General features: G+C 38.2%; 19 protein-coding genes, 3 long non-coding RNA genes, 4 other non-coding genes and 2 pseudogenes across 50 annotated transcripts in view; 17 read left to right on the forward strand and 11 right to left on the reverse strand.

Moving 5' to 3' along the window:
• Nucleotides 1-11,602: 11,602 nt before the first annotated feature.
• LOC145552591 (uncharacterized) lies at nt 11,603-19,399 on the forward strand. Of its 2 annotated transcripts, none has more exons than XR_014088690.1 (6): nt 11,603-12,073; nt 15,102-16,017; nt 16,145-16,258; nt 16,351-16,440; nt 18,100-18,161; nt 18,547-19,399. It is a non-coding gene; the product is annotated as an uncharacterized LOC145552591 (long non-coding RNA). The 2 variants fall into 2 exon arrangements; XR_014088689.1 differs by lacking the exon at nt 11,603-12,073 and adding an exon at nt 12,378-12,723.
• A 707-nt stretch (nt 19,400-20,106) lies between these two features.
• Nucleotides 20,107-30,826, forward strand: LOC103469782 (putative ATP-dependent RNA helicase DDX5). The gene is made up of 13 exons (XM_008417705.3): nt 20,107-20,287; nt 22,495-22,675; nt 22,804-22,900; nt 23,006-23,139; nt 23,651-23,716; nt 24,720-24,861; nt 24,941-25,101; nt 25,228-25,400; nt 26,137-26,247; nt 26,372-26,433; nt 27,076-27,135; nt 28,567-28,788; nt 30,014-30,826. Exons 1-13 carry the CDS (start codon nt 20,247-20,249, stop codon nt 30,472-30,474), a joined length of 1,911 nt encoding a protein of 636 aa, XP_008415927.1. The 5' UTR covers nt 20,107-20,246; the 3' UTR covers nt 30,475-30,826.
• Nucleotides 30,827-31,742: 916 nt separating this feature from the next.
• On the forward strand, nt 31,743-37,671 carry polg2 (polymerase (DNA directed), gamma 2, accessory subunit). Of its 3 annotated transcripts, none has more exons than XM_017309981.2 (8): nt 31,745-32,670; nt 33,519-33,618; nt 34,310-34,415; nt 34,644-34,829; nt 36,074-36,211; nt 36,772-36,848; nt 36,953-37,053; nt 37,157-37,297. In XM_017309981.2, the coding sequence occupies exons 1-7, from the start codon at nt 32,214-32,216 to the stop codon at nt 37,035-37,037; spliced, it is 1,149 nt and encodes a 382-aa protein (XP_017165470.1). In that variant the 5' UTR covers nt 31,745-32,213; the 3' UTR covers nt 37,038-37,053; nt 37,157-37,297. The 3 variants fall into 3 exon arrangements, 2 of the variants coding, with proteins under 2 accessions (XP_017165470.1, XP_008415896.1); XM_008417674.3 differs by having other exon boundaries at nt 31,749-32,670; nt 36,772-36,852; nt 37,157-37,671; XR_014088691.1 differs by lacking the exons at nt 36,953-37,053; nt 37,157-37,297 and adding an exon at nt 36,418-36,693 and having other exon boundaries at nt 31,743-32,670; nt 36,772-36,884.
• Nucleotides 37,672-39,627: 1,956 nt separating this feature from the next.
• srp68 (signal recognition particle 68) lies at nt 39,628-55,107 on the forward strand. Of its 2 annotated transcripts, none has more exons than XM_008417645.3 (16): nt 39,628-39,786; nt 40,244-40,310; nt 41,218-41,331; nt 42,427-42,622; nt 42,846-42,928; nt 43,051-43,160; nt 43,249-43,328; nt 44,097-44,237; nt 48,972-49,070; nt 50,195-50,259; nt 50,529-50,682; nt 50,814-50,908; nt 51,724-51,853; nt 51,933-52,008; nt 52,121-52,182; nt 53,290-55,107. In XM_008417645.3, the coding sequence occupies exons 1-16, from the start codon at nt 39,699-39,701 to the stop codon at nt 53,515-53,517; spliced, it is 1,788 nt and encodes a 595-aa protein (XP_008415867.2). In that variant the 5' UTR covers nt 39,628-39,698; the 3' UTR covers nt 53,518-55,107. The 2 variants fall into 2 exon arrangements, with proteins under 2 accessions (XP_008415867.2, XP_008415873.1); XM_008417651.3 differs by having other exon boundaries at nt 52,121-52,173.
• A 5,261-nt stretch (nt 55,108-60,368) lies between these two features.
• Nucleotides 60,369-81,722, forward strand: evpla (envoplakin a). Of its 2 annotated transcripts, none has more exons than XM_008417662.3 (22): nt 60,369-60,541; nt 66,097-66,196; nt 66,297-66,451; nt 67,010-67,133; nt 67,245-67,376; nt 67,481-67,522; nt 67,996-68,157; nt 69,294-69,401; nt 69,483-69,578; nt 70,427-70,537; nt 72,220-72,366; nt 72,481-72,635; nt 73,288-73,385; nt 73,501-73,673; nt 74,593-74,768; nt 75,728-75,866; nt 75,957-76,150; nt 76,479-76,629; nt 77,382-77,465; nt 77,563-77,670; nt 77,747-77,839; nt 77,957-81,722. In XM_008417662.3, the coding sequence occupies exons 1-22, from the start codon at nt 60,489-60,491 to the stop codon at nt 81,326-81,328; spliced, it is 5,973 nt and encodes a 1,990-aa protein (XP_008415884.3). In that variant the 5' UTR covers nt 60,369-60,488; the 3' UTR covers nt 81,329-81,722. The 2 variants fall into 2 exon arrangements, with proteins under 2 accessions (XP_008415884.3, XP_081466284.1); XM_081610158.1 differs by having other exon boundaries at nt 73,516-73,673.
• A 5,063-nt stretch (nt 81,723-86,785) lies between these two features.
• LOC103469736 (envoplakin-like) lies at nt 86,786-110,503 on the forward strand. The gene is made up of 22 exons (XM_017306595.2): nt 86,786-86,952; nt 92,464-92,563; nt 93,696-93,850; nt 94,024-94,147; nt 94,699-94,830; nt 95,780-95,821; nt 96,357-96,518; nt 96,837-96,944; nt 98,674-98,769; nt 98,894-99,004; nt 99,555-99,701; nt 99,845-99,999; nt 100,089-100,186; nt 100,470-100,642; nt 101,602-101,777; nt 101,894-102,032; nt 103,097-103,290; nt 103,539-103,689; nt 105,006-105,089; nt 105,594-105,701; nt 105,782-105,874; nt 106,017-110,503. The coding sequence occupies exons 1-22, from the start codon at nt 86,894-86,896 to the stop codon at nt 109,377-109,379; spliced, it is 5,970 nt and encodes a 1,989-aa protein (XP_017162084.2). The 5' UTR covers nt 86,786-86,893; the 3' UTR covers nt 109,380-110,503.
• A 391-nt stretch (nt 110,504-110,894) lies between these two features.
• ten1 (TEN1 subunit of CST complex) lies at nt 110,895-113,109 on the reverse strand. The gene is made up of 3 exons (XM_008417595.3): nt 112,953-113,109; nt 112,613-112,770; nt 110,895-111,694 (listed from the first exon to the last, which is right to left on the reverse strand). Exons 1-3 carry the CDS (start codon nt 113,039-113,041, stop codon nt 111,543-111,545), a joined length of 399 nt encoding a protein of 132 aa, XP_008415817.2. The 5' UTR covers nt 113,042-113,109; the 3' UTR covers nt 110,895-111,542.
• A 28-nt stretch (nt 113,110-113,137) lies between these two features.
• On the forward strand, nt 113,138-132,765 carry acox1 (acyl-CoA oxidase 1, palmitoyl). Of its 2 annotated transcripts, none has more exons than XM_008417617.3 (14): nt 113,138-113,374; nt 115,218-115,377; nt 117,055-117,215; nt 120,660-120,767; nt 120,851-120,970; nt 121,059-121,174; nt 122,028-122,197; nt 123,259-123,421; nt 124,085-124,275; nt 126,150-126,329; nt 128,422-128,527; nt 129,432-129,575; nt 130,245-130,451; nt 131,187-132,765. In XM_008417617.3, the coding sequence occupies exons 1-14, from the start codon at nt 113,266-113,268 to the stop codon at nt 131,235-131,237; spliced, it is 1,986 nt and encodes a 661-aa protein (XP_008415839.1). In that variant the 5' UTR covers nt 113,138-113,265; the 3' UTR covers nt 131,238-132,765. The 2 variants fall into 2 exon arrangements, with proteins under 2 accessions (XP_008415839.1, XP_008415829.1); XM_008417607.3 differs by lacking the exon at nt 117,055-117,215 and adding an exon at nt 118,200-118,360.
• Nucleotides 132,766-133,773: 1,008 nt separating this feature from the next.
• LOC103469703 (inactive rhomboid protein 2) lies at nt 133,774-188,254 on the forward strand. 5 transcript variants are annotated; one of them, XR_014088699.1, is made up of 19 exons: nt 133,774-134,145; nt 166,600-166,749; nt 169,286-169,437; nt 170,518-170,701; nt 171,398-171,616; nt 172,633-172,764; nt 172,860-172,960; nt 173,889-174,101; nt 174,874-174,985; nt 175,102-175,176; nt 176,146-176,307; nt 177,161-177,240; nt 177,329-177,392; nt 177,504-177,598; nt 177,997-178,072; nt 178,247-178,347; nt 179,355-179,508; nt 183,933-186,197; nt 186,231-188,254. XR_014088699.1 is itself a non-coding variant. In XM_017304256.2 (18 exons), the coding sequence occupies exons 2-18, from the start codon at nt 166,612-166,614 to the stop codon at nt 184,362-184,364; spliced, it is 2,490 nt and encodes an 829-aa protein (XP_017159745.1). In that variant the 5' UTR covers nt 133,774-134,145; nt 166,600-166,611; the 3' UTR covers nt 184,365-188,254. The 5 variants fall into 5 exon arrangements, 4 of the variants coding, with proteins under 4 accessions (XP_017159745.1, XP_017159786.1, XP_081466329.1 ...); XM_017304256.2 differs by having other exon boundaries at nt 183,933-188,254; XM_017304297.2 differs by having other exon boundaries at nt 172,869-172,960; nt 183,933-188,254.
• Nucleotides 147,928-157,214, reverse strand: LOC145552596 (uncharacterized). The gene is made up of 2 exons (XR_014088695.1): nt 156,390-157,214; nt 147,928-150,106 (listed from the first exon to the last, which is right to left on the reverse strand). It is a non-coding gene; the product is annotated as an uncharacterized LOC145552596 (long non-coding RNA).
• A 544-nt stretch (nt 188,255-188,798) lies between the features above and the next one.
• aanat1 (arylalkylamine N-acetyltransferase 1) lies at nt 188,799-194,897 on the reverse strand. The gene is made up of 4 exons (XM_008417553.3): nt 193,150-194,897; nt 192,091-192,245; nt 189,913-190,872; nt 188,799-189,690 (listed from the first exon to the last, which is right to left on the reverse strand). Exons 1-3 carry the CDS (start codon nt 193,298-193,300, stop codon nt 190,567-190,569), a joined length of 612 nt encoding a protein of 203 aa, XP_008415775.1. The 5' UTR covers nt 193,301-194,897; the 3' UTR covers nt 188,799-189,690; nt 189,913-190,566.
• Nucleotides 194,897-254,956, forward strand: ube2o (ubiquitin-conjugating enzyme E2O). Of its 5 annotated transcripts, XM_081610181.1 has the most exons (24): nt 194,916-195,466; nt 221,061-221,120; nt 221,570-221,680; nt 222,742-222,839; nt 222,981-223,044; nt 223,879-224,022; nt 224,123-224,232; nt 225,178-225,328; nt 226,972-227,029; nt 227,109-227,268; nt 227,991-228,146; nt 229,944-230,098; nt 230,826-230,938; nt 232,229-232,357; nt 233,396-233,485; nt 233,562-233,880; nt 234,451-234,806; nt 234,875-235,055; nt 236,346-236,482; nt 236,910-237,113; nt 237,200-237,257; nt 237,526-238,255; nt 244,709-244,825; nt 254,942-254,956. In XM_081610181.1, the coding sequence occupies exons 1-23, from the start codon at nt 195,023-195,025 to the stop codon at nt 244,821-244,823; spliced, it is 4,143 nt and encodes a 1,380-aa protein (XP_081466307.1). In that variant the 5' UTR covers nt 194,916-195,022; the 3' UTR covers nt 244,824-244,825; nt 254,942-254,956. The 5 variants fall into 5 exon arrangements, with proteins under 5 accessions (XP_081466313.1, XP_081466307.1, XP_081466310.1 ...); XM_081610187.1 differs by lacking the exon at nt 254,942-254,956 and having other exon boundaries at nt 194,897-195,466; nt 244,709-246,729; XM_081610184.1 differs by lacking the exon at nt 254,942-254,956 and having other exon boundaries at nt 244,712-246,729.
• On the reverse strand, nt 244,215-284,265 carry LOC103469685 (sphingosine kinase 1). The gene is made up of 5 exons (XM_008417541.3): nt 283,293-284,265; nt 267,778-267,927; nt 254,970-255,064; nt 253,143-253,258; nt 244,215-248,898 (listed from the first exon to the last, which is right to left on the reverse strand). The coding sequence occupies exons 1-5, from the start codon at nt 283,717-283,719 to the stop codon at nt 248,040-248,042; spliced, it is 1,647 nt and encodes a 548-aa protein (XP_008415763.2). The 5' UTR covers nt 283,720-284,265; the 3' UTR covers nt 244,215-248,039.
• Nucleotides 284,266-306,515: 22,250 nt separating this feature from the next.
• LOC103467542 (histone H2B) lies at nt 306,516-307,188 on the forward strand. Its single transcript, XM_008414019.3, is given in 2 exon segments — nt 306,516-306,537; nt 306,540-307,188. Coding segments are annotated over 2 exon segments (414 nt in total). The 5' UTR covers nt 306,516-306,530; the 3' UTR covers nt 306,947-307,188.
• A 1,865-nt stretch (nt 307,189-309,053) lies between these two features.
• On the forward strand, nt 309,054-310,975 carry LOC145552606 (histone H1-like). The gene has a single exon (XM_081610220.1). It carries the CDS (start codon nt 309,125-309,127, stop codon nt 309,731-309,733), a length of 609 nt encoding a protein of 202 aa, XP_081466346.1. The 5' UTR covers nt 309,054-309,124; the 3' UTR covers nt 309,734-310,975.
• Nucleotides 310,976-312,984: 2,009 nt separating this feature from the next.
• Nucleotides 312,985-316,087, reverse strand: LOC145552607 (uncharacterized). Of its 2 annotated transcripts, none has more exons than XM_081610228.1 (9): nt 315,854-316,087; nt 314,811-315,600; nt 314,697-314,741; nt 314,564-314,625; nt 314,416-314,479; nt 314,156-314,209; nt 313,946-313,972; nt 313,707-313,860; nt 312,985-313,627 (listed from the first exon to the last, which is right to left on the reverse strand). In XM_081610228.1, exons 2-9 carry the CDS (start codon nt 314,880-314,882, stop codon nt 313,434-313,436), a joined length of 672 nt encoding a protein of 223 aa, XP_081466354.1. In that variant the 5' UTR covers nt 314,883-315,600; nt 315,854-316,087; the 3' UTR covers nt 312,985-313,433. The 2 variants fall into 2 exon arrangements, with proteins under 2 accessions (XP_081466354.1, XP_081466358.1); XM_081610232.1 differs by having other exon boundaries at nt 314,811-314,861; nt 315,447-316,086.
• A 6,013-nt stretch (nt 316,088-322,100) lies between these two features.
• On the reverse strand, nt 322,101-339,503 carry pex6 (peroxisomal biogenesis factor 6). The gene is given in 19 exon segments (XM_008417477.2): nt 322,101-322,391; nt 322,624-322,763; nt 323,197-323,274; nt 323,687-323,803; nt 323,893-324,001; nt 325,011-325,072; nt 325,169-325,374; nt 325,899-326,016; nt 326,919-326,995; nt 327,291-327,477; nt 329,547-329,749; nt 330,553-330,658; nt 332,166-332,299; nt 333,228-333,327; nt 335,475-335,558; nt 335,732-335,898; nt 337,196-337,350; nt 337,353-337,815; nt 338,928-339,503. Coding segments are annotated over 19 exon segments (3,171 nt in total). The 5' UTR covers nt 339,456-339,503; the 3' UTR covers nt 322,101-322,254.
• Nucleotides 339,504-340,711: 1,208 nt separating this feature from the next.
• ttbk1a (tau tubulin kinase 1a) lies at nt 340,712-402,300 on the forward strand. 7 transcript variants are annotated; one of them, XM_008417420.3, is made up of 17 exons: nt 346,681-347,268; nt 350,833-350,913; nt 356,528-356,686; nt 358,025-358,172; nt 361,784-361,857; nt 362,164-362,304; nt 364,186-364,290; nt 370,832-370,897; nt 371,834-371,926; nt 372,682-372,807; nt 372,892-373,046; nt 373,832-374,045; nt 375,743-375,915; nt 376,547-376,887; nt 377,720-377,901; nt 398,584-400,040; nt 400,943-402,300. In XM_008417420.3, exons 2-17 carry the CDS (start codon nt 350,911-350,913, stop codon nt 401,343-401,345), a joined length of 3,840 nt encoding a protein of 1,279 aa, XP_008415642.2. In that variant the 5' UTR covers nt 346,681-347,268; nt 350,833-350,910; the 3' UTR covers nt 401,346-402,300. The 7 variants fall into 7 exon arrangements, with proteins under 7 accessions (XP_008415649.2, XP_008415642.2, XP_008415645.2 ...); XM_008417427.3 differs by lacking the exons at nt 346,681-347,268; nt 350,833-350,913 and adding an exon at nt 340,712-340,820; XM_008417423.3 differs by lacking the exon at nt 350,833-350,913 and having other exon boundaries at nt 346,682-347,268.
• Nucleotides 402,301-407,867: 5,567 nt separating this feature from the next.
• Nucleotides 407,868-408,058, forward strand: LOC145553676 (U2 spliceosomal RNA). The gene has a single exon (XR_014089721.1). It is a non-coding gene; the product is annotated as a U2 spliceosomal RNA (small nuclear RNA).
• A 617-nt stretch (nt 408,059-408,675) lies between these two features.
• LOC145553683 (U2 spliceosomal RNA) lies at nt 408,676-408,866 on the forward strand. Its single transcript, XR_014089724.1, has one exon. It is a non-coding gene; the product is annotated as a U2 spliceosomal RNA (small nuclear RNA).
• A 616-nt stretch (nt 408,867-409,482) lies between these two features.
• Nucleotides 409,483-409,673, forward strand: LOC145553678 (U2 spliceosomal RNA). The gene has a single exon (XR_014089722.1). It is a non-coding gene; the product is annotated as a U2 spliceosomal RNA (small nuclear RNA).
• A 617-nt stretch (nt 409,674-410,290) lies between these two features.
• LOC145553680 (U2 spliceosomal RNA) lies at nt 410,291-410,481 on the forward strand. Its single transcript, XR_014089723.1, has one exon. It is a non-coding gene; the product is annotated as a U2 spliceosomal RNA (small nuclear RNA).
• Nucleotides 410,482-410,885: 404 nt separating this feature from the next.
• Nucleotides 410,886-438,441, reverse strand: tpcn3 (two pore segment channel 3). Of its 2 annotated transcripts, XM_081610259.1 has the most exons (19): nt 437,564-438,441; nt 435,177-435,259; nt 434,227-434,341; nt 432,167-432,295; nt 427,226-427,342; nt 426,330-426,448; nt 424,478-424,579; nt 423,333-423,459; nt 421,828-422,035; nt 418,761-418,905; nt 418,493-418,678; nt 416,062-416,126; nt 415,432-415,519; nt 415,013-415,082; nt 413,164-413,380; nt 412,945-413,035; nt 412,173-412,286; nt 411,838-411,953; nt 410,886-411,390 (listed from the first exon to the last, which is right to left on the reverse strand). In XM_081610259.1, exons 1-19 carry the CDS (start codon nt 437,654-437,656, stop codon nt 411,260-411,262), a joined length of 2,316 nt encoding a protein of 771 aa, XP_081466385.1. In that variant the 5' UTR covers nt 437,657-438,441; the 3' UTR covers nt 410,886-411,259. The 2 variants fall into 2 exon arrangements, with proteins under 2 accessions (XP_081466385.1, XP_081466386.1); XM_081610260.1 differs by lacking the exons at nt 432,167-432,295; nt 434,227-434,341; nt 435,177-435,259; nt 437,564-438,441 and adding an exon at nt 430,886-430,969.
• A 1,407-nt stretch (nt 438,442-439,848) lies between these two features.
• Nucleotides 439,849-447,266, reverse strand: LOC145552620 (uncharacterized; annotated as a pseudogene). Its single transcript, XR_014088739.1, has 2 exons — nt 446,332-447,266; nt 439,849-442,274 (listed from the first exon to the last, which is right to left on the reverse strand). The product of XR_014088739.1 is annotated as an uncharacterized LOC145552620 (transcript).
• A 2,219-nt stretch (nt 447,267-449,485) lies between these two features.
• Nucleotides 449,486-459,873, reverse strand: LOC145552615 (uncharacterized). Its single transcript, XM_081610265.1, has 3 exons — nt 459,290-459,873; nt 456,650-456,951; nt 449,486-452,994 (listed from the first exon to the last, which is right to left on the reverse strand). The coding sequence occupies exons 2-3, from the start codon at nt 456,711-456,713 to the stop codon at nt 451,136-451,138; spliced, it is 1,923 nt and encodes a 640-aa protein (XP_081466391.1). The 5' UTR covers nt 456,714-456,951; nt 459,290-459,873; the 3' UTR covers nt 449,486-451,135.
• Nucleotides 459,874-462,421: 2,548 nt separating this feature from the next.
• Nucleotides 462,422-463,265, forward strand: LOC145552636 (uncharacterized). The gene is made up of 3 exons (XR_014088757.1): nt 462,422-462,450; nt 462,571-462,671; nt 462,772-463,265. It is a non-coding gene; the product is annotated as an uncharacterized LOC145552636 (long non-coding RNA).
• A 1,862-nt stretch (nt 463,266-465,127) lies between these two features.
• LOC145552626 (uncharacterized) overlaps nt 465,128-475,829 on the reverse strand; it is a 12,924-nt pseudogene continuing 2,222 nt past the window's right edge. The window contains exon 2 of the transcript XR_014088751.1: nt 465,128-466,509. The product of XR_014088751.1 is annotated as an uncharacterized LOC145552626 (transcript). The remainder of the gene's footprint in view (nt 466,510-475,829) is intronic.
• On the reverse strand, nt 466,625-471,401 carry LOC145552621 (uncharacterized). The gene is made up of 2 exons (XM_081610282.1): nt 471,082-471,401; nt 466,625-468,320 (listed from the first exon to the last, which is right to left on the reverse strand). Exons 1-2 carry the CDS (start codon nt 471,143-471,145, stop codon nt 466,756-466,758), a joined length of 1,629 nt encoding a protein of 542 aa, XP_081466408.1. The 5' UTR covers nt 471,146-471,401; the 3' UTR covers nt 466,625-466,755.

Raw genomic sequence — 475,829 nt, forward strand, 5'->3', positions numbered from 1 at the left:
TTAGCAGAGGCGACATCTTGCAAGGATTCTCAAACCTCAGATTTTTAGCACAGCAAGACATCTTATAAGGATTCTCAAACCTCAGAGTTTTAGCAGAGCAACATCATACAAGGATTTCAAACCTCAGAGTTTTAGCAGAGCGACATCTTAAAGGATTCTCAAACCTCAGAGTTTTAGCAGAGCGACATCTTGCAAGGATTCTCAAACCTCAGAGTTTTAGCAGAGCGACATCTTGCAAGGATTTCAAACCTCAGAGTTTTAGCAGAGCACATCATATAGGATTCTCAAACCTCAGAGTTTTAGCAGAGCGACATCTTGCAAGGATTCTCAAACCTCAGAGTTTTAGCAGAGCAGACATCATACAAGGATTCTCAAACCTCAGAGTTTTTAAGCAATAGCAGACATCATACAAGGATTCTCAAACCTCAGAGTTTTAGCAGAGCAATCATACAAGATTCTAAACCTCATTTAGCAGAGGACATCTTGCAAGGATTCTCAAACCTCAGAGTTTTTGCAGAGCAACATCATACAAGGATTCTCAACCTCAGAGTTTTAGCAGAAGCGACATCATACAAGGATTCTCAAACCTCAGAGTTTTAGCAGAGTGACATCTTGCAAGGATTCTCAAACCTCAGAGTTTTAGAAGAGCAACATCATACAAGGATTCTCAAACCTCAGAGTTTTAGCAGAGCAACATCATACAAGGATTCTCAAACCTCAGAGTTTTAGCAAGAGCGACATCTTGCAAGGATTCTCAAACCTCAGAGTTTTAGCAGAGCAACATCATACAAAGATTCTCAAACCTCAGAGTTTTAGCAGAGCGACATCATACAAGGATTCTCAAACCTCAGAGTTTAAGCAGAGTGACATCTTGCAAGGATTCTCAAACCTCAGAGTTTTAGCAGAGTGACATCTTGCAAGGATTCTAAAACCTCAGAGTTTAAGCAGAGCAACATCATACAAGGATTCTCAAACCTCAGAGTTTTAGCAGAGCGACATCATACAAGGATTCTCAAACCTCAGAGTTTTAGCAGAGTGACATCTTGCAGGATTCTCAAACCTCAGAGTTTTAGAAGAGCAACATCATACAAGGATTCTCAAACCTCAGAGTTTTAGCAGAGCAACATCATACAAGGATTCTCAAACCTCAGAGTTTTAGCAGAGCGACATCTTGCAAGGATTCTCAAACCTCAGAGTTTAAGCAGAGCGACATCTTGCAAGGATTCTCAAACCTCAGAGTTTTAGCAGAGCGACATCTTGCAAGGATTCTCAAACCTCAGAGTTTTAGCAGAGCGACATCTTGCAAGGATTCTCAAACCTCAGAGTTTAAGCAGAGCGACATCTTGCAAGGATTCTCAAACCTCAGAGTTTTAGCAGAGCGACATCTTGCAAGGATTCTCAAACCTCAGAGTTTAAGCAGAGCGACATCATACAAGGTTTCTCAAACCTCAGAGTTTTAGCAGAGCAACATCATACAAGGATTCTCAAACCTCAGAGTTTTAGCAGAACGACATCATACAAGGATTCTCAAACCTCAGAGTTTTAGCAGAGCGACATCATACAAGGATTCTCAAACCTCAGAGTTTAAGCAGAGCAAATCATACAAGGATTCTCAAACCTCAGAGTTTTAGCAGAGCAAAATCATACAAGGATTCTCAAACCTCAGAGTTTTAGCAGAGCGACATCTTGCAAGGATTCTCAAACCTCAGTTTTAGCAGAACGACATCTTGCAAGGATTCTGAAACCTCAGAGTTTTAGCAGAGCAACATCATACAAGGATTCTCAAACCTCAGTTTTAGCAGAGCGACATCTTGCCAGGATTCTCCAACCTCGGAGTTTTAGCAGAGCAACATCATACAAGGATTCTCAAACCTCAGAGTTTTAGCAGAGCGACATCATACAAGGATTCTCAAACCTCAGAGTTTTAGAAGAGCGACATCTTGCCAGGATTCTCCAACCTCGGAGTTTTAGCAGAGCAAAATCATACAAGGATTCTCAAACCTCAGAGTTTTAGCAGAGCAAAATCATACAAGGATTCTCAAACCTCAGAGTTTTAGCAGAGCGACATCTTGCAAGGATTCTCAAACCTCAGTTTTAGCAGAACAACATCTTGCAAGTATTCTCAAACCTCAGTTTTAGCAGAGCAACATCTTGCAAGGATTCTCAAACCTCAGAGTTTAAGCAGAGCAACATCATACAAGGATTCTCAAACCTCAGAGTTTTAGCAGAGCAACATCATACAAAGATTCTCAAACCTCAGAGTTTTAGCAGAGCAACATCATACAAAGTTTCTCAAACCTCAGAGTTTAGCAGAGCGACATCTTACAAGGATTCTGAAACCTCAGAGTTTTAGCAGAGTGACATCTTGCAAGGATTCTGAAACCTCAGAGTTTTAGCAGAGCAACATCATACAAGGATTCTCAAACCTCAGTTTTAGCAGAGCGACATCTTGCCAGGATTCTCCAACCTCGGAGTTTTAGCAGAGCAACATCATACAAGGATTCTCAAACCTCAGAGTTTTAGCAGAGCAACATCATACAAGGATCTCAAACCTCAGAATTTTAGCAAAGCAACATCATACAAGGATTCTCAAACCTCAGAGTTTTAGCAGAGCGACATCTTGCCAGGATTCTCAAACCTCAGTTTTAGCAGAGCAACATCATACAAGGATTCTCAAACCTCAGAGTTTTAGCAGAGCAACATCATACAAGGATTCTAAAACCTCAGAGTTTTAGCAGAGCGACATCATACAAGGATTCTCAAACCTCAGAGTTTAAGCAGAGCAACATCATACAAGGATTCTCAAACCTCAGAGTTTTAGCAGAGCAAAATCATACAAGGATTCTCAAACCTCAGAGTTTTAGCAGAGCAACATCATACAAGGATTCTCAAACCTCAGAGTTTTAGCAGAGCAACATCATACAATGATAGAGATTTTTGGTATTATCATTTTGTTGTTACTTTAGTTCATATTCAGGTTAAAGTGTTCTCTTGTTTAAACTGTATGTGTGAACTGACCTGGAAGTCACAGCTGCCTGTTATCTTCATGTGAAACAGTTTGACCGAGATTTGAACCGGGCTCAGATCAGGGGCCAGATGTTAAATTGTTTACGACCTTTGCTTTGTTTAGGTAAAATGTTTTACGACCTTTGCTGTTTTTCCTCTGCTGTCTATCTTGCCTATCCTCCCTCTTTGAAGTTTGAGAATAAAAGACAAGCTGTATCCAAAGATTGGCAGAACGCTCTGTGAACAGCTCTGAGAAGCAGTTGACAGAGTCTTCTCCTTTTGCTTGCAGAAGTTTAGTCATAAATTCATATACGTTGTCTGTGGTTCTTTTATGTAGGTTCTAGGAAAATACCTATCATACAAGGATTCTCAAACCTCAGAGTTTTAGCAGAGCAACATCATACAAGGATTCTCAAACCTCAGAGTTTTAGCAGAGCAACATCTTGCAAGGATTCTCAAACCTCAGAGTTTTAGCAGAGCAAAATCATACAAGGATTCTCAAACCTCAGAGTTTTAGCAGAGCAACATCTTACAAGGATTCTCAAACCTCAGAGATTTGCAGAGCGACATCATACAAAGATTCTCAAACCTCAGAGTTTTAGCAGAGCGACATCTTGCAAGGATTCTCAAACCTCAGTTTTAGCAGAACGACATCTTGCAAGTATTCTCAAACCTCAGAGTTTTAGCAGAGCAACATCATACAAAGATTCTCAAACCTCAGAGTTTTAGCAGAGCAACATCATACAAAGTTTCTCAAACCTCAGAGTTTTAGCAGAGCGACATCTTACAAGGATTCTGAAACCTCAGAGTTTTAGCAGAGTGACATCTTGCAAGGATTCTGAAACCTCAGAGTTTTAGCAGAGCAACATCATACAAGGATTCTCAAACCTCAGTTTTAGCAGAGCGACATCTTGCCAGGATTCTCCAACCTCGGAGTTTTAGCAGAGCAACATCATACAAGGATTCTCAAACCTCAGAGTTTTAGCAGAGCAACATCATACAAGGATTCTCAAACCTCAGAATTTTAGCAAAGCAACATCATACAAGGATTCTCAAACCTCAGAGTTTTAGCAGAGCGACATCTTGCCAGGATTCTCAAACCTCAGTTTTAGCAGAGCGACATCATACAAGGATTCTCAAACCTCAGAGTTTTAGCAGAGCAACATCATACAAGGATTCTAAAACCTCAGAGTTTTAGCAGAGCGACATCATACAAGGATTCTCAAACCTCAGAGTTTAAGCAGAGCAACATCATACAAGGATTCTCAAACCTCAGAGTTTTAGCAGAGCAAAATCATACAAGGATTCTCAAACCTCAGAGTTTTAGCAGAGCAACATCATACAAGGATTCTCAAACCTCAGAGTTTTCGCAGAGCAACCTTACACAAGGATTCTCAAACCCCAGAGTTTTAGCAGAGCAACATTATACAAGGATTCTCAAACCTCAGAGTTTTAGCAGAGCGACATCTTGCAAGGATTCTCAAACCTCAGAGTTTTAGCAGAGCAAAATCATACAAGGATTCTCAAACCTCAGAGTTTTAGCAGAGCAACATCTTACAAGGATTCTCAAACCTCAGAGATTTTGCAGAGCGACATCATACAAAGATTCTCAAACCTCAGAGTTTTAGCAGAGCGACATCTTGCAAGGATTCTCAAACCTCAGATGTGCAGCAGAGCGACATCTTGCAAGTATTCTCAACCCTCAGCGTTTAAGCAGAGCTACATATTGCAAGGATTCTCAAACCTCAGAGTTTTAGCAGAGCGACATCTTGCAAGGATTCTCAAACCTCAGTTTTAGCAGAACGACATCTTGCAAGTATTCTCAAACCTCAGTTTTAGCAGAGCAACATCTTACAAGGATTCTCAAACCTCAGAGTTTTAGCAGAGCAACATCTTACAAGGATTCTCAAACCTCAGAGATTTTGCAGAGCGACATCATACAAAGATTCTCAAACCTCAGAGTTTAAGCAGAGCGACATCTTGCAAGGATTCTCAAACCTCAGAGTTTAAGCAGAGCGACATCTTGCAAGGATTCTCAAACCTCAGAGTTTTAGCAGAGCGACATCTTGCAAGGATTCTCAAACCTCAGAGTTTTAGCAGAGCAACATCTTGCAAGGATTCTCAAACCTCAGAGTTTAAGCAGAGCGACATCTTGCAAGGATTCTCAAACCTCAGAGTTTTAGCAGAGCGACATCTTGCAAGGATTCTCAAACCTCAGAGTTTTAGCAGAGCAACATCATACAAGGATTCTCAAACCTCAGAGTTTTAGCAGAGCAACATCTTGCAAGGATTCTCAAACCTCAGAGTTTAAGCAGAGCAACATCATACAAGGATTCTCAAACCTCAGAGTTTTAGCAGAGCAACATCATACAAGGTTTCTCAAACCTCAGAGTTTTAGCAGAGCGACATCATACAAGGTTTCTCAAACCTCAGAGTATTAGCAGAGTGACATCTTGCAAGGATTCTCAAACCTCAGAGTTTCAGCAGAGCGACATCTTGCCAGGATTCTCAAACCTCAGAGTTTCAGCAGAGTGACATCTTGCCAGGATTCTCAAACCTCAGTTTTAGCAGAGCGACATCTTGCCAGGATTCTCCAACCTCGGAGTTTTAGCAGAGCGACATCATACAAGGATTCTCAAACCTCAGAGTTTTAGCAGAGCAACATCATACAAGGATTCTCAAACCTCAGAGTTTTAGCAAAGCAACATCATACAAGGATTCTCAAACCTCAGAGTTTTAGCAGAGCAACATCATACAAGGATTCTCAAACCTCAGAGTATTAGCAGAGCGACATCTTGCAAGGATTCTCAAACCTCAGTTTTAGCAGAACGACATCTTGCAAGGATTCTCAAACCTCAGAGTTTAAGCAGAGCAACATCATACAAGGATTCTCAAACCTCAGAGTTTTAGCAGAGCGACATCATACAAGGATTCTCAAACCTCAGAGTTTTAGCAGAGTGACATCTTGCAAGGATTCTCAAACCTCAGAGTTTTAGCAGAGCAACATCTTACAAGGATTCTCAAACCTCAGAGTTTTAGCAGAGCAACATCATACAAGGATTCTCAAACCTCAGAGTTTTAGCAGAGCGACATCTTGCAAGGATTCTCAAACCTCAGAGTTTTAGCAGAGCGACATCTTGCAAGGATTCTCAAACCTCAGAGTTTTAGCAGAGCGACATCTTGCAAGGATTCTCAAACCTCAGAGTTTTAGCAGAGCGACATCTTGCAAGGATTCTCAAACCTCAGAGTTTTAGCAGAGCGACATCTTGCAAGGATTCTCAAACCTCAGAGTTTAAGCAGAGCGACATCTTGCAAGGATTCTCAAACCTCAGAGTTTTAGCAGAGCGACATCTTGCAAGGATTCTCAAACCTCAGAGTTTTAGCAGAGCGACATCTTGCAAGGATTCTCAAACCTCAGAGTTTTAGCAGAGCGACATCATACAAGGATTCTCAAACCTCAGAGTTTTAGCAGAGCGACATCTTGCAAGGATTCTCAAACCTCAGAGTTTAAGCAGAGCGACATCTTGCAAGGATTCTCAAACCTCAGAGTTTTAGCAGAGCGACATCTTGCAAGGATTCTCAAACCTCAGAGTTTTAGCAGAGCAACATCATACAAGGATTCTCAAACCTCAGAGTTTTAGCAGAGCGACATCTTGCAAGGATTCTCAAACCTCAGAGTTTTAGCAGAGCGACATCATACAAGGATTCTCAAACCTCAGAGTTTAAGCAGAGCGACATCTTGCAAGGATTCTCAAACCTCAGAGTTTTAGCAGAGTGACATCTTGCAAGGATTCTCAAACCTCAGAGTTTAAGCAGAGCAACATCATACAAGGATTCTCAAACCTCAGAGTTTTAGCAGAGCGACATCATACAAGGATTCTCAAACCTCAGAGTTTTAGCAGAGCGACATCATACAAGGATTCTCAAACCTCAGAGTTTTAGCAGAGCGACATCTTGCAAGGATTCTCAAACCTCAGAGTTTTAGCAGAGTGACATCATACAAGGATTCTCAAACCTCAGAGTTTTAGCAGAGCGACATCTTACAAGGATTCTCAAACCTCAGAGTTTTAGCAGAGTGACATCTTGCAAGGATTCTCAAACCTCAGAGTTTTAGCAGAGTGACATCATGCAAGGATTCTCAAACCTCAGAGTTTAAGCAGAGTGACATCTTGCAAGGATTCTCAAACCTCAGAGTTTCAGCAGAGTGACATCTTATAAGGATTCTCAAACCTCAGAGTTTTAGCACAGCGACATCTTATAAGGATTCTCAAACCTCAGAGTTTTAGCAGAGCAACATCATACAAAGATTCTCAAACCTCAGAGTTTTAGCAGAGCGACATCTTATAAGGATTCTCAAACCTCAGAGTTTTAGCAGAGCGACATCTTGCAAGGATTCTCAAACCTCAGAGTTTTAGCACAGCGACATCTTGCAAGGATTCTCAAACCTCAGAGTTTTAGCAGAGCAACATCATACAAAGATTCTCAAACCTCAGAGTTTTAGCACAGCGACATCTTGCAAGGATTCTCAAACCTCAGAGTTTTAGCAGAGCAACATCATACAAAGATTCTCAAACCTCAGAGTTTTAGCAGAGTGACATCTTGCAAGGATTCTAAAACCTCAGAGTTTTAGCAGAGCAACATCATACAAGGATTCTCAAACCTCAGAGTTTTAGCAGAGCGACATCTTGCAAGGATTCTCAAACCTCAGAGTTTTAGCAGAGCGACATCTTGCAAGGATTCTCAAACCTCAGAGTTTTAGCAGAGCGACATCTTGCAAGGATTCTCAAACCTCAGAGTTTTAGCAGAGCGACATCTTGCAAGGATTCTCAAACCTCAGAGTTTTAGCAGAGCGACATCTTGCAAGGATTCTCAAACCTCAGAGTTTTAGCAGAGCGACATCTTGCAAGGATTCTCAAACCTCAGAGTTTTAGCAGAGCAACATCATACAAGGATTCTCAAACCTCAGAGTTTTAGCAGAGCGACATCTTGCAAGGATTCTCAAACCTCAGAGTTTTAGCAGAGCGACATCTTGCAAGGATTCTCAAACCTCAGAGTTTTAGCAGAGCGACATCTTGCAAGGATTCTCAAACCTCAGAGTTTTAGCAGAGCGACATCATACAAGGATTCTCAAACCTCAGAGTTTTAGCAGAGCGACATCATACAAGGATTCTCAAACCTCAGAGTTTTAGCAGAGCGACATCTTGCAAGGATTCTCAAACCTCAGAGTTTAAGCAGAGTGACATCTTGCAAGGATTCTCAAACCTCAGAGTTTTAGCAGAGCGACATCTTGCAAGGATTCTCAAACCTCAGAGTTTAAGCAGAGCGACATCTTGCAAGGATTCTCAAACCTCAGAGTTTTAGCAGAGCGACATCTTGCAAGGATTCTCAAACCTCAGAGTTTAAGCAGAGCGACATCTTGCAAGGATTCTCAAACCTCAGAGTTTTAGCAGAGCGACATCTTGCAAGGATTCTCAAACCTCAGAGTTTTAGCAGAGCGACATCTTGCAAGGATTCTCAAACCTCAGAGTTTAAGCAGAGCGACATCTTGCCAGGATTCTCAAACCTCGGAGTTTTAGCAGAGCAACATCATACAAGGATTCTCAATCCTCAGAGTTTTAGCAGAGAGACATCTTGCAAGGATTCTGAAACCTCAGAGTTTTAGCAGAGTGACATCTTGCAAGGATTCTCAAACCTCAGAGTTTTAGCAGAGCAACATCATACAAGGATTCTCAAACCTCAGTTTTAGCAGAGCGACATCTTGCCAGGATTCTCCAGCCTCGGAGTTTTAGCAGAGCAACATCATACAAGGATTCTCAAACCTCAGAGTTTTAGCAGAGTGACATCTTGCAAGGATTCTGAAATCTCAGAGTTTTAGCAGAGCGACATCTTGCAAGGATTCTGAAACCTCAGAGTTTTAGCAGAGTGACATCTTGCAAGGATTCTGAAACCTCAGAGTTTTAGCAGAGCAACATCATACAAGGATTCTCAAACCTCAAGAGTTTTAGCAGAGTGACATCTTGCAAGGATTCTGAAACCTCAGAGTTTTAGCAGAGCAACATCATACAAGGATTCTCAAACCTCAGAGTTTTAGCAGAGTGACATCTTGCAAGGATTCTGAAATCTCAGAGTTTTAGCAGAGCGACATCTTGCAAGGATTCTGAAACCTCAGAGTTTTAGCAGAGCAACATCTTGCAAGGATTCTCAAACCTCAGAGTTTTAGCAGAGCAACATCATACAAGGATTCTCAAACCTCAGAGTTTTAGCAGAGCCTCAGAGTTTCAGCAGAGCGACATCTTGCAAAGATTCTCAAACCTCAGAGTTTTAGCAGAGCAACATCTTGCAAGGATTCTCAAACCTGAGTTTTAGCGGAGCAACATCATACAAAGATTCTCAAACCTGAGTTTTAGCGGAGCAACATCATACAAAGATTCTCAAACCTGAGTTTTAGCGGAGCAACATCTTGCAAGGATTCTCAAACCTCAGAGTTTTAGCAGAGTGACATCTTGCAAGGATTCTCAAACCTCAGAGTTTTAGCAGAGCGACATCTTGCAAGGATTCTCAAACCTCAGAGTTTAAGCAGAGCGACATCTTGCAAGGATTCTCAAACCTCAGAGTTTTAGCAGAGTGACATCTTGCAAGGATTCTCAAACCTCAGAGTTTTAGCAGAGCGACATCTTGCAAGGATTCTCAAACCTCAGAGTTTTAGCAGAGCAACATTATACAAGGATTCTCAAACCTCAGAGTTTTAGCAGAGCGACATCTTGCAAGGATTCTCAAACCTCAGAGTTTTAGCAGAGCGACATCTTGCAAGGATTCTCAAACCTCAGAGTTTTAGCAGAGCGACATCTTGCAAGGATTCTCAAACCTCAGAGTTTTAGCAGAGCGACATCTTGCAAGGATTCTCAAACCTCAGAGTTTTAGCAGAGCGACATCTTGCAAGGATTCTCAAACCTCAGAGTTTTAGCAGAGCGACATCATACAAGGATTCTCAAACCTCAGAGTTTTAGCAGAGCGACATCTTGCAAGGATTCTCAAACCTCAGAGTTTAAGCAGAGTGACATCTTGCAAGGATTCTCAAACCTCAGAGTTTTAGCAGAGCGACATCTTGCAAGGATTCTCAAACCTCAGAGTTTTAGCAGAGTGACATCTTGCAAGGATTCTCAAACCTCAGAGTTTTAGCAGAGCGACATCTTGCAAGGATTCTCAAACCTCAGAGTTTTAGCAGAGCGACATCTTGCAAGGATTCTCAAACCTCAGAGTTTTAGCAGAGCGACATCTTGCATGGATTCTCACACCTCAGAGTTTTAGCAGAACAACATCTTGCAAGGATTCTCACACCTCAGAGTTTTAGCAGAGCAACATCTTGCATTGATTCTCAAACCTCAGAGTATTAGCAGAGAGACATCTTGCAAGGATTCTCAAACCTCAGAGTTTTAGCAGAGCCTCAGAGTTTCAGCAGAGCAGCAGAGTTTTAGCAGAGCGACATCTTGCAAGGATTCTCAAACCTCAGAGTTTTAGCAGAGCGACATCTTGCAAGGATTCTCAAACCTCAGAGTTTTAGCAGAGCGACATCATACAAGGATTCTCAAACCTCAGAGTTTTAGCAGAGCGACATCATACAAGGATTCTCAAACCTCAGAGTTTTAGCAGAGCGACATCTTGCAAGGATTCTCAAACCTCAGAGTTTAAGCAGAGCAACATCATACAAGGATTCTCAAACCTCAGAGTTTTAGCAGAGCGACATCATACAAGGATTCTCAAACCTCAGAGTTTTAGCAGAGCGACATCATACAAGGATTCTCAAACCTCAGAGTTTTAGCAGAGCGACATCTTGCAAGGATTCTCAAACCTCAGAGTTTAAGCAGAGCGACATCTTGCAAGGATTCTCAAACCTCAGAGTTTTAGCAGAGCGACATCTTGCAAGGATTCTCAAACCTTCGTGTTTAAGCAGAGCGACATCTTGCAAGGATTCTCAAACCTCAGAGTTTTAGCAGAGCGACATCTTGCAAAACAAACAAAAAACTTCATTAAAATTGAAATTCTGCTTCTAAATTCTACTTGCTGGAGAACATATTTACTGTTCTCCACTGTTTTGTTCTCTGTTTTCAAGGCTTTCTGTGTTTAGTCCTGTCCCTGTCCTGTCTTCCCCGTTGATTGCTTCCCAGGTGTTTCTCATTCAGGACTTCCAATGGCTGTACTATGGCACTCCAGGACAAAATCTTTTGGTTTTCTCAACCAGGTTGAAGGACCAACGTATTCCTGTTTTTTGTAGCGTCCTGTTGTCCATCAATGTCTGTACCTTAAAGGTTGCTGGTTTGGGTCTGTCAAGGTTGTGGAGCCCCAGTCCGGCTCCAATAAAGTTTGAAAACCTCAGAAAAAAAGTCATTTGTGAAATTTCTTGTTGAACAATTGGTGAAGGAAACAAGCTGGATACAAATAACAGAGTTCTTATATGTATATATATGAATGTGTACAACCTATCTGTGACGTCATAGTACAGTTTTCTTATCTAGCCACGTCACTGCATATGTTACGTAGGTCCAAGACAGCTGACGTCAGCAAGGTGAATCACATGACAGGCTTCAGCCTGTCGAACGTCATGTCACTTGAGTTGGAGCGGATTGAAGATACTAGGAGGCGGAAATGGCCCTCCAACTACAGACGTATTTACGTTTTATTCATGTGTATGCTCCCAACTAACAACATAGACTTGTTTGTGAATAAAAATATAATGCCCCTTTTCCACCGGCTTTACTTCAGCAGCCCGGCTCGGCTCTATTTCGGAGTGACCGCTTTTCCAGACTCGAATCTGTAGCACGGTGCTGCCTCCTGCCGGTGGGGGGTATAGCGCCCCACATTTAGTCGCAATTTGCTGCGCTTCGTTACAATGCGACCTAACTCGAGTTGTTTTTATGATACAAAAGAAGAAGAAGAAGCTTCTTTTGAGCTATTTCTTTTATAGTCTGATTATGATTTTTTTGAGACTTCAAGAAAATGCGCGGTGGGAGGAAAGCTGCGATTGTGTGGAGGAGAAGCTGATCTCCGCCTTGCAGCGGGAGGAAAGCAGGTGGGTCAGACGGTGCACATGAGCCAAAGAGGATTTTTGTATCGAACTACTATAAAACTTGTAATAGTGCCGAATATACTTGCACTAATGTTAGTCAGGGTGTTGCAAATAACCTAAAAGTGTCAGAATTCATTCATAATATAACTCAAAGTGTATTGAGATGTTGATAAACTGCAGTGGTGGGAAGTGTACTTAAGTACATTTTTCGTGTATCTGTACTTTACTTAAGTAGATTTAATAATGGGTACTTTCTACTTTTACTAAACTACATTTTACAGTAAGTATCTGTACTTTCTACTTCACTGCATTTCTACAAAACCGTCGCGTTACTCGTTACATCCAAGTCGCGTTGCGCTTTTTTTCTGTTAAAATGTGAAGTTCAGGGATTTAAGGTGGCGCCGTAAAATCCAAGCAATAACGTGACTTAGTGTCTGTTGTTACCCATCGGCTCCACCTTTACTCGCACGCGGAGCTCCAGACATGCGCAGTGGTTTCCTCTGAGCGGAGGAGATGTCTGTCTAATGTCAGTAAAATAATAGCGCTACATAATTTGATATGGCGACATGTAAAATCAGCAGCGCTTCGCTTTCACAGACGGTGGAACTTCGTCCAACTTTTAGCGTCATTTTAAAAGGAAAGCTTAAAGAAAGGTAAGATCTGTGGACGTGATGCTAGCTAAGCTAGCTGTACAGAGACATGTTGCATCTGTGATGAAAAACAGTTGTCACTCATGCGCTGAATTATTGTGCGGAGGTGTTGACTGAGGTGTCGCATATATGGGACAACGCTGGTACCAAAGTCTGCTGTATAGTGATATAACATTCAAGAAGATCCGATTCTTCTGGACGGATCTTTACTTAGTCCTAAAGTCTGAAGCCTCACTGAGAGCCGTTCTTTGTTCTTGTGATTCTCTGGTATACTGCAGTAGCTAATATTTTATTTAATTAAAAAATATATAGATTTATTTAAATAAAACAACAACGTAAGAACACAGCATGCGCATTGCTCTTTGTTTTCGTCTCCTGTCACGGTGGCAGACGTTGCAGCAGGAGGGAGGATGAGAACAGTCACGGTGCTCCTCCTGCTTGGTTACTTCTTGCTTGTTGCGCCTTGGATAGTGTTCATAGTTGAGCGTTGCTTACTGTTAATTGCTATGTTTAATGGTGCAGACAGTTGTGGTTTCTGACATGGGCAATATGGGCAACTGCCCAGGGTGTTATCTTTTTAGGGATGGCAGGAGACCTCTGCGGATTGTAGCACAGAGATGAGAACAAAGCAGAATGAAGAAGAGTTTGAATTGATACTGGTTAAATTTATTTCAGCTCTAAGTATTTAATATCTCGGTGTTTTATGGGAATGTGGATCTTTAAAATAAATTTGAGAACTAATTTTGATAGGTAAACTTAATTTTATTGTCATGTAGCGCGGGGTCTTGGTCTTGGCTCGGTCTCGGTGGTCGACTACAACTCTGCTATGTGGCTCCTTGGTTGCATGACCTCCCCCACCTTTCTGTTGGATTTCTTTCAAAATAAAAACCACTAGTGGCAAAAAAAGTGAAGTTCATGTTAAGTTAGGACAGAAGAAAGGTGTTTCCATCCCTGAAATTATGATGCATAGAATCACACATCTAAGTCTAAACCAAGTTACAGAGAGTAAACACAATAACAACATGCTTTATCTGTGGCATTGTTCATTAAAATGGCACATTTCTGATGTATTAAAATTAAATACGATTGGTTCACTTAATGACATTGTATTAGCGACTAGGTAATATATTCAGCAAGTACTTTTACTTTTAATACTTAAGTATTTTTAAAAGCCAGTACTTTTTTACTTTTACTTGAGTACATTTTTGTCTGTGTATTTGTACTTTTATTTAAGTACATTTTTTGAGTACTTTTTCCACCACTGGTAAACTGCCACTGCAGACCACCGTGGTTCTCCGTGCTCCTCTGAGTTGTAGTGTCCGTCTTCCTGACTGCTAGTCGGTGTTTACCTCCAGAGACCTCCACCTTTCTGGGATCACATGAGCTCAATATGCTGATGAAACATTTCTAATTTTAAAAAAATGTGGCTGATGTTCTTACAAAGTTGAAGTGCATTAACAATCCGTTGTTTTTAACTTCTCAGTATATTTACGCAGCAAATTCATACCATTGCTAAATTATTTTAAGTAACTCCTCATCCTTCATCCTCTTATCCATTTTTAATTTTTCATTTCCCTTTTCATCTCCATGCCCTCTGCATTTGAAATAGACTTAAAGCTATTTCTAAAGAAGCCTTTTAAAATATAAATTTTAAAATAATTTGTGTGTTTTGGCTGTTAACCTTGAATAAATCAGGAACAGTGATTTGAATCAAGTTTAAATAAAAAACTGCACACGAGTTTTACTTTGTTGGAAAGAAGGAAACATTGTTGTAATAAGGAAAACTCATAAATTGATTGCTAACCACCTGCACAACAGGCAAACTTTACTGGCTCATTGTACATATAGAGAACCACTTTCACAATATTCACCAACAAAGGAAGGTCATTTAGTGAGAACGTTTTTTTGCAGTTCTGCTGCGCTCTACTAGATTTAGAGATGTTGTGTAAATTTTGCTTAAGGGTTGGGCTTAGGAATAGACTGGTAAAGTGTTTCTGTTCAGCATAAATGTAGCTACTAAATGAATGTAAATCCATACAAAGTCCAAATATTGGTAGGAATACAAACCGCTGTGTGTGTGTGTGTGTGTGTGTGTGTGTGTGTGTGTGTGTGTGTGTGTGTGTGTGTGTGTGTGTGTGTGTGTGTGTAGCTTGTATCGCCACCTGCTGTCAGAACTGGGTCAGCTCACCGACACACAGAATGGGACCACCACAAAACTGATTGTTTTTTTATTTCTGCAACATTGGTTGTAGATATTTATGCTTTCAAATTTTAATTTTTACTTATTTTTAGAACATATGCTACACTTGTCTCTGTGTCTGATGCAAATATGAGTAATACCTACAAGGATTTTTTTAATCATATTTTTTTTTTCATTCCAGATTTCCTGCGTTCACTGAGAGCGAACCCTTTATCAACACCTTCATCTCAGGCCTCAAGGAAAAACTGGAACTTCTGTCACACTTACACACTTAACACTGACTGACCATGCTAACTGCAGTTAGCATGGTCAGCATTACAAAAGCAGGAGTCTTCCTGCAACCATTATAATCCAAAGAGCCATTTTTGCTTTCTGTCCAGAAAAATAAACTTGTTTAGAACCAAATGTGACATAATTTAAAAAAGAAAAAAAGGACAAGTTATGGTTTCTGAAGTAGGAAATTGTCATTTTTGAAGAACTAAAATTGGACTTCAATTTTTAAATTTCAAATAGAAAAATTGTATTTAAATAAAAAGCAAATACTTTCTGACCTGATGAAAAGGAAAATAGGCCAAAAATATATTATTGATAATTTGTAATACCATTCTGTTGTGGAAATTCTACAAAATGATTCAATAAAATCAGCTAAAAACTGAATTAATAATTAGATTTAAAATCATTAGTTGGCAAACCCTAGCCTAACCCAATCACAAAATGGAAAATGTGATGCACATGCAGATTTATGAAAAACAAACAAGATACTCAAATCTTAACTTCCTATTTTTAACTCTTCCCCTTTTATATACCAAGTGTTCTGCCTCTTTTGGAAAGCATCCCCATCTGAGATTAGTAAAACAAAAGACTGAAGCCAGAACAGCAGCTTCTAACAGTATATGTTGGGAATATCTATGCAGAAACAATGTCAGGTAGCCTGTCTGTAGAGCCTGGCTGTGTTAAACATGTTCACTTTGAACAGGACAACAGGGAAAGCATGGTAGACATCTACGTGAGTACGGAAAGCCTGCGAGTGTACGACAACCCCTGGGTGGAGGTCACTTTGCCAAACCCTTCAGGACTTTCACAGGCTCAGTCCAAAAGTAAGAGCGCTGCTGATTCTGTGTAGAAGCTGCTGTATTGTAGCAACAAAATATTCCTTGATGGTTTTTGCCCTTGGTAGTTTACTTTAGATACATGTTTTAAGGTATTTATTGCCTGTTTGTTAAGTGTCTTTCGTCAGCGAAACGTCTGTGAAGAGGAGTCCTTTCAAATGGGCCTGTGTTTTTATGGGTGTGGTGTGTTTGCTCCTACTGGCTGGAAACATCTATCTCGCAGTCCAAAGTAATTAGTTTTTTTTAATTAAGTGAAAAATATCCAAATTTGTATATTAACTGTAAGAGTATTTATTTTTATTTTCCTTTGCGTTGCAACAGACCAGGAGCAGCTGGAGAAAAATAGGAACCTGACTATTATTAACAATAAACTCAAGGAAAACATAAACACCTTGTGCAACAAGTTCTGCGGTAAGGATAAAAATCATGACACACACTACAGTGATCACATTATATTTGTTTTTAAGTTCTAGGTAGATGTCTATCACAAACGCGGTAAAAAGAGAGGAAGTAGAACAGTTAGTTATTGTGATCTGTATAACCTCTTTTAAAAGGTTTTAACTTAAATGTGGTTCCTCTTGTTTTACTGTGAATTGCAAACCTTTCTCCTTTCTCATTTTGGATTAAATAATAAAATAACACAGTGATTTTCATCTTGTGCTTTCAAGCGTAAAAAAAACTTCATTTTCATAATATCTGTCAATAGCATCCTCAATTTTGCATCCTTCAACCTGCCTCCATTTTGTACTCATGTACCTGTTTATTGAATATTTCTTTTAATCTCTTAGTTGAGTATTTTCATGAATTATGGAGATAAATAATGACTAAAATGTTGTTTTTGGGCAAGAGCTTTTCTCTAGTAGTCAATGGTTGAGAGATGGGTCAATCCCAGACAAAACAGGACAACCAGGCAGACACGCCAATACATAAAGACAATATAGAACGACTAATTAACCTAACAGTCAGGCTTTGGACAGTTGAAAAATCGTTGGATACCACACCAGCAAAAATGTCTGCTGAGATGATCTGTCAAGAAAAGCTGCGAAAAACCCAAAACTCAGGCAAACAACTAATTTCTTGGCTCTTGAACCTCAATCAACCGATTTATGTCCCCCAGGTTGAAAAACATGATATAACATACAAACAAGCAGGGTATAAAAAGATCAAAGAATGGGGTGGCTGACATTTTAAAAAGCTCTGCTGGTCATTCGCTTTTATACTTTTGCAGTTTCATGGCAGTTCTGGACATGAAATGGTGCCAAACCATACAGAAATTAGAGCATGGATTGGCGAAGGGACAAAATGTACCAAGACCAAATGGGATGGTGGCTATTTCACCTTTACATTTAAAGTTTTGATCATTTCTATCTGACTCTTCCAGGTAGAAAATAGTGCCGTTCACCTTGTGGCATCTCGTACCAAGCAGTTCGAGAACTGAAGGCTTAAAGAAACTTTCTATAATCTACTGTAAGAAAATGTGGTTATCTGACTCCAACAATTTTTTTTTTGGTAATAATAGGTAACATTTCCATGCTGTGATTTAAATACATGTGTAAAAAAAAGGAGCACATGTTTTGCAGTGGTGAAATCAGAGTGAGTGGGTTTCTCCGAAACATTAGACACACACATTAAACCAGCTTCCTTCTTTTGAGGGAAAGTGGAACTAAAGCAGAATGAAAAATCCCCCAGTTCAACAGCACTACTGTGAGGAGAAAACAACAAGTAATCTAACATTTTACTATGTTTCCTGCCAAGAGGAGAAGCCAGATGAGAAAAAAACAAAACTTAGAGAGAAAGAAACTTAAGAAGAGATCAAATGGGTTTTATTCCTCCTTGAAGTGTTTTATTTAACTTTATTAACTGTTGTGATAGGTCACTAATATCCTGATCATGTATTGATTGAGTTTTGCTATTAAATACTTAAATTGTGTTGAAATTCGATCTTTGGTGAGATTTTATTTGATCTTTTTTTTTTTGTGATGATCTAAAGTTGCCGTATCATACAGTTACTCTGAAAGCACCAACCTAAATTTAGTTTCCGATCATGGATGTTTCATCTGCTTCACACAGGACACAGTAAAGACAACTGTCCATAATGACAAACTTAAACCGGCGTCTCATCAACTAGACCAGTACGTATTTAAATTTGAAGCTTTTGTGTCTCAATTCTTGTGTGTTTTGGTTTTTAAGGTGTGATTTCTGTTATGTGTTTTTGATATTTATTCGTTTTTGCAATATTTGTTCTTCTTGGTTGATCAGTTTTCATCATTTATTCTGGTTTCTCTAGTTTATTACTATATTAGATTTCTCCATTTTTGGTTTATTTCAGTTATATAGTTTTGACATTGTTTGTTCCCCCTCATAAAAAAAAGGAAATTACAACCTCCAAAATAAGAGATTTACTGAAACAATAACAGAAATCTACTCTTTTGCATTCGTGTTTAAGAAACTTTGAAAATCTTTCAATTTTCTATTTGTGAAATTTGGGGTTTTCACATGTCTCTTTCTCTGTTTCAGGTGAAAGAACAGGAGATAATTTACATCAACCAAGAAAATGTTTTGGACTGGGACTGAGGCCTGCTGGTGTTGGGACAATTTCCACGTCACTTACTTCCATTTTGTGCCAAAACAAACCACAGCAGAAAGCACAAAGCTCCTCCTCAAACCTGAAGAAGACAGGAAACTGACCAAAAACTGCAAAAGTGAACAAAAGTGAACTGTCTAAAATGACAGCATCCATTTTTGCTGGATATGAGGATTTTCTCTCACTCTTAGCTTCACAAGTAGAAAACAAAATATTACATTAGCATCAATACCTTTCAAATAAATGTTACAGCTACTCTTAAAACCTGGTTTAATGAACATCTGTGCAAAACATTACAGTATAATAAGCTGTGTACGGACTTCATAAAAAGACACAACAGACAGGTAACTGTAACACTCACAGGCCACTTTAAAGGCCAACTGTTCAATTACTTAACGTTAAAACGTGCCTCAGCCAATCAGATGGTTCAACCATTGGGCTCAACCCAAAACATTGAGACATCTAGATGAGGTGAACATGACTTTCTATAGTCATAAACAAGCATCAGATTGGGCAGAAAGGGGAAGTAAGTGAAAAAACCAAAATGGGACAAACTCATCCACAGAGTTGATACCAGCCTGGGGATGTGCCTGGGCTCTGTGGGGACTATTTGATAGGCTCTTCTACTGGTTTGATGCAAAGAGAGAGTCACCTCCACAGGTTCTCAAACTGTTTTAGCAAGAAAGCACCATTAACACACAATCTAAAACTCTGTTACAAACAGAAAAAGCAGTTTGTTGTTTTCATTTTGTTGTGCTGTCATGACAATAAATCGGCCCTGCATGACTGAGTGAAAGGTGTGATTTAATTACATTATCCAGTTTAACTTAGAAGCTGACATTTTCAAGTTTCTAGTTAAATGAAAAGAATAATAAAATTCATAATTCTAAGTAGGAAAGCCATCAACATCGACTACAAAAACTAATGGCTACCTTCATAAACTGATACCTGAAGTAGAAAGACATTGATTCACACATCTAATCATTTGTATCTCAATAAATCAGTCACATTGTGGCTAACCCTCCTTTAGTGAACATGTTGATGCAGTGTTTGAATTGCAAATTACAAAGAAATAGATTATTTGTTTGCTTTGCTGCTAATGGTCACAGTGATCACTGAGCATATTCATTGGGAACTGAACTGGCTATTGAACTTGAAATAGGAACACGACGAAGTTTGTGTTGATTTAATTTATAAATTCAATTTTTGACTTCAGTTATGAAAATACAATAACCTTTGGTGCATTTTCCTGTTTCACTGTTTTCAGCTTCATCAGATTTAAGTTGTTTGTATTAATTTTTGCTAATTACATATATATTCCAAAGGAACTTGAGTATCACAAATTAAGCTTACTGCTAAAATACCATCACCATTCATAAAGCCAAGAGGGGAAATAGTTTATGGTAATTTCAGGCATAAAGTAGGACCACAACGAATGTTTTTTATCGGACGCGGATGGATATGCCTGTTAGTCGCCGCCTCTGAGGTCATTTCCGCCTCGATGCTCTGTGTTTGTGAGCCGGCCGGCATTTTCTTTTCACCCAGTTCTTCTAACACCCTTATCGCTCACCAGACTTATAGACCGACTAATATTTTCGACTTAATTTACCTTTGCGTAGCAATTTTCTAAATAATGCCTGGCTTTTCAGACAGAGACCGGGGCAGAGATAGAGGGTATGTATCAATTTGCCTTCAGTTATTGTTCTTTGTGTTTCGCAGCTCAGTGTTTAGACACTGATGACGTCGGTTTCACGGCTGTGGTTTTTGCACACACACACACACACACACAAAAATTCATGGACGTCTAGAGTAGTTATTAATACTGGATGACTAAGTGAGATTCGTGTGCTAAATTGTGACCGTTGGTTGACGGTTAGCACGCGTGCGGCTCGCGGAGCCTGGAAAATAATTCACCGTTTGGTCATCGGAGCTAAAATGGCAGCAAACGGCGGCCTTGTGTCTGCAGCTGATCGGCAGCCTCCGCTGTTTTCTCTCCGGCCTTGTGACGCAGTCTGCCCTTAGCTTGCGGTTGTGTTTGCAAGGCAAAAATACCTGTCAAATAGGCTCATTTCATACGTAAAGTTCTCAATCTGAATATATTTTACTGGAGGCAAAACGACCCTCCCTTAATTCGCCGTGTTTTTAAGTAGGTCACCATGTTGCATCCCGGTCAGTTTGTTCGGTATATCCAGTAATTACACCAACGCAAGCCCTGAGCTCATTACATTTTCCCCTTCCAACCATTTATATCAAGAAAATGACATTTAAAATTACATATTGGTGTTTTGTTTATCTTGTTATGTAAAAAGAATAGCTTAAAATAGCTACAATCTATTTCCAGACGAAAGGTAATGAAAGCAGGTTGTTTGACAGATCAAAACATTCCAAATTTGGCCTCTTTTCCATTTGTTTGTATTGCTAAAAAAAACTATTGACACGATTATCATAATATGCTCTAAGGTTCGATAGATTTGGTAACATTTGCCTGACAACACATTTAAACAGATGCACCATTTTGGTTAAAATTACTTAAGGAGAAGTGACAGGTGTAACAATGGCTGCACATGCAACCTCCACAATCTACTAAGAGAAGATATAGAGAATGTTGTTGAAAAACTAGAAAGTCTTGTCAATGAACTACTCTCACAACAGACGCAATAAGGAAGTGCTCTGAATATGAGAGCTTTATCACACAACCAGTTTAGAGCTACTTTGGTAAGAATGAGCTTTTAAATCGAAATGTACACCTAGTCTCTGAGCCACCCTGCAGTATGCTTGAATTCAACGTTTCCCCAGCGAGAACATTGTGTGTTGGTCAACAGAAATAAATCCATAATGGCTTTACATCGGTATTTATTAAAAAGTTTGTGTGCTGTAAAGCCAAGGTTCATACAAATCTCATGAGTCTGAACAACAATAAACCAGAATCTTTAAAAACATGAACTGTATCATAGATTGCTTCTGCAGCTGACCTTATCACAGATTACACCAACAACACGGACTGGCTTCTGGGCTTTGTTAAGGTTTATTACTTGGCATGAGAGCTGGATGATTTGTTCGCTCTTAGCAACTGTGGAAGGTCTTTCCCAAATGAGTGCAAAAGGCATCGTTAGTAAAGCTGCACAGTATATGGAGTTGCCATAGCGATGTCGGTGTGTGCACCATCACATTTGCAAAGGACCGCTTGGAAACAATATTTATTCTCATGTATTCAGACTCTTCATACTGATAACATGTTTGGCCAGTTGGATGAACTCCCAAACCGGAAGTGTGTTTTTATACCAACATTTTTAAAATGTAATAATAAAGACAGAAAATTGTTAAGCAGCACTTCATTTGAAGGGGTGTGCATAAGACGGACATGACGGCAGACATGAACATGAAGGAGTCTTCATGAATGTTTGACTGTTGTCATGACGTGTCATTCAGTAAATAACACTTTCAATGCAAAGTTGACACTTTTAATGGACTTTTTATGCAGATTTTAATAGAACTTTCTATTAAAAGGGTCATTATTGACTAAATAATGATACGTTTACACTTTTATTGGACTTTTAATGCAACTTTAAGTGTGACTTTGCATTAAAAGTATCATTATTTACTGAATGACGCTTCATAACATTCATGAAGACTCCTTCATGTTCATGACCGCTGTTATGTCATGTTTATGTCTGTTTCATGTCAGTCTTATACACACCTCTTCAAATAAAATATTACCAAATTTTATTCTTGGCTGATATCGTCGTTGCAATTTTTAGCAACAGATTCACAGTTGAATATATTTTTTCTGCTCCAAATTTAGGTTTTGTTAAAACGGCAGATAAATGTAGATATTTTTTTAGACCTCAACACGAACAGTTAATGATTTGTTTCTTCTTCAGCTATGGTGGCGGCCCTCCTCGTTTCGGTGGCGGTGGAGGAGGCAACAGGGGAGGACCTCCTCCGGGAAAGTTTGGAAACCCCGGAGAACGGCTGAGGAAGAGACACTGGAACCTGGATGAGCTTCCAAAGTTTCAGAAGAACTTCTACCAGGAACACCTGGACGTCACACACAGACCTCTGGTGAGAAAGGGATTCGTTTCAGAGTTTCTCATTTACCTCTGCGATGTGTAAGTCGAAGTGAATTTATTTTGTAGAAGCAGAGTGAGAGACTAATTTCATCTTTCCTGTTTTTTCTTTTCCAATTTCAGCAAGAGGTTGAAGAGTATCGGAGAAGCAAAGAAGTCACAGTGAAAGGCAGAGATTGTCCCAAACCGATCGTTAAATTCCATGAAGCTGCTTTTCCAAGTGAGCCAAAATGATTCAAACCGATTCTGATATTATTTACCCCCGATATATTCAAACGTTCTGCCATACTACCAGCAAGTAAACTTGAATATCCCATTTTCTCAGGCTACGTCATGGATGTTATTGTTAAGCAGAACTTCACTGAACCGACTCCAATCCAGTCCCAGGGCTGGCCAGTCGCTCTGAGCGGCAAAGACATGGTGGGCATCGCTCAAACTGGCTCTGGGAAAACCATTGCTGTAAGTGATCGCTTCTTACTTCCTTCAAGTACTTTTTTTCTTCTCAAGTTTAACCTATTTAACTTAGGAATGAGCAGTATGGACTTAGTCTTATGATATTTTGTGGTACTATTCTAATAAAAATAAAGGTGATGATAAGAACAGTTTACAACTTCTTTTTTTAAGACAACTCTCCCCACAAACACAAACGCTGCTCTTGAAAAAGATGCTCATTTGTAAACCGCTTCTTTAGGACACAAGTCACATAAAGAAGTTTGATTTGTGTCACAAAACTGCATTTAATTTTTTTTTTCTAAATGTATTGACCACTTATTAAGCAAACTAGAGAAAATAGCAAAGCTAACAATATTTGGACAATTCTGCGGAGTTTAAACATTAATTGGATTTTATCATGACAATAATAAATCAAAGTCTTATAATAAGAAATGTATCATGATAAACGATAATGTAAGAAAGTGGGGTCTTATGACATGTGTTGGGTATTAAGCATATTTTTTTATTAATTTTTTAGTATCTTCTGCCGGCGATTGTTCACATCCAACATCAGCCGTTCCTGGAGCACGGAGACGGACCCATTGTAAGTACACCTTGAGCTGTTATTGTCTGTGATGTTTTTTGTTGCTATATAGGAGCAAATAACTTTAAAATTGAATCTAATGCTACATTCACACTGCAGGCTTCAATGCTCAGTTCTGGTTTTTGGTGAAATCTGAATATTTTTGCATGGTTGTTCACATTTCCATATACGGCTCTGGTAAAAAGCCCACTGCACTGAACCCCATTGTAAACCTGATTATTCCACCAAATATTGATTTCTGAACTTATACTGAGTTAAAATATTAGTGTTGTTGTTTCTGAATGAATATGAACTTGTTCTCTTTGCATTATTAGACGTCTGAAAGCACTGCATTGTTTTCATTATTTTGAATGTTTCTCATTTGTGCAAATACTAAATTTCTGCTTGAATTTCAGACATGTTGTCAGTAGTTCATAGAATAAAATAACAATATTAATTTTACTCAAATATACACCTTAAAATTATCACTGATAATTTTAAGTGGTTTGAGTTTTTTCAGAGCTGTTTATGCGACCTGTATGTGATCTCCAGTGTGAACTGGAGATGACCTGAAAGTGTCCCACAGTGGAGGGCGCAATAACGTCACTCATAAAGAGTGTACATCTTACAATTTTAAATTTAAGAACATTAACAACTTAATCCTCATTATCATCAGTCGTGGTTGTTGTTTTTCTTCCCTCTTGCTCGTATAAGGATGCAGAATAGTGACATTTGTCAAGTATCAATGTGATGAATGTGACCTGGCCGTTCAGGCTCAGGTCACCCTTTAAAAGATCAGATGTGTATCTGATTTAGGACCACACATAACCCGGTCGCATTAAAAATCTGATCTGTTCAGACTGTCGTGAAAAGATCAGGGTCGGGTCGCATTAAGTCAAAATCAGATCTGGCTCACTTCAGGCTGCAGTGTGAGTGAAGACTAAATGTAAACCTCGGCTGTGTGTGAGTGAAGTAACTGACCAATAATGTGGTCGATTAGCTGAAGTGATTCTGTTTTCCGTAGTGCTTGGTTCTGGCGCCGACCCGGGAGCTGGCTCAGCAGGTGCAACAAGTGGCTGCTGAATATGGGAGGGCTTCTCGTCTCAAGAGTACCTGCATCTACGGTGGCGCGCCTAAAGGGCCACAGATAAGGGACTTGGAGAGGGGTAGGCCTGCTCTAATGCTGTGATGATGGAAACTCAACTCCTTTGTTTTTATTGATCGCCGTCTTTGTTTTTGTTGAAGGAGTGGAGATTTGCATCGCTACTCCAGGCCGTCTCATCGATTTCCTGGAGTGTGGTAAAACCAATCTGCGTCGTTGCACCTACCTTGTGCTGGATGAAGCCGACCGCATGCTGGACATGGGCTTTGAGCCGCAGATCCGCAAAATAGTGGAACAAATTCGGGTGAGTTTGCCTTTCATAGAGGAGACGGTTAGCTTTAACATGCATCACTGCCACGCAAGAAATAAACAAATAACTTTTTATTTATCTGTAAGTAGAATTGACATTATAATACATTTTTTTCATCAGCCTGATCGCCAGACTCTGATGTGGAGCGCCACCTGGCCCAAAGAGGTTCGTCAGCTGGCTGAGGACTTCCTGAAGGATTACGTCCAGATCAATATTGGTGCATTGCAGCTCAGTGCCAATCATAACATCCTGCAGATAGTTGATGTCTGCAATGACCTGGAGAAGGAGGACAAGTGAGTAGAAAACTGAGCTTTTCCACCAAAGAGGCTGCAGTTCTTAACCTGTGTTCTTAACCTTTTGGGTAAAAGAAGCAGGTTGCTTTTTCTCTCTCTTTTATTTATTTGATCCTCTCTCTGTTTTTTGGGGGGTGGGGAGGTTTGTGAGGGACTCTAGTGCATGAAGACAGTTCAACCACCATAATATGTGGTAATGTGTAATGTCAGAACCTGGTTTTAAACAATTACCTGTGACATGGAGACATTTTTAGAGCAGAATCTAAAAAAACCACCTGGTGATACTAAAAGATAACCAAGACATTCACGTTCTCTAAATAAACAAGAGGAAGGGACAGTTATTCTAACATTATATAATTGTTGTGCTTTGTTTTTGCTGCTTGTTTTTATTAGACAAATCAAAAAAGAAACAAAACTTTGGAGTTTTAAACATGGCATGTTTTAATTGGCTACTATTTCAGTGAACCTGCAGCACAGTGGGCTGGGATGGCTCCAGATTTCTGTGCTATAACCAGGGATTTTGTCTTTGTGGAAATACAAATAACTGCTGCTTAGAAACTGTTATGCACTGAAACCGGTCTAGTGGAAAAGACATTTGATGAGTTAGTATACAAACAAGCAAATAGATCTAAAGAAAACCGGTTAGAGCACCTTCACATCTGCTTCCCATCATATTCCTGCAAAGATTATTACTGTAGATTTGATCAGCTAAAACTTTATTTTCTGCTGTTTTAAGGCTGATCCGTTTGTTGGAGGAGATAATGAGCGAAAAGGAGAACAAGACCATTATCTTTGTGGAGACCAAAAGACGTTGTGATGAACTTACCAGGAGAATGAGAAGAGATGGGTGAGGATAATTTTCAGTTGAATGGTTTATTTTAGGCAAAAATTGCTCATTTTTTTTAGCTTGTGTATTAGAATAACCTTAAACCGCCTGAGTTAAAGGGTCTCTATGTTATCTGTGTCTGTAGGTGGCCAGCAATGGGTATCCATGGAGACAAGAGTCAGCAAGAGAGGGACTGGGTTCTTAATGGTAAGGCTGTATTTTAAAATGTATTTTACATTTCATGTTAAAGCTGGTGTCTGTAACTGTTATAGACAATGTTTTTTACTGTCACCATATCATGACTGTATAATGTGAGACAGATAATCTTTGAAAATATCAAGCTCCTCCAACTCCTCCCTAATCTGATGTTGCCATCTGAAAAGATGCACCACTCCCGGTCAGAAACAACCAGTCAGAGCCAGAAGGAGGGTCTTCGCGCTGTCAATCAAACTCATGTATGCGGTACTCAATGTGCTTATGATGGAGAAACAACTTAATATTGCAGAAAAACTATCAATCTGCTGTCATTGATGGCCATGGTAATTAGCCTTAGCATTCACAGCAGAATCAGTCGTTCATAAAGATGATTGACAGCACTAAGTCCCGCCTCCCTGCTGTGATTGGTCATTTCTGGCTCAGCAGTGTATTTCTGTAGTTGGTGCTGGGAGAAGACAGATAATCACAGATTATCTGTTCCGTACTGTACTGTCAGGACATGGTAACAGTTTTAATAAATATATGGAAAAACATATTTTTAATAAAAGTTACATACTTCAGCTTTAAAGCCATAGAATATAAACTGTGTCCAGATTCATCTGTTGGCTGATTGAAACTGTTGTTTGTCTACAGAGTTCAGATTTGGCAAAGCTCCAATTCTGATTGCTACAGACGTGGCCTCCCGTGGTTTAGGTCAGTATGCCATTGAGTTGCTCCACTTATCAGTGTTTTCCTTATTTTAAAGAAAGTTTTCTGCTTTCTTTAACTTCTCTATGCATTTTCTGAGTTTTTCCTCACCTTAAGGTGCAGTCTTTGTGGCAGGCGCTAGGCATGACAGTCCCAGGCCTCGAGAGGGAGAAGGAGGACATATTGGATTTGCTCCACTGGCTTGCCACCCAGTGGGCCTAGAGAGGTGAAAGCTCTTGTGTGCCAGTGATCCTCAAAAGGCTGCGTGGCTAAGCCTTTGTCTCTGATATGTTGTTGAAATACACACACATCTGTTCTCTGTCCATGGATTTCACCCAACAAGTATCCATCCAGCTGGTTCCAACTCAAACATACGAAAATATACATATATGCTCGATGCTGTGACATTGGCCTTGCATGTTGTGTAAGAGGTTGCAGTTTACGCAAGTCCCTTTGTTTGAGATTTGGAACAAACGTTATCTCTAGGCACTCGTTTCATGTAGCATGGGGGTCAGCTTGTCAAAATTTGGCGGCTGGTTTGTTTCTCGTGCTGGATTTCGTGAAATGGAGAGAGCAGTTTTGAAATTTTTTTTGTCTCTGAAAATTGAGACCTGGCACATGTGTTGAGGGACTAGTGGGAACATCTAAACAGAGGAGAATGAGAAAGCTGAAAACCAAAGTTCCTCCCTCGCCTGCGTTTTATAGTCATGTCGAGACCTGCCAACGAGAGACATTTTCTCAAGTGAACACTGGCTTCTTGGAAGATCTTGCCTCGATGAAACTGATGAAGTGGGGGGAGGGCTTTACTTTACGCTTGCATCGGAGTCCCGCAAGGTTCAATGCTGGGACTCTTTTGTTTGTGGTTTGAAAGGGTCCCGTTTTTTAATTGGTGCATAGTCTAGTTTGTCTTGGCAAGACGTGCAGTGCGGCCTTTAATATCAAGGTTCTTATGAGAGTGTACTGGGGAAAAACCTGAACCTGCAAAAACGTACCACTCAATGGTCCTATATTGGCTCATGAGGAGGTCCCAGTGCATATGGTTGGCCTAACTGCGTAGAAGCTCCTGGATGTCACTTGACAATATGTGGGGGATTTCGCTGCATTGGGAAAGGACTAGTGAATGCATACTCCTTTTATGGTAAGACTTAAATCTATCTTCACTCCCTTTTGTAGTCAAGGGAGACTGTCTTTGACTCTTGATTAGGGTAAGCAATAGGAGTGTGCATCGTTTCTCTCTTCCCACAGTAGTATTCCCATGGAATAGATGTTTACACACTCCTTTGTTGCCTCTAATCTTTTTCCTCCACAGCTAAATAACCACTTTTCTCCCCTCAGCATTGACCAGTTGCTAACTTTTCCCTCTGATCTGGCTGTTGTGGTGTGCAAAATCCTGTGGCCTCCTATGTATTGTTTTGCCACACTGCAACACTTTCACAGATGTGGAGGATGTGAAATTTGTCATCAATTATGACTACCCTAACTCCTCCGAGGACTATATCCACCGCATTGGCCGCACGGCCCGCAGTCAAAAAACGGGCACAGCCTACACCTTCTTCACCCCCAACAACATGAAACAGGCCAGCGACCTGATCTCTGTGCTGCGCGAGGCTAACCAGGCCATCAATCCCAAGCTCATCCAGATGGCAGAGGACAGAGGAGGTAAAACTAAAATTAATTTACCTGCTTCTGGAGGTACTGAGCGTTTTATGGCTTTGTTATTGGGGATGCACAATATATCGGCACTAACGTCAGATACAGCTCTGGAAAAAACTGAGACCACCCATTGTAAACCTCCTGGTTATTCCACCAAATACTGATTTCTGAACTTTTCCTGTGTTTAAACATTATTATTGTTGTTTCTAAATGAATATGAACTTGTTTTCTTTGCATTATTTGAGGTCTGTATCTTTTTTTATTTTGACCATTTCTCATTTTCTGCAAATACTAAATTTTTGCTTGGAATTTCAGAGACATAGAATAAAAGAACAATTTTCATTTTACTCAAACATATGCCTATAAAGAGTAAAATCAGAGAAACTGATCATTTTAAGCGGTCTCTTAATTTTTTTCCAGAGCTGTATTTGCCATTTTTAACATTGGTATTGGTCCAACAAATAAAACTAAACTGATATTAACAGCCATCTTGTTGCCAATTGTGTTTCTGGAGGGGGGAGGGAGTGTTGGTTATTTTTTATTTGTTCAATAATATGATGTATTTCTGGATTGTGGGTTGTTTAACTTTCACATTGTTGAAAAGATAGGGAAGAGTATATCCTGTATGTAAACTTCTGAATTAAAAAAAAAGTCAGTCTCTAAAAAAATATTCTCGCTAAGTTTTCATAATCCTAACCAAATTAAAACAAGAGAAGTTTGGTCTGATTTAACTTCTAACAGTGAGGAAAAAAATGTGTCACTTTATTTGGACAATACACCTGTAAAATGTTTAGTGTTCGTATGAGTTTATTGATAATCATTGATTAGTTATTTTGCATGAAAAATATAGTGACATAACTGCTTCCTGTTTTACCAGTCTAGTACTTTATTTAGGTTTCTGAAGCAGCCTTTGGTTCTGAAATGGCTTAATAGAAGGAAAGCCATAGTTGTAGCCCATATCCTGCAAATACAGGCCTACTTTGAAGTGTAATTTTCCAAGAAACTTTCATCTGGGTTTCCTTTAGTTGTGAACCATATTCATCAAAATGAGTAAACACAGTCTTTCTGTATCACTTTATATAATGTATCTATATGTGGGGTTTCCATTTTGAACTTAAAAAAACTGAACTGTTTGATATTCTAATGTATTGACATATTTCTGTATCTCAGCATTGCATCTTCGGATTTAACGTACCACCACTCTCTCTTGTTTTGTCTTCCACTGATGCAGGTCGCGGACGGGGGGGAAGAGGTGGCTACAGGGATGACCGTCGCGATAGGTATTCAGGCGGCAGAAGTAACTTCGGTGGCGGCGGCGGCTACAGGGACAGGGACGGCGATAGAGGGTTCGGCAATGGGCCAAAAACCGCCTTTGGGGGAAACAAAGCCCAAAACGGTGGGAATTACGGAGGCAACAATAGCAATTCTAGCGGTAACTATGGCAACAGCAATTACAGCAATAGTAACGGACAGGGTAACTTTAGCGCGCCACCAAACCAAGGCGGCGGTGGCGGCTTCGGTAACCAGAACTTCCAAGGCCCCCCTCAGTTTGGCGGCATGCAGAGGCCCGCTCAGAACGGCGTGAACCACCCGCCGTTCCCCTTCAACTCTCAGCCGCCGCCACAGAACCAACAGCCGCCGCCACCGCCACCGATGGTGCCCTACCCGATGCCGCCGCCATTCCCTCAGTAAATATTGTAAATTCACATCATCAGACCCCAACATGAGTCTTGAAATCTTACCGTACAATTCTCATATTATTCTTTGTACTTGTTTAACGTTGTTTTGCTTACAGCATGGTTGGAATTATTCAGTAAACCCAGATGAGTAAATGGGATCATAAGTCTCCCATAGTGTAAACATGATTGCTGCACTTTTCCTGGACTGTATTTTTTATTTTAGTTTTTTTTTTTTTGTTACATTCCTCAGTAATTTATTTTTACTAGGTAATCCTGTGTTTTCACTTTCAGTTTAAAGTGATGTTATGAAAATTGTATCTGAAGGGTGCCCAGGGTACCTTTTCAATAAAAATAAGAAAATCCAATCTTGTCTGACTGGTGTTGAATATTTAAGGGAGTGTGGATTTTTTTTTAGAGGCTTACAACCATTTTGTGCCAGGTGTGTGAAGGACAAGGGAATGAGACATTTATTTGTAACATTGCACATTGAGAGCAGCATCCATTCATAGTACTGTATATAAATATTAAAACTATTCAGGTTGGGTGAAATTCTCACTTGTAATTTTTTCAGTTTTTTTCCCCTCACAGATTTTCACTAACATGTAAACTGTTTCTGACTAAATTGATCTATTTGTATGTAAACGGATCACTTTCAGCAAAAACAATAGTGTAATATTTAGTGTTCTTTTTGTAGAAATGCATCTAGTTTTTCTTACTCGACTTGCCATGAAAAGAGAAATTGATTCAATAGGGATGTAGTAACATCTTCAAAGAATCTTCCTTTGATCACCTTTTTAAGCTCGTGGCTAAAAAAAAAAAAAAAGCATTTTTATGACATAAAAATTCAAATGCATAGAGAAACACAAACGTCCATTTCAGATTACATATTTGACATTTTTAACTGAATAAAGGGGTTTGTAACCTTTACAATTCTAAAAGCTTATGTTCAGTGTTACACTTCTGTATAGTCAAATTTTTCAAGTTACAAAATCCACACAACCATGCAAATAAAGTAACTTAAGCCTATTTCAGAGAACCAGAACATAATGTAGACACACACAAAGTCCAGTTTTTACATGTATTTAATGAAGTATATTTTAATAATTTGCTAATTTTATTTATTAATATACAGTTGTTTTTTTTTACTGTATGCTACTTAGTTGCCATGACTGGCTAATGTGGTATAAAACAAACTAATTCGAGTTTACTGATTATAAAATATCTAATACAATCATTTAAACTACAGACTATGTATTATTGCGGCAGAAATCATAATTTTATTAAAATAAAATTGGTTGTCAACACATTTAGTTGGAGCATTGGAAATGTTACCATTAAACGACTTCTCGTTGCTTAGTAACCAGATTCTCTCACGTCATAACCCGGATGTAAATCATTAAGTTCCGGATCTGGAAAGCATGCTGCATGTGTCTTCATAGATACTTGATCCTGGTGTAATTTATTTTGTATATTACAAACCTTATTCCAGATATTAAAGCTGCATGTGTACCGGGAGAGCAGTGACCCTAAAAACCGTAAATGTTGCGGGTTGTGACGCCGCTCAGCTTAGCTAAATGCGGAGCTTTTTTTTTGTTTTAACATCCGCAAATGTTTCCTTCAGACAGTATTGGAAGTCGGTTACAGCAGGATTTAGGAGTGATTGTGGCCCAGAAGGTGCACATAAATGATTTTATCATAATTTAATCCTGACTTAGCTTGTTATTTGGACCGGGGTTACTCTCCACCTTCAGCATGTTGACTCTGAGCGCCAGACGCTGCATCCTGTCACAGCTTAAACCTCCACTGAAGAGCACCAGAGGACATTGTGACACAGCACCGCCTGATGTTTTGGACCGGGTCCGGACTTTACTGCAGCTCTGTGCGGACAGATACTATATTTCTCCCGGAGAGAGCAACTCGGAGCTGTTCCGGAGAGGCTGGAGCTGCAGCTACGGACCTTTGGGCGTGGAGCTGAAGAGGAACCTGCTGCAGCAGTGGTGGCACTCGGTGACCGGGTCCAGGGCTTGGGTGTTCGGGGTGAATACTGTGAGCAGCAGCCCGGACAGAGCAGCTGGAGGAGCCCGGGTTATTGAATCTGAACGTTTCCAGCAGATACTGGATCAGTCTGAGTTGAGCAGAGAGCAACTGATCCAGAAGCTGAACAGGCTGGTGCTGAGCTCTCCATCTGTGAGGACAAGTTTACTTCAAGGTAGAAACAATGCATCATCATATCATTATCATACGTTTTGGAAATGTGCCCAATGTAGACAAGAAAAAGGAGCAAATTTCCACCAAAAGAACTCAAAGATTTTTAGATTAATCTCAGAAATTGTCTAGAAAAAGTTTAAAATATCTGCTTTTGAAAATTTTTAAATTTTGCTTGAAAAAATTTGAAGTTTATGTGTTTGAAAAACAAAATAAAAAATACTAGAAATTACTGAGAAATTTTTAGATTTACCTCAGAAATACTCTTGAAAAAAATCTGAACATTTCTGAGTTTAAAAAATTTAAAGTTTGCTAGAAAAAACATGCATTTTGAGATTAATCTTAGAAATTTTCTAGGAAAAACTTGGAAACACCTGAGTTAAAAAAGTTAAAGAAATATATTTTATAGAAGAAAATGAAAAATTCTAAGATTGATGTCAGAAATGTTCTAGGTCATTGCTAAGTTTGAATAGTTTAAAATCTGCTAGAATTTTTTTTTAATCTTAATCTCAGAAATTTTCCAGAAAAAACTTTTTTTTTAAAAAAACAACTTAAAAAAACAAGATTTTGAGTTTGCAAAGTTTAAATTTTGCTTGAGAAACTGAGGAATTCTGAGATTTCCAAAAGTCTATTTTTTTTTTTTTTTTTAGTCTTGACACCTTTTTTGGCTTTTCAGAAACAGAAATGTCCAAGTTTCTTTCTTGAAAATTCGTGAGATTAATCTAAAAATTCCAGTTTTTTGGTGAAAATTGAATTTTTTTCTTTTTCATCCATCTACAATGGCCCTAATACACCGTTGTAAATTTGTGCTTCCAGGATTTATTCCGTGTATAACTCACGATGTGTTTCCAGGTGCCTTGGAGCAGTTTGTGCCCTCTCTGGAGATGGTGAACAAAAAGCTTCCCTTTGGCCTGGCTGAGTCCGGTCCGTGTTTCCAGCCTTCAGATGGTTGGTGAGGCTTCAGATACTCCAAATATCTGAAATACTGCAAAACTGATGGTGTAGCCTAAAACAGTTTTATCCACAGTTTTCATCCCGTGCTGTTATCGTTTTATTTTTAAGCAGTTAGGAAGCGTGTAACTGCTGCTGCGGCAGTTAACTGAACAGGTTGTTGCTAGGTAACCAAAGAATGAGTGAGTTGCTAGGTAGCCAAAGAATGAGTGAGTTGCTAGGTAACCAAAGAATGAGTGAGTTAATTGATTCCACCAACTTTGCTTAGCAGTGAGAGGTTGAGCAGCTAAAGTCTTTTCTCTGCCTACATTCCCCAGAATGCTGTGCGGTTCTGGTTCAGAGTTCAGTGGAATTATTGAATATTCTATCAGCTGCCTTATCTATTGATATTGATCATGTGTCTATTACAGAATACATTGATGTTGATTTATTGTCCAGCCCTGTGGTTACTCCCTCAGATTACAAGTTTAACATCCTTAAATTTATTTCACCTGTGGCTGAGACCCTGCAGTATCTGGTGGAATCAACAAGTGATTTTATGACTGCACTTGTTGTGGTTTTAATTAAGTGATTTTGATTTTACAGACACATTTGTAGCTCTAGAATAGGACGGATGGTTTTTCTGGTTGTGGCTTCCACAAGATGTCGACAGTCTGTTTAGATTCACTGACTCGTTTCCTTCTTCCTGCCAGCTCCGCTGAGGTCGCCCAGACGTCCCTGGTTTGGTTTTGTGCTCCTCGCTCCTCGTCCCAGTGGCTGGATCACTGGGCCCGCCACAGGCTGAAGTGGTGGAGGAAGGTGAGTGCTGACAGAAACTCAAATAAAAGACACGGTGGAAAAACGTCCCGCTGAGAAATGAGTTGAAATAATATGAAAACAGAAATATTTAAATTTATAAGAAAACCGGACACTATTGTATGAATTTAGACTTTCCAGAATATGTTGATGATGATGATAAAGTCATTGGTATGACTCTTTGTCATATGTCATCCATTTTGTGTTGTCGTCTCCTTTCATCCCGTCCAGTTCGCCTTGTCTCCCTCCGACTTCAGCAGCGCTGAGGTGCCTGAAAACGAGCTTGAAGAGAAAACGTCTCGTGGGGTGAAGATCTTGTACAAGTTTCCGTGGGGCCTCGAATCGCTGGAGACGCTGTGGTGCCGAGGAGACGCAGAGCTGCTGCAGGCGCATAAGGGCGTCCGCTCCAAACTGCAGGTCAGCCTGAACCTTTTAGGCCCTCTTCCTCCCCAGGTTCTTTCTGCAATGCTGTTTCACTCTTAACTCTGTGATGCAACCCAAATAAAATAAAAACTGAAAGACTTTCTAATCAACATTTTATTAAGAACAGAGCATAATAAATGTTTAAACTGAGAAACTTGACTATTTTATGCCAAAATAAACTCGTGTCAGACGTGAAGCTCTTGCTACAGGTCTGAAAATAGGTGGATCAGAGCCAGTAAGTGGCTAAAAATGCCGAAAAGTGTGAAAGGATTCAGCTGGGGGAACACCTAGCAACTAATTAAATGAAATGATGTCATGTCTTAAACATGGTCAGCTATGAAAGGAATGTCTGGTGACATAATTTTAGGAAAAATCTTAACATTTGTGGAATTCTAAGGTTTTTTTTGTTTGTTTTTTTGTCTTCTTCTTTAGCCACAATTGTTTAGACAATATAAATGTTGTCATTGTTACCATCACAGTATTGGATGGACTATTTGATAGGCTATAATATTCATTTTGTGCTTCTTATCGATTACATATTTGGCCAGATGGATGGACACACCAGATTTAAATCTGAGTGACCTGGATGATAAAAATCAGGAATATTAGTGGAGACATCATCATCATAAATTTATATTTATTGCTTTTGATGTTGTCATTGCAGTATTAATCAGTAGTGAAAACACAAAATTGTGCAGAGTATTTGTTTTTTGTCTAGTTTCTAGTTCAAATATCTAAGTTCACTTGAAATGGGGCTAAACTAAATGACAACTTTTCAGCAAGAATTAGGAGCCGATTTTAAATCAATAACTCATTAACATAGATGAAAAAGCACTAAGTTGTAAGTTAAATAATCTGCCAGTGGAGATTTTAAGTTTTAATATGGGAAAAATATCTTGTTTCACTGGCAGATTATTCCACTTATAGCTGGTACTTTTTCATCAATATTAAAATAATTATCTACTTTAAACAAGCTCATATTTCCTGCTAAAAAGTAAAGAGGTCAGCTTTCTCTCATTTCAAGTGTATTAAGATATTTGCACTAGAAACTAGACTAAATATACTTGGTAAGATTTTCTGTTTTTGCAGCTTTCCACCATTTTCTAAGGTGAAGCTAAAGTTCTTCCAGAAAAAAAGACTGCAGGGAAATATTTTAAGTCCGTCAGGTTAAATAATTATTTTATTCTGCTGTTTCAGATAACATGTAACCAATTTTTGACTCGCTGCTTGCGCTCCAGACTCGAGATGGTCGAAAGTCCATTCCCCACGTTGTGTCTGTGAGCGGCAACATGGACCGCGGCGCGATGGCTTTCCTGTCCAACTCCCTCCAGGAGCTCAGAAGAGAAGACGGCAAAAAGAGGCTGCACCAGAGAAAGGTGAGGCTGAGCTGCAGCAGAGAAAGGTGAGGCTGAGCTGCAGCAGAGAAAGGTGAGGCTGAGCTGCAGCAGAGAAAGGTGAGGCTGAGCTGCAGCAGAGAAAGGTGAGGCTGCTGCAGCAGAGAAAGGTGAGGCTGAGCTGCAGCAGAGAAAGGTGAGGCTGAGCTGCAGCAGAGAAAGGTGAGGCTGAGCTGCAGCAGAGAAAGGTGAGGCTGCTGCTGCAGCAGAGAAAGGTGAGGCTGCTGCTGCAGCAGAGAAAGGTGAGGCTGAGCTGCAGCAGAGAAAGGTGAGGCTGCTGCTGCAGCAGAGAAAGGTGAGGCTGCTGCTGCTGCAGCAGAGAAAGGTGAGGCTGCTGCTGCTGCAGCAGAGAAAGGTGAGGCTGAGCTGCAGCAGAGAAAGGTGAGGCTGCTGCTGCAGCAGAGAAAGGTGAGGCTGCTGCTGCTGCAGCAGAGAAAGGTGAGGCTGAGCTGCAGCAGAGAAAGGTGAGGCTGCGCCGCATCTCACCTGGAATACACACACTTCTCTCTTTAGTGAGCTCCGGTTTTCCGTTTCTGGTTTAGGTTTTAAAGCTGCATCCAGTTTTGGCTCCTGTTAAAGTGGCTTTAGATGTCGGCAAGGGAGCCACTGTGGAAATGAGGCAGGTCAGATCTTTATTCTGCTGACCTTTGATCCCGGAATATGAAATTGTCTAATCAGCATGCATAAAAGGAAGAATGTTAATTGCTTGAACATTTATCGTAGATCTGTGAGGGCCTCTTGCAGGAGTTTCTGGAAGCTAAGATCTCTGCGTGGCCTGGATATCTTGAATCTGTGCCGACATCATTAGAGCTTCTGAATGCCAAGTAAATAAATGCCTCTTACTGATGAAATGTCTTTCTGTTCACTATCAGGAGAAATGCAGAAATTATGGATCATCACTTGTGTTTTTCTGTAAATTGATTCCAGATATGATGAGATGGGCGTTCTCTTCACTGTGGTGATCGGTGAAAAGACTCTGGAGAGTGGCCTACTGCAAGTCCGCAGCAGAGACACCACCATCAGAGAGACCATGCACATTTCAGAAATTAGGAACTTTCTCTCTAAATATGTTTCTGCTGCTGACAAATTCTGAATGTGTGAAAATCATGATGGACTTCCCTCTGAGCGAAGTATCCAGTCCCATAAGTAAACCTGTCGCAACCAAACTGAGAGACTTTTGGGCTTTAACTCCTGGACTCTTCCGAAACGGCTAAAGAGACAGTTTGGAAGTAAAATGTCCTCAGCTTCCAGTCAATGGTTGATTTGTTATCACAAAGAGGATGATCAGTGAACAGATGACCAGTTAAAGTCAGAAAATATGCAAAGTAATTATTTCTCAGGGGAAATTATGAGCATTGTTGCATTACAGAATGGAGTCTGACCTGTTTTTTTGTATTCTCAATAAAAACCTGTTGTTAGAAAAATAAACTACATTATCAGTCTGTTTGCAGTTTTTCTAGAACTTTCAGCCATGATTATTTAATATGTTCATCGTATTGATAGTTTAATCAAAATTAAGTGGAAAATACATCTTCACATCCCATCAGCTCTGCAGTTTCTTCATTTGATGTACATTGCTTGCAAAGTATTCCTGCACTTTTCTCATTTTGTAGCATAACTACAAAACTCAGCATATTTTATTTGGCTTTTATGCAAACTAGGTGCGCAATTGTGGAGTGAAATGAAAATTTTCTTTTTAAAATTTTTTAAAAATCTTAAGAAAAAAAAGTGTTACCAATTTACATCATAAATCACTTAATTAGTAACAATCATCTGCAGTGGTGGAGAAAGTACTCAAAAAATTTACTTAAGTAAAAGTGCAAATACACAGACAAAAATGTACTCAAGTAAAAGTAAAACTACCACATTAGCATTTGTACTTAAGTAAAAGTAAAGTACTGGCTTTTAAAAATACTTAAGTATTAAAAGTAAAAGTACTTGCTGAATGGATTACCTAATCGCTAATATCATTAAGTGTACCGATCGTATTTAATTTTAATACTTTAGAAATGTGCCATTTTAATGAACAATGCCACAGATGAAGCATGTTTTTATTGTTTACTCTCTGTAACATGGTTTAGACTTGGATATGTGATTCTATGCATCATAATTTCAGGGATGGAAACATCTTGTCTCCTGTCCAAACATAAAATGAACTTCACTTTTTTTTTTTGCTACTAGTGACTTTTATTTTTAAAGAAATCCAACAGAAAGTGGATGGAAAGAAGGTGGGTGGGAGAGGACAGGCAACCAATGAGCCAGTAGCAGAGTTGTAGTCAAGACCACCTGCCCAAGACCAACACTCCCCGCTCGTGACACAAAAAAATTAACTTTTACTTATCAAAATTGCTTCTCAAATTGATCTGAAAGATCCACATTCCCATAAAAAACTAGATATTAAATACTTAGAGCTGAAATAAATGTAATCAGTAAAGATCAGTCCACAAGAATCGGATTGTTCCTGAATGTACCAGCGTTGTCCCATATTTGCAACACCTCAGTCAACACCTCCACACAATAATTCAGTGCATGAGTGACAACTTTTTTTCATCACAGATGCAACATGTGTCTCAGTCAGTACAGCTAGCTTTGCTAGCATCACGTCCACGGAGCTTACCTTTCTTTAAGCTTTCCTTCCAAGTGACGCTAAAAGTTAGACGAAGTCCCCACCGTCTGTGAAAGCGAAGTGCTGCTGATTTTACATGTAGCCATATCAATTTATGCAGCGCTATTATATTACTGATTATTAGACTCGCTCAGAGGAAACCACTGCGCATGTCTGGAGCTTCGTGCGAGTAAAGGTGGAGATGGGTAACAACAGACACGTAAGTCACGTTATTGCTCGGATTTTACGGCGCCACCTTAAGTCCCGGAACTTCACATTTTAACGGAAAAAAAGAGCAACGCGACTTGGATGTAACGAGTAACGCGACGGTTTTGTAGAAATGTAGTGAAGTAGAAAGTACAGATACTTACTGTAAAATGTAGTGGAATAAAAGTAGAAAGTATCCATTATTAAATCTACTTAAGTAAAGTACAGATACACGAAAATTGTACTTAAGTACAGTAACAAAGTACTTGTACTTCGTTACTTCCCACCACTGATCATCTGTATCAGGTGTGTTAAAGCAGGGAACTAGGAAGAAACAAGAAACTGTGTTTTATTCAGTTACTCGCAGTTTGTAGAGAATCCAGAAATTTTATTAAGAGTATCAGTATTTCATAATAATAACACTCAAGTAAAAGTAAAAAGCACCGCAAAGGAAAACGAGTATTACTATAAAGTTACTCAAGTAAATGTATCTGAATATGTTGAAGTCGCACTAGTCAGTAAAGTTGTTTAATTTGCTTTTATATCTCTTTAAAGATAGGCCATTCTCCAAATCTCGCGAGATTAACCCATTTCTCATGCCTCTTAGTGGGTCTGCTGTTGGTGTGTGTGATTCAGATTAGCTGTTAGCTTGCAGAGATGACTGCGGACAAGCAGATCGATACTAAACTCCCTCCTACGGAAGAAAATAAAGAGAATGTACGAGAAGGATGGCTGGGTTTGGAAAGTATCCTTCACATTGTGGGGTTTCTCATCGGAGTGGTGATTTTTTAATGAGCGAAGCTGTTTCTAGTTCATCAAAGCTAAGCTAACGTTAGCTGCTTGGTAACGCAATTGAAAGGGTTAGCTTGGTTAGGCTACGTGTCATTTGACTACTATTGGTGGACATGAAAACGTTTTATTTTTGACATCGCAGAACGTTGAATAATTTATTTAATCAGCAGATATTTTGTCTACCTGTAAAACTCAGCTTGTCACAGAAAAGTAACGCTAAAATATTGAAGAAGAAAAAACGTGTACCATCTTTTAAGTTTCATTAGCTCTGCGCTTTCTAGGCTCACTGTTGGTTCATTCATCTGGTGCCAGCGCTGCACACACGTTCAGACTTGATTGTGTCACATTTGTCTATTGATATATATATATATATATATATATAAAGTTTGTCTCTTAACACTGAATCGCAGTTCTTCAAATCATCAAGGAGTCCCAGCAGCAGCATGGCCTCAGGCACGGAGACTACCAAAGATACAGGTGAGTAGCCAGATTACGTCTGGGTACAAACTGGCCTTCAGGGTCATTATGTAGCTCAGTTTCTATTCAAACTGCATTTACAAACTTGGAAAACAAATATTCATACCTCTATTAATATACAGATGTAAAATATTATGGTTCAGTACAGTCAGAGGTGGTAGAGAAGCTAAAAATTGTACTCAGGTAAGAGTATTTGGTTAAAAAAGGCTACGTTGAGTAGTTGTGAACATAACATTTTATTTAAATTTGTAAAAAAAGAAAACTTAACGAGCTCAAAATATAAGGTTATGTGCAAATTCTGATATTTTAAAGAACAGGTACAAGGTAAAGGGCAGAGGTTTAAATTCAGGCAGAGGTTTCTCAGCATGAAGCTGTTAAGCTCAGAACTACAGTAAGGAATATATATATATATATATAAGATTAGAATAGTGTAAAATAGTCCCAGTGACAACATATGCTGCTTACTCTATTCATTTCATTTCCTAAAGGAGCTGCAGATATAAAAACAAATCTAGTGTACAAAGGAGTCCTACTTTAAGTATACAGTCTATTTGGTGCATTTTTAGTTAAAATATGATTAATCCTCATTCAGTGAAGTAACTTAAGTATGCAAAAACGTAACTTAAGTGAGCGTAGCATTACTTTATCTAGTTATTACTGAAATAAAAAGTATTGTGCAGTAAAACTGCTCTTTAAAGTACTTCTAATAGATTACTGTAGTAAATGTTTTGTGCTTTTTGTCATAGAAATCTGTACAATGTAAACAAATGAGCTAACCGAAGAGAATCCCAAAGGTGAAAATAGAATATATCTGCTGTATTGTCTCTAAATGGAGTTGCTTTAAAGTGAATGCACATTTATCTTACTTTATGTCAGTGTAAATACCTTTTTTTTTAATTCTTTGCAGGGGCTACTGCTCTCGTAGGCTGCGCCGCCTCCGAAAGACTCTTGGCTTCAAGATGGGAAACAGACACAAGTTTGTTGGAAAGAAAATCACAGTGGAAATCCTTTCTGACAGCAGGTTGGTGACGGCTGATGTGAACTTGGACCCTGGTGCAACACTAGTTAATCAAGTCGTAGCTTTTGGTCATTAAATATGTCATTTTTTTAAAGAAAAAATAACAATATAATCAGTTCCTAAGGGGGGGTATTTTTGTAAAATTGACTTAATTTTAGCTGTACATCATATCATAATGTTGCCTTGATTCTTTCATGCATGTTTGAGAAATCATTGAATCTCCTGTTGCAACCAGTCAGGTGTGTCTTGACGCTTGGTTTCACAATGCGTCTATTTCCACAAAGCAATTAAAGAGAGAGGCCAGTTACAAAGCAATTTCTTTTAATTTATGTTTGACATATAAACCTGTTTTAGTGACAGTTTCTTAATCATTCCATTTTGTAGCACAATGTGCCTGGAGAATAATGATACCGCCCCTTTAAATTGTTCTACAGGACAACAATGCATTGTGTGTTTTATCAAGTTGTTACAAAATCTAGTAAAAATACATCTTCTTTGGTTAAATAGATACATTAGCAATTTTTACTATGGTTGTAGAAAAAGTTTAAAATTATACAGAATTTATGACCTTCGATTTGCATCAAACCCAATTAAAAAAATTACACTGATAATAAAAATAAAATGGCAATTGGGAAAATTCTGCTATGAAACTAATTATTATTATTTTCAAATAACAGTTTATTTCTGGACTTTAAGTGTGTTTTCATGTGTAATTCTTTTTATTTTCTCACATTTTTTGGGGGAGTACAAGAGTTCTTTAAATAAAAAAAAAGACTGAATGAAAAAAGTAGATATAGAGTATATGTTGGTCAGGTTTCCATTATATTACATACAGCCAATTAACACCATGGACAGGTGAGTTATTCATTATAATTGAGCAAAAATAAATTCCCTGATTAATGTAACCACTGACGACAATTTAAACGTCGCTGTCTTGAATAGAAGTTTTTCCTTATTTTATCCTCGATCGTCTATGGCATCATATTTAAAGGTCCTGGAAGTTGCAACAGTTTAACAAACTACTTTGGCTGTTTTCTTGCAAAGTTCATGTCCGCCGGTAAATGAGTGCATGCGTGAAGCTTCCCTTCGTCCCTGCAGGTACCTGCTGCTCGTCCTGATGGAGGCGGAGCGCGCGTGGAGCTACGCCATGCAGCTGAAGCAGGAGGCCAACACGGAGCCCAGGAAGAAGTTCCACCTGCTCTCTCGTTTACGTAAAGCCGCCAAGCACAGCGAGAAGCTGGAGAAGCTCTGCGAGAGCCCCCGTGTCGACGCCAAGACCAAACTGGAAGCACAGGTTCGCTAAAGACCTGCTAACACTTCACAACACTTTCATGATGAGAGTGTGTGGAATAAATGCTGAAAATAAAGGATTGGAGCTGCCAGATATAAAGTGTCTTGTACTTTTCTCTGAATTAAAAGTTCCCTGTGTTCCACTTAACCTTTCTTTTTTTCTTACTAAACTTGTAAACGGAGAGGAATGAAACTGTTTTCAGTCATTGCTGATCGATTTGTTCCAGGCTTACATGGCGTACCTGACGGGGATGGTTCACTTTGAGCTGCAGGAGTGGAAACTTGCGATGGAGGCCTTCAACAAGTGCAAGTGAGTTTTAATCCAACTTTACTTGCAGTACAGTGTCTGAAAAATGGGCTTCGTGTTGGATTTATGTCAATAAATGTACGAAGAAGAGCAAAAAAAAAGTAATCTCCTCTGCTGTTTGCCAGGACCATTTATGAGAAACTGGCCAGCGCCTTCACCGAGGAGATGGCTGTTCTGTATCGCCAGCGTGTGGATGAGATTTCGCCCAACATCCGCTATTGTGCTTACAACATAGGTGAGTAACTGGCTACCGAGCCTCAGCTTCAGGTTATTCTGAGGTAGGGAGACTTTTCTGACAGCTTTTCACGGTGAACCTCCTCCAGGTGACCAGAATGCCATCAATGACCTGATGCAGATGAGGCTGACCGGCGGAGGAGGCGGCATGATGGCTGAAAAGCTGGAGGTGATGCAGCGCTAAGCTTTTTTTCTTTAAATTCATGACATCAGATGTTTATACTTCTGAAAATGCATCTGACTTGATGGTCGTAATCAAACTCAAGTTTTGTTGTTACTGATGATGTTTTCATTCAGAGCAGCTCGGTCTAATATTTGATGTTATTTTAATTTATATTTCCGTGAAGTTCCAGTTAATCAAAAGACAAATCTTATGAATAAGTTTGTTTGCTTACTTCAGAAACGGGTTTGCTTTGGACATCATAACATTTAATAAGTGTCGTTTCAGCTGCTCTTTGCCTGGCAGCAGCTTTCTGGACACAATCACAATCTCAGACTGGAAGCTGCAGCGTGCAAAATATTGGCTCTTTTCCTACAAAAGCCCTTATAAATGGTGTAGAAAGATTTATGATTTTATTGTGAACGGCCCAGATTAGTTGGATCAAAACAAAACAAGCTGAGATTTAAATGAAAGTTGGAGGTAAGGTATTCCGAAGTCTTGGACGGCCACGGCAAATTTTTAACTATCTCTACTTTTTATTCTTGATCACAACAAAAAGAGAAAATAATAAGGTGTAAAAAAAAAAAGCGGATTTGTAAAGTTGGTTGGTTTTATAAAAAACAAAACGCAGTCCATAAAAAAATAAAAGTTGCCTTGACGACGTCACAGATGATGCTGCAGCTGGACGCTTTGGGAGTTGAGTTCAGTCATTAGACATTTAAAAAGTCCTTTAATCACAGAGGTGGTATTAAATTCAGAGTGTTTTGTTCCCCTCAGGCTCTGATCACTCAAGCCAGAACCAAGCAGGCGGCCATGATGAGCGAGGTGGAGTGGCGAGGCCGGACCGTTCCTGTGAAGATCGACAAGGCTCGGATTTTCCTCCTGGGTCTGGCGGACAACGAGGCCGCCATCGCTCAGGTCAGCCTCTCTCTCTTGAACATGTTTTTAAAAGCGTGATAATCTCAACGCAGACAGCACCCTTTAAAACAAACAGATGTTCTTAAGTTAAATGTCCTTTTTTCAAAGGTGTTAAAACAATAGAGAAGTGCATGTGGTGTCGTTTATCTGCCATAACGGATATCAATATTGGCCCAAACTTTCATATCGGTGCATCACTAATTTGTACTAAAGCTGCTAAAATCTGCAGTTAAATGTAGTTGAAGCAATATGAACGTTCTCTGCTGGTTATTACACAAACTGGCCACCAGGGGGCTCACTTTGAGACGCTTGTCTTTCCTTTGCTTCCTCTCACTTTGTGTAAAATATAAAAATCTTCAAAACGAATTCTGGGAATAGAAAAGACGCATTCACTTAAAGTTTTTTGTATATTTTTTCAAAATTGTTTTTGTAAGTATAACAAAGGAAAGAAGATGTTTGAACCGACGACCTTTAGGTCCAGGCTCATCGTCTGTGCAGAGGGCATGTGAGGTCATCCAGCAGGTGACCAAATGAGTGGCTCATTAATGACAAAGTTTAGTTCGGTCCCTCTGTCATTTGACGTCTCTAAGTTTCTACTCGGGACGCACCGATTCTCTTTTTTAACTTCTGGTACCAACACAGAGGTCTGAGGTTTAGTGAGAGTCAATATGATCAGATACAGAAAAACAGCTGAATTCACTTAAAGTTTTTTTTTTTTACGCAGACATAAATGTACAGAAGTACAAATGTATTTGTCAACTCTGCGCCAGTTCAGCACATTTAAATGCACTAATAGCTTCACCAGCGTGGTCAAACATGTAAAAACAAAACAACTTAAATTTGTTCAGTCAGACCAAATAAACTGAAAATAAAAAAAGAAACTGTTCACCTTTTATTAAGACAAAAAAAGTCCCTTTTTGTTTAATGTGGTATATGGAGCTAAAACAGTCTCATAATTCACAAACGCGTCATGTGCGAATTATGAGACTGTTTTAGCTCCATAATGGTATGATTAATTTAATATTTTGCATATAAAATTAAAAAAAAAACTCAAAATTATTTTTTTAGGGGTGCACCAATTTATCGGCGCCAATTTTGTTAATTTTGGGAGATTGGTGATCATGTGAAGTTTAAAAATCAGCCGCTGTCCTTCCTGTTGGAGAGGTCCGACTGACGGACCGGCCCACCAGGTCATGTCACCCAACTGTTGCCAACTCGGCGACTTTCTTGCTATATTTTAGCAACATTTCATACGGAAACAAAATGGTGTTGTGGCCATTTATGCTGAAATTTTGTAAACAGTCATTTCTATGAGTTTTTTTTTTTTTTTTTTTTTTTGGACAGTTGGAATAAACTGAAGTTGGTTCAAAACCAAAATTGGTAATGAATTTTTATATCTGAAATTGTTTAGATGACTTTGGTAGCTTTTAGACTCTTCCATTAGATAAAGTGATTAAGAACACACCGGGTGTTTGGTGGAGGTTTGGTGAATGTTCGGTGTGATGAGGAGGTTTTTGTAAAATCTTTTTTTTTTTTTTTTTTCACTTTTTGAACTTGAATTGTCAGATTAAGTAAACTTTTGTTTTCAACTAAGTTGTAAGAGATTTTTAGTAATTATTTTGTCTACATTTTTATAAGAAATAAAGCACATATATATATATATATATATATATATATATATATATAAAAAATTCCCTTCTCACCCTCCGCGGGTGGTCTGTTTCATCCTCTGAGCTCGGGTCCTCTACCAGAGGCCTGGGAGCTTGAGGGTTCTGCGCAGTATCTTGGCTGTGCCTAGAACTGCACATTTCTGGACTGAGATGTCTGATGTTGTTCCTGGGATCTGTTTGAGCCACTGCTCCAGTTTGGGGGTGACTGCCCCGATGACCACAGGCACCACTGTGGTCTTCACCTTCCAGGTCTTTTCCAGTTCCTCCCTGAGGCCCTGGTATTTCTCCAATTTCTCATGCTCCTTTTTCCTGATGTTGTAATCACTTGGTATTGCTACATCCACCACAACGGCTTTCCTCTGTTCTTTATCCACCACCACAATGTCCGGTTGGTTCGCCATTACCATCTTGTCTGTCTGGATCTGGAAGTCCCACAGGATCTTAGCTTGGTCATTCTCCACCACTTTTGGGGGTGTTCCCCACTTTGATCTCGGGGCTTCCAGTCCATATTCTGCACAAATGTTCCTGTACACTATGCCCACCACTTGGTTATGTCGTTCCATGTACCCTTTCCCTGCCAGCATCTTGCGCCCTGCTGTTATGTGCTGGACTGTCTCAGGGGCCTCCTTGCACAACCTACACCTTGGGTCTTGTCTGGTGTGGTAGATCTGAGCCTCTATTGCTCTGGTGTTTAGGGCCTGTTCCTGGGCGGCCAGGATGAGAGCCTCTGTGCTGTCCTTGAGTCCAGCTTTCTCCAGCCATTGGTAGGTTTTCCTGACATCAGCCACTTCAGTTATTTGTCGGTGGTACATCCCATGTAGGGGCTTGTCCTCCCATGATGGTACCTCCAGCACCTTGTCTTCTGTTCTCCATTGCCTGAGACATTCGCTGAGTATATATATATATATATTAAAACGATGAAATCAGAAGTACGTCACCACGACCTCCATTGGACATTTTTGGTTCTGGAGCCTAGAAGTCCGCGACAAATGGTATCAACTCAAATCGCAATCGGTAGATCAGCCCTTTTAAAGATCGTCCAGAAAACTGCAATCGGGAAAATTGATCTGAGTATTTCAAACGTTTGGTTTCTGGTCTATGTTGAAAAGTTTGGAGCGCTCCTGGCCTTCCTTTATACGCAGTTCCTGGAGCCACCAGTGCGTGGCGCTGTCCTCTGCTGTGAATCCCCCGCCCGATCAGCCAAACATTCCTGGCTCTCCTCTTTCGGCTCGCCTGTCACGCCCGCCACCACTCAGCTCTCTGGCACGTCGCGTCTCATCGTGCAGCTGCATTCTGTGCATTTCACAAAGCCACACCCAGCAGCAGGTCTCTGGACGGAGATGCAGCAGATTTATTTCCCCAACACATTTCAGTCTTAAAAAGAGTCTTTGGGGGAAAAACCTGCAGCATTAAAGTCTATCATGTTGAGCTCAAAACGTGAGCCGAAGCTGCTTTCTAATCAGCACCGTTCTGCGTTTTTATTTTTTTATTTTATGCATCTAAATTATACTTTATATCACCGTGTTGTATCAGAGGTGTTGCTTCCCAGTAGGAAACGGCTGATAAACTCCCTTTAGGGTCAGAGAACATCAGTCTGAAGTGCAGAGCCTCTCCCATCTCCGATCCGATTGTGTGTCCAGCCCTGACTCTGAACAGGACGTCCAACTGGTTCTGCTGGTCATGCGGGGCTCCGGCTGGGTGTTGGTGAAAGTCTGCAGCTCAAACAAACGTCACAATCCTGGGTGGATGGAAGCAGCTTTTGACTCATCCAGGAATGTTCTGGTGAAATCCTCTAACCTGTTGCTTCCTCTCCATTGTTTGACCTCAGAAACGTGAAAATCAAAATTTTATTTATTTTTTTCTCAACCAAACTCTGAGCTTTCTAAGAGTTTCAATAAATTTTAACCAGGAGCATAAACCTTTTTTTTTATTTAAAAAAATATCTGGTTTTCACCCAGTTCAGAAATTAGACGAATCCAACTTCAGATGAATTTTATTTACCAAAAACAAAACAATTACAGCAACCAGGATGTGAAGTATTGTAATCCTAAAAGCAGTTATAAAGCTACTTTATAAAAATGTATTTATTCTTCCAAGATTGTGGGGGAAATGAAGATCTTTGCTCATTTGTTCAGAGTTGCACTCAGAAACTTCTGCTTCTGTTAAATATTCTTACAGGGGTTATTTAATACCATGGCTTTTAGGCCTGTTGCAATAAATCAATTAATCGCATGATAAATTGAAACAAGCTCAATAATTTACATTTGTTGTTGTTTTTCCTCTTTTTCTACCAAAAACTGGATAAACTTTTCAATCTGCTGCTTTGGTTTCAACAAGCTCATTTTTTTGAAGGCTCATTTTGTTTAGAGACTTTATAATTCATTTTATTTGTTGTTTTTATTTATTTGGGGTATTTAAAACATCTTCCAGTTCCAGTGTTAAATGTTCATTAGAATTTAAAGTTTATTGATATGTGCGAATGTGTTCTTGCATTACCATAACATTACTTGAAAATAGTCTAAAAACAACAATATTATCTTTTATCACAGTAACTTCTGGGCTTCTACTTTAAACTCTTAATTCTAACAAAAACTGTAAATCCAAAATGGCTTCTCGTTTTATAATAACGTCACGAGTAGCTGCAGTAACTGGATTCCAGTAAAACAAATTTGCTCTTGAACATGAAAACAATGCGCCACACGTTTCCTCTCATATCTGAGTGTTTCTGAGATTTTCTGTCGATGGGAAGGAGACCAGTTCTGTCGATCTGAACCCTGAAACTACGCTGCGACGCATGAGTGATGTGCAGGAATGTACGATGAGCCCGCCGGGCCACATACCTGCGTCTCCTGAAGTTTATCACCGTCACATTCCTGCCTTTACTATTGCTTCATTGTTGCAAACTTCACATAGTTACAACTCTACAAACTCCTCGTCCTTTAATATGATTAAATAGAGTTAAAGCAACCCTTCATGTAGATGAACTGGTGTCATTTTGGAGAACGTTGTTCTGTCGTCCTGGAGATGAACTCTGCAGGTCCGGCCTGGTGTTTTTGTTGCGCAGGCCGTCAACGAGGAGACCAAAGAGCATCTGTACGAGACGCTGCTGGCCGAGTGCAGAGACACCATCCAGGCCGTGAGGGAGGAACTGAAGAACGAGGCGGTAAGAGGCGCGCCGAGGTCCTACCAATCTGAAAACTGAGGCCCAGCACACAGGAAGTGGTTTGGATGTTCAAACGTTACTAAAGAATAATTAGGTAGAGTCCCACTTTAGACATAATGTACTGGAAGCGCAGTGGAGCAGGTTTTCCTGTGTTTTTCATCTACATCCAAGTTTGCTGCTACCTTTTCCTTCAAACGTCGATTAAAAATGTTACGGCTACAAATGTGACCCAAATCCTACTTTTATTCTAATTTCTTTATTACCTCAGGGCAAACTGAAACGGCCCAAATCTAAAAACTTTTCACCTTCTAAAAATTCTGACTTCCATATGCAACACTAAATTAAATGTATCCGATCATTTTCAACATCGTTTTATCACAATATTTTGTGGTACTATTCTGATAAAAACTGTTTTTTTCTCATAAAAGTCATAAAAACGTTACCATTTGTAATGTTTCTTTAGGAAACCAGTTAGAGAGAAAAGTGTGATTTTTATCACTAAAATGCACACAGTAACTGCATTTAATCATATTTTCATATTTATTTATACTTTTTACAATAGTAAAACTAACAATCCTGATGATTATGGACAGTTTTGGAGGGTTTAAACGGCTTTAATTGGAATTTATTGTGAAAATGATAAACGATGCGATAAATCCCCACCTCTGGTTTCAGCAGTCATGGCTTCCTTCATCTTATGATGTGACCAAACCTTCAGTTCTTGATGGAAAAACTATTTTAAAATCGATCTATAAACGACGCCGTCCATTATTCAGGAAACGGCACATTTAATTAGTAACATGAACAACCATAATCAAATGAAAATAATCAAATTCAACAAATAATCTGAAGTGAGCATCGAGATGTGCTGTGTGAATGTAATCTAAGATTTAACATGAGACACAGCACGGCTGAAGCAGTGCTAGGCTAGTTATAAGTTTTCATGTTTTGAATTTTATCGCATCCTCCTGGTGCAGCAGAGATGCCAGAGATTTTAATGTTTTATTTTTAGTGAAAACCCAGAGAATCTGCTGTGATGGATTTTGGGCCTGAAGTTGGTTTGAAGTGCGTTGTTTAAAATAAATGCGGACGAAAATCAAAAGCGATACTTCTTCTGATTCCAGAAACAGCGAGAGAGGAGCTCCGATAATGAAAGTGGGAAAGTGTCCAACCTTCAGTTCCTGCACAGGTAAAAATCAAAGGCTTGTGCGTCAGTCAAATCGCTCCACTTCACTTCATTAGTTGGATGTAAATCAACATTCCCACAATCCTCAGATCCCCCCTGTACAGCCGCCGTTTTGCTGGTTGACGTGTTTGTGTCGATGTGTTAAGTGACAAACCCGTCACAATGCGCCGCTGCAGCCTGAGCCCGGCCTGGGAACACTGAGGATTGTGCCGGGTTTTATTTTTTCCTCCTTGTTTTCACCCGATATCCCTGCTGCTGCTCTTCTTCCCCAGTTATCTGACCTACATCAAGCTGTGCACGCTGGTGAAGAGAAACGAGAGCATGGCCCACACTCTGCAGGCGAAACTGAAGGAAACCGGCGCTGACGAGAACAAGAGGGGCCCCCGTCCACAAGACCTCATCCGACTCTACGACATCATCCTGCAGGTCGGCACCGGACCCAGAAACGTTGCATTTCCACCTTAAATGTGACAGACTGTTCACATTGGCTGTTATGTGTCATGATGCGATGGTCGTCCTCGCTCGCCCTCAGTGATATCTGCTCTCTCTCTCTGCAGAGTCTGGCTGAGCTCTCCACCCTGCAGGGTCTGGAGGACGACCACACCTTCCAGAAGGAAGTCTCCCTCAAGACTTTGGTCTACAAGGCCTACAGGTTAGTTTTTACTGTGTTTTTGCTTCAAATTTCTACTAGAAGAATCTCTAAAATTAATCTTCTGCAGGAAAAGCTTTGTAGATTTTTACTTAAATCCTGCAAAGTCTGATTAGTTACAAACGTTTTTAGGTTTTAAAGCATTTACAGCTGACATGATCATTTGTGATGAATCAGTTGTTGAAATGATCAACTAATTTAGTTGATTAATTGGTGACTTGTGTAAGATTCAAAAAGGTCAAATAATAAAAAAAAAAGAGCGACTCACTCAGAGCAGCAATTAAGCTAAAACTTTACAAAAGTTATATACATTAAAGATAAAAAAGAAAACTTTGTAAATAGTGGCAGTTTCGGCTTCATCTGGTTCAAGTGATGCAAAAGATAAACTCTCATTAAGCTCCTTTTTCTATCAGTTTGTTGAAAAATGGTCAACAGATTAATCCCAAACTGCATTGATGCCAAGTTGTGATGTTGGAAGTGTTTTTTTGCTGCAGATGCATCCTTTGCTACAAACAAGCAAATGTTCACTAAAGTAAATATTTATTCAAAAATAAAGGAATTTAATTATTTATTTAAATTTTGATTGCATTTCTAATCTTGACAGGCCAAGATTCAAAATTGAATCTGCACTTTAACTTTAATCTGGTTAAAGTGCAGATTTTTCCAGTTGTTATCCTATTAATAGAATAATTGATAAAATAATTTAGTTGCAGTTTTAATAGTATTGATTGCTTAAAGTCTAATTTAATATAAATGGTCATATTTAATATTAAATGAGCTCCTGTAGTCACAGTGGACTCATGTCTCTCTTTCTTCAGGTGCTTCTTCATCGCTCAGTCTTACGTTCTGGTGAAGAAGTGGAGCGAGGCGCTGGTTCTGTACGAGAGAGTCCTGAAATATGCCAAGGAGGTCCAGTCAAAGTCCAAAAGTCTCAACAACAGCCTCAAGGTTTGTTCATAACCAGCAGCGTTTTCTTTTTCTTTTTCTTTAGAGATCTTTGTAAAACCGTCTTTCCGAACGTTTTCAGGATCTCCCTGACGTCCAGGAGCTCATCGCCGAGGTCAACGCTGAGAAATACTCACTGCAAGCTGCTGCCATTCTGGGTGGGAACAGCTTCCAGAAAACCTCGTTTCTCCAGATGGATTTATGTTGATTGTACAGATTCGTTCCTCTGTTTTTCATGTCAAGTCCTGAGGGAATGTAATTTTGTTTCAGACACTGATGAAGCACCTGAAGTGAGCGCTCAGCAGCAGGTGAAGGATAACACGGTAAGACAGGTTAGATTTTACTGTTCATTTATATAAAAAGTGCTACATTACAGTTTTACAGTGCCTGATGCAGCCAATAATTCATGTCTAATTTTTATCTCTGTACTGGTTTTCCAATAAATTTGGATTGTCAGTAATTAATCTTGTAAAGATTCGGAACTTGGATGTGTTTCCAATAAAACCAACAGCTTTTTGTTACCATGTATTGTTATAGTGAGTATTAAATATGTCAAGTTTATCTGTAAACTCTCAGCAACACGGAGATCCAGAGAAAAAAAACATAACGGTGGCAAAATAGTTGTAATTCACACTGGAATTAATCAATATTTGGGTTATTAATCAAAAGTGCCTCTAACCAGCTGCGTTTCTAGCCTTGATTTAAAGGAACTCTGTGTTTCAGCTGTTTTGCAGTTTTCTGGATTTTTATTTTATTTTTTGAAGATTAGATGAACATAAAGGCTGAATCCTGCAGAGCAGACTAGACCCAGAAGACCTGAGTGGAAGGTTGATCCATTTTAGTACTAAGATATTTATTTATAAACTAAGTTATTTTATTCCCATAGACTCTGTTTGATTGGGGACCAAAATGACATTTATTGCATTTTCACCTGTGGTGGCGCTGCACCAAGAACCACTGAAGGAAACGAGACAAAAACCTCATAAGAAGTCGACTTCCTTCTTCATAATATGTAAACAAACATGGAGTAGCGTCAGATTTTAGCAGTTGTAGGATTTCTATTTTTTTCTTTGGTAAATGAGCCAAAAAATACTCGACAATCGGCTCAGCATGAGTAATTTCTCCCGCTAGAACCCAGACATGCGTTTGTTTTGGTTGTATTTACCCAGAATGCCTTGTGCTGCAGTTCTCTTCCTGCTTTTGGAGCGATCTCCGGACCACGGCTCACACTTTTGATCTGTATCGGTTCCCTAAATGAACCGGACTTTCAAGTCAAACAGACCAAAGTTGGGTTAAAGCAGGTGACGGAAGGCTGAATTTGTAATTGTCTTTATGCGTCTCTGGGGGTTCAGGTCCGAGTCCACTCAAAATCTGTGTGTAGCGATGGATGTCTGCGAGCTTCGTTCTCGTGTGCAGTAATAAATGAATGTTTTCCTCAGCCTCTGTGTGAACACCTGGACAACTTCCACCTGGACAAGACTCTGGTTGGGAAGCATCCCAACCTGGTCCAGTTCCCGCCGGAGTTCCAGCCCATCCCCTGTAAGCCTCTGTTCTTCGACCTCGCCCTCAACCACGTGGCCTTCCCACCGCTGGATGACAAGGTGGAGCAAAAGGGCAAAGGCGGCCTGACCGGCTACATCAAGGGCATATTTGGCTTTGGCAGCTAAGCCGAAGAGCCGAAGGCGACGGGGCTCCAGGTCGATCAAAAAAACGTGCCTATTTTTCCCCAAATTGGTGGAGTCTGCAGAGTGAATCCGACCTTCAAACTGAGATTATAGACGAGCTTCAAGTAGCAATATGACCCCATGTTCAGCTGGATTCTATAAAACCGGATAGTTCCAGACATTAGTGTCTGGATATTCATAAATCCAACAGGTGACTCAGAATGATCTTCGTTTCTATTGTTTCTATAATGGAAGTGCCAGGATGTTCACACCTGAAACTTAGAAAAGAGTTATTTTAATACCTGTTTGATGGATCTGAAACCGGCCAATTAACTCTGATTATCTGTTTGCTCTTGGATAAATTGGACCCATTAGATCAAGAAATATGATTCAGAACCAGTCTGATATCTCCTATAAGCCCTATAGTGGAGATATTTAATGAATATGTTCAGTATTGAATTATTAAATATGAACTGGTGTTTTCAGTTTTTAACTTTCTTCTGATTTCCATACTTCAGTTTGTTCATATTGGTGATATGAGAGCTAATCAATAAAACTAAGAAAAAACTATTTTTACCATCTATTAAAAGGAAAATGTCAGCTTTGCTTTTTGATTTTCTTTGGACATTTTCCCAGATTGTTGTAATTCAAACCTTTCAGGTCCAGTTAGGTTTATGCAGCAGACTCCCAAGTTTTGTTATAAATTTACTTCAGATCAGACTGAATCGCCCTGATCATATTTTCAGCCTCGACGCTCCTGCTGGAGTTTTGTTTCTACCTTCAGCAGACATTAAGCCATCCGGAAGGTTTTAGCAGCCTTTCCATCATCACACCACCACACCTCATAGTATAAATGTTTTTACTACATGAATAGCATGTCTGGAAGTTCAGCATTGTTACAACATCTGTTGCTACCCATTGTTTTTGTAGTAAAGAGCAGTTTGTCCTCTAAACCCAACCAGCTGACTTCCTCTCCTCCTTTCTGGACCTGATTTCCTTGTGATAATCTTAGCAGATGAGGTTTTTTTTTATGACCTTCATGAATCTGTGCTGCTGGTCTTTTTTAATGTTTTTGTTCTTCTCTCATCGTTTGTGTTGAAGTAAGATGGATTCCTCTCCTGCGGCTTCTAACGCTGCAAAAACACTAAATCTTGCCAAGTGTTTTCTGTCTAGTTTCTACTACAAATATCTTGGTACACTTGAAATAAGAAAAACAAACTGACAAGTAAGTTCAGCGAGAAATGGGTGCTTGTTTTAAGTAAATAATTCTTTAATATTAAAGAAAAAGTGCCATTTCCATTGGCAGATAAATTCACTCATGAGCTAAATAATCTAGTATTTTTTCATCAAAATTAATGAGTTATTGATTTAAAACGAGCTCCTATATCTTGCTGAAAAGTTACTTCTAGATTAGTTTTGTTTTATTTGTAGTGTAATAAGATATTTGCAGCAGAAACCGGACCAACACCCCTGGTTGGACTTTGTGGTTTTGCAGTGAAGAGTCTTGAGGATTGTTGGAAACATCTGAAAATAATGATGGGAATGTCTTCATTTTCTCTCCAGGCTCAGAAATAAAATATATCGGCACCAAAATCTGTTTTCTGATTCTTTTTTTATACGTCATTATTACTTGATAAAAGGAGTGTAAAAGGTTTTGCGCACATTTGTTATGGAAACGCAGGTAAAGAGACAAAGCGGTGAATTCAATCTGCCGGGTTTCCCAAGATTAAATCGTTTTAAGCCAATTTAAATAATTACCTGAACTCCATCCAATGTTTAACAACTAGGATCAATTGGATTAAATGTGTGATTGGATTTGTAAAGTTAGATGATGCGTTGTGAATTGCCTGAATTGAACTGACGCAGAAAAGCAGAAAATGTCCAAAACTTTAAGCCTGAGGGAAGTTTGAGAAGACAAAATAAAAGTCTGTCAAATCAAAGCAGCATGTAAAGAATTCAGAAATGACTCAGGACTTTTGCACAGCGCCGTCCATATCTTTGGCATTTAGATGATTTAATTCATTAATAGTCCATTTGTGAAGGAAGGTGTGTCTCAGTATGAACCTCTGTGGGGATGCAGGGAGTGTGAGGACGAGCGGATGCTTGAGCAGGGTGTGTGTGTGTGTGTGTGTGTGTGTGTGTGTGTGTGATGGTTTACATCATTTTACCTGCATTTAAAAAAAAATATTGCTCAACTCTGTTACCTTTAACCTTCTCTCAAAAACAAAACCCAGAATATTTACCCAGCTGCCCTTTCTGCTCTTTAGATCCGCCATATTTGATAACAGAAATGTGTGAAATATCTTTAAGGAGAATATAAATGACACTTTTAATTCACAGTCTTAGTTCCTGTTGCACAATGTTTCTTTTTTGTTTGTTTTATTGAAATCTATCAGATTTGATCTAAACATTTGACACTAGTTGAGCTCTGGGAACCTGCCAGCCATTTTGAAGTGACACACCCTCATTTTTTTATTTATTTTTTTACTCCTTTCTATTCAGGGTTGGCAGTTTTCAGACATGTTGCTTTCTTTACCATCTCTGTGATTTCTGCGCTGATTTTCTTCTGCTCTTTTTAACTCAACAGAGTCAGACTCTTATTATTCTCATGTATATTTTACAACTTTATCAACCACAGTGAGGAATTATTAAAATAAAAAATAAACCTTTATCTGAATGCATTACATGTATAGTGAAGTTAATATTTGCAACCTTAACAAACCAAAGAGACGTTTTTGCCCTCAGTTCAGAATATTACTGAAAAAACTCATTTAGAGACGCAAATGTTACATTATGACCTTTAGTAAAAAGACTCAAACATTTTTTATAAATATCTTCTACAGGAAATGGATGGTATTTTTTAAATAACCACCATTCTTTTTCTGTTTTTGCACTGCAAAAACACAAAATCATACCAAGTATTTTGGTTTAGTTGTTATTGCAAATATCTTAGCACAAAACTAACTTACAAGTAACTTTTCAGCCAGACAGAGGAGCTTTTTAAAGTCAATAATACGTTAATATTGATGAAAAAGTGCAAGTTATAAGTGAAATAATCTGCCAGTGGTACGAGAAATTTGAACTCTTAATGTGGGAGAAATATTTTTTTCATCAACATTAAGGAATTATTGACTTAAAATTGGTTCCTGTTTCTTACTGAAAAGTAAAAGTTTTGTTTTATTTCAAGTGTTTTAAGATATTTGCACTAAAACTAGACCAAAATTAGTGTGGGTTTAAAAAAAAACAAAGCATTTACACAAACATGATTAATACATTTTCTTATGTGTGATGTTGAGGCCATTTTTGTTCGGATTCTTAGTTTTGAATCGTGACCTCTGACCCCAACTGAAGTAGGTCAGGCCTGCATTTCTAGATGTTCGTTTTGATTCTGTTGTTTCCTCCTGGATGAATCATCACTGCGTTTTTGGATCATTTTGCTTGTCCGGCCACGCCTGGGAACGTCCTCCACTGTTTTTAACATTTATAGATGATGACTCACTGCGGCTCGCAGTGCAAAGCAGTAAATCTTAGAGTATATTTGGTCTAGTTTCTAGTCCAAATATTTTATTACATTAGAAAGAAAACCAGTGGCAGACTTTCACAAAGCTAACTTACACGTAACTTTTCAGCAAGTGAATAATTCCTTAAAATTGTTTTTAAAAAGTACTAGATTCACTGGCAGATTATTTCACTCATAACAATACATTTCCCCAAGTTAAAAGTGAAATAATTTGCCAGTGAAACCAGTGCTTTCTCTTCAATGTTAAGGAATCATTGATGAAAAATAAGTTCCTATATTTTGCTGAGAAATTGACTATTGATTGACAAGCTACTAGTGTTAAATAATTAACAAACGGCTGCAGGCAGAAGTTATTTCCTGTGGTGCTCTTTGGTATCATCAGTCTCTGGCTGAAGGCGCTCAGTGCACTAAGGGAAACTAGACAAAAGCTACGCCTTGTTTTTGAAGTGAAAAAACTTCACAGCACATATGTAGGGTAAGAAAATCCCCCCAAAGAACAAATTAAATGATTTGCAAAGGTTTGGTATAAATGAGATGAAACCTGCAGCCTGCAGAGAAACCTTCATAAATCCACATGTGGTTCCGCTGACCACTTCCTCCATTGTGTTTCAGAGTAACCACAGTATAACATGTGGTATCTTAGCAACATTAAAAGTATGTTTTTCCAGACAGGTAAACACACCCAGAGAGCCCGGCTGTGTGGCCGGACCAGTCAGCCGTGTGTGTTTGCTGTGTGTGAAAGCTGCCCGGCTGCATTCCTCTGCTGATGAAGGGCTGCAGAGACGCCCTGGATGCCTGACATGTCTGAGCTGGAGGTGTGAAACGTCGGTCCGCTCCAGGCGACCCGAACCTCCTGATAACGGGATTACGTAACAGCGCTGACCGTCTGTTGACCGTACGCACAGCGTGTCAGCAGAGTCGGAGAGTAACTCGTTACATTTACGCAATTTCTTTCACTAGAGTAACTATTTTTGGAAAAAATTTTGTTTTAGGAGTATTTTTACTATCCATCCATTTCTTTACACCCTTGTCCCTCAGTGGGGTCGGGAGGGTTGCTGGTGCCCATCTGCAGCTAACATTCCGGGCGAGAGGCGGGGTCACCCTGGACAGGTCGCCAGTCTGTCGCAGAGCAACACAGGACAAACAACCATGTACACACTCTCACACCTAGGGGCAATTTAGAGAAGCCAATTAACTTGACAGTCATGTTTTTGGACTGTGGGAGGAAACCGGAGTACCCAGAGAAAACCCATGCATGCACAGGGAGAACATGCAAACTCCATGCAGTAAGACCAGGGCCGGGAATCGAACCCAGAACCTTCTTGCTGCAAGGCAACAGCTCTACCAACTGCGCCACTGTGCAGCCCTCACTGTAATTAATTTAACAAAAGTGTAAAAAGTAGCATGTCATTTTGAAACGGTATAATTTTCAGAATCTTAAAAGTGTGGCATGCATGTTCAGTATTCGGCACGAGGCTCCCCACCCCTGAGACGATATCTCAATGTCTTGGTTACTTTTTGCTTTATCTCAGCTGCAGATCTTTTAGGATTTCTCTCTACCAGATTAGGAAGCAGAGATTTACTCCTCTTATTTTTTCTTTTGCTAAACAACCTCCGTTCTGTCACTTTCAGTGGAGAGAGACCGTAAACAGCAAAGTCATGCCACAGATTTCCAACTGAATAATAGGCTTGGACTTTGACTGGGCCATTCTAACACAGAAATATGTGAATGCTAACGCTGCACATCAACCTGAGCACACATTTCTTATCTGAAAAGAGCAACTTCTTTCAAATTTCTTCTAAATTATTTGTGACAAATGTTCTGTATCAAACCCCAGAGGCCAGAAACAGAACGTCTTCATTTATACAGAGGTTAAATTACACGCAGGTTAAATTTACATCCTGATTCAGGGACTTCTGAAGGCCGGATTTTACTTGGGGTTATCAGATTACAAGCGAATGCCAAAGTTTTTGGATTTTGAAAACAAAGTTTTGTTTCCACTTCACAATTACCAGTAACTTATTTTGGTCGACCACAAAATGGTTGTAAAACGACAAATATTTTTAGAAGGTGTTGTATAAAACCCACACATTATTAATAATTAAAGAGCTGATAAATTAAATAAAAAATCAGCTGATCCATCCATGTGGTTGTTGGGTGAGAAGTGGGATGTTTCAGAGTATTATTTACAGTAAATCTTATTTATATCAAAGGTTCTTATTTATATCAGAGGTTAGCTCAGCATGTTGCCCATTCGTGAGCCTAACTCAGAATTACTCACTCTGACTCTCCTGTTTTTTTGTTCTTGCAAAACAATAGATTTGTTTAACTTATGCAAAATCCAACTTTCCTACATTAAAACCCTTTAATGACAAATGTATCATCTTTGATACAATTATTGACTTGGTAAGGTGTTTTTATCAAAACTACGCTGGATTGAGTAAATATGTTGCATACATATGCAACATATTTACTATATATATATATATATATATATATATATATATATATATATATATATATATATATATATATATATATATTTGCATATGTATGCAACATATTTACTCAATCCAGGGTAACAGGATATATATGTCAGGGCTGCACAGTGGTGCAGTTGGTAGAGCTGTTGCCTTGTAGCAAGAAGGTTCTGGGTTCGATTTCCGGCCCCGGTCTTTCTGCATGGAGTTTGCATGTTCTCCCTGTGCATTCGTGGGTTTTCTCTGGGTACTCCGGTTTCCTCCCACAGTCCAAAAACATTACTGTCAGGCTAATTGGCCTCTCCAAATTGTCCCTAGGTGTGAGTGTGTGTGCATTGTGTATCTCTGTGTTGCTCTGCGACAGACTGGCAACCTGTCCAGGGTGACCCCGCCTCTTGCCCGGAACGTTAGCTGGAGATCGGCACCAGCAACACTCCCAACCCCACTGAGGGACAAAGGTGTAAAGAAAATGGATGGATGTATATGTAAATCCGGATTTACATATATAATAGTTATCACCAAACAGATATCTTTGGTGATGATGATCCAATGAATGTCTGATGTATTAATTATGATACAAACTCATTTAAAAAGCAAGGTGAGTTAATTTAAAAGAAAAATCTGAATTTTCTGATAATAATCTATATTATCAGGCCTTAGAGGATTAATGATCTGTTTTCTATCTAAGATCTGCTGGACTGAAGAACCTCAGAGAAAATGAAACGTGAAGGAGGAGAGTGAAGAACAGGTCGGTCAGGTCCTCCTGCACAGGGCTGATACCTGGGCGGCGGCTCACCTGTTACCCTGCGTGGGAGGAGCCAGCGGCGACGAGCCCCGAATATGGACTGGTGTGTCACACTGCCGCTGTGACTGTTTGAGGAGGACCAGAGGAAGAGGAGAGACGCAGAGTGAGGAAGACAGCAGTGAAGAAGGAGTACGACTGAGAGGGAGACGCTTCCTCTCCACCTCCAAGATGTCCAAGATGTTTAAGTCAAAGGACACGAAGAGCACCAGCAAGATGAACAGGTGAGCTTTTCCTCTGGATAATAACTGATGAACACAGAAATGTGTGTATATTTCATCTTCTGTCCTTATGCAGCTTATTGTGGGATGGGGCTCAGAAAGGCTAAACGAAACAACCGTTTACTTAAAGCTTTCTGTATCTAATCTGACATTTAAATACGTCAGCAGCTGTGATTCAAACACTGAACATATTTATTAGAGAAAGAAAAACTGAGCAGTAAAGTGTAAATGTCCCTGCAGCTTCTGGAGAGTGGCTGGCACTGATTGTCTTTCCGTGTGAACAGTGTGAGGCGTGTTTCCTGATGGAAACAAAATGTTCATATTTTATTATTTTTATTCTGCTTTCCAACCTCACAAAGGTTTCGACCTGCTGTGATGTGAACAGGGCTGGGCTGCTTTCCTTTCTCCTTAGTGGGTGTTGGTTCTCCAGCCGTTGGCTGTGGTTTCTATAGTCACATAATTAATCGCTTCTTTATCATTTTATGATTGTTCTTCAACCACTAAACTTCGATCCTTATCATTAAAATAACATTATCCTTTAATAATACAGTTAATATTTCTGTGCCTGTAAAAGCAGGTAAATCTGTGTATTTCTCACTGATGACGTTTAACCATATATTGGTGTTTTGCATATTCTAGTTCTGTCTGTGTTATTTCAGCAGGATCATAACGTTGGATTAAACTTTAATCAATCAGTAATGATGTTTTCACACAAACTAAAGTAACGATCTCCAAAATCGAAAAGCACAAAATCTTACAGAGTATTTTTGTTTAGTTTGTAATGCAAATATCTTATTAAACTTAAGATAAGACAAAACTAACTTACAGGTAACTTTTCTGCATGATTTAAGAAGCTTGTTTTACGTAAATAATTCCCCAATATTGATGAAAAAGTGCCAGTTCCACTAATTCATGTTACAAGTGAAATAATCAGCTAACTAGTACTAGTACTTTTTCATCATTACTTAATAATTTATGGCTTAGAACAGGCTAGCATGTGTTGTTTAAAAGTTAAAATAACACAAAAATGAAATAAATTTAAGTGCAATTACTTCAAAATAAACAAAAATACTTGGTAAAATTTTGTGTTTTTGCAGTGTAGTGTGTCTCTGGACATCAGCTCTCAGATGTGATGGTAACACACCAGTGTGTGTGTGTGTGTGTGTGTGTGTGTGTGTGTGTGTGTGTGTGTGTGTGTGTGTGTGTGTGTGTGCGTGTGTGTGTGTGTGTGTGTGTGTGTGTGTGTGTGTGTGTGTGTGTGTGTGTGGGTGCGTGCGTGCGCGTGTGTGTGTGTAATACCTTGTGGGGACGATTTTCCTGACACATACTACATTGTGGGGTCCAATTGCTCTTTGTGGGGACCGGAGCCTGGTCCCCACAAGGGGAAACCTTGTTTATGGGTCAGGGGTTAGAGTTAGGGCTATGGTGTGAATTGAGTTTTGGTTAGGGTTAGGTATGTGATGGATAGGGTTAGGAAAAGGGTAAAGGTAAGGTTTAGGCTGTAGAAATGAATGGAAGTCAATGGAAAGTCCCCACAAAGATAGCCACGCAAACGTGTGTGTGTGTGTTTTATCTCTCTGTTGCATCACTGTCCCCACTGACGACATGATTTAGCAAAATCAAATATTCCTACAATCTACAAGCGTCACTTTGACATTAAATAAATTAAAACACCAACTTTTTTGTAGCGATTCATTGAAGGATCTTCCCTTGTGAGTGAGGAGGGGAAAGTGAGCCAAACCCAACCAGGGAGTGTTTGCTCTACCAGATTTTCTGACCTCGCAACTACTACGGCTAAAGAAATGCAGGCCAGCCCTTCTCAGTTATGCAGCTCGTCTTGTTCTCCTACTTTCAGGCACTTTAACTTCCCACCCACATCCATTCATAAATGCTACAACTAAATCTTATGTTTTTTTAAATCATCTTTAATTAATCATGGATTTAAATCAAACAACTGAGAACAGCTTGTCTCCTTACACGGACGTCACCCTGTTGCTTATCTTCCACAAATCTTAACAAGTATTTTTGTCTAGTTTCTAGTGCAAATATCTTAGTAAACTTGAAATAAGACTAAATTAACTTTCTAGTAGCTTGTCTTAAGTACATAATTCCTTTTAAAAAGTACTAGTACCACTGTAGATCATTTACATCTTGTTCAACAACAAGACATTTTCCCCATGCTAAAACTGAATTAATCTTCCAGAGGAAGTAGTACTTTTTCATGAATATTAAGGAACTATATACTTAACAAGCTGGTTTATCTTGCCCTAAAGTTACTTGTACGTTAGTTTTGTCATATTTTATGTGTACTAGGATATTTGTCCTTACAACTAGACCAGAAATACTTGGTAAGATTTTATGTTTTTGCAGTGTGTAGGAAGACATGATGCCATTGGAAAACACAACAACAACCCCATAAAAATATCACTGAATCTTAAGTTACGCTAGCTGGATGCTCACCTCTGCATGCTGGCTGCTTGAAAATAAAAGTAAAATAGATGGCATGGTTTATTTTCTGATTAATTTGTCTAAAAGAAGAAAAGAGAGTATTAAAAAAACCTTCCTAATTACACTCATCTGATCCCCAGTATACACATTCACCAGGTTTGTGCACAAAAACAAGGAATTAGACATTTAAAATATAAATATATATAAAAAACCTGATAGGAAATGAACATTTTTGTTCAAATATGCAGTTTTTTATGAAACAAAGTTGAATTAGTGAACAGCAGAGCAGGAATAGGGGCGTGTCAAAAGGGACACACAATGATAACTTATGCACATGTAAAAACACAAAACACATTTTTCTCTACACTAACAAACATGGCAACATGGAAAATTATGTGTAAGCAGCTTAACAGAGGCCTCACTGTAATCAGTACTGTTTTAAATTTAAACTCTTTGCACTAAAATCATGGGGGATCCTGAAAAAGACAAAATTTTCACCCTTATTTGAGGAAAACACACGCTGTGTGAAAACAGGAAGAACCTTGAGGTGGACTGTGTTTCTGCAGCGATGTCTGAGGGTGTGAACTGTAACTCTGTTCCTCATCCACCATGCAGCCAAACAGCTGCGCCTCCTTAAAGATACACTTTTATAAAATTACACTAAATACTTCTATTTATTTATTTATTTATTTATTGGCTCCATGCATCTAAGTTTTTTTTACTAATTTTATTTTTTTGTTCCACATCATTTATTATACGGACTGTGTCCTTGAACATGAAGCCGCATAGCGAAAAAGAACATTTTTAATAAAACTCAAGCAAAAACACAAAGGAGTGAAAGCATTTCAGTCAAAAGCTAAGATAGAAATGAAAATTTGGTTTACATAATCTGTCAGATGCCTCTCATAAGAACAAGAGTAAGATCTGACTTTTATGCTTTGTCACTGTTTAGAATAAAATATCATATATATTTATGCTTTGTCACTGTTTAGAATAAATTATCATATATATTTATGTTTTGTCACTGTTATTCTGTGTCGTCCCACAATGGGGAAAATTAGGTTGAAGGTAAACAGAAGAATGCAGATTCAAACTAAGGTAAAATTAAGAGCAGATTTGTAACATTTAAAAAAAAACTACATTTCGTTATCTAGCATTTCTTCCAAACTGTGAAAACCACAAACACATTCTTCTTACGTTGTCGTGCTGAAATCATGAGAAAATCGGCTCGGTCCGGGAGAGCACCGACATTGTTCTCATACCGGCTTTTCCTGCTGAGTGAGCGGGACCGGTACCGGCCCGCAGAGGGAGCGGGGACAGAAAGGCAGCAGCTCCTCGCTCCTGAACCGGAAGAAACGGCAGGAATTAACCTCGAAACGGAAGAAACTAGTTTTTCTTCTTTCTGAAACCGGTTGCTGTGGTTTCTGTTGCCGTGGTTACGTTAGGGAGCCGTGTTCCGTTGATATTTTGCAACATTTCATATTAATTTTCAGGTGAATAATTGCCCACTGTTAACCACAGAACTGTGACAAATAAATATTTAAACTCGTCCTTCTTCAAGTTTTATGGAATATTGTAATTTTTCTACTGTTTGAATCTGAATTTTTCACATTTTGAACGTTTTTGAGCTGCGTATGTCCTCCGATAAATCAGAGAAAAGTAACGTTCTTGGAGATTCATCCATTATTTTAAACAAAGTATCCCAGAAGTTGTGAATAATAATAATATTGTTGTTTTAGGGCAAATTTCAGATAATGATCCACGAATATGTTCTCAAAAAATCAATAAGCTTTAAATTCGAATGAACATTTAACACTGCAGACATTTTAAATATACAAAATAAACAATTAAAACAACAAATAAAAGGAGTTATGAAATTCTCTGTAAACAAAAGTGTCCTCAAAAAATAAACTTGAGACTAAAACACCAGACTGAAAACTTTTTACATCCAATTTTTGGTAGAAAGAGAAAAACAATAAATTATACACATGGGAATTATTTAGCTTTTTAAAATTTATTATGCGATTAATTGATTTATTGCGTGTTGCAACAGATTGTTTCAGTGAGTTTGCTGTTAAAAAGGCTAAGTTTTTTACTAAGTTCACAATTTTAATTGTCTTAACTAACATAAATTAGCCATTAGCCTAGTTAGCTTCACTAACAGCAGTTCCTGTAAATTAGACCTTAATTATGAGATTTCCAAAGGGCTGAAAATATTTCCAAATTGAGGATATTCCATAATAGATGTAAGTTAAAAGCGCAAAAGAATCAAACAAGCTGTTCTCTGTTTAGCCTTCCTGTTATCAGTTTAAAATGTTGCTTTCTCCGCCTTAATAAACAGCATACAATCTCATTTTAATGAGTTTTTCACACCTCTGTTCTTTCTCTGACGTCATTAACATTTTTTACTGATATATGATGTAGTCTTCCTCGCTCAGTTATAGCATCTACTCCAAACAGGGCTGTAAAATGACCTGCTAGCATATTTAGCTGGTTAGTACAAATCAAGTTAAAAACCAGCAGATTCTGCTCACCATTTAATTTTCCCTCTGCATTTCTGTAAACATTGTTGAAGTTTTTATGAAATGTACTATCTATTCAGTCAATTTTTAAGAAAGTTGGAATTCAAGTTACTCTTAATGTTAGTTGGTCATTACCAATATGTTTTACAATTTTATCTTTTCATGCACAACACTGATTTGTCTTTTCTTTTTATAAACTAATTTAGTTCAGACTGTAAGTGATCAATTATCCAAAATATTCATAGTCTGAGCAAAAACATTCATGAAACTTTGAAATATTTTCAGTCTGAGTTTGGGTGACTGATCTGAGTAAAGATTTAATTACATGGTCTTGTAGGATGTTTTATGATTTTTTTAAAAAGTTATTTATAACAAATGCTTTCAGACAAAAATCATCCTTAATCATAACAATTCACAATTATTTTCTTTATAAAATGATGCTGTTCATTGAATGTTCTTTATGTTACATTGCAAAGACAGGAACAAACAAGACGAAAATATGTAGCATATTTATAAGATACTGTTTAATCAGTGACTGTTGGTGTATTTTGAGTGTTTGTAGTTTAACTGGACTCTTTTTGTCTGCAGGTCTCAGTCCACCAGTGCAAATTTACTGGTTGGCAAGATGCAGAAGGATTCTGACGAAGTGGTGCAATGCATCCTCAAGGCTGAAAAACTGCTGAAAGTGGTGAGAAGGGAAACCTGCTTCAACATAAAGCTGTGCAAATAGAACTTTTCATCTTTCACAAGCTGTTTCCGATTTTTTTATTATTATTTTTACTCACCAGGATATTGAAAATGACAAGAAAGAGAAAGAATTTGAGCACAAGGCTGAGATCAATCATATATTGGGCATTGCAGAGGGCCTGCTGGAGAAACTCTTCCTGGACATTGGCAGTCTCAGGGAAATCAACTACCCTGCCGTTGCAGATGTTGAGAACGAGTGAGTGCATGAGACAAAAACAAAGAAAATTCAGTTTGATAAGAAGACAGAAATCAGTTTACTGCAAAAATACAAAGTATTACTGGTCTAAGTATTATTGGTCTAATTTCCAGTGCAAATATTTTAGTGCACTTTAAATAAGACAACATGAAACTACAGTAATTTGTCAGCAAGAGATAGCAGCTTGTTTTAAGTATAATTCCTATATTTCTATATAATTCTTAAATATTGATTAAAAGGTGCTAGTTCCACTTAAAATAAAACATTTTCCCTGTTATAAAATAATTTGCAAGTGGAATTATTGTCTTAAAAGAACTTTCTAGTTACTAGAAAATTAAAACCTACTAGTGGTCAGAAGCGAGTTTTGACCACTAGTAAGTTTCTAGTAACTAGTAAGAAATTTTTAAGAACATTTCTTTCTGAAAGTCACTAGTAAGTTGGTTTTATTTTACTAAGATATTTGCTCTTGAAATCAGACCAAAAGTACTAAAGACGTTTTGTTTTTGCAGTCTATTTTGCTTGTTGGTTTGTTTTAACCTTTCTTGTTTTTCCTTCCAGCATTCATGAACTACACAAGCGATGGTCAATAGTCACAGCTGAATATGTAAAGCTCTATGAGCAAATTGAAGACGTGTCTCGGATGACCAGAATTAACTGGGAGCCTGTTTTCGCCCAGAAGGAAGTAAGTTCTGGCCACTTCCTCCAACATCAAATGAAACATCCATTTCTGTTTAATGGTGTTGCTTAAAAGAAGCATTTATTAACTGAGCTCTTGTGCTGCTTATTCTATCAGAGAGCGCTGAGCTCAGAGGAGTACGGCCCAACGCTGGCGGACCTGGAGAAGCAGATCGCTGCTCAGAACATCTTGCATAAAGAGCTGGAGGCTTACAACTCACAGCTCTGCGTCAGCTCTGCCGGCAGCAAGGTGCTCACCAAAACACACTGTCAGGATGCATTTCCGTTTTCCTCCGTCTTGCTGAACCTTTGAGACGGATAGTTTACCCAGCATGTTGCTGCCTTGTCTTTCAGGAGAAACTCACGCCACTGAAAAGGCAATATTACACTATGCTGGTGAGTTGATTGTTTTAAAACCAAACACATTCAGGTTAAAAATGAGATTATAGAAGCTTTCTAATTTTATTTTTATTTATTGATGTTATTTTTATGACTGAATTGGGTTGGATAGTTCTGAAATTAAACGAGCATAACGTTTTGACCTTATTTTTAAAGCTTGTCTTAAAACCCATCTATTTTACTTGGCTTTCAACTCCAGTGGGATCTAGTTTTAAATTGTATGTTTGTTTTTAAACTGCAAGAGTTGTTGTTTTTTTTATTGTTATGTTGTGTTTTAATGTACAGCACTTTGTATCAGCTGTGGTTGTTTTAAAGTGCTTTATAAATAAAGTTGGTATGGTATTTTAGCCATTACATTAAAACTTAGAGCAGTGTATACGGCTTAACAGATTATAGCTGTATTGTTTAGATTAGGATTAATGTTTATTTAAGTCAAAGGAGAGTGTTTAAATGGAGCCGTTTTCCTTCAGGAAAAATCCAAGTTACGCAGCCAGTATCTGAGCAGCCTCTACCAACACATGAGAGACTGCAACAAGGAGATGAGCTTCCTGGGAGAAGAGCAGGAAAAGATCAAGAAGCAGGACTGGAGCGATCAAATGGCGGATCCTACTAGTGTTCGCCTGCAGTATGAGGTCAGGACTGAGTTAAAGGGAACAAAATGGGTTTTTGAATATCTCATGTGTTGACCCTTTGCACGTGACGTCACGCTCTCCAGAACTCCGCCCACGCCGCCATGACGGACGTCAAAACAACCAATACGCTCCTTTAAAGCTAGTCTAAAAACAGACGTCTGTAACTTAATATTGCTTTTATTTAGTTGATTTCAATTTAAAAATGCTCATCATAGGGTGCTACGTGATCGGCTGTACAAACAGAAAAGGATGAAAACCAAACTTGTCATTTTATTTTCTAACTCTTAATGAGGAAAGATACAGCGGCGACGGATAGCAGCCGTTAATCATAACGACTGGCAGGCAGCTGTTACTAATGATGACTGTCAGCCCTCGGTGTAATCACGGATTTGCAGCGAAGACTTTATACAACATAAGAAGATTAATGTTCATATACTTTATAAGTAAAGAAATATATTAAATATCGCATTATGGAGAAGGTGCGCGTCTAACCGTTAGTAACCATGGAAACAGTGCCCCACCGTCATGTAGCCTAGCATTGTACGGAAAAAAAAGGTTAGCATCTTGTCTTTTGTGCATTTTTAATGCTGCTCTTTTGTAAATACCTCCGTCTATGAGCCCCAACCAGGTGTGTTACATTCACAGTCTAATTATCTCGACTCGAACAAGTGGAAGCCATGAATGAACTGGAAAAAAACAACAACTTTGGAAAACAGTTTTAGTCGCTCCCGTCCCTCACTTCCGACGTCCCATGGTGCCTCAAATTATTTAGTGACATAGTTGCAAAGGGTCAATAATCTGTCTGCTGCTGATCTGCACAGAAACTTGTAGAAATGTTAGACTTTTGCTTGTTGTGTAAATTCCTGGCTACGGAAGAGGATTAGGGCCACTGGGGAAAAGAAATTCTGACTTTAACCTCAGAATTCTGAGATTAAAGTCAGAATTATTATTTTTGAGATTAAAGTCAGAATTCTGACTTTTTTTCTCAGAATTCTGAGATTAAAGTCAGAACTGTTTTATTATTTTTCCAGTGCCCCTGTACCTGGCTGCCTAATTTGGTAGCATATAAATCAAACAACCATCCTAATTTCAAGGCATTGCATGTTGAGAACAACTTGTAATATTCTTTCAATCAGAACTTCAAGAACAAAGAGCTTTTGGATCACGAGGGCAAAGTGAACAGACTCGAGGATGAGGGTGAAACGTACATTTCCCTGAAACACCCAGCCAGCCACCTAATAGAGGTACTGAAACCAAAGATTCCATCTAAATTAAACCTTTTAAGTTGACTGAAAATTAAATACAAATACATTCTTTACTTTAAGGTCCAAAGCAGAGCTGTGAAAAACGAGTGGCAGAAGTTCCTGAATCTTTGCATATGTCAAGAAGAACATCTGCAAAATATGCAAAAATTCAATAAGGTAGGTAAAGTTTGTAAAAGCACAATATTGGAGGGCATGCTACACTGTAAAACATTTGAAGTTGGTTTAACTTGAAAATGAAAGCCCACCTGCTGCCTGGAAAATGCAATTTAAGTTGACAAGAAAATTTTATTGGTTTTAACTCAGAAATTAAAGTTCCTGAAGGTGATTTAACAACAAGAGACAAGTTGTCTAAACATTGTTTTTTAACTTCATTAATCTTGAATTGTGAGTTATAACTTAATGCTGCAATTTAAACCAAATAATTATTTCACAATATGCAATAAAAGAAACTGCCCTCACCTAGATAAAGAGCCACATTTCTCTATTATTTTACTCACAATATCAGGTTAAAATATCTACTTATTTTACTTTAGAATAATTTAAATTCATTTCAAATTGCATGAACAAAATTTCTGATCTGATAATGAATTTTATTAAACGTCACAATGAATTCAGCTCAGAAACATTTAGTGTGAACAGGACTTTATCCTCAAGCTTTAAAATAACATTTACAGAAACATGCCGCTAAGCATTCTGGGAAATAGCTCCCACTCCTGTCTTTTTCTTCTTTCAGTTTTTTTAGATGCTTTTGCTAAAAACTCTAGTTTATTCAACTCTTGAAAGTTTGACAAAATTAATAAAAGTTTAACACAATTTACTAAGTTTTCACAAACTCACATTTAGGTCCAAAATCTAAAACTCGGTAATTGATTTGACTTAAAAGAATAGAAGACAATAGACACAACTAAATGTGGCTCAAATGTTTTACAGTGTGTACGTGGACAGATGTTCTAATTGTCCAGCATGTTTTTATAAATGATAACAAGTGAGTGTCCATTTTCCAGTACCAAAATGACACTCAGAAGCTGTCAGAGACGCTGAGTCAACTCAGCAGCACCATGAGTCCAGAGTCTCTAAAGACGAAGAGCAACATCGAGTCGCTGCTGCAGCTTCAGGTGAGACAATGAGAAAAGAAAGAGGTTTGACTGCAGTGGTTTTGGATTTGCTTGTTATACTTTGTCCCGCAAACCTGCCACCAACATTGACGTCAAATATGAAAAGGAATTGTCTTTGTCATTGTGAATTTACTTGTGCGAATACTTTATACTGCTGTGCATTCATTTACTTCCTAACCACTGCAAAAGCACAAAGCCTTACCAACTGTTCTTGTTTGGTTTCTGGTGCAGAAATCTTAAAACGGGACAAAACTAACTCACAAGTAACTTTTCATCCAGATATAGAAGCTTGTTTTAAGTCAACAATTTAATATTGACGGGGAAAAGTACCAGTTCCACTGACAGATTACTTTACTAATATCATGAGAAATATATTTTGTTCTAAGTGAAATAATCGGCCAGTGGAACTCATATTAGTTACATTAGTGTTTGTGGTAATAAAAGGCGTCCAAATAAAAGGCAACTGGACTTCTCTTGTTTTTTGAAGATAAACACATATTACCTAAAATGCATTCATTCATTTATTACCTAAAAAGCAACTTAGCGTTCCTTTAGTGTATGTTTTTTTACATTTCTAGCAAAGGATGCACCTGCAGCTAAAAATTACATCTAACGTCAAAACTTCAGCTTTGACTTAGCATAAATAAAGTGTAAGACTGATCTGTTTGTTTTTTTTAATCAACCAATTAATAACTTGACAGAAAGAAAAGAGATCTTCTTTACAGAATGTGAATTGGATGAAGCTAAAGTTATGCCATTTGAGCAGTTTTGGGTAGAACATATTTACGCACCAAGAAGGGTTTTTTAAATCCATCCATCCATTTTCTTTACACCCTTGTCCCTCAGTGGGGTCGGGAGGGTTGCTGGTGCCCGTCTCCAGCTAACATTCCGGGCGAGAGGTGGGGTCACCCTGGACAGGTCGCCAGTCTGTCGCAGGGCAACACAGAGACACACAACCATGCACACACACACTCACTCCTAGGGACAATTTATACAGACCAATTAACCTGACAGTCATGTTTTTGGACTGTGGGAGGAAACCGGAGTACCCGGAGAAAACCCACCATGCACAGGGAGAACATGCAAACTCCATGCAGAAAGACCAGGGCCAGGAATCGAACCCATAACCTTCTTGCTGCAAGGCAACAGCTCTACCAACTGTGCCACTGTGCAGCCCGGTTTTTTAAATCTTAAATGCAAAATGTATTTATTTTTTCATACAGTTTTGACTTACTTGCTTCTCTGAGTGTGGTGTTCTTCCAGAAATCATCTATTTTCTTAGCTTGTATACTCCAGTTAATGATTAATCAATTACTAAATGAGTTGACAACTATTTTAATAATCGATTCATCCGATTAACCGTTTCAGCCCCATCCTGGAAGCCTGAGAATCCTAAATTATTACACAAACAGGGATGCACATCCTTTGGCTTTTCTATCACCAGTAGAGATGTCTTTATTAGAAATTTGAGCTAAAATGAACAATGCATTTTGTGATGGGAAAGAATGCGAAGGCACTCAAAGAGAAGGCTGGCATTAGGCTTTAAAATGAACACCAATAAATGACGTACATCTGTCTTACAAGCTTGCTGCCATATGGCAGGACCACCTCAGACGTGACAGATTAAGATCGGGTTAGGACATTCTTCCTCTGGATTTTCATGTGGCTTTGTTTTTCTGCAGGTGGAGGAAAATACTGTCCACACCGCGGAGCAGCAGCTGGCCGACCTGAGGCGAAAAAGTACAACTGTTCCTCCTCTGAAGCTGCGCCGCACTCCCACCAACAAACCCATCACAGTGGAGTCCCTGTGCGACTGGGAGACTGACGAGGTGCAGCCCTGACCGCCGTCAAATACCTCAGTAGTTTCTAAACAGTGGATTAGAAACATTTTACAATTCATGAGCTGTGTTTTACAGTGCGTTTCTATTATTATCGCTGTGTAGGGCTCTATTTCAAGACAGGAAAAATTCACCCTGAAATCCTTCTCCGACAACAACAACTGGAAAGTTATTTCTTCTGATGGAGCAACTAAAACCTTCCCTGGAGTTTGCTTCACAATCCCACCTCCCAACCCAGATGCCATTTATACTGTTGACCTGTAAGTAATGGAAAGCTGCGCTGTATTTAAAGGGATCTGCTTGGCAAAATTCACTTTTTGAATGTTTTTATGCTTCCATTTGGGTTTCAACTGCTTGTAAAAACCAACCATCCATTTTGTGGCGATAGGTTGATGGTTCTTGGCGTCTGGAAAACGAGCTGTTTCAAAAACCTTATGAATGTTGAGTCACATTCAATGGGCACTGCACTGTTACCTAGCAACCCAAGCGTAGCTCCAGCAAGTTTGGCCAACTGGTTTTATCGCTGTATGCGCTGTACAATGGCTTCTGGAAAAGAGAAGTGTTTTGTTGTTGACTTGCCATTCAGAAACCACTTGATGCATTCTTGTTGGTTGTGCGGAAGGTTCCACTTCTCCTTTTCAAAGATGCACAGTTGTACATCTATTTGCAGCCATTTTCACATGTAAGAGTTGAATTAGGGATGTGGACAGCAGCAGCTTATTAGGATTTAAAGTGACAGCCAGAACTGAGCAGACTAAAATCTCATCATCCAAGAATGATTGTGTGCAAAAAATTTAATGAGCATGTTTGTGTAGCACATAGATCTATCCTATCTTGTTCAGCAATAAGTCACAAGAGAGTGAAAGGGTAAATATGACACTCATCCTCTCCACTTTGCTCTTGCCTCATCAGTTTGGGCAACGAGCTTGAAGAAACCAAGAGAAGGAGAGCAGCTCTGGCAGCGTCCCTGAAGAATAATAAACCAGAAATCTCTCAGGCTCTACAGTCAGGTGTTTGTCTTTCACTTCTTACCATCATGACTCAGATGTTTAATCTGTGAAAAACGCCTCAGTTTCCAATAAAATCAGATCGATCAGAGGATAATTTTACTGTTTCTTCACTCAGTTCCACTTTCTTCAGCTCCTAAAGACCCCAAACTGGCAGCTGTGGCTCAGCAGCTGAACCAGCTGGACTCCGGCCTGGCCGACACGGAGCAGGGCCTGCTGAGCCGCCTGCGAACCCCGGTGAGCTGCACCGACCCAACCGGAGATCTGGCCAAGAAGCTGAGAGAGCAGGAGGTGAGTCGACACAAACACCAATGGTTTCAGTGGGAATGAAGTCCTGGTCACTGGTTTCAGTAGAGCTTTCACTCAATGGTTTCTCTTTTCATTTTTGGAGGTTTAAAATAAAAGCAAGGAGAAAAAAATCATAATTCACACTATTATAATTGTATGTTTTTATTGATTGTAACACTTAAAATAGAGTCAAATAGAAAATGATATAGATTCATGTAATGTTTAAAGGATTTTGTTAAAGAAATATTGAATGGAGGTATACAATGCATGATAAAAAATAAGATAAGATGTACTTTATTCAACCCAGAATTGGGAAATTATTGGAGTAGAACCACTTGGGAACATGGTGGAGACACCAGGAGAATCCAGCAGTGAGTTAAAAGAAAACGAGAAGAGAGAGGTAGAAGTGACAAATTAATTTAAGTGCATGGCTGCCACTAACTAAACTGGAGAATATGCAAATAAACCTGAAGAGCTAATCAGAGGTGAGTAGTTGCAGCAGGAGGAAGAGGGAAGGCAGATGAAAAGAGGAGATTTAAAACAGCTGCAACGGGAAGCATACTGGCAGACAGATGAAGGGAGAAATAAAAAAAACGGTGAGCGAAAAGGAGAAAACTCTGAAACTAACTTAAAAAGTAAACATTAAGAAACAGGAATTAACTCATATTAATAATCCAAGAAGTAAACACAAAGAGGAATCAACTCAGACCAAATTTTGTAAATATAAAAAAAATTATGAAAACCAAAAACACAGATTAAGCTACAGCTCCAAACACCTGCAGATCATGACGGCGTGCATTTACACCCAATGATCTACATCAGTTTTCTTTGTAAAGTGTTTGTAGAATTTAAATTTTTATAGATGAGATGATCTGATATGTGATATGTCATTAATTTATGTCAAACTAACTGCTCTCTACAGCAAGCTGCCAAGACGCTGAACGCTCTGGAGCAGCAGAAACAGACAGCCCAGGCCAACCTGCAGCCTTTGCTGTCCAAAGATCCCAACGGCACGTCTTCTGGACTCCCGCAGAAACTCAGCGCCGCCAATGACAAGTACGACAAGCTGGCCAGCCTGGCGGATCTCTACAATAAGAAGTAAGTCTTTTATAAAGACAAGGAAACACTCGCACAAAAGGCAAATTCAATAAATCCAATTTAGCTTATTTATGCAGCAGCAATTCAAAAACAAACACCTCATAAGACAAGCAGATGTGATTCATATCCACAGAAATAGAATAAAAAAAGTTAAGAGAAGATCTAAATTGATGGAGGAGATCACACCGCCATGCTGGGTTCAGGTTTCATCCTGTTGCTTAGAGTTTAGAAACTGTCATTTCTGTAATTATTTTCATTAAAACTGTTGGAACAAGAAATTAGATGGTAACATTTTATTTTTCAGTGATTTACACTACTTAAATCTTAGTAACCTAAACCCTTATTAATCCACACACAGATATAAATAACCAATTTGTTTTTAAGCTAATATTAGCTATGATAAGATAGCTATTAGTGAACTTATGACCAATAACGTTACAATTGAGAAATGATATTTGATATAAAGTTCAAAATTATTTGTAAGACAAGCAAGTTGGAATATGTAGAATATGGGAATGATGCCCCACAAGAGGTGAGAGTGGTTGTGATGCTAGCTAACAAAAGCTAACAACATTGAATTTCTCCAAAGTCTCTTATTGTTACCAAAGGAACATGCTGGTTTCACAGAGCTATCTGCTAGTAGTTTGAAGAGACTCAAACTGCTATAAGTGCTAATAAATAGGTTATATCTGCAGCTTTATCGCCATTTATCAGTCATTTTGGATATTGAAGGTATAACTCAGTATTTAAAACTATGATGATCCTTCACAAAAATGTTACTTTATTATAATTGCATTGAAACAATCTTATCTGTGATTATCACATGAACTAAAAAACTTACATTTGTGCTAGGTGGTGCTAAATTTGACAGTTTTTATGTAACAAAATCCATTTGATTCCCACGTTTATGTTCTGATTTGTTGCCTTAGACTTCATCCATCTTTCCTCTATTTTATTAGAGCAAATGCGTCTCTCAACCTGGAGAATCAAATACAGAAGGTCGACGGCCTTGTGTCTGGATTCGAGAGAAACCTGAGTGCAGATGGTCCAATTCCTGACATACCAAATGCAATTCAAGCCCGATCTGATGACATTCAGGTGAGTAAAATCACGCAAACACGAGTTGACAGGCACAAATCCTTATCCTGAGAAATATTTTAACTGGAGTGCCATCTTTGTTGTGCTCAGCGCCAGCGGCGGTCTGTGGCAGCTGCCCAGGATGACATGATAAAGCTGAATCAGGATTTGGAGGCGACTGAGAGGTTGTGCAGCTCCCTGCAGAAAAACCACCAGGAGTACTGCCCTGACATTCTGCGCCAGAGGAACGACGTCAAACAGCTGCAGAGTCGCTACACAAATGTCGCCAACCAGCTGAAGGAAAGGTACGGTAGTTACTTTAACATACTGCTCAAAAAAATAAAGGGAACACTTAAACAACACAATATTACTCCAAGTAAATCAAACTTCTGTGAAATCAAACTGTTCACTTAGGAAGCAACACTAATTGACCCGACGAGGGTCCCCGTTGTCAATCAGTGTTGCTTCCTAAGTGGACAGTTTGATTTCACAGAAGTTTGATTTACTTGGAGTTATATTGTGTTGTTTAAGTGTTCCCTTTATTTTTTTGAGCAGTGTATAAACATACAGCCTGAGATGACAAAAAGACTCTGCACAAGTTAACACAACTTACACTTGTGGGTGTTTTCTTAGGGAAAATGTGCTACAAGAAGCTTCAGCTAAGCACAAGGACTTCCAGAACACATGCCAATCCCTCAACTCCTTCCTGGACAACCTGCCGACAAATCAGACAAACTCCGGCGATGATCTGTCCCAGCTCACTGCCAAGCAGAGCTCCCAAAAGGTGAGGCAAGATGTGAACCATGCAAAAGTAGGGTAGTAATGGTAGCAGGAGCAGAGTGAGCTACCTCGTCACGCTTTCTTTTTGTTTATTTATCTGAAAGTAAATACAACGCTTATTATCTTTCCAAAAATAAATAATAATAAATAAAAAAATCAGTTTCAAGTGATAATTTCATTTGTTAAGGGTAAAACAATGTTCAAAACTATTTCCCCCTAAATCTAACAACAGTCTAATTTTTTCCAACTCTGTGGAGTTGTTTTAATACACACATCAGAGAAATAAGGTGATTAAACATCCGCATCTCCAATCATTCTCCTTTCTCTGAGCCAGAAGAGCTGGATTTGTCTTTAAGGTTTGGATCATTGTTCTCTTCTTCATTGTTGTTCTGACCTCCTGTTTGAGTCACTGACGTATTTTCACAGTAATTCCTGGGAGCGGCCATCTTACCCCTCCCAGAAGTGGTAAGATGGCCGTTCCTGGGAACCTTCACCACTGTCCATGTTTTCTTTGTTGCTAAACAAAGGCTCTGATGGTGATTCACTTTTGTTCCAAATTCCTAGAAATGGCTTTGTAACCCTTTCCAGACTGATCAATGACTCCGTTTTTTTCATTTTGATTGTCTTTAGATTGGGACATGATTGGTTCCTTTCTGAGATCTTTTAGGCAACTTTTCAGACAGGCCAGTAGGACAATGTGATGTGACTTGGTGCTGTATAAATAGAATTTAACTGAATTTGTGATTTATGTTGTAGCGAGTGGTGGATGACCTGAAGCGGAAGGAAGAGGACATGGAAAGAGTGGCTGACCTCTCTCTAGACCTGCAGGCTCTACTCAATGTAAGAACAAAACAGAAAATACAGTGCTTATGTTATTAATAATTTGATATGCCAAGATATTAATAAGTTAAAATGTTAACCTTTTTTGTCTTTGTAGGAATATGAGGCTGATGTTGACAAATACAACGGTACACTTGAACAAGCTGGCGCAACCGTTCCAAAGAAGACCCAAAAGCTCACACTCTGTGACGCTGTCGACAAAGAGGTATGTATGGTTTTACCACAAAGGTTTCTTTTTTTATTAAAAAAAGTTTTTTTATTTAAAAACTTTTTTGTTACAGGAAAGAAATCTGACAAAACGTTATGCCGAAGCAACATCGGAAAACATTCAACGGCAAAAACAGATGAACTTGGCAAAGAATTTAATTTCACAGGTAAGAAAGTCATAAAAATATATTTACGCCCTTGAAACTGTAACTGCTTGTTAAAGCTAAGCTGAAAATAAAATCATAAAGTGTTTAGATATAAAAAAATTGCCTTTTCTATCGCAGAGTGAAGAAAAAGTTCAAATGGTGGCACAGCAACAGGTGCAGCTTGAAAACCAGCAAAAAAATGCCTTTGAATTAGACAGTCTGTTTAAAGAACTAGACGAAGAGAAGGAGAGGACAACCGTTGTTCAGACACAGCTAAAAACCTACAAAACCAGAATGATGTCACTTAAGAGCCGCAGAGGAGTGGAACGTGTTGAGGAGAAAGAAGTACTGCAATACTACCGGGATCCTAAACTGGAAGCTGATCTGGCTGAACTGAGCAATGTTCTCAATCAAGAGGCCCTGAAGCGGACCACCGTCCAGGCAGAGGTTGAGATCTTAAACAAGAAAATCACCGTCCTGGAGGAAACCATTAACAACAAAACCCCTAAACTGCTAACTAGAGAGGTGACTGAGTTTGAAAAAGACCCACAGCTGGATGTAGAGGCTGCAAAGATAAGAGATGAGATGGCAAGGATGAGAGATGAGATCAGAGTAAGAGATGGAGAGCAGATCCAAATGAAGACAGAAGTTTCTATCCTCCAGCAGAAGAGACCAACTATCAAGGAGAGAGTGGTTAAGAAGGAAGTGGTTAAAGTAGAACAAAATCCACAGATGTTGAAAGAATTAAAAATATTTGAGACTGACATTTTTGATGAGAACAACAAGTGCAAGCTCCTCAATGATGAAATCTTCCAAACAAGAAGTCAAATCAATGCGCTGGAAAGAATGATCCCCAACATTCAGCCTAAAGTCATTGTTAAGGAGGTTAAAAAGATTGAGGAAGACCCTGACCTCATTACAGAGTCAGCTAAGCTGCGAACAGTTGTGGAGGAGGAGAGAGTTGGAAATAGCTCTTTGTCCCAAGAGGTGATTGGGCTACACAAGCGTTACAGAGAAGTTCAAGACTGGAAGCCAAGAATTGAGATAAAAGAAATTGTAAATGAGATATACCGGATTGACCCGAATACAGAGGTCGAAATTGTACGCCTCCGCAAAGAAATACAGGATTCGAATAAACAACGTACCGATCTGGAAAAGGAGATCAGGCAGGTCAACACTGATCTGAATGCCCTTCGGTCAGAGAAACCCAAAGTAGAATTCAAAGAGGTTACCCAAGAGGTGGTGAAAGAAGAAAGAAGCCCGGAAAACGAGCGAGAGATCCAGAGGTTAAATGATCAGGTGAACCGATTAGACAGCCAGTGTACTTCTCTTGAAGACCAGGTTAGACAGCTGCGAAAAGAAAGAGATGAATGGAAGGCAGAAAAGTCCAAGATAGAGACCCAACTGGTCAACAGAGAATTAATAAAGTATGAACCTGATCCACTGCTGGAGAAGGAAGCTGAACGCCTGCGAAAAAAAGTGCGGGATGAAGCACAGCTAAGGCGAAGCATTGATGAGATGGTTTTTGACCTTCAAAACAAATTCCTCCTTTTGGAGAGACAGAAACCTGAAGAGAAAGTTGTTGTGCAGGAGGTTGTACGACTTCAAAAGGATCCAAGGCTATCAATGGAGCATGACAGGCTGAGCAGAAACCTGGATGAACAAGTAACAAGACGACGTCAGATAGATCTGGAGTTACAGCAACTAAGAACGAAGTTGGAAGACAAGGAGCGGATCATCAGAGAGAGTGATGAGCACCAAAAAAGGATCCAAGCTGAATCTGAACTTAGAGAGATCCGACTACGCATCACACAACTGGAAAATGCCCCGCCTCCTGTTGAGGAGAGCATAGTAGTAGAGGAAGTGCTGAAGGTTGAAAGAGATCCAAAACTGGAAAGGATGACAAGTGGTTTACGCTCTGACATGGACAAGGAAACCCATGACATCCTACGTATTCAGAGGGACATTCGTAATCTCACTATAAAGCTCGAGATTCTGCAGAAAGAGAAGTCAGGTGAAAAGACGGTGTATAAGGAGGTTGTTCGCGTGGAGAAAGATCAGGCTGTTGAAGCTGAGAGGGATCGTCTGAGGGAGCAGGTGTCTCAGAACAGATTTGCCAGACAAGACTTGGAGGATGAAATCAGGCGTCTCAATGACAAAATCAATTTCTTAATGAGCACCAAATCTAACAATTCAAGAGAAGTGACAAGTTTTAACATGAGCAAAGATGCTCTAGTAAGGGAAAATGACAACCTCACCCGAGAACTCAGAACTCTTGAAGCAAAGAAACACGACACAAGTCTTTCTTTCCAGCAACAGACTCGACTGATGACTGAAAGAACACAGATGAACAGGCAGAAGAGCATTAAGATGGAGTCAGATGTCCAGCGACTGGAAAGGCAGATCTTGGACGAGAAAGATAAGATTCATGAACGAGACAGCACAATTCGTGAGATTCTGATCTACCTGCAGAAAGAGGAACAGGCAGAGACAAGAACCAAAGAAACCAATGTCTCAACCAAAATCACCATTTTGGATCCAGAAACTGGTAAAGACATGTCTCCTTATAATGCTTACCTTGGGGGCCTCATTGATCGCCAGCAGTATGTTCATCTGCAGGAGCTGGAATGTGACTGGGAAGAGGTGACCTCTAAGGGCCCCGATGGAGAAACATCTGTGCTGCTGGATCGCAAGAGTGGGAAGCAGTACTCTATCAAAGATGCTATCAAGGAAGGAAGGCTATCAGAATATGATCTGCAACAATACAAACAAGGCAAACTCCCTATCTCGGAATTTGCCCTCCTTGTTGCAGGTGACAAAAACAACCAACCCAAACTCACCTCAGTCACCCAAACACCAAATTCATCTGCAAAATCTCCTTCGTTAGACCTTACCACTGCTACCGAAACACAGCCAATTGCTGGAATAATGGATACATATACAGGCACCTGCTTTACAATCCGCAATGCCACCTTGCGCACACTGATCGACCCTACCACTGCCCAAAGACTGCTGGAGGCTCAAGCAGCAACAGGTGGCATCACTGACATCAGCAACAAAGAAAGATACAAAGTTAGCAAGGCGGCACAAAGAGGCCTTATCGAGGACAGCCAAGTCCAACGGCTGCTTAATGCAGAGAAAGCTTTCACTGGAGTTGAAGACCCCATGACCAAAGAGCGTTTGTCTGTGGGAGAAGCTGTTCAGAAAGGCTGGATGCCAAAAGATTCAGCTATTCGTCACATGGAGGCACAACACCTGACTGGGGGGCTGGTAGATCCTGCCACTGGTCGTAGAGTCACCCTCATAGATGCCCTTGGATCCAAAATGATTGACAATTCTATTGCAAGGAACATCCAAACCGAGACGGCCTATATCAAAGATATTGTGGACCCTATAACAAATGAGAAGATCAACTACAAACAAGCACTGGATCGTTGTAAGAAAGACCCAGCAACTGGCTTACCTATGCTACTCGCCTCTTCCAACTCTTCAAAATATGCACGTTTCTAGAAATGTTTGAAGTTTTCTGATCTGAAACATATTACAGAAAAATGTTGCTGTCAAATACCAAAAGTGCATGGAGAGTTCATTGTATTTACAAGATATATTTTGAAAGGAAAAACTCCAAGTCTTTTGCCAGAACAAAATAATTGCTGCCGAGTTGCATTTGTTTACTGAAAGGTCTCATGTGGGTGTATTTGTTTATCTTTGTTTCATGTTTATGATTTAACTGAAGAAGAGAAATGTTGTTTTTCTTTGATATTTTATTTGGTTGGGATATTGGGACATGGTGCAATACTATTTGCTAAAATTGAATGAATTTCTTTCACTCGCTGTTAACTTTAAACAAGGTTTGATTGTTTGAAGAATTACATATCAATAAAATTAAGTTATAATGGTTCAAGAGCACCAACTCTTTATTTTGTAAACTTTTTATTTTAACATATTTGAACTCCTTTGTGTAATAAAGTTTTACCTGCGACAGAGGAAAGAAGCACAATGCTGAATTTTGGAAGTACGAGTGGTTCATCATAATGTGAATATGAATGATCAAGCATCCTTCTTGATCATTCTGACAGACCCAAAACCAATATTGTGTGTTATGAATAACTCTTTATTTTAATCCAAATTAACAAATAAGAGGAACCACCTGACAATAAGGAATTTATAGCCAAACACTCTGTCAGTTATTGCTTTATGAATACCTGTCTGGTTGGTGAGGTATTATAGAATAGATGGGAAGATCCACACACATTACCACACACATTCACATAATAAACCACTTCTCTCTAAAACAATGTTTAAACTTAATACTTAAACTTCTAGTTAAAATACTTCAACAAACTGTTCAACTATGCTAGTAATGTTCAGCTAAGCTACAAAGTAAAGAATAGGAAGACAGAATCTAATGTCCAAAGTCCTCCTTATCTCCCCTCTTCAGAATACAGCCAATTGGTGCCAAGGGAAATTAATGGCACTTGCTGATTGGCTGCTTTGCAAATGCTTGCCAATAGCTCATCAAGTAGCATTGAGCCTCAGTATTTCATCTTCCAAAGCTGCATTTTCTCTGGAATAAATAAGGGTATTTTCTGCAAATAATTGAGGTTATGTTCTTCAGAATAAATATGCAAATAAATGAATCTGCAAATAATGAACAACGAATTAGAGAAATTCACTGTCATAAAAGAATACATTAGGGTGATTACCAAATGCTACGTCTTTTCACTCAATCAGTAAATATCTCAAATGTAATAATTTAAATTGAAATATTGAGTTATATCTAATTTCTAACATTTATGAAATGGCTCACTCAAAAAGAGAATTTACCTTTCAGATTGATCTTGATAGATCTGAGACTGAAATAAATAAGATTCGTAAGACTGATTGGATTTTGAATATTATAGGTACATCTTTAATTGTTTAACAGTCAACCCTCTATTAGTCTTTATTGTCTCCTACATTGAGTTTATGCACTATCATCCATACGAATCAAATCCAGTATGTTTCGGTCGTGGAGAGATACAGTGACTGGACTAATGAGGTTATTCAGGTACTTTTGGTTTGTCACACTACCATTCACAAAGGGGAGGGCAGTTTTGTATTGACCATACACACTTGCCCAGTGTGTATAGTCCTTCGAAACATCCTACAGACACAGACCACAGTGTCTGTTGCATGGCACTGTCCTTGATACTACAGCTAGTCTTCACCCATAAATCTGGCTCAGTGTGGAAGAACATTCATCCTAGAACAACACTGAGGCTCATAAGTTCATTGTCAAGTGCAAATGCTTTCCGACTCATGCAAGATGAAAACCTCTGTACCTTTTATCATTGTCAAGCCCTTGATGTCAGTATAGCATAAAAGCAATGCTGATTTCAGTGATTTATGATGGTATAGTGAAGGTTAGGTGACCTTCACTATATTGTTCCACTGGACGTTGTTGTTATGGGATATGGCTAAATGACATTCAAAGCTTGATCGTGAGTCCAAACTATTTGTGTCTTTATAGCAAACTGCTGCTCACACTCTACGTTCATTGGCAATGCTTTCTGAGAACAACCGATTTGAAGGGTCACAATGTCACTGTTGATTGATTGTTAGGGGACTTGCTCTAGATTCTCAGTCCCCCATGACTGTTCTCACACAGACAGAAATGAAAACATTTTGGACAATGAAGAAGAGTGATTTGAGACAGGAGTGAAAGACCAGCTTGGGATTAAGGTCTTGGGATATCTTAGAATAGTCTCACTCATTGGACTTATGTCACCAATCCAACATGTGATTGGTGGAAGAAACTTGATGTATATGGACACTTCCTAAAGAGAACCACTAGTCACTTCCATTGCTTTATTTTATTTATCACAAAATTTCACATCAAAAGCCATTGATCCTGTCATTTGCAATTTTCACTTAATCGTGTAGACTCACAATAAAGCTTGGAATCTGTTCTGAAAGTCATTGTATGAAAGACACTTTCAACTTTCCATCTCAGGGCCAATCAAGAAAAGTATAGTAAATAGAACTATCCACACACTAAGGATGAAGATGTAGTCACAAACATATTGCACTTTTATCTGTGAAAGGTGCTGTATAAATACATACAGCTTACGTAATATAATTACATAATTGTAGGCAGTGAGAAAACCCAGGAAATGACTTTCAAATCAGGCATTAAATCAAACAAGCAAAAAAAAAAAAAAAACATTAAAATGGACAAAATAATTACTGAACAGTACAACAGCTGTAGAGGCTGGACTGCTGTTGCCCTTAGAGCTAAACAACAGCACAGCTAAATTCATAAAGACAATGATCAAGTTACAGAATCATGTTATGTAACTCCAGTTTATATTTCCAGTCCATGAAGAAGCTACTTTGCTCCATGATGGAACTCCGAAGAAGCACAATGTTTGTACCAGCAACACAGTTAAGCATAGGGGCAAATATCACCATACCAGGTTGAAAAGAAAAAACGGATAGGGAGTGGTGGTAGAGGGAAACTTCTGGATGTTTTTTCGTTAAACTACCACTTGTTTTTAGCATTTCCGAGAATCCAGCAGCATCCATGTTGTTAGGAAAAAAATGCAAGCAATGACAGTTGCTTAAACATCCTTCTAAATATAGCCTTCACTGTTTAATTTGAGGAACCAGCAGAGAATAAGGATGAATTACATTTTTGGAGTGCGACATTTCTGACCAGTACTGACAAAATATTTTATAACGAAAAACAGCGCCAGTGACTAAATAGGACAGCAGACTACAAATCTTAGGATAATTTAACAAGGATGAAGATTAATGTTCATACTTTAAGTGTCAGTTGGGTATGTCTTCCAAGGTTTCCCCCAGAGAACTTGCTAAGCCCGGTGGTTGGGTGCTAGGGCAGTCATTCATCCAGCGGCCCGTCGTGTTTTTGTCTTCGTGTTTAAGTCTTTGAATAAATTAACTTGGTGTACCTCCATGGCCTTAAGGGCAGTCCATCATCACCTCTACTTTTGTCCATCAACTGGACAAAAGTTTTGAGAATGACTCAAATGTTAATTTTTACAAAGTGTACTGCTTCAGTTTTTATAATGGCAATTTGCATATACTCCAGAATGTTATAAAGAGTGATCAGCTTAACAGCAATTAATTGCAAAGTCAATATTTACCTAGAAAATGAAGTTTATCCCCCAAAACACATTTCAACTTCATTGCAGCCCTGCCTTAAAAGGACCAGCTAACATCGTTTCAGTGATTGCTCCATTAACACAGGTGTGGGTGTGGATGAGGACAGGGCTGGAAATCAATCTGTCATGATTAAGTAAGAATGACACCACTGGACACTTTAAAAAGAGGCTGGTGCTTGGCATCATTGTTTCTCTTCTGTGAACCATGGTTATCTCTAAAGAAACATGTGCAGTCATCACTGCACTGCACAAAAATGGCCTAACAGGGAAGAGTATCGCAGCTAGAAAGATTTCACCTCAGTCAACAATCTATCGCGTCATCAAGAACTTCAAGGAGAGAGGTTCCATTGTTGCCAAAAAGGCTCCAGGGCGCCCAAGAAAGACCAGCAAGCGCCAGGACCGTCTCTTAAAAGTGTTTCAGCTGCGGGATCGGGCTACCAGCAGTGCAGAGCTTGCTCAGGAATGGCAGCAGACAGGTGTGAGTGCATCTGCACGCAGTGTGAGGCGGAGACTCTTGGAGCAAGGCCTGGTCTCAAGGAGGGCAGCAAAGAAGCCACTTCTCTCCAGGAAAAACATCAGGGACAGACTGATATTCTGCAAAAGGTACAGGGAGTGGACTGCTGAGGACTGAGGTAAAGTCATTTTCTCTGATGAATCCCCTTTCCGATTATTTGGGACATCTGGAAAACAGCTTGTTGGGAGAAGACAAGGTGAGAGCTACCACCAGTCTTGTCTCATGCCAACTGTAAAGCATCCTGAAAGCATTCATATGTGGGGCTGCTTCTCAGCCAAGGGAGTCGGCTGAGAAAAACACAGCCTTCATGGCTGTGTTTTTAGTCTTGCCTAAAAACACAGCCATGAATAAAGAATGGTACCAGAATGTCCTCCGAGAGCAACTTCTCCCAACCGTCCAAGAGCAGTTTGGTGATGAACAATGCCTTTTCCAGCATGATGGATCACCTTGCCATAAAGCAAAGGTGATAACTAACTGGTTCAGGGAACAAAACATAGAGATTTTGGGTCCATGGCCTGGAAACTCCCCAGATCTTAATCCCATTGAAAACTTGTGGTCAATCATCAAGAGGCGGGTGGACAAACAAAAACCTAGGAATTCTGACAAAATGCAAGCATTGATTGTGCAAGAATGGACTGCTATCAGTCAGGATTTGGTCCAGAAGTTGATTGAGAGCATGCCAGGGAGAATTGTAGAGGTCCTGAAGAAGAGGGGTCAACACTGCAAATATTGACTTGCTGCATTAACTCATTCTAACTGTCAATAAAAGCTTTTGTTACACATAATATGATTGCAATTGTATTTCTGTATGTGATGAAAACATCTGACATACACACATGAAAACCAGAGGGCAGCAGATCATGTGAAAATATAATATTTGTGTCATTCTCAAAACTTTTGGCCATTACTGTAGAGCTGCATAGGCATTTACAAAAAAGTTGTAGTTTGCTTTTAAAGATGGTTTCTTTTTTAAAGTAATTTCAGTGAAGGCCAATGATAGGAAATATATCACAAAATAACACTTTATTGCCATAGTTTTTTCCTATAAAGGGAAAGCTTGCCAAGTAGTTTGAGAAGTGCTGGTCCAAGATCAGACAGTCATGGACCCGTATGAAAAGGAAAACAAGGAGGAGGACAAACACAGGGGCAGTGTGAAGAACAGGTCAGTCTAGTCTTCTTCCACAAGGAGGATACCTGGGTGTTAACACACCTGTTACCCTGTCTGGGAGGAGTCAGCAGTGTTTAGAGTTATACTGGCTCATGTGTCAGAGTGTTTGTGTGTTTTTAAGAACAACCAAAGACAGAGAAAGAGAGGGAGACAAGGTGGAAGCTGGAGACAAAGAAGCTGTACGACTGAGAAGGTGAAGCTTTCTTAGGATCTCCACCTCCTCCGCGATGTCAAAGTCGAAGAAAACCAAGGACGGCTCGCTGAAGGGCTCAGGCAGTATCAACAAGTGAGTTTTTCCTCTGGATAATTAATACATGCAGCTCTGTATTAATTATGATATGCATGTATTCCAGTCATGCATCCCCTTCCTGTTGTTTTCCAGAATGGGAGTGTTTCATGTTTCCTGGGAGTTAAGACGGCTTCTATCCGTTTCTCCGATTACTTAAAGCTACTGGCAGAAATGTTAAAGAAAGTCAGTGACTGTGTGAAGTTAGTCTGCAGGCTTGGAGAAAGTCAGAGCCTGACATCATGTGTACCTAAGTTAGAGGATCAAGTGGCACAAATACACAAATACAAGAATATCTTTCAAGATTTATCCATCTTTTGTGGCATTGCAGAACCCCAAAGTGGTTCAAACAAAGCATGTTTTTTCCAAAATAGTTAAGCTCAACTTTACTAACATATTTCATCTGACTGTAATGTTGCCATTTTGGATTGGCTTGGCCAGGAATTAAGTCTGATAGAGAGTCTGTACAGGGACCTACCGGTGAAGGCAGGGAGGCCTTCCAACCTAAAAGATTTAAATCTTAGCCAGGCTTTCCCCCAGAGTATTATTAGCCTGACGGGCCTCCAGGCTTTACTTGTGCCCCCTAAGCATAGTTTACTTATTTTAGGGTGTTTTTTTTTAACAGTTTTCTTTTTTAAAACACTTTATTTTTAGGGTTTGGGTATTAATCTTCCAGTCTTCCAGTAACACATAACACATTTATTAACTCAAAAACAAGGCGAACCGCTGGATGACTGCCCTCAAACCCTGACCACCGAGCACAGCAAGCTTTCTGGGCAAAACCCTGCTTAGCTTAAAGAAATCTGCATCAACAGTACAAGTAGAAATAAAAATTAAAAAGCTGGTCAGCTGTTAAAAGTGATGTTTGATTGAAGTAATGTCACTAAGTTATGTTTCAATAATTATTCAGTATAAATCTTTTTTTGGAGTTGCTTTTGTAAAAATGTAAATAGAAACTAGAATTTATATACTTTTTTGTCTTTTGGGAAATATTTGCGTCATTTCCAATCAGAAACAATTAAATCTAAATCTGTAGGTATGAATAGTTATGGGCTAAGCTGCGTTTGGCATTGAAATAAAAAAGATGTCAGCTGACACACAAACACATAAAACATGTTTACAGTCAACATTGTAAGAGTGAAATCTTGAACTGCCTCAACAGGAAAGATGTAAAGTACATATACCCATGTTACAGAGTGTTTCCAATTAAATTGCCATAAAGTCAGCATCACTGTTGACCAACCACAGTGTGTCGTGTCAACAGAGAAGTCTCATGATAATCAGGACAAATACGTGTTACTGTTTGTTCTCATCTGATTTGAAAAAAAACTGCATGATTTGCTGCTATTTTATAGCTGGCTGATCTGTCACAATCCTTGTTTCCATCATTGTAGTAACTTGATATTTGGATTAATTATCAACATTGTTTTTATTGGTGTGTATCTGTGTATTTTACTACCATCCCTGTTAATATTGCTACCCACACCTTTTGTCACCTTCTCTCTTTTTTAAATGGAAACAAGTGGAGTGCAGATCTGTGTGTTGTGTGTGTGTTGCTGTTATTTGGACATCCTGTGAGTCAGTGCCTTTGCTTTCACACTCAGGAAACTCCCTTCAACATAAGCAGCTGCTCTGGTACAAAGACTTCAGCTAAGATTACTGTAAGGGTAAGCAGGTAGCAGTGAGGTGGAGTTGTTCGTTGGATCATTACCACGACCTGCTCTTATGTTACTCCATGTAGGCGCCAGTTAAGGGGAAAGCTTAAGATTTGGTGCAACTTGGCTAGCAGGCAATGAACCACCAATCAGAATTCATAAGTATTTTAAAATTGTACTGAAATATTTTATTCCCCCCCCCCTCATCCTCATGGTAGGTCAGGATGAAATGGTGGTGGTATCAGCGAACAAACTGGGGCGTCCAGGTGTGTCAATGTTTGTTTCTACTCATACCAGCTTCGCAAAAACAAACCTGAATGTTATAAATGCATTTTCCATAGGCCTCACTAGCATTACCTGTTAAATGATAGCTGGCTGATCTGTCATATGCTTGGTGTGAACGGCGGAGTTTTATCTGTTAGATCCGGTTAGGTAGAAAAGCTCAAAATATACTATTTGTTGCAAGAATCTCATAGTCCTGAGCCAACCGAGCAACAAACAGTTGATTTATACATAGGACTGTCACGATAACACATTTTGCTAGATTATAAATTGTCCTGTAATTTATTGCAATAAACAATAATATTGTTGCTATGACACCATTTTCAATTAATATAAGGGTAATGGTAAAATAATGCAAGAACACATTCTTCAATATCAATAAACTTTACATTCTAATGAACATTTAACACTGGAACTGGAAGACATTTTAAATATCCAAAACAAATAAACAGAAGCAACAAATAAAATCCATCCATCCATTTTCTTGCACCCTTTTTCCCTCAGTGGGGTCGGGAGGGGTGCTGGTGCCCATCTCCAGCTAACGTTTCGGGCGAGAGGCGGGGTACACCCTGGACAGGTCGCCAGTCTGTCGCAGGGCAACACAGAGACACACAGGACACACAACCATGCACACACACACACACTCACACCTAGGGGCAATTTGGAGAGGCCAATTAACCTGACAGTCATGTTTTTGGACTGTGGGAGGAAACCGGAGTACCCGGAGAAAACCCACGCATGCACAGGGAGAACATGCAAACTCCATGCAGAAAGACCCCAGGCCGGGAATCGAACCCAGAACCTTCTTGCTGCAAGGCAACAGCTCTACCAACTGCGCCACTGTGCAGCCTAACAAATAAAATGAATTATGAAGTCTCTGTATACAAAATTGTTCAAATTGACCAAAGCACCAGACTCTTATAATCCAGTTTTTGGTAGAAAGAAAGAGAGAAAATAGAAAGACAATAAATCAAGCAAATAAAAATTATTCAGTTTGTTTTAATTTATCATGTGATTAATTAACAGGCCTATGCATATATAGGACTGGGCTGAACTGGGACTAAAAACTGATCATGGTGGTCCATTTTTTGTGTGATATGCAATGCACATGACACACAGGGTGCATGTGCATCTTGTCTTATTTCAAATATTAAAATAAAGTGCAGAGACCTACAATAAAGAGAGTAACCAGGTAAAAAAAAAAAAAGATGATCCACTCTTTGCCACAATTCACACAACTATATATAAATGTACTCTCTCTTTATCTTCAGTTCCTTCATCATCACAGGTGGCCGTCTTACCTTCACATCTACGTGGCTCACACTTTCCTCTTTACTAATTTCTGTGATTCTAGTATCAATGTAAACTTTTACCGTAGATCTGCTGCTTAATATTTCGGTCAAATTGTGAATTCAACTTTTAAATGTCGCTTTTTTCCCCTTACTGTTACCTTGTCAATTACACCATTTTCTTTGCATTTTCCCGATTTGCCTTCCCCATAAATGTTAATCGTCTTAGCTTATGCTAGCCGCTGTTGCTACATCTTCTTCTTCGGCGGTGGGGTGACATCCAACGTTATCGCCATCTACTTGTGCCGTTATATTTTTCCTAATAAATTCTTATATATTATCCCATTTCCTTTAAAAACAATTGTTTTATTTATTTTGTCATGTTTAACTATTCACTCCACACCATATTTCCCTATTTCTTGATTAAATGTTTCTCTATTCACCTTATATTTCTCACAATAAATTATTACATGCTCTACGTTCTCCATCTCCATAACACTCTTCTTCTTCACGGTTGCGGGCTAGCACCCAACTTAAAGACACATTGTTGCCACCTACTGGACTGGTGTGTGAGGTTGTTGTTACGGCCAGGGGTGAAAATAAGGGGGTACGGCAGGGTACTGCGTACCCCTAAAAGATTTAGCGGGTGTACGCAGCACCTGCAAGAGTTGAGCGGCTGTCTGCTGTAAAAAATCAGTGGGTTCACTGTGCAGCCGTGAGTTCACCAACGAATGAGCCGTGACTGATTAGTTTTTCAAGAACAATCTAAAACAGACTTAATCAGTTAATATATATATATATAATTTTCTTTTTTTTTGTCAGTACCTCCAAGAATTTAAAACTACTTACGGCTTCATTGTCTCACAGGTGACAAGTTGCGCGCATGTCCCAATTTTTAAAAGCAGGACAGACAAACATGCTTCAACTCTTTAAGGGGATCACTGGCTAGCCTTTACAGGGAAGGTGACACCACATTGTTGGAAAGGAAGCTCCAATCAGCGAACTTTGGAAAGGGTGTTTGCTTTCACTTAGAGGATCTATTACGCTCCAAATATTTCCTCTCAGAGTTGTATTTCATGAATTTTGAAGAGCCTAATTTTGTTTATGTAATATTATTTATTGTTTAGCACAGTGTATTGAACAGGCACATGAATACCATAACATGATTTTAATTACAAATGTCTGATAATTGTTGTGTCAGTAAGTAAAACATTTCATTAAACTAAGATTAAATAAGTAGTTAACTTCTTCCTCCTCCTTTTCAAACAGAAAAGAAGTGCTAAGCTAATTATTTTGTTGTTGGTTACATGTTTTCTCTTGTCTTACTGATTACTTGCTTTCTTTTTTTAAAAAAACTATTTTGAAATAGATCAAATCTGGGTCAGATTGAGTAGAGCTGAGAAACGCTTGAAGAGGTTCAGGCTTTGGCTCGAGATGCCATCTAATTGCTCGTCCTTGGAGGTTTAGCAGTGAGACGTCCCAGTGGGGCGACCCAAAACCAGCTGAAGGGATTTTATTTCCTATTTGGGTTGGGACCACCTCTGATTCACTTTGTTTACAGTTGCTTTGGTATAAAGATCAACCAGTGGAAAAGATGATTTATTCAGCTTGCAGAAAACAGTCTTTACATTGTATCCACAAAACAACACATGTCCATTATTTCCCCTTAATTCATTTGACTTAAATATGAATAAAGTCATACATTTAGACAATTTTTCAATGTCTACTTCGGTAGAAGGACATGCAGTAGTGTTATATTTTCATTTTTCTTACACTGGAATCTGAATCATGTTTCTTTTTGATAGTTTTCTTCAAATTCAAAGGTAAAAACACCAAAATATAAATGGAGTAGAAAACCAATTAAATTAGTTTCTATTTTCAATAAAGAGTTTTGAAGTGAGGAATTTGGACAATAATGAGATTTTAAACAGATTTTTTTGGTCTAACTTGCTGACGTTTTACATACTTCTCAATTTCATGTAAATCTAAAATGCTCACACAGTAATGTGAACAAAAATAAAAATGTTTCAAGCTGTTTTGTCATTTATTTAAAAAAAAAAACTGAACGATATTTGTAAGAATAAAAGTTGACATCTTCTAACTTATTCCCAACCAAACCTGCTCTTTGTTTTTTTCCATTTACTGTTTCCTACAGACTAGAAAAGTCACAAAACAGTGTAAAAGTTATTGTTTTAGAAAACCTGGTCACTTAGAAGGATGGTTTTGAAAAGCCTGAACCAAATGTCTCATAGTTTTCATCTGGACTTGTGATTTGCTCCCTGCAGGACCCAGACAAGCAGCCTGGCTCTGCTGATCTCCAAGATGCAATCGGACGCCGACCAGGTGGAGAAAGAAATCCTGAAGTCAGAAGAGATGCTGGCTGTGGTGAGAAAAACCTCCAAATACACAGATTCATTTAGCTGGAACGGTGCTGAAAATGACATTTATCGTCACTAACTGAAACACTTTATGTAGATTAATTACACACAGATTAATGTTTTCTCCTTACAGGTAATGAAAACATAACATTTAACATGAGGATATTACATCAAACCATTCATAAACATTATATTTAAAACAGAAAAGTGGGCTTAATAAAAAATATATTTAAAGGTTTTATTCTCAAATGTACTTTTAATCTGACAAATGGGCCTCGTGGGAACGTAACGAACTTTAACATCAGCATCAGTTATTTAGCTGATTCTCTGACAAAAGGCTTTTATAAGGCATTTATAAATAAAATGTGTTGAGGAACTTTACGTTTTTTAAACGGACTTTTTCTGCTCACTGCAGAGTATTTCACTATAGTTTCTGGTGCAAATATCTAAGTACATTTGAAATAAGACAACAGTAACTATCAAGTAAGTTTTCAGCAAGAAATCTGAGCTTGTTGTAAGTCGATAATTCCTTAATATTGATTAAAATGCTGTAGTTCCACTGGCAGATTATTTCACTAAAAACACGTGAAAATGTCTTTTTATAAGTGAAATAATCTGATTGTGGAACGAGGACATTTTTAAAGGAATACTAAGGAATTATTGACTTAAAGCAAGCTCCTATTCCTTGTTGAAAAGTTACATGTAAGTTAATTTTGTCTTATTTCAAGTATGCAAAGATATTTGTACCAAATTATGTGGTAAGATTTTGTGTTTTTTTTTTTACTGTTTTTATAGTTTTCTCTAAGACTTATTTCTTTATCCCTCAACTGACCTATAAAATTAGTTTTCATTACACAGAAAAGCTTCATGTAAAATCCAAAGCTTGTGAACCATTTGTTCAGTTCATGCCAGCCACATAACTGCCATGAAGTACCGAAAAACATGTTTTAAATCCAACTATACAGCGTACATATCATCAGAGTACATGCATATGGTTTGATCCATGATCAAAACAAAACAAAAAAACATTAGAAAACTTATTTAAGCATGTTTAAAATGTAAATTATTAAGGTGATACCGGCATGAATGAAGAAAATACACATCAAACCATCTGTTTCTCTGTGTTGTGATTTTATCAGGATGCTGAAAATGAGAAGAAAGACCTTCCATTTAAACATCAAACTGAGGTATCGACCAAACTGAGCAAGGCAGAGAACCTGCTGAAGGATCTGTTTCTGGACGTCGATAAAGCCAAGAAGCTCAAACATCCTCAAGCCAAAGAGATTGAAAATGAGTGAGAAAATTGGATGAACATACTGGTGTTTAATGACAAATAACTGATTCATAGACATTTGATTTCCTCCATTTTGGGCCATTATGATCAAACTAAAGCATCCTGTCCAAAACATAAGCTTATGAATGACATAATTTAATAGATATTCTATTGTTCTTTGTGTGAATTTCCAGTATCAGGCACCTTCATGAGCGCTGGCTGAAGGACTGCACCTTCTACAGAGACATCTATGACCAGATTAACGACGTGTCGCTGATGCCCAGAATTAACTGGGGGCCCATTTTGACCCAGAAGCAAGTAAGTGTAGAGAAACATCAGAGCTCTTCACACTGGTGGCGATCTTTGAATTTAAAGCTGCAGTATGTGACTTTTACAAAAATAAGTTTTTTTCCTTTTCATATTTATTAAATCTATCATAGTATTGTGTGAAACAGTTAATCTGTGAAAAGATCGATCTCTTCCACCTCCTCTTCAAGCTGTTATTGCTGTATAGATAAAATCAGTCATTTCATTTTCAAGTTGAACCACCTTCAAGTGTTTTACAGTGTACAGGAGAGTGATTGACAGCGCTAACACCCTCCTCCTGGTTCTGATTGGTTGTTTCTGACTGAGTGACATATTTCTGCAGTTAGCGCTGGGAAAATGCAAAGGAGCTTGATTATTTTTCACAGATTATTTGTTTTATATTGTCACAACATAGAGACCAGATATGTAAAAAACATATTTTTTATTAACGTTACATATTGCAGCTTTAAAGAATCTGCCTCTGAGATACTGTGACCCTGTAGAATGTGACAATGTTTGAGCATTTTCATGAACTGGGCTGTTCTTGTGCTTTTTGCTTTCAGAAGGAGCTGAACAGAGAGGATTACGGCCCCAACATGGCCGACCTGGAGAAGCAGATTGCTGCTCACAGCATCCTGCATAAAGAGATAAAGGCTTACAGCTCCCAGCTTTGTGTCAGCTCTGCAGGCAGCAAGGTCGGCATGATTATTTCAAAACAATAGCACTTATATTGACTGGAAAATATTCAGACATATTGGACCTTTTCACATTATTGGTTCCTTATAGCCACTCATAACAGTGCTTAACTGCAGGGTGACACAAAAAGGATAAAACAATTTTTGTGTTTTTTAACAAACAAAAATCTGAGAAACTGAAGTATCTGACGTTTGATTTTGCAAAATTAAAATTGTATTGAGAATATATGCTAACAAGTCTAGAGATTCAAATGGACTTAGGTCTCTTTAATGCAGGAATATTCACTGCAAAGCTTCTGACAAACTGCAAACTTTTTATGGCTTTCTGTCAACAACAGCTCTGCCATAAAAAAAAAACAAATTTATGGAGCAGATAAATGGATTCTGGACTCTGGATCTTTTCCCTCTCCTTGCCAAGACTGTATTACCTGACCCTAATTTTAAATCTGCCTAAATTGTTTCTCCCTGATTTATGTGCCGTCCTTCACAGAAACTCTGGATTTAGACTGAGATTAAATAATAAACTGGTGGATTTCTCTCACCAAACACCAGCCTTCAAGATACAGAGAAGTTTCTGCAATATGACAAAAATGTGTAAAAGTTAAATAGTAAGAAGACATTTGCTGCGTCCCAGTCGTAGTTGAAAATGGGAAATTCTGACTTTTGAGTTAGAAATATCCAGTAGCAATTTATGAGACAGACGTCACAATTCAATATGGCTTCTCCTCATATCAGAAGTAGTAAGATGTGAAGGAAATGTGTTTATTTTACAACAAATACATCTAAAATCAATGTTTTATGCAGTAGCCGCAACTATAACTGAACAAATTGTAAGTGATCTCAGCTAATAAAAATAAAGCTTTTTCATCTTCTTCATTCACAGTAAAATCTTGGTAGAGACTATTAACGTTATGTGATACTGTCTTTTTTTTTTTTTTTTTTCCTTCAGGAGAAATATGCTGTCTTTAAGAAACAATATAATAACCTGCTGGTAAGTTGCTTTTTTTGTTATTTTAGGTTTAGGGTCAGTCTGCTTTTTAAAAGAATATTAAAAGGAGGAGTAAATTTAGCCAAAAACAAATCTCAGAAAGTTTCTAAAAAAAAAAGTCCAAACTTTGCTAGAAAAAACTCAGTGATTTCAAAAATAATTAAAAAATGTTCTAGAAAAACAGAAATTTTTGAGTTTGAAAACTCCAAAAAGTTCCAAGTTTTTTCTAGAAAATTTCTGAGATTAATGTCAAAGTTTTTTCAAGCAATTCTTTTGGACTTTTCTTGTTTTTTTCTGGAATATTTCATAGATTAATGTCAAAATTCCTGAGTTTTTTTCTACCAATTTTTTTTTGACTCTTTAAACTCAGAAATCTTGTTTGTTCTGAAATATTTCATAGATTAATCTTAAAATCTCAGAGTTTTGTTTTCTTTTTCTAACACTCTTGTCGTTGTTTTTGGAGATATTTCATGAATAAAAATGAAAATACAGCCTAACCTTTGAGATTGAATTTTGTTTTGCTGGTTTTGTCTCTGAGGACGACTCCAAGTGGCGGCGCCACTACCTGAACAGCCTCTACGACTACATGCAGGGCTGCAGCAGGCAGCTGAACTTCCTGGGAGAAGAAAAGGAGAAGATCAAGAAGCAGGACTGGAGCGATCAAATGCTGCATCCTCCTGACGTCCGCAGGCACTATGAGGTCAGAGCAAATCAAGATTTGGTTTTAATCTCTCTTAATTCTGCTGCAAAGCTGTTTTATTAAATTAAAATAATAACTTTTACCCAACTGTAGGGTGTTCATACGTTTCAACTGCAGATTCTTTGTCAAAAACATTATAAAACAGATAAATTAGGACTTCTTAAACAAAATAAAGGAAGTTCAACAGAGGGGTTTAGAGACCTTAAACTTTTAAGACAGAAGTTAGAGAATCTGTTAAGCATTAGTTAAATGAAAAATAGTTAAATTAGCATCTCGCTGTAACAATAGATATAAAATGTTTGACTTATTCCCAATCAGAACTTCAAGAACAACGGTCTTTTGTTCCATGAGAGTGAAGTGAAGAGACTCCAGGAGGAAGGAGGAAGGCTCATTGAACTGAACCATCCAGCCAGTGAAACAATACAGGTACTGAAGTCAGTCTAAGAAGGAGACCTGGCTTATGCTTCCTTGAACAAGTTAGGATATGTATATGTGCCATAAAAAAACATGTTCATTACATTTTTTCGCACAAAATCATTCTCAGATAATAACATCTCAGGCTGCTCCCTTCAGAATGAACTGTTTTAGAGCCTCTTGTCACTTTAAATTCAAATTATTCATTGCTGTCCACGCCCCCCAACTCAACGTTTACACTCATAAAAGCTGAGTTGAGTTGGAGTCATAAGAAAATGGCTGCAAAGAGACGTACAATTGTACAACAGTACATCTTTGAAGAAGAAGAAGAAGAGCCTCCTGCACAACCAACAAAAAATTAGAAGTGCTTCCTAAAAGATAAGTTAACAACAAAACACTTGTCTTTTCTAGCAGCTATTGTACAGCGGTAAAGTTAGCTTACCAAACGTGCCGGAGTTCCGTTTGGGTTGCTAGGTAACTAGGCTGAGCTCGTAACGGTGTTGGCTTTCACGTATTGACCCTTTGCAACTACGTCACTTAATCATCCGAAGCGCCATGATGGACGCCGGAAACAGCCCATACCTCCTCCGTCCTGACATGTTGATGAAGTTACCGACTTTGCCTGAATTCACACCACACCGGAGCAGCATTAAAGATGGAGAGAAGGCCAGGGATTTTTTTGTACATGCTAGGCTACATGATGGCGGGGCATTGTTTCCATGGTTACTGATGGTTAGACTGTACCTTCGCCATAATGCGATGATTGATATCTTACTTACTTATAAACTATATGAACAATAATCCTCTTAGTGTTCGCCGTTACACCGAGGACTGACAGTCATTATGATTAACGGCTGCTATCCATCGCCGCCACATCTTCACTCATTAAAAGTTAATAAAATGACAAGTTTGGTTTTCACCCTTGTCTATTTGTGCAGCCGACCGCGCAGCACCCTTTAACCATTTTTTTTTTTTACTGCGAAATCAACTAAATAAAAGCAATATTAGGCCACCAGAGGTGCATTTCTTGACAGGTTTATAGGAGCGCCATCCATCCATCCATCCATCCATCCATCCATCCATTTTCTTACACCCTTGTCCCTCAGTGGGGTCAGGAGGGTTGCTGGTGCCCATCTCCAGCTAACGTTCCGGGCGAGAGGCGGGGTCACCCTGGACAGGTCGCCAGTCTGTCGCAGGGCAACACAGAGACAAACAACCATGCACACACACCTAGGGGTAATTTAGACAAACCAGTTAACCTGACAGTCATGTTTTTGGACTGTGGGAGGAAACCGGAGTACCCGGAGAAAACCCACCCATGCACAGGGAGAACATGCAAACTCCATGCAGAAAGACCGGGGCCGGGAATCGAACCCAGAACCTTCTTGTTGCAAGGCAACAGCTCTACCAACTGCCACTGTGCAGCCCATATATATATATATAGGAGCGCATTGGTTGTTATTGACATCCATCATGGCGGAGTGAGCGCAGTTTCGAAGAGAGTGATGTCACGTGCAAAGGGTCAATAGGTTAAGGAGCAGCTGGTGACACTTTGACGTTAAAATCGGCTCATTTTCCAGCCACCAAAAAATATTAACTTATTTCCAGATTGACACCCAATTGGATGTGCAGAAATGTGCAAGAAGTAGACTTTGCTTTATATGTCCCCTTTAAAGATTTCACCTGAGTTAAACTTTAAGATTGAATGTTTATTTAATGCAGTCTGATTCTTTACTTTAAGGCCCAAATGGAGATGGTGAGAACCGAATGGCAGAAGTTCCTGAATCTCTGCATTTGTCAGGAAACACATCTGGAAAACGTGGATGAATTCAAAAAGGTACGATGGTAAAAGTATGTAACAGGAGGATATGCTATTGCATGGACAATGTTTTTAGCGGTCCAACGTGTTTTTAGCTTCTCTCAAACCACAACATGAACATGTTTGTACCATTTTTTTCCAGTTTCAAATGGACACTGAGGAGCTGTCAGAGACACTGACTGAACTCAGCACCACTTTGGCCCCAGAGTCTGTCAGTCAGAAGAGCAACTCAAAGACACTCCTGCAGATGCAGGTAAGATGAAAACAAGAAGGCAAAGCGGGAGGAAAAACTGAGAAAAAATCTAGTTTATTCAACTCTTGGAGGTTTGCAAAATTGATAAAAAGTTAACACAACTTACTACTGTAAGTTTATTTTTTACAAACTCACATTTAGGTTCAAAATATAAAACTGGCTACTTTTATTTGACCTAAAGAGTAGAAGATAGTAGACACAACTAAATACGGCTCAAACATTTTACAGTGAAGGAAATACAGAAAACAAGGTGATTGGTCAGATTTGCAGAAAAGTTGTGATCACTGGTGAAAATTGCGAGTCAGTGCAAAATTTGTGAGCAATCAGTGAATCACGACTTTCTGGAGGGACTGGTTTGGTACATTGTTGTAAAAGGCTATGATTTTTGTACGGCTCACTAGGAGGCAATAGGTTGTGGTGAAATTAGGGGGAATCACAGACAAAATAACACAAGTCAAAATGAAAATACAATGAAAAGAAACGTATAAAAGCAAGAAATGGGCGCTCAGCTGACGAAAATCAATAGACAACTGGCTTTACTTCTCTGTAGGGAGAGGAGAAGACGGTGCAGAACTGTGAGCAGCTGCTGACCGACCTGAGGAGACGAAGTTCAACCATCTCCCCTCTGAAGCTGCGTCGCGTTTCCTCCAACACTCCCGTCTCAGTGAAGTCGCTGTGTGACTGGGAGACTGACCAGGTCCAAAATGCATTTTTATTGAATCTTCTTTAAGCAAAACTCACAAGACTGAGTTTTTAGATTCTTTCTGTAATCATTAAGTCTGATTTATTGTTTTCAGATCTCTTTAAAACGATAATTTGACTTCATTTTTCCACCATTAGGCTTCTCTGTCCAGAGGGGAAACGTTCACCCTGAAATCCCTCTCTGACAACGAGAACTGGGACGTAATCTCAGCTGATGGAGAAACCGAAACTTTCCCAGGAGTTTGCTTCCTGATCTCACCTCCTGACCCAGACGCCATTGATAAAGTTGACTCGTAAGTAATGGAAAGCTGCATTGGAAATGGAAAGTATTGCTATTAAAACGTGTATTATACTCATATACTCGTTGTGTTTGTATTTTCAGTTTGGAGAGTGAGCTGGCAGAAATCAAGAAAAAGAGAGCAGCTCTGGCAGCGTCCCTGAAGAACCCCAGATCAGATGTCTGTGACGCTCAGCAGTCAGGTGTTTGTCTTTCACTTCTTTAGCATCATGATGTTTAATCTGTGAGCAGATTAAAACGCCTCAGAGATCAAGAAGAGTTTGTTTGTATGGAACAGTTCAGCAACAAAGTTCTTTACACCATTAAAAACATAATAGTTATGTTAAATGAGAGGAGCCCCAGGATTGAACCTTGAGGAACCTCATATGGGATTTCTACCCATTCTGCTGAGAAACTGACACAAAGACGTCCCTTTATTTTTAGGTCAGATTAATCATAAGATAATTTTACTGTTTCTTCACTCAGTTCCAGTTTCTTCAGCTCCTCCAGACCCCAAACTGGCAGCTGTGGCTCAGCAGCTGGACCAGCTGGACTCCGGCCTGGCCGACACGGAGCAGGGCCTGCTTAGCCGCCTGCGAACCCCGGTGAGCCGCACCGACCCGACCGGAGATCTGGCCAAGAAGCTGAGAGAGCAGGAGGTGAGTCGACACAAACACCGATGGTTTCAGTGAGAAGAAATTCTCAGTAGGGATCTGATTATATTTAAATTTAGTTCCTGGGGAGAAAAAAAATGTAGCTTTATTTTCATAGAGTTCATTTTATTGCATGTTGATACGGATTGTGACACTTCGAGGTATACTAAGTAAATTGAAATATCTTTAAAAGTTCATTGATTTTGAGTAATTAAATTTTTAATATTTAGACTTTAACTATACAGAAGGATGTATTTCATCTGTTTATTTTAAATAGATATTAAACCAATTAAAAAAGAAGACCTTTCTTTATGAAGAAATGTTATATTATTAAATTTAAAGCAGACAGTCACCGACTCACTTCACAAGAAGAAGAAGCCATTAAATTGCATTGCTGCACACTGCAAAATCACAAAATTTTACAAAGCATTTTTGTCTAGTTTTTGGGGAAAATACACTTAAAACACAAAACCGACTTATAGGTAACTTTTCAGCAAGTTATATGAGCTTGTTTTAAGTCAACAATTTATTCATATCGATTTTTAAAAAGTACTACTTCCTTTGTTATTATTTTACACAACATTTTTCCCTTGCCATAATTGCAATAATTTGCCAGTAGAACTAGTACTTTTTAAAATCAGTATGAAAAATTTATTGACAAGCTTGCTGAAAAGATATCGGAGCTTGTTACTTGCTAACTTTGTTAGCCAGTAACTTTGCTACTGGCTAACAAAGTTACTTGTTAGCCAGATTTGTCTTATTTCAATTTTACTAAGGTATTTGCACTAGAAAATAGACAAAATACTTGATATAATTTTGTGTTTTTGAAGTTCAGTGTTGCATTCAAACATGTTCATGGAAAGATGAGTGGAAGGAAAAAGTGCGCACAAGCACCAGGCATAACTTCAGAGGATTGTGAATTGTGAAGATTGTGAAGTCTTCTAAATCATATTTGTTTTATTCAGCGAGCTGCCGAGGCGCTGAAGGCTCTGGAGCAGCAGATTCAGACCACAGAGGCCGACCTGCAGCCTTTCCTCCCTGCTGAGTCCAGCAGCATCATATCTGGTCTGCCGCTCAGACTGAGTGCTGCTAGCAGCAAGCATGATAGCTTAGCCGCTTTGGGGGATCTCTACAGTGAAAAGTAAGTTTGCACTATTATTATTATTATTATTATTATTATTATTATTAGCAGTAGTAGTATTTATAAAATTTAGGCTCTTTAGATCACAGTTTGCTGTTTTTATCCGTTTCTCTCAGAGCGAATGCGTCTCTCAGCCTGGAGAGTCAAATTCAGAAGGTGGACGATCTTGTTTATGGGCTTGAGAGAAACCTCAGTGAAGACGGTCAAATTCCTGACATACCAAATGCAATTCAAACTCACACTGAAGACATTCAGGTGAGGATATCTACAACAGACGGGCACAAACATTCTTCATGACTTACACTATGTTGGATCATTATTAGCTTCTGCACAAACTGTAATGACATCCTGCTTTTAAGACAAAGGCTTTAACGGGGAAACCTTTGCAGTTACAACAGTTTCTTCTAATAAGACTTTCCATCAGTTTTTGGAGTCTTCATGTCTGAGTTGTTGCCGTTTCCTCCTATTTTCACTTTAGATGCCGTTAACAGTTAAATGTGGAATATTTAGGCTGGACTTTTTTGCACAGATGACATCCTCTCAAAGTTCGAGTTCACTTAGCTCCTGAGAGAGATCCATTCTTTTACAAATGTTTGTAGAAGCAGTCTGCATGACTTGACGTTTAAATGGGATGTATTGTGAAAAATATTCATATTTTCATATTTTATTGCACTTTCATTTTGGTCTCAGTTGCTTCTAAAAACAGCCCAAACGCTTAAAAAAAGTGTAGTTTTGGTGCTTTTTATTGCCCAAAAACTGGCTGTTTTTGGGGAATAAGTTAATGAATCATTTCAAAAACCTCCTAATTGTTGAGTCATATGATAATATCCGTTTACCCCAGCCCCAACCCCAGCAGAGTTCCAGCACATTTAGTTCTACCACTATGTGCTGTACAATGGCTGCTGGAAAACACAAGTGTTTTGTTGATGACTTGCCATCCAGAAACCACTTGCCCCATTCTTGTTGGTTGTGCAGGAGGCTCCACTTCTGCTTTTCAAAGATGTACAATTGCATAACTGTGCATCTGTTTGCAGCCATTTTCACGTTTGAGTGTAAACGTTGAATTGGATTTAAAGTGACAAGACGCCCTAAAACACCTCAGAACTGAACAGACTAAAGTCTCACCGTTTAAAAACCATCTTGTGCAAAAAATTAACATATTTCGTCTAGCCCATAGAAACATCCCAACCTGTTAAATAAAGTATGATAGGTCACCTTTAATTACCTACAGCTGTGGCCAGTAGAATAGTTGGGACAACTCAAAACTTTTGGCAGTACAGTGTATATTTTATTTTGGGCATCCCCTTTGTTGTGTTTAGCGCCAGCAGCAATCAGTAGCAGGGATCCAGGATGACATGACGAAACTGAATCAGGATTTGGAGGCGACTGAGAGGTTGTGCAGCTCCCTGCAGAAAGACCACCAGGAGTACTGCCCTGACATTCAGCGCCAGAGCAACAACGTCAAACAGCTGCAGAGTCGCTACACAAATGTCGCCAACCAGCTGAAGGAAAGGTGAGACAAACCAAGGGTTTTCAGTTCAGTTAATTTAGCTGTACTGGGATTTGTTTAACCCCAGTATGGCGTCAAGTTTGATAGTAACGAAAAGTGAAAGAACATTTCATAAATTCTGTGTTTACTTTTAAGTATTGCTAAATGTCTTTTAAGGAAAAGCAAAACTTAATGCTCTTAAGAAGAAATATATTTGATAACAGCAAAGACGTGGAGAAAATAAATTAATTTTTTTTCCTGACATCCTTTAGAGAAAACCTTTTGCAAGAGGCTTTGTCAGCGTACCAGGAGTTCCAGAACCTGTGCAAATATCTCAACTCTTTCTTGGACAGCCTGCCAACTAATCAGATAAATATCAATGATGGGCTGTCGCAGGTGACTGCTAAGCAGATCTCCCAACAGGTATGAAAGTCCTTAGCGCCGTACACATCTGAAAAGCATTCACAGTGCTTCACTTTTTACACCTTACTGCTAATTTAATCTCTTTCCTCAAAATTCTACATGCAAATGCCTCAATGTGGAAAAAATGTTTTTGAGATTTTTCCACATTTATTAAAAGCACAAAACCAAGAAATTACATTTACATAAGTGTTCGCATCCTTGCTTAATACTTTGCTGAGGCACCTTAGGCAGCTTTTACAGCCTCAAATATCTGTATCAGATATCAGAGTTCTAGCATCGACCAACAAAAACAAACATAAATGTACTTAATTACAAATTTATTTGACAACTCTGCACCATTACATCACACTTAAAGCTTCACAAGCTTGGTCAAACATGTAAAAACAACAAAACTTGAATTTGTTCAGCACAGTTAGGGGAATTGCAACATAAATCTGGGACAAACTCCTAGAAAACTGCAAAACAGCTGAAACACTGAGTTCCTTTAAGCCATAACTAAAAACCCAACTGTTGCTTTTGAGCCTTAATAAATTAAACGTTGCATAATTTTGGTGATGGCTCATCATGTTTGTTCACTTGTTCACAGTATGGTGTTTAGTTTTAAACTTTGTAGTTTTGTATTTTTATCATATAAAAGCACCTGGAACCACCAACAGCCAATCTAAAATAAATAAATAAACTGAATCTGACAACAACAAACAATACCTTAGTCAAACATGTAAAAAATAAACTGCAGCAAATCTTTCAAATGGCTCAGAAGGTGAAATTAGAAATCCTAAATATAAAGTAAAATAAATAATAAAGCGTCATGTAGCTCAGAGCACAAAGCATAGAGTTAGACTGAATAGATCTACCCATGTGAATCAATCACATTGTCACCAATACCAGACCTATAATGTTTTTCAACAGTGGGACTGATGCAGACATTAATATTGGATTGGTGCATCTAGTTTCCTCTAAATATGACGCCTTTCATTCACAAAGAGTTCAGTCTCTGTCTCGTCAGACCAGAGTATCTTGTTTCTCCTGGTCTTGAGTTTTGAGCCTCATTGCAAAGTCTGTGAATATTTATTTAAATGTGATTTATAGGCTTTGTATTTTAATAAAGTTGCAAAACACTCAAACTTTCACAATGTCATAATTGGGTATTTGTGTGTAGAATCTTCAGAAAATAAATTAATTTAGTACAATTTGGAAAAAGTGAAGCACTGTGACTACTTTCTGGATGCACTACACATAAAGAAATCATATCTGTGCCTCATTTAATTGAGTTAAATAGTATTTAAAGGATTAATGCAACCTTTCTCAACTCACAGAGAGTGATGAAGGATCTAAAGCAGAAGGAGGACGACATGGACTTAGTGGTTGACCTCTCTCAAGATCTGCAGTGCATACTCAGCGTAAGAACAAAACAGAAGCAGAGCTGCAAACGTTTCACAATTTGCATTTTACAGAGTTGCTCAGACCAGGAACATTTCCCCCTTTGGAGCTGAAGTACTTCACTAATAAGTATAAAGTATAATGTTTACTACAGCAGGTTAATTATCTGAAAACTCAGGTGTTTGTGTCACCTCACCTTGTTTATAAGTGGTTTCCCCCACACTCCATCCCAACTCAGGTACACATTTTAAAAGCATTTTAGTCAAATCCTGCATTGAAAATGAAAGTCATAACCTTTTTTTTTAGCTCTGAAACAATACAAGTCTGAAATAGGAAATACAAGAAAAAAATTTACTTTTTTCAACCCAACTTCTTCTTCTTTTCTGTTTTTTATGCTTGAAACATTTAGCTTCAGTTCAGACTAAAACGATCCATTCCTCGATCGGATGTGCCTTATTAGTTCTTTTTCATCTTTAACGTTTAAATATGAAGGAATAAAATATGTAACATTTTTATGCCTGCAGGATTATGAGACAAATGCTAATAAATACAACGGTACACTTGAAGACGTCGGGATGACTCTTCCAAAGACAACCCAAAGCCTCACATTCAGTGATGCTATTCAGAGAGAGGTAACATTCAGATTACTTTAATGCATATTTATGTTTTTTTTAAAGAGATAAGAATTTGATTACATATCTGTTCATCACAGGAAAAAAAACTGATAAACCGCTACGCAGAAGCAACAGCAGAAAACGCTCAGCGTCAGAAACAGATTGATTTGGCTAGGAATCTCATTTTTCAAGTAAGGCTTACGGTTGAAAATTTGTCAACCTTATCTTTGTTTTGCACTATTTATACTATAACTGATCAAACAAATTAAGCTACACTGCAAATCATCTGAAAAGGTGTATTTAAACCTGCTTACTATGTTTTTACTGCTGCAGAATGAAGAAAAGGTTCAGATGGTGGCACAGCAACAGGCGGAGCTTGAAAACCAGCAGAAGAGTAGCTCTGAGTTAGATGGCTTGCTTGGGGAATTAGTGGACGAGAATGAAGTGACAGCTCAAGCACAGACCAAACTAAAATCCTTCAAAAGCAGAGTTAAGAATCACCGAGGTGTGGAGCATGTGGAGGAGAACGACGCACTGCAAGTAGGTGATCTGTCTGACCTTAGGAGCAAACTGAACCCTGAAGTCCTGAAACGGAGCTCCACCCATTCAGAGTTTGAGACGGTAAACGAGAGAATCGGTGATCTGCAAGACACCACTAAATGCTCATACCCCCGAATGGTGACTAGAGAGGTGGTTGAGTTTAAAAGAGATCCTCAACTGGAAGAAGAGGTTGCCAACATGCGAAATGAGATCGTAAAGACGAGACATGAAATCCGAATGAAAGAACAAGAGCAAGCCCAAATGAAGAAAGAAATAACAAATCTCCAGCATATTAAACCACCCCTGAACGAGAGAGAGGATAAGAAGGAAGCGGGTAAAGCAGAACAAGATCTAGAGATTTTGAAAGCATTTAGAACATTTGAGACTGAAATTTCTGATGAGAAAAACAAATGCAGGATCCTCAATGATGAAATCTTCCAGACAAGAAATCAGATTAACACCCTTGAGAAGCTGATTCCCAACATCCAGTCTAAAGACATCGCTAGAAATGTGAAAAAGATTGAACAAGACCCTGAACTTATCGCAGAATTCAACAAGCTCCAAACGAGCCCGGAGGTAGAGATATCTCAAAACAGCCATTTGTCTCAAGAAGTGATGGAGCTGCAGAAGCGCTACGGAGAAGTTCAAGCCCAGAGACCAAGTTTTGAGGTGAAAGAAGTTGTAAATGAGATATACCTAATAGACCCAAATACAGAGATGGAGATTGAGCGCCTTCGCAAAGAAATACAGGACATAAATATGCAGAATACTGACCTAGAAAAGTTGATTATGCAGGTCATCACTGACATAAATGCCCTTCGTTCAGAGAAACCCAAAGTAGAATTCAAAGAGGTTACCCAAGAGGTGGTGAAAGAAGAAAGAAGCCCTGAAAACGAGCGAGAGATCCAGAGGTTAAATGATCAGGTGAACCATCTGGACAGCCAGTGCACCTCTCTTCAAGACCAGGTTAGACAGCTGCAAAAAGAAAGAGATGAATGGAAGGAAGAAAAGTCCAAGATGGAGACCCAGTTTGTCTCCAGGGACTTCATCAAATATGAGTCTGATCCACTGCTGGAGAAGGAAGCTGATCGTTTGCGCAGGAGTGTGCGGGAAGAAGCACAGCTGAGGCGAAATATTGAGGAGATGGTTTTTGACCTCAAACACAAATACCTTCTTCTGGAAAGACAGAAACCAGAACAGAAACTGATTGTCCAGGAGGTTGTACAGCTTCAGAAGGATCCAAGGCAAACACTGGAACATGACAGACTCAGTAGGAGGCTTGATGAAGCAGTAACGAGTCGCCGTCAGATGGATCTGGAGTTACAGCAACTAAGAATGAAGTTGGAAGACAAAGAGCGCATCATCAGAGAGAGTGATGAACACCAAAAAAGGATCCAAGCTGAATCTGAACTTGGAGAGATCCGACTACGCATCACACAACTACAAAATGCCCCACCTCCTGTTGAGGAGAGCATAGTAGTTGAGGAAGTGGTGAAGGTTGAAAGAGATCCAAAACTGGAAAGGATGACAAGTGGTTTACGCTCTGACATGGGCAAGGAAACCCTTAATATCCTGCGTATCCAGAGGGAAATCCGTAATGTCAAATTAAACCTTGAGATTCTGCAGAAAGAGAAGTCAGGTGAAAAGACGGTGTATAAGGAGGTTGTTCGCGTGGAGAAAGATCAGGCTGTTGAAGCTGAGAGGGATCGTCTGAGGGAGCAGGTGTCTCAGAACAGATTTGCCAGACAAGACTTGGAGGATGAAATCAGGCGTCTCAATGGCATGATTAGCGTTTTGAGGAGCACCAAATCTAACAATTCAAGAGAAGAGACATCTCTTAGTTTCAACAAAGATGCTCTAGTAAGGGAAAATGACAACCTCACCCGAGAACTCAGAACTCTTGAAGCAAAGAAACATGACACAAGTCTTTCTTTCCAGCAACAGACTCGACTGATGACTGAAAGAACACAGATGAACAGGCAGAAGAGCATTAAGATGGAGTCAGATGTCCAGCGACTGGAAAGGCAGATCTTGGACGAGAAAGATAAGATTCATGAACGAGACAGCACAATTCGTGAGATTCTGATCTACCTGCAGAAAGAGGAACAGGCAGAGACAAGAACCAAAGAAACCAATGTCTCAACCAAAATCACCATTTTGGATCCAGAAACTGGTAAAGACATGTCTCCTTATAATGCTTACCTTGGGGGCCTCATTGATCGCCAGCAGTATGTTCATCTGCAGGAGCTGGAATGTGACTGGGAAGAGGTGACCTCTAAGGGCCCCGATGGAGAAATATTTGTGCTGCTGGATCGCAAGAGTGGGAAGCAGTACTCTATCAAAGATGCTATCAAGGAAGGAAGGCTATCAGAATATGATCTGCAACAATACAAACAAGGCAAACTTCCTATCTCAGAATTTGCCCTCCTTGTTGCAGGTGACAAAACCAAGCAACCCAAATTCATGTCAGTCACCCAAACACCAAATTCATCTGTGAAAACTTTGTCCCTAGACTTCAACTTTGCTACTGAAACACAGCCAATTGCTGGAATAATGGATACATATACAGGCACCTGCTTTACAATCCGCAATGCCACCTTGCGCACACTGATCGACCCTACCACTGCCCAAAGACTGCTGGAGGCTCAAGCAGCAACAGGTGGCATCACTGACATCAGCAACAAAGAAAGATACAAAGTTTGCAAGGCGGCACAAAGAGGCCTTATTGAGGACAGCCAAGTCCAACGGCTGCTTAATGCAGAGAAAGCTTTCACTGGAGTTGAAGACCCCATGACCAAAGAGCGTTTGTCTGTGGGAGAAGCTGTTCAGAAAGGCTGGATGCCAAAAGAGTCAGCAATTCGATACATGGAGGCACAACACCTGACTGGGGGGCTGGTAGATCCTGCCACTGGTCGTAGAGTTAGCTTATTGGATGCCATTGAATCTAAAAAGATTGACCGTACAACAAAAATGGATCTACAAACTGGCGAACACTCGGTCAGAGATATCATTGACCCTATCACAAAGGAGAAGATCAACTACAAGCAAGCTCTGTATCGCTGTAGGAAAGACCCAGCATCTGGCTTACCAATGCTACCTGCCTCCTCCAAACCAAGCTATTCTCCAACATACTGCTCAAGATATTTTAATGTCTAGATTGACTTGTAGTTAACACCATAGCTATCTGATATCACTAGGAGAAGAGAGGAAGAGGGGATAGATTAATCCGGAGGTCAGGCTTTAACTGGGAAGTCTCCTGATGTTTGGCTTGTGAGGAGATTCAGTGGCTCTCCTGATTCAGTAGGTGAACAACATTGCTAATTTAGGATCCTAAAAATGTTTCAAATTTAATTTAGAGTTAATAAGTAAACTCATCTGAGGCCATAATGATTGCTGCAGGTCAAGGAATCTGCATTTATTTTGTGTGGACATGCAGTTGCTGTCAGTTTGAAAAATAGCATATTAAAGGTGTACAACTGAAGGATCCATTCCTAAAAAAGAATGAAGATAGTTACTACATAAAATACATGGCAAAATGCATTGTAAAGTTTATGTTTCTGTCAGTTTGCTGGGTGAGTCCATGAAACAAGGCAATGGAAAATGGCTAAGGCAAATGTATTCATTTTTCAAGGGACGGTGTTCATTAATCAACATTATGTAAGTGTGCCGGAGTTGACTAGAGTAAGATAATTCTCACTGATAACAAAAGCTAGTGACACTCATGTTTGTTAGAGATTATTGTCTTACAATGCATCTGCAATGTAATAGTGATGCCCCTTGGCATCTGGATTATTAACCAGTTGAATTATTAACCAGTTCATATGAGCTTGCATATAAACTTCAAGACCTCAGGAAATGGAAGTCCTGAAACTTTTGTTTGTGGATTTATTCCTGTGGTTGTGTTCGAGTGATTGGGTTACTTATAACAGGCTAAGCAGCCATGAGGATGTTGCATGTTGAGAAGCACAGTCAAACCAGAATCCGGACAAACACTGATCATTTCCATGCATAGTGAAAAGCTTAGATAATTTGTGGGAGATAATATACCAAAACATTAAACAATTGAAGGATGCCATAAATGCAGTTTGCACCTTTGCTTGGCAGGTTGGGGGTGTGTGTGTAACTGCTGCTGCTGTTGTTTAGTGCAGTTATTTTAGGTGTTATTTATGCTTCTGCTGTCAAAACCTGGTAGATTGGTTTCGACTGTGGCTTGTGTTGTTTGCTAGTTTATCTGAGCCTGCTGTTTTCTTTGAGGCCTGAAAATTAAATCGTTAACGCCAACAGCTTTGTCTTATTTAGAGGTTGTTTCTTTTTTTAGCTTAGTAATAAAATATATTATGGATCCTGCTGCTTCTACTACATATATATTAACTCAGGAGAAGATGTATATTATAAAACTGTTGGTCAAGTTGCCAAGATGATTGCTGTTGAGTTGCATTTGTTTAACTAAGAGTCATACATAGGAATATTTGTTGTTTCATCCCTTTTGGATCAAAACAAAGTGATCAGTGCTGTATAAATACTGTTTATAGTGAATATTGGTGTGTTATTGGGGAGATCGGGGCATAATATTATAGATTGATTTGACTCTGTGTTAATTCTTCACTTAAAGCTTGAAATTGTTTGATATTTTATAAAGAATCAGATATGATTAAAATTAACTTATGATGGTTAAAAAGCATTTGGCTCTTCACTTTTTATTATGAATGTTCTTCTAAATGCATCCATTCATCCATCTATTGTCAAAACTTGCTTTTCCTTGCAGGTTCACTACTATCATATCTATGCAGATGACATCAAGTTGTACTGTTCCTTTAAGGCCCTGGTTTTCATACAAAAAGGCCACAAATCATAAGAAGCAGCGTTCACCATGCAAGAATAATTTCCTAAACAAGCATATTCCAGAATAAGACATCACCCATTATTATAATGTTTCATTTTGTTTAACCAGGATATTAATTTTATTACAAATATATACAGAAATATACCTGATTTTGACAGTAGAAAATATTCCTAGTTTATTGCCATCCACATAATGGAGGAATGTGAATCTGCTGCTTGTATTTGAGCTTTAGCATAACATTTGTTCATAAGCTGTGAAATGACAACATCAAGCAGAATTAGCACAAAAATCTGCTACAAACAATCATAAAACTCAGAGATTGACAAAAATACAACATATGGACCCAATTTATATATTCTGGGAACCAGACTGATTCTTGGCTTCATTGTGCCAGAGTAAGTGATAAAGATAATATGGGTACAAAAGTCTCTGAACATCGCTGTGGGCCCGCTAACATTACAACATGAAGACCTTTATCAAGTTACATCTTGTGGTTGTGCAACCTCCCCCTGTTTGCTCTCCCTCTCGGCGAAGAAGCTCCTCTGCTCAGCGATGGCCTTCTGCAGAAGTGCAGTGTTTACGCCATCAACGCAATTCAGGACACGGGCGCGAACCATCACACCAACTCCTGCAGACCAACGGATGTGGGTGGGTCAGAGTTTGACACTTATAATTCAAAGAGCCATTTTTCCCTCGGTCTACCTAAATAAAACTTATTTAGATGGTCAGTACTTGATGGTCATGCAATCATTTGAATCAGCTGTTCTGGAATAGAGGCACATCTACAGCATGCAGAGCAGGGTGCCGGTGAGGGCCAGGGTTGAGAAACACTGATCTAACAGATTAAAGTACAGAATGTCTAGACCACTCCAAAACAATCGATTTCCAGTCAAAAGAAAGCTGCTGATATAATAAAAAGATTAAGCATGAATATGCAAATTTTTGGGTTTATCTGTATGAATGTGAGTTCGACTGTGTGATTATGTGGATCTTAGGTAAAGTACTTTGATTGGTCTGTCACAATAACAAATAACGATAATTGTCCCGATAAGTGACAATATTGTTTGAGACTATTTTCAATATATTAAAAATTATATTATTATTGGTCTATGAGAGTTTGCCCAATCAAAGACCAATACACCTTTTGTAAAGGACACAACATTTAAGTGGAAGATATTTTGCATATCTTCCTGTTATAGTATTTGGATATTTAACAACCAAAAACAATAAATAAATACCACTTACAACTTAAATAAAAAAGAATGGATTATCATGTCTGTAAACAAATTTTTTCTTCAAAAATATTAATCACCAGAATGAAAACTATCAAATTTATTTTAATTTATTATGCAGTTAATTGATTACTTTATTATTAGAACAAGTATAACTTTAACAGTGCTAAATTCAGTCCATCATTCCAATGACTAAAATTTTCAGTGTGCCAACAACTTTGTATCTCTCGGTCATAACCTGCTTCTTTAATAAGAACATCAGAGAAGATAAACTAAATAAAAACTCCAAGAGAAATCACAGAGAGGTCTTTTACCTTCATACATTTCCGTCTCACCCAGAACCAGGTACTGGGCTCCAATTATTGGGTTAAATGGTTCAACAAACTGGGTTTGGACGAACACACGGTGTTCAATGGAAGCATGCTGGGCTGTCAGGGTGGCTTTGGATTCATCCGGCTGATAGCAAACAAGTCTGGAAAGGCAACAATTTCAAGTTACAAATAAATAAAAGCAATATATCAAGATATAATGTTGGAAATTTGCCCTGCAGCCAACCCAGGTACACTCTAAGCCAGGACTGATTATCAGTCAACCATCCTGGAGGTCGACATAACTATAAACTTTCTGGGTCAGAACCGATGCCTAAATCCCGACCTGCCAAATGTCCTCACTGATTCTCCTTCTTTGATTGAGTTCACTTCCCAAGGAAGACGAAACACTGCGGTTGGAGGAAGCATCGACATGTTTATTAACTGTAAAGAAGTTAACCTATCACAGAGCTCTCGGGAAAACACTTCCGGGATGTGTGTCACGTCACCATACGTAACCGTTCCCACCTCTCTGCGACTGCGCAGTAGATGCATTTCCCAGGTCCAGCAGGTTACCGGAGTACCTCTACTTATTATTCAACACTTTTTAGCTAATTTTCCGCCCATAAAGACGAGGTTTTCGCTTTATTTATAGAGCCATGAATCCTGATATCACACGAGAACGTCAAAATGCTTCGTTTGACGTCGAAAAACTTACGTACATTTTGGACGGTGGCCCGGAAAAGACCAAAAGAAGACGACAAATTGGTGAGCTTGAAATTAAATTTTTACAGCTGCCGTTGTGTACATTTACCTAATTTGCTGCAATTAGAAGCTGCTACATTAATTTGGACAGCTGTTACTTCAAAGCTTGCAACACATTTTTAAACGCATCCCAAGTTAAGGTTATGAGTCTTTTTAAAGTGTTATTTAGAAAAATTTCTCCAACAGGTCCCATGAAAAGAGATATTTTAAGATTTTTTTTATATTATTTTGAATGAGCAATTTTCACAGCTAAATTCGGTTGTTAGTTTTATCTATCAATTAGCTTTAAAATTTAAGACTGGCTGCACTTAGTAGAAGTAAAAATTATTATTAACAAGGTCAAAAGATCTTTATGACTCAATAATTCAATTGAGTCATGTCAAGTCCATGTTTAAAGTTATATTAAACATGGTGTCGATTCTGTTGTTTGAATCCTGACTGAATAAACCTTGTAAGTTGTTTGCCATCTCAAAGAAACATCAGGCTAAGTAGCATGCATTATCATAGTACAGCAACCTTTACTACCATAAAAACCATTTTACCATCGGTTCAGCAAAATAAATGTGCTTAGAGCCAGAAAAGATCCAAGACTCTGAAGAAAACTAGACATTTGTTTAGATTTTTAACTGGAAGAACAAGTTTTTATGTTTAGTACATTTTCTCAATGTTATGTTTCTTTTCTAAAAAATAACAACAACAAAAAAACAGGAAAATGGCTTAATAAAAAAGTGTGTTCTTTACACTGTCAATGTTAGTCCTTTTGGAAATGTTATGAGTCTTTCTAAAGTATTTAGAAAGACACGAAAATGCCAAGAAAAAACGGCTAAAGCTGACATTTTAAAGAACTGAGCAACATTTCCTTTTAGCATTTTTGGTCTCATGCTATGAAGATATTTTGATTCGTTTTGTATTTATTTTTTTTTTTTACTATTTATGTTGCTGAACATTTTAAACTAACTGGAGATCAACGTAATTAGATTTTCTTTTCCTATGATCAGTGATGAGAAAAATACATTATTCCTCTTCATTAATAAAATCCATCAAAACTCTCAAACTGTTGTTGTATGAAATAAACTCATCAGACAGTGTTATGAGCTTTTCTGTATTTTGTTTTCAGTTTAGTTAAAATCAGACAGAAAAGAAATGCTTTGATTTATATTAAAGGGTAATCTGTCAGACTGTGCAATAGATCATTGTGTAGAATATATGAACTGTTTGAAATGCAGTAAATATTGTGTGGCATATTTTAAGTGTTATGAACATCTACTTTACATATGAATGTTGTATTTTCTGTCTCAGCTGTTCACAATGGACACAGCTTACAATGCCTAAAATTATAAAGATTATAGCTGATAGAAGCACAGATGAAGAGTAAAGAAAGTAGGCATATTGCCATCACAATATTTACCAATTGAAAAAATAAATTTTGATTTATTTTAAAGCATTTGACCTGAATGCCACTGACGAAAGGACGGAAACATTTCTCAGTTCTGTCCTTTATTCATGTGTTTCTGAAAATCGGGCAAACAAAAGTGACAGCAGGGGGAATAATCAGGTAAATAAAATAAAAATAATTGATGAGACAAATCAACTCTTGACTGCTAAGGCTTTTAAATACTGACACCAGCTTTAGAAAATAAAAATAAGTTAACAGTTAGTTAAAATTTAAATTCAAACACTATTGTCTTATTGATATTTCTTTAGTTTTCTGGCATTTACTGTGAAATATTGTACAAAAGTAAAAAGTGATGCATTAGATTTGTATGACCATACTTAAAAAATACTCATAAGTTTCCTTCTCTCAACTGTTGGACATGTAGTTTAACGTTTTGTTTGTCTTCTGTAGAGGCGCTGGTTTTCAGTGACCCAGATTTCAACGAGGACGACCCAAACTTCCTGTCTCGCAGCGAACGCTACGACCAGGCCGTTCGAAAAAGCGCCCAGATGATTCTGAAGCTCCGAGAGTATGGCATCGCCGACCCGGAGGAGATCTATCACTACAAAAGGTACGCAGACGGAGAACGACGCTGGCGAGAAAACGATTCTCTGCCGTCTAATCACTGCGATAAACTGACGCTAAAAAGTTCAACATTAACCAAAAACTGAAGCTCTCAAAAAAGAAACGCTGTTATATATTGATCTATGAGAGGAAATTATTTTCAAATCAAGCAGACTAAACATTTCCCAGACAGGACTGCAGTGAACCTGTATGTCTGTCATGAAAACATATTTTGCTGAACAATAACATTGTTAATGCAATAATCGATAATATTGTTGTTTTGAAACCATTTTTAAGTAATATAAAAGTAATGATGGCATAATAATGCAAGAATACATTCTCAAAGATCAATAAACTTTAGTTTCAAATTAACATTTAACACCGGAGCTGGAAGACATTTTAAATATCCAAAATAAATAAACAAAACAACAGAAACAATCAATAAAATGACTTATTAAGATTCTGTAAACAGAATTGTCCTTAAAAAAAGGTACATTGAGATAAATGCATCAAATTGAAGATCAATATTAGTAGAAAAAAGGGGGAAAAATGTTAATGATGCGAATGGAAATGATTCAGTTTGTTTTAATTTATCATGTGATAAATTGATTTATTGTTTGTTGTGACAGTATGTCATTAACTAACTACAGTGCAGAGCCGTTCTAAAATCACTAAATGAACTTTATGATTACAGTCAAAGTCTCTGCTATCCAAACCCACCCAGCAGTAAATGACGTAGCTGCTAAAATCAGGAATCTAAATGGATTTGTCTTTTCTCCAAATAGGCCCCATTTTTCAGGAAGTTTAATCATCTTAGTCAGAAGGTTAGCTGCAGATTTGCAGTCACCATAACAAAACAATCAGTGGTTGTTTTAATCTGACATTCAGCATAATGGACAGTCTAGAAAAATGTCTGTAGACTCCTCTGTAGGTTTGAAGCAAACAAAAGTCTGAGCAAAGTTCAGAAGAGATTAAAAGTGTGTGAAAGGCTGAGTGGCTGCCAGCTTGTGCCACTTCTACAGTGGAGAGTAGAGAAGTTTAATCAGTGCCTTGCTAAAGGATTCACCTTTTCACATAAGTCACGTTGTAACCAGAAACTTTAATCCATTTTATTGGGATTTTGTGGAACAAATCACTGGTCTGCCATTTTTATCAGCTAAATAAAACTATTTTAGAAATGCAAAAGTTACACAGCCTTGTGGAAAAATAACTTTTTATCAATATCTACAGTAGAAAATTTGTTGTGATTTGTACAGAATAGAGGTGAGCGATATTGATTTAGAATTTTATCACCACTACTGTGATAGTAAAAAAAAAATTCATTAATTCTTTTTTAGGTAACTTTATGCTGCCAATGCATAAACAGGCGGGCCACCAGGCTTTACTTGTGCCCCCACCAGGCTTAGCATTGCTTATTTATTTAAGTTTTTTTTTTTTTTTTTGCATTTTGTTAAGACTTTATAGTTGGTGTTCAGGTATTAATCTTCCAATCTTTTTATAACACACTTATCAAGTGATATTTAAAAAAGTTTAGCTCAATTTATCACTGAGGCGTCTTTTCTACGTCAGGCTGAAATAATGTTTGATAAGTCAGTTTTACCTTCACATATCTTGTTTAATATTAGTAAATGTGTGTGTTGTCTGTTGATTTATTGAACCTGAACTTCAACCCCTCTTCGTCCAGTATGGTTAAGGGGAACCAGCAGGAACCTTTCGGGCTGCACGTTGTCATGTTCATCCCAAGCCTGCGCAGACTCTGCGACCCCCAGCAGGCCAAGAAATGGCTGCCTCTGGCTGACTCCTTCCAGGTTTTGGGCACATATGCCCAAACTGAGATGGGTCACGGTCAGTCCTGGATGTTGAAGCTAAATTATTTACTGAATCGATTCATAAGGCCCTCATTTGATGTTAAAAACAAAAAATTTTTAAATGTAAAATGGTTTGGTAGCAATGGGGAGCGATGGGAAGTTCTTGTGCGTGTTTGACAGATCTGAATCATGTAGTCGAGGACGGCATTTTGTCTGCTAATGAGCGATGATTCTCTAACAAAATACTTTCCTAAATGCTTCTGCACCTGTTGTAGAGTTAACATAATAAACTAATTATCATAACGTAGTGTCGGTTTTCCTCAGAGCCGCTTCAGTCATCAGTTAGCTCAAAAACTTCCTCTTATTTTACTCTCTTTTCTGTATTATAATAACTCACCAATGACGACGCTTTGTGTCTCGTAATTGATTTCCATCTTTTACAAATCATGGAAAAATAGCAAATAATTCACATTAATAACAATCTGAGCCTTCCTAGTCTGCATTTGGATTGGCTGCTGGGATCCATGGCGACCAGAGATTATGGGATGTAGCTAGTGAACAGACAGCATCGTGTGATCGGGGAGGCTAACGAGGCCTCTGAATGTGCAGCGTCTGCCTGCTTTAGGTCTGAATCGAGAGGAGAAGAAACTTCTTCCACGTTTTGGACTGATGCTCTGGTGTTTTGTAAATGTTTTTGCTCTGGTTTAGAACCAAATTCCTGACACTGAAGGGAGATTTAAGTGGAAAATGAAGGAGTGAAGTTTCAATAAATGACAATCATTTGCTTGAATCAACTATTCCAATATGCATGTAATGCTCACAAGCTGTTTTGTCTTCTCTCTTCACTGCTTTCCTCTCTGTCGCCTTGAACCATGCAAATCATTCACATTTCTCCTCTGGGAATAAAACAATGTGATTCTTTTCTCTGATTCATCTATGGGATGCCTTCCATCCCCCACCTTTTCCCACATCCTCCCCTCCTGCTCCTCTGTCCTGTTTGCCCCCCGTCTTGCGCGGCTAGTTGTGTGCACCCCGGCAGGCCATCGCCCTTGGACCTCCATTTGGCGATGTTCCTGCCCACGCTGCTCAACCAGGCCAGCCCGGCTCAAATGGACCGGTTCTTCATGCCCGCCTGGAACCTAGAGATCATCGGCACCTACGCTCAGACCGAGATGGGCCACGGTAAAACGAGAACGGACCCGTCCGAACCGGCTGTGCTTTTGTTAAAGGGACGATTCTCAATCAATTAGTGATTAGTTTTGATAAAATCAGAGTTGATTAAATGTTTCTATCTGATCAGGTTTTTTGGAAAAAAATTAATTTATGGATTTTTAACATTTTATTTTATTTTATTCTTACAGTTTCCCACTCTCAGGATCTTTTCCCATTACAATTAGAGATGCACCAATCCAGTATTAATATCTGTATCGGTTCCAATATTGGAAAAACCCTCCAGATCTGATTTTGGTGACAACGATCAATTCAGGCTCATTCTATGCTACAAAAACACAAAATCATGGATTTACAGTCTAGTTTCTAGTTCAACATATTATTTCAAATAAGATAAAATAAACTTGCAAGTAACTTTTCAGCAAAGATGTAGGAGCTTGTTTTAAGTGAATACATCCTTAATATTTATGAAAAAGTATTAATTACGTTGGCAGATTATTTCACTTATAACACAGAAAAAAATAAAACATTTGAGAGAAGATTTGCTGACAAAAACATTTAGTTTTAGTCAGTATCAGATTCTTTACCATTTATTTTACATTGGCTGTACTGGTGCAGAGTTATAAAATAAATTTACATTTAATAGTACATTTATGTCTGTTTAAAAAAAGAAATGTTTTAACTCAGCGCTGTTTTGTCTGTCGGATCAGTACCGGCCAATGCTAAACCTCAGATATCGGTATCAGAAGTGAAAAAGGGGGTCGGTGCATCTCTAATTGAAATAAATAAAATTATAAATTATTTTAACAATAGTGAGCTTTGCCTTCTCAGGCTGCTGTAGATATAAAACACTTACAAAGCTTTAATGATGATTCAAAGAGACATTTTTTGCTTTCAGTCCAGCTAAATAAAATGTTTTGAACAGCAAATGTTTTATGATAAATATGTACCAGAGAAAATCAGCAGTAATTTCATTTCTAGCTTAAAATTTTCAACCTTTAATAGAAAGTGGATAATTTTTTTTTTTGCATTACATTGTTGACAAAACTTTGTTTAAACAAAGAAACAGCAAATAGTTTCCAACGTTGCATCTAAAGAATACAACAACTTTTTTAATGTTATTCTCTTGCAGAAGGTTTTCTATTTTTTTCCACGAAGAAACTGGAAAAACTACCAGCCCAGGCATTTGTTAATGTTTAAAAATATTATTTAGTCATTTATGATTTTTAGCTACAGCGTTAAAGAGCCATTGTGAAAGGTTCAAACAGGTTGCAGACCCCCTGATCTGTGGTTAATTTTTTCTGGATTATTGTTTGACAATAAAATATTTCAGCTCTGAAACTGATGCTAAAATTAATTTTTAGCTTGTTATAGGATGTGTTTATTGCCTCTAATGAGAAAAATCCTAGTTTGATTTACTTAAGCTGATAATCTTCTGTTTACAGCAACTAAAAACTGAAGCTTAATGTTTGCTTCTTCCCTTAATTTATGCTCTTTTACCTCAAGAATAACAGCTAGAAATTGTTCCGTGTTTCTAATGCGTCATTTAGATTAACCATCTTTCCTGTCCTTCACCTCAAAGTGTCGTTTAAGGGCCTGTGTTTACCTGTGACTGCCGTGTTATGGCATTTAATTACGTTGAGATCTGTCAAACACGACAAGCTGCGTCACTCCTTTGTATTGTACCTAAAAACTGAATTGGCTTTTTGAATGTAAATAAGTTCTGATACATTTTGAGGATAATTTGAGCCCAAGTGGCGTTAGCAGGATGTAGTACTGTCTTAACTGTGAAATGTATTACGTAGGGATGCACGATATTATTGGCATGGTATCGGTATCGGCAAACATCAACTGTAAAACTTTATATCAGACATCGGCCATTCCGTCAAAATAACTCACTGATGTAAAAGTGACTTACTGGTTTGTTTTTATGTGACAAACCAGTGACAAAGTCAAATTTGCTCTGTTTGAGTGTTGTTGTTGTCTTAGAGAGCAAATGTCACAAATTTTACATTAAATATAATGCAAGTTGAAAGTTTTACATTATTTTCAGCCTCCTTTTTAGTATTTGTGTTTTTTTAGCAGGCTAAATTGACAAAGATAATGCAGCAGTCTAATTCCACAGTAGAGAAAGCCATAAAAACTCGATAAATAAATATAGGAAAAAAATATCAGTGTTGGTTATCAGCCAAATGAGCATTAGTATATCGGCATATCGAATATCGACCAAAAATCCAATATCGTGCATCCCTAATGTTCCACTGTTATTTTACCAAAGCTCTGTGGGGATTTAAACGTTTTCTGGATGCAGGCACACACCTCAGAGGCCTGGAGACCACAGCCACGTACGATCCGGCCACCCAGGAGTTTGTGTTGAACAGTCCCACTGTCAGCTCCATTAAATGGTGGCCTGGAGGACGTAAGCGCAATCACAGATACTCCGATGGTCTGGGCTTTCAGGCAGAGCAGAAATCATCCCCCCTCTGTCTCCTCCTGTTCCAGTGGGGAAGACCTCCAACCATGCCATTGTTTTGGCCCAGCTGTACAGTTTGGGAAACTGCCACGGTCTGCATGCGTTCATCGTTCCCATCCGGGACATGACGACTCACCAACCTCTGCCGGGTAAACTCAGTTTGTCTGATCTCTTTGGACGTAGCATTTGCAGAAAATCCATCCGTCTCTCATGATCTTTTCTGCTTTCCTGCTGCAGGAATCGTAGTCGGTGATATTGGCCCCAAGTTTGGCTTTAATGAAGTTGATAACGGATTTCTGAAATTGGAGAACGTGAGGATTCCTCGAGAGAACATGATGATGAAATACTCCAAGGTGATTTGATTATCTTCCTGAAAAGATAATATGTATAGAGATCTTGAAAACATTAAAATGCTGCTCAGTTGAAAACAGGGTTGCCAGATCTGACGGAGATTTTCCAATTCACAACGCTTTTGGTTGTTCTTTACTAACGCTTGGAACACAATGGAAAATAATATCATAAAGGATTTTAAAGTAGGATAGAAATATTCTTTAATGTCCCGAGTTTTGATGTATGAGCAGCAACTTCAAGATGAATGCAAACTGCAAATTCAAACTAGAGTACAAAATATACAACAGAATAAGAGACTGGGCTGCAAGGGGCAAATTTATATCAAAATATTCATATTTAATGAGGGAAATAACATCATCATCTATATTCCAGACACATTAAAGGTTCAGAGTAAAGAAATAAAACAAATTATAAAATAGGATCTAAAAACGCAAAAAGAAAAAACGGCAAATAAGATGTTTGTTGAGTCACAAATAAATTATCTTATAATTTGTGTGTATATTTATATATATTTATATAAAGAGATGTAGAGATTCATAAATCTAGATAAATGAATATAAATACATGTATAGATAGATCTAGATGGATAGATCTCTAGATATTAATGAGGGCTAAATTGATTTTACCATGACGGGTTAAAATATTATAAAATTATAATTAATTATTTGTTTTTGGACAAAATTGTGAAAATGTTATCGAGTATCAAATATTTGTCTTCAGATTGGAACTAAATGTAAAATATTAACGTGATTGCCACCCTGCTGTTTAGGTAAAACCTTAAAATGCTGATTCCAGTAAGTGGCAGTGATCCTGAGGATGGATTAACGTTTAAATTGGGGATTCTTCCTCCACCAGGTGGAGCCGGACGGGACGTACGTGAAGCCGCCCAGTTCCAAGCTGACCTACGGCACCATGGTGTTCGTCCGCTCCATGATTGTAGGCGAGTCGGCTCGCGCCCTGTCCAAGTCCTGCACCATTGCCATCCGCTACAGCGCCGTGCGCCACCAGTCTGAGATCCGGCCGGGGTCAGGAGACGCACACTGCAGCACACACTGCAGCACAACGGTTTCACACAGAAATCACTTTACGTGCATTTAAATTTACACACAACTGTGAATCTGCTTTGATTATTTTCCAATCTTGAAAAACATTAGGGGGAAAAAATAAATCTGAAGATGGAAACATTTTTTGATTTTCCATATTTTTATCTAATCTTTGACTAGTTATACTTATTAAATGCAGTGGTACTTAATTGTATTGTTTGGCTTTTATTTGCCTAATTGAACCTTGTAAACTGTATTATAAATCCATTTTAGCAAGACTTGCAGTGATGTTAAGAAAAGACAGTGAAGTGGCTTAAAGTTCACATCTGAGCAAAACTGGCTCTTCTAAAAAAAAGTTTGGGTTGAGCTTGAAAAGTATTACATAACAAACTTTTTTAGCTTTACATCAGGTTATAATGTCATTTCCTCGTCAAAAACGCACCTGGAGTTGCTTTGATCCCTTCATGCATGTTTGAGGACTCGTTGAATTACTGGCTGAGGATGCCCAAAGGCTTGCTGTCACAAAGCGCCGCTTATTTTCCCAAAACATTTCCTCAGCTCCTTCAGACTAGCCAGCAGCAAGTAGCAAAAGCCTGATGGAACTGTGAACCTGCTAGGCTCATTATAAATGCAACTTCTCAGTCCAAACGGTATAATGGAGGAGCGTTATTGTGATGTCTTAAAGACATAGAGGCCCAATTTCAAGGCGTCAAAATCTTTATAACAATGAAGGTAACAATGAACTTGATCATGCTACAAAATGGGGCTTTGTGCTTGGAAACCACATAACACCACTTCTTTAACAAAATTATTATTTGTTTGGCTTTAAATATGAATTATTTTAAGTTTGTTTGCTGAATCTCCACCTGGAGCACAGTTCTCCAGGTGGAGAACTTTTTTATTTCCCCAAACTGGTTCAGGAATCCTCAGCATGCAGCAGGAAATGGAAATTTGTTCCGTGTATTTGTGTCTCTTTAAACATCTGATTTGTTGCCACGTCCTCCTGCAGAGGACAGTCTAACCTCTGCGTTTACAATCTGCAGAGAGCCAGAGCCTCAGATCCTGGACTACCAGACGCAGCAGTACAAGCTCTTCCCTCTGCTCTCCATGGCTTACGCGTTCACGTTTGTCGGCCAGTACATGACGGAGATATACCACCGGATCTCTGAAGACATCAACCAGGGAGACTTCAACCAGCTGCCCGAGGTACGGACCTGTCGGATCACTGACCTTTAAACTTAAGGCTTGTGTCAAAAGAAATTACTGATCTAAGTTTGGTTGGTGGCAGTTTCAGGTTTCAAAACCAAGCCTCATAACTGCTTAAAAATAAAAAACGATTGCAAAGGAGTGAACAGAGAAAATGGGCAGCTTGAGATGAAACTAAGGATAAAACTGGAACGGTCACGCCATCGGTTTGCCAGTTTTTTTCAGATATTTAAAGCAAATAACGAATAACTAATTATCAATATAGACTAATATGAAATGCTTATGGCTTAAAAACGTGTCATGATATATTGTCCAGTCTTTATTTGTTTCTATGCATGTGAGAATTTTCAAAATGTACAATTTTGTTTTTATTTAAATTTCCCTTGTCGCTGCTTCGTAGAATACTTTTACAATACATAATTAATGACAGTAATCAATTATGTGTAATAGTGAATTAAAACTATCTTCATTAGTTATTTTCTTTTGTTTTTATCTCCAAAGTGTGGAGGTGGAAAAATCTGATAACTTACCTTGAGAATGCTTGAATTTTACTGTGGCAAAAATGTGTGTGGACCGTGAATCACATCACTAATTTATGTGGAAGTATTGAATAATATCCACCCTGAGCTGAGTCTCTGACCTGGTTCTCCCTCTACCCTGCAGCTCCATGCCCTCTCTGCGGGCCTGAAGGCCTTCACCACCTGGGAAACCAACTCCGCTATCGAAGTGTGCCGCATGTCGTGCGGCGGCCACGGTTACTCCCGCAGCAGTGCCTTGCCCGATATTTACGTTGAGTTTACCCCAACCTGCACCTACGAGGGCGAGAACACAGTCATGATGCTGCAGACTGCAAGGTACAGCTCCCAGCCTGCCTGGGTCGAGTTTAACGCAAAAGGAGCTGGACACAGAAACAATCCGACTTTTATCACTGCGGCTGTTTTTTTTTGTAAAGGTCAGCAGATCAGTTTCAGAAACCTGTGAGATGATATTCGGTCTTTGTTTCCCTCTGAGGATCTGCGTCCAGTTCCAGAAATGTTCCCCTCACAGGAAGTTCATACCTGAACGTGGCGTTCACACAGACAGAACAAAGCTGGAGTGAATGGGAGGGACTGACTCGATTTGCAGTGAGCTCTGCAAAGGAACGAATGATTTGGAAATGATGCAGTTGTTTTCATGTAGAGACTTGTGGCTTTCAGCTCTGTTGAGTTTCACCAATTAGCCCTGCTGTTTCAATGTAACTCAACACTCCTTATAATGTAGCCATAAGAACATGAACTGGGTTTGGTGCTGACAATCGGCGTTTGATGTTGCAACACTAAACCATCCCTTTTAACACAGTGTACAGATCCAGACATGCTGCACTGATTAAAACACATGAATGCTTCTTTTATCGTCCAAGTACGGAAAAAGATTAGGGTCACTGTAAAAAATAGTCAGAATTCTGATTATAATCTCAGAATTCTAAGAAAAAGAAAAAAAATATGACTTTTCTTTGTCAAAATTCTCAAAACAGAATTTTTACTTTTTCAGCAAAAAAAGTCAAAATTCTGACTTTTCAGAATTCTGAAAAATTCTGAATTTAAAGTCTCAATTAAATCCAGACTTTCATTTTGAGTTTAGGGACAGAATTTTGACCTTTTCCATAAGTTTAACTTTAAAGAGAATTCATTTTTCATTTTTTTTCCTTGAAATTTTAACTTTAAAATCTGAATTTTTGGGCTGTACATTGGCGCAGTTGGTAGAGCTGTTGCCTTGCAGCAAGAAGGTTCTGGGTTCAATTCCCAGCCCCGGTCTTTCTGCATGGAGTTTGCATGTTCTCCCTGTGCATGCATGGGTTTTCTCCAGGTACTCTGGTTTCCTCCCACAGTCCAAAAACATGACTGTCCGGTTAATTGGTCTCTCCAAATTGCCCCTAGGTGTGAGAGTGTGTGTGTGCATGGTTGTGTGCCTCTGTGTTTCCCTGCGACAGACTGGTGACCTGTTCAGGGTGACCCCGCCTCTCGCCCGGAACGTTAGCTGGAGATGGGCACCAGTACCTCCCGATCCCACTGAGGGACAAGGGCGTTCAGAAAAGGGATGGATCTGAATTTTTTTTAAATCACCTTTCTGAGAATAATTTCATAATTTTGATTTTTTTCAAAATTTTTGACATTAAAGTTAAAATTCAGAAGAAAATTTAATCTTAATTCTGCCTTTTTTTCAGAATTTTGAAATTAAAGTTTAATAAGAATTGTGAAAAAAAAGTAAAATTAAAATTTTTTCTCAAAATTTGAACATTAATCTCTGGAGAAAAAAAACTGCTTCTAAGTTTAATTTCATACTTTTGACTTTTTCAAAAAAAAAATTGACAATCTCAAAATTCGGATCTCTGCTTTTAAAAAAATCTGCGCTCTAAATTTAATATCAGAATCTTAAGATTAAAGTTAAAATTCAGGAAAAATTAATTTTGAGATTAAAGTCAGAATTTGAAAAGTAAAGTTAATTTTCTCAGAATTCTGACTGTAATACTTGAAATTATACTTTATTCTCAGAATTCATGGATTAAATTTAGAATATTTTTTGTTCAGTGGTCATAATACTTTTCCAACCTCATCCAAGCTCCTGTTAACACAATAAATATTTTTCGCCCAAGGCTTTTCTGTTTAGACAATCTCGCTTCAGTAGCTCCTCAATTTAATTTCAAGCTTTAATATTCTTGTGTGAGTATTTGCAATATTTATGGTTGCAGATATCTGGTGAAGAGCTACCGGCAGGCGGAAAAGGGCCAGCAGCTGAGCGGCATCGTGTCATACCTGAACGAGTCCCAGAACCGGAGGGTCCAGCCGCAGGCCGTGGCCTCCAGGCGCCCCCTGGTGGACATCAATGACCTGAGCAGCCTGGTGGAGGTCTACCAGCAGAGAGCCGCCACGTAAGTCACAACCTCCACTGAGCAGAATTACCCTGCAAAGATTCAGAAACATACATTTCCTTTTAATGCTCAACACCAGGGGGCGCCAACTTCCTGTTGACTGAAAAAGTTGAGCAAAAGTAAAGTTTAACCTTTATTATCCTCAAAGAGGAAATGGGAAAACCTACTAGTAAAATCCCGAAAGAATAAATTATTTATCTAATTATTTAATTACTCAAACAAAATAAAAATAACAACATATCCCAAAATAAAGATTAAGTCATTTATTTAATTTTATTTAATTCATTATTCTTTTTTGGCATGTTTTGAGATTAAAGCTGGAAATATATTTTTTTTTCCAAATTCTGACTTACTATCTGAAATCTTACTTTCAGATATTAAAGTCAAATTCAGACTTTCAGACTAATAATTTAATAAATAAATTATTTCTTTATTAACATTTAAATTATTTAAATTATTCATAATTTAGTACATAATTATTGTTAAATAATTTATTTTTTGTTTTGGCATATACTTTTAATTTTTATTTTGTTTGTTTATTTTTTCTTTTCCACTTCTGCTCTACCCTAGATGAATCAAAACGATGAATATAAGAGAAAATGAAAATAATAATGCAAATCAGAAAATAACTGCCAAGGTTAAAAGAAAAATAAATCCTAAGCCACAAATGTTAAACAATTTCACTTTACCTCTTTGTTATGCTCTGTTTCCTCACCCTTTTTAATGTGTACCTCCTTTATTTTGATTTATTTTATTTTTGTTGTTTTTTTCTCGTCTCTAATTAGTTATTATTTTGTAGCTCAATACCTCTGTTTGTTAGGATATAATATTTGTTTTTTAATTGATGAAAAATACTATTTTGTCTGCATGCATCAAAAGGCACATCTGACCTGGATTTCATTATAATGCGTCACTCAATAGATCCTTATTTCCACCCAATGAGTAGCAAGTTGGTCAATTGTAATGGAATAACGTTTTTCCACACGATGGTGTTTAATCCGCTTCAGTCCGTTGCACCCGTAGTTCTGCCTCTATTGTTTTCTCGGAGTAAGATGATATCCGATTACATCACTGCATGCTGCTCACTTTAGTCATGTCTAAATCCATTTGCTGCGAGTATCAGCTGTGCTGAGCACAAAGAGTCTCTGTCAGCCTGTCGGAGGGAGACCAAACCTGGTGCTCCACTCCCAGATATCAGACCAGCAAAACCCAACTAAACACATTCATCCTGCTTATTTCTGTTACGTATTTGTTCACATGCAGACAGACATATCATGACAGCTGTTTTAAACTTTGATTAATGCAATATTTGATGGTGTCGAGGTATTTTTATGGTGCAAAAAAGAATTTATAACTGCTTGAATTTGACCTTTGAAAACATGTCAGAACTCTGCGTGGGCACAAAGGTCAAACTTGGATGCTTCATTTTCTGTTGGGATTTTATTCGACCAACTCAAGTAGTTCTTGGTTATAAAGTGGATAAAAAAAGGATTGGCAATAATAATAATATTCAATCTTATTTGAAGGCGACTTTAAAAGCGCTCGAGGTCAACTGGAAATAAAAACTATAAAGCAATAAAAGGCATATATAAGTACATCAAACACAATTAATTGTAGAAAGAAATTAGATTAAGCTGAATAAGCAAAGTTTTAATAGTTTTCTGTATTTTACATGTCTTGTATTCAGCTTCCTGAGGTAATAACGGTTTGTAAAACCAACTTTTTACTGTAATTGCAGCTTTCCAGGTGTTTCTCTACCATCATTTCGCATTTAGAAACTGAAAGTTTGGTTTGTTCTTCTTTGCGAAGTAGTTCAAGCTCAGACAGATTGGATGGAGAATCAGGTCTGGATCATTTTACACATGAATCCAAACCATTCGGTTCAGGCAGTCATCGTCTTGGAAACCGTCAAAATCCTCCCATACGCTTTCGATTTTAAGCTTGGTCTCCAGTTTACTCTCTGTTTTCGAACAAGCTTCTGAATTGTTCCTAAACACACTGTGATTAAATCATGTTCAGATGGAGCGTATTTAGGAGAAAACTGTATTTCTTTTTGAACGACACATTTACTAATGAAGGTTTGTGTTTGTAGTTTAGTTGAGATGGCGGCGAAAAGCATCCAGCAGGAGCTGCAGCGCAGGAAGTCACAGGAGGACGCCTGGAACAACAGCGCTATCGACCTGGTCAGAGCCTCGGACGTAAGTTCCTGTCTGCCAGTTTGTAGTTTAAAGAAATCTAAAGAATCAATCCTCCAGCTGCAGCTGATCCAGAACGCTGCTGCTGGAGTTCTGACTAAAACCAGGAAGTTGGAGCACATCACCCAGTTCTACAGTCGCTACACTGAGAGAATAGACTTTAAAATCCTGCTGTTAGTTTATGAATCACTGAACGGCTCAGCACCACAACACATTAAAGATCTGCTGTTGTCATAGCAATCTTCCAGACCCCTCTGGTCTTCTGGTTCTGGTTCTGCTCTGGATCCTCAGAACCAGAACCAAACGAGGAGAAGCAGCATTCAGCTTCTATGCACCAAAATCTGGAACAAACTTCCAAAAAACTGAAAAACAGCCGAAACACTGAGCTCCTTTAGGTCCAGATTAAAAGCCAGCTGTTTAGAGTTGCTGTTGAAACATAATCAGTGAAACAAACATTATCCAACATTTTGAAGTGTAATGGTGATTTTTAACGATGGAACTTGACAAACTGTAATGTTTCATATACTGACCATGCTTTATGACTTTGTATTTTTGTGTTTTTATGAAGTAAAGCACTTTGTATTACCTCGTTGCTGAAATCTGTTATACAAATAAACCTGACTGATTAAATTATAGTGAATTAATTTGAAAACGCATCAATGAGATGCTTTTACAAACATAATTTAATATGTAAATAACCTTTTCCATATTCTTCTATTTACATTTTTAACCAGATATTTTGCTATAATTTTTTTTATTTTCTTATTTTTTGGTGGGAGGAGCCTGTATTGACTGATTATAATTCATTTAATTTGCCTTTAGAGTCTGATTTTTCTGTCCTACAGTGTCTACTTCATTTATTGATCCCTGGTATTGATTATTTTTCCCTGATATCGTCTCTCTTTAGGCCCACTGTCACTATGTTGTGGTGAAAGTCTTTAATGACAAGCTAAAAGGCGTTGGGGACACAGCAATACACTCTGTGCTGTCAACGCTGGCTCTGCTCTACGCCATGCATGGAATCACAAAGAACTCTGGAGACTTCCTGCAGGTACGTTCAGGAGCGGCGAACCGATTCCAGTTTTCTGACCGATCACAGATCCTTAAAAAGCCTGACCCTCCAGCTCCGATGTCTGAAAAGTTGCTAATTATTTCCACTTTTGCTAAATTGGCAACAGTTGGTTGACTATAGTTAACCTTTTCTAATATTCCACACTACAAAATAAGTAATAAAAGTGCATTTAATTTGTGCTGATTTCGTATAGCATCGATATTGTTGCTCAACGCTGCCAATATCACTATGGTATTGTAAGTAAAGAGTTGCATCTGGACACTGCTAGTAAAGACTGTAACAAACAATCAGTTCTGTGAGATTTCTACAGACCTAAGGTCAGGAAAGGTGTAGCTAGCATATCTGCAGACCCCACACATCCTGGACACAAAATGTTTAGACATTATTTTGGTTATACGCAGCGCTATTTGCACTAATTTAACTATGTCTTGTCTTGTTAAAACATTCTGTGTATATACATATTTGCAAGAAAAAAAAAACAGAAACGGAAAATATATATATTTTTTAATCTTCCTCCAAATTTTGTATCTTCATATTTGAAAAGTCTGTACATCGAGAGCAAAGTGAAAAGTCAATTTTTTGGTTTTGCGCACAAACCTAGCTAATAAAGCTGATTCTGTTTCTGGTAAACATTCTTCTGTCTTGCAGGCTGGACTGGTGAGCGTGCCCCAGGTTCTGCAGATTTCAGTTCGCATCAAAGAGCTTCTGTCCCAGCTGCGACCCAACGCTGTGGCGCTGGTCGATGCCTTCGATGTCCACGACAAGAAGCTGAATTCGGTTCTGGGGCGGTACGACGGAAACGTCTACGAGAACATGTTCGAGTGGGCTCGCCGCTCACCTCTTAATGCCGCAGAGGTAAAAAAAAAAAAAAAAGAGAAGAGTCATCACACTCTGTAGACTTTAATCTCAGAATTAGGAGATCGGAATTGTTGGGAAAAATATCAAAATTCGGAGTTTTTTTAACAGAATTCTTTGACATTTCTGAGAATTGCCTGAATATTCTCTGAATTCTGAGAAGGGAAAAAGTCAGAATTCTGAGATTAAAGTCAGAATTTGCAGAATTTTCTTTTAATTCTGAGGGGAAAAGAAGTCAGAATTCTGGGTAAAAAAGTCGTAATTCTGCAAATTCTGATTTAATCCCAAAATTCTGACCGATTTTCTCAGAATTCTTAGAAAATTTTGAGAATTACCTGAATATTTTTGGAATTCTGAGGAGAAAAAAAAAGTCCTCAGAATTTGTGGATGTCGAAGGCGTCTGAGATTAAAGTCAGAACTCGTAGAATTTTCCCTGAACCCTGGTGTAAAAAAAGTCGTAATTTTGATTTAATCCCAGAATTCTGATTTTTTTTTTTTCTCAAAATTCTAAGAAAATTTTGAAAATTCTCAGAATTCTGTCTTTTGTTTTACTCAGGATTCTTACTTTTTACAGAATTTTTAGAAAAGAATTCAGACTTGTCAGAATTCAGGGAAAACTCTTAACATTGATCTCATTACTCAGATTGCAGGAAGAATATAGAAATAAAAATGTGTTTGTCTGATTTCGTCCATGTTTGTTTTTGATATTTGTGGATTTTTCTCTCCTTCCTTCAGGTCCATGAATCCTTCCAGAAGTACCTGAAGCCGCTGCGGTCCAAACTGTAGGCTGATGAAACGGACCTCCACCAACAGCTGGGAACCTTTAGCTGCACAAACCTCCTCTGTAGTAACTCGTTAAATCAGGCCTGTGATGGATTTCTCTGCTGGTGTTTACCGCAGTTCTAGCTCTCCATCCATGTCAGTTTAACTCAACAAACGCGACTAAATTCCTGGTAGACGGCAGATAACTGGAGCGTCATGGTGGTGACGGGGAAATAGACCGAAAATGTCTTTCATCATTTTTTAAAACCAACAAAGAAGAAACAACGATTAAGAGTACATGAGTATCAGTCGTATAGTGTTTTTCATTTGAATTCTGCTGATATGATTTTTATAATAGTTCATGAAAGTATTGTGTTTGAGACAGAAAATATGAAAGCTTTTTTTCCATTTAACAGATTTTCATCAGAAATATTGCACACTGCGTATATATAAATACTCCCAAAAATCTAGTGAGTCACAAGCATCGTCAAACCTGACTGAAGGAGTTGATCCAACCTTTCTCCCACTCTGAACTTCTCCTCCTTTCCTCTTTGAACTTTGATCAGCTTGAATTTTTTGGCTTCTCTCCAACATTCCAGTTAATAAAAGTTAAGATTAATGCACAAATAGCAGGTTCACCTGAAGATAACAGGAGAACAGTTTGCTGCTGGGATTAAATTATGCACTTTGGGATTGTGGTTTTAGTTCCCCTTTTTGAATTTTTGTTTAAATTATGAATGATCTTGTGTGTTTGAAAATCACAGTTTTGTTTTGATTGGCAGGTAAAGTATACTGTACAAAAACAATCTTTTAGGAAAACCGTTTTGGACTCCTGGCAACAGCAAAAGGTGACAGAATCCACTTCCTGTGCGCAGCGTGGAGTCTGTGCATTAGTATTATTCCCTCCCTACCATGTGGGGCTGGCGCATTAAAAAGTTGCACATCTGGGTAGCTTCGTTTTTAAAGCTGTTGCTTTTAACAGGACACATTTCAGAACTTTAAAAAATACTTTCACTTTTCTAAGTTTTACTTTACCAATACCAGACTAATTAACTATATTAAAGTAAATCGAATTAAATTAATTGTAATCAGCAGTCAGATTGGCACTGAATGGAAAGTAGCTGTAAGACTTGGGTATTTTTGTACAATTTTAGGATTGTATTGATAACTTGCTCTAAAGCGTCACTGTAACTTTTAAAACTGATTTGTGTATCAATATGTGCCTAATGAAATGTTATTTTCATTATCTAACAGAAGAAGGGTGTTTTTGCACAATAGTTTCTGTATTTTCACAAGTGGTGAAACCTGTGATTTCAACGACGACTATTGTCATGGACTGACTAAACCGTTAATCTCATGGGTTTTTATTTTTGTGAGGATGAAATTAGTTTGTGCTAATCTAAAATGTAGTAATTTTGACAAAGAATGTAATAAAAGAAAGAAACGATTGTATTGTTTTTCCTGACACTGTAGTTTTTTTTTTGGGATGAAGTTTAATTTACACTGATTATAATACTGTTAGAACTGAATCAATAAAAATGGTGTAACAATTTGCATGTTTTAATCTGCAATATTTCTGATTAGAGTCTGATTGCAGTTTTCTGACTAATTGCCACCTTTTAAAGGGGCAGTATTATGTGTCTCCAGTCACATAGTACTATTTTATAGTACAATCTAGTAAATTTGTTCTTGTTTTTTCTAGAAAATGTTTGACGAACCTCTAAATGATTTTGTTCTACTAAATTTAACAAATATTTCCAGTTTTTTTTTCTGAAAATAGCCTAAAATTTCTGATTTTTTTTTTTCTCCAGAAAATGTTCTATTCAAACTCAGAAATTTCCAAGGTTTTCTTTTCTAGAAAAGGAAACTTTTCTAGAAAACTTCTGATACAAATCTCAAAGTTTGATTCCCCCCTTCTCCCACCTGAGCAAATTTTTTCAGCTTAGCAAGTTTAGTTTTTTTTCTCTCTTGAATTAGTCTCAAAATGTGATATTTTTGACTTTTCAAACTCAGAAATTTACAAGATTTTTTTTCTAATACATTTTTGAGATGAACCTCAAAACATTTGATTTTTATTTCTAACAAATATTTTGACTTCAAATTCAGAAATTTCCAAGATTTTTTCATAAGATTTCTGAGGTTAATCTTGAAAAATTATTTTTTTTCCTAGCAAATGTTTGATTTTAAAGAGTCAGAAATTTCCAAGATTTTTTTCTAATACATTTTTTTTAGATGAATCTCAAAACTGATTTTTATTTCTAACAAATTTTTGACTTTTCAAACTGAAATTTCGAAGATATTTTTCTAGAAAATTTCAGATTTTGTTTTCCTCCCCAGAAAATTTTAAACATTTTAAGCTCAGCATGTTTTCTTTAAATTAATGCCAAAACTTATGATTTTTTTTTCCTAATTTTTTTTTTTTACTTTTCGAACTCTGAAATTTCCTAGATATTTTTCTAGAAAATTTCTGAGAATAATCTAAACATTTCTGACTCTTTTGGGGGAAATTTACTCCTTTTTTTCTATATGTAATGACCCCCCAAAAAAAATGGGGTAGCCCCCTGGTAAATTTGGTCTGGAATCGCCTCTGGTGGTCCGTCCCAGCCGAAGGAACTGAACACAGCCTGGCCTGGCAGCAGCTCGGTGCATATTTGTGTAGGAGTAACTGCGGCGGGTAGTTTCCACACGCAGCTCCGGGGTGTTGGAGGTGGTTGGAACGGACCCAGGCAGAGACTCTCCCCCTCTGAAGATAAGACATGGCTCCGCCTCCTCCTCGGAGCTCTCTGCTTTCTGAAGCTGCATTCAAAAAATAAGGATGTCGGAGGAGAGAAAGAGGGAAGTCTGTGACACACCACTTGTCACAATCTAACTGTAGTTTTTCGGACATTTACCACCTGCTCATGAATAAAAAGCCAACTACTTTTGCTTGGAGGTGAGTAAAACATTTAAAGACGTTTGGTGTATTTAGCAACTGACTGGTAACTCGTGGTGTTTTTTAAATGAGAGCGGCTAATGTTGTTTTGGGGTAGACGGTGTTGAGTAACCAGGTTCATTGTGTGCTACCTTTTGTTTTACCTAAAGTAAAAACGAGCTAAAGGTGGTAATGTTCGGTTCTTACTGCCGTTGTTACCCCACCGCTCTGAAACTAGCTGTCGGCATGCCTCGGCAAGCCCTTTGTTGCTCTACCCGCCCGTCCAAACCCAAACAAGTCCAGTTATTCATTTGAGTTTTCCATCTGCTGCCCCATTTAAAGTTACTTCTGGGCGCCATGTCTGTCATATTCCTGCGCTGCCCACCTTACAGTCCTCCATCTGTTCTCAATGGCTGTAGGAGGTTATGTTTACATACACTACAGACACACGACGCTAACTGAAACTGAGACTTTCAGCTGAATGGAGACACAAATTAAAGTTGGACATAAATGTTTTCTTTGACTTAGTAGATCCTGGAATGGTTGTATTTCAGCGTACAAGCTGGTGAGTCGCAACAGAGTAAAAATAGCTGCTGTTGTTTAGTGTAATTCCCCTCAACAGCTCATTACTGTGAAGTCATCTAATTATACAGCAGTTTTGTTGTTTTTTTTAAAGCACCTACTCAGCCTGGTCTTTGTTAATCAGTCAAACTTGACTTAAATGTAGGGTGTCACTTTTACAATGTGATGTAATGGTAAAAACTTCTACTTGTTTTGCTATTTTCTTACAATGTGTTGAATTAAAACAGACTGTGCCTTCCTGAAAACAAGTTGGACACGCCCACTTGTCTGGTGTGGGATGACGTCACAAAAGGGAATTGATGTTTGCAGGACATTTGTTTGTATATATATTTTTTATCTACAGGTCAGTTCAGAAATCCATCTTGTACAAGGTGGAGTCAAAAATTTGTTTAAAAAATTTAATCAGAAGCTTTGAGAATTATCTCAGAAATAAAAACATTTTGGGGGGAAATTTCTGAATTTTTAAAGTCGAACATTTTCTATAAAAAGCTCAGATATTTCAAGATTAATCTCAGAAATCCTCTAGAGAAAATCTTGGAAATTTCTGAGTTCGAAAAGGCTAAAATTTTAGAAGAGAAATCTGAAATTTAATATAAAAAAACAAAACAATAAAACAAACACACCACGCACACATAAAAGGAAATTGCTGAGTTTAAAAGTATAAAACTTGCTGGAGGAAAACATCAGACATTAGAAATTTTTAGATTTGTCTCATAAATATTCTAAAAAAAAGAAAAACTTTGGAAATTTCTGAGTTTGAAGAAAAAATATTTTCTAGATTGTTTTTAAATTTCAGCCCCTCCTGCTTCCATATAAAATCTGTATTATTAAAACAATTTTCATTTATTTCTCTTCCTAGTTAAGTATCTCAATTAATTCTGGAGATAATCATAAATGATGAAGTATCACATAAACTGTTTCTCTGTGATTTTATAAGACATATTAGCATATCTTGAGTCCCTTTTTGGTCTTTTACTTTTGCCTTTTTTTTTTATTTTAATTGAACCAAAATGAGTGAGTGACACATGACTAAATTTTTTTTACAGTGAACTAACATAAAATTCCTTAAAATTATGAGCTGTAAAATGAGGGGATAAAAAGCCCCTAGCTGGTTGAGACATTAATTATTTAATCCTAGAAATGTTTATCAGGTGATAGAAGGCTGACTTTGTAATCGCCTTTATTTGGCCCTGAAGGTTCAGGTCTGAGTCCATCAAGCGTAATCTCTCGTTTTCTGTAATTTGAAACTGACTTTTATTTGTTCAGATCTTTGAAGTAATCTGTCAGAAGTCTTTAGGTGTTTGCTAATGCTAGCTGGATTAATTGTTTATTGAAGTGACTTCAGACTTAGCGCTGGATTTTCAGTTTCACAAAGCCGGTTCACGTCTTATCCAGATCGGCCGCTGCAACTTTTGCTGGAAACCTACTGGGTCCGGAGGTTTCAGGTCTGTAATCGAGGCACTATTTGTGTGATAGAAACACTTTTCCTTGACTTTCTTTTTCTTCTTTTCCTTTATCATAATGCACCCACTAGTCTTTTTAAACATCACAGTCAATAAAAATATACGTAATGTGGCAATCACAGGCAGTGAACTGCCATCCAACAGGTTAGGTATATTACTTAATGGGATGACAGCGCAGGGCATTCTGGGTAAATGCAACCTAAACAAACCTGTGTCTAGCACTAGTGGAAGAAATGACTCATGGTCTTTTGCAAAAGACATGAAATAAATGCTAGAATCACAAAAATTTGACGCCACTCCACATTTTGTGAAGAAGGAAGGTCTTGTTCGGAGGTTTTCGTGTTTCACCAGTTGTTCTCGGTGCAGCGCCACCACAGGCGCGGAGGGAAACAGGTTTTTCAAAGGGTTTGAATTGTTTGACAGTGCAGTGTGAAAGCGAACCACAGCAGCTGAAAATGTAACAAATGTTGCAATTTTGGTTCCCAATTGACCCGAATCTACCGGACTATCAGGTGAGAAAATATTTAAAGCTTTCCGGTAAAAAAACCTCAATTGGTTTGGTTCTTGTGGTCAGAGGTGCAAATCAATACCTCCTTATAGGTTTGTAAAAGGGAATGTCAGATGTTCCTCTTTGTGTTTTAGCAGTACATTTTAAAAGCATTAACTAAATAAACAAAACAATTTCTAGTGAGGTTTAATTTGTGTGCAGTTTTACTTGTTTGCTACGTATAGATATAAGTATAAAAAGATAAAACTCTTATCTCAGTGTTCACAGAGGAAATGTGTACTTTCGTTTTCCTCCCACAGTGGCATCTGTTTGTTTTATTAACATTTGTGGCTGAAAGTGGGTGGTATTGTCAAAACGATGGCTGCTGTTTGTGCTGCGGCATTACTGTGGTAGTTGTGTTGTATGTTAATGTAGTATTTTAAGTAATAACAGCCATAAAAATCGAAACTGCTTCAAAAGATCATAACAATTAAAATATAAATATTAGTGCTGATAAAACGGATGAAAGTGACAGATACTTAGGTAAACGTTGTTTTTCTGAGGTCAGTTTCTTTCTTGCGCATTTGTCCAAAGACACAGAGCAGAAAAAGGTGTTATGGAAACTGCATTGTCAGTATGAAGGTGACAAGTGATGCTGCAGCCTCTCAGATCTTTGCAGATTCATGCATATGTTTTGTAAGAATGCAGCTCAACACCAAGGCAGATGTCAAAAAGAAGAAGAAGAATCAGAACTTGAGCTTCTGGTGTGATAACTGCCATGAATGTTAGAGGAAAACTGCGTTTTTGGTGTGAAGCTGAGGCTCTCTGGTAGTTCAGGGCGTAGTCTTATGGCGATATCAATCAGGAAAGACCTTCCCTTGTGTGCATCTCACCACAACCACTGATGGACTTGTGTGCAGCCATCACAAAAACTAACTATGTGAGATGACTTCCTCTAAGACTAAATGTTGATTAACTAAAAGAAAACCGCTCAGGCTGAGAAAAGCACAATGCAACAGCCTGTTGCAAACCTTGAAATTACTTGGCAAAGACAAACCTTTGGTTTCAGATTATCCGTGATAAGAGCTGCAGTAAACATCTTAAAGTTTTAGCTTTTAGTTTCACTTAACCACAAACAGACCTGTAGCAGTTCGGACCGTGAAAGTTTTTATGAATTAGAGCACGGCTTCACGAAAAACAACTTCTGCATCAGGACTGGATACAAACATGTTGAAACTTTGTACCTTTTGCAACTGAGTTAATTTATTTTGATATTTAGAATAGAATGAAAATAAGTGGGGATTTTTTTATGTTGTCTCATCTCTATTTGTGCAAGTGAATTTATAGCGTACATTTGAAACCTGAAGACATCTTTTCTTCACTGCCTGACTCTTTGAAGCTTTATTTCAGTGCACGCTATCAAAATTATTAGTGTATTTATTAGTTTTCATACCATTTCTTAGTGTTTTAGCCCAGCCTTTGCCATTCTTTGTAATTTCACTCGATTCTCATCTCCCTTCTCCGCTCCGTCTGGGATTCCTCTCATTGACTTGGATTCATTTGATATAATTTCAACCAGGCCAATCAGTGAGCAGAAGAAGTTGTGAACAATAATGTTGATTTTTAGATTTATAGTCTGTAGTTTTAGCGGTGGCAGCGGAGGAAGAAAACAAAGCCGTTCAGTCCAAATATTTAAGATTAAACTCCATCTTTTTCAACTCTTCACTTCTCTCTTCGCAGTGGAGGATGGTTGTTTACAGTGCGGGCAGTTTCCAGGAAGCTTTATAGTGTTATACTATCGCATTATATACGTCACGGACAAACATTGGTGATTTTGTAAAATTAAAAACTTCAAGTAAAAAATAATTTCTCAATGGCAGAGAATACAGAAACTCTATATGAAGCAAAGTATCGAATAAAGGGCTGGTTTTTAACAGTAAAACTGCCTTTTGTATTGATTGACTTGACATAATTCTTCCACAATTTCCTCTCAATAACTTGCAGAAACTTTGGCCCAGTTTCTGTCAAACTAGTGCAGCTGAATGACGTTAGTAGACTAAGTTGATAACTCACGTTCCATCTCTGCTGCTATTTTTTATGGGCTTGAGGTCAAGACTTTGTGGTGGCCTCTTCGATCATACATTTTATGCTAATCTTTTGCTAATTTACAAATAATGTGGTGATATGCTTATTATTAGTGTCCATTAACGCCTAGGCTTTGACCTTCTACCTAACTTTTTGAGATCTTGCTTCAATGTTCCTGCATTATTTTCTTTTTTCATGTTCTATGGTATTTTGTGAATTGCTGCAGCTTTCCACTGCTGTAAAACATGTCATCAGCATGATGCTGCCACCACCGTACTTCACAGTTGGGTTGGTGTTTCTCAGGCTTCGTAGCATGAGAAACACCATGCTTTGGTATTTGTTAAATTCAGTTTAATCAGCTGACATTTGCATTTTCAAACTGTAATTTGAATTTTGCTTGGGAAAATGTGGCTTCTTCCTCATTGAGTGACATTTTAGACATAAAGTTACGGTTTATTGTGTTTAGCGTTTTCAGATCTGTTGAGTTTGACCAACAGATGTCCAAGTTTGGGAACATTAACATCATAATATGTTTGTTTTATTCATAATGAAGTTGTACAACAAGCCAAACATTTTGGCTGGTCTGGTTTAAGTGAAGGACAGAGACTTTATCTTTCTAGTGTTATAATCTTCTGGCAGAGCTGAAAGTTGTCACCTCCTACTGGTGTAGAACAATGCCTTTGCTTTTGTTTGTGCTTTTTAGTTAAAGTAGTACAAACATTCGCTTCAGAGCTGTGAAGAACTGAAGCATTTGTTTTTACTGGAGTTATTTTTTTTTGTCATGTCAGACACAATATACTCTTAAAGCATTTCTGTTTTTATTTTTCTCTGAGAAACTTTAAGTTCACTATTGATTTATGCTTTGCAAAATTACCATAACTGGCTTGTTATTGTTTGCAAATGTTTCTGTAGCCGTTGTTTTGATCAAAGTGTTGATCAGGCTGAATCTTTTAGTTTTAGTAAGCTACTTCTACCTCCACTTTAACATAGAGTACATCTGCTTTACATCCGTGCATCAAGCTGCAACATTTTGCCACATCCACTGATATTCTGCAGGTGTTGGAAGTAGTTATAAAAAATAAAAGTTTCACTGTGTCCACATACAAATTTTGTCTGTTTAACTTTAGTTTACATACTGTGTCCCAGGCCCACACCTGTCACAGTGAACGGGTCTTTTTATTTTCAACAGACAGCATGATGCTTTAAATGGCAGGAAATACACAGTGGTGATCACGCAATATTGCATTTTATACCAGGGTAATTACCAGTCTGTCAACAATCTGGTAATTACCAGAAAATGGAGCAGAAAACTGTGAAATAAGGCAAAATCCTTAAGATTTTTCCACAGTGCAGTCAATTATTTACCCCAGTAATTCAGTTCAGAAGGTAAAACTCAGATTAGCTAAATAAGACTGATGTGATGACTTCAAGTGTTTATTGATTATTTTGATGATCATGCTACACAGCTAGTGGAAATCCAGCTGCTGTGGACAAATGAAAATAAGCATCCAGAAACCTCAGCGTGGTGAACCCACTCTGCTCCTTCAGACTAGCAGCAGCAGCAGTTAAACACCTGGTGGACCTGCACATCTGCTGAGCTCATCACTGGATCTACTTCCCAGTCCAACGTTGTAAACGGCATAATGAGAAGCATTGTTGTGAGTGTTGGAAAGCTTCTTAAAGAGACAGAGACTCAATTTCAAGGTGTCAAAGTGTGAAGTCAGCAGGCCTGTCTTCACAAATAAGTCAGTTAATCACAGAAGAAATTAAACTCAATCATTTCAATTTGCATGATTTATCGTTTCTCACTTTCTACAAAAAATGGATGGCAAAAGTCTTCAATTTGGTGCTTTGGTCTCAACATGCTTTTATTTTGAAGGACAGTTTTGCTTACAGAGACTTAAGTATCCATTTTATTTGTTGTTTCTGCTGTTTTGTTAATTTATTTTGGATATTTAAAATGTCTTCCGGTTCCAATTTAAATGTTCATTAGAATTTTACCAGTGGGACTAGACTAGATTGAAATTAGGCACCTGGCTATAATCTCACATATTTAAATGTAATTGTTCATTATTGCATATTGCCCCATTTAAAAAACAAACTTTAACTTGATTGTGCTGTAAAGTGGCACATTGTGCCTTTAAAACAAATAATATTAACAGTCCTTTAACAGCCTTCAACCTTTTTGTGTTTGGTGTGTCAACTTCCTCTTTTACAACATCTCTATCGGGCTTTGTTTATGCCAATTTCCTGCCAATGTTTCACAGTGATACTAAGGTCATTAAAGTAGATATTAGTACCTTTATCAATACAAGCAGGTGCCAAGTCCTGCCTGGAAAAATAATCAACATCTCCGTAAATCCTGTCAGCACAGGGAAGCGTAAAGAAATTTTATGGTAAACTGTAACAACGGTTCCTTTCCTGAAAAGTCAGAAGTTTACATACGCTCCTGCTTCAACACAACGAACCCTTCGTTTGAGTCAGGCATGTCAAACTGGCAGATTATCTAAAGTCAGGCACGCGTGTCTTTCTGATCACAGATTTACAGTAAACACCGAAGCCACAAATCACCACATCCTTCCACGTGTGGGCTTAAAGTTTTATCACAATATTTTGTGGCACTATTGTGATAAAGATGAAAGTTTATCATGATAAATGATTTATGCCCACTCCTCATTATTCAGGCTGATTTGCTGTAATCTCCAGTGTTCTTCAGCTCACGTCGCTGGGATGGCGGATCCAAAAGGGCGGGGCTTAAACATATATATTGCATACGTGTCTTTTGCATTCCTTGTTCTTGTGCATGATTTTATACTATCATGTTCAAAATAAATAAAACGAGAGGAAGATTTTCCCCTGAGGTTATGCTCCACATGGGGTTAAACTTTATGTTCCGCATGCATGCTGTCCAAATGCATTCAGCGCAGTTTAAAAACAGTCAGTCGTTGTGCAACATCGTCACCCTGCTGTAAGAATCAGATTGTTGAGCAATACGTCGCTCTGATCATGCAGCTGTTTTCCTCTGTGTTGCAGCCGCTGTGTTCGCTTTGCATCAAATTACTACCTCACACTCATTCAGCAATCCAATATTTCCTGTGGCGTTCACAGAGGTCACTGGTTTACCTCCCTCAGGGATCAGAGGGTAACATTGGTGTTCGACCTCAACTTGTCTTCCCACGTTGGGACTTTTACGTTGATCACAACATGTAGAGAACAACATCCATGCCTTGAATTGACTAATTATTGCTCTAAAAGCAATAACTTTGTATCACACTTTATCCTTCCACTTAACTTTCTGCCAATGTGCTGTCACACATCTCTTTATGAACATTTATTTATTTGACCTCATGTAATATTCAGACTTTCTCAGAAACTTTACTAGTGACCTTTTGTGACTCATCCAAATCGCTCTGTGTTTAAAAATAAAAGTTTTCCTTTTGGAATCATATTTCAAAGAAAGTAGTTAACTTTTGTGTGATGTTAGCTGTTCATTGTTCCCAGCAGGGCTTTGGGTTTGGTCAGAAACTGGATGTTTTTTGTGGTTGAACCTGTTTTTACAGAGGTGGTCATGTGGTTGTTGTTTAAAGCCCTGAACCTGTTTTGACCTGAAACATTCTGTCAGAAAAATATCTACAATCTAAAAAGACTTGAAGGGCAACCGCGTTCAGAGAGAAATGGTACACTTATTGTGTCGGTGTCCGTCCTAGAAATAATTTAGATATTTTTATTGGTTGGACCTTTAGGAAAGGAAACATTCATTGTGTATAACACGCGAATGTTTTATTAATTTATCCAAAGTGACTTTGCTATTTAAGTTAATGGATCTGAAATCAGTAGAGCAGCACTCAGCAATCTGCAGCATCATAACACACACTTCATTTTACTAATCGCAAATAAAATGGCAGCTTGCACTTGGTAACTTCACCGTCCGCTTGCATTGTGTTTATTCCAGTCTGTTTCACTTTTACCTCATCTACAGACTACACAGGACATTTATTTTCTATTAAAGGGGTAGTATTATGTACAATCGACTTTTTGAGCTTTCAGAGCAACACTTGGGGTCTTGCTTTGATTCTTTCATGCATGTTTGAAAAAATCCTCTAGTTTCCATGACAACCATCAAGCCGTTCAAAATGCCTGAGTGGACTTGGCTCCGCCTTCAAGGCGCAGCTCCTCCTCGGATCTACAGTTTCCAAACTTCTGAGTTTCCTCACGCAGCAGTGGGAGCTCCTTCAGACTAGCCAGCAGCAATTGGCAAACACCAGGTGGAACTACTCTGCTGCTGAGCTCATTATAGGAGCTACCTCTTGGGGAGACACTGGTGAAAATGTTCTTAAAGGGTTAATAGAGGAGCCATGTTGAGATTACTTCCTGAAGAGAGTTTCAGAAGGAGCAGGTTTTTTTTTTTAAAGAGACAGAGACCCAATTTCAAACTCAAATTTCTTTTAAGTAATATTTGATAGTAAGGGTGCACTGATTCCAGTTTTCTGGCCAATTACTGATTTTTAAAAAGCCTGACCTGCCGATTACAATTTAACCGATTCAATTTGTTTCCTCTAACATGTTGCTGAATATGTGTAGAAAGTTGCTGAGTTGGCAGTAGGGGGGTGGCTGTTGCTAACTGAAACATGCAGACATGACCTGGTGTAAAATTTCTCTCTGCAGAGCAAAAGTGGTTGATTTTTAGACTTTTGCAGAGGTAGATCAGATCAGATCAGATTTACATGTAAGCATCGACCTATCAGAAAGACCAAAGATAAATGAATAGATGAAACTATGGAGCAACAACCTGGCAGTGGAAAAACTGACTTGTATAGCGAAAGGGAAGACTTTAGATATCGGACATGTTCTCAAACACTGTGACATGTAAACATTTTATTTATTTTTTGTGCAGGCAGAATGAAGTTTGGGTTTTTGGGATAGCAAATTATTATTTTCTTGTTGTTTTTTATGTTTTTGTGTAACAGAAAAATTCTAATATAACTATTTTGGGGGAAAAAAGCAAAATATCGGCCGATCACAGATCTCCCAATTTTAAGGAAATTTGGGCAGATTTATCTGAGCAGAACTGACAGTAACACAGTCACTTGATTGTGCTATAAAATGGCACCAAGTGCCTGGAAAACACATAATACTGCACCTTTAATCACACCACATATTATACATCTCTCTGATGGCTTCGAAAGCATTTTTCCACCCCTTGCATGCTGGGAAAATCAGAGAACTGCTTTAGGATCTCGGTGTGTAACTTTTCAGTCCTTCGCTGACCTCTGACATTTGTATAGACCAGAGGTGTCAAACTAAAAAATCTAAGCGTTCTTAAAGGGCCGGTTACGCCAGAATATATTGATAAAACCCATTGTTACGACCAGTCTAGGGGGGCCAGGTCGCAACATGAAGGATCCATCCTCCTCCGATCTCAACATCCGACACACAAAATTGAATAGTTGATAATGATTTATTTTTAAAAAGATATATTTTTTTTGATCAAGATGTTACAAATGGAGTACTTGGCTTCAGAGTGAGCTATCGCCGAAAACAACAAACAAAAAGAACCTATCTAAATAGTAACAGAAGCTTACCTAATCAAAAGTAAATAAACCAAAGTACAAAAAAACTTACCTTCCTAACCTAAGAAAAACATGAGAAAACTAAGGAAACATAAACGGCAACTCACTCTTACACTACAGAACTCTAACACAGATAAACAAAGGAAAAGGGTGTGGCCGGTGGAGATGAGTCGAGGATGGAACACAGGAAGTCCGCGTCAGCATCTTTTATGTCCGTCCCCTCCGAAAAGCAGCCAATGGGACATCTCCGTCGTCTTCTTGGAATCAATCAATCAATCAGGGATGGGCACCTGCCGACTCATCATTTATAATCAACTGTACGCCGTCAGTCGTAACACCATTGAACTGTTAAAATATATTAGAATAGCTTGTTTCTGGATTCAAGAAGTGTTTCGTAAAATTAAATAATATTGAACATCTTTCCACACTGATCAGTCTCTGCAGGATTTCGTGAATGTTTTTTGTAATTTCTGCTTTCAAAGTTACAGATTTTATGGAGCTAATTTAGAAAAGTAAAAAAAAATAATTATGCTACTGTATGATATTAAAAGTGACTTTTTATGACTTGCTGCATCAATCACAGATTATAACTTGGCCACGTTTTACTTGAGGCAGCACTCACTTAAACCCAATGTTTTTGTTTCATTTTGAGAAAAAATTGCAGTAGAATCAGAACAAATATAGATTTTGTGTGAATTTTGCTTATTTGTGAAAAACTGGAGGAACTTTTTCATGTAGTCTAGAGGGCCACATAAGAAGCTACTGCGGGCCAGATTTGGCCCACGGACCTAGAGTTTGACACATGTGGTATAGATGGTTAGAAAAAGTGTTCAGTCAATCACATTTTATTTGTGTAGCACATTTCAGCAATGAGACATTTCAAAGTGCTTTACAGCACAAAAATACAAAATCATTAAATGAAACATTGCATTTTGCTGTTGTTACACATCAGCTTGTTGTTTTAAAGTTTCATTGATTATGTTTCAAAAGCAACTCTGAACAGGTGGGTTTTTAAAGAAGTTTGTTTCTGGAAGCTGAATGCTGCTTCTCCATGTTTGGTTCTGGTTCTGGGGATGCAGAGCAGAACCAGAAGACCTGAGAGGTTCTGGACGGTTGATGCAACAGCAGTAGATCTTTAATGTGTTGTGTTGCAGAGCCGCTCAGTGATTTATAAACTACCAGCAGTATCTTAAAGTCTGGAGGGATCCGGTGCAGAGTTGTTCTTTCCTCGTCAGTTCCTGGAGGACAGAATGTCTTTACTCGAGTTCTGTCTGGCGCTGCTGTCAGTATCTGACTGTGAGTGAGAAACACAATGCAAGCTGGGCTAGCTAACAAGGCTTTCTGCCATGAATGTCTCAGATTAGCAGTTTGGGTGACACATTGCGACATACATGCATGATGTGTGTGTCTGTTGGTGCTGCCTGTACTTATGTAGGTCGGATGTGAAGGACTGAGAGGAGCTCTTGGCTTGGGATCAAGGCCGTTATAGCAGCATGCAGCGACGCATGTTTGGGCACGCAGATTCGTGGAAGAAGGTGCAGCTTCCCTCATTTACTGCATTGTAGGTTTTTTTTGGACCTGAATTCTGACTTTGTGCAACACATGGATCCGTTTTGCTTGAACTGAGATGGTTTTGTATTAAATCTGCAACATTGGTTGTTTAAAGGCATCGCCTAAAAATACTGGAGTGTGAGGAGGCGGTTTCCTCTGCTGCTCCGTCTCCGAGCACACAAACAGGCTGGCACCAAATTCAGTCGGGTCAGCTGAGTCAGAACTTGTTTCTACAACCTGCAATCTTATCTCGGTCATCAAGGGTTTGAATGCTATAGTGTCACAGACTGAAATAAAGAGAAAGATTGAAAATATTCAGTCAATAACTGTGAAAAAAGACGAAGTTGAAGTTTAGTTTCTCTTAAAATAGAAGTTGTTAAACTGTAATGAGTTAAAATACCCAAGAAAAGTTGGTATTATGGATAAATCTGTTGCAATGAATCAATTAATCTCATGATGAGTTAAATTAACTCGATGACTTCCATTCTGGTTATTGATATTTTTTTAGGAGGAATTTGTTTACGGAGACATCATGAACTATTATATTAATAGTTTCAGTTGTGTGTGTGTGTTTTTTTCTGTTATTTTTGGTTATTGCAGTTTTTTTCTGAATATTTAAAATATCTTCTAGTTTCAGTGTTAAATGTTTTCACCAAATTAAAGTTTATTGGTCTATATTGATAGTGAGGCTACTATTAATATATTACTTGAAATTTGTCTTAAAACAGCAATATTATTGTTTACCACAATAATTAAATTCAAATTAAATAAAAAAATACTTAATTGATCCCAAAAGGAAATTAAAAGTTGTAACAAAAGATGGCGATGGCAGTGGGCAGGAAAGGTCTCCTGCAGCAGTCTGTGTTACAACTAACTTGAAGAAGCCTCTGACTAAAACTATTGATTACGGAGACAATTTATCATGATATCCCTAAATAAACATAACAAAATTTCACCCTTGAAACACTGGGAATGTAAGCACAGTTTGAATGAATCTGCACTCCCAGTTTTGTTTGAGTTGAGCTTTACGCAGGAATCGAGTTGCTCTTTGTTAAAACTTGCCGTCAGTCTTTGCTTTGAAGCTTGTTTTCCTTGTGATTCATTCATCAAGCAGTGACTAATGAGTTTCCAGAGGAGTTTTGCAGGTGACAGAACGCTGGAGCGTTTCCTCGACTGTGGGATGTCATAACTTGTCACAGGCTGGTTTAATAACGGAGTTTTAACGGCAAAATGCCACGGCTTCCTTGTGTAAAACTAAAATACGAAACATGGAGATATAAAATAAAAATCTTCTACATTTTACAACTTGCAGCTGCTTATTTGTTGTTATTGTTGTCGTTATTTCACATATTATTCAATGTTGTCATTTTGTCCATAGTAAAGCAGCACTTGTATAATAATAAGGTGATATTTGCTGTTTGGTTGGTTGATCGAACAGCTGATCGGCTCAGGATGAATGCAACAAACATAAATCTCCTAGATTACCATCTTTAAGAGCTTTGCATTAATATGATTGATGGATAATTCTAATTTGGTTTCCACATCTCAACTTTCTTTCAAAATGTTTTTAAAGTTTTTACATCTGTAAAAAAGTAAGTTTACAAATGCTTATTGTGCTTACAAGGTAGTCTGAAATGTTTAGTATAACAGCTCCAGGTAGAATATATTTGCAAGAAACTGGTAGATTTCGTCTCCTTCTCTCACCAAATTAATGCATAATAAACAGTTATTAATGATTTATAAAGTGCTTAGACATAAAAACCATCTATTTATTAGCCATCTATTGGGGGAGTCTTATTGTAAAGTGGTTTCCAATTAAGTAAAACACTTTTAATGATATATTTTTAATAAATGGGGGTTGAATTCTCTTTTACTGTCATGATTGATGAAGGCGGGGAGCCAAAATGCAGATGGCAATGTGGCCTGGTGAAGATTTATTTAAATTTAAACAAGACTGACGTGGGCAAGACTATTCACCGAACTAACAGACGTAAAACACACAACAATCCTGTTGGGGTTTTTTAAAGTTAGTTCAAGACCTGTATAGAACTAGACACAAGACAAATGAGGGTTTTATGACTTCCTTTGCAAAGGGAGAGATCCACAACCTCTAACCCGCTCGGGATCAAAGATTGGTGAGCTCTGCTCAACTCTGCTTGGAAATGGCTTTTATTATGATGACCTTCTTCAGTAGAACAATGCTGAGATAACAGAACAGATGGACCCCTTGAGTAGGAAATTACATTATAGATACAGAAAGAACCTTAAAGCATGACTGGTCAAAGGTAACTGAACACATGTAGATAAAACACTCAAATAAAATGATGAAACAATGATTAGTTAAAATGAGTAATTTTACCCAACATTCCCCCCTGTTCAACATTTTATGTCCTAAATACACAATCCAGTAAATGAAGACCAGAAGAACCCGTAAGGGACAAAACGGAAAACAAAACATAAAACTAAGAAAAACTACAAACAGAACCTGAGGAAACAACAAAACTGCAAATCAAGCATCAGCATCACACTGATTTTGCTGTACAAAACTTTAAGTGAAATGCATCATAAAGAATTACAGCAATGTGTTTTGTTCAAGTTTCTGGACAAGATTCAAATTCACAACATGGGCCTGAAGCAGAAGTCCCACCACAGCCTTGTGGATAAGAGCCTTCGTACATGGCAAAATACAAGTCATAAAAATCAAAAAGAGAACAAAAATTAACAGAAAAGAAGCAAAAATCTTGAGCAACATTTGCCACCACGACCCAGTGGTGAACCAACTCAACCAGGATTGACTATTATCAACTTCATCAGCTTTGACTGCCTGTTGGAAGTTTTTCAAAGACTGTAAGGCTTCATTAATATGCGTATCATTGTCACCAGGTATGTAAATACAACAAGTTTTACCAATTAATGTACAAACTCCACCTTGAGAGGCTGTTAGCATATCTAATACCATTCTGTTTTGCAGTACCATTGTCCTAATGGCTGCCAATTCCTTCTGTTGTCCTTTAACAATGTCCATTGTGATGTTCACAAATGCATGAAATCTGTAAGAGAGCGTTTCCAAACGCAGAATGTTCTTTGCCACACCTATCCACGGAAACAAAGCAAGAGTAACCTTTTGTCCATCAGTCCAGTGTTTGTGTTCTGGAGGAACGTCAGTCCCCCAGACTGAGTCATGAGGCTTAAAGTTCAATACTTCACGTTTCCGTTTACCCGATGATGATGAAGCTGGTCGACGACTGATGATAGTGGTTCCGTCTGACACCCACACAGGTGCACAGCGACCCTGAAATTCTCCTGGTAGAAAGTCATATAGTTTATGACCACAGAGCCACATTGCTCCAGGAGTCGAGAATCGAGGCACGGCGATATTACTCGGACCGATACGTGACATCAGGAAGGTGTTGCTGCAGGAGGAGGTGTTACCGAGTTTTGTACCGCTAACAACCGATCCTTGAGTCCAGCAGCAAGGATGTTTCATATCGGGTCGGCGTTCAGTCCAAAAAGTACGGGGAGCTGTGTTTCCCTCCCACTTCAGGACTGCAGGAAATCTGTCACACTGGGCGGAGTGAACTTCAACAATATCAGAGGGATTAGTAGATGAGTATCTGAGGGCAGTGTTCTTACCCCCTAAAGATCGACTCTGGAAACACTCCGCTTCCTCTGCTGTCATTGGTTCATAGGTCAGAGTAGGCTGGTGTGAGCTAAGTGGAAGTCTGGAACAAACGTAGCACCCTGCCTCTCCGGTGGAATTTTGTGCTAGGTAATGTAGGTAGGCTACCCACAGGTTACCACCGCCATCCTGGTGTTCATCTAGGTTTTGCAACCAAGTAGTGAAGTCATCATGGTGGAGTTGTAGAGTGTAGCACACAGAGACCACAGCACAACAGAGAACCCACCCAATGAAGGCTCCCATTGTTGCTAGGTTACAGGGACACTGGAGGCACCTGTTCTAAGGGGTGAGAGTCCTTTCTTCACTGAAGTTGAGACGAAACACCTCTATACAGTGTAACCCCTTTGTAATCAGACTTTGGACTTTGATCTCACCCTTAAGGCTCCAGCACTCTCTGCAGCTTACAGTGGCTCAGGTGAATCCAGGAAGGTCTTTCTGCGATCTTAACAGCTGTTGGTGTCATCAACAGAACCTGGTAGGGTCCTTCCCATCGAGGACTGGCCCAGTTCTTTCTTTTGATAACCTTTATGTAGACCCAGTCTCCTGGTTTGATTTGTGGATCCTCCTGTGAAGGAAGAGAATCAGACGGCAGTAAATTTGCTTTTAACAGTTCTTTGTCGTTTAACATTTTTATCATGTAATCAGCCAATGTCTGTTCTTCATCAGCTTTGTCCAAATCTTTTCCAAAAAGAGGCAATCTGTAAGATCTGCCATGAATGATTTCAAAAGGTGTTAACCCATCTATGTTGGAAGTTATTCTCATATACAATTTTACTAAATCCAAACATTCAGGCCATGGTCTTCCTGTTTCTTCCATACATTTTCTTAATCTGCTCTTTATAGTTCCATTTGTTCTTTCAACCAAGCCTGCACTTTGGGGGTGATAGGCACAATGGTTCTTCAAAGTTATGCCTAAATGTTGAGCCATCTGACTGATGATTTGGTTCACAAAATGTGGTCCATTGTCACTGTAGATTGTTTCTGGAATGCCATGTTGTGGGATAATAGTTTTGCAAATAGCTTTAGCTACTGTTAGTGCATCATTATGCTTTGATGGAACAATTTCTACCCATTTGGAAAATGCATCAACCATAACCAAGCAATATTTGTATGGTCCACTTTGTGTTAATTCAATAAAATCCATGTGCATTGTTTGAAAAGGGTAGGAGGGTTTAGGGAAAGCTCCTCTTTTGGGACGCACATATCCCTGTGGATTATGTTTTATACAGGTGGGGCATGATTTACAGAAACCCTTTAAGTACTTTTCTAGACCATAAGTTGTAAAATATTTTCGAATTAATGATATCATCCCCCCTGTTGACACATGGCAGGGACCATGGGTCACAACAGCCGCTGCTTTGAAAAGGGACCTGGGCAAAACAGGTTTATTAGCGACATGATAGAGACCATCCAAGTTCAAAGTTGCACCCTTAGTTATCCAGAGTTTTTGCTCTGATACAGGGGCTTGGTGTTGCATGTCAGAGAGAACAACTGAGTCAATTAATGGTTGGGAAGACAGGAAAGAGGTACTATCAAAATGTCCAGCCGCAGCTTGTTTAGCAATGGCGTCAGCAAACCTATTTCCGACCGAAACATCATCAGCACCTTTTGTATGTGCCGGACATTTGCAAATTGCAAGCGACAAAGGAAGCTGCACTGCAGAAAGTAAATCTTTCAACAGGGATGCATGAGTAACAGGTTTTCCAGTAGAGGTAATCATACCTCGTCTTTCCCATTGTTTGGCAAAGAAATGAACTGTTGAAAATGCATACTGACTATCTGTGTGAACGGTAAGGTATTTACCCTCAGCCATAGTGCAAGCTCTAGTCAGGGCAATAAGTTCAGCAGCTTGTGCTGAGTGTGTGCGCGGCAAGCTGGAAGCTTCAATAATGTCATCTGGTAAAGCAACAACTGCATAACCCGTCTGAGATTCACCTTTAGTATTTTTGGAACAAGAACCATCAACAAACCAAGTAAGGCCTGTACCTAATGGAACATCTTTAAGATCAGGACGGGGAAGTTGCAAAGCATCAGTAGTCTCCAAACAGTTATGTGGGGTACCATCCTCAAGAAGTGGTAAAAGGGTGGCAGGGTTTAAAACAGTACATCTTTTGATTTCCAGGTGAGGATGCGAAAGTAAGATAGCTGTATAAGACAGGTGTCTAGCTGGAGACAACAAATTCATTTTGCTTTGCAGGAGAAGAACATCAACTGCATGTGGAACAAGAAGTGTTAAAGGGTGAAAAAGAACAACATCTGCTGACTGTTCCACTGCTATAGCCGCAGCACAAACAGCTTGAACACAGGGAGAAAGTGATTGAGCCACAAAATCAAGGCGTTTAGAATAAAATGCAAGGGGTCTCAATCTTTCCCCGTGTTTCTGCATTAAGACAGATGTCATAAAGCCATTTCTGGAATCTACTGTTTGAACAAAAGGTTTGGAGTAATCTGGTAATACCAGTGTTGTGGTTTGAATGAGGGCAGACTTCAAATTTGTGAAAGCCTGCTCTGCTTCTGGAGTCCATACAATGTTATCAGTCAGGGCTATGGGTATGCCATGGATGGTGTCTAGAAGGGGTTGTGTAAGTTCTGCATACCCTAGAATCCATGATCTGCAGTAATTGCACAAACCCAAAAAACTCATCATTTGCTTTTTGGTAATTGGTTTAGGTGCATTCCTGATCACTTCCTTTCTGCATTCCTGTATCTGTTTACCATCTGGAGAGATGGTATGGCCAAGATAATGAACAGTATTTTTTACCCATTGTACCTTCTCCTTACTGACTTTGTTTCCTGTATTATATAAGTAATGGAGAAGTGCCAAAGAATCTGCTTTACAAAACTGTTCTGACTCAGAAACTACAAGCAAGTCATCCACATATACCAAAAGTTGACTTCCATGTGGAAAAGAGAAATTAGCCAAACAAGAGTTAATGGCTAAAGTGAACAAGGTTGGACTATCAGTATAGCCTTGAGGAAGTCGGGTGTATGTATATTTTCTACCCCTGTAAGTGAACGCAAACCAATACTGTGAGTCAGGATGGATTGGGACAGAAAAGAAAGCATTACTGAGATCAATCACAGTAAAGAACTTAGCTCCTGGGATAATAGAGTTCAGTAAAGTGTGAGGGTCGGGGACATTAGGTGCTAGAGGTTGTATAGAACTGTTAACTGCTCTAAGATCCTGTACCATTCTCCAGTCTTTGCCATTAGCTTTTTGAACTGGAAAAATGGGCGAATTGCACGGTGAGTCATTACAGTATCGGATTATGCCAGTGTTCAAGAGTTTTTCAATAACAGGAGCGATACCCGCTTCTGCTTCAGATTTCAATGGGTATTGCTTAACAATGGGTCTGTAATCTGATTTAGGGATAATTTGAACTGGTGGAATAGAGGTTAATAAACCTACATCAGAAGGTCCTGTTGACCAAAGAGCGGAGGGCAGGACAGAAAGATCACGTTCGTCCTCCTGAGAAAGAAATATTGATCAGGTTTGCAGGGGGAGAACAGAAGCTTTTCCTGTCAAAACGAAGGGACAGGGTGTTCTCCAAAGGTGGCAACTTGGGCTGAACTGCCAACCATCTGGGCTGTCTTGGAAATCCGAACAGAATTTAGCATTTTGTAGCCTAGGGCCTGAGTGTTTCCAGGGATCATTTTCTATTTTACAGACTGAAATATGTGGAATTGGACCTCTGAACATGTCATCAACCTGATGGGGTAGGATTACTGTATATGCTGAAAAGCTTACTTTATCAGTATACAGATAATCTGTTGCAATGTCAACTGTTGAAACCGTTAGAAATTTGTGAATATAATCCTCATCAGGATTGATTGCCATGGTCACATGGAGGTCTTGACTTGGCATCAAAGAATAATCTTTAGTCAGGGGAGCCTGAGCTTCCTGAACTAGGTTTCTAACTGTGTTCCAGTTCCCTTTAGCATTCAGTGTGTAGGCACAGAATAGAATGTCCTTTGAAAATAGCACAGCGTTATTAATTCTGTATGCTTGCATTCCATCAGGAGTTGGGGCTACTCCTATTCCAAGTTTAGTCATCAAGTCTCTGCCCAACAAGTTTATGGGGCACTTAGGAGACAATACAACAGAAGCATGTACTCTGTGACCAGACACTGGATCAGTAAAGGGAAGTGGTTTTGAAATTGATTCTCTATTAACTTGACCATCGGCCGAATGTACCCAAATAGAGTTTCTAGATGGTTGGGCTGCTTTTATTTTGTCTTTGAGCACTGTTTTACAGGCTCCTGTGTCACATAAAAATTCAACATCAGCTCCACCTACATTTAATACAATGTAAGGTTTTTCTTTCAGAGCACTCAAAAAATCCCAAGCTGAGCAAATATCAATTGTCTCAGTAGGGTCTTCAGCGTCATTTTCCTGCTGATCTAGTCATGCAGAAAATGAATCATTTTGTGATTGCTGGAACCGTGGGCGTCCTCTACCACGCCCTCTTCCCCTTCCAATAAGAGGACCTGGATATTGTGGGCATTTTCTACTCCAGTGATCTGACTTTCCACAAATCCAACATGCATCAGGATTGTTTAAGGGTCTGGGTTGGGAAGAAGGATCAAACCTTCCTCTTCCTCGACCTCTTCCTCTGGAGTTTCCTCCTTGGAAAAAGATGTCTGAATCATTAAAATCAGTTTGGAAAAACGTGTCTGACTTTGGCGATTTCTTCTTTACAATTTGTTCAGCATGTCTCGACCACGCCATTATATCTGAGACTGCTTTTGTTTCATAACCCACACAGTGTTTCTTTACCCACTGTGAGAGTTGTGGGAGTATGGCATTCAGAAGTGCAGTTTTCAATTGTTGTTGATAAGCACCTTCTGCGTCTTCATTATAAGGGATGCCACTATGAATTTTGAATTGTTGTTCAAATCTGACTCTAAAATCATCAACTGATTCTTCAGGTTTCTGTTTTACTGCAACCAATTTGTCATAATTTGCTCTTTGTCGGAAAGCAACTCTAAGTCTGTCACACACACCTTTCCATTGTGTAGCCAACCCCCCATTCCCTGTCAAGTCTGCTTCATAATCTAATTTTACACCAGTGCCATCTCTTCCTGTGTATGAACCTCTCACTCTTCCCCAATGTTTTCCCAAAGCACAATGAAGTGCTTCTCCTAGCTCAAGTCCATTTAATCTATAAGAAGAAATCAACCCTTCCATATCTACTATAAAACTATCCACATCCTCTTCTACATTTGTTACACCTGCTACTGCTTGTCTAGCTTCTTCCAATGTCCATGGTCTAAAGACATATACATGTTCTGGAGCACCTTGTACTCCTGCTCTAGGATTTGCAACTTGGACCATTGGACAAGCATTCATTACATCATCAGAATCACTAGGAAGGTCGGGAACTGATTGTTTTTCCTGTTTTAACTTTTTTTCTGTACTGCGAAGGACCATTTTAGTGCTCTTCTGTGGCTTGAACTCTTTCTCCTGTTCAGCCAAGTTGTCTAAAAGGTCCGTTACTTCTGCATAGGGACCAGGTTGAGCTAATGATTCATCTGGCTGCGGGGACGGAGAATGGATTGGAGCTCCTCCCGCAGCACCAAGAGCATTGTCATAAGGGGGAGGGGCACATGGTTGTGTCTCATTATCCTCTGGTCTGACAAAGAGGGATTTTGCCTTTCGATCATTTTTCTGTGCCTTTTGTTCTCTTCTAAATTTTGCTTCTGTCAACCATGTCTCTGCACATTGTTTTTCTTTTTCTAGTTTGATTTTCTTATTTCCTTTGGCATAGGTTATTTTTGTATTTAAAAGACCGACTAATTCTTCCCAAAGGGGAACTTTTAGCTCCATCTTCATTTGATAATTTTTTATCCATTTTTCTCTGAATTCTAAACTATTAGGGTGTTTTAAAACCATGTGTTTTTCATCTCCTTGTGGTTTGTAACCCTTTCCTTGTTTATTTCCCATATTGCTCAAATACTCTGTGTTGATTCTCTCAAAACAACAAAAAAACCAGCAACAGCAAAAATTATGTGTGTGTACTCTCAACAGAGGATTGCTATACTGTGAGCCCCGATTGTCCCCTGAAAGACAGGCTTCTAGGCTGAGACTATTTCTCAGTCCGGTCTTTCACTTAGGCTTCTAATGCCGAGGACAGAACGAGTTTTAAATCCTCAGTTGATTCCACACCATTCATTCACTCATTCATACAAAAACAGAATTTAAGTTGAACACCGTCAACTAGGGACTCTAACCCAGAATTTAAGTTGAACGCCGTCAACTAGGGACTCTAACCCAGAATTTAAGTTGAACGCCGTCAACTAGGGACTCTAACCCAGAATTTAAGTTGAACGCCGTCAACTAGGGACTCTAACCCAGAATTTAAGTTGAACGCCGTCAACTAGGGACTCTAACCCAGAATTTAAGTTGAACGCCGTCAACTAGGGACTCTAACCCAGAATTTAAGTTGAACGCCGTCAACTAGGGACTCTAACCCAGAATTTAAGTTGAACGCCGTCAACTAGGGACTCTAACCCAGAATTTAAGTTGAACGCCGTCAACTAGGGACTCTAACCCAGAATTTAAGTTGAACGCCGTCAACTAGGGACTCTAACCCAGAATTTAAGTTGAACGCCGTCAACTAGGGACTCTAACCCAGAATTTAAGTTGAACGCCGTCAACTAGGGACTCTAACCCAGAATTTAAGTTGAACGCCGTCAACTAGGGACTCTAACCCAGAATTTAAGTTGAACGCCGTCAACTAGGGACTCTAACCCAGAATTTAAGTTGAACTCCGTCAACTAGGGACTCTAACCCAGAATTTAAGTTTCTCTTTAGTATCGGCTGTTTCATGTGAAAAGCTTCTACTCACTCAATTGGTGTGTCGGTTTGGTCAGGTTGGATCCCGTCAATCGGCCGCTGACAGACGAAGGGAGACCTATTTCACCGGCCCAGCGGAGAATTTACTCCCCGGGACTTTGTTCGGGTCTTGTTGACTCCGGCAGTGCACTGGCTTCGGTGTGTCGTCCTCAGTCAGCCAACGGTCGGTATGTTGGGCTCCGGGTCACAGCACCAAGTTGTTGGGGTTTTTTAAAGTTAGTTCAAGACCTGTATAGAACCAGACACAAGACAAATGAGGGTTTTATGACTTCCTTTGCAAAGGGAGAGATCCACAACCTCTAACCCGCTCGGGATCAAAGATTGGTGAGCTCTGCTCAACTCTGCTTGGAAATGGCTTTTATTATGATGACCTTCTTCAGTAGAACAATGCTGAGATAACAGAACAGATGGACCCCTTGAGTAGGAAATTACATTATAGATACAGAAAGAACCTTAAAGCATGACTGGTCAAAGGTAACTGAACACATGTAGATAAAACACTCAAATAAAATGATGAAACAATGATTAGTTAAAATGATTAATTTTACCCAACAAATCCCAAACACTGTCAGGACATCTACTGAGTGTTTTTGTTTATATTTTTCTTCTCTATGTTAGATAGAATTGGTTTTGTTGGTATAAAATTTTAATTTTTAGCATAGCTGTACTCCAGAGTCAACTGCAGAGATAATTAAAAATAAACGTTTTCTTAAAAAATTGCTTTGAATTTGTTGTTGAAATGTGCGTTGCGCCATGATTGATCCTGCAGTTTCAGACTTGATTTGTTTGTGAAGTAGTACTGGCTTGCAGTGCTGCTGTTCTCTGCTGCTCTTCCTCACCGCGCCTTCTGCTCTCTGCTCGCTCTCTCTCAGCTGCTGCTCATCATTTTTTCAGATCTGCTTTCACTTGTTTACATCCAGCTTGCTGTTCAAACCGTCATGTGAAGCTTAATCATAGGAAGTTGCCTGCGTGTTGACGCGGTTGTCCCAGAAAGGTTGGGCGTTTGAGTCAAAAGGTCGTTTTTCTTCTCTGGCTGCCGGCCTGCAGGCCGTCTCTCTTACTCCGTCCCTGCTGGCCGTCTGTTAACAGCTTGGGGTCCCGCTGAAAGCTCCAATTGTTAGACAAGAGGGTTTTTATTGAGATTATTTGAATTTTTGAAGAAAAAAAAGATGAACAAATAGACAAACAAATACTTGTATTCCGTCAGTCATTTTGTGTCAGTGACTGTTGCTGTGGTGGAAAGTAGAAACAGAAAAAGCAACTTGAAACTGACCATTTTCAGTCACATTTACTGTTTTTACTCATGGATACAGTGAAATCTTTCAGCTTATTAGACAGACATACTTGAACAGGCGAAGCACCACTAACACAAATTATAATAATCCATAACTTTTTCTGTAAACTTTGTTTTGCATTAAATTAAATATATATTTATCTATCATAAATCTATCGTATCCAGCTTAATATTTGTGTGGAACAAGTTCTAATTTACAATTATGTGTTTCTAGGCCTGTAATAATAACAAATTTTGCTGGACGATAAATTGTTCCAGAAGATATTACGTTAAACGATAAAGTTGTTTTGAGACGCATTCTCAAAAATCAGTTGGTTTTAAATTCTAATGAACATTTAACACTGGAACTGGAAGGCATTTCAAATATCCAAAATAAATAAACAAAACAGAAACGACAAATAAAATGTCTAATTGAGACCAAAGCACCAAAATGAAAACTTTTGTCACAGTCTTTGGTAGAAAGATAAAAAAAAGAAAATTAATAAAACCATGCAAATGAAAATTATTGCACTTAATGCAATTAATTGATTTATTTTGACAGGCACATGTATGTATTTCGTGATTGATAAATCGTTTATTTACTGTAAGAAGTTAAAAGGATACTTTGGGTTCTTCAAACTAACGTTCTGTAAAGTCATTTTAAATATTTCACTTACATGTAGCAGACAGATGTCATTTGATTCTGCATAAAACTAAAGAAAGTCTCAGGGTGCTGCTAAGGGTTTTTGGATCGATCCCGTTTTATCAAACTGCAAAGGTTAATAAATCTGCACCATGCTTCATTAGTCACATTCATAATTTTCTCTGTCACCAGTTTTCAGTTGATTGCTGTTTTCTGAACTGAAGAGCTGCTCTTTCCTGATTAAACTCTTAGGTTGGGCGACAGGCTGTTATTTCTCCAAATCCATAAAAGTCTCAGTAATGATACATGTTTTCCCACATCAACAACCAAATTTCCAGCCAAGTATTTTTGGCTGAAAAAAGTGACAGAGCTATAAATTAACAGAAATAAAATGACTCAAACTTTGGACTTTATTCTATAAAGGCAAGTAGGTTAAAACATAATTTTTATTTGTATTTTGAGCCACATAATTATAACACTCACCATTACCAAATATTGAAAGTGATTTGCTTGGCTGATGGCTATGTCGGCTTGTAATTTATCCACATCCATTTTCTTTTTTTAACAGTAAAACACAAAAACAATTGTGAAACCTTCTCCTGATACCACTGGACCTGTCATCTGTCTCTTCTTCCCACTATTCTGCCCCCTGAAAATCTGATCCAAGCCTTTAAAAAGCCTTTCTGTGGTGAATTGTCATTAATTATTCATATTATGAGTGCAATCGGTGTTGCTGCATGTATGCATGTGTGTCAGGACAGTTTACAGTAAAATTGGATTTAAAAGTTATTCATATGGCATTGATATTCTTGATGATGTCAAAAGCAAATCTTTCCAAACTTGTGAGGTTGCCTCACACATTCCAGTGCGAGCTTTTTAGCTAAATATTATTGCTAAAACTCGCACAGTCTTACACAGGACTGTATGTTTGTGGAAGGTGATGAGTAACTAAACAGGTATGTGATGGCAGTCGGTATATGAACGCAAACTTGCTAAATAAGTCGAGATGCATTGTTAATATTGATACAGTGCATCAGAAAATCAATATGACAGATTGTGAATGCATCAATCAGCTTGTGGTAAATGTGGCACTTTTTTTTCTTTTTTTTTTTAGACGTTTGAACACTTATGCTTGGTTCCTAAATGATGATGACCGTTGCTGCAAGGTGTGAAAACACTTGACACGCCTCGCCTGAGGGTTGCAGCACATCATACTGTATAGCATCCTCAGTTTCGATTATTTGACGATTAGAGCAGCGTGGAAAGCACTGATGCATTCATCTGATGTATTTGTTTAACATAAAATAATGTCAGACTGAAAACTGCAGCTGGTTTCTTCTGCCTCCATCTGTTGTGAAATCAGGAAGTCAACATGCATGTGTGTTTTGTACTGCACCTTTGGCAGGACATGCCCCATGTCATAATGGGAACCTTTTTTCTGTGCTGACATCAGTATGATGTTGGTGTATTTATAGCAGCCAATCCTATTTTACATTAGCATAACAGGAAATGTCTTCATCTCAACACTGCCAAAGCAAAGTATTGGTAGAGTTCAGAACATGTTTTGTTCCCAGGACAGTTAGGCTTTTTAGTATCGTAGCGTGGTATTTTGTGTTTTTTAGTCTCATTAGTTTTGTTAATACTAATTAACACGTTGCATGTTTGTGGAATCATTTGAGGTTAGTGCCACTGAATATGTGAACTTCGCCTTTTTTACAATCTGTATACCTGTCAAACTATCAGGCTATTCATCTAGCTAAATAGCTATACAGATGGCTAGATGGCTAGCTGTCTGTCCAGCTATCTAGATGGACAGCTAGCCATCTTGCCATCTATCTAGCTATATTGACTATGCTAAGTACCCATCTATCTAGATATCTAGAGGTTGTACACTAGTTTCAGTATCAATGCAGTCAGTGGTGAAGTGGAAAGAACAGATGGGGTCAGAGAAACTTTATTAGATAAAAATGCAAAACTGATTTTATTTATTTATTTATTTTTATTGTTTGTTTTCGCTCTAATGTGCTCAACAGTAAACTCAGAATGCAATATTTTAATGACACAAAAAGGTGAGCTTTTCTTTTTTTCCTGATTTTGTGAGACGGAAAAAAATGTTCATTAGATCCGTAATATAATAAAATGTTCCCAGCATTTAAATATACTGATACATATTTGTAGTAGGGTTAAAAAAAAACCCCAGTAACAATATTTATCACAGTAGGCACGTGATGTACAGAATATTCCTTGAACCATGACCCAGAACTGCACAGAATTCTGGGAGATGTAGGCGGAGGATAGACAGTAGCTGCTCAACTTCTCACATCGAGCTAAGCAGGGTTGGAGGCATCAACTCACTAACTTATTCTTTGGTTACTTAGCAACAACCTGTTGAGTAACTTGTGGTTACCTAGCAACCGCCTTTTGGGTAACCTACGCAGCAGTAGTTTTAAGGTTTCGCCACCATGCCTGGTAAATGCTTAAAAATAATTTTAAAAAGTGGTGTGGTGTGAAAATTGTGAATAAAACTGGAAAGGTCACATCACCAGTTTGGCAATATTTCAGATATTTAAAGCAAAAAATATAAATAAATAAAACTAATCAATCAGCATCGACTGATATTAAGCGCTTATTTTGTGAAATGTTTTTCAGCCAAATCTGACAGTCCTAATGTGTACGTAGCAAAATTGATCATCAAAGCACGGATGTCGCAGGAAGCACAGATTTTTACACATGGATGCTTTCAGATTGAATCTCTATACGAACCTGGTGAAATAGGAGTCAGCTGTAAAGAGAGATGCATGCAGACGTTATCAACAAACGTCTTCCTCTTTGTTGGAAGTACAATATGCTGTGGAACGGATTTAAAGATTTAGTGATAAACTGATCACAAAACTCAGGCTTGAGGAATCAAGGTAAACGGTGAACAAATGAGTCTGACTGTTGATGATGATGAATATTCATAACAGTCTGCCTGCTGATTGTTTAATGCATCATCTTTTGTCCTCAGCGTTTGTTCACAGGAACAGCTATAGCCACTGTAGTAAGCGTACAAATGTCAGTACTGCTTGTTTTCACCTATGTAGTTTGTGAGCTCCGATCGACCACATCTAGTTTCTCTGCCAAGTAAAGGCCTGAAGTGGAAAGGAGGACAAAAGCCTGAACTTGGCAGTCGCAGCGCTGCTCTTCAGAAAGGATTGCTGATTTTCCTCCTTGTAGAAAGCAGCAACAATGTGCTCCTTACCGCTTTGAAGGCGGATAGTGTTCACTCTCATCTATTCCCTTGGTTCAGAGGTGTGAAAAATCCTAAAAATACACAGTGAGTGGAAGAGAGTTGTTGTCTGAACAAAAAGCCCTCGTCAGTATCTCCATTTTTGATTAGTTTTGGTGTCTTTAGTAATGTAGAAACTTGGAGCATGGTTGTGGCTCTAGGTTTTATAGTGCTAATTTAGACTTGCTTACCTCTTGACTGAATCATCACCAGTCCTCCTTTAGGTTTTATAGAGGCTTTTTATACTGGCTTGAGGATGGGAATAAACAGAAACGCAGTGACACATTTCCATGGTCAGGCCCTCCCGTCCCAGCGGGGAGAGACTGAAACCTGGTTTCACGCAGTCATGGGTCTGTGTGACGTCACCGCTAGAGAAGGATGAGTCAGCATCCACCCTTTAAAATTGAAAAACGGATGTGGTCAGAGGAGATATTTTGGTTTTATTTGTTTATCGAATAAAAAAATGCTAAAAGTTTGAATTGTTCAAATGGGTGTTTTTGTTTTAGCGGTGATAGTTTGGTGTAATCAAATCGGCCTCACAAATGCTAAAAAAAAAAATGTATTCATCCTTGAGGATGAATTCTTCATTTTGGAGATTGTTGTTCCATTTTAGGGTTGAACGATATAAGCCGTTCATATGAGTCGTTATCGATAATTGATTTGTTTTTTGTTTTTAAATATTTGAGGTTCTGCCAAACTGGTTGCGTGACCTTTCCTCTCTCATCCAGAGTTTTCATTACGCCGTCGTTTAACTTTAAGCAGTTATGAGGAACGGTGGTGAAACCTGAAACTGCTGCTGTGGCAGTTACTCAACAGTTTGTTGCTAGGTAACCAAAGAATGAGTGGGTTGCTAGGTAACCAAGAGTGAGTGAGTCAGTAGATTCCACCAACTTTTGATCATGTGTCTAGACCCATTTCATCAAACTATATTTAAGAGTGAATAACATTAACAGTTCAAATAAACAGAGTTTGTTTTCATTTCTAATTGAATCAATAATTCACTCTATAATCAGTCCGATCGCTAATGACCGAAAAAAAAACCAAACATCACAACATCAAGATGACACTTGAAAGCCACGAGAAATATTCAGGATTTAAGACAATTGAAGACTACTGACCTCTGGACTTTACAGAAAAGGCTTGTGACCTAATTTTAAATCTGAACAAGTTCCAGGAAATGCAAAGAAAAATGATCAACTGCCTTGACGACATTCTTCTAGGACAGGGGTGGGCAACTCCAGGCCTCGAGGGTCGGTCTCCTGCAACTTTTAGAAGTGTCTCAACTTCAACACATCTGTCTCAAATAATGAGGTCGTTAGCAGGACTCTGGAGAACTTGACTGCCCACCCCTGTTCTAGGAGAATGTCTACTTACCTTCAGGTCTAACGTTATACTGTCTCCAAGTTCAGAACAAGTTGCTACTCTTTAATCACTCTACTATTAGGTTGTTGTGCTTCAAGGTTTTTGTTGTGTGTTTTTGTTCAGCTAAGTCATAATTTTGGTCAGTAGATGTTGGATTGGTAGACTATAGTTACATTTTGCATTATTTAGGTCATGTTTGTAGTTTTTTTTCCATAGTTAGCTAATTTAAGCTAAATGTTAGCAGGTTTTAATGTCACCCTGCAACATTTGAATGTTTACAACTAATGGATTAATATCTCATTGCTTTCATACAAATATCAGAAAACAAGTATGTGGTGATTTTAGGTTTGTTCACTCATGAATTCGTAATTTCAATGGTTTCTACACAGAAACTGAGACCGAGTTCCCGTTTGGGTCTGCCCTTGTAACCTCTTTGGTCTGCCAGTTGCAAAACTCTTCCTGGAAGAGAAACAAAGTCACAGTTCCTGAAACTGGAATGACAGAACTGAAAAATATAGATGTAGAGAATGAATAAACATATAGGAGACTTCACTAAATGGTTGTTAAATATGACCTTATTTATAGTATTTTTCCTATAATTATATTGTTTCTTAAGGGCAAGAGGGAGACGAATTGGAGTGTTTTGGTCTCAGACAAAATGCTCACTGTAAATATTTTAATTGCTTAAAGTTACGAGTTTATCTTAACTAGAGGTCACCAACCTTTTCCATTCAATGAGCCACCTTTGCCCCCTTCTGCTGCAAAATGAAACTTACCTACAGCCACAAAAAAATATACTTTTTTTATTATGAAAGCTAAAAAAAAACACATCAATTTCTATTTTTAGGTTTTAGAACAAAATGAATGCTCTTTTAAAAAAGAGGAAAAAAAAGTTTTGTAGAATAAGGTGATCCTTTTCTGTCAACGTGGAAAATGAAGATGGGAAGCCGAGTTTGATGCTAGTGACTTTTATAAGCCAGGGCAGATATTAGATGCAGACTTTGTAAAAAGAAAAATATGGGAAAAAAACTTCTAAAATAACATATTTTTTCTTGCATGTATAATCAGAAGAGAAGGAGGGGATCGATTAAATATTTTTACATTTAATTGAGCCACATGTGGTTCTGGATAATAAAAGTATCTGGATTGGTTTCACTGGTTAAACTGTACAAATGCACAGTTGTAAAAAAGCAATTTCTGTAAAAATGTTCAAAGATCAATTTTACTTCTATTTTAAAACCCAACATTTTCAGTCAATCAATTTTATTGTATGGATTTCTTGGATAAAGCACCTATGTGTAATGATCCTTTTTACACTCTTAAATATGCAGAAATAATCTTCAGCTTCAGATCTTTGGTTCTTTGTTATTTTTTGCCGTATTGCCCTGGGAGAACACCGTCTGCATTACAGAAGCATAAACTTTCCTCCATGGATGCTACCAGCAGCCTGTCTAGTGTCTGCATTGATAAATTGCGCTCAGCAGCAGCAGCAGTCTCTCTCTGCCACTCGAGCGCTCTGTCCATTAGCCAAATTCCTTCTATTTCATTATCTAAGTGGGCGGGTTGCTGCCTCCCCCCAAACCGCAGGCTGGATTTCCCGTAACCTCCTGTCTGCCTGAAGAGGACTCAATCAGCTCTGCCTAAACCTTAAATTATTTAATGCTGGAAAAAATAAATTAAAAAATGGTTGCAATAATAAAAATGTGCCCGACTGCCCTTGTGTGAACTGTAGTTTTTGAGTCATGGGTCATAGTAAATGTCAGGGCGTGTAGCCATTCCTCCGCTCCGTAATGGCATCCAGGCGATCCGAGCCGGGCTCAGATTTCTGCGCTGCTGTCGTTCCTGTCGCATGCAGGCCTGCAGGCCGGCGCATTGATTTCTGAAACCGCAGCTCTGAAGGCCGTCGACTCGGGACCACAATGGGCTTCTTAGCAAGGCTTGTGATTTGGTGGGTTCACGTTGGCTTTGCTTTCACTTAAAATATTTTATTTGTTACCATGACGATGCAATCTGAGCTGCAGGAATAGACTGGCTGGTGGTTCACGTGCTGGGCGTGCTGAAATATGTAAGTTTGTTTTGATTCTGCTCTTGAGCCGTCGAAGCAATTCCTCTTAAATTGCTTAAGCAGCTGAAGCTGAGTAAGGGATTTTTTTTGGTGTGGTACTTCCTTCAGTAGGATTTTGTTACTCAATTCGGTACATTTGGATATTTCCTGTCAAAACCACTGCTGATTAATCATCAACAGTGGCTTCAACAGGAAATATCCAGCAGGAAACTGGTTATTTAAATAACCAGGAAATATCCACCAGGAAACTGGTTATTTAAATAACCAGGAAATATCCTGCAGGAAACTGGTTATTTAAATCCATTTAATCTACAGTTCACCGATTGACGTTTTCAGGCCGATCGCCGATCTTTAAAAAGCCCGACCTGCCGACTCGGCATTTGTCTCTCACAGCAAAGCAAAAGGGGACAGCAGCTGATTTTTAGACGTTTGCAGATGTAGAGCGCGTCGGTTTTACATGTGTCAACTGATCACCGATCAACCAAAATCTGGATTAAATTCCGATCAATGATGCACCCTAAATTACATTTTTGTCTTCACTTTTATGATACTTTGACTTGTAAAGCTTATTAAATGCATAAAAACTAAAAACTCAATCCACAGAATAGACTCGTATGTGTTTGTTTTTGGTTCAATAAAAGTCTGATAAATATTTAAGGCAAATGCTGTGATGCGTAAGTGGAGCTAATCTTGTATATTCTTCATTTTCTGTTGGATTCTGAACTTGCTTTCAAACAAACTGCACCACTTTCTTCACTTTTATTTTATTGTCCTTGGAAGAAAAAATGAAATAACCTAAGATTAAGATTTGAATTCAGACTCCAGAGAAAACTGGTGGATGGTATCATCCAGGAAAAGCCTGACCGGTTGTTGATCCTGAGGGTCTCTGCTGTGTTATGGATCTGGAAAAATAAACTTTGACTAATGAATAATTATTACAGGCAGTAAATAAGACGACTGCTTGCAGTATAAAAACATTTAATGTAGAAAAATATTAATTTCTGCCATTTGACTTGCACACAGTTTAACACATTTTATTGCTACATAATTCAGTTTAATTTTGAGTTGTACTTCTAAGACCAAATAAAGTCTGCATTCTTTACCATTACATAGTTTATCCTCCATAATATTGCTCTGTTTTTATTTATTTTTTAACATTTTCCATTCTGACTCCTGTGTGAACTCAGTTTGGCTCATTTCTGTTTTTCTGTCTTTATTTTTATATATTTTAAGACCATAACTGGAATTAAAATATTCGTTTCAAGGCTTAAGAGGATGAACCAGAAATGTACCAATTTTTAAATATTGTATTTGTTTTGATTCAGTAGTTTGATATCTTTTTTCCTCATTTTATTGTTTTTACTGTTTCATCTTTGTTTCTTGTTATCAAATACACAATAAAATATACAGTATATAAATAGGTTCTGAATAATCTGAGATATTTACTCGTTTTTTTTGTAACACACATTCACATGGTGCTTCTTTCGTAATTTTGGTTCCTTTTAGCAATATTTTCTATATTGTCCTGACCTTGCTATGTCTTGCAGTAAAAAAAAGTTAACTTTTTTTTTTACCATTTCTCTATTTTCAGCACTTTGACAGCATGGATTCTCAGGTAGGGGGCGAGCCGCCTCCATACGGAGGACAAGGAGACAGTCGTCTGAAGAGCAAGAAGCCTCCCAGCCTTACGATAGCCATTCCTCCGCCCAGCGACACCATGGCCGCTGATTCTGCCAGACAGGTAGGCAGAAGCATTAATTCATCATTACACGCTCTCTCCAGCCTCTAATGTTTAATGTTTGAGACTCACCATATTGAAAACAGAGGAATTTCTGTTGCTTAGTTGGGTTAATCCAGTGGTTCCAGCCTGGAAATCCCACCAGTTTATACAGGACCACAAACTCAACCTGCACCATGTGTTTAAATTATGGAAGAAAGTGAGAACATCAAGATAAACCAATATATGCTGGGTCAAGGTTCTGTAACTTTTTCCATCCAAAAAGTCATATTTTCCCACTGCTCAGCTAAATAAAACTTGTTTAGAGCCACAAGTGTTTCATAACTTAAAAAAATATATATCTACTATAGGAAGTCTGTTTTTAAAGAACCATTTTATTTCGGTTTTAAGTAAGGCTGGACAATATGGCTGAAAAAAAAATTGCAACATAAATGTTTCATATTGGTCGATATTGATAATTATAGATTTATTTTGTTATTTGTTTTAAATATCTGAAATGCTGTAAAACTGGTGGTGTGATATTTCCTCTTTATTCCACAGTTTTCACTCCATGCTGTGGATTTATTTTTCAAGCAGTTATGAGGCACGGTGGAGAAACATTGTTGCTAGGCAACCGGAGAGTGAGTGAGTTGCTAGGTAACCGGAGAGTGAGTGAGTTGCTAGGTAACCGGAGAGTGAGTGAGTTGCTAGGTAACCGAAGAGTGAGTGAGTTAGTTGATTCCACCAACTTTATTTAGCTAGCCTTGAGAGGTTGAGCGGCTAAAGTCTTTCCTCTGCCTACATCCCCCAGAATGCTTTGTGGTTCTGGATCTGAGTATATATTCCATATTGAATATTCTATCAAACATATTTTCTATTGATCACATCTATCACGATAGATATTGTTATTGATTTGTTGTTGAGCCATAAAATAAAGAAAAACATAAAACTCGCAAAAAGAGGACGGATACATTTTCTTCCAAGGGATGTTGATATTTGTGAGGAAATATCCACATTGTTTTCAAAATGAGAAAAAATAAATAAATATTGATACTTTTACTGACATTCTGTTGTGAAATTTTGATAAAAATTATTCAAGGATAAAGCTTGAAAAACTGCCAAGCTGCATTTGTTGTTATATCTAATTTTTAAAGCATTAGTTGGTTGTTTATAATTTTTAGTCAAAAGTCCAAAAAGCCATTTGTGGCTCGGATCTGCTGGATCTACACAGAAAGGCCTTTACAGCAGAACCAAAGACTTGGCTTTTTACAATAAAAAAAGGATAAATAATTAATTTAATTAACAATGAATTAGATAAGTATTAATTCTGAGCAAACCAGAGGCACAAATCTAAGTTTGAGAAATAAAGCTCCTCCTACACTCTGCAGCAGAAACCTTAACCTTTTTATTTTGGTCCAAAATAAAAAAACTTTACAAGTTCAAAATGTTCCCCAGTCGGGTAATCATCCAATCAATCAGTTATCAAACATGAACTGAAGCACGGTTGGTACCAAACGTCCAGTGGCTCCAGGACGAAAGACACAAAATAAAACAATGTCGCTGTTTTTACCTGCACAAAAGTCTCATTGGATGCCAGCTTGGGAGCCTGCTGGTTCAGCAGAACAGAAAGAAGGATTAAAACTTAATCAAGTTACATTTTATGCTTCTCCTACCTTCATTTGTGTTGTGCTCAGCCAAAGGGACATATTTTAAAGCCGTCTGGTGGTTAATGAGCCCAAAACGGCTCATTTTCCCCTCTGGGCTCCACACACACACACAACGAGCAGGCAGTGGATCAGGCTTCAGTCGAGGAAGCTGCAGTTTAACTACTTCCTAAAGTAGAGCAATTAAGATGTAGATGTAGTGTGAACACATGCATGAGCCTCGAACTGTTACACATCCACCCACTCCACCCTCAACTCCCACCAGCTTGTCGATTGCAAACGATTCGCTGCGTTGCATCTATTGTAGTTTGTTTTGAAGAAACTGATTGGACTATAAGCCTCTGTGTGGACAGGAAAATTATTCACAACCCTGAACATCCTCTTCATGACACTGTCTTGGGAAGACGGCGTATCTTCAGTCAGAGGCGTCTTCAGAGTCGCTGTACTGCAGACTGCTACAGGAGATATTTCCTGCCAGCAGCCATCAGCATCTGCAGTAACTCTGAAGAATTAATGAGTTACAATATTTAATTTCTCCTGGGGATTAATAAAGTATTTTATAATTTTTAGAAGATTTAACTTTGCCCTGTTACTGTATGTTAGCTCTTGATTCATGTGTTCATCCTTCTTTGTGTTTCAATATCATAGAAAGGAATGAAGCCCAACGTTTAATTTTTTTACTTGTATATTTTAGCTTAATTTTATTTAATAATGACAAGGTGAAATATATCATCTGCTTTTGTAAAAATGACAATTTTCAATTTGTGCTACGGTCTGATGCATTAAACTTTTGTTAATTTCCCTGGACTCAACTCAGCTTCTTGTGTATTTTTAGGAAGGAAACATTCAACCTGTGATGACCTTTCATTGCCTCATTTCTGCTTTGTTTTGCTCAGCCTCTCAGACCGTCGCTGAAAAAGAGTGTGAGCAACCGGGGTCCTGGTTCGACCTCCGACAGCTTCGCTGGAGGCGACGATGGCGACTTCTCAGCCAGAGACAGAAGGTCGAAGTTTGGAAGACAAACGTCCCTTTCACAAAGCATCCGAAGGTAAGCTGCTGCTGCCGCTGCTGCTGCTGCTGCTGCTGCCGCCGCCGCTGCTGCTCCTGCCGCTGCTGCTGCTGCCGCCGCTGCTGCTGCTGGTAAATGTTTAAAAACCTGGGTGTTGTGTGATGCTTAATGTTTTTACAAATATTGCAGAAACAAAACGCAGCCGTTATTGACCATTTGCAACTATGTCACTAAATCATTTGAGGTGCCATGACGGACGTCGGGAATATTGAACTGAGCAACTGAAAATGTTTTCCCAAGTTGTTTTTGCCAGTTTATTCTTGTTGGAGTCGAACTAATTTGTCCAACACCTGGTTGGGGCTCATAGACGGCGGTGTTTACAAAACGGCTAGCTTAGAAACCGACCCGTACCTCCTCCCTCCTGAAGAGTTGATCAAATTACTGACTTTGCCTGAATTCACACCACATGATTTTTATCACTATGTCATAAACAGCGTCTCCCCTTTACACCGGCGCAGCATTAAAAACGTACAAAAGACGAGATGCTAACCAGTTTTTTTCCATACATGCTAGGCTACAAGACGGTGCGGCACTGTCTCCATGGTTACAATCCTGCACCATACATCAGATGTGTACCTTCTCCATAATGCAATGTTTGATAACGTTCTAATCATGCTTACTTCTAAAGTATATGAAAGTTAATTTTCTTACCTTGTAAAAAGCTTTAACTGCCAGTCGTTATGATTAACAGCTGCTATCCATCGCCGCCTCATCTTTCCTCATTAGATATTATAAAGTAAAATAACAGGTTTGGTTTCTATCCTCTGTACAGCCGACCACGCAGCATCCTGTGACCATTTTTAAAGTGAAATTAACTAAATAAAAGCAATATTAAGTTACAGACGTCTGTTTTCAGACTAGCTTTAAAGGAGTGCATTGGCTGTTTTGGCATCCGTCATGGCGGAGTGGGCGGAGTTCTGGAGAGCGTTACGCAAAGGGTCAATATTTTAAAGATTGCTTAATCCACTGTAATGTCTTGGAATATTATAAGGTTTTATAATCTCAAGCAGGCATACGGCATTATTAAGTGTCTGTATTTATTGCACCTGTGACCTTCAGAAATGCGGCCGAGTGGTTCGGCGTTGGTGAAGACTGTGAGACGAAGCAGCAGCTGTGGCACAGGAAGAGCCTGCGCCACTGCAGCCAGCGCTACGGCAAGCTAAAGGCCCAGTATCGGGAACCAGAGACGGCGTCCACCTTGGACCAGAACCCAGACTCACCAGCCACCAGCAGGCTGCCGAAGGTAGGCTACTGCTGTTGCAGTGTGACTCGACGTAACCTCGATTGGGATGAGAGTTTACACCAAAGGACTCCCTTTTCTATAGGGATGAAACATTTAATCTGATTAATAATAGTGAATCTATTCTTGAAATAACTAACCAATTAATTGCAAAAAAAAATCCTATTTAAGCAGTAATTTTGTGAAAACTGTGAAGAAAAAAAATCACATTTTGCATTTAAAATAAAGGAATAAGCCTTCTTATTCTGCATGTTCTACCCAAAACTCCTCAAACTAAAAAGTCAAATTTAATAAAAAATAATCTCTTATTGAGCACTTTTTGCTGTTCAATAATAGTTTAATAATTCAAAACAATAATCAACAGATTAACCAAACAATGTATTGATGTTAGTCAAACAGAAGTAATTGATTTTAGAGGTATTTGTATTTCTTCACCTACAAACGATCAAATGTTCACTAGAGGAATTCTATTATATAGCATTTTAGCCAATATAATGTTTATTTTCTTATTTAAGAGGAAATGAATAATTGATTTGTACCTTTTGAATGTATTTCTAATATTGTATAAAATTAGTTTAAGTGATTAAATGAAAAATCTGCAGAATGTGCCATTTTTTAAATTTGACTAATCATCAGAATAATTGATGAATAAAACAATCATTAGCTGCAGCCTTACTTCTTCATCTGTGTTTAAATCAGATTGTGGACCCCCTGGCCCGAGGCAGAGCTTTCCGGTACCCAGACGAGATGGACAGTTTACCCAAAACGCCCCACACGGTCCACGGCGGCCCCTTCACGCCGGGGGTCACCTCTCTGAGCTCCTTCACCAGCCAGCGCTCCGGCTACAGCCGCCTGCCCAGGCGCAAGAGGGAGTCCGTCGCCCGCATGAGCATCCGAGCCGCATCCAACCTGCTGAGGGTGAGCCGCACTGCAAAAACACAACATCCTACCAACTGATTCTGGTCTAATTTCTAGTGCAAATAAATTATTACACTTGAAATTAGACAAACTTACTTAAGTGTAATATTTCACAAGATATAGATGCTTGCTTTAAGTAAATAATTCTTTAGTATTGATGAAAAAGTTCTGGTTCTGTTGGCATTTAAATGAACTATTTACATGGAAAAAATGTCTTGTTACAAGTTAAATAATAAATTTTAAAAAACCGTGAACAGTCTTTCATCATTCGTCTTTGTTTTCTTTGTTCTTGCTTGACTTCTAAACTCATTTTTCACATGACTTTACTTTTAAAATTGCATAATAAACAACTGGGAAAAATCAATTAATCATATTTCATTGAGCCAATAAATTTAAAGGAACTTGATCATTTTAATTTGCACACTAAAAAAAGAAAACAGGTGATCCAACTTATATTTTTAAAAAGTACATTTATTGCAAGTAATCAAATTTAGTTTATCCAAGTAAATACACGATTAAATAATAATTTGTTTACATGTAGCAAATTAACACATTTTTTAAAAAGTTGGCTTTTCATTCTCTTTTTTTTCAGTGCATAATTGTTTGTTTTCCTCCTTGCAAGCAGGAGAAACACTAGTTGTAACTTTGTACTTTTTCTTTTGCTTTGCCTTTTTTCTGTCTGAGCCTAATCAATAATATTTTTTAAAAGGTAATTGTGTTTACAGTAACGTCATAATCCTTTTTTTTTTATTATTGTTTCGATTATTTATTTTGGATGTTTTAAAATGTCTCCCAGTTCCAGAGTTAGGTGGTCTTTAGAAACTAAAGTTTGATTTTTTTTTTTCTTCTTTTGTGTGTGTTGTTTTGCCTTTAACATTATTTTACTTGAAAATGGTCTCAAAATGACAATATTATTATTTATCGCATTAATTTCTGGGTCAGTTTATCATCTAGAAAAGTTTGCACCAGCCCGTTGTGCATCATCCGACTCGTTTCGTGGCGTTTTTCCTCTTCAGGGTCGCAGCGGCTTGGCGGATTCGCACGGCACGCGCGGCTTCCCCAGGAGGAGCTTCATCCAGAACAACTGGATGGACGAGGACACTGTGGATTCAGCAGACACCACCTCCGCATCGCTTTTCTTCAGCAAGGTCAGCAGCGGCCGTCCCAAACACTCCGTTTGCCATCAGTTTCTGGAGTCGGCTTTGTAGCTTCTTGTCTGATCTTTTCTCGCCCTGCGGTCCAGGACGTGCAGGTTGATGCTGAGATGTACTCCATGGCGGACGACGTGTTTGAATCACCTCCCATGTCGGCCTCTCCCGCATCCACAAAGAAGTTCCCCAGCCTGTGAGTTAGCAGCCAAATCCAACGAAATCTAAACCAAACCTTCTCAGGCCGAGGACGACTTACCTGAAATTACCCCCGTAAAAACACAGCATCTTAATAGACACAAGCTGAAATTAAAATCTGAGTCTCACAGTCTTTGTTCCTCCTAAGAAGAAGGATGGGGCTGTTTTGTAAATGTGACATGCCTCAATAAAACCAATTTGTTTTGAGTTATTTACAGACTCTGAAAGTTTGGATTCTAAGCCTACAATATATTGCACAGACAACTTGACATGCTTCTTAAAGAAAGGAGGAATAATAATAAGTAAAAAGCATTTTTTTTTCTAAAAGAAATGTATCAAGTTACAAAAGTCACAAAAGTTCACCACAATACATAAAAAAATAAATAAAATTAAGAATCATATGACCAGTTCCTGCATATTTGATTATCTAGGAGCCAATACTTTTAAGGTAGTAGACATTATTAATATTATTTTTTTTTATTATTGTGATATATAACAAATATAGGTGTCAGAAATGGGTGTAAAGGAAAGACAATAACAGAGAGAAAGAAGAGAAATAGGAAAAGGGTCCAGTGTGGTACTTGGATATTTGTAGCGTTGTAGAAAATTATTATTATTTTTAAAGACTTGTACGTTTTTACACTGGCTGGTATTTTATTCCAATTGTGAGAAGCTTTCACTGAAAATGAGTTCTGGCGTCTAAATGCTGACGTAACCTGATTGAAAACAGATCAGAGAGGTGACAACTCAGTCACTTCCTTGAGCTAAAGGTTAGAGAGATGGATACAAATTACAGTACCGGTAATTTTTAAAGGTGGTTGCAGTTTAACGTGCAAAAAACATGCAGTTCCTTTTCGAAATTTTACACAAATAAAAGCCAAGTCCTTCAGTGTTTTAATCTGAGTATTTTCTCTGCCTGTTTGCAGTAAGGACGTCTCTGTGAAGACCCCCATCGCAGCGCCTGAAAAGGGTCTCCCGCCTCGCGGCCGCCGCATCGCTTCCCAGGTGAAGCATTTTGCGTTTGACAAAAAGAAGCGTGACTACGGCATGGGAGTGGTGGGCAAATGGTTGAACCGAAACTACCGACGCAGTCTTAGCAGCAATGTCCAGAAGCAGCTGGAGGATTTCCACAGCCACAGGTCAGAAGACCACGCAGAGTTACTGCAAACCAAATGATTATCTGCACACGAGAATCAGTTTACTGACACAAACTTAGACTGTTTTGTTAGCAATGCTAGTAAAATAAATTAGATTTTACTGCAGCAGCAGAATCTGATACTGGAAGGTAGAAACATTTTAAACAATTTGTTTAAAAAAACAACACAAATAAAGCTAAGGCCTTGGAAAAAGATGGATTTGTCTATTTGGTGCACCGTCTACTTCAGCTTCCTCAACATCTGATTCACTGGAAATGGTTAGAAAATAACCAATTCTTGTGTCACATCATAATTATACCCCAAAGAAACAAATAGTCAACAATTATAAGTTCCTAGAAGTTGTAATGTACTTAAATTAAATAAAATGTGTTTTATTTATTTTAGCTGCCGTAGATGTGCAACTGGTGTTTATTTTAAAACCGTTTTCTAAATCAGGATTTATTGTCTCATCAAACTAAATGTTTGATTTTTCAGTGTGAAATTATGGCACTATAATCATATATCTTTATTTAGGTATTTCTTTTTGCATATCTTCCAACTAATTAATCAACATTTTTAGAGCTTAGAGAGAGAAACCTAACTTGATAAAATCTGAATTTTGCAGAGATTATTAAATAACATTAGTTCTTTGCTGGTTTGTTGTAATTTCCTTCTGTAATGTGACATTTAAAATGACTGAAACTACAATTTTCACCATTTTAATCTCTTTCAGTTGCCTTTAAGTGATTTGAGACTTGCTGTCATGTATTTCCAGGCCCTACTTTACCTACTGGATAACATTTGTCCATGTTATTATCACTCTGCTGGCCTGCTGCACGTATGGTTTTGCCCCTGTGGGGTTTTCACAGCGCTCCAAAACTGAACTAGTGAGTGAATTTTCTTTTTCTCCAAACCACTGGGAGTAAGCTGTGCTTTAAAACGTTATTCAGTGCAATAAAAACCTTTATTCTGGCTAATTGTGGCACTCTGTCGCCCTCTACAGGTGCTGAAGAACAAAGGCATTTATGAAAGCGTGAAGTTTATCCAACAGGAGAACTTCTGGATCGGACCGAGCTCCGTGAGTCCGCTGCTTTACTGTGCATGGTTTTCACTCCACACCCAGGATGCATTTGATCTTTACAGTTATTAAAATACGAGCATCCGCTGCCTGAGATAACTTTCCTGTCCAGTGTGATGTAGTCACTGTTAAATGAGATATTTTTGTTCTAACGCAGGTTTCCACATGATCATTTCTCACCATGTTTTCCCTCAAAGCTGAGAAAACAATGTTAAAATAGTGGTTTGGTTTTGTCTCCTGAGTTCTGCATTTTTCTAATGTTCTGCTAAAAACTAGTGATGTTGCTAAGAATATTTGTTTATTGCTACAGCAGCTGGGGATGTTTTTTATTTTCACACAACTGGCAAATGCTACCCAAATCCTACTTTTCACGACAATCTGAAAGGCATAATTTCCATCTTTTCCTCCATAAAAATAATATCTGTTTGTGTTGCTTATAATGTTAATTAAATTGGATACACATCTGACTTTTTTCAAAGCATCTGCAGTCTGAACTTTTGTCATTGGGGTGAGAAATGCTTCATAAATCATTCTAACTGTAGACGTAAATTATAATTAATCAATTCTTATCAATTCTCCAAGAAAGATCATTGCTGTAGTAGTTGTGCTTTCCTTTTATTAGCTTTCTTTTTGTTATGATCTTGTGACGACACTATCGGCTCCCTCAGCTGAATAAATGTCGATATTGATCCATAATCGGCTTCATCCATTATTACTTTAGTAAACAGTTTGGTTCTGTGTGAAGTTTTTCTCCTGAACGCTTTGGGGATGCAAACCACTCACACAGAAATCTGATTGTGATTGCATTGAATTGAAAGTTATGAACAGCCACGCAAAAAAACAAAAATCTGATTTCAGCCAAACATCTGGATTTACTATGTAGACTCATACATAGTCTATGAGTCTACATAGTAAATCTCTGAGTTTCTTCATTTATTGAACTTTACGATGTTTCGTTTTGTCTTCCAGGACGATCTAATCCACCTGGGGGCAAAGTTCTCGCCCTGCATGCGGCAGGACAAACAGATAGTCCGGATGATCCAGAAAGACAAAGATCTGGAAAGGGAATCTGGATGTTGCATTCAGAATGATAACTCTGGATGCGTGCAGACGCTCAGGGCCGACTGCTCGGTATTTTATTCAACATTTTCCACACAGTTTCTCTGCTGTGATGCTCTGATCTGAAACACTGATTTACCTTCATCAAATTACCACATGTGGTAGATCAGGTGGTGCAACTAGCAGAAATTATTTTATTTCAGTTGGTAAATTACTGGACAGTTATAGTTTTAAGGTATTCTGTGTTACATATACAGATCTGGAAAAAAAATAAGAGACCACTTAGTATGATCAGTTTCTCTGATTTTACTTTTTATAGGTTTATGTTTGAGTAAAATGAACTTTGTTGTTTTTATTCTATGAACTACTGACAACATGTCTCTGAAACTCCGAGCAAAAATGTAGTATTTATTTGCAGAAAATGAGAAATGGTTGAAATAACAAAGAAGATGCAGTGCTTTCAGACCTCGAATAATGCAAAGAAAATAAGTTTATATTCATTTTGAAACAACAAAACTAATGTTTTAACTTAAGAAGAGTTCAGAAATCAGTATTTGGTGAAAAAAACAGGTTTTCAATGTGGTTCAGTTAATTTTTTATTTTTGTAAATTTTTTTTTTTACTCCAATAATAATCGCAAGTTGCAGCCAAATATATTTGAAGGAAATTAATTGCTCTAGATTTTATTTTGGGGTGTCAGAGTTAAAGATTCTAAATCCTAATGCAATATTTTTAGATTTTCTTGTACAAAATCTCAAAAGCAATATGAGCACCACGTTATGTTGCTCCGTCATGCAAGATAAAGCCAACAAATTGCACCAAAGTTGCTGTTTGTCACTTTCCACAGTGTGTAAATTTTTTAGAGTTTTATCCTGTGAAGAGTTGAAAACTCTGTAGTAGTTAAACGTTTGAATCATTTCATGCAGGAGACGCTGGCCACCTTCACGAAGCGGAATAATGGCACTACGGACCGGTCTTCTGGAGCCGTCTGCCATCAGGATCCCAGGTGAGGGCAGAAAATGTTTCCGCTGCGACTGACGTATAAAAACACGAAATGCTGGTTGACTGAAAATCTCATCTGTTGCGTTGATAAGATTGTGCGAGGAGCCGGCCTCGTCTTTTCCTCACGTATGGCCAGAGGACATCACCAGGTGGCCGGTGAGCAAACGCACCGATAGTTATGAAATGGCCTCACCCTGTTTAATTTAAAGTAAAGTTCTTTAAGGGTTTCAGAGGAAATATTAAACGTCTGATAATTTCCTTTGGCAGGTCTGCACCCATCCCAGAAAGTTCAACAGCACAGGCCTCAAACACATGGACTGCACCATTAAAGGTCGACCCTGCTGCATAAGCACTAAGGGCAGGTGGGAATTTTGGCTTGATTTCTGCTCTGACTGTGTTGTTCTTTCAGCAAATGGCCTTTTTTTAGGTCTGTGTGCTCCAGTTAATGACTAATTGATTACTAAGTTAGTTGACGATTATTTGAATAATCAATCAATCATGATTAATCGTTCAAAACTGCTCCAAAGTGATTTAAACCTTGTTTATTCTCAAATATCTGCACAGTCTTATAAAAATAATTAACAGCATTGACTCTTTACAAGTGGTTTCATCCATACATCCATTTATTTCCTTGCTTATCGTTTGTTAATTAAATAAAATCAAAACAGATCTCCAGTCTATGGTGGCCATTTTTAATGTGTGAAAATATACCAAACTGTGTTTTTTGTGCACCTCTACGTTTTGTCCGTCCCTGCTGTAGATGTGAGATCACAACCAGAGAGTACTGCACTTTCATGCATGGTTACTTCCATGAGGAGGCCACGCTCTGCTCACAGGTACTTTGTGTGTGTGTGTGTGTGTGTGTGTGTGTGTGTGTGTGTGTGTGTGTGTGTGTGTGTGTGTGTGTGTGTGTGTGTGTGTGTGTGTGTGTGCGTGTGTGTGTGTGTGTGTGTGTGTGTGGCCTGTTTCTCTGTGTGATAGTTTTGTTTCTGATCACTGCTCTGTCGCAGGTCCACTGTCTGGCTGATGTCTGCGGTTTGCTGCCCTTTCTGAATCCAGACGTTCCCGATCAGTTCTACCGGCTGTGGCTTTCCCTCTTCCTCCATGCTGGGTGCGAATCAAGCAGACCACCGACGACCTCTCGCAAAATAAAACGACTTGTTTGATTTATGGAAGCTAAACCGGGACATACTATGCAAAATTCACATTTTGAATGTCTGTTATACTTCCTTTTGTGAATCTATTGCTTCTAAAAACAACCCAAAAAAAAAAAAAACACCACCACCCATCTGGTTTTTGGCAATAAGTTAACGATTTTTGGTGACTGAAAAATGAGCTCCAGAAAAAACCTCCAGAATGTAAAGTCATAAATCATCAGTGCACTGTTACCTAGCAACCATAACAAATTCCAGCCCGTTACTTAGCAACCAAAGTGGGGCTCCACCATGTTTCTTCAGCTGGTTTTACCGCTGTATGCGCTGTACAATGGCTGTTGTTCACTTTCCATCCAGAAACTACTTGCTGCATTCTTGTTGGTTGTGCAGGAGGCTCCACTTGTGCTTTTCAAAGATGTATAGTTGCATATGTGCGCATTTATTTGCAGCCATTTTCACATGCGAGTGTAAACGTTGAGTTGGAGGCGTGGTCAGCATCAGCTAATTGAATTTAAAGTGACAAGAGGCTCAAAATAGGCAGAACTGATCAGACTAAAATCTCATTAGCTGGAACATGTTTTGTAAAACCCATGAAGTGATCCTAATCTGTTAAAGGAAGCATAATATGTCACCTTTTAAAGAACCTTTTGAATTTAGAATGAATCGTCTCACCTTATCATGTGTTTTACAAACAAGACGAGACTTTTGAGTCATTTCCTACAGATAATCCTTCTACTTAAATATTGAGGATATTTCTGGACTCTGGCCGAATTAAAGAGGTGAGCAGTTCACTCACATGAGCTCCATAATACTCAGAGCACAAGGGAAATCCCTCACGTTCACGTTTACCCATTTTAATTTGAACAAACGGAGCAAAAGAGCTTAGTGATTTGAGTGATTTGAGCAAGCACAGCACACTTTCTTTCTAACAGATTCCTCTGTGTGTGTGTATGTGTGTGTTCAGGCTCTTTCACTGTGTCGTGTCCGTGGTGTTCCAGATGACTGTACTCAGAGACCTGGAGAAGCTGGCAGGTTGGGCCCGCATCTCCATCATCTACATCTTCAGTGGCATCACCGGAAACCTGGCCTCTGCCTTGTTCCTCCCCTACAGAGCCGAGGTGAGCCCTCCGTGTGAATTCATGTGGTCACACAAACCTGACGGTAAAAACGCATCAGCAGCTGCGTTTCCATTACAAACGTGTGCAAAACTTTGTTGATGTTCCACTAATGTTGCATAAACACAATTATTGTGGCGTTTTTAATGAATAAGAAACGCAATTAAAATCAAGTGTGAATAAGTTTGTTCACATGATAATTAGTTAAAAAACATGCAGCGCCATCAGTCTCCCACTACTTCCCGTCAGCTTCTTCTTCATGGCTTGCCGCAGTGGCAGCATTCGGCTGCTGGTCATGTGACTTGTGTGATGCATAAAAAGTGTTTCCTTTGCAAAATAAACCAATTTTGTTGAAACCATCTCATCCTAGCGGCAAAATGTAAAAAAAAGAAAATCCGATCAATTGTAATTGAACTTCCTGTTTCACGATGTCTCTTGAAGAATTCAAATTGAAGAAATTTGACGTTAAACAGTCACATTTGCTCCTTTCCTTATGTTTTTTGCAATATCACTTTGAGATATTCTGAGAGATTTGCTTGTGCTGTTTGGTGTCAAAAGGTTTGTTAGTTACGTCCTGTAATCACTTGGATTAACTCATTACGACGTTCATGATGAAACTACATGAGATTTCCCCTTTCAGAGTGTCTGGTCAGGTGAGCTGAAGGAAAGGAGAAGCCGTTCTGCTGGTTCACAAGATTAAAACGTGAGAGAAAGTGTCACAGACTCAGCCATGGCTACGTCTCTGGATAAGTAGATTTCCTCATTAGTGATACCAGTTATTGTCCCGTAAAAGGGGAAAAACATAAAATATTAATAAAATTGGCATGTAGAGAAATTACGGGGTTTTTACCCACATGTGAGGTTGGAAAGCCCACTTTTCTTATTAAGAGATTAGCCTAATGCCTTTGTGTGAGCTAACAAAGGCCACTGCCTCAGTGCTTGGTGAATGGGATTACTTTTTCAGTTTAAATAAAAACAATTGTAGCAAAGTCCGGCCTTGTCTGGGCTCCATCAGCGCCACACGTGTCGATGAAGAAGAAGTTAATCCTGAGACTTGTTCTCTCTCTGATGCTGTTCAACTTAAACATGGCTTAAATTAAAAACAATAACATGTCATTTTATCGATTCTGTAAGATGGTGCCGTGTGACATTCAGTGACACGAGAGCCGGAAACCTTGGCACCCAACTCTCCTCATCCCTGACCGTCCCGCAGCAGGTCTTTAAATACCAGCAGCGACCCGCGGAAGCACATGCAACACACGACACATGCCGGTCAATCCACTTAAAGAGGCGCTTTAAGTGGATTATACTGTCAGCGTTAAGTCATGGAGCCTTATCGAAAAATAACGCAAACAGCAACACTTAGGTTGGAAGGAGAGAGAGTTTAGATTTGTCAAGGATAGGAACTTGAAATGGATTGTAACATTGCTCCGTTCTTGTTTTAAACTAGAGATAGAGAAGCATCTATGCCAGTTATCTGTGTTTTAATTATTACAGTAAATAATGCTAAACTGAATGCCCTCCGTTACTACTTTGTGACTTTTTCACCCCAAAACTATCAAACTTTTGCCACTTATATATGTGGAGCTAATTCAGACACATATCCGATCGTTTTCGGTGTCAGCAGTCTGAACGGTCATGACACCGACCACTTTTACATCATCGATGTGAGAAATGCGTCACAATTCTGCATCAGCAGAAACCAAATGCGTTAAATCAGAATGTAAATAATGGTGGAAAATTATAATGTTGAAAAATCTAAACGTATAGAGCATCACATCACACTGTAAAACATTTGAGTTGTATTTTGTTGTTTTCCGTCTTCTACTCTTTAAGTCAAATAAATTTAAAGTTTTAGATTTTGAACCTAAATGTGAGTTTGTGAAAGATCTTGAATTAATAAAAATTAACACAACCTACCAGTAAGTTGTTAATTTTTATTAATTACAGCAGTAAGTTATGTTAATTTTTCTTAATTTAATACATTAATAAAAATTAACACAACTTACAGCAGTAAGTTCCTGACAAGCTTTAAGTTCAAAGGTTGAACTCCAGTCTTGATTCTTGAGCATTTTTGACCAGCAAAATACAAGTATTAGCAGTAGCTTTATTATAGTTTTTCATAGTTTATGTATTAAATTATGAGGGTCCCTGTGATTCTGGTGCCTTAATCCCTTAATTTTTTTGGTAATGTAGAATTTTTTAAAATTAAACTACAATAAAAAACGTTAAAGAAATAAGGATGTAGGATTTCCTTTTTTTAAATAATGCAATAATCGAGGTATTTTAGGTGCACAACTCTTTATTGCTGCATAATTCCTTGACTCCTACTGCAGAAAGTCATAAAAGTAGTTTTATTTTTGTGTAAATAACTGATGCTTAAGCTCTTTTAATTCCCAGAGTTTATTAATGACATTTAAAACATGGATGCATGCATTTGGAAAATGGCCAATTTTGCGCCTAATCCTGCTTCTGTTTACCAAAGCGAGTTCTTATTCAGTCAGTGTTCCAGTTTGATGTGTAGTGAAAACACGTTGAGCAACGCTGTGTGGAAACAGTCGCCCGGAAGTGGAGATTATAGTTGTTGTCTCTGGCCAGGAGGAATTAGAAAGAGGACGTTCTGTTCACCTGGTTGGTTAGTTATTCTCTGCAGCGCCTCGACTCGGCTCCAGAAACAGGATTCATCCTCAAAAGTGGCAACAAATGAAAGTCTGGTCAACAATCTGAGCAAATTTTGACTTTTGTTCAAAATTTGGGTTGGGTTGAACTGCATCTTTTACTCCGAAACCTGTTTTTTGGCGTCTGGTAAATGAGCCGCTTCAAAAACCTCCTGATTGTTTAGTCACATTCAACAGGCACTGTTACCTAGCAACCCCAGCGGAACTCTGCCCATTACCTAGCAACCCAGGCTGAGATCCAGCACGTTTGGTCAGCTGGTTTTTACTGCTGTATGCGCTGTACAATGGCTGCTGTAAAAGGACAACTGTTTTGTTGTTGGCTTCCCATCCAGAAACCACTTGCTGCATATTCGTTGGTTGTGCAGGAGGCTCTAGTAATGCTTTTCAAAGATGTACAACAACTTTTTGCAGCCATTTTTATCTGCTAGTGTAAATGCAGAGTTTGGTGGCGTGGCCAGCAGCTGCTTATTTGGATTTAAAGTGGCAGGACGCCCTAAAACAGCTAATAGCTATAACTGACCAGACTAAAATCTCATTATTTAAGAATAATTTTGTGCGGAAAATATGACGAAGATGTTTTGTAAAGCCCATCAATCTATCCTAACCGGTTAAGTCACCTTCAATCATGTAACCTGTGTGAAGATGCACTTCACACCAACTCAGCTTTTTGGATATCTTTGTGGAATAACATTAAAAGGTGAATCAGTTCAACTCAGTTTATTTGCAGAGCGTCAATTCACAGCTAACGTCGTCTTTAAGCACCTAAAAAAAATAAGAATTTCAATTCAATCACACACACATTCCAATTAATTCTAGTTATTAAACAGGTCATTAGTCTCAGCTTATTATCCAGATCGGTTTAAAAAGTTTTTATCCAAGACTTGCAGAAATCTCACATTGACATTAAAGCAAAAAATATATAATTTCCTCCCAAGCATAAAAATATCCTGTGAAGTGATTGTTAGTTTAAGGAAAATTAAGTTTCAGCCTAAACTTAACTCTGAAGCAGTAGCTTAGCTAGCATTTTATCAACAGTGACTCCATTCCGGCCGCTGACTGTGAATGACCTTTGCCCTCTGTGAGTGGATCATGTCTTTCCATGTGTCTGCGACGTGTGGGTGGAGTGCCGCGTCCTTTTTTAGGCTGCTGGTGTTTAATGTGTTCACAGATCACCCGTCTGATTAGCCAGCTGACCAGGCCAAACTGAGCGCTGACGTCACGTTAATCTGCTCACCGTTCCTGCCTGACCCATTCTGCAGCTCCATCCCAGAACTGTATCTATAACTGAGGCACACTCTGCAGTGTTGCAAAGCGAACTACGATCAGTATCATTTTTAAGATGCATTTATTTCATAAGTATGTCGCTTTTCTTGATCAGAAAAGAAAAGAGTCTTTGGAAACAGTTCCTGTTTGACTGCTGCAACTAATTTTCAGGAAAAGAAAAGAATGACGTATTTTTTTTTTATTTTTTTTTACAGATAATACCTGATTCTAGCGACTTTTCTCCAAGTTCAGTTTGCTTAATGAACTTAAGATACTGTCTTAAGAAGTTAAATAAAAAAGTAAGAAGCTCTGATTCAGCTTAACTTGTGGATTATTTCTTTAACTCGGGTCTCACAGCCGTACAGCTGCAGGTGCCACTGATGCTCTGTGTGGTTTTACCCAGAAAAAAAAAAAAAAATTTCCACCAGTTAAAGCATGTTGAGCTAAAACTGGACTGAACTTTTCGTTATTTCTCTCTCCGTACAGGTGGGTCCAGCAGGCTCCCAGTTTGGACTCCTTGCCTGCCTCTTCGTCGAGCTTTTCCAAGGCTGGCAGATGCTGGAAAAGCCGTGGAACGCCTTCCTCAAGCTCCTGGGCGTCGTGCTCTTCCTCTTCCTGTGTGGCCTCCTGCCGTGGATCGACAACATCGCCCACATCTTCGGCTTCATAGGGGGCCTGCTGCTCTCCTTCGCCATCCTGCCCTACGTCACCTTCGGCACCTTCGACAAATACCGCAAGCGGATCCTGATCGTTGTGTCGCTGGTTTTCTACGTCGGGCTCTTCTCCTCCCTCGTGGTTTGGTTTTACGTTTACCCCATCAACCTCCACTGGCTGGAGCATCTCACCTGCCTCCCCTTCACAAGCAAGTTTTGTGAAAAGTATGACATAGACCACAATATCAACGACGTGGAGCACTAATCTTCGGGCCTTCTCTCTGCTTTGAGGTAGTTTGCTTCCAGGTCTTCTGTTTTGTTTTTGTTTTATGACAATCAAAGAGTTTTTATCTGAAAACTGGAAGCTTCCCCTCTCGCCAATCTGCTGACTCTCTTCGAACTCACTCCAGTCCTCAGGCAGGTTTGACATGATCCGATCCGGGTTTTTCATTTGTTCTCAAGCAAATAGCTCATCAGAATCAAGAAAATACAGTTTGATGGAGGTTTGAGCCAACAGAGAAGATGGGAGCGTCTCCAGTCTGCAACTACCGTCCCTTTAAGTCTCCTTAGAGGAATATTAAATTCATCAGGTTTCAACACTACAGAAGCAGTCAGTGGTTCTGCTTTTCCTCTTATAAAGTAAAACAATTTTTTTTAAAGATTTCTTTTTGCTCATTGTATGAATGCAGAATGGAGAATGCTCCGATGGCGTCCAGGGGTAAAGGGCTAGTTCACTTTTTTTTGGGAGGATTTCTGCATTTCTTTTTGAAACTCATTTTAGCTTTAAACCATATGAAGATCAAAGCGTCAGTAGTGTCAGAATGCATTGATAAAACAACCCAACAAACTTAAAATATTAATAAAAATCTGTCTCTGTATTCAATTAGTACTTCTTTGAGTTAAATAACGTTGAACGCCTTTTCACATGCATGTAATTTGATAATATACAGATAAAAACATCTTTGATTTGATTGATGAAGTCGGCCACCGATCATTATCGGCCGACTTCCTTGAAAAAGTGTATGATTGGTGATCGCCGATCACGGTTTCTTGTTGCCGATCACCTGTATCCAGTGGCGCAACTACACATTATTCAGGTGGATGCGAAAACATAAATCGGCGCCCCCACTCCCCCCCCGAGGCGACGATACGTGAAGGGTAAAACTCGCTTCATTTACCTCGTTATGTGTGCGAGGTGAAGGAGCGTAAGGCGCGCTGAAGTGTTTGGGAAAACATCATCGGCGCGCCGCCCCCTCCAGGCGGGGTTTTGGCGCCCCCTCTGGTGTTGCGCCCCTATGCGTTGCATGCACTGCATACCCACTTTTTGTGCCACTGCCTGTATCTCATTCGCAGCCTGAAGCTGTCTCATCTGCCCTTCACACTGCGCAAGCAGTAAATGGACAGATCGATCGATCGATCTCTATCTATCTAACGAAGTGAACCAGCATTAATCAGCTAGCCAATAAGAAACAACCAATCAGAACCAGCATTAATCAGCTAGCCATGCTACCAGGAAGGATTGTTTATTTTGATGCTGCCTGCATTTGACTTTGAGTGAATGTTTCCTTTTTTACTTGACATTATTTGATAAAGGCAGATTTATTTGACTCCTGTATAATTGATGGCACTGAGAGCCTTACTATTAAATATTATTTTACTGATTGCAGGAGTTTCAGTTATCCTTTTGACTGAGCAGCTTCTGTATTGTGCCTGCAAGTATTTTGCATGTTTTATGCCTAAATTAGGTGAATTTATTGCTAGATAATTTTTTTATTTTTGTCAGATCACATAGTGGCATTTATACCTAAAGCAAAAACTAAACAATCAATTCAGGTGATCGGCAAAGATCGGTGATCGGCAGAGATCGGCCTCATTGGTGATCGTTATTGGAATCGGCAGCGGAAAACCTGGTTGGAGCATCCCTAAGTTGTATTTAAGCACACAACTATTGGAGGTTCTTTCTACATGTCTAAAAAATTTATGCTGGGCCAGATTTGGTACATAAATGTATCCATCTTGTTTTTTTTTACATGTATTGGGGGATCCTTGAACCCTTTATTAAATTGCTCTTATTGTTTCAAAAAGGGTAAATTTACAGGTTTTCACCTGTAAATAAGGTGAAAATTTACAGGTTTTCACCTGTAAATTTTTCGTATACCACCTAAAAAGCGGTTCTCTTCTCTGCAAGAGTATTCAAACTCCTCCACCAACAGCCTTTTATTCCACCATCCAACACTACGTAGCATTTAATTCAGAACAAGGGGGAAAATGTGTAGTTTTAATATTGTTTATAAGCATCCAAGAAGCATGTCATGGAGTTGTTTTTAGATCCCTTTATTCTATGCCCACAAATAAAAAGCCATTTTTCTGCAGAGTTCATTTAATTAAAAGGGGAAGTATTCTTTTTTGTTGTTGTTTTTTTTACTTTATATCATGTCATAATGTTACCGACCAGGAGAAAAGTACCTGTAGGGTTTCTTTGATTTGTTTTTTCCTTTAATCTCCTGGCAGCCATTCAGGGGTGATTAAAACTGGAGAAACTCTGAAATAGCCCCTTTCCCACCTGCTGGATCTGAAAAAGCTCACTTATTGAATGCAGACTTCATCATCGTAAACCTTCCTAACGGTATGCTCCATGTATTACTCTAAATATGCAGCTGGAATAGTTGGTCTGAAACCTCTTCCTGCCTTAAACCAACAGAGACGCCTCACTAACCGTGGATTTATTCATCTTAAAGGCAAACTGTGGCTCCCTTACCAAAGTGACTTCACCTGCTGCTTTTTCATGCTGCCACTAACATTTTGGCCCCATAAAATGTCCACAAACGCCTCTGGTTATATTTATTTCAGGATTAAACTCTGCATAGCTTTTCTTTTTTGTCTAATCAAAGTATTTTTTGAGGTAAGATGGTTGGTCTGTTTCGCCTTCTTTACACTCCAAAACACAAAGTTTTACCAAGTAATTTTAGTCTGGTTTATAGTACAAATATTTTAGCACACTTGAAAATACAAAATTAACACCAATATTGTGATATTTTGTGGTAACGCTAAAAATTACTGTTTTTTTTTCTTCTTCAGGTAACTGTACGGCTCTGAGTGCATGGCAAATCATTAATATCACCAATATACTCTTAAAAAATCCTATTTTAAATAGTCTTTAGGACGCCACTTAATGAAGTGTGATTTAAACTGCACATAGTAACTTTTTAAATCATATTTTCAAATTTACTAATATTTATTGGTGCTCTTGTAAAAATTATTTCCAATAAGTGTCAGTTTTGTTTTATTTTTAACATCATTAATTAAAATCAATAGGCAATAAATCAAATTTTCCCTTATAAATTATAAACGATACAGTAAATTCCCAATATGAGTTTTTCGAGTTTTAATGAAAAATTACCTATAAGTGAAGTAATCTGCCACCACAGCTAGATATTTTAACTCATAATATTCCCATATTGTGAGTTTCATCAATATTGAGGAATTATTTCTAACTAAAAAGTTACTTGTAAGTTAGTTCTGTCTCATTTCAAGTGTACTAAGATATTTTCCCTGAAGCTGGACTAAAGATCCTTGGTGGTATTCAGTGTTTTTCCGTCCCAGCTTCTTGCCCTGATCGATCAATGTTGCTGTTTTATCGGCTCCCTGACAATGTGAGCAAGGTCTGGGTAAAAACCCTGACAAGTGAAACATTTCTAACAGCATCTGACTGTATTTTAAGTATTTGGCTAAAAAGTGTCGGCCTGCAGCTGCTTGAAAAGCTGCAGTAATGTTGAGGAGGATTATGTGGGTTTTGTTAATTACAGTAGTCGGTGAGACTGGGTCACTGATCAGCTGGTATTTATGAGAAAACGAGTCATAAACCTGGTTAAATAGAATTTTTTTTGTTGTTTAGGAAGCCTCCTTACTGTGCCTTTGGATATTTGAGCATGTCAACCATGATGAATGCAAGCTGCACTTCCTCTGCTGTTTTATGTCAGGACCAAATCATTTACTGTTTTTTTTTTTCTATTTATTTGAGGGGGAAAAGGGAATGTTTCGATTAAACCTAAGGTGATGGCCTTGACACTGTTCTGTTTTGCTTCACTTTTGATAAATCTGTAAGAAATGTTCATTTTAAAGAAGCCATGTTAAAATAAACAACACTTAGATATACTTGACTCTGTTTTTTTTCTTATAACCTCTTCACTATCTATTATGGCTGAAATAATCCAATTAATCATGATAAACTGATTGAAATAATTGCCAATTTAATCAGTTAACTAAAAAAATATTTTTAAAAATCTGGTACCTTTTGCTATTCAGTTACTTAGTTAATCAAAAAATACAATCAGCCTTACACTGTATAGATAAGTTTTCCAATTTTTGCAGTCAGAATAATCAATAATTACTAAAATAATTTCTCATTTACCATATCAATATAATCCAAACCTTTTACTGAAAATCAGCTTTCGTGGAGATTCAGAACTGCTCAGATCTTACTATTTAAATCCACATTGTTGTGAAAAATATTCCTCTTTTGCAGATGTCTTCTAATTTTGCTACATCTACATGTTTCACAATATCAAACTAATTTTTACCCCTTAAATTTCCTATTTTCACCCGAAACGGCGTGCTAGTGGAAGTTCTGATAAAAACGTTGACAAATTGACATTTTCATATATAAACATTTCCACACAAGAAAACAAATTCAGAAAAGTCAGAAAATAAAGCCTTTATACTTTAAAAATAAAACTGTACAACAAAAACATTCAACCCCTGAGGATTTAGGAGGCAAATTGGGTGACATCTTACAAGGAAAAATACACATTTCTTCCATTTTTGCGGTTCTGTGATTATATAATTCTTGTTTGTAAGAGTTGAGATCTGTTTTTATACACCGTGTTCACAGCTGATGGGCAAACAGATTGTCGGGATGTTTGCGAACAGGAACACCAATGTGTTAAAGAAAAGCAAAACACAATCAGATCCGTAACAACACATTGATAGCTGATTTCACTCATCCATAATTCATCATACATTCATCATACAATTTAACTTCATTACGTTGGCAATGTACTTATGCTGTTACAATACTGACGTTACATTTTACAGCTCACCTGTTACAGATTTGTTGAATGTTTTATCTGAAATGTTACAACTAATACAAAAGATTATGTAATTTAAGAGTCTGACATAACTTTTGAGTTTATTTATTCTGTGGGGAAAAGTAACAATAAAATAGTTTTTAACCAACTCCACATTGGGTGGTTGGTTACAATGAGCGAGGCGTTTACTGTAAGGCTTTTTCCACGTTTTTTTCACAAGTGCCAGCAAATTTGTTCTCATCTATAAAAGTATAAACCTCTTAATGTGGCTTCAAACACCCAGCATCCAGCATTTATGTTTTGGTTTCCAAAGTCTGAACTACAGCTGGGAGATATAGCTGAAAAACATGTAACGGTTTCATATCTTTCTATCAATAATTATTGATTCGTTTTTGTTTTAAATATCTGAAATACTGCCAAACTGATGACGCGACCTTTTCTGTTTTATCCAGTTTTCACTCCACGCCATTTTTTTTAAGCAGTTGTGAGGCACAGTGGAGAAACCTTAAAGCAGGGGTGTCAAACTCCAGTCCTCGAGGGCCGGTGTCCTGCAACTTTTAGAAGTGCCTCTGCTGCACCACACCTGAATAGAATAATTAGGTCATTAGCAAGGCTCTGGAGAACTGAGGAGGTAATTAAGCCATTTGATTCAGGTGTTTTGTACCTGTGGCACATCTAAAAACTGCAGGACAGCGGCCCTTCAGGACTGGAGTTTGACACCCCTGCCTTAAACTGTTGCTGCTTACTCCACAAGTTGTTGCTAGGTAACCAGAGGGAGCTGCTAGGCAACCAAAGAGTGAGCGAGTGAGTTGATTCTACCAACTTTGCTTAGCTAGCTGTTAAGAGGTTGAGTGGCTAAAACCTTTCCTCTGCTTACATCCCCCAGAATGATGTGCAAAAACTCAACTGGATGTAAAATCTATTGATATTGATCACTTGTCTATCATATCTATTTTTATTGTTGTTTTGCCCAGTCGTAGTTTGAACTATAACAAACCATTTAGAACAAGGACTGGATGAAAGAAAAGGCAGCTTGCAGTTCGTTAAGTGTCCGGCATTGTCTTTCAAAACACACAATGTTTCGTTTTTCAAAGTTTCATGAAGTTGCCGCTCGCACTCTTTGCTCCAATGGCAACTTCTCTCTCTTCAGCACAAATTTTGACGGTTTCCAGCCAACAAGAACGTATCCAACAGTTGCTGAAAGCTGGAGGTCAGCTCTTTGTTTACAGCTTCGCGAAGGCTCTCTTCTCACCGGCTGCTGAACATTTTTCACTCAGAGATTAGACAAATCCCTGCTCCACTCACATGCCTCCACTACGCGAGGCTTAAGGAGTGTCAATGCATCCTGTTTTTGGAAACGTTAAACCAAAGTCCCATCCTTCAGCATCCACTGTTGCGCCGCATAAAGGAGTGGCCCCTGACTGGGTAGAACATCTCGATGAAGTTGAGGGGTCCCACGGTGATCTCAGCGGGGCCCAAAGCCTTGAACCCTGACTTCTGGTAGAAGGGAACCAGAAAGTCCTCGCACATCAGGACAGCGCGTCGCACGTAGGGCAGACAGCGGAGGTACTGCAGGTAGCGCCACATCAGAATAGAGCCCTTCCCCTGCTGCCTGAAGGTCCGGTGGACGGCGAGGACGTGGATATGGACCGTGGCTCCATGAGGCTTATGGAGAGTCAAAGCATCCTGGAGAACAGAGAGACAACAGGAGACATGTAGGATTATGTAAGTAAGAGAGAGTCAGCCTCCCACCAAACTCCCAACATGAGTTACCCTTCCACTAATTTTTAACTCTGTCTGCTTTGGTTACTACTGATGAAACTCAAAGCATCTCCTTTTCCTGTCTTTTTATTTGTACTAATCAGGGCAAATATCACTACCAGGACTGGAATGATTGATCAGATTACTGGTGATGAATACATAGTTCCAACAAGTCTGAACCAGAACCGCCATCTTGGTAGGCAAGCTCAAAGCATAGATGGACCATGGCTTCGACACCAACAGAAAGACCATATTGACACTCTTGCCCAATGTGCAGGAGAAAGACATATCAACAAAATCTGTGTTGTCAGAATCAACCCATATGAAACAGATAATGGAAACATGTCAAACGATGTGGACAAGCTACTTCTGATCTACCCTGACATTGTTCATTAGTGAACCCAAAGAGTTTTTACACCATGGAGGAGCTTCACGTCCTGAAGTCCATCGACGCATATAATCAGTGTTTCAACGGTTTTGTAAAGGACGTATGAATTCTTCATGTGAATAACAAGGCTCTAGCGACTGGCAGAGTCAGTACATACAGGCTACATGCCAGTCTTAGCTAGCAGATAAAACCTACATTTGCTGAGCTAATTTTGCTAGTTCAGTAGTAAGTACTACAATAAATACCCCTGATATTTATCATAGTATTACACAGTCTTCAAAAATGTTAATAGTTGTAGTGTAGTTATATTGCAAGTTAGATAGGAATGGGGTGAGAAAAATCAGAAACTCCTACAAAGAAAGAAAAAAAAAAAGTCTAACCCACGTGTTAAATAATTGCATTTTTGTTATGACATCACTTCTGTGATTTGTGTTTGACTTTAATTTATCCAATTTAATTAACGTTTTTTTCTCTCACATTGCTTTGTTCTTTGTTCTCTTTGCTAATTTAATTGGATATTTTGTAGATCAAAACTTCTGTTTGGTAGGAAATAATGGTTGTTTTGTATGAACAAATTGGTGAATATATATATATATATATATATATATATATATATATATACAAATAATTTAAAAAAATCTGTGTCTCCAGAAATATTTCAGTTCACAATCACTATAAACGCCCTCCATAAATAAATCTGTTACTCGTTTTCCCGGTCAGGTAGCCACTCTCGGCGCGCTTATCTCCGGTCTCACCATGGTTAGCCTCTCCTGGTCCCACAGAGAGCCGATGATGAACGCCACCAGCCGTCCCTCCTCGAACCAGCCGAGAGAAAGCTCGGGACACAGCGTGAGGAAGTGACGCACCTCGTCCAGGTGGAGCGGGCATTCTCCGGACACTGAGATGAAGGCTGTTAGGTGAAAAACAATGGAAGAGAATCTTGAGTGAGTTTTTGAACGTTAAATCTATTCCACCTCGAATGCGCCGTTCCTTGGCAACCACTTCCTCACGTGCCGTTCCTTGGCAACCACTCACTTTAGTTTAAGAAGCTTAGCTTGCTAGCAAGCGTGACTCTAGCATTAGCGCTGTGGCTAAACCTGGAGATAAAGTTAAAAAGTCTTGCTCCGACAACTCAAACTTTTTCAACCCCAAATCTTAGAATGTTTCTGAACTTTTACTGAGCTTAGATGTCAGGATTAAGGTCCGAATGTCTGTTTTTTTTTTTAAAAGCTGCAGTATGTAACTTTTATAATATGTCTTGACGGTTTGAGAGAGACATTCTGTGAAAAAGTGCCTTTATCTCCTCCCTGTGGTCCTACCGCCACCTGCTGATTTACACTGCTCAGAAACCAATCAGAGACAGGAAGGGGGTCTTAGAATTGTCAATCATCTTTGTGTATATGCTGCTCACGCCCTTCCCCTTGCTTTCTGTTACATTAAAATTTCTTCCTCATAATGGAGCCTGTCATCAGGTTAGTTAGCAGATAAACTGCGGATAAACAGTTTTTGTGTAACAATTAGCACATTGAGCAGCTTGTGCATGTGCTTTTTTTTTTTGCTGAAATTGAATAATCTTTTTATATCTGCAATATGCCGTTGTACAAATACATTTTGCAAGAGTAAAAGGTGTTACAATCAACCACGGTCCACTCCAAGTTTAAATTACTAACATTTATTACTCCAAGAATGCCTCTTTTTGACTACATGTATGAAAGCATATAGTTGGAGTGTGCAGTAATTGTGATCTACTGGTTGAATTAGATAGCAACGGCAACCTTAGCGCTGAGACTCTCCAAGTCAAAAGCTCGTTTTACCTTCTCTTTCTATCTCGAACACGCTGATCGCGTCCTCCGGACTCAGGGAGCGGAACTCGCTGGCCGGCAGCGTGTGGCGGCGGCCCTGCGGCACCGGGGAGCGCACATGGTGCAGCGGCTTCATGAACGGCAGTGCGCCCAGCACGGACATCCCTCCTGTCCCGTTTGTCTTCAGAAGCAGGCAGGTTAAAGACACTGATAATACCACTTGTAACTGTTTTATTCGCGTCCACTCGTGAACAGCAGCTTCGCAGATAAGTTTCCTCGACGCGCTGCCGGACTCGTGCGTAAAGACTGAGCTGGACGCGACGCGCCGGGAGGATTTATATTGGTGCGCAGGGGCGGCCGCTTCTAATCCCGGGGTGAGCTGGAAGCCCAAAGCCTCCTTTCCTGGCGAGCAGGTTGAACAATAAACATATTTACCCGGGGTAAGCGGGGCCAATCGTGTGTTTATAATGATCCTTATGCGTCAGAGTTAGATTCCTGGATCATGAGTTGCAGTATCTAATTAAGCTTTTTTATCTATTATAGATGTGACCCTGGGTCACAGCAGGACAGCAGATATGTGCATTAATCCTTCAGAGGGATAAACTGTATTTTTCCCCATCAATTTTGTGACACAAAACCCTCCGATTTCATCTCTGCTGGTCTTGCCTAATTGGGCGCTCTGCAGGACTTAATTACATGATCTTATTTTTCTGTAGGAGACTTTCAGTCAGCTGAATGTTGCTCCGTTAAGCTCCGTTTATGTTAAATTCCCTGCTTTATTTTCCAGTTCTGTAAGAGGATTACAGGATGTGTAGGAGTTTGTTTGTCACCTCATCAGCATTAAATGCACTGATCGTTATGGACAAACATTATTTATGTAAGATGTGGCAAATCCCGAACTTTACAGCGGGGGCCCTGATAGGTTCATTCAGAAAACGAGGTCAAAAGAAAAGTGTGTCATTATGCAAGCAAAGATCTAAAATAATAATAATTATGTATATAAAAAAGAATATTTCATCACTGTAGCTGATGCTAATGCTTCACTGTGCTCCTGGAAATTTAATTATATTCTATCAAACACCTATTGTTGCTTCAAACTACGAGACAATTTAGCCCTTTTTTAATAGAGTCCATTTTACGGCTACTTTTTAAATATCTTTTCCTCCAGGGAAATGTCGTCAATTTGAATTGTTTACTGAATAATTTGTGAAATGTCAGTAGTTATTTTTGAATAATTTTAATATTGAATAATTATTATTATTCAAAAATAATTATTCAACATTTTTTGAATAACTGTAATATTATTCAAAAATAAAATAGGTTTCTTAATTGTCTGAGCACATGCATTCTTCTACATATTTTCAAGCACAATAAAATGCGTAAAAATACACAATGCATACTAAGAAATTCAAAGGAGAAAAACGAATAAATGCAAAAAGTATATAAAGGAATAAATACATCAAGTTGGTGCACTTCTTTTATTTCATGTTAAAGAATCTTAAATTATTTGTCAACATTTTGTACACAATATAAGTTTTTGATACATAGAAACAGTTATAGATTGCTTTATATCCATATATATTTAAATATTAAAAATATAATTGACTCCTGTAAATTTATTGGGGAGTGTCTGTTTTGGCGAGCTCTAAATTTCTCCTTAAAATAGCAGCGATGTTGACTTTCAAAATTATTGTCCTCAAATTTGTGTTTAAGGGCGCCTCCTAGTGGTGGCACATGGTACTGCGTGGTGACGCGCCTAACCACTACATACCACGTATCCCCTCCGTCTCTACGTAAACACGTGCACCTCACTGCTTCCAGTTTCAGCCCTTTCACTTCACCGTCATCCTCGCGCTACTTACATCACTCCTTGACAACAGCAGCGATGGCGGAGCCCGTAGCATCGGATGCGGCGACAGCACCAACGGACGAAACGCGCACGGCTGCATCCCCGACACCCGGCCTTTCTCCCGCACCGAGCCCGGGTTCGGAACCTCCATCCATGGCTCTGTCTCCCACGGCAGACGGCTCGCAGCGGCTGCTGTTTTCCCACGACCTGGTCTCCGGACGGTATCGCGGCTCAGTCCGGTACGGCATCGTTCGGATGATTCACGGGGAGGAGGATTTTAACTCAGATTCGGACCTCGACGATGGCGGAGGGAGAGGCGGCGGTGGTGGTGGGGGCGGCGGCGCAGGAGGAGGAGGACGAGTCCCGTGTGGTTCGGATACTGAAAGTGCCGTGGACACCCCGAGTCGGCCTCTCGGAAGGGGGTTTGTCCGCGTGCAGTGGTACCCCGAAGGAGCCAAGCAGGACATCAGAGAGACAAAGGTACCACCGGCTTTTGTTTTAACTGCTTACATTGACAACGGGTGTCTGTTCCAGCCTGACTACGATGCTGCTCAACACTAACGCGTTTGTTTTTGAGTTTTTGCTGGAGATAAATCTGCACAGAAGTCAGTCAGGGATAAGGTTCCCCCCTAATCTGCCTGGAACTACAAACCTAGCTCGCTAATTGGCTAGCATCTAAGCACACAAGCTAGCTAGCAGGCTAGCTGCCTATCTCTCAGCTAAATAGGGCTGTTCTATCTCACAGTTTTCATTTTGCTAAGCTAAATGTATTCAGTCAACAGTCGACTTTGTGCAGGTGTCCATGTTTCAGCAGGTGTCCAGCTTGTAAAATCACACATATTGATTATTTCATCCTGATTCTGGAGTTCCTCAGCTGGGTGTGACCAGGCTATCTAGCAGTTACTAATCAAACGCTAACTTTGGTTGAATGGACTGACAGTCCTGAACCAACACCACACAGAGACAAATTAGTGTTGACATGAAAAAATGCTTGTTAGTGGTGTTCTGTTACGAAATGATTTGGTTGTTTACATATCTGTAGATTCCTTGGTAGCCAAGCATGACTATGGACTCTGGATGAATCTGGAAAATAATGCACCAATCTATTAATCAGTTGATCCATGTCTTGGTTTACTGGTTTATTGTCAAAGATGGATACAAAGTAGACGTAGCAAATTCTGGTATTTTAAAGACTAAAATAAAATCAATAATACAAAATAAATAACATAATTACATAATGCCAAATGAATATTTAAATGTTACAACAGGGTGAAGTACTTCCATTTACAATATATGATGTTTTTTGTATGTTGACCTCCAAATGAATAAGCAGAAGTGAAATAACATAAAAGGTTTTTGTACAAACTGTAAGTATCATTTAGGTTTCTGTCATTTTTAGTAAAAACGTGTTTGTTTCTCATTCTGTGGGTAAAGTATCCAGGAATTTTACTCATGAAAGTGAAGCTTCATAATGATATTACTCAAGTAAAAGTATGGTGTAGTAAAACTATTCCCATTTAAAAGTAAATTTTTTCACTAAAGTTACCCAATTAAATGTAATTATTTACTACTTATTCTAGTTCTGATTGTGTTGCCTGAGCAAATCTGTCGTCCATTATTTGAAAAGTAGTCTCGATTCAATACAAGATCCTTTTAAAACCTCTGCTCAGTTCCTGATTGACATGTTTTAGTTTGTGTTTTCCTTGTTGCTAATTAAGAAATGGGGAAGCGTTTGTTTTAGTTTGTGTACAATAGTTAGGATTTCCCTTCACCAGTAGAAGAGTCAACACAGGTTCAAAGAAAAATGAGTCTGGAAAAGCTGAACAGCCTGATTTCTTTTTCTGGACGGCACCAGAAGAAGCCTGTTGAAACTCTCAGTTCTGTTTTTGCAGTTGTGTGTTTTTTTAATGAATGGGTAAAGTTCTGGTTGGTCATTCAACCTGTCATAACAAAGGTTTACCGGTGTTACTCCAACAATGCCATTTGGACACAGTATGTCCTGCAGAGGTGGCCATCGAAACCTTTACTGTCCATTTGTGAGCATCCAGAACTCACTTTTACTTTTTACACAGCAGCTTCCTGTTTGCTTTGAGCCCAAAATCTCAAAGGTTCACAGAACATTTGTGGCTTTGAACAAGTTTTATTTAGTTGGATTGAAGAGAAAAATGTTTCTTTAATGTAAAGTTTACTGCTCCACTATTTAGGCTGAACTTTAATACCCAGAGTAGGTATAAAGATATTTAAAAAGCCTGTTGCTGTGTATCTCTAATGTGTAATTGCAGTCTAATGGGTTGTCATTGTCAATTTGGTCTTCCATTAATTCACTGGGATTTATAGATGAAGCTAGTATTACAGGAGAGTTCCTCTACGGAGGCATGATTAACTGTGTGGCACGTTTGAGAAAGTTTGTGACATTATTTTGAGCCGTGCAGTTCTGCACAATTTTGCGCTGGACAGTCTGGTTTAACTTGAAGCTCCACAATTTGCTGAGCCAATAAGTGGCATTAAAATAACAAGTTATTGCACAACATTTGCAGCAGTTTAATTATATAAGAAATGCTTCTCAATTTATGCGTTTCAGTTTGTCTCTAGTCTTTTGTTTCGATTCTGTTACTTTAAAACTTGAGATAATTTTTTGCTGCTGTTGCAAATTCTGTGGATGTGGCCACTGAAACTGTTACTAAATGAGGATTGTTTCCTCCTAATAACACCTGACTGCTAGCATGATTTAATTAGCTGGTGTATGGATACCATACAACCAACAACTGACGCTTCAACAGTCAGTTATGTAAGATGAGTTGGTGTGTGTTGGTTAGAAATTAGGACACCTGAAAGGAGCACTAACTTAATAATGTTATGAAAGGATTTGCTGTTATTGTGTTGGATGATCGTTCACATCACCTGGGATTTAAACTGCAGTGGAGGGAAAAGAAAAGCTTTTCACAGAGAAATCTGCTTTGCTCATTTAGATACAGTCATATGAAAAAGTTTGGGCACCCCTATTAATCTTAATTATTTTTATTTCTAAATATTTGGGTGTTTGCAACAGCTACTTCAGTTTGATATATCTAATAACTGATGGACACAGTAATATTTCAGTATTGAAATGAGGTTTATTGGACTAACAGAAAATGTGCATTATACATTAAAACAAAATTTGACAGGTGCAAAAGTCAAATTTTGCACCTGATTGATTTGAATACCCTCAAATCATTTTATTGATTTGAGGGTATTCAAATCATTTTATTGATTTGAATACCCTCAGCTACTTTTCACTGACTTACTAAAACGCAAAATTGGTTTGGTAACCTCAATAAGCTTTGAACTTCATAGCCAGGTGTAGCCAATCATGAGAAAAGGTATTCAAGGTGGCCTATTGCAAGATGTTCTCCTATTTGAATCTCCTCTGAAGAGTGGCATCATGGGCACCTCAAAACAGCTCTCAAATGATCTGAAAACAAAGATTGTTCAACACAGTTGTTTAGGAGAAAGATACAAAAAGTTATCTGAGATTTCAGCTGTCAGTTTCCACAGTGAGGAGCATAGTAAGGAAATGGAAGACCACTGGGACAGTTCTTGTTAAGCCCAGAAGTGGCAGGCCAAGAAAAATATCGGATAGGCAGAGAAGAAGAATGGTGAGAACTGTCGAGGACAACCCACAGACCACCTCCAAAGACCTGCAGCAGCATCTTGCTGCAGATGGTGTCTCTGTGCATCGTTCAACAATTCAGTGCATTTTGCACAAGGAGAAGCTGTATGGGAGAGTGATGTGAAAGAAGCCGTTTCTGCAAGCATGCCACAAACAGAGCTGTTTGAGGTCTGCAAAAGCACATTTGGACGAGCCAGCTTAATTTTGGAATAAGGTCATGTGGACTGATGAAACAAAGATTGAGTTGTTTGGTCATAAAAAAAGCAATTATGCCTGGCAGCAAAAAAACACAGCATTCCAAGAAAAACACTTGCTACCCACTGTAAAATTTGGTGGAGGTTCCATCATGCTTTGGGGCTGTGTGGCCAGTGCCGGCACTGGGAATCTTGTTAGAGTTGAGGGTCGCATGGATTCCACTCAATATCAACAGATTCTTGAGAATAATGTTCAAGAATCTGTTACAAAGTTGAAGTTGCGCCGGGGATGGATATTTCAGCAAGACAATGATCCAAAGCACCGCTCCAAATCTACTCGGGCATTCATGCAGAGGAACAATTACAATGTTCTGGAATGGCCATCCAGTCCCCGGACCTGAATATCATTGAACATCTGTGGGATGATTTGAAGCGGGCTGTCCATGCTCGGCGACCATCAAACTTAACTGAACTGGAATTATTTTGTAAAGAGGAATGGTCAAAAATACCTTCATCCAGGATCCAGGAACTCATTAAAAGCTACAGGAAGCGACTAGAGGCTGTTATTTTTGCAAAAGGAGGATCTACTAAATATTAATGTTCCTTTTCTGTTGAGGTGCCCATATTTTTGCACCTGTCAAACTTTGTGTTAATGCGTACTGCACTTTTTTTTTGTCCAATAAACCTAATTTCAATACTGAAATATTACTGTGTTTATCAGTTATTAGATATATCAAACTGAAATAGCTGTTGCAAACATCCAAATATTTAGAGATAAAAATAATTAAAATTAATAGGGGTGCCCAAACTTTTTCATATGACTGTATCTTAGTGATAACTTTAACAAAGAAATTCTGTTTACCTCAGGTAATAGTGACATTTTATGGTGATATTATAATACGTACTGCGTCTCTGAACTTCTTATATTTTTTTTCAGTAACACGTTAAAATAGGAAATGCCTCCTTTTTATATTGAGACATAACTTGTTATAACATCTATGCCATTGTTGAGGATTTTGCAGCAAGATGGTTGGTGCAGTTTGCTCACATGTCAGTTCACTGAATGCCTGAGTCATATGGATTAAAAATACATTTTATTTCTGATTTTAATAGCTTTTTCGTTTTCTTGAAAAGAAATTGCACATATTTTCAAACACAGGGTTTTGTTTAAAAAATTGTGACTTAACCTGAATTCAAAGTCCAAATAAGTAGCAGCTGTAGAAAATGTTTGTCAAACGAGAAGGCAAGTCTGGCATCACTTTGGTGTCTGAAATATGGAGACCCAAGAAGTGCACTGGTGGAAAAAAATCCAGATTTTCCAAAAATTAAATCTTCAAAAACAGAACATTTGATCAGTCGATCCATTTCCCAGTCCAAAGTTGTTACTTTGCTCTGCTTGTGTAGATGGTTGTGAGTTCAGGTGAGTTGAGACCAAAGCAGAATCTCCTGTGTGGCAGCAGCTTTTCTATGGGTGGAGCAGGTGGAGGAAGGAGGAGGCGAGTGTGGTAATGAAGATAACAGGAAGGTCGCAATGGGTCTGACTGCTGCTGACAGAAATGGGCTGAAAGGGAATGTAATTGTGGTTGAGAAATATGGGTGGAATAAATGGGAGAGGGAACAACTTAGACTTCATTACTGATGGTAGATGCAACCAACGTCTCTAAACTGTCTGGAGAAATGTAATGTAATAGAATAAAAATGAAGAAATCCTGCCTGAATCAGACAGGCTGTGTTTGGTACCAGATGGCTGTTATGGTAATGTGCAGGCTTTTGCTTTTTGAAATGGTATCATCCCACCTTCTGTTCTCTGAATCGTTTAAAATTCTCATCAGTTTGTTGGTTTTAATAAAATTCTGGGCTTACTGCTATTTTATTATATTCTGTTACAACTTTCTTTAAATTGGCAGTAATTATGACAGTGTATTGGGGCCGTTGTAGATAGAAACGGTGTAAATGTCCACCAAAAAACAAAGAAACTTTTAGATTAAGCTCAAATTTTCCAGAGGGAAAAAAGACGAATTTCTGAATTTTCAAAGCCAGAAATTTGCTGGAAAAACTTAGAAAGTTTCTAGAAAAAAACTCGGAAATTTCTGAGTTTAAAAAGTCAAACATTTGCTTGAAAAAAGCAAAGAAATCTGAGACACTGCTACTATATGAAAAATCCGATTTTATTTTGTACGTTTCTGTAATGATAGAGATATTGTTTCAGTAATCTGGAATCTCATTTCTCTCTTGCATCTAGAAATAAAACCACATGAACAAACCTAAGGTCTGACCTTCCTGAAAGTGTCAAACACTGACCAACATCTGTGATCTTGATCACTTTTTGTGGAATTGGAGTACAGGGTTTCCCCTAGTGTGTTATAAGCCTGGCGGACCACCAGACTTCACTTGTGTCACCACCAGGCTAAGCACCTCTTATTTATTTAAGTCTTTTTAAAATCTTTGCATTTTATAAGACTTTATAGTTGGTGCTCAGTCTTTCAATAACACGTAATTATCAAGTGATATTTTCAAATTTCCTGTCAACTTTAAACATTTTTTAACTCAAAAACACGATGGCTCGCTGGATGAAGGACTGCTGTGCCACCCAAGCACCGAGCTTAGCAAGTTTTCTGGGGGAAACCTTGGAGTAGAACAAACTAGTGCAACATGGAGGACAAACAAAAGTCTTCTTTTGACTTTGTTGCACCAGTTTTGTCCTTCTGTTGTCTTGTCCCTCATTACACAGAAGCGCTGCGCCCTCCGTCTGCTGTAGTCTTGTCCTTGTCATCAGACACTGAGTCGGGATGACGAAGGATTGGTTGGAGGTGAGGAAGTTGTTCACAAGGTGAAGAAGTGACCCACATGAGTTGAAAGACGTCTTCTTTGAGACACCGTGTTGTGAATTTAGCACTTTGTGTGGAATACATGTAAACATGTAGGTGTGGATGCCTATAAGAAGGTATGAATACATTTCTGAGCAACAGTTTGAGGCGACAGCACAGTCAACTGTGACCCAGCTTTTTAAAAAATGTAACAAACCTGACTAGAAGAGCTTTCAGCTGATGGGATGCTATGGCTGGATTATCTACACATGTACCAGAGAGAATGAGAAACCTGTTCAGAGCAGCATCCAGACACTCTTAATTAACAGTGCAATGTGTCAATAGGATATCTATTTATTCAGGACAGGAACTAGTTATGTCATCATATGGACTAGCAAACCACTGGGATTTCTGTGACTCATTGTTTTGTTTAAATCTCACTGAGCCTTGAGTGCCTTTTCTCTGCTAACATGTTTGACCAGATCCCATCATTTGGATAAATTACCCAGTAAAGAGTCAGCTCAGACTCATGTTTTCCCTAAATAAACAGAAGTTTTCCATAACTTTTCACCCAGTTTTCATGTAACCTGTACCGTTTTGCCATTTGGACTATTTAACATTTCTTTCTTTCCTTTTTTATAACATTTACTTAAACATGGATATACACTGTTATGAACAGCTGTGAGTAATGTTGACCCCATTCAAAATCAGGATATCCATTTATGTTTAGCGAAAACTAGGATTCAGGATTTTATATGGATGAATGACCTTTTCACTTTGTTCCCTTTTGTTAACATGAACTCTAACTTAATTGCGGCCTGCAGCGCTGTAGCTGTTGATCCTATGATGAGTCGGAGTAATTATGGTAGGCCTGGACTTTCCACAGAAAGTCTGGATTTTTTTTCACCGCTCTTCCATGTTTTCTGTAATTGCGGATAATTTGGTCCTCCACAAATACAGAGTCCTATAGATGGCTTTGTTGTCTTTTCCACACATAAAACTGACTGATTTTGTTTCTCATCTGTTTTTGAAATTCTTTCATTGGGGTATAATGTGATTCTTTGCGACAATTTCAGCCTAGTGCATGTTATCAAACAGCAGAGTTTCCCCCAGTGTATTATAAGCCTGGCGGGCCACCAGGCTTTACTTGTGCCCACACCAGGCTAAGCATTGCTTATTTCTTTAAGTCTTTTTAAAATGTTTGCATTTTTTAAGACTTTAAGTTGGTGTTCAGGTGTTAGTCTTCCAGTCTTTCAATAACACATGATTATCAAGTGATATTTAAAAATTTCTTGTCAACTTTAAACATTTTTTAACCCAAAAACGGGCCGCTGGATGAATGACTGCCCTAGCACCCCAGCCAGCAGGCTGAGCAAGTTTTCTTTGGTAAACCTTGAACAGGTTCTATATAAGTGATTATTCCACAGACCAGGCAGTAAGTATGCATTAGTGGTTTGGATACCTGTCACCAAGATAAATGAAATATTTATTTAAAACTACTCCTTATAGAATTCTGGAAGGGTGAAATATTTATTCACAGAGGTGTTTATTCTCATTTTTGCTGTTACAGAGAATAGTATCATCATCCACTGTAATCACATTACAGATGTAGTCACCCTACACCACTGATGTTTGATCCATCTCCAGCTTTTATTACATCCATTTCCATCAAACAGAGTCACTCTGGCTCATTGTTTGAATAATGTGTGCATTGTTATGAAAAATACAACTGCATGTTTACATTCTGAGAAATGTGTAGATTTATGTCTCTGAATGCTCCGAAGAACGACTTCAGTGTCATAAAACCTTATGTAAAATGACAGAATGAGCAAATTCTCATTTTTAATGAATTTCATCTCTCATAACACTTATTGCGTTTCTTGAGTTGAAGTTTTTGTTTCCCCAGAAAATTAGCTAAATAAAACATAAAACACAGATAGCGGTGCTCTAAATAAAACTGGTATTTCTTTAGGTTTTGTATGTTTTTTTTTTTTAAATAGATAATTTCTGCTAAAGATTGCTGATGTTTTACTATATACAGCTCTGTAAAAACCCATTGAAAACCTCTTGGTTTTTCCACCTAACATTGATTTCTAAACTCATCCTGAGTTGAAACATTAATATTGTTGAGTCTAAATGAATATGAACTTGTTTTCTTTGGATTATTTGATTTCTGAAAGCACTGCATCTTTTTGTTATTTTAACCATTCCTAATTTTCTGCAAATATTAAGTTCAAATCAATTACTCAATTATTTCAGCACCACTTATTATTATTATGATTATTAAGAAATAATCATACAGAAAGGGCTGAGCTTTTCACATTTTGATGTTCAAAGTATTTTTTTAATCTCCAGATGTATCAGCCTACATACACTAAAGGAATGTAATGTTTTTGCATTTTAGGCAAAAATTAAAAAATTAAAAATCTAAATTGAATTGCTTATTTGTATCTTTTAATTCATTTCTCGTATTGGTAGTCAAATGAAAAATGTGCATAATGTGCCAATTTTTTGTCAGAATAATTGATAGATTAATCCGGTTACTAAAATAATCATTAATTGCAGCCCTACATGACGATGAGTTCTCTGGATTCCAGAGCGGCATCAGATTCACATTCACATTGTGATTTGGACCAAAATCTCTCAGGAATGTTTCTGACACATTGTTGAATCAAATACATAGAATTAAAGCAGCTTTGAGGGAACAATGGGTTCCAATCCTAAAGCAGTACAAGGTGTATATTAAAGTGGTTGGTGAGTGGAGCTGCAGCTATAATGACACATTCACCATTGGGTCCAATAATACAGTAACAGCTCATACTTACTTCACCAGACATAATTACATTCTGACCGTAAACGGATAGCGCTTTGGGAAACCAACTTCTCTGCTGTGCTTTGTTATTGTGAGATCCCATATTGTTGTGAGTTCCAGTAAAAATCTGATTTTCTTTAACAGATCATCTTCTTCTGCCGTGTTATGTGGGATAAATCGAAGCCCTCTGGTAAACTCATCCCATTAGAGCCAGGATTTGGCAACTCCTGTTTTCTATAAATCTGAAATGATGTCAAATCTGTCGCAATAAGTAATAAATCAATTAATTCACGATTAATTGATTTAATCATTTCCACTTGCATGATTTACCATTCGTTTTCTCTTTCTACTAAAAACTGGATGATAAAAGTCTTCAGTTTGGTGTTTTGGTCTCAACTAGCCCTTTTTTTTTTGAAGGACAGTTTTGTTTACAAAGTCTAAATAATTAATTTTATTATTTGTTTTGTTTATATATTGTGTGTATTTAAAATGTCTTCCAGCTTCAGTGTTAAATGTTTATTAGAATTTAAAGTTTATTGATCTTTGAGGATATGATTGCATTATTATGCAGTTGCCTTTAGATTACTTGAAAATAGTCTCAAAACAACATTATTGTTTATTGCAATAACGTCAGAACAATTTATCGTCAGGACAAGTAGACCTGTCACAATAAGCAATAAATCAATTAATTGCATGATAAATTAAAATGAGCTCTATTGTTTTTCTCTTTCTACCAAAAACTGGATGATAAAAGTCTTCAGTCTGGTGTTTTGGTCTCAACTAGCTTTTATTTTGAAGGACAATTTTGTTTACAGAGACTTAATAACTTTTTTTTGTTGTTGTTTTGTGAATTTTAGATATTTTAAATGTCTTCCAGTTCCAGTGTAATTAGAATTTAAAGTTTATCTGCCTTTGAGAAGATGTTCATACATTATTATTCCATTACCATTATATTATTTGAAAATTGTCTCAAAACAATAATATTATAGTTTATCGCAATAACCTCAGAGTCAGACTATCGTCCAGTAAAATTTATTGTGACATCACTCCATTACAGTTTCACATTTAAACACTTTTATCCTCCTAGTTCTGCTTTCTTTTGCCCAGAATCTTCCCTCATCTTCCTCCTCTCTCCACGCCTTCTGTTGCGTCTCCATTTTGCCCAGCTTCCTTATTTATCACCTTCCCCACTCGGCCCTTCTCCCTAACCCGTCACCCTCCCTCCCAGCCCATATTCGGCACCTTCCTCACCTCTCAGCGCTCCAGCAGGCCAGCGCTGATGTAATGTGCTGCTGACTGGCCAGTTGTCCAGCTCCTTCGATAATGGATCCTCCTTCCGCTGCTCACACCACACCGGCACACATGCAGGGAAATTATTATAGATTCTGCAATGACTTGCCCTCATTCCTGTTTCTCTCCATCCTCCATCGTCTCATCCTCCCTTTTCTTCCTCTGCAGTATCGGTCCTGCCCATTTGGGAGACGGTGCACTCTCTGACTACCCAGTCGCACCCCTCCCAAACCTTTCTTTCTGTCACTACCATCTACTGCACTCTTGTCTATTTCTGGCTCTTGCTTTTCTTGTTTCTCCGCTCTCCATCTTCCTCCTGGGATCTGTCTTGATCTCCTACTTGTTGGACAGGCAGCTGCCTCTTCTTTACTGTCTTCTGTGCTTTTCTCTGACCCCTCCCTTGCACCATGTCGCCATCTTCTCTTTCTATCTTCATGACTTTTTCTTGGCTTTACCTTTTTGCAAAGCAGAAGATAAAGCCTTCAAGAGTTATTCTGACCATTTGTTGGATTCAGAAAAATCTTCGTTTAAGCCTCTTTTATGCAATATTAGAAATGCGTTTATAAAAAAATGTTTTGTGACAGAGAGTGGGTTTATAATTTAATAGAAGGAAATAATAAAAAAAATGTATTGGAGCAACCAAATGGAGTAATTTTGTTTTTATCAGAATGTGGAGTAGATTGAGTAAAAAGAAAAAGTATAAATATAAACTTGCTTAAAAAACGGTTTAAAGAGGAGCTAGTTGGGAAATATGGGTGCCTCAAAGACCAAAAATGCTACTGATAATAAAAATGTATAAATAATTGTACATTTAAGGATGAGAATGTGAGATTTAAGTGTTATACAATGTGGAAATAATTTAAGTTTATCTGGTATTTGGAGATTTAAATGTTTGTTGGTTGATGAATATTTGCCTGTATGAAATGAATATTAAAAGATGCAAACAAATTAATTTGTTTTTTAAATAAGAAAATAAACAGAAATATAATATTATTCCATTAGCGTACACATGCATGTCACAATAACAATTGTTATTGGTCGATAAATTGTCCCGTAAGTTATTGCAGGGATTTATAATATTGTTGTTTTCGTACTATTTTTAAGTGATAAAATGGTAATTGCATAATAAAGCAAGAACACGTTCTCAAAGATCAATAAACTTTAAATTCTAATTAACATTTAAGACTTGAACAAAAAAAAAACATTGGGAGAAATTATTTGTTTAAGTCTGTAAACAAAATTGTCCTTCAAAATAAGGGCTAGTTGAGACCAAAGCACCAAAATGAAGACTTTTATCATCCAACTCTTGGTAGAAATGGGGGAAAAAGAGAAAAACGCAAAATCATGCAAATAGAAATGATCATTTAATTAATTAAATTAGGACTTGTTGCGACAGGCCTGCATACGGTTGATTCTTTATAGTAAAGGATGCATCTGGAGCCAAAAACATTACTGTTAGCAGCAACATGTGAAAAGCTCAGACCTTTCTGCTTGGCTTGGCATCTATACAGTGTTTGATCTGTTGCTTATTTTTTTAATTAACAGTTTAGTAATTGGACAGAAAAAGGTGCTTAGGAGATTTTGTCTTTACAGAATTTGAACCTAGTGCCACTTGACGAGTTCTTGGCATCTTTACAGATAAAGGTTTCTCATTTTAAATCTGTATATTTTTTGTGTTAATTACACCTCTGAGTGTGTTGTTACTTCAACAAATGGCCTTTTTTTAAAGTCTTTATACTCCAGTTAATATTTAATTGATTACTAAATTAGTTGACAATTATTTCAGTAATTGATTAATCACGATTAAAGAAATTGATCATTAATCCACCTTATTTTTTGTATCATTCTTTTTTCTGCCGCCTATTGTGGTACATTTCTCCTATTTTTGATGTGAGTTTTTCTATTGGTTCATATTACAGAGTCAGGAGATTGCTCAGTAATAGACAGTCTGTGCCATTAGTCCTCTCGTCATTTCCCTTTGGACTTTCTGGATAAAAGGCCTTGTGCTGCTCTCTCTTTAATAGAGCTTTGCATCCTTCCTGTGTGGTCCAATCAATAGGCTTCAGTCAGACTGCAGGAGGCTCAGAGGCATTCCTCTGAGATTTCTGATTCATATTTATGGACACATAAACACAGGCAGAAATAATTTGGCTTTGATTGGAATTGGGTGACAAAGCAGCAGGGGGTATCGCATGAGGTTTGTTCTGTTGTAAAATACCAAAAGCCCTTTTCAGAAAAATGTTCATTCAAGGCTTGAGGTGTAAATGTGTCGGGACCAGAGGAAGACAGAAAGCAGTTTGTGAGTAAATGTGAAATGGGGAGAGCTAAACCTATCGTAATAATGAATAAATCAGTTAATCACATGATAAATTAAAGAGAGCTCAGTTTTTTCCATTTGCATGCTTGTTTTCCTCCCGTTTCAGGGGTGTCCAAACTTTTAGTCACGTGGGCCAGAATCATAAGATCAAAATTAAAGTAGATAAAGTAGCCGGCTTTGTTTATTTCTCTTTGTAGGAAAGGATGTTATTCATCGTAGACCCAGCATTTAACTAGGACGTGGCCATTTTCTATGCTTTAAGAAAATTATCTAGATTTCACATTCTTTTTCAAAGTTATTCTCAATAATAAAAACAAGATCTAGGTCACTTTCTTTGAAAATGCTTGCTATATTTAGCCAAGTTTAATAACTCAACTTAAAAAAGAAAAATCAGTCTACTTCTCAGTAAAATCCAATTATTAATTGGTAAATCCAGAAATTATAATCAAAAGATCACACCAACACTGTATTGATGTTAAGTCGAGCAAAAAGAGTGAAGCTTTTTACGTTAATGTTAGAAGTATTTCCTTTTTTTGCAGACACGTCCTTCGCTACAAATAACCAAACATGCACTCAAGCATGTTACTGCATTATTTGCATCTTTTCATATATTTATAACGTATAAAAAATCTATTTTTTTTATCCAATTAATCATCAGAACAAGTGATAACTAAAATAATCATCAGTTGCAGCCCGGTTATTGTGCCAGATCTATATACACCTAGATTTCAACAGTAAGTCCTGCTCTTATTTTCCTGCTTCACTCTCAGCGGTTTGACTGTAGCAGTGCTTGGTCAGTTGGCCTGTTATTGACTGAAGCTGAAAGAGGAGACTTCTTTTCGGCCTTATTGCATTGTAGGGAATCGTAAAGAAACACAGAGCTGCTCCTGATTCCCGTTTAGTCCATCAGCTCGTCTCTCTCTTGCTGTCGTCTGAGTCAACATTTTCCAGCACACATCATAGTGCAACGAGGGAAAATTAAATTGTCCAAACACATGAATGCTAACACGTTTTAAGCATCTCTGCCGTCCTGCATTAGCTGATGTGCTCCTGGTTTAGCATGGAGCTGAATCAATGGGCTGTTAGGGCTGAGAAACTTGATGCTAGGCATAGTACATCTATAATTAGTGACGATCAACATCTGTTCAGTTTCCTGTTTTGGTCTGATCAAGCCAGCTTTGACTATCCTGAAGTTCAGAGTTATATGAAGAAGTAAAAGTTTAAACCACACAGACAATAAGGGTGCATTCATACCAGCCCTGTTTAGTCTGTTTTAATCAAACTGGTTTGTTTGTCTTGAAGGTCCGGTTTGTTTGGGGAGGTGTGAATGCACAATTGGACTCTGATGCGGACCAAAACAGCAAACTCACGGTTTGGTTAAAGTGAACTCCAGCAAGGTTTGCAACATGTGAATGTAAAGTGGACTGGAGACCGCTCCAAAAACTGGAAATGGTCTATATCGTGGGGCATTCTGGGAAAAAACAAACAAAACAAATGTGTGAGTTCAGCACTAGAGGGAGAAATGCCTCATGGTCATCTGCCAAAGACCAAAGAGAAATCCTACAACCGTTAAAATCTGACACCACTCTTGGATTACATTTAGTGAAAAAGTGTCTTCTTTAGAGGTTTTCATGCTGTTTCCTTGAGTAGTTCCTTGTGTAGCGCCCCCACAGGTGAGGAGGTGAACAGGTTTGGTGAATTTTTGAATATGATAAAGCCCCCAAAAAGCCAATTTATTTGGCAGAAGCATAATAAAAATAAAAAGAAACACTATGATTACAATAGGCCTTCGCAGCACTTTGCTGTTCAGGCCTAGTAAGTTAATACATGAGAATTGATCTTGTCTGTTTTTACATATGTTTAAAGTTTTTTGTATTCTGTTCAGAGTGCAAAAGGATATGCAGCACAGAGCAGACGGGAATGGATGTGAATTTGCACATATTAACTCAGAAGAGGGTGTGTGTGTTTGTGTGCGTGCGTGCGTGCGTGCGTGCGTGTGTGTGTGTGTGTGTTGATGGTTTTCCTAGCCCTGTCTATCCCATGTTGGAGCAGCTTTTTGGTCCTGGACAAACTCTGGTCAGGATGAAATATCTGTTCTGTTCTGGAGGAACAGATGAGAGAGTGCAGTGTCAGACTGGGACTCTCTATCAGCAGATGACTAATCTTAAACGACCTGGATCAGTATCAGGGACAACATATTAAAATATCCTAAGTGGGACATTCCTAGTAGAGAAACACACCGAGGATGTTTAAATGTGTGTGCAGTTCAATGTAGCTTCTTCCCTTTGTAATACTGACTTAGTCTGTGCTGCTTTTTACTTCCATGGTTCGAATTTCTTGATGTTCTGAAGATGAGAGTGAATGACAAGTGAGCCATGAGTGGAAAACCGCCTGAGCCAACAGGCAGGCGTGGCCTCAAGCTGCAGTTTGCTGCAGTCTCTTTCTCCTTCCTCATTGTGCTGCTCCTGAATAACGACTCATGTAAATTAGATTGGGAAGACAAAGACAAATCCTGGTCTCAGTTCTTGTGATCAATCTGGTTCCTTCTACGTTATCAGCTGGGTTGGAAAAGCAGATGTGCAAGTTTTCATCTCAAACCAAATGCCAAACACTCCTGCTTTTACATGTCAGAGGCCACAACATCAAGGCCCGGCTAAAACAGTTGTTTCATTATTACACAGTAATGGGTTCCAGGTGTTAGCTGTCCGGGGTGCTTACTTCATCATCCTCTCCTTGACATGAACAGCCAAACTCTATTTATCCTTCGTTTTGTTTTTTGGGTTTCTCAGTTCAAGTTACTACCCCGGTTACTAAGGAGTTTCATATTGTGTGAGTGCCATCTTTATAAACAAGTATGTGATAGATATTGATGATGAGTTCAACTTTATTTGTAATAAATTTTGTAAGTGTTTTAGAGAAGTAGTAATGTTAAACATGACATTTTGGATTATTAAAGGATATTCCGGCTAAAAGATCAGTTTTTAAATGTAGAAGCCCAGTGTGACATGGCGTTCGTTTTACCCTTAGTTCCCCTCTAATTGGTTGTTCAGTGCCATGTGATGACTCCTCTGCCTGAAGCACATGCTCCTGTGTTGCATGAGTGTAGGAAGTTCCCATAAAATTTATCCTCTGTCTGTCTTTACACATCAGACAAATGCAACCCAAATTCAGTTTTTCTGCATATATTTTGTCCATATTCAACTTTTTCACAGGAGTTGGAACGGCCCAATTCTGATCCATTCACCCGCGTAAATCCAATTTGTGCCACTTAAATATTTGGTTGGACAATATGATTGACAAATGTTTCATATCAATCATTGTAGATAATTATTGGTTTGCTTTTAATATCTGAAATATTCCCAAACTAGTCGTTGAGCTTTGCTGATTTATCCACAGTTTTCCACTCCGCGCTGTTGTTTTTTATATTTAAGTAGTTATGAGGGTTGGTGGTGAAATCTGAAACTGCTGCTTCACAACTTACTCAGCAAGTTGTTGCTAGGTAACCAAAGAATGAATGAGTTGCTAGGTAACCAAAGAGTGAGTGAGTTAGTTTATTCCACCAACCTTCATTAGCTCGCGGTGACAGTTCAGTGAAATTAGTGAATACTCTGTCAGACGTATTATGTATTGATACTGATCAATCTGTCACAAGTTATATTGTTATTGATTTATTATCCAGTCCTGTATGCTGCAAAACCAGTTATGTATCCAATTGTTTTCAAAGTATCTGCAGTCAGAACAGAACCAGGTAACCAGGTCGTGTCACATTTTATCTGATTTTTACATCCTTAACATGAGACATGCATCATAATTCTGCACCAGAAGAAGCCAAACATGGTTAATCTGGACATAAACGATGGCTGAAAACTATCATTTCTCGACAGACGTAGCAGTTAATTCTCCACGAAACGCCATCACTAGTTGTGCTTTCTTTCTTTTTGTCTTATTATGAACTGGTGACAACACTGTCGGCTCCCATTATTTTAAATTCAATCCATAGACGGTGGTGTCCATTACTAAACAGTTTGCTGCTGTTTTCCACTTTTGGTCTGAACCATAGAAGAGGACCAAAGGACCTTCCATGTATGAATACTCACTCATACAGAAACGTAGGAATTTGTAACTGCTGTTTTTAGCCATTTAATGTTGATCCTAAATAAATCTTATTGCTCAGGAAGAACCAGAAATTATATTGGTTTGATTTGTGTGTGATGACTGATTTGTTTATAACCTTGAAACCTTTTGTCATGCTAGTTACATGAGGTGATTCAAGTAAACCAATACAGTTCCTTAATAAAATCTAGTTATAAAGTAATGTGAACAGAGTGAAAGAGTTGGTTATAAACATTAGTTTATCAAAGGCCTAAAGTTACAGTTTCTAAGCTTTGGTTACTTCCAACCCAGGATTTCCCCCAGTGTATCATAAGCCTGGCGGCCCGCCATGCTTTACTAGCCCCGCCGCCAGGCTAAGCGTTGCTTGTTTACGTTTCTAGGGGGGAAAAAAATCGTTTCATTTTTGTTTTTGTTTTTTAAAGCCGGACTACAAGCTTCTCTTTTGCTCTTAGCATTTAACTAGCAGAGCAGATTTATTCCTAAATGATATGTTTATTAATGGGTTTATAGTTTATGCATTTAAAGCCGACAGCGCGCGCACCAATCACACAGCTGGCTCCTCTGCGCTTTGCCTCGCGCTCTGCCGCTGCTTTACCTCAGCGGGATTGCACGCACTTCCTTTCACTCAAACTGGACACAGGCTGACCTGTATGGATGTTTACATAAACCTACTGTGAGGAATTATGATCCTTTGGAGAACTCTAGGTAAGAGTTTAAAACCCGCCGCGTTATCTCTGGTTGCGCAGCTCAATGTGAACCACAGGAATAACTTGTAGCGAATTCAGAGGTCGCGTTGTGGAGCGGTGAGAATGATTTATCTTTGTGAATGAACAATTATATGCGCCGTTTACATCTCAACAGCGTGTGGCTCTGAGTCTGTCTTCCCTGTAAAGTTTATGTCTGTGGCCGGAGAGTTTGTGGATAACGAGCAGCGCTAACCTCATCATGCAGGTTCATCCCAGTGAGGAGCTTTAATGCTCTCCTCAGAGTCACGCATCATGCTGATTTTATATTATTGTATTATTATTTTTAGTATTTTTCCGGTTGCACAATGCATCAAACCATATCAAATGCGTTGTCTACTTGGAGTTAATGTGCGCGGCGCACGGAGATCTGAGAAATTCGTTCCATAAACTCGACCAACCAAAATAGTTTCTGTGACGCTAATTAAAAACTAAACGGACACGAAATGGAAGAGCTACTAAATTCACATTAGTAGCAGTGAATTAAATCTCCCATTTGTTGCGCAACTGCACAGTGCAGCAGATTACAGGGCCGGTCCAAGGCTGCATGAGGCCTGGAGCAGAATTTGATTTACGGGCCCCTTTTGTTGCTAAAATCATCAGCACCTCTAACAGCCTCTGTGTTAGATTTAGTGAAATATGGGAGAAGGGAGTTGGCCAACCTAAAAAGCAATAAATTATAATCGCAGTTTACTAATTTGGATTTGTAAATTCAAAGATTAAACTCACAGCATCAGATTGTTGCTATGGTAACAAAACAAACTATGAATATTGTTCTTTGAAGAACAATATTCTTCCTTAAAATCTTGTATTTAAATGTTAAACAATTTAAAATCATTTAATTTATGTATGCCTAAACAATTTAATAAAATTTAACAGCATTGATAATCTCAATGAACAAGTGTTACATTTATGTACTGTGGTCTGTTTTAAAATATTAGCATTTATGGGGCCCTTGAAGCCCTTGGGGGCCTGATGGAGCCACTGACTTAAATTGGATTAAACAGAAGTGCAAATTTGTTGTTTTTAGACTAGTTGTGGGTTTAAATAGCAGTTCACTGGAGATCATTTCATAATTACACAGTAATACGTTTGCATTTCCTGTCAACTTAACATCTATTGATACAAAAACATGGTGGACCGCCGGTGGACCGCCTCGACGCCCCGACCACCGAGCTTAGCAAGTTTTCTGGGGGAAACCCTGCAACCAGCTCTTTCTCTTTATAGTAGCGGTTTAATAGGACAGTTCTGTTGCTCACGTTGCTCAAAGGCCAAATGTTTGCTCTATCAGACTGTTCTTGACTTTCAGAGAGAGGTTAAATGCAGCCGATTTCAACACTCCCTGTCTGAAGGTGAGGAAATGTGTTACTATAGTAGCGCAATGCAGCATGATGCATTGAAAGAATATTAATGAAGAAGAGCTCCAAGTGTTGGTGCTTCTCTCAGCTAAAAGGTTTAGACAGGCTTGCAGGCAAGTCGGGGTGTGTGTGTGTGTGTGTGTGTGTGTGTGTGTGTGTGTGTGTGTGTGTGTGTGTGTGTGTGTGTGTGTGTGTGTGTGTGTGTGTGTGTGTGTGTGTGTGTGTGTGTGTGTGTGTGTGTGTGTGTGTGTGTGTGTGTGTGCGCGCGCGCGTGTGTGTGTCTGTGTGCGTGTGTGTGCTGAGGCGTCGAGCAGTGGAGACCTGAGAGAAAGGTCGTCTGTTGTTCAACAGATTACAAGAGAACATGGCGACTGATCGATTGGATCCTCTGTCCTTACACACACACACACACACACACACACACACACACACACACACACACACACACACACACACAGTCTTCTGCTCCCAGAAGTCAGTGTTATTGGGTTACAATGACAAATCAGAGTTACTGCCAAGAACTGAGGCATGTTTTTTGTTTGCAGTTCTGTATTTTCACGGCGTAACAGCGGGAGCGTTGCCTTAGCATTTCTAAACACTTTGAAGGTCCGGTCATCCTGACCCAAACACTCCTGGTATCGGCTGCATCGCATCCAACAACAAATGCTATGCCTGAACCAATACATGCAAATTGCATCCAAGTCTTGGCCTGTCACAATAAACAATAAATCAATTAATTGTATTGTAAATTAAAACAGGCTCAATAATTTCCACTTGCATGATTGATCGTTTTTCTCTTCTTTCCTCTTTTTCCTCTCTTTTTTGACCAAAACTGGTCTTCAGTCTGGTGCTTTGGTTTCATCAAGCCCTTTTTTGAAGGACAATATCTTTTTAAAAACTTCATTATTCATTTTATTTGTTGTTTCCATTTTATTTATTTTGGATATTTAAAATGTCTTCCAGATCATTAGAATTTAAAGTTTATCTATCTTTGGAAATATGTTCTTGCATTATTATGCTGTTAATAATGCAAAATGGTCTCAAAACAACAACATTATTGTTTATTGCAATAACTTCTGGGACAATCTATTGTCCAGTAAAATTGATCATCGTGACAGGCCTACTTCTGTTCATTAGAACTAAACATTTAAAATTTTAAAATTTTTCTAAAATTAAAACCCATTTCCTATTTTCAAAGTACCAGCAACGTTCAATAAATTACATTTTGTCCTCCAGTTATTGATTCATCATGTAGTCGTATCTTCTAACAATTACTCGGTAATAACTTCAATTGTAATTGGTTCCTTGATTCCTCATTTTTCATTGTGCTTTGGTTTATTCAGCCGCCTTCCTCTCCGCTCACCCAATATTATGATCCTGTTTCCTCAGTCTGGTGAAATTCATGGAAAACAGCCTCACCCTGCTGTTGAATATTTAACATTCAGCAGCTCCTCTTCATCACAAACTCGTCCTCTGCTTCCTTCTTGTCTGTTTGCTTGTTCATGGAAACAGAGCATCTGGTCCTGAAGCTTCTCTCACAGGTTAGAGAGGAATGTTTAAAGACACATCACCTTTGATTTATTCGTTTATTTTAGATTAACTTTGTTCTGCGTCTGCCGCAGTGCTCCTTAGTGACCCAATTTACTCGAATATTGTTCACGTTGTGCTGTCTGAGGTGATATTTCTCGCTTGTCTCGGTTCACAGAAACTTGCTTTTGGTGTGTGATCTTGCATTCAAATTTGAAAATACTTTATTAAACCCAAAGGGAAATTAAATATTGCTGTAACTCGTTTTAATTGAAATTCTTCAAAGAGTTACTGTAGACAGTGATGGCGGTTGGCAGGAAAGATCTCTTGTAGCTGTCTGTGTTACAACAAATTTGAAGAAGCCTCTGACTGAAGAGAGACTGAGTTTGTCTGTGGTCAGGGTTGTCCATAGTTTTCTTGATTTTATGAAGAATCATTCTTTGCATCGCCATGTTTTCACAGTCGTCCCCAGAACAGAACCAGGCTTCTTTATCAGGTTTTTTTTTCAATTATTTCATTTATAATATGATCATAATGTTGTCTGGGATATTTCTGTTCAAACTTCTGTCTTTAAGAAGGCCAGGTGACTTATTGGGTATTATTTGGGCTGGGAGATAAATTAATTCTATCAATTAGTCAAATTTACTGTTCAAGTACATTTAATTTTTGACATTTTTGTTACTAGAGTTTCAGGAAATCCTTTTTGATGATGGGGGAGAACCTTATCGAAGTGCCTGAATGCATTTTATTTTCTTATAAATGTTCCCACATCAGTGGGAAAAGTCATCTTTGTTCAGTAAAATGATGCTGGTTAATGGTGTAAAAGATTATGTGGGTTAACACACATAATCCCAACATTTTGACTTGCCTATTGGTTTCTGCTGCTTTGAACTTGGACTAAAAACAATTGTTGCAAGAAATAAAAATGGTGGCGCTGCAAAATTGGTTAGCCAGAATTTAATGACCTTTTTTAACAGTTCTGCTGCTAAAAAAGCAAATAGTTTGGTGTTATTATTAAAATAAAATGGATTTGAAATATAGAGAACTAAATATTGAAAAATATGACCCAAACAGAATCTAATTACACCTCAGCAGCACCAGTAAATCTAAATCCAACTTTTCTGCACTCTGACAGACTCAAAGTGCTCAATAAAATGGATTTAAGAGCTAATAAAGTGGATTTTCATGATGTGTCCCATTTAGGAAAATAAAGGAGACATTTTTTAAATACAGAGATCTGATTTGCTGTGTAAAAATCTGAGATTTTATTTTTAAGCCATACTGGCCAGCTCCAGGTATGAAACACTTAGATTTATCTGAGTCAGTTTGAGGTTCACTGATCACCGAGACTTTTTAATCCGTTTTTTAAACTCTGTCCAAAAGGTACGGATTTGATCTGATTCAGGTTTATTATTAAGAACAGTTAACAATCATTTTGTTTGTTTCTATATTCTTGATAAATTAAGAATTGAATTGTCAAGATTAACATGTTTTAAAGTGAAATAAAATAATGTCTTTAAAACAGCTAAGTGTTACAGAGCTCTGTCTTCCCTGCATCAATTAAAATGTACAAATAAAGTGAAATTAACAATTAAGCCAAAAATAATGACATCTCATCAATTCCTTTACAAGATAAATTAATGCTCAATAACTTTTTTTCTCACCTGAAATGTAATCAACATTATATCACAAGATATTTATTGTTTACCAAAATGTGTCAAATTTAATATGTGAAACTGGAAAAAGCTGCTGCTGCTGCTGTTTAGTTTATATAATTTTGCAGGAGCCGTTCTGCCGTGATCAGCCGTATTTGTTTGAAGCGAAGAGGCCGTCACATTGAGCGTCTGAGACCAGCTGGTGCTGCACAGCTGTACGGTTAAACAGGACTTCACTGATGATTCACAACAAAGGCAACATGATTACAGAGCCCACAATTAAAACCATCTGTAGCCTCTTTTATTAGTTAGCAGCTAATATCAGGCATTTCTGTGATTAGTGCGGCTAGTTCCTGTGTTGTGGTAGTCCCTTTCTGTAAGTGGAAGTTCTGCTATAAAACAATAATTTTTTTTTCAGCTCTTCAATGTGAATAATGTCAGGAATCCCCTATTTTTATTTTATTTTATTTTTACTAGATTCAATTTTACTGGCTCAGTTTTGCCCAGGAGGAGATGGAGACGTCACCATCCCCAAAAGAAAAGCAAATTTGTTTATTTAGCCAGCTCAGTTTCTTTAAATAAATAATTAGTTGCTTGATTATTTTACGTTTGGTTTACAAAATCAAACCTACATTAGTTCACTAATGCAAACATTTTACTGACGGGTTGAAAAAAATCCTAAATCTAAACAAGTTAATGTTTTATAATATCATTAGGGCGATATTGACTTAAAGTTTAATGATGATACTTTGCAGTGATATTGTGATAACAAAAAAGTGATCTGATATTAATATTGTTATTTATCAATATTACATATGTTTCGTTACCATTTTGACACCTGTGGGGAACCCCTCCACCAGAAACTGATAAAAATAAATATCAGTTGTTTATATCGGCCCAGTTTTATTTATCGAGCGGACACCGATGTGTTAAAAAATGACTAATATCTGCCGATACCAATGTTGTTGCCGATATATCGTGCATCTCTAATTAGTATTTACAACATCTTTTTTTAGGTAATTATAGCCTCACCAACACAAATGATACTCTTGAAAAACATTTATAATGTGGTTCTTTCTGACACCAGTCGCATAATGAAAAGTTATTGGTGTAATTAAGCTTCACACAGTACCTGCATTTTCAAATTTATTGGTATTTCTTAATGCTTTCAGTGAACAAACAATGGAGAAAAGTAAACATCTCCTGACGATATGGACAGGTTTAGGGGCATTTAAACATCATTAATTATCGTTCTTACCATAAGAAATTTATCACGATAAATGATAAACAATATGATAAATGCCCACACCTTATTTTAGAAACAATCACATTGATCATTAAAGGCTTGTTTTTTGAAAATTTCATAAATATAAGTGAGCTATGAGGCTCAAAATTGAGTTAAGTTAAATCACGTTTCCACTGATCATCCTTCAGATGTTTCTACAGATTCGTTTTCATCAACCTGTGGTGAATTCGGTAGATTGGACAGGATCTGGAAAGGCACACTCCTGTCTAAATAATCTCCCTCAGTGGACGGTGCGTGTCAAAGAGCAAACCAAGCCTGACGTCAAACAGACAGGATTCTCTCAAGACACAAATCTGGGGAAAAGGTGCAAAATGAAAAATGTCTGCAGGCCCTAATGTGGAAAAAGGCCTCCATCCACCGTAAATGGAAGTGGATAGTTGGGAGCTTCTTGTTAAACAAAAGACTATTAAGGAGCAATATAGTTACCGTTTACCGTTTTAGTTTTGCTCTTTTACTTATTTAATTAACAATTTATCGTTGAGATGTGTGAAACCATAAGTGATAAGTTACATTGTCCTGCAGAGACCTAAATGTTATGCAGTATATCAGCTGAACCAAAGCTAAGGGTAAAACTGTAAATATAATATTTAAATACCAACAGGTGCCCCAACTAATGCAGGAAATAACGCCCCCTTCTGTTCTGGAGTGCAACTTCATATATGAGGAAAGTTTGCACAATCTCCCGCTAAGAACCTGGTTGTTATTTCATGTTTAAGTCTTCAAAATGTCTAAAAGTATATTAAAAAACGGTAAGATGCTGGTTGAATAACTGTTAAATGAATACATATGTTTTCTAGAGATGTGCCGATCAGGTTTTTTCCTGCCTACTCCGATTCCGATCAGCCATGAGGGCCGATCACTGATACCGATCGCATAACTTTATTTTTTTTAATCATAATCACTACGGTTACATTATGTGGAAAAAGGAACCATAAATTCACCTTAATTTAGACAAAAACTTGTTTTTGATAACTTTTTCCAAGAAAAAAAACAAAGCATGCATTGTGCAAATTGTACTGCTATTGGTAATACTATCTTTAACAGACTGATAACATATGAAGGCTCTGAAGAGGCTAAATAATGCAAAGAGTTAAAATAAAACTTCTCAACATTGACAAAAAAATGTAAGTATAAAACTTGGCATTCAAAGGCAAATACAGGATCCATTACAATATACAATCCAGAGTTACTGAATGAAAACTTCCTGATAGCATGGCAGCTAGCTGATTACTGCTAGTTCTGAGTGGCTGTTTCTGACTGAGCGGAGTAATTATGCAGAACAGAGGTTGTCTTCCTCCGTCCCTTTTTGTCTCATGTTAGGACATAATCTCTGTCTCATGTCCTAACATGGGTCCTAACATGAGACAGAGATTGTCTGTCTCATGTTAGGACAGCGAAAGTTTTAATATGTATTTTTTAAGTTAGATGCTGCAGCTTTAAACAGAGATTCGGTGTGAGAGTCACTACCAGGTGGAGCAGAAGCGGTGCTCAGTCTGTGAAATATCACTACCTGTAGCGTAGCAGCGGTTCAACAGCGAGAGCAGAACCAGCGTCTTTCATCGCAGCTCGAAGACTTAAATAATTTTGCGGGTTATTTGTTTAGCTTTCTGACCGTCATGCTAATAATCCGGGTGAGTGTTTGTAGCTGTGCGCTGCTTTACCTGCTATCTGATCCTCCATATGTCTTTTTTACTGCAGTGAGCCTCGATGTAGCCAAACTCCGTCAAGTATGGCATTGTTTTTATGTCGTATTAGCTTCGTTGTGTTGATGCATTTTGACCTGCTTCAACCCCGAGGTAACTGTCCACCGCAACACGCAGACTTCCCCAGTCACTCAGTGCGTTATAGTTCCATATCGCTTAGGATTTGTTGCTGCGAGTTTGCGCAGTGTGAAGGAAAGAGGAGACCAGCTGCACAGGCAGGTTGGAAATGAGATGCAGGTGATCGGTTTGTGTGATCGGCAACAAGGGACCGTGATCGGCGATCACCGATCATACACTTTTTCACGGAAATCGGCCGATTATGATCGGTGGCCGATCATCAAAATGATGACCCAACAACCATGATGATGATTCCTGCAGAGAAAATTGTTGAGCTGCTGTCACAGGTCACCAAATGTTGCATATGGATTCTGCTATAAAGGAAATATTTCTGCAGAAACTACAGTGAATTTTTCTCCACTGATAATTTTAGTTCTTTTGTCGTTTCTATGGGACGGTGCTGATCCGGTTTTGCACTGACACTCCGCAGTTTCTTTCTGAAGCTGCTTTGCTAACCATCTTCCGTTTTTCTCTCTTCTCCAGCTGAAACTTGAAGACCGATCTATTGTCATTAGAGACATCGTGCGTAGGAACAATTCTGCTGTAAGTGAAATCCTTTTTTTTTTATTGCATACTTCCTGCAATAAAAAAATGACAGAATTTGTCCTTTCTGTCATTTTAGCGCTTTTTTCCAATTAGCTCCCTCTATTTATGAGTCATGACACAGTTCAGAGCTCCATTTGCTGGACATGACTGGAATATTATTGGGACAAGCTGCTTCCAGGAGAGCAGAGGGTCTTTCTTTGTTTTATTCAACAGCCTGAGCATTAGTGCTGCATTAAGCTGTGAAATGACCTTTTAGTTCAAAAATAGAATCAAATTTTCTGTCCCCCAATTAATGCACTTGATTGTGAGTTTTATTATTCTAATGTGTAGCATTTATGGACTATCTGATATATTTTATCTCCTTTTAGGCACAAAAAAACTCAGTTTGTAGCAGAATTGGGAATCATTTCATACCATCAACATGTTTCTGTTTTGTTTTGTTTCAGGACAACCAGTGTGGTATTGTGACCAACATTGATATTGAGTGTGCTGTGAAGTTTGTGGGGACAAATTGTGTTCTTTACCCAGTAAACAGCAAAGACCTGCAGCACATCTGGGTAAGAGAGTATTAACTTCTCTTTAATACTTAAATCGCATTCATACTTACTTTGTTATTCTAATACTTTTGTTCTTTTTTATTATTGTTCTGGTCAATTTAGACTCATAAAACCAGGTGAAAAAAACAAACAGTAGTTTTTATAGAAAAACCTTGTGGGCATCAAAATATTTTTTTTAAAGTGGATTAAGAAAGATGATTTAGTTTTAGAGTAACAAAAAGTCACATTTACCATCATACATTAGACAGCACATTAGGGCTGTTCCATGGGAAAAAAATTAAGGAGTAAATCTCTGCCAAAGAATCTCAGAAATTTTCTGTAAAAAACAAGAAAAAGTAAAAAAATTTATGGGAAAAAACTCAAGTTTTTAGATAAATCTCAGAAATTTATGGGGAACAAAAGCTAATAATTGTTAAAAAATAAAAATTCTAGAAAAATCAGAATTTTTTTTTTAGTTAATAAAAAAAAATGAGGACAAATATGAGATTCTAAAGTCAAACATTTGTTAGAAAAAAAAGATTCTCAGAAATTTTTGAGAAAAACAAAAACGTCTGAGTTTAAAATATTTTCTAGAAAAAAAACAGAAAATTTTAGATTAATTTAAAAAATGTTTAGGAAAAAAATAGGAAATTTTTGGAAAAAAAAACATTCTAGAGAAAAACTGAAATTTCCAGGTTATTTTTCTAGAACATTTCTGAGGTCAATCTCCAATTTTTTTTGCTTTTCAAGGTCAGAAATCTGAGGTTTCCTGGATTTTTGATGAAAATTTTGGTGTGCAAATATCACAAAATTCCTTGCAAATATTTGTAAATTGGCAACAAAAAATATACAATTTTGATAGGAAGAAAGTCAGTCACCAAAACATTTGCAAAATCCTTCGAGACTCATCAGTGTGAGAAGATGTTTGTTATTTAATTTTCAGAAGTGCTTTATTAATATTTTAACAGTTTAATAGGTTTTATCAATACATTCTGGAACAACCGTCCCTTTGGTCTTGATGTGACCCAGAATGAAAATGAGTTCGACACCTAATGAAAACCGACTGCATTTGTTTCTTTCAGTCTTTTATGTACGGCGACTACATCGCTTATGACTTCTGGCTGGGTAAAGTCTACGACCTGACCAATCACATCATCCTCAAGCTCTCCAATGGAGCCAGGTAGGCTGCCTGCGCCTGCATAAGTTTGTTGGAGCGCAGTGCGACCGCGTGTCTGTCTCTCAGAACGTGCGAGCAAATTAAGTCGGATTCACGAGTGCCACATCAGCTGAGCTTTAGCTCCGTCTGTCTGCTTCCCTGCAGATGCTCCATGAGCGTCGAAGACGGCGCCAAGCTGTACGACGTCTGTCCGCATGTCAGCGACTCGGTATGTAGCCGTGAGCTTTTCTAAACACATGGATTCAGTTTCTCCTGAGCTAAAGACGTTGCTAAAAGGAGCTTTAAATCAGTGCATGTAAGCAGCTCTATTTTTATTAATGTTCCTAAAGTAGAAAATAAGAAGAGTGCTGTTTCTATAGTTGTATTTTCAGAGCAGAATTTTTAACTCTCAATTTATCTGCTTATTTGAAATTATTTGGGTCATCATATGAATAATTAATTTAAAATAAGGGCCGGAAATTTAACCTGTCTGAAACTTCTGATTAAAAATAGCTGCTGACATGCACTGAGATTTACGACTTTTTCTTTTAAGTTCATCTTAGTTTATGTCATTAATGAACAGCTGGAGGCAGACCTTTTATTCTCACTGTCTGACATTAAATCAGACGAAGCTTTATCTGCTTTTGGTCAGTAAGAACTGCAGGAACTGGAATCAGTTTATCAGCATTTTCAGGAAATGTGAAGCAAAAGAAAAAAAACCTAAAAATTCTTTATTTGAAGATGAGGCAAAAAAAAAAAAAAAGCAATTTTGTTTTCCAAAATAAATTTTGCTGGATAATTAATTGTACCAGTAATTAATCCAATGCGCCAAAATGAAATCCACTGGTCTAGGATTTATTTAATGAGTTTGAGAAGAAAAAGACAAACAGCTTTGTTTCCTTGCCTCTTTTGTCTTAAAATTAGGATTTTTTTATTTTTTGTTGTTTCACATTTCCTGAAAATGTTAACAAATTTAAAAATGCTGTTTTGTAAACCCAATAAAATTTACTGTAACATGGTGAATGTTCGACATTTGTTCATGTTATTGCTGTTTCTTCTTCAGGGTTTGTTTTTCGACGAGGCGTACGGTTTCTACCCGGGCCAGGTTCTGATCGGACCCGCTAAGGTCTTCTCTAACGTACAGTGGCTGTCAGGGGTCAAACCTGTCCTAAGCAGGAAGTGCAAGTTCAGAGTGGTGGTAGAAGAGGTGAGAGGGTGACCAGAAATCAGCAGACATCTTAAATGTATCTCCATGTGTTTCTGCACGTTTGGTTGTTTTAAATCTTGGAGTTTTGCGCTTCTGTCAGGTGAAAGTCGTGGAGCTGAAAGTGACGTGGATCACCAAGAGCTACTCTCCGAAAGGCTCTGACAGCGTCTATCCACCTCCCTCCACCATCACACAGGAAAATCTTCACAGGTTAGTCCGTCCGTCCTTCTCTTCACAAAGCGTCTGCGTCCGCCCCCTCGCTCCTTCATGGGACGTCTGGACGGGTTACGCTTCCTGCTGAACTTCCTGTCAGATTTGATCAGCTTTAAGGAGACGTGGGCTTTATGCGTTTGTTTGGATCAACATTCACCATTGGTGTAACAATGGCTGCTCTACCTGGTTCCACATCATAAAAACATTTATTACAAAACCAGTTACACACACTTAATATAATGAGACAGAGCACATTAATTCATAAATGCGTAATTGTCACATTTTATACAACTTTGTACTTTTTCTGTGTTTTTATGATGTAATGCGCTTTGAACTACCTTGTTGCTGAAATGTGCTATGCAAATAAATGTGATTGATTTATATAATAACTTCGCAACAACTTACAGGCAGGAGTGAGAGCGCTGCCCAACACAAATAACGATCCGGCCAGAACGCGGTGCGCTAAATAATAAAACACAATTTTCGAGGCAGATACATTTTCCTCGAGGAATTTTAATAATCGATGTATTCGTATCATTCGAGGAATCGTTACAGCTGTAATTAAATGTTTTTCTGAAGTACTGGACCAAGTGACACAAGACAACAGCGTTAATGATTTGAGGCATGAATTTTTAGTGTATATAAGTCAAGTTTATCTGTATAGCACATTTCAGCAAAAAGGCATTTCAAAGTGCTTTACGTCATAAAAACACAAACATTTAAAGTCATAGAACACAAAGGAAACAACCGAAGCTCTACATTTTGTCAAGTGTAAACATCATTACACATCAGAATGTTGGTTTATGTTTCAAAATCAACTCTAAACGGGTGGTTTTTAGTCTAGACTTAAAAGAACTCGTGTAAACATCGTTTCATTGAACGGCCATTTCTCATGCGTGATTGTGTCGCGTTTGAGCAAAGCCGTCCTGTGATTGGTTGCAGGGTGAGGCGTTTGGGTTACTATGACCACACCCAGAGGGAGCTGGGAGAAAGAGCCCTGTACATCATCCCTGCCAAAGGCAGCGCCACATGCATGACCTGTGACGGACCTGAAGGGGCCCATTTTCTACCAGAGGACCCGATTGCCAGAAAGGTGCAGTTAAGCTTTTTACCTGTGTGTTCAACGGCTGTAAATGTAGTTTAAAAACATCAAATTCTCACTTGCTGTTGATTAAAACACCTAATCAGATTGATCATCTGTGATCAGAGTTGGCTTGTAACCAGTTGCATTTATTCAGTTACATTCACTTAAGTAACTTTTGGAAAGATTTACTTTTAGGAGTATTTTTACTACACTGTACTTTTATTTGATTGAATTTTTATTACAAAGTATTTCTACTCTTACTTTTGTAATACTTCTGGATTTTCTACCCACTGAATTAAGAACAAACATGTTTGAACTAAAAATTATCCAGACCCACCTGTAGTTTTTGTTAGTTTTAGAAGTTTCTTTTATTGAAAGAAACTGATTTGGAAAATTTTCTTTTGCCTGATTTTTTATAATTTTTTATACTTATATGAATTATTGTCATTTTTATCTATAAAATACTATAAAATACTTATGATGTAAATTTTAAATATTAAATGATTGATAATTTGACCAGTTAATCAAATGATCAATTAATACTTTTTTACTCTTACTTTAGTAATTTCTTAGATGGCTACTTTTTACTTTTACTTGAGTAAAAGGTTTAGTTACTCTTCCCACCTCTGGCTTTGATTTATCACAATTAATCTTCTTAATCTTGATCCTCCTCATTAGACGAACTTAATGTCTTCAGTCAGAAGCTTCTTCAAATTTGCTGTATTACAGACTGCTACAGGAGATGTGTCCTGCCAATAGCCATTACTATCTACAATAACTCTCTGAAGAATTTCTTTTGATTTGATTGATTGAACATTTAATTTTCTTCAAGATCAATCAAGTATTTTTTAACTTGAATTAATTACTATGTTCAACTTTGTAAGCTTGAAAAAACATTCTTATAAACATGCAAATTTGCATTTAAAAATGTTTGTTTTACAGGTTTTCATTTTGAGGAAGGTTTTTTAAAAAAAAGTGATTTTGTTTTAAACGTTAATTTAGAAATGTGAACTGTAAACTGACTGCGGAAGGATAATTTATTGTTGCACCATTTACACACTATCTTGGTTTTATCAGGACTTCCATCACTGTGTTTATTTAAAGTGAAATTATTCGGTTATTTTCCTCCATCATCTTTTCTCTCATGTTTGCGACGCTGCATTGTTGACTGCAGCACAAGACCGCGTGTCGCGCTGCTTTGAACCTTCCACTGGAGAAAGGCTTTTAGATCAAAGTAGTGTGATTAATCTGTAATATTAGTGCAGTTAATATTTTAGATTAATCGCTTGCATTAACATTGACAGCCCTAAAAACAAAAAACACCAATTATAATTTGATATTGTTAAATTAGGAAACCAAGACACATCTGACTAAATGAACTTTCACTGCATCATTTAGTCTGGCCCAATTTAACAGATAAACAGGTAAAATAGTTGTTTATTTTAGATTATGTAAAGTCTGTAAATTTATTTCAATATTGTGATTGAAATATAAACACTTAATACTGATGAGATGCAGCATATACCTGTGAATCTTTTTTTTTTTTTTTTTTTTAATAAACCATAAAAAAAATTCTGAATAGTGAATGCCTTTATTGTGAAAATCAAAAGTGGTTTTATAATGCAAACTCTCTGTTTATTTTCCTGCTGCAGCTAAAAAGAGTTTTCAAAAAGGAGTCTGGAAGGAAAACGGAACATGTCGACTTTCAAGGTATAATCGAACGTCCACAGATGAGTCACAAAGAGCGCCGCATTCACTGATTGAATCATTACTCTCTGCTTTCCACCAGGTGACCACAAGTCGGAGCAGACTGACTCGTCCCATCTCAACAACGGCCCGGTGACGCCGGGCCAGAACCCGGCGGATCCAAAGAGCGCCAACGACAACGCAGCTGAACTCGGAGAGCAGGATGCTGATGACGAAGGCGCAGAAGACACTGACGACACCAGGTGTGTTTACCAACATTTGGTGGCTCTGATGGTCATTTTAAGGGCTGAGTTGAATTTATTAACAGGTGAAAGCAGAAACGTTACAGACGTCTTATTCTTGTCTTAAGTCAGTTAAAATCACCAGAAATTATTTCTCTCATTATTGTGGCATTGAGCAGATTTATTTATTTAAAAACATGCGAGTTTTTATTTGATGTACGCAAACTTCACGTTTCTCTGGCTCAGGGAGTTTTTAACCCAAAATATAAGAGTCCAGTAAACAGAATTTTTTATTATGAGCCTAGAAACATTTTTTTTTAAAGCAGCATTGATTCTCATGAGTTGTAAAAAAAAAAACAAATTATTTGACTTTTCATCTAATGTGTCCAAATTGTTAACCAAGATATAACCAAGATAAAATATCAAATTAGAGATAATTTTTTAAAATCTAGATAATTGAATCTGAAGCAAATTGAAAACTTCCGGGCTTGTTTAATCTGTTATTTGTTGCAGATTTTCTATTTGTTTACTGACATTTGAATGATTGCCTCTGAAAGATCTGAGCATAGACGTTAAATTTCTTTACATCCATCCCAATTCATTTCTGTTGTATGAACTTAATCAAGTAATTAAACATTCAGAGAACATTTTTACCTTCCGTTAGTATTTTAACATGTGTTTTTTTTATTTATGAGCTAAAGGTTGCGAGTTAATGAACAAACTACCGCTTCCTGTGTGTGCAGCTCTCTCACATCGTCAGCCAGCTCCACCGCCTCGTCTCAGAGCGGCGGCCTGGGAACCAACCGCAAGAAGAGCATCCCACTCTCCATCCGCAACCTGAAGAGGAAGCACAAAAAGAAGAGGACCAAGTTCTCCCGAGAGTTTAAGCGTGGAGACCGGTGGGTTAGCATGGATCTTTATCCCCTACCTTTGTATCTCCTCATCGATTCTGAAAGTGGACGGTTTTCTGCTTCGTTTTAGAGATCAGGTGTTTTTGGCTGAGCTAAAGAGTCGGGAGTTTTGTTTCTGTTGGGTGGTTCACATTTCATCGCCACATAAACATGAAGGATCAACGTTACAAACCGCAGAAACACAAGGATTTGTTGCATGCTTGTTTGGAAATTAGAGCATTTATGAAGGTAGAAATCTTATTGACTGCAACAGTAGATTTATATCAATGTCCAAACATGCACACCTGCATTTTTATTTTCTAAAAGTATACTGCAGCATATAATCTCAACGTGTAGCTAACCTCTGAAAGCTAAGCCAAGTCCCTGGGGAAATTTGGGAAAAAAATGGCAGCAAAGTGGGCGGAGCCAAGAGACTGCTGAATGTGGGGCTGTGATCAGGATGATAGAAGCACTGATGTCCATTTTGTTGCTATACTTATTGGTTTTTCAGACTCCTCCTGTGACTTAAAAAAAAGTAATAAATCTAGCGACTTATTTTCTGTGTTACTGGGGAGTTTTATGACGACAGTGTCGGGGAAACAGTCTGTCCTGAGCCAGCAGTGAAAGAGGAGCGGCCATTAGCCGCTTAGCTTCTCCTGCTTCCTCAGCACTGCAGTCAGTCTGACAGTCATCCGTTCAACACCAACCTTCACCAATAGAGCAGAGGAGACACATTTCACTCCGTGTCCACATTGCAAATAAATCGCACATTTGCAAAGCCGAGTTGTAACACTATCGATCGTTTCACGCCAGTCGCCAAGGCAACGCTCGCAGCAGCTCCTGACTCTCCACCGGGCAAGAAAGAGGTGAGCCAAATGATGCCGAACTAAAAGAATTGCACAAAATGTCAAAGTTCTCACAGAAACATAAAGATGGAACTCTTAATAGTATATTTACACAGTTTGTCAGCATACAAATGTTGTTCTGGGGATGAGTTTCATGCGTTACGTTAGCATTTGATGCTAACGTGGAACCAATGGAGATGACAGTGCAGCGGTGGAAAGAAAACAACATCATGATTAATTATATGATTGGATGAACGTAAGTCATACCTGCTGAGAGTATTCTTGTTGTTCACGACGGATTTGATTCTTTTGAACAGCTTTAAGCTGTGAACGGTAGGACTCCAGGTATTTTTATTTTATTAAAACCGATTAAATTAATGAAATACTATAAATAAATAGAATTGATGAAGATTGGTGGATATTTTTTTATTTAATGGTGTAGAAGAGGATTTTTTTTTTGGCAAAACAACTCTATTTTTCTTTTATTGTGCTCCTAAATTATAAATATACCTAAAAATAGTATTAATGCACACAACACTTGGTATTAAAGAACAACTTATTTTTTAATTTCCATGATAAAAATTCTCGTGTGCAGAATCTGTAAATAACTGAAAATGCCCTGAGTAGACTTGTTCATGATTTTGTCATAACCAGCTTGGATGAACAAAGAAAACGACAATAAGTGCATTAATAGACTAATATTTTCAATTTGGGGTTGCATATGTGAACATTGTGGGTCATTTTCAAGGTAGGTGGTCCGTGAGTGTTTAATTGGTCCTCAGAAACACTGACTTAAAACAAAGTTTCAATTAAATAAGTTACAACAACAATAAAGTATTTTTGAACATTTTAATTTGAAATTTGAAAATCCTTCGCTGATTCCCAACATGTCAGGGGGATATGAAAATTAAACCATTCTCAACATTTCTAAAGCAAAGTGTTTTCTGTTTTTTGCCGTCAGGGTGGCAGTGGAAGTTGTATCAACGAAGACCACCGCCGACGTGATGTGGAAGGATGGACGGGTGGAGAGGGGCATCAGGTCCAACGACCTCATTCCTATCCAGCACCTGGACAGCCACGAGTTTTGCCCCGGAGATTTTGTGGTTGACAAACGACGTGAGTCGACTTTGTCTGCATCCTCTCGCTCTGAGTACACCTTATTGCTTTTACATCACATTATTTCTTTTTACTTTACAAATGACTGCCCCGAATGTTCTGTAGAAGCTGCTGAAGTACAAGCCGGGATGTCAAACTCATTTTCATTTCTGGCATCACGAATGTCCTAAAGGGCCTTAATGTTAATAAAACTACCCGTTATGAAACTGTTAAAACGTTACAGCTTTCTCTGCGTTCGATGAAAACTAAATACATTTTATTTGCTGTGGATGTTGCACAATAGTTAACATTTCTGTAAATGTGCAAGAATTAGCCAAAAGCAGGACAATTCTCAATTTGTCCTGCTGAAAACAAAGACTATTTAATATTGAAGTAATTTGGCTCAATACAAATAAAACCTGATTTGATTTGACTGATGAAATAATAGTTAATCTGTTGTGTTGAAGCTATATTTCTGAGTATAGTTTGGGTTTAAGTGTAAGTAGTAGGAAATGTTGCTGCTGTGCTTGTGTTTTTTTTTCTCTGGATTTAGTTCTGACTAACAAACCAAGCGACTCATTATTGCTGCCGAATTTCTGAACATTCTGGGTCATTTTATCCACATGATGCCATCATTACAAAAAAGAATGTTTTGTTTGTAACAATACAGTTTAGGAAAGTTTCCCCCTTCCCCTTATATTATTGTTTCTGTGTTTTATTTGAACTGGTTGTGTGTGTGTGTGTTCAGCCCAAGCTCTGCAGGATCCGGGTGTGTACGGCGTGATCCAGTCCGGTGACCATAAAGGCAGAACGTGCGTCGTCAGGTGGATCAAACTGAACTCCACAGGTGACGACGTCGAGGTAAGTCAGAGCTAACGACGCTAGCTGCGTTTCTGTCAACCATAAACTGCACAAAGTGAAAGCACAAAAATAAATGCACTTAACGGAAACACAACAATTTAGAAAAAACCTCAGGTTTTTCAATTAACCCTTTCTTGCATGCAGTGCAGACAACAGCCATCTAAAAGCCATTTTCCTGTGTTCCTGGTGGATCTTTAAGTTATAAAAGCACACAGACCACTGAAGTGGACACTAGTGCATCATACCACACACTGCCCACTACTGGCCATCCACTGCAAGTGCATGTAAAATTTAGTTAAATCCAATATGGCCAACAGATGAAAAAGCAACTTAGGAGTATTCAGTCCCTTCTTCTACTTTAGCGGACTGCAGGCAAAAAAAAATATTGTGACATCAAGTAACCCTAAAGACTAAAACTACTGATGTATTTTCCAAATAACAACTTTGTATTTGGAGAAAATTACAACTCATAAACTAGAAAAAAATAAATTTTTGCTCATTTTTTTCCCATCTTAAGAAAATCAAAAACACTTTGGGGAAAAAAAAAATCCCGACATAAATGATCATAATCGATGCAAAAAAGAGTATATGGTGGTTTTCCAGTCGTATCAAAATAGATGTATTTTACAAAACTGCTATTAAAATGCTTTTATTTTGCATGGCATGAGTCACATGATCAACAGTTGGATGTTAGAAGTGGCAAAAATCACAAAAAAGATGATAATTTAAGTTACTAAGAACAAATTTGTTTTTACAACAACGCCCTGGTGGGCGACTTCCTCCCCCTGGTGCATACAGCTGCACACTGCTTTTTTTGACAGTCTGCAGCTGGCTCCATAAGAGCTCTCAGCTTGCACAGTTCATAAAAAGTTGTTTAATTTGAACGTGTTGAATCCAAAGCTCTTCTGTAAAATCGCTGATATTTTCCCCAAAACGCTGCAGGCGTAGCCGCCTCTGTTAGTGGTTTGTTGCTCGAACGCCTGAATAAAACTCTGACGTTTTCCCTGATGGATGATGAGTTTTAGCACCATGTCAGAAATATGAATATATTTAATGTAGCTGTTTATATTCATTGCTGCTGCAAACTTTAATAACTTATAGCAACAAGCTTATTCACGTGAGACTTTAATTGCGTTTCTGACTTAATGGAAACACCACAATTGAGAAATTGTGTTTTCTCAACTTTGGCATAGATTTCCACACACTTCTAATGGAAACACAGCTGCTGTTGGAGAACATAAAAGAAATCTGCTGGAAACGGAAACAAATAATCTTTTCCTCTTGTTTTAGGTCATTGGTGTGGAGGAGGATGTCAGTGTGTACGACATCGCAGATCATCCAGATTTCCACTTCCGCACGGCGGACATTGTTATCAGGATATGGAATTCTGAGAACGGACAGAACGACTGCGAGAATGAGGTAAAAACGTTTCTACTTGGACTAGACCAATCCATGTCGTATGGAAGTAAAATCATCCAACTGTGTTATTCAGATAGTGAGGCTCATGTCAGTGTTAGCATGCTGCTAACTAGTCTAAAACTGGATCTTACTAATGCAGGTTCTGTTCAGGTGAACCTCAGTAAGTTAGAATATAGTCATAAAGTTCATTTATTTCAGTTTACCGTATTTTCCGCACTATAAGGCGCACCTAAAAACCTTAAATTTCCTCAAAAGCCGACAGTGCACCTTATAATCCGGTGCGCCTTGTATATGGACCAATATTGAACCACAACAGGTCTAGCAACTACGGTAAGCAGCCGCCGACTTCATTTTCCCCCGTAGAAGAAGCGTGTGATGCATGCTGGGATAGTTGTCAAAAAACTGGTTTGTTAATAAAGTTAGACTGACCTATCTACCTACCGACCTGATAATCAGGTTGTCTGCAGGTCATTTAGCACCACGTTCTCCACCAACAGGCTGTGCGCGAACGGAGAAGGGTGACCATTGTCCGGCCACGCCCCGGCCCAGTCGCCGAAGGCTCTCCTCGCCGACCCGAGTCGGAACGTTTTGTTGACATTCTTTATGTCAACAAAGTAGCTTTAGACATTCATCCGGGGTGCTTCGACTAGGGTTACCAAGGGACCAGCCCCTATACATTTAAAGCCTGGGGGGGAAGAGAGACAGAGGCTGCGGCGGCAGCGTGTCGGTTGGTCTGTTACCCAGAAAGCAGTTGGGCACAATATCGCAACACCAACACCGTGAGTGAAACAATGACTGGGGCAGCCTATTATATAAAGTACTCGGGGACCACTTCTTTATTATTACTCATCCACATTTGTAGTGAACGGAACCGTTTCGGTTCAATACCTAACCGATACGTCTATTACATGCGCCTTATAATGCGGTGCACCTTATATATGAAAAAAGTTTTAAAATAGATCATTTGTTGAAGGTGCGCCTTATAGTGCGGAAAATACGGTAATTCAAATCTTTACGCACAAATTGCTCTGTCTGCAGACGTCAGTGGGTCAGGTGTCCCGGGTGGATGTGAGCAGTAAAGTGGAGGTCGTTTGGGCCGACAACTCCAAAACCATCGTCCTGCCACAAGTAAAGATTCACATTTTAAACCTGGATTCATTCAGCAAGCTCTACTTCACTCACAGTCTGACGTTTTCCCTCTCAGCACCTCTACAACGTGGAGTCTGAGATCGAGGAGACGGACTACGACTCTGTGGAGGAGACGAGCAGCGTCCTGTCCACGGAGGAGTGGGAGGACGAGAGCGACAGCTGGGAGACGGACAACGGCGTCACCACTGAGGACGACAGCCACGCCAACAATTCCAACGCCACCTACACGGTGACGCCCACCCCGACGCCAACCGGGTCTGCGCTTTTTATCATCCCACCACAAGAGGGCGGCAAGGCCGAGGTGACGAGTCCCACCAAGGGAGCACCAGGAGAGGAAGGGGAGGCGTCTGTGGGCAGTCCCACATCTGGAGGAGGTGGGGAGCGGCGGCCATGTTTCTGTTTGTGCTATTCTAGTCTGCTGTGACCCAGCAGATTAGGTTAGATTAGGAGATTAGGCCTTTGTTACAACTGTTGATCTGTGGAGAATCTGTTTTTGCCATCACCTCAAAGGCTGAAACAATTCATCAAATTAATCGTCATGAATCGATTATTGAATCGTCAACTGATTTACCACTTGCCGTATTCTTGTTGGTTGTACAGGAGGCTCCCACTTCTGCTTTTCAAAGATGGACAGTTGTACAATTGCACATCTGTGTGCAGCCATTTTCACGTGTGAGTGTAAACGTAGAGTTGGGGGCGTGGCCAGCAGAAGGTTATTGATTTAAATCGATGTGACGCCCTAAAACAGGAAAGAGCTCAAAATCTCTAAGAATGACGCCATGCAAAAAATGAGATGAAAATGTTTTGTTTCAGCCCATTGATCTGTCCTAACCTGTTCCAGGAAGTATAATAAATCCCGTTTAAGAACTGGAACTTCTTTGGTGGCTAGGTCTCTGCTGGTTGTATCATTTTGTCGTTTTTTTTCTGTAACGTTCGTCCTGCAGTAACAACTCCAGGAGGAACTGTAAACGGAGCGGAGAAGCCCAACAAGGACGGCGCCTCCCGAGGCTTTAGAGAGCTCAAGGAAGCGTTGAAGATCCTGGAGAGCCTGAAGAACATGACGGTGGAGCAGCTGTGGACAGGCGGCTCGCCGACCTCCCCGACCTCGGCCGAGCCGGCCTCCGCCGCTAACATGGCGAGCTCTCTGTCGCCGGCAGCGCCTGAGAAACCCACCAAGGAGAAACGCTTCCTGGACGACATCAAGAAGCTCCACGAGAACCTGAGGAAGACGCTGGACAACGTCGCCATCGTGGAGGAGGAGAAGATGGAGGCGGTGGGGAGCGGAGGCGCCGGACCAGAGGTGAGCGTCGCCGTCACTGTGATGTCGCTGGATGTGTGGAGGTGTTTTCAGCTTCTGCTGCTCCTCAGGCCGAGAGGAGCGGAGAAGAAAAGCCGCAGCAGGAGCCGCAGACGCCGGTGGGGGGGCAGGAGTGGCCCAGCGAGCTCCTGAGCGACACTCCGGTCCTGTGCCAGCAGAGCGGAGGGAAGCCCGGCGTGACGTTCACCAGCGCCAAGGGAGAAGTGTTCTCAGTGCTGGAGTGGGCACCAGGTGAGAGATCCACCACCCCGGCAGCAGAGATCCTCCTTTGTTTCCTCTGATAAGGAACCGATTGCAGTTTTCTGGCTCATCACCAATTAACCTTTAACGAAAACTGCAGGTGTGTCTCTGTGTCTGGGGAATTTTTGGATAAAACATGTTTGTTTTTCTTTCAGTGAGTAGAAAATCAAGAAATGTTTACTAAAGAGTAGTGATGCACGTAAAAGTAAAAATTACAGCGTAGTAAAAATACTCCTGAAAGTACTTTTTTTTTAAGTTACTCAAGTAAATGTAACTAGTTACTATCAACTCTGAAGACAAAACTAGTAACTTTTCAGCAATATATAGGAGCTTGTTTTAAATAAATGCTTTTTTCTTTCTTTCTGCCCTTTATTCTTTCTTTCTTTCTTTCTTTTTCTTTCTTTCGTTCTTTCTTTCTTTCTTTCTTTCATTTTTTAAGAAATGGAAAAATATGTTTTCCTTTTTCATTTTGACATAGGTTTGTGGTTCGTTTGTATCCTAAAGACAAACTTGAGAAATCTCACCATATAGAAACGTACACAGACAAACCTTACACCACAGGAGTGAAACTCAAGGCCGGGGGGCCGAATACGGCCCGCCGTAGCTTGTTATGTGGCCCTCTAGACTCCCTCTAGACATCCACAAGTCCCTCCCATTTTTCACAAATCTGCAAAATTCACACAAAATCAACAGATGCCAACATTTTTATCAGATTTTACTGCAAATCTTCTCAAAATTGGTCAAAAACATTGAGTTGAAGTGACTGCTGCCTCAGCCTTACGTGATACAGTGAGTACTAAAAAGTCACATTCAGCATCATAGATTCGCACGAATATTGTAAAAATTTCTTTGAAAAAATTACCAAATTATCACCACAAAATCTGTGATTTTAATTGCAAAAAAATACTAAAACCATCACAAAATCCTGGAGGATCAGCTGTTTAATGACATTTTAACAGTTTCATTGGTTTTGTCAGTATATTCTGGCTCAATCGGCCCTTTAAGAACATTCAGATTTTTGATTTGGCCCAAAATGAAAATGAGTTAGACACTCCTGCCTTACGCAGACTCAGTATTGACCAAGTACATTATTGCAATGTATAAACAACAATATTGTTGTTTTGAGGCCATTTTTAAGTAATAAAAATGAGATGCAAGAACACATGCTCAAAGAAAAACGTTAAACTCTGATGAACACTCTGCTAAATGCATTCAGGATTTTTAGAAGGAACTTCTTGATATCTTGTTCTCTTCTTGATCGATCATCTTTTTCTCTCACAGACACTCATTCGTTTAAGAAGATGGAGTTCCAGCCAGCAGAGGCGAAGAAGTTTTTCAGCACTGTGAGGAAGGAAATGGCTCTGCTGGCCACATCGCTGCCTGATGGGATCATGGTGAAAACATTTGAGGACCGGATGGTGAGTTTTACTTCCACTCATTTGGTCCTTCACTGCAAAAACACTAAATATTACCAAGCAGTTCTGGTCCAATTTCTAATGCAAATATCATGAAATAAAACAAAACTAACGTGAAAGAAATGTTTCTGCAAGATATATGAACTTGTTTTACATCAGTGATTATTTAATATTGATAAAACTAAAAAAAGTACAAGCAGATTATTTCACTTTGGGAAAAAGTCTTCTTAAAAGTGAAATAATCTGCCGGTGGAACTTTTTCATCAGAATAAGTAACTTTTCTACATCTTAAAAAAAGTTGCTCATTAGTTTTGTCTTATTTCAAGTGAACTAAAATATTTGCACTAGAAACTGGACTTGGTAACATTTTGTGATTTTTAAGTGTAAACTTGGCGACGTTTCAAAACGTCTTCCTTCTGCTGTGGCCCAGGATCTGTTTTCGGCGCTGATCAAAGGCCCGACTCGGACCCCCTACGAGGACGGGCTCTTCCTGTTCGACATCCAGCTGCCCAACATCTACCCGGCCGTGCCGCCGCTCTTCCGCTACCTGTCGCAGTGCAGCGGCCGCCTCAACCCCAACCTGTACGACAACGGCAAGGTGTGCGTCAGCCTGCTGGGCACCTGGATCGGCAAGGTGAGCTCCGCTCTGCGACGTTGCCGCGGCGACGGGTCGCAGCCGCTCTCGTTGCCTGACTGTTTCGGTTCTGCTGTGATTCACAGGGAACAGAGAGATGGACCAGCAAGTCGAGTCTGCTGCAGGTTCTCATCTCCATTCAAGGTCAGCTGGAGCGTTTTTCTTTATTTATTTTTACTGTCTGACTTATTTGGTTTGTTTAGAGGCAGTGGGTCCTTCTGGTGAGGAGACTCAATGTTTTCATTTCAGGTTGTTTATATTAAGATGTTATTGTGGCTCAGTTTCAGGTTTGGTGATCGCTGACTGTTTGTTAAATGATCCTCAGCCTGAAAACTTTTGACAATCACTGATCTAAGTGAACTTTAAGCGGATCAGTCAGAGGCGGTGATCGATGCTGATCGTGTGTCTGCAGGTCTGATCCTGGTCAACGAGCCGTACTACAACGAGGCGGGCTTCGACAGCGACCGCGGCCTGCAGGAGGGCTACGAGAACAGCCGCTGCTACAACGAGATGGCGCTGATCAAGATGGTGCAGTCCATGACGCAGCTGCTGCAGAACCCCGTGGACGTCTTCAAGCAGGAGATCCAGGAGCATTTCGCCTGCAGCGGCTGGCGGCTCGTCCACCGCCTGGAGGCTTGGCTGGAGCTGAACGACGCCGCCGAGCGCGGCCACGCGCCGCACCCGGCCACCAGGGGGCTCCACTCCAAGGATGAGGCGCCGGTGGCCCACAGCAGCCCCAGCAAGCCCGGCGAGGACGGCGTCCTGGGCGTCAGCAGCATCCTGGAGGAGGAGCTGGAGGACTCAGGGCTGAGCCCGTCCACCACAGCCGCCGTGCCGCCGCTGGACCTCGGCCTCAACTCAGACTGCGACGGCACTCAGGGCGGCGCCTGCCTGGGTGGGGACAGAGCCAGCTCTGCGGCACGCGGTGCGGCGCCGGAGTCCGGTCCCAGCCAGCCGGTGGTGCGACCAAAGAAGCGGAGGAAGAGCTACCGGAGTTTCCTACCGGAGGGCAGCGGGTACCCGGACATCGGCTTCCCGCTCTTCCCGCTCTCCAAGGGCTTCGTGAAGAGCATCCGTGGCGTGCTGCAGCAGTACCGCGCCGCGCTAGCCGCCGCCGCCGTCCCTGAGCACACAGAGGACAAGTAAGTGCCTCCCCGACTCACACCTGCTCCCCGCTCTCTTCCTCTTTTTCACCTTCCTCAAGTCTCAGAGGAGGATAGTCACTGCCTCGCTCTGTCGGCCTCCTGAGCTGCACCGGGCGCCGCCACCGCCCTCTTCCTGTCACCCTCCACCTCTCTGCTCCTGCTGCCCACACCTCTAAAACGTTTCCTCTCACTGAAAGCCGCCTGGTCTGGACTTACTGTGGGTTTCACTGCAAGAAACAAAATCTTACCAAGTATTTTTGGTCTCGTTTCCAGTGCTTATTGCTTATTCATTTTGTCTTATTGCGTTTAAAATAAGACAAAACTGGTAACTTTTCAGCATTTTTTAGCACAAAATAGTTCTTAGATAATGAGGCTTTAGTTTGCTCAGTCATTTCTAATTTTAGCTCCTTTCAGATTGAGCTGTTTTAGGGCGTCTTGTCACTTTAAATCCTTATAAGCTGACCAAACAGGTTGGAACTCAGTTTAGGTTGCTGGAACTCTTCTGGAGTTGCTAGGCAACAGGCTGGAGCTCTTCTGGGGTTGCTAGGTAACGGGCTGGAGCTCTTCTGGGGTTGCTAGGTAACGGGCTGGAGCTCTTCTGGGGTTGCTAGGTAACGGGCTGTAGCTCTTCTGGGGTTGCTAGGTAACGGGCTGTAGCTCTTCTGGGGTTGCTAGGTAACGGGCTGGAGCTCTTCTGGGGTTGCTAGGTAACGGGCTGGAGCTCTTCTGGGGTTGCTAGGTAACGGGCTGGAGCTCTTCTGGGGTTGCTAGGTAACAGGCATTGCCCATGGAATGTGACTTAATAATCTGAGGTTTTTGAAACGGCTCATTTTCCAAACACCAACAAACTTTAACTTCTGATACCTGTGGAATATACTTGTAGTGGCCGGAAAAAAAGGCAAAAAAAAATGATGGTACAGAAAGAACCTACTGCTAGAGAATGGGCTCAAATAGTGGCAGATATTTACAAAATGGAAAAAATAACCTTCACAGTTATTTTAAAATAGACTTATTTTTTAAAGATTGGAATAAATGGAAAAAATATCTCAAACAATATATGCCAGAAATAATCTAGGATTTTTTTATATATACATTTTTTTTTCTTTTTTGAGAGAAACAAATAATTCAATATGAAAGGATGCCACCGAGTTTAGTTTGCACTTTATAAACAAAACTCATTGATTCAATGTAATGTTTTGTGTCATGTATTGACACCCCTGTCATAGCTACACTCTCTGACCCTGTTAGTTTCTTTTTATTCTCTTCTATATGTACAAACAAAACCTGGACAGACAGAAGGAAATGATCTCGTGTAAAGCCACATACACTTGAAAATGAACCATGCTGACTTGTCAGCTTTGGTTAAGCTATACCAACAAATTTTGTCTGTTATGCTATGCAAAATGTTGATGTCAATATCCGATCATTGAAAAAGAAAACAAAGAAAAAACTTATTGTCAAAAAACGTCATGTTTTTTTTAAAGGGGTTTAGTGCCGTTTTAAAAAGGAGTTGAGACCCAAATGGAAAGATGAAAATGCGCAAAATCAGAATTTTGAATAATATTTCTTTGGTTTTGATGAAAAATTATTAGTTTCACTTATAAGAAGACATCAGTGAAATAATCTGCTAGTGGAACTAACACTTTTTCATCAACATTAAAGGAATAATTTACTTAAAACAGCTCCTAAAAAGTTACTTGTGAGTTAATTTTGTCTTATTTCTTGTGTGATGAGTAGAGGTGTGGCGATCATAATTGGCCGATTTCCGTGAAAAAGTGTATGATCGGTGATCGCCGATCACGGTCCCTTGTTGCCGATCACACAAACCGATCACCTGCATCTCATTTCTCAGCCTGCCTGTGCAGCTGGTCTCCTCTTTCCTTCACACTGCGCAAACGCGCAGCAACAAATCCTAAGCGATGTGGAACTATATCGCACTGAGCGAATGGGGAAGTTTGTGTGTTGCGGCGGAAAATTGAAGCAGGTCAAAATGCATCAACACAACGAAGCTAATACGACAGTTTGGCTACATCGAGGCTCACTGCAGTAAAAAAGACATATGGAGGATCAGATAGCAGCTAAAGCAGCGCACAGCTACAAACACTCACCCGGATTAGCATGACGGTCAAAAAGCTAAACAAATAACCCGCAAAATTATTTAAGTCTTCGAGCTGCGATGTAAGACGCTGGTTCTGCTCTCGCTGTTGAACCGCTGCTAAGCTACAGGTAGTAATATTTCACAGACGGAGCGCCGCTTCTGCTCCACCTGGTAGTGACTCTCACACCGAACCTCTGCTTAAAGCTGCAGCATCTAACCTAAAAAAATACATTTTACTTACGTATTAAAACTTTTGCTGTCCTAACATGAGACAGTTAATCTCTAAAAAATAATCAATCTCTTCTGTTCTGCATAATTACTCCACTCAGTCAGAAACAGCCACTCAGAACTAGCAGTAATCAGCTAGCCGTCATGCTAACAGGAAGTTTTCATTCAGTAACTCTGGATTGTTTATTGTAATGGATCCTGTATTTGTCTTTGAATGTTAAGTTTTATACTTGAATTTCTTTGGTAATGTTGAGAGGTTTTATTTTGGCTCTTTGCATTATTTAGCCTCTTCAGAGCCTTCATATGTTATCAGTCTGTTAAAGATGGTATTATTGATAGCAGTACAATTTGCACAATGCCTGTTTTGTTTTTTTCTTGGAAAAAGTTACTAAAAACAAGTTTTTGTCTAAATTAAGGTGAATTCGTGGTTCCTTTTTCCACATAATGTAACCGTAGTGATTATGATTAAAAAAATAAGTTATGTGATCGGTATCAGTGATCGGCCCTCATGGGTGATCGGTAAAAAACCTGATCGGCACATCTCTAGTGATAAATTATTTTCACGAGAAACGAGATAAAAAATACTTGGTAAGGTTTTGTGTTTTTCCAATATCCCCTGATTTTTTGTGTTTTTCTCTCCTTTAGTTACCCCTCAGATGAGTGTGATGGCTAACACACACACGCACGCACACACACACACACACCCTCCTGTGAGAGCAGGTAGAAACCAGTTCCCCTCTGTCACCTGTCTAACTGGTTCCACTGACTGACTGGGCGGGGCGTCACTGGGTTACCCCTGCAGGCCGCTGGGGGAACTGCAGCTCTCTGTAGCACTCCTGACATCACAGCTGCACCTGATGGCCGCCGCGGTCCGACCCGCTGGGGGAAAACATGGTGAACACAAACTGTGAGCGTTCTCCGGCTGGAAGCTTTCTGCCAAAATCCCCAGAAACTCGCTCCGTCACCGATCCTGCTGGTTTCCACCCGGCCGACCTCTCCGAGGCGGAGCGGCAACGTTTACACGTTTGATGAGCTGCAACTTTGTGCTTTGATTCAGCAGATTATGTTTTTTGTTTTTCCTCATAGTTTTCAGAGTAAAACGTTGCTTCATACGTCAGCAGCACCACTCCATGATGATCCCACGTCAACATGTTGCCTTACTTGAATCTCAGACGTTGATCACTGACTCGCACTAAAACAAAGAAAAAGAAAAAAACACTGAAATGTAAAGTGGTTTCCTGTCGTTCTTCTGGCTGTTTTGCACATGCAGGTGAAACGTCACAACACAAGCGAAGGGGGCGGGGCTTCAGAGGTGATCCAATGTGAACCCATTTTGTCTTTGTTTTCCTTTCATTGCTTTGCTGCAGAATGTGTTGTGAAATGACCTCTGGGTGCTTCCTGGGGGGAATCGGCAGTCTTTGTTTACATCTTTTTAGATTCATCTAACATTTTACACATCATGACTCCCTCCTCCCCGTCGTCTGCGACTCGCTCTGATCCGAGAGCGCCGGTTCTCTCGTGTTGTACTTGAACTTTGATGCTGAGGCGTTTTTGATAAAGAGCACACTGTGCCACTTCGGACCTCGGAGAAGAACTACGAGCCAAGAGCTGCTGCATTTTAAAATGAATAAAAAGATGAATGAGTGCGTGTTTTTTGCGTCGTCTTCCGTGTTTTTCTCCCATCATTCCTCTCTCTCTCTCTCTCTTTCTCTCTGCGTTTAATTTTATTCGCCTTTAACGCCAAGAGGCGACGCCGATCACTTCAAAGAAAAGCTAACACTCTAGATGCACACTTTGAGTTTTTTTTTCCTCCTCATGAACAAACAGAAAATGTGAAGTTAAAGTCCGGCAGGATGTCGAGCCTGTAAAGTTTCCTGTGTGTGTAAATCGTTCCCAATTTAATCCATTCTTCTTATTTTTTACTGCAAGCAGTTTGATTTCCAGCCAAAGCATGTAACTTGTTGCTTTAAGCCTCTTTTGGCTCCACAAAGAACTTGACTGTACGATGTCTGCATTTCCACAGTGGCCTGTTGTTGATATATTTAAAAAAAAAAGAAAAAAAGAGCTAATAAAAGTATAATTTGTAGCCTGATTCTCTGTACAGACATCATGACTCTATTGAAATACATACAGGTACTTACAGTATATATTTAACACAAACTTGGGTTGAATCACCTGGATGCTTGGGGCGTTTATGTACATAATGCTGAGTGTACTGTACTAAACATTTTTTGTTTTTTCTTTTTTTTTAATGGATTAATTTGTTGCTTTAAGACGACTGTATAGTGATGTATTAAACTTTGCAAGCAGTACCATGAAAACGTTTCGGCTTTTCTTCGTTTGCGTCGATGTTTCTCATCCTCACACCGACTTCACGTCGTTTTTGTGTAACATCAATACCGAGTAGGGAAGAGGTGTCCAAAGTGTGGCCCGGGGGCCTTTTGTGGCCCCTGAAATCATTTTCATCGGCCCACCGACTACAAGTCAAGAACGATAAAAATTGGGCCGATTAAACCAGAAATCAACAGTTGCCCCCAAAATGTTCAAATTGATGGTTAAGGATTTATGGATTTCATTAAAATTTAGCTTATCAAGCAGGTGAAGCTTGAAAAATATATCAAAAAACACATTTTTGCATTTTTAATGAATATTATGGCACACAAGTTGTTTAAATTTGGCTGAAGGAATGAAAAGTTTGGACACAACTGGTGACTATTTTATAACTGCTTAGAAAAAAGTGCTGACCAGGAGATTTTTTTTATTTTATTTTTTTTTTCTTTTTACAAAATTTGAGCCAAATTGAGCTAAATCTACGCCACTTGAGTTTCATGTAGAACATATTTACAGTTTTTTAAATCTTAAATATATGTATTCTGTACAGTTTTGGCTTAATTGTTGCTCTGATTGTTTTTTTGTTTTTTTTTTTAAGTCAAAACACTCCAGTTAACGATTGTTTCTGCCCTACAGTTTTGCCACCTTTCTTTTTAAAAGTGACTAATTGTACTTCCTTGGTCTATGGCCTATACAAAACATTTATTACCGTGCATCATTCTCAGATTTTAAGTCTGCTATTGTCTCTTTAAACCCAAATAAGCTGCTACTGGCCACGGCCCCCAACTCAACGTTTATACTCCATGTGAAAATGGCTGCAATTGTACAACCGTACATCTTTGAAAAGCAGAAGTAGAGCCTCCTGCACAACCAATAAGAATGCATTAAGTGGTTTGTGCTTGGTAGGTCAACAACGAAACACTTGTCTTTTCCAGCAGCCATTGTACTGCACATACAGCAGTAAAACCAGCTGACCAAATGTGCTGCTTCTCCTCTTGGGTTGCTAGGTAACGTTACATTCGGAAGGTCTTTGAAATGGCAAATTTTTCAGACAACAAAAAACAAATTTATTGCTGAAAACAGATTTTTTTTTTTTTTTTAGGAGTTTGAGCTGTTTTCAGAAGTAAACCCATATGGAAGTACAAAAACATACACAACATAAATTTTTCATATTAGATCCCCTTTAAATAACATTGCCCATCTCACCTGGATGCAGAAACATGTTGCTGTTTTTGGTGATTTCTGCGTCACCTGTTTCAGTAAAGAGCAAAAACAAACGAGGCGCACCACAGGTTTGTCTTTAAGTCATAATCAAAAACACCCGTGCAGATTCTTTATTCTTTAATTTAATAGAAAACATACAGACATTGGTCTAAAATAAAAAATATATCTCTTTGAATAAAAATATGGATCATTCAGTTGTCAGTGTTGCAGAGAAAGATTCAGCTGCTTTCCCTTCACCGTAAACATCTAAACCGACTCCAGTCCTCGAGGTTCGGCGTCCTGCAGCTTTTAGATCCAACAACCCACATTTTTTGTTTTTTACTCAGACAAATGTATCTAAAAGTCGCAGGACACCAGAGTTGAAGCTCTGTCATCTAAACGCACAATAAAGTAGATAAAGCGGCTCTGACATGAAAACCTTTTCTCAGAGAGCAGCTGGACTCGATGATTTAACAGCCTGTTGAGGTTTCTAAAAACCTCTCTGCAAAAATTTCTTCAAAATAAAATCATGTTTCATTTTTATTCTCTAATCAAAGAAGAAAGAAACTTATTTTTTCTTCTGGATTCAGCAGGCAGCACAAAGAAGATGCAGCAGCGCATTTCAACCACCAGGCGGCAGCAGATTCAAGGCACGTCAAACAAGTTAAAGGACCAGTACAAACAAAGCAAGCCGCAGCTAAATAAAGGTGGGAGCTCTTTCTGAATCATGACGTTTAAACTAAGGTAAGAAACAGATTCTCATTTGAGTCCTTCAGGCGCTGACGTCATTTCCTGATCACCTTTATATCCCACCAAAGATGTCAACAAGCTCTCTACAGATAAAGTTTGTTCTGAAACAGTCAAGCAGTCAGTGGATCTGAATAAACATAAAACATGACAATATATGAGTTTTGTTCTTAGAGGCACCTTAAATTTTTACAAACCAGGAAGTACGAACTTGCAATCGGGGACTGGGCGATAAATCACATTTATCACATTTTTGGTTTTTGATGATTTAATTTTTGGAAAATCAGGATTTTTTTTCCCCCCTCAACAACAAGCTCTTTGGGTTTCCGTATTTCGGAGTGACGTCAGCTTAGCTAGAGCCGCCATCTTGTTTTACAGCTTCTATTTATTTGGACTTTTAAGTTTTTATTTTTCAGTTACGAGAAAAAGTCATAATATTAGGAGAATAAAGTCGTAATTCTTTTAGAACTCCCCTACAAAAAATAAAACAGGAATGCTGTTTATATACTTACAGATGAGGAAGTAGCTACTTCATTTTTTAACACATCAGAATCAAATGATCAGGACTTTGAAAGGATCGTGTAAAGAACTGAGTCTTATTTTGAAGAAAACTGCAGACTGGTCACGTCATATTGAAGTTGTTTCTGGTATTTTCATGTAAAATTAAGGCTTTATTCAGTGAACTGACATTATTCTCGTAATTAAACACATTATCAAAGCCTGGTCCTAATACTCAGTAGTATAAAACAGAGAAGGAATGACTGAAATAAAAGCCACTTTTTTGACTTTTTTTTTTTTTAAGAAAAGAAAACAAGGAAAATGTAATGAAAATCAGATTTAGTTGTAAAAAGAAATCGTCGCCATCTGGCCAACCTGCTACAATCAGTGCCTATTTTAACATCCCCTGTTTAAGGCTCCTCAGTGTTTCCACATGGTTAAAAATAATAATGTTTATGCATCTCTAACTTTCACAGTTTAATGTTAAAGACACGTTGGTAAAGATGGAGAGTGTGTGGCGTCCAGCAGAGACGAACATATTGGTGCTGGAAAGATGGAGGGAGGATGCAGCAGCGCAACGAAACACACTTTAAAAAACAACAACAATCTATCAGGACAGGTGCAGGAGTTTGGTTCAATACTCTGGAGCCGCTGTTTCCTGTCTGCGGAGACTAAACCGCGACCTGGAGCAGCGATTTGCCCGGTTAAAGCAGAATCTTCTGGGTTTGACTGAGTGTTCGAGGCACATTCACACACACGCATCCGGCATTGTCCTACAGAGCACCGATAAACACCAAACTAATCCTCTGCTGTTGCGTAATCTTGAACTGAGCCACCGCAGAGTAGCGGCGCACACGATTCGCCTGCGTCTGTTTGGGTTTTAGCTCCGGTGGCGCCGCCAGACTGAGCGGCCGAGTGTTTAATATTAAATAAATAGACTCATTAATAATTCATAAAGCTTGGCTCAGAACAGTGAGGCAGGATGATGGATGAGTGTAGATTAATGAGGGACTGTTTAGTCCTGCTAACAGTCTGACATTACAGCGGCTTGCCTGGTAAAAAGCATCTTTAGATTTTAAACTTGACCTAATTGCTAACGACTGTAACAAAGCCGCGTTTCTATTAACCATAAAATTGAAATACAAACAAAAATAATCTTAATAGAAACACTCTAATTAAAACACAAATCAAAACAAAAACGCACTTTTTTCGATTCGAAAAAAAGCGTTTCATGCCAGCATCATTTTCTGCCGTATTTTCTAAATATTCACGTCACACGAGTCATGTGATCAACAGCCGGACGTTACTACTGGCGAAAACCACGAAGAAGAAAAGACAGTAAGAAGTAGGAGGATGATGTTTTTTTTTTTAAAATTATTTAGGACAATGCGTAGAGCTTTCTTCATCACGCAGTTCATAAAACGTTGTGTATCATTTAAACATGTTGAATTAATTGCTCTTCTGTAAAATCGTTGACTACAATTAGATTATTTCACTTCAGGAAAAGAAGTCAAATAATCCGCCAGTTGAACAAAATTTAATTTAAATCAATATTAAGGAATTATTCACTTATAACAAGCGCCTAGATCTTGTTGATAATTTACTTGTAAGTTCATTTTGTCTTATTTCAAGCACAGATTCGCTTCTCGGTTAAAGCGAAGCGTATTTGTTTCAATCCAGTCGCGCGTTTATACGACACCAGAAACCAGTGAAATTTCACTTTAACATCCTGCTGAGCCGTGAAGTTTTCTGCAGGTGTATGCGCAGAACACGCAGCTGTAGCGTTTTTCTATGATGGTGTATTGGAGGCATTGTAGGTAGAATAAAGGAATTAAATTTCCACTAAAAAAGATAATTTTTCTAGAAATTATCTAGAAAAAAACGTAGAAATTTTTGTGGATTTGCTACAAAAACTCAGAAATTTTGAGATATATCTCAGAAATTATTTAGAAGAAACATGAACATTTTTGAGTTTGAGAAGTCAATTTTTGACTTTTGAAACTCAGAAATGCCCATGTTTTTTATAGAATATTTCTGAGATATATCACATGATTTCTGACGTTTAAAAGTAAATAAAAATAGCTAGAAAGCATGTAGAAATTTTGAGATCAATCTCAGAAATTTTCTAGAAAGAAACATGGACAAATCTCAGGTTGAAATTAATCACTATTTGAACTTTCTGAGTTCAAATAGTTAAAACATTTCTAGAAAAAACAAAAATTTTAAGATTAATCTCAAAGTTTTGAGAAAGAAAACTTAGAAATTTCAAGTTTGCTAAGTTTTTTCTAGTAAATTTCTGAAATTAGTAGAATGTATGAATTTGTTCGATCTACAATGACCCTGATGTGCCGCTGTATTATTCTGTGCATGCAGATAAAACCCAGAGCAATGGCGGACAGCCTTGTGCTGTTTTTCTACTGAATCTGTTCAACTTAACATAAGTTCTGATAAAGAGGTGGAAGCTAAGCAGCACATGCGCACTGACAACATGCTAACATCACGGCGCCATCTAGTGGCCTGACATGACAACTACAGCTGCTGACTCAAGGCGTTTTGGCGACACAATTAACATCTGAAAATACCGGCAGTTGTCTCTTGTAAACGTAGCCTAAGATATTTGCACTCAAAACTAGATAAAAAAAAACAAACTGGTAAGACTTGGAGTTTTTGTTCCTCTCATCCGCTGATCACCCTCCCCAGGCCTGCGTGCACCTCGACCTGAATCGGACCGTACTCCACCACCTCCCCGTCCACCGTTATGATCCCTTTCCCGGCGCCCGGCTCCAGCCTGAGCGCCCGCACCTTCGCGTGCACCAGATGCTGGCAGTTCGTGTCCAGATGTGCGCCCTTCTCCATGGCCAGAAACAGTCGGAGCAACGCGCTGCGAGAAATCCCCGCCGTGACGTAGAAGAGATGGATGACGCCGTCGGCCAGGCGGGCGTCGGGCGCTGCCAGGAGGTCCTCGGCCAGGTGGGACTGATGCATGGCCAGCATGAGGACAAAGTCTTCCTCCGGCACCAGCACCCAGTCGGACGGCGGCGGCTGATCCAGAGGCGGCAGCAGGGCGTCGGGAGGCCCGGGGAGGGCTTTGGCGGCACTTCTAGGCGATCTGCCCTCTGACCTCCGCAGCTTCAGGGAGTTGTTGGAGTGGCAGGTGTTATTTGGGAAGTCATCTTCCAAAGTTTGAGTCAAACGGGAGGCGGGATTTCTGCAGCATGCCGCCGCTCCGTTCTGCAGACTCTTGTCCGTGTGGCGCCCCCTGCTGGCGGGGAGGTAAGCCAGTTTACCCTTGTAGATGCGGAGAGACGCCAGCCTCACCAGCGTGCCGACGGTGAACCGGGCGGCTCCGGCGTGGCGATACTTCTCGCTCTCCACGTCGACGTCGGCCACAAAGCCCCAGGCCAGGGAGAGGAAGGAGAAGAGGCGCTGGCCGGAGGAAAGGTGGAGGGAGACCAGGTCCATGTGGGACACCAGTCCTCTGCAGAGCAGGAAACCACAGCTGACCAGCAGCTCCTCGCCTCTGACCTGAGAGACGCTGAAGGAGAGAGAGAAAAAAACTCCACTTTATTTGATGATCACTGAATATTCTGTAGTTTTCACTGAAGGCTGGCCAATAATTAATCATTAGCCTGGCCTTTGGCTTCCTGTTCAAATCTCACTCCACACTCAGTTTGAGATTTCTCCCATTCACTTGGATTTCTGCGATAAAATTCCAACGGAGCCAATCAGAGAACAGAAGTTATGAACGATGACGTTGATTTTTTAGGTTTGTAGTCTGCCTGTAGTTTGAGCCGTTGTTTTTCAGAGTGGGGGCCGATTAGCACAGCTGATTTTATTTGATTTTGTAAGTCTGGACAAACTGGTTGACCTTTTATGACCTCAGGAAAAATTAAAAAATCTCTTTAAAAAACATAGGAACAAAATTCTGCACAAATATAAAACACCAAATTCATTTGATTTGAAAAGGGTTAAACTTCCCAGTGGGATTTTAATGGTTTAAACTTCATTTACAAATTCTTTTTAATATTGACTTTTATTCATTTCTAACGGATCTGATGGAAAATAGACATCTGGACACAGTGACTACTAGATTTTGATGTGTGCAAAAATGAAAGTTACTGAAATTAATTTTATTCAAACATCCTATAAACAGTTTTTACCTTTTTAGGAGATTTTTCTGAATACATAAAGAGTAAATTAGGATTTTTTTTAAAGAAAGTATTTACTTTTATCTTACAATAAACTACGTCTGCTAAGATATTAAATTTTTTGTAGAAAACAAGTATTTTCCTGTGGAATCAGGTTAAATTTGGATCAATTAGTAACAAAATTACTTGCTAACATTTCATCACAGCAACGTGAAACATATTAGATCAGTTTTGATTCGACCTGGAATGAGTCAAAATGAACCACGTCTTTTGATAATCTTCTAAATCACACAGGATTAGTGTTTGTGTAATTTTAAAGGTGCAGCATTTGGTCCAGAGGACGGAGGTGATGCAACGCGGTGAAACTCGCCTCTGTCCAGACTTCCTGCTAACAAGCTGCTGCCTGCGCTTCTAACTTAACCTGCAACTAAAACAGAACATATTTCATAGTGAATTTTCAGTGATGCACTCTAATAAAAAAAACCAACACATTTATTTACAGGATTTATCGAGTCCAGACTAAACACTCTAAGCTTGGGGTGTCAAACTCATTTTTGATTTGGGACAAATAAAGATTGTGAATGTTCTTAAAAGGCTGGTTGTGCCTTGAATGTATTGATAAAACCTGATCGCAAACTGTTAAAATATCAATAAATTCTTACAATTAAATCTATTATTGAACATCCTTTCAGTCCCTCCAGGTTTTTATGTTTGTGGTGCTATTTTGGAAATATTTGTGCTTATTTATGACGGTAACTGAGACTTTCTATTGCTGACAGTATAGATCATGGATTATAATCTGGCATCAATTAAAGCTGAAGTGGCTGTTTAGTTCAAGTAAAAATGTTTCTGACAATTTTTGAGAAAAATCTGCTGTAAACTCCCAACTGTAAGAGCAAAAAAGTGCATGGATTTGTTGATTTTTGGCTGGATTTCCAATAATTATCAAGAAAGTGGAAGGACTGATTGATATTATTTGCCAGCAAACAGATAAAAGCTGTATTGATTTGATTGATAACATAATATTTAAGCACATTTAGTGTTTAGTCTAGAACCTGAAGGACCACATTAAAATCTGTGGCGGGCCAGATTTGGCCCGTGGGCCTTGAGTCTGGCACATGCGCTCTAAGCGTCAGCGGACGACTCCACCCGCCCTGCTTGTTCTGTTTGCTCACAGAAACGCATGAAAGGCCGAGAACGGCTCATTGCGTAACAGCAGACAGGTTGTAGCTGTCGCTCAGTTAATTCTCAAAGCCGCAGCATTCAGCGGGGAATAATACCAAATGAAATCTGGCTCAGGCCGCAGCGCACACAGGTTTTCTGGAGAGTCAGAGGAGAGCGAACAATGCCCAGTCTGGACCCTTCGGTTCTGGACAGAGGCGCTTTGTTTGATGAGACGCTGACTGGCACAAACATTCAGGTGATGAATGACCGCGGCAGAAAGAGGAGATTCTGTTTTTACTTATATCTCTGTTTACTGTTGTTAGTTTGTTTCCTGACAGCAGAAACATATCAAACCTTTTCATAGAAGCTGCAGAGAATGAAATAAAGTGCATCTGAGCACCAGATTCTATGAAGGAAATTAAATAAAACTTTCAAACGGGTTGAAAAAAATAACTTGTGTTGCAGTCTGTAACCAAAACTCAGCCCAGAAAGACTCCAGAGGAAGAAGTATTTTACCTCAAAAAGCTGAAATGAGCTTTACATAATCAATCTAATCTACAGTAAAGAAATAAAAGAGAATATAAAATGTATCAAATGGTATCACCTTACTAAAATAATGTAAATTTGCAAATTTTTCCCAAAAGTCAGGTTTTTTTTCCCCAAAATCACCTTGGCAAAAAAGACTTGGGTCATTATTTTAGGAAGGTGAAGACATGTAATATTATTTAAATATTAAATATATGATTACATTAATATTATCTAAATATTAAATACATATCTGCTGCTGTTTCTAAAAACTGTGCAGCAGTTTTATTTTTTATTTGTTTTATTTGTCCTGTTGGAAATGTGCCTGTAGTTCCTGTAGACTCTACATATTTTTTAAACTTAATTTCAATATACATGATTATATTTATCTTTAATTTACCTTTAATTTTCCCACGTTAGGACAATAAAGGACATTTCTATTTTATTCTGTTTGCAAGTTGGACAAATGTAGGATTTGCTATTTACTTGGTGCTACCTGCTGTTAGCATTAGCAGTTAGCATTAGCAATGCTTTATGGACATGAAAACAAAGGATGTTATATCCATAATTTTAATATGTCTTAGTTTTACAAATGCACAATATATCTCCAGTTAGCTAGTCTTTACTATTTAATTACAGTTTTTATTTACTTCATTTGTTTGTTATTTCATTAGTTTTAGCTAATGATAGTAACCATGGAGACAGCACCATGTTAACTAATGCTAAAATCAGCCAATAAACACACTATAATAATTAACCAGCTGTAGCAGTTGCCAGAACTTTATGAGACGTTTACTCTTCTAACTTCCCGTCTTAGCAAACTGTGCTGCGGTGGTACCTGATTGGTAACAACTACCCATTCGGCTAAATCTGTTTTATGATTATTTTCTCTTTTATTATATTGGTGCTACAACTGACAGTATTATAAAAATGCAAAGTTCTTTGCATATTGTGTAAAATTGTTAAAACTGAGTTGCTGTAACCACAAGGTGGAGCAATTCCAGCAGCCTCCACTTCCTGCCCCAAAGATCCTCTGTTTTACAGCTTTTCCTGCAGCTCCTCTCTCATTCTTGGTGCTAAAACAACAACCTGCTGTCGACTGCGCTGCCTCTACAGAGAGAGGGATGCAGAGATTAAATCATATTTTTCATCTTTTTGAAAACTTTGTATTTGTCCTTGAACTTTTCTCTTTGTTCTGGGTGAATAAACTCTGACGGAGGATCAAAGCATTAATAATTAAAAGCCATTAGAGAAAAGTGTTTTAGTTTGACTGAGCGCCAGGAGCCTCAGCTGGTCAAACACACCTCCAACCGCGGCGAAGCAACAAAAGACTGCAGGTGTAGCTGCTTTGACACCACATTAAAAATAACCAAACACCATCTAAAGCAGCTACAAATGAATCATCCTGATGCAGTTTGTGATGATATGTTTAGCTAAATGGTTCTTAATTTACTCAGCACAGAGTGGTTTCAGTCTGCTGTAGTATGCTCTAACTGCATACCGGATAAAAGTGTGTGACCCACGCTGCTATGCTACCTGTCTGGTTTGACTGGTTTCTATTGGACTCTGCAGTGGCGGACTGATCTCAAATGTTTCCAAATAAGGAGTTCTACCTGTGCAAAAAGAACAACTGAACATGCAATCAGTGAAGATGGTGGCGGAAATATACAAAGATTTGATTTTAGATGCAAAAGTGGTGCAGATTGTCATATTATAAAGAGAATGCTGCATGTGCTACTAGCTAATAATAGAAATTATATATATATGTACATATTTTAAATAAGTATGATAAAGTGATACAACAAAACAGTGAAAACATTTAAAAATCAATCATATTAAGGCTCTGAACTGAATAAATAAAGAATGTTTTCAATATATTAGTTCAGATCAAAGTGGAAGATGTGGCTGGAAATGCATCCCAGTCCAGTATTTTTCAGCTCACCCAGAGTAGTAATGCACAGATGCAGCCAAGGCGTTGCCTGAACCTCCAGGAAGGATACCCAGCGGAGTGCGGACGGCCTCCTCCCAGTCTGGCCTTTCCAGCAGACCATTTATCACCTGAATCACGGAAAACGCAGCTTGGATTAGTGGATTGTCTGCAGCACAGACCTCTGTGCTGCTCACAAAAAACTTAATGTTAAAACCATAACAATTTTTATCATAAACTAAGAGGAATGAAAGCAAGTAAACAATATAACATTAGGATTTATGTTTGTCTGCTGGAGTGCAGCTTCAGGTTTATATTCCTGCATATCTGAGATATTTCTCTGCTCAAACACTTGATTCCAGGAAATGAATTACGTCAACATTGCACCATCATGATGTGTGGAAATCTGTCAAGACTTTATCTGAAACTATGTGAGGTGGAGCAGAGAAACATCTAAAGCATGCCTTCTAAGTATTCCTACTTAGAAGGAATAAAATTACACCATTGGATGTAAGTGATGCAAACTTCATGACTTAGCATTTTAAATTGTACTCAAGTTGCAGTAACAATCCTACATAATAATTTTATTTAAATAAAAGTCATGTTGTAGTAAAACTACTCATAAAAGTACCTTTTTCTAAAACCTTTACTCCAGTAAATATAATTTTAAAATCTGTTTTCTGTTACATTTAGATCCCAGTGGTTGCTCAGTTTGTTTAATAACACATGGGGGTCCAAAGTGTGGTCCGAGGGCCATATGTGGCCCCTTCACTGATTTTTTTTTGTGGCCTTCAACACCAATAAAAAAAATGACAGCAGATGGTTGAGGCAGATGGAGAGTTCTCATTTTTAATTAATGCAAAATTATTATAAACAAATTAAAATCTTTTTATATTGGAAAATGCTTGACGAAGCAGAAAGTCGTCATCTGTTAATGACCATTTGACGTCATAGTAAATAGGAAGACATCTGTTTAGCGACTTTTACACAAAAGCAGACTTTAATTAAATTGGTTCAATTTATTAAACGTCACTAAATGCAGCAAATATGATCCAAACAGTGAACCAAATTCTGCTCTTATAGCTGACATTTATTTCTTTCTTTAATTTCCCCCTTAAGAATCCACCATTCTCCATTATGAATAAAAATATTTATATCCTTCTCTATTTTTTTGATCTATGATGTGCCATTGTAGGAAAAAAAAACGAGTAAATTTTGTCCAAAAACCTTCAAAAGTCTCTGTGTTTTCTTTTCTTTCCTCTTTATTTCTCTGTTTTTGTTTTCTGATACATACTGTTGAGTTGGTTTTTGTTGTTTCTTTATTATTTATAATTGTTTACTTTGGGGACCAAGTAGTTTAATGTGAATCTTATGTCAAATGCATTACTGCCACTTGTTTTTATGTTATAAAATATCATGTTTAAAAGAACTTTCAAAAGTCAAAAATTGTTTCCTTTTTTACATTTTCAGAGTATTAAACTCAACAATTTGTTAGAAAAAAAAACACATTTTTAGATTAATCTCAGAAAGTTTCTAAAAATAAAAAAAATTTGACTTTTGGAAATTTTCTGAGATTCCAAGATTTCTAGAAAAAAAAAACTCAAAAGTTTTTTCTTGCAAATTTTTGACTTTTGGAGCTCAGAAATTTTCTTGTTTTTTTACAGAAAATTTCTGAGATAATTCTCAAAATTTCCAAGTTTTTTAGCGGAAGCTTCTTCCTCCTTTTTCTTTTCTATCTACAGTGGCCCTAACATTAACCTTAAGTATTTTTCTGAACTCATTCGTCGCCGGGCTCTTTCTCATTCTCCATCCAGCTGCAGGGATGGATTTGTCTGTCTGTACCTCGTGCAGCAGTCCGTCTCCTGACATGATGACTAAAGCGTCCCACTGTGACAGGTCAACGTCTTTCACCAGCTCCCGGGCGTGATTCTGCCTCTCTGTGAAAAACACGAGCAGAAGAAGAAGAGATGTGATTCAGAGCAGTCGTGTTCTTCCTCTGGCATCGCTGCCCACTCCCAAAACTTCATCACATAACAGGTCAGGGGTCGTTTTCTCACAGGTCAACCTCCTCATGTTTCAGCCACATTAAACCTCCTGTGTGTGCGTGTGTGTGTGTGAGTGTGTGTGTGGTAATGGGTCTATTGCAACGTGAGACACAAAAGGTTTGAGATCCAACGTAAGAGTAGACGCGTGGGGCGCTACACTTTTAATCTCCTCTCCTTTCAGTTCCTAGATTAAGGAACCGCAGAAGGAAGGAAAGTCGATCTGCATCCTTAATGAGACGTCGACCAAAATGCAGATTAAATTTAATCTAACTAACTAACTAGATGCACTTTGTCCCATGGATCTGAGGTTGAATAATTTGAGAGAGAAGAACAGAGGCTGCCTTTAAAATAATAACTTTTTCAGTGATTTTAAGCTCTAAAGAAATTAATATAAAATGAAACCTGATTCCCACTTAGTTCGGAAATGACTGGAATTCCATTAAACATAAATACATTTATATTTAGCAACTCTATGAAGGTATTAGTGCAACAGCTTCAGATCTGTTAAAAAACTGTATTTTTGAAAAGCAAAGCAAGACCACAATGGGTTCATGTAAGAAAAACCTAAAAAAAATAAAAAAAAAGAGGATAAAAAAATAGATTTGTTCAAACTCTAGACCAGCGGGTAAGACTTCAAATTAGTGTCAATCCTTTATCATATCATATTACCTGGTTTAATTAGTCAGGCTATCAGATCAGGTAGCCAGTATGACGTCTGCTGCTTAGCAAGCCTGTTGCTAACAACTCGTTGACTGTAGTTTCAAACCCTAATAGGTGTGAAAGATAATTGTCGGCAAATATTTCCAGACAATTATCTGGAAGAATGATTCCTAAAAATCAGAATGAACACCTAGTACACCTACAAGCAGGATAAAACTTTAATTAGATGGTTTTAAACCACAGGAATGGCATGATAGGAATTTTCTGTGGAACAATAACTTAAAATGATTTTATGACTTGATAAGTAGAAAAAACCTGGGCAGGTAGCAGCTGAAGCAGCAGGAAGTTTCAGTGTAAGAAAACGTCAGGATTTGCATCTCAAAACAAATGCAAAGTCTTGGCAGTTCTCCTCAGCCAACACGAACCAGAGCTGTCATTACCTACGAAGGATTTGTTATTTTCACATGTACACTGCAAAAACAGAAAATCTTACTGTTTTAAGATCTGGCCTATGTCTAGTGCAACTCTCAGGAAGATATAAAAGCTTATTTTAAGTCAATTATTTCTTAATATTAATGACAAAGTGCTAGTTTCACTGGTAGATGATTTTACTTATGACAGGAAAAATAAGTGAAGTCGTCTGCCACTGGAACTAGTACTTTTACTTTTGTCTTGTTTCAAGTGTACTAAGATATTTGCACTAGAAACTAGACTAAAAATACTTCAGATTTTGTGTTTTTGCTGAGTAATCTTTGATCTTCTGCCCTGAATCTCATCCCAGAAGACAGAGAAACAGTTTCCTCCCTTCTCTTATTAACCTTACCTCCCTAAAATCTTCAAAAGAAATGGCATTGATTCTCTGAGGACAAACTGAACTCTGAAAACAGATCAATTAGCAAAAAGCCAGTAGAGCCGATGCAAAGTGCAGCGATGGGATTTTAGAAGCTACACATTGTAACTCTTTATTTCAGTTATCCTTCTCTCTGCATTATTTAAGACTCTCTGCTAACATTAAATAAGACATAAAAGGGTTCTTCCAGTGAATCAGTGAGAAACAATGCAGAGCATGCTGAGCTTCTCCAATGGGTGTTGGAAATTGTCAAAAAAAAATTGACACCAGCAGGTTACACTGTCAGCCACACCCACAGCAAAAAGTTCAGCCCTTTTCTGTATAACTTCCTAAAAATCAATGAGATTTCTTTGCACACAGCTTGTAAAACTTGTATTTTCAGATTCTTTGTATCATGTTACTAAACAAATTTGCTCTTCTCTACAAAGTTGCTGATGATGAAAGAGAGGCTACGTCATCTTCCTGTCTCTCTGCGTCATGTGACCTGCTCTGCACACTGTGCCGGGAAGCCCAAGCATCCTGGAAAATCTGTGCAGAAAGCAGCTAAAACACCAAGTGTTACAATATTTCAAAGAGTAAATGTACATTTAACAAAGAACAACAACCTTTTTTTATCAGTTTTTTGCATGCACAATTACACATATATTTCAGGGAAATATGTTAGATATGTTAAATATGACCTCCAAACCTTTCAGATGGTTTTCAGATTCAAAATTCAAGCTCAGAAATACTTTATGGATCACAAAGGGAAATTAAATGTTGTTGTAACTCATTGTAATTGAAATTATTCAAGTATGTGAAACTGGTGTACTGTATCTTTGACCAGGGTTTCCTGAAACACTTGAAAGATGAATGGGTATAATGGCAACAATCTGATGGTTGAATAACCTAAGTAACAATTTAAAAACAATAAATATCTCTGTAGTTGAGCTCATATGTCTATTTATTCAATAATTAGCAGAAAAGGGATTTTTTTGACTCGAAAATGTTGCTTATTTTGTCAATATAGTTTTAGATTACTATAAAATTGAATTAACTAATAACTGATAAGTCCCACTTCTATTAGACAGACAGATGTATATATAATGTTTTTTCTGTACAGTGAAACCAGCTGAACAAGGCTTACTCAGCTGCAGCCAGAGGGCTGGAAGTGAAGGCAAACATAAATGTGCAACTGTGTACACACAAATAGAGACACTATACCTAACATTGTTGCTTTGCCTGACACTCCAACCCACACAGTCGGGGGATCTTGATGACATCCTGGTTTATTAATATTATGCAGCGTTCTCATGTTTTTCTGATACACAAATCCTTCCTGAAACAGAATGAAACTTCTGACCTGCCTGTTCCACTGGAAGCAGATAATTATCTTAGCAAAGTGGACAAAATAATTGTCCACTATACTATATTTTTAATAGTCATTTGTATATTTATAAACTGCCTGAAATGGCAGGTTTTTCTGCATCTCTGGCTACGTTCACACAGCAGGTCTTGATGTTCAGTTCAGATATTTTGCAGAAATCTGATTTTTTTGTGTGGTCGTTCATACAACTAATTAAATGTGACCACAATCAGGCTGAACGGTTTACGACCTCAAAGCGACTCACGTGCAGAAGAAGACGTCACCCAGCAGCACTGCTTACAGAAGTAATAATGGCCGCCGCCGAATATGGATCGATTTAAAAGACAGTTTTGTCACAAGATCAGAAAAAGACAAAGGCAACTTATAAAAAAGGAAACCCATTGTTTATGTCTGAATTTACCACATCTGGCTTCTTCTAGTGCAGAATTATGACCAATGTCTTATGTTGATGACTTAAAAGTCAGATGAAATGGGACATGACCGTTCTGTCTGACAAATGGATATTTTTGTGGGTGAAAAGATCAGAACCGTTCAGACTGTGGTGAAAAAGTCAGATTTGCATCACATTTTGCCTGCTGGTTGTGTTTCACTCAGAAAATGGGAAGTCTTTACAAAAAGTCTACAACTGAACTTTGTGTCATTCTCCTGAATAAAAAAGTTAATTCAGGACAAACGGTAACAGATGACTCAACATGTTTCTGAAGTCTTAGTGGACGTTTTTCTTATTTTGTCTTTTTTTTTTATCACATCTTTGTTCATTGCTAAAATTAGCAAACAGTTTGCTCTTAATTAGCAATTTTGTAAAATATCTCCTGTAGCTGTCAGACTGGATTGGAAAACTCCAGCTAGTTGTTCATTAACTGTGCATTTTGTGTGAAATTTAAAAAAAACTACAGGTTTCTATACTTTTTGAGAGGTTGTAAGAAAGTCATCTTGTGACTGCAGCAAGCAGCGTTTTTCTGCCGCTGCTCCATAGAGACTAATGTGACTCGCTGGAAATGGGGAGAAACAAAAACCCACAAACACACTCCAGCTCATCTCTGTGTCTGCTGCCCAGAGCCTCTCCCGCCATGCTGCTTAACCGTCGGGTTAAACAACACGGTCCATGAAAGCAAGAACCACGAGTCTGAAACTATTCCTACCCCAAAGCTATTACCACACAGAGGCCTGCCAGTAAATCACACAGAGAGCAAACGTACAGCTATAAACCTCTGCGGTGTGTTATATTTTAATTTTTCTGATCACCTAAAAGCTACTAGCCGGCGCCAGGTCTGGGCAAAATGGATGAAAAGCATATCAAGCACATAACAATAATTATTTATTAGGCTGTTTGTTTGTTTTAAATATTTGAAATACTGCCAAACTTGTGTTATTTTATCCACAGTTTTTCACTCCACGTTGTTGTTTTTTTACTTTTAAGCAGTTATGAGGCACAACTTGAAACTGCTACTGCACCAGTTACTCAACAGCCCGTTGCTAGGTAACCACAGAGTGATTGAGTTGCCAGGCAACCAAGGAGCTAGTGAGTTAGGTGGTGCCACCAATCCTGCTTAGCAGAAAACCTCTCACAGGTTTTCTGTTCAACCTATGAGAGACTGAGCAGGAAAGCAATTTTCTGAAAGAATAACATACTCAAAATAGATATTAAGCCAAAGCTGTACAAAAAAATATATTTAAATTTTGCATTTAAGATTAAAAAAAACCCATCTTTGTAAAATGTTTAACTCAGAACTCCCAAAGTCCCACAGTTTGAGCTTCACATTGTTGAAATTCTGTAAAAAGAAAAAGATCTCCTATCAAGCACCTCTTTCTAGCCAATCATTAAGCGGTTAATCAAAAAATATAAAAGGTTGATGTCACTGTTTTTAGCTGCAGATGCATCTGTTCAAGAAATGATGTTAGACAATAAAATGTTTATTTTCTTATTTCAAAAATTAACTTAATTGTTTGTTCGTTTGCATTTTTAATACATTTCTAATATTTGATAAAAAAGGCTTAAGTGACTAAATGAAAAATCTGCAGAATATTTTAATCCGATTAATTGATTAATCGTCAGAATCATTGATAGATTAATTTATTACTAAAATAATCGTTAGTTGCAGCTCTGTAAATGATCGCTCAAAACACGAAAAACACAATGTTAAATTTAGTTTATAAAGAGAAATTGAATTGAAATCAAGAACAAAAAGTGTTTTGTAACCAACAAAGCAGTTCTGCTTCAACTTCACTGACCCGACTCTTGTGTCTGTGTTGCAGGAACAGACTGACGCCCCGCTGCAGATCCACCGAGACTCCAAAAGGTTGAGCCGAGCGCCGCGCGGAGCTGACAGACACTTCCTGCTCTGATAATAATCCTCAGCCTAAACAAAATCTCCTAACATGACTTTAAACGTGGGCACTCTGTGGTGAGCCACTGGGAAAATCCAAACTGAGGGACATCGAGATATGGCTGAACGCGGAGGTTGTGATTATGACTGTAAGCTGTAATTAGGGCTAAATGACATCCTCCCTCACAAACACTGTTCTCTGCGCAGGCTGCATGGCTTTAAATACATATGTTTAGCTTTTTTACTTAAAGCTGCAGAGGACTTAAAAGTGAAAAGCAACAGTCAGTTGCGATTTTCTCCCAGAGAACAGAGTGGATTTGATATTTGCTAGTAGGTGAAATGCTGCCGCTTTGCATCAAAGTCAGACCTGTTGGTGTTAATGAAGAAAACACCGTGTTGCTGCGGTAAGAGAGGACAGACACAACAATATGGACCTTTAGGGAAATACTTTCACTCCTCAGAGCAGTTTCAACGTCAAACATTCAGGTTGATCTGAAATATCTGAACTGAAGCATAATTACACTCTACTTGAGATATTTTTGGCTTTACTAAAACAACAAGTTGCATCATTAAAACAGCATCAATTAATTTTAGGGAAGAAATTAGCATAACTATTTTCAGTCTACATGTGGCAGAAATATCTTAGAAAGAAAAGGCCTTAAATTAGTAATAAAAACATTAAATGTAAGCAGGAATTTCTTTTATTTTGGGAGTGATTGATGAACTGCTTGCATAGAATGTTTGAATTGTTTCTGCTGGTTAACAATCCTATTAGAGCTGGGTTAAATATGGGTTAAAAACTATCTTTTTCAAACCAGTTTGCTTTCTTCCCTTAGAAAGAAATAACAACTGACAGAAAATATTTTTAAAAACGGGATTTTATTTATTTTTACACTTCTGTTTGGTATTCAGCTGCTCTGAAAAACAGAGAAAAAAGAACGTCAAGCTGTTTTTTTGGCAATAAGTTCATTTTTCTGGTGTTAAGTCACAATCACCAGGGACTGCGCCGTTACCTAGCAATCCCAGCCTGTCACCTACCAACTCAAGCTGAGCTCAAGCTCCTTTGATTAGCTGGTTTTACTGTTGCATTTGTTGTACAATGGCTGCTGGAAAAGAAAAGTGTTTTGTTGTTCACTTTCCACCCAGAAACCACTTGTTGTTGGTTGTGCAGGAGGCTCCACCTCTGCTTTTTCAAAGTTGTACAGTTGTATAATGGCGCATTTGTTTGCAGCCGTTTTCACGTTTGAGTGTAAACTTTGAATTGGGGGCGTGGCCAGCAACAGCTCATTTGGATTTAAAGTGACAGCTCATTCAGAAAGGAGATTAAAATAGACAGAACTGATCAGGCTAAAATCTCATTATTTAAGAATGATTTTTGTGTATTATATAGCCGATAGACCTATCCTAACCTGTTCAAGGAAGCATAATAGGTCACCTTTAATCAATAAAATTGATTTATCTCCAGGCCTAGTTTCCTTCTTCCACATGACTGTTTGCTTTCTGTGCCACTGTAAGTTAAAAAAATCATTTTTCTTGTTTGAAACCTGTCAGTGCTGTTCTTCACGCTGTTTTAATACAACCGACCCGTCCCGCATCACCTCTGGACCTCCTTCACCTGCAGATCTATAGAACAATGATACGGTAGGGTTGATGCTAATATCTACTAAAACATGGTAGAGACTTGATAAAATGTGAAAAGTTTTGGTATGTTAGTGAAATTCTTTTAACGACAGAGCTGAATTTTCTCCGACTTCTCTCTCCTACATGCAGCCGCCTCTCATATGATGTCCTAATTAATTAATAACCGTTCACCACAGAACAGCTCCTTTATAGACACAGCAAATGAATTAATAATTTAACATCCAACAAAGCTTGCGGTAAATCTGAGCTGATGAATATTAAGTAAACCACAGCTGTTATTTATTCTGAAAGGATCTTGATGGAAAAAAAAACAATATATTTCTGTCTCATTAAGGAAATAAGCTTTAATTTCTTATGCAATTGTCTCTGTAGATAGCTCAGCCCTGTAAAGTTTTACTGTTTTAGTTTATTTTCTGTTATGCAGAGAGAGAGAGTCTGCTCTGAAACTTTGAGCTGTTTTTGAGATAAAAATCTGTATTTTGCTATTATTTTATGAACATTTAATATCTTAAATAAAGATGAAGACAAGTGTTTTGGTTAATGGTCAAAAATCAGTATGAAATTAAATTCAATATGTTTAAACAACAAACAAAACTCTGGCCATTGTTGTTTTAATCCCTCTGTTTATGTTGTTAATGTCACTTTAATTATTTTACTTTTATTCCATTTTTTTAAGTATCTTAGATATACTGTCTGTTAAAGCTCATGCTACAAGCACCACAGTACAGGTACAGGACTGCTGTTTTATTCAGTTTTTCTATGTAATTGTGTGTCTATTCCTCTCAAATAAATGTAATAAAATAAATAAATAAAATAATTTGAAGTTGGCCACTAAATCGCCAGTCAGTGAATCTCCAAGTTCTCAGTCATGAAAACTTGCAATAAGGAAATTAATGTTGTGTAAAATTAGCATTAAGCTACTTCAACAACTGCTGAGCCAACATTTTATTTCCTGGACTTTCTTCCAGGTTTTCTAAAGTTCAGATAAAGTTTTTCTCCCATTTTCGGTTGACACCTTTGTTGTAAAGTTGTCTACAAGAGCTGTCAAAGTTTCAGCAACGCTGCTGCTCTGCTCCAGTGAGACTTCAACGCTCTGTTTTAACAGGCAGTTTATACATTTTTTAATGGCTTCCTTGCATAGTTTTGTGATATCTAGGTCATTTCCATGAGCCAAACCCTGTGTGCTTTTTTTATTGCTTATACAATAATTGTTTTAGCAACGCCACATGGGTCGAGGCAGAGACCTCCAACATAGAAGATATGAACCTTAAACAACCAACGATGATTCGTCCTAACAGCCAGTAGATGCTCATAAACAACAGCATTAAAACCACAGCAGCACAACGATGGGGTTTCAGGGCACACGCGTCTCCTCTGATAAATATTTCAAATCCGTATCAAACGCGACTCTGGTCCAGAGAGGACTAGATGCTTTACTTAATTCTGTCCGACAGATGACCTAGGAAGTCTGAGTCGCATCAAGAAATGATCTTTATGCATTCAGATACTCCAATATACACAAATTCAGCAGCACTCTGGGCAGCACCCACAGCTGCCACCGAACCAAGGACCCAATAATGAGCCGATGCTCTTTTGTTATAATCCAAGAGACTCTCAGCCGTGTGCAGAGCCTGTGAAACACATGAACAGCTACAAAAGCTGCAGAACGCAATTATAATGCACATTTTATGGGGAAATGTGTGTTTCAGCTCAGTCAGCCATCCCAGGTCCAGTTCACTAAAAATACTGGGAGAGGCAGGATCACAGCTTCAGTTTGGGTTTAGGCTGGATGGAAAACCAAGAGATGGCTCCACTGCAAAAACACAAAACATTACCAAGTATTTTACTGTAAAACATTTGAGCCGCATTTAGTTGTGTCTACTCAAACATTTAGCCTTAAACAGTTTAGGTTTAGTAACCTAAACAATTCAGTTTAAGCACATTTACTCAAATATTTTCTATTTTAAGTTAACAATAACATTTCATTCAGTAAACTGAACTATAATAAATATCCTACACTCATGTATTCAGTACTTCTAACTTTTTAAAAATGGTTTGATTGTACTTATCTGCACCGAGACAAACATTAGGTGGTAAAATTGACTTAAAGAAGATCCAATTCAGGTTAAGTTTCTCAGTTTTATTACTTCAAATTAAATTATTACATTCTAGTTGTTATTTATCAATTATTTACAATTACTGAAAACGCAGCAAACTTGTGATGCACTTAAAATTTATTTCTGAGTTTAATTAACTGATAGAAATGAGTGATGACAATATTTTTCTAAATTTAAGTCATTTCAACTTATTTCTGCTATTAAGATGTAATGATAGGTTTTATAGTTCAGTATCTTGTGCAAATAACACAAAAGTATATTACAAGTAACTTTTCAGTAAGAAAGAGGAGCTTGCTTTTAGTAAATATTTCCTTAATATTGACAAAAAAGTACTATTCACTTACAATATGGGACAAATATTTTTGTTATATGTTAAATTATCTGTCAGTGGAAGTACTTATTTTTTAAATAAATATTAAATATTTTAAACTTAGTTTTTTTTACACAAGGTTTTAATAAAATCTCACAATACTCTATGTTCAATAAGGGAATAGCATTATTAATTCAAGGAGTGAAACTGGGTTGGGCCTTAAAAATCCTTCTAGTATTAATAGTTCTCAGTTTTGCCTTTTTTTAATCTTTACTAACAGTTTAATCTAAATCCAAATTTGCTCAATTCATCTTCAGATTAGTTGCGTATTAAACATCTGTTCTGCAAATATTGTTTATATCTGAAAAAGTGATGCTGCAGAAATAAATGGACATTTCAAAAATCAAGTGTAAAGGGATTTGTTCGCTGAGAAAGCATTTTCATGTAATTCAGTTGAAGAGAGATTTGTTCTGGTTTTCAGAGAGGAGAGATAATTCTGTTGCAGTGAGCCATTAGTCAGTGTCATTTGGGAGAGATTAAGCAAAAAGGATTTATTTTAGTAGATTGACAATTACTGCAGGATCAAATTGTCCCTACTGCAGGTCATATTGACTCAGATGTTTACTTAAGGAAGCATTTATGCCTTCTTTATGATTAACAGCTCAAAAAGAACTTCAATTATTTTTTTTTTTTCTTCATATAAACTTAAAACTACCTCCAGTGATTCTTTTGAATCCACTGGTCATAATTTTCTCCTCTACTAAAAAACACAGAAACCAGAGGAAAAACAATTACAGCCAACCTGCAGATGAGTTATCAGAGGGGGGATCTTGTCTGAATTTTTAATTTCAGTCACTATGTCATCTTTCATTGTGCTTTGAAAGATCACACAAAAACTACAGCTGGGACTTTAACGAGTTAATTAATTATGTAGATCTTAACGGGTTAAAATTTTTAACGCAGTTAATCTTTTTTTTTTATTTTTAATCCAAAAGTCCCAAGCTGGAACCTTTGTGTTGTGTTTCTGGTACGCCCGTACATCTGGCGCACAAACAACACACAAAGCTGGTTCTCTTGGTCCACTTGGGGTTATTTGTTGCTTCAAAAAAATTATTTGATGGGATGTTGGAAGAGAATTTTGTGCAAAAAGGAGTTAAGTCTACTTGTGAAGCTATTAAACCCTAAAATTAGCATTTCAATGCTAAACATGTTGCAGCAGCACAGACATCCCCAGCGCTCCTGTCAGAATCCACACTCCGTATTTCTAAAGAAATATTTTTTCTAAAAAATTACATAAATGATCAGTGGCTCCTAAAACATTTGAAAGCTGAATTGGTTTAACAGCAATTTGCACCAATCTGATGGTTGAATTACCTAAATAAATTAAAATCAATAAATGTCTTTGTTGTTGAGCTCAAATGTCTATTTATTCAATAAATTAGCAGCAAAAAGGGTTTCTGAATTAACAATGTTGCTTAATTTGCTGATATGCTGTTTCATTTAAAATGCAAATAATTAATTATGGATCCCGCAGTTAACTTGATTAAAAATTTTAATCAAGTGAAACCACTAATAAAAAACATTTTATGTGTAGAAGGGATTCAGTGTTGGTGTCTGTGTGTTTCTGTACACTCAGTGTATCTAACAATGTGTAAACATATTTATTATATAACAGCTCTGCATATGGGTTGGCGGCTGCTGATCAGCATAACGATGGTGAATACATGAAAACAGGAAGAGGATTAAGTCTAGATGAGTGCAACACAGATACAGAGAGACGAACGTTGAAGCATAACTGGAGATTCTCAGTTACTGGTTTTGTATCTTATCATTTGTTTTGTGAAGTTTAGCACTTCTGAAACCTGGACTGATGAAAAATCTCATTTTCTCAAGCTTTGATTCTAATCTGTACAACTGACCTTAACTCCTGAATTGTGTTTTCATTATATTCTGGAAAAATAATGATGAATTGAAGAGATTAACCAGTTGAAGAACTTGATTGGCTGGTTGTGGAAAGTGAGCTGGCAACACATGGGAATGGACAATAGAGCATAAGATTTGTAGGTGCTGTCACAACAAGCTAACAGCTTCTGTTTAGCTCTCTTTTTAACAATTTTTACAGAATTTCATTAACTCTGGTTCAAAACCTAAAACACAGAACATGATCAGACCTGATCTGTATAACTTTACGCTGAACAGAGATTCTTGAATAATTTGAAAAGCCTTTATTTTAAAAGCTTTCTTAATATTTTGTTCAAGTCTTGTCTTGTCCTGTGAATCCAGTATTATGAATCATGTGGTCGTGTAAACTGGGGCTTGAGCGATTAATCGGATTAATGATGATGAAGTGATTATTGAAATGATTGTCAACTGACTTAGTAATTGATTAATTGTTAACTGGAAATCGCAGTTGAGTCAAAATTTTCTAAAAGTAAAACACATTCAGAGCAAAAACATCTTAAAAAAACATCTATATCTGTAAACATATTCTACCTGATGTGGGATAGTTTTGGCTTCACATCATTCAAATTCTGTAAAAACAAGAAAATCTTCTATTGATCGCCTTTTGCTACCCAGTTATTAATCATTAATCAAAAATTAATCAAGAGATCAGCTCAACACTGTATTGTAGATGCAAGTAGTTGCATCCTTTGCTGCAAATGATCAAGCGTTCTGTAACATTTTCTTATTAAACAAAGGAATTAAATTATTTATTTGAATCTTTTAATTATTTCCAATATTGTAGAAAAAAGGCTTAAATGATTAAATTAAAAATCCACAGAATGTGCCAATTTTTTATTATGATGATCAGCCATCAGAATAACCAATAAAATAATTGATTTCTAAAATAATGGTTAGCTGCAGCCCTTCTGCCCTGAGTATTTCTATCATTCAGCACCTCACATATTTATTAGTATGAACTGCGATATAAACATGCTACGGTAAGGAAGCTGCTTCTTAGTATTCCTATGACTGTGAGAGCATTGTGACCTCATTCTGTCACCCCAACCTCCTTTACAGCTGTTGTAAAATAAAAACAGGAAAAATATATATATATAATTTCCCAACAACGAGCCAAAACTCCACTTAGTGTACTGCTGCTTTGTTCTGTTTATCGTTGCATTGGGTTGAAGCAGATCTCTGCTGACAATAACCCCAGGATTCGCAGAGAATCGAGTCTGGCTAAGAAATGTTTTCTCCTGCATTTCACATTCCCTGAAGCTGGGAATGTCTCTGGCTTCTTCAGATGAAAAACCCAAAACAAAACGATAGCATTGGCTGTAGCATAGTGTGAAAGCTGGATTGCGAAACTTGAGCCAGCAACTCGACTCACCAGTGATAATGAGTTTATGTATGACTCCCGCCTCATTGAGCATCCGCTGGATGTGGCTGTTATACAAGGTGAGGGCTTGTCCTTTCCCGCTCTGCGGGTTCACAAACAGCAAGATCCGGCAAGGATGGGGCAACGAGTTCAGCAACACACCTGTATGAGAGAGAGAGAGAGAAAATCTAATAAATCACAGCCAAGGGGTTCTCCTTCAGGTTCAACGTACATAACAGGATCAGCATCACAACCATGACTCAGCAGGTCAGTAGTGCACACTATATACACACACCTCTCATGATAACAAATTTTGCTGGATGATAAATTGTTCCAGAATATTGTTGATTTGAGATCATTTTCAAGTAATATAATGGTAATAATGGCATAATAATGCAGGAACACATTCTCAAATATCAATAAACTATAAATCATAATGAACATTTAACACTGGAGCTGGAAGACATTTTAAATATCCAAAAATAAAGAAAGAAAACAACAAATAAAATTAATTATACAGTCGCTGTAAACAAAATTGTCCTTCAAAAAACAGGCTAGTTGAGACCAAAGCACCAGAATAAAGACTTTAATCATGCAGTTAAATGTTTGTCAACTAATTTAATAACCTTTATATCATGAACTGGAGGAAACAAAAAAAAAAGTCAATTACTGAAATAACAACCCACTCAGAGCAAACTACAGGCCAAACTACAAAAAGTATATATATTTAGCATTTAAGATGAAAAACATATTTTTTCTGTAAATATGTTCAAAACTCCTCGAGTGGTCTATTATTAGCTTCACCTGGTTCAAATTATGTTAAACAAATCTCTCCAAACATGAACTAGAGGAATCCTTTGTCATTGCATTTTAGGCAATAAAGTGTTTATATTTTATTTAAAAAAGGAAGTGAATTGTTGTTTTATTTGCATCTATTAATGTATTTCCTTAAAGTCTGCAGAATGTGCCATTGTTTAACAGATTAATTGCCACAATGATTGACAGAATTATTGATTACACAAATAATCGTTACTTGCAACAATAATACAAATAGATAGATACATATATATGGTCAATCAATCAACTTTACTTGTATAGCACATGTCAGTAATGAAGCAGTTAAAAAAAAACACAAAAAATACAAATTCACAGTCAACTACTGAAACGTTACATTTTGTCAAGTGCCATTGCTACACATAAAAATATTGATTAATCCTTCATTTATTATGGCTCAAAGCAACTCTGAAACTGATATACCTTGAATACCTTTTGTTTTTTGTTATGATAAAAAAAAGTGCGTTTAAATTTTGTATGAGTTAAAATCTAATAAATTAACAGAAATTTAAACATTAAAGTAACCATACATATGCCCGCATTTTATTTGTGCAATTGTTGTAAATTTCTCATATAGTTTTGAAAAATCTGGACCCGTCTTCATGTGAGGTAATACTTCGTGAGACAGGAAAAAACCGTGAGATGTGAGGCAACAATCCATTTAATGTTCCTCCACAGCAAAGAGACACAGCTGGACACCCTGCTGCACTTTATCTGGGCTCTCATCGCAGCTGCTGAAGTTGCTAAAGGACTCATTTAACAAATTTTACACCAAGAACAAATCACTGCAGTACAGCCTGAATGTACTGTCTGCACCCAGAGGAACCAGAAGAAGCAGTAATTGATGTCCTCTGCAACAGAAACACTTATTCTGTGCTGTGGGCTTCACTGAACAGACTGCAGCTCTGACTACTCAGCACTACTCAGCACATCATGGTGATAATAGGAACTGTTGGCTCACTAATAATCTGGTGTTGATGCATTTCCTCTGCAACAGTTGATTACATTATCACTTCATGTTGCAAACAGGTTTTTTATTCTTTTACTGCTGTAACTGAATGTAAAACCAATGATCCGTCCATATACAGCTCTGGAGAAAATGAAGAGAACCTCCTGGTTATTCCACCAAACATGGATTTCTGAACTCTTCCCGAGTTAAAACATTAGTGTTGCTGTTTCTAAATGAATATAAACTAGTTTTCTTTGGATTATTTCAGGTCTGAAAGTCTTGCATCTTTTTTGTTATTTTGACCATTTCTCATTTTCTGCAAATAAATACTAAATTTTTGTTTGGAATTTCAAAGGCATGTTGTCAGTAGATCATAGAAAAAAAGAACAAAGCTCATTTTACTCAAACATAAACCTATAAAGAGACAAATCAGAGAAACTGATCGTTTTAAGTGGTCTCTTAATGTTTTCCAGAGTTATGTGTGCTGCCTGACCAACCTGACGTTCACACAGGATTAATCCGGTTCTTTGAAACAATCCTAAACAGCTTCTAAGGAAGACCAACGGGTTTTAAAATTAATTTTCTACATTACAATCACAGATTTAAATGTGCCAAAATTTGATGTGATTTAATGTGAGAATTGATGTGATTGTAATTCAAATAAATGTGTGATTGAATGGACATTATTTTTATTTATTTTTTTTTGGCAAATGACCTTGAGATGACATTTGCTGTGAATATAAATATGTAATGTAACTGTGATGAATTGAATTGAATGAATAAAATTCAATTCAAAGTTACGAAACATGAAAGCAAATGAAAAATAATGTGATGGTGCAGCGAAGGTTGTTGAAAAGTCCAAGTGAATTCCTGTAAGAATCCAAAAATCAACCTTTTATAAAACTGAGACTCGTCCTTCACTCCCTTAATAACACGTCTTTTCCTGCAATCATTTGAAACTGTCTTGTAGTGCATTCAGAGATAAAAAGAAAAATGTCCACACACACGCACGCACACGCACACACACACGCACACACACACACACACACACACCCGACTCAATCATGCAGTAAGTTTCATGTCAGAGAGAGAAACAAAAACCTGCAGTGGTATTCCTCATGGACAGCGATCTGTCTTTGTTCTGCACTCCACTGAAAAGCCGTCATAAGAAGTCTGACAGCTGATAAATGAGACACAATGGAAGCGCAGCAGCTCCAGTTACAAACCAGTTTCCGTGAATCCACAGTGCTGCAGGTTGCAGCTCAGGAATGCAGAGAAACAGGTGAAAGAAAAATGTGTCCACACTAAGACACAATCATGTCTGCATTTATCTTATAGTGGATAACCAAATGTTCCATCTGCAAACATAGAAAAAGTTTTCATATTTTAAAAAAATGTATTAAAAAAACATACACATCCACAACTGCAGTATGAATCTGAATTTATGTTAACTAGTCAAAAATTTAAAACCATAATTAGGTTAATGAGTCAAACTAAAGACTTTTTTTAATAAGATAAAGGTAATGGTTCTTTTCCATCTTCAAAATATGCCCAATACTCCCTGAGCTTTCTGAACTTCACCAAGATTGGAAATATTGGAAAGTTTCAGTCAAAAATGAGAAAATGAGGCAGGCATCTCTCACACGATAATCCTGTAAAATGAGAAATACACAAATTTGTAAATAAGCCAAATATTAAATAACCCTCAGTAGTCAGTATAAATATTTTTACTGGCATTAGAACAATCAAACCTTTCTCATAACTGCATGTTTCCATTGGTATTCTGATTATTTCAAGGTGTCAAATTGCGAAAATGAATTGTTTTGCAAAAACAAGATTGTTTTTCCGCGTGTTTTGTCTAGTAGTTTGTAGCACAATTATCTTAGTACAATTGAAATAAGTCGAAACTAACCTTCAAGGAGCTTTTCAGAAACATAGAAGAGCTTGTTTTAAGTGAATAATTTCTTAATATTAATAAAGAAATACTAGTCCCACTGACAGATGTTTTCTGTTACAACATGTGAGCAAAAACATGCTGGAGTTCCAACTGTGTTGCTAGGTAATAGGCTGAGCTTCCATGTGGTTGCTAGGTAACAGGCTGAGCTTCCCTGAGGTTGCTAGGTAATGGGCAGTGCCTGCTAATTTGTGACGTTACATTCCGAAGGTTTTTGAAACGGCACATTTTCCTAACATCAAAAAACAATAAGTAATCACTAAAAACCAGCCGGGTGGTTTTATTAAGCGCTTGGTCTGTTTTTAACAGCAGCAGAAACCCAAATGAAAGTACAAAAACGTGCAAAATGTGTATTTTGCATAATACATCCCCTTTAAAAAAAATCCTGACTGGACACCTCTGGGAAACGCACAGAGATGCCCTCGTGAATCAGCTGGCATGGCAGCTGGTGGAGAACGCCCTGACCTTTGTGTGGAGTGGTGTGTGTGTAATCATGTACACAACAGCCCTGTTTGACTAAACTGTCATGTCACTTCCTGTGTGCCAGTCCTTCCCTTCTCAGAACATTCCAGTCAGCTCGTTTCCAAACTCGGGGTTTTCCTCCTTCAACATCTGTGCTGCAGTGGCATCATGGCAGCTGGCCAGGGCAGAACATATATCTAATTAAGGATTGGACCGGAAACTTATTTAAAACCTCTACCCAATACAGCCTTATAAACCAAGTAAAAGTTATATTTTGGTGGGCAGGCTGTCATGACAGCAGATAATGTGTGTGGTGTGTTTTGTTAGGGCTGGGTGTGGACGCTAATGTTAACTGATGTATATCTGTCTGCACACTAATTTTGTGGTTAAAAACTTCAGGAAAAATGCACACAGTTTTTAAAAACGCCTTCAAAATAAAAGTAAAGTCATTGCGTGTCTTGGATGAAGAGGCGAACAGATTCAGAAGAAGTGAATCGCCGTCCTTACAAACTGCAGCAGAGAAACAGAAGATGACAAATAACAGCAGCAAAGCAGCACTCTGCATCTCAACTATGTTTACTTGATCTGTGATTACAGGCGTCTCAATCTGCTCCCTTCCAGGCGACGGCATGGGAACTGTCCCAGATCTTAATGGAAAGTCACCACTGAGGTACTTGCAACAGGAAATAACAGCCTAAATGAAAGGGAACCCCGTACCAGGTTTCTGGGTGCTGAGAATACATGACCTTTTAGGTTTTGTGGGAAAGCGCCGTTCTGTGAGGGGAAAGTCTCTGTTAGGAAATGTCACTTATTCCTCTTCTTTTTTTCTTTGTAATATATCCAACATAAGGGTCCTTTTTTTTTTACGACCGAGTATTAAGAACTAAAAGATTTCTTTGTTTCTATTCTCAGAAGAATATGGTCATAATATAAGCAGAATAGTGTCTAGTGTTACTAGAAGGAAAATGTAGAATTACTAGAGTTATTAAAAGGGACTTATTATGCTAATTTTTTGTACTTCCCTTTGTGTCTCAGTTGCTTCTAAAAACAACCCAAGCACTTAAAAAACCCACCCATCCATTTTTTATCAATAAGTTCATATTTTTTTGGTGTCTGGAAAATGAGCCATTTCAAAAACCTCCTGATCATTGAATCACATTCACATGGGTTACCTAGCAACCCCAGCCAAGCCCAGCCCTGTTACCTAGCAACCCAAGCAGAATTCCCGCAGTTAGTATATCAATATATGCGCTGTACAATAGTTGCTGGAAAAGACAGCAACAGACTGGTTGTGCTTTTCAAAGATACATGGTTGGATATCTTTGAAATGTTTCCTCATACTGATCAAATGTCAACTTTTGAATTTTAAGAAAGTTGCAAAAAGTTCTCTAAAAAATGTTCTCACTAGATTTTCTGGCATGTAAATACAGATCATTTTAGTATTTCTAACTAAACTAGAACAAGAGAAGTTTGGGTTAATTTAAATTCAGACATCGAGAAAAAATAGTGCATCTGTCTTTTCATTCAGTGTATCTAGCTATCTGGTTCCCAGTGACAACATATGATAAACACATCTGTCAGCTCTACTGACGTCTCTATCTTTACCGGCAGTGAGGAAAACTGAAGTATGTGTGTCTGACTATAAAATGATGTTCAAAACCTGATAAAAGCTGTTTTAAAACTTGCCAAGATGTCAACCTGCTGAGCTGAGCTCACCTTGCTCCGATCTTGCCAGAACAATTTTGCAATTTAGATGGAGCTGTCACACTCTGTCGAGGTTTAGCTTCGCAGCAGATGTGAAGAGAGAAAAAAAGGAGCACGGATGCATTTTGCTCCATATGTAGGTGTTTAGGATGATTTGATCGTAACTTCAGGCCTGTCAGAAAGTGAGGATGTAAGGCAGGAGTTTGACAGCTGTGACAGATTCCACCTGATAAATGAGCTGTAGAAGAACCGTAAACCACTGGAGACATGGCATAGATTATCACTGGTAGTCAAATAAGATCCAATAATACCACCAATAAAAACTTTTTATAAGGAGCAACACACTGAAGCTGCTTGTTAAAGACACACAGCGTAACCCATTGGCAAATGGCTGATTTTTAGAAGCAGAAAACACTGAACAAGCCTCAGAAAACTTTCTGCTCTCAATATTGCTAGATTCAAAACCAGCAAGCTAAAGCTGCCAGTTTGTAGCTCAAACTAATACATTAACAGGATGCCTCGTCTTCATTAACGACCAAATGCTGAATCATCAATTCTGCCAAGGAGGCAGGGTGTTAAATAGTCAAACATCGTATATAATGTCGGTGGAGTTTCTGCCCCTAAGCTAAGCTCAGATACACTCCAGATGGGACAGAATCCAGTTTCAGCATTTAAGGGATTAGTGGATTATCATGTATTACCAAACACTCTTACCCTTATCAGGCTTTATACTCGTTTATACCTAAATAATTACCGAAGCAAAACAAAGTCCTTTTGCTAGAAATATACTCAAGCATATAAGGAATCACTGAGAAATGCAAGAAGTCACTGCAAGCATGAATATTTTAATCATTTTACAATATAATAAAACAGAATAAAAAGCCTGTATTGTGTACTTTGTTTACATCAAGAAGGGAAAGCTCCTCAAGCAGATTTTTGCTGAGTTGGAACCACAAAGGGTGTGGAAGGAGGAGTATCCAGTGGTTTGGCGTCTGTAGATCTATATTAAGGAATAAAGAGAACTTACGGGACGTGAGTTTAAAAATGAAACACATTGTGAATGTGGCAGTTGTTTCTGCAAGCGCCAAAGTTTACTTATGAACAAAGATGTGTGCTTTGAGAGACAAAGGAAGGACTGGAAAACAGATTGGACATAAAAGCTGAGTCTGACACGGTGGATTTATGTTCATAGTGTTGCTTTAAGTGTTGAGCAGCAGAAAGATGAGAAACAGAAGACATGAACTTACGAACATGCTAATTTAATATTATCTTGTTATTTTAAATCATGCAAAGAGGTTGTTAAAATGGTAAATTAACATTTTTATTCTTTAGAGCTGTTTAAATAATTTTTTTCACACCTTTTTAGTTTTCTGAGGACATTTTCTGCATTTCTTGTAATTTCCAGAATATCTTCTTGCCGTTTTTCATTTTTTCTGAAGGAAAACATAAATGCTAAAAGGATTCATTTTAATCAAAACATGTTCAAAAAACCTGAATTTTAGTGCTCTATTATCAGAAGAATTTTGTGATCAGATCTATAAATTATCCAAATATAAAAATGTTCCAAACAAACAAATGTTGTTTCTAACCACAACAAACCAACTAAGTGAAAAAAAACACTCGATTAAGGTGCTACTAACATCTAGTTATAAAGAAAAAAACTAAATAAATATTAAATACAAAACATTTTTAAAATAGCAGGAATAAGGTTAGCTAATTTGCTTTCTGTATCAGTTGAACGATGACACATTGTTCAAATCCTGTGTCAGATCTTTAATGGATTTCAAATATTTCCTAAGGCTGTGTTTGTTGTAGACAACTTAAATTTATGTGTCACTTCTGCTTTTGCCTAACCAGGATCTAATTTCCACTTGTTGTACCACACACACTGCTCAACAAGTTTAGACATGACTAGACCGAAAAATATATGAGCTGCTACTGTTCTAAGACAAATCATAACTATCTGAAACCTTTGAGCCAAGTCCTGCATTTTGAAAGACAGTGTCTCCAAACTACTGTTGTACTTAGCAAACAGAAATAATTTTGGTAATTCTAATGGACCTAAAACAAGAGAAGTTTGGTCTAATTTAATTGTAAAAAGTCCTGTGTGTGCTGGTTCCTATACGTTCATTGATGATTCACTTTCACTAGGCAGGAAATATTATGCCAACTAACAGGATGGATGATGAGCACAAAGTTATTCAGAACAAAACTGACATGTCTGCACTTTATTTTGTAACACTGAGTTTCACTTCACTACTAAGCCGTGAATCATCTGAGGTCTACTGTAAACGCCGGTGACCTCTGGCTCATTTGAACTTCCTCACTGTTTTATAATTAGTGATGGGATTTGATTAATTGCTGCATTTGCAAATAATTAACTGCAACTAATGACATTGCAACAGAAAACAATACAATGACAAAATAAGCAACACTTTCAATTCAAAAGGCTTGTCTGCTTCTAAATTATTGAATAAATAGACATATTAGCTCAAATACAAAGGCGTGTATTGTTTTAGTCTGTTTTTAAGGTTATTTATTCATCAGATTAGTGCAAAGTGCTATCATACCCATCCAGCTTTCAAATGTTTCAGGAACTGCTGATAATTCAAGAAAACATCAGCTGCTGTTGGTGCAGCCTGGCTGCACAAACAGATGCTTTTAATACCATATAGAAAACACTGATAGAGCTACTGGAACCAGCTGGTTTTTCCCTTCAATAACACAAACAAACAACCGGGCCTGAACCCAGCAGGACTGAGATGTGCGTTTTTTTCCGAGAATCAGAAAGTGTGATTATTGGTAATTGGACGGTTCTTCAAATGGGTGTGTTTAAAAACATGATGTCAGGATGAGCAATTTATTTTTGGTATGGATAGATAACTCCCACTTATCACCACCAAACACACACACACACAAACACACACCCCCAAAGTTCATGCGCAATCAGCTTAAAAAAACTCAAGAGCTCGCTGCCAGTAATCTGAAGGAAGCATTAACTCTACAAGTTTGACATTTCTCTCCACTTTCTGTCTATCTCTGCCTTTTCTATGGCAAGCTTCACTGCAGTTTTGTTTCTTTTAGATTTTCATAGTGGGCATTTCCACTGTTCAATATGCAGTCTTCAATGATAAATTGCACAAAATAACTAATATGAAGAGTATATTTTTTGGTTTCTTTTTATTGACTTGACAATTGTGTGTGTGTATTTTAATGTAACGCACTTTAAATTGCTTTATTGCTGAAATGTGCTTTTCAAATAAACATGATTGATTGATTTTGTTCCACTTTGTTCATCCAACATACACACCTTCAACAATCACCTGATTTCATATTCCAGCTAATAATCTGGTTTATTTGCATTCTGTGGAGGATATTTTTAGACCAGTCATGTTAGATTACTAGACCTTAAACTTGATGTATTTGAGAAAATTAAAAGTCTAAAAAATGGAAAACATTAAAATCTATAATAAAGCTTTGTTAAATGCAAAACTGTATCACATATGCCTCTGTTTTTTTTTTTCAATGTTTGAAAATTAAACTATGAAGCGAATCAGATTGTAAGTCTTCATATTTCCAGTCTGAAATGAGTAATATATTTTCTAAACGATGTCAAAAAGACGTTATTATAAAACTTCTTCCATATAATTTCCATCTCAGTCAGAGGTAAAGTATTAATAGAGCTGCCTGTCCTCCAGAGGCCTGTGTTTGGCTGGGAAAAGCAGCAACACCAGTCCTCCAGAGGACGTCCTGCACCACTTATCCTGCATAACCTCATAATTGCTAAGTTACCGTGGTTTCCAAACAACCACATTATTTTATAATGTTGTTGTGTTTCAGTTAAAAGAATGCTATCTGTTCATTGAAACAGCGGCAATAGCGACAAGTTTGTTTGTTGGGAATTGTTGGGAGAAATCTGCACATAAAAATAGAAAATTCTATCAAGAAGGATGAAGGAAAAACAAAATATTCAGAGTCCTGATATGGAGCTAAACATTAGGACATTTAGCCAAACAACTTACTTTTATTTTTCAGAACTTCAAGCATCTTAGAATAAGACAAAACAGGAAAAAGTCAAACGTTATACTGAAATATTTTACAGTGATTGCATACTCTTTAAAACACAGTTTGTAATCCATGACGCATTTTTGTGAAAACCAAAATAAGTGGATTCTTAGTTTTCCCTAAAATATTGTTAAAGTCTTATCTTGATTCAGACACATGAACCCCATATTGTATAAACCTGATATTTCAGTATCAAAAAGTGTTATAACCTTTTTTTTCTGTGTAATTATTGGGAATAACCTTGAAATAATTTTATTTTCGCTTAAGTTCAACACTAAAACCATCATTAACATCTGAAGCACGTTTTCTCATTCATGTCTTCTTCTGGGAAAAAAATACAAAAAAGGAAGCCATAAATTGATATCAGCCAAAAAAGATTGGTGCTTCTTTACCTTTAGAGATTCTCCATTAAGCTGCTTTGCGACTGACCAGTCATGACCATTTTAACCTGAAATCAACTGATTCTTACTGCTACACTAAAATACACAGAAGGCAAAAGCCCATATGGGGCTATTTTGATCAATACTTCTCCACGTCTGCTGCTACTCCCTGAGTTATGCTAATGACATCCCAGAGGCATTTCATCTTTTCATGGGCAACCTTCAGATCAATGCTCTTAAAAAAATGCAGCGCAGTTAAGCTTTCGCTCAGAAACAAGAACGCAGGAAAGAAATCAGGTGGAATAAGACATCAGCTTCCTGACACGTAACATGATCTGGTAATGCATGCGTTACATCACGTCTATGGCCGTGTTACTTCTTTAACACAGAGCAGACAAACCACAGACGCAACCACTAGCTACAAATTACATGCTGCACTTTTCTGCACTTCCTCTATGCGAAGGAGGACATCATTCACTGATTAAAGCACGGTCAGACAAAGAGCAATAAACATCATCATCATAACCGTCTATTTTGGATGAAAATTGGAATAAACGTCATTTAATCCTTCTGTAAAGCGCAAAAAGAAGGAAAAAGGGAGAGCAGGTGGCTTTCCGGGTCAGGGCTTTAACATTTGTTTTATGAGGGATCAATATAATGCAAACTACTATTGATACTCAAACCGCTAGATTAGCAACAGTTGACGGAGATCTGCTCGTTGTGAGCATGTGAAACACACCAGATACCTTTCTGTTTTCCTCCTTCATATCCAAGCAGAGCAAACAGCTCAGGAGAGATCAAAAGACACAGTTGGTTAGACGTGGATAACAAGCTTTTGGAAAACAACACGCTTCTCTCTTTCAGGTGGTTTTTAATCTTAGATGTGGGGTTTGAGTTACAGCTCCAGCATGCAGTTACCTGTCTGAGGAAAACAGAGATGCTCTCTGAATAATTCTGGGAGGACGGCAGAAGTCGCTGACAAAAAGGCCAGACCTCATTTAGACTAATGGTTCGTATGCAGACATCCCTAGATTAGCATGATTAACGATGGCTCCCAAGGCCGCTGGTGGAACAACTTGATTGAAAAGGTCCTCTTTCGATTAAAACATTCCTCAGATACCAATGGCTCCTACGGCATGAGTGAGGTTGGATATTAACAACAGCGACCTTGAAAAAGACACTTAACACAATGTCATGTAATCTTGTGGAGAAAAATAGATGTAGTCCATGTTTCTGCTCAGCACTTTTGCTTTTTTTGGGTAGATTTATCCCAACAATCACAACTAAATACCATGAATCGGTGTAAGTGTAAATGAATAACTATGTAAAAACATGTTATTTTATTGTTTACTGAATTATTAGTTCATCCACCAAACCAAAATTTGCTAATGTTACCTCATATTCAACACCACCCAGTTTTTAGACTTGATATACTAAATTTCCTCCACTTTTTAAAATGTGGTCATGTCACTTATGTATGTTTTTTCCTGTTCATTGTGTGTTTTTTTACCGATGTATTAAATGTTAATTCATACTCATTGACATGAATGAACAGTGAAGTTATTTAAAAAATAAGCTGGTAAGTTTTTCTCCTCGTTCTATGCAGTTTTACACTCTGGCATATGGGGTGGGCATTTATCACATTGTTAATCATTTATTGTGATAAATTTTGATTTATTGTAGTCAGTAAATTCTGACTGATGGTGTTTTATTTTTTTTAAGGTTTTGCTGGCTCTAGTGGCCTTTATTTGAAAGTAGTTCAACAGCAAAGAGGGTAATGAGAGAGGGGAAAGACATGTGGCAAATGTCACCAGGCTGGGAATTGAACTTGCGACCACTGCCACGAGGACCAAGGCCTCAATATGTGGGTTGTGCTTTTGCCGCTGTGCCACCACAGCACCCCCAACTGATGGTGTTTTAAAGAAAACAAACTTTTTATATTATTAGTTTTACTATTTTTTTCTAGTTTGTTCAATGAGAGTGTCAATAAATAAAACAAATTTGAAAATATGATTAAATCCAGCTATTGTGTGCAATTCAGTGATACAAATCACACGTCTTCATGTGACTGCTGTTATAAATGAGCATGTTTCTCAAGAGCAGCAGTACATGTGTTTGTGTGGCTATGATGAAGTCACAGGCATACAGTTGTCTAAAAACTAAAGAATAAAAAGTTCTTGTTGTTACAATACTACCACAAAATATTGTGATAAAACTTTTCGTCCATATCGCCCACCCCTAGTTCAATTCACAGATATTGTGCTTCTTTGAAATCACTACAGGTTCAATTTCTGAGCAAAAGCAAACTTCTTTAGGCTTCAACAAAATAAATAATTCAAAAGTAGCAACAATACAAAAAGAACTGCTTCCACTTGAATGAAAGCAGTGACGGGAAAGGCACGCCAGGAGCAGCTAATGGACACATTTATCTTACGTTCTGTGTCCCATGGCGGGTAACTGGTCCAGTCAAATCACAATATGTTTCAAAGTAAACAATGACAGACAGCAAAGAACAGCAGCATGTTTAGTTTAGCTAAAAACGAAAGCCTGCTGATGGGATAAAAGCTAAGTGGGTCAGAGAGTGCTGTCTGTGTGGCGGAGTGGGACAGAGTGGAGGAAACATAATAGGATCACTTTTCTCCAGGAAGTTCTGCCTATAGGGTGCAAACAATAGACCTGTCACACCTGGTTCTGCTACCTGAACATAATACATGTCTCTGAGATGCCTTGAATGATAAACTGCTTTGTATAATGTTGGTTTTGGTTCACTCAATCGAGAAAGTAGAAAGAAAGAAAATGGTAATGATTTATAGTTAAAGGGAAAAAACAAGGGCAATCAATAAACCATTTTCTTTTTCTCGACTCTGATTAAATACTGTTAATACGCCAAAATATTATATATAAACTAAGAAGTGACCTTTTGGTCTAATAATGCAGCATGTACAAGTACATAGATACACTTTTCGGTATTAGGTATAATTAAATGCACTTTTTGGTCAAATGATTTGGTGCATTTTTCCTGTTTTATGTAAGAAAATCTGAATCAATCATTATTGGGTTCAGTTGATCAAACCTCAAGGAAAACCAGAAACTGATAGGGACAGAGAAAAGCTTGATGTGCATCTGTTGAAGGTTTTAGTTTAAAAGTTTGACTCTGCCACAGGCTGTTTCTCTTGTAAATGCATTTAGATAATTGATAGAATCGATCCAAAATATCAATAATGTCAATACCAAGTCGGTGTCTGTATTGCATCAATACTGTGTTAAAATCAATACTTTTAGTTTCCAATTTCCTCTTAAAATTCATTGTATTTTGTATCCCAGTTTCTCAATTCTACCTTAAAAAGATATTTTGTGGGGTGCTGTGGTGGCACAGGGGCAAAGCACAACCCATGCATCAAGGCCCTGCTCCTCATGCTGGTGGCTGCAGGTTCAATTCCCAGCCTGATGACATTTGCCACATGTCTTTCCCCTCTTTCCTGTCAAACTACTTTCAAATAAAGGCCACTAGAGCCAACAAAACCTTTAAAAAAAGATATTTTGTTTTGATTGGCTCTCAAACAATAATTTCTTGCACTCTGCTTATTTAAGATAAATGCACTCAGATCATGTTAATGATTAATGTAAACTTAATACAGTTTTAATTATTTTTGTTCAAATTTAGGACAGAATGTAGACAGGAAAAAAGTCACAAAAATACCTAAATGTCAGAAATTTTAGTCATATATCAAATAAAAAGAATCAATATCTGAAATATGGGCCGGTATTTACTTGGAATTGGATAAATGCCAAAATATCACACACTTCTGGTAATATGTAATAAAACTTGTCAACTCGTTCAACTAGTTAAATGAATAAACTAACTATAGTCAACCAGTGTAAGGTATAAGCAAATCTTAAAATATTCTAAGGCCCCAACAGATATTAACAGAGTGATGATTTGAACCTAATTTTATTATTTCTGCTGCTTGTCTTTGAGCTTGAATCACCCTTTGTTACCTTCTGCCAGGAGATCAACCACTTGTGAAGAAAATATTACACCTGGTCCCGGCTCAGGGACTCACACGACTGAAGTAGGAAAACAATCATGTTTGTCTTTTACAGATAAAGAGGATGAGTACTTCAGTTTATTTATACAGAGTAATGAGATGATGAGGCAAAAAGGTTCACTGAGCACAATTACACTGGTTTTCATGACTTCTCACAGAGCAAACAGTTCATTGCGCAAAGTACTTAACATATAATGAGTTATCTCACTGGAGGTGATTGTTCACTTGTGACTCTCTGTAACTGATTCAGGCAGGGGTGACTCTACAAAGTTTGTGAGATGAGGGCAACTGATAATTTTGAGGGAGCACACCAAAAACCGAAACACAGAAAATCATTTCAGGAGTTTTACTCAGTTGTTACAATTATTTTTCATCTTCAAGAAATCTGTACGTTTACGCTTTCCTTACCTCCAAAATTCTGATGATTTCATTGACTACAACAGTTTTATATTCCCACAAATTCAAAGCCCCAACACTAAGAGCATCATTTGATTTGATTTGATTTGATAATTCATAGTGCATGTTTTGCACATTTTATACAACTCTTCCAAAAAAAAAAGATATTAAACTTTCTAGCTTGTAAAATCAATGTTTGTCTATAGATGGTACTTTCAAATAGTTAAATTAACATGGCACATCTAAATACCACTCTGCATTTCAATATGCAAATTAATTAGAGGATTTTCGCTTATTTGCTACTCCCATGATGTTAAAATCAATAGCCATAATATCACCAAATGACGCTAGTAGTAGTAGTTCAACTCAAATCAAATTCAAATTCAAAAATATTTTATTGATCCCAAAGGGAAATGAAATGTTATCTTACACAAGTAGTGTAGGAATGATAAAGCATCTGGTGGTGACATGTTGGTATGGGGGGGGTCACAAATTAAAATCTGCTTAGGGCCCCAGAAAGGTTTGGGCCGCCCCGATCTTGCATGTTTTGCTTATTATTGGTGTAGATAGAAAAGGGAGAATAAACGAAAATTTTCTTTAAAAAAAAAGAAAGAAAAAAACGAAAAAGAAACATAGCCCTCAAGTGCTATCAATGTGATGATTTTAGTCCTCAAGAAAGTTTAACCTAAAGGCAGCTGTTTTAAGTTCCCGACTCGTCTCTAACGGTTACTCACCGTCCCTAAGGCGCTGTTGCCGGGCAGAGCGTTCTCGAACGGCGCGAGCCCACTTCTCTGCCTCCTCCAGGTTCGCGTGCGGGTCCTGGAGCGCCGCTAGCCGAAAGCACTGCTCCACGCGCTGCCGCGACGGAGCAGAAGTCATCCAGCGGCGCTTCCTCAGTGGGTAAAAGTATGCTGCAAAGTACGCCGACGGGTCCGCCTTGTCATCCTCCCGGTAAGCCCGGCAGCCGACGCAGTCCCTCAGACTCAGCACCACTTTGTTCCGGCCGACAGGTGCCGACGCGAGCCTCTGGACGACGAGGTCCTTCTCGGTCAGGTTTACAGCCCACCTGCCTCTCCGGTTACTGTTTTGGGTAAATTCTCCGTATAACGTGATTGGAGGGGAAGCGGGTGGGAAGTCGGATTCGGCTCTCCTCTGATCCATCCTGAGCGGATGTCAGAGAGTGAGACGCGGACGGGATCCGGACCGGGACACAGCTCCGGCTGCGCTGTCACATTACTGAAAATGATGCGGGCAGAGTGGAGACTGCGACTGACAGCCTCCCACTGCCCGGACCTTTGTCAAGAAACACAGAATAAAACCCTTCAGATCCGGTTAGATTTCAAAATAAGAGCCCCCTTTTAAACGTATCTGCGAGAAACCAGAAATTCAATGTTGATATAAAACATAGTGCCCGAATTGGGTAGTAATGTGTTATAATAACATGAGTAGTTGAGTAGTTTTGAGAAAAGAATGTACTTTAAGGATTTTTTTAACCACACTGTAGTACGCTTTACGTTTACCTGAGTAATTTTATTTTGAAGTATCGCGATTGTGCCCACTGTGAGTTGCTTCACTGACGGAAGAATACGCTTGTTTTCGCAAAGAATTTACCAGACAACACCTGCAGTTGATGTTCAACTTTAAGTTTTATACTGTATGAAATTGATCTGGAAATTTTGTAATTACGTTAATCATATAAATTATTTTCATTCTTGCCTTTAAAATTCCAAATTTGTAATATCCTGTTGATGATACAAAAATAACATATTAAACAACTGATGTTTTCAGCAGTTATTCAGACTTTTTACCAAATACTTTATTACTTTTACTTGAGTACTTTCTTGGATGCTACATTTACACTTACTTCAGTAAAATATGTTGGTATGGTGCTGCTCTTCCTTTCAATTTTTGGTGCCCACCTCTGCAATTGCTGGTTAGTAAAATATATTAAATTACATTTGTTACTACAATGTGTTTTTACTAAATATTTTACACAGTAGCAGCAAAATATATTTTACCCACTCCTATTATTTTAATTGCAGCTCACAATTCTGTTGCAGGTATTTAATTTTGGTTTTTACTTCTTTTCTCTTCATTTATTCTAGGCGTACATAATCAGCTGCTTATGCTTTGGGCCAGCTCTGGATTAACACCCGGATATAAAATGACAATATGAGCTAAGTAGGCTAAAGGTTCCTAAAACTTCTCATCAAGAGAAGTTCAAGACCTGATGAGAAACGAATACATTGTCACTTAATGTTGTCATTTAATTACTAACTAATAATTTGAAATATAAATGTAATTACAAATGCAGGTTTTAGCAGATTTTCAAGAAATTATTTTTATTGAATTTCCACAACAGTATGGTACTAAAATTGCCAGTATAATAATATATATTTTTTTAAATATGTATTTTTTCTTGTAATCAGATTACAAACTCTTTGCTTTGTTAAGCATATTTTTTCACAAAATGTTCCATATAATAAAAAGTAATCATACTACTACTTACATATTTGTCTATTTTTGGATGATATTCTGTAAAGTAAGAATAATATTTCTCTCTCTTTTTTTATCTGTATTGTCATTAGTTTAAAGGTATTTCTTTTTCAGCTGCCATCAGCAGACATTGATTAATTTTTGGATTAAATAATTTATTAGAAATGTAAATATAGGAACCATTCATCTCAGTAGAAAAAAACCTAACATTTTGTTTTATTGAGCTGCAGATTTTCATTGTGGTTTCAGATAAGGAAGAAAAAAGGTGGTGCTTCCCCCTAGTGGCAAGTTTGTAAAAAAAACATAACTGTGGAAAAGAAGAACCAAGATTTCTGCTCCGTTGTAGCATTTTATTTAAGAATAAAAGGCAGTATGTCCCATCCTGCGAAAATTTATAAGGTTTTAAAAAACAGCTTTGTTGTAATCTTGGATGTTGACCTAATCTAGGTCGAGTCCAAACAAGGTGCTTCTATAAAACAGTGATGGCTAATTGTTTTGTGACGAGGGAAACATTTTGATGCAGAAAGCACTCAAAAGCCACATTTTTTAATTTATAAATACAAAGATTTTGCTGTGAATTTTGAACTGAAATTAAATCTTTATTTACAAGTCAAATATTAGATAAAAATTTTAATAAAAAGAGAACAATCTTAATTTTTTTAAGTAAATATCCAGTTCAAAATGGAGGACGAACACAAGACTTATGAAATCCTACCCTCAATTGTCTCATCCATGTCCCACAATTTAAATTTTTACTCATGTCACAAATTTCAACAACAAATTTGTTGTTTGTATTTACGCAACAATCAACTGCACATTCAATATTTCAAATGTTCAGTCTAAATAATTTGAACTGAGTATTCAAATGTTCAGTTAAAAGAGGCAAAAGAACAGCACTAAAACCTTCCTAATGGCTTTGATTGTTTTTGATTGGGAGCAGTGCTTTTATGCAGACCCCAGTAGCAGTATTAGGTGGAAGTCTCAATCTTTTCAAAGATTATCTATCCCATATCCTGTCACAACATCATGCCAGCTTTATAAATCACTGCTGTTTGTTAGCAATAAATTATCATTTCACATGCATGGGAAAGTGCACCATAAATACTACAATGCCAGGATGATGCGTGGAGTGGACCGAGCAAGCCCTTATTCCATCTCCCTGTTTCAAAAATCCGGGAGCAACATTTAATAAAATGATTTAATACTCCCAACAAATCAATTATTGAAACTCAACCAACAGTAGTGTTAGCGGCAAACAAAACCTAAATTTGTTTGCAACTCTTGCTTTTAATGGTTGACGCCAACATGAAAGCTTTTATAGAAAAAAGAAAATGTAACATATTAGATAAACATAAACTCACGACTATGTAACTTTGCCCCTAAGAAGTCCTGTTAGAAACATATGAAGAAACCATGAACTGAGATAATTCTGCAAAGCTAAATGTGAAAGTGTGAAATGTCGTAAAAGTCCTTGGGATCTTTTAATCTGTTTACTTTTTCCTTTTAATATTTTATATGAAAAGCTTTTAGTGATTCTGAAACCCTTCAGCTGTTTTCCAAAAAACCTGTGTTGTGTAACTGCAGAGTTGCAATGATTTTGAGAAGGAATCATCTTCCTGCAGGGCCGTGCAGAGACCACTAAAGGGGCAGGTGCTCAACAACAAAAAAAGGGCACATCTAACCACATTCTAGGACAGAATATTAATAAAGCCACTCAGCTTTCAGGGTTTAATAAACAATAATAAATTACAAAATTGTGAGATATACAATCAAAGCTAAGGAAAATCTCTACACAGAGCATTTATAAAATATTTTATTAGTAATTTCTTTCTGCAGGTCTATTTTGTTATAGAAAAGTATTGCAATATTCAAACCCGCATTTTAGCAAGATTTGTAAACCAGAGCTGGACCACCAGACATATTTTGTCTTTACAGAATTATAGTATAAAAAATATAAACAAGGGCACAATGCAACCTTTTAGTGGACTGTAATCTATAAAACAGAGCTGTCTGTTTGCTACACTTGCAGTGGAGATGAAGATGGTCCATTCAGGGAAGCAGAGCTGCATCAAACTTTAATGTGGAACTGCAGAACAAAGGAAAAAACTTGAATTGTTAATGCATGCCACCATGAGAAAAGCGTACTGAGTTTTGCTTAAAAAAACTTGTTTTAAAATTAAAATCCAACATTTTTCTCATGAAGTGAAAAAACTTTTTGCAAAACAAACTTAGTTGTGCATGTCATAAATCTTTTCTTGCTATTCTAAGTTTTTGTTTGTGACGCAAAGTTTTGCTTGTGATTCTCACATGACGTGAGCAGGGCCTAAAATTACAACAAAATATTTCTGACGTGTGCAAATAAAAATTTATGTTTGGCAAATAACTTTTAAAGTCACGAGACAAAAAATTAGTTAATTTAAAAAAGTTTAAAAAGTTTTGTTTTAAAAAAATAAAAAATAAATCATTACAATTCCAAAAGTTTTTATTACAATTTTATTTTACTTAACTGAGGTTAGTTTTTTTTCATTGAATAATTGGGGGAAAAGTTTACTTAATACTCTGCGAACCAGACCCTAAACTTTCTTAAAGTCTGGATTGAGTTTTTTCCCCTTAATTAGTGACACACTTTTATTACATTAAATCTATCATGGAAGTTCAGGGTGAGTTATTTCTAATTCTAAATGAATATCCTTGTTGGACTTTTATTTAAGTGTTATTTTCCTTCAAGATACATTTACCTAACGCTAGAATAAATGCAATGTACATTATGCAGCAAAGGAAATTAGAAGACATGTATCCATTATGGAGATGATCGGGCGATGTGCCCCTATTGCATAAGCAATACTGAAGAATGACTCATATCATTAAAGATACAGGGAAGAAGCTTTCAGTTATCTAGCTTTGCTAGCAAAGTTGTTAGCTAGCAGCTAGCTATTAGCCGCTCCAAGCCACAGGTGAGCGGCAGCAAAGGAAATGAGCTGGAGAATCTACGAAGTGGACAGCTGTTCCGTAACTTTGCCTGAATTCTGATCAAATCCATTCAAACCCCAACTTAAATAGCTACACAGAACTCCCTCCGTTATTCTCGAGACTCTGTAATGTGCTGACTGGAAGACACCTCAGCTCGTGCGTGTAACTGTGAAGTAAAGTCATACGCTTCTCTGAGAAAGCACTCCATTGTGCAACCCTAGGATGGCTGGCTAAGTGGCCACTTTCTCCCCTCTCACTCGGTCTTTCAGGACTAGCAGCTAGTTTAAAGAGGGTATCATCAGCGTGAAATGCTTTGACCCTTTTCCATCTTTAATCCAGGTACTTGCTCGTCGGCTCTACCGACGAGCAAGAAAATGCTCTTTTAGTCAAGGAGAGCTGGTCCCTGCCTGAGCTAATCTCTGACCCTTCCTCGGCCTCATGGGCGCGCGGCCGCAGAGGGAGGCTCACAGCAACGAACAGGTACGCGCTCATGAACATCAATCTTTATCGTGTTAAAACACGACAAAAGCAAATACTAATGTTTTTTTGTTGTTGTTGTTTTTATACGTTCCAGTCATCACTTACAGAAGAGAAAGTGCAACACAGCTACTTGTGTGACCCAGAGGTTAGCAGACGTCCTGGTCCGGTCCAGTAACACCATCGGAACGGTCTACGTCCCGACAAACGTGGGCTCCAGCACCTACGGCAAGAGGAACCTACATCAGCCTCCCGACTACCTGCCTTTCTAGTACAAAACTGGGAGAATACCCCAGTGAATACCCCAGTGACACATGACATCATGTGTTACAATGAATGTGAGAATGACGACTCCATAAGATGACATTTTTTCTTTAATAATTTGATAAGCATCAAGACTACAGTGCCTTTGATTTAAGCCATCTGAATCCATGTATGTTTTCTTCCAGCTTTGTGAACGTCGTAAATCACAGCACTAATGAAATAGAAAAAAATTTTTAAACAAAAAATAAAATAATTATAAAATATTATGTCAGACAGAAGAAATATATATATATATATATATATATATATATATATATATATATATATATATATATATATATATATATATATATATATATATATATATATATAAAGCCCTTTTGTCTGATTCTTGCAGGACATTTTTGTTTGAGCGCAAGATGCCAACTGAACCAATAAAAGTATTTCTTCCTCAACAGGTTGGGAGGAAAAACATTTTGTGTCCCTTGCTCGTTATTTAAGACTGCTTTTGAATGTGTCTAAGTCACAGGTAATGAATGAGCTATTTAATCATGCTTGTTAAATGCTGCCACAGTTAACCCTAAAGTAATGCTTTGTTTGCTGTGACACCATATTGCTCACCTATGATATGTAAGCATTAAACTTAGCCTGGAAACACACAAGCTTTGAATATTCATAAACCTCCAGGTTTGGTCTATTTTGTCAATTTACACAATAACCATGGGGGTCCAGATCCAGTCCTGGAGAGCCAGAAAATGGCAGAGGATGTCAACAGGACGATTGTTTGGTCGGCACTCAACAAATGTGACCTTTATGGAAGACTGATCTGAAGAAAGTCACTGTAGAAGGAAAACCAGAAGAAACCTTCTCTGCAGTTTCCCATGAGCTATTTTAGATCCCATCCACATGAGGATGTTTTTTTTATTATTTTATAAAATGGGTCGTGGTTTTAAAAATACCCACATGTCCAGTTGAGAACGTTTTTAGAAATGTTTTGAGCCACATGGAAACGTCAAAAACAGGTCAAAACGCTATTTTTACTCACCTGTAGGTGGTGCTAAATGTACATGTGAATATGTAACTTTAAAACGTTCTCTCTTTAACTTGTGTCCTACCGTTTGTGAAGGTAGGACACAAATAGTTAAAAACATTCCAGTGTGAACAACGACAAATATGAAAGAAAGCGCTCTGCTCAGATGAGACCCAAATTGGGACTTTTGTGGAAAACCAACAATGCACATCAAGCGACACCATGATGGTAACACTTTACCTGGTCTTTGCAAACCCATCCACACCTCTTTAACTTTTTCACATATTTTCACTTTACAACATGAACCTCTGTGTATTTTATCTAGATTTTCTGCAATAGACACACAAAGCAGTAACTTTAAAAGAAAGAACTTGATACCTAAGTGTATAAACTGTATTATTTTTGTCTCTTTAACCATAAAATGTAGTTCAAGCTCAGTCTTTTTGCTAGAAGATGCTTTGTGCCTTTGCACTTTTCTGTCTGCTTTATCCTCTTTCTGTTCTGTCTTGAATCACTGTGTGGCAAAACCCTGAAAGATGGAACATGTTGTGACCACAGTAGTGAACTTTATAAGAGCCAAAGGTCTGAATCACCGCCAGTTTAAGTCTTTTCTGGAGGAATGTGGATCGGAACACGCAGACGTGCCGGATCACACCGAGGTGAGATGGTTAAGCCGAGGAAAAGTACTGCACAGGTTTGTCGAGCTGCGGGAGGAAATATGTCAGTTTCTGGAAAGCAAAATGAAAACCACAGCAGAGCTCCGGGAGCAGAAGTTTTTGTGTGAGCTGGTCTTTCTGTGTGACATCTCAGGCCATCTCGACGCGCTGAACCTGCAGCTTCAGGGGCGGAGACGCATCATCACAGAGACACGTACGCTGCAGTGAGAGCTTTTAAAACTAAACTATACCTGTGGGAAAATCAGATGCAACAAGGAAATCTTGGTCATTTTCCCTGCTGCCTGACCATAAAAACGCAGCTCTCTAACGCCGTGTTCCCCTGCACAGTTTGCTGATAAACTCTGCGCTGAGTTTAGCCGGCGATTTGCCGACTTTCATGCCCAGAAGTGTAGATTTGAACTGCTATCCTTCACAGTCGATGTGGAAAACGCACCAACCAGCCTCCAAATGGAGCTGATTGAATTCCAGTGTAATGACACGCTGAAGTCAAAGTATGAAGTTTGGGTGCCGCACAGTTTCCGCAGTTCATCCCTGACACAAAGCCTCAGCTCCACACCCAAGCTGCTCAAAAGCTTTTCATGTTCGGCAGCACTTATCTGTGTGAGCAACTTTTCTCCACGATGACGATGAAACAAAACATCTCACACCGCAGTGAAGTTAGTTTCAAGTTGGATATTCGATATTCGAGCTCCGGGGAGTAGCGGCGTTTAGACGACGGTTGATCCGATTTATGAACGCTAATGTCGGCCGGCGGTTCTCAACAGCTCCCGGTCGCAGCGCCCGAAGGTTCACTTAGGGACTGTCAACAAATTACCGTACCAAACCTTCCTGTCAAAGAAATGTTAATAAATGCCTTGAATTGTAAAGAAAATAACTAATTGTAAGTGCTATTTCATGCTTTTACATGAAACTCAATATCATCTATTAAATTCTAAAGTCATACAATATTTTCAATTATTTTAATATTAAATAATAGAATGTTTTCTTCAATAGCTTCCAGGTCATGTGACCTATTGACTAAAAATCACTTTTAAATAATTATACTAGTCTCTATAGATGAGGCACAAACATTTGTTTTCTGTTTTTAGCCATTTTTCATTTTTTAAGATTATTTTTGGTCAAAATTGAGGGTTTTTCTTCAATAGCTTCCAGGTCATGTGACCTGTTGACTAAAAATCACTTTCAAATAATTATACTAATCTCTATAGATGAGGCACAAACTTTTGTTTTCCATTTTTAGCCATTTTCCATTTTTTAGGAATTTTTTACCTAAAATTGAGGGTTTTTCTTCAATAGCTTCCAGGTCATGTGACCTATCGACTAAAAATCACTTTCAAATAATTATACTAGTCTCTATAGATGAGGCACAAACTTTTGTTTTCCATTTTTAGCTATTTTCCATTTTTTAGGAATTTTTTGGTCAAAATTGAGGGTTTTTCTTCAATAGCTTCCAAGTCATGTGACCTATGGACTCAAAATCACTTTCAAATAATTATACTAGTCTCTATAGATGAGGCACAAACATTTGTTTTCTGTTTTTAGCCATTTTTCATTTTTAAGATTATTTTTGGTCAAAATTGAGGGTTTTTCTTCAATAGCTTCCAGGTCATGTGACCTATGGACTCAAAATCACTTTCAAATAATTATACTAGTCTCTATAGATGAGGCACAAACTTTTGTTTTCCATTTTTAGCTATTTTCCATTTTTTAGGAATTTTTTGGTCAAAATTGAGGGTTTTTCTTCAATAGCTTCCAGGTCATGTGACCTATGGACTCAAAATCACTTTCAAATAATTATACTAGTCTCTATAGATGAGGCACAAACTTTTGTTTTCCATTTTTAGCTATTTTCCATTTTTTAGGAATTTTTTGGTCAAAATTGAGGGTTTTTCTTCAATAGCTTCCAGGTCATGTGACCTATGGACTCAAAATCACTTTCAAATAATTATACTAGTCTCTATAGATGAGGCACAAACTTTTGTTTTCTGTTTTTAGCCATTTTTCATTTTTTAAGATTATTTTTGGTCAAAATTGAGGGTTTTTCTTCAATAGCTTCCAGGTCATGTGACCTGTTGACTAAAAATCACTTTCAAATAATTATACTAATCTCTATAGATGAGGCACAAACTTTTGTTTTCCATTTTTAGCCATTTTCCATTTTTTAGGAATTTTTTACCTAAAATTGAGGGTTTTTCTTCAATAGCTTCCAGGTCATGTGACCTATGGACTCAAAATCACTTTCAAATAATTATACTAGTCTCTATAGATGAGGCACAAACTTTTGTTTTCCATTTTTAGCTATTTTCCATTTTTTAGGAATTTTTTGGTCAAAATTGAGGGTTTTTCTTCAATAGCTTCCAGGTCATGTGACCTGTTGACTAAAAATCACTTTCAAATAATTATACTAATCTCTATAGATGAGGCACAAACTTTTGTTTTCCATTTTTAGCCATTTTCCATTTTTTAGGAATTCATTACCTAAAATTGAGGGTTTTTCTTCAATAGCTTCCAGGTCATGTGACCTATCGACTAAAAATCACTTTCAAATAATTATACTAGTCTCTATAGATGAGGCACAAACTTTTGTTTTCCATTTTTAGCTATTTTCCATTTTTTAGGAATTTTTTGGTCAAAATTGAGGGTTTTTCTTCAATAGCTTCCAGGTCATGTGACCTGTTGACTAAAAATCACTTTCAAATAATTATACTAGTCTCTATAGATGAGGCACAAACTTTTGTTTTCCATTTTTAGCTATTTTCCATTTTTTAGGAATTTTTTACCTAAAATTGAGGGTTTTTCTTCAATAGCTTCCAGGTCATGTGACCTATCGACTAAAAATCACTTTTAAATAATTATACTAGTCTCTATATATGAGGCACAAACTTTTGTTTTCCATTTTTAGCTATTTTCCATTTTTTAGGAATTTTTTGGTCAAAATTGAGGGTTTTTCTTCAATAGCTTCCAGGTCATGTGACCTATGGACTCAAAATCACTTTCAAATAATTATACTAGTCTCTATAGATGAGGCACAAACTTTTGTTTTCCATTTTTAGCCATTTTCCATTATTTAGGAATTTTTTGGTCAAAATTGAGGGTTTTTCTTCAATAGCTTCCAGGTCATGTGACCTATCGACTAAAAATCACTTTTAAATAATTATACTAGTCTCTATAGATGAGGCACAAACTTTTGTTTTCCATTTTTAGCTATTTTCCATTTTTTAGGAATTTTTTGGTCAAAATTGAGGGTTTTTCTTCAATAGCTTCCAGGTCATGTGACCTATCGACTAAAAATCACTTTCAAATAATTATACTAGTCTCTATAGATGAGGCACAAACTTTTGTTTTCCATTTTTAGCCATTTTCCATTTTTTAGGAATTTTTTTGTTCAAAATTGAGGGTTTTTCTTCAATAGCTTCCAGGTCATGTGACCTATCGACTAAAAATCACTTTCAAATAATTATACTAGTCTCTATAGATGAGGCACAAACATTTGTTAACCATTTTTAGCCATTTTTCATTTTTTAAGATTATTTTTGGTCAAAATTGAGTGTTTTTCTTCAATAGCTTCCAGGTCATGTGACCTATGGACTCAAAATCACTTTCAAATAATTATACTAGTCTCTATAGATGAGGCACAAACATTTGTTAACCATTTTTAGCCATTTTTCATTTTTTAAGATTATTTTTGGTCAAAATTGAGGGTTTTTCTTCAATAGCTTCCAGGTCATGTGACCTATGGACTCAAAATCACTTTTAAATAATTATACTAGTCTCTATAGGGTTAGGCAAGCATGTGTTTTGGCAAGCACCTGGTGCTTGCCAAAACACATGGAGTCTGGCCAGCCTCAGCCCAAAGTGGGTTCACCTTCCCATGGGCTCACCACCTGTGGGGTGGGCCAAAAGGGTTGGGTGCAATGTGAGATTTTAGAATGCCGAGGGAGGGGATCTTGGCTTTCTGACCCTGTGTGATGGACGTTTTATCACTGGGCATGGAAAGTCACTTCTCTGGTGGGAGCCTGAGCTGGTGTGTGAGGTTGAGAGGTTCTAACTAGAAATAGTCTCATCTCATCGCATGACTCGAGATGGGAGCCGTGCGTTAATTAATGGAACATTAATTAACAATCTGATATGCAGCGAGAAAATTTAATGTTTCAGTTGTTGGCTGTTTCTATAGCTTTTTATTTTTGTAATTTTATGGTGTAAAGCTCTTTGAAATGCCTTGTTGAAATGTGATATATAAATAAAATTAGATTAGATTTTTTTTATTTGGGGGTTTTCTGTCCGAGGCCACGTTCTGCACAACCAGGGTTTTGAAGGGATCCATTTTGGTGGCCTTGGGATCACGCCTCTGCTTTTGGCAGATGATGTGGCCTTTCTGGCTTCATCATGTCGTGATCTACAGCTTCACTGGAGCAGTAGTAGTAGTAGTAGTAGTAGTAGTAGTAGTAGTAGTAGTAGTAGCCGAGTGTGAAGCGGCCGGGAGGAGGATCAGTACCTCCAGATCCAAAGCCCTGGTCTTGAGCTTGAAAAGTCAGGTAAGATTTTCCTGACCCAAGTGGAGGAGTTTAAGCATCTTAGCATCTTGTTCAATGTTGGAGTTCATTCATTTCTGTCTCTGTTCACCACCCATGTTCATTAACCAGTTTCAGGACCCGACCAGAACCACTCATTGTAAATTGAGAAATAATGAGATTTGGTTATATATAAAAACAAGCTTTAATGCCAAAAGATAATCAAATTTCACAATCCATACATATCATCCAAATGGAACATCATGCTTCTTAGGTTACATTCATCGTCCAGCTCTGGGGCCAAGTGACAAGAAGCCAAGTGAGGCAAAGATTGTAGCAAGTTTAGCTTTTTATTCATCTCTGCAATCTGGACCCTCCATAAACTGTACTCTAATCAGTTTCAGTCGGTTTACATATGACTGCCAGCAGTCACATATAAACATGGTTATGTATGCTTCAGCATGTGAGGCAGATGAAAGAGGCTAAAAGAGATGGAGGAAAATGCAGAATCCATAACATTAAGAATGAGGGAAAAATGGAACAGGAGATCAATAGACGGATTGACGTAGCGTCTGCAGTGAAGTGGGCGCTGGACCAGTCTGTCGTGGTGAAGAGACAGCTGGATCAAAAAGGAAGGTCTCTATTTGCCAGTCGAGCTACGTCCCTACCTTCATCTATGGCATTGGTTTAAGGGTCTTGACTGCAAGAACAAAATTACAAACACAAGCGGCCAAAATAATTTTTTTTCCATACGTTTTCTGGGCTCTCCCTTAGTGATAGGATGAGAAGCTCAGTCATCCAGGAGGGACTCAGAGTAGAGCCGCTGATTTTTCACTTTGAGAGGAGCCAGCTGAGGTGGGTCAGGCATCAGATTAGAATGCCTCCTTGGCGCCTCCCTAGTGAGGTCTTTTGGGCACGTCCTACCAGGAGGAGGCCCACAGGAAGACCCAGGACACGCTGGATGGACTATGTCTCTCAGCTGGCCTGGGAACGCCTTGCGATTCCCCTGGAGGAGCTGGTGGGAGGGAAGTCTGGGCCTCTGCTGACCCCTAAACCCGACTGCAGACAAGGGGAAGATGATTGATTGATTGAATTTTCTTAATAGCTTATGGGTCATGTGATCAATTTACTCAAAATAAATGTAAAATTATTCTACTAGACTAGGTGGTGCACACTCATACCTATTCAATTTAACCCTTTTTGTTCCTTGTCAGTGGGTCACATGAAATGTAAGCTATTAAACACCAATCATATTTTTTAATTTAAATTATGGAAAAAAAATTAAAATATCTAAAATGGGGAAATAAGGAGGGTGCCTCATCTATACAGACTGATAGAACAATTTCACACAGATTTTGAATCAACAGGTCACATGACCTGGAAGCTATTGAAGAAAAACCCTCAATTTTGAGTAAAATAATTCCTAAATAATGAAAAATGGCTAAAAACAGAAAACAAAAGTTTGTGCCTCATCTATAGAGACTAGTATAATTATTTAAAAGTGATTTTTAGTCAATAGGTCACATGACCTGGAAGCTATTGAAGAAAAACCCTCAGTTTTAACCAAATAAATCCTAAAAAAATGGAAAATGGCTAAAAATGGAAAACAAAAGTTTGTGCCTCATCTATAGAGACTAGTATAATTATTTGAAAGTGATTTTAAGTCAATAGGTCACATGACCTGGAAGCTATTGAAGAAAAACCCTCAATTTTGAGTAAAAAAATTCCTAAAAAATGGAAAATGGCTAAAAATGGAAAACAAAAGTTTGTGCCTCATCTATAGAGACTAGTAGAACAATTTCTAAGTGATTTTGAGTCAACAGGTCACATGACCTGGAAGCTATTGAAGAAAAACCCTCAATTTTGACCAAAAAATTCCTAAAAAATGGAAAATGGCCAAAAACGGAAAACAAAAGTTTGTGCCTCATCAATAGAGACTAGTATAATTATTTGAAAGTGATTTTTAGTCGATAGGTCACATGACCTGGAAGCTATTGAAGAAAAACCCTCAATTTTGACCAAAAAATTCCTAAAAAATGGAAAATGGCTAAAAATGGAAAACAAAAGTTTGTGCCTCATCTATAGAGACTAGTATAATTATTTGAAAGTGATTTTTAGTCGATAGGTCACATGACCTGGAAGCTATTGAAGAAAAACCCTCAATTTTGACCAAAAAATTCCTAAATAATGGAAAATGGCTAAAAATGGAAAACAAAAGTTTGTGCCTCATCTATAGAGACTAGTATAATTATTTAAAAGTGATTTTGAGTCCATAGGTCACATGACCTGGAAGCTATTGAAGAAAAACCCTCAATTTTGACCAAAAAATTCCTAAAAAATGGAAAATGGCTAAAAATGGAAAACAAAAGTTTGTGCCTCATCTATAGAGACTAGTATAATTATTTGGAAGTGATTTTGAATCAACAGGTCACATGACCTGGAAGCTATTGAAGAAAAACCCTCAATTTTGAGTTAAAAAAATCCTAAAAAATGGAAAATGGCTAAAAATGGAAAACAAAAGTTTGTGCCTCATCTATAGAGACTAGTATAATTATTTGAAAGTGATTTTAAGTCAATAGGTCACATGACCTGGAAGCTATTGAAGAAAAACCCTCAATTTTGAGTAAAAAAATTCCTAAAAAATGGAAAATGGCTAAAAATGGAAAACAAAAGTTTGTGCCTCATCTATAGAGATTAGTATAATTATTTGGAAGTGATTTTGAATCAACAGGTCACATGACCTGGAAGCTATTGAAGAAAAACCCTCAATTTTGAGTAAAAAAATTCCTAAAAAATGGAAAATGGCTAAAAATGGAAAACAAAAGTTTGTGCCTCATCTATAGAGACTAGTATAATTATTTGAAAGTGATTTTAAGTCAATAGGTCACATGACCTGGAAGCTATTGAAGAAAAACCCTCAATTTTGAGTTAAAAAAATCCTAAAAAATGGAAAATGGCTATAAATGGAAAACAAAAGTTTGTGCCTCATCTATAGAGACTAGTATAATTATTTGAAAGTGATTTTGAGTCAACAGGTCACATGACCTGGAAGCTATTGAAGAAAAACCCTCAATTTTGAGTAAAAAAATTCCTAAAAAAATGGAAAATGGCTAAAAATGGAAAACAAAAGTTTGTGCCTCATCTATAGAGACTAGTATAATTATTTGAAAGTGATTTTGAATCAATAGGTCACATGACCTGGAAGCTATTGAAGAGAACATTCTATTATTTAATATTAAAATAATTGAAATATTGTATGACTTTAAAATTTAATAGATGATATTGAGTCTCATGTAAAAGCATGAAATAGCACTTTCAATTAGTTATTGTGTTACAATTCAAGGCATTTATTAACATTCTTTGACAGGAAGGTTTGGTTCGGTAATTTGTTGACAGTCCCTAAGTGAACCTTCGGGTGCTGCGGCCGGGAGCGGTGGAGAACCGCCGGCCGACATTAGCGTTCATAAATCGGATCAACCTTTAGCTAAACGCCGCTACTCCCCGGAGCTCGAATATCGAATATCCAACTTGAAACTAACTTCACTGCGGTACATCTCACAGGAGTCGTCTGACTGATGAACACCTTTGCTCAATTCTGAGGATTTCCTGAGCTCAGAGCCTGAACCCAGACATCGATGAATTAGCATCCAAGAAGAGATTCCAGGTCTCTGGCTTGAGCACAACAGATTAGATCAGTGTGGCAACCTGAGCGATAATTAATGTTTCCTTTGTGCTCGTTTTCTTGCACAAAGGATCACTGTGTGGCAAATCACTCCAAGGCATGAGACTGAATGGTTGATTTATTATGTTTCTATTATTTTTTTATTTATTAGCCTGTGGAATTATTATTATTATTATTATTATTATTATTATTATATTTAAATCAGAAGACTGCAAATAGAAAAGAAGTATACAATTTTTATTTAAATTTTATTAAATAAATTAATGCCATTTATATATATTTTTATAATAAAAAAAACCTAAGGTGATATGGCGTTCGAGCTTCAGCCTGTCACGTGATATGCTCTGGGATTCACCTTGCTGATGTCACCTGCCTTGGGCCTACGCAACATACACAGTGACGTGGCTAGATAAGTAAACCCTCTTATGACGTCACAGAGGCGGTTATATACAGAAGATCTCTGTTATATGTATTCAACTTCCTTCAGCAAGCGACAGATAACAGATATTTACGGACATCTTTTGAGAATGAGTTTTTTGTCAAATTCGCCAAGCTGGATTGGAGCTGGTTTGGGGCTCCACAAAGATAATCAGCCCGAACTGGATCAGGGCTTTGACTTTGAAAGATTTAGGAGTCACATGGCTCAAGAAAAGACAACATTTCCAACCTCCCGCTCCACAATGGGGCTTGTTGAAAAATCGAAGATATTTTGCACTGGCGTGCCTCTGTCTCGCGTGGACCTTATAAGAGCATTGAATAGACCACGTCAGGTCAAAGAAGCTGCCACCCAGACATGTTACACAGATTTCCAATTTGATGATCAGCAGTTTCTTCCACCACCAAACCAAGAAGAAGAAGAAGAACAACTACCAGCAGAGAATTTTGTTGGCCAGACTCAGCCAAGGAAAAACAATTTTTCAAACATTTTTGACAAGGATCTGATCGGTATTTGTGGGGCAGGTATGATCTGGGGTCTACGCAAAGCCCTCAATGCTACACAAGAACTTTGTACCAATGTAATGGGTTTGTTCTTTGGACAAGACCTCGAGGACGAAGAGGAGGAAAATCCTTACGCAAGAATTGTGTGGCATTGAGACTGGCTGTGTGTGTCGGTAGCACAAGCTGGAGCAGACAGATTATGAGACAGACGCTGGAGCTGACGAAGCAGATTACCCACCCTTCTTGGAGTTCTTAGAGGGGGTACTGGAGAGTGCCCCTCCTGGGGACTCCCTTGTTCCACTGGGGGATGTCAACACTCACGTGGGCAATGACAGTGAGACCTGGAGGGACGTGGTTGGGAGGAATGGTCCCCCAGATCTGAACTCGAGAGGTGTTCTGTTGTTGGACTTCTGTGCTTGTCACGAACTGTCCATAACAAACACCATGTTCAAGCATTAAGGGTGTCCATATGTGCACTTGGCACCAGGACACCCTAGGCCACAGTTCAATGATCGACTTTTCCATCGGATCTGCGGCGGCATGTCTTGGACACTCGGGTGAAGAGAGGTGTGGAGCTGTCTACTGACCACTACCTGGTGGTGAGTTGGCTCCATTGGTGGGGGAGGAAGCCGGTCAGACCTGGCAGGCCCAAACGTGTAGTGAGGGTCTGCTGGGAACGTCTGGCGGAGTCCCCTGTGAGACGGAGCTTTAACTCCCATCACTGGCAGAACTTTGACCACGTTCCGGGGGAGGTGAGGGACATTGAGTCTGAGCGGACCATGTTCTGTGCCTCCATTGTCAAAGCAGCTTATTGGAGCTGCAGCCATAAGGTTGTCAGTGCCTGTCACGGCAGCAACCCTCGAACTCGTTGGTGGACACCTACGTTGAGGGATGCTGTCAGGCTGAAGAAGGAGTCCTATCGGGCCTTTTTGACCTGTGGGACTCCAGAAGCAGCTGATGGGTACCGGCGGGCGAAGTGGCATGCAGCTCGGGTGGTCGCTGAGGCAAAAACTTGAGCGTGGGAGGAGTTGGAGAGGCCATGGAGAAACTTCCGTACTGCTTCGAAGTGATTCTTGTCCACCATCCGGCGTCTCAGGAGGGGGAAGCAGTGCAGCACAAACACTGTTTATAGTGGGGATGGTGTGCTGCTGACCTCAACTCGGGGCTGGTGGGCAGAATACTTTGAAGACCTCCTCAATCCCACCAACATGCCTTCTGTTGAGGAAGCTGAGCCTGGGGACTCTGGGTCGGGCTCTCCAATATCTGGGGACGAGGTCGCTGAGGTGGTTAAAAAGCTCCTTGGTGGCAGGGCCCCGGGGGTGGATGAGATCCGCCCAGAGTTTCTTAAGGCTCTGGGTGCTGTAGGGTTGTGTTGGCTTACACGACTCTGCAATATCGCATGGACTTCAGGGGCAGTTCCTCTGGATTGGCAGACTGGGGTGGTGGTCCCCTTTTTCAAATAGGGGGACCAGAGAGTGTGCTCCAATTACAGGGGGGTCACACTTTTAAGCCTCCCTGGTAAGGTCTATTCAGGGGTCCTGGAGAGGAGATTCTGTCGGATAGTTGAACCTCGGATTCAGGAAGAGCAGTGTGGTTTTTGTCCTGGTCATGGAACACTGGACCAGCTCTACGCCCTCAGCAGGGTCCTGGAGGGTGCATGGGAGTTCGCCCAACCAGTCTACATGTGTTTTGTGGACTTGGAGAAGGCGTTCGACCGTGTCCCTCGGGAGGCCCTGTGGGGGGTTCTCCGGGAGTATGGGGTACCGGGCCCTTTGATACGGGCTGTCAGGTCCCTTTATGACCGGTGTCAGAGTCTGGTCTGCATTGCCGGCAGGAAGTCGGGCTCGTTTCCGGTGAGAGTTGGACTCCGCCAAGGCTGCCCTTTGTCACTGATTCTGTTCATTACTTTCATGGACAGAATTTCTAGGTGCAGCCAAGGTGTTGAGGGGATCGTTTTGGTGGCCTTAGGATCGCATCTCTGCTTTTTGCGGATGATGTGGTCCTATTGGCTTCATCAGGTCGTGATCTGCAGCTCTCGCTGGAGAGGTTCGCAGCCGAGTGTGAAGCGGCCAGGATGAGGATCAGTGCCTCCAAATTCGAGGCCATGGTCTTGAGCCGGAAAAGGGTAGAGTGCCTTCTCCGGGTCAGGGTGGGTGTCCTGCCCCAAGTGGAGGAGTTTAAGTATCTTGGGATCTTGCTCACGAATGAGGGAAGTAGGAAGCGGGAGGTCGACAGGCGGATTGGTGCCTTTGAAACGGGCGCTGTCCCAGTCTGTTGTGATGAAGAGAGTCTGGTGGCAGTGAAGACAGAGCTGAGTCAACAAGCGAAGCTCTCAATTTACCAGTCAAGGGTTTAGAGGGGCTGGCACAGGGCTCGAAAGAGTCACGAGGAGGAGGGGACTCGAGAGGAGCACGCGGAGGCGAGGACTCGGGAGGGGCACGAGGAGGCGAGGACTCGGGAGGAGCACGAGGAGGCGAGGACTCGGGAGGGGCACGAGGAGGCGAGGACTCGGGAGGGGCACGAGGAGGCGAGGACTCGGGAGGAGCGCGAGCAGGCGAGGACTCGGGAGGAACGCGAGGAGGCGAGGACTCGGGAGGAGCGCGAGGAGGCGAGGACTCGGGAGGAGCACGAGGAGGCGAGGACCCGGGAGGAGCACGAGGAGGCGAGGACTCGGAAGGAGCACGAGGCGAGGACCCGGGAGGAGCACGAGGAGGCGAGGACTCGGAAGGAGCACGAGGCGAGGACCCGGGAGGAGCACGAGGAGGCGAGGACTCGGGAGGAGCACGAGTAGGCGAGGACTCGGGAGGGGAACGAGGAGGCGAGGACCTTAATATTTATTTGCATAGAAATAAAAATGAAAAATCTGAGTGAAGCAAATTTTTTCAATTTCTTTTGTGTTACAAACATAATAGCTACAAACTACTTACAGTTAAAGTATTTTTGACTGAAAAAATAGAAAATTTAGCTTGTCATCTTTATAAAGAGACCAAGCTTTTGCATGTACTCCAAAATTAACAGCAGCTTATTTAATCTGGGTATCCCTTTTCAGGTTTTTTTGGTACTGCCACTTAAGGGGTTAAATGATAGTATATTCATGCATTAGTGTGACCTCGTCAAATTTCAACGTTCAGATTTGAAAACTGATGTTCACAGATGGTTTTCATCCAATCTGACTGAGGTTGTTTAACTAAGTTGCTGAGGAAAAATTGAACAGCTGCTTGAAGACAGACTTTTAAACATTTATACGCTATGATACTAGCGTAGCTTTCAATAGGGAAAACCATATTAATTCAGTGGAGATGGGGAAAAAAAACATGTGTAAGGATCTTGTGGAAAAGCTGCAGATTGCAACCAACTTTCTTTAATCTCCAAGTGTTGAACAGGAAAAAACCCCACTAAACTAACTAAACCAAAAATAAAATAGTTTAACTGTTTCCTTTGGTTGTTCCTGGGTGATTCTTCTTTTGCTGCAGCATTCCATATCCCCGTGTTTAGCTAACAATTATTTTTTGAAAAATCTCCCAAATATTTAAATCAAAGTATTTTAATTATACATTTAGATGTTTGCCATTATTCAAATATAAATGAAATGCCTTTTAAATATTATTTTGTTCTTTACACACCTTTTTGTTGACCAACATGCTTAATTTCATTGTGTCCACAGTGCAGAGTAACAGACTTCCTCATGAAGTTTAAACTATAATATATATATATATGTTGCACACTCGAACAAAAGTGGTGTCGAGACATGCAGTGGTTGTAAATTTCCTTTACTTCCTTTTTTCTGAACATACAAAACACGTTCATCGATCCGTGCGTTACACTATAACGGTTACATTCACCATCTTCTCTTCTTCTTTGAACCTTAGGACCCTTCTGACCTGAGGCTGCCCTAAGCGCCTGTTAGAAACTGATCACTGTCTAAACTTGTTTCACTCTCAGTCCGAATAGCTACCAACATACACGTGAATATTCCGCTAAACATGGACAATGAAACAGTTTTTAATAAAACAAAACATTTATAGGAACAGATAATACTCATATTTTAATGGAAGCGGGGGAGGTTCCTTGATCCAAAGTCCTCAGCAACTGATCCCCCCCCCACACACACACATATATATATATATATATATATATATATATATATATATATATATATATATATATATATAATGTTTTTCTTGAATAAGTTGATTAACTGCACTAAACCTTATTTTAATATGCAATTGAATGTGTTGAAACTATTTTTCTTATTTGATATTTTCTTCATATTATGTCCCAGTACTAACTTTCCACCCTGTTAGGATGTTTCCGTTTTGCCTTCAAAAAGTCTAAAATTTCATAAACACCATTTAATGGAAGTGACATCAATTGGTTTTGAAGTAAATTCAACCATGGAAAACAAGGAAAGCTTCAACTGTCACTATCCCCTTACTTTTTAAATATTAAATATATATGCAGGGCCGTGCAGAGACCCCTAAAGGGGCAGGTGCTCAAAAAAACTAAAAAAAGGGCACATCTAACCGCATTCTAGGACAAAATATTAACAAAGCCACCCAGCTTTAAGAGTTTAATAAACAATGATAAATTACAAAATTGCAAAGCTAAGGAAAATCTCTATACGCATATGTAAGATATTTTATTAGTAATTTCTTTCCTCGGGTCTATTTTGTTATAGGAAAGTATTGCAATATTGAAACCCGCAATTTAGCAAGATTTGTAAATCAGAGCTGGACCACCAGACATATTGTGTCTTTACAGAATTATAGTATTAAAAATATAAACAAGGGCACAATGCCACCTTTTAGTGGACTGTAATCTATATAAAAAGAGCTGCCTGTTTGCTGCAGTGGAGATGAAGATGGTCCATTTAGGAAAGCAGAGCTGCATCAAACTTTAATGTGGAACTGCAGAAAAAAAAAAGAAAAAATTGAATTGTTAATGCATGTCACCATGAGAAAAGCCTGCTGAGTTATGTTTAAAAAACTTTTTTAAACATTTAAATCACACATTTGTCTCATAAAGCGAATTTTTTCTTTTTTTTGCAAAACAAACATTTGTGCATGTCAGAATTATTTTCTTGATATTCTAAGTTTTTGTATGACTCAAAGTTTTGCTTGTGATTCTCACATGACATTGTGGGCAGGGCCCAAAATCACAAACGATTTCTGATGTGTGAAAATAAAAGTTTATGTTTGGCAAATAACTTTTTAAGTTCACAAGACAAAAATGTGTTATTTAATTAAAAAAAGTTTTTTAAACAAAATAATTAGTTTTTGTAAAAAAGGAATCATTACATTTACAAAACTTTGGATTACAATTTTATTTTACTTAACTGAGGTCAGTTTTTTTTTCCTCCATTGAATAATTGGGAAAAAATGTAACTTCATACTCTGCAAACCAGACTATAAGCTTAAAGTCTGGATTGAGTTTCTTTCCCTTCATTAATTACACACTTTATCTCCATCATGGTAATTCACGGTGAGTTATTTTTAATTCTAAATGAATATCCCTCTTGGACTTTTATTTAAGTGTTATTTTCCTTCAAGATACATTTACCTAACGCCAGAATAAATCCAATGTACATTATGCAGCAAAGGAAATTATGCAGCAAAGGAAATTAGAAGATCGGACATATATCCGTTATGGAGATGATAAGTTTTGGACGGGCGATGTGCCCTTATTGCATAAGCGATACTGAAGAATGACCCATCATTAACGGTACAGGGAAGAAGCTTTTAGTTGCTTTGCTAGCATAGTCGTTAGCTATCAGCTAGCTAATAGCGCAACAACAGCCTAATGTCTGTATGATAGAAATACTGGATCGATAGATGAGAACAGTTTCTCCTCACCTGGCTGTCTCCTCCCGCTCAGTAGTTCATCAGAGAAAGGCAGACACAGAGGCCTGTCAGTGTCTGTTGTATTTCATTACCTCTCTGCTTAAACCGCGACTCCGAGCTGAAGCAGAAACGATACTTAAGCGTTTTCCTTCATCTGACAAGTAGCAAGTTACTCCACTTTATTCACCAAAAACGTTTTTATTTTTAATTAACCAAAAACTGTTCTGTAATCTGGAACGTTCCCTACGTTGAGCTCCAGTTAGCCGCTTTCGCACTGCGCGAGAGGCAACTGCGTCATGCGTCACGGGCAAAAGGTCAAAGGTAACAAGGTGACCGGAGGGCTTATTATGTTGTCCAAAAATAAATAAATAAATAAAATAAACAAATAATGATTTTAGTACATGTTATATGTCAGAAGAGGGCTTAGAAAATAATAATACAAAAATAAATAAATAAATAAAAAAATAAAAATAGACCAAAAGGGCACTTGGGGGCAAGGAGCAAAAAGGGCAGGTGCTCAAGCACCCCCAGCACCCACCCCCCCCCCCCCCTCTGCATGTGCCTGTCCACCTGTAAATGTTTCAACCAAACAATCTTTTATTTTCTTAAATTTATGATAGTGTTAACTTTTATTGTTTTTAGTGGGAATGTCCTGTTATCTGTGTGCTGCTCTCATGGCTAGGATTTTCTTACTAAAAGATTTTTAAATCTTCTCAGGATTCTCCTTGTGAAATAAAGGTTTAATAAAAGTATAATAAAAGTGGAAAGTCTTCAAAACCCCAGAATATGACTAGAACACAGTAAATCTACTATGTGCCAAGACAGGTAGAATCTCAATCTTAGTTAATTTTTTAAACGATTGTACTATGAAATTCTGTCTTTAGCTTGTCTGAAAGGTAACAGTGTTGTATTGCTTCAGTTTCACCTCCTAATCCGAGTTTTAACATGTTCTGTGAACACTGAATTTGCGCGCGCGGGGATTTTAAAACCACTGATCCTCCGCCTCTCATTGGAAGCCCGCTGAACTGCTCAGCCAATCACAGTGAAGGGACAGTACAGCTGAATTTACATGCACTGTGTATAAGAATGGTCTCCGAACCATAGCGTCAACTTCACTCCGAGAGAAGATGCCTGAACCTGCGAAGTCTGCGCCCAAGAAGGGCTCCAAGAAAGCCGTGACCAAGGCGGCCGGCAAAGGAGGCAAGAAGAAGAGAAGGACCAGGAAGGAGAGCTACGCCATCTACGTGTACAAGGTGCTGAAGCAGGTCCATCCTGACACCGGAATCTCCTCCAAGGCCATGAGCATCATGAACTCGTTCGTCAACGACATCTTCGAGCGCATCGCCTCCGAGTCTTCCCGTCTGGCTCACTACAACAAGCGCTCCACCATCACCTCCAGGGAGATCCAGACCGCCGTGCGGCTCCTGCTGCCCGGCGAACTGGCTAAGCACGCCGTGTCTGAGGGCACCAAGGCGGTCACCAAGTACACAAGCTCTAAGTAAACTGTCCGCTGCGGAAGTTGCTCAACCCGAAGGCTCTTTTAAGGGCTACCCACAATGTCTGAAGAGCGCTGACCCTGACGCTTTAGTCTGCTTTGTTCAGGAAGATTGAGCTATAACACATGACTCTTAGAAAAAGAAAAACACTGGAACTGTTCTTAAGCTGTACTGATGATCTAAAATGGTTCAGTACTTTAAATTCCATGGACTTTAAGTTTAATAAAGTGAAAACAAAAATAAACCATCCTGAAATGTAAAAGTATGGTGTATTGGAGGTTAGAGTAATGAAAGATAAAGTTCTCTAAATTAAAATGCAAATAAGTAATCAGGGCTTGATAAACGTCTGTTTTTCCCTTAAAATAAACGTTTTGAGAACTTCAACTGCAAATGCATTGAAGATCTGTTTAAAACTAAAGTTGGATTCCCATTGATCTAGAAATCTAAATTTTAAACCCTTGATAGTTTTTACCTAATGGTAAACTGATTTTAAAAAATGGGTTTCAAGTAAACAGCTAAAGTGTTTCTAAAAATGTTCAGCCCAAAATGGAATCTACTGACCTACATTTTAATCATTTCAAACTATAAGAAATTGAGAAAAAAACAAACTTCATACAATATTACACCATTTTTTTAAAAGACATTTGTAAAAAGCAAAGTGTTGCTCCCTCTTTTAGCTCAAACTTAAACAGTTTGCCTAGTTTTCTGTCATTCCAAAGTTCTATCTTTTCTGGAATTATTTTTATGTTTAGCAAAGATATATAATTAACAGCTTATCAAGCATTAAAAATTGACGCTTGGTTCTTGTCTGCCTGCTGCAACGCAGGACTTCTGGTCTTTCTGCATTTTTCCCAGTGAGAATGCAGAAAAACTAAAACGCCAGTTTCTGTACTGTGATGAAAACACGTGACCCAGGTCCAGAGGGTGAGGATGACTATAAGAAAACTTTTGGCAACATCTCAGTGGAAATATTTCCCAAAAATTTCAATTAAAATTAACTTTTAAAGATATTTTTTTCTTGTTTGTTATTCAGTATAAGTTTTCTAAGATGTTATGAGAAAAAAAACGTCCTTGTTATTTAAAAAGCAAAGCAGATTCTGGACTTCAAATTCAAAAACACCAATTTACTTTTCAGCAGTGATGTTCCGAAGTTTACACACATTACATGTTAATCAGTCCTTGGGTTATTGAAAGTTTATTGAAATCCTTTTTCTTGGGGCTCTTACAATAAAACATTTTTTAGAATAATGATTTTGATTCCATATTTATAGAGTGAAATGTTTTCACTCTATAAATCGATTTTACTTGGACTGAAGAGCAAAATCTTACATCTAATCTGTTATCATATATACATTAAAGCCCATCGTTTTTCTCTCAGGATGTAATAAAAAATGTGGCAATTTAAAAAGAGATTAAAATAGAGCTAATTAAGAAGCAAAACAATTGAAGGAATGTGTTTAAGTCATTTTATTCAGGCACACAAAGGAAGCCAAAAACACAAATACTCTGTTTCAAACTAACTTTGTAAAACCCAGGGCAGATTGAGAAAGTGTAGAAAATACTTTATTCATTCAGTTCAACTTCTAGTTATAATCTTGAAGTTATTTTTTTATTAATTTCAGGAGCTGACAGCAGAAAATATGACTTTGATTAGCGCTGCTAGGAAGTCTGGCAACATCATGAGACGCCATCATCAATGTGTTTGCTGATGCTACAATATCTTCATTTCAGGAAGAAATGAGACTCCGCGGCTGGTTGTTTTTATTCTCAGTCTTTACACTAACATGTCAAGAAGCGTCCAGACAGTATTTGATAAGGATGATAGGATCTGACGAGGAGAAAGGACGGAAAATACAGCGATTATCAGCATGTTCCGCCGTGAATCGGTGCAGTTTTCAGGCTCCGGTAACAAAGAGCAGAAAGCTTCAGAGATTTCCAGAAGCTGAACACGAAGAGAAACTAGTCCGCTACGGATCCACTACACTGTCGGCCCGCAGCGCTGATCCAACACGGAGATTTCAGCTGTTTTATGCCGCCGAGAAACACAAAGTTTTAAAGTCCATGTTGCTGCGAAGAGCCCCGGACGCGGTTGAGTCTCCACGGTTCTCATGGTGCGTTTAAGTGCCGCGCGCTGCTCCGGGTTTCTCATTTCCACTCTGACTGTTGTTGAATCGCCAGCAGAAGATGGCAGAAGTCGCTCCAGCTCCACCGCCCGTCGCCGCTCCAGCCAAAGCGGCCAAGAAGAAGGCCCCCAAGCCCAAGAAGAGCGGCCCCAGCGTCGGCGAGCTGATCGTGAAAACCGTGGCCGCTTCCAAGGAGCGAGGCGGCGTGTCGGCGGCCGCCCTCAAGAAGGCTCTGGCCGCCGGAGGATACGATGTGGACAAAAACAAAGCCCGAGTCAGGACCGCCATTAAGAGCCTGCTCACCAAGGGAACCCTGGTCCACACCAAGGGAACCGGGGCCTCCGGCTCCTTCAAGATGGGCAGCAAGGCCGAGACCAAGGCGAAGAAGCCCGCGAAGAAACCCGCTGCTAAAGCGAAGAAACCCGCGGCGGCGAAGAAACCCGCAGCAGCGGCGGCCAAGAAGCCCAAGAAAGTAGCAGCCAAGAAGCCTGCTGCTGCCAAGAAGTCTCCTAAGAAGGCTAAGAAACCGGCAGCCATCAAGAAGGCAGCGAAGAGCCCTAAGAAGGCGGTCAAGAAGGCCACTAAGAGCCCTGCGAAGGCAGCAGCCAAGAAAGCTCCAGCGAAGAAGACCGCTAAGCCCAAAGTCAAGAAGGCAGCAGCCAAGAAGTGAACTCCATCCCTCACAGACATCAACTAAACAAAGGCTCTTTTAAGAGCCAACACTGCAACGCTTAAGAGCTCATTCCGTCGCTTGTAACAAACTTTATCAATGAAGAGAAATGCCTCTTTCTGCGATTACGGAGAGTTGGTACGACAGCGTATTTAATTTTTTTTTTTGTTTTCAAAAGTTAGAAATGTTCGATTTTTGCTACTGAGGGACTTTCCAGAAGTCGAAAAATGTTAAAATTCCTGAAATTTTCGAGTTTTTGCACTAGATAGTTTGAGTAATCTCAAAATTAAGGTTTTTTCTAGCAAATTTGAGTTTTCAAACATTTTTAGCAGAAAAGCATTTATTCTCTCTATATTGGTCATAGTACACTGTTGTATCTTTCTGTACATTTTGAATAATTTACGGGTTGTTTACAGATGGGGCTGCACAGTGGCGCAGTTGGTAGAGCTGTTGCCTTGCAGCAAGAAGGTTCTGGGTTCGATTCCCGGCCTGGGGTCTTTCTGCATGGAGTTTGCATGTTCTCCCTGTGCGTGCATGGGTTTTCTCCGGGTACTCCGGTTTCCTCCCACAGTCCAAAAACATGACTGTCAGGTTAATTGGCCTCTCCAAATTGTCCCTAGGTGTGTGTGTGCATGGTTGTGTGTCTCTGTGTTGCCCTGCGACAGACTGGCGACCTGTCCAGGGTGACCCCGCCTCTCGCCCGAAACGTTGGCTGGAGATGGGCACCAGCACCCCTCCCGACCCCACTGAGGGAAAAAGGGTGCAAGAAAATGGATGGATGGATGGATGTTTACAGATGCTCATTGAGATTTTCAATGTGAAAACATTAATTTCATGTTGCTACGATGCATCACTTGATACTGTTGCTGTTTGGTTTTGTATAAAATGTAATTTTTTGTGGTTTTGTTTTAGAAAGTCACCCTTCACAGTTCATTTTACATTTTACTTGAAAATTGGTACAAATCACAAATCCTATAACTGTCTGGGATTTTGGGTCGAAAATTTGCAGCGTCATAATTTTTGCTCCATAGTGACGTTTAAAAGAAAAATGCCATTATTGCTGTTTTTTTTAACAGGGACAATGTTGGGATTGAATATTTTTGTAATAACATTGTAGTTTTCCTCCAGTTAAACTGAATTTCAGTTTTCAGAGTTTCTACATTGTGAAGTCTGGTATTTTCTTAAAAGGTGTTATATAAAATAAAATAAATTTTATATAAAATAAATGTGAATAAAATGTTACATTTGTTGCACTTGATTGATTTCCCCCCCATCGTTTACCTTTGCTGATGCAGTTTTTATACCCTTCTTTCACTATTCAAGTTTAAAGAAAAAAAAAACATACATTTACAATTAGACAAATAAAAACATTTTAATACATAAATGTTGGCTTAATGCAGTGGTTCCCAAACTTTTTCTCCATTGTTTTCTTTTAGTTTTGTTTGATTTACTAATTTCTTTTGCATTGCATGTTTTGCTTTATTTCTGTTGGAATAATTGATCTTGTCTGTCCTTTTTCCTTGGGTGTTCCTTTTGTTTCAGGGACCGAGTAGTAGGCCTGAAGCCTCGTTTTTAAAAAAAAAATTGTTTTAAAGAATTGTTTAATAAAATATTGTGCACTGAAGAAGAAGAAAAATCTGTGCATCTTTTTATTTTTAAAATAGATCACCACCTGCTGGTCACATAATCAACCACCGCTGTGTTCATGAGAGGCTTATTAATGATCGCAAAATAAATATTAAGCCTGAAAACCTAATATCGTAACGGACTGAGTGTTCAATGTTTTTAACGTAATCTCGGGTCGGCTTGTGGAGCGCAGGCGGTTGCCACGGCAACGGGTGTGCTCATGAGCGGGGGGGGGAGGGCGGGACATGTCCCCTCTCCCCCAATATTGGAGAGAGTCATATTCGTCCCCCCCCCCCCAATAATTTCACCTCAGTTGCGAAGAATTTTAAAATCCTCCACTCGCATGCTTTTATTTTGAAGGCGCACACCAGCGCATTCAGCAGAGCGCTTCCTGCCCCTCCCCCCTCTGAACGGCTCAGAGTAAAGGCAGCCAAGTACACCTCGCTGCAGCATGCAGAAAGGGGCGGGGACGGACCACTGTCAGCCTCTTACCTTATATGGAAATGGGACCATTGCAATCCGGAAGTGAAGGGGGCGCTAGTGGCGCTATTTCCTGTACCAGCCGCGTTAATAATAATAATAATAATAATAATAATGTAACGTGGTATGTCCCTTTAAAAAAATAATTAAAACTATTGTTTTTTAATGTTAAAATCACATTAGTAATAAACAACTTAAAACAAGCAACAATAATGAATTATTATGTATATGTATTTATCTATTGTCACCCAATCTAGCTGAAACAAAAGGCTTAAAAAATATTTAGGAACACATTTATCCATCCATTAATTATCATACACGCACGCATGACCCTGGGCAGATCACCAGTCCATCCTAGATTAAGAAAACGGATACCAAATACTTCAAGAACGCTGTAGTTCAATTAATAGATTGTGATGTAGTGAAACGTACTCTTATAATAAATAAATTTAAATCTAAAATATAACTAGTGCCAAAAACTATTATGCTTGGTTGCAGGTGAGCTCAACTATTGTCATTGTTTACCATAAAGTCTCATTGGAAACCTTTCCTGTAAGGACTCCAGCTTAACCAGTAATCTGATAAAAGACACTGGACTGGTGTCCCACTATTCAATTTAGAAATTCTATATCAACTCTACCAGTTGTATTTGATTCACAAACTGCGCTCAAATATTCAATTGTTGCAAAACCCAGAGAGACTTTTGTAAAACTTTAAATGTAGCTTCAAACTGGAAACACTCAGAGAAAGTAGGTTTTAGAAAGTTTATTTGACAAGAGAATGATCCACTGTGGATTAATCATTGTTTCTGTATGAAAAGCTTCTTTGAAGTCACCAGATAAATAAATCAGGCTTATGTGTACATTCTAACGCTCTTCAATTCAGCCAATCAGCTCATCATGCGCCTCCGTCTCAGCCTATCGGCGCCGGTCTCCTCATCTTCTTGAATTACCCTTCATAAAGTCCGGCTTGATGTGAAGAACTGCTCCTCACCCGAGTTTCCATCACCTCCACCCGGTCTCCACCGTCGCTCGGCATACCTTTAATCTTTGTATTATGGTATGATTCTAACTGAACATGTTTCTGTATTTGGTTGCTTTATTTAAATAAAAACTGTTGATTCTGATTGCTAAAACATAAACGACTGAGGTTTGCAAAGACAATTTTTATTTCTTCCAGTCATTGTTAAAGTATATGAAACGTTACACATGAAATACTGAAAGGTATTATCTTTGCTTGTATTTCAAAATTTTAAAACAAGGTTATCCAATTGTTAAACAATGCTGTTACAATATATTTACAACTACTTTATTGGTTCTACTTTCTCTTTAATATATTAGAGCCACAATGTTACTTTTCCTGGAAACAACAGTTCTACCAAAAAACTAAACAATATAAATCAACTGAACTACAACAAAAGGAACACTAAAAAATGTACATAATGTTTAAAGAACACATTGTGAAAAACTAAAGGATGACAGAACAAATCCAAATGTCAGCAGAACAGATTTACAAAGATGTCACCAAAATGAACAATGTGTGACAACTGAAATGTGTGAAAGACTGTGGAAAACAACTATTATTCTCCTTGCATTCAGTACTGACATCCAGGGCAGTGTCCAGGTCTGCCATCACAGTAGTAACGAGGGTAATCTCCTCGTCTTCCATTTCCAGTGAAGCCCACACAGTCTTTATATTGCCGGTTACAGGAAGAACACGTAACAACTGCAAAAGGAATCCGGTTTTCTGCCTTGAATGACTTTGAAAATTTACCCCAGTTGATCTCACCTGTAAATGAATGATAAATTTCATGTAGTTTAAATCTAATTTAACATGTTTTATGTGGAAAAAAGTCAAAGGTTCTTACCATCCAGCCAAGCAAAGTGAGTCCTCTTCCTGAACACTGGGTCAGACACAATGGCTTTAAAGCGCTTGCAGGTTAATGCCAAGGTGAGGTAAGCTGCATCTCCCTGTGCTAGTATCACCTCTTGGAGAACAGCTTCCAGTACATCCAAAGGCATCTGAAAATTACAGAAAAACAGGTGCATTGCAAGACTATCACCAGAATAATGGCTATGACGCATATGATTATGAATGCATCTTTACCTGCAAAATTGGTGGCATCATTTGTACCTGCATGGTGAGAAGCATAAAACAGTAATTAACACTTTGTATCTCTCAGTGTCTTACCCTTTCCATCTCTACTGTCATAAAAAAATGATGTGCAAAAAATATATTTTCCTGTTTAAAAAAAAATCATTTCTGGTTTAAATACAAATCAAAAATAATAGTTATGTGTACATTTTAAAAATTAACCTCAATTTGTGCCTCAGTTGCTTTTGCATAGGTGTGGTCATCAGCACACAGAGTCTGTAAAAAAATATAGATATTTTGAAAGTGAAAGATGAGCCCAAGTCCAAACAACATCAAAACAGTTTCAACCTTTTTAACTGTCCTATCCTGATTTTGTTTCATATTTTAACAATCAAGCATTGCATAAAACTGCATTGTGAACGGACATAATAGAAATTACATGATTCAAAACTACACACTGATGAATTTGAACTAAACCATACCTCATATTTTGCCCCCTCATGAACTTTTTTCCGCTTTCTCTCCTTTTGTAGTTCTTCTTTGGACCTTTTAAAAGGACAAATTGAAGATTTTCTTTAAAAAACTGACTTATGTGTATGATGATGTGGTATATTGCACCATTATTCTTACTTCACAGGGAAGTTTCTCAGGAGAGTGAGAGTCCACCATCTTCGTATTGTCATCATGTCATTCTGTGGACATGACAGGTTCGCATTTAATGACATCTCCAACAGAAAGCATGCAGTCTTATCTGTTTCCTTACCTCCGTGAAATCAAATGGTGCTTCCATCACAAAGTAGAGAGCATACTGTGGAGAAAAATGTGATTATGTCTATACAAACAATACAACAAAATGGTGGGAGGAAGTGGATGTTACCATCACTACAAACATTCCACAGTTGTTGGACAGTCCTTGTTTAGGCAATCCCTGTGGTGTTTGAGAGAACATTCAAGAAAAGAGGGAAAATTTAAATTACTTTAACAATCAAATTAATGTATAAGACAACAGCCTTACCCACACTATTGACTGTAAACATTGAACGGAGGAATGATTGGAAATAAGCAGTCTGGTAGCTCTAAAGAACTATAATTGTCCAACAATAACATCTCACTTATATTAATATTTTTAATTTCCATTTTTAAAATAACTATCAGTGCACATACCTTCATTTTAATTCATGTCTGCAGAAATAAATGGGTAATATTACACTGCACATTATGATCAGTAAAACCGTACTTAATAGTAGATATATCACCTAATACTGTTACTCTTACTAGTGTTTTTTGCAGTTATTTACTACTATAAATATATGAAGTAGAGGGAACTACACCCACCTATGATGGCAGCTTTTAGTTTATAAAAAGTGTTAGACTTTCCAGAAATGTTGGCGTGCAAAAACATATTTCAAAAAGGATTAACCTTTTTCTAGTCTTTTTTATGAAAAAAAAACCAACTACAAAACTGTTAAGAAGGTAAATAAATAAATGATAGTGTAAGTGTAGCTTTACATACCGTTATGTTGAACCGTAGCAGTTCTTGTTATGTGATTCTGTACCTTGAACGACTCATCGGCTTTGTATGAGCAAAGAGGACAGAAATATCCGTCATTCGTGCAATACGGAATAATCTTCTCTCCGTTACGAATGTTACAAATAGAAACGTGGATCTGTTAAATAAAATAAAAAAACAAAGTTTGAGCATAAAATACACTTATCAATTATACATTTTATTTACTTTTCTATTTTTATCTAATGGTGCCCTGCAGGGAAATAATTAGCTATGCTACATGCTAAATTTAACCTTACCTTCTATGAATTACGCATTTCAATAGTCTACAGCTGTTTATTATATGCTCAACGTCATCTAGAAAAGCGTATTGATTTACTATGTGATAAAAATTTTAAAGAAGGTAAAAATACCTTTTGCTGACTTTGCGCCTTTTCCATTTTGGATCGTGTGCCGAACACATGAACCCTCTCAAAATTCTTTCAATCGGCATCTCAAACCCGCTTCTTTAAGGTATTTATACTAGAAATTAGGAAAATAGCGCCCCCTTCACTTCCGGAGTGCAATGGTCCCATTTCCATATAAGGTATGAGGCTGACAGTGGTCCGTCCCCGCCCCTTTCTGCATGCTGCAGCGAGGACCTTCTCAAGGCAGCAGCAGACGGAGTCAGAAAAACTCCCGTTTGAATGAGGTAACCGATCTGTCAGGACGTTTGCCATGAATATCGCTCGTTTATAACATATTGTTGTCAGTTTATTTTCATATATAGAACTAAATTTTTTTGGTTAAGCTGTTTTAATTCTGGAATAGTCACATGTCCAAAATTTAACTGCTAACTTTGTTTAAAAGTTAGCTAGACTAGTCACAATGATTTAGAATGAGACTGAAAAAGCAGCGAAATTAGCCTTTTTATTATTTAAAGTGAGCAACACCTGATCATACTCGACCACTTAACATGTATTTATATATTATATTATATTATTTAGATATTTAGGAGAACAGCAGGGCTAGAATTATGTTGAAGAAAGGTGAAGAAGCTCAGGTGAGGTCTTCATTTAGTTTATTGAAATATGTATGAACTGTTTTTAATTTTTAAATAAGGTAAATTATTTTATTATGAGAGGAGCAGATCAGGCATAGGATCTCCTATGCCTGATCTGCATAGGAGTTTCAGAGGTGGAGTTTCAGAGTGTGAAGATATACAAATTATATTAATTAATTATATAAAAAATTATATTACAGGAGACAATAAGAAAACTGCTCGAGGAGAGGTTTAAAAATAAATTAGTGAAAATTTTTGCTACAAAGTAAATAGAGTTGAGATGTATAATAATGTATACATCTGAAAATGAAGTCGTTTAAATTCTCATTCTGTATGATGAAAACATGCTTTTTATATTTAGTTCACATTCTGATCCTGTAAATTACTGTAGTGTCTGTTGTAAATCCATGAATCCATGCAGGAACACCAGGCAGAGAGTCAGAGGGAGGCAGAGACAGAAACACATATCCGTAGATATTTTAGTTAAATGTTTACGGCTGAAAATGACAGGAGAATAAAAACATTTAGGCTTTTTGCTTCAGTGTTTTTATGGCTCATGTTTGGTAAGTTACTGAATGCAGGGCTGGAAAGTGAGACTGAGTGAGGAGCTAAGGTGTCTGTTAGATGTGAAAAGTATCATTTTTATTTATTTTGTAGATCAAATTGTTGCACTGATGTAGAGAGTTGTTCAAGAAGAACAAAACTTGTTTTTTAGATTTTATTTTTGTTGGTCAAACTGCTGTATTGAGTTTAAAACTGCCGAGTCCTATTTTATTATTTGTTTTTTACTTTGGCTTTAGAAAGAAGTAGAACCAGTTCAACTGCAAGTCAATTTATATCAGTGCATTTTGACCAATAATCAAATGTCTTTTGACCAATAAGATATATCAGAATCTGGCAGCCTGTCTGTGCTACCAGAGTATGTAGCTTGCTAGTTGTGAGGCAAATGCTAAAGTGAGTGTTCATCCTGGAATGACGGTCATTATACTATGCATAACTTTAATCTGTTTATTGGATTGTAAATGGTAACATGTTAGAATACTTGTTACTGAAACAAGGGTCAGATTAGAGTAACGCATTACTGATGTGATGATGGCATAATTGTTTGACATTTCTGCTCAAAATATTTACTGATCTGTCAGGTTTCCGATATGCGTCGCCCCCAATGACAGACTCGTTCCTACGGCCTTGCCTAGAACACTCTAAAAGGCAATACCTATTCCTACTTAAATTAGGTTTGTATGCTTTACTCAAGTCTCACTAAATTGTTTATTCAACTCAAGTAATGTGAGCAATGTACATGTTTGGCCTGAGAAAAGTACAAGACTACATTATTTTGAGTAAACTGGATTTGACTATTTTTGTCACTGGAGTGAATGCTTCAGCTCAGCGGTGCGCAGTAAAGTGCGGGAAGCTTCCATTGGAAGAAACAGAGCTTCTTTAAAGGTGAGTTATTCGTCTTCAGTATATTTTCATGTGCCATGTATGCCTTGACTACTCGCATATATGGTTACAGGTAAATTTTTCTTTGAAAAGATGACGCATAAAAGTCTTTTGCAGGCTAATATGCTAATGTTAGCATGTTGCTCATGGGTCCAACATTAGCTAAAACGCCACGCCTTTTACTTGAGAGCCTTTAATGTTTTTGTCCATTGTTGTGGAAAAAAACTTACCAAGCACTGTTCAGGTAAAATCACTCAATCAGGTTTATTTATGAATTATGCACAATACAGAGAGCTTGTAGGACAATCAATCATGAAGCAATTCTGGATGGAAAGCTCTGCCAGGCAGAGACAACACATGAGTCTTTTACACACATTAAAGTTAATTTTAAATTGACTTCTCTTATGTCTAGAAGAATGAATTTCTAAACTCTTAAACATCCTTAGGAGTCAAACAACTAAGAATGATCATAATTAAGCTACCCAATTTCATGTGTTTTCTAGGAAACCCAACAAAACAAAAAAATTACATTAGTGCAGTGAAGGTATAGATAAGTGTCCGTTCAAAACCCAACAAAGCGCAGATTTTCCATCTGGAAAGTAGGTAAAGCGTAGAAGCAGGAACACTGATCGCCTGTCTGCTCAGGAGGATTTGTTACCTCCTGTCATAAAAGTATAAATCTTGCTTCGGTCACTTGACAGTGGACCAGCAATAGTTCTTTGAGTGGAGAGCCTTTCAGAAACATCCAAACTAGCTGTTGCTCTGGACATTGTCCTCTTTGGTGTCAAAAGTTGAAGTACTTGATACTTGGTAGCGTGAAGTTTTGCTGCTCACTCTGTTGCTCTGTTGTTTCAGATTTAAAGTCGTGATCTAGATGGACATTACAGACAGGTTGTCCTTCACAGTGGTTCATGTGGATTCATGTTGTTCCTTCCTTCCTTCTCGCCCCTCTCCCCCACTCGGTCTCAGCGTTGCTGCAGCCAAATCCTCCCCCGTCTCTCTCCTCTGGCTTCCTGTCAGTCCAACTGGTTCTGGTGTTGGATCTTTGGGTTGTCCAGATCGTCCCTCAGGAAATGTCCATGTTGTCCACAGATGAAACAAGCATCAACAGTTCAGAATCGTCTTCTCTCACAGCTCTGAAGCATGTTTAGCTTTTCTTCCTCTACGTTGATACTGGTCAGCAGACCAGCGGAGGTTGTTAAAGCTCAGTCTCACACAGTTTTCAGTCCAAATGCCCAACAGGAGACTGACAGTTGTCCCCTGGAGGTCTTTTCTGTCTTCTTGATCCTCCAGATCTTCTTGATCATTTTCATCGGCTGGTTTTGTAGGAGGGACATCATCTGGTCCATGGGAGGACAGGTTTGAGGAGTTGAGGTCAGAGGTCAGATGCACCACGCGAGGCTCAGACAGAGGGAAAGAGAAAAAGCAAATAGAAATCAATTAGGGTTTGTTTTGCCATTTTTCTTGTTTTCTATACATATATATTTATGAATCTTATTTAAACTTTTTATGTGATCATATAGTTTTAGTCATTTATTATCCATCCAGTATTATGGCTCCTTTTTGTAGAACAGTTTGTCAGAGAGACCTGAGGGCTAATTGTTCGTACAGCCCTAGTGTGAGGATCTGATTTCCCCTGTGCCGTCTTGATTGTTCCCAGATGTCTAGTCTCCCTAATTACCCTCTGTCTATTTAAGCCCACCTGTTGTCCTGGCTCTGCCTCTTAATCCTCTAAGAGGGGCCTTTATTTCCAAAAAGGTTTGGTTCCCCCAATTTAGAAAATTCAAGGAATCACCTGCCTTATTTACCTTCCCTATGACTCGTGTTTAGTCAGAATGCTGGATTTGGGGTGGAGCCCTCCATGCATGGTCAGTAGTTTCAGAGTGTCTTAACATCGGTGGTCTTCATCTCCTCCTTTGGCCAGCTGATTATTCCTGCAGGGTCTCTGATTACTGGTAACTCATAGCTGTTTATCGCACGTATGTTGTTCTTGCCATTGAGCTGGCTTCTCAGGACTTGCCTTATTCGTTGGAGGTATTATTTGGCTGTGGCTCCTTTCCTTGTGACCTCATCGAGGTTGCCATTTGCTTGTGGTATTCCCAGGTAATTGTAACTGTCCTCAATGTCTGCTGTTGTTCCTTCTGGGAGTGAGACCCCTTCTGTGTGGATGACCTTCCCTCTCTTTGTAATCATCCGCCACACTTCTCTAGTCCGAATGACATCCCAATGTCAGTGCTGCAGATCCTGGTGGTGCGGATCAGTGAGTCGATGTCTCGCTCGCTCTTGGCGTACAGCTTGATGCCATCCATGGAGAGGAGGAGACTTTTGGTGGCTGCATTCTTGAGTCAGTATCCGTGGCCAGTCTGGTTGAAGTTTGGAGCCATCCCGTTCTTCCAAACAGATCACTGTTTGGAAGTGATCTGTTTGGAAGAGGGGTTTTCAGAGGGGTTTTCCTCCCCCATTGCTCCTTCCCACCTGCCTCACCTTTCTGATAACATTTTAAAACTTAGAAATCTGACTTGTTATCAAATTTCTGGGCCTCGTCAGAGAACTTGGGAACAGGAAATTTAACAAGGCAAGTGACATCAGATCTGAACCTGTCCGAATGTCAGATGATACATAGGGTGCTCACAGAGAGGAACATTTGAAGTCTGCTTTTAAAGCGGGTGTTTCTGTTTTTTACTAGAATTCCTTTAACTCAAGAATTAAAACCAGTTCTAGGAGTTTAAGATAAATGGTGTTTTTTTCTCATTTCTGCCTTTGCAATGATTCTGCTTAAACATCTCTTCCTGTAAATACTTCTGTCTTTGTTCTGTAGCCTATACTTGGTTTCACAAAACATTAGGCAATATAAAGATCAAATAATGGTAATATTAGCCTAAATGCAGCCAGTGGCATGTGGGCTATAACTAGCATGTCGTCTTACATTGACTTCCTCCATTCAGTGTGCTAAACAAGACTAAAGACTAAATTAATAAGTAGTTTCTAAAACAAAAGCTCTTTCGAAATAACGCTTATCTGATTAGATACAAGATATTTACCGTTGGCAAATTTCGCAAAAGTACAAATCTGAAGTTCACTTCGTGGCACTTGGTTACCAGTAAACACACTCGTCTCTTAGCAACAGATTAGCAACAAAAATTGTTATTGTTCAAAAAACAGGATTTCTTCTGCTCTCTCAGATGTTTACTTTATGGAACTTTGTGGAACTTGGTTACCAGAAAACGCGATCATCTCTTAGCAACAGATTAACAGCGTAGCAACAAATATATATATATATATAAAAATATATAAATATATATATTGAAATATATATATATATATATATATATATATTTTTTTTTCATAGTACCCCGAAGAATTTAAAATTACTTTCACCCCTGGTTACCACATGTTAACAACAGATTAAACAGTTTTAACTGCTGATAAAAGTGACAGGACACACAGATATGGGAAGTGTGGAAGCTCCTACTGTATCAAATTGACTGAGGAATAACAGAATTAGCCATTCTAAGGTAAAAACCCTGCGCATACAGCGTTCATGCGTTTTTTTCATCAAGATGGCTTCCCACGCCCCCACTGCAATGGCACGGTGCCTCCATTAGGGGGCGCGCCCCACAGTTTGGGAACCTCTGGCTCAATGCAATTGTGGTAATCTGAAAAATTAGCTAATTCGGACTGTATTTAACTCAAAAGAAGCATAGAGAAAACATTTCTGCCATGTGAATCTGTATTAAGAGGGAGGCAACTTTCTAACTATATAATATTTTTACTCTAGTATTTTTTATACTGGATGGAAAATGATATAAGATCAAATCGCTGATGCTTAAATTATTAATTAAAACAACTTTAATTACTGTGACATTTAGGAATTAGGAATAATTTTAGTAATTATAACTGACCTAAAAGTGGAGTTTTGTCTGATTTAACAGCAGACTGAGGAAAAAAGGGTGCATGCGCCTTTTTATTCAGTGTTTTTTCCCTTCCCTTATTTTTCCCCTTACACTTACACGGCGAACCCATCGCTTCAAAAAAAATAAAATGGTCAAATTTTAGTATCAAAAATATTAAGTATTTATTTCTCTGAATTTGAAATTTTAGTGGAAATCTTATTCAATGTAACCATTTCAAAGTCATTTAGAAAATAAAAAGAAAAAAGAGATATCCACAGTAAATAAAGTCTTCACTGATTTATTAGCATGTGCTTCTTTCTTCGTGTCATTTACATGTTAGAAAAATAATGACGGTGAAAAGCGCCAACTCAGAACTCAAACGTCATCTTAATGTTACATTTAGCAGCTAAACCTGATGAAACCTCACAGAGGTTTTCTACTGTCCAGAGAGTTCCTGGTGAATGCTTCGGTACCGCAGCAGCTCCGCTTCGGAAACAGAAGGCCTAAAGTTTTTCAGAGCAGAAGAGAAATCCTCTGCACAGAGGAGGACAGGAGAGTCCTCTGAATCCAGACCTGGAGGACAGAATGGCCAGATTACAGATTATTAGGGATTAACTGCTGATGTTGACCAACAAAAGGCGGGCCGAGGAAAAGAAAATGTGGACATGAGAAAGTAAAGAAACCAATAAAATACATAAATAATTCCATAATAAACCTGGAGTGTTGTTGGTGTACCTCTTAATTGAAAAAAATGCCATGAAAGACTGGATTACAGAACATTTTAAAGCCATTTCTTTGTTCTTACCGTCGTTGATCTGTTGGATTTTTCTCTTGATGGCCGCCGTCATGGCGTCTGAGCACAGAGCGTACAGATCGGCGCCGCTCATGCGAGTCGGGCAGCGATCCACCACATCCTGCAGATTCACGGCCGGATCTAACTGGAACCTAAAAACAGTGAAGACATTTTAACTCAAACTGGGAATCTGTTTTTTTTTTTTTTTTTTTAGCTTAAAGCATCAAAAATAACACCAATACAAAGTTGTGTTGTAGAGAAATTACTGTACAATGATAATAAATCTCATAAAAAATAAAAAGGAGTACATACCCCCCCCCAAAACATATTGAAAGGACATTTCTGAGTTTAAAAAGTTGAAAATTTGATTGAAAAAAAAACTAACATTTTTTGACTGATTTCAGAATCTTTTTAGAAAAAAATGAAAATTTTGGAGTTTCCAGAAACTCAAAATGTTTCAGTGGAAATTTGCTCCTTTTTTTCTTCTTTTTTATCTCCGATGGCCCTAATCATACCGCACAGATAAGTTGATGTTGCGGATAAAGACATTTTATTTTCCTCTTGCCTCCAGAGGACGGTTCTTACTTTCTGAGGATGGCCTGGAGAACCTGCAGCTGGGAGGCCCGGTCCTCATTGATCCCAACATACACCAGCTTATCGAACCTGCAGAGTCCAAGAGAAGCTCATACTTCATCTCTGCTGAAAAAAACTATTCACACCCTTGGATGTTTTGCCCTTTTATTGCTTTGACAAAAAAAACAGTTATGATCAACAAAATGTGGAAGTTTTGATAAAAAAAACAAAAAAATCACCTCAATGTCAGTCAGCTGAATTAGCATTAGCAACATCCACATTTTTACACACAAGTGCTTTTATCTTAAATGCAAACTCAGTTTTAGTTGAATTACTGCTCTGAATATTGTTTTTTTTTTTAAGCAAAATGTCTTTTTTTGAGTGCATATTCCAGTTAGCGACTAATCGATTGCTGAATTAGTTAACGATTGTTTCAATAACTGATTAATCAGTTAATCTCAATATGTTTTGTCATTGTAAACATTATTTGCTTATTTCTAACCTTCCGGGTCTGAGCAGCGACTGGTCCAGCAGATCCGGACGGTTTGTGGCTCCGATCACAAAAACTCCAGCAGACGACTGCAGCGAGTCCAGTTCAGCCAGCAGCTGAGACACAACTCTGACCAGAGGACAGAAGAGCAGATTTATTTACGTCATGAAGCAGAACGCCGGAAAGTTTTCCGACTGAAGTCAAAGGTCAACGCTTACCTGTCCATCACTCCTCCAGAGTCTCCACTGCGCCCCCTGTTGGGCGCCAGAGAGTCCAGCTCGTCAAAGAAGACGACACAGGGAACAGCCGAGCGCGCTTTGTGGAACACTGAACACAAACAAAACATTAAAAACACCAAAGGATGAAAACTCAAGATCACATAAAACAGCAAAAACAGTGACTAAGAGTTAAATATATTTATAATCCAGACAGACAACTTAGAAGTCTTTAAAATGTGAAACGAATAAATGCAAAGCAGATAAATCATTTCAAAACATTTGGATATAAAAATAGTCTTTGGGCCTGACAATGTTTCCTGGATTGTTTCTCTCATTGAGAAAAGATATGCAGCACAACAAAGTGTGCTGTGTATCTTTCTGGACAATCGGCAGTAAGGCAGCCATTTGGTTGTTTTTATTTTATAGGTAAGACACATAAAACAACTGAAATGGAAGATAAGAAAGTATTTCTTCCTTCTAGACAAATAATCCCTTTAACCATCAAGATCTTCCAAGCTAAATGTCTAAATGTAATTTAGTTGGTAAGGACAATGCACACTAATGAACATTTTTGCAAATACAGCAGAGTTACACAAAACTCTGTTGTCGTTCCTGGATAATAAATTATTTGTCTTGAAAAAATAAACAAAGATTAAAATGACAGAACTATACAAATTTCGTCAATAAATACAAAAAATACAGTCATGATTAGATCAAATGATGAGATTAGGTCTGCCATGATGATCCATTTTGCTGGACGATAAATTGTCCCAGAAGTCATTGCAGTGAACAATAATATTGCCGTTTTGAGACAATTTTCAAGTAATATCATGGTAATAATGGCAAAATAATGCAAAAACATTCTAAAAGATCAATTAACTTCAAATCTTAATGAACGTTTAACCTTGGAATTGGATAACATTTTAAATATTCAAAATAAATAAACAATAAAACAAATAAAATGAAATATAAAGTCTCTGTAAACTAAATTGTTCTTTAAAAGACGACTAACTGAGACCAGACCAGTAGAAAGAGAAAAAAGAGAAAAACAAATCAAATCAAATAGAAATTAATTTTAAATAACTGATTTAATCGACAGGAACAGATGAGACACAAACCTTCTCGGATGTTTTCTTCACTCTGACCCACATACATGTTGATGAGCTCTGGACCTTTGACACTGAAACAGAAAAGAACCGCAGCTTTAGGAACAATCAAACAGCATTTAAAGAAATAAAAAGAGGAAGTCCACACCTGGTTCGTGAGGTAAACCCACCTGAGGAAGGTCATGGAGCACTCGGTGGCCACAGCCTTGGCCAGCAGGGTCTTCCCCGTCCCGGGCGGTCCGTACAGCAGGACTCCGGTTCGGTTCAGGCCCAAAGACAGGAGCTCGGGACGCTGCAGAGGAAGCTGCACGGTGTCCAGGATTTCCCTCTTCACATGCTCCAGCCCGCCAACGTCCTCCCAGCACACGTTGGGGATCTGTCCGTTCAGAGTTACAAACAGCCGACATGAATAAAATGATTATACAGTCCGTGTCACATTCAGCTCATTTTGGGCCAAATCAAAAATCTGAACGTTCTTAAAGGGGCGGTTGTGCCAGAATGTATAAAACAATTAAACTGTTGAAATATCAATACATGGCTGTTCCTCCAGGATTTTAGGATTGATTTGTGTTTTTGTAATCAAAATTACAGATTTTGTGGTGCCAACTTCGAAATGTTTAAAAGGAATTTTTACGATATTTGCGCTAATGATTGATGTTAAGTGTGACTTTTTGTTACTCGTCGCATCAGTTACGGATTACAACTTGGCATCAAGTAAGGCTGAGGCTGGAGTCACTTAAAACGCAATATTTTGAGAAAATTTGCAGTAAAGTCAGAAAAGAATGTGGAGATTTGTTGATTTTGTATGAATTTTACAGATTTGTGGAAAAGCTGGAGGGACTTAAAGCTCAGCGGGCTCCAGAATAACGAGGACGGCTCTGCTGGGCCAGACGGCGTCACCTTTGGGGCTCCGATGGCTTTAGACTGGGCGCTTTGCAGCGTCTCCAGGGCGCTGCAGAAGTCCTGGTTCATGATGGTCACTCCGCTGGAGCACAAGTCCTCCTGCAGCTGGCCACCGCTGTGGAAACAACAAACCTTTGAACAGCGTCCAACTAAATCAGATAAAATCTATGATCTTTAATCTGCCAATGAAAATGCATTATTCAGAGGTTTGGACATTTTCTGTTTCTCAGAAACCATCAGTGACTTTATGTCATCAAGACTTGAAAGGCCGTAATTCATTCTATTTGCTCAAATGTTACAAATTCTCCGTACTTTACATCTTTCATCTACATTTCATGAATAATTTTAGGTTTCTGTCACATTTTAAAGGCAATTTTTTCCCCCTACATCCATTCATGTCTAGTCAAATATCTAAACAGAAACTGATGTTAATTTAATCTTTAAAATCACTGAATAAATTTAAATATTTGGTGATTTCAGGGAGTCCTTTTAATTTCATCATTTTATTATAAATCTATTATATGCACCTATGTTTGCACTGTAAACATCAATGTAATTACATTTACTTGATTAAATTTGTTTTATTTTCAATGAATTATTTCCAGTTTTAAAAAATTAATGACAATTATATTAAGTTATTCATTTATTGCAATTAAGGCACTTTTCACCATTTATATGCCTGTGATAATGCTTGGATTTGTCCAAGTTATTTTACATAATTCATTATCATTTACCTTTAACTGTATGCATAATATGAATATTTGAGTTGCACTCTGATCTATTTTTGGTTATTTCCAGTTTAGTCTCATATCTAGCAACCATAAATATGCATTATGTCATTTATTTTTATCTTGAAAGTAGTAATTCATAAAGTTTTATTTAGTACGCTGCAAAAATTCCCTGATAAAATAAATATTAGCGCCAGCTCTGATTGTAAATGTAGAGATGCTTCTCTTCTGTTTCCAGGAAGGCAATTGTTGCAGTCCGAGTGCATTAGACGCATGGCTTCAGTCTCACCAGATGTGGATCAGCCTCCTGCAGGCAGCTCTTCCAGCTTCAGCCAGCAGAGCGCTCAGATCTCCCAGCACAAAACCCTGAAAAGATGAGAAAATCTAGAGTGAAATCCCTCTTTGCGTTTGGAGCAATCTGACCACTGTGGACCCAGAATTATTAGCCATTTGAAAATCTATGTATAGGTTTTCATTTCCCTACAAACTACAGCTCCCAGCAGCCTCTCTCTCTGCCACAGAAAAGACTTCAATTTACAAAAAATAAAATAAATAAATAAAATAAAAAAGCATAAAGAGAGTTATCTCTCCTTAATTTAGAAATCGAATTAAACCCAAATAATTCATAGGCCAGGTTTAAGACGTAAAGATCAATGCTTACTGCGGTTAGCTTGGACAGTCGCTCCAGGTTGGCGTCTCTCCCCAGACTAAGCTCTCGACTCAGACCTACCAACATGGTGAGCCGCTGCTCCTCTGTGGGGCTCTCCATCGCCACCTGGTGGACAAATGCCCCCATGACGCCGGTGGAGAGATCCCGAGCTCTGCAAACCGTGGCCACGACTACCACACTGACACAGAAACACAGAGACAACAACACATTACCTCTGTCCATCCTGAACTCTGGCTGCATCACTGCAAAAGATAATTTGTAGAAAAGGATGCAGCTAAAAAAATTGGAGGTTTATTGCAATCAAAAGTCAATTAGTGTTTATAGTCCACATTGTGCTTATCTATCACATCAAATCACAATAAAACACAATGAAGTCTGTGGTTGTAACAATCAACATTTGTACAGATTCAATGGATATAGTAGGGCTGGACGATATGGATGAAAAATGTATCACGATATAAGTGTCGACATTGATAATTATTGATTAGATTTTTGTTTTAAATATCTTTAATGCTACCTTTTTGGTTTTATCCAGTTTTCAAACTTTGTTGTTATGAGGCACAGAGGTGAAACCTTGAACTGCTGCTGTGCAAGTTGCTCAACAGATTGTTGCTAGGTAACCAAAGAATGACTGAGTTGCTAGGCAACCAAAGAGTGAGTGAGTTATAAGCTGTGTCTGAATTCAGGGTCTGCATCCTTCGAAGGACTGGTCTACGTAGGACGGGTCCTTCGAAAGCCGGGAATAAACTAAGACCGGAAGAAAAATATCTGTGGACTCGGACAGGTCTAGCCTTCACCAACTGTCCCCGCCCCCACCTCAGCGTAACTCATGTTGCCTAGCAACCGTGACAGCATGAAGTAGAGAGCGGAGGGGAAATACAAACAAACAACGAAGCCGAAGTTTGTTTTTCAGTCATGTATTACTGATTTCTATATTATTCTTCACCTTTTATAGTAAAGGATGCTGCATAGTAAAAAGGAAATTTCTTAATTTGATTCTAAAATGTTCAAATGTGTACTGCACTTTTCTACAAGAAATACAAATTATTCACATCGCAGATAGGACATTACGGTTAAATAAACCTATTATGTTTGAAGGCTTAACTTTAATTAATCAATCAAACCGATGTGCTCTGCTTTGAAATGGGCGACGTTATAAACCGAACATTTTTCAACCAGATCTGTCTGATTAATATCGGTGTTTAACTCCCACTCATTGGGGAAACTACTAGGAGTTTTTATAACAATATGCCAGGAGTTAGGCGTTTTATCTCGGTGTACCGAACCCGGAGCGCCCGGCCAGCTGACAGCTGGCGGGGGGGAGCTGGCTGTTAACGCAGCGGTAGCAGACAGGACCGAAAATGTCAGAGCAATATTGCAATTAGGTGATGTTTTGATGAACCGAGCAGATATTTAAGATTTACACACTTACATTCTCACCTAAAAACGTTATACCAAATCACGTTGTGTCATTTAAAGTGTTATGTAGCTAAATAATTTGTCGCTATTCACCGCCATTGACGCTCTGCCTGAACGCCCAGTTGGAACCCGCAATGAATTATGGGATATCGTGGGCCGTGAAGGATACACTGGACCCATCCTTCAAATCTGGGGAAAAGAAGGACGCATTTGAAGGATGCATTTGAAGGAGTCTTTGAATTTGGACATGCCTTGTCGCCACGCTATGACGTAATCGGCCTACAAATCCGTCCTTCGAAGGATACAGACCCTGAATTCGGACACAGCTATAGTTGATGCCATCAAACTTTGCTTAGTGAGTAGCTGGAGCTGTTAAAGCCTTTCTCCTCTGCCTACATTTCCCAGAATGCTGTGGGATTCTGGATCAAAGTTCAGTTAAATTATTGATTATTCTATCAGACATATTACCGATGGATACTGATCATGCACCTTTAGCGATATATATTATTGATTTATTGTCCAGCCATACCTACATTTCATCCACTTAAAATGCTATTAGTCTTCTGTAATTTTTTGAAGCACCATAAAAATTTTAATGATCAGATGTTCATACTTATATTATATAATGCTTATATTAAACATATCAATTTGCACGTAATGTAGCAAAGCAATGGTTTCACTTTCTGAGCAGGTTTAATAAAATAAATAAACTTTCTATTGATATTCCAACTTACTGTCATGCACCTGTAGATGATAGTAGACCTCCTGGATGTATTTTTTTTTGTTTTTTTTCTCTTCCAATTAAATCATCATGTTTAAGCCACTGACCTGGCGGGGGCGCTGCCGAGCAGCTGGCACAGAACCGCCTGGACCCGGCCATCATCTTCAGCAGATCCTGGAGTTTTAAGCAGGAGCTGCAGGTTTCTGAGCAGCAGGACGCACGGCTGGAGCGCGTTGGCTCGCTGGAACACCGACGACAGCTTCACTTCTGCAGCTGCAGGAGTGTCTGCACACACAGTCACACAGTTCACCTACACACACACGCACACACAGACACACACATACACAGCAAATGACTTCTTTAAGCAGCAGAACACACCCACGCTACAATTTAGTTTTGCATAAATTCACACAGAAACAAGATATAATTTGTAAAGAGTAAAAACTGACATCAGTAAAAACTATATTTTTAAAAAATATATTTTTCTGTTGACATTTTACATGTTTTTTTATTTCATTTCATTAGAAATAAACACATTTGTTCTCTTTATGTTTCTAATTGTGAGTATATTGAACATTTTCTGAAGAACTGGACAAAAACGTGCAGAGTTGGGCTTGTTACAAGTTATATTTAAAATTACTTTTGAGTATTTTTATTATGTAGTACTTTTTACTTTTATTTGAATAATTTTTTTTATGAAGTATCTCTGCTATTAATTGAGTAAAATTTCTGGATTTTCTACCCACTGAATGAAAAACAAACATGTTTTAACCAAAAATTCACCAGACACAGACACACCTGCAGTTTTGTTAAATATTGATATGTTTTGAATTAAAAATCAAAATTATTTCTTACTACACTACTTCCTCAGCCTTACTTGATGTCAATTTACAGTCCGACATTAATCTGATCAAGTTATTTAAGTTCCTTAAAGAATAAAAAAATATATGTTTGTGTCGAATCTGCTTGTTGTTCTTTTATTCTCATCTTTTTGCAGATGAGAATAAATCTAGAAATAATCCTTGCAATAATTTCCAAGGTAGCCCAACAAAATCTGTAACTTATTTGTAATTTCTGTAAAAACGAATAATGAAATTAGACATTAAACTGCACCTTCAGCAGGTGGAGGTTGAGTCTGCGACTCGCCGCTCTGACCACAGTTATCTTTCCGCTGCCTGCAGGACCGTGGAGGAGGACGGTGCAAGCAGACAGAGACTCTCTATAACCAAACACAACACTAATTAGACTTAATTCCTCCTAAAGAGCTGACAAATACAAAAGTCTTATTACTTACATAGTTCATACACTATTCCCACATTCAAATTCAAGCACCTTTTAAGCATTTTCAAGGTAAACTTTTCTAGCACCACACCTGCAAACAACACAAATGAACTAAAAAAAAAAGGACAGTTTCATTTCAATAATATATGATATAATTTATTACTGTTAATAATGTGTTGTGATTGGGGTCTTTATTATACAGTAAGGACAAAGAAAACTAAAATCTAACAAAAGTTTATGTTTTCATTCAATTTGGTCTCTTACACACAACCCTATAGACCTAACAGGTTTGAGAAAGTTGCAACAAAACTAAAAAAAAGTTTTCCGACACTCAGCAAATAGAAATTTTAAAGGACATAATTCTAACCGACTAACTTCAAACATTCATATTTTTAAATGTCTCGTTTCAACTGTAAATGTTTTCCAAATGTAGGCTTTTAAACAAATGTTAGATTTCACTTTATTACAAAACTGTGTAGTTTGATCATCAAGCACTTTCAAGGATTTAAACAGAAATCAAGCACTTTCAAGGATTTAAACAGAAATCAAGCACTTTCAAGGATTTAAACAGAAATCAAGCACTTTTGACCCTTTGCAACTACATCACTAAATCATTCCAGGCAGGCGCCATGATGGACGTCGGAAGTGAGAGACCGAACTGAGCGACCGAAATGGTTTTCCAAAGTCGTTTTTACCAGTTTATTCTGGTTTCTTCTTGATCCAGTCAAGCAAATCTGTCTATGAATGTAACACACCTGGTTGGGGCTCATAGACGGCGGTATTTCGAAACAGCTAGCTTAGAAACCGACCCGTACCTCCTCCCTCCTGAAGAGTTGATCAAATTACTGACTTTGCCTGAATTCACACCACATGATTTTTATCACGATGTCATAAACAGCGTCTCCCCTTTACACCGGAGCAGCATTAAAAACGTACTAAAGACCGAGATGCTAACCAGTTTTTTTCCATTCTTGCTAGGCTACATGACGGTGCGGAACCGTTTCCATGGTTACCAACGGTTAGATTCGTACCTTCTCCATAATGCGATATTTGATATCTTTCTACTCATACTTACTTATAAAGTATGCGTTAGTCTTCTTACCTTGTAAAAAATGTTCGCTACAAATCCGCGATCCAAGGGCTGACATTTATTATTAACAGCTGCAAGTCGTTATAATTGACAGCAGCTATCCGTCGCCGCTGCATCTTTCCTCATTAAAAGTTAGAAAATAAAACAAGTTAGATTTTTATCCTTCTCTGTTTGACCGCGCAGCATCCTGTGCCCATTTTTAAAGTGAAATCAACTAAACAGAAGCGATATTGGGTTACAGCAGGAGCGCATTGGTTGTTTTGACAAGGCGGAGTAGGCGGAGTTTTTGAGAGCGTGACGTCACGCGCAAAAGGTCAATAAGAGGCAGTGAGGTTACAGCAGGGAAGTAAGTTACCTGTGCTGCAGGTGAGGCAGGATGAGGTCGCTGAGGAGGTCGACGGTCTTGTTGAGGCCAGAAGGAGTCAGGCTGCTCCACAGAGACTCTTCATCCACACAGCAGCAGGGAACAGGGCTGTTGGTGAACGTTCCCTATTAATGCATTTAAAGCATATTCATTACCACTGACACCAAATGAATGATCATTTTCAAAATACAGTTTCAGACTTTGCTTCAATAGGAGGTATAGATGCCAACTAAATGTTTGCAAGGAAAAACACAAAATCTTACCAAATATATTTGGTCTAGTGCAAGTATCAAAATAAGAGAAAGCTACGTCACAAGTAACTTTTCAGCAAAATATAGCAGCTTGTTTTAAGGCAATAATTCCTTTATGTTGATTAAATAGTACTAGTTTCACTGGCAGATTATTTCACTTATAAAATGATAATCCAATGAAACAAGCACTTTTTCAACATTATGGAATTATTGACATAAAATAAGCTCCTGTCTCTTACTGAAAAGTTACTTGTAATTTAATTAAGATATATGCAACAGAAACTAGACCAAAAATACTTGATAAGATTTTGCAGCGTTAGAGAGGAGCATTTTTTCAAATAAAAACATCTTAATCCTAAATTTTAACGTATTTATTAATCAGTTTTTCAATCATTATTATAAAATACCAGTTAAAATCATTTAAGATGTCATTTCCCATACTCATCTTTCTCATTGGCTTCCAGTCACATTTATCAAGCTACTTTGCTCCTCAAGCTAGCAAAGCAAGCGAGAAATAAAAAGTTTAGAAAAGATCAAAGGAACCGACCAGCATTGTTCTCCACAGTGGAGGACAATATAAGAACTCCTGACCAGCTAACGTTAGAAAGTAAGAGGCAGCATACATGCTAAACAAATGTCAAAAATGATTGAACAGTGAATAAAAGTGAGGAAAAAAACATTCTAACAGTCGATGTTTTTTCAACTATCTTGCAGCATTTTCTGTGGGTTTGCTAATGATGGTCATGGAGCCATGATATGGATCATTTCTGTGTTCAGGCGCTAAACAGAAGCAGATGTTCACCATGTAGAGGGAGGTGTGAGCCTCATCAGCCAGAAGAGCTTCTCCTCCTCCGTTAGCAGATGGAAGAACGTTCTGAACTTTAAAGTACAGAACCGGACACCTGGCAGAGGTCAAAGCACAAAGACGATCAGAAAAAGACTTCACTATAGTGGCTGTGTTTCCATCAACAATTTGACATTTGGAAAATAAATTTGCTTAAAGGAAACAACATTTTTGAAAGAAAACACTTTTTTCTTTTTTTTTTGGCTAAAAAGTTTTGGTGCTAGAATGTTTTGGGGATTTTCTTTTGCTTGCATCAAAATTGGATGTTACCACTGGTGCAAACCGCGAAGACAAAAACAACAGGAAGTGGTTGGCGGACCATGTTGCGGCACGGTATTATTGCATGAACAAGCTCATTCATGTGTGATTTTATTTATGTTTCTTATTTAATGCGAACATGCTGATGGTAAAATTGTGTTTTTTCGACATTAGTGGAAGACAAAGTTTTGTGCACGTTTGCAACGGAAAAACAGCTGGTGATTTGTTTGAAGGTGTAACCCAAGTGAAATGTTGAGTTCCATTTTCTGGTTCGCTACTATTGCCCTCCAAAATCTCGCGATAGTTTGATTATATAACTGCAATTCTCGCGAGATTTACTAAGCAGCCAATCATTGCTGAGCGTCTGAGTCACATGTACCACCGTAGCTAATTTGCTGGGTATATTAGCTGGAGTGAAAAGCATGGAGGATTAGAACGGGTTTGGGAGAGCAAAGCTGCAGGAGTCTCCGGTTGTGAGCTGAGGGATAAGGGAAACAAAACCGATTGTATGCCTTATGAACTGCGGAATTGGCCAGGTTCGATGGCGAGCTGAAGAATCAGGTTCAAGAGCCTAAAAGGATTTCACCTGTGGTGTGTTAAGATTTGGTTTCCCCACCAGGCTGGTGGGAGACTTCCTGCAGCCCATGAACAAAACTGTTCCCACTCTGATCTGACTTTTGTCAGTATATGAACTGCAGCAAGTTCATATACTTGCTGCAGTTCAGCAAGTATATGATCCTGTTGATCAGGTGAGTTGATCAACAGGATCAACTCACCTGATCCTGTTGAACCGCCCCAGTTCAGGGGGGGTGTATGAACTGAATAGTGTGGCTTGTTGCTGGAACTGTGGAGCTGATTTGTTTTCTTTTGATTTAATATTTCATTCTTTGTGTATTTCCTTTTATTTTAATATGGCCATTTGAATGTTTCTGGTTTTTTTCCTTATTGCAATGTAAATAATTAATCACTGTGAATACAAGGCACTCACATCTGCAACTTCTAGTCTGTCTACTCCTTCCTGAGTCGTATCTAGACTTCTGAGAGCTAGTCCATTGACCTTGTTGGTCATGATCCATTTTTTAGTTAGAAATATAGTATACTGTTTGCACAGATGCTACAAAAAGGTTGTAATCTATTTGAAGAGAACATGTCAACACAACTTATTACTGCAAAATTGCATCTGACTGAGCTGAATTTACATTAGCTAATATTTGGAACGGAAACATTTGTTCACAATTCCAGAGGTCAGGCGTTTCCTGTGACTCTTGACCAGGTTACCAAACTCTGCAGCCGTGACTTTGATGCAGATCTGGATTTCCTCCAGATCTTTTAAGTTTCAGAGTTGTTGCTAGGCAACACAGTGTTGAAATGTCATTTCTGTACACGAGTTTTACATCTTGAGCTTCATAATGGCCCACAATTACATTTATTGTATCGTATATTGTGAAAAATTTCTTAAGAATTTTGGTTGTTGTCTCAATAAATGTAAATTAATGGTGCGTTATTATTATTACTGTAAATTTTATTTTTACCATTTTCTCCACTGTTCATCAAAATACACCACTAAATTCAAAAATATGATTAAATGTAGTTACTTTGTGCAGCTTAGTGATATAAATCACATTTCTTTAAGTGAGTTCTTTAACTTTACAAGAACAATATTTGTGTTTGTGGGGCAATGAATGCTTTGAGATGCAATCATAGGCATACAGTTACATAATAATTGTTTTTTTCAGTCATCGTTTTTATTGTTATCATAATAGTACCATAAAATATTGTGATAAAAGTCCAGGTGGAATCTGTTATGTGTGTTTTGTGAACTTGAGGTCAGATTTAACTGAATGAACCTGGTAAAGACCTGATAGCTTTATATTTTTTGTCTGAGTGTGTGTTTTTTTTCCTCTCTTTTTTGCCATAATTGTAAGCATGCAGACCGGTGCGCTGTACCTGCGAATCCCCTCTGCATTGTTTTCCAGCAGGTCTGGATGGTTTCTAGCAGGAACTGTCAGGATGTCTCCCTGTGAAATCACGCTGTGAAACGTCACAACAAACTGTTTAGAGGAAAGAAACAGCGTATGGCAGAGAACTTTCTGCTTCACAGTGAAGTCGTTTCTGTTGAAAATGCCTTCCTGCTTCTTTCCCGTACAGTTAATCAGATTACATTAAGCGGAGGCGTTTGGACTGGCAGACCTGCAGTAACCCACCGTGGAGTGGCGAAATGCTCGGCCAGCAGGTTGTCGGGGAAGCTGAGGTTGCTGTGCTGCGGAGAGCTGACCGGCTGGATGTGAAGCTCGGTGGCAAACGGCAGAGAAGCTGAGCGGCAGTAACTGTCAGAGCGCTGCCGGAGATCTTCAAGAGCCGATTTCCACCTCTGATGCAACAGAGCAAAGAGCAGCTCATCAAACAAAGATCTGAATGAGACACGACTGAATGTTTAGTCAGGGTATCTGCATAATGGCCTTAAGACTTTTTAAAACCGCTATTAATCAAATTTAAGATCTGAATCACGATATAAATATACATGAGAAAATAGCATGTTTTATAGCTTTCAAAGTGTTTTGCCTTTGTATGGATTAGTAACAGAAGTGTGCTAGTGACGAATTTATATTTACTGATGATTGATGCAAAAAAAAGCAAGCTTGCTAGCTAGCGAGTGTTTATTAGCAGCTAGTTAGCGGTAGCCTCACAGAATGTAATAATAATGTATGTGTGTGACTCAAACTTTTGCCTAAGAATGTGCCACGAAAATATAAAATGTACAACAAAATTTAAGAGCTGTGGTTAATGTATTTAAGGCCAGTTTATTCTTTTTTATTAATTTTAGACATTTTAAGGACACACAAACATAATTTTATTTTATTTTTTTCAATCCCTGAATTATTTTTATCTATTCAGTCACAGCTGATGAGGTCCCCAAAGTCTACTGTCCTGTCAACTTTTAGGTCCAACCCACCTGAATTAAATCACTTAATTACCTCCTTAGTAAGCAGTCAAGTTCTCCAGAGTCCTGCTAAGGATTTCAATATTTGGCTCCAGTGTGTTGAAGTTGAGAAACTCCTGGTGTATGATGTTTCTCTTTACCACACTGGGATCTTGTTATTTAAAAGTTCAAATTGGGTCTTTCTGGACATAACAGCAATTTTCTGAAGTTAATATCTTATGGTTTTACTCACAACCACCGCTCCCGTTTCTGCCAGTTATATTTTGTTGTGCTGTTTTTAAGATTTCTGTCTTGACGCAATGATTTTACCTTTTTATTTTAAACACCACAGTTTTTTGTGTCTTTGGATCAAATTTCATACTTGGCTGATTATTTAGCTTGTTGAAGAAGCTCCAGGAACATTTACACTGCTTATGCTGACAACTCTTTGGCTGCTGCAGCTGCAGTTTTTTAATGCTAAAACAAAAGTGGAGCTTTTCTGTCACTGTTAAACATGGCGTCCTTCATCTTCTGTAAACGGTGTGCTGTTATGTGACGTCAACATTATTCTTCTGCGCATTCGGTGCTTTGGGAACGTAAACCGTTCAGGCCGAAGTCTCGTTGTGGTCGGGGTTAATTATTAGCATGAATGACCACATAAGAAACGTTTGCTTTCAGAATTAAGACATGCAGTGTGAACGTATCCTTACTGAGCAGCTTAAAGTGTGTTTTAAATGTACTGCAGCACCTTCATCCTCAGCGTGCAGCTCTTCACGGGAAGCGTTTCTCCTTCAGTCATGTTGAACCACAGAGTCGCTGAGATGAAACCTACATCGTCGTGGATCATCAGTTCTGGACTCAGATCCACCACTACTGCAGAGACCTGGCGCTCTCTGCAGGGGGAGCTCTGACATCGACCTCTTCCCCCGGCCCTCTGCCACCCCCCACAGGCCTGGACAACCTCACCCACTCATGGTTGAACAACCCCAGCCTCCGAAGCAGGTACTTGCTCAGGAACACACAGTTGTCTGTGTCCACAAATGATCCTTGCTGGCCTTTGACCCTGCACCATCGGTGAGTGTCCACCACGCGCACGTCTAACCTGCACTCCAGGGCCTGCAGGACGTCTGGCAGCTCAGAGCCAAGACTACTCCAGCTGTCCAGGAGAGACCGAGACCCGCCAAGGCTGTCAGCGTAATGAGCAAAGTCTGACACGCTCAGTCCGAGAGATCTGCAGGGCAACGACGGGCCTGGAGGGTCTGCGCAGTCCCAGTAGTCGGTCAGGACCAGAGAGGTGTTGGCCGTGATCCTCCCCTGATTCACTGGACTGCATTCCAGCACCAGGAGCTCCAGGAGGCGCTGTTGCACCTTGCAAAACACAGAAAGCAGGAAATACTTCAGATGAGTGAAACACTGCAATATGGTTTACCAATACAATGGCATATTAGGGCAGTTGCAAACATAAAAGGAGTAAATTTCTACCAAAATGTTCCCCAGAAACATTGAGATTAATCTCAGAATTTTCGTTTTCTAGAAAATGTCTGAGATTAATCTCAACATTTCTGGATTTTTAAATTTAGTCCCAGAAACATTCTGTGCTTGTTAAGTCGAACATTTTTGACTTTTGTAAACTTTGAGTTTCAAAAGTCAAAAATCTTACATTTTGGTACTCAGAAAGTTTCATGTTTTTTCTAGAAAATGTCTTAGATTAACCTCAAAATTTCAAGATTTTTTTGTAGCAAATTTTTTGACTTATGGAGTTAAAAAATGTTCACGTTTTTTATAGAAAATTTCTGAGCTTAATCTCAATTTTCACATTTTTTGGCAGAAACGAGAGAATTTTCAGAAATTCCCTAAATTTGTTAGGGCCAATGCATTTATCTGCTGTCGTACATTTCACACAAACACCACATTCTGTCACTTTACAACCAGAAATTGTGTATTTTACTCCAGCTACATGTGTTAGATAAACACTATTGCATAACAGAAGATGATCCTGGAAACAGTGAATACAATGGCGCTTAATGAATAATAAAAAGGATATCATGGAGGAAATAAATTTAACTTTACGAGGATAAATGCTACAGACTAAAGATTGCATGGATGAATAAAGGAGCCTAAATACAAATGTAGGTCACATTTATTAAAGTCTTAAAAATGTAATGTCATTCATTGTTTTTCTTCCACTTCAACATGATGCGGTATTTTGTGTTTGGCCCATCACAGGAGACCCTATAAAACACCGAAGTTTTGCATTTGTAACTTGGGGAATGAATGAAGGTGTGGATGTTTGTGAAAAAGCCCGTAGGTCCAAACAGTTTTCCCCAACTTTTCTGACTTTACATTTAGGTTAAAACCCTCACCAAGAGGAAAAACAAACTTATGTCAGTCGTTATTAGGCCAACAACATGAATATAAATGTGCTAAAGTTGTTTTCTTTTGGGTTATTTAGCTAAGTAATGATCAATTCAGAGTCTCACCTGCCCCTTGTCGTCTCCAAACAGCGGATGATGGGGCAAGAGAAGCGGGTCTCCTTGACGGGCCAGCGGCTCCTGGCCCAAGTGACAGAGCTCCAGCAGGCCACCGGTGAACTGCTCCCCTCCAGCCCAGCGGAGGCTCTGCCTGCTGCGGGCTCCGAGCACCACCCTGTCCAGACTGACCGGCTCCAGAGGCCTGACAGTTCCGGCGCATGAACACCGCTTGATCCGATAGTGGTTTAGGAAATACTGGCTGGCGAAGAAGCGGACACGTAGTCCGGAGTCGCTGTCGGCAGTTAGGCAGCTTCTGCCCCCGGCGCTGCTAATCTCCTCCATGGTGGTCGGGTGAACTTGCAGTAAAATGCCCGTCCTGTCACAGAGCTGAGGCCGGTTCGGGGTGAAGAGGACGATCGGCTGGTTGGTGTCATATTGGAAAACAGATTCCAGGTCAGGTTCCAGGGCCAGAACATCCAGAGGACTAATGTGTTCGGGAAAATTCTCCAAACAACTCAACTGAACCTGCGCCGCCATGTTGGACTTTCCTCACCGCTTAATAGTTGCCTACATGTGTCGGTAGCGCCACCTAGTGGACCGGAAGGGGAACACCACGCGAAAATGTATGCAGGTAGGACCATAGAGTTTGTTGGGGAAAAAATTGAAACGAATAAAAAAAAATTCAAACAAAAAAATAATTTTGAAAAGAGAAAAAAAGATTTCAATAATAAATTTATTGTGCAACCGAAAAATGTTATTTTCATTTATTCTAATCTTCGCTTCTGTTAAGTCAATTCTGAAAATAGGTGAATTTATGTCAAAAGAAATTTGGGTAATAGTCTGTTTAAAAAATAAAAACTTTTGAAGTTTGAAACTGAAAAGTAATTTTGAAACAGAAAAAATAAAATCTGAAAAAAAGTATTTTGAAACTGAAGAAAACATTTTATTTATTTGTGTCAAGTAATTTTTAAAACTTGAATGCATCAGGATTAAACACAAACATTAACAGAATCTCATGAAGATATTTGTGATGTACTTTTTGTGGGACAAGAGTTGTTGGTCCAACTATTGCCACTTCTCATTGCAAAGTCAATTAATATTAAAGATTCATCTAACTCATTATTGTGGTTCACAGTTGAGAATGGACCTGTCAAAACATTTTGCTGGATAATAAATTGTCCCAGAAGTCATTATGATAAATAACATTGTTGTTTTGAGAACATTTTCAAGTAACATAATGATAATAGCATTATAATGTAAGAACACTAAGTTATAATAAACATTTAACAAAGGAAATGTTAAATGTTTATTAAATTCTTCTCATGATGAATTTATCCCAAATTAATAAACACAAGAGAAACAATTACAATTAATTATGAAGTCTCTAAACAAAACTGTCCTTTAGAAAAAGAGCTAGTTGAGACCAAAGCACCAGACTGAAGACTTTTGTCATCCAGTTTTTAGTAGAAATCATGATATATCACGCAAATGGAAATGATCAAGCTTGTTTTAATTTATCATACAATTAATTGATTTATTGCTTATTGTGACAGGCATGTCTTACCCAAAATTCACGTTTGAGTCAATTATCTGGTTGCAATTTTGAAATATTTTAAAAAATATATACAAGATCTACTTTATTTATCCCAGAATTGGGAACGACAATATAGTTAATAACATATAAATTTCAACACAACAACATAAAAGAGCCATCTAAAAATGCACACGTATTTTGTGAAAATTAGTTACAGTGGAAGCAATCTACCAGCAGGGGGCGCGTTAGAGCTACAGCTGAGAACGTAGACACGCCGAGGAAGCGTGCGGTGCTGATGCTGTAGAGATGGAGCGAAGGGAGTGGAAGATGCTCGGTTCTATATCCTCCGGACGGATAGCAACATTCAGGTAAGGCGATAAATCAGCCAAGAGTTGAAAGAAACAGCTAGGTGAACCTAAAATAAGTGAAACCGTGTCGAGGAGAGACAGTCTGTGTGTGCGTGTCTGTCTGTCTCTGTGTGTGTGTGAGGCCACAGGCTGGATGGATGCAGGGGGAAGAGAGCCCCATTTATTCAGCGTTGAGGAGAGACGAATCTATTTTATTAAAATAAAATATGAGCCAGCAGACTAACGATAATAAACCTTGATATAACGGGCCCAAACAAGATGAGGCGTTCAGGAGGTTAAATCAGGGTGGGACTTACAAGACTCTCATGCTTCACCCAGCGGCTGAGAAAAGTCATTGTTGCGTTTAGACTGATTTATGTAATTTGATTTAATGCAGACAAGTGAAATAAATGTGTTAAGTGTATGTTTTCATAAATAGTTACATCCATTCAGACAAATTTACTCGAGTAACTTTTTTAAAAATTTACATTTAGGAGTATTTTTACTATGTTGTACTATTTACTTTTACTTGAGTTATTATGGAATATGGTTACTTTTACTTTGATTAAAATTTCTGTATTTTCTATCCACTGAATGAAAAACAAACATGTTTTAACCAAAATTCACCAGACAGACACACAGCAGTTCGTTAGTTTTATACATTTTTTATTGAAAGCAAACGATTTGGAAAAAAATATTTCTCATTTGATCAGTTAGTCAGTCTTTTGTCTTTTTACAAAATACTTTTTTATTTTTACTTGACAATTTTTTTGGACAGCTACTTTTTACTTTTATTTGAGTAAAAATATGTTGAAGTAGTGCTGCTGTTACTTGAGTACAATTTTTGGATGCTCCTGCTAGTAGGAAATTGCTTCCAGTTTTGCCTAGTAGTTCAACGCTATTCATGCATTTTTTTTTTTACACTCGTGAGGAGTTAGAACTGGATTATGTTTTAAAAACAAAAAAAATTATAAAACTAGTCAAACTAGTGATGATAGCGTTCCAAAATCAATTGTTTACTCATCTTTGTATTAGCGTTTGTGAACATTCAACTCTTTCCTACAGAAAATTTCAATGTATTGCACCTACCCAGAGTATCTTAAAATAAAGTGAAGTACAAGAAACTCAGTGCTATGTAAAATAGTTAAGTTTTTTGCCCTCTTTAAACCACCTCAGCTTCTGCTCAAACTTGAAAAAGCTTGCTTCCCTCAAAGAAACGCAGGAACCACTCAACTCAGCGACATCTTTTATTTATCTTTTGTTTTTGTCTTTAAATTATTTCAATTGACAGTACAAGACCACCAAGACTTCCCATAAGTAGTCAAAGTAGTCACAAAGAAGTCACAGAGCAGGTTGAAAACTTACAAACAAATGAAACAAAATCAATTACAGATCACAATGAACTAATTAACTAGTTTTCCAGGTAATGTTAATCTACTTTTAAGTTAACAGTGAATGAACAAACAAATAAACTACATTCCATGCACACAGGGGCGGATCTAGAAAAATATTTATGGGGTGGCAAGAGGGTGGCAGGGACTTTTTCAGGGGTGGCAGCATATATACATATATATATATATATATATATATATATATATAGTTTAAAAACAATACGAAATATTGTTTTTAACTTGCATTGTTTCAAAATTAGCTTCATATAGCACTGAGGCTTAAATACAATTTCTTAATGTAGAAATTGTATTTTCTACATTAAGATTTTTTTCTTATTTTTCTTAATTTTTCTTAATGTTCTTAATAATTCTTAATTATTTTCACATCTTTCGTACACCTGCTAATTGATATGCATTATTGATACGCATATTAATTGACATGCACTGTGTCCAGAAAACCATTTTTTCCCAATACAGGACAAGGAGAAATCTGTCACAAAAATATTAGTAGCGCCATCATTTGTTATTTGATATATCTATTAAATACGACTTAAAATAAAGATTACAAAACTGATGTTTGATAAATTCTCCATGATATAAATCTATAAACAGTTTAGTTAGGGTTAGTTCTGTCAAGATACAAGAAAGGGCGAATATCTACTTATATTGGTCAATCATTTTATTTTTAATATGCTGTAGGAGCCGTAGTTTGACGACTGTTTTAAATATCACCATGTTTTTAGAACACGGGATTAGCTCAGTTTTTGTCGCTTGTTTTAGGAATTGCAGCGGCTGCAGTGCGTCACAATAAAGGTACAATAAAGCTGATAAACAGGTGAAGAACCAAACAGAACCACTTCTGACTGTTCGCCAAGCCAAACATCCAATAAAAGTTCCACCAAGCCACTACTAAGGCACTGGGGTCATGATTCTGGACACAGGCAAAACAAGGTTCAATGTCTAAACTTATTGATTGTTCTTGGTGATTTATTTTCCTTTTTCACCAAACAATTACAGACATCCAACCTTCATTTGTTCTCATGATACCACTTTTAAAAACCATCGGCCCCAAACCCAAATGCCTGGGGGTCCTTCTCCAGGCCCATGCACTTATAGAAAGTGGACTGACCCACATTACTTCCTGTCTAAATTTAGAAAATAAATAAGAAAATAATAAAACACAAAATAATAAATAAAATCAACAATTATCAACCTACAAATAAACTCTGTAAATAATTTAAAAAAAATAGAAATTTAAGAATAAAGTAACAAAATTCAAATGGATAAAGAAATAAAGAAAAAATAGCTCCAACAACTTTTATTCTGCCTTTTCTCGCTCTGTGTGTCGCTTTACGCGGACCCGTTGCCATGGCGACCAACAGACAACAGCTCAACGAGCACATAGAGCAGAGATTACTGATCAGGGGAATCAACACCAAAAAACAAACATTTCCCACACAAAAAAGTAGCAAAAACACTCAAACAGAACATCCAGTCTGTTACATTATGCTGTCAGGCTTAATGTCTATATTGTGATTATTAATAAGTTTTCGCCTGAGCACAGCGGCGGTTGATTTAAACAGCTGCTCTACTGATGACGTGGTGGGCGGGTTGACCGGTTTTTGTTTTAGTGCTAACGGAACCAAAACACACCGAACTGCGCAGCACATGTTAAGGTTATCAAAGTCAGTAGCAGGCTAACTGTTAGGCTGGTATAACTGACCCAATGCTCACTTGTTCAATGTTTTCTTTAAGTTAAAACTTTTTTCTCACCTGTGAAATCTGAAGCCCATATTACCATTATCTATGGTTGAATTAACTAGTAAACATCGCGTCCGTTCTGATTCTTTGCGTGATTGTAGTAGTTTCCTGACCACCGATATTCCTGACTCAGTGGACAGCAATGGCGCATGTGTGACTTACGATAAATCACATAATGTCCAGTCCAGTAACATATACATCTATTAATGCTGCTGCCTCGCGCTCTGTCCTTCTCTCGCACTTCCCGCTACTTAGCAGTGGGTGTCAGGTTACATTGTGTTGCATTCAATGTTGTCGGGGGAAAAAGAGTTTCATGAGCTTAATGTCCGATTTGCCATAACTATTTATTGAATTCATTGTCGCTAGCTGGGGTGGCAACAGGGGTGGCGAGGCTCTCGTTTGGGGTGGCAACTGCCACCCCTGCCACCCCGCTAGATCCGCCCCTGCATGCACATACAACCCATTTCATCAACAAGGCTAATTTGGTCTTCTGAATGCAGATTAAATGGTATAAACTGTGCATAATGCCCAGTTCCTACCAGTGGTGTCTTTGTGGAAGCTTGAAGCTGAGGCTCTTTGTCTGAAGAGATCATTGTGAGCACAGGTGTGCCAAGTTACCTTATAGACTTCAGATGGGCCTGAGTGGAAGGGATGGGTGCGCTTGATTCTCTGTGATGCATGTGCCAGTTGGGTGGAGATTAACTTGACAGTAGTTAAAATAATAATTCTCTGTTTCCTAATTATTATAAACAAACAAAAAAATAAAAAAGTGAGGAGAGCAAAAAGCTGTGCAACCAACTAACTTCCTTCGCTGCTTTGCATTTTAAATGTTGAATATAATATAAATGTTGAATATATCTTATCTTATCTTATCTTATCTTATCTTATCTTATCTTATCTTATCTTATCTTATCTTATCTTATCTTATCTGCTCACATAATTACAAATTGACTCTGCACCCTGTCGCCCTGACGGTCCTGGGTTTGAATCCTTGGTTCTTTCTGCATGTAGTTTGCATGTGTGTGTTTTCTGGCTTCTTTCCATACATTAATTAGTCTTTCTAAACAGGTGTTAGTGTGCACCTTTACGGAGGAAAACCATTGTTGAAAGGAAGTGAAGTGTATTGAAAGTTTCTTGGTTGTCCATTGATGCTCTTATGCTGTTTTTCAAGAAGAACCAGCCAGATTTGTAGTCTCTATTTAGCTGTTGGAGACACATGCAAGAAGATTTGTAGCTGCAGTTGCAAAGAAAGATGGTTTAACAAAATGTTGAATACTAATACGATATATCTTTACACATATTTATTAATAAAAAAAAATTCATAATTTTCCTCCTGCTCAACAATTAAACCTGTAACATTGGTGGTAACAGCCTAATTTACTTTGAACATTTGTGTGTTTTTTATGAGTGTAGACTGTGTGTTTTTATTGTGAAAGTGCAAACTCTGCATCATTTGAGGCAAAGAAACTGGAGGCTTGCTTGGTATTTGCTAATGTATCATCTGTCCAGTGATTGTTTTGGCAACTCACTTTCAGAACTGGATCTTCACTTGGAAGGAAATTAATATATACAAGAAAGACCACTTTGCCTGAAACGAATGCTGTGCCTTTTTAGTTTAGTATTTGTGAAGTATCTGTCATCTCAGAAGAACAGGAGGAATCCGAGCCATGAAATCCATATCTACTAGCTGCTCTCATTGCTTCCCAGATAATTGTAAGTCAATATTAGGGTGGATCAGATGACAGATCTCTGCTTTTCTGGAAAAATATATGTTTGAAGGAAGATTTAAAACAGCTGAAATTGTGTGGGAAGGATAAAATTTGTTCCAGACTGCTGCTGTATTTTTAACCATCTGCAGGCTTCCTGATCAAAAGATTAATATTAAATATTATACAGGCACATACTGCCATTTTACAGCTTAATTAATGTTTACTTCAGTTGGCTAAAAAAATATGTTAAATACAACTTAAAAGAAATTTTACTTTGATGTTTTAATGAAAAGTAAGCTTAATACTAGCATAGAGGTTATTTTCGAAAGGCTCCTTTTATCTGACAAATGAGTGTTACATCCACCAATCTGTGTTTTTTATATATGTTGATCAAAAAGTTAAACTTTGTTTTCTTTTTTTTTTGACTCAAAACCATATATGATTTTTAAAATTTTTACAATTAGTTGATATATTACATACAATTACAATACAATTAATTAAAGTTTGAGGTTGGACCATTAGATTTAAAAAAAAGTTCACAGGGAATAATTTAGCTTTATTCTGGGCTTGACAGAATGATGTTTATTTATTTTTTTTATCAGTTAAGTCAGGCATGTCCAAAGTGTATTTGTGGCCCTTCAGATGATTTTGATCAGCACCTTACCACAATTCAACAATGTTAGAAATTTGGCCAGCAAAATTGAAAATAATGGATGACAAAAAAACTTTGGAAATTGTCTGTTTTCCTTTTACCAAGGTAATAGTCTGAAGCTCTTTTTATGTTTTAATGTTACTCATGTTTTATTTTTAAAAAATAGCTAATTGAAAAATAAGAATAATTTTTAAAAAATAATCTAGGCATTTTTTTTATTTAACGAAAATTTTGTTTAAGTTTTAGAGCCCAGTGCAAAAACTAAAATGCAGTGTTTTAGTTTTCGATTGAACGACGTCGCTGTGAGCAATCAACTTTTACGTTGTGATGACTGCGTTGATCAGAGGGAGTTTTATTTTGAAAGAGCTCGCCGGATGTTGTGGTTGCTGTGGCTGTTCTGACGCTGCTGGAGGCAGAGCTGCAGTGCGGACAAACAGGCTGGAGCCGGAGATCAGTACAGACACACGCCGCCCCGACAGCCCGCCCGGGTCCGCCTCAGCCAGGGACGCTGGTTCCGGTTCGGCTTTTTTTGTGATTAGCCTTTCGGATCCGGTCCAACAGGAGGAAGGAACCACTTCGCATCATCCTCCGCCCTTTCCCTTCCCCTCCTCCTCTTCTTCCTCCTCAACCTCAGCATCATTTTCAGCTGCAGCAGCATCAGATGAGCCCGGGACGGCTGCGCGGCTCCGAAAGCAGAACCTGCGGTTTGTTTCTAGACTCTGTTGGTTCCGGACTCGTAGCGGGACGTCTGGCTTGTTGGACGGGCCCGGTCCGGGTTGGTAGCCCCCCTGTCTGAGGAGAAATAAATGGTGATTTAGTCTTGTGGGAGTCTGAGGCCCAGACCTCGACCCCTCCTTAGAGGAACGGTGGGTTTTCTGGACCAGAACGTTTTGTGCCGAAGTAAAATCCCAGATGAAGATTCCCAAAAGGCGGAAAAGGAGCGGACGGTGTGCCAGGTAGGCCCGATCCGGACCGGTTTTGGCCCGGACTACCTCTCATAGCGTAGTGGGTGTGTGTGTGGGAAACGTTTCGGGTCAACTGAAGTGAAATTAATAATACGTATCAGCGACTTTAGATCCAAATGAGACCTGCACACCTCCTGGGTGAAAATGATGATGATGCTGCTGTTTGCATTGCTGTAATTCGTAACGTGGTCCAGTGCGGGCCAAATGTATTGATTGGTAAGGTGTAATGGTGCGCATGCGCGCCGAGGACCCATGACTGTGCACTGCAGAGGACAGATTGAATAAAGAGTGATGCAGGGATGCTGCGGTGAGCTGGATCAGAGCGGAAGTGTGCCTCACAAGCTTCTATTTATTCATTCATACCGAATATTTGTTCTTAATTTAAAAAAACAATTCTATAAAAACTGAAAGTAACTGATTTTAATACTAAAGCGGACATCGTTTGTTACCATCCTGAACTCTGAAGACGTAGTAGCCAATTAAAAGATCTCATTCATAAAAAAAACAACAAAAAAACAAACAAAAAGAACCTTATTCTTGTTTGAACAGAGCAGGGATGTTATCTACTATTTTTTGTATGTTTCACGTTTATTATTAGACATGTTAAATATGTAGAAAAATCATTTAAGTTTAGATTATCTTTTACTGCAGCAGCATAATTTCAAACTTCCAACTTTTCACAAATTACCTTCACAATCCAAAGAGTCTGGCTACTTGAAGCTTGTTTAGAGCCACAAATATTAGATGACCCTAAGAAAAAAGCCAAATTATAATTTTTGAGAAATATCTACTGAAGGAATTTTATAAGAACCTGCATTTTACTTCCACTTTGTTTGGTCAAAGAAAAAAACAAAACATTTACAAAAATTGGATGGATGCATTTTCTTAGGGGATGTTGCTATTTTTAATTTTTTTTAATTTTACTGCTGCTGGTAATTTTGGTGTCAATCGTTTCACTATTCCATGGAAAACCCTTGTTATGGTGGATATGTTTAAAAAATTTGTTTTTTCTTTGTCATTTTTCACCAAGACTTCTTCTTGAAGCCCGCAACATCACACATCCTCCACCATGCTTGACTATGGATGTGTGGTACTTTTCCATGTCTTCATCCCTTGCACCACACTAAACCTATATGAACTGTTTCCTTCCCAAAAAACCCCCAACAAAATCTAAGTCTCATCTGTTGAAAACACACATACTTTTAGTTGAAATTTCAACAAAGCTTCTGCTATTTTTATATTAGCTATATCTCTTATTTTACATTTTATTTCCTCACCTATACATGTTCTCAAATTTAACGTTGTATTTTGTACCTGAAAATGTGCTACTGCAGTAAAAGATAATTTTATTCTAAGTATTTCTGTACATTATTACCATTGGACCAGTAAATATGTCTGGCGTTTGTGACATTAATGTTTAAAAACACAAATGTTGGTTAGATAAGAAGGGAAAACAGCCATTTTTTAGCTAACATTTTAATGTAAAAATTGGCAAGCAGGATGTAGTTTTTTGTTTATCTTGCAAACGTTTAATTTAGATGATTTGTTTTATGATTCCCTTTTATTAAAAAAAAACTCAAAAAAGACATGTAGGAATATGGGGATCATTTTTGACAGCAAAAGGTTCAAAATAAAGTTCATAATTACATTGGAAATTATAAAATGCTGCGTTTTAAAAAAAAACTTAGTTTAGCTTCATTTTCTGTAAGATTGCTTTAATTGTTTTTAGAAGCTAAGGCAATATATTGTGTTATATATACATATTTTTTCTTTCTAATATTATCTTGATATGCTGTGGTTTTAAAATGGTGACTGGCTGTTTCTGAATGCTTTCATAAAGGTGTGATTCTCTGCTCTCAGGTAGACCCAGCCGCCTGACTGACGTGTTTTCAGGGACAAATATGAAACTGTTGATGTTCTTCTTCTCCATCTAATGGCAGATTCACCATGAAATTCTGAATTTGGCTCAGAAAACCTTTTGACTGTGCAAATCGTCTTACTGCAATGCAAAAAAAGAAAAAAAAAGTCCATCCCAATTAGTTCAGGATTTAACTGCAGTATTTTGTCACATCGCTTAATATCAGTCGAACTGCTGAGGCAGCAGAAGACAGCAATGTCTCTTTTACATAAATTAATTTTATTTTGCAATTCCAAAACTACTCAGCGACGGTATCCAAAGCATTTTAATGAAATGAAGTGATAAACCATCTTCAAGACGAAACATGAGGTGGATAAACAGCTGAGGAGATGCTTTTGGTGCTTTTATTTTGGAATGGTGCCAGTTGTGCAGTAGCTCAAAATGTCACAAGCCAGCCTTTAAAGTTACTTAATTAGCAAAACACTTTAAATAAATCTATACACTTAAAATGCCTTTAAACTCATCCACAATTTGTCACATTAAAGTAAACTTCAGTTTTATTCATCCGAATTTTATGTTAAATGTGAAGTGGAAATGATCACATCCAATATAAGTGTGCGCAAATGTAATATTGCAAAACACAATATTCATTGCACATTAAATTGCAGGGGTCACTTTAATTATAAATGTAAGTTTTTGGTTGGAGTCTCAGTGCTTTAGCTGGTCAAACCAAAAATATTCATACCTCTCAAAAATCTTTTAATTTGGCCATCATGTTTTGTTATGATGCTAATGGTTTGTAATGGAACTGAATTCAGTTTAGAGTTGATATCCTAGTTCTTTAAATTTTTTGTGAAATTACAAGAATAATGCTCACAAACTGTTATTTAAAGCATTTAAATGCAGAATAATCTACATTAGTCAGTTTTATAGATTTCAGTTTGTCAGGTTGTACAGATGAGAGAAAAAATAATGAAATAGATTTTCACCTCACTGTCAAATGGACGCAAGCTTCAGCATTAAATATAAACTATAGGTGACTGACGTCTTATTGTCATAAAAACAGAAAGGATCATCTACAAAACTGATTCTGGAAAATTATGAAACCAGCAAATGAAAATATCATAGACTCTGAAATATATTTTATCCTTTTGGACCAGCAAAAACTATGGATTTATTCTTTGAAGATGACACTAAAATTAAATGTTTTGGATTTTATATGTAGAAACAAATGTCAATCACCTGCTTTAAATAATTTCATTTAACATCTGAATATTTTAATATATACATCAGGAAATTAATTGACGTTAACAAACATGAAGTTTGCATTTCTTAACTAATTATCTGCATTTAAAAAATAAATCTTGCAGCTGGTTGAATGACAGGAAACAAGAACCAAACAAAAAATCTGAAACAAACTCAAATTCAAACATTTTTACACAATGCTTTAAAATCTTACAGCTTTGGTTTGTGGTGAATCTAGCATTACATGGTAAAACAAAATGAATATCATTTGATTTTATTTAATTTTTACATTTGGTCTCTGAGGATTTAAAGATGTAAACTCTGTTTATGAAGTCCTTCCCCTTCATGTTCTGCCTCATTTTGAAGCGAGGACAGACGGCCGCTGTGGCAGTCGGTGCGTTCGCTCTCCTCATCCTCTGATGGTTAACTGTGCCCTCTGTTTTGGCTTGTAGGCTGACAAAGGAACAGGAAGGGTTTTTTCCCGCTCAGGATTTGTTGTAAACCATCAGGTTTTCCAGGAGCTCAGAACTATGGTGAGCTCTGAGTGACTTTCTCAGATCAAAACTGGAATGATGACAACTCGGCTATTGGCAGAGCATCCCACCCTCTCCTCCACAATGATAAACTGATAGATTTTGTAGATAAAGGACAAGAGAAGAAGATAAGACTGCGGTTTGATTGTAGAGGAGGTGTCTGTCAGGATGATTCACTTTGATTTGCTGCTGAGGTCCCGTTACGACCCGTAGTTTACTGCTGCTGGACCACTAAGCCTCCTCCTCCATTTTACACATCAGTGCTGGATGCTGTTTTATTTGTGCATATAGAAGTGCATTATATACATTTATTAATAGTTAATTTGGATCACACCCATGGAGGATTTTGGTGTTTTAACACCTTGCTTTTCCTCCAGTTTTGCTCAAAAACTGAATCTATGTGCAGTGAGACTGATGTGAGCGCAGATGTCTATGTAAGCAAATAATAATTTGTGGTGGTTGCATTTAAATCTCACAAATGTTCACGTATTGAGGCACAGTCTCAACCCTGATAAATAATAGCTCTGTGTGTACGCTCAACTCTGGCTCTCCTGCTCATGTATGGAAGGCCAGGAGGGCCAAAAACCATGCAACATTTGATATTTTTCATATGCAAAGTATGAGAACAACTGTGTTCTGAACTTAAAGCTAATTACAAATGTTTTTTGTTTAATTTTGAGGATTTGTTGGATAAAAAAGAAGTAATCACAGCCCTCAAATCAAAAAACAAGCTACTGCAGCTAGTCTATTACAAATCTAAGTGTTAAGATTTAAGAAACAACAAAAGCTATTTTTTGCAGACTAAAATAAGAATATGTTCTTAAAGCATACAAATATGTTTATTTTTTTGCATTGCAGGTGGTATTTCAACATTGCTTGAGCATCTATATAATGTGTGAAAGTATTGAATATTCTTATATATTCACAAAAGGTGCAAAAACAGCTAGAAAGTTTATGAAAACATGAATTATTTTTGAACAAAAAACTCACCAATGGCTTTAATGAGTTTGTGTTATTGGTGGCCATGCACCCCTCAAATCAGTTTATGGAATATTTTGTGATATCCACCTATTTTCCATCTATATAACAGGTAAAACAGCAGATTCTGATGTGCTTGCGGTTATGTAAGACTGTTGCTGTGCTTTCGGGGAGACTTAGTGGTCCCTCTCCTCTGCAGTGACTGGAGTCTCAGCAGCGTGTTGAATTCTGCAGCAGGTTTCACTGCATCTCCAGTGTTGCAGCTGCCGGTGGCTGCGTATCTGTTGGCGATATTGGTACTGCTGTTAATGAACTGTATCACTGAAGATACAGAGAAGCCTCCTCTTTCCCTTTGCAGTCTTTCCAGTCCTCTGAGAGGCCTGGTCAGACCGGAAATACAGAGAACCCTCTAATACGATCCCAGTAGCGCGCCTGACAACTCTGCATGCACTGATGACGGCTTGGGCATTGCATGCAGAACAGCATGGTTTGGGGACTGACATGCATCATTTCGAACTTAAGGTTTCCCCCACAAATTCACTGGAAGCTGATAACCATTCATGGCTGATTTGTTGTATCCAAGAGGAGCTAAACGTAGAGTTTAGTTTGGGATAACTGGCTGGAGAACACCAGGGGAAATGGTAGACAACTGCTGTGAGACTAATGCAGCTGATGTTAGTAATCAATAGAGTGGATGAACAGTTTTTATGCTTTTCTAGTTCAGAATAATCACATCCTTTGGGATTAGATCACTTTGCTGCTGTAACATTTAACCCAGTGTCAGAAAACAGCTGCTCTGATGTTTGTGTGGAACAGAAAACTCTTCAAGGTCAAGACAGTTACCTAATCTGGAGTTTCTTTAAACCAAACTATAAAAGATACCATTTGTTTATTTAGAGGGCTGTGAAAAAGTGTTTCCCTGCTCCCAGATTTTTCTGTTTTCGCTTTTTTGTTTTGCTTAAGTGTTTCAGATCATCAAGCAAATATTAGTACTTGATCAGGATAGCCTGAGTAAGTACAAAAGGCAGTTTTCAAAGGATGATTTCATTCATTAAGGGATAAAAGCTATTAAGAACAACCTGACCTTATATTTAAAAAAGTAAAAGTTGCTCCGTAAAGCTAACGATAGGTTGTTTTATCTTAGGTGCAAAAACTAGTATCAATACTGAGGAATTTGAATATTGCAGAAATGTTTTCAAGTATGAACAATTATACAGTATCTGAATTGGATTTAAGTCCAGAACGGGACTTTCTACTGTGTTTTGGTTCTTTAGATTGGCTATATAAACTCTTTCAGACGTATGGTTTCTGATTTTCTACTGTTTTTGTGTTGTATGTCTCGGCCTATCACAATAACAAATGGTGCAGGATAATAAATTGTCCCTGAAGTCATTATGATAATAATATTGTTGTTTTGAAGCCCTTTTCAAGTAATAATAATGCAAGAATATATTTTGAAAGATCAATAAACTTTAAATTTTAATGAACATTTAGCACTGGAACTGGAAGACCACTGGCCCTAAATATATTTACTTATCTAAAAGGGCAGTTCAATATATTTGGGAAATATTGATTTGAATGTGTGCTTGCTTCTAGATTTACTCTACTGTCATGAAGAACCTGGTTAGCCAACATTAGCTGTTACATTTCCCTCTGAATTCAGAGCTTGAAATGGCGACACCAATCTGTTGTAAGCTGGAAAATCAGTGGTATTCGGTTGGTCTCAGTGGCTAACTAGGATTAGCAGCACAAGCTAATAAAAATAAAAAAATTTAAATATCTGTGTGTTTCTAACAAAAGTTATACCAGACTAGTGTCCCGTTTCTACTGAGCAATGCGGTTCGGTGAGGGTCAATACGTTATTTTATGGTGTTAAGGAGGCTTTTTAAACTACTAATTGGACTCTCACTGAGCAGGCGGTGCTATGTCATGCTAGTGTGACCACAAACATGGCGCACTAGTTTGCCTTTACTTGTCGAAAGCAGTGACGTTTTTCTGTCAGTCAATGAACTCTTGTGTGTTGCATGCAGCTCTATTCTAATCACTCAATCAATCACGTTGCTGAAAGGCAGCAACAAGGCAGTTCAAAGGGCTTTACATAATAAAAACACAAAAATACAAAGTTAACAACTGAAGCATTACATTTTGCCAAATTCCATCGTTACACATCAAAAATGTTGGCAGTAGTTCATTTGAAGTACAATGGTAGTTCACCGTATCATTGTACCAACTGAAGGAGACCCAGGAATGGTGCATTATGGGTCGGTTATGTACTGCTTTTACAGTGAAAACAGATAAAATAGCGTGCTGAGCTGCACCAAACAATGTACTGCTCAGAAAAAACTAGGAATTTAGTGAGATAAAATCTGTCCGAAGCATAAATTAACTGCTCATTACTTGAGCCATCGGTGTGTTTGTGTGTGGCAGCCATATTGGATTTTAAAATCGCGGTTGATGAGCATCGTCTGTCATCCCATGAGGCATGAGTTTATATAAGATTCAGTAAAAGCAAAGCACTGTCAGAAATTTAGAATGAAAAATTGAGCTGCTAAAGTAATCCAACATAATGGTTATTAGTGATATTAATTTAATTATAACGTTTATTGATGGATGTTTTGATTTTCTTCTACAGATTTAATCTAAAATATAGAATAAACGTTTACATAAGCAGTAACTTTTAAGTTCTTATATCTATAAATTAACCAAGATATAGGATATTATATGGATTTATTAGTTGGGCTATGTTGGGCTAATCTTAAATGTTATTACCGGAACAAGGGTAACTGGTGCTTCTGATTTTTAAATCAAGCTAACTAGCAATATGCAATATATTTAAAGACAATCAAACTTTCTTGCTACACTTTAACTTACGGCAAAATTTTCTGGCAACCAAAGTTGCCGGGATTTTACCATAAATTAAGAGACATTTACTTATTTCTTTTTTGTTTTACAGTGTACAGAGGATTAAGTGTAAAAGCTTCATTTCAACCAGTTGTTTAGAAGTGTGCTACAATGGGTAGGGGAGGGGTATTTTTTCACTTTTTTAGGCTTCATAAATCTAGAGAAAACTCCTGTAAATTTTTCTGGCATCATGTTAAAAGAACTTTGAACCGTTGGATTAAAACCATGACTTTTTCACGTTTCTTTTTGGAATACCAAATATAAATAAAGATGCAGAGGTCTTCATTTTTTTACTGTATGGTGAAATAATTTCTTTGTGATGGATCCTGATCATTTCCTCACCTTGGTAGTTTTGGCAATGAGCTTAAAATGCCAGATGAAACAATAACCATCAGGAAACTGGAGAGCTTATTCCTTGGACTGTTTAGCTGCAGCTTAAACACGTTTTAACCACCTGTAATGGAGTTTGAATCCCCTCAGAGCCTTTTGGGTTCATGTCCCTGCGCCATGCTTGTGGTGGTTGTTGGTTTGTTCTGGTTTTCGATGTTTCGCTTCAGTTCAAGGCCAAAAGGGTCCAGCTGCTTCCTTTGCAGAAATGATATTTGCTTCAATTACTGCAAATACCATCACACTCCCTCCCTTCACCACAACGCCAACTGCAACCCTCCTACCAGCCTGTAGCCTGAACCAGCTCAAGAATGGCTTCTCATAGCAGTCAGCCATATCTAATGCTTGTTGTTTTACTGGATTGCAATTGGCCCTTTGCACGTGACGTCACGCTCGCCAGAACTCCGCCCACTCCGCCATGACGGACGTCAAAACAGCCAATGCGCTCCTTTAAAGCTAGTCGGAAACAGACATCTGTAATCTAATGTCGATTCTGTTTAGTTGATTTCACCTTTAAAATGGGCGCTGCGTGGTCCGCTCCACAACAGACAAGGATACAAACCAAACTTGTCATTTTACTTTTAATGAGGAAAGATACAGCATGGACGTATAGCGACCATCAATCATAATGACTGCCAGCCCTCGGTGTAATCGCAGATTAGCAGAAAAAACGCCTTATAAGAAGATTAACGTTCATGAACTTTATAAGTAAGTATAATTAGAAACATATTAAATATCACATTATAGATATTTCGACGTCGAACGTACGGTGGGGCATGATGATGCAGCATTGTAACCATGGAGACAGTGTCGCGCCGTCATACAGCCTAGCACGTATGGCTGTAACTGGTTAGCATCTCGTCTTTTGTACGTTTTTAATTTCGCTGCGCTGTAAGGGGAAACGCTGTTTATGACATAGTGATATAAATCATGTAGTGTGGATTCAGGTAAAGTCGGTAATTTGATCAACACGTCAGGGGGGAGGAAGTATGGGTCGGTTTCCAAGCTAGCTATTTCCAACTTTTGTTAAACACCGCCGTCTAAGAGCCCCAACCAGGTGTGTTACATTCACAGACAGATTAGTTCGACTCGAACAAGAAGAAGCCACGAATAAACTGGCAAAAAAAACTTGGGAAAACATTTTCCAGTTGCTCTGTTCAGTACTCCCGTCCCTCACTTCCGACGTCCATCATGGCGCCTCGAATGATTTAGTGACGTAGTTGCAAAGGGTCAATAATTCTCGTAGGAGAAAGCTGCAGGTTAATCTCCTAGTTTAAGGTGGTAAAGTATTCTGTCTTGCATTTCCTGTCCACCCTTCTTTTTTTCACCTCCTGCCCTGTCCTCGCAGATAAATGGCTCTTTTAAGCTTGGAGCTGCTCGAGTTCTGGCTAGCTGGCAGATGCAGTGCCTAGTCCCCGGCCTCCAGGACAACGGCAACATGAACGGGACGTCCGAGCAGGCCGACATCCTGCCGCCAAACTGTATGGTCAAGGACCGATGGAAAGTGGTGAGCAAGAACATCTACCTTCCTCTCTGTTCACTTTAAACAATTCGATTATAAACATATTTGGGTAGTAACTAGTTACATTTACTCAGTTACATCTAGTTGAGTAACTTTTTGGAAAGATTTACTGAGTAGCATACAGTGTAGTATTTTTATTTTTTATTTTTACTTCAGTAATTTTACTCAGTGGCGCAGTTGGTGGAGCTGATGCCTTGCAGCAAGAAGGTTCTGGGTTCGATTCCCGGCCCCGGTCTTTCTGCATGGAGTTTGCATGTTCTCCCTGTGCATGCGTGGGTTTTCTCCGGGTACTCCGGTTTCCTCCCACAGTCCAAAAACATGACTGTCAGGTTAATTGGCCTCTCCAAATTGTCCCTAGGTGTGAGTGTGTGTGTGCATGGTTGTGTGTCTCTGTGTTGCTCTGCGACAGACTGGCGACCTGTCCAGGGTGACCCCGCCTCTCGCCCGGAACGTTAGCTGGAGACGGGCACCAGCAACCCTCCCGACCCCACTGAGGGACAAGGGTGTAAAGAAAATGGATGGATGGATAATTTTACTTAGTTCATTAAAATTTCTGGAACTTAACTGGATGAAGAACAAGCTTATTTTCACCTAAAATTCACCAGACACAGACCTGCAGGTTTTATTAAAGTTTCATAAGTTTTATTTTGAAAGAAACTAATCTGAGAAACAAAATTCCTTTGCCTGATTTTGCTATTTTGTAATTATGTTACTTAAATTAATTATTTTTAATTTGGTACCTTAAATACCAAAATTTCCACATAACTTTATATTTTTGTCCGCCTCATTATGTAATTTTTAAATATTAAATGATTCAGTACTTGAGTAGACTTTCTACCAAATGCTTTTTTACTATTACTTTAATAATTTCTTGGACACCTACTTTTTACTTGATTAAAAATAAGTTAAAGTAGTGCTACTGTTTCTTATGCACAATCTCTAAATAACTTTTTTTTTCACTAATATAACTTTTTTTCTCAGAATTTTACAAAGTTTTCTATTTGAAATAGCATCTTTATTCTGCCAATATTATGACTATATTTTTGTTATTAAACAAAAACTATTATTAATAATCTGTGATTATTTTAATTGTTGCAGAAAGGATGATTAAAATAAAAGACACTTCTTGAAAATATTTTTATTATAAAATTTTTCCCTTAAAAAGAAAACCAAGCAAAAAAAAAAAACAAACAAAAAACTTAAGATTTTATTTTTAATCCATGTCGCCCAGACTTAGTTCTGCCTGATAATATTTGTGTCATGTTTTTGTTATGGTAGAGAATGTGGATCTAATTGTCTCCGTCTTGGGTCACTGTGTGGCAGCTGAAGAAGATTGGCGGGGGCGGGTTTGGGGAGATCTACGAGGCCTTGGACCTGCTGACACGGGAGAATGTGGCGTTAAAGGTGGAGTCGGCCCAGCAGCCCAAACAGGTGCTGAAGATGGAGGTGGCAGTTCTCAAGAAGCTGCAGGGTGAGAGCTGACGCATTTTTAACACATATCATTTGTTTTCCGTCAAATGAAACACCTACTGTAAATACTTGAAGCTAGAGACATTTTTATTTTAAAAATCTATATATATTTTTTTACTTTTACTGGTATTTATGTATGCTTTTTAACACAGAATATTCTCTCTAAATTTCAAAGTAGCAACTTTAATCATGCCAAGGAACAAGAGAAATAACTTGATATATATGATATGATATATCTAGTTACTATGTTTCCATTAGTGGAGCTAATTTTTTACTTATCGCTTTAGCTACCTTTGAAAATGTTTAGCGCCCTTAGCTTTCCATAAATTAATTTTTCAAAATAAATTTTAAAGTGCTAATTTACTTAGCAGTTTTGTAAACTTTCAACTGAGTTGAAGTTTATTTGGTAATTCTAGTCAAATGTTTATGTTTATGCTCTTATTTTGAAGTGCTTGAAGACTGTTTACGTAGCAGTTCCATTTCCCTTTACAGGGAACTTTATTCCCTGTAACTTTATTCTACACTTTATTTAACTTTATCCTACACAAAATTATCTGTTTCCTACTGTACTGTCAGGACATGGTGATAGTTTTAACAAACATGTAAAAAGCATACTTTTATAAAAGATACCTACTGCAGCTTTAAATAGATTTTTTTTATTTGTGTGATATAATATTTGATCTTAAGTGTTGAGTTTCCATCAGCCTTAAGCAGAAAATCATCATAGTAAGCAGAAGTAAGGGCTGTGTGTAATTCATCTATATAGTGTGTTGTTTTCTTTACTATTCAAATTTATTGAACATGACTATACCTTTTTGTATTTAATCCTTGTCTATATAGTAATGGCAACGAACACTGTCAGCAGGTTAAAAAGAACCATGTAAATGGAGAGTAGAAGTGGAACAAGAACTAATCCCTGAGGCACACCTCAACTCATCTGATCTATTTAGGATTTATATGAGTGTGCAAAACAACCTTTGGGTCTAGAAGACGAAAGGTGGCGCAGAAATCTAAAAAAAAAATTCATATTTAGCTCTCAGTTAAAGAATACTTTATGTAATTTGATTTCTGTTCTAACTTACACATATTTTTCTTTTTTAAAAATCTTTTTTGATGTAGCGTGATTTGTAAAACCATGGAAAGCCAAATTATGCAGCTCTTCCACATACTGAATTATAATAGCTGAGAAAACAGTGTTGCGTAACAGTGTTATATCACCTAAGTGTTGATTGTGTCACATGTTAGGGCAATATGTGGTTGGCTGGGTTAGTGATGACTGGAGCAGCCTCCACTTTGTCACAGAGGCACATTAAGCTGCTGGACTGATCGGCTCGTCATGGTCCATCGGTCTCTCTCTCCCTTCGCCATCCCCAGCAGGTCGCAGCGAATATTCTCACTCTCACTTTGTGTGAATTATTTAACATCAAATGAATAAACCACATTTTCTTTTCTCTCTGAAAGTGCATCGTCAATGTTAATGCTGCCTGTAAAGTAATTAGAATTCATTTAGCACATTTTAGTTTTTTGTTTTTTTTTTTGTATCAGGATAAAATCCCATTGAGATAAAATAAAACAACTGTTTTCCAAGGGAATCCTGGCCAAGACGCAGCAACAAAACATACAAAGTAACACAGTTAATATGTGTGAAAACATGACAGAAAACGAACAGAGGATATCTAATTTTATCTAAATTCTTTGATTAGCCAGAATCTATTTTGGTTGTCCTGCATGGAGAGTTTGGTTTATGCAGACAAATTAACTGCAAAATTGGAGCTATATACAACACTCTTGTACTTACCTTAGTTTATTGGAATCTATAAAAGCATCCATAGGCAACCATAATTAAATACATTATGATTAATTTACAAGAAACATGCAGTTGACGTCTTAAAAAAATGTGGAAGACACAACTTGCCACATCTCGACATCTTGATTCGGACTGAGGGAAGCATTAAGCTGTAGTTACAGCAGCTCTCCACCAGTGGGCGTACAGAACTGTGAGCACTCCTGACTCAGCGAGGCAACGGCTGTTCAGCGGCGCTAACGGCTGATCCGCGGAGGCGCTCACTGTCGCTCTTGTCTGTGTTGTTAACAGGTAACTTATATTATCTCAAATGTGTAGGAGATGTGAGCTAACGTGAAAAATAACCTGATATTTGAGGAAAAGTTATGAATGATCTCTTGTTAGAGCCCGATTATATGTATTTACGAAGCTAGCCAACGCGATTCAGCGCAGTAACGGCTGATCAGCAGAGGCGCTCACTGTCGATACTGTTTGTGTTAACATTTGTCAACAACAACAAAAACCCCTGCGAAATCCCACTGATTAATTATTAAGTGTGTAACCGTAGGATGGTAGTTATTTGAAACACTTGCCTTCTAAGAGATCAACAGTTTCACCATCTTTTCTGTTATGATTCAGGTGGGTTTCCTAAGCAGTTTCCTTTCTTCTGAGGGTCACAGGTTGAATGATTAAAAAACCCAAACTGAACCTGAGTGAAAATGTTTGGATTATGATTTTAAAAAAAAAAAGCTCTCACAACCTAAATAAGCTTAATCATTTCTGATTAGAAATCCAGAACTGTTTTGATGGAGTGGCTTTTCTGTAACTTTCTAAGGGACATTTTTCTAAATATTAGTGAGTATACAGAAAGTATTCACATCACTTCACCTTTTCCACATTTTGTTATAATATGTTTTTATCCCAAACTGTATTAAATTAATCCCTTTCTTCTCTACATTCTACACAAAAATACACCATTACAGCAACGTAGTAAAAAGTGTTTTTAGTGTTTTGCTAGACGTTTCCATGGTTTAAATGGAGTCCACTTGTGATAAATTGAGTGTATTGCACTGCAAAACACAAAATCTTAAGGATTTTTGATGACTTTCTAGTGCAAATATCTTAACACACTTGAAATAAGAAAACTAACGTATAAGTAACTTTTCAGCAACATTTGGAAGCTTGTTTTAAGTAAATAATTATTTAATACTGTTGAAAAAGTTCTAATTTCATTGGCTGACTATTTCATTTATATCAAGGGAAAATGTCTTGTTATAAGTGACATGGCCACTAATTCTTCATCAATATTTAAGAATTATTTACTGAAAACAAGGTTCTAAGTCTTGCAGAAAAGCTACTTGGTGAGATTTTGTGTTTTCGCAGTGAATGCAGGTGAAAAAGTAATTATTTAACTGCATGATTAAAAGCTAAAAATTCATGTAGCATTTAAAATCTCAAAGTAAACCAGTATGTTGTCTGTTTTGGCTCTCGTTCCAATCAAACTTGAGGAAAGCCGATGTCTTTCTTGCTGTCTAATGCACGACTACATCCACTAATGATCCTCAGTGAGAGTCTCTGTCTGAGGAGTTAATCGTGCTGCATGCTGGTGACACTGAAATTTTTTTTAGAAGAGTGACTCAGCTCTAATATGCAAATAGAAATTATGAACTCTGCCTCCTTTGCATTTAAGCTTGTGATGAATACAAAGTGTGGAAGTTATTAAATAAAAATACAGAGTGTCTTGGATATTATAATTGTATCTATTTGTTCCTGTTATTGTATGCTAGCAAAGCAAACGTCAAATAATGTTCTCTCTCTCTTTTTTTTAGGTAAAAACCACGTCTGTAAATTTATTGGTTGTGGAAGAAATGACAAGTTTAACTACGTGGTGATGCAGCTTCAGGTGAGTCACAGCGTGGGCGACTTTAACCAGGAGGATGGCAATATCTGTATTATTTCATTTACTGTACTTCTATGTCAAAGAATTAGTAGCAAAATGTATTTATGATTTGATATCTAACAATAAAGCTTAGAATGTCTTCTAGAAATACTTTAAATTTAACCCTATTGTGGATGGATTGTTGTTGTTTTTTAACTAGAGACGCACTGATCATAATTTCCATTCCAATTTCCAATATTTTATAATGACCAGCGCTATGAGTCTCGTGCTGATGAGGAAGTCTGATTTCCTCTTTTTGTGTCGTTCCAGGGCCGTAACCTGGCTGACTTGCGGAGGAGTCAGCCCAGAGGAACCTTCACCATGAGCACCACCCTGCGACTCGGCAAGCAAATCCTGGAGTCCATTGAAGCCATCCACTCAGTGGGATTCCTTCACCGCGACATCAAACCGGTAAGCAGATTTTACAGAGGTGAGATCACCACATCTGACGTGCGGCAAACTGCCTTGGATCTGAGTAATCCGTATAGCTTTCTTATTTTAAAAAGACAGAAACAACAGGCCAGCTGTCGTGGTTTGAAATACAAAATGAGGGAGATGAAGGTCAAGTTTTGTATGTCATGAGGGATGGATCATTAATTATTATCGGTTTAAAGCTACAGCATGTAACTTTTAATAAAAAGGAAGCATTTTCACATGTTTGTAAAACTACAGGTTCACCGATTTATCGGCCAGGCGATTTATCTGTGCCGATTTCCTTATTTTTGGGAGATCAGTTGATGTCACTTACATGTGAAGCCAATCTTATTTAACTCAGCAAAAGTCTAAAAACTAGCCACTGTCCTCTTCTGCTCTGCATCGAGAGGTTTGACTGGCAGACCAGCCCATCAGGTCGTGTCTCTGTGTTTCTTCTGAACAACAGTCGCCCCACTGTTACCAACTCAGCGACTTTCTTGCTATATTTAGCAACATTTCAGACAAACAAATTTGCTATCAACCAAAATCGGAATCAGGTTTTTCAAATGATTGATAATCGGCGATCGGCCAGAAAACTGCATTCAGTGCACCGCAAGTAAAAACTGTCACCATATTGTGACAGTTTGTTATGAAAAAGATTATCTGTGAAAAGATTGATCTCCTTCACTCTAACCCTTTTCCACAGATTTTCACATAGTGATAGTTTCAACAAATATGTAAAAAATATATTTAATAAAAGTTACATAACGCAGCTTTCATGTATGTCTTTCTTTTACACAAAGAAAGACTACACTGCTTTCATTTAAATAAAATAAAGCAGTAATTAGGTATTTGTGTAGCTTTAATAAAACCTTTTTTTGGATAGTTTTGTTTTAAATCTTCAGCACATTTGCCAGTTTCCAAATGAAGTTGAACTCCTCTCAACTTCAAATATCTGCTGCGCTATAAACCACCAAACAAAGGCAGAACAGAGGAAGCAGAGGGGAATTTTTAAGAGGATTTGAGAACCTTTGTGCTGATTCAATTTGCATATTAACAATGAGAGCTGGAGCAAAAGATGGAGGACAGTGCTGATTAGGCTGGTAGGATTAGGAATGCCAGATTAAGGAATGCAGAAAAAAATCCCCGGAGGGGTTTCATCAGACTGCATTCAGTTTGGATCAATCGGTCCTAAACCATTCATTTTTGGGCTGCATTTAGTGGCAGAAAGTTTGGAAATGATAATTTTCAACGTAAAACGGAATAAATCTACTGATTAAATCAAATTATAGTGAAGCAGGAAGGTATTCATTGAGGTGATTCTTGTAAAAACTCTAACGTTTTATTTGGATCAAGTAGGAACAAAAGAGTGGAGATAACCACTGGAGAAATGTATAAAAATACGGCAACACCTTTGTAACAATAATGAACACAGACAAATGAACTGATTATGGCAAGATTTATAGAACATAAATAAACAAGTGCATCAGCAAAACACAAAAAAGCCAAAAACCAACATATCATGAAATAGATCATAAGTCGTGTTTAATGAAATTGAAGATTTAATTGAGTTTTCATATAAAATATTTTCATTACAGAATAAAACATGTTAAGAATTGTCCTAAAGCTGTGAAAGACTACACTGAGAAAAGTAACATTTTATTTTTTTAAGAATCAATGCCAAAAGTCTCTCTAAACTTAAAGAAAAATGTCATGTTTTTAAAAAATATTTCTAGATATAAAAGAGAAACTGAAATTTTGTCAGTGTCATAACAAAATCACAATCTCATTTAAAAGTGACATATTTACCTCTGATTTTGCAGTCATGTTGAGATGTTAAAACTACATGAGATGAATTTGTTCTCTTGTCTTTTCCAGTCAAACTTTGCGATGGGCCGGCTCCCCTCCACTTACAGGAAGTGCTACATGCTGGACTTTGGTCTGGCGCGTCAATACACCAACACCTCTGGAGAAGTTCGACCGGTAAGGAACCGTGATAATCTATCTCTCTCTTTTTCCCTGGATAGCAATAGCTTCATCGGAAGGATCTGGAAGCACTTTTACAGTAACCTCAAGCTCTTTTTCTTGTTTTATTTTCAGAAATTTTAGCAAACAATATAGTTTTTGTTTTATTTTTTATGTTTTTCCTAACGAGGTCGAATTCATTAAATTGTACAATCAAAAATGTGACAGTTTGTTATGAGACAGAGAATCTGTAAAAAATCGAGTTCCTCCACCTTCTCCATGAGCTACTACTGCTGTCTGTCTCCAGCCAGGAGGAGGGTCTTAGTGCTGTCAATCATCCTCATGTACACGCAGCTAAATGCTCTAATGGTGGAAAAACAAAAAAAAACATTATCATTGTGATTGACAGCACTAAGACCCGCCTCCTGGCTCTGATTGGTTGTTCCTAGTTAGCACTGGAAGCACTGGAAGAACGTAGAAGCTTGATTTTTTCCACAGGTTGTCTGTCTCATACCAAACTGTCATGACATATTGGAAATTTCAACAAATATGTAAAAGAAAAACTTATTTTTAAGTTGTATACTGCAGCTTCATGTCTAGTGCTTCACTAAAAGTGTAAAAATATTTTTTCATTGGGTACAAATATACAACTGCAATGAGCTTTATCAACAAGATAAGTGTGCAGATTGTTGAATTTATGATCCAGATGATAATGAATGTCTTTTAATGATAAAGACGGGGTTGTAAACGCACAAAGCAGCAGAATATCTCACCTTTTAGGGTCTGAAATGTATATTTTCCTTTCATACATGCCATTATTTTAGGTGTATTGTGTTTAAGCCTAAATTTCAAAGAAAATGTAGCATTGAAATATCAGTATTTTAAAAGAAAAAATCATGAATTGTAATTAAATGTTAGTTATAGACAATAAATCAAACTGTAAAAAAAAATGCAATAATGCGAGAGTTTCAACAAAAAAGAAAAAAAATCTTTTTAAATCTTTTTAAAGTTGCACACTGCAACTTTAAGAAGTGTACTATAACATGAGGATGTTCATATCAAAATATGTTGTTGGTTTGGAGGAAAAGGACATTACTCCTTCCAGGTCCATGTAGTGATGTAGTGTTAAATTCACCAGAAACACCAGAAGCATTGGCACATCACACCGACTGAATCCCCCATTCATAGAAAACACACCTGACTAAAGCGTCTCTAGTGCTTCACTCTGAGTAAAAGTATTGCAAACCTTTAACCGGCTCATGCATGGAAAGCTCCAGTGCAGCTGACCCACATTGCCTGCTGAACATCAGCAGTCTTGTCTGCAACAAACTGTCTCCTACATTGTAGAATAGCAGCGTTTAGCATTTAATATACTTAATTTGTCATCATGGAAAACATCTGTGAAACCCACACATCGTACAACTTTCAGGTCAGGATGGCGTTTGGGTGAAATAAAACATCAACTATTTTCACAAATAGCACAAAGAACAAGTGAAAAATCAAGTTTTTTTTTAATCCTATGATCAGCGTAGATTAATCTGATCCAAGTTTTGAGAACCATGTTTTTTGATGACTTAGACAAATGGGTTCACATTATTTTAGTTTTATTTCTTATTTAGTGGAAACACTGCATTTGCGAAATTACGCTTTTTTTACATTAGCTGAATATCAGCAAAGTTTTGCGCACATTAGTAATGGCAACACAGCTAATGATTAGGTCCTAATCATGCAGTTAATTTGTTATTTTCTTCATTGTGTATGAATATACAACTGCAATGAGCTTTATAAACGAGAAATGTGTGCAGATTGTTGGATTTATGGCAGATGTACTTCTGATCTAGATGATAATATCTTTTAATGATGAAGACGAGGTTGTATATGCACAAAGCAGCAGAATATTAAAGTTTTAGGGTCTGAAATGTATATTTTTCTTTCATGCATGTTGTTTTAGATTTAATATGTTTGCTAAGACCAAATTTCTAAGAAAATGTAACAGAAACAGAAAGAATCAGAAATTCTAATCTAAATTTTAATTTTAGACAATAAATCACAAATCCACATTACCTTTTAGTTGTCCATTGGCTTTCTAATGCTTTAATGATGAGTTCAATTATTAATCATTTAATGATATTTTAAAGGAACAGTCCCCTTCCCTGTGTGTAAAGTGGGTGTGTTTGCTGCAGTGCAGCATCTCATCACATTACTGTCTCGTCCGTCCTGCCTGACATCCTGTGTGTCAGTGAATCTCTGGGATCAATACCAAGTCTCAGGGATTTTCAGACTGTTTACTGAAAAGAAAAGGGAAAAAAACAAGAAAATGAACTGGATGTTTGAATGTCTAAATGTTTTCACTGGTTTTGAGGAAGAGATGGAGTCAGTAGTTTGTCTCTGATCTGCAGTGAGTCTCTTTCCACTTCACCTCTCGTTTATTTTCTTTCTATCAGACTGAACTGCGAGTTATTTTTAGATCAGTTAGTACGTGAGGTGCATCCATCTACTGTTCCCTCTCCTCTGCTGCTCTCCTCCTCTTTCATTTCATTTTCTCCCATCTTTATCCTCTTTTATTTTTTTTCCTCCAGTCGCCACCCCTCCTTTCCCTCACATCCTTCCCTCGTCGTTTCTTCCCATCGCTCGTCCTGCAGTGTTGTGTTGCGTCTGTTGCAGCAGTGAGATGAATATTTGATGCCTTGGCGTGCGTCACTGGGCGAGACTCTGAATGCTGGTCTCTCCTGCTTCCCTCCCTCCACCCGTCCTGTATTCCCCGGTCATCATCTTCCTACAGCTGAGTCAGTTCTTTCTATCTCTCCTTCTTGTTTCTACCCATCCATCTCTCCTCTTCCTGTTTCTCTCCCATTTTTGTTCTTCTTCCATCCATCAAGCTCGGTCAGAGGCACCTAACTGATGGAAACAGCACTTCCCTCGGCAAAATCTAAAACATCTGCTGACATTTTCTTCTTTACTGAAGGGGCTGAAATGATTAATCAAATTAATCGTAATGGACTAATCGTCAACTAGTTATTGATTAATCGTTAATTGACGTACGCAGACTAAAAAGGGCCGTTTGCTGAAAGAACAGCATATTCAGAGCAAACATTTAGCCAAAACAATATACAGCTCTGTAAAAATCAAGAGAACACTTAAAATGATCAGTTTCTCTGATTTTACTCTTTATAGGTTTATGTTTGAGTAAAATGAACTTTGTTCTTTCATTCAATGAACTACTGACAACATGTGTCTGAAATTCCAAGCAGAAATGTTGTATTTGTTTGCAGAAAATGTGAAATGGTCAAAATAATAAAAAATATTCAGTGCTTTCAGACCTCAAATAATGCAAAGAAAACAAATTTATATTAATTTAGAAACAACAACACTAATGTTTTAACTCAGGAAGAGTTCAGAAACCAGTGTTTGGTGGAATAACCAGGAGATTTTTAACGTGGTTCAGTGCAGAGCTGTATTTACTTTTTGCATTTAACATAAGAAAGAAATTGTCTGTGAATATGTTGAGCCCAAAATGCATCCAGTGGAATAATTTTTGCTTGACCTTGTTCAAATTCTGTAAAGATAATCTTCTTTTAGGCACAATTTTCTATCCAATTATTAGTCAGTTAATCCAAAAATCAATCCACAGATCAGCTCTACATTGTTTTTATGTTAAGTCCAGCAGAAAGAGCTGAACGTCTCACATTATAGAAATTATTTTTTGCTGCAGATGCATCCTTTGCTACAAATGATCAAGTATACGTAAAAAATGCTACTTCATTGCATTTTACGCAAGAACATTTTTATTTCAAAAGGAACTTAATTATCTGTTGCAACTTTTAATGTATTTCTAATGCAGTGTAAGAAAGGCATAAGTGGTTACAATTCTTATCCAAGTAATCATTGGAATAATCTATGGATTACAAAAATAATTGTTAGTTGCAGCCAAACCTTTTTGTAGGAAAACAGCACCATCTAAAGCAGGAACTCTGAAGTCAGTCATTTAAAACACTGTGATCAGGATCCATTATACTTGGAATAATCCATAATCTATGATGAATTTCCAATTTCTAACTTGAGGAATACTGGTTTTCACATGTAAAATGTCAGCATTTTGTATGAATATTCACCACAGTAATGCAGTAAATTGTTGGTTGAGTAATCAGTTTGCATTTGTTCACAGGTTTCCATATAAAGAGTCAATTCAGAAAGTTTCATGTTATGTGAGCGGTCAGATGCTCAGACTTTGTTGATCACCAGTCATCAAGTTTTTGTTTGTTGTATTTTTTTTAAGCTGTTATTTATGTTCTGTGACTTTTCTGTTGCTTTGTACGTGTGGACTGTGTTTCATTTTGGTTATTTTATGTTTCAGCGTTACTTTTGTTTTTCTTACAGTTCCTTTGGACTTATGATTTTGACGTGCATGCCTCCCGTTTCTCCGTCACCTCCATGAATCCCCAGGGATGTGAGTGGTTTCTATAGCTACCGAGGGGTCGCAGCACCATACCAGCAATCCAAGAAATTAAAACTTGAATATGAAAAGAAAAATTATTTTTGCTTTCAATTGTTTAACATAAATTATTTATTCTGGAGGTAAAATCAGTTGTAATCGGTCATAGGTGGCTTTCTTCACACATCTACCACTTGTCCAACCTAAGATATGAGATTACCTTTCAATTAGAGGCTAAACCAAAAAAAATCCACTTTAGTGATATCTGATTATTTTCTTTGATGAGAAAATTTAACAACACAGATGGTTAGAATACACAGCTGTAAAAAGGTGTTTAATTTCTTCAGATTTCTTAGGTTTTCCCTGTGTCGACACACTTAAAAGCTGCAGATCAATAAACTAGCTTTAATATCTAGCACAAAGATTTGTGCTGGTTTGCACTGCAAAAATGTTTGTGCCGTTCTCATTTTAAAGATATTAATAAATGTTTCCAGAGATAATTTATTAGCCTCCCCACCTTCTTCAAATCAGTCAAAATTGGTGCCGATGAACTCTACAACGTCTGTGCAGCAAAAACATTTAGCCACATTCAATGTGACTAAATTAAAAACAATTCCCCAAAGAAAGTGGCCAAGATTTCTAAGCAGCGATGTGAAATCCAGCTGCAGTTTCCAATAAGCTTAGGCAGCAATTATGTTATATTTACTGAGGTTATCTTAGCTAAAATAAAACGTTGAAGCATGATACAAATAAAAAAAATCTGTAGGGGAGCAAGTACTTTTTCTTGACACTGTTTGTTCAAGCATATTTTATTTGGATGGTGAAGAGTTGCTGCAGGAGACGTGCTCTCTCGGAGTCAAATAAAAGGAAAACTGGAGGGGAAGCTATCTGTTACTCCGGCCCATTTAAGCACACACTTAAGCTTTTTGTGCGGCTTTGCATTTGGAAGTGATGCAGACGTAGATCCAGAGCTCGCCTGCAGAGCTTATATGAAAACCTTGTTAGCTTGTGTCCCTTGAGCACTGGAGTATAATTTTCTGCTTATGAATTTAACTTCATGGTCAGTTTCTAAAACTGGAGGTTGTGTAGTTTCAGTTTGACCTTTTAACCTCCTTTTTGTGACATGTTTTTTTGTTTGGTTTGGTTTGAACGTTATCTGTTTGCATCTGGAACATAAATCCGAACCAGGATAGGACACTTTCATTTTATCTCATTATTGTGAGAGATTTTCTACTTTGTATTGAGTGTCTTTAGTGATGCACACTGGGCCTTTTATTTCATCTAAACTCTCTAAAAAATACGGTAACAAAGCAAGTTGATTCCAGTTTGAGCAAATAATTTAAAATCAAAATATAGAGCCTAAAACCACTAGTGACTTTATATTTCACTTCCAAGGATTCCAACTACTTTATAATGTTTTATAAGGTAAAACATTATTAAAAAAAGTGATCTTAAGTCTTTCTTTATGCCTCTCAAAGTGACACTTTGCTTTTTAATCCACTTTCTATCTACTGCTCTGAATTGACGTGTAAATTCCAATTTTAGTCAAGTCAGTCTCTGTAAAGTAAAAACAGCAGGACTTATCAAGGTCTTTTTTACAGCCGTCCTCGTGGTAATTATCATTAATAATTTAACATAATAAACAGTTTCTGAAAAAAGTTTTTTAAAAGGAAGGAATTATTACACAGGACATTTTAAACCATTTTCACCTCATTTAATTAGAGCAGCTAGCATCTCCATGGAGAATTTAAGTCTTTAAGGACTAATTGGCTGAATCTCAAAATAAAATATCCTCAAGCTTGTCAGTCTTCAGTTTTCCTTGCTGATGTTTATTGTAACTCAGTCTTGTCTTCCAGTTTGTCTGAAACCAATAAAACCAGAGTGCCATGCAGTTTGCGTTCACTGTCGATGTTCAGTGCTAAAGTAATAAATCTTTCCATTTCAGTTCAACCACAACAAGCACAGAGTATCTCTGAGGAGGAATAGCATTTATTTTAGATGAGTTTTGTTTTAAACTTCTGTTTGGCGTATGTAGGGGGAAAAAAAGGAAATGATGGGTTGGTGAGTTGTGATGTGAACATTTGCTGATCCTGAATGCTGACTCACTTTGTTTCATTATGTGTTCAGCCGAGGACTGTGGCAGGTTTCAGAGGAACGGTCCGCTATGCCTCAGTAAACGCCCACAAGAACAAGGTCAGTCCTGCGTGCTTCCTCATCCGACTTTGGAGTTTTAGCATTTGAATTAAAGGGGGAATTGTTATGTAAAACCAACTTTTTTTAGAGCTCTACATCATGTTATAATGTTATTCCCTCGTCAAAACCATACCTTAAGTGTTGCTTTGATTCTTTCATGCGCGTTTGAAGAATCCTTTAATCACCATGGCAACCATTCAGCTGTGAAAAACGCCTGGTTGGACCCAGCCCCGCCTTTGAGACGCAGCTCCTCCTCAGAGCGTCCGCCTCACAGAGCAGCCCTTTCCCACTCAGACTCTTCAGACTAGCCAGCAGCAGTCAGCAAACACCTGGTGGAACTGCACCTCTGCTGAGCTCATTTTACAAGTTACACTAGTAAAAATGTTAAGTTAATAGAGGAGCCATGTTGTAAAGAAGTTCTGAAGGCGCAGTTCCAGCAAGCGCAGGAGTTTCAAAAGAGACAGAAGCCCAATTTAAAGGTGTTAAGTTATGAAGTAAAATTTCTTTGAAGTCATATTTCATATATGCAGCATTTTTATAACAGCTGAAAGTAACTGTCCATTTAACCCTCCCACGGTCTTAAGAGATGGTGTCATTTTTACTCTGCGTGCAGTCTGGCAGAGTTGCACTGACCATGTGTGCGCTTGTACAAGTTTGTTTGTTTTTTGGGGTTTTTTTTGAGTGATTTTGGAAACTGATGGTCTGATGGGACAAACCCCTGTCAATCCCCTGCTGTTCGACCATGGCATCATTTGCTGCACTCCTCCTGAGCTGCGCTCCTTACACCACGGGAGGGTTAAATAAATGAATAATCTGCTGAATGAGAACAGCATTTCTTTTGACAATAATCTCAACATGATCTTAAAGTTTTTTTAACTATCCCAACAGGAACACATGCAGTTCTTTTCTGAGTAATGCCTCTTGGTGTCTCTTCAGGAAATGGGTCGCCATGACGACCTGTGGTCCCTGTTTTACATGCTGGTGGAGTTCGCTGTTGGACAGCTGCCGTGGCGGAAAATCAAAGACAAGGTCAGAGGGTTTTTTATGGACAGGATGACAACTTATCCATTCACACAACAACTTTTAGAAGAAATAACAAAAATGAGTAGTTTGATTTAGTAGTCTCTTTTTAGCGTCGTCGTATGGCATCACATTCCTACCAAAAACCTTGAGCAACTTATTAAGTAATCACAACAACAGCGCATTTATTGACTTAATGAGCGCATGTAATCTTTAAATATTAAATGATTGGTGTTTTAATCAGTTACTCAGTACTTGAGTTGACTTTTTACTAAATACTTTCTTACGCTTTCTTGAGTAATTTTTTGTCAGCCACGTTTTACTTGAGTAAAATATTTGGGTGCTTTACCCACCTCTACCTGGTTAAGACAGAAGATCAGTGAGCAATAATAACCAACTACAGAAAATAAAACTTAAAACTTGTTACCACATTCCCAAGAATGATCCTTGCAGAACATTATCCTGCTGTCAAATTGTTAATATAAAACCATCAAATCAGAGAAACATTTGTAATTAACTTTGCCTTTGAACTAATTGATTCAGTTGTGATCTATGAAATTCACCAAAATGTCAAAAATCAGATAAGACACCAGTTTTATTTAAAAAACAACAACCCACAAATTGTTAATTCATAAAGGAGCGAGGAATATTAACAAAACAGCTAATTTGGATGTCCATCATGCAGTTTTATCATGGAATTAAACAACACAGAGATAATCTACATTGTAATTAAGATTGAGGCTGATGTTTTATTTTCTGTTCAGGAACAAGTCGGTCAGATTAAAGAGCGTTACGACCACCGGATGCTGCTCAAACACATGCCTTCAGAATTCAATATCTTCCTGGATCATGTCCAGGCCTTGGACTACTACACCAAACCAGACTACCAGGTACTGCAGAAGCAGCCATGACTGCACTTTTGGGAGCACAACCAGCACTGGAACACAGCTTCATGTTTATTTATTATCTTCTAGCTGTTGATGTCAGTGTTTGAGAACAGCATGAAGGAGCGAATCATAACCGAGAACGAACCGTTCGACTGGGAAAAGGGAGGAAGTGATGCAACGCTGTCAACCAGTGCCTCCACTCAGCCACAGCACAATACCCGACCCACTGCAGCCATAGTGGGGTAAGAAAGATCTGTCTGTCTTTCTTTCAGGCTACCTAGCTAGCTGGTTAGCTAACTTTCCAAAATTACTTTTAATAACACAAATTAAGTCCAGTATATTCCTGCTTATAATTTTTGAATGTGAATCAAATCTTCAAAAACGTAAATCCTTGGATGATTCTGCATCAGATAAATTATCCATCCTCCTAACATTTTAGTTTACTTGCAAAAACATTTTAAAACATGAAATATCTTCTTAAGAAAGCAATTGAGGTTTTCAAAACAGCTCATTTTCCAGACACCACAAAATATTAACTTATAACCAAGAAACGTATGGATTTTCTTTTGGGCTGTTTTTGGAAGCAGTAGAAACCCAAACAGAAAGCATAAAAACAAGCAAAATGGGAATTTTGCACTTTAATTCAAAGGCTGCGTAGATCAGTGCAGAATGAACACTAGAGGGCGCTGTCCAGAGCAATGCAAAAATAATGTCAGGAAATAAGAAACATCTGAACCCATAACAACTTTTCTTGTGAGTAATTTCTTGTATTTATGTTCATCACCGTTAAATCTTTCTTCATATTCTGGTTTTATTGAATATCAAAACTTTACTGGAAATCACACCAACCTATATGCAGCCTTTGCTAGGAAGTTACTAAGAAATGTTTGGGATCCTTTATAAAACTGTTGGAAGTTTCAGTTTAACCTGAATATTTTGCAGAATGCATTTTCTTTGTAAAAGAAGCATTTCTTTTAGTTTCTTAGATATTTTTTGTGATGTAGCCTGGGTCTGTTTCTTGCTCCAGAGCCATTGTGACGCCGGTTCCTGGAGATCCGCAGAGAGAAAACACAGAGGACGGTCTGCGGGATGAACATTTCAGCGATCAGGAGAACGCGCCTCCTCCGCCGCCGAGCCGGCCTCCGGCAGAGACGGCCACGCAGCAGAACGTTGGGGAGCCGGGAGAGGCCTGGGAGGACACAGACTTCAACCGCAACAGACTCAGGATCAGCCTTAACAAGGTCTGAATCTACAGCCTGGTTTTTGTTCAACACTTTTTATTAAAAAAAAACAAAAAACTATCACAAAACAGAGCCAGTGTAGTTGTAGAAGCTGAAGTGTGAAGCGCTTATAGACAGAAAAATAATGATATCAAATAAATAAATGAGTTAAATAAGTAGATGGTAGATATTAGTATTTCCAGTAAAGTGCAAGTCATATATATATATATATATCGGTGACGTGCGGTGAGGTTAATTTCTTTACGACTTATATAGACACCATGCATGTTATTGGACATATGGAAATTTCACGCAGACATACAACACTGGGGGTCAAAAAGACTGATCTTAATAGTTTTACATGTCATCCATAGCCGTGTTAACTCAGTGAAACTTTGAAATGTAGGTATTAATTTTGTGCTATGATCCACAGCAAAGGGAAAGAGCGAGAAAGCACTTTCTCGCTCTGTACCGCCAAGCTACACGCAGACTCGTTGCCATAGCAACTGACAACAATGCCACTTAATGTTTTAGGATTTAACACCAAAAAACATTCAAGAATTTTGCACACAGAACGGAACATTCAGTCTGTTGTTGTAGTAGTACGTTTTAGGCTTAATGTTTTATTAATAAATAATTGCTGTGGTAGATTAGCTACCGCTTCTACTTTACTGAATTATTTAGACATGCAAACTGTAGCCCACAAAACGCACATTTCAATAACTAAACAAAAACATCTTATTGCTGTCTTACCTTATCAATGAAATCCATGTACCCGTAATTCTGCACAAAAATACCCGTTCATTAAAAGCCAAGTCTATCCTCGGCATGTCTTTTCTACTCCATTTGAGAATCATCAAACTGTCTCAAAGCAGTTTTGAGATAGAGGTGTTGCTCTTTAGTTATCATCTCCTGCTTCAACTGAAAATTCACTTTAGAAAACTGTTTACGTGTAGAAATGTAGTCTTTCATGTTGATGTCAGAAGAGAGGAGAAAACAAATATATCGCTGTACTTTACTTATTTACTGTGTGGCTAGCTCCATGGTTAGCTCACTGTGTCTTACTCTGCAGTTGTGCAGTCACAATATCTGAGATCATGAGCGCCCCCAGTGGTAAGGCAAGAGAACTGCCTGCCTCACCTCAAGTCTGTTCTCTGCCGTTTCTGATCGCTCCTCCGCACACAGAACATGATACACACACAGTTAGTAACAAAAAACACTGTACATTATGTACATAAGCTAAATTATGGAAAATCAGTCCATATATTAAATGTTTTTTAGCCATTTTATTGTCGGCGTACAGACAGGATGAACATGCTGTCATATAATGGCAGTCAGTGCCGTTAGCGAGAGGTTGCGCAATCTCAACTGAGGCTCAGCTTGTTGCTGCCTCACCGGCTTCGCTTCTGAGCATTTGAATGGAAAAATGCGACAATACAGCAATTTTGAAGAAAAAATAATCAGAATTGGTTAAGCTAAGTAAAAAATAGATACTTTATAGTACTAACCACAGGGTGAAAATAGCAATATAAATGATTTTATTATTATATATTATTTTCCATGATGACAGGTGAGGCTCTGCCTCACCTGCCTCCCCTGACTGCACGTCACTGATATGACTATATATATATAAAGTTTTTCAGTTTTTCAGAATAATTGAGCTGTTTGTCATTGGTTTGTTGCTGCTTGTTTTTAATTGGCTTCATGTTGTTTCTCAGGGAGCTGAGGAAGATGAGGCGGGGCGAGGGGCCTGTCCGGTATCGCCAGTTCGAGGAGGAGGCCCGGAGTCACCGACAGGTCAGGGTCGGTCTTTACGGTACCGTCGGGTCAACAGTCCAGAATCTGATCGCCTGTCTGCTGCTGAAGGCAGAGTCGATGGCTATGGACAGAGGTAATTAAACTGTAGCTGCATTTCCATTACAAATGTGTACAAAACTTTGTCAATACTCTGCTAATGTAAAAATAATCACAAATATGCAATTTCCATTACGTAAGAAACACAATTAAAAGCATACATGAATAAGTTTGTCAGTAAAAAACATCATCCTACCACTACATCCTGTCGTCTTCCTCATTGTGGTTTGCGCCAGTGGCAAAATCCATTGCAAGAAAAAATGTAAAAAGAAAATGATTACTGTACCATAGGTAAAATATCTTGTTTTAAGTGAAATAATCTGCCAGTGAGACCAGTACTTTTTCAAATCAATAGTAAGGAATTATTAACGTTAAACAAGTTCCTATATCTTGCTGAAAAGTTACTTGTAAGTTATTTTTTTCTTATTTCAATTGTACAAAGATATTTCAACTAGAAACTAGGCCAAAAACACTGTTTTTGTGCGGAAAAACAGGCACACCTGTAAAAATGTTAAGGTGAACGCATATTTTAATAGATTTTTAACTTTTATTGGACAGTGCAGTTGTTTGAGGTGAAAGTTAAGATTTTGTGTTTTTGCAGTTTATCTAAATCAAGTAATTAAACCTTAAAGACATCAGAGTCACATGACGATTTGTGTTTCCTCCAGGTCTAGGATGGACATGCTGGGCTCTCCTTCTCGTCACGTTTACTCCTCCCAGCCGGCTCAGATGCTCTCAGTTGACCCCGGTTGTCGTGGTGACCGTCAGGCCAGTGGGCGCCAGGAGGTGTCGGTGGCTTCTGTTGACCAGGAGGCGCACAGCAACGCTTTCATCCGGTCCGTCCCGCTGGCCGAGGAGGAGGACTTTGACAGCAAAGAGTGGGTGATCATCGACAAAGAGGCAGAGCTGCGGGACTTCCACCCCACCACGTCAGGAACCACCGACGAGGAGCCGGAGGAGCTCCGCCCGCTGGAGGAGCAGGAGGAGCGGAGGAGGCTCAGGGCTGGAGGTAATCTTGCCAAATTAGTCCCCTTTTGCAAAGTCACAGTAAAAAATATGAAGGGGTTGTATCAGGGCTGGTCAATAAATCGATTTTATTGATTAATCAACTTTTTGGTTCCAAGAAAATCACCTGTTTGAGGCCAAAAGACTGCTCACCACTGATAAGTAGAATAGTCTTTTTGCCCTCCAACATTGTGCACATGCACGAAATGTCTGCATGTAGACAATAACATGCCACGTGTTTGTAGTTCAGAGTGACGTCAGCACGCCCAGGGCCGCCATCTTGTTTGATGAGCATGTTTTACAGCTTCTGTTAATTTGGATGTTAAATTTATGTCAACTCTACTACGATGGCATATTCGGGCCAGGCTAGGATTTGTTTTTGTTTCGTCAATTACGAGAATGAAGTCATTAGGAGAATGAAGTTATAATTTGAACTTGAGAAATTGTGCTTCTTATCAAGTTCTACTTTGGTATTGCTTTTACAGATTAAGGAATTGGCAGATTATTTCACTTATAACAAGACATTTCTCCCATGTTATAAGTGAAAAAAATCAGCCAATTGAACTAGTACTCTTTGGTCAGTATTAAGGAGTTATTAACTTAAAATAACTTCCTATTTTTAGATGAAATGTTATTTTCAAGTGTCTTATTTCAGGTGTACTAAGATGTTTGCACTAGAAACTAGACCAGAATTACTTGGTAAAATTACCTGTTTTTGCAGTGTAAAGTCTTCAGACCCCTGAGGTAGGGGAGAGATTGAGCTGCAAGTGGTGCTGATGGATTAGATCACCCTGAATAATGAAAACAAAACGCGTCAACATGTGGTTTTCCTGCAGGAGGCGAGTTGGTGGTCCGTCCCAAAACTCACACCCGTGACAGCAGCCGCGGGATGCTCACGCTAACGGAAGAGGAAGCGTCGAGAAGAAGCGGTGGGAGCCCGGCTCAGTCACCGTGCCACTCGCTGCCGTCGGGACGCCCTCGCAGGAGAGAGTCGGAGCCCACTGGACCTCAGAGACCGGTAAGAGACCCAGTCATCCAATCAGAGGAGAGAGTCTAACAGCATGCGCTGGGGTTGGACAGATGAGCAGAGCGATCGGCTGCAGCCCATGTTACCGCTGCAGCTGTCGTAGTGAGGCGCTGCAGCCACCGTGACTCATTTTTCCACTTCCAACATGCAGTTTAAAGGACAAATCCAGCATGACACTACGTTTTGCTAATTCCCACTTTTTGTCCATTAGTCCTTTGGTTCATAATCCAATTGAAGGCAAAAATATTTTATTAGTCAAGTTTATTTGTATAGCACATTTCAGCAACAAGGCAGTTCATCATAAAAACACAAAAATGCAAAGTCATAGAATACAGCCAACAGCTAACAAAACATTCTTACCTTTTGTCAAGTGCCATTGTTACACATTACATATGTTGGTCCATGTTTAATTTATTGTGTTTCAAAAGCAACTCTATAAACACGTTGAGTTTTAGTCTAGATTTAAAGGAACTTAGTGTTTCAGCTGTTCTGCAGTTTTCTGGAAGTTTGTTCCATATTTTTGGTGCATAAAAGCTGAATGTTGCTTTGCGAACCAAATTTTAAATAAAAGAAATAAGATTCAACATTAAGATATCATAATAATTCAGCATTATTGGAGGATGAATAAGTGATGCATTAAACTTTTCATCTAATTTTTGCATAATTTGGTAAAATTTATATTACAAATATTTACTCTAGGCACCTTGAGGTACATCCAGCCATTTCACATTAATGTTTTATCAGCGTAATTATCAGGAGATTGGCTGTCATTTTATCTTCTGCATTGTGAATCATTTATATTTTACTTTACTTGCATTTTATTTATTATTTTAATATGCAGCAGAACATTTGCTATTATGTGTTTACCCAAATAAAATTACATATGAAGCAGCTAATGCTTTGGGAAATCAAGAAACAGCAAATTAAGTTTACAGACTAAATACAACTAACTAACTCTGTGATCTGAATTACAGTTTTTTGGCAGAAATACAGGGATGGATTTTATGCAATTTCCAAATAAAAAACTTCCCTTGCTGAAAGGGCATTACAGACAACCCACTTTCTTTTGGGATATAAAGCAAAATACCTGGATTCAAGCTGGAATTGTCCTTTAAAACTAAAATGAGAAGCTAACATACTCCTGATGGAATGTGTTTGCAGCTTTACGCAGCCCTGTTCAGCACCTGAACACACCACACACACACGTGGAGCGTCCACCAGAATGTCCGTTACAGTTTGCAGACGAGCTAGCACAGTGATTATTTCTTTGTCAACATGTAAACAGAATGAGACGATTTTTTTACTCAAAATAACATTTTTTTTTTTTACAATCAGTGAATCCAGTATGGACTACAAAGTTGCTCTAACGATAACACTCTTCAGTGTGGATTCTGTTATTGTATGAAAAGACCATCAAGTTAGATGAGGATGCGTAAAATTAATTCAGGGGAAACACAAAGATATTGGAAGCCATTTTGAAGGAAACCTGTGATTTATTTAAGCTGCTATAAAGAGAGACTTTTAGCAGGTAACAGGAAGGCTAAATATGTTACTGTTACCTTCTGAATGTCTTGAATGTACTGCATTTGGAAATGTTAGCAGCCTTTTTCTTTAAGTCATGGTTAAAGTAAAGGTCTGCATTCACTTATGAGCTGCTAATGTCAATTTAAAATGTGAACTCACTCTGATCATTTTGTCTTTCTTAAAATAGTAAAACCCCGTTTCTCCACAACAGCTCTCTACTTTTATAATAAACAATGAGCATAGTTTTCTTACATCTTTTTAAACTAAAGTTCTTAAAAAGAAAAAATGGTATCTTTACGTTAAACAAAAAGAAGAGATCATCTGCAAAACTCCAATCGGTGGACCTCTTCTTTTAAGCAACAGCAGGTAATTATTGGGGATTTCAGAAAGTTACTATAATTCCAAAAAGAGTTTTATGGTTATTATTATTTCTGCTTGCTTACTATCTTCTAATCACAAATCTTTCAAATGCAGTGTTTAGTTTTGGACAGGCATATTTATAAATTAGTAAAAGTTGGTGTTGTTCACTGCTAGCCTTAAATCAGGGAAAAGCTGAAAACCAACAGGATTTGTTTCCATTTATTATTCTTGACCTTTTTCACAGTTTGTTCTTAATTTTTGAGAAACACTGTCTCTGAAAAACTGGATTTTATTATAATTGGTGACCAGCTTCTTGAATGTTTCCACTGGTATTCTGACATGTATGCTTGGTAATGAGCTGCGAATCTCTGAAGTTGAATCATCCAGATCTCTAGCTCCCTCCACAGATTCTCTATCAGGTTCAAGTCAGAAGGAAAAATGCAAGAAATGTTAAGAGAAGTTTATTTAGGCCCAAATCTGCAAAGGGTGTGAATAATTGTTGCTGTATTTCTACCTTGGGAGTATTTTAACAGGTGGAAGAACATTTCTTTAGCGTTTTGCTCTCTGTTTGGACGTTGCTACACCAAGAATGCGCCTTCATATTGGTATAAAATGTCTCTCAAAAACATACATGATAAAACTCAGATGCAAGGAAAAGCAGGACTGGAGACTGTTTAAATGAGATTTTAGCTCATTTTTAAAATTGATTTAACTCACACAGAGAGAGGACCTGTATGTTGTGAACGAGCGCTAAACCACTCAGTAGAATTATTTGTGCATTTGCTGTTTGCATAATGAGCATAAATGTTAACCTGATTGGTGCGGCTGGTTCGTGTCTAAGAGTCTTGTGAGTCATAAGAAGAACTGTCCAGATGTGAGGACGTCTTGGACTCTGTGATAAAGCTTGTGGACGCTGACGATGCTCTGCTGTGTTTTCTGAAATTTTTCACACATGATGTTGGAACACTGTAAAACATTTGAAGGTGATTTAACTTGAAAATAAAAGTTCACCTGCTGCCTTGAAAATGCAATTTAAGTCAAGAAAATTTTATTGGTTTTAACTCAGAAATTAAAGTTTATGAAGTTGATTTAACAAGAGACAAGTTGTCTAAATGTTGTTTTTTAAGTTCATTGATCTTGAATTGAGTTTTAGCGGCAATTTAATCCAAATAATTATTTCACAAGATGTAAGGAAAAAAAATTCCTCATCTAGTTAAGAGTCACATTTCTCTACAACTTTACTCAATATCAAGTTAAAATAACTACTTATTTTACTTTAGAATAACTTAAATTCCTGTTTAAACAAAATTTTTGATCTGATAGGGAATTTTGGTAAACATCACAATTAATTCTGCTCAGAAACATTTAGTGTGTCAAGGACATAAAAATTAACATTTGCCTTAAAACACAGGAGTTAGATCCATGTCACTCACGGTGCAACACAGGATACAAAACATGCCGCTGAGCATTCTGGGAAATTAAACGCTAACCTAAAACATCTACTTTATTCAACTCTTGGAGGTTAACACAACTTATTGTTGTAAGTTTATCTTTTACAAACTCACAAATGTAGGTTAACAATCTAAAAGTCACTAAATTTATTTGACTTGAAGAGTAGAAGACAGTAGACACAACTAAATGTGGCTCAAATGTTTTACAGTGTAGTTCTGTCAGTAAAAGCATGGAAACATACTGTGACATGAAACCTGCTCCATATCGTACATTTAATGTTGCTCTGGATGAAAACACTATCTGACTGAGTGGGAGGAAGTAAGTGTGTGTCTGTGTGATCCCAGTGGTTTATTGTGTTAAATGTAACCATAAGATTTTTTTTAGCTGGAGTGTTTTATTGGTTGTAGGGATGAATGTGAAATCATAATTATAATTGCGGTTTGAATTATTCTGTAATGATAAAATTGTTCCTCTCACGGTGATGCAACATATCTTTGAATTAAACCTTCAATTCAAACACAGATTTGTACTTAGAACAGAACACAGTTAATGCATACACAAAGTTTGGGGATTTTATTTAATTAATTTTTAAATGGAGGAGATTTATTAAATAAAAAAGAACAGGTTGTTAGGCAGACTGTTTTGAATGTTTCAAATAAAGACTTGTTGGCTTGGTTGGATCTTCATGATGAACTGAACGAAACGTTATGAAGAAAGTTCAGTTCATTTTAAATTGAAAAAATATTTTAATTTTTCCCAAAATGAAATTAAATGTCAGTGTAACCAGTGTAATGTCAGTGCTACCAGAGATCCAGAGTAACTCTGAGATCCAGAGTAACTCTGGATCTCTGGTAGCAGTCAGTCCTGCAACCAATCTGTAGAGGACTGTTGATGTTTAACTGCAATGATTTGCTAACAGCTCAATTTCTGAACACCAGAGACGATGTACCATGGATATGTGTCGTGGATGGCACCATCAGTTGTTATCAAGCACTGCTAATCCATCTCATTTGCTTTTGCCACTTCTCCTTAAGTCTCTGACTGGCCGCTTGGTTAGAAAACCAAGTAGAGACGTTAGATTCAGGGAAATGATGTCGCCCATTATGATTTAAACTTCCTCCTCTCTCTCTGCTCTGCATCCATGAAGCCTTCATTTCAAATCCTTAGGGATCTGAGGTCATAGTTCAAATTATTTGGGCTCTTTAGATGCTTGCAGATGTAATATATTACCTTGTTTTCACAATTACCCATCACAACAACAAAGATAAAAAATGAACACCACAAATCCTTCCAGCTGCACAGCATCCAAAACCAGAGGGAATAATTGTCAACGCTTCAACCACAAAATGATCAAGTCTACAAAAAGAATACATTTGCACATTTTGCACTAAAATTTTTTAAAAAGCAAATAACCATTGTTTACAGTTTGAGCAGACTCTTACTGTGTTTAGTCTAAGAAAAACACAACCCAGGAAATTATTTTAACTTCCTTAAATGTTGCTAATTGAGTTAATAAACAGAACATGAAAATTGTTTTGGGACTTAAAGCTATAAAATGAGCTAATTTTATGAATCGGTTTTAATAAATAGGTTGTAGAATGATGCTGCCAGTGGATTGTACAAATAAATGTTTAACTGTTACCAGAGTCTCAATATTATTTTAAGTGGATGTGAAAAAATTAGCATATCTAGACTTTTTTTGTTGTCGTTGCTGGGAGTTCCAGACCGAGGCAATAAAATTACAATTTAATCTAAATTCACTGCATTTTTCGGTTTAATGGGCCAAAATTTGAATATTTATTTACCCAAACAAAGACAAATGGATCTGTTTAGCATGTGAAAAATATGCAGTAGATTTGTTTGTTGTTTGTTACAGCAGGTTAGTGCACAGGCAAATTTTCCTAGCCACTCAATTACCCTGTTTAGCTTAGCGTAGCTTAACTGTATTTTAGTGCCAATATGCTAACTCGATTCAGTTTATCAATATAAAGTGAAAATTATTGGACCATTATAGTATACAAATTGGAAACTGCTGTTTAATCAGCCCCTTTTTCTCCTTTATGTTGTGCAGTAGTCTGAGGTTACTTTTTCTTTTTGTTATCAACCTGCCATTGAGACTAGAGATGCAAATACATGCAAATATTATGCAATACATAATACATGCAATTAATATGTAATGTCAATTAATGTGTGATCAGGCGCCTCTTGGCTGCTTCTCTGATTAATGCTCACTTTGCCTGGCCTGTCAGTTTATGTCAGGGATGTCCAAAGGGTGGAACGAGGCCATTTGTGGCCCCTAAACCTAATTTAGACGGCCTCTGACTGCAATTCAAGAGTAACACAAATTTAGCCCCCCAGCACAGCTGTTTGATACAGATGGGAGCTTTTTATTGGTATCCATCTTTACAATCATATGAAAAGGTTTGGGCACCCCTATTAATCTTAATCATTTTTATTTCTAGATATTTGGGTGTTTGCAACAGCTATTTCAGTTTGATATATCTAATAACTGATGGACACAGTAATATTTCAGTATTGAAATGAGGTTTATTGTACTAACAGAAAATATGCAATATGCATCAAAACAAAATTTGACAGGTGCAAAAATTTGGGTACCCTTATTTGAATACTCCTAACTACTTTTCACAGGCTTACTGAAGCACAAAATTGGTTTGGTAACCTCATTAAACTTTGAACTCCATAGCCAGGTGTAGCCAATCATGAGAAAAGGTATTCAAGGTGGCCTATTGCAAGATATTCTCCTATTTGAATCTCCTCTGAAGAGTGGCATCATGGGCACCTCAAAACAGCTCTCAAATGATCTGAAAACAAAGATTGTTCAACACAGTTGTTTAGGAGAAAGATACAAAAAGTTATCTGAGATTTTAGCTGTCAGTTTCCACAGTGAGGAGCATAGTAAGGAAATGGAAGACCACTGGGACAGTTCTTGTTAAGCCCAGAAGTGGCAGGCCAAGAAAAATATCAGATAGGCAGAGAAGAAGAATGGTGAGAACAGTCGAGGACAACCCACAGACCACCTCCAAAGACCTGCAGCATCATCTTGCTGCAGATGGTGTCTCTGTGCATCGTTCAACAATTCAGTGCATTTTGCACAAGGAGAAGCTGTATGGGAGAGTGATGCGAAAGAAGCCGTTTCTGCAAGCATGCCACAAACAGAGCTGTTTGAGGTCTGCAAAAGCACATTTGGACCAGCCAACTTCATTTTGGAATAAGGTCATGTGGACTGATGAAACAAAGATTGAGTTGTTTGGTCATAAAAAAAAGCAATTATGCCTGGCAGCAAAAAAAAACACAGCATTCCAAGAAAAACACTTGCTACCCACTGTAAAATTTGGTGGAGGTTCCATCATGCTTTGGGGCTGTGTGGCCAGTGCCGGCACTGGGAATCTTGTTAGAGTTGAAGGTCGCATGGATTCCACTCAATATCAACAGATTCTTGAGAATAATGTTCAAGAATCTGTTACGAAGTTGAAGTTGCGCCGGGTATGGATATTTCAGCAAGACAATGATCCAAAGCACCTCTCCAAATCTACTTGGGCATTCATGCAGAGGAACAATTACAATGTTCTGGAATGGCCATCCAGTCCCCGGACCTGAATATCATTGAACATCTGTGGGATGATTTGAAGCGGGCTGTCCATGCTCGGCGACCATCAAACTTAACTTAACTGGAATTGTTTTGTAAAGAGGAATGGTCAAAAATACCTTCATCCAGGATCCAGGAACTCATTAAAAGCTACAGGAAGCGACTAGAGGCTGTTATTTTTGCAAAAGGAGGATCTACTAAATATTAATGTTCCTTTTCTGTTGAGGTGCCCATATTTTTGCACCTGTCAAATTTTGTGTTAATGCGTACTGCACTTTTTTTTTTTAGTCCAATAAACCTAATTTCAATACTGAAATATTACTGTGTCCATAAGTTATTGATTGTATCAAACTGAAATAGCTGTTGCAAACACCCAAATATTTAGAAATAAAAATGATTAAGATTAATAGGGGTGCCCAAACTTTTTCATATGACTGTAAATATACAGACATAGTTTGATCAAAATCTTACTTTGTTTTTCCCCAAACTCAATTTTTGTCAATAAACACCTGACAAATATTTCCTTTAATCGGCCAAATCTGAAAAACCCTTTAAGTTTGGGCTCAACTTAAAGAGATGCACAGAGATGTGTAAACAACAGTTTACACATCTCTGTCCAACAAAAAAAATCTGACTACTTGATTTGTTTAATTAAACATTTACATTATCAAGTGAGTAAGAATAAATTACAACACGGGGTGCTGCGCAGGGGCAAAGCACAACCCATGTTTTGAGGCCTTGGTGCTCATGCCGGTGGTCGCAGGCTCAGTTCCCAGCCTGGTGACATTTGTTACATGTCTTCCCCCTCTCTCTCATAACCCTCCTTCCTGTTAAACTACTTTAAATAAAGGCCACTAGAGCCAACAAAACCTTTAAAAAAAAAAGAATAAATTACAACACGAGTTTATTATAGATATGACATTTGTTTGCCCCTAATGTCCTTTTGACTTGACAGATTTGGCCCCAAAAATTTGTACAGTGGACGGCCATGGCTTGGTGGGTTTGTGGGGAAGTTTCATATTCCTGTTACTCTGTGTAGCGTTTAAGATATTCCTTAATAACCTAAACCGGCTTTAATCAGCCCTGACTCGCCTGCCTACTGCGGCTTCTTTATCGTTTTCTAGAAACAAACTCAGATCAGCTGGATGCAAACTGGGTTTAAACACCTGAGAAAAATTGATTTTAGTGTTATATAGTCATATTCTATAAGTTGAAAAGTTATTTTATTTAAATAATTCAATTCACTGAGTGAAACATCACGTAGATTAATAATTACAGACGGTTTTCAAGTCTTTATTTCTTTTAATTTTGTGCTTGCAGCTCATAAAAACACATTTAAGACGAAAATATATTAGATTAATAAAAATATTTTTAATATAATTATATGAAAAGTATGTTTAATATCCTCTTAAATTTTATTTTCAGACTTATTCTGAATAAAAAAAATACTTTATCTGAGTACATATTTTAATAATTTATTGAATATTCTTCTTTTTCTTTCTGCATTTTTCTGAATTTGATTTTCGTGTGACGCTCTATTTGGAGAGTTTGTATCGGAGGAAAGAGGAATGCGCGTCGCCAGTTACTCTTTGACCTTTACCTGGATTTCACATTGTGTTTCCATTTTATTTTCCTTCTGCAGGATTTTCCTCATGGGTGTGGTGATTTCTTGTTTCTTTATCCATTTTGATCATTTAGTTTCACTTGTAAATTTATGTCACCATTTGACTCCATCATGCGCTCTTTCAGTTAATTATTGACACATCTGGTCCTCCATACTCGGTGGCTGCTGTTTGAAGGCTGGATATTTTATGCCAGTGTGAAAATGAAAATGTGTGCACAGATCCATTAGCAAGCTCTGCTTCATTTTTTTCTTTTTTCGTTTTGTTTTTTGTTTGGCCAACTGTCACACTAGATCATGACCAAGCTCGTCTGCCACCAACCATCGAGGACCACAGTTTATTTTTATTTTTTCTTTGTTCCTCCTCTCCAATTCTTTACCCCCTTCCACATAACTACTGATGCCTTTGCCCCCAACTTATCGCTTTAAAAGTACACAGTATGTCAAGTTTGACTCACCTGAGGAGACAAAGAAAAGAGCGAGGGGGCCATTGGGATCAACACAAGAAGAAATAAAGTGATGTTTCGGGGTAAGCACAGTTTAGGACTAGTCCTGTACCTCTGTTTTCTCACTCCGTTTCTGTTCTTCCTTTTTCTTCTGTTCAGACATGTTTTTTTTTGTTTGTTTTTTTCCCCTCTTCCCTTCGTTGTGTGTCTGTTTTGTGTGCTTGATGACTCCATCTCTCTCTTTTAAGTTCCCTGATTTGTTTGCATTTTCAGTGGTAACTTTTCCTTCAGAACGAAAAAGCCGAAACCTGTCGAGGCTCAGGCTGTCGTAGATTAGTGAGACAGTGTGTGCAATGCTTGTGCTGGTGACTTTTTGTTCCTTTAGCGTGCTTCTTTGTGGGAGAAATGTTTTTCTGAACTTTTTTTTTTCGGATGCTAGTCTGACTAATCACAGCTAAAACGCTTAAACGCCCCCCTGTTAGGAGTTTTCTTTAGTTTCTAACTAGTAGTTATGAAAAGCAGCTGTAGATAGAGCCAGAGTTACACCAACATCCCCTCAGCTTCTCTCCCCAGGCTCCTCCCCACATGACCTTTGACCAATCAGCTGCAGGCTTTAGATATGTGAAAGCATCCACCTGCTCTCTCATGTCTAATGTCTGTCAGGGAGGGGGAGGAGACAGAAACGACCTGTTTAATAAATGTTTTTAATATGAAAAGAGTCAATTTTCACTCTTTAACCTCCTCTTCCTCCCTCTGTCTGATTGGTCTGTTTGCAGTTGGAGGAGGACAGACACCAAGCGCGGCCCAATCAGCTGAGGAGGCTGGCCTCCTACGTCTTCTCCTCCTCCACGCTGGAGACGGAGCAGTACCCCCACCCCGGAGGCAGCTTCATCCAGAGGAGCCGCTCGGCCGAGAGCAGCCCCGCCCACGCCACGTCCGCCACCGCCTCGGCCCGGCGCCGGCACGCCGGCACTCTGCCGATGCCTGGCAGCCCGCGGAGCCGGCACTCGGTTCTGAACGTGTCAAGGTCGCAGCTGCAACAGATGCTAGCCAGGCTCATGAACAAGAACAACAATAGCTGAGAGGACTGAGAAAAGGACTCAAAACACACACACACGCATATATATGAATACATGTAACAAACACAGATGTGTACAGCCATAGATTCAGAGACGAACAGAGCACACAAACACAGAGATGCAGGAATGGTCAGAGAAGATTTTGGGCCTGGGCTGAACTTAGCCACTCTTAGGTGCTTCATCTTTTAAAGTGACTTCTCATGCAAATACGTTTGTAAGGGAAGCAGAAAGAAAAAGTAAAAAGAACAAAACTTCCCAAAATACACAAATTTACAAGAAAATGGTCCAACATAATAGTGTTTTTGTGTTTAGTTGTCGTTAATCTCACCGCCACATTAATTAATGTTCTGAACCAGAATGAGATTCTGATTGTTAAAATACTACATCAAAATACTTCATATAAAACAGAAAACAAATGATACAACCACTACATTTATGAGATGTACTGATCATCAACAGATGATATTTGTTCATTTGTGATTCATAGACTCATGCAGAATAACCTCCAACTAAATTTAGCAGCAGTTTTTAGTGCTAATTGAGTAGAATATCATACATATTTGCTTTTCTGCTCATTATAGATTAACATAAGTATAACCAGCAGCTTATATTAGCTGGTTTGTCCTTCAGATTTTACATCCTGGCTGCATTTCCCAGCCTGAAATCAACCCAAACAACTGAATTTGTTTTTCTGTTAAGCAAGAAAAACAACTTATCTTACGCTGCGCTCCACACAGCCTTGGAAAACTCTACTTTGGCACTTTCTCTGGCATTAAAGGGAAGTTGAGATTTAATAGAGGTGTGACAGGAAATGTTAGCAGGTTTAAGACTGTAACTTTCTAAAACCTTGATGTATTTTCGTACCACTGACCAGCCCATGCCCAGAGTAGGGAATGTATGAGAAATATAGAGCATTTGGCTAGCAAGAAAAATTTGTTTTTTGTTTTTTGCGTAGATGCCACCTGGCCAGCTCTTTAACATCTTACACAGATATGAATGTGCACATAAACCAATAAAATCGCAGCACACTGGAAGGTCATACAAGCCATATCACCAACACGCAGCGGTACAGCTGTGTTAATAAACACACAGATTCATACATCTACACAGACGTAGCTCTAGAAACAGTTTTTTTTTTAAGAAGAAGAAAAAGAGGAGAAATATTGAGAATATTTTTCATGCAATAAACTCCAGAAGCCACTCAGCAACGCCGAAGTTGCGCTCGCCACAGACCTGGCAGGCTGGTGGAAACAATGTGAAACTGAAAACTTCCCGTTTTGTGAAGAAGAGGAGTTTGAAACCGAGTGGAGCTGCTAAGAGACTGTTAAGCTTTACAGATTTTGTGCATTTTTTTTATTTATTTTTTTTATTCCGTCATAATTTTTCGCCTAGAACAGAGGAGCGATCGTAGAGGTATGCAGGTCGTCCCAGCGATCAGGCTTTTGCACGAAGACTTTTGGAGTCTCAACATCCCGCTCACAGAGCAATACGCTGCTGCTGCTGCTTCACATCATGTCTTTACCTGCACAAAACCCAGTAATCCAAGTGTCTCGTCCTGATTCCTGCCTCATTAAATGTTGTGTGTGAAAGCAGTGAACTGTTTGGAAAACATCTGTCTGAAGGTGTAGGAGGTGATTTACAGTAATCTTAGACAGAAACTGAAAGTAAAGCAGAACAAAAATGTCAAATAAAGCAACTAAACAAAATCCTGGCACTCTTTAAAACAACTAATTATTGAGGGAGATTACACACTGGCATTAAATACAGTTTAAAAACCTACTAAAGAAATAATATATGTTCTAAATAAAAGCATCTCATAACTTTAGTAACTCCACAACAAGAATATATATAAAGTCCAAACCAATGAATAGTCTGAAACAAGGATGTCAAACCCATTGTCATTTTGGGCCATTTCAAAACTCTGAATGTTCTTAAACCAATTAAACTGTTAAAAAATCAGCAAACTGCTGATCGTCCAGGGTTTTGTGATTAAGTGTTTTTTTGCAATCAAAATCACAAATTCTGTGGTGATTATTTGGAAATATTTGCGCTAACGTCTGATGTTAAATGTTACTTTTTATTACTCGGCGTATCTGCACAGTTACGGACTAACTTCACATCAAGTGAGGCTGTGGCAGCAATCACTTAAACTCAATGGTTTTGACCAATTTTGAGAACATTTGCAGTAAAATCAGACAATGGAAATCCGTTTTGTGTGAATTTTGAAGATTTGTGAAAAACTGGAGGGATTGTTGATGTAATTTGGAGTGTAGAGGGCCCCTTAAGAAGCTACGGCGGGCCAGATTTGGCCCCTGGGCCTTGACTTTGACACCTGTGGTCTAAAACATAACACAACAAAATCTCATACTTTTTGCAAAAATAATTTAGAAAATGAATACAAATAGTAAAATTTACTGTTGCAGTTGTTGATTAAATAATAGTTTGTTTTGAGATTCACATATATTTGCATTCTTTTAAATTGAAATGTTTACGTTGCTGTGACAGCAGGCGAACTTACAGCCGGCTGTGTCTGTGAATGACGTGAATGCATATTTTTATGAGCTGTTTATTTTACGTGACCTTCGCGGTCGGAAGGGGCTGCGTATCGGAGGCTGGTGCTGTTTTTTTTTTTTACTTTAGATACACAGATGGCGTGATAGAGTTTCCTTTTCCTGACACTTTGATTGTTGCGTCTGTCGTTTGAGGTGTCTGTTTTTCCAAAGGCTTGCTGGCGTTTTAATATGTCAACCTCTGTTTAAGGAGCCTTTCTTTCTTCTGCAGGCCATTCAAGTTTTAGCAAACGATCCTACTGAATGTCCTGCAGTAGAAAGTTTCAGATAATCTGTGATAGATATTTTAGAAGTCCTTTCTACTGTGAAAGAATTGTTGCTAATGTTCAACTTTATCTCTTTTTTTTATCCTGTTGGTTTTTAGTAGACTGTTCAGCCAATCACTGTAGATGTTGCACTGGTGTCTCGTGTACTAAAGACTTCAGAAGTAGTTGGGGAAGTAAAATCCTGGTCAGCCAGCTGTTGCAGTGCGAACACAAAGAAGTATCTCTATAATAGTTTAAAGAAATTGATCCTAAACTAATTTAGATATTTTGCCAAATAGACATTCTTAAAAATGTTATTATAGCTGTTTGTAATGCATCATCTTTGCAACTGGAAGTTTTAGAAATCCGAGATAGCGGCCTCTTTTTCTTTTATAACACGTTTTCCTTGAATCCATGTTAGTAATGTCACCCATAGCACCACCTACTGGCACGGCTGGGAAACGTCAGCATTTTTTTTTACTCGAAATTTCAAAGCCTATTTGAGTGGATTTCTTTCAACAAATGTGATATTTAAAAAGATAATGTAAAAAAAAAAAAAGATCTGATTGGAGACAGAATGTAGCATTTATTTGGGAGACAGACGAGTTTTGAGGTTTTGTGGCAGGGTGGATGCATTGGTTGTGAAGTTGTGGCGTCGGTCAAGAGGAACGCATATCAAGAACGCCGTGTTGCGTCTGTTGGTGTTTAAACACGTTGGATGGGTTGTGTTGAAGTCTGACCGGACAGAACCAGAAACTTGGACTTGAGACGTGGAAAGTTGAGCAGAAGTGTTGACCTTTATGAATAGAACGATCACTATCATCACGTTTAGGAGCAGTTAGCCCAACAGCCTGATGCTACCTGTGTCAGGTCATTTCAGAAGTTATGAAGTTATCAACACAGAAACCAACAGGAGTAAAAGCAGTGATAGGCTCGCTGCTTCATTTCCTACCCATTTCTTAAATTTCCATCAAGTCACATTTTTCTGTTTATTTGAGATAAATCCAAGTCTTCCAGATGACACAGTTTCAGGCATCAGTAAAAATGCAGTTAGAGTTTCATGTTGGAGTTGCTGTAAATGTTTTGGTATTTACCTGCAGAGGGTCGTTTATTAGTACCAGTGGTTTCCGTTTTTCTATTTCCGACTGATCTGAAGGAGGTTTACCTGCTTTGTAAATAGTATGCAGTGGTTAAAGGTGAGTTTTGAGTAGCTCTAATAATTTTCTTTAGATTATATCTTCTTTCTTCCATTGTGCTTCCTTTTTCATCACAGTTTTCTAACATTACTCTTGCACTTTATCACAGTAGGCTAGACTCGGGGATCAGGTTGGGGCAGACGGGCTCACTATATAAATGCAATTAGCTGATGCAATAAGTTATATGTGTGACATTATTAAAGCATATAAATATGATATATCTTATATTTAGTTGTCATTTTACCCATTCATCATTTTTTTTGTGGGAATGCTTTTACTCAGACCTGAAGTCTGGATAAACTCTCCCTCAAAATGAGTTCAAGAGAAATGTTTTGGGTAATCAGTTGCTGCTCATTTCCCCCTTTCAAACTGATATGAAACATTTTGCTGCTGTGAATTAATTCTGACAAACATTTTTTATCAGATGAACCATGTTGAGATTAATCAGCTGGGATTTTTAGACCTTTTCAAATAGTGTCTCCCACTCCAGTGCTTCATTAAAATCAACGCCTTGTACGAGTTTGTAAGAATAAAACACTACATTTGACCAGTATTACATGGTTTACATTAGTATTGTGACCGTGTCCTAAATATTCACTCAACAATCGTGTTTTATAGGAGTTTTTGCTGGTTGGACACATCCAAAAAAGGAAACACGTCTTGCTCCTTGGTGAGCAGTTTTCCACAGTGCTGGGCTACGCTAACATGGTTCCTCTGTTTTGATATATATGACTCACTAATGGCTCATCTGTCAACATGTTTCAGTGTAGTCCAAGTTAATTAAGGGCAACTTTCTGAAGCTGTTGCTGTTTTGCTTTGGGAATTTAGCGCTTTGAAGCTCTTGAAACTGAAAGATGAGCGTTTCATCTCCAGCTGTCTCTTGCACACAACTTAAAAGTTAACTGCACTAACCCTAAAGCAAAAATCATAAACATTAGCTTTAACGACACTAAAGCGCTACAACATGGTATTTAGCAGAAGCTAATCCCACAGCGTTAATTCAAGCATATTTACACCCACAACATGTGTTTTAACATAGAGTATCTCCTTAAACAAGATCAAATTTGTTATCCCACACTTACCTGAATAGTTGTGCTTCATAAAATGATTATTTGCAACAGACTTTTCCCTCTGATTTCACAGTTTTTTGACTGTTGAATATTGCTAATTCTGTTTCTGATTTTGGCTAGTTGACCATAGCGGGGCGAGAGGAAACAGTCTTCACCCACTTAAAAATAAGAGTATGGCTACTTAAATCATTCTTAACAGTGGATAACCACAACTTTAACATAATTGTATGCTGTATTCAACTGAGAGTTAACAAAACAACCAATCAAATTAGCGTTTAAGAATTTAATTGGAAAAATTAATTTTGGGTAAGCTAAGTTAGCAAAAACGCTAAGTAAAAAAATTCTAGGAAGTGTGCCGACCACTGAAGATAACTCTCTGGGAGATAAACTGTTTGGAGTGGGAGGAAACCGCAACAGCCATTGCAGCTTCTGTTTCACTGTGAACAAAGCAATGAGTTTGCAGTAAAACAATAAAATAAGCAACACATTTTAAAAATGTAAACTTGGACCTGCACAGCTTGCTGAAGGAGTGGCTGAGATAAAATCACAAACTACTCCAACAACAGATATTGATCAGTAACTCCAGCGCTAATAATTTAAAAATACTCAGATTGTTTCATGGAGCCGAATACCTGAGATTGGATTGTGACATCCCCCCAAAACTGTCATCACTTTCCAATAAGATTGACTCCACTTGGTTGATTTTGTTACAAATAAGCACGATTATTTTAGCTTATTTAATTTTTCACTCTGCAGCAACAGATCATCCTGCGTAACCTTAGATTTGGCTGCTTTACCGATTCAAACGCAGAGCGGTGTGTTTTCTTTAAACCGTGGCATCATGTTGCAACAACAGATCTTTAGGACGGGAGCAGATGTTTTATCTTCTTTCTGTACGTTTCATTGACTGAAGGAATATGAAGTGAAGCTTGATCTTTGTGTCTTCTTCTTCCAAAGCAGCAGCCTTTGGTTTGCCATTGTTGGTGTCATTTTTGGTGATCCCAAAACGTGACTTGAACAAGTTCAAAACATGACTTCCTGAGACAGGGTTGGATCTTTACTTTGTGCAATGAAAGCCAAACTGTTGCTTTCTCGACGTGTTAAAGGGCTACATTAGCTAAATATGCACCACTTGCTTGTTAATTGTATTAAAGGCTTTTTTCATCTATTGATGCTCACAGCAGCAGCGGTTTGGTGAGGAGATCTCCTGACGTTGTTTTCCTGCTGCTTCACGCTGAGTTCAGGATGCCCTGCCTGTTTTATACTTTGCATAATTTTATAGTACAACCTCTTGGAGAATGTACACAAGTGGACTAGCTGCTAACTGAGAACCTAGTTTTGTTTGCTAGCTGATTTATTGATTTACTGTGCTAAGATTGTCACCGATTAATGCTTATCCTGTATCGTCTTTAAAGCAGTGCTGCACTGACATACTACCGGGCCGGAGGAGCCTTGCTGTGTGCTTGACCTGCTGACAACACCAAGATGAATTAAAAAAACGGCGATAGGCTGCATTTCTGACAGTTTTTCGTATGAAAAGACTGACCGCTGACTGTCACCACTTTTTGCATGAGATCCACATGTGATCTGTTTGTGCGTCACACTCTTCTGACTGTAAAATGACTACAATCAGCACTGTACTGTAATGACAACACGAACACAGTGAACATTAGCCTCTGGTCGCAAGAGGTCTGTGATAATTTATTTTACTTTTTTTTATTGTATTTGTAAATAGCTACTACTTGAGGAGATACTCACGGATCAGAACTGCGGAGCCCAGAGCTGGTGGGAGTAGCCAGTTTGGTCCAACACTGAGCTTTTGTCACACCTTTTATACCCCACTGTTGTATTTATTGTGGTCAAAATAATTAAGAATAACTAAAAGTTCTCTTAATTATCTGATAAACTTCTCAATGTCTTGAAAATACAAAAGAGAAAAACAAAATGTGTTTTTCTAAACTGTTCCTTATTGTAAAATAAAGTGGCTAGCTATTGCATAAATTATCTGTCATTAAAATTAAAAGTATAGCAAAAAGAAATATATATAGAAAATTGCCAGTGTGATAAAGTTAGGCCTCTCTAACAAATTTTACTGGATTATAAATTATCCCAGAAGTTTTTGCAATACATGATCATATTGTTGGGACAATTTTCAAGCAATACAATGTAAAAGGCATAATAATAATAATAACATAAAAAAAACTTTTCATTTTAGTGAACATTTAACACTGGAACTGAAAGACATTTTAAAATAAACAACAGAAACAACAAATAAAGTTCATTATGAAGTCTCTGTAAACAAAACAGTCCTTCAAAACAAGTGCTGGTTGAGACCAAAACACCAAACTGAAGACTTTTGTCATCCAGTTTTTGATAGAAAGAGAAAAATGACAAATCATGCATAACTGTTGAACTAGTTTTAAGTTATCATGCAATTAATTGATTTATTGTGTATTGTGACAGGCCTAGATAAAGTTTACCACTGCTAAAGTTGAAAAAGGGCTTTAAAATTTGAGTTTAATTTTGATGTTACGATAAACTAAATGTTTTTGCTTATAAAGCAGCATTTGTCAGATAAAAATAAATAAATGTTTTAATTGCATCAAGAAACCCAGGATTTCAGGACTTATTTATGAACTATGAACACGTTTGTGTACTGAAAATGTCTTTTTCAGTCAATCAAAATTTACCGAACTGTTTTGGGATGTAAATAAATCTGTTTTCTGAATCGCCAACCAAACCATAAAACTAGCATAAATACTCACATAATTTATAGAAATTAAATCAAAATGTTTTATTGCATACTTGAATAAATGTTTCTTAGTCTTGATGGAAAGTCGTTGTATAAAAAACGACCGTAGGAAGAGAAAACTCTTTTGTCTTTAGGAGTGACCATCCGTTCCTCACTAGATTTATTTTGTTCCGTTCACCAGTTTTGCAAGTCCAAACAAAATCTCTTCACGCTGAATTGTTCCTCTTATTTATTAAAAAATTGCATTTAAATACTTTAGGAAGTCGTTTCTACTGTGAAAGATCTTCTGGGCTCGATGGGGCTACGTTGACGTGCTAAAAGAGTCTTGAAAGCGACGTTTTCATGTGAATGAATGGACAATAAAAATAAAACGAAAGGATTTTATAAAACTGCTCAACGGCCCGTCAATGTTTTTGCAATAAAAGTCCAGTTTCTTTGTGGAGGAGAAGAAAAGTGAGGAGCTTTCCGTGTCTGTTTGGTGTGATGATCCGTGAGTGTCTTTCCGTTGTATAAAACATGTATAAGCATTTGTTTTCTATCACAATATTATTGTACAGTACTGCTTGTATAATTTACAGGTAAAGCATGTATTTTAAACTTTTTTAAAACCCAAACAATAAACTGTGTACATATATACAGAAATGTAGGCAGTAATTAGGTTTGCAGTTAAACTCTAATAGCATGACAGGTAGCGGGGTTTAGTATATATATATATATATATATATATATATATATATATATATATATATATATATATATATATATATATATATATATATATATATGTAAATGTGTGTACAGGCTGATGAATCTTTATGAGGGGAAACACTTGAAAATCACCTGATATTAGACTTTGTGCTAAAGATAAGCTCTGCAATGCATTTTTTGTGCCTTTTATATCAATGTATGTAATCTAGACAATCTTGAAAAAGCTTGTGTACAACCAAAATGAAAATAAAATGGTTCTGTGGCAAATGGATTGGTTGGAGTCGGATTTTTATTCTTAATTTTTTGGCACATTGTTTCTTATTTGTTGTTGTGAAGTTAAACTGGAATCATATTTTAAAAGAAACTCTGCTCCAAACTGCCATGTAACTAAGAAAAAACAAGAATTGTGAAGGAAATTAATTGTTTCCTCCATCTAATAGTTGTTTGATATTCGCATATATATTATAATTTCGTAATATTATTGTTCTCCTATTGCATTGTTGCATTTCTTTGAGTGCTAAGGCTAGTTAGCATGGCCATCGATAACGGCGGATAAACAATTTTCCTGGAACCGTGAGTTGTTTCTCCGCCATAAGCACATTGAGCAGCGCATACACACGATTGATTGACAACACTTCAACCTTCCTCCTGTCTCTGATTGGTTGTTTTTGACCGGAAGTGTTGCATTTTTGCAAATTGCTAAAGCAGCACTGGGAGGAAGTGGAAGAGCTTTATTTATTTATTGTCTCCAATGACAGTTTTAACTAAATATGTTTTTATTCACAACAAAGAATTATATTGACTTGAATGGAAATCTGCTCACTCCTCAGCGGCTTCAGTCCAGCTGAAGGAAGGATGTCATGTCTCTTTTAAAACTAGAAAACATCTACCATCAATCAATCAATTACTGGAACTCCTTGAAAACAATTACACCAGACTGAATAAAAGCATTGTGTGTGTGTTTGTTTTTTCTGCTTTGTTGTTTTGTCTTGTCTCTGTTTGGGATTTAGTTTGGTTATAAGCTGATGTTTCAAACTGATTACTTGAATTGATCTGTTTGGTATTTTCTGTAAATATCAGTTGTATCTCTTGAGCCTGATGTGTCAAAAAGTTTCACGTTGTAGCTTTAAAGAAGCTGCTGACATTTTGTGCACTGTAAAACATTTAAAGTTGGTTTAACTTGAAAACGAAAGTCCACCTGCTGCCTTGTAATTTAAGTAACAAGAAAGTTTTTTTGGTTTTAATTCAGAAACTAAAGTTCATGAAGTTGATTTAACAGCAAGAGACAAGTTGTCTAAAAGTCGCTTTTTAAGTTCGTCAATCTTGAATTGTGAGTTTTAACTTAATGCTGCAATTTAAACCAAATCATTATTTCACAATATGCAATAAAATAACTGTCCTCACCTGGTTAAAGAGCCACATTTCTCTATTATTTCACTCACAATATCAAGTTAAGATATCTACTTATTTTACTTTAGAATAATTTAAATTTTTGTTTCAAATTGCATGAACAAAATTTCTGATCTGATGATGAATTTTATTAAACTTCACAATGAATTCGGCTCAGAAACATTCAGTGTGATCAGGACTTTATCTTCAAGCTTTAAAATAAACATTTTCCTTAATAAAACACCAGAGTCAGATCAATGTAACGCACTTCCATCTCAGGACAGAGAAACGTGCCACTAAGCATTCTGGGAAATAGTTCCCACTCCTGTCTTTTTCTCCTTTCAGTTTTTTAAGTGCAAACCTAAAAACTCTAGTTTATTCAACTCTTGGAGGTTTGACTAAATTAATAACAAGTTAACAACTTACTGCTGTAAGTTTATCTTCCACAAACTCACATTTAGGCTCAAAATCGAAAACTGGATACATTTATTTGACTTAAAGACTAGAAGATAATAGAAACAACTAAATGCGGCTCAAATGTTTTACAGTGTACAAACCAGTGTTATAATGCTGTATCATATCTTTTTTTTCTGGCCAGAGTTGCTTTAATCCAGATTAAAACTGTAATAAAATATTCTTTTGTCCTTTTCGCAGGTCTTGTCTCCCACGGAGCAGAACATCCCGTCTCCGTCCTCTCCAGACTATCGAACAAAAGCTCAGGGTGATGAGATGGAGCACTTCCACATCCTTCCTCAGCTGCAAGCCAAGAGGGCCGACTTTCTCACCGTCATGCTGACCGGTACGCTGCCTCAGCGCAGGAGCTTCGCCACACCCGACGAAGAGGTACCAGAACCTACTGGGCCGAAGGACGACGACGTCACAAAGAGCGAGTCCAACAGCGAGGCGAGTCAGAAAAGCACCGAGCGCAGCCAGGATGCTGCGCCTTCAACACTGATGGCTGAGGACCAGAGGGGCCCGAGGGAGCACGCTTCGGCTGCTGATGCAGACCCGGATCTGGAGGACGCATCCAAAACTCTGGTTCTGTTCTCGCCCGGAGACACTCGCAAGTCTCCCTGTGGCGGGGAAGCTGTCCTGGAGGGGGAACTGGCCACGCCAAACGCTCTAAATTCTCGTAATGACCGCTTACTGACCGGGGAGGGGATTCAGCCTGAACTGTCCGAGACAGGCCGTCTGTCACCGGCCCTCCGCTCAGAACTGAGACCCTCCACTCCCATCGCTCCTGGGTCACCGCCCTTTACCAAAGTCGAGCGCACTTTCATTCACATCGCAGAGACGTCACACCTCAACGTTATGTCTTCCAACGGTCACTCTGCGAAGGAGAGTGACCGGGAAGTCTTAACCGCCACGAGGGAATCGGCTGCAGACGTTGACAGCCAGGAGCAGGAAGTTGCATCATTGTTGAAAGAGACTGGAGAGGAGAGTGTGCCGGACCAAACCAGTACAGAGGCTAAGCAACCAAAAACCGAAAACGGCCCGTCAGCCGTCTTCCCCGTGTCCATGGACTCCTCTAAAGTCACCTCACCGGTTCACGATCGTAAAGATGCGTCCCAAGAAGCGAAGAAGCAGCTGTCGGCCAGCGAGGAAGCTGTAAAGCTTCACCCTGCTGGGTCAGAACCGTCAGTGGGCGCCAAGCCCAGAATCCGGAGCAGAATCCCAATCCTAATCTCTGAAGAGGACTCGGGCTCAGAGCAGTCCTCCTCCCTCTCGGCCCGACTTCGGCTCCAGCAGCGCGCCCGGCAGCTGGACCTGGCGCGCCTGCTGGTTCAGAAGCAACAGGGCCGCTGGATGAGGAGGAGGATGCTGTCTGGCACGTCTTCATCGCTGTCATCCGGGGACGACGAGCGCTGGAGGGCATCGGAGACTTTATCCACAACGGGATCGGAGGAGGACGTGCATGTCTCGGACGAGTCCAGGAGGAGTTCGCGTCTCAAACCGACTGAAGAGCAAGGCTCCAAAGACTGCAGGAGCAAAATCCCTCGACCTGTCACCCCCATAAAAAGACCACCAGGGGGCGCCACTGCCGCTGCCGCCTCTCCGCTCTCTTTGCCAGATGCCAAAAATACAAAAGGAGTTTCATCTGTCATCAATGGGTAAGCCTGTTTTTATTTATATACAGCACCTTTTAGATAAAGGTAATTATGTACATAATGATAAAAATAGCTTAAAAAATGTAATATTAACTATAATAATTGCACCAAACTGCACCAAAAATAATATAGTAATATAGTAGAATAAAATGATGAAGCGAAAATAAGATGACACTAAAATATCACAACAGAAAAGTTACCATATCAGATCTCAGTTTAATGCCAGTGAATAAAAATAAGTTTTAAAAAGTGATTTAAAATGACCCAGATGTGATCTGGATGGGTAATGATCCCGGAGAAAACACTGGAAATCCTGACCTCCTTTATCCTTAAGTCGAGTCAGAGGGACGTTTAATAGCAGCTGATTATTTAATCTTAAAGTTTTGAGTGAGTTGGAAGTGCCTTACATTGATCTGACTCTTTATTGTTGTTTTATTGTCTTTATATTTATTTTAAAGCCTGAGGATAAAGTCCTGTTCACACTAAATGTTTCTGAGCCGAATTCATTGTGATGTTTAATAAAATTTGTTATCAGGTCAGAAATTTTGTTCATGCAATTTGAAACAAGAATTTTAATTATTCTTAAGTAAAATAAAATACGTAGTTATTTTAACTTGATAAATAATAGAGGAATGTGGCTCTTTAACCAGGCGAGGACAGGTTTTGTCTTGCATTTTGTGAAATAATATTGAATTGAGTTACAACTCACAATTCAAGATTAACAACTTGTCTCTTGTTGTTAAATCAACTTCATAAACTTTAATTCTGAGTTAAAACCAAATAAATGTTCTTATTCAGTTAAATTGCATTTTCCAGGCAACAAGTGAACTTTCATTTTCAAGTTAAACCACCTACAAATGTTTTACAGTGCGTGAATAACTTAATATGTGCTCATTTCTCCACAGAAGTCAGAAAGCTGGACTAGCCACCCAAAAGAAACCTAAGCCCGTCTCATCTCGGTCCTCCTCCTCCTGTCCTCGTCCATCAGCCGTCTCCGGTCCACACGGCAGCCCACGGATGCCCCTACGTGCCCTGCTGGGAGGCCGCCGCAGCCTTAGCTCCACCCACTGCAGGACTGACAGCCCCTCTCCTCAGAGGACGTGCCCGTCCAGGCAGCCCCTCTCGGTCCGGGCCCCCACTGTCCCCATGCTGCCACCCAGAACTACAACAACTATGCGTCGCAGCGCCTCCCAGGAAGCCACAGCGCAGACCTCCACAGCCGCTGCGCCTGCCAGGCCCAGGTCGAAACCCGCCGGCGGGGCTAAAGCGAAAGCGAATGCCAGGGATAAGGCGGTGCCTGCTAGATAATACAGAGGGACTCGGATCTGAGACCTGTTGGTGTGTTATCAGTCTCCTGTCAAGCTACGCCTCAAAGGTTTTCACAGCAAGAGACTCTGGTGTTACAATAACCTCAAATTCATCTAATGGAAACGGACATTGTATGTTTTTTGAAGGACAGCGAACTGAACTTTATTTGGGCTTCCAGTTTCCTGACTGACTGTCGTTCGGGAGCGTTGCTGCCACGGTGCTACGGATGCCTCTGCTGCTCCCTGGTTGATCCCTGATTTAACTTCCTCTTCTTCCTCCAGCCGAGAGTCATGGCCCCCGTTTTCAGATATTCTCACATAACACAGTATTCCCAGCTTTCCACAACTATGCTAGTCTTCTGTCAACAATACTCTGCTTGGTTCACATTGCATGGTAAAGTATATCACAAATGCATTGAATCTGTAGAGGGAAAACTGTATTAAAAGTGGTTTAATATAGATCTTCCCATCTTATTTTCCATAAATAAGCCAAATTGGAGTGGATTTAGCGCCGCGTTATGTTGGCATGTAAAAGATTCCCAAATATATTCTGAACTCGCAGTGAATGAAGAGAAGCATAAAGAACGGACTCCAAGAAAAACTCGCCTCCTCCTCATGGTGTGACATTGGGCATGCTTTACACATTCTATTTTTGAGGGTTTATTTTGTTTATTCTCTAAAATTGTACATAACAGAATCATTTCCATGAAAGACATCTTTATTTTTTATCTTGCCAAGCGAATAGTAAACCCGAGTCTTTAACCTTGTGTTCCAGTGTGTTGGTAATAGGCCATTTTTTTTCTTCTTCTTTTGATCGCATGAGAAAAACAGGGTTTAACCATGAGAGGAAGTTATTCCTGCTTAGATTTGGTGCAAACTTGTGCTGAATGTTGGAGCCTGTGTTAGTCTGGGGCTGCAGGGCACTGAGCTGTGAAGTAAAGTCTTGGTGATGTGGAGCCGTGTCCTGTCGTTCTTTATTTCATGGTTTTTCTGACACATGCAAACAGAGGCAAACTGGGAAATCACAGAACGGCCGGTGCTCCATTTTTTTAATCTACTGTTTCAGACTATTACATATTAGGTGTAACAAATTTCAGCCAAAACAACTTGTAACAAATTTCAGCCAAAACAACTTTTTTTAGATTAATCTAAGAAACTTCCTAGAGAAAAACTGCTGAAAAATTTCTGAGTTTGAAAAGTAAAAAATATTCTAGAAAAATTTGTGGAGATTTTGACATTTCTAAATTTCAAAAGTTGAAAATGTTTCAATTTTGAAACTCAAAAATTTCCCATTTTTTCTAGAAAATTTGAGATGAATCTCAAAATGTCAGTTTTTCCGAGAAAAATTTCAGCTTTTGAAATTTAGTTTTTTATTATTATTATTATTATTATTATTTCTTAGATTCATCTCCAAATTTCTGAGTTTTTTTTCTAGCAAATTTTCAACTTTTAAAAGTATTTTCAGTTTTTTATGTACAATAGTCGTAGTTTCCCATTCCCGTCCAGTAGGTGGCAATAAAGCGTCTTTAAGTTGGATGTCAGTCGGGATGCAAATGCTCAGTTTAAGAAGAATAAGAAGGAAAAGGAGACGCAAACAAGACTATAGTAGTAAAGTATGAAGAGTCAAAGCTGTCAAAATCAAGAATAAACAAATAATAATAGATCTTTCACTATGTAGTACATGAGAACGTAGCTCTAATTTCAGACATCAGAATTTTAACAAGTTCCGAGGAGAAGTACTCCAAAAGCATGCATGGACAAAGCATTAAGAGCTGCAGTTTGGTCTCATGTCCGCTAGAGGCTGCTGTAGCATGTACAAGTCTGCCCGTCAAAACATAACTTTTCTTAATCTAGACATTTTCTCCTTTTAGTTTGATGTGGCTTGTTTACGTTAATTTACCACTTCCAAAGCACATGGAATGCAATTAATCACCAATTTACCACCTTATTTTGTATCTTTGAAACAGGGAGATGGAATAAGGGCTCACTCTGCCCACTCCTTGCATCATCCTGATTTTATGCTAAAACCTAAAACTGTGAAAGAAAACATTTTCACAAAATATATACTTTTTTTTTATTAAGGGGTAACACTAACATCAGAACGGTTATATTGTTTTTTCCTTTTGCAAATGCCATTTCCAAAGGTTTTAAAACTACTTATTGACTCTGAGCTAAAAATGTTTGAAAAACTAACAAAATTCTTTTTCTATTTGCGTGGAGGAGTAGTGAAGCAGTAAGAGCTGCAGTTTAGGGTCATGTCCACTAGAGGCTGCTGTAGCAGTTGTTATAAATCTGTCTCGCCAAAACCTATCTTTTCTTAACCTAACTACTACTTTATGCTGCATAGAATGAACAAGAAAAGAAGTGTATAGATATATGCATTAGTGTCACGTTATGTAAATGATGTGTTTATATTTACAGCAACACCAAAAGAAATGGTCTGTTACAGGCACGTGCAGAGGGGGGGCTTGAACACCTGGCGTTAGGTAAATGTATCTTGAAGGAAAATAACACTTAAATAAAAGTCCAACAAGGATATTCATTTAGAATTAAAAATAACTCACCCTGAATTACCATGATAGATATAATGTATGTAATAAAAGTGTGTCATTAACAAAAATAAAAGCCGGCATTATAGTCATTACCCCGTTGCAGGTCTGATACTGACGACTCACCAAGCTCCTCGATGCACCAGGTTTAGCAAAGGTCCGAATAAGTCAAACCTCCTCTAGCAGCTTGTTGCTCCGTGCCTTTCTCAAAGGCGGGGAAAGCGCAGCTAGCTCCAAACAGCGGGCCCCGTGCAGGTGTAGCGGGCCTGTCCCTCTCCACCGCTCCAGCTCAAACCTCCAGCGTCCAGCTCACCGCTCGCTCCAACCTCGCTCCTCCAGCAATCCCCTGGTCCTAGTGCACACCTTGGCTGTGGCACCTTTCCAGCAGTTCGGTCCACAAAACAGCTCACACAAAAGCGTCCAGCCAACTCCGTCGAGTTTCCCCGTCCTCTCTCCCTCTTTTCGCGGCACTCCCGCTAGTCCCGCCCCTCAGTCAATCCAAATTCAGAAAAAGTGCAATCACCCAATAAAAATCGATCTTGGGCAGAACAACCCAGAAAATACCCAGCACTATATAGTCTCTCACACTCTCGCGCTGAACTGTCTTCACAGACAAACAACACAGTATGGTTCTTTCTTAAAGTGACAGAACACATTTTAACACATTTTACTTCAACTATTGTCTTTTTAAATCAACTCTTTATTTTCTTCACTCTTTTAACCCAGTGTTTCTCAACCTTTTTCGGGCCAGCGCCCCCCTAGCCTTTATCCAGGTCCCTCACCGCCCCCCACCAAAAAATTTGTAGGCTACTTTGCACTGACTATTATTTTATTATTAATGTTACTATCATTATTGTAGATGTTTTGAATCGGCGCACCGATTATGTTTTCCCGTACACTTCGCGCCCCTTACGCTCCTTCACCTCGCGCACATAACGAGGTAAATGTAGCGAGTTTTGCCCTAAACGTATCGGCGTCTGGAGGAGGGGGGTTGGAGTGGGGGCGAGCGTATGTTTCTACGCTCCTTTGTGGGGTTGTGCCGATTTATGTTTTCGCATCTACCTGAATAATGTGTAGTTGCGCCCCTGCCCATGGCACTTCAACAATATTATTTTACCTTTTGTCTGGAAATAGTGTCTGTTTTTTTGCCATACAGTCTCTGTATTAATTATTGGTCAAAAGGTCTTGCCATACCAGTTTATTCCTCCATATTTACTTTAGTTTCTTAGTTTATTCTTGCATTTTGTTTTTCATTCATTTCCATTTAGTTTCATTTGATTAGTATTATCCTCTCTCGGTTTATTGCTATGTTCACTTTAGTTTCTTTCCTGTTGCTAGATTTATTTTATTGTTTATTGATCATCAGTAATATTCATTCATCACCTGCTGCGCCGCTTAATCGTCATGTTTTTCACATCATGTGTTGATTTTTCACGGTTCAGCGTCGGATTAACTGTTTTTATGCCATAATTCACATCTAGTTTGTCGCTACGTTTTGCCCGCTTCTCACGTTTCAGAATTTTGCGCAATGTGCGCGGCGTTTGTTTTTTTTTAACTCCCTAAGATGCAGGGCGGTCGGGAAACATATCTTTGGTGAAAAGGCAGACTGACACGAAACTTTTAAAACAACGGAAACAATTACGGCATTCTGATTATTGAAATTTTAAAGTGTTGTGGTACCGTTGTTCCATCAAACCCGTTTCACGTCGGACCACTTACAGCACCGGTGTTAACGCTATAAAATGAACGCTCTCTATCGTGGTATCACCCATGGACGGATTTCTTTATTTAAATGGGTTAATTTTTCAGAGGGATACAAAGTGAAGGTATCGTGATTTTAGTAATTAAGAGCGATTTTTTTGTTGTTTTTCCATGGTAGCAGGCAGCTTTCAAACGGAAATAAAACACTTTTTAATATAAATTGCTGCTTTGACATGATCACAGAACTGCCAAAACGTAGCCTACATAAATACCAGACAAAGTGAATCACAGCAGCCGGTGTAACGCTGAACTGATGCGGAGCGGAGCTGCGCCATGAAGCTACAAACACTGAATAGAAGAGGAGCTGCCATCGATACCGTTGCAGCCAAGCATGAGTTAATGTTACACAATACATTTTTACCAAGTTGCTCAAAGTCTAAACTGGTATTGTTATGGATTTAAGGTGTAAAGTTTACCTTCGACCAAACGCCCCCCAAAGGCATCCCAGCGCCCCCCTTTTGTAAAAATGTCCGCCAGCGCCCCCTGCCGGCCTCTGAACGCCCCCTGGGGGGCGGTACCGCCCACGTTGAGAACCGCTATTTTAACCCAAGGACCGAGAATTTTATCCTTTTTTAATAAATGAATTCTTTTTAATAAATGCATTTGGATACCTTACATTTGTTATGTTTCTGGGAACCCAGAGGGGTTACACCTAAGTCACTGAGGTATTCTCCCAGTTTTGTACTAGAAAGGCAGGTAGTCGGGAGGCTGATGTAGGTTCCTCTTGCCGTAGGTGCTGGAGCCCTCGTTTGTCGATGGTGTTACTGGAACGGACCAGGAAGTCTGCTAACCTCTGGGTCACACAAGTAGCTGCACTTTCTCTTCTGTAAGTGATGACTGGAACATATAAAAACAAACAAAAAAAACATTAATATTTGCTTTTGTCGTGTTTTAACACGATAAAGTTTGATGTTCATGAGCGCGTACCTGTTCGTTGCTGTGAGCCCCCCTCTGCGGCTATGTAGATTCTCCAGCTCATTTCCTTTGCTGCTGCTCACCTGTGGCTTGGAGCGGCTGTTAGCTAGCTGCTAGCTAACAACTTTGCTAGCAAAGCTAGATAACTGAAAAGCTTCTTCCATCAATCCATCCATCCATCCATTTTCTTACACCCTTGTCCCTCAGTGGGGTCGGGAGTGTTGCTGGTGCCCATCTCCAGCTAGCGTATCGGGCGAGAGGCGGGGTCACCCTGGACAGGTCGCCAGTCTGTTGCAGGGCAACACAGAGACACACAGGACACACACTCACACCTAGGGGCAATTTGGAGAGGCCAATTAACCTGACAGTCATGTTTTTGGACTGTGGGAGGAAACCGGAGTACCTGGAGAAAACCCACACACGCACAGGGAGAACATGCAAACTCCATGCAGAAAGACTGGGGCCGGGAATCGAACCCAGAACATTCTTGCTGCAAGGCAACAGCTCTACCAACTGCGCCACTGTGCAGCCCTGAAAAGCTTCTTCCCTGTATCTTTAATGATATCAGTCAATCTTCAGTATTGCTTATGCAATAGGGGCACATCGCCCGATCATCTCCATAATGGATACATGTCTTCTAATTTCTTTTGCTGCATAATGTACATTGCATTTATTCTAGCGTTAGGTAAATGTATCTAGAAGGAGAATATCACTTAAATAAAAGTCCAACAAGGATATTCATTTAGAATTAGAAATAACTCACCCTGAACTTCCATGATAGATTTAATGTAATAAAAGTGTGTCACTAATTAAGGGGAAAAAATTCAATCCAGACTTTAAGAAAGTTTAGGGTCTGGTTCGCAGAGTATTAAGTAAAATTTTTCCCCAATTATTCAATGGAAAAAAAAAACCTCAGTTAAGTAAAATAAAATTGTAATCAAAACTTTTGGAATTGTAATGATTTCTAAGTTTGTTTTAAGCAAAACTCAGTACGCTTTTCACATGGTGGCATGCATTAACAATTCAAGTTTTTTCCTTTGTTCTGCAGTTCCACATTAAAGTTTGATGCAGCTCTGCTTCCCTGAATGGACAGTAATGTATATATCTTTATCAATGATGTGTTCGAATTTTCACCAACATCGAAGAATGGGCCATGTTATAGCTTCTCAACTGCCTATTGGGCTAAAGCAAACCACATTACTAGAAATAAGTAAGGTCTATAAAATAAGAAAGTTTTGGAACCGTGAGTGAAAGTGAGGCCAGTCAGAATGACTTGCTTTCCTCGCCAGTTATGTGGCATCGCTTCTCGGCCTTTTGGCTAAGATCAGTGTGTAGTTTCTGTTCTTATCAGTTTAATATCTGATATGTCTCCACTTGGGGACTGTATATTAAATTGATTTTTGAAACAGGGAGATGGAATAAGGGCTTGCTCTGTCCACTCCACGCATCATCCTGGTATTGCAGTATTTCCAGGAATGGTGCACTTTCCAATATTTGTGAAAAAGTAATTCATCACAAGTTATACCATTTCTAACAGGTTTTACAAACGTGGATATATCTATACTTTTAGAGATCTCAATTTCAAGATGTGATCTTGCAAAAGCATGTATGGAGAAAAATCAGTGAAAGCTGCAGTTTGTTCTCATGTCCGCTAGAGGCTGCTGTTGCGGTTGTTATAAATCTGTCCTCCCAAAAACCACATTTTTCTAAACCTAACATCTTCTTTTGCATAGAATGAACAAGAAAAGAATTGTACATACACACATGTATCAGTGAAACAGTAATGTATAAATCTTTATTAATGATGTGTTCGTATTTTCACCAACACCAAAGAATGGGCCATGTTATAGCTTCTCAACTGCCTATTGGGCTAAAGCAAACCACATTACTAGAAATAAGCAAATTGATTTGACTATTGTTGCTCAGTTTTAGCTTGATGTGATTTATTTACGATCATTTATTGCTTCGGAACAACATAAAATGGTGGTAATTCACGTTTTACAGAGTGACTATTGGAAGTAAGGTCTATAAAATAAGAAAGTTTTGGAACCGTGAGTGAAAGTGAGGCCAGTCAGAATGACTTGCTTTCCTCGCCGGTTATGTGGCATCGCTTCTCGGCCTTTTGGCTAAGATCAGTGTGTAGTTTCTGTTCTTATCAGTTTAATATCTGATATGTCTCCACTTGGGGACTGTATATTAAATTGATTTTTGTAACAGGGAGATGGAATAAGGGCTTGCTCTGTCCACTCCACGCATCATCCTGGTATTGCAGTATTTCCAGGAATGGTGTACTTTCCAATATTTGTGAAAAAGTAAATTATCACAAGTTATACCATTTCTAACAGGTTTTACAAACGTGGATATATCTATACTTTTAGAGATCATAATTTCAAGATGTGATCTTGCAAAAGCATGTATGTAGAAAAATCAGTGAGAGCTGCAGTTTGTTCTCATGTCCGCTAGAGGCTGCTGTTGCGGTTGTTATAAATCTGTCCTCCCAAAAACCACATTTTTCTAAACCTAACATCTTCTTTTGCATAGAATGAACAAGAAAGAATTGTACATACATACATGTATCAGTGAAACAGTAATGTATAAATCTTTATTAATGATGTGTTCGTATTTTCACCAACACCAAAGAATGGGCCATGTTATAGCTTCTCAACTGCCTATTGGGCTAAAGCAAACCACATTACTAGAAATAAGCAAATTGATTTGACTATTGTTGCTCAGTTTTAGCTTGATGTGATTTATTTACGATCATTTATTGCTTCGGAACAACATAAAATGGTGGTAATTCACGTTTTACAGAGTGACTATTGGAAGTAAGGTCTATAAAATAAGAAAGTTTTGGAACCGTGAGTGAAAGTGAGGCCAGTCAGAATGACTTGCTTTCCTCGCCGGTTATGTGGCATCGCTTCTCGGCCTTTTGGCTAAGATCAGTGTGTAGTTTCTGTTCTTATCAGTTTAATATCTGATATGTCTCCACTTGGGGACTGTATATTAAATTGATTTTTGAAACAGGGAGATGGAATAAGGGCTTGCTCTGTCCACTCCACGCATCATCCTGGTATTGCAGTATTTCCAGGAATGGTGCACTTTCCAATATTTGTGAAAAAGTAATTCATCACAAGTTATACCATTTCTAACAGGTTTTACAAACGTGGATATATCTATACTTTTAGAGATCTCAATTTCAAGATGTGATCTTGCAAAAGCATGTATGGAGAAAAATCAGTGAAAGCTGCAGTTTGTTCTCATGTCCGCTAGAGGCTGCTGTTGCGGTTGTTATAAATCTGTCCTCCCAAAAACCACATTTTTCTAAACCTAACATCTTCTTTTGCATAGAATGAACAAGAAAAGAATTGTACATACACACATGTATCAGTGAAACAGTAATGTATAAATCTTTATTAATGATGTGTTCGTATTTTCACCAACACCAAAGAATGGGCCATGTTATAGCTTCTCAACTGCCTATTGGGCTAAAGCAAACCACATTACTAGAAATAAGCAAATTGATTTGACTATTGTTGCTCAGTTTTAGCTTGATGTGATTTATTTACGATCATTTATTGCTTCGGAACAACATAAAATGGTGGTAATTCACGTTTTACAGAGTGACTATTGGAAGTAAGGTCTATAAAATAAGAAAGTTTTGGAACCGTGAGTGAAAGTGAGGCCAGTCAGAATGACTTGCTTTCCTCGCCGGTTATGTGGCATCGCTTCTCGGCCTTTTGGCTAAGATCAGTGTGTAGTTTCTGTTCTTATCAGTTTAATATCTGATATGTCTCCACTTGGGGACTGTATATTAAATTGATTTTTGAAACAGGGAGATGGAATAAGGGCTTGCTCTGTCCACTCCACGCATCATCCTGGTATTGCAGTATTTCCAGGAATGGTGCACTTTCCAGTATTTGTGAAAAAGTAATTCATCACAAGTTATACCATTTCTAACAGGTTTTACAAACGTGGATATATCTATACTTTTAGAGAACATAATTTTAAGATGTGATCTTGCAAAAGCATGTATGGAGAAAAATCAGTGAAAGCTGCAGTTTGTTCTCCTGTCCGCTAGAGGCTGCTGTTGCGGTTGTTATAAATCTGTCCTCCCAAAAACCACATTTTTCTAAACCTAACATCTTCTTTTGCATAGAATGAACAAGAAAAGAATTGTACATACACACATGTATTAGTGAAACAGTAATGTATAAATCTTTATTAATGATGTGTTCGTATTTTCACCAACACCAAACAATAGGCCGTGTTATAGCTTCTCAACCGATTAAAAATAATTAGAAACTCTTCAAATGTAGTGAGTTTGATGATAATGCCATTTATTGAGATGAACAGAAAATAAATACAACGTGCCATTTGCTTTTTCAGTGCAAATAAAAATGGAAGAAGTTTGCTTGTTTCATCTGAAAACGTTACAATGTTTTGTTTTTTCCCCTCAAATATTTCAACACAAGACATCAATGTAAACATGCTTTTATGTGAAAATACAAATTTGTTTTGATTCTACACTTTTTGCTTTTGTACGCAAGTATAAAAATAAACCTCGGGTCATGACACAATCAAACAGCTGATGCATTGCACTGGTTAAGCATCACATTTCAACATGTAAAACTATGTCTAATGATACAATTTCTCTTTTTTATCCATATGCTATAAAACTGTGCCGAGTTGTCTATGCTACTCCAAATGTTGGATTTTCAAAGTTCCCAGCCTGGTCTTCAGGAATGTCGTTCTCAGCGAAATCTTCTGGGTCGAGGTCCGCCTCGAACATCCGCTGCAACAACGCGTCCACTGTCCGGTATCCTGCAAGATGATAAAACAATTCGCTGGTCAACAAGAACAGAAAGACACTCAACAAAACCATCCTTCTGTCTACTCAAAGCTTTTCAGTCACATAAATATGGGTACATAGTAGATTAGCGGATAGGATGACACTGTAATCTAGGTACTGTTAAGAGAGTACCATTATTTATGTGCTATAAAATTACTAGCTTCAGTTGTTATGAAAATGCTACATATATAAATAATATGTCTTAATAAATTCAACTTAGATATTCAACGCCTTTGAAATTGGGTCTCTGTCTCTAAAATCTCCTGCTCTTTGAGGAACTCCCAAAAATATCAAGGCGTTTAACGCTTTTCCCAACAAACCATGGTTGAACCAGATGCTGCAAAGCTGAAGAACACCAAACTTTCAAAAGTAAAAAGGATCAAAACTCATTGAAAAGTAATACTGCTTTGTAAACTTACTTTTGGAAGCAACTTTAAACAGTAGCGAAGGCAGGTTTGCTGTGGGTGACTGCCCAGATCCTAAGTCGTTGTCAATGGTTTCCATGGCATTGACCAAATTGTCCTCCAGTTTCTCCCTGTTGAAATGGTAAAGATATGAAAGCACAACTCAGCAGAAACAAATCAGTTGCATACAGCCCTCCCACCCTCATCCTCAACAAAAGTAATCTGCAAAGAGTGTGCACAATAAATCACAATCCCATAATCCAGTGATACAGATAAAACCAAAAGCCTCCTTCATGGCTTCAGTGTCCTGTACAAATCACGCTAGCATACTAAGACCAAGGTGACATTACTGTGCCACGGCGAGCTCCAGTTCCTCAATCTTCCTCTCTAGAGATGTTTGCAGATCACCTTTACCCACAGAGTACTCCACAAAGAACGCCTCAAGAACAAACGCCACAAAGATACTGAAAAACAGGAGAGATTTGTCACACAAAGTACTCAAGAGACAAAACAGAAACCGTTTTACTTTGTGTAAATATGGCATTGTTCATCTCTATATCTCCTCTAACAGAAATCCACAAAGCAATTCGATCCAAATCCAGTTAAATTTTATTTGAATCATCTACATTACGGAATTATTCGACCCATTTGAGTTACTGGAATAATTCAAAACTGTTCAGGTGTTTGCAAATAACATCATAAACAAAACAAATATTGGGAGAATTCAAAAGTCAACACTAATTCTTACTTTTATCGACTACTGAAGCATCAAATTTAATAAACCTCGAATAAAATTTGTTGTAAAACCACCAATTTGCAATCAAAAGTTTTCTTAGTTTCATGACAGCACACCTCAAATTGCTAGAATGCTGATAATATAATGCTGAATTGCATTCTAAAAATTAGTAAGTAAATTTAACTAATAGTTGAGGTTGTGGGACACTTAAATTTTTACATCGTCTCTCAGTAATCAACACTTAACGTTATTCTTTGGTAACAACACCACATGTTGCTGCCTACATTGGCCAACATTAATTTTAGTAACTGTTCAGACACGAAAATTATGTGTTTTTGTTTCTGGAGACGATGTGAAAGAGTAGGATTGGTAACATCTGGTCATACTTGATGATGATGATCACAACCATGACGTGGAAGAGGACAAAGAAGATCAGGGCCGATTTATGAGTGACTGTGGCAAATCCAGAGCCGAGCAGTGGGATCGAATTAAGGAATGAAAATGGATTTAAATATGAAATCTAAATTCCGGATAATTGAAATAATTTCTTGTAAAAAGTGAGGGAAAACTCTGCAGGCAGCAGTGATTGACTGTGTAAAGGATATCGTGCCATTGGTTGACAACAGTGAGCTCCAACAGCAGGATGAAGGAGGAAACCACATTATTGAAATTATTTTTGCAGTAGCTGAGTTGTGCAAACGTGCTGCCTTTCAGTAACGGGTTTCCGCAGTATGCCTTCTCCGGGTTGTTGATGTCTTCATAGAACTTCACTTTGTTTTTGAACAACTCCATCCCCACCATGGCAAAGACATAATACACTACCTAAGGAAAAAACGAAACAAAAACAGCTTAGAGCCTCATGTTCAAACATTCAATTTAACCTAAAATGTCTTTAAAAATAACACATATAACACATTAGTTTCAAATAGTTAGATCAGGAGTGGCCTAATTATACACCGTTTTAACTTTGGAGAACAAAGAGTCTTTATGGTATTGACCTTTTGCAACTACATCAGTCATTCGAGGCGCCATGATGGACGTCGGAAGTGAGGGACGAGAGTTTTTAACACAGCGACTGAAATAGTTTTCTAAATTTGTTTTTGCCAGTTTATTCATGGCTTCTTCTAGTTTCAGTCGAGCTAATCTGTCTGTGAATGTAACACACCTGGTTGGGGCTCATAGACGGCGATATTTACAAAATAGCTAGCTTATAAACCGACCCATACCTCCTCCCTCCTGATGTGTTGATCAAATCACCGACTATCTGAATTCACACCACATGATTTGCATCACTATGTCATAAACGAGGTTTCTCCCAACACCAGAGCAGCATTAAAAACGTACAAAAGACGAGATGCTAATTTTTCCCCCCCATACATGCTAGGCTATATGACGGTGCAGCAGTCTCCATGGTTACCAACGGTCAAACGCACCTTCTCCATAAAGCAATATTTGATATCTTTCTAATCATACTTGCTTATAAATTACATCAACGTTAGTCGTTTTACTTTGTAAAAAATGTTTGCTGCAAATCCGTGATTACACCGAAGCCTGACAGTCATTATTATTAACAGCTGCCAGTCGTTATGATTAACGACTGCTATCCGTCGCCGCTGCATCTTTCCTCATTAAAAGTCAGAAAAGGACAAGTTTGGTTTCTATCCTTGTCTGTTTAATGCAGCCGACCGCGCAGCATCCTGTAACTATTTTTAAAGTGAAATCAACTAAATAAAAGCGAAATTGGGTTACAGATGAGATTAAGGAGCGCATTGGCTGTTTTGACGTCCGTCATGGCGGAGTGGGCGGGGTTCTTGTGACGTCACATTTACAGAACCAATGGTTTTCTTCCATCCCATGGAGTAATTTTTGTTTACTGCTAAACAGAAGCAAACGTATTAAGCTATGTTTAAAAGAAAAATAAATACAATTTGACGTTTTTTTTAAAAATATCAGAATCAAAATTAACTTTACTTACCAACATTGTGTGCATAAATAAGGAATCTGACTTTGATTTTCAAGTTTCCGTAGCGTACAAAGAAAGTATAAATGCATACATTTAGGAGAAATAAAATAAGGTCCAGCACATGCACATCTTTGGAGTCATTTTTTTTATAAAAAAGAAAAAGGAATTTTTGTGACAGTGGGAAAATGCTTATTTTGTTTCACAAAGCAGCTGACTACTTAGGATGTAATGTTCATTGGAGAAACAGCGTCAGTGTCTGGTGGCTGGTTTTGAAAATAGCACTCTGCAGACCCCCCCGCATCCTGGACACAATTTAGACCTTTAACTTTAGGTTCCCACTACAGAGATGTAGCTATTTGAAAATAGCATGATGTTGAGAAAATGACTTGTAGAAGGGCTGCAGATAATTTGAAGTTGGAGCTTTTTCCAGATTTTTATCCAGACATTTACAGGCTGTAGGAGGAATGAAAGCGAATTTAACTGCTACTTACGAGAATGAGCTGTCCAAATGTTAGAATCGCGGGACCAATTCTAATCAGTGTGTTGATGATCGCACGAAACCTAAAAACATGTACATTTCTTTGTTAGCTTAGCTGCATGAATGGGCACAGACATCAACTCAGATGCTAAATTGACAACACAAAGCGAGGCGATCAGTTGTTGGGGAAAAACAGCAAAGGATGTTGTAGACATCAAACTATAAACTACTCTGAGGTTTATTCTGATTTTACAGTCAGATTGAGTTTCCACCATGAGGAAGTGTGGAAGAGACTCCAACAGAAAAGGGATAGTACGTTCATCTGACTTTTATTGAACACGGTGGGCTTGATCACTGGCTGATTGGTACGTATAAATAAATGATCCACAACCAGATGAAGATTTATGAGTGAGAATGTAAGTCATTTAAAACCTCTTGATGCTGTCCACCACCCGGATCAATCTGAAGACTCGCAGGATGAAGACAATGTCCAGAACCTGCCGGCTGGTATATCCGCCCGCTGCATCAGGACAGAACATGTTGTTCTTACATTTAGGAGCCATAAATAATACATTTCCTCTTTAGTGTGATATATATCCTGTGTTGTGCCATCATAGCTTATCATTTGTTAAAAGGTAAATTGTTTTTACAAAGAGTGAAAAACTTTATATCGCATCAGGCAGCGATAGAAAGAGGAGCAGCAACAGCAAATGAGTTGGAATAGCAGATTTTTATTGTCTTTTTTTAATCATAAGAACCTAAGAGTGTCAGAAGGGACTTTTAAGATCCACTGTAGGAACTTAAGTGTTTTTAGTACGCAAATCAGCTAAAAGGAGACTGAATTATGCATTTATTTAAAAAAATTAAAATCTGAAGAAATAAAAATTTGTCATAATGTCCATGATTTATCAGATTGTTTTTTTAACAACCAAGAGTTCACAGTTAAATAAAAACCCAACAAGTTAGTTACAATTAGTTTTTGTAACTTAAGTTTTTCTTGTTTCAAGCACCACATTAAAGATAATCTCAGTTTAATATATTAGAAGAAAAAGCAGCTCTTACATGACTTTAAGGCGGAGTTGACGATTGTGGCAATAAGAGCAGCAATGACGACGATGGTGTCAAACCTGGAGACAAAAAACCGTTTTCAGTTGGCAGATACTGATATGCGGAGCTACAGAAACTCAATGAGAATGTATCAAGAGAACTGGACAGAGAACATCACTAAGACATGCAAGTAACTTATTTTATAATCATTTCCCCCCAGCAGGGACTCTACAATGTGGGGGAAAAAAAAAAAAAAAAAAAAGGTTTTTTGTCCAACTTTTACACAAATGGGTGAATTGTTTTTTTCTCTCCGATTGAAACTGTGTTCTCCATCCACTTCTTATAATCCATTCAAAGCATCTAAACTCCCCATTGCAAACATCTGTGGTGGGAGGCAACTGCATTTCTGCTCAGCAGGGCTGCAGACAACTAAATAAGATGAGATAAAACTAAAAGAAAATACTTGGAGCAGCTGCAGCAAAGAAAGGTGTAAAGCAGTGGCGTCTAAAGTCGTTCTCACGAGGGCCCAAAAAGAAAAGAAAAAAAAAGTAAAACCACAAAAAGATTTTATTCCCCACTTAACTCTTTAAAAATGCTTGCTGTGTTAAGTAAGGTTTAATAAATTATGTAAAAGCAACTTTGGGTTCTCTAAAGTGTTTCTAAGTAGAAATAAGTAAAATATTAAAAATAAAAACATTGCAGTCCCAAACGACAGACTGGGTTATTTATATCCTCTTAAACAAAAACTGTGATTTACTTGCAAAAGTATAAACATTAAATCTTAGCAGAATGAGGCAATGCTCATCTAGTGAAAAAAAACAACATTTCATACCTACTTACAAAGTAAAAAGACACCATTTTATATAAATTTCCTCAAACTGGTGTGTACTGGTTTAGTTCACTTCGTTGTAAAGAATTTATATAAATTTTGGAGATGAATACTCAAACTATCCAATCTCATGTATAAATAATAAAATTAGATTATTATTGTTATGTGAACATTGTTCAGTTTGGTTTCTTACATCCAGCTGGGTCTAGCGAAAGACACTCAAAGATCTTCTCTGAAAAAGAGGGCATTCTCGAAACTAAAAACCAACAAACCAGAAAAACAACCAAAATGCTTCGGCACTGTAGTAATATAGCAGGCTGTTTGCATTCACTTTTACAAATATACACAGAGAGAAGTCTGAAAGTAAAAAAAAAAAAAAAACCTGGTAATAATCCCCTTTGTTTGTTTCATGAAGCAACTTTGAAGTTTTTACTTTCAGACTTTCTGGCCACAAACTGAGCCTCATGACTCCGAAGCTGCTTTGCTCCGAAATGAATAAAACGTCTGCTTAAAGCATCAAAGAGCTGCTGCAAGCGCTTCTGGATACGCGATGCAAAAAGCATCCGATGATGAGAGCGGAGATGTGACACATACCTGGTGCTTATAATCTGGGATGTGGATAAGCTGTGTGAAATGGATGCAACACGGCTAATTGATTATGACATTTTAAAAAAATCAAACGAAAGGATAAATAGTTTTGCTGCTGCTTCGATAAAACAAACTTAAAGCAACCAGATTTTGTTCTGGGTTCTTCTCCACCCAAACACCGACCCGTCTGTTAATGAAATTTCACTTTGTGATATTTAGCTCATTGGATTTTACACCAAACGGATAAAAACCTAACAACTGAAAGCAATCACATAGCTTCATATTTCACCTCGATGGGGTAAAAAAAAAATCAATGAATTATAAGCGATTTTTCTAAAATGAAATATGTGGGATTAGTTACTGAACCAGCAAAAAACAGACAAGTTTGTTGAATAAAATAAATATAAGTAAAAAGCAGAACCATTTTTCTTATAAGTAGGCATGAGTTAGTCACAGTTATGGTTTCATAAGTGCATATTTTTTACCATTTAAACCATTAAATAGTTATCTTTTAAAGTGGTGCTTCAAAAGAGAGAAAGTGTCTCTGGGCATAAGGAATTGCTGCTCCTCCCCCACCTGTTGCTGAAAGAAAGCTGTGGCATTCTTTATTCACTTTGCTAAAAAAAATAAATAAATAAATGTTTGAGGAAACATTTTAGGTAAAAAACACAAAACGTGAACAGTGATGTGGAAACTAAAAATGCACCGCTTATCCAAGTTGTTAGCCTTTGCAGGCTTCCTCTTTTTAAAAACTAAATAAATACATGACATTAATCACCAAAATATTTTAAGCAGCAGTAGGAATAATAGATTTTTAATCTTCATTCAGATCATTAGCATTTTAATGTGATTTGTTTAAATGTATGACTATTTTCTCACTTTTTTACCTTTAACTGCATAGAAAGTCAGCAGAGGTCAACAAGAATATCTTTTTATTGTTTGTGCTGTAAACAACAAAAACAACAGCAGGAGAGAATAAAGAACAAAACTTCCAAGTGTTGGTGGTTTTCATTGCAAACTCGTTCTCACCAGTTCCAGAAGCTATGTTTGGAGAAGAAGGCTCTGGGCTCAAACACGTAGAGTTTCAACAGGATCTCCAGAACGTAGAGCGCCAGAAAAGCCCACTCCGAGTTGGAGATCAGCGGATTCTCCTCATCCAGGCCGATAAACACGGCATTCACCAGGATGATCAGGTCAAAGGTGATAACAAAGCCCCTGAAGTTAAAGGAATAATGCAGTCAATATTCTGCTTGTTTCCGTTTTTCTTGTGCGATAAGCGGCCGTACAGAGAGCTCACCGGTGTTGGACCACTCTGCAGAGCAAGCGGCTCGGTTTCGACTCGTAGAAACTGGGGATCAGACTCTGAAGTGGGTGCGGTCTCGACTTCAGCGTAATCACTTCGATGTTCAGAAGATCGGCCAGCTGGACAAAAGCCACCTTACCTAACCATCAACAACCCGGAAAAAAGGAAGAGAATAAAACAATTTCAGGTTTAATTAGTACAAAAGCAAATTCCATCTGCAATATCTGCATAACTTCTGTCAACAAGAAGAATCTATCTGGATATTTAGGCAATATTCTCACATTTCGGGGACCAACACGCATTTATCTTTGCATCAGATTTCTTATTAACAAAACCAGTCATGCAATGTTTGCATCAACAAGATTGGTGTCGTATACAGTGTATGACAACCATGTAATTTTAAAACAAATGCAGTTAAAAACTATTCAACTTGTGCAGGAAATCAAGATAAATGTGGACAGGTTTGAGAATATGGATGAACCAATAATTTGAGATATCAGTATCCATCGATAATATTGCCATGATAACAATATTAACCAATATTGTATACATCTCCCTATTCTTTCAACATCGTGATAAAACAACCACACTGCTGACTTTGCTTCTCTGCTTTGGTTAAGCACCCAACAATCCCTCCGCATCATTATCACGTCACATGGTCACACAAATACAACCTGTGCCAGTTGCTGCTGCAGCAAAAATCACCTTAGACAGGTTTAACCGAAACATCAGTCCAACAAGGACTGGGCAGCAAGTTACAGGGGGTCAGTGCATTTATTCATGTGTGTTTATTATAAGATCAACACAGAAGGAAAGGAAGAAAAAGATGAGGAAAAAGGTGCAGAATTAAAAAAAAGTTTGAAGGGAGTCCATTATGCAAAATGTACATTTTGGATGTCTTTGCATTTCCAAATGGAGTGCTTCTAAAACACACTTGGGTTGTTTTTAGTGCTTCTAAAAACAACCCAAGTGTTTAAGAAAAAAAGAAAAAGAAAAAAAGAAAAAGCTGTTTGTTTTCTTTACAAACCCCAAAAACATTTGGGATCTGGAAAATGAGCCATTTTAAAAAAATGTCTCAAATGTAACGTCACAAATCACCAGGTCTTCACCTAGCAAACCCAGCTGAACCCAGGCTGTTACCTAGCAACCCCATCAAGCTCAGCTTGTTACCTAGCAACCCAAGCAGGTAAGCCGGTTTTACCTCTGTATGTGCTGTCCAATGGCTGCTGGAACTGTTTTGTTGTTGACTTACCATCCAGAAACCACTTGTTGGTTGTGCAGAAGGCCCTACTTCTGCTTTTCAAAGATGTACAGTTGTATCGCTGTACATCTGTTTGCAACCACTTTCATGTGAGAATGTAAAAGTTGCCCCCATAAAACAGCTCATTCTGAAAGGAGCTCAAATAAGGAAGAACTGACAGGATTAAAATTTCATTATCTAAGAACAATTCTGAACACAAATTTAATGAACACATTTTGCATATTCCATAGAAATATAGAATATCCTGTTCAAGGAAGCACAGCATGTGATCTTTAAGGACAGGAATCGGATGTCTGCTGCAGTAACTCTGCCTGGTTTCTCACAGTAAAGGTCTTTATCGCGGGTTCTCTCCGATTGCGACAGACGATGAGCTGGCAGTTTGTGCATTTCTCACTCTGAGCGACCACAAACAACCGCTTCAACCGCAGAGCCAGATGTTTTATCAAAAAATTCAAAAACAACAAAAGACTTTGGTCAAGACAGTCAATAATTGCATGTTATGTAACCTGCAGTAAGCCAATTAAAAAATGAAGTAGTGCAATGACTTTCATTAGACAGTAGAAGAAAAAATAAACAACTTTTGATAAAAGTTTGAATCTAACCCAAGATATTAAAAGGTCTGACATTTTTCCTAAACTGGTGTTCTGCAATTTTATTTTATGTTTAATTAGTGTGGTTGACTTGTAAAAGTAATAAAGACGGTGAAACACTAAACTACACTAGTTTATTGTAGCAAAATAAAACAAATATGTCCGTCTGAAACTGCTCGTCTGTTTGGACGAACTGATCTAAGCAGAACCTGATGATCAAGCAGTTTGACTTCCTGTATGTGGAGGAACGGTGTGAAGAAAATGAGTGAGCAAATCTTGGCTGTGAGGAGACGGAGCTGCATCATGACCAGAGGAGGACAGAGTCAAAACATTTATTCAACCTAGAGTAGCACTACTTTAATACATTTTTACTCGAGTGAAAAGTAGTCATCCAAGAAATTACCTGAATGAAAAAGTATTTGGTAAAAAGTCTACTCGAGTAAATGATCAAAACATCATTTAATATTTAGAAATTACAACAAACCAAAACATGCAATTATGTAGAAATGTTGGTACCTTAAAGAGCAAAATTAAAATAATTTATATGAATAACATAATTGCAAAATAAGTGAGGTCAGTTGAAGTCCAGACTGAAAACGCATCTATTTTCCCTGACCTTCAACACCCGTTAAAATAAAAAAAGGAAAAAATTATAACATGATTCATTCAAGTTTTTTGAGAAATTGCTGCAACTGGAATCAAACATGTCTTGGTTTCTAATCATATTATTATTTCTTTGGTATTTTACTTCCCACTTTATTTGTTTATAGTCAAACTTTCATTGCTTTATTTATTATTTATACGACCATTGTGATGTAATGATTGTGAAACACTTTAGTCAACTAAAGTTGTTTTAAATATGCTTTATAAATAAACTTTAACTTGACTTCAAGTTACTCAGTGGGTAGAGTACCCAGAAATTTTACTCAAGTAAAAGTGGCAATACTTCATTATAAAATTATTCAACTAAAAGTAAAAATACTCCTAAAGGTAAATTTTTTTCCAAAAGATTTCTCAAGTAACTGTAACTAGTTACTCTGATCATAACTGGCATTCTTTTTTTTTAATACGTTTATTTCAGTTAAATATAATGTATATTGGTTGGGCCCAAGCACTGAAGGTCTTATCTGTGTAACATTGTGTTTATTTCTGTAAAAGTTTCATGTTTCGGTGTTGAAGAACGTGCAGTTCGGCCCGGTTCCTGACCCACCTATGAAGTCTTGGTTGCCGTCGTCGCAGACTCTCCACAGCAGCTCTCTGTGGGCGTTGCTGATGTCGGGTCGCGCCTGTTGGACCAGCTTGCTCCAGTTTTCATGGCTCACCACAGGCGGGCCGCCTTCTTCCCTCTGCTCCTGCAGGACGCCGAACGCTCGCGCCATTTTGTGCCGTTTGGCCCTCACCAGCTGCCGTATCTCCTCCTGTTTTAAGGAAACAAAACAGAAGAGTGGGGAAAACGCAGCTTGGACTTTAATTCTAGGCTAACAGATTCTGTTTAAGTAGAAGGCGCTTCAATAAGGTATTAAAGTACATTCATGCATTTAGATTGTAACACCTCTTTAAAGTTTTACATCTGCCTCTTCTGACCCTTTGCAACTTCGTCACTTAATCATTCTTAGCGCCATTAAGGACGTCAGAAATGAAGATCGGGAGTATTGAGCTGAGTGACTGAAGTCGTTTTCCCAAATTGTCAGTTTATTCATTGCTTCGTCTTGTTCGAGTCGAGCTAATTTGTCTGAACGCAACACACCTGGTTGGGGCTCATAATTGCTAGCTTAGAAAAACCCGTACCTCCTCCCTTCTGACGTGTTGGTCAAATGATCGACTTTGCCTGAATTCAAACCACGTGATATATATGATTATGTCATAAACAGCGTCTCCCTTTACTCCGGAGCAGCATTAAAAACGTACAGAAGACGCTTAACCAAATTTTTTTCCATACATGATAGGCTACATGACAGTGTTGTAATGTTTCCATGGTTACCAACGGTTAGACTAGTACGTTCTTCATAATGCAATATTTGATATCTTTCTAATCACACGTACTTAAAGTATATGAACGTTAATCTTCTTACTTTGTAAAAAGTGTTAACTGCAAATTTGCGGTTACACCGAGGGCTGACAGTCATTACGATTGACGGCCGCTATCCATCCCTGCTGCCTCTTTCCTCATACAATAAAATTACAAGTTTGGTTTTTATCCATGCCAACCACGCAGCACCCTGTGACCGTTTTTACCTTGAAATCAACTAAATAGAAGGGATATCAGGCTACCAGAGGTGCGTTTTTGACAGACATTACAGGAGCATATTGGTTGTTTTGACGTCCGTCATGGCGGAGTTTCGAATAGTGTGTCGTCAAGTGGAAAGGGTCAATAAGATCCGTTTTCTTTCAGAAAGTGACATTTATCCTGTATATATCCTGCAACATATACAGGATAAATGTTGCTTCATACATGTAAAATATTTTTATTTTCTATGTTTGATCTCAATTTTTCCAATGCGAAAAACTGCTGCTTTCTTTAACAGTGGTCCTATGCTTAAATGAACCACAGAATATTTAATTTTTTGTTGGTTTTTGTCATTAGTTTACAATTCAAACATTACAAAGGGATAATAAAGCTAACAAGACAAGAATTTATACAACTGTGACAGTACTAGTTCTAGAAAAAATTTATTTGTGTTGTAAAAAAACAAACATTTCTATGTCAGTCTGTACCTTCAGGTGTTTTTTGTAGTTGTTGAACACAACAGCCAGGAAGACGGACATGAAGATGTACGTGTTGACGAGGATGTACAAGATGAAGAACAGGGCGAACATAGAGTTGGCGTTGTATGCTGGCATCCTGCAAACGAGAAACAGACGGCATTTATTGCAGAAAATTACATGTTTACAAGAAACAGTCAAAAATGCAAAGTCACAGTTCAGTTTCTTCCTTCTGTGTATCTCAGAAGGCAGAAACAGTTCATGTGGTTTTTGTGTCACAGTTCCATAAATTATAATAGAACTTTTTGCCCAATGCAAAGACCATAGTTGGGTAGTAACCAGTTACGTTACTTAAAAAACATACTTAAGAATATTTTTACTACACTGCACTTTTTACTTGAGTCATTTTATTTATTCTCCAACCGAAAAAAAATTCTGGATTTTCTACCCACTGAATGAAGAACAAACATGTTTTAACCAAACATTCACTAGACACCAACACACCCCTGCAGATTTTGTTGACGTTTCATGAGTTTTTTTTTTATTTAAAGAAACTGATTTGTAAAAATTATCTTTTGCCAGATTTTGTTATTTTTCGTCACTTATTTGAATTATTGTAATTTTTGCCTATAAAATACCAAAATTTCCTCATAACTTTATATTTTGGTCCATCTGATGATGTAATTTTTAAATATTAAATGTTTGATAATTTGATCAGTTACTCAGCACTTTTTATCAAATGTTTTACTCTTGAGTAATTTTTGTATAGCCGTTTTTTTTTTTTTTACTTTCATTTCAGTAAAAATAGGTTGAATCAGTGATACTTTTACTTCAGCTCAATTTTTCAGAACAAGGACAGAAGATGGATTAGTTTGCTTTTTATTTTTTAGTACATTAATATATTTACTTCCTACAGAGTAGGAAGAAAATATAATAGTTTTGTCTCCTAAAAAAGTAGTAAAACAGTTTTGACAACACAAGTAAAACAGAAAACCTTGTAGATATTCAGACTCACAACTTGTGTTATATTAGAACTATTTGAAAACAATAGACTTGATCTGTAAAAGTTGTAATAACTGAACTTCAAATGTTTTTGGAGTAAATTAAAGTTGAAGAAAACAGGCAGGATGTTTTATAGATGTGAACGGTTCTCTTACATGATGTCAGGACTGTTGGCTGTGGTGACGAGGACATACAGGTCAAAGACAATCTCCAGGTAGTTGGTGAAATACGAAGCTCCTTCTATGGTCTTCAGGTCTCTGCAGACAAAAAAAACAAAACAAACAAAAACAAAAAAACATTGAGTTTAAGGAAACGCTCTCCTAAATATCACCAAGTAAAATTATTTCACATCAGATCACAAATTGTTCCAAAACAGTAAAAACACATGTAGAAATCTCTCACTTAATCAAGATCTGTTTTGGATCAGATGCAATTTTTTTTTTATCTGAAAGAAACCAATATTGTAGTGGTGTGAAGACTTCTTGTAATTTTTCGCATCAAAGTAAAGTCAGTCTATCCGGGGAAACCAAAACAAAACCTCGATAGAGACCAAGAACGCATAAAAAGCCGCTTGTTTTTGCCCCTGAGATCTGCCTGACTATTTCTGGTGAAATAAGTGTGAGCTCTTATTTTGAAGATGCAGGCATCATCTTTTATTTGTGTTTGGGTCAGGTTGGAAGTGGTTGAGTCCACTAGTACAGAGTTTTTCAACCATTGTTCTGCGGCACAGTGTGCCGTGAGTGATCGTCAGGTACCGTAGGTGCCTGACGTACCGTATTTTCCAGACTATAAGCAGCTACATTTTTCCTAAGCTTTGAACCATGTGGCTTATATCCCGGTGTGGCTTTTCGGTGGATTTTTCTTGAACCACCTGGCCGCTCTCTAGCAGGAAGTGAATCAATGAAAATCAAAATTGGAAATCAAAGAAGAACGTGCTAATTTTCATTTAGAACAAGCACATGCTAGCAGCAGGTACGACGGAGAAATGTTTTCAAACTCTTATGATGCAGCTTCTAAGTTGAGAAGTATCGATCTGGCAGTACAGGAGGTTAAATAAAGCCACTGCACGTAAACTCGTGCGAACAAAACCGGATTTGGAGACGGAGAACTGCGTCCTTAATATACTCAAGCAGTTATTAAGATGAAGCCCTCTGCTGGGTCCTTATGGGAAACCGAGAGCAGCAGAGATACCAGCGGCCTGTAGCCTGGTGCGACTGATGTAAGTTTCAAGGGGGGGGGGGATTTCAAAAAATTAGAAGGTGCGGTTTATATATAGTCATAGTCCGGAAAATATGGTGATTTTTTGAAAACAAAATAATTATCTGGAAATAATGCCATCTTTGAGTGCCTCTGCGGTAGTAGTGACTAGCGGCGTAATCATGTAATTTTATTATCACTAAATGGCAGTAGGTACAGAGCATTTTACATTAAAACAAGAGAATTAGTGATGCATGAATGTTACTACATTCATGTTACTACATTCATGCATCACACAACAGTGTTGTGGCAATGTTCAGGTGTATTTTTGAAGTGGACATGTTAAGTGCAATTTGAAATAAGAAATGTAAAATATGATAAAAAATAATTTTTGTGTTTATTTGATTCCTATTCAAGACAATTTTAAAAGAATGACTATGTAATATAAGCGGCTACAGAGTATCTGTTTACATTTTTGGTTGGTGGTGTGCCTTGTGATTTTTTCAATTAAAACAATGTACCTTGACTCAAAAAAGGTTGAAAAACACTGCTCTAGTAAACACTGTTGGTCAGGAAGCCTGACACAAATGTTCTGTAAACGTCTACAAAACTGCGAAAGGTTAACTGCCGAAGTTAGCATCTGCTTCATATTAGCTCACTGATCTGCTCTGTACTCGATTTCCTCTAGTTCAACAAACACAATCCTTGAGATAAATCAAACCTAAAGTCCCTCTTTGCATCTCTAAGCTACGGTTTGCTGACCTCTGTGTGAAACACATAAAACCAAAGATGAAGACGGAGCCATTGTACCGTTTGCTCAGCAGCTTGAGGGCCATGAGGGAGAACATGAGGACACTGAATATGAAGAGGACGAAGACAGAGGAGACCTCAGGAAGAGCGTTCCGGATGCTCCTGAACGCTCTGCGGAGCTGAACGCAGAAACAAACATCGATCAATCAAGTTCATTTGTTCAGCACATTTCAGCAACCAGGCTGCTCAAAGTGCTTTACATCAAGTTGTAGAACACAGTCAACAATTGTCAAGTGACATTATTAAACATAAAAATTTTGATTAATGTTTCATTGATTATGCTTCAAAAGCAACTCTAAACAGCTGAGATTTTAGTCTGGATTTAAAGGAGCTCAGTGTTTCAGCCATTTTGCAGTTTTCTGGAAGTTTGTTGCAGATCTGTGGTGCATAGAAGCCGAATACGGCTTCTCCATGTTTGGTTCCGGTTCTGGGGATGCAGAGCAGAACCAGAACCACAAGACCTGAGAGGTCTGGAAGGTTGCTATGACAACAAAAGATCTTTAATGTATTGTGACGTTAAGCCGTTCAGTGATTCATAAACTAATAGCAGTATTTTAAAGTCTTTTCTCTCAGTGTAGCGACTGTGGAACTGGGTGATGTGCTCTAACTTCCTGTTTTTAGTCAGAACTCCAGCAGCAGCGTTCTGGATCAGCTGCAGCTGGAGGATTGATTATTTTTAGGCAGACCTGCGAGGAGACCAATGCAGTAATCAATGCAACATTAGCGCAACAATTTCCCGGACAACTTATCACCCAGTAAAATTTAATTATAAATAGAGGGATTTCTCACCGAGTCAATGGGAGATTGAAAAATTTATTTGAACATGTTGCTGAATGTTTTTCTCCTGAAGCGGAGGCCAAAGCAGCGGCTGCTGATTGCTGCGTTCAGGCTCTTACCTGCCGTCCTTCTGTGACGTTGATCAACAGGAGCGGGCGCAGCACTCGAGACCAGCGAACGCCGTAAAGGTTAGCAGCTTTCAGCCCTCCGTAGATGATCATGTCCATTAACGTGAGCTGGATGACACACAGAGGAACACATGCATTTATACAGAGACATGACTTCAAGAGAAACTTAGTCATATTCAAGAAATTTGAATTTCATACAATGCTTTTTTTCTTGTTTTGACATATTCTAATTTTTAATGTCATTTTTTCTATTAACTGTGCAGAAAATCTTCACATTTAACAGAAAAACACTTTCAAACATCCGTCTGTGTGTGATTAACCTATATGACGTGATTCACCAAGTAATACATTTCCTAAAATTGATAGACTTTTTAATAATATTCTAATGAACTAAATGATCTACAGATATTGTACATGGTGGCCCATGAAAAAGTAGCCCGCGTTACTATAGTATTACTGGCGGCCTTCCGTAAAGAAAGAACAAACTTGAAATGCCAAAATCTTTACTCACTCTTTACAGAAAGTGCTGGAAATGATCCCCTTGTGCGTCATTGCAGTTTTAGGGAGCAAATTAACATAATATTCGTAATGCAATTCAGAGCATTGGTGCCCCAGAGTTGCATCGCGTATATGACATCGTCTTTAAACTGCTGTAAAGTTCTCGGGTTATTAGCGTACACTTTGAAAAGCGTACGAAAAAGTAAAAAAAAAAAAAACTTTTTCATGGGCCACCCTGTAGATTTCATGCAGACTTCTAAATTAGTTTAGGAATCATTTTTTTTATATTTAATCAGAATAAAAATAATCTGCAATAAGTTTGACCATCTTACTAATAAATGGCAACAATGTGAAAGTTTTCACTCGTATGGAATAAATAAAATCTCATTAGAGTCCAACTTTTTAAGCCTTTCAGTTTAATGAAAATGATTTCCTGTTCAACTCTTCTTTTATTTTGCAACCATCAGTTGGCTGAATAGATTGATTAAATCTAGAATAATGTGCTGATGATGCGACTGAACTGAAATAAAGTTCACTGATAGAGCTGAAACCAACGGTCATTAATCGGGTAAAAATTATCTCCTACAGATTTTTCATTCAATAATTTTTGTACAATATTAGAATGCATTAAAATATGCAAATAAATAATTCAATTCATTTTTTTGTATAAGAAACTAAACATTGTATTGCCTAACGCAGGGGTGTCAAACTCAATTTCACCGAGGGCCACTTCAGCATATCGGCCACCCTCAACGGGCCACATTGACGGTACAAATCAGGAGTTCCCAGGTCCAGTCCTCCAGACTGCAACTTTTAGATGCATCCCTGCTAAAACACACCTCAGACAAAAGGTCGACTTCCCTCATCAGCAGCAGCTCAGTTCTGTAGAGGCTTATAATGAGTCAGTGATCCAGGTGTGATAGAGAAGGAATGCATCTAAAGTTGCAGATGGTAGCTCTGGAAAACTAGACTTGGGCAGCCCTAGCATAAATGTATGAAAATACAATGTTAAAAATAAATTAAACACCTCATATTGTTAAATAACTGATTTTATGTATTGAAGTTTTAATTACATTTGAGTTTCCATGGATTTAAAATTAGTTAAAAAAATTACAGTATTTAAATCACTGTTTAAAGCAAACGAATAATAAAAACAAGTTTTGATGTCAACACTCAACTTCATTCATAAATTTTTTTTGTTATTACACAACCAACATGTATTTCACATAAAACAAGTAGGTGATGTTTGCTTGTCCTTGAACGCAAAGCTGATCCGACTGGTTCACATGGGCAGACATTATAGACTTAACGCAAAGATTTAATCTCTGAGGCAACTGAAATCAATTGATTAAAAATAATAATAATAATCATCCTCTCTCATGGTATCTGAACTAAATGCGTCTTTCTGACCGGGAGCTGACGGCGTGCTTAAGAGTTATGGACTGGACTCTTTGGAGCAGGGGTGTCAAACTCCAGTCCTCGAGGGCCGGTGTCCTGCAACTTTTAGAAGTGCCTCTGCTGCACCACATCTGAATAGAATAATTAAGTAATTAGCAAGGCTCTGGAGAACTGAGGAGGTAATTAAGCCATTTGATTCAGGTGTTTTGTACCTGTGGCACATCTAAAAACTGCAGGACAGCGACTGGAGTTTGACACCCCTGCTTTGGAGCGTCTGGTTAGGAAGCGCATTCAAAACCTTTGGTTGAAATGGCGCGTTAAATTCAAGTCTCCATTACAGACCAGAGAAAACTAAAGAGAATGCAACGTTGTTTTAATCCATTTGAGGAGCCGGCAGTTTATCTTGACGAAATAAATGACAACGCAGAATTAAGGATTAACTAGAATAAATTGATTTAGGCAAGGGTGCGTTTACGCTGCAGCCTAAAGTGACCCAATTCCGATTTTTTTGACGTAATGCGACCTGTATCCGATATTTTCGTGGCAGTGTGAACAGCACAGGTCGGATTCTTTTTCGAATGCGACCCATATCTGATACGTATCCGATTCAAATGCGACCTAACGTCCAGGTTGCATTCATCCGAACTGAACGTCACTGTTTCTCAACAAATCTCACTATTCTGCGTCCTGATACCCGCAAGTGGGAAGAAAAACAACAACCATGACGGACTATATGAGGATTAAGTTGTTAATATGCTGCTCCGGCCGGACAACAACTTCAAATATGTAAGCTAAGCTCCACCGTTAGCCTCCATGTTTACTTCTGCAAACACTGAGCTCTTCTTCTTTTTATGGCGGTTGGCAGAACACTGAGGACGCTGACGCTATTGCGCCCTCTAGTGTGCATGCGGGACACTTTCAAGTTGTTTGCCCGTTCACACTACAGAACGCATACAGGTCGCATTTACTGGCAGTGTGAACGGCCCCGGCAAAAAAATCGGAATTGCCAAAAAATCGGAATTGGGTCACATTAGGCTGCAGTGTGAACGCACCCTTAACTGCAACATGCGCAGTCCGCTGCTCAACCACTGAGGACGCGGCTCCGCTGCTGCGAAGAATTAAAATCCGCTGGAAGTAACTCATCCAGCGGATTTAACAAATGGAGCCTACTGGGTGCACGTTACCCAGGAGAGCGGCGTCCTGGAGGAGCGCTGCAGACACAACATCTGTCCGTTTCGGAGAAGCGAAAACACGCAATAAATAAATAAATAAAATAAAAATCCTGGTAAAAGCGCACACCGGACCGCGCAGGGTAAAACACTGAGTTCAGTTGGTCTGTTTGGATCAGACAGATCCAACTGACTGATGAATTAGCGCAGATTTTTATGCAGATGGGGACCAGGAGAAAGTTCAGACCCCAGCGGGTGTAGTGCTAGTTATTTAAGGGAAGTCGCTTCATTTAATTTATTAAAAGTTATTGAGGCCTCAGTCAATGGTTTTTGTCACTACGGAGAAAAATGTAGATGCATTTATCTGCTTAATTTGCAATGGGATCTGGGGTCACGGTGAATATTAGCTAAACCGCATAAAATGCGCCTAAATAGCCGATGTTAATATGATTGTAATTTCACGGATATAAATAGTACATGACCGATTTTTTTTATGTTGTCGGTCAAGATAACCGATAACAAAAAAAGTCTAGCGCCACCTGCCACCCTGACACCAACTCACACACATCTTCATTCACAGTCTTACTTGTAAATCGATGTTTTTTTTTCTTGGACATTTTGATGCTAGCTTGTCGACGTTTTATTCGCTGGTAAAGTCAATAAGCAGCTTGAGGTGACTCTGCTGCTCTCTAGTGGCGAGAAGCCGTAATGTTGGCCGGTAACAATCGGAATGCATTATGGGAGATGTAGTATGTAGTCAATTCGTGCTCAAATCCTATTTTAAGTCAATCATGGGCCTATAAAACTCCGGAGGAGTGCGGGGGGAGGGGAACATAAAATGACATGACAGCTAAAAAATACTTCTAGCATTAACATACAGAAAAACTTATCAATACAGAGTAGGACAGATCTGTTGACTACTTTTTGGATTAACGGTTTAATAATTAAAGAGCAAAAGATTCTTAATAGGATATTTTCTTTACAAAATTTGAACAAGGTGAGGCTAAAACTGCCCTTTGAGGAGTCTTGGGTAAAACGTATTTACAAAGTTGTTTTTTTCCCTCTTAACTATAAAATGTAAACTTTTTATCCAGTTTTGGTTTAATTATTGTTCTGCGTATGCATCTCATTCATCACGTGGCATTTTTCAGAGTCTGTACGCTCCAGTTAACAATTAATCGATACTAAATTAGTTGATAATTTACAATTAATTGTTTCAGCTCTAAATGTCGGATAAAAAACATCCTGAAATAAAGAATTTTTTTTTTTTTTTTTGCCAACATCTGATCACCCTGCACAGGACAATGTTATCTGTAACCACAAAACCTGAAGGTTTAAACTGTGTCACTGCTGAAAACTTTGGTCACAACTGGAACATTATGCTTTCAAAATAAACACATTGCATTATGCAAGAATTTTTAAACTGTCCTTCCACAAAGAGGAAGAATTGCTGCTGTAAACTAAGTTGTTCAGCAGGAGTGTTTCATTTTGTTTTAGGTAGTAGTGAGGCTCAGAGCCACCAGGAAGCCTCTGCTGCTCCAAAGGCGCTGACTTGACAATATTTCTGGCTAAAGTCTGTTTCACAACATCAGCCAGAACGTCTTCTCAGCACATTCAAGCCCTCCGAGTTCAGACAGGAACTCTGCTCAGCACACTGCAACTATTTCACTCAAAAAACAAGGGAGAGTCCAAAGCCCACAAATAACCACCAGGATGCAATGTTTCCAGGTTCTTGAACATGGTGTCATTTTGACAGCTTTCATCTGAGGAGCGTCTCCGAAGTTTCAAAATACAACATCCAGACTTCTAATTCACTGCACTAAAGCAGATTTACTAGAGTGTTTTAAAGAGTCAGATGAAATCCTACCAAGAGGACGACGATGATGCAGATGTTCTTTGGGTCCTTCCAGAACTTTTCCCGGGGAATCACCTTGGCGTAGTGAACAAGCCGAATGGTGAAGACGAGCAGGCAGAGCAGCTCCACCAGCATGGTGGCCTGAAGGCAGCGCAGCACAACAGAAACCCAGTGAAAACAACGTCTCACACTTTTTTAACTTGCCTTCCTTGCAAGTTAAACTCAAAATGTTAGCTTAGCAAAAACATTGTTAGAAATTTTCCAGGTGGTTGTTGTTTTGAGCCCAGATGATTTCATTTTATTAACTGTGTCTAAGGTTCGCACCGATTAAGGGGGGGGCAAAAAAAAATCCTTACAGTTTATTACCTATATTGTATTTTGATATCTGTGGTTTGTAGTTGTTGCCATTTTGCTGCCAGTCTTGCCCAGATATCAGTGAGACACGCCTGGTTAAATGAAGGTTACATAAATACATTACACGCATCCAGCAGAACTTTTCAAAGGCAAACAAATAACGAAAATGATTTATTGGGGTTTTATGTGAGAGCATGATACCACAAAGTAGTGGATATTTGTGAAAGTAAAAAGGTTTTAATTTTTCTATAAAATCAAATAGAGATGCAACTAACGATTTAGAAATTGATTATTTGGATACAAAACTCAGCAAATTCTTCATTAAACCACCTGAACCTTTTTTTTCTAATTGTACACGGTACTAGAAATACATTAAAATTAAAATAAATAAATTTGTTCTAAATGATAAAAAAAACATTTATTGACTAAAATGCAACAGCAGCATTCCTTTAGTGTAGGCTTGATCATTTGTAGCAAAGGATGCATATGTAGCTAAAAAAAATACTTCAACATGTGAAAGTTCAGCCATTTCTGTTCAACATATCAATACAGTGTACAGCTGACCTGTTTTTTTATTTTTTGGATTAACCAATTAATAATTGGACAGCAAAAGGTGCTTGATAGAAGTTGTATATAAAAATTGGAGAATAAATTGAACACTCAGCTGACTAGTTACAGGCTGCTGAATGAGTTGCTGTCTTTCTGAATACTAGACTGAGGTAAAACAGTAAATACTAATAAATCTCTGTATCCTAACAGGCCGAGATTTTAGTTTTTTTATTTACTTTTACAGTTAAAGTACAGGATTGCCAGTTTCTAATAAAACCATTGGAGTAAAGGTGTTTACGAAATTAATCTTCTTCGTCGTTTTAAAAACTCTGAGAAACTGTTTCCTGTTGATGCCTGAGGGAAATGTGACAGATCTGTGTTTATAAGGTGTGGACTTTAGAGCTAATTAAGCTTTTCACAGAACTTCTTTTATGGGCGTTTCTTTTTTTAGTTCATAACTTCAACCAGGAAATCCCCCAACGTGAGGAGAACCATCTGCAACGCAATGTTTTACTCAGCATCCGTCAAATGCTCAACGCCTCAGATAAACGCTGAGACACAATGTCTCAATCTAGCGCAAAGAAACTGAGCAAAATGGTTTTAAATCATTCAAATCATTGTTTAAAATGGGTTTCAATTATTTCAATTTAAAATTCCATATTTCACTTTTATATACACTTTTTTTATATTATTATGGATATTTGAGAACAAAACAGTTGAGTTTTATTATCACTGTTTTTTTTTTTATATACCACAAATTGTACTGGAGATTTCTTAGAATTAAGGAAAAAGAGAAATTTTCAGTTTTTTCTTTTGGAAAAAACTAGTTTAAAAATTGTGGGTCCAGTTTAGACCCAGAAATAAAAGGATATAAAGGCTTAAAATAAACAACAAAAAACCTTCTTTGAATTTCCTGAATGGGTTTGAGGCTAAACTGACATGGATACAAACTAAAGTTTTGATTTTCCCAACCAAAGATTAACGTCTTCTTGTGATACTCTAAATATAAACAACACGTTTTCCATCTCCAATTTTCACCTTTACATGCTTCTCCAGACTTCAAACATTATAGTAGCGATTGGGTCAAAAACAAAGGAGCATGTAAAGGACATGGAGATCATACTCTGTTAGCATTTTCTGTGCGTGTCCAGCAGAATCTGCCTTCGTACCCACGTGGGCAGAGAAACCAGAGCCGGTTCCTCAAAGATCGCCAGCGACAGATTGACCAGGATGAAGAAATACAGGAGAACCTTTAAGGCCCAGTGGTTGTAGAGGAGGTAGAGTCTGAAAGCACACAAAACAAAGACATTATAAACCTGTGATGGAGGAAGCACCACTAAATGTGAACTATAATGTTAACCTGGTGCAGTGCACTTATTGCAGCGACTGCAGTCAGGAGGAATCATGCAAACAAAATACTAAATATATACAAAATCCCACAGTCTCCAAAAGTCGTAAGACTTTTAAAAAGTTTTTAAGTGATTCACAATTATCATCTGTCAATATTGATAATTATTGATTAGTTTTTTGCTTTAAATATCTGAAATACTGCAATCTGATGTTGCAACCTTTCCCATTTCATCCGCAGTTTCTTCTCAATCTGTTGTACTCATTTTGTTCTTTCACAAAATGAGTAAAAAAATAAAAATAAAAGCATTCCTGCTTTTATTTTTAAGCAGGAATGAAACAAAGTGGCAAAACCTGAAACTGCTGCTGTGCAAGTTACTAGTTATGTTGTTGCTAGGTAACCAAAGAATGAGCTGTTGCTAGGGAAACAAAGGGTGAGTGAGTAGATGCCAATTGAGGTTGAGCAACTAAAGCCTTTCCTCTGCCTACATCTCCCAGAATGCTGTGCGGTTCTGAATCTGAGTCAGTGAAATTATTGAACATTCTAATATATTTTCTATTGATATTTATACTATCGATTCTCCTACTCTGTGTGACGTATAAAAGCCTGGACAAAGCCACAAGAGATGAAACACAGTTTTGTAAACCAAAAAAGCTAAGTGAACATTTTCCAATAAAGATGGCTGCCTGGTTTCATTATTTCATACATGCTTTTATCCAAGATCAAGTGTTTGAGAACTTGATCTTGTTAAACAAACATGTGATGGCCCACCTGACAGCCTGCGGCGACGTATCGAAGTAGATGTTTCTGTTGTACTGGGCATCCGACACATAGATGGTAGCCAGGTCAAAATCCTGAAAACGCACAGAGCAGCTGTTAAAAAACAAAACTATTTTCTCACTCGTCTGCCTCAACCTCAAAAGACAGAAGCAGTTTCTAAAAACACATGAAGACCGAGTCTGTTTGAAATTCAATTTCCTGCTTGGCTAGAACCGTCACCTGTAGATCTTGAGAGGAAGAACACCATATTAAACCCCCCACAGTATCATGTACAATGCTGTCTGCATGAAACACTCCACACACTTCTGACCAATCACACAATACTTCACATAGACCTGAACCTGGTGTGGACTTGATTTTCATCTCGTAACTACGTCAATGAGAGCAGACTGCGACTCTTTGGACATAAACCCGAGCATCTTCTCCGAGACCGTGCCGATTTCCTCCTGACTATAGACTAATATCAGCCGATATTAGTCATATTGTTCCGATAAACAAAACTGGGCCAATATTAACCATCAATATTTATTTCCTTCTTGTTGCCATTTGTTTCTGGAGGGGGAGTGAACAAAGTTGGTCATGTGACAGCAGGGGCGCAAAAAGTGGGTATGCAGTGCATGCAACGCATAGGGGCGCAACACCAGAGGGGGCGTCAAAATCCCGTCTGGATGGGGCGGTGCGCCGATGATGTTTTCCCATACACTTCAGCGCGCCTTACGCTCCTTCACCTCGCGCACATAACGAGGTAAATGTAGTGAGTTTTACCTTTCACGTGTCGTCGTCTTGGGTGGGGGGAGGAGGACACGAGCGTATTTCTACACTCCTTCACCCTGACCTGACATACCTTCCTTCGGGGGGGGAGGGGGGAGGCGATTTATGTTTTCGCATCCACCTGAATAATGTGTAGTTGCGCCACTGTGTGACAGTGATCAGTGATTGTGAGGAGTTTAACTGAAGCAAAGAAGGAGTGATGAAGTCAGCAGCAATATGGTTGTTTTTCCCCCAAAGTTTCAAAAGCAACAGCAACCTTAATATCGGCCCAAACTTGTACATCGGTCCATCCCTGGCTAAAAAGACCCAATCAAAGTCCACACTTTATTCCAACTGTGCCAAGATTTGAAATCTGACATTGACAGGCAAATTTTCAACCAATCTGAATGAGCTCGAGCTACTGTCCATTGAACAGCAGACATTTTATTCAGACTATATATTGTGTGAAATATAGACATTTATAAAATCATGTTGCATTTTCTAAATTTATTTATTGCATTTTTTAAAGGTTTTGTTGGCTCTAGTGGCCTTCATTTTAAAGAAGCTTGACAGGAAAGAGGAGGAAGACATGCGGCAAATGTCACCAGGCTGGGAATTGAACCTGCGACCACCGGCATGAGGACTACAGCCTCGGCTGTCTGCAAGAATACCGTTTGAAGTGGCATTCTTGCAGACACCAAAGTAAGCTTTTCGTTGTACAAGCAAACATGTTTCTGCTATGCACATGACAGATAAAGGTTGAAATTAAATATTTTAGTCTCTGGAAAGCTTTCAAAGACGTACCTTTAAGGACAAATTAATCAAAAGATGCTACAATAAGGATTTATCTCAGGGTACCTGAATCCAAATGCCCTCCAAACTGCTCAAATTTATCTTTGTTAAACATTCTGAAATAATGAGCAGTTCATTTCCCCGTTATCTCCTACTTTATGTTGTTAAAATCCAGCTGGTTTGTGGCTGTAATGAGACATGAAAAGGTTCTGGGTGTGTAAATATTTCTGGACCAACAGCATCTTCTGATCTTCATCCTCTGACTGTAGTGAAACAGAAGAAGCTGCTCTCCAAAGCACAAAACGACAGATGTTCTCAAAAATCATCACAGAAACAGAAAATTATTTTAGTTATCTACTGACACACCTCACCGGCTAACTGAGAATAATACTGTGTGATGAAGTTATGAGGCTGGCAATTAAAGATGTTATATTCAGGAATGCAAAGAAGGAAAACAATCCCACTTTAACACTTTCTGTAACATGTAATGTAAACAAAAGGGAAAAGATGCACGATAATCCATCATGAAACATAATATTTAAATGGATTAGATTGGATTAAATAAAAATTCACATTTAAAACTTTGATTATTTTCGAGAGAGGTTTCAACGCGACATAGTTAAAGGATTTATTACAATTATTTTTGATAAAATCAGCTGAAAGTTTCTGATCCAGACTCTTCATCAGCCGTTTCTCTGCTTTATGGAGCTGAAAGGACAAGAGTCCAGGAGTTTACTGCTGTGCTCTGGCATAAAACGCTGCAGAAACACATGATGCAAGCACAGGAGGACCAGCTGTGAGTGGGTTTGCGTGTGTGTGTGTGTTCATGGTCTCACCTCTTGGGTTTTTGCAGGACTCCCTCCGTTCGGGATTCCTTTTCCTGCAGACGCGTCAGGAATGTTTTCTTTTTTCTCCGCTGGTTCCGACATCTCCAAAAAAAACTCCCACACAACTTTCCCTAAACTTCACCTCGGATTCGGGAGACTTCAATAAAACTTTTTAAGCTCTAAATGTCGAAGGATGTGCCTTGTTATCTCAGCTGAAAGACCAAAACTCATTAATGATCCTTCCTTTTGCTGACAGCGTGATTACAGCGCGTCCATGTCCCTTGAGAAACATCAGATGTTTTCCTTTCCGGCGCACATGAAGATAATTAGAACGTCCATCCCCATTTCAGCCTTCCTGTGATCTGCTCCAAGCTGCCAGTCCTGCTCTAATAAACCACTGCTGGTGCTGCATTCAAAGACCAACGGAAATCTGGTTTACAATCAACGTATCTTAAATTCCCTGGTAAATTATTGACAAAAAAAGGAGGGAAACTAACGTATTTGTATTCGGTATGCAACAAAAAACATTTATCTATTCATAAGCATTACACATTGTTTCATTCATCACTGCATGCAGTACGTTTTTATTGTGAAATGTGTTTTGCCCACATTCCATTGACACCCTAAAGGCAACACCAGGCGTCATGTGATTCACAGCAACAGGATAACGGAAACAGTTTTTAAAAATTCTGAAATTTACAGTAAACATTTGTAAATGTTTTTGCAACTTTGGTAAACATTAAATAAACATGTTCTTGTTCTTATTTCCTTATTTCTTATTTACTGACACTAATTTGGTAAACATTTGTGTTTGTAACATTCATGATCATTTTGGAACATGAATGGCCCAGAATGATCTTCTGAATAAACTTTTTATCAAATTATTTTGATTTAATTATAGTTTTATTTTTACTAAAGAGGAGAGCACATTTTTTTGTAGAAACTTGAATAGAGAGCCAAGTTTTTATTTTGTATATTTTAAATGTGTTAAACAAAATCTTTTGTCACATTCAAGTTTGAAATAAAACCTTACTTTGAAAAAACAAATACCTGTAGTTATCTCAAGGGATAACTACAAGCGTTGTCATTTGTAATCATGTACAAATGAGATTATCTTTTAAATTATCTTTGGTATTTCAGTCTAACAAACAGGAGCTGACATGATCTTTGCTAAAGTCTCAAGGTTCAACATTTAGTTAACCTTTCACGCCATCTGCTGAGCATATCCATCAATGCTGCCACATGTGGTCTTGAAGACCTGTCATGACTTCAGCAGTAAGTTTCTTTTTGCTTGAATGAGGATCTATTGATCCCACCTGAACATGAAAGATGTTGGGAAACATGAAATAATTCCCATATATAGATATGGTTTTAGGGATAAAAACTATGGGATCTTAGTATATATATGATATTTTCACTGTTTCTCTAAATTTTTATGAAACTATATTAAGGATAAATTAAACATATAGTTCAATTTAAATGAGTTTTATTAGCGATTGAGATTTGGACTGTATTTCTTTTTTTCTTTTTTTTTTGCAGGTAGGCAGGTTTAACGGGGGACCAGGGGATTTTGTCAGGAAAGGTCAGTCAGGATCAGAGCTGGAGCTGTAGTTCCTCAGTCTCTGTTTCACAGCTCAGCTTCACCATGTCGGTATTTAGCTATAAAGACGCAGAGTGCTGAAAATATATGCTGAAAATGTATGTTGTTTCTGAAGGAATCAGATGTGTATTTTCTATTTCACTTTTGGACCATTTCTCTTTTATCCTTGGCTTTAGCCTGTGAACCAGGACGTCTCAGAAGTCGTTGGAGTTCTCCCAGTTTGACCAGCAACCTGAAGTCCTGCCTGGCGCCCGAATTCCCAGTGTTAATATACACTAATTTGTTTTATTGCACACTTTTATTCTTTCACGTTTTGTGTATTTTTAGGAGAAATATCTCAATATGAAGTACTAATGTATCAAGACAGCTAATGTAATGAAATAAAAATAATTAACTGTTAGAATTTATTTCCACTCTGCTGTCCATAGCAAAGTTAACTTTTATACTGTAATATTTTTGCAGGACAAAAGTAAGAAAAATATGTAGCTAATGTTTGACAATGTCTGATTTATCAAAGTTTGTCGTTACAATAAAATGTCAGAAAATAAAAGGAAATTATTTTTTGTTCTTGTCTTCTTCAAATGTTAAATGCACATTAAATTATGGATTCATGTCAATATATTCTTGAATAAAATGCTGTAAAAGTGTGTGTGTTCAGTGTCCATATAAAAATATCAGAATAATTTCTATCAAATAAAAACATTGTGCTCTTTATTCAGAAATCCCACAAAAAAAAAAACTAAATAATCACATTAAAAGTCAAACTCTGTGTTTAGTCATTTGTTTGATTACCAAATATATTACCTTGTGTGAGAAAATGTGTTAAATATTAACTTAAACGTTTGCAGAATAGCACTTTGTGAAGTTCGGTCCATTCACTTGTATTAGCTTATGTCAAATGATACGCAAGTGATAAATGACTTTGTAAGAACATAATAAAATGCATATCTATACGTTTATATATTAAATTAGTTTAAACTTTAAAAAAGATAGTGATCTTTAATAGAAAACAGCCACGGCAGAAAATAGAAAAATTATACCACCAAGACAAGCGAAACTCCAAATTATTGGAGACAATAATCACACATAATTTGAACAATCAAGAACAATCAATGAAGGAAAATATGTTTATATTGTATATTGCATTTTCTAAGTAAAAGGGCATGCCAACTTATTTGAAAAGCTTTTATAAAGACTGGTTAATATAATTTGAAACAAATATCAGTTTCATTCTAGTTTTGCTGTAAAGACAAAACTATCAAAGACTTTTAATACTGTAAATTTCAGATTACAAAACAATTAATGAAAGTCTACTAATAGTACACAACAGCATATCTTATTTAGGATTAAAAATGTATTAAAGTAAATCTCATTCACCCCACTCATTCTCTCTATACAGAATAATACAAGTAAATCCTGGAAGTTCATATTTTACATTTCCAAGTACGCAAATGTCGAGATCCAAATGATCACATTTAACAAATTCAAAAATTAAACAATTTTCCAACTTTATAGACAAGAAGCCCTCCGGATTTCATCTGTCTTTTATATGAACCTCTACATAGGACATATATGGAAAATAGTTCTACGGCGTTTCACCTGTGTGACGCCTCATGTGCTGAGTTAAATTCCCTTTATGACTAAAACTTTTTCCACAGGCTCCACATGAAAACGGCTTTTCATCTGTGTGAATCATCATGTGCTGAGTTAAATATCGTTTTTGACTAAAACTTTTTCCACAGTTCACACATGAAAACGGCTTTTCACCTGTGTGAATTATCATGTGCTGAGTTAAACTAAGTTTGTGACCAAAACCTTTTCCACAGGTCCCACATGAAAATGGCTTTTCACCTGTGTGAATCATCATGTGCTTAGTTAAACTAAGTTTGTGACTAAAACTTTTTCCACAGTTCCCGCATGAAAACGGCTTTTCACCTGTGTGAATCATCATGTGCCGAGTTAAAGTCGGTTTTCGACTAAAACCTTTTCCACAGTTCACACATGAAAACGGCTTTTCATCTGTGTGAATCATCATGTGCTGAGTTAAATTCCCTTTTTGACTAAAGGTTTGTCCACAGTTCACACATGAAAATGGCTTTTCACCTGAGTGAATCATCATGTGCTTAGTTAAACTAAGTTTGTGACTAAAACTTTTTCCACAGTTCACACATGAAAACGGCTTTTCATCTGTGTGAATCATCATGTGCTTAGTTAAATTCCCTTTTTGACTAAAGGTTTGTCCACAGTTCACACATAAAAATGGCTTTTCACCTGCGTGAATCATCATGTGCTTAGTTAAACTAAGTTTGTGACTAAAACTTTTTACACAGTTCACACATGAAAATGGCTTTTCACCTGTGTGAATCATCATGTGCTGAGTTAAAGTCGGTTTTCGACTAAAACGTTTTCCACAGGTCACACATGAAAACGGCTTTTCACCTGTGTGAATCATCATGTGCCGAGTTAAACCAATTTTTTGACTAAAACTTTTTCCACAGGTCACACATGAAAATGGCTTTTCACCTGTGTGAGTCATCATGTGCTTAGTTAAACTATGTTTGTGACTAAAACTTTTTCCACAGTTCACACATGAAAATGGCTTTTCACCTGTGTGAATCATCATATGCTGAGTTAAAGCCGGTTTTAGACTAAAACTTTTTCCACGGGTCCCACATGAAAACAGCTTTTTACTTGTGTGAATCCTCATATGAGCATCAAGAGAATATTTGAAAGCAAAACGCTTTTTACAGGTCACACAGGAGAAAGGTTTTCTTCTTTTCTGATTTTGCTTCTCAGCTTCAGCAGCTTCCTGGAAGATGACCTGCTCCTTGTTTGGTTCTGATTCAATTTGGTTTGTTTGCTCATAAACAGGAACCACCATGCAGGTATCAGTCTCCTGTTTTAATTCAAGCTGTTCTTCACCCTGACTGGAGTAAACGTCTTTCTCTTCCACTTTTATTTGTTGATATTCTAGATCCTGCTGCTCTTCTTTTATATGTTGATCTTCTGGCTCTTCTTTTTCTTGTTTCACCTGCAGAGGTTCTACCTCGTCCTGGTCCAGATTGGATCTCCTCTCCTGGTTATACATCTCGTTCTCATAAACGTTATGTTGCAGGCAATCTGGAGAGGAAAACAGGAAAAAAGAGGAATTGTTAACGTTACTAAAGTAATTAACAGACTTTCATTATTTAAGACAGAAATCACCAAATAAACACATCTGAAAGTTCAAGAGTGCAGACATTCAGCTGACATTTGGAAAATTACCATATTAAATATTTCAGATTAATTTATTCACTGTAGGAATGATTGTTATTGTTTAAAAATTATTTTCTTGTATTATTTCTAATATTTCTATGTTGGAGCGATTATCTTTTTATTTGTATTACTTTGAACTTTGAGTTCAGTTTCATGTTAATTGTTTATAATTTTATAATTTTTTGTTTCTATACTTAAAAAAAATCCTAACCAAAGAACCCAGAATTTTGACAGTGGGTCCATTTTCTGCAAGTTTAGGGACTGGTACAGGACCAGCATGCACTGGGTTTTCACCAGACCATTTCTTTTTTACTGCTAAGAATAATGATAATTCTTAGCAACAGAGAAAACATGCAAACAAAAAAAGAGACGCAAACAAAACCCTCCTGCTGTGCTGGACCAAAACAGCAGAAGATGCCTCAGCACCACAGAATATTGTTGATCAGATCGATGGACTATTGACGTGAGGGCTCGACAGACTTTTCGCAAGTAAGATGGACATAATATTGTGTATATTTTGTGATTAGTATATTACTTTACTGTATTTATGTCCACCAGTGAAATATCAGCTAATGCTAGCTGGTATAGTGCTATAGTACTTGGTGTTCAGTCCCCGCTCTGAAAGGTAACCGAGATTATTTTTAAAAAAGTTTCAGTTATTTTCTAACACTGACTTAGATATCTGATACAAGAGCCTATTATAGAAATGAAACATTATAAAAATAATGTTTCATTATCCCGCTAATCTTACACGTTATAACATTCACCAGAAAAGTTTACAAAGATGGCAATGGCTATTATTTACTTCACTCTGTCAAAGTAAGATACCTCCCAAATCTTCCGTTTTTGTTTTGAAGGTTTCCTATGTGTGTGTGTGTGTGTGTGCGCGTGCTAAACATGTATCTGATGGGTGATTTTAACATAGGGGGAACGGTATCTGATGGGTGAAATATGCCCATCAGATAGGGTTCCCCCACTGTAAAACAAGGGGAGCGGTATCTGATGGGTAATATTGAGCATTAAAATACATTGCCCTGTTTTTATTTCATAAATATATGTATATATAACTAAACATATATATACATTTATAATAATTATAATATCTATGTGACATTTGTATTTATCACCACTATTATTTATTATTATTATTATTATTATTATTATTGTTGTTATTGTTATTATTATTAGTTTCCCGCTAAATCGTGAAGAAAGTTACAACTTTGCCGAAACATATTGTTTGAGCTTTCACGGTGTCCGTAGTTCCCTATGCGCGTGCTTTCTCGGTGCTCAGCACGAGCACGTGCATATTTTGCCGCGTGGGCGGGGCGTAGCGGCAAGAAGACACAAGCTGTGTGAAACTGACACCCCACCCACGTCAAAAAATCCAGCAAATAGTCTGAATGGTTAGTGCTCCGTTTGTGCAGGTTTGTGCCGTTAAAATTTTCGTTTGTGCAGTTTTGGTTTCTGAGATATTAAACATTATTTTTTAGGTCATCTAGAGTTCACCATCCCCCCATATGCTCCAAAACAAACCAAAGTGGGCTAGTTCGTTAGTGCTCCGTTTGTGCCGTTAAAATTTTCGTTTGTGCAGCTTTCGTCTTTGAGATATTAAAGGTTATAATTTTGACCGTTGACGTCACCGTCACCCTATCATGTTCCAAATCAAACCTAAGTGTGGGCTACTTCTTTTAATTATTCAGATTCTCCGCTGTTGTACAATGTGTACATTTTGTTTTGAACTTCAATAAAGACTTAGAACAAGAAAAAATGTGTCTCATTTCAAGAAATGTTTTAAGATAGCAATGTTTTTTCACGAACGTAGCGTTCTCTCCACAATAATTGAATCCTGCTAATAAAGGACATGCAGCCTGACCCTGACGTAATGTGTATAACCTGTTCAACTGTGCTTTGATTTCGGAGGTGGTCTGAAGAATTATATTCACATTGTTGATGTACTGTCTGCTGATTATGCAGCAAACGTGTAAAAAAATTACATGAGCCTATAAAGGCCAATTTGCTAGTTGCTTGAGCAAAGTTTTTGCAGAGTAAAACGGAAATGTGTCATTATTTCAAAGTTCATCCAAGTAATGTAGGCTACTTAATATTTAGTAAATATATTTTCAATGCAACGACTTTCATTTCATCCAATTTCTTACATTAAATGTGTATGGGCTTCAAGGATTTTGAAAAGCTCCACATGTTTTGCGAACTTTGACATAGTTCTCACACAACTGGGATTGGCTCCACCCACACTGTAGTGAGCCCCCACAACCCCCGATCTTGTTTTGGCGGCAAAGCAAGTGTAATTTCAACCTCTCGTTAATATTCTAGCGGTCTCAAATCGTTTTGAATAAGTCATTTTTGGAATTTTTTCTACCCCGATTTTGATTTTTGAACAAGGTAAAATCAAATTAATGCTCAACTAGCAAATTGGCCTTTATAGGCTCATGTAATTTTTTTACACGTTTGCTGCATAATCAGCAGACAGTACATCAACAATGTGAATATAATTCTTCAGACCACCTCCGAAATCAAAGCACAGTTGAACAGGTTATACACATTACGTTAGGGTCAGGCTTCATGTCCTTTATTAGCAGGATTCAATTATTGTGGAGAGAACGCTACGTTCGTGAAAAAACATTGCTATCTTAAAACATTTCTTGAAATGAGACACATTTATTCTTGTTCTAAGTCTTTATTGAAGTTCAAAACAAAATGTACACATTGTACAACAGCTGAGAATCTGAAGAATTAAAAGAAGTAGCCCACACTTAGGTTTGATTTGGAACATGATAGGGTGACGGTGACGTCATCGGCCAAAATTATAACCTTTAATATCTCAAAGACGAAAGCTGCACAAACGAAAATTTTAACGGCACAAACCTGCACAAACGGAGCACTAACGAATTAGCCCACTTTGGTTTGTTTTGGAGCATATGGGGGGATGGTGACGTCATCGGCCAAAATTATAACTTTTAATATCTCAAAGACGAAAGCTGCACAAACGAAAATTTTAACGGCACAAACCTGCACAAACGGAGCACTAACGAACTAGCCCACTTTGGTTTGTTTTGGAGCGATATGGGGGGATGGTGAACTCTAGATGACCTAAAAAATAATGTTTAATATCTCAGAAACCAAAACTGCACAAACAAAAATTTTAACGGCACAAACCTGCACAAACGGAGCACTAACCATTCAGACTATTTGCTGGATTTTTTGACGTGGGTGGGGTGTCAGCTTCACACAGCTGGGGGAGCTGTATCTAATGGGGAAACGCGGATTTACGTAACACCGGTAACCTCAGCTACTGCACTTTCTTCTATTTTCTTTTATTTTTCTTGATTTCTTTTGTTTCATTCTTAAAATAAACTGGTTTTAAAAGGAACATTTTTTTAAGAGGATTTAATAAATGTTATATATATATATATACACACATTTGAAACTGTCTCAGATGTTTTAAATTAAATGCATTAAACCAAATGAAATATTCCTTTTCATTATAGAAACAATAAACAGAACAGATTCCAGGAGGATTTTAGAAATACGGAGTTGTGTCTGCCTCGTTATTTTAACCTGTTGTATCCTGTTTACAGGAAAAATCTGCGTCTGTTACACCGACACCAGCCCTGTTGCGTGAAACATTTGCTTTACTAGCCTTTTGCTGAATTGTTCTACACATTTCTCCTGTTTATGAAAGTAAGTCTCAGCAGTTTAAGGAGGAGAGCCCTAAGAAAGATAACTGGTTCTATTTTCTCTCTACATAAATAAGCCATTCTTACAGCGTAGTTGTGATGTTTGCGTTCTTTTATCTGATATAAAAACATTTATACAGGAGGGGAACGGTTACTATAATGACCCTCATGCAGAAAGCTTCATACATTCAAACCTTAACCTGAATCCAAACGCTGGTGTTTCTTACCTATTCGGTATAAGATTATCTTGGGCTTCCGGGAGAAATCCAGCAGTCTGCGTTGATCATCCATCTCTTCCTCTTGATGATTTCTTTAAACTCTGTGAATGTTTCTTCAGCAGCAGTCAAATGCTTGTTGATAAACTCGAAAATTCCACTAAACAAACCATGCACCATCTTGTTTTTCTCCTATCTTCTTCTCTTTAATGGCGGTGAGAAGCATAGACATAAATACGTAGACGCCTCAATGGAGCGAGAAGGACCCCGTGCAGCAAACAGAAGGGACCACTGTCGGCCTCATACCATTGAGACTGACATTGCAATCCGGAAGTGAAGGGGGCGCTATTTCCTACACTTCCGTTTTAATATTCTTTTGAAATCTGATATATTTTCACCTTTAGGAAGGAGTTTCACTCTCAGAATGCATTTGAATTTATATCCTCTATTTACTTTAGGGCAGCTCAGAGTTTTTAGCAAATTCTGTAGTTTTCTGTGAACTTCTAAATCTGCCCCTTAGTCGCATCTTTTCGGGCTTACTACTGCCTCTAGTGTCGGGGAGGTGGTAACACAACTGGAGCTGCTGTTCCTTAGTCAGCTCAGCTTCACCATGTCGTTATTTAGCTATAAAGACGCTGAGTGCTGAAAATGTATGTTGTTTCTGAAGGAATCAGATGTGTATTTTCTATTTCACTTTTGTATCAATTTTCTTTTATCCTTGGCTTTAGCCTGTGAACCAGGACTTCTCAGAAGTCGGAGTTCTCCCAGTTTGACCAGCAGACTGAAGCCCTGCCTGTGGCCAGAATTCCCAGTGTAATATACATGAATTTGTTTTATTGCACTTTTTTTTCTTTCACCTTTGGTGTATTTTTAGGAGAAATATCTCAATATGAAGTACTAATGTATCAAGACAGCTAATGTAATGAAATAAAAATAAACTATTAGAATTTATTTACACTCTGCTGACCATAGCAAAGTTAACTTTTATACTGTAATATTTTTGCAGGACAAAAGTTAGAAAAATATGTAGCTAATGTTTGATAATGTCTGATTTATCAAAGTTTATTGTTACAATGTCAAAAAATAAAGGGAAATTATTTTTTTTCTTGTCTTCTTCGAATGTTAAAGGCACATTAAATTATGGATTCATGTCAATATATTATTGAATAAAATGCTGTAAAAGTGTGTGTGTTCATCAGTGTCAATATAAAAACTATCAGAATAATTTCTATCAAATTGTGCTCTTTATTCAAAAATCCCCCAAAACAACTAAATAATCACATTAAAAGTAATAAACTCTGTGTTTAGTCATTTGATTACCAAATATATTAGCGTGTGTGAGAAAATGTGTCAAATATTAACTTAACCCTCCTATTATGTTTGTTTCTGAGGTACAGCAATAATGTTCGTGGGTCAATTTGACCCGGAGAGTGTTTAGTCATGCAATAGCGTCAGAAACCTAAAACATCCTCCAAAACTTTTTTGTATCTGATTATTAATTCCAATACTAACCATTTCAATCAATATTTGTGCAATGAGGTTTTTTTATTTCTCACAAATTAAGGATCAATAACGACAATTTACTCATTTGGACATAAAAATTTGATTTTCAATTTTTATGCCCACTGAAAAACCCAAACACAAAATGACAATATTCTTGAAAGTGATTTTTGTAAATTTCTTTATATTACATTTAGATTTTTTTTTTAAGGGGTCATCTTTATAATTGAACTTGAGACACTTTTCTGCTCTGGGTCAAATTGACCCGCTGACTAAAATCAAGACAAATGAGTCCTGAAGATGATCCTCCAGCTGGTTTTCCAGTTTAAACCTGCATGTTCAAAACAAAAAACTGGGTTTTTCATCACATGCTGCCCAGATTTTTATGCCATATTTAGCTGGTGTGGAAGCCATATATTGCCTAAATGAGTAGGGTCGCTACTCATTTAGGCAATATATGCCTTCTGAATGCCAGGGGTGAACTTTATGAATGCCACAAGTCTTCCATCTACTGTGACATTAGGGCCTGGGTTATAGAACAGGGGAAGTTACAACCCACATGTACCACACTGTTCTATTAGCTGCTAGTTTGTCTTGTCCATCGATTGTCAAATCAGATTACTCTGGAGAAAAGTTTCCAGAAACATTATGGCCCTAAATATTACCCTGCCTGTCTCTGCATCCCTTAGACTGGCTGTTGACTCGTCCTTTGACTTATAAACTCTGGTCAGAATGAGGACCTCCAAATATGCATGTAAATGCATTTGGTCCAGCTCCTTCCAGTTCTCTCCAAAAACTCACCTTCCTTTTAGATTTGTCATTTCAACAAGAATTTTCTGTATTACACGAGGCCTGAGTAGCTCAAAGACTGACTTGATGTCTATAATGCGAGTTACTGCCATCCTAGTCAACCCTGGAATGATCAACAAGAAGTTCCAGAGCTTCCAGGGTTTTCATCTTTTTATTTCCCTGCTGCTCATTTCCTAATCTCTGACAGTGACAATATGACATGTACCTTCAGTGTGTAATGTGTTTAGGACTCCCTTGCAGAGAGTATTTATGTTCCCTCCATTTCTACCTAGTGTTCACTCAGTGTGAGTGGAGTTTGTCCAGGGGAACAGAAAAGGTACCTGTCAAAAGTTGTATGAACACCTGCTTTCAGGCAGCTTTCTAGTGAAGTAAAGAGAATAGTGAAAGAGTGGGTTTGCGTGATTGTTTAGGTGTGTGTGTGGTGTGTGCATGCATGTGTGGTGTGGTGTGGTGTGTGTGTGGTGAAATATGTCTCATAGGTGCAAAGAAACAAATAGAATTGGACATTTTTTTAACCTTTTTACCCTTTAACTTGACTGCCGGGTCAAATTGACCCGAACAGTATCGATGTAACAAATAGACCCAGGGGGGGCTGCAAATGTGTAAAATGAACCATTTTCATTTTATACATAGAGTGCACCTATTAAGTCAAATAGAAGTATTTTTTCTGCATAAAACTTTTTCTAACTATTTAAAAAAAAAAATTTAACTTTGAAACGGGTCAAATTGACCCGCAACATAACAGGAGGGTTTTAAACTACTTTGCAGAACAGCACTTTGTGAAGTTCGGTCCATTCACTTGTATTAGCTTACGTCAAAGGATATGCAAGTCATAAATGACTTTGTAAGGACTTAATAAAATACATATTTATATGTTTATAGATTAAATTAGTTTAAACATTTAAAAAAGATAGTGATCTTTAACAGAAAACAGCCACAGCAGAAAATAGAAAAATTATGCAACTAAGACAAGCGACACACCAAATTATTGGAGACAATAATCACACATAATTTGTACAATCAAGAACAATCAATGAAGGAAAATATGTTTATATTGTATATTGCATTTTCTAAGTAAAAGGGCATGCCAACTTATTTGAAAAGCTTTTATATAGACTGGTTAATATAATTTGAAACATCAGTTTCAGTCTAGTTTTGCTGTAAAGATAAACCTATCAAATACTTTTTTAATACTGTAAATTTCAGATTGCAAACAATTAATGAAAATCTACTAATAGTACACAACAGCACATCTTATTTTGGATTAAAAATGTATTAAAGTAAATTTCATTCACCCCACTCATTCTCTCTATACAGAAAAATACAAATCAATCCTGCAAGTTCATATTTTATATCTCCAATATGCAAATGTCAAGATCCAAATGATCACATTTAACAAATTCAAAAATTAAACAATTTTCCCACTTTATAGACAAGAAGCCCTCCGGTTTTCATCTTTTATATTAGCGGTTCTCAACGTAGGCGGTACAGCCCCCCAGGGGACGTTCAGAGGATGGCCAGGGGGCGCTGGGATGCCTTTGGGGGGCGTTTGGTCGAAGGTAAACTTTACACCTTTAATGCACAACAATGCCAGTTTAGACTTTGAGCAACTTGGTAAAACTGTAAAACTATAAACTTTGATTAAGAACCAGATTTGTTCTTTGTCATTTCTGTCTAGTAAAACTATTAATCTATAAATCAATAGACAGGTCTATATAAAGATATAATCCATGTTTCTGTCTCATATTTGTATGGCATTAAAAGGACCTGGAAATGTTGGTTTTCATTGAAAGTTCTGGTTTGCGCAATAAATGCCATGTGGGTGAAATTTTATGGATGATACTCTGATGTCCCATTCTCCTGAAGGCAGCACAGAGCTGCACCACCAGAAAAACACTGAAGAGAAGAAGAGCTATGATTAATGTAGTTACAGTTCTATCCATGTTTTAATGTTGCAGAGCTCAGTCGTTTTGCTAATAGTTCAAAGTTTAAACTGGCATGTTGTACATTTTTTATCTGGTCATTTTGTGAAACATTTAACAACTATAAAATGGCACAAAATAAAAATATTTTTTCCACTCTGATTTGCTGCTGTTAGGCCTACCAATTTTAACTTGAATGTTCATTGCATTTTTCATAGACGCCTGTGAAAATAATTTCTATTCCCATGACATTGTTCTCTGGGAAATTATTTTTGATGATAAATACAGAAACAAACATAAAAATCAAAACATCTACAATGGCGATAGTAATATTAATGATAAAATAATAGTCAGTGCAAAGTATCCTACAAATTCTTTGGTGGGGGGCGGTGAGGGACCTGGAAAAAGGCTACGGGGGCGCTGGCCCAAAAAAGGTTGAGAAACACTGTTTTATATGAACCTCTACATAGGACATATATGGAAAATAGTTCTACGGCGTTTCACCTGTGTGACGCCTCATGTGCTTAGTTAAACGAAATTTGCGACTAAAACTTTTTCCACAGGTCCCACATGAAAACGGCTTTTCACCTGTGAATCATCATGTGCCGAGTTAAAGTCTGTTTTAGACTAAAACCTTTTCCACAGGTCCCACATAAAAACGGCTTTTCACCTGAGTGAATCATCATGTGCTTAGTTAAATTCCCTTTTTGAATAAAAGTTTTTCCACAGTTCACACATGAAAACGGCTTTTCACCTGTGTGAATCATCATGTGCTGAGTTAAAGTCTGTTTTAGACTAAAACCTTTTCCACAGGTCCCACATGAAAACGGCTTTTCACCTGTGTGAATCATCATGTGCTGAGTTAAAGTCTGTTTTAGACTAAAACCTTTTCCACAGGTCCCACATGAAAACGGCTTTTCACCTGAGTGAATCATCATGTGCTTAGTTAAATTCCATTTTTGAATAAAAGTTTTTCCACAGTTCACACATGAAAACGGCTTTTCAGCTGTGTGAATCATCATGTGCTTAGTTAAACTAAGTTTGAGACTAAAACTTTTTCCACAGGCTCCACATGTAAACGGCTTTTCACCCGTGTGAATCATCATGTGCTGAGTTAAAGTCTGTTTTTGACTAAAACCTTTTCCACAGGTCCCACATGAAAACGGCTTTTCACCTGAGTGAATCATCATGTGCTTAGTTAAACTCCCTTTTTGAATAAAAGTTTTTCCACAGTTCACACATGAAAACGGCTTTTCACCTGTGTGAATCATCATGTGCCGAGTTAAATTCGGTTTTCGACTAAAACCTTTTCCACAGGTCCCACATGAAAATGGCTTTTCATCTGCGTGAATCATCATGTGCTGAGTTAAACGAAGTTTGTGATAAAAACCTTTTCCACAGGTCCCACATGAAAATGGCTTTTCATCTGTGTGAATCATCATGTGTTGAGTTAAACCAAGTTTGTGATAAAAACCTTTTCCACAGGTCCCACAAGAAAATGGCTTTTCACCTGTGTGAATCATCATGTGCTGTGTTAAACGAAATTTGCAACTAAAACTTTTTCCACAGGTCCCACATGAAAACGGCTTTTTACCTGTGTGAATCATCATGTGCCGAGTTAAAGCCGGTTTTAGACTAAAACTTTTTCCACAGGTCCCACATGAAAACGGCTTTTCACCTGTGTGAATCATCATGTGCTGTGTTAAACTAAGTTTGTGATTAAAACTTTTTCCACAGGTCACACAAGAAAATGGCTTTTCACCTGTGTGAATCATCATGTGCTGTGTTAAATGTAATTTGCGACCAAAAATTTTTCCACAGGTCCCACATGAAAACGGCTTTTCACCTGTGTGAATCATCATGTGCTTAGTTAAATCACTTTTTCGCCTAAAACTTTTTCCACAATTCCCACATGAAAACGGCTTTTCACCTGTGTGAATCATCATGTGCTCAGTTAAATGCTTTTTTTGACTAAACCTTTTTCCACAGTTCACACATGAAAACGGCTTTTCACCTGTGTGAATCCTCTTATGAGCATCAAGAGAATATTTGCCAGCAAAACGCTTTTTACAGGTCACACAGGAGAAAGGTTTTCTTCTTTTCTGATTTTGCTTCTCAGCTTCAGCAGCTTCTTGGAAGATGACCTGTTCCTTGTTTGGTTCTGATTCAGTTTGGTTTGTTTGCTCATAAACAGGAACCACCATGCAGGTATCAGTCTCCTGTTTTAATTCAAGCTGTTCTTCACCCTGACTGGAGTAAACTTCTTTCTCTTCCACTTTTATTTGTTGATATTCTAGATCCTGCTGCTCTTCTTTTATATGTTGATCTTCTGGCTCTTCTTTTTCTTGTTTCACCTGCAGAGGTTCTACCTCGTCCTGGTCCAGATTGGATCTCCTCTCCTGGTTATACATCTCGTTCTCATAAACGTTATGTTGCAGGCAATCTGGAGAGGAAAACAGAAAAAAAGAGGAATTGTTAACGTTACTGAAGTAATTAACAGACTTTCATCATTTAAGACAGAAATCACCAAATAAACACATCTGAAAATTCAAGAGTGCAGACATTCAGCTGACATTTGGAAAATTACCAAATTAAATATTTCTGATTAATTTATTCACTCCAGGCATGATCGTTATTGTTTAAAAATTATTTTCTAGTATTATTTCTAATATTTTCTATGTTGGAGCAATTAACTTTATTTTTATTACTTTGAGTTCAGTTTCATGTTAATTGTTTATTTTATATTTTTTGTTTCTTTACTTTAAAAAAAAAAACTAATCCAAGAACCCAGAATCTTGACAGTTTGTCAATTTTCTGTAAGTTTAGGGACTGGTACAGGACCAGCATGCACTGGGCTTTCACCAGGTCTTATCTTTTTTACTGCTAAGAATAATGATAATTCTTAGCAACAGAGAAAACATGCAAACAAAGAAAGAGACGCAAACAAATGAAATACAGCAAACAAGAAGAGATGACGGAAACAAAAAGCAAATAAAATGTAGCAAACAAAAAAAGAGACGCAAACAAAACCCTCCTGCTGTGCTGGACCAAAACAGCAGAAGATGCCTCAGCACCGCAGGATATTGTTGATCAGATCGACGGACTATTGACGTGAGGGCTTGACAGACAACGTGACAACGTGTCGCAAGTAAGATGGACATAATATTGTGTATATTTTGTAATTAGAATATTACTTTACTGTATTTATGTCCACCAGTCAAATATCAGCTAATGCTAGCTGGTATAGTGCTATAGTACTTGGTGTTCAGTCCCCGCTCTGAAAGCTAACCAAGATTATTTTTTTTAAAGTTTCAGTTATTTTCTAACACTGACTTAGATATCTGATACAAGAGCCTATTATAGAAATGAAACAATATTATAAAAATAATATTACACGTTATAACATTCACCAGAAAAGTTTACACAGATGGCAATGGCTATTATGAACTTCACTCTGTCAAAGTAAGATACCTCCCAAATCTCCCGTTTTTGTTTTGAAGGTTTCCTATGTTTGTGTGCGAGCGCTAAACATGCATAGCTTAATATTATTCAGTAGTAATCATTATTTATTTCTGTCTATATTTATATAAATATGTATTGATAAGACGAGAGCGGTCCATTAGGCGTCTGTCCTTTTATTATGTCTATGTGAGAAACGGCCCGGTCTACGGAAGACGGGTCCTTCGAAGGCCACGAATATGGACGACCAGAAGAGAGAAGCTGTAGCCTTCAGCTAGCTGCCTAGCCTCCATCTTGGCGTTATGTTGCTTAGCAACCGTGACAACGTGAAGCACAAAGTGCCGAAGGAAAAAAAAACGGACTCGAAGTTAGTTTTTTACTCGTTTTTTCAGTATTATTCTGCACCTTTTGTGATAAAGGCTGTTCCATACTAAAAAAAGAAATCTGTTTGATTCTAAAATGTTTAAACATTTATAGAAAGGAATGTAAGCAAATTATTCATTTTCAAATACTCTCTAGAGCAGGGATGTCAAAGTCAAATACACAGAGGGCCAAAGAAACAAATTTGCTACAAGCTGAGGGCCGGGCTGGTTTAATGTTTATTAAAACATATTGAAATGATTGCACATAGCCTATTGAACCAAGACCTAACAGAGTGTATTATTTAACGATTAAATGAATAATGCAATATTTTGTTATGGCTCTGTCAGTAACTTCAAGGGAAAACATTTTTCAAGAGGCAAACAGCAACAAATTTAATTGTTTTTAAAAACAAAATATGTTTCTTAATATCAAGATAAATGCTTAAATCAAAGTGCATGCATTATAAACTGAAAATGCATTACTGTGCTGCTCTATGATCCTACCGATCACTGCTTTCAAATAGTAAAGTAAAAAAATAAATCAAATCAGTTGTATTCTTTCTCATGGCTCTTATCTGCAATTTTACCTGAATCCATTCAACTGAAAAATAAATACAATAAAATAAAATAAAATACAAAAATATATGGCACACAGACAAAACAATACTTCATTCAAAGAAAAATCACGTCTTGTAGAAACAAATGTAAAAATTTAACTGAAACTTATAAACTGAAAATACGTTACTGCTCTGTGATGCTCACTTGTCTGAGGCTGAGCCTGATACTTGGAGGTGTCTCATCTTTTGTACAAGTTCATCAATGTTCGGGGTGAGGCTCTGAGCTGATGAATAATGAAGCCATGTGGGCGCGCTGTAGTCACTTCGCGGGCTACCGTTGCATTATGGGAAATGTAGTGTTTGCAGGCAAAACACGAGCGGGCGGCTCTGGCTTGCGGGCCCGTTCTCATAGTAATTAAATATCATTCAGGGGGCCATAGATAATTGATTTGCGGGCCGGATGTGGCCCGCGGGCCTTGACTTTGACATATGTGCTCTAGATCTCAGGAAGTAAGACATTACAGTTAAATAAAACTATTATGTTTGAAGGCTTAACTTTAATCAGTCAAACCCATTTGTTCAGGAATAAATACTTCAGTGAAACAAATTTTTTACAACTATTACCTGGCTTAATATCTGTGTTCCACCTCCACTCATAGGGGGAAACTAGCGGGAGTTTTTAAAACGATTTGCCGGGAGACGTGCGTTCTCTCTCGGTGTACCGAACATGGAGCGCCCGGTCAGCTGACAGCTGGCGAGGGGAGCTGGCTGTTAATGCAGCGGGAGCAGACATCTCCGAAAACGTCGGAGCAATATTGCAATTAAGTGATTTATTGATGCACCTAGCAGATATTTGAGATCTATACATCTACATTCTCGCCGAAAAATATTGTAAAAAATCATTTTGTGTAATACAGAAAAAAAAAAAAAAAAAAAAATTGCTGCCATTGCTGCGTTTCTCAACACCCGTTTTAAAGGATGCAGACCCTAAATTTGGACAAGGCTGTTTTTGTTTGACTCCCTCTAGTGGTCTGGAGCACTTCCGTTTTCAGCACTTTTTGTTTGCATCTTTTCTTTTGTTTGCTGCGTTTTATTTGCTATTTGTTTGCGTCTCTTTGTTTGCTACATTTTATTTGCTTTTTGTTTGCGTCATCTCTTCTTGTTTGCTGCATTACATTTCTTTGAATCTCTTTTTTTGTTTGCTTGTTTTCTCTGTTGCTGCGCATTTGCACCCGTCGGCCACAGGTTCATATAAAGACCAGCTGTGCCTTTATGTGGAAGGATAAAAAGAAACTGTTCATTATAGAAACAATAAACAGAACAGATTCCAGGATGATTTTAGAAATACGGAGTTGTGTCTGCCTCGTTATTTTAACCTGTTGTATCCTGTTTACAGGAAAAAATCTGCGTCTGTTACACCGACACCAGCCCTGTTGCGTGAAACATTTGCTTTACTAGCCTTTTGCTGAATTGTTCTTCATATTTCTCCTGTTTATGAAAGTAAGTCTCAGCAGTTTAAGGAGAGCCCTAAGAAAGATAACTGGTTCTATTTTCTCTCTACATAAATAAGCCATTCTCACAGCGTAGTTGTGATGTTTGCGCTCTTTTATCTGATATAAAAACATTTATACAGGAGGGGAACGGTTACTATAATGACCCTCATGCAGAAAGCTTCATACATTCAAACCTTAACCTGAATCCAAACGCTGGCGTTTCTTACCTATTCGGTATAAGATTATCTTGGGCTTCCGGGAGAAATCCAGCAGTCTGCGTTGATCATCCATCTCTTCCTCTTGATGATTTCTTTAAACTCTGTGAATGTTTCTTCAACAGCAGTCAAATGCTTGTTGATAAACTCGTTTATACAAACTCTCGAAAATTCAACAAAACAAACCATGCGCCATCTTGTTTCTCGTCTTCTTCTTCGTCTTTTTTATGGCGGTTGGCAAACAACTTTAAGGTGCATTACCGCCACCTTCCAGGTTGGAGTATGGATAAGAAGCTCATAGCCTCCTCGTTCTTCTAAGAAAATTTAAAAAATTCTATCAAAAGCTATATTTCCTGATGAACTCTGAAACAATTCTCTTATAACTAACTTATTTTTATTACTACTAAGCTCACTAAGTAGTATCTTTCTTTCCCGTACATATTTGTTGGTTTGGACATACAGGATTAAATAGTACTCTTAACTTAATGAATAAACTTAATACAGGTTGTTGTATTTATTGTGGAAAGTTAGAAACAGTACAGCATATCTTTTTAGAAAAAAATTAATTGTTAATGCATGTCACCATGAGAAAAGCCTTCTGGGTTTTGCTTAAAAACTTTTTTAAAATATTAAAATCACACATTTTTGTCTCATGAAGTGAAAAATTTATTGGCAAAACAAACTTATTGTCAGAAATCTTTTCTTGCTATTCTATGTTTTTGTTTGTGACTCAAACTTTTGCTTGTGATTCTCACATGACATCATGGGCAGGGCCTAAAATTACAACAAAAAAATTTCTGGTGTGTGCAAATAGAAGTTTATGTTTGGCAAATAACATTTTAAGTTCACGAGACAATATTACTTATTTAATTAAAAAAACATTTTTTAAACAAAACTTTTTGTAAAAGAAAAAAATTGGGGGTACTCCGGGAGTATGGGGTACCGGGCCCTTTGATACGGGCTGTCAGGTCCCTGTATGACCGGTGTCAGAGTCTGGTCCGCATTGCCGGCAGTAAGTCGGGCTCGTTTCCGGTGAGAGTTGGACTCCGCCAAGGCTGCCCTTTGTCACCGATTCTGTTCATTACTTTTATGGACAGAATTTCTAGGCGCAGCCAAGGTGTTGAGGGGATCCGTTTTGGTGGCCTTAGGATCGCATCTCTGCTTTTTGCGGATGATGTGGTCCTGTTGGCTTCATCGGAACGTGATCTGCAGCTCTCACTGGAGCGGTTCGCAGCCGAGTGTGAAGCGGCCGGGATGAGGCTCAGTGCCTCCAAATCCGAGGCCATGGTCTTGAGCCGGAAAAGGGTAGAGTGCCTTCTCCGGGTCAGGGGGGTCGTCCTGCCTCAAGTGGAGGAGTTTAAGTATCTGGGGATCTTGTTCACGAATGAGGGAAGAAGGGAGCGGGAGATCGACAGGCGGATTGGGGCAGCGTCTACTGTGAAGCGGGCGCTGTACCGGTCCGTCGTGGTGAAGAGAGAGCTGAGCCAAAAAGCGAAGCTCTCGATTTACCGGTCGATCTACGTTCCCACCCTCATCTATGGTCATGAGCTTTGGGTCATGACCGAAAGAACGAGATCACGGGTACAAGCGGCCGAAATGGGTTTCCTCCGCAGGGTGGCTGGGCTCTCCCTTAGAGATAGGGTGAGAAGCTCGGTCATCCGGGAGGGACTCAGAGTAGAGCCGCTGCTCCTCCACGTCGAGAGGAGCCAGTTGAGGTGGCTCGGGCATCTGGTAAGGTTGCTTCCTGGCCGCCTCCCTGGTGAGGTGTTCCGGGCACGTCCCACCGGGAGGAGGCCTCGGGGAAGACCCAGGACACGCTGGAGGGATTACGTCTCTCGGCTGGCCTGGGAACGCCTTGGGATTCCCCCGGAGGAGCTGGAAGAAGTGGCTGGGGAGAGGGAAGTCTGGGCCTCCCTTCTGAAGCTGCTGCCCCCGCGACCCGACCCCGGATAAGCGGAAGAAAATGGATGGATGGATGGATGGAGAAATAATTACTATTCCAAAAGTTTTGATTACAAATTTATTATGCTTAACTTAGGTTTTTTTTTTATTGAATATTTGGGGAAAATATTTAATTGCATCCTCACCAGACCCTAAACGTACTTAAAGTCTGGATCGACTTTTTTTCCCCCTTCATTAATGACACACTTTTATTACATACATTATATCTATCAAGGTAATTCAGGGTGACTTATTTTTTATTCTAAATTAATTCTTAATGAATTTAAGTGTTATTCTCCTTCAAGATACATTTGCCTAACGCTGGAATAAATGCAATGTACATTATACCCAAAAAATGAGCTGTTGCTAGGGAAAAAGAGTGAAGTAGAGGCCAATTGAGGTTGAGCAACTAAAGCCTTTCCTCTGCCTACATCTCCCAGAATGCTGTTCTGAATCTGAATTCAGTGAAATTATTGAACATTCCAATATATTTTCTATTGATATTTATACTATTGATTCTCCTACTCTGTGTGACGTATAAAAGCCTGGACAAAGCCACAAGAGATGAAACACAGTTTTGTAAACCAAAAAAGCTAAGTGAACATTTTCCAATAAAGATGGCTGCCTGGTTTCATTATTTCATACATGCTTTTATCCAAGATCAAGTGTTTGAGAACTTGATCTTGTTAAACAAACATGTGATGGCCCCACCTGACAGCCTGCGGCGACGTATCGAAGTAGATGTTTCTGTTGTACTGGGCATCCGACACATAGATGGTAGCCAGGTCAAAATCCTGAAAACGCACAGAGCAGCTGTTAAAAAACAAAACTATTTTCTCACTCGTCTGCCTCAACCTCAAAAGACAGAAGCAGTTTCTAAGAACACATAAAGACAGTCTGTTTGAAATTCAATTTCCTGCTTGGCTAGAACCGTCACCTGTAGATCTTGAGAGGAAGAACACCATATTAAACCCCCCCACAGTATCATGTACAATGCTGTCTGCATGAAACACTCCACACACTTCTGACCAATCACACAATACTTCACATAGACCTGAACCTGGTGTGGACTTGATTTTCATCTCGTAACTACGTCAATGAGAGCAGACTGCGACTGTTTGGACATAAAACCCGAGCATCTTCTCTGAGACCGTGCCGATTTCCTCCTGACTATGGACTAATATCAGCCGATATTAGTCATATTGTTCCGATAAACAAAACTGGGCCAATATTAACCATCAATATTTATTTCCTTCTTGTTGCCATTTGTTTCTGGAGGGGGAGTGAACAAAGTTGGTCATGTGACTGCATACCCAAAAAGTGGGTATGCAGTGCATGCAACGCATAGGGGCGCAACACCAGAGGGGGCGTCAAAACCCCGTCTGGATGGGGCGGCGCGCCAATGATGTTTTCCCATACACTTCAGCGCGCCTTACGCTCCTTCACCTCGCGCACATAACGAGGTAAATGTAGTGAGTTTTACCTTTCACGTGTCGTCGTCTTGGGTGGGGGGAGGAGGACACGAGCGTATTTCTACACTCCTTCACCCTGACCTGACATACCTTCCTTCGGGGGGGAAGGGGGGAGGGGGGCGATTTATGTTTTCGCATCCACCTGAATAACGTGTAGTTGCGCCACTGTGTGACAGTGATCAGTGATTGTGAGGAGTTTAACTGAAGCAAAGAAGGAGTGATGAAGTCAGCAGCAATATGGTTGTTTTTCCCCCAAAGTTTCAAAAGCAACAGCAACCTTAATATCAGCCCAAACTTGTACATCGGTCCATCCCTGGCTAGAATGACCCAATCAAAGTCCACACTTTATTCCAACTGTGCCAAGATTTGAAATCTGACATTGACAGACAAATTTCCAACCAATCTGAATGAGCTCGAGCTACTGTCCATTGAACAGCAGACATTTTATTCAGACTATATATTGTGTGAAATATAGACATTTATAAAATCATGTTGCATTTTCTAAATTTATTTATTGCATTTTTTAAAGGTTTTGTTGGCTCTAGTGGCCTTCATTTTAAAGAAGCTTGACAGGAAAGAGGAGGAAGACGTGCGGCAAATGTCACCAGGCTGGGAATTGAACCTGCGACCACCGGCATGAGGACTACGGCCTCGGCTGTCTGCAAGAATACCGTTTGAAGTGGCATTCTTGCAGACACCAAAGTAAGCTTTTCGTTGTACAAGCAAACATGTTTCTGCTATGCACATGACAGATAAAGGTTGAAATTAAATATTTTAGTCTCTGGAAAGCTTTCAGAGACGTACCTTTAAGGACAAATTAACCAAAAGATGCTCTAATAAGGATTTATCTCAGGGTACCTGAATCCAAATGCCCTCCAAACTGCTCAAATTTATCTTTGTTAAACATTCTGAAAATAATGAGCAGTTCATTTCCCCGTTATCTCCTACTTTATGTTGTTAAAATCCAGCTGGTTTGTGGCTGTAATGAGACATGAAAAGGTTCTGGGTGTGTAAATATTTCTGGACCAACAGCATCTTCTGATCTTCATCCTCTGACTGTAGTGAAACAGAAGATGCTGCTCTCCACAGCACAAAACGACAGATGTTCTCAAAAAATCATCACAGAAACAGAAAATTATTTTAGTTATCTACTGACACACCTCACCGGCTAACTGGCCTTATCTCAGCTGAAAGACCAAAACTAATTAATGATCCTTCCTTTTGCTGACAGCGTGATTACAGCGCGTCCATGTCCCTTGAGAAACATCAGATGTTTTCCTTTCCGGCGCACATGAAGATAATTAGAACGTCCATCCCCATTTCAGCCTTCCTGTGATCTGCTCCAAGCTGCCAGCAGCAACCACTGCTGGTGCTGCATTCAAAGACCAACGGAAATCTGGTTTACAAACAACGTATCTTAAATTCCCTGGTAAATTATTGACAAAAAAAGGAGGGAAACTAACGTATTTGTATTCGGTATGCAACACAAAACATTTATCTATTTATAAGTATTACACATTGTTTCATTCATCACTGCATGCAGTACGTTTTTACGGTGAAATGTGTTTTGCCCACATTCCATTGACACCCTAAAGGCAACACCAGGCGTCATGTTGTATGATATTTTCACTGTTTCTCTAAATTTTTATGAAACTATATTAGGGATAAATTAAACATATAGTTCAATTTAAATGAGTTTTATTAGCAATTGCGATTTGGACTGCATTTCTTTTTTTTTTTTTGCAGGTAGGCAGGTTTAACGAGGGATCAGGGGATTTTGTGAGGAAAGGTCAGTCAGGATCAGAGCTGGAGCTGCTGTTCCTCAGTCTGTTTCACAGCTCAGCTTCACCATGTCGGTATTTACCTATAGATGCTGAGCGCTGAAAATACATGCTGTAAATCAGTGGTTCTTAACCTTTTTTGAGGTACCGAACCCATCAGATTCATATGCACATTCACTGAACCCTTCTGTAGTGATAAATAAAATGATTTTTTTTCCAAATTCAAGACATAGGGTCAAATCCAAGATCACTAAGTCTTCTTAAAACGTAGAGTCTCTGAGAACAGTTCTTCAAAATATAATCAGTGTTTTCAGCAAAGTTGAGCTGACTGTCCAGGAATGACCCAAGGTATTTAAAATTTGCCACAATTTCAACAGGTTGGCCATCGAGAGAAACTGGAAACATTTTAAGGTCTTGGTTAGATCATTTAATTAGCTCTACATTCTTAAGAGAATGAAAAATTAATAATAAATAAAAAAAGACTGCGGTATTTTGTAATATAATTATATTAGTTGTGTTACCACCCCCACGCCACTAGAGGCAGTAGCAATCCCGAAAAAATGCTACTAAAGACCAGATTTAGAAGTACACCGAAAGCTACAGAACTTGGTAAAAAACGGTGAGTTTTGCTGAAGTAAATAAAGACAAAAGTTCAAATCCATGCTGAGAGTGGAGCTCCTTCAATCAGAGCTAATCCGCAGCTCTTATTGGCTAAGCAATGTAACGTGATCCTCTGCAGCAAGTGATGGCAAAGCCGCGCGTCATCACGACTTTACACATGGGTGTCTATACCTCCGTGGCAGAGGCTCCGCCGAACCCCTGGGGTTCGATCGAACCCAGGTTAAGAACCACTGCTGTAAATGTATGTTGTTTCTGAAGGAATCAGATGTATATTTTCTATTTCACTTTTGCATCATTTCTCTTTTATCCTTGGCTTTAGCCTGTGAACCAGGACGTCTCAGAAGTCGTTGGAGTTCTCCCAGTTTGACCAGCAGACTTAAGTCCTGCCTGGGGCCAGAATTCCCAGTGTAATATACATTAATTTGTTTTACTGCACACTTTTATTCTTTCACGTTTTGTGTATTTTTAGGAGAAATATCTCAATATGAAGTACTAATGTATTAAGACGGCTAATGTAATGAAATAAAATTAACTGTTGGAATTTATTTCCACTCTGCTGTCCATAGCAAAGTTAACTTTTATTCAGTAATATTTTTGCCAGAAAAAAAGTAAAAAAAAAATGTAGCTAATGTCTGACAATGTCTGATTTATCAAATTTTATTATGACAATAAAATGTCAAAAAATAAAAGGAAATTTTTTTCTTGTCTTCTTGAAATGTTAAAGGCACATTAAATTATGGATTCATGTCAATATATTTTTAAATAAAATGCTGTAAAAGTATGTGTGTTCATCAGTGTCAATATAAAAACTATCAGAATAATTTCGATCAAATAAAAACATTGTGCTCTTTATTCATAAATTCCCCAAAACAACTAAATAATCACATTAAAAAACTCTGTTTAGTCATTTATTTGATTACACAATATATTAGCGTGTGTGAGAAAATGTGTCAAATATTAACTTAAAATACTTTGCAGAACAGCACTTTGTGAAGTTCGGTCCATTCACTTGTATTAGCTTACGTCAAAGGATATGTAAGTTAGGGCTGTATAAATAAATCGATTCGGCGATATATATCGATATCCGCCCTAGGAAAGTATCGATTTTTCATCCGCGAGTATCGATCCTTAAACCATAGGGGTCCATAGCCTTATAGCTCTTTTAACGTCTATTGTTACGGCGTAGCAGCAAGACTCCGCCTACATCAGTCACACTTTCAACTTGAGCTTAAAGTGCACATTATAAACTACACACCAGTTTTTAAATTGTGCTAATAGACCAAGTATAACCTGAGTTATGCTAAAATTAGTAAACCATATTTTTCCGAATGTCAAAAGCGCCGCCATTCACCGGCTTTTCCGATTATGTGAGAGGGAATGAGCTTCCAACGTACAAAACGAAACATTAGATTCCTGTGTTTTTGGAAATGTAAAATCTTCAATAAATAAGATGGGCTGTATTTTGTTGCTGAGAAACGAAGTAAAGTTGTGCAAGTAACCGTGAAAGAGAAGCGGAACGGAGAAGCGGCGCGAATGGAGCAGCTGCTAAAGCAGTGAGATCGCGAAATTAATGCAAATTTCGACTGGTAGCATTCGCTTCATAATTAGTTTTTAGCTTAGCGGTTTCTGATCTGTATATAAAGGATTATCTGAAGAATGAACACGGGTTGATGACATCCGCAGCGGGCGCGCAGCGGCGCTGTGTTTTGTTCGTCTTCCTTAAACTTTCACAGTTTAAGGAAGACGAAGAGGAAAACCTCCCAGCCGGAATCCGCGGCGCCGTGAGGATTTCCATGATAACAATAGCTGATCGATCATTCTTATTAGCAATAGACAAAGAGTATCAGAGACTGAGAGTACTATGAGATCCTGAGAGGCAGCTACTCAGAGATCCAATCAGGGAAATAGCGGCGCTGCAGGGAGTCGATCACTACGGGGTGAGGCGGAGCCACTACTTTAGCAGTTAGAAGAAAGCAGCTTACATCCACGGCTAACTCCGGGAACCAAGGTGGAAACGCATTTTTTCCCATAGCCCAAAAGACTGCATTTGTGGCTGCATTTTTACTTCAAAGTGCCGCCACAGTGTCCAAAAGAAAAACATAAGTGCAATAATTTGCATATTGAGTCTACAGAGGCTGATAATCTCCCCACTCTGCTCCTGGATTACCGTTTAAACTTTTGAGTTTCATGTCAAATCCACATGAATTAAATGACAGAAACTAATTCTCTCACTGCATCTTTGATTCATTTTGTCCAGCTGCAGACTGTTAAACTGTCCAATCAGAGTCAGGTATTGTGTAGTTGGTGCGTTTAGTAAGTTTTCAATTAACTAAATTCAAGTCTATGGAACACAAAATGTCACTAAATCATTCTGTCCCTCTAAAAGCTTTCAGAAAATCGTAAAAATGCACTGAATCCTATCGCTCAAAAATATCGTGATACATATCGTATCGTGACCATAATATTGAATATTGTATCGTACCCCTAATTACAAGTGATAAATGACTTTGTAAGGACATAATAAAATGCATATCGATATGTTTATAGATTAAATTAGTTTAAACTTTAAAAAAGATAGTAAAAAAAAATAGAAAAATTATACAACCAAGACAAGCGAAACACCAAATTATTGGAGACAATAATCACACATAATTTGTACAATCAAGAACAACCAATGAAGGAAAATATGTTTATATTGTATATTGCATTAACTAAGTAAAAGGGCATGCTAATTTATTTAAAAAGCGTTTATAAAGACTGGTTAATATAATTTGAAACAAATAGCATCAGTTTCAGTCTAGTTTTGCTGTATAGACAAAATTATCAGACTTTTTTAATACTGTAAATTTCAGATTGCAAACAATTAATGAAAATCTACTAATAGTACACAACAGCACATCTTATTTTGGATTAAAAAGGTATTAAAGTAAATTTCATTCACCCCACTCATTCTCTCTATACAGAAAAATACAAATCAATCCTGCAAGTTCATATTTTATATCTCCAATATGCAAATGTCAAGGTCCAAATGATCACATTTAACAAATTCAAAAATTAAACAATTTTCCCACTTTATAGACAAGAAGCCCTCCAGTTTTCATCTTTTATATTAGCGGTTCTCAACGTAGGCGGTACAGCCCCCCAGGGGGCGTTCAGAGGATGGCCGGGGGGCGCTGGCGGACATTTTTACAAAAGGGGGGTGCTGGGATGCCTTTGGGGGACGTTTGGTCGAAGGTAAACTTTACACCTTTAATGCACAACAATGCCAGTTTAGACTTTGAGCAACTAGGTAAAACTGTAAAACTGTAAACTTTGATTAAGAACCAGATTTGTTCTTTGTCATTTCTGTCCAGTAAAACTATTAATCTATAAATCAATAGACAGGTCTATATAAAGATATAATCCATGTTTCCGTCTCATATTTGTATGGCATTAAAAGGACCTGGAAATGTTGGTTTTCATTGAAAGTTCTGATTTGCGCAATAAATGCCATGTGGGTGAAATTTTATGGATGATACTCTGATGTCCCATTCTCCTGAAGGCAGCACAGAGCTGCACCACCAGAAAAATACTGAAGAGAAGAAGAGCTATGATTAATGTAGTTACAGTTCTATCCATGTTTTAATGTTGCAGAGCTCAGTCGTTTTGCTAATAGTTCAAAGTTTAAACTGGCATGTTGTACATTTTTTATCTGGTCATTTTGTGAAACATTTAACAACTATAAAATGGCACAAAATAAAAATATTTTTTCCACTCTGATTTGCTGCTGTTAGGCCTACCAATTTTAACTTGAATGTTCATTGCATTTTTCATAGACGCCTGTGAAAATAATTTCTATTCCCATGACTTTGTTCTCTGGGAAATTATTTTTGATGATAAATACAGAAACAAACATAAAAATCAAAACATCTACAATGGCGAAAGTAATATTAATGATAAAATAATAGTCAGTGCAAAGTATCCTACAAATTCTTTGGTGGGGGGCGGTGAGGGACCTGGAAAAAGGCTACGGGGGCGCTGGCCCAAAAAAGGTTGAGAAACACTGTTTTATATGAACCTCTACATAGGACATACGAAAAATAGTTCTACGGCGTTTCACCTGTGTGACGCCTCATGTGCTGAGTTAAACAAATTTTTTGAATAAAGCTTTTTCCACAGGTCCCACATGAAAACGGCTTTTCACCTGTGTGAATCATCATGTGCTTAGTTAAACGAAATTTGCGACTAAAACATTTTCCACAGGTCCCACATGAAAACGGCTTTTCACCTGAGTGAATCATCATGTGCCGAGTTAAAGCCGGTTTTAGACTAAAACCTTTTCCACAGGTCCCACATGAAACGGCTTTTCACCTGAGTGAATCATCATGTGCTTAGTTAAATTCCCTTTATGAATAAAAGTTTTTCCACAGTTCACACATGAAAACGGCTTTTCACCTGTGTGAATCATCATGTGCTTAGTTAAACTAAGTTTGTGACTAAAACTTTTTCCACAGGCTCCACATGTAAACGGCTTTTCACTCGTGTGAATCATCATGTGCAGAGCTAAAGTCGGTTTTCGACTAAAACTTTTTCCACAGGTCCCACATGAAAACGGCTTTTCACCTGTGTGAATCATCATGTGCCGAGTTAAAGCCGGTTTTAGACTAAAACCTTTTCCACAGGTCCCACATGAAAACGGCTTTTCACCTGTGTGAATCATCATGTGCTTAGTTAAATTCCCTTTTTGAATAAAAGTTTTTCCACAGTTCACACATGAAAACGGCTTTTCACCTGTGTGAATCATCATGTGCTTAGTTAAACTAAGTTTGTTACTAAAACTTTTTCCACAGGCTCCACATGTAAACGGCTTTTCACCCGTGTGAATCATCATGTGCAGAGTTAAAGTCGGTTTTCGACTAAAACCTTTTCCACAGGTCCCACATGAAAACGGCTTTTCACCTGTGTGAATCATCATGTGCTGAGTTAAATTCGGTTTTCGACTAAAACCTTTTCCACAGGTCCCACATGAAAACGGCTTTTCATCTGCGTGAATCATCATGTGCTGAGTTAAACTAAGTTTGTGATTAAAACTTTTTCCACAGGTCACACAAGAAAATGGCTTTTCACCTGTGTGAATCATCATGTGCCGAGATAAAGCCGGTTTTAGACTAAAACTTTTTCCACAGGTCCCACATGAAAACGGCTTTTCACCTGTGTGAATCATCATGTGCTGAGTTAAAGTCGGTTTTCGACTAAAACCTTTTCCACAGGTCCCACATGAAAACGGCTTTTCACCTGTGTGAATCATCATGTGCTGTGTTAAACGTAATTTGCGACAAAACATTTTTCCACAGGTCCCACATGAAAACGGCTTTTCACCTGTGTGAATCCTCATGTGCCGAGTTAAATCACTTTTTCGCCTAAAACTTTTTCCACAGTTCCCACATGAAAACGGCTTTTCACCTGTGTGAATCCTCATATGATTATCAAGAGAATATTTGCAAGCAAAAAGCTTTTTACAGGTCACACAGGAGAAAGGTTTTCTTTTCTGATTTTGCTTCTCAGCTTCAGCAGTTTCCTGGAAGATGACCTGCTCCTTGTTTGGTTCTGATTCAGTTTGGTTTGTTTGTTCATAAACAGGAACCACCATGCAGGTATCAGTCTCCTGTTTTAATTCAAGCTGTTCTTCACCCTGACTGGAGTAAACGTCTTTCTCTTCCACTTTTATTTGTTGATATTCTAGATCCTGCTGCTCTTCTTTTATATGTTGATCTTCTGGCTCTTCTTTTTCTTGTTTCACCTGCAGAGGTTCTACCTCGTCCTGGTCCAGATTGGATCTCCTCTCCTGGTTATACATTTCGTTCTCATAAACGTTATGTTGCAGGCAATCTGGAGAGGAAAACAGGAAAAAAAGAGGAATAGTTAACGTTACTGAAGTAATTAACAGACTTTCATTATTTAAGACAGAAATCACCAAATAAACACATCTGAAAATTCAAGAGTGCAGACATTCAGCTGACATTTGGAAAATTACCAAATTAAATATTTCTGATTAATTTATTCACTCCAGGCATGATCGGTATTGTTTAAAAATAATTTTCTAGTATTATTTCTAATATTTTCTATGTTGGAGCAATTAACTTTTTATTTTTATTACTTTGAGTTCAGTTTCATGTTAATTGTTTATTTTATATTTTTTGTTTCTTTACTTTAAAAAAAAATCCTAATCCAAGAACCCAGAATCTTGACAGTTTGTCCATTTTCTGTAAGTTTAGGGACTGGTACAGGACCAGCATGCACTGGGCTTTCACCAGGTCTTATCTTTTTTTACTGCTAAGAATAATGATAATTCTTAGCAACAGAGAAAACATGCAAACAAAGAAAGAGACGCAAACAAATGAAATACAGCAAACAAGAAGAGATGACGGAAACAAAAAGCAAATAAAATGTAGCAAACAAAAAAAAGAGACGCAAACAAAACCCTCCTGCTGTGCTGGACCAAAACAGCAGAAGATGCCTCAGCACCGCAGGATATTGTTGATCAGATCGACGGACTATTGACATGAGGGCTTGACAGACAACGTGTCACAAGTAAGATGGACATAATATTGTGTATATTTTGTAATTAGAATATTACTTTACTGTATTTATGTCCACCAGTCAAATATCAGCTAATGCTAGCTGGTATAGTGCTATAGTACTTGGTGTTCAGTCCCCGCTCTGAAAGCTAACCAAGATTATTTTTTTAAAAGTTTCAGTTATTTTCTAACACTGACTTAGATATCTGATACAAGAGCCTATTATAGAAATGAAACAATATTATAAAAATAATATTACACGTTATAACATTCACCAGAAAAGTTTACACAGATGGCAATGGCTATTATGAACTTCACTCTGTCAAAGTAAGATACCTCCCAAATCTCCCGTTTTTGTTTTGAAGGTTTCCTATGTTTGTGTGTGAGTGTGTGTGCGAGCGCTAAACATGCATAGCTTAATATTATTCAGTATTAATCATTATTTATTTCTGTCTATATTTATATAAATATGTATTGATAAGACGAGAGCGGTCCATTAGACGTCTGTCCTTTATTTATGTCTATGTGAGAAATGGCCAGGTCTGCGGAAGACGGGTCCTTCGAAGGCCACGAACATGTACGACCAGAAGAGAGAAGCTATAGCCTTCAGCTAGCTGCCTAGCCTCCATCTCGGCGTTATGTTGCTTAGCAACCTTGACAACGTGAAGTACAAAGTGCCGAAGGAAAAAAACGGACTCGAAGTTAGTTTTTTTTACTCGTTTTTTTCAGTATTATTCTTCACCTTTTGTGATAAAGGCTGTTCCATACTAAAAAGAAATCTGTTTGATTCTAAAATGTTTAAACATGTATAGCAAGGAATGTAAGCAAATTATTCATTTTCAAATACTCTCTAGATCTCAGGAAGTAAGACATTACAGTTAAATAAAACTATTATGTTTGAAGGCTTAACTTTAATCAGTCAAACCCATTTGTTCAGGAATAAATACTTCAGTGAAACAAATTTTTTACAACTATTACCTGGCTTAATATCTGTGTTCCACCTCCACTCATAGGGGGAAACTACCGGGAGTTTTTAAAACGATTTGCCGGGAGACGTGCGTTCTCTCTCGGTGTACCGAACCTGGAGCGCCCGGTCAGCTGACAGCTGGCGAGGGGAGCTGGCTGTTAATGCAGCGGGAGCAGACATCTCCGAAAACGTCGGAGCGATATTGCAATTAAGTGATTTATTGATGCACCTAGCAGATATTTGAGATCTATACATCTACATTCTCGCCGAAAACATTGTAAAAATCATTTTGTGTAATACAGCAAAAAAAAAAAAAAAAAAAAAAAAAAAAAAAAAAAATTGCTGCCATTGCTGCGTTTCTCAACACCCGTTTTAAAGGATGCAGACCCTAAATTTGGACAAGGCTGTTTTTTGTTCGACTCCCTCTAGTGGTCTGGAGCACTTCCGTTTTCAGCACTTTTTGTTTGCATCTTTTGTTTGCTGCATTTCATTTGCGTCTCTTTGTTTGCTGCATTTTATTTGCTTTTTGTTTGCGTCATTTCTTCTTATTTGCTGCATTACATTTCTTTGAATCTCTTTTTTGTTTGCTTGTTTTCTCTGTTGCTGCGCATTTGCACCCGTCGGCCACAGGTTCATATAAAGACCAGCTGTGCCTTTATGTGGAAGGATAAAAGAAACTGTTCATTATAGAAACAATAAACAGAACAGATTCCAGGAGGATTTTAGAAATACGGAGTTGTGTCTGCCTCGTTATTTTAACCTGTTGTATCCTGTTTACAGGAAAAATCTGCGTCTGTTACAGCGACACCAGCCCTGTTGCGTGAAACACTTGCTTTACTAGCCTTTTGCTGAATTGTTCTACATATTTCTCCTGTTTATTAAAGTAAGTCTCAGCAGTTAAAGGAGGAGAGCCCTAAGAAAGATAACTGGTTCCATTTTCTCTCTACATAAATTAGCCATTCTCACAGCGTAGTTGTGATGTTTGCGTTCTTTATCTGATATATAAACATGTATACAGGAGGGGAACGGTTACTATAATGACCCTCATGCAGAAAGCTTCATACATTCAAACCTTAACCTGAATCCAAACGCTGGCGTTTCTTACCTATTCGGTATAAGATTATCTTGGGCTTCCGGGAGAAATCCAGCAGTCTGCGTTGATCATCCATCTCTTCCTCTTGATGATTTCTTTAAACTCTGTGAATGTTTCTTCAACAGCAGTCAAATGCTTGTTGATAAACTCGTTTATACAAACTCTCGAAAATTCAACAAAACAAACCATGCGCCATCTTGTTTCTCGTCTTCTTCTTCGTCTTTTTTATGGCGGTTGGCAAACAACTTTAAGGTGCATTACCGCCACCTTCCAGGTTGGAGTATGGATAAGAAGCTCATAGCCTCCTCGTTCTTCTAAGAAAATTAAAAAATACTATCAAAAGCTATATTTCCTGATGAACTCTGAAACAATTCTCTTATAACTAACTTATTTTTATTACTACTAAGCTCACTAAGTAGTATCTTTCTTTCCCGTACTATTTGTTGGTTTGGACATACAGGATTAAATAGTACTCTTAACTTAATGAATAAACTTAATACAGGTTGTTGTATTTATTGTGGAAAGTTAGAAACAGTACAGCATATCTTTTTAGAAAAAAATTAATTGTTAATGCATGTCACCATGAGAAAGCCTTCTGGGTTTTGCTTAAAAACTTTTTTAAATATTAAAATCACACATTTTTGTCTCATGAAGTGAAAATTTATTGGCAAAACAAACTTATTGTCAGAAATCTTTTCTTGCTATTCTATGTTTTTGTTTGTGACTCAAACTTTTGCTTGTGATTCTCACATGACATCATGGGCAGGGCCTAAAATTACAACAAAAAATTTCTGGTGTGTGCAAATAGAAGTTTATGTTTGGCAAATAACATTTTAAGTTCACGAGACAATATTACTTATTTAATTAAAAAAACATTTTTAAACAAAACTTTTTGTAAAGAAAAAAATTGGGGTACTCCGGGAGTATGGGGTACGGGCCCTTTGATACGGGCTGTCAGGTCCCTGTATGACCGGTGTCAGAGTCTGGTCCGCATTGCCGGCAGTAAGTCGGGCTCGTTTCCGGTGAGAGTTGGACTCCGCCAAGGCTGCCCTTTGTCACCGATTCTGTTCATTACTTTTATGGACAGAATTTCTAGGCGCAGCCAAGGTGTTGAGGGGATCCGTTTTGGTGGCCTTAGGATCGAATCTCTGCTTTTTGCGGATGATGTGGTCCTGTTGGCTTCATCGGAACGTGATCTGCAGCTCTCACTGGAGCGGTTCGCAGCCGAGTGTGAAGCGGCCGGGATGAGGCTCAGTGCCTCCAAATCCGAGGCCATGGTCTTGAGCCGGAAAAGGGTAGAGTGCCTTCTCCGGGTCAGGGGGGTCGTCCTGCCTCAAGTGGAGGAGTTTAAGTATCTGGGGATCTTGTTCACGAATGAGGGAAGAAGGGAGCGGGAGATCGACAGGCGGATTGGGGCAGCGTCTACTGTGAAGCGGGCGCTGTACCGGTCCGTCGTGGTGAAGAGAGAGCTGAGCCAAAAGCGAAGCTCTCGATTTACCGGTCGATCTACGTTCCCACCCTCATCTATGGTCATGAGCTTTGGGTCATGACCGAAAGAACGAGATCACGGGTACAAGCGGCCGAATGGGTTTCCTCCGCAGGGTGGCTGGGCTCTCCCTTAGAGATAGGGTGAGAAGCTCGGTCAGCCGGGAGGGACTCAGTGTAGAGCCGCTGCTCCTCCACGTCGAGAGGAGCCAGTTGAGGTGGCTCGGGCATCTGGTATGGTTGCCTCCTGGACGCCTCCCTGGTGAGGTGTTCCGGGCACGTCCCACCGGGAGGAGGCCTCAGGGAAGACCCAGGACACGCTGGAGGGATTACGTCTCTCGGCTGGCCTGGGAACGCCTTGGGATTCCCCCGGAGGAGCTGGAAGAAGTGGCTGGGGAGAGGGAAGTCTGGGCCTCCCTTCTGAATCTGCTGCCCCCGCGACCCGACCCCGGATAGCGGAAGAAAATGGATGGATGGATGGATGGAGAAATAATTACTATTCCAAAAGTTTTGATTACAAATTTATTATGCTTAACTTAGGGTTTTTTTTTTATTGAATATTTGGGGAAAATATTTAATTGCATCCTCACCAGACCCTAAACGTACTTAAAGTCTGGATCGACTTTTTTTCCCCCTTCATTAATGACACTTTTATTACATACATTATATGTATCAAGGTAATTCAGGGTGACTTATTTTTTATTCTAAATTAATTCTAAATGAATTTAAGTGTTATTCTCCTTCAAGATACATTTGCCTAACGCTGGAATAAATGCAATGTACATTATACCCAAAGAATGAGCTGTTGCTAGGGAATCAAAGAGTGAAGTAGAGGCCAATTGAGGTTGAGCAACTAAAGCCTTTCCTCTGCCTACATCTCCCAGAATGCTGTTCTGAATCTGAATTCAGTGAAATTATTGAACATTCTAATATATTTTCTATTGATATTTATACTATTGATTCTCCTACTCTGTGTGACGTATAAAGCCTGGACAAAGCCACAAGAGATGAAACACAGTTTTGTAAACCAAAAAAGCTAAGTGAACATTTTCCAATAAAGATGGCTGCCTGGTTTCATTATTTCATACATGCTTTTATCCAAGATCAAGTGTTTGAGAACTTGATCTTGTTAACAACATGTGATGGCCCCACCTGACGCCTGCGGCGACGTATCGAAGTAGATGTTTCTGTTGTACTGGGCATCCGACACATAGATGGTAGCCAGGTCAAAATCCTGAAAACGCACAGAGCAGCTGTTAAAAACAAAACTATTTTCTCACTCGTCTGCCTCAACCTCAAAGAACAGAAGCAGTTTCTAAGAACACATAAAGACTGAGTCTGTTTGAAATTCAATTTCCTGCTTGGCTAGAACCGTCGTCACCTGTAGATCTTGAGAGGAAGAACACCATATTAAACCCCCCCACAGTATCATGTACAATGCTGTCTGCATGAAACACTCCACACACGTCTGACCAATCACACAATACTTCACATAGACCTGAACCTGGTGTGGACTTGATTTTCATCTCATAACTACGTCAATGAGAGCAGACTGCGACTCTTTGGACATAAAACCCGAGCATCTTCTCCGAGACCGTGCCGATTTCCTCCTGACTATGGACTAATATCAGCCGATATTAGTCATATTGTTCCGATAAACAAAACTGGGCAATATTAACCATCAATATTTATTTCCTTCTTGTTGCCATTTGTTTCTGGAGGGGAGTGAACAAAGTTGGTCATGTGACAGCAGGGGCGCAAAAAGTGGGTATGCAGTGCATGCAACGCATAGGGGCGCAACACCAGAGGGGGCGTCAAAATCCGTTGGATGGGGCGGTGCGCCGATGATGTTTTCCCATACACTTCAGCGCGCCTTACCTCCTTCACCTCGCGCACATAACGAGGTAATGTAGTGAGTTTTACCTTTCACGTGTCGTCGTCTTGGGTGGGGGGAGGAGGACACGAGCGTATTTCTACACTCCTTCACCCTGACCTGACATACCTTCCTTCGGGGGGGGAGGGGGGAGGCGATTTATGTTTTCGCATCCACCTGAATAATGTGTAGTTGCGCCACTGTGTGACAGTGATCAGTGATTGTGAGGAGTTTAACTGAAGCAAAGAAGGAGTGATGAAGTCAGCAGCAATATGGTTGTTTTTCCCCCAAAGTTTCAAAAGCAACAGCAACCTTAATATCGGCCCAAACTTGTACATCGGTCCATCCCTGGCTAAAAAGACCCAATCAAAGTCCACACTTTATTCCAACTGTGCCAAGATTTGAAATCTGACATTGACAGGCAAATTTCCAACCAATCTGAATGAGCTCGAGCTACTGTCCATTGAACAGCAGACATTTTATTAGACTATATATTGTGTGAAATATAGACATTTAAAAATGTTGCATTTTCTAAATTTATTTATTGCATTTTTTAAAGGTTTGTTGGCTCTAGTGGCCTTCATTTTAAAGAAGCTTGACAGGAAAGAGGAGGAAGACATGCGGCAAATGTCACCAGGCTGGGAATTGAACCTGCGACCACCGGCATGAGGACTACGGCCTCGGCTGTCTGCAAGAATACCGTTTGAAGTGGCATTCTTGCAGACACCAAAGTAAGCTTTTCGTTGTACAAGCAAACATGTTTCTGCTATGCACATGACAGATAAAGGTTGAAAAAAATTTTAGTCTCTGGAAAGCTTTCAAAGACGTACCTTTAAGGACAAATTAATCAAAAGATGCTACAATAAGGATTTATCTCAGGGTAACTGAATCCAAATGCCCTCCAAACTGCTCAAATTTATCTTTGTTAAACATTCTGAAAATAATGAGCAGTTCATTTCCCCGTTATCTCCTACTTTATGTTGTTAAAATCCAGCTGGTTTGTGGCTGTAATGAGACATGAAAAGGTTCTGGGTGTGTAAATATTCTGGACCAACAGCATCTTCTGATCTTCATCCTCTGACTGTAGTGAAACAGAAGATGCTGCTCTCCAAAGCACAAAACGACAGATGTTCTCAAAAAATCATCACAGAAACAGAAAATTATTTTAGTTATCTACTGAACACCTCACCGGCTAACTGGCCTTATCTCAGCTGAAAGACCAAAACTAATTAATGATCCTTCCTTTTGCTGACAGCGTGATTACAGCGCGTCCATGTCCCTTGAGAAACATCAGATGTTTTCCTTTCCGGCGCACATGAAGATAATTAGAACGTCCATCCCCATTTCAGCCTTCCTGTGATCTGCTCCAAGCTGCCAGTCCTGCTCTAATAAACCACTGCTG

This window comes from Poecilia reticulata, chromosome 1 (assembly GCF_904066995.2).
Source record: "Poecilia reticulata chromosome 1, P_reticulata-male-v2, whole genome shotgun sequence".
Classification (NCBI taxonomy): domain Eukaryota; kingdom Metazoa; phylum Chordata; class Actinopteri; order Cyprinodontiformes; family Poeciliidae; genus Poecilia; species Poecilia reticulata.

Coding starts and splice junctions, on each gene's coding strand:
- acox1 (XM_008417617.3), top strand. CDS start 113,266: ATGAATCCTGATATCACACGAGAACGTCAAAATGCTTCGTTTGACGTC. Junction 117,216..120,659: donor CCAAACTGAGATGGGTCACG/GTCAGTCCTGGA, acceptor TTCTGGATGCAG/GCACACACCTCAGAGGCCTG. Junction 120,971..121,058: donor GACTCACCAACCTCTGCCGG/GTAAACTCAGTT, acceptor TTCCTGCTGCAG/GAATCGTAGTCGGTGATATT.
- LOC103469736 (XM_017306595.2), top strand. CDS start 86,894: ATGTCAAAGTCGAAGAAAACCAAGGACGGCTCGCTGAAGGGCTCAGGC. Junction 95,822..96,356: donor AACAATATAATAACCTGCTG/GTAAGTTGCTTT, acceptor TTTGTCTCTGAG/GACGACTCCAAGTGGCGGCG. Junction 99,005..99,554: donor AGACACTCCTGCAGATGCAG/GTAAGATGAAAA, acceptor ACTTCTCTGTAG/GGAGAGGAGAAGACGGTGCA.
- LOC145552606 (XM_081610220.1), top strand. CDS start 309,125: ATGGCAGAAGTCGCTCCAGCTCCACCGCCCGTCGCCGCTCCAGCCAAA.
- aanat1 (XM_008417553.3), bottom strand. CDS start 193,300: ATGTCCGTGCTGGGCGCACTGCCGTTCATGAAGCCGCTGCACCATGTG. Junction 192,246..193,149: donor GTTCGAGATAGAAAGAGAAG/GTAAAACGAGCT, acceptor TTCACCTAACAG/CCTTCATCTCAGTGTCCGGA. Junction 190,873..192,090: donor ACCAGGAGAGGCTAACCATG/GTGAGACCGGAG, acceptor TCTGTTCTCCAG/GATGCTTTGACTCTCCATAA.
- ube2o (XM_081610187.1), top strand. CDS start 195,023: ATGGCGGAGCCCGTAGCATCGGATGCGGCGACAGCACCAACGGACGAA. Junction 223,045..223,878: donor GTCCGCATGTCAGCGACTCG/GTATGTAGCCGT, acceptor TTTCTTCTTCAG/GGTTTGTTTTTCGACGAGGC. Junction 233,486..233,561: donor AAACCATCGTCCTGCCACAA/GTAAAGATTCAC, acceptor TTTCCCTCTCAG/CACCTCTACAACGTGGAGTC.
- LOC103469703 (XM_017304256.2), top strand. CDS start 166,612: ATGGATTCTCAGGTAGGGGGCGAGCCGCCTCCATACGGAGGACAAGGA. Junction 177,241..177,328: donor GTCTGCCATCAGGATCCCAG/GTGAGGGCAGAA, acceptor TGCGTTGATAAG/ATTGTGCGAGGAGCCGGCCT. Junction 178,348..179,354: donor TCCCTCTTCCTCCATGCTGG/GTGCGAATCAAG, acceptor GTGTGTGTTCAG/GCTCTTTCACTGTGTCGTGT.
- LOC145552615 (XM_081610265.1), bottom strand. CDS start 456,713: ATGGATGATCAACGCAGACTGCTGGATTTCTCCCGGAAGCCCAAGATA. Junction 452,995..456,649: donor GATAATCTTATACCGAATAG/GTAAGAAACGCC, acceptor TTTCCTCTCCAG/ATTGCCTGCAACATAACGTT.
- tpcn3 (XM_081610259.1), bottom strand. CDS start 437,656: ATGTCGGAACCAGCGGAGAAAAAAGAAAACATTCCTGACGCGTCTGCA. Junction 435,260..437,563: donor GTCCTGCAAAAACCCAAGAG/GTGAGACCATGA, acceptor GTGCGTTTTCAG/GATTTTGACCTGGCTACCAT. Junction 411,954..412,172: donor CTGGAGCTCGCCGTGGCACA/GTAATGTCACCT, acceptor CCATTTCAACAG/GGAGAAACTGGAGGACAATT.
- LOC103469782 (XM_008417705.3), top strand. CDS start 20,247: ATGCCTGGCTTTTCAGACAGAGACCGGGGCAGAGATAGAGG. Junction 22,901..23,005: donor CCATGAAGCTGCTTTTCCAA/GTGAGCCAAAAT, acceptor CCATTTTCTCAG/GCTACGTCATGGATGTTATT. Junction 24,862..24,940: donor GATAAGGGACTTGGAGAGGG/GTAGGCCTGCTC, acceptor TTTTTGTTGAAG/GAGTGGAGATTTGCATCGCT.
- polg2 (XM_008417674.3), top strand. CDS start 32,214: ATGTTGACTCTGAGCGCCAGACGCTGCATCCTGTCACAGCTTAAACCT. Junction 33,619..34,309: donor TTCCAGCCTTCAGATGGTTG/GTGAGGCTTCAG, acceptor TCTTCCTGCCAG/CTCCGCTGAGGTCGCCCAGA. Junction 36,212..36,771: donor AGAGGCTGCACCAGAGAAAG/GTGAGGCTGAGC, acceptor TTTCTGGTTTAG/GTTTTAAAGCTGCATCCAGT.
- LOC145552621 (XM_081610282.1), bottom strand. CDS start 471,145: ATGGATGATCAACGCAGACTGCTGGATTTCTCCCGGAAGCCCAAGATA. Junction 468,321..471,081: donor GATAATCTTATACCGAATAG/GTAAGAAACGCC, acceptor TTTCCTCTCCAG/ATTGCCTGCAACATAACGTT.
- evpla (XM_008417662.3), top strand. CDS start 60,489: ATGTCCAAGATGTTTAAGTCAAAGGACACGAAGAGCACCAGCAAGATG. Junction 67,377..67,480: donor TCAGCTCTGCCGGCAGCAAG/GTGCTCACCAAA, acceptor CTTGTCTTTCAG/GAGAAACTCACGCCACTGAA. Junction 73,674..74,592: donor AGAAGCTGAGAGAGCAGGAG/GTGAGTCGACAC, acceptor TGCTCTCTACAG/CAAGCTGCCAAGACGCTGAA.
- ten1 (XM_008417595.3), bottom strand. CDS start 113,041: ATGTCGATGCTTCCTCCAACCGCAGTGTTTCGTCTTCCTTGGGAAGTG. Junction 112,771..112,952: donor TCAGTGAGGACATTTGGCAG/GTCGGGATTTAG, acceptor TTGCCTTTCCAG/ACTTGTTTGCTATCAGCCGG. Junction 111,695..112,612: donor TGAGACGGAAATGTATGAAG/GTAAAAGACCTC, acceptor GTTGGTCTGCAG/GAGTTGGTGTGATGGTTCGC.
- LOC145552607 (XM_081610228.1), bottom strand. CDS start 314,882: ATGTTCTCTCAAACACCACAGGGATTGCCTAAACAAGGACTGTCCAAC. Junction 314,742..314,810: donor GTGGAATGTTTGTAGTGATG/GTAACATCCACT, acceptor TTTTCTCCACAG/TATGCTCTCTACTTTGTGAT. Junction 314,210..314,415: donor ATGAGGGGGCAAAATATGAG/GTATGGTTTAGT, acceptor ATTTTTTTACAG/ACTCTGTGTGCTGATGACCA.
- srp68 (XM_008417645.3), top strand. CDS start 39,699: ATGACTGCGGACAAGCAGATCGATACTAAACTCCCTCCTACGGAAGAA. Junction 42,623..42,845: donor AGACCAAACTGGAAGCACAG/GTTCGCTAAAGA, acceptor GATTTGTTCCAG/GCTTACATGGCGTACCTGAC. Junction 50,260..50,528: donor AACCTTCAGTTCCTGCACAG/GTAAAAATCAAA, acceptor CTTCTTCCCCAG/TTATCTGACCTACATCAAGC.
- ttbk1a (XM_008417420.3), top strand. Junction 373,047..373,831: donor CCCACTGCAGCCATAGTGGG/GTAAGAAAGATC, acceptor TTCTTGCTCCAG/AGCCATTGTGACGCCGGTTC. Junction 375,916..376,546: donor GTCGATGGCTATGGACAGAG/GTAATTAAACTG, acceptor TGTTTCCTCCAG/GTCTAGGATGGACATGCTGG.
- LOC103469685 (XM_008417541.3), bottom strand. CDS start 283,719: ATGGATCAGAGGAGAGCCGAATCCGACTTCCCACCCGCTTCCCCTCCA. Junction 253,259..254,969: donor GAGACGGACTGCTGCACGAG/GTACAGACAGAC, acceptor TCCGTGATTCAG/GTGATAAATGGTCTGCTGGA. Junction 248,899..253,142: donor TCTGTGCATTACTACTCTGG/GTGAGCTGAAAA, acceptor TCTCTCCTTCAG/CGTCTCTCAGGTCAGAGGCG.